Genomic DNA, 576,716 nt, shown 5'->3' with positions numbered 1-576,716 from the left:
GCTCCATGCCCCTCAGCAACAACCATTCCTCAGCCCAGCCACGCATGGCATCTCCGCTCCAGGCCTGAGAAGGAAGAGGGCCCGGGGGAAGGCCATATTTTCTCCCCTCTTAGTCCACAGATAAAAACTTTTCTTTCAAAGTCAACTGTTTTTACACAAATTTGATAGCAGCAGTCTGCACACAAGAAATCTAAAAAAAACACAGTGTTCAAATAAGAGCCTAAGCGTGCAAACAGAACATTTTTATACCCATCTTCTTCCTGCCTCCTCATACTTGTCAGCAATGCTAAGGCACTGCTGCGTGATTTCAAGGAAATTACATAAATATGGATAAAGAAGAATTGAAGATACTTGTGTTTGTGCTATCTGTAAAAGAAAAACTAAATGATTCCCGATGAACATCTGTTCAGCAATGGCTGTGTAATGTTTGCCTTTTGCCAGGTATTTCTGTCTGTTATTTACTGGACCTAACAGTATCTGCCAGTGGTTAGAAAATAGGAACCATATTATTTAAGTTATAATACAGCACTGTAATAACCATGTCACATACTAGCATTTCATAACATACAGGTTCGGTAGAAGACAAATTCAAGCTTAGAAACTACTTTGTATTAAGCATTAAACATCCAACTCAAGTAGATGGCTACGTCTGTATGTGAACAACCACTTCCCACAGGAGAATAAACTGACCAGTGCACAAGCGAGAGCAGAGAGTAAAATCAAATAAATAAACATACACAACCTCTTATTTTTTTTCCCCCTTCAGTTGATGGCTGGAGTACTCTCGTCTACCATTTTTCAAAATCTCACCCGTAAAGGTTTAAGCTCTGTTGCGCAGCTCATTTTGTCTAAGTATCTCAGTATATGTACTACAGCTCACATGGTATCTCCTATTCATTTTCTTTTTTTAAAACCAATTTCTTTGGAAAAACATGACCAAATTTTCAGGGAAGAGGAATAACTCTCAGAACTGGAGCGTACACCATCATAATCCCACCAAGTTAGAATTAAACCACATTTGACCCTTACATGATCGGGTTGATGCGGTTAAGACTAATGAGTCAATTACTTCTAGACAAGGTACAAGGCACTCAATTGTTTCACTGTTTCTGTACTAACCACCACACTCCTTCTGCAGTGTTTGATACCCATAAAATAACCGTGAACAATTTTTCAGTGAGACATCACAAGTATTAGGCCTATTCTCAAAAAAATAACTAAATAAGAGAGAGGAGAAGGAAATGGGATCAACGTACAGCTAGAGCAGTCCTCCAAAGAAATCTGTCAGATAAAAATCTTTATGGCCAGTTAAAGTCCCACGAGAACTATGCACATACACACACTTTTACACAATTCACTTTTCAAAGTTTTGTAGTTCTCCATTTCAACAGACTTCCCACAGTGCACTACAGTATTTCTCAATACTTAACACAGACATCAGTATTTCAGAGATGTGTGCAGAAGTGTACAGTGAGAAATCAGTTGAGGCTGTGGTGACGTTCTTCTCTTTCTTTTGAAGAAGCACCAAACAACGAGTTAACCAGGTACATGTGTTCTGTAACAGCTATATCCAACACACTGCAGAAGGCAAAGTCAGTGGTAAAGTCTGGCTATAGGAATTCACACATTCCCTTTGGCCTAAACTACATTTTAGAAAAGACATTTCAGAAATGGAGACAGTGTCAAGTTACTCCGAGTAATTAGCATCTAGCAGACTTCACATGAAACCTCAGTGTTTTGGGATGAAGAGAGGGTCTCTCCCCCACAGTAATGTTGCACCAATGTATTTCTTGGGAGTTGTTTAAAGGATTTCTGGCCTACAAAGCCACCTGTGAGAACGAGAGGTTACGGAGGGATGCAATTCTGTCATTTCACCTTCTAAAGATCCATAATATAATCTCACTTTTAGAGTTGGCCCAAATTTATATTGGGAAAAAAATACTGAAAAAAAGTTCTAAATATATAAGTTTATATAAGCTGGGCTTTACATCAGCAGCTTTTAAAATACGCGCTCGAATACACCAGAGAAAACCAGCAGAAAGTTCTAACAAAGTTCATTATAAACCCTTTTAAATATGACCTATATTTGAACTTGATATCTCACATGGCAGGAATTTGCTTCAGTTCCACTCTTAATCAAACTAAAGGAAATGGGTAAATCACAAAAACCTCCAAAACAGGTAATTGAAGCAAGAGCCTTAAAACCAAGTAAACTCACAAAAGTTAACCCTAAGGTTTTAGTCTCATTTGACCATCTATCACATTTTTTTGACACTTCATAGACTTTTTTCTTTTTTAAAAACAAGGCCATGCAAGATTGTACAATGATGTGTATAAAGACACATGGTCTCAAGGTGAAGTTTGTTAGCAGTGTTCAAATTTAAAGGAAAAGAAATAAGAAAACTGTTTTGTATGGGTGGAAGAGCTATTTGCATGGTGTGGTCTAGCTCCAGCTATCAACAAGTCAAGGAGAATTTCTTTATTCGTTAAAACAGTATTTGGGGGCATTTTACTTTTTGAGTCACTCGTTTACTCCTTACGAGGTCATACTCACACAAAGTTGTGGAATAGCACATAAATTAGAAACAGTCTTCTTTCATGAACTCCAATTTTTTGTCATTAATGAAATTCTTCCTTATCCTATGTACAAGGATTCAGTTTAGTCTACTGTTAATAATAAAGTCTAAAAAAGGCAAATATCTCTTGATGGCCTGTTTCATAGTGTAAAAATTTTCACTGTTAAATAATTATTTTGACATTGTATTTAATTATACTATCCATTTCTGGAATCCAGATTTCCTTCTCCAACTTCAAATCAGTCCTGGCCAACTGATTTTACTGTAAACAAAGTCGCTTTGCGCTCAAATGTGCTTCTTGCACAGTACCTTTGTGTGTTCACATCACATTGCAGTACAGCTCTCACACTCTACTCTTACCAACATGCCACATGTAATCATCTAATTATCTTCAGACTCATCATGGACCTTATATCCGTAATAAAAGCTTCTATTTTTCTTTATTAATTTCACAAATTGGATGCTCACTTTGCTCTAGAAAACTTCAGCCTCTTTGCTAAATGACCACAGAAGAAGTATTCATATAGTAAAAAACACTTTTTTTTTTTACTGGGATCATATTTTGCTTTAGCAAAGCTTAATTCACTGCTTAAAACAATGATGGAGATGGCTTTGTTATTTCCTCTTTTAACTAAAAAGGCAAAAAGAAAACGGGCCTTACTCTGCTTCTGGTCACCAGCACTGGACCCGGATGGTTCAACTTGCCAAGCCACCACTGCCAGATGCCAGCACCCTGGTGACATGTTCTCCCCTCACAGGAGCACGTGCCTCCAGAGGAACGGGTCATTCAGCCTCCAGAGCCATGCCTGCCTGGTTTCTGCTCGTCCTGGTATAAAAGCACTGGTGGGAGGGAGCTGTGCACATACCGTGAGACTCGCAGCCGAGGCCAGCCAGGGTTGCTGCAGGCTGAGCGGGGCTCTGAAGGCCCGGCATTATCAGACGCTGCTCAGCAACTCCCCCAGCGCGCTTTTATTTTTATGGTAAGTGAAAAGCAGCTCGGTGCCCTACGAACTCTGGGGAACTTCTGCCACATTTGCAGGAGCAGAAGTGTAATAAAAATGACTGAATTCCTCTCTGGAGAAAGGGACAGGATTCAGAGAAGCTGCAGGCTGCTGTGGTCTCATGGGCACTACTGTTTGGTAGAGGGAATAAAACTCAGATTCAAAAGACCAAACCACCCCTCATAACCCTCTCCTCTGCTTCTGGAAAGGGAGGCGCCAGCTCCCAACAAACGAGTAATCAAAGCACATCACCTGTCCCAAGTGGAAACACTGCTGCTTTCTGGAAAGGTCTTGCTGCAGGCTTCAGCAGAAATAGGATCAAGCCCATCAGGTGTAAACTCTTCAGAACATTGGTAACCATGAGACGACATCCCCTCATTTAAGTTGCACAAATCACATTTCCTTTCCAGTAATCATAAATTTTAAAAGTATTTTTATTTGCTTTCACAAGTTCATGGACTTTCTTCTTACATCAGTCTTCAAAAATACTTTGATTTTTTTTTCTAAACATTAAAAGCCAATCAAATAGATATTAGAAGAAGAAAATATTTGGAGTTGAGTTATAATCAAATGTCCTTGATGGAAAGAGTTAGTGTTTTTAATATGAATTTTTCTCTTGCTTTTAGCACTGAATTCAGGATTCAATCAAACAGAAAATAAAATGCAAGTTCCCTATTACTTCCCCAGAGCCCTTAGTTAAAAAGAAACAGCCTTTCATATTTACCAGAATATAAAAGTAGCCAAGCTAGATACATACATATCTTGCCAGTGCTTTACCAAGTGGTAGTTTCCTTCGTTTAGCACAGCAAGGACATGTTTGCCAAGCCTGTGTGCCCACCACTAAGTCTGTGGCACATTAATGAGATGCTTTGCCCAGGATTTTGCCTGTGCCTGCAGCACTGCCTCTGCATACAGAAGGTGGCTGATGTTGATCTCATCGCCTTATCCATTTTTGCAGAAACATCTAATAGGCAAGCAGAGGGAACAACATATTAAAACTTTCCACAGCCACCTTTAGCTATCTGGAACAAGATAGGAGACAGCGCATTAAAGTTTGCAAATTTAATAACCTATTCAACAGGTACAATATTTAATCAGTACGGAAATGATTGCTTTTGCTGTGACTGGGAGACTGAAGCCTGTCAGTACAAGGTTTTGCCAACAAAAAGGAGGAGTCATTAGGAAAGTTTCCTTAAATCCTGCTCCCTTGCTTAGAGTAACTAAAAGGGTGCATTTATACGTGTTTTGGTGCCAAGGCAGAGGAGTAAATGGAAGCAACCAGCAATACACAGAAGCTCCAGCCTTTGGGCTGAATGCAGCTCCTGTCTGTGCTGGATATCCCCTGTAGTGTTAGCAGGGCCCTCTCCCCACCTCGTCCCCCCTTCCTCATCTCTGCCACCCCTGCACTCCCTGCAGGGTCAGCTCCTTGCCCCAGTTCCTCTCCCCATTGCTGCAGCCCTCTCCTGCTCTGCCCACACCGGCACCTTCTGGCTGCTGCCCCTTTGCCACGTCCATGATGGGAGAAATGAGGGTCACCATGTCCCACAGGGAGCCCAGTGGAGCTCCGTGCCAGGAGGAACTGGCTTCAGGAGCTGCTGCACGATGCCAATAGGAGCAAGGACACCACGCAGCAAGCTGGCTCCTGGTCCTGGGCTCCAAGCGATTGCCCCAACAGTGAGCAGCAAGTGCAATTACAACTCCTGCATCTATGAAAATGTAAGCGTAGTAACACCCATCCATACCTGTTACCTGAGACATCTGCTAACATTTAACTTACCCCACTATTTATATCCCTGCTTAATTAGGCCCCAAGGGCGACATTTAATCTAATTTACACCAGAGCTCGTTCAGGTTTACTCCAGCATAAGCAAGGTGAGAAGCTGCACAACATGCCCAACGCAAACATTTCTGTTTTCCGTATTTGTAGTTGCCAAAGTTTTCCATGGCTTTAGTTCAGCAAAGTTTTAAAACACATTTTCTCTACGGACTCCTGATTGACCATTTTGCAACGCAGTCTATAACCTGCTGGCTTAACCTAGAAAAACTACAGGTACGGGGCACTGCTACTCCACAACCACAGGAGTACTGAGGCAAGGGAAAAGTTAACCTGTGCTGAGTGCTGCAGTGCTGCTGCTGGCGTCAGGTTGGCCCCAGCTCCTCTGCAGCCCATGCAACCACTCCTGGTATAAAGGACGGGAGCTCCCTCCCGGTAGGGACTCACCGAAGAAACAAACTCTCACCTGATCTGAGCTCACTTTAGGTGTGATCCTCAACGCACGCAGCTTCGAGAGAGATCAGAGCCCTGCCTCCTCCCAACCCGCATTTTGCCTGGGGCAGATCAGCACTGCCGCAGGAAAAGCGGGAGGATCCGCCGCCTCCCTTCATCCCGAGCATGCTCCTCTGTGAGGCACTGGCAGAGCTGCACAGTATCCCTCGTCCTGCTGCCGTGACACTGGTCCGCCACCTGGGAAGACGAGGTCAGGTGTTTGACACATTCTTCCCCTGCATCCGAGCAAAGTATTATCTGCCCAGCACACCTGATAATCTGTTGAGCAGACAAGCTGGAGTCCGGTGAGTCTCCTCAAAACCAGGTTGGTGGCATGCCCTGTGTTATATTGCACATAACTCGTCTGCTTATTCCCCACCACTCTTTACGGAAGACGAATGAAAAGCTGAAACAATAGAATCCCTCATTGCTTACAGCATCCTTCATCGCCAGCAAAACCTGCTCCGCTAACAGCGGAAGACAAATGAGATTATTCCAAGTCCACAGGCATAAATTATGAATATAAATGCTACAGAACATGCTACTTCACACTGTCCCCTGCACACGTGGTCAAGGAAGCAAACTGCGTGTACACAGGGAGGCAAACAGGATAACAGCATTTTCAATCCTGCCCTCAGCAAGTAACACTTGGCTCATATAGATATTTATTTATTTAAAGACCCTGCCAGGCAAGATCTCTGATTTCTGGTCAAATTTCTCCTCGTTTCTCAATACCTGCACAATTAAAATTAAAGCAATGTCCCACTTTACAGCATTACAGCCCTGGAGTTCCACATTTTTCAAAATGCTCTCTCCATAAAGCCCGAGACACGCAGCTTTCTGAGATCTCTCCCATTATCGTTTTTCAAAGCTTGCCTCTGGGTTGGTTTGGGGGGGCTTTATTTGTCTCTAAGTCCCATGTTGAAGTGCTGAGGGGTACAATAAGAATAGGCGTACACTGTTAATATTGCAACTTCTCTCTGGATTTATTTGAAAAACAGTCGAAAGTCTAAAATGAGTAAAGACTGTAGTTTTCCTCTTCATTAAACTTCTTCTCATCCATGCATAAACACCTAATTCTCCACTGAGTTTCCCAGAGTATAAAAGTCATTTGAGAAAGAAATCCAGACAGCGTCTTACTTAAATTCTGTTTTATGAAAACACGGTTGAGTTTCTGCAGCAGGGCAACCACAGAAACAGCGGCTGCCATTGCAGTGCTCAAGGTGAGGTTCCTCGGCTGGAAGCTACCCCAGAGGTGATGCCCACAGAGAAGCAAGACGAGCAACAGCCTGCCCCCAAACACCCTGAGCACTGCCCGCACCACCAACACGCAGCAAGGCAAGGGAGTTAGTGAACCCTCGACTTCTCTGCCCGTTGTTTCACAGCAATCAAACCCAAGTATGCAGAGAAAGAGTCACCTGGACTGCCAAGGGACATTTACAGAAGTTAAATGTGGAGCGGGGAGGTTTTTGCCCCCGTGCATGCAAGAAGCTGGGCTGCAGGTTAGGAGGGATCACTACGACCCTTTGCAGGGCAGCTTCCTATCACTGACTGCCACAAGAGAAATTGGAGGAGACAAAAAACTGCCAGTGAGTGGAGGGAGATGCCACCACGCCAAAGCACCAGGGGAGGAGTGTACAGAGCACTGAGGCTCCCCAGTTCAAATTCATGAACCCACCGTACCAAGCACCCTGCTGCTCCACAAAGACGCCAGTGGGGCTGGCTCCCAGCCTAGCAGAAACGGTTTATAAAGATTAATGCTCTAGTATAAGCTTCATTTTTTTTCTTTAAAAACAAAAGAAAAAAAACACCACTTCCATGTCTGGATTTTTTTTCCCCTCACACACCTGCTGTAAAGTTGGTGGGTTTTTTTCTATTTTAGAGACGGACAGCAAATCATGAAAAAGACATTTCAATTCTCACAACCATGTTAAACGTAAATTTCTGTACCTAAGATGTATCCAGCAGCACGCAGTCCAGGTTTGATGTGAAGTGTAGAACAAGCAGCAGCCGGCATGGTCCAAACATTGAGGCTGTGGCCACTATCTCGGGCTCCCTGTGACTACAGCTGCTCAAGCCTTGCTCTCACACCTAATGGTATTAGCTAAAACTTCAGCTCTGACTCCAATTGCCTGCTTACCTAACGTCAATAATCACAGGCCAGGTTTTGTCATCTAAGTTTTGCTGTTGTTTGAGAGCAAACTTTAAAAGCAACAAAATACCAGATCCAAACACAGGTGTGAGACTGCTATATTTAAATAATGGGAGATCAATTTCTCCCCTCTCCTGAGGATCAGTCATTAACCTTCTCACCAACGGTTCAGCATTCGCTCAGCACGGCTAGCACAGGAGATGTTAACAGTCATGGTAGTTTTGTGTTAAAGGTTAATCACTTCCATTTCTTTTTTTAAAGGAGAGATAAAGATCTATTGGACTGTTCATTGCACCTCTCTCAAAACAGAGGTGAGATCGCTGACAAAAACCTTTGGTTAATCACCTGAAGGAATGAAAATGCAGGGAGTTTTGCATTATTAATGAAAATCTAGGTAATTAGGTAAGTAGTAGCCTTATTCTGTTGCATAAGGCAGTTAAAGTTGCTTATAAAGCTTCCTTGCAGACCACGTTTCAAGCCGAATTAAAACAACTTTCCCAATTATGAATAGTCTTGCCTTACGCACAGGAGAGTTACAGAGTTCATCCATGACTGTCATTAGAACTGAACTGAAATGGCTTATTTCATGCAGTAACTTTTTATGTGCTGCCTGATTATGAAGGTTACCTTTCTCACATATATTTTACATCAAAAACGTGAGAGATGCACCTCACTGCAGCCTCAGATTCAAAATACTCAACTGAATTCCAGAATTTTAACCCAAGTCCCAGATCTGAATGAAGCCAGGAAGAGCTGATTTGAACCCAGGCATCCCTCATTCTAAGTCAAGCCCCACACTCACCATACTGGCTCTCTGCTGAACTACCAGAAATTCCACTGTGAACATGAAAAATTATTGAAGAACTTCAATCAAGTCCAGAATATTTCATTAAGCTGTCTCTGTTGTAGTTTTCTGGTAAGTAATATTTTGCATGAGGATGTTGGAAAAAGCTTTAGGCATTCGAACAACGGACGCTGTCCCTATGGATGTATTTATGCAATTCAGAAAACCGAAGGAAGGATACACAGGACAGCTATTGTAAATTCAGAAGAAGAACTGCAACTCACTTTGCAATACAAAACATCTTCATAAAGTGACAGACCTTTCAACACAGTGCTATGAAAATAAATATGAATCTTCGGTAACCTTTCCCACTTAGTGAACTTCAGCTTCCCATACCAGGGCTGAGCATAATAAGTTTCAACCCAATGTCTGAACTGAGGCATATCCCTTTCTGTCCTGCATACGACAGCCTCCGCTGACTACAAGCAGGTCTCTCAGGTCTGTGCTGCACGCCCCATACGGCCTTGTTCATTAAATGTGCCCTAAGTCAGATAGCTTCAAATATAAAAACAATCATGACATGCACACATTGATGATATTCAGAAAGGATATACCTGATGCTTGGTTAAAAAAAAGTGCAAAACCGGTACGTGAAGTGCACTCAAACGCACTGGGCTTTAAGATACAGCATTTTAGGCAGCTCTCATTGGCACTCTTAGCTCAGAAAAGACCAACAAACAGAATAATAAAACTATTAAATGTCAGGATGCAATGCACTGGCAGAATTTATAGCATGCCAGCACACCTGCACAGCATAATGTTCACTGTTAGTCTTTCTATTTTTTTTTTCAAAACACAAATTCACAACTTTTAAAGGTGCAGGTTTACGATATTACAATGAAATCAGGAATTCTCCTTACGTTTCATTAATTCAGTCACAAAATTTACTACAACAGTAATAAAACACAGCTCCACGTGGAAAAAAAAATATAGCTAATATATTCAAGGAACATAAAGGAAGAACTACCTGCATATCTCTGAGTTCAGACACCCACAGTCACAGAGAAGAGAAATTTAATCCAGAAGACCACGAAACATCTATTCTGCGTAACTCCTCAGACTCTACAGTCAATGTTACATATCCAATAATGAAGTCTAGAATAAAAACACAATAGCCAGGATGGCAGCATGACACAGAAATACAGAAGAGCAGATCTGGGCAGCAACTCTGTTAAATCAAACACCCGGATGATCCTCAAAAGTGAACGACTCTATGGGCTACAGAAAAAAAGCCAAAAAATCTTGATCAAAACAAACATGCTTTGCATTCCTTACATCCAATAGATTAACCCAAGCACATGGGTGAGACACCTGCAGCTTTAGCATGACCTAGCTTTAATACACAGTAGAAATAAAACCAAAAAACTCTGGATTACGTAGAATAGAAGGTATGTACCACACAGTGAAACTACCTGGGATACAGCAGTGGGTACAAAGACTCCAGACACATTTCAGGACTTCTCTCATTTGTGGTTTCAACCCCCCCCCTTTTCAGGCTAAAATTGTTTTTGACAATGTGTGTCCAGATGAACTGACACCAAATTATCATTCAACTTGACATCTAAGGGTGATCTTCCCCACTCCTTGCCATTTATTTGTGGAGGGGCAGGAGCATGAGTGAACAGAGCAGAACCATCACATCACCTCGCTGCGATAACTGGAAGAACACATTGCACATGGAGCTCCCAACACACTTTTCTCAAAGCATCTTAGAAACAACTACTGGGGTTTGTAACAACATTGTTGTCCCCATGTTATGGACAAGCGTCCACGACTGAGATATTTAAGCAACCCACCTCAGTAATACCATACCAAACCCCAGGTGTTGGGCCAACAGGTATTTCAACACTGTCTTACAATGGTGGTAATTTTTTTTAAACTTTTCTAAGGTGTTACAGACCCATAAGACTTCAAAGTATACTCCAGTATTTCTATGTCTACAGTGCTGCCTACACATACATTATACTTAATGTATCCGTGTCTAGGTGGAATATCTGGAGTGTTGAAAATGGACAACTAAGAAGGCCAGTTCTAAGTCTCTTCTAATCAACGACCCTGTAAATCTGAGTGCAAGTACAACGTCCTAGTTCCGTCTTTATATTTTCTCCTCAAAGCACAGGGAGCATTTCACACACTGAGAAACAGCATTTTTACTTTCTCTTAGCAATTATCTGCTTCAAAGTCTGTAAAATTGACAAAAAATTGTGTCAGCCCGAATCATTTCAATTTGTATTGTTTTAATGCCAATTTGGATACAGACTTGCCACGTAACAAAAAAGTTCAAATAGTCCATTTCCTGCTTTCCCCCCACGTGCCTTACAGCCTTCCCAAAATTCCTGGACTCCTGCTTCAAAGCGCGAAAAGTCAGGAACAGGTCTTCTTGTACACGCAAGTGGCTCAGAAGAGCCCTGGTGTAGCCACACGATAACCAAGTGTTGTTTCTCAGGACCAACACTGGTGGTAACACACCAAAGACTTGTCTTTAAGCCACTTACTTCCTTTCAGCTCCTTTAGGAAGGAGGTCACTTCACTGCCCCAGAAACGGTCAGTGAGTGCAAATGCAGGGCTTTAGCATTTCCCCACTACTTTACTGCAGTACAGCTGGGCAATTAAATATTTAGTACGGAAATCCTCAATATTTAATTACAGACAAATAGCATTCTTTAGCATTTTCATTGAATTTGAAAACAACTTTTCCCATCGTACCTGTACATGGGCACTTAATATGACAGTTTTAGATGTATTTACAGCTATTAGAAGTTTGTTCATGACAATATGACAATGAATTAACATATTGTGAATGACTGCTGTACATTACAGTCTTATTATTATAGCCAAGAAATGTAATAAATCATTTTATCATTACTTGATGAAGTAATGAGGAAAATTTACTTGACTTCCAGAAAAAAAAAAAATGCAAGAATTTTGAAGCAAAGTTAAAGATGCAGCACTGCAATAGCACATTTTTAATCAAAGTTCTTATTTAAAAGAATTTAAATATTTATTTAATAACTGAACCTTCACATAAATTTGGTCATGTCAGGTCTAGTAATGACTGTTTTGAGGCTCCTGCTGATTTCAATGACAGTACCCACCAACAATAGTATACTGGAAAGTTGGACTTTTCCATACTACAAGCCAAGGTGAGAACAATCAAATCTTCAGATCACTGCAGAAACAAGGAAGCAAAATTTGTTCATCACACCCCTCATGCATCACTGTGTCTACGCAGAGCGAGTGATTTCTAATAAGGTCTCACCTCCTTTTCAAATACAGAAAAGCAAAAGTAATAAGCCAGAAGAGAAGATTTTGGATTAGAGTTCCTCCTCACATCTGGACTCCCAAGAGATAATCAGCTAAAGTTTCAAGAGTCCCTTTCTACTTTTTCCTATTTGAAGTCAGCTGTCATAATCAACATATTACCGAATTTCATCCCAGTCACTACCTACCTGCACTCCCACCTGCTCAGTGCTGTAAGAGGCAATGAATTCCAGCAGAACGATGGTAGCCTCCACCACACAAAGGTTTTGGGTTACAGATTGAAGCTGTTAAGTGTCAGAGTTCTCTGCTAATGGGCAAACAATCTCCCAAAACCTATGATTATGCAACTAACACGAGCAGTCAGGAATCCATCACATTTCCACCCTGAATTATCTATTTCAGAGCTGCTCCACCATCCTGAATAAGATTTCTGAGGATGATTACCTGAACCTTTGTCATCTTCAGAAAAATAAAATTAAAAATATTGCTAGATGCAGCATGCCTTTAATTCCATAACTATAACCACACACATTGGGAGGGGGAAGAAAAAAAAGTAGAAGTTACAAATTATCTGCAATCAAGATATCAGTTTTCCCACATATATTTCAATAATTTACATAAGCCTAAACAAATGAAAGTGATACAGATATTGTGCTTTATAAATCCCAGGTCTTTTTGTTTAAAGACAAACTCCCAGACCACTCAGCTTTTGCTGTTTCCACATGTTTGCATGACATTTCTAGCTTTGGTATTTAACCCACCATGAGAGGTTCATCTCTAACTAGAATGACAGCCAAGACAACTGCAAGCTGAACTACTAAGTAGCCAGCAAGAACCTTGAAAACATCTTTTCAGATCATGGATCAACTATCTTCTTTGAATTCAACCTACACAACATCAAAGTAGATATTAACTTTTACATGAAAGATACATCAAATAACATCAGTGAATCCTTTATCATCATCTGGCATGGTACTACCCTCACTCATTGCCAGGTTGTTTGGAGAAAGGAAACCCTGTTGGGGGTTACTGGGATGGAGCTGGGACAGAGTAATACGGGATGATTAGGGACAGCTTGAAGATAGCTCTAGGTCCTCACCAGCAGCTGTTGTGGTTGCTTCTCAGCACCAATCCTTGGAAGAGGCAAGGAAGAGCAGGTAAGACAGCAGCACCTTGTGGCCAGAAGAAACCACGGCAGTGGCAGCTCCCTTCCAACCCCCAGGGAGAGATGAGCGCCCACATTCACCTCCTGCAAGTCTCACAGCAGCCAGGGGTGCAGCTACAGCAGCAGACAAGACACCACTGCCAACGCTGAGCCTCAGTTCCCTTATACCCAGCTGCTCCTCTTGCCTACTGCATCTGCACTTTACCTTTCTTCTTTTCTTACATTATTTCAAACAAGAAAAATCTTGAAACATCTGTAAAAACAAAGAGCTTAAATCCGACCCGGTGAACGACACTTCTGCAAACACATCAACTGCGTTGCCCTAAATGGGCACAGGTGTGAGACAAAAGTTCCTGAGTGAAAGCACTCACCTCTGCTACTGCTTCATAAACAAAGCATTGATTTTACACACATAGACTAGAAAACTTACTCATAATTAAAACTTAATGGCTTTGAGTAAAAATAGGAAAATAAATGATTGCCTTAAAAGCCAACATATTGTTTATACTGGTATTTGATAAGCCTTTTCTTCCCCTTTCTCCCCTTAACACGCTGAAACTACAGAAAGAAAAAACACTGATTTTAATAAGAGTTAACATTTACACAGGGATTTCTGGCTACTGTCTATGACCACCTGCCTTAGTGGATTTGAAGACCAATCTCCTACACTGCTGAGTAGCTCTCATTTTCTTCTATATAATCAAAAATATTATTTAATCTCCAGAGTCCTATATTGCACTTACCATACAACCATTGCTCCTTCTATTAAAGGAAAGCAAGGCCAAACAAATACTCCCAACACTTGGTGGAGAGGTTTTCAATAATCCTGAGCTCCCCAAGGGAGCTATTCCATGAGTAGCTCACTAACACGTTGCATCTCCCACACAAACATGTCTCTTACCGAAGACACTCAGATTCTCAAGCTCAAAGTCACACAGACTTTTAAATTCTCTTCACTACCTCACAGGTTCCTTTAAATGATTTTATAACCTGCTTCAAAAACACGTTAAGAATTCAGGTGGCATTTATTCCATTCTGGGCATTTACAGCAAATTTTCTAGTTGGTTTTAAGCAGACTAACATTATCTGTACCTACAACGCAGCATGCCACTCTTGTTGCCAAGTAGTTATACATGCAATTGCTTCTGCAGAGCTGAAACTTCTTTCCTGTAAATACATTATACATTATTTAATACTATATATTGATATCAAAGTACCTATATATAGTATCCTTATAAATATATTATTAACTTGCTGCTTTACAAGTGCTGGCTTCAGTTCATTCTCCTCTCTACATCTGCTGCCACTCCAGCGCCACAGTGGTCAAACCAAGTTGTACCAAGCAACAACCAGAAAGAAGTTCGAGTGGAAACATCAGTACAGCTGCTTGAGTCAAGTAATCAACAGCTACAAAGAGTCAGTAAATCTCTGTGAAATAATAAGAATTTACAAGAGCAGACGTTTAACTTGCAAAAAGTCACATATCAGTTCTTCAGCTTGATGTGAAGCCCAGTCTTGCTTCAAATGCTTTGCATCTAAAAAAACCAGCAAAGCAGGGGAAATGATGGCGAATTAAACACAGTAACAATGTGCACCTATTAAACACAACATGCAAATTCAGTCGTATACAATGTTATCACAGCTCATTTGTTTTAACTTGTTCAAATATTTATGTCTTAATGGAATAATTGCTCATTATTTGGTGCATAAGTTTTTGTGTATATGAACATGCATACATACAGAGAAGCTAAACAGGCATAAAAATAAACTTTTGGACAAATCTTCAGCTGTTGCAGCTTGCCACAGTGCCCACGTAAGCCCGTTTCCAGCAGCTCAGGATGCGGCTGTATGTGCCACGTCGACTCAGCTCCAAGAAGAACCAGGCTCCTTCAGGGAGCACTGACTGATGGAATCAGACACTGGCAGAATACCCAACGCAAAACACTAACAATTACTTTGCGACAAAAACACAACATAGAGACATAAAAGAGCTAAACAAGTTAGAGACGCTCTGTTGAACATCATGCACCGAGAGCAGCCTCCCTTGCAGGATCCTGATCTGTTCACTACCCAGAGCCTCCCTAGCTGGGCTGGAATCACTCCAAGTGTATTCTACAGATCAGACAGAATATTTCTTTTTTTTTTTTCTCCTCTAGTCAGAGAAACAGAAATATTTCCTTGTTATTTCAACAAAACAGAATTTCAGAGTTATTCCAATAAGCAAAAAACTACAGCACACAGTCAGAAAATGTCCTTCTTTGATTTTCTTACTTGCCCACACTAGGATGCTGGCTACATTTTTGAAACTGGAACTACTACCGGAAAAAAAAAAAAAATCTTTCAAGGCTAGTCAGATGAAACACCTTTCTAATGTAAAAACATTTCCCTCATAGCAACAATAACTTCAGACCATCCTAACTGGGGCAATTTCAAAGTGAGCAGACTACCACAGCTGAAGACCCACAGACAGTAACAGGGGAGGAAAAAGGATAAAAGACCATCCCTATTTTCCTTTCATTTGCTATCAGTTGTCCTTGTAGGTTTCATCTACCTTGGGAAAATTTCTTACTACCTTGAAAGCATATTTAATTTTGAAACAATTATAAAATCTGAAATTTGTTCCATTTGTAAAAGTGGATGTTTTTAAAAGGTTGGTTTTTGTTTTTAAATAAGCTGAAACATTTTGTACTTTCACACTAACAGTGCTTTCTCATTCTCTGAAATTATTGAAAGGTTACACAAAATATTTGAGCTAACTTTGAAACCCAGCCAGGCAGAAGTACATACACTTAGGTCTTCTCTTCACAGGAACACCAACATGTGAGAGAGCAACAGCATCTTTTCTGGAGTCTGAGGCACAGAAATCAAAACTGCACGGAGGACTTAATCATTTCTGAGTGCTTTTTAATACTAACATACAGAGGTCAGCACAAGTCACATCATGGTGCACTTGGGTTTTGTCACTCAGTACCACAAAGGATTTGAGCGTTATCAAACCATGGGCTATGGCACAAACAGGACATGGCATCAGATAAAGGCTTTCTATACCTTCAAAAGAAAATCAATATCGTATTAAACTTTTGAAGTGATCTTAAAGAGACTTTATTTGGTTTTATTTCCAGTTTTTCTGCAGAGGTGTCAAAGGCCTTTGCAAACATCCTTTTTTTTTTTTTTTTAAACCTCCATTAGCATTTATAACTCCATCTGAGAGACACACCAAGGAGCCTGATGTTCTGTCCCTGAGCACTTCCAGATACCAGGGAAGTTGAACAACATTGAATATGATACGGGTATCAGGTCCCAAAAAAAATAATCAAGTTTAACATGGGACAAAGAAAAAAGAAAAGAGAGAGAGAGAGAGAGAAAGATTCCAGCACAAAGACCATTTCTACATGGTAAATATAAAGTTATTTGCCTGCAAACCAGTGACACAAGTCTTGGCTCCAGAACTCACACACACAGTCCTTTTAGACCACTTTAACTCTGTTTTAAACCAGCAAAGACTGCCAGTGCTGCAAAATCAAATCAATCGCTGATTGACTACTCAGCAGGTACTGATTTATAGTGTGCCTGAACTGACCTGAAGGAAGTGACAGCTCTGGCTAGAAGAGAGGATCAGTGAATCCAAAGATTAAGCTTTTTTCAGTAGAAACTACCTACCAGATAGTTTCCACAAGTAAGCTGAGGCTGTGATTCTACAAACTAATATATATATATAAAAAAATCTGGAATATCAAAGTAATAATATTGAAAGCTGAAAACAGACTCTACTCAAGGTTTTTTGTTTTCACTAAGGTTATTTCAAAGTATGTTGATTTTCAGACATCATATTAGTATGATACGAGAGAACCAGGAAGGTAGCTGAAATACAGTTTATTTCCAGATAGTGCCCCTAGAGCAGGAAATTTATTTAAAGCTAAAAACAAAACCATTCACACTTAAATCAACAAGAAGCCTTACACTGACTTCAGTTGGTTTCAAAACTTTCATGTTTTGTACTTTCTCTTTTGGCTGCATTCATACAAAGAGGTGATGAGGGCAGAAAGGGCACAGAGACTGAGAATGCATTAGAGGTGTTTTAAGCTCAAGCAGCAAGAGGTTTTCCCTCATGGTTGCACGTCATACACACTTGTCCTACACAAACTAAACTTTACTCTCACTTGTAGTTTGAACAGGGCTGTCTATCTAGTATAACATTGTTAGAGAACATATGGTTGGGCTCAACCATGCCAGGTCAGGTAACTGTTACTACATCATGGTCTCAGGCAAGAACTATTAACATGCAACAAACATTTTAGATACTTGTATCTACTATCAGAGTTTATCGCTTGTATCCTAGTTAGTATGCAGCACGATACAAGACTCACTAGAGGCGATATCTTGCACTGGGTTAATCAACAAGTCATCAAAGAGATGGAGGAGAAGGGTTTTAGCCTTCATTGAAGCATGGAGTAATTAAGTAGTCAATTAAATATAGGAAGTGATGTACATTTGGATTTCCAAAGAAATAAAGCAATGCCTACTTTAATTAAGGTGACTGGTCACACTAACCCCTGAATAATAAACTAGATTTTGATTAAAAGGTTAATCTGTCTACATATCTTGTCAGACCTCAAAAGAGAGATTGACCATAAGTGCAAGCATACTTATGAAAACTCTCCAATTAACGCTATCAGAAGCATCAGGAGTGCAAGAAAATGAAACACTTGACCACCAAGAAATGCTCCAGAATATCAGGTAGAAAAAGGAAGAAAAATCTTTCCAGTTTAACCTTCATAAATATGCAAGTAAAGGAAGGCTTTATCTCATTTTTTCCCATCTGCAATTTTACTATTTTGAATTTTTTAAATAAATCTGTATTTGCATTTAGTAATAACTAACTGTTTTGAGGTAAGCATGATCTTGAGTTACCTGGATAAAAACAAGCAATTCTCTTTCAGAAGTGTGGCAAATCCGTAGAGCAAGGGCTGTTGTGAGCTAGCAGTAAGTACCCTAGCTTGGACACAAGTTTTCCAGGGCATGCGAAGACTGAACATATTCCCCATATTTCCTCCAGGAAGGCCAGAGGATTGCTCACAATCTAATGATCAGGATGAGTACAAAAGTGTTGGTAACAAGAAGAGTTCTCCGTTATACAAAACAAAATATTGGAGAGCACATTTGACTCCTGAGCATCCCCAGGGAATTTATCACCTGCACCCACCATCTTGCTGGAAATCCATACCAGCAGTGGTTCCCTGTTTTTTTTTTTCCAACCTCTTCAAGTGACTTCTTTTTCCCCCCTCTCATACTGTTTTCCTGCTAGAAACCTCCTTAAGTGAGGCAAAGTCATCACCTCCCCTTATTCAGGTATCTTCACAAACTGCTTGCTCTCATGGCATTTGAGTGTAATGTTAATGACAACAGGGAGACCAACGTTATCTGTTGGTCTTTAAGAAGCTAGGTTGTCATTCAAACTTCATACTATCAGATGTTACCTGAACTCTGCAGTTCTCTAATTTACTTCTTTTTCTCTTTCTCCTATATGCATGGTTTCCTCTCAGAAAAGCACAGGCTCTTACAGATGAGGGTACCCTTTTCAAGAAAAAAAAAAAAAGAAAAAACTTATACTCTAGGTACTGGCTCAAACACATCACAAATACTCAAAACTGTGTCTTCCAGGTTAAAAAAAAAAAAAAAAAAAGAGGAGGGTAAATTTGATTTTTATTTTATCTAAGATCCCTCTAAAAGTCAAATATTTCACTTCCTCCATGAAGTGGCTACAATAAGCTAGAAACTAACAATGGCTACATTTCCCCTACTCCACAAAGTCTAGCCCTCGATCTTAATGCAAGGTTTCCTAACAGCAGCTCTTTTTGAAAATTAAAGCATTCTGGGATGTGCATTACTTCCGCTGGTTAGGACTGGTCTCCCATAGGAGGAAATAATGGAAGCTATAGAACTCCATATATCTTATATATCTTAAACTGCTTCCTACAAAGTAATTTTCCTCAGTCATAACCTTCAGCATTAAAAAAAAAAAAAAAGGAAAAAGAAAAAAAGTCCCCACCACCCTCACTCCAATCTCTACGGAAAAGTATAATGTAAAAACACATATTTCCCATTCAAATACGTCAAGAAATCATGGTCTACACTTTTCACAATTACTCAAGGATTTTAATGTGACACTCATAACAAACACTTTCTGTTTTTCTCTTCATTTTTCTTTTCCAAACTTTCAAACATCACCACCGCATTTATCACAGAACAAAGACTCCTCGTCGCAATAAGTGACGAAGCTCCCCGGAGCTAAACTTCTTTAAGCCAGTACAGACTCCGCGTAAGGAGTTCAAACCCTGCTCCCAACTTTTCAAGAACCCGACACCAACCTGCTCTGTTGTTCAGCAATCTGCGCATCTCTCGAGGCTGCCTGGAGAAAAAAGCCAAATTCATAATTCTTCCCTGCAGAAGCAGATGCTGTGCTACCTCAAAGTACACGGAACTACAACAAGTATACGACTCTCCACTGAAGAGCATATGTACAGATAACTTGAAATATTCTGATACAGGCTTTAGGGAGATCAAGAGCAGCTCTGAGGATGGAAAGGAACCAAAAATTCCTATTATCTTCTTTTCCATTCTGGTAACTCGGTATTTTTCCCTTGAATGTACTTTCCTTGAATGAAAGTCTGTATGACAAATGAGAATCCGTCCAAATCTTCTATAAAACCACGCAAAGCATACAAAGCATTATATAAAACATAAAAATAGCCTAAAAAATAGCCTAACAAATAGAAACAATAACAACTTCCTAGCAGATACAGCATAGTCACTCCAAGTTCAACTACATTAACCTTTATTTTGCACAAAAAAAATCTCCACCCGTAGAAGTCTGAATACTCACATCTACTCTGATGGCACACAGGCTACTGCGAGACGTGCAAGATATAATGAACGATAACAAAGCATCTCTCAGGGAATCAAGGTCAGCTTCAAGAAGTTACCTGAAGTCCAAGCAACTTCAAATGTGCTCAAGTGCTGTCAAGTCCTTTGCTGAACTATGGTCTAAAGGAAATCCAGATCCAGAAAAACAACGAGAATCGAGATCAAAAATTGATAAAGCAATCAGGGCATGGGAACAACAAACGAAACTTCTTCATCTCAGTAGGATAAACAAACACAATTTTATAAATATTTACAAGCCTATCATCTAATGACTGGAGGCTATTATTTACTTTCTACTTCCCCAGAAAGTTTAAAGGACTTTAAGAATATTAGTTAAGTTTCCCTTCCAAATGATATTTTATAAGTAACAAGAGAAACCTAAGTCTAGTTTTCTGAAGTTCCTTTTCTGGATCTCAGAATGGCTCAAAAATATGGCTTAACTAGGAGAATTTGGGTTTTATTCTCTATTTTTCTTCACATAACTATTTGCACAATTTTGATGAATAAACACAAAAAGAGCATGGTCAAATCTAAAATAATGCTGTCACAGCAAAAATAAAAATTTAATAATGAACTGCAAAGACCTACTGTGGCACTCAGTGCTTAAACCCAGAAGGATTTTTTCATTTATTAACACCCTGTCCTTGTTCAACAGCATACTAATGAAGTTAATCTAAAGGCTAAATTTCAATTATGAATCACAGAACCGCATCTCTGCTCCCTGATTGCTCGGATAATCTGAATCAAGCATTCTCCTATATGAAGCACAATGGTTGACTGCACATAAGAGTTCCTGAAACATCAAAAATATTCAGTCCAGAAGGTAAAAACTGACAAACACCTGTTTTCACATCCATTCAATAACTCCGTGGCAAAGTAATGATTTCTAATAACTTGACAGACTGCTTGCTCACTTAAAATATGCAGCACAGGTTTGAACAATAAAAGGAACAGCAAATGTTTAAATCTCCCAGGCTTGCAGCCAAGACAAAGTCTTCAGCCAGAGTAAAAAAGGGTTTCCATTTGCTAAAATAATTTAGGAAAAAATGTTTTCCTCCCGAGTACCTACAATGCATTTGTCCTGGAACAAAACCTGAAAGAACCACCATGGTAAAACTGAGATCGGTGGGAGGCAGTGCACCACCTGACAATTAATATGCATGACTACAGACCGAGATGTGTTGTTTCACAGCGTGTCAGCGCGGCTCAAATAAGAGCTCAAGCCACAGAACTGGAAAGAACGCAAAATATGAGTAATAACAACGACCTGGATCATTTGCTTCCAATTGCTTCTGCAAACAGAATAATGATGAATGCTCACACGAGCACCAGCCATGCTGCTATCACATTTGAAAGACAGATATGGAGGAAGTATTTCATCTGCTTTTTAACAAGAAGAAATTGAGCAGTCTGCTTTTTAACTGAGACGAGAAGGAATCGAAGGAGTGCTTGCTCCACATGGGAGCTAGTGGAGTGAACGGAAACCAGACCATCGGAAAAGCAAGAGTTTCAACTGGTAAAAACACGGGTCAAATACAGCTGAGCCTTCCCAATGACCTCTCAGAAGAGTTTTTACCATACAGCGCATGTGATATCTGGATAATGTAACTATATATTACATATGACAACTCTGGGGTCAATTCCTCTATTTCTCATGGGGAAGGAAATCCAGAAGAATAAATGCACTGTATAACGAGCCATTATCTGACCATCTCTAGGAATTAAGACTTTGTCCTTGATTTGCAAAAAATCCATGTACAAGACAGTGACAAATTCCTCCTACATACACACCTATCCACTCTCATCCATATGCCGAGAGAGACGAGCTCGGAAGTGGAGAGATTTCCAAGACTTGCTACCACCCAACAGCACTCAAACACAGGTCAGATGTATTCAACTACTTTTTCATTGAATAGCGAGACCTTTTTTCCTACCCTCTCCAAGTTAGAGGAAGGAAGTCAACCACACACACACACCTTCACAGCAGCCACTGCAAAACTAAAGGCTTCTATAGTCTTAAACAACAAACATTAATCCCAACAATTCTTCAGTTCTGGTTTTTCAGGATATAGGCTCAAATTGTACGCATTTTCTACCTCCAGCTTCAATCTACTATTATCACTTTTCCCTGCCTTTATCCTTCAAGTGCATGTCACCCAGTGAGTAATTATCAGTACCCAGATAAACCCGACATCATAAAATTAACAAAAAAAATGAAAATAAATCCTTATAATTAAAAAAAAAAATCTTATTTTTTTCCAGATTGCCAGGATATTCACAACCTTATCTGGTTTTGCCTGCTACAACACTGATATATATGCAAAATGATTCAGAAATTACATCCTTTCAAAGCACTAGATCTTCTCATTGTCAAATACCAAAATGGACACCTTGCTTTGTGCCTGACGGGATGCTGTGCAAGTTTTCCTCTATGTCTTAGTCCCTAAATAAGCTGTTTCTCAGCGGTACGCTCAGGTTTGTCAGACCGAGCAATAGGTAGGCGCATGCACTTCGCAATACGCTTGGTGGAAGCAGGGCAGTTGTCTTTCATGGTTCCTACAGAAATACATCTTAATTGACTAGCAGTATTACACCACAAATGAGCCAGAAAAAAAAAAAAAAAAAAAAAAAACGGCCAGCAATAATGACAGCCCACTAGAAATAATCTGTTTTCTTCTGGGTAAACTGTTCAACGCTAAAACTTATTATCTATAAAAGCACCTTTTGAATCACTTTTGTTTTGCCCTGTGGAACCTTAATGTTTCTGTTGGTAATATAAATTTCTGACTCGCGGTACTGCCCTCGTCTATAAGACTGCGAAAGAAAGGAAAGGAAGAGATGAAAACAGGGAAACAGAACTGTTGTTATTATTAAACCTTTAAGTTACAGAGTTAATTCCAGCTAAACGCGTTTGTCTGTTGCACTGTTTATATGAAGTGGATTTTTTTGTTCTAGAAAGGAAATCAAATTGTTGCATCCGAGCATCAAACAACTCCATGGTCACCTATATCCGTGCCGACTGTACTTCCACTGCAAGTAATCTGTTAAGCAGCACATCCCCAGCTGGGGACTGTAATTAGGGTGCAAACTGCCATACAATCCCCTTGCCAGATTGATGAAGGAGACCTCTTACAAGGTGATCCAGAAGGCAGTGCTGAGACCATTAATCATTTATCCGGTGACGAGAATACAAAAAGCTCTGCCATTGATAGCATTATATTGGAAAAATATCTTGACAAAACTAGCACCGGAAGAATAGCAAAGTTTTAATTAAAAGGTCAGACATTAGTTATAGTGTTACTTTAAATATTTCAGGCAAGTTCCCACACAAAAAAAAAAAAAAAAAAAAAGATTTTCAGCAGAATTTGACACTCATACTTCTGTTCCTCCTCTTAAAAGCTTGATAATGATCAGGTCACAGCTTTTTTAGCTCCGCTAGCAGCATCCCCAGATAGCAAACAATTGTAAGAGTAATCCACTGAGCCGCTTTAAATGCACTGCCAGGCTGCCAGTATTTCAACCTGCAGCTACTTATTTTAGGGGATCTGAATCCACTAAAAAGGCAAACATTTTTGATAATAGGCAGTTAAAGGACTGGTTAGCACAAAAATTCAGCCTACAATGAGAACACCGAACCCCAAACACCTGCCTTCTGTGGTCTCCTCTGAGCACAGGGTCTCGATGCTGCCAAACAACCATCAGCTAAAATTTCTTAAACATGCTTGTTGTACAGAAATACCTGAAGTACTTAAAGTTGAGTTCAGGCTTAAATGCCTGTCTTCTTCATTCTTATTTGGTCCAATAAAGAAGCCCCCACCGTCCTTACAGAATTCATGAAACTATTCTGACAGATAAACAGGGAAATGCAAAGATCAACATCACTTACGTAGTCGAAGGGTCTTGCTAGAGTCTGAAGTGTTTTTCTTTGGAAACAAATCTTTAACCTTCTTTAGATACAGAACCTCATGTTTCACTTACCACACAGCACCCGACAAGACAGCCAGCCTCCAGACTTTCTGAGCTGTGTCCACCTGCAGACATCCACACACATTTAACCAGAGCACAGCTGGAAGAGGAGCAGGGGAAAGGCAAGGCGGTGGGCTGCGCTCACCTGCCTCCCTCGAATACCCAGGAATTTCATGGACTGGCCTAGGAGACTTCCGCCATTTCAAAAGCAAACAAAATCTATCCCTTACAACTCTCTACCAGCCTAATAGGAAATACGTTTTCCTGTAGAACATGCAAAAGGGAGGAAATTTAATCCAAACACATCATTACATAGTCCAATAGGATTTCTTACAAACTCTAGGAAGTGCTCCACTGAAAGCAAGCTCCTAGTGACTAAGTCTAAAAGGCATATTGGAAGAATAACTGCAATAGCCAAATCTAAATAGTTTTCCACAGATCATCAACAAGCATATCTGAAATAAAGAGGAAGAAAAAAATTCTGCCACCTGTTGTTACGAAGTTAAACCAATTTAAAGATTTTTTTAAAAATCTTGTTTGCAAATCATCATATTTCCCCTACAACTCTCCTCCTTCCCTAGAGATGAGAGGATTCTTTCTAAGGACACAGGGAGGGAGGCAGAGTAGTGAGAGCATCACAGCAGTGAGGAAAGCCTGGAAAAAAATTTAGTGTCGAGTGACTTTACAAAAGATTCTTTTGCAAAAAGAACTGTAGAAATGATGAAGAAGTTAATTCTTTCTGCAACACAGGGAAACTTTTTATTTCCAAACCCTTGCTTGCACAAATATGCATGCAATTAATCTATTGAATACGTTAGTTAGAGAAGGAAAGCAGAAATAGCTTCACTATCATTATACAGAATCATACAAGCAGCTGAGGAAATCCAAGTTCCTTAAAAATTATTGCCACAACGAACACCATAATCTATTTCAATAGCAAGTTCTACCACATATCCCCGATTCCCTGAATATTTACACGTTTCCAATATAGCCTGAACCAATGGTAAGCATTCAGCAACATAGTGCAAGCATACATAGGATAATTCATGTATTTTAAGCCAACATACCTCTTTAACAATTGTGTAACATTAAAACATCAACTAGAGAGAATAGAGCGTAACTCACAAACACAAAGATGCCAGCCTGAAGATGGAAGATCAAGCATAACATTTACTGAAAGGCTGTGATAATACTGTATCAGGAACTTTTTACCAAAATTTAACACCAAAAAAAAAGAAATACCCACACCTACAGAGTGGTCTCTACGCTGGATGGCTCAAGGCACTGACGGTATGTGCTGCATTACCTAATTCCTGCTGTTGCCATTTCTTCAAGCTTGACCCTGCACCGTCTGTGGCAATGGAATGGAAAGTACTAAACGCAGCACACAACTAAAGTAATGCCACAACACTTCAGACAGTTAACACCCAAGTTACCAGCATGTTGATCTGATTTTGGAGTAGCAAGGAAAAAAACGGCCCCCATTTTTGGGATCTTGCTGTGTCATCCCTTACGGGCATTAACATCGCCCTCCTCCACAAGCAAGCCCTTAAAGATTCCAATCCGTTATCCTTTAAAGGGAGCAATTAATGCTGCTATTCAAAGTTTCTGACCTTTAGCTCTCAGTCCCAGTAGGGTTATTCAGATTTTTCTTTTTAAGTTTAGCTGAAAACAGTAACTATTTGCATCTTCCTAAAGGCAGATGTGCATTAATCCTAACCGCAAACTGGAGTCAGTTTCAGAGAAGTAATTCCCAAAGCTTTCACCTCCAAACACGCTCTTCTCTTCAGGACCAGATGCTTTCCAAATTCTGCTAGCGTTTCCAAATCGCTTCAGTTTTGATGTTCTCCCTTCCAGAGGTATTTTAGCAAATAGCACTGAAAATGCTTTCAGAGCAGCATGAAGTTTCGCATCCCATGCTGCATTCCTCCTCCTCCTCCTCCGCAGGAGGATGACCAGTGCTATGATTATTTTCAGCGAAGCCGCAGTGTTCGGTTCAATTTCCTTTCTTCTTTCTACTGACACTGATCCCCGCTCCATTTTCCTGCCCCCCTTTCTTTTCCTCAAAATTATATGCTCAGCTTTGCTGTTGCTTCTTTTAGGAACATTCCTAAGGAAATGTCACAAAATCAAATTAATGTAATTATTATTCATTGCCTTCATCTAATTTTTACTTTAAAACCACCAAACAAGGAGAAAAACTGAGCATGTTATCTTCAGAACTGACCCACATGGGCATCTTGCACTTTCTTTTCGAAGTATAATTAACACATGCTGTCTTTTACGAGGCAAAAATTCCTACACACACAAAAAAAACGTACCCCATACCGTCAAAAACAAATCATCAATTTCAACCCATCGATACTTCTGTGTTAAACATCCCTGATAGGAAAGTCGTTACAGCTCATCTGGAAGACTGACAGGCCGAGATTCCTCTAGACCCAGAGAAAGGGTACTCCAGAGCCGAGAATCATGCAAAGAAAAAGACAAAAAGTTACAGCTATGTAAACGGAGAGAGAGCCGGGCTGAGCTAGCGCTGTGCAGGGAAGAGGCAATCAAATTGACAGTAAGCGTAATTAGTGTTGTACTTCCTGCCAAGATTAGACATGATATAAGCACATATATCAGATGAATTTGACGTGATATATTACTACTGCTGTGCCCAAATATATAAAACGGGGTGGAGAGTGGATTGTGTGGCTTTTGGAGGAGTGGGAGTGTATTTTTTTGTTACTATTTTATGTTAAGGGAGGAAAAAAAGTATTTGACATGCCATTTCTGTCTCCATCTCATTTGTTCATTAAAGTTTCCTCTCCCTTCTAGCTTCTATTTCCATCATGATCAGAGTGACATAAAACATCCTCTTTGTTGCCGCTCACTAAAATCGAAGCTGCATCATGTCTCTTTTTCATGTCTTTTCTCCCCTCCTTGTCATTCAGAGGTTTCAATCCATTGGCTTTCTGCACACATTTGCAGTCCGAGCCTGTTTCTCAACACCAGCCTTCTTGTTTACCTCTTCTCTTTCTTGTTTTCACCCACCAAAACTCCTTCCTGTCATGTATCAGCTCCAAATTGCCACCATCTCATGTCACTCACACACCAACCCCTTTTCCTTGTCCCCACGCCAGACTCCCATCTTTGCAAACAACCACTTAGTATGAGTAGTTTCCTACTATTTTAAACACACGTCTACCGTTTTCCTTTCCACGAACCACACATTTACCTCACCACTCTCTGTCAACTCCTAAAGCTCCTCTGTATTTGCTCTTTCTTCCACCAGGTTAGCCTCAGCACGGTGGACTGTCCCAGCCCACATTTTTCTTGCTCACTGCAGCACACTGACCCAACATTTGAGACTCGTTTCAGATCTCTCTGCATTTAGCAAAATGAGACAAATTAGTGAGACACTGCACTGACTGCTGCAAAGAAATCTGTCCCTACCCAACTCCAGCCCCAAGCTCCACAGACACAAAACACAAACCACAGCATGATCTAAACTGTCAACAGAAGCCTCAAAAACCCTTATTTGAGAGTTATTCTATCAAACACATGTTTCTAATACCTAATTTAGGCCCAGTACTTGAAAAGAAGAAAGAGAATCATGCCCAGCTCGACACAAGAACAGAAATAACAGGAAGACAGGAATCCTCAAGGCTCTTAGGGCTGGACCTGAAGATTAATGGGCTTCTCTGTTCAATTGCCAAACTGCAAAAATACAGAAGAGGGAAAACAAAAAACTACCCAAACCTGAACACCACCCCCTCCCAAAAGGAAAAAAAAAAAAAAAAAAAAAAAAAAGAACTGAATGAGAACTGAATGCTTATTTTCTTTCTAGCTTTTGCTAGAAAGCAATCCTAAAGTTTTCCCTTAGAAGCTGTCAAGTCTTATTCCAGAAAAGTGACCACTTCAACAGCGGGGGAATTTAACCTTCTGCTTAATTTTTTTTTTATTTCCACTTTTTCCAAATATTTACTTAAAACTATCGCAATAAAATCTTGCAACCCTTAGACAAAACTTAGCAAGTTTCCGAATTATTTTACTACTTCTAAAATGGTGATCTCTCACTAGCAATACACTCTCAGTGAACTAAGATTTAGCTTGAAGCTCTGACCCTCTCAGTTTAATGCAACCTCAAACTTCTTACTGAAGTACCTGAAATGGAAAAAAAAAAAAAATACATATTTTTTTGGATGGAAAGTTTAAAACGACTTCACCTCAAGAAGTAAGCCTTTACCTGGACTTGTCTGTACTACTCCAGCAAACACAGAGCGTATTGCTGTTCATTTCCTGACAAATTACTCTCCAAGAGAATACAAATCATCAGCGCTGAGCTTCAGAAATGCTCTGGAAGAGCTGTCTCAATTCACTAGAGACAAAAAGCCAGCCACAGAGCAGACTACGTCCCTGTGGAAAGCCTCCCTCTCTCATAAACAGGAGTTTTAATCCCATTCACTAATGGCTGAATTGCATTCACCTTTATTGTGCTACATCTTCAGACAGCTTTTCCATCCATTATATTTTTTTGTTGTGGGCATATTCTCTATTTTATTAACAACTGTAACATAATTCAATACATATTCCTAAACAAGACAGGTTATCTTCCTGACTGTTTTAAAACATTTCACAGCTGAAGCACAGCTAAATTTTTAATTAGGAAAACAAGACCAGAGAAAAAAAAAAAAAAAGAAATCCTACTGTGTGTTTCTATTGGGATGATCTGTAAAATATATTTGCCTTATCTGTCAAGCCTCCCCCACCACCCAAGTTTCCTCTTTCCCAAATGAATGCCCTGTACTAAAGCCGATGCTACATAAACCGTACCTTATCGCTAGAGATTGTTGCAAACACTGACTCCACCACATCCACCGTTACTGAAGCCGTATATTGTGTTTACTACAGATATCCAAAATGAATTACAGGATCTGAAATATGTGCTGCCTGTAGTTTTCTAAGTACCTCAGAACACACAGGTTAATGCCCAGGAACCGCTGCCCCATACTGCAGTAACCTCACTCTCACCATCCTGGCCTCTCTAACATCCGATAACAGAACAGCTGAAAACAATTCCACACACACCAGTGAAAACACAGCAATTTACTGACAACAGACACCTGAGCAAAGACAAAAACCTCTACCTAATGACCAAATAACACTCACACCATGTATGTATAAACATATTTATATAAAAATCTACAAACCCTGCTATGGTGAGTTCCACTCTCCACAATCTCCTGTTCGCAACACAACAGACAGAAATCTAGGCTGGTTTTGTAACATGCTGAAACTATGCCAACATGAGTTATTAGCTATTGCAGGAGATGGATCAAAAACTGCCTCCACTGTACCTGATAACTGAAGAGATTGTTTCATGCGATCTTCCTTTTGGAAGGCTACGCCAGGCTGGAAGAACCAAGAGGCACGAGCATCCTTCTGTCCAGTCTTGTCAAGTTGGGGACAGACGAGAGCAATTCGCTCACTCTGAGCAAGGCAGGAACAGAAGTCTGCCACTCTAATTTAGTCTGTTTCCAGCATTTGAAATATACTTACCATTCACTGCTTTCTCCTTCTCTGAAGGAATATTTACACCTTCTATTTAAAGAAGTGAGTCAGACTATTTCTCTGTTTCTGAATAGTTTTTAAGTAGCTTTAAAGGTTCATTTCATTTTTTAAACAGACTTTCCCTCTCTTCTTCATACTACCCTTCCAGGCCACATCACCTCAGCCGAAACACTTTTCATACTTTACTACACCACAACTGGGTTTGCGAGCTCTGGCCGTGTCACAGACAGGGGGAGACAGGTGCTTCAGACAAGCAGACAGCAGATCAGCCCAGGTGCTCCCCAAAAACCTGCCCACAGCCAGCCCAGCACACATACAAGGAGCCCAATGCTTGCTGACTGTGTGCGCAGACACTGCACATCGTGCAGTCGGCTTCTGCCCAGGAAAGGCCAGGGTCTGCAACCCCACTGAGAGCCAATTTCCAGCCCACAGTGGACAGTGCTGTACCAGACAGGCAAGGACGGGGTCTTTTGGACTAAAATAAACCTGCTTAGGCAGGTTGAATTTATTACATCATTAATGTACAGTTTTCTTTGCTTTCTTGGTGGCCCTTGAATGTCTCTGCCCTCATCCCTTTCATATTTCACATTTTCTCAGAAAAGCTTCCTACTATGTGAATACAAGGAAAATTTAAAAAAAAAAAAAAAAAACTTTTAAACTAGCTAGTTTATTTTCAGATAAAATATATGCATTAGCAAGTAAGTTGGTCTCAACGGAAAAGAAAGAGAAGCAATCAAAAAACCTTCCCACAAAAAATTAGAAGCAGATTATTGTTCAGAATGCTTTTACTTACACTTCCTTTTTTATGATTTTTATTTGTTGAGCTTTTATTTTGATGGAAACAGTAATGCAGCATGTCCTTACTACTCAAGCATTTAAACTAAATACAGAGAAATACAAAGGAATGTCTAAAGATGACTCAGTAAGGAGCACTCAACAAGGAGCAGAAAGAGCATTACCAGTACGTTCATGGTAGGCTCACCAGTCCAAAGCATGGTATTTTTAGCGTATCATGTTCAAGACAAGAGGGTACACAGCGAGCACTTGTGCTCAGACCCGGCAGCGAGGTAGGACAGTCTGTCAGTGATGCAGAGGCTGGACTTGTGCAGGCTCACAGAGGGAGCACAGAAACCTTGCAGAGTTTCTGGTGTAACTTGCCCAACACAGCTGTTTTTGTTGTTGTTATCCCCTGGCACAACTCCCTAGGATTTTTCAAGTAAACGAACTCATCTTACCTGTGGTGCTTTGCCTGTTTCTCCTACCACAGCATCCATTTTGCCACTACCCTAGAAAGAGGCCTGCACACGGTGGGACACGGCCTACAGGCCTGCAGCGTGCTGCCCAGACAGCCCCACTGACTCCTCATGGCCTGCCCACCTGTGCACTTGATCTCAGGGCAAACAACAGAAAATGTAACCTTGCTAATATTTAAAATGCTACCTCAGGAGTAAATTACATTTTTTCTCAGGCGAAGAGTGGGAGGGACATGTGGGCAAGCTCAGGGTGTGGAAGGACCCAGAACGTGCTGCGCCATAACAGCACAGAGGGTTTTGGCCAGTAAGTCAGATCTGTCGTACTAAGAAACTCGACTATAATGAGGCAAGATGGCCCATCCGTAGCTGCTAAACTTTCCTGGTTTACAGGCAGACCACATCAGCTCTCACTCCCAGGCATTCCCAGCGGCTCTCCCTCCCCTCAGCTGTACTGGTTACACAGGAGCCTGCAAGCTGTGGCCAGAACAAGAGAAATTTTCATCTTCTGTCTATTGTGTTTACTAACAGTAAAGCTAAGTTTTGCAAAAACAATGCTTTTGTCTCACAGAACTGAAACAAACCCCTGAGATTCAAGCAAGTTCCTAGCTGTTGATAACCCAGACACGTGCTTTTCGAACACACTCCCCAGCAGCCTGGCTGGACAGCCTCCCTCAGCTACAAAACAACTCAAGTTCCTACAACGGCCTCTGCATCAGGCAGCTTGAGCAGACAGGCTTCCACTTTTCCTCTCATCTGGCCTATCAATAGCATTGACCCCCGGCACCACATACACCGATAAAGCACAGCATACACCTGCAACAGAGAATGGAGAACTTACCTCGCTGAACAACAGCCTGAAGGCATTTCCATCACCTCTTTAATCGGCAACAGCATCCCTGTTGCTCAGCTTTCATAATCCCTTTAAGTTATGGTGGATGGCTGCAAGAAGCGTTGCGGGGCAGAGAGGCAGAACAGACAGGCATTTATGTTGTTGGCACAACACTGACAACTCAACGTATTTATTTTTTTTTTATTATTATTTTCTTATCCCACTCTTCGCTTACAGCCTGTGCAGCCAGACAAGCTTAGTTGCCTTGGACACCTGGATAGGACCACTCACATCACAGCACATCTTCCAGCATGACCCCCTGCCCACCTACCAACAGCTATGGGCAATCAAAAGCTGCCAAAGTGCAGCCACCACCTGTTTTCTCCAGTCCCCAAGACCCCTCTCATGTCGCTACCTCTGTGCCGTAATTCAGCGGCAAGCTTGGCACGCGGTGCCCGCAGCATCTGGCATGTTTCACCTGCTCCAGCTCAGCCTCCTCACGTGCTCTCCTGTCACCAGCCGCGGTGACAGTGGCTGCTGTTCCACACACACAGAAGGAGCAAGTGTCTAAAGCAGGCACGAGAGCACTGCTGATCTGTTTGATAGCAGTGTTTCTGAGGGCAAGACGTAAGAGACTGAAAACTGGTTTTGGGGAAAAAAAATTTATACTGAAGTGCAAGGAGACCTCTGGGAATCCCCATAAAGCCAGACTTTTTGCCAGCAAACCCCAGAACTTTTGTGCTGTAAGAAGCAGTTAAAAGCAACAGCACGAGTGCCTCCTACCAGAGCAGCGTGTCAGCAAACACACATCAGCGCGATCCTTATCGGTAAAGCTTTCTAGTGAAGAGACGTCCCTAGAAAGCAGTCACTAACAAATACAGTTTTCCTGAATATCATTACTGATCCAGAAGTAATGAAATAGCAGATAATACGGCCCCAGGGTACAAATCAACCACCTACCCTAATGCATACAGATGGAGCTCAACAGCTCTTCTGGTCTTCCATTACCAGAGTGAAATGGGATCTCTGAAACACGATCGTTGCAAAACAGAAGAGAAGCTTACTCATGAGCAGTGTTTGTTTCTGATTTTTTCAGAAAATGCTTTTAAATGTTGCAAACAGAGGAAAAAAAAAGATCTGCTTTTCCGATTGCATGAAGATGACCAGGCATAGCTTCCCCTCAGAGAAGCAAAATTAAAAAGCAGAATGTAAAATCTCCTGCTCTTCCCTGATTTTGCAGGGGAAAAAAAAAAAAAAAAAAAAAAAGGAAAAAAATGGAAAAAAAAATAAAAGCTTTGCTAAGAAAAGTGACTCAATACTTACAATAATAATTAGCCATGAAACTGTACCCAGTCCCACCAAACAAAGTAGCAAAACCGTCAGGACTTACAGCAGGCTCATGCTCCTCCTGTTGATGTTACACCAGGTAAAGCAGTAACTTCCACAGTGCTCTCAAACTGCCTCAGCAAGCGTGTGAGGTACAGGCAGGCACAGAAACCCTCCGCTCCCACCCTTAGGGAAACGTAGCACTTAACAGCAAGAGCCTACTCCTGCAAAGACATGATGTTGTGCATTTTGAACTGGTCACACTCACGCAAACCAGCCAGCCCAGGGCGCAGCACTGCACACACTGCACGCGTGCCAACATATCCATACATACATCTCTGAGAGGTACCCCTGCACACCCAGTTATGTTATGGTTAGGTTCAGTCATCTCTTTGGCACAACCTTACTTGAACTCCAATGAAATCCTTTCAGAAGCTAGTTTACCATTTTTTTTTAAAAAAGTTTGAAGATCTTACAGTGCAGGCTGAACACCCACACAGGGCACCTGCGTGGCACAAGGCACAAGAAACAGAAGTTCCCCTTGTCACCACGTCCCTTCTCACGCGCTTTCAGTGGCACCTGTTTCTAACAGGTGCATTATCCTGCTCGTCCACACACACAATAAAGACATCCTCTACATGCTTTTTTTTTTAAAAAAAAACACTAATTTTTCGTTTTCGCTAGATAAATTACACAACATACAATTATACAGAAGAGCTAGAGGCGGGGGTCAGCAAGTACCTCCGTGACCCCCAGCTCCCATAAAAGCATCCCCAGCTGCCCGAGCGGGCAGCGGCAGAGGAGCAGGATCAGCTAGCCCTCCTCCTTACCTGCTCCCCACCAAGAAACTCCACATGCTTTGACCTTGAGAGAACAACAGACCACAAGATAAACAAACACACAAGCATGACAAATTAGGAATCAACGCTTACAGTAGCTCACGGTTAAGGAAGCAGCAGATTACCTTATTTAAAATCACTGACCGAAGAACCAACGGAGGGAAAAGACAAGTCAAACATTTCAGTGGTGTGACCGGGGCTGGGTGGTTGACAAAGTATGATTTTATCGGCCATCCTGCACGACGGAGAGAACCAAAAAAAAGAGAGAGAGGAGCGAGAGGCAGCTCCGCGAGCCGCCGCTGCGCTACTTTTAAAAACCCCTTAAAGCGAGAGTTTGCAGCAGCCGCCTCCCGGAGCCCAGCCGGGCTCTGCCCGCTGCCCTAATACCGATCCCTATTAACTAACACCTCACCGCGGACCTCCCCCAGCACCCCAGAGCGCAGGGGAGGCGCGCCGGGGCCGGGTACCCGCATCCCCCCGCAGAGCATCCCCATCCCGCCGGGCTCCCGGGGGGCAAAGCGGGGAATTTGAGCCGGGGCTGCCCGGGACCCCCCCGCAGACCCCCTCCCAAGCCCGGAGGGTGGCCGCACCTCCTGTCGGCGGGGCGGCTGTGCGGTGCCGGCGCCGCGGGCGAGCCCCCGGGGCGGTCGGGGCGGCGCCCTGAGCCGCTCGGCCCCGCGGCGCGGAGGGGCTGCTTCGGGCGGGCGGAGCGAAGATGGAGGAGGCTCGGCAGCCGCCCCCCGGCCCGCCCAGCGCACCGGCACGGCTCCCGGCTCCGGCAGCAGGACGAACGGGAGCCGGCTGACGCCCTCTGCCGAGCGGCGCCGAGAGGGAACGAGATGGGACGGGACGGGATGCCATGGCATGGGAGGGGATGGCATGGCATGGCATGGCATGGCATGGCTTGGCATGGCATGGCATGGCATGGCATGGGAGGGGAAAGGAAGGGGTCCCAAGAGGCTCCGCAGTGCCGGGCAGGTTCCTCCATCAAGACCAAGGAGCCAACGGTGTGCACTTGCAGCTTGGATACCCTTTGGGGATACCCTTTGGGGGAAGCTCCTCGGGCGTCTAAGGTCAAAGCAGACCAACTTCTCCACGCATCCTATTAGCTATGAGGTGATCCTACCAACTGGGGCACCATTTGTTGTGGCTGCATGCTGCCATGGCCCCAAACTCACAACGCTGCGTTTTTCCACCCCTTCTCACCAAGCGCAACCCACTGCGCCCAGCGCTCCAACAGGCACCGCCTGCACCTGCAAAAAGCCCCCCTGGGTCATCTCCTGTTTTCAGGAATTCAATTAGTGCCCGAGATCACCAAGCAGGCTGATGGCCTCAATTAAGAAGGGAATATTTATTGATTGCAGGAAGAGGAGGAAGGGTGGATACTGAATCCATCACTTTTTAAATACACGAAGTGAATGTTCTCAGTTTAGTTTATCGGCACTGCTTAGAAATTCAAGTAGGCATTATTCGGTGCAGCCAAGGCTTTTTTTACACCCAGTCAGTACATTAAGGGATTATTCAGGAAAAATTAATGCACGTATCCAGCTTACCAAGTACCCAATGACTGTACGCACATTGCCATTACTACAATATTTATTCCACCTTTTCACACAGTTCTTATTTCTGCGCTCTTACAGAAGGCTTGTTCTCACACTATGCAGAGTGTGAAACTAATTATGACTACTGAGAGTGAAAAATAACTCCGCTGACACGAAGCTGCTATAAATGAATGACAGTCGGGCCCTGTAAGACTAACACATGACCTCTGCACTAACACTGCACCCCAGGGATAACCTAGTCAGGCTCTGAAAATTAGCTCACCCGGCAAGTTTTCCATTCAACGAGAATAACGTATATAATGTTTCTTGTGACACAGTTGTCACTCCCGCTTCTCGTTTTATTTTCTCTTTACATAAATTTTACATATCAGAAAATCATTATGCGCTGACTGTTCATATTACCGTAGCATCCACAGATGCCAAATGAAACCAGAACTTCATTGTGCTGTGTAATAAGCAAGCATTCTTCCTACAAAGGAAAGAAATAATAAGCAGTAGAATAGAGATGGAGGCAGAGAGATGTGATGATATTTTAGCACAGGGCCTGCAGTCATTACCCTAGACTGAAATGCGAGTTTCCTGCCCCAGCTCCGTTCTGCCCATTTCTCTCACTGATGACTGGGCGTCTTTCCTGGGAAAGGAAAGTCCACCAGAAAATGCAATTGGCTGGGCCTGGAATGCCTCAAACTAGTTTTTGTGAGAAAAGTTGCACTTCCCAAAGTAGAAACGCTTCCTCGAAGGCGATTCCTTTAAAAAAGGTTTTCTCTGGGGGTGTCTCGGGGCAGAGAGCCCTGCCCCAGGTCCCAGCAGCGAGTGCCAGAGGGCAAGCTTGCCATCAGTGTGCAAGCTCAGGGCCCTCTCCCTTCATTGCACACATTCGGGCTTTGCTTCTCTGCCTTGAAAATTTAGCGTTCCTCAAAATCTTTGCAGAGGAATATATATTATCTAAAAGATGTGTAGAAAATAAACACAGAGTAAATAGGTAGGAAATACATGAAACAAGTCTGCTTTTCTCCATTTGAGTAGAGTTGGAGTAAAAGAACAAGCAACATTAACAGAAAAATATAGCACAAATGCAGAGCTTGGAACTCAAAGTAACCTGTTTGGCTTTATTTTTCTTTAGCCCAGACCACTTGTTGTTTCTTCTTGTTTCTGCTGTTTCTGGTCCTCCTGCTACACGGGGTGTGCCTGCTTTGTGGGGCTCAAAGAAAGAAAACTGGTACCCGAGTACTGTGGGTACTGGAAGCATTAAGCCAATTCTTGCTTATGGATGACTGGCTTGGACTAAGAAGAGAATAACAAAGCCACTTGAATGACAGCTTGGATCAAGTTCATAATGACCTGGTTTGTACAGGCCAGGTGTTATGTAGATTGGAGCTTGTTATTGTGCATAATTTTGGCAAGCCTTGCTACGCAACAGCCAGTTCCAGCAGAGCTGGGCATAAAGCCACATACTACAGGCAGGTCTATCTTCAGCAAGATGGGTAAAGAAGCCGTCTTTTTCTGTTCTCAGTACCTTGGGGATGTGAACCAACCTGCCCGCACAGCATCTGGAATTAAGCTTATGAAGGAATAGAGAACATTTTCAAAACATGGAAATCCAGACTTAAAAATGAAGAGGAGAGCATGCATAAAAACACATCGACAAGTTTAGTCTACTTCTTAGGGAGCAAAAATTGAAAGCAAAATTATACAGGATATAAGCCTTCCACTACAGTATCAATGGAAAGTGATCAGATAATGTTACAAAATGTCCCTATCAATATATTCTGCATCTGTTAGAAAGTCTTCCACAATATTATATGAATTTTTATGTTATCTTACAGTAGTTACTTGAGTAATGTGGATGAAGAGCTGTCAAAATTAGGGTTCACCTGCGATTTATTTTCTCACACTTTACCATTTAATACAATTTGTCACTCAAATTGGTCTTAAATGCTATTCTTTCTTCAGATGGCCATTTTTAAAAAAAGAGAAAGATAGGAAAAAAAGATCAGGAAAAGCATCTTGGGTGCAACTTTTGTAATCATAATTAATGGCAAACTTTCAGGATATCTGAACACTTTTCACCATCACTCGTTATGTATTTTTATGCCCACAGTTAATATAAGGGACTGTGCAGATCAGATCAAACCTAGTCAGATTAATTAATCCAGTTTCTATCTTTTGTTATAATGAAGACTGCATTAGTGTGGTGATAGCAGTGCTTTTACACAGCACCACAAAAACGAAAAAAAATAAAAAAAAAAAATCTGAACTATATAATGTTTACCAGAATGCTATAACTGCAAATAAATGACAGCTTTTTCCATATATGAAATATGGCATTTTTACTGTAGTAGCATCAGCTTTCATATTGAAGTCAATGGCTCCACAGAAAAAAAAAAAAAAGAAAGCCAAGCAGATAATGAATGCCTGCCACAATGGATTTGCAGTCTAAAGGCACAGCTTTAAACAAGTGTTACATACAGGACAGGCACCAAGTAGGTGTGGCTGTGTGGGCTTTAATGCTCCGCGGAAAGGTGGGTTACGAGGAGTTTCTTGAATCTGTCGTTGTTCCAGAACTTACACCAAGGTTTAGAAGTTATTTTTAATAGTCAATTATAAGTTGGGATCATGAGAATCTGAAAAAAGAAATTATCCTCTCATCCTTGGGGGCAGTGCCTCAGAAATCGATGCTAATGAACAGACTGCAGCATAAGGAAGCTTGCATTTCCCGTGCTGCACCAATTCTGTGCATTCACAAGGGACACTGCAAGTGCCATCATGTGTAATTAGAAACAGGGAGGGGAAAAAAAAGGGATATCATTCATTCACACTTCTCATGGTGTCATTTCTTTGTGACAGACTTAACAGATTAAACAGGCATTCAGTTTAATATTATTCCTATTTAAGGACCAAACATAATTTATTTTTAATTATGGAGTTATCAAGACACCTGCCATAATTGATGGCAGTCCTGTTGTGAACATACCCTTAGATGATGACTTCTTTAGTAACACAGAAGAAATGCATTCAGGCAGGATATTTATCTTTATTAAGACTCTAGTTGGAGTACGCCTCGGTGAATACTTCAGCCAGTCTTAATGTTGATTTAAGTCCAAACCCAGCACCCACTCTTTAGTACAGTACCTCCTAGGCTGTTCTTCTCCACCCTGGTTCTGTGTGCTGTGGTAGGAAGGGATTTCTAAAGGACACACAACTCCTCTTTACATGACTTATTATACACTCCTGTTCAAGGTACAAGTACAGAGGGTGGTTCTGCTGGCTGCAAGGGGTAAGTGGCAAGTCAGAGCTAAATATTAGTAGAGATTTAATCCCCATGGCATCCCCTGGTGGCTCCCTAATCACTGCATGGAGAGTTGCTCTCACTCATCCTCCATTTCGCACTTCCCACTGTGTACAGTACCACAATGGGTTATAGATGTTGCCAATTACACCATTGTACCAGAGGAGAGCAAACTCATGCAATCAAAGAACTTTTCTAATAATGGGAGTGAAAGCAGAAAATTTCCTCCAGGTCTTGGCCAGCTTCTTCTTTTGTAGACGTCAGCAACCAAAGTGTTCGGGGAAGACTGGGGTCTGCTTTCTGTACCTAGCAAGAACCATGACAAACAACAGCCCTGTGGCCAGAGCTGTCCCTTAACATTTTACACACTGAAAATCTTTCCCAGTGCAAGTTAACTTTTTCAAGAGGGAGGAAAATGTTTGAACATTTACATTTTTTGGCACTACAGATGCAGGAAGAGATGATTTGCGTAGATCACCAGTTCTTACGAAATACTTATGAAGTTATAATTTAGACCTAAGAACTCATATCCTACAACCCTTCAACCATACAGGAACACTAGCTATTGGCACTCTAGATCCTTTTGGGACAGACCCTCTGTCCGCAGTTCTGCTAACACAGCTATATCAGCACTGGTACATGAAGGTCAGACAATGCTACCTGCTCTCCTACAGACTTTACATGTACAAGGACTTTTTTTGTTTTCACCAACCCTAGAATGATTCATCCTGTTCAAATTTCAAGATCATCTTGAAATTGAGAAGGCAGGATCAGACTTTTGATGCCAATACTGGGTTGAAAAAGAGGGAATATTTATCAAATATATAATCAGTACAAATTGGAGTACAGACCAGAACCACTGAAAAAGACCAATTATCTTCTTGGCTAGAGTGCCTGGAGTTTAAAAATGTGATATCCTTGTTAATGTTCAAGGAAATACGGTACTTGTGTTGGTGTGTAAGAGAAAGTCTTTTGTAAGTATCATGGCATGCCAGTTAAAGAAAAACACGAGGATGGCGCGGCATAAAGCAATGCATCTGCCTCCTATTCAGTAGCCATGACAGGGCAAGAATTCCACCTGCCATGCAAAAGAAGAAAAGCTTCAATGGAGTCACTTCACAAGCTATTAACCTTTCCTGATTGGAGTCTTGCTTTACAGAAAGAGCAGCGAGCAGCGATTCCACTCGTAGAAAGAAGGGCTTCCCTGCAAGTAGCAACTGGCAATAATTTAGCTGCTGGGGAACCTGTCAAGTATTAAGGTTTTTGTGTTCTGAGACACTAGTTGGTAACAAAGGTGATAGGAAGAGATAAAGAGGGCTCCAGGCTAGTGAGTAATTATTAGGTCTGAAAGCTTTTGATGGCTATGAAGCAGAAAACTCAAAATCACACCATTTTCTTATAATTTTGGTTTTGCTTTTGGCTTTTTTGCTCTTTTTAGTGCTTCTGTTCCAGTGCTTTAATTAAACGTTGGAGGGGTTTGCCCTGCGCAATCAATAATGCCATTCTGATACCAATGTTAAATTGACTTGCTATTTTTATCATGCTTTTAGTTATTGCCTGTCATCCTTAGCCACGCCTCTGGGGCTCTGCAGATATGCATCACTGCAGGAGATTCCCAAGAAGGGTTTTTCCTCGAGGAGGTTCAGTCCTGTCACATACTTCAGGAGCATCCACGCAAGAGATGAAGTCTCAGTTCCTGTGACAGATCATCACACTATAAACGCTCAGAAATTTCTGCCTTGGAGTCACGGTCTGGTCTGGTGTCAGTGCACATCGATTGCTCTGTGCCCCTGCTAGATGGACTGTGGCACACAGAAACCTGCTTCACAGGTAAAAAAGCACGTATCGGGCAAGGACAGTCACGACTTATGTTCATCCTCTGAAAGTTTGGACCATACTTCCAAGTGTGTCAGTGATGGGAAGAAGTTCCTGAATGTAGACAGCCGTATGCAGAAATTTGGTTTGACCCAGCCATCTTCCTAATGAACAGCTTCCACTTCATAGTGCACTGCACTGAACCTGGCTGGCTCTGTCTTGTGAATATTTTACACAGCCAGCCGCTCTATACAGAAGAATTTCTAGCACTATTTCATATATATGAAAAAAAAATCCACCTTTAATAATACTACATAATATGTTTCTAAATTTACTATTTAAATGAACTATTAAATTCCCTGTCAACAAGAAATAGGAAAGTGTTCACAACGTAGATGGCTGCAATTTTTAAGACAAAAAAAAAAATTAAGATTCCACAACAGAAATAGAATGAAAAAAATAATAGAAATTCAGTCAACAGCTGAATATTCCTTTACATTTTCCAGAAGACTTGCACAAAAAGCAGTCACCACCTTTCGCCTAAAGAACCAAAGAAGAGAGGGATGTTCAGCCCAGCTGATGGCCTTCCCTTTATAGCAGCTCTCCCTCCTTTTCCAGGGGCTCCCTCCCAGTGCTCAGCCATCCCTGCCCTCTTTGGAGTTTACACACATCTTGTGTTTGCTTGCAAATTGTTTATGGGTGTCTGAGGATATGTCCTATCTATTCACACACAAACACAATAAAAGAGTTATACACAATTTTCCATCAACTTACCAAGCTTTTCATAAGTTTCTAAAATTGCACTTTTCTGCATTTTTGAATATAAAATAAGATATTAAATTTAAGCAGTTCCCAATAGTATGGATTCAATTCAAATATCGTTCGTATCTGCGTAAGTGGGCTATATATAGAATAGAGCTAAACAAGAGTCCAAGAACAGGTACAAAGCAAGTTTGAAACAATTTTTGTTGCCTTTTTTTTTTAAGGTTTAAACATTTTAAAATCATCCCCCACTTCCTTCCACCTCTCTATTTAAGGGTAATAGAGAATTTGTCTTACAATTAGGTTCATTTGTTCTGAAGGCTTGCTTACTATGCAGATTACTTTTCTGTCTAGGCCATCCTTTCAGAGAAACATATTCCAGCCCCTACACTTGTAGTGGCAGCCTCCTAACAACATCTAGGAATTAGTTCAGTGTGCTTGCTCCTCTGTTCTCTACCACACGTTTCTCCTGTTAAGCCCCCAAATCAGCATCATTTGACAAATCAGGTAATCTGTGAAGCAAGTAACTGGCACATTCTCCCTCTCCTATAATTCACACAACCACCATGTGCAGCACATCCAGGAGCATCAGCAGCACAGTGAATAACAGATCCAAACCTTTCTGAAGGCAACAATCATGTGCTGTAATGTGTCTCAATACTACTAACTGATTGAGGCCATAATTACTAACTTTAGAAATGTTTTTCTCCCCAAATCCTCATCTAGATATTTCTTTTTCTGATCTGTAGTGATTTATTTTTGTTCTCTTGATGCATATAACAGAAGATGAAACCTTTTCCTTACTAATCGCTAATTTTCATGTTTGAGTGACATTTCTGTATTATAAAAAAAATAAATAATAATAATAAACATGTTTAAAAGATGCTCTGTAGTCCTAGAGCCTACATATATATGCTGAAAGCTTATCACTTCTTTCACTATAGCCTTGGTTTTCAGAACCATACGAGACGCATTTACTAAGCAATGTGGTGGGGTTTTTATTCTTGATGCCAAGAAACAATACAACTATTTTAGGCAAAGTTTCATTGCTTCCTAAGGATATAGTGAACTGCTGGTGGAACTCTCTGAACTTTCTATTAGTCTGTGTTGAAGTGCTGCAGGATTAGTTATAGTTAACTGTCATCATGTCATTTTCTTCCAACCATTCAGATTCAAAGAAAAAAAAAAGAAAGAAAGAAAAAGAAACCTAGCAGCTATCATGGTATGATTAACGTCTCTATTTGTTTCCTATCCCAAACTTCATTTTTAACTCACAGCTCTTTAGCTCTTCACACACCCCTTAGCTTTCACATAGATACTTGTTCCTTGCTTACCACACAAAAATAAGCATTTCAACAACGGCTAAAGAGTTACACACAAAGCGCAAGAAGCTTAAGACAAATATTTAATATTAAATAAATGCTTTCTTACTAAGCCATTTATGCTCCCTAGTGTAATAGTTCTGTGGGTACCTGTTGTTTATTTGTACTTCAGGAAGCCTTCTACAGCCTGTAGGCACACATTCAAAAATAATTTAAAAGGACACGAATTGATCAGCAATTCAATGACAACTAATGGTAATACACTAGTTGAATGAGTGCCAACTGAAAATAACATAAAACTACCTACAACTCACATTTCTCCTAGTTTAGAGCTATAAGCTCTCAACAACATCTTGAAAGCCAACAGAATTCGTATCTCCCACCTGTAGGTGATAGCTTTCACCCAACCTATGGTCACTTATGATATGATAGCTTTCAGAGTACAAAGGTCCGGCTGACAGCAGTTAATACAAAGATATACTTAAATCAAGTGACCGTGAGTGATCATTAACTGTGAATGGTACGAGGCAAAAAGTTGTCTCTTTGGCACAGATCGTCCCAAAACCTTAGTATTTACAATTCTCATGTGAATAGGTTTTACTTAATTGGAGGAAGGGGGTGTTTGCAAAAATTAATGCAATATTAAAGTAAACCAGATTTATCCTTTTTCATTGCTTGAAGTATTTTAGGATAATCTACTTTCACTTAAAAATCATGCTGCAACAACCCTAATTCTGGAGAATTAGGATAGGAACAGACACATAGGTGGGCAGGGCCCACATGCCCTCTCTCAATAGCATCTCCATTGCCACCATCAGAGACACAGTACTAGACAGACCACGGGTCTGATCCAATAAGTCATCTCTGTTTTGTTAAAAACCAGGAAATACAACCAGATACTACCCTAAATGAAAAAGATTTATACTTCTTTCAAAAGTTCCAAACAGATAGAGATTTTTTCTCACTACTTCTTTGCCCTACTCTCCCATCTTTCAAAAATGCTTTCATAATACAGACAGTGGCGTATTCTGACTCATCCATCTTCTTGACCTATCTCTAGAGTCTACGCTGTAGGTGATCACAGTACCTCATGACTGGAATTGTCGCTGCTTTTTATAAAAATGCTTGACCAAGTAAGAGAAAAGAGTGGAAGAGTCCTAACGTGTCTCTTAGCTGTAGCTGATAATTGAAACACCCTGCAAAATGTGGCTTGTCTTGAAGGAAGCTTCTACAAAGTTAAGATTTTATTTTGCAAAACAAGTAGGTAAGCCATACCATATGCAAGAAACTTCATTTAGTCCTTTGTGATCAATTCTGGGAAATGAAGGCCAAAGCAGTAGCTTTCTGCAGTCTCTCTACAGCCTTCTAAAATTCATTACAAGGAAAATTTACTCAACTGAAAGATGATTTAAACAGTATTTAATACAAGACGCAGTACAAAAACACTTTAACCAGATGTAAGGAAATGGGGCAACAAGATACATGTATTCACCTTTTGTGCTGTACTATATTGATTGGTAACCTGCTAAATAACATTTACGTTAACGTAGCATAACACTGGGAATGGAGCTAAATGGCATTTGCAACACACATTCAGGTAGTTTCTAAACAAAAATCAGCTGTATATATTGGGCAAAGCAGTTGAAGAGATTGACCAAAGCTACTGGTGCCAGTCTGCTTTACAGCAAGTAGATAAATGCATTCAAATCCATGTGCACTTCCATGACAAGGAAAGGCATAGCATAGCTCTGATACTGTGTCCTTGGCTGGATTATCAGCAGTGGATCTGAATCCAGCATTTTAAAGGAGGAACATCTATGAGTCTTTTATGCTCAAGCCAAAGCTATAAAAAGTTTTATCTATCACTAGAGTACAACAGGTTCAATACTACATCTCAGTCAAATATGAGCAAGTGAAACTTTACCATATAATTAAATCTCAGCAGCAACTGATGAGGAATTTCAGACCTGGAATAAAATCATTGCCCTTAAAAGTTACCAAAGGAAAACCCACTTGGTGGATTTTCCCAAGCTGCTCTGTAGAAGTAATGACCTTCTTTAGCATACATCAGATCTTTTCGGTGGGAGATTGCATGCCTCCATGACTCCCTTCAACCTACACCAGATCTTCAGTGAGCACTGAAGAGAGAATGTCACTCGTGGGGTGTTTGGCTAGATCAAAAAACACTTTGTATGTTTTGAGGTATTGATTTAGTTAGAGAAAAAATTTCCCTTTGTGTCTAACAGTTCAGGTATCCCTCACTGGTTGCCAGCAGTCACTGAAAGCTGGGCTTGAAGCTTGTTTTCATGCCCTCAAATATTCTTAATTGCCAGACAATCTTTAGAGCAGTCTCCCCATTCTGTGTTTCGTATTGGTCATCTTTGAAATCCTGTAAGCAGCTGTGTATTGCTGGTAGTTGGCCTCTCTTTACCATGCCCAGGGAGTAAGACAGAAATAGCAAATGAGATACTACACTTTTGTACTTTGATACAGATGAATCAGAGAAGTCACCAACTTTCAGCTTTTGTTTTCCACTTTACATTATTTCTGGATATAATACAAAAGTCTCTAATTCAAAACTTTTTACTTTTTGCTTTTGCATCTAGAATTACACAAGCCCAAATGAAAACAAATCAGAGGAACCTTGGTGCTTCCCTAACTCCTGAAAAAAAAAAAAAAAAAAAAAAGTCTGATTTAAATGGATTGAAGTTTTAGCAAAAATCTGAGACTGGTGCAGATTTTATCCTCAAGGGGAAACAAGGTGGAAATGAAAAGAGGAACTCACAAGCTATTCAGTTTAACTTAATCCCCAGACGCTAGAACAGTTTCATCTGCAGAGTACCAGAAAGGATTTTTTTTTTCCTGGGTCATTAAATGTTAATCTAAATTCATTCATGCTCCTCTTAGCAGGCAGATCAAGTCCATATGATTGCCAGCAAGTGCACATATTTTGATTGATGTCTTCTCATTCATCTAGAAATCTGAAAATAATTCTTGTAAATGATTAAATATTTGATTTCTAGCAACAAAAGGAATGAAAAAAATACATGGGTAATAAATGGCAAGCCCACTGGCTAAGGCCCTGATGTACCTGGAAGTCTACTGCCTTTTCTGAGATAAAGTAGAACAAAGGTAGCTTTAAAGTTTGATTTGCACTCGCAACCACAGTGGAAGGGGTAAGGCATTTGGACCTCAGACACAGTAAATTATTTCCACATCTGACGAGCACCAGCGAGTATTTCACAGCCTGGGATCACTGTAGAACTGGCTGCAGTAGCTAGAACACAGGCTAGGACTTCTGTACACCCAGTGACCCACTCCCTCAGTACCTAGGTAGGCAGAAAGGGACCTTAAAGTGGGGCAGAAACTGATCTCTAGACTTAGAAACAAGACTTTTGCAGCTAAATTCATAGTGAAAGCTAAATGCTTAACCACAGCAGTGATCAAACAGTGGTCATTCACTTGTTTTGAGGGGTTAACTGCACCCATGAGTTTGAAGAGAAGGATGAGCGTTATTTAATGCAGTGTCTTTTTAAAAGGAAATCAAGAAAAGGAGACAAAAATGAAGACTAATGAGACAACTTTAGAAGACCACTTTTTCTATAAATGATTTATTAGAAATGAAATAACCTGGAAACCAGGATTCACAAAATCCCAACCAATCATCCACTTCATGTAAAGTTGCTGTCTTAACCTGCCAAGAGAAATCAAGTGTAAAAAAGTAATGAAAGAAATGGCACCTTCCTCTTGGACTTAAAGATAGTGTTTAGCTTTAAAGGCATAATCTAAAAATAAGTATTGCTGCTCGCTAGTCTCATTGTATACTAAGATTCACTCCTCTTCATTTAATAGGAAATAGATCTATTTGGTATCTGTAACCTGTTTTCCAGTGGAAAAAATAAAAACACAATTTTAATATTTATTAAAATACTTATTTGTGATAATGAAGCAAAAGACATCTGATAATTAACTAACATGCACAAGCCATGTCTTTTCAAATTGGGCTTATTTCTAGATTGCTAACACTGTGTTTGTCAAACCACCTCAGTTTGAGGCAAAACAATTGTTAACATGAAACTATGAAATAACGTATAGTTACAGGAACAGGCAATTTCAACTTCTGTGTCAAAAAGATGAGACTAGTTATGGTATAATTATAACATTTATAAGCCTTACACTAAATTGCATTTCCTTAGTGAGTGATACCTTTGAAGCTAACATGACTCAAATATCTGCCCTGTTAGCAGTGGTTGCACAAGGCTTTTAGTTGCAACATACCTGGAAGGTAAAACGTGACCATCCTCTCAAGTGATAGATGCCAGACATTTATTGGTCTGAACATCAATAACTCAATAACAGTGTGCCCAGGTGGCCAAGAAGGCCAACAGCATCCTGGCCTGTATTAGAAATAGTGCAGCCAGCAGGACCAGGAGGTGATCGTCCCCCTGTACTCAGCTCTGGTGAGGCCACACCTCGAGTACTGTGTTCAGTTTTTGGGCCCCTCACTGCAAGAAGGACATCAAGGTGCTGGAGCATGTCTAGAGCAGGGCTATGAAGCTGGTGAAGGACCTGGAACACAAGTCCTATGAGGAGCGGCTGAGGGAACTGGAGTTTGGTCTGCAGAAGAGAAGGCTCAGGGGAGACCTCATTGCTCTCTACAGCTACCTGAAAGGAAGGTGTGGGGAGCTGGGGGTTCGGCCTCTTCTCACAGGTAACTAGTGATAGGACTAGAGGGAATGACCTCAAGTTATACCAGGCAAGGTTCAGGTTGGAAATGAGGAGACGTTTCTTCTCAGAAAGAGCAGTCAGGCATTGGGACGGGTTGCCCAGGGAGGTGGTGGAGTCACCGTCCCTGGGGGTGTTCAAGGAAAGGCTGGATGTGGTACTTAGGGATGTGGCTTAGTGGGAAACATTGGTGTTAGAGGGGTGGTCGGACCAGATGATTTTAGAGGGCTTTTCCAACCTCAATGATTCTATGATTTATGAACTCTGAGTTCTTCTCTTCCTTGAACTGTATTCAACAGCATCTGAAGACTTCCCTGCAAAGAGTAATAGCTACGACAGCTGTAATAGTCAGAACCTTTTCTTCCTCCTGTGAAAACGTTGCAATGCATGCATTTCCTCTAGAGTTGAACTGCCAAGCGTTGAAGGACCTAGCACTCAAGAAGCTTGCCTAGTGCACTGGTGTAGTTATATGCACACACAAAATTAAGTAAAAGAAAAGATAAGCTATTAGAAATGTATAGATTAAAGGGGGTGGGGGTAGGGGGAAAACCACTTTTTGACAGTGCCAGAAGTAGCCACTCAGACCTGAACACTGAACCTCATAAAGCTGACTGTCCTGTTGGCGTCCATTTTATAAATAGCTCTGCAGAACCAGCAGGCACATCTTGTCCCTTAAAAACATGCATGATTCTGCACACGTAGTGCCAGGCAGCAAGGACAGGGGAGAGCAAACACCAGTTTATATCAGGTAGCATCTCTACTCCTCCTGACTTAAGCATGCACTGCTCAAATGAAACTTAGAGGGATGCAAACAGAAGGTAGAGCTAAAAACAGACAGTGTATCCTGTTCTCGGAAACTCTCCACAAAATAAATAAATAAATAAATAAATCTGTACTAGGCTTTATGCAGACTTTCCTCCGGGCAAAAAGAAGAAAAATCACCTTGTGCTTTTCAGATGGTTCTGGAAATGGTTGTGGGTCATATGAATGAGTCTGACTCCTCAGCTCTTTGACAGAGTGCAAATTCAGCTGCTGCCTTCCTCAGTGGAAGAAAGAGAAGGAGATAATGCCACAGCAGGAAATCCTTGAAATACTTCTTTTCTCCTTCTGATGCTTTTGCTCCTATATACCTCATGGTTGCACAGATTCTTCTTCTGCAAAGCAGTAGCTCACAAAGACAAGTTAGTCGGTGAAAAAAAATGTGATTATACCTTAGACTTCTCATATCTGTAGTGATCAATAAGAGCTAATAATTAATCAAGGACTATCACCCCAAAAGTAGGTTCTTAGTAAAAAGGTTAACTTGAAAATACACAGCATCCTGTGGCCCAAAAAATTCCTTATAGTTAATCAGCTTGTCACATTTCAGACTGTACTATGACAGTCCACAAATCAAGTGAAGGCCAAGGAGGTCGGAAATCACTCTGACCTAATTGCAGGCTCTGGCAGTGGCAAAAGACTCAGAAGTCGCATCCCAATAAAACAAAAACAGGATGTACTTTCTCAGCTTGAAGTTTGTCTTATGAGCACTCCAAGAGAAAACATTAGAAATAGCAATAATTTATTTCTAGTCATGTTTTCCTAAAGAGTTTTTCACTTCAGCACTTTCTTTACATGTAAAGTCACACTGGGGGCAATAATGTTTCATTGAAGCATCTCCCTTGTAAAGTGAGCTTATTAGTTCAGGTACTAAGTGTCTACAGGAAAGGAAGGCTTTCCACCATAACAGACCTACCATATAGTATCATCTTCATCCAATAAAGCCATACTGAACAAAACAGTATTTGATGTTTTGGCAGCAACCTGATTTTGGTATCATAGCTAGAAATAAACTGGAAGGAAGTTTCACATGGGATTAAATAACATATAAACAATATCTGTACCAACTTGAAAGACTGAGTTTAAATACTGTTTAAAGTAAAAACAAATTGTTGAGACTTGTTTAAGTGCTCTAGCCAGATGAATCACTATGCCCAGAACTCCCACTAAATGTATTTATCCAAAGAGCTGCATGGATAACACTGACAGAAAAATATGCTGTTAAAAACTGATCGCATCAGTTGTTTCCCTACACTGATCACGCCTCCTCACTGCATCCTAAAGACACATCTTGGACCATGAAATTCTTCTTGAATGCTTGCCTTCAAGTACCTGTCCTACTTCAGAACAGACTGCATGTTATTTCTAGACAAATTACAAGGACAATTTCAGAGATAATTTTGTCTAATTCTGTAAATTCCCTGTGGACTTTATCAGGAGTGTTAAAAGTTCAAATTCTTGGACCCAGGAGGGGTTTTATCATCAAAACTTGAGCTCAGCCACCTGCTGGAGCCACCAGCAGCCCCTGGTGCTCAGCTCAGCTGCCCAGGAGCAAGGGCTTCACCCAGCGAGTGCCCCAGTCACTGCCACCTCCTGCTCGGGGACAAAGGGCTGTAGCACAGTGCCAGAATGGGGAAAGCAAAATCCCTCAAAGTCACAGAATTTAGTTTGCAAAACAATTATTTATTCTACCTTCCAGCTAATTTAAGAGAAGAGTGACTGGGACAGGAGCACGTAAGGATGGAAATAAGGGCATCTGGATATTGTCCAGCTTCTGCTGCAGTATGAGGAGAATCTGCATGCCTGCCTCTGAGCATGCTGTAACCCTAAGTGCAACTAATGATGTTGGGGTTTGCTCCTTCAAGGGAATACATAAAATAATAGGGAGTGCCAGGTTTGACCACTGATTGCAGCAGAAAGACTTCAAGGTGCAAGGAGAGGGGGATCATTAATACCTGCAGTGCATGTGCACAGAGGAAGAGAATTAACCTTGCCCATGCAGCCTTACCTTTGACATCACCTGAACTTTGAACAGCTCATTTGTCATTCATCTAAGTGTTCTTTCATCACTACTTTCTAGCAAATAATTTTATAATTATTATCAATTACTGTCTATAATATATGCAACATTCTGTACTGCAGTTATATTTTACCACTGAACTTTAAAACAAACGTCTTTTAATTTAAAACATACTCCTCCAACTGCATGACACAGTTACTCCAAGATAGCTGTCAAAGAAAAATCGGGCATAAATATTTACCTCATTAGTAAAAATAAGAAGACTGGAGTTAGGTTGGCACAGTAAAAATTATCTTGAATTCTGTCAGTGTCCATCTGCTTCAAAAGAAATCAGCCCTCCAATAATTTTAGAGCAATATGCAAAAATATATGGAGCTTAATACAGAATAACTCTCCTTTTCTGCATAACCCTGCAATAGCTCTTCAGGATTTGTAGCAACTAGTGATAGGCATTTAAGAAGCACCACTCGCCCAAAGTATGCTTATTTGCCATTGGGCAGCTGAAAATGCTAGGTCCGCAATGAACCTGTTTACTCAAGCTGTGCTGTGTGTTGTAATTATGATCATCAGCCCAAAGGACTGCTAAATTAGGACAGCCAATAAAATCAATAAGATCAGGGGTACAAAGAGACTCGGGAAGGAAAGGATTTGCACAGAAAACTATTTAGTATGACACAGCTGCCCTGTGCCTGTACACTTTGTTGACTCAGCAGCTGGAGTGGACGTTGCTGATTGAGTGTCTGGCGTACGCCTTCGATAGAAAGCATTGTACAACGTTAAATGGAAAAGCCCTTGTCTTAGAACAAGCCGTATCATAAGGTTTAAAGTATTTCCCACTCTGTTTCGCTTTGATTTTCATGGCCCTGAATATCCAAGGAATCAGGGTAGGATACCAGCGAAGGTAGGTTTGATGAGCAGAAAGGCAGAAAAGTGGCCCAAGCCAGGATTTAAATTTATAAACTAAAACTAGGCAGCTGAAGTCAGTGAGTAAGTCCAGCTGCACAGCCTTGAGTTGCCAGCACGGCTCAATTTTCTGTGCAGGAGTGAAAGGCACTGTAAGGCAGGTCTGCCCCCCGCGGCCGAGCGAGAGCCCAGCTGCTGCAGCCCCAAGGAGGGGGTGTTTGCAGCTCACCCTTGGCTACCTGCATTGGGTGGCAATGTTTTACGTCACCAAGCAGAAAGCAATGCGAAGAGGAGCTCTTAAAAATGCCAGGAAGGAAGAGGAGATGGAAAGGATTGTGGATGGCCCAGAGCAGAAGACAAGTCATAGTCACTGAAATGGCTTTTTGGGGATTCACAGGTTTAAATACAGCATTTCCAGACAAATTGAAAGCAATTTCTGTCAACTTTCCAGAGCAATTTAAGTGAGGAAAAGGAAATGGGGGAACGGAAAGAATTCAACACTTTGACTCCTTACTGCTTACTCTCTCCTTGCTTTTAACTTTGCTCCTATCAGCTTTTGTAAGCTTGTATATATTGGTCTTAGGAAATGTGATTTAATACTTTTCTTTGTGTTTAAAAAAAAAATAGGGTTAGACAAAAATCCTTGCCCACAGAGACCAATGGAGAGAACTGCTTTGCTCTTCATTTCTGTAGCCCTGGTGAGCTTCTGCTAATAGCCAGCCTGTAGCATTAAGGAGAAAGGGTAGCATGTTTCCAAGAAAAGGGCGCCAGGGTTTCTCACCTCAATATAACTCATTAACTCTGATCTCCAGCTCTCCAGGAAGTAAAAGACCAGGTTGTAGTTAAAGAAACTTTTCTGCCAAAGGTCAATGAAAATTTAGTTCCAATAAAATAGTACAAAAACCCCACATCAGTCTCCAATTCTACCGCTCTCACCTTTATATGACAGAAGCAGGCTTTCAGGGACAAGGTTCAGATGTTTCTTCTCACAGCACAGCCACTACACCAATTCTGCCATCAAAGTATCTGCCATTAAATATACCAGACCAATAATGCAGGTTAGAGCTATTAAGCTCTGTCCATCTAGTAGAAAACAGGGGCTTACATGCACCCACCCTTACATGGGTACTTGCTTAACAAACACTGCCTAAACACTGGATCCAAGAAAAATGGCTTGGTGTAACAGACTGAAATCAGTCTACAGCTTTTAAATTTTAAATTTATCCATAATTAAATGAATCGCTGCATTTGAATATCATTTGTGAAATCAAGCACAATGAACTGCAGTGATCAAAGTCAGCATCAAAGAAGATGAGATTCAGAGGACAATGTCAATAAATAAGTCCCTCATAAAACTATGCTAAAATCATACACAATCTTTCTGTTGCCTTTTCAGCTCCACCAGAAAGCAGCTGGAGGCTGCTATCTAGCTAATGCTGACCTTCAGCTGTGACTTAGTTTATCTGGATTAGCATAGTTATTTGCTAAAACCTTAAAAGAACAAAGAGCTAATCAATACGAGGTCAAAACAAAAGTGTCACAGACTGCTTTGACCATTCCAAAAAGGTGGCATCTGTCACCGAGAGTTACAGCAGGAGCTGGCACAATGCTCTGGTGGCTGATGCTGAGGGCATTTCTTTGGCAACATCTGCAAACAACATCCACAAGCTATTTCTCAGGCATATTTCATGCCCAGTAGTGGGTTACATGAACAGGCAGGTCAGATTGATCAACAGAATGAAAAATGTCAGGAAAAAAATAAAGGTAGGAAAAAAAAAGAGCAAGGAACAGAGGTTACAGTATTGGAGACTTTCATGAAGGAATTTAACTCTTTGATGCTTTGTGCTCATTTACTCCAGTGGCTTGTAAGTGAAGCCAAAGACAGTCAGGATAAGCACAAGGTTTCAGCTGTACAGCGTCTTGCATCTCAAGTAGATCACTCCTTTACTAACATTCATTTACACACTCTGCTCTCTGACACAAAGCCTCATCTGCAAATGAAGTGCTCTAATAGTAGACAGCAAGCATATGATACACCTTCCAGACAAAACTGCCAGAAACATGGAGATGAGTATAATGATTCACAGCGTGTTTTTTTTGTTTTGTTTTGTTTTGTTTTGTTTTGTCTTTTGCCAAGCCACAAGGACCATCATTCTTTATACTCCATAAAGCCCTTCTATGAGCAAAAATGTCCTCCTTGTGCAAGCCTCTTGCAGGCTGGAGTAAGAGTCAGTGCATGAGGTCAGGTAGTTACAGATCCAGGCATTGGAGAGAAGCACAACCTGCAGAGCTCAGCTTGGGAAGGCCAGAGCCTTTTCACCACGCAAAGTTCAGAGCAGGCTGTGGACACTGAGGATCTTGCATGCCACCTAGAAGTACAGTCCCAAAGAAAACTTTGAGGTACAACAGCATCCAAACTTGACATTCAAACTCAAAAAAACTCCTCTTGAAAAATCAAGACGACATCCAAGATATTCAGAAAACACCTTTTATATTACAAATACTGATAAACTGCATCTGTTTATTGCAGAACCATTATGCAGATAAGAATTCAGGATGAGCTAGACTGCCTTGGAGAAGATCAGTCTCAGACTTAGTTCTTCACATCCTGTATAAGGGAGGGGTGTAGGTGACACAAAGCATCCACTATTTGTTTAGAGAAGAAAGGAAACAGGAATGTGAGCCAGTTCTGCTCCACATTCTCTCTCCCGTTATTTAGCAGCTAATGGAAGCTTTAGTTATCTATCCTGCACGTTGGAGGGGAGATCTGCTCATTTGTTAAAACACTTTGTAAACGAAGGATAAGTCTATGAGTATCCACTCTCAAAAACCTTTCATAAAGCCTTTGGCTTTCCTTTTTGTCACAGGGCAGGTAGAGAAGAACATGCTAATCAAAGACCCTAGAACTACGGCTTCTATATTTGGCAGCTTGGTATTCTCTGGTAGCCTTAATTTATGCATACTATTAAAAGGTTAAAGTTGGTCACAGGTCTCCTGTGACTGTCATCTGTGAAATAATGCTGTTGGAAATGTAGTTTGGGTTCTACCTCATTCCCACCTGCAAATAAAACCACGCATATTCTGCACATCTTTTCCCCTGAACGTTGACACCTCTAGCGACATAAAATCCAGCAAGAGATGTGACAGCTGCCAAGGTCAATAAGAGTTATACTGAACTGCTGAGTAAGTGCTGGTCACACAAATCAAAGCTGTATAAGGGCAGCTTAACATACACAAATCTGCAACTTATTCAAACTACTTTTTGAACCACGACATTTTTATCATTCTTTCTCTTCTAGGAAATGTTATATAATGAAATATGATCAAGTCAAAGGTATTTCATGAAATCTTAGCATTATGTCCTTTGTGTCAAATTACTGATAGGAAAGTATGTTGAAAATACATTTAACATTTTTGAGAAACTTAACATTTGAAGGCATTTGTAGGAGGGCAACGATATAGAGAAGAAGGTAAAAATAATGTTGTAAGAAATTTTAAAGACATAGGGCAATGCTGTCTAATTAAGACTTAGATTCACCTGTTTAGATGTTCCTAAATTAGGAATTACAGGTTGGGCATTTTCAGTACTCAAAGCCTTCTGCCTTTGCTGTACTTATCAGAAAGGTTTTGGTATTCATTGGCAGCTGCATGTTAACTTACCTGAATGCTAGTATTTCTGAAGACGTTACCAATTGATTGGTAAGCATAATAAGATATTTGCTGGCAGACCCAATGGTTAGATTGAATTTTCTTATCTGAACTCTTCATTGAAATTCATAGACATAGAAACTGGTATATTGGATCAGCAAAGCTTGTATTTTTATTGTGTACTCCTGAAATATAGAGATTTAGAACAATTGCATAGAAAAATCATTTCAAACTTTGTGCCATGACTAAGGCCTTGTGTGCCAACCTGTTTCCATCAGAAAGTATTTACAGCCAAGCTGAGAAGCCCTGGAAATAGAAATTGTTAATAGAAACGCTGATGTAACTGCAACTGGATTGCTGCGACAAGTAACACTCCAGTAATTACACTGAAACAAGCGTTAAAAGGGGAACGAGGACAGAAAGCTCTCCATCAGGCACTTGCTTACTCCTGAATTTTTCTCTGAGAAGGAGAGCTACTAGCAGAAGGGCTCTGCAAGGGCTTCTGTCTTCCTTTATTCTATTTTAAGGTTGCTAATTGATCCTCTGAGGGAAGGTTTAGTCCTTTTGATGCAGTCTTTGTTAATGGAAGGGCTTTACAACAGTGGTTGGAGGTGTGTGGGTGTGGGATCCATGCAACCTTTCATGCCAGCCTTCTCCGTGATGACTCACAAGGCAGAGAAGCTGGAGAGCCTTCCTCATGCAGCGAGAAATGGAGCACTGCTCCCTGCTAATAGTGTGGGGGTTGATACTGAAGCAGGCTGCTCGGTTTGTTTTGCCTGAAATGAGCCTGGCTGACCTAAATTCCTGGTGGGGGTTTGATAGCAGTTCAGGGAATAAGGGGATGGCGAGACAAAGAGACCAGACTGTGTTGGAGTAGTCATCTTGACTGACACTCATCCACATTGCAAAAACGTTACCAGAGGTTGCTCTACTGGGACATCTTGCTCCAGATAAGCAAAATAAATACCAGAAGAATCATCTCTTTTTGAGATACCACCTTGGAACTAGCATAACAATCACTTCATAAATGCTAACTTTCTCTTGTAATGCAGAACAGCAAAAGCAAACGAAGTGATCATCCCGATGCAGTCAACTGGCAATGCCAGTGGGCAGACTAACAGTCTGTCCTTATCTGACTAATGTGTTAATTTTATTGAAGCACTACTAGACTAAGTAGTCTTATCAAGTGTTTTGCCACCTAAAAACCAAGGCAGTTTGCCAAGAAAAATGGCCCATGGTTAAGGAAAGTGTAACAGTTTACTTGTTCCCTGAGCAGAGCACAGTTTAATTTAGGTCTAAGGAGCTATCTAGGAAACACTTCCATTTTTCTTAAACAAGGACACTTGGGTTACATCTGAAAATACTACTACATACATGAAACAGAAGGAAGCTTTTTTTTCCCTTCCATCCACATCTCTTACTTACCTGTTGTTTCTGCTACCAGCAAGATTACTTTCAGGGATGTCTACTGGCCTCTGCCAGTTCTAGCAGAAACCCATGGAGATCTCTACTCCATTTCCATGTGAAGACAGAGTGTCCATCTGAGTTGAGGAAGGCTCTCAGCTTTTAAATACACAATCTGTTTTGATAAGAATTTCATGCAGGATTTTTTGTGCTTATTATCCTGTCTGAGCACCTTTTTGCCACTCAGTGCACAGATCATTGAAGGCAGGAAGGCGGCTGAATACAACAAGCTTTCTCTGTGGTCCAGGGCATCAGCAACAGTATTTAACAGGGACAAAAAAAAAAAAAAAATCTGGTTTCAAGTAATAATCTGAGTCATCCAGAATCATGTCTCAAGTCTACTCAAGAGTTTTCAGCTATTTTGATTGTTTGTGTACATTTGAGGAATAACCTTGTAAGTACTTAGTTACAAGGACCACTCCAAATTAAGAAAAATTCTCTAGTCTCTGGAGACATTACTTTCGTCTTTAAGCTAAAACGCCAATAAATGCCTATTTTTGCACTAATTATATGAAAATTGCTGATCAACCCCATTGTTAGATTATATTCTTCACTTAGAATATGTTAAGTTTTCATTCAGCAAAGGGCTAACTTTCAAATGGCATTTTTATGAAATGCGTGAGGCAGACAAGTTTTAGAGTCTGAAGTGAAATATTAAGATATTCAGATTTTCTGCCATTCACTTCAAAAACCATAGGCAGTTCAACACTAACATAAGACACATACAAGTACAAGAGAAGTAAATTGAAAAGACTCATTGAAAATTGAAAAGCAGTACACGATTAAAATCAGAAATTTCCATTTTATGAAATACAGAGACCCTGTGGTCAACAGAATAGCCACATTGGATTGGATTGAGCGGCGTTCTCTCTCTTCAAAATGCAAAAAGGGGATGTTTTACTGTCTCCAACTATTTTGTAGGTATTCATGCAACTCTCATAAAGGACTACTACTACGAAAATGAAGGGCAGGAAATGGGAGTCAGTCCTGGGGCACTAGAACAGTTAGCTCTAACTCCATGTTTCTTAATTAACAGGTGGTTACAGACAATATTCTTTCAATAACATGTGTTATGGAATCACAGGTCTCAAATTCATTATGAGAAGGTTCAGTCAGTGCAGATCTAGACTTACTGGTCAAAACATTAAGCAGACCTGGGTTGGTGAAATTGCAGTGATACATACAGTTCATAGAAATAAATAAATGACCACGTTAAGAGATTCATTTTTTCTTTATTTTTCTTTTGTGATCTTTAGCACGGCTTTGTTCGAAAAGATATTTTATCTCTGGATTTCCTTTATCAGACATATCTTAGCAGCAAAGGTATCTTAGGGTAAAACAAAATTTCAGAAGCTACTGTAAAACAAAATTTAAGATGCAACTTCTAAACACAGAGAGTAATCATGCCTTTAGACTGCATCTTTTTTAAAACTCTCTCCTTGATTTTTTGTAGCTTTATTGATCTTTAAGATAGGTTCAGTGATTTGTTTAATATAGAGCCAAAACAGCTTATTCTTAACCCTTTTTATCCAGTTCTCCGGAATTTTACTGATAAACAACCTTACAAAAAGAGTACACACTCTTACACTTGCAGCATGAGCTAGACAAGAGTTATTGGCCAGGGGGCTGGGGGCTGCCTGAGGCTATATGAGCATTTGTGTTTTTAGGTTTTGGCTGGTACATTCAGGCGCACATAATAAAATAGAGCTTTTATTTTAAAAATCAATAAAATGACTGATCTTAAGTCAGAAAATGGTTTTGTTTTACTTTTACCATCATTGTTTTTTTATTGTATCTCACATTTTGTGTTTTTTTTTTCCTTCTCTTTTTCCTGCCAGACAATCAGTCTAGACTCCTTTTGAGATTCAGCTTTTTACAGTACCTTATTTTTCTGAAGTAGTTCCTCCCCTTCTGTTAGCATTGCTGTTTTTATACCTTTCTCACCCAGCTTTTCCTACCACTTTTGCCATCAGGCTATTATAACTAACTCCAATACATAAGTCATGGTACAGTGAACGATGGCATTTAGAGACAAATTGCTCATTTTTTTCACTCTGAGCGACATGGACCAATAAAATAGAAAACCAGATGAAGCAATGAAAGGCAAGTTACATGGCTAGTTCATGTGCTAAGAGTTATTAATGGCAGGCCTGGGCATACCAAGACTATGCCCAAGTTAATTTAAGAATCCAACTCTTCCACCCTGCTCTGCATTCGTTCCCATTTCTAGTTCAATCGGCCACATGCCGGTGATTGCCACAGTGTAAATCAGTAAAATTATCCAACTAACTAAAACCTTAGAGCTACTTAAAAACCTACTTCACCCAGATCATTTTATTGCTGTAATTTATGGTGTAGGCTGAAACATTTGCATGAACAACCACAGCACAGGTGGGAATTCACTGACTGAGGAGAGGCAGCTGGGTGCTTCTTAAGTTGGTGTAGCGGTTACATCTAGTGATGCAAACCTAGTGTAAATAATTGTGTTCTCATTTGCATGGCTTCTTTTGCTATAGCTCATTAATAAGGTATGCTGAATAGCGTAATAGGCACTAACTTTTCCAGCTTTCTTGATCTTACACCAAAAATTATTTCATATATGACCTTGTGATTTCCAAGGGAAAAAAAAAAAAAAAAAAAAGGAAAAGAAAGGGGAAAAAAAAAAGTCATTCAAGCCAATTACATTCCTGACCTCTTTGATATCCTGCAAAAACAGTGAGTCTGACTATTTGTTACACCACTATGTTGTTAATACCAATAAGTGTTAGGGATACAAAAATCAGTTCCTGTATAAATCTTGGTTCAAGGATGATGGGTAAGCAGCTAAAAAACATTTCTTCATGTCTTTTCCCCCCTAATGTAAAACTCTTAGTAGAAAAATGATAAGGATAAATGGCACCTATCCAACTGATTCCATTATAGAAGCTGGTTTGTCTGCGACAGATGATTCACTATTTATAGTGTCTTTAGTGCATGCCTCACGGTATACTCTCACAGTCAATCTCAAAGACATGTTATTTAGGCAGGGTAATGTACTCATCTTCTCTGAAAGAGAGAAACTTCTGCAGACAAAGAAAAGAACATCTAGGGGGATAAAATCATCTATATCTACACCTGTTAAAACAGAGCTCAAGTACAACTGAACAAGAATACAAGTTTAAATCCAGAACAACCCTTCTGACTTTGGGGAGCTCCAAGACGTTCCAATGTATAAGAGGAACATTTAGCAGAACTGTCATTTCCTTCCAGAAATATTTAGACGCTTCCAGCTAGAGCCAAAAACCCAACAAAACCAACTCTAATTTCTCCCAGCACAAAGGGTTTCAGCTGAACTGTCAGCTCTGACATGCATCAAATAACAATGTTGAAAACACAACTCGTGCTTCATGACAGACAGTTATGCCGTAGACACTAGCAGACTGCAGCATACAGCCGTCTTGTTCAGGCTTCAAGCTCCTGGTCTGTGAGGAAGTAGTACAAATCTCCATACAGACTGAAAAAATACATGTTTAAGCAACTAGTAAGCACAGAGAACATACCCACAGTGATCTTAAGTACAGCAATACTGAGAACTAGGTAGAGTAATTGTTGTTCTGATGCATCTACAGCATTGCAGAGTAAACTCCAGAAACTCAGAGTATGCAACAGCTGAAAAGCAGCGATAGCGTCTATTTCACTGGTATTTGCTGTACAGCCAGTATTTTAGTTGCTCCCTACAAAATTGCCCTTTTCCACAGTAAAGCCCAAGAATGATAGTTTCTTCTTCCCCGCTCCAAAGAAAACTACAATTCTAGGATTACAAAACATTTTCTCTCACTGGCCCCTATAGGAAGTGTTTGTTTTTTCTTCTAAACATTGTTATTGTGCTATATAAATTGTAAAAATTGAAACAATGAAATATTTAAAGCAGTTTTGATAATAAAAGTGTTCCATTTTGAAAAAAAATATCACAATGGGAGTTTTCAACATCAAAGCATTTGTCAATAAAATACACTGAACCATCACAGAATAGCGCAACCCTTTTAGTTTTCTTGTTGAATATTTCCAAGTCACTGTCATCAACAACTACAAATAGCAAGGTTAAAATGCTTTGTTTTTTCTGTTTGTTTGTTTGGGATATTTTGTTTGGTTTTAAGCCTTCACATAGTGATACTTCTCTTCAAAATACTGAGATAAATCATCATAAAGAAACATGTATATTACCTTTGTAGCCTCTTTTTTCAGAAAACACAAAAGCATTTAAGAATGTATTATTCAGAATATTTCAGGCCAGGAGACAACCCATTTTACTTTTAAGACTCTGTACGAATGATACATTGAAAATCTATATAGCTGATGTGCACTGGTTAAATGCATTTTCTAGAAACACAGCTACAGAAGCCAAGAAAAAGTTTAGACCAAAATCTACATTACAGATGAGAAGAAAAGCCCGTTAGATTGGCACAGAGCCTGCAAACCCTGAAAACAGTGAGTTTTGGCAGTTATTATCAAAGGGCAGTTAGAATTCCCTAGAGGACACTGACATTTTTTCCAGCAATAAGTGCAAGATCTTCTCTTGTTGATTCTTTCTGATACCTTGGTTCTCGGACAACCGCAGTTAATAGTTCTGGTGGTCACGTAGCTGTGGTCTTCATCCTGGGTTCACTTTCATAGATCTCTCCCTGCAATAAGCTATTTTCTGGGAGTAATTCATTACAAATACAGCTCCTCACATCATTTCTTCCTGCCTCTTCCTCAAGGTAAAGAGGGGTCTTGACAGTATTTTCACTTCAGTTCCTTTCAAATAATATTAGAACTACAAGGATGGGGATGGTTATGCATATGAACGCTAACATAATGGGCTAACACCTGACTGCACCGGAGGTCAGGCAGTAACAGACAGTGAGACTTCACTGTCTGCCAGGCAGCGGTTCATTACACCTCCCCGACCTAACAAGGGTCCCCGCATAGCAGCTTTCCTCTGACTCCAGACAATTGGACTATTCACTTTTTTTCCAGCCTTACCACGACATCTACCTCTCAGTCCATAAAACCTGCCAGCAAAGTTCTACCTAAGAAAAAAGCAAAAGCCTTCCATATTTCACTCTCATTCTATCTGGGGACAGGGATTTGGTTTTCGCTCCAATTTTTGATCCAGACACGTTGTGTTGGCCTGGAGTAGAGACCATCTTTTTGTGCTGGCTGTAGTGAAGACAGACTCCATGACTTCTCAGTTATCCCTAGTTGCTCTGAGTTTTATGACATTTTATCCTTCATAGCTTCTCTGTATGCTACCTTTCTTTCCATACTCTGGACTTTATTTTGCTCAATGATGTGTGAAAATGCAGATTGGCACCGTTCACTGCAACAATTAGTCAGGGTTTTCAATGGTGTCACCAACAGAAGAACTTGGCTATTATCTTCCTACTTCATGAAGTAATAAAATGCAAAATTGAATGAACCAGATGAATCTGCATTCAATCATTAACCTAGCAGTTGTTTGACGTGAAGATCTTTTACCAATAAAAATGTTTTAATATAAAAAAAAATCACAGTTCAGAACAAGTATTTTATAATTGATAATGAATCCTCAAGTGAATGTTATAGAACAGTTAACATCGAGATGAGTTAAGAGTGAAAGGTAAGCCTGTCATTAAGGGCTTAGTTAACAGTGCCAAAGGATTCATCACTGCCATTAATAGGCATCACTGCCATTAAAAAGGATAGTGAAGTGAAACTACACTACTTTTTCCTTGCTGGAAAAATAAAGGGTTTATAAGAGCATTCTTCATCCTCGGAGTCTGAAGAAAATAGTGAAAACTCTGTGCACATAACACTCAAACCACTAAAATAAGTTAAAGAGAAAACCTAAACATTTAGCTCCACATTTGAACTGATTTAAAATTTCATACCTGTTCCACATCACCTCTCTATGTAACACTCGGGTTTCTTTTATCCTTAATAACAACCTACTATTATAGGTAAGAATATTTTAGCCTTTCAGCAGAATGTTTCATTTTTCCAAAATACAGGGCTGTTATCTTGGCTTCAGCTACTTAGCGGCATCCCTTAACCTTATAGGAAGATGCCAAGTAAGGCAAACTGTACAAAGCAGGAAATAACAAGTCTTCATGAACCATATCTTGTACTAAGCAAATTCCTTTGACCTCTCTGCACACCAGAAGTTAACAGAAGCCATATCCATTTACATTCAGACATCTTTCCTGCTTTCAATTCTAGAGGAAAGTCACCCACAGTATTATTTCCCATCTTTGCAATAACGATAGGCAGCAAACCAAAGTCACAAGTCAAGCTGTCCTTCACATCACAAGAACTGAAATTTCAGGATTCTTTTATTTGCCTTCAACTTTGAGACTATAGGTTTTGCTTTTACAAGCCTGTCCACACAACTTCTTCTACCAGAACTCATCCCTTAAGTATTACACATAACCTCACTTAGCTGAGCACAAAGCAACATTGCTGTAAACACTGCACCCTGGAAAGGAATTTATCTCTCTTCATAGTATCAGTGTTGCATTGGAAAAGCTGATCCAAGAAACCAGAATTAGTATGTGAATGAGTCCTACCAATGCAACAAAAAATCATTTGATAATAAAGGCCGAGTGACACAATCAATACGGTCATAGACTGGGGAAAAAAAATCTGAGGCAAGAAAAAAAAAGATGTTAATTGAATATAACAATCATTTATAGACTGGTAGAAAATGTAGAATATATTTAAATGCCTTATGTAGACAAAAGAACCTCACTGTCAGAGCATAAAGTGGAACATGACACACCCATGAAATATAGGATAAGAGCTAAGATTATAAACAAGTCACTTTAGACATCAGGATGCAAACCACACCTGTCCAGTGTATATTTAATCATACCTTAGACCTACAAGATTGTGCTTATATGAATAAACTACTAGTGTAGCATCAATATCAGATATTAGTAAAAATGTGACACTAGGAGAATGAAATATAACCCCATTATAATACAAAGCAACATGAATTATTAATTCAGAAACATATTTGAGATGATCTATAGACTACAGAATGGAATAGTCACCATTTGTACTTCATATCGAGAACCTTATACCTACGTTCCTGGAAATTTTAATGTCAATTACAACACAACAAGATGATTTGGGGAGCATATAGAACCCGGTCAGTTTATAAACCCTAAACTATCTGCTACTGAATAAAGTGAAAAAGAAAAAGTTCATTTATGGATTGTTAACAGAATACATGATGCAATACACTAATATGCACACTTACCGCTGGGCTCCATGCTGATGGCACTCACGGCCCAAAGATGGGCTGAATGAGAAAGCACTACTAAATGAACCTTCAGAGGGTGCACAGATCTGGGATTAACACTAAATAAGTCCAGACCACCATCACCATGGTGTTGACAGTTTAAATGAGCCAAAACAAGAGCTGTCCTTACTCAGTTCTCTTTGCTGCTGGGTTGCATTCACCCACGAAGCAGAGAAGTTCAAGGTATTTTCTTTCCACAATGGCAGCTAATTGCCTGTGCAACAATTCCTGCTCCACTGACCAGTATAAAGCATCATTTTCAAGGCAGCTTCAGAAGCCTCTAGAAGAAACCAAACATTTCCACTTGACCTTTCCTTATGGACATCATCTGCATTGTGGCAAGTGTTTTGCTTGCTTTTTTCTTATCTGCATAATGAACCACTGTAAATCTACGTCCAAAATACCTCCCCTCTGCAGTATTTCCTTGTACTTCACTTTAGTGAAAGCCAGAAGACAGCATGCAGTGGTAATCTTTAGTTACAGAAAGTTAAGGATAGCTATCTCAAAGAAAAAATAAATAAATTATCGTTCCACAAATTTATAGTGGGAGGTTTCTTGACTGTGAAGACCTCAAAGCTTTTCAAAGCAGACCTGTAAGCCTTGATATGCAAAAAAAGCTCCTGATCTGAAACTTTTTGCCAAAAGGCAAACTCAGAAGAGCAATAAATGGAACAAATCTGGACTGTCTTTGGACATTAGCCAAGGCTTCATGAATGGCACCACTTGCAAAGACAGGCAAGTGAAGCATCAATAAACCAGGAAACCAATAAACACTGAAATCTCTGTTGTATTCATTATAAATTCACAGCACTTTCTAAACTTAGATAAGAACCAGTAATAATCCATTCGATACCCTGAATCTGACGCCTGGCAAAAAAAAAAAAAATATGAACAGATTTATTTCTGTTCTCATTGTATAAACTTTTCCCTCTAACATGATTTAAAAATGAAATCATTCCTGCTGTTTAATTCTTTTTGAAGACTTTGATTTTTTTTCCTTAAATGTTATGGCTCCAAACTTCAAATCCTATCTTTATCACAGAGGTGTTTGGAAAGCCTCACTCCACAAAGGAAAACACTGTTAGAACAACTGTAGAAACACCCAGTTAGCGCTTTCTGATACACTAGCTAAGAATCTAGATGTGAATCTCTATGAAAATGCTCGGTAGAAACAGAAGCTAGTGGTTTTAGGTATATATGAACTATAGTCAAATGTGTGATAGGAGCCAGAGCAGGCACACTTGCCAAGACAGTGAATCTGCAGCAGCACCTTGCAGAGACAAGGAGAAATAGCCAGGCAGCTCACAGCATGGCTGAAATACTATGTGAAACAGAAACTTAGATCAGACGAGTCAAGCCAAGCTAGTCATACAGTCTGTAGCACAAAATAAGTCTTTAATGTGGGTGACCTGACAGGCGTCACATCAGTAGCATCAAGAGATCTTCCCTGGCCTCCCTCCTCCTCCCTTGTGCTGTGCTTCCTCCCTCCTGCTGCACAGTGCAAATGTCCAGCAGAGGTTTCGCCGAGCTGCTTTAACACCCTCAGCTCTTGTAGAGCGTTGTCTCCTGCCACAGAAAACTGCCACAAGCCAGAGACTGTGCAAGGTGTGGGACTGGGGATGGAAGGGGAGACCAGAACCAGCCTTACCCTGACGCTAGAGAGGAAGACTGGACAATTTTAGATGTGGAGATGCACATCCAGGCATCAGTATTGTCTCTGAAAACAGAACGAGGAGCAGTCTGAAGAGCAGGGATGTGATATACGGTACCACCAGACTAGACAGCACCTAGTTTGCAGTATGATCCCCACACTGCAATACAATCCTTGTCACCGTCAGCAAAGAAGCAAGCAAGTTTGTGTTCTGTTTGGTTTGAGGTTTGTCTTTTTTTTTATTAACATCCAATTGCAGCTTGAGCAGCAGAGAAATATAAAGACCCACTGATATTTCAGATGAGAATCTTTATTAAAGCTATTTTTCATCATTTTTAATCATTTCACAATCTGAACACGATCAAAAAGTTTGCTTCTTTTCTTTATTATTTAAACACCAAAAGGAATGTCCATTTTAATCACTGGGTACATCATTACACTTATTTTTCAAATTTCAGACATGAAAATGCACATAAAGATTTTTCATTTTCCCTTGCAAACACACAATAAAATCCGAAGCCCTGCAACAAAAATTGCTAGTGTTGCTCCCCCTACAGCAACCTCACAAATCACCCTTTAATTTTAGCGAAATGAGACAAGATCACCTCAGAACTGAAGCCTCCCAACAGTATATCATCTAATAATGGCCATCAAAAGGCTGATGCATTTCAACTCTGGAAAAACATCACTTCAGCTACGGAAACTCTTACCAAGAAATATATTTTTGCTTCCTTCTAGCAACAGTTTCAGATGAATTGATCCAGATATACTCAAAAAAAAATCACCTTAGTAACTAATGACTTTTTAGGGTAAGTTACCAGAACTTTCTCCAGTTCTTAGAGTTTTTCTCTGCATAGAGTGCTGTGGTGCAAGGCTGATGGCCAGAACAGTCAGAAGAATATTTCATTTGAGTTAGCGACTGGATTGCACTTTATATGCTCAAGCAGCACTTTGCAATGAGTGTTCTGTCATTGTGGTTTACTCGGAGTATTACTTTTTATTTCTACAGTGGTGTCTCTCTGAGCCATGCAAGTGACAGAAGTTACCATATTTTACATCTTGCCTCAGCTTTGATTTCTAGGATATTATAACCCCTTGGAAGCTGTGCTAGATACTGCCAGTGGCAGATTTCCCACGGGCACCTCAATGCCAGGCAAACCTGCTCATTGGAACCTCGTGTTCTCCTCCCACTTTTGTGTTCTTTCTTGGAAAGTGCATGGGTAAACTGACTCCTGCATAAACTTTATTGAAACCTGACAGCTGCATTTTTTTTCTTTGAAAAACAATATGGATATGAACTGTGTTCAGATTAATATAAAATACCTTATAATGCTAGCAAAAATAAACATTTTAAGTGGCATTTAACACACCCAGTGTTGCCTAGAGACCTGCATTTGTTAGACCCTAACCCTGTGAACAGCTGAGGTCAATTCATAAGCTCTGTTTCATAAGAGCTCCAATCCTGTTTGGTGGAAATGTGTAAAAACTACATATGCATGAATTGTATACGAAAAATGGGGCTAATTTCAAATATATATATACATATAAATATCACAATATTATGTTTGAGGAATCGAGTTCAGCATTACCTACAGCTTCTAGACCTGTTCTGATGTTTTACATTGTAAGCTTTAATTCAGAAAACAGAGGGTAAGATTCCATTTTCTTTCCTGCTACAGTCATATTGATATAAGAGTTTTGCTTCTGCATTATGATAACCATTAAGATTCTATGAATTGTACTGCAGATTTACAACATCATAGCTTATTTTAGAAACCCTTCAGGTTTAAGGTGAGATGTGAAAGTTATTTTTCAGTACAAGTTCTCCTGAAAGGACACAGGATTAATAGTGTTTTGTGTTTTTTTTTTTCCAGCAGCCCCAGTGATTCAGCCTGTAGCTCTCAGCAGCCTGAATTCAACATGAAGCACCTATTCAGCTAGGCTACACTGTGTTCCCACCCACTGCCCAAAAAAGCCAAAACAATTATGTGACAAATGAGAGGATGCCAGAATGATAGTCAATAGGAAAGCTTAGAAATTGTCTTAAAAAAAATAAAATAAAAATCCTTCCCCCAATTTCAGTGTATTTTGAGGAAGACAAAGACAACTGCTCATGCAGTAAGGAAAAACAGACAAACAAGTGTCTTAAGGTAACACTGTTCATTTCATGCTTTATTAACACAATTCTATTACACGTTTTTCCCCCTTCGTTTTAATTAACAGAATTGCAGTATAATGGAGCCATCCGGACAGCCCCACAGTTGAAAGCAGAAACTTCTATTATAAACTCTATTTTTAGCAGTATACAATTTTGGCTAGGGAATTATACAACAGCTTAGACTGAGAACTGTCAGGTTTATCTTGCAAACAAACCAGATTGGAGGCTACAATTTGAAGACAACTTGGCATACTAGCATTAGTTACAGGTCACTAACATTGCCTTAATGTGAAGCATTAACCCTCTCCCACAAAGCTCTCATCTCTGAACACTACAGTACTTCGTGTCTTTGTAGGCAGGCTACACACAGCCCGTATGCAGACTTCAGATAAAGATAAAACTTCTGCATCTAGGTGTATTTATTGGTAGCATTTGTGTATACAAGCCCACGTTGAGGGATGTTTCCACAAGGGGCAGCAGGGGTGGGAGCTCAGGGTGACCTTTCCCACTACATGGGGAAAAAAAACGCTATCCTTTAGGCACGAGCAGCCTTCAGCTTGGATGTAGAGACCTCAGCACCCGACTGAGCGCTCCCATATTCAGCTCCTGGCTGGGCTGAGCCAGGTGTGCTCTCCAGCTATGCCTCCTCTCACTCCCATCAGCTGGGGAACATACCCTGGGGCCATTTCGTAGCACCTGCCTGCTCTGATACACACCAGGGCTCATTCCTTTCATTGACCACAGCTGCTCCTCATGAGGCTTCCTCTCTAGACCCTTCCCCATCTTTGTTGCCCTGAGTCATCATAGGAATAGTGTTTGGTTCAGGAGGACGAAGAAGGTGCTGTTTGAACACACAAACTCGCCTGGCCCCACAACTGAGCTAGAAGGCGACCAGTCTGTTACACAGGCCCAAAAAATGCACTGCAGGAAGAAAAAGCCCCGTGTCTAGGCAGAACACAGCTCATATTTCTAACTCTGATTATGGAAATAAAGCTCTCAAGATTGCCACCTTGCTTAATGTTCAAGACAAGACTACATTCCACTCTTCCTAGATACCCATGCACCATTTAAGAAATCCATAACATTTCCTGGTCACTGCAGCAATCTGCCTCAGAGCTCTAGCAAAGTGCTATCCAAACTCTTTGGGAGCAATGAGAAATGAAAACAAGAAATGTTTATTTAACTGCAAATGCCTTAACTTCAATCATATTACTCTACCAAAAAAAAAATATATATATGTATGACGGTAGAAATATTTCCAACAAGATATGAGCTTCATACTCGGACTTTCTCTGAATGAAAATAAGAGTCTACATCAGAAGGGCAGACATTAATGTTTGGCAAAGCAAAACTTATTTTGCATGAACCTAATATTTACTTTTTTTTGAAGTCTACATCAAGCTAAGAGAGACAGCATGGATTGGATAGAGAAATGATAGCAGTGTTGCCTCAGGAAGGCATGGCAAGATTTTGAATTGGATACAAGGAGATTATTAGATAAGCAGACCATGCTTTCTGCCTCATCACAGACTGGTATACAGATGAGCTATATTTTCCGGAGTGTAGAGCGGAGAACAAATTGACATACATCACTCTCTTCACTGTAGGGGTACATTTCATAAAGGTAAAGACAATCCTGGACTCCCTCGATGGCAGGGTACAGGTGAGATGGCCTCTCTAGCCCACGATCTGTTAGGCTGACTTTGGAGCCATAAGAGATGGGAGGAGAGGCTTAAGGGACTTGGTTTCATTTTCCAAAACAAGTAATGGATAAGATGGTATTAACAGATTTTAAAAGCCTTCAACCTTTTCTTGCTGAAACAATATGGATTATTTTTTTTTCTTTGGTCATTGACTTCAATAGTAGAGGATTGTGTCTTAAGAAATGGAATAGCTGGCCTGAGAATTTTTTTTGGGGGGGTTGGGGAGTGCATGGTTTGTAGAGGAGCAGTTTCCCTTCACTTTTAATTTCACACCTTTAAACACTTTTGCTTCTTCCACCTGTAACATTCTCCTCATACATATATATCCACACATATATATATCACACTTATTACACACTAAATTTAAATTTTACCTTTATATTAAAAGCTTGCCTTTTTACGATATGATGTATGTGCACCTTACCATAAAAAGTTAATCCTCCTAAAATTACTGTTATCAACACAGGAGGATTTACTGGAGGAAATTAGCCTGAGAAGCACGCTTACAAAAACAGTAACACAGGCAACTGGTGTGGTTCTTGGGTGATAATTAATCCAAGCATCGCTTTATCCAACCACACATCCTCAAAAATCAGTATTTGCATAATATATAGGTCATGAGGGCTAACAAGTAACGGTAAGGCACCTTAACTGGTGGAATCACCTATAAAATCTAACTGGTTTGTTTTACAGTGCACAAGTTACTTGACAGTGAGCAAGCCAAGTAATCCCTAGACAGGATGCTCGGAACAGGCAGAAGGACAGCGACACAGTGAGACTACAAAGAAGTTGCAATGCTGGAGCAGGTTCATCACACACACCGTTTCGTGCACACAATCTATTTGCCATTTACAGGTGTTATCTCGCCATCAATGAATCAATGGAATTACAAGCTTATTATGCACAGTCAGGCTTGGATTATAGCACATATTGAGATAAAATGTATGAGGTTTTTTAATACTAAAACAATGTTTTGCTTGTTTAATTTTTAAACTCTTATTACTATCAGAGCACAAATCTTATCAGCTTTTGAAGTTATTACCTCAAGGTCATCCTCAACAGTATTTACCATTATGTTACCGGTTGCTAGAAACTATCTTTGGAAGGGGTTTATATATTTAAGGATTACAAATTTGGACCTTAAATCAGTCAAGTAACTTGATTTTGATGCAAACCAGGGAAAAATGTATGAATTAATTTCAGTAGAGATGAAAATTACTCACCAGCACCTCTGTTCAGAGAAGCACTGTAATCTATTGTGGTGGTATTGGCAGCAGGACAAGACACATTACATGTGCAATGCATCAGAGGAAGGAAAGGAAGCATGGTTGCCCATGAGGGATAGCAAAGCCAAGTTAAGTTGTCAGACTCTCCTCCATCCCGCAAGAGGCTGGGGATGACAGCATATTTTTGCTTATTATTTGGTGCCTAGTCCTGTACAAAAGAGGAAAGACAAAGAAAACAACCACTAAAAACAAAAAAGGAAGCAGCTGCAGCAGATCTAATCCAGAACATTATGAAATAAACACTGAGGTTATGCTTCAGAAGTTGAGCATCTTCCATGGTGGTTTCAGACTGGAGTGCTCTGTTGCCTCCTAATCAATATTCAACATACAAGAGGTGGCCTTCCTCGCTCAGGAACTAATGAGTGGTTAATGACCCCAATCTGGTATATAACAGATTGTTAATACTGGTACAAGGAAAGCCCTAGTGAGATGAGCAGTTGCTGGCAGAACAGGAGGGCGAAGGAGTCATTTGATTGAAAAATGGTCACAAGCTGCACTTTATCAGAAAAGTTACAATATTCTTTGTTGTGCGGCTCTGCTTTACAAAAGCAGAACAAAAAAATAAGCTATTGTGATATTTTTAATATTACATCTATGAAGATGATGACACAGCTCCTATTTAATTCCCATTTGCGTTCTGCTGCATTTATACCATTAGTGCCACACTGTGGTTAGACAGACAGGCTCATATTTTGGAGGGGGAAAAAAACGTGTGGCTGACAACTATCATTTAACTTTGTGGAGTAGTAACAAATGGGCTTTTCTATACACAGTTACCTACAAATCATAAAGACTGCCTTCTTTTGCAGGCTTTTCAAAAGCAGGCAAGAAACAGAAAAGCTCATGCAAAACCCAGCAGTTCTCTGCTATGCTGAAAGAAGTTGCCTCTGTGGTAATTTTGCAAAGCTTCAGCTTACACAGACTGAATAAAATCACTCTCAGCAGGCAATACGTGATAATTTTTACATTAGGAAGACATTGCTTGTATCAATTTGTTTCCCTTATTTTATTAAACCTTGTTTATATATAATTCTATATTCATGCACAACAGAAAATCTGTTATCCTGTCCCAGTAAGGCACTAATGCTTTCCACGTGGCAAATTCATTTATGTTCTCGTAAAGTCATAAAATAAGGTTTTACAGAATACTCTCAATGTGGTCTGGAAGCAAAGAGGAACATAGTGGGCATCTTGAACTCCTGCCTACCATCCTGGCTCCTAAACAGGGCAGCAATTCACTGCTAGAAAAGATTTCTAGGCTGTCTCCAGACAACCTCCTGTTCCCTCAGGGACGAGCAAAATGGGGTCTACAACCTAACTGCAAAGTAGAAGCTGGAGGCTCCTCCTTTTCTCCTGCATCCTTGGAGTGCTCCCTTATTACTCTCTTAATCCGGTTCCCTGGGCTCTGTTAACAGAAGTCCCCAAAGGGCTGAGACCATTCCTCAGAAGGCCACCTCAGATCGAGATGTCTGACAATTATTAAAACCAAGAACCAGTTACGAGCTACCCAGTGGGATGCAGCCCGTGGAGCAGAGCTCACAGAAGCCCCTTTCACAGAATACTTTCACCCTCTCGAGCCTCCTTGACATGCCCACGGGAAGTCCCGTTGTCCCAGCCCACCACCACGTCCTCGTCGGAGGAGCACAATGCTGTGCCCCTATCACACATTCTTAGTCGCCTGCAACTCAGCTCTACTCCATAAGCTCCTATTATTTCCTTAGGCCAGCACACTTAGAATTTTATATCCCTTATGATCCTGGATATTGATTTGGAAAGACTACAGCTGATCCAGGTTGTTTTGACCCAGGCAGGAGGTATTTCCCTACCAACAGACCTTTTTACTGCTGCTCTATTTCTGCTGCAGGGGAGCATCATATATGCAACCCCAAAGCTGAGAATAACAGTTGTTTTGTGTGTGTGTGTGTTTTGTTTTAAATTCTACATATTATTACCTCTTTTTGACAACATGTTAGTCAGACTCCTCCAAAGTCAGTAACACAGTATTTCTTGAAGAGAAGTGGAAATCACCCCCTCTGCTTTTCCTCCTTCCTTAGGTAAGGGCACCAGGCTGATTTTTCTAGAATGAGCCTCAGCTGTTTTCAGGCTGTCACTTAACCCCTACCTCTTCAGCCTGAAAACAAGCAGCTCCTTTGCTCCCCTGTATGACATTTTTGGTTGGGAATTTTTCTCTTCATAGCTAGTTCTTCATGCTTAGAAGAGCTATGAATGGTAAAAATGGTGAATGGGCTTTGTTTTCTGAAAAACAGAGAATAATTCAGTTTTTTTTTTTCAGTGCTTTATCTGTTTCTCGATCTCTTCTTTTTAAAAGAAAAACCACTTTCTTCTCTTAGTGAGCATTAGTTCTCAGGGATGCTGACCGTTCCCATTTTCTACAGATTACAAACATTAGTTTGGGGTATACCTCATATACAAAAATCAGGCTCATTATGTGAATGCATAAAAATATAAGGTTCTAAAAATATGTTGTTCCAAACATAGACTTCATGCTGTCTCAGGCAACTGTCTATAAATCTCTTCAGGTGCTAAAACTCAAGGACTTGAGCTCATCAAGAAACAGTTATCTTTACCCATATATCAAGCCAGCTTTCAGGCTGTGACAAACATGCAGTAATTTATACATCTAATAGAGACCTGCATTCTGTTCCAATTTATCATGGTAAATTCATCACAGGAGATTCAAAGTAACTATGCTGTTTTCAAATACTTAGGCAAAGTGTGGGTGGTCAGAAAGCAGTGATGAGAACAGGATTGACAGCTTGCTCCCCTTCTGTTTATATGCTCTGGAACTCTCCTTCTATGCAATACTAGAAAAGAGTAATATGGATTTAATACTGCATCACTATATTACTGGTCAAAAAGTTGCAAAATCATACAGCTGAGAGAAGAAAGAGAAACCATGGGGAATACCAGGAACCTAACTTGTATTTCTGCCTTTGAAACTCTCCCCTTCAGCTAATTAAAGGATGTTTTACCCTGCACTGAAAATCAACCGTTCTCATGGGTTTCAAATGCACAGTACCTTCCTCCTTCCTGATAAATACTTTTTTTTTCCTGACATAACTTCCTTTTCTCAAAAACACAGAAAAAATGTAGCAGCAAATCTATCTTAGAAGCAATAATTTATCCATTACATTGGAATAGTATTTAAGTGACAGCAAAGCAATCAACAAAAGAGCAACATTATTTGCTCAGTCAATTTCTTTTAGAGTGATAAAATAAACCAAAACCAAGGCCATTAAAATGCTTGGGGGGAGAAGGGAGGGGAGAAACCTGGGGAAAAAGAAGTATGGCAATATAAAAAATTCAGAGTACTTACACATGACAAAGTTTCAGATACGGTGGCCACAAAATAGGAAAACAATTGCAGTGTTTGAAAATGAGACCTGGGCAAATCAATGATTACTAGTCATCAGCCATGTCTCACACACATCATTTATTAAATCAGAATCCTTCCTTCATCTTCCTCTACAGAAACAATAAAAAAGTACTCTGTGCAGTTAAGCCTCCGTCTGTATATCTCAGGAAGACAGAAATCAGATAAATTCATTTTAAGGGGGAAATCCTTCTCTTAATTTTCCTCGCAGGTAGCAGTTTTCCATCTCTCTACGGTGTCCTACCACATGATCCTCAATCACAATTATTGCAGAAGCTCTCACGTGGAAGTGGTGCTGACCTCAGCCGGGTGCAGGGGCCATTTCTGCCACATGAAACCAAAAAGCATTTGGTATTGAGGACCCCAGAGGTCATCATCAAAATGTGACGGAAAAGTGGGGATTATTGGTATCGTATTTGTCAAGAAATCCATGACTAAAATACAAGGAAAAGTTGTTCTTTGTTTGATATCATTTTTTTCCTGTATTTTTATCATTTCCATTAGCTTGGTATGTGAAAGCCCTTGTCCTGGGAGCTAATCACTTTCTGCTAAATCCTTTAAACACATAGCAAAAAGATGGCTTCAGCCCCAAAATCAAAGGGGAAAGGAAGTCAGAAAAGGAATACAAGGAGACAGAATCAATTGGGATGACAGGTCATGGTCTGCACACACGAGGAGCCTCACTTGGTTGTTATCTGTAGCCAGCATGAATCTTTAGGAGCAATGTGAGGGAGAGCAACAAAGACACTTTGGAGACTGAAGGCAGCATAGAGGAGACGCCGCGTTTGTAAGTGCAACAAAGCCAGGCTGGTGTCTTGGGCTGGTCTGTCACTTCTCAGCGAAGATGATCCATCAAGGGAGGCTGTGACCAAGGGGATGGGAAAAACGGATAGCATTTTGCACGGCTACAGTTGTCAAAGTCAGAGAGTGGGATGCTGCAGTACCCAAGGCACAAATAATCAAAGCCTAGTCAAGACTGTTAAGGACTTCTCATTAGGATCCTAATCAGAGACAACTCCTGAGGCCTCGGGTGCGTCTGTGTCCCACTGCCGCTGGTGGCAGTGCCTTTCTCTCTTCTCCTCCCAGCCCTCCCAACTCCCTGCCTTGTACCAACTCTTCAACCTGTGCCCTCTCTGCCTTTTTTCCCAATGAAAGCAACATGCCAAGCAGCTTCTGTCATAACTGACACCGCGCTGTAAGCACCACATTAGCTAATTCATTAAATAGACACTGAAACAGGGAAAGGGATCAATTATACCCTTGTCTGTTTGCTCAGCTGCTGCACACCGTCAGGTGCGTGTTGTGGTGTTTGTTTGTCCAGCCGTCCCCACGGAGAGCAGCATGCAGCATGCTCCAGCGCTGGCGGTGCTCCTGGCACCCCTCTTCCCGCCCACACAATGAAATTTTCCCCCTTCCCCCCAGGAAGGGTCTGCAACCTCTTCAGATTTTTGATTTCTAGGTAATATTTTTAAACTGATGGGACCGGTGTACTGATTTGGAGCAAGCACAGATTGAAGACGGTTGAAAACTGGAGCCACACATAGGACTGTATGTACAATTCAAAAATACACAAAGAAATCGGGAAATTTCTATCCTAAAGCTGTAGGAAAATGGAAGTGATGCTTCAGTTTTAACTGTCACTATCAGGAAAAGCATCTTTGACCAGCTTTTTCTATCCTAATGATAGATTTGAGGAAGGATATAGGGTTTGAACTATTATTGCAAACGAAGATCAAACGTTTCTGCAACTTCTTTTTCCAACAGATTTATGCATTCATGGCAAGTATTTTTGTTCATTGATCACAAATGACAAGAGCCAACCTACACTGCTATACAAAATCACTGCAAACCAAAATCATAAAGCATTCTAGCTAATTGTCTACAAAGTCCTAAAGAGACTCTATATTGTGCCCCGCTTTCCCATTTATATCAGTGGAGTTCTGAAAAGTTCATAAAAACAGAAGTAAAAAAAGGTGGTAGAAGATGGAGGAAACAAAATGATAAAAAAAAAAAATTAAGCAGTGAATTTTTGTAAATGTCATTACAGATTCTTAGGGACTTAAAAGAGAAAATGTTCATTTTTTTTCATAATAGATATAGTGGCAATTGCAGTCATCCAAGCCTAGAATCACATAGGTAAGAATTAATTTCAAAAGGAATATTGGCCATTCTGCTTAACTCATGCAATTTATTCTTTTTGCTGGATCTAGCTGAAAAGTACACTTATTCAAGGAAACTTGCCAAGATATATGAAATTTAAGGATTATACCAAGGATTAAGCTTATAAGCATTATGCGGCACTCTACAATAGTATTCGGACTTTCAAATTTTTCACAAATCACTTGTGCAAGGCAACCTGGGGTGGGGGATTCTCATACCAGGAGCGCTGCAAATACAAATCCAGAGACTCACCTGAACTTGCTTTTGTTCCCAAAATAGCAAGGATTTCCTGGGGTATAAAATGTCTGAAAACATTTGGCCTAAGCTATCAGATGAAGGCCTGAATAATGGGACTCTGGGGAATGAATGACAACCACCAACCCTTCCTTCTGAGAACTGCTGTTGCTGCAATGCAATTCCTCCCCTTCCAAAGGTAAACAGCACAGCCTCTATAAATCAACACCCTTCCAGAATACAAAGCCACAGGGATATCCCTATCAGTACATCATTCAAGCCAGAAATTAACCTTAACATGCCATATAATCAGTAAATAGTCGGAGTTAGTGGTCAGAGAGCAAAGGAGTGTTGATAGATCCAGTCAATTATTATTTTCCCGATAAAATAATAGCTATGGGAGATCTCTTATCTGTGTTTCTGAAGCTGGCACAGAGTCATGCTTTGAACCATGACCCTCAGATACCACGGATTTCAAGGATCTGTACCAGAACACTCATTCACTTCAGACACTTAAATCTGTAAAGCTTCAAAGGAGGCAGAACAAACATTAGTTTTAGTCATCCAAAAGAACATCTGCATCTGTACCAGCCACATGTGGAGGCAAACAGCTTGGGCTGTTCTCTCCAGCTGGGCTAAGTGACCTTAGCTTAAATCTTCCTGAATTGCGACTAATGACCCAGAACATCCATTGCAGCAATTAAAGCAAATAAACAAACACCCCGTCCTCTCCTGTCAGCATCTGAGTCGTCTCTTTCTCTTTGCTTAGTATCTTTGCAGATGATCTTGATACTAGTCACGAAAAACAGTTCCAGAATCTGTCACCACAAGGCCACCTTAGCTCTGGAGTAGCATCGATGGCTGGTCAGGAGATGGGCAGCACAAAAACTGAAAACACTCACACTCACAATGTGAAACTGGGTAGATTTTGCCTTTGGATGAAGGCAATGCTGAACCTGTCATGCTGGTCAAAGCAGCGATTTGCTCTGATGAATCAATATCTGCTTCATATATGGGGACAGGGCAGTAGTCAGTCTTTCATCCACTGAGTCAAACCATTTTAGCTTGTGCTTTTCTCATGTGGCAGATCAGGAAACTGCAGGCCAGTAGTGAAGACCTCTGAAACCCTTTCACCAAGCACAGCTTCTTCCATCTCTCTTACAGCAGAAGCCAACGCACCTCCTTGCATGTGACATGAGAGCCACGCAGTACTTTCAGAAGATTTAAGTCTAACTGTGCAAGAAAATAGGGAGCAATCCAGTAGCTCTTCCCCTGATACCAGATGAAGAGGGTCCAAACTCACCCTAAATGCTGACACCCACAAGCTGGTGTGAGGGAAGGTAGCAAGCTACTGCTCAAAAACAATCCAATCTAGGGGAAACTGAGGCACAATTCCTCCTGACATGCGTGACTACAACCATAAAGGCCAGCTCCTCAGTGGCAACCACCACATTTGCACTGTTGAGGTGGTTCTCCCGAGCAGTGTGTGGTCTGGCATCCTGGCCCAGCACAGGCAGGTCTACAGCTCCCAAACGCAGCCAGGCTGCAACCCTGCTCCTGAAGCTGGGTCACTATTCCAAAAATACACAGGGCCAGATGGCGAACCCACTCAGCAGTCCAAAAGCAAGGGGATTCAGGCAAAAGGATGGTATCCTGGGGTCTGGCCCCTGCTTCCTGCAATTCACTCTGCCTTTTGCAGTAATGAATAATTGGATAAAGTGCATAAGCAGTGCTAAGGGTCACCCAAAGCCTGCGCAGCACAGCAAGCATATGACTTTGCCTGTGTCCTAGCCTTTTGTTCCTCCAACTCAAATTGTCCACACCAGATTTGTCTCAGTTTGAACATACATTTCTGTTAATTTCCTGTAAAAACTGTATTTGGTTACGATGTTATGTTGGAATTGCTATAATCACATTTAACAATGACTAAGCTCTGTGTAAATGATCTAGTTCACATAAACACACAGAGTCCTTTTGCCAGAATGTGAAATGTTGGTCCTTGATTCTGTAGCTGCAAATAATGATGGCAAAATAGGACAAGGAAATAACAATACGGCTTGTTTGGGGCAGGCTTCTCTTCTGAAAAATCATTCTTCAGAGCCATGGGAAGTGCTTGCAGTTGCATTTCAGCCACAGCTGCATTTCAACATTTTTCTGATTAAACACACCTAGAGAAAGGGAACATATTCCTCTTCCCCAAAAAGTCTTCGTCTTGCAAAGTCAGACTGTTGAAAAAGCCTGCCTTGGGTTGGTTCCCAGTGCCCTTCCTCTCTCCTAGCCCTTCCTTGTCAATGGTGGCTATAGCTTCTGTCCCCAGATCTCTGCTTTCATTTATAAATAAGCCTCTAGCCCCTTTGATCACAAAGAAAACCTTTGAAATGTGAAATGAGTTTAAACCCACACAGCAATGTGTGCTCAAGTCTTTAGACACCTGTAATAACAGCAGTTGGATGCGTGAGCTGTCCTATTCACTTCAGCAGAGCACTCGTTCTGAAGCCAAGTCAAATAGAAGCCACATGGTCCAGTGACTAGATCATTATTTTGGCATTTGTGATGTTCAGGTTTAGTTTTGTGCTGATCCACAGAGTTGTGGGAATTTGGACGAGCCGCCTGGCAGAAGGTTTAAGCGGTGTCTGCTCCCAGCGGGTTCCTGGAGCCGCCTCGTGCCAGCGGCAGGGCTCGGCCGCGCTAGGCCTCAGCCTGCCTTGCCCCCGCCAACCAACTCATAGGGTTTGGACCTAAGATGGGGATCAGCTAACAAAATGTGCAAATTGCCATATCGTACCCCTTGAACAGACCCTGCTCACAGCATTTGTTAACTCCAGGAGTTACGGGAGGAAGCAACGTGGCATTTATAAACATATATGACAAATCAAGAGGGGTACAATAACAGATGTGAGCAGTGAAAGGAAGAGAGATGCACCCTGTAACCACAGCACTGCGACTTGGGCTCTGACACACAGTTCCTGTGTGACATCTCAGAAAAGGAATTTAAAGATGTTTAAACATTTCTTTTTCTGACAGCAGATGAAACAGTAAGTTAGTGGAGTAACTACTGCCAAAGACAGTGGTGGAAGGTCCGGCTCTCCTAAAAAACAAAGGAACATGATAGGGAGGGGTGTGTGTTTACAAAATTATTGCAGTTGCATGTATTGTTTCCCACTTAAGTGAATTTGAATCAAAAACCCTTCAGAAACGAACACAGAAGAATTCCCTGTTTCCTTTATCCACACAGTTATGACAGATTCACAATACCAATGACATGTTGCCAGACGACTCACTGAAATAGCTCTGGCTGCTATTTAGGCTTTTTCTTTCATGAAAACCCTTGCCATATTAAAGTCCAGCAAATCCGTAACTTTATGAACGCAGACAGTTCCGTTGACTGCAAGAGGATTGGGAGGAGGAAGAAAAGTCTGCATCTAGGCACTCTTTTGAGAAATTTGGCCCTACAACACATTCCAGACAAATGATAATGATCAGCCATATCTGTTTTTATGGAGCATCCATAATTTTGAAACGTATAAAATGGCACCACTAAAAACCATCACAGGGATCAAAGCTGCTGCAGAATGAAAATTGTGTGCAAGAATCAAATCTTTCCTCCCATTCCTTAGTCCCCTGATGAAAGCAAGAAGGGAATTTTCCCCTTCCAGCTGGCCTTTCACAGAAAGTGAGGCCATCCTATTTTCTGCCAAGCTTCAGGTAACTTACAAGGATAAGGTCATATCTTTCAAGATGTACCATTAGCTTCCTTACCGCTGGAGAAAATTAAAAAGGAGAATTGCCTGTCACACCCAGAGAGCTAAGCTGATGATGAAGGCTGAAGTCTGCTCAGATTTTCATTCCTGGGCTTAGAATTTAAGGTTACCTTATTTACTTATTTTCATGCACCCCAAGCGCTGCTTAAAATACAAAACCTACTAAGTATTTGCTTTCTTGCAAAGATGATAAATTGGGCTAGATTTTCAATGTGCTGGATACACACAACCCCACCTTTTGGGTGATCTGGAAGGGTCTCAGGTAATTTTATCTTTTTGATGGCATGTAATCTTCAGTGCTAGAATGAGACACATTTTCTCTCTGTTTTCCCCTTACCATCTAACTTGTGGCTGGCCTGATGATGTCAGGATTGATGTGCCTAGGAAGAGATTCTTGCTATTTTTTATTGCTTATATGTTATCTTTTAGTTTTACTATTATTTTTTCTGTACATACTGTTTGGAGAGCAGCAGACCCATCACACTGCATCTCTTTCCCAGTGTCAGATTATTCATCCTAGCAATGACCTTACTTTACTTCCACAAGCCTAAAGATGTGTTTGTTAAAATAGGCAATTGGACACATTGAGATAGCCTGCAGGGCATTGTAACTTTGTCCATATGAAAGATGCTACAGAAGCTGATGCATCCTAAAGCACCCTTTTGCTTGGCTTCATTATAGCTGACTCTTTCAGCATACCTCTTGTTTTACTGATACATGCCATGGAAATTTTTTAAACTGTCCAGATATAATGAAAAAGGATACATTAAAGTAACCATAAAAGCTGGTTTTAAACTAAAAGAAGCAAACAAGCTTGTTGTTTGTAACATCTACTTACGCCTGTGTACAACAGATCTCGAGGGTTATTTCTGCTGAAGAGATTCATAAGCTATGCTTCTGTTAATAATAAGAATGATGGTAATAATAATGATGATGATGATAATAATGATGAGAAGAAGAAAAATGTTACTGCACACTCTAATTATCTTCTCATTCTGTGAGCCATGTAAGGCCACGAAGACCGCAGAGAGCTGCTCAGCCCATGCAGCGCACAGGCCAGGGTCATGCTGGAAACCAGTCAGGCACACTGCAGCGGGAGCCTGTGGGGGCATGGAGGTGTCTCGGAAGGTAGCCAGGAAAAAAAAATAAAAACAGTCTTGTCAACTTAACTTCATAACCTCAAAGGCAAGGCAAGATTTGCAAGTGGTTTCAGTACAACAGGTAGTCTTTTAAAAATTAGACAAGTTTTGGGGTTGATGAGCCCAGGTGATATCAAAATGCCTCATACATCCAACACCAAACACAAAACCAAAACCTTGGCATTTGAGGGCCAGCCTATAAGCAAATGTCTTACTCCTTCAGTAGATCACACAAAGCCCTTTGACTGTGGCAGGATTTTCTCTCTGGTTCCAAGAAACGTGTTGACCCTCTCTTCCCTCAACGTGGGGAGGAAGAACATCCAGTATACCACAACAGCAGTGGTGGCAATGCCCTGCCTAACACCCAAGTGGGTCAGTAGTCATCATACTGTGTAGCCCAAAGCAGCACGTACACTACAAAACACTTGCTTCCAGAAGAAAAGTTTCTTGACCTGAAATAGGCATCTCTTATTGCTGCCTTCCCCAGTGGTCCTTCCCTCGAGCTCTTTGGCACCGCTCACCACACTGGGCCCATTAAGTTTGCAATCCATCTTCAGGACACTGTCACTCCACAGTGGAGCACATCCAGCAACCAAGTCCATGCCTCCAAAACCCTGCTGATTTTCATCATTACCGAAAGGAGTCACATCCAAAAATCTGATCTCTCTTGCAAGAGCAACAACTGTTCACCAGCTTTTAAGACAGTCTTAGTTAATAACAGTACTTCGATTCATGTCTGATTAGAGGATCTCCAGAGAACTGCGCAAGGACAGGAGCAGCACGGAGAAGGTTTCCCTCTTACCACGTGAATTCATTGCCTTACACGTACACAGGTTCTTGGTGGCCCCATCGTCTTCCAGGAAAGATTTGCAGCAATAAACCCCATCCTGTGGCCAGTCTGTCGTGTTACAGACACTCGGCAAGACTTTAATAAAGTGACGGCTTGATGCAAAAGCCCAGGCTCCAAAAAAGAAAAGTAGAAATTCGGGTATATGCAGCAAACCGTGCACTTGACACAAAGAGGATTCCAGAAAGAGAATGCTCATTGACTTTACATTTTTAGGCCATTTCTTCTCTGCCTTCTACCATTCAGTACACCTCTTCTCTTGGCAAAAACAAAGGGGATGTTACAGGCCAAAAAATGCATTTTTCTTTAGATCATCACTGAATGTACACTGTTTAATTTACAGACCAAAACAATCGGCAACATGGAAATTGTATTTTTCAACAAATTCAGGTTTTATTCATAAATGCAGAATATTTCTATGCATAAAACATGATGTGAAACATAGCTTTATGTATTTTTACTATGCAAACTTAAACTTTGATTTACATCCATTTCACTAAAACTTTATTGCTTCCTCGTCAGATAGGACAGATTCCTTTCTGTACCTTAGATGGTAAATATAGTTAATGTGCTGAGGCTGCAATGGATCAGCAGTGAAGCTGTTTAATAGTGACATAAATTATTTCAGTGACTTTTCCTGCAAGTGAGAGATGACTCCATGTGCTATAAACTAATACCAAAGGAATGATGCTCTTTCATGCCAGCAAAGTGCCTGAGCTATATTGTTTTTGTATCCTGTTGGGGATGCTACAAATGCAGCATGTATTACAACTATATGCACTTAGGCGATTTTTCTTTGCTGTTTTTAATGCTCTCCTGCACTGAAAATTGAGCTTCAGTGTCTGAAAGAAGGCAAAGCCAATTACTTTCTTTGAAACCTCTCTTTAAAGTCTGCAAACCCCAACAGATATTAAAAAAAAAAAAAAAAAAAACTTTCTATTAGCTTAACAATATACTTTAAAATAATTCCTTAAAATAATTATGCTGTTGTTTGTAGAACTTGACAAGAGCAAGGCATGAATGAAGCTGGGTGGCCAGTGGGAGCCACATGCATGTGTGTGCAGGCCCTTTCCCGTGCTGCAGATGCTGCTCAGCAATGCTCCATCCCCATCCCCTGCTCTGTCTCCAGAGCCCGCGTTACAGTTTCTGCAGCATTTTGTTCAACTTACAGTTCAAGTGCACTTCTACCAGGAAAACAGTTTCTATTTGTCCTCAAATTGGTCACTTATAAAAGACCTTTCATGTGCATCGTGGTTCCTCAATAGAAATAACAGGAGTACAGAGGAACAGAGCAAAGTTTATTACAGCCCCAGAAAAAATGTAACTGAGGCAGAAGTTCATCCTATGAGTAGCTTTCACCTATTCAGTGCAGCTCTATTTTCTGCTCACTTTAGTCCTTGACCCCATAGGAATTCATCTTCTTTTCTCCCTTGTGTTTTACCTTACCGTACCTCTCACTGAGTTAACTTTGGCAGTCCCTTTGCTGTTTGGTTTATCCCACCACTAGTGTGAGGGACCTCAGATGGGACTTCTGGACACCACGTCCCACTTTTCCTCTCTTCCCCAAGCATTCCTTCCAGCTGTGTTTCTCCTTCCTCTCCCATCTCTTTGCATGAACTTAAACTGGCCTCCTTCTTTTCACTGTACTTTATCTATCTCTGTGCAGACCGATGCCAACCTCTTTTTCCTGTACCTCCAAATGCAACTATATGGTCTCGCTCGCTTTTTCTCCAGCAGCAACCCTTCCATCCAGCACCATCCAGCTCTGCCCCACAGAGCAGAAGCTCCGTGGCCAAGTGGGTCTCTTCTAAAACGCCTCCCCATCCCACCTTCTCAGCCCGTGCCTGGCCACGACGCTGCCTCACAGACACTCGGCTCCTCACAGCCAAGCCCATGTCTCAGCCTTACCCGGTATCATCTCTTCACATGCATCTATTGTCTGAGAGTGGTTAAACAACTGAAATGAAAAACGATTTTTGATTCTGAAAATCAATATTCTCTCCTGCTAAATGCATTCATACCTTTTTTTCTATCCAGGACTGCAGCCTGGGGCTCACTGCATGTATCTGCCTCTCCCTGTGTGTCACTGTGGTGGACCCATCATCTGCATCTGTTCGGGCTCATATTAATACAGCCACCAGTTCTTACGACTAAGGCTTTATGCTTTATCCTTCTTCTCTTCCTCCTTTCCACACCACATCCACCTCAGTCTGCCAGTCCCAGTCCTCCAGGAACCCCAGCACATGAAATGCCCTCAAAAACGCAACTAACAAGAGTGCTTTCATTGCAAAGGCAATTGCTCTGATTTCCTCTTCTCTTGAACTACTCAGACATTTCCATGGAAATCAGTGGAATCACACCTGACTGAAATTCCTATAGCTGAGAATGAAATTGCCCATGTGTTTCCATCGTCTGCAGGAGGACACCACTGACTCGAGGTGGCTGATACTGCTGGACAAGGTGCTGTGTACCTACAAACTGAAACAACAGCTCCAGAGGTTTTTCTTCCTACACCCTCTCCGTTTTCTTATTACCACACAGGCTTCAAATCCTATCACTTTCAATGTAAAAGCAATGTAAAGGGGGAGGAGGCAGCTGGAAGCCTCACTTTAAATGCTAACATTATTCAGTATTTTTCTGATGTTTATTTCACCTAAAATGGTCCAGAAATACACAGCTATTTACAGTGACTTATTACTTCCATTATTAGATATGATAACTGCAGAGAACAGACTGCCATAATTCAAAATCCACAGAAAATGACAGTAAGCATCTCTGTGATGCCAGGCTGGCTTTCACCTTACTGGAAAGGCCTCTGCTTATCTGTGGGTGTTACGGCAGGGTTTTGTGCCCAGGAGAATTCCTCCTTTTGTCTACAGTTACAGTACCGCATGAACCTAGAACAGATGTGCACAGAAGACTTTATTCAGATGTGTCCACTGGCACCCTTTTAAATTTTCTGGCAAAAATAAACTGAATTGGGGGAAAAAGAAAAAAAAAAAAAAAGGTATTAGCAAGTAAAGCAAATAAGTTTTGTCCTAAAAATGCAAATTCATGTAGGGGAGGCTGAAGCTGTCTGCCTAAATTAGTGACATAATCCAAACTATCTCTGAAGTCCAGACTCACTAAAGTTTTTGTTTCCAACTCCTTGCCTCCCTTTACTTTTTCTTCTGGTTTTGCTTGAGGATTCATTCAGAGAATCAATTTTTTTAGAAGCAGAGGAGAAGGACAAGAACAGGTACATGTTGTTTTTTTTCTCATGTACCGACAAGCTGTAAGTACAGGTAAAACTGAGAGATCAGCCAGTCAGAGGTCTGCAGTTCATCTTGTCTCTCATTTTCTCCTGTGGTTTTTTGGTGGGTTTTTTTTGGATTACCAAGAAAATCAATAAGGTTATGTCCAGTGATGTCTGGGACTTGTCTATCAACTCTGTATGCATGAAAAGTGATCGATTTCAATGATACTACAGAAAAAAGAAACTGCCATCACTTCTCTGACCCAGGCTCTGTATTTGAACTTACCTGGGCTCATCAGCCTATAATCAAATGCTTACGGTGTCTTTCAGCCTTCAAAACTACTAGATCCCATTTCAGCAATGCCTTCTATTTATTCCTAGAACGGAAGAAGACAGTATTTCTCATTTTTTCAATGCCCAGTTGGTTTATCAGTTTTGAAATGGCCATTTGGCTAAACCAGGTGATAAAGTTGAAGGTTAAATGAAAACCCATTCCCTCTGTACTGCTCTAACAGCTCCCGTTCCCCACAGTTAACCGATGGCTTCCAACTACTCAGCAAGCCAACTCTCTTTAACACTTCATTTGTGGACTACTTTGCTTTTTTAATTTTTTTCAGCATCCATAAGTCTATGAATTAATATAAATTGACACAATTCTTAAATTATTAGATAGTTTTATCCTTATAAATAGAAAAATACAGTGGAAGTATATAAAATTCCTACTTGAGTTTTTAAAATGTGTTTCATCTATCAGTTTTACCCAGACTTGTATCAGTACGTTTCGATCCATTTAGACATCCACATATTGAACCATCTTACTGAATGCTCAGAGCACAGGAAGATCAGTAGGAGCTAAGGACTCACTGACACTGGACAACGGGCTGAAAAATGCCACAAAACTCCAGGTCCTTAACCTGATCTCTAACATTACTCCCTATTTCTAATAATTAAAGAAGAAACAGGTGTATCTTTACCAATTACACATTTCTGTTGTAACAAAAGTCTCTAGCTTTCGCATGTGGCAAAGCTGAATGAGCTAGCTTCGAGGTGACTCTGCTACAAAACAGGTAGAGCTCATGAAAATCACTGTTTTCCTGTATCCTGCTGCCCCTGTTCCTTCCCTAGAAAGTTTCCAGAACTGCATACGCATACTAGAAATAGGGGGTCTCATTCCTTCCTGCATTGCAGTTCTGTCAGTCACTGGTATCTGTGCAAAGTAAGTGCAGCATAAACAAAGTGCCAGGTCTGATTTGACATCAACTGTGCAATGCATAAATAAGGTGCAGAGCAGGGAATGACTGACCACAGAAACTTTACGGCAGGTTGCTGGGTAGGTACAGAAGTATGGAAATGCTGGCTGCCAATAACTGTGTGTAAATAGGTAATGCAGAAATACAAGGCTGTATTTCCTACAGGTATACAGTATTTCTAGTATACATGTCACAGTTTCCTTAATACATTATCTCTCTGAACATAGGAAATCGATGGCTTTTGCGCCTAGAAGACATATAGAATAGCAGAAGCCACAATGACTGAAATAAAAATGAAAGTATTGCAAAAAGAAACTATTTCCTAAAACCCAATCAAAACTGATTCCTAGCAGAAACAGTAAGGAATATCTCAACATATTTACCCCAGAAAATATTCCTACTGGAGAGGACGACTGAGTTAACCCTAAGTTAACACCTATGTGCACAGAAAGCCAGAAATCACAGCTTTTCAAGCAGGTAAGAAGCTGAGATGGTAACAGGGTGCACAAAGGAAGTGCAGATGGAAACTTCTGTATTAAAGGGGATGTAAAACTTCCCTGAAAGTAACGTTCATTAGAACACAAGTGGTGACCAAGTTAACAGAGCTCATAGAAATAAAATGGCAGGTGAATGGGAATTTTTCTTTGTCTAGAAAGGAAACCATGAGCAAAAAATTGTCCCCAACTAATCAGTCCTGTACATATGCACAGACCATAGGTTAGAATACTGAGCATTGTTTTCAGTAAGAACCACTGTAGGGTCTACTAAGGAAAAATATTTTATTAGATTCACATGTGTAATGGATTTGCTCTATTCTGAAATTAGCATACTACATTCTACCTAGACTTGCATCTTAATAGAGTTTACTGAGCAAATGCATAAATAAGAGGTTTTCATCCATCATCTTTCTGACATGCAAGCTAAAGTCACTTTTAATCTGTACATAATAAATGGGATTAAGCATTCACTGAGTGTGGTTTTATTGTGTCAGTTTGCAGGAGCCCAGAGGACAAATTCTTGTGAATGGCAGCCTATTTTTTCCACTCTTCTTGCCTGAGTGCTAGATTTAATACCTCGTGCAAGTACCTTTCGCTCTTCCACTGAGTCAGCTACTGGACAAGCAGTCTACACCATGGAGGGGCTCAAGGGCTTCCACTACTAGCAAAGCTTTTGATTTCTGGAAGGGCAGAATAGTGGAAGGGTAAGTGATACAGAAAAGGAAAAGCAGGTTAAACACCCAGTCAGAAAATCTTTGATGAGCCAGCTCATCAGAAATATAGAAAAGACTTCAACATGTTTCCAGGTTTCTTCTTCACGGGGAAAAGTAATTTAAGTCATGTGCATAATGCCACTGACATTGCAACATTTTAAAGCTGTTCTCCATCAGCTCAGGATTTTTATCTGACCAAAATAAATAATAATTAATAAGACCAAATTCAATATCATCACATAATTTACTTTTTGTTTCTTTTCTTTCACCTGTAATTTACTGTTTAAGTTCCCACTCCCAAAAAAAAATCTGGTAACAGGGAAAGAGAGACACATTTGGTGTATGTCTTTATCTGTACAACCATCTCAACACTGTCAAGACAAAATTGGTAATTTGAAAGCTATTAAAGAAGTCTCACTGTAAGCAGACATGCACCTCAAAGCTCAGACCCTAAAAGACTCTCCTAATGCACAGAACAGGGGTCTAATGGTCTAACAGCGGTCCTAATGCACAGGACAGCGGCCTCCTGATCATACATATATGATCACAAGAAATAGGCTGATTTTTAAAGGGCTTGGCAAGGTTCTGCATACGTATCTCTTTTTTTTTTTTTTAAGTAGGAAGGGTGATGATTCTTACTTAACTCAGTAAAATATTTTGAGATCAATAGATGAAAAGGTTGATACATGCACTTAGAACTATTACCGAGTACTTTGCAGCAGATAGCAGTGTGTCTGAAAGCATGCCAAATGCCCCATTTCTTATTCTACAATTTAGAATGAGCCAGCGAATGCTGCAGGATCATGATTAAACTTTTAAATGTCACATCCACTAAGCAGCAGTATCAGTCAGTCATTGAGACAGTGTTATATGAACTTAGTTCACATCAGTGAATGAATTATACAACCCTTTTTCCCATAATTTGTTTCAATAGGATACGTATACCTCATAGCTACAGTCAATCACTGTGTTGCTCATTGAAAGAGTGTGAAAAATAAACACTTTATTCAGCTCCAATTCAGGAAAAAAAAAATTACATAAATTTTATACACTGAGCTGCACAGGGTATTACCTCTATACCCGTCATCTCCTTGGGATTTCAAGCCTATAAAAATCAATAATAATGATGCCAGACTGAGTCCTGACCTATCTGCACCACAGGAACTGTCTCCTACAAACTCTATACAAGGTCAAGAAATGATGAGCTGCTAATTATGAGACAAGGACAAGTGATGCAAGCCTATGTTTTTCTCTGCTAACTTTCCCTTTTTTTTTTCTTTCATTATAAATCTGTTTATGCAACTGAAATGCCTCTTATCATACAGTACTTGTATTCAGATTTGGACAAGCAAAACTATAGCGTGGAGTTCATAAGATCACATCTGCAATATTACAGCATTTGTAAATACCAAAAATCAATCAAGAGAAGTCAACTGGCTTGATGTGCTCAGTCACAGATCAGAGCCTTCGTCCTATTTGTGGCAGCAGCCACAAAAATCTGCCTTAGAGCAAGGAAATAGGCATTGTTGAACTGCCGACACGTATCCACAACACAGGAAATGCTCATTTCCATGGCAGAGGTGGGCATGTTTCTACAATCACACTCACTGATGGTCATCTGTAACTGAAAGAATTTGTACTCAAATTGTCCTAAGTTGATTCAAGTGTGTGGTAACCCAGCTCTGGGTTACCCCTTTCTGCAGCCAACACTGCTCTTACTTGGGCAGTGTGGGCCACCTACAAGCCTTTCACCAGGAGAGCTTGTCTTTGCTCCCACCACGATGGTCTGCCTCCAGGGAGCCTACTTTTTTGCCTTGCCAAGGAGGAATGAAGAAATACCCTACAGATAAATCAAATCCCTCAGAGGTCAGTTCTCCTTATGGAAAGGCTGAGCTCTAAATATCTGATGACACTTTAAAGAAATTAAATTCTTTTTTAAATGGGAAAATTAAAACAAAAAAAATAAAAAATAGACACACCTCAACGCTTTAAGCAACTTTTCCAAAGACTTACGTGTTGAATAAGAAAGTGATAAAACACATCAGGAAAGCTCTAGTCAGTTGAAACAATACATATCTCCTTCTGAAAAACCTTCAAGAAGGAAAAATAAAATGTGTTTGTTTCATCTCAAGACACAGCAAATTGTTTCCTTTTTTTTAAGATCATTTGACCACAATAACAACCCTCTCCGGGTTTCTTCTGAGTTATTCCTTGGGCAAAATCCACAAGCCAGTGTATTCAGAGCTACCGTGCGAGAGAACAGGAACAGAAAGATCCCTCCCGGTGTCTCCCAGAAGTCAAATTCAGGCTTTGATTTGAGACAGGTGCATTTACATGCCAGGAACAATTCCCACTTCTATTCATAAGATTAGCAGCGAGGAAAGCCTTAGAAGTTCAGATGAAAAAACCTGCCTGACCTTGAGTTGTAAAGGTTGCTCAAACTCGGCTGGACTGCAAAGCTTTAATCTGACGGTGGGGAGGCCACAAACACAAGACGGTGCCAAGATCTGCTCTCGGTCTCTGCAAGGCTCGAGTGATTCCTTTTACATTTCAGTGTAAAAGCGAAATTTGGAGCAGTGACCTTGAGCCTTCTTCTCCAGCCACAAGCCAGGCCCCCTGCATGCCCAGGCCTCTGTGGAGCATCATTAGCACTGCAGGAAGCAGAGCTCCGGGAGGCTCCCTCGGGTTTCACCATCTTCCCCACTCTCCTGTGGTTCTCTAATTGTGCTTTTAAAGGAGAGACACTAACAGCTAGCTTGTTTCTGATTAATGGCATAAATGCCTTTAAACTGCTGTTAACTTTGCCTCTTCTTGATTTTTAAAGCACTGTACGAAGGGTTAAGATTCACAAACCTCACTAATAACCGGAGCTATATGACTAAATTTCTGTGCTTCTGCCAAGCAGTAATTTTTGTCTGACTGACAAGGTCCTTCTCTCTCTGAGTAGTAGGGTCACAGAAGCCACCAGTCAATTACCCCTTCCCAGTCCAATGACTGCCTTTTCACCTCTCTGCCTGAAAGGACTCAACAGTGTTATTCACACTTCCACAGCTGTAAAGCTCTCCATGATCTTTATGGATAAGAGATGTTCTTCAGATAAAAGCTGGAATCCTCACGATGTGCTGCTTTCCTTTTGGCACACTTGTACTGCTCCATCCTAGCACAGGTACAATTGCAAGGTCACCAGGTGTCCTTTTCTTCCTCACCATCTTTATATTTCTGTCTTCTGCAGTGGTCTCATAGACTTGAGTAATGGAGAGAAGGGGAAAAAAAAAATCACTCAGCACTAAATGCATGCCTGGCTCCATTCTCTTTATTGGAATTACACCAGGGATGAATTTAGGCATAAACTCTTTTCATTAGTTGTACAGTGAGCAGAGATGCTAAGCAACACTGTACCAAAGATATTCAATTTACAAGCCACAGCTCATCACAGCAGCACTGTACATAGTTACATTACATCCATAAAGAGTGGAACCAGAAATAAAATAGTTAGGTGCATTAAGCCAGAGCCCTTAACAAAAGGGAGACAGTGGTAAGAGCTGAGTTATGAGTTGTGGGTATTGCAATGTAGTCTTTATTCTGGTACTGATCCTGAGCACTTCAGTACGTTACTCAGTGTTGTACCTTTAAAGCTTGACCACCAGACCAGCTAATAAAATCCTCACTCCCTGTCTGGATTCCTGTATAGAGCAAGGAGACAATTATTTAATTACAGACTGTGTATTCAACAGTGCAAAGGAATTTTGTATTTAGCTGTGCCAGCAAGCGTATCACTGGTTGATCCAAATTGCTCAGAGAAGCTTGACAGTTCTCCTAAGTGTCATGAAAGGAAAAAGTCCATGACTTGCTCATTTGAGAAGGTAACTCCTACTTTGCATAATCACCCTCCTCTTTGTCACATGCACATTGTTCTGGCATCGCCGGGCTGAGATGCAGCCAGTATTTTGAATTACTCTATGCATACGGTTTCAGTGATGTGGAATGGCCATCTCATTTCCATAAAGGTCAAAAGATGAGGTGTGCAAAGTGCTGCAAATACGGAGACTGCCGGGCTCTCTGTGTTGTCTTTGAAAGGCAAGCCTCTTTCCAGATAGAAGCAATGCTGAGCAATAATTGCCTGATGTAGAATTAACAATTCCTTCAGTATAATATCTAAGTCTTACAAAACAGTTAATCTGTTTAAACATTCAATTCAGATTATCTGTAAGAGAGATAAGAAGAAAAAAAGCCAGTCATGTATGAAAGATCCCAAAGTGCAAAGAAAACAGTGAGAACACTGTGCACTCATTAAGGCATCCCCTGGCCAAGTTTTGTATGAAACTGTATTAGACTTTCTATCAATCAACTTGAACTATGGGTTTTTTTAGAGATTTATATGCATGAAGTGCATGAAAAGAGTAAGATTAATACTAATGTGTTATTCACTCTCCTTAGTCGCAAGTTTGAAAAGAAGTCTAACCTAAAGAACACATCGTGACTCACTTCTCAGCTGGTGTTCGTGAGTTTTTTTTAATCTATAAACATTACCACTTTACGTTAGCAAGTAAGTAAATAAATAAATTCAAGCATATAAGACTGCTAAGATGTGAGTTCACACAGCTCACTTCTAGAGCTAGTAAGAGAATGTAAAGTCCCATTGCTGTGTCCATCTTCCTGGTAAAAATGAAAAATATTAATAATAATTTATCCATTTTTAAAATCTTCCGACTGACTTTTACGGGTATTATTTAAAGCATACAGTGGGCTGCAGAGGACAATGAAGTGAACTCTGATCAAAACTTAAGCAGGGTCTGAAAGGACATGAAGTGACATCAGATGTGCTATCAGCTCAGCTGATATGAAATGTCATTTTTAAGAGTAAAATATTCAAAGATATGATGGATCTCTTAGCTTCTGTTGTCCCATTACATGAAAACCCCATATTCCCTATCAGGCTTGGCCATAGATGAGACATGAAGTGAAAGATTCAGGCTTTCCTGAACAATGAAAAAGTAGGCAGAAAAAGAGTATTAAACAGCTTGATCTTGTGGAGAGGTAGAGAAATGTGACCACAGCTAACTCTCATGCTGAAGCCAGCAGAAGCTGTAGAAAAAAGTGATCAGATTGTAGAAGTTTGCACTGGAGATTTGTAACATCTTTGAGGCCACTCTGAAACCAAATGTGTGTGCCACCTGACTGTCAGGAGCTGAAAAGGGCCTTGCCACTTCATTGGCATACAGCATCTTTACCATGATGTAGCATTTACTACCTGGAAGGCTATGAACCTTCACTCCAAGTAATTTCGTGACCACATTTCACTGGCCTCGTTTTCAAAGCTTTTATTTTCACAGGTCATCGTAACCCAGTTCCTTTTCTCCTCTCCATAAAGGAATGTGTGTGTATAAAGATGCAACCGGGTCTTGCTTATATTGGGGTCACTCCCAAGCTGTGCTAGACACTGCCAACAGCACGTCACAGCTCCTTGAAATGGTGACAATAAGGCAGAGTAAGAGCAGGAGTAAGAGCAGGGAAGGACTAAAACAGACACGTTAAATGCTAGATGGAAAAGTGATAAGCTATCTGGCACTGACCCAGAAAAATGCTTGTGTCCAGCTGAACTCTGCTTGGTGCTGTCGTTGTCCATAGGTAATCAGTCCTCAGGACATGGAAGAGCCCATGGCCAGGCTGAGGAATACCTTTCTGGTTCCATGCCTATTGAATACACTGCACTGCCACTATCAGTTTTCTCCCCAGCATCACTACAAGAGCAGAATGAAGGTGCACGGAGACCTCTTCTTGCTCCAGCTAAGCAGGACAGTGAAAATATTGCAAATCTAAGCCACAAAGACACTTCTAATTCCTGCCCAGTATCAGCCAACCTGCAGATAGCCACATCAGTGAGGTGTGACTTCCTCCGTATCAGTAAGAAGCTTGTCCTTCTATGGGAGAAGCAGATTAGCAGGGAATTTAGCTACTCCTCTTCTTGTACGCCTTGAGAGTTTACACACATAGCAGGTGACCTGTTCCTCATCACAAGCACGCAAATGCCAGACATCAAAGAACACTTCTAAATGAATGCTCAGGGTAATTAATTTTCACCAGAAGGTGTTTTAACCTTTTAATCCAGCTAAGCTAATAGATAGTAAAGGCTTTCTTTATGGCAACACCAGACCAGCTCCCCAATACCCACATCCCTATGGATGGGCAGCCCCTCTCCCAGCTCCACAAGTCACTGCACGGGCCGTGAAATGCCCTGCTCCTTCTAAAAATATGCACTTTCTTCCCAGAAATCAAATCTTGGAATTTTAAAATGGCTATTTCCCACAAAACGTTTCCTATCTTTTCACCACCTGTGCTGGACATTCTCACTCCAGTTGTGGGGAGTTCAGAAAGTTCAGAGATCTCCCTCTTTGTTTGATGAGTCAGTGTCTGGAATTCAAATCAGGATTCAAATCCCCGTTCAGAAGTTTGATCATTGATGTAATAATGAAGCCAAACAGTGCCTCAGACCTGAATTCCCTGAGAATCACAGACCAAACCTCCCTGCTGAGCTGGGCAGCTCTGGTACAGGATGGCCGTGGCAGACAGTCATTGATCCGCTTTGCTAAAAGTAGGCAAAAAAAAGCTTCCATAATGCAAGGTGGCACTCAGCAGTCATCTGTTCTCTAAATCTTTAAAGAGCACAAAAATTCACCGGAGTGACTCAAAATTAGAAGTTTGTAATGGTTCATACGAAAAAAGCCCACCCAGTATCACACCTCTGATTTCTTTAGTGAATCACAATGCATAAGGGGATTTCTGTTGTCTTCCAAGTCTGACAGCAGAGATTGGATTTATGCAAATTATAAGGTTAAAATAATTAGAGATAGGTCAAAGGTATAAATCAAACAGCCAGAGCTGGCACGTCTAAAATTCTGCATGCTAAACAATCAAGGTGTTTCAAGTCAAAACATCCATTGGTGCTTACCTCTATAGAGCAAAATTTAAGGAAGGATTTGCTAAACTACCTGGTTGTTAAAATCGCTTTTTGTCTGCCTGTTCTAGAGGCCTCACGTGGGATGATGAAGTCCTGCTTCCACCTGTATTTCTGCAGCACAACTAAAGTCTATTCCTCAGGTGTGGACTCGGACATCTCATGAAATATAAAAGCTATATCGTGGACCGCTGTAGTAAAAATTCATTTGCAATGGAATAAACTTGATGTCAAGCAATGAAAGTTCAGACCCAACTTTCGTTTTGCATTGTTGTACATCCATAAGCTAATAACTTGCTTACATTTGGGTGTCTCGTTTTTTCAAATTGATTGATCAATGTCCTAGTTATTCAACTAGCGACAGATTGGATGTAAAAAGAGACACAAGTTTCAAACATGCATTTGTGTCACCTGAAATTATAGGCATAATGTGCAATAATTAATATCCCTCTTGGTTACTTTAAGAGCAGAGGAGACATTCATATAAAATTAGGTTTTATATAGCAGAAAACAGATCCCTGAATGTTTTATGGTGAAATTAATCACCCCATATAACTGTACATTGACTTTTGCTAGCTAACACAAATAAGTAAATAGATAAATGCATCTTTTAGTAGCCTGAAGTTTTTCTCCCTGCACTTACCAGGTGAAGAGGGGAGGGAAAATAGAGTCTGAGTTTACTTTATGACTTTTTTTTGCACACATTGTGCTTCAGATATCAGTGACAGATAATGGCCTACATTTCCTAGCTGAGAAAGAGTGCCTTTTTCAAAACACTGAGAGAAGTGGCACTCATGAGGTTTGCTCTCTTACTACTCACAGTATGACAGAATAATTTTACTCATACCCCATCCATTTTGTTTCTTCAATTCCATTTTATCCCTGTTCATGTCTGTCCTCTCCTTCTACTTAAAAAGTCATTTACTAGGCTCCATAGCTCATTAAAATGTTCCCGGCTTCAAAGCCCCTTTACAATAACACATTACACCTGTTTATTACTCCTTACACAAAATGATCTAAAGGCACTTCTTTTCTTATGGTTTTCAAGTGACCTTGCACTCCCGTTACTTTCCCTATGAGTAAAGTCCATTTAACATCCTAAGCACACGTTGCAATTTAGGGAAATTACAGAATTCTTCAAATACTCCACATCAGCAAGGGAGTGGTCATGCTGGAGCAAGGCAAAGGCAATCTGTGTTTGTTATAAATATCCTTTTCTTTTGTTTTTCTGACATGGTAAGAATTTGTGTAGAATTGGACAAACAGGTCACAATGAATTATTCACTTGATGAACGTAATCTCTTTCAGTTTGAATTATTTGTGAACAACTTACTATTTTCTATTTAATTAGTTTAAATCATTTGATATGTGATTTCATGACGGATCCATGTGCATGAGCAAAGCTCTATAAATACCAGCTTTCCGTTTGGAATAAACAATCCTAAGCACATCCAAGTTTTTTTGGAGCATTATTTTATAATTAGAGCTATTATTCTAAGGAAGCAAAGCTCCACTTAACAAGAAAATATTTTTAAAATATAAAAATTAGCACCGTTTAGAAAATCTTAATTGGTATTTAGTATAAAAATTAGATATTTATTTTAGATATATAAAAATTGTACAACTTAATTCTAGCCTGAAAAATATATACATTATTGAAGAGGTACATCCATTTAGAAGAACTATTTTTCACATTTCCAGCTAAAGAAAGACAGCTGAGAAGAAATTTCATACAAGAGACTTCAGGAATGCCATTCCTAAAATATTAAAGGTATTTAATTTACTATAGCAGTGTCCTTAGCAGCACTATAATAAAAGCTCTGTGTTTTCATTTTTCACCCTAACTTCAAAAATGTTATGTATAGCAGTCATAAAAATGTAGTGCAATTTAAAATTTAGCTTGAAAATGAAAGCAAAGAGAGGGAAAAGTTGCTCACAGAAATATTATTGGACTGTTTAGGTACTAAAAGACAGTTATTCAGAAAACATTTAGAGATGTATAAAGACAGCTTGCATCTCCCTCCTAGAAAGAAAGGCCATTTTTATTTTCTTGCTTCTTTCAAACTTTGCTTTAAAACATAATAATAATAATAATAAGCAGAGATATGAGTCCTTGAAGAGTTTCCCCAAAGACAGGACAAAAACCTGAGCAGTCCTTGATCAGAATGAAGCTCACTGTGCGTGGGGAAGCAGGCTGGACCAGGAGACCCTGAAAGGTCCCTTCCAAACTGTGTTTTCTAAGATACTGCAAGTTCACTCCATGGAAATGACTTGCGTTTGGAAAGGGCTAAAGCTTTAATTTCAAACTTAAGCTGTTTTTTTTTTATTTTGAGGGTTGTTTTTTAAAGTAGAAGCAGTCAACATCTATTTAATGAGAGAACTTAACTGCTATTTGTCTTCTCCAAAAGTGCAATTTTGATGGCAATGTTTCTGGTCCTCCCATAGTAAAGAGTTTTGTTGGTTTCTTCTTATTTATTTATTTTTTTTTACTTAACTAGGCTTTTTACTACCAGTTTACACAGGAACTAAAAGCTCCGAGTAGTTTGACTGAAAGAATTAATGACTGTTATTTCCTGAATGGAGACATTTCATTTCGAGTGCTGGTAAAATACTTTGCTTTTCTGAGGCACCTGAAATCCAAGATTCTAAACGTCTTTGCTGACATTTATTTTTCTCTTCAAATACTTCTGCAAGAAGGGTCAGAAGGGAGGTTAAGAGAGACTCAAAGTACATCATTGAAAGACTCTATGACATTTCCAACCTCTTATTCTTCTGCTCTAGCCACTAGAATCACCCCACACTCGGTTCAGCCCCGGCACTGATATGATAAACCTTTGGAGCTATTCTAGTCCATCAAGTTAATAACATGCGTTTTAGACAGTCCTTTTAACTAAGCCACCAACACCATCAAGGAGCAGTTAGTCTACAGACTCAACAATTCATCAGCTTTATGCGGTCCCTAAATGTATATTTACGTGATAAATGGCAGTAGACTCATCACAAACCCATCCTGTGCAGGGAGAAGCCAAGAGCGCGCCCACGGCTCGGTGCAACGCCGCGGCGTTCGGCCACCTCTGCCATTAAGCCAACCTTGGTACCAGGTCTGGGGCAATAAATCAAATCACTCCTAACGTTGTTCTACATTAGCATCTTGTCGGAGCCAGCTCTGTTTCCCAGGCAGATTAGATCAGATCACTCATGATGTCACTCTAGATTATCGCTGGTTGCCCACAGCTTTGCTGAAGAACTGTCAAGGTATAGATAAAATCCAAGCAAACATGCTAATAGATAAGATAAGGTGAGACAGTGGCACAGGAATCCCCGCAGTGTTTTTGTATCAAGAGGAAGTTCTCTCGTAAAGGAATTACGCTTTGCTTGACTGTTTATTTAATCTCCTGTCAGTTTCTCACTGAGATGAGAGGCTGAGTTTCTCAACTACACAGAACACACACAGCTGCGGGTAAAGGCTGGATCTTTTGCCAGGCTTTTTCCTACAGAATTTTCTTGTGCCTGTAGAATTCTTCTGTGGACAATCAGCCAAGCCTAGAGCCAATATGTTGGGCAAGTGTATGTCTTCACTTTGGTTCCAATTAGGTCTTTTATTGGAAGAAATGCTGTAATAGTCTCAAGCCTCAAACTGTTCTCATGCCATAAAGCAATTCATTTTAAAACTTCCAGAGAAACCCAGAATGATCCATGTATAGAATTTCAGCTCAAGATTCCCTGTTTTCTTCCTTCCTTGACAGTGCTTTTGCCTTCCTAATGTCCTCAGACACATTTTATGCATTGAGAATTTTGGACACCTGAACTCCCGTCGCACAGAGGTTCACATTTTTATACATCCATTGCTTCATTCTTATCTATTTTAAAGGCATCTCAACACTGACCACCCTAATGCCATTTCAGAGACCTCTGATGTACTCAAAGTGGGACAGTACCTCTATGAAACAGTGGTGAGCCTTGTAGAGACCCTAGAGGCAACACAGTCATGTCAGCATGCCTACACAGTAGTCAGTACCAGCACTGTTTTATTCAAGGCTCACATAAAATCTCATCTGGACACCAAGGCATGCCCATGAAGTGTATTACATTTAAAGGCAGTACTTGGGGGGAAGCATCCTTCCTCTGCATAAATGATAATCTGAAGCAGAATGCAGATACTACACCTTAAATCTTCAAGGTATAATTAAAGCCAAACCTGCATCCTGGAATTCCAGCCTTCTTTTCCCATCTTCTCAGGTCATAAATACCAACTATGAAAATTAAAAAAAAAAAAAAAAAAGGATTCTCCCCATGATATCAGGCAGCAAAACAGAGACTACCAAGTCAAAACAGCCTTACAAGGCAAAATAAAACATGAAAACATGTAAAAGGGCTCTTGTTTTCTTTTCACCATTATGCCTGATGTAATAAATGCATTTCTACACACCAGCTTACAATTCCATCTGACTAGCTACACCCAACCTAATGATTCAAAGACTAATTAGTTCATTTACTTTACGGCCCATTTGCTGCAGTAACAATGAAACATTATCTAATACAGCTTTTCCTGCAGGGACCAGGAAGAATATATTGTTAACAGAATTTTAAATGAAAAGGAAAATGACATTTCCACTACACCTTCCTATAAGCAGCACATCAGCTTGCATTCATTCTCATGAAGGCTCAATATTCTTGCCCTGATTCAGCAAAATATTAAGCACATCCTACAGATTAAGTGCAAGTGGTCTCTGCATTTGCAGCATTTACATTGTTCACATTTTTAAAGTCAAGCACAATCATATATGATTTCAGAACAGAGCATTGTATCACTGCTCTGGGACTGAAGTTTGAATGGTATCCATTAGCATGTCTATTAAGAGAAGAAATGAAAAAGAAGCTAATTGCAGCGCAATTTATGCTGCTTCCTTCCTGTTGGTTTGTTGACATAATTCCTTATCATTTCTAATTACCTGGAGAAAGGGGAAAACTCGAAACTTTAAGCTGTCTGAACCAACCCTGTCAGTTCCTGTCATAGCTAGATTTTGTAAATGCTACAGTAATGCAAACAGACTCACTCCAAAATTCAGAAGATGCTGGATTATGCACGTTAGTGTTGCTTTTTAAACAAGCTAATCAGCTCTAATAGTCCTTTCTCTGTGCCTACTTCACCGTATCACTACATGATTTACTGTACGAAATGAGAGGTTTGGCACTCAAATCAGGCTCTGCTTCTGTATCTATCATTCCCTAATGACCACTTTTATTTCTCTTTGGATGAGGTACACTCATTAAATTCCCCAGATCTTCACTTCTCTGCTTCGAAATTGCCATTGTGGAGTAGGCATGGAGTGCTGCCTGTATTTTTTCCCCACATTTGGTTAGCCAAATGGCCCCACTAACACTCGTGTTGGCACAGCTGAAGAGGTGCTGTGGAAGGGGGAATGAGAAGCTGGAGGGCAGAAGCCAGCAGCTCCTTAAATCAGAGCCGCTGCTGTGGAAGAAAGTACATGAAATCTTAGTGCTAACCTTTAGAAAACAGGCAGACTGCAAACAAGAATAATTGTTATGGGCCAAGCCCTGCTGGTTTTACTCATGTTGGAAGTCCTGTTGCCATTAAATGTAACTGTATGTGAGAATTAAGAAAGTACTATTTGGATTTTTATTTATGTAGCCTCCCGTGCAATAATGCTGAATGGAAATGTACTTGTTCACTTTTAAATGCGCTCCAAGTATTACGTTTACAAGCGTCACTGCCTTCACACTGCTTTTCCGCAAATCAAGTCTTTCACACAAATACACTGTCCTTCATTTCAACTCCTCATTAGTAAATCTTCAGATGTTTTAATCTACAGTGCAAATAGGCAGGTTAGTGCTCGTTACATGCTATGTTTCTATATCTTTCTGAGCCTAATTTTTAAAACTGATACATTGCTGTCTTGTGAATATGTTGGCTCCCGATGTTCTAAACAGATTTTTAGTGTAGATACATGTTCTGGCTCCACTGTTTTCCCTTTCACCCTAAATAAAGTTTTCCCTGATCACTCTTGCTACTGCAGAGAAATACATTTTCCATTTTGCCTTGAAAGAAATGTGAAAAAGGAAAATGCTGATGGCACAAGAAGCAATTTGAATCCCATGATAGAAAACATAGCCCTAGCAAACAATGCACAGTAATAAGTAATAGTATAGGAACACTTTTTTTTTTAGTTATCAGAAGAGAAATGCAAGGTACACATTTTTAAACAAATAAATGTTTCCTTTTGCCCTTTTTGTAGCAGCAAAAGAAAGGTGGTAGAGGCAAGAGAATAGATTTGAAAAATACATACCCTGCCTATCACTCAGCAGCTACAGAATTGGTTTTGTTTTTAATAATGTGTATTGGTTCCACTTCTGTACAGGCGACTTATAAAGGACGGACAACAGATAGAGGTCAGGCACTATTACAACAAGTCATGTCCCTCAGGCTGTTTCGGTACTCTTTGCTGTTATTTTCATTGTCATTATCCTGTGTGTAGAATAGCAAAGGAAGCTGTATATCTTACTACTGTGAATGTGTTGGGCTGTTTGTTTTAGGCTTTGCTACAAGTAAATCAGATTTAGTGGGAGTGATTCACCAGGTACATATCCTTCTTTAAGTGTAATAGCTCTATACAACACTGTGGAGTTTTGGGGATGACAAAGCATACATTAAGTGCTATCCAAGTGGATAGTTTGTGTCCTGTGCGACTACTCGAGCTTATTACGCTGCTCCTGATGTAGCAGGGTGAATTTAAAACTTTGTGAAGTGCTGCCTTGTGGCTGGCAAACTACTTCTGACGACATGGCGCTGAAAGTTGCTGCTATTTAATGGCTCTTTGGTGACCTTTCAGAAAAGAAAGCATGGACTTGGTCCAAGTTACAGTACACAGACCCCATGAGCAACTTCTGCTCCGCAGAACAAACTCCATCATTCTTGTGGGCAGGAATTTCCCAGCCAGACCCCATCTTTCAGGTGCACTACCCACAACTCAGCTGTCTTTTCTCAGTCCTTTTCTTGGTATCACATACTCAGAACATACAGTGAATGACAGTGAGATGCACAGATGATGATGACGCACAGATCACTGGGCAATACTATTTTTCTCATCTAACTTATTATGCAAATTATCACAGAGAAAATCAGCTATTATTTCTTAAAAGTATTATTGCCACCAAAATACCATAGAAAGTGAACACAAACAAGTAAACAAACTCATCTGGAAGAGATTCACAGCTGGGCTTAATCAAGCCTTTCGAAAGGGCCCACCTTACTGAAGCGACTTCATTAAGAGCTGATTTTTAAGTCACAGACACATTTCTGTGCTGCAAACAGGCCACCTAAATGTCCATGGAGAGGAACTTTAAAAGAAGTTCCCACCTGTGTTACAGACAGTAGGCACCTTCTTCTGCTGCCACCGATGTGAAATTCCCAGTGTGGGCCAGAACACAGCCACTGATCCTCTTCCCATGTAACCCCACAACCTGGCGGCTCCACACCTGAAATGTTTGTTTTATCTTTGCGCTGAAACCGTAAGAAAATTTCCTGTTTCTTTTGAATGGCATGAGTTTTTGCAGCCATTTTCCCCGAGTTAACTAGTACACTCTGTTATTTGCTTGCTACCTGCCCCAGCTGGAGGCTACATGTCACCACTCAGTAGGGGCTGTAAAGCAGCTCGATCTGTGTAATAGAAGATATTACTCTTATTAATATTGTTAATGCAGAGTTAACTGTAGAAAACAAGAATATGCTGACAGCTCATGTTTAATCACCACTGTTGCAACAAATTATGCCTTATTTTCTGATGCATATACACAGCAGCTCTTTTGTTTCTAGTTATCACCAATTACTTGCCAATTCAGAAAGATTAAACAAATTCGAAACAAAAAAAAATTATTACCACCAGAATCAATTTTCTTACAGCTGAGTTTATGTCTGAGCATGAAAGCCAGGGAATTTGTAGGAGTGGCAGAACAGGAGAAGAAATTATGCAGTCTTTTCTAAATGGAGTTAGTTGCCAGTGTGTACATGGCAGGAGGCTGGAGTTTAATGATCTTTAAGGTCCCTTGCGACCCAAACCATTCTATGATTTTATGATTCTATGACCAGAAATTAAATCCAGTCACATCCTATTTAATATATTGATGTTGTTGCAGGCACGTAGAAGCAAAATACAAAAGCCAAAGTACAACTATAAATGGACAAGGAAACAACAACATGAACATACCCTTTGTGTACATTAGTAGTAAGTAGAGAGAGTTAGTCCAGGGAAGGAAACCAAGTAAAAGAAACCCAGGCTTTTTGAAGTTAGGTAGGTTGGCTCCTCAACCAATAAAAGCAATAAACACCTATAAAACAACATGTTTTTTAAAAGCCAGCCTAACTTCTTTCTAGGACAAGTTAACAGGCTTTTTAGGTCAGGATTAGTTTTAGATTAAACTCAGAAGAGCTTTTGACACAATCAAAATGAGCTACAGAAATACAATCTCAACAAAGTTATTCTAAAACTACTACGAAAATTTCAGCAAAGCTCTTGGTTTACTGCCAAGAGAAAAATGATGTATTGAGTAAAGTTCCTGCAAGAGCTCAGTGCTATTCAGTATTTTTATGAATGACTTGAACGACGAAATAATATACACAGTAATTAAATTTGCAGATAGCATCAAGCTGGAAAGATGCATGACGACTGGGGAGGACAGCATTAAAATCCAAAACGTATCTAGACAAATTGGAGAAACTGCAATAAATAAGATTACAATTCACTGAAGACAAGTGTAATATACTGCATTTATGCAGAAATCATCAGCTGCACAAATACAGGATGGGATACAACTAATTACAGAACAATTAGTTAGGAGAAAGATGTGGCACCTAAAGAATTGAATACAGAACCCAAGTCAGTACTTTATTTTCTAACAAAACTGCCCTGGTACTGGAGGGTGTGATGAAGATGTCACATACAGGACACATGAAGTAGCCCTCAGCACGCTGCAGCCTGAGGCTGGAGCACTGTAGATAGGCTTTAATACACCAAACATCAAGAAAGATGTGAGCCAGCTGAACAGCTGTGAGCAGCAAGGATGATCAAAGGTTTAGAAAACAGATTCTGCAAGGAAACATTAGGAGAACTGGGTTTGTTTAACTTAGCCAAGACCTAAGGACACATAACAGTCTTCGAATAACAAAGAAGTTTTGCAGGAAGTTGCTCATCTTCCTACCCACTCGAGGAATATGTTAAACTTGCAGCCAGGAGTATTTAAGGACAAATTAGACAAGCATTAGTCAGGAATGACTTGGCACAATTAATCCTGTCTTGAGTGGGCTGAGGGATCTCTTAGAGTCCTTCCAATCCTACCTGCTGCCCTTGTCCTCACGATGTTATTTTTAAAACTTCAGTTAAAAGGTTGCTTGTCCTGCACATGAAAATCTAAGAAAATATAGATTGGAATCAATTACTAAAAAAAAGATCCGTATGATTGTTTATCTTTGAATCTACATTAAAGGGTTGGATCTTCCAGTTATTTTAGGTGAACTTCAGAAAATACCAAGTCACCTTGAAGTTAACCAAAACCAGTAGTCAGTTTTTTAGGCTAAATGATGCTAGACCTAAAAAGTGAAATTATTGCAATTAGACCATTGTTGTGCGATTGAAGCAATGACAGGTTTGAGGGAGCGGATGATGGATTCTAGACATGGTGATCACTTTGTTATCATCTGTCTGCCCGTTTAAAAAGTACACAAAATATCAATGGCACAATCCTGAAGGGAACTTAGACCAAAGCTTGTCCAGATAAAGTATTAACTAAACAGATGGCACTGATAATGAAGCTAGATAATGAGAGTGCTCAGCACAATGAAAGGTAATTAACTTGCTAAAGTGATCATGACAGGCTACATGATACGACACATAGGGACCTACAGCTAGGAAGGAGCTGTAATTTGAATTCTTCAGATGTAGGATGCTGGAAAGCTGGACAGGACCGCGTGCTTTTTGGTCACCTGCACACAGAGCGCTGCATCCAGAAGAAAGCTCAGGGCTCGTTCAGTCACCACCAGCAGCTGGAGAGGGTACAGTCGGAGGTCTGGTTCTGAGAGACAGGATCTGAAATAGCTCCTGGAGTGGCCAGCAGTGGCTTTTGGGTGACCGCCTGCACTGGGAGTGCCCAGAGCCCCTGCAAAGCCCTGAGCCACTAAGAGCAGCAGCTGCTGGGAAGCAGCCAGCTCTGAAAATCATAGCAAGGAATCTTTCTTGCAGCAAAGCGTTAAGAATGAAAACATTGGCTTAGTTCAGCAGTGTTCAGAGTGTTTGCTTTTATCATTTTTTTTTGAGTGTGCTGCCTTTTAGCTGCACGTAAGTAAACGGAAACATCCTTTTCACTCTATTTTATTGCAGATAAAAAGGGAAGACTCACCACACTATCATCCATCTATTATGTTGCCCCATATTAATTTCCTCCTAACACCATCTTAAATATCCTCATGTTTACTTCTCTGGGAATTGTTTTTGTATTTCTTCATCAGTTTAGTTGCTCTCTTTAGGACCTTTTCCATTATTTCATATGCCTTTTGAGATGGAATGACTGAGATTGAACACTTTAATACAGGCAACGGTGTACCATAAATTTCTGTAATGATACTCATTTTGTCTTAATACAATCTAACATCTCAATTTCTTTCTAGACTGCACTGCATTGCAGCCTCCACTGTGCTGTTCCCTGCAATGATCAAGTATTTTTCTGAGAGTTGTTACAGCTAATTTAGAATCTATCAGGTAGTATGATTAGTTCCAATTGTCCCTTCAGAATCAGTTACCATCAGCTGTCTGCCCTGAAGCTCACCTGTCATTTATTACTGAATGCTCTATCACTGCTTGATCCTTCTGCTTTCTTTGTATCTCCTCATAGCTAAGAATCCCCATGCAATTTCACCTCACCAACAAAAAATAAAGTAATACTTATTCACTTTCCAGAAAATTTTCACAAGTATGGGTCCTTACATTACTCAGCTATTAATCTTTTCCTCAAGTCCTTATTTCTTACCTTCTTAAGGCTCCTTAATCCACAAGACAACTTTCTTCTTTTGCTGAGATCACTTTTTCTATAGTGGCTTTATCCACACAAACTGTATTTACTATTGTAGTTACGAGATTTCCTCTCTTTGAGTAATGAAAGAATTCTAATAGGATGCGAAGATAGTGTTTTCCTTTACAGGAACTATTTTGATTCATTCTTTGATAACAGTTTTATCTAAATGTTTCATAAAACTCCTTACCAGCATGATCACTATGTTTCTTTTAGGTAGTAGCCACGAAGCTGAGATTCACTCACTCAAATCATTTGTATTCCCTATATCTTCCCTTCTTCCCTTTATCTATTTGCTTTATCTTTATGTTTGCCTTTCACTTAGATTTTCAACTATTTGAGGCTGGCTTTTACTCTTTTTTATATTTGGATAGTGTATAGCACAGTAGGACCGGAATCCACACATACAGGAAATAGCTTAACAAAACAATAGTGACTTATTGCATGGAAAATGTTTCAAATAAAGTGATTTACCTCTTATCAAGAGCAAACAGACATTTCTATCTCTTCTGCTCGGATACTTCTCTGCTCAGTCCTGCTACTAATAAAAATAACTCTCTTCTTTCCTAGTGATTTTCTACCATGAACACCACACTGATCCAAAAGAATGCTATTCTTAGATTAACTCTACTGGATATACAAGAAATGAATCTGGAGACCTCTACCTATGCAGTTACCATCCTTAGACGAAGATGGTATCAATTCAGAGGACGATTTTTTCTTATCTCCACTTTGGAGCAAGTTTTCTCCATCTCCCAAGATGTAATTCAGTATAAAAAGTTAGAAAATTCCATCACCTAGGTACATGTGTCTCTCCCGTTAATGAAGTGAAATGATTGTTTGCAGAAATGATTACAGAATAAAATGGTATTTACATGTATTAGCAACCCTAGCTGATGAACTACTGACACTTAACACTCATAGGGATCACACCTGGCCCCCAACAAAGAGCCCCTACCTCCTGACCCCCCTGACCCCTCTACCTGACCTCCTACCTCTGACTAGCTGGTGCACATAAGGAATAACTAGGATGATTAGTTCACAAAAAACTCTAGTGGCACTGTTTCAGGAGGTAAATAACCACCTGCGGTTGAGTGCTACAATCTCCTCTGTGACTACATTGTAGTAGGAGGAAGAGTACACAAGAATGCAACAGAGCAGTGTCCAGGGCATGCTTGGAAGATGACAGGGAGGGGAGTCACAACCAAGGAACCCATTTCCACTTCCACAACTTGATCTGTCCAAGGCAGCAGTATGAAGCCACAGAACAGCACGTTAAGAGGGACTTCCCACAGGAAGAGCACATGCAGGTCAGCTTGTTGCCAGAGGAGGGATTCCAGGAGAATCGCCAAAGAAGCTGTATCTTCCTCAGGTTCGGGGAATGGCAAGGCTAAAGGAAAAGCCTAAAGCAAGCCATGTACGTCATCATTTGCTGTAAAGATGCTTTTGTTAAGTGAACACTGCTTTAAAGAAACTGTGTTGCCATTGTTCTCAGAGAGAGCAGAACTACAGGGTCTGAGATTAAGCAAACTAACTGCCTACAGTCCAGAAGTGAAAGATTGAAAGCTGTATGATTCTTCCTCAAGAGAAAAGGTAGATAGCAACTACGTCAGAGAACGGTAGATCAGAGATAGTATGAGCAACCTAGCAACTATCATAAGAAAGCACAGTCATTTTTCCAGTATCTGCCTTATCATCTAAGTGCAGAGCCCCCTTGTCAGATCACATATGTCCATCATCTACATTGCTTACTTCATCATCAAACTCAGGAACACTTCAGCAGAAGGTAGCCGAAATATCCTCTCTGCCCTAACAGGAGGTCTGAGTTCGCACTCGTGTGAGCCATGCAGGTCAGGTCTGTGGGGCTCTAAACAAAACATCCCCAGGCAGAAGTGGCAGTCAGCTTCCCTCATGGGGGACTGGAGGCTTGGCGTGCAGGAGCAGGCAAGGAACTCCGCTCAGCAGTGACAGTTGTGAAATCTATTGTTCAGTCTCCGGTCTGGATCGGTGCTAAGATGAATCACTCTCCTTTTCATCTTCTGGTGTCTGCAGACCTTTTAAGTTGTATACATCGGGCAATTGTGAAAAAAAATAGCATTGAAAAAGAGATGAAATAATGTCTAATGAAATGAGACGATCTCAAGATACTGAGGTGTTCCAGTATGTATGACATTCAGCTTAAGCTCTAGACTACTCCTACCAACAGACTTGCTACAAAATGGGGGAATGAGCAGGTTCAGATAAAGGGAGACATCAGGATTTTAAGTGATTGATCCTGTTAAAAATTCTTAAGAGCTTTGAAAACAATGGCCTCTTGTAAAAATAAGGCAATATTGAATGAATTTAAGAAAATAAACCCAAACCAGAAAAAAAAAAAAAATATATATATATATATACACAATTATAGCGATGAACATGACTGATCCGACAGACTGCTTATGAGCATACAATAAAGAATTGAATCTGGTTCTAGAAAGGACCTTGGGAGATTTTCTAACCACACCTCCTCCTGCACAATAGTGATGCATAATGCTTAGCCTTAGCAGGCTCAGAAACACTTAGTCAGTGCTTATGAAAATACACATTTTCACACAAGTATTTCATGTATTTTTCAGAAGATCTTGTACTTCAGTATCTGATGAAACATCAGATTATTCTTCCTCACTTAGTACCAGGAAATTGGCAATAACAGCTTACCAGGGTAAACATTTGTGAAGTCTCCACTAAGTTCATAATTACAACTCACAATTCACGTAAAACCAAAAAGCCCTCTAAAATAACTTCAATACAATCTTCCTTTTAAATGAAGGATAAATATATGCCAGCTCTGTTCTCACATGTATTGTTTGTTTTACAAAAGGCTAAGTTAAAATAGATCTGGAAGTGTTGATGAGATGCCAGAGTCAAAACTGATGTGGCATTTTCTTTCTAAGCCTCTGTTTTCAGAAATAGCAGCTTTGAACTTCACCTTCTGGGGAAAATTGCTCATGCTTATTCTCAACATAGAGATAAATGATTCTTGAGGGAAAATTTCAAGAAAAGCCATGACCATATTTTTTAGTTAGCAAGAGTAGGAAGTATATCTGGCACTTAACAACGTACTTCTGTGTATTCATCAGGCCAGCAACAGAAGTTTCTGCAGCAGCCCCTCCTCGCTCACCTATGCCCGTACCTCAGGTAGGAAGGCAGCCACAAATGCAGTGTACAATCCCTCCTCAAAATATGGCACTAGATTTTAAGGCCAATGATATAACCTTGAAATTATGCACACATTGTGAATTATCAATAAATCTGAGCAGGAGCTTAGGTTGCAATAGGCACTTGATACATAGCACACACATACTTGTCTACTGTGGACAAAGGAAGATCAAAGAGTATTTTGCATTAAAGCTCTGAAAGAGATACGCACAGCCCACCTTATTCTTAGTACTAACTTATTTAAATAGCAATAATATTTACCTTTCACACATAACGCCAGCAGATTTCAAAACATTTCACAAAGGCAGTCAGCAGTATTATCAGCACTTGGTAATCTCACAGCATTGTGAAACCGAAGGAAAGGGAGGTAAAGTGCTTTATAAAGAGTCACCCAAAATACAAAGGACCTAAGGAAATGGTCATTAAGCCTGGCACACAGACGGTGTGAAGAGAAGGGCAGAACAGGACGAATGCAGCTCGTAGAAAAGAGGTGCTAAAGGAACACAAGACCCTAGAAGAGTGAAAGAAAGATAAAAATAAATGTAGAGAGAAGGATCACATATAAGGAGCTTAACGGGGAGAACAAGAGCAGTGCAGTAGAACTGAGTAGATGCAAAAGGAATCATCAGGGCCAGTGAAACAGGTGGCAAGAGGAGTGTGAGAAAGAAAAATGTAAAAAAGGAGCCCTTTGATATGGACCATAAAGGGTCCTAAAAGGCCAGAAAAGAAGAGGCTGTAGCAGCCCAGATAAAACCAAGGACATGTGTCAGTAAAGAAGGGTTGAAGCTGTGCTCGGATGGCTTCCGACCTGTGTGGCTCAAGGTTGTTTTTTCAAAGCTTCAAGCCTGACACTGATGCTGCCATCCTCACAGGCTTTGCTAAGTGTGAAACAAAGGAGTCGATTTGCTTTTCATGTCTCTCTTCTGCTCTAGTTAGATTTTCTCCGGGGCATTTTTCACTTTTGCTCTGATTTATTCTCTCTCCCATCACGTTTTTTCTCCTATGCTGCTCTTTAGTATCAAGTTCAATGTTCCTTCTCCGATTTTGTGAGAGTCCTTCCCTCCCTGGACAGTACAAGTTTTTTTCATTTAAATTGATTTAAGCTTTAGTTTTGCAGTAAGGGATTTTTCTTCTCTTCTGCATCCCTATGACCAACACTTCTGCCCTTTACCTCAATCAACATGATAACGGCATTTGTGCTGCTATGCGCAAATGATCTAGCCTTTATGTCAGAACATCTTGTGGAGAAAAAAAAGAGAACGACAGAGAATTCATCCATCTTAGATGCAAAGATACCAGGAAATTTTCTCTTACTCTCTATCACTGAACATGCCTGTGCATTTCATATGCTGATCTATATCAGTTTAGAAATGAACACAGTATGAGAGTAATGCCCTTGCACAGAAGCAGTTTTATTCCTATTTGGGCATTTCTCCACTGCTGAAAAGCAATATGTAGGTGTGAGAGCTTGTAATTGCAACTGCAGTGGTGGAGTGCAGTGATTTACCTATAGAAGCTCGTGTGTCTGTATGTGTGTGGTACACACCTCTAATCAGTACGACACATGAATTTTAGACTTGAAGATCGTTGGTTGCTGGTGCTAAGCACTTTTAATACACGTGGCACATTCGGCATGTCATCTGGTATGAGGGCTCTGCTGACTGCTAAGTCTGGGTGTCTCAGCAGGACAGCCTTCTTACCTGTTTTTGAGTGGTTTTGAAAACAGCTTTTCTAAGCCCAAAGTTGTAAGATGCTAGATTTGTTTTCAGTGTATTTAATATTTCAGATCCACAGAAGCTCAGCCCATCTGGAATTTAGATATACAATCATAAAAGTTAAATATGACTACCCCGTGTAAAGCATACCATGTTCCTGAGAACATGCTGTTCCTTGTGATGTTTATTAAGCATTACTGGTATTTCTCTCATATTAGTCTCCTGAGACCATCTCAATATCTCCTAAACATTTTCCATCTGTACATGCATGAGCACTGAGCAATTCAAAAATCCTTTTAGGTAACAGAGTATTTTTTCTATGATCATCCACATAGTCTGCATTTTTTAATTTATTTTGGTCACAAACGAATTAAAGCCATTTTAATTTGACACTGATAGCCCTTTGCAGTGCAATTTAAAAAAATAGCCCATCTTCTGAAGAAAATTATAAAAGTAAAATCTTTATACTCTTCTACAACAGTTTCATGGATGAGAAGTCACAGAGCATTTACTAAATATGTCTGTCACCAGACACAGAGATGGTTGAGAAATACACAGACACAAAAATGTTTTTCACAAAATTCCCTGAGTAAGCGCTTGAGGAACTGTGGTTCCCCATCAAGATCCTATTCCAAAAGGCTAGATTTGACTTTGTAAACAAGTTTCATAACTCAAATAAATCCAGGCAGGGTTCTGTTCCTAGCTGCACAGTAGAGTCCTTACATGACTTTGGGTAAGTTACTTTCAACCACAATTTTCAGCCAATCGAGTAAGTATTCTCTTTAGTTTTTATATTTAACTTGAAAAGTCTTGCACCTGTTTTTCACATTACTGAGGAACTGGCATTCCTGCTAAGCTCTCATAAGAGCTCGAGGCCTGCCACAGAGCATCTCAGGTTAGCTGCCTCACTAGTACAATCTCTGAACATCTTTCAGCATAACCTTTGGCACCGCGTTCCTTACATCTCTCCAAGCAATGAGTTGAGTAGTCAATATTTAACGTTGCCAAAATACAGAGGTCTTTGGGTGGAGTTTTCTCTACAAAGGGAATATATTCCAGTTCTTGGAAAATCATTCCTGCTACAATAAATAAAACACAAGAAAAAAAAATCTAACAATATTATACAGGAGCCAATTGCAGGTGAAGCCTAGAGCAGTTTTGCTTTGACACTGCCTGCATCTCCTGTGATGGCTTCATGTTAGTGCAGGCATTTTGAGGAGTCACCTCTGAATAGTTAGACTCTTTATACTTGGCAACACTCTACATCCAGGAGGTATGCATTTTAACCAGAGGAAGTAATCTCTTCTCACACAGCTCATGATATCAAGCTCTTTTCTGAATGAGAAAGCAAACGGCAACCCGTGTAAAATGTAAAAGCAAAGCTAAATACCAAATCAGAGGAAGTGTTACCAGTATGGCTGACTGGTCAGAAAGGAATATGAAATAATAAATTCCTACATATACATATTTTGATTCACAAAGAATCATGACATCAAAATTTGATTTTGTGTAACATGACTGTTGAAATTATCCACTGTGGTTTTTTGTTCTTCTCAAAAGTCCTTGGGCTGTGCTTTTCACATGAAGCACTCTGGATCAAATAAAAAGATTAAGACTTAGACAAATGTTTTCATAATATCTGGATCTTCTGAGCTCTCCAGGTATAAAAAGAAATTAAACAAAATGCAGCACAATTTGAACTCAGAAAACTAAATCAAATCTTTGACTTATATTGTGAGAAAATACCAATACTTTGGGCAAGCACACATGACAAAACTGGGAAAGTTTTTTAAATATCTGTTGAGAAAATAATATAAATGCATTGCCAAAAAGTGTCATTTGCAATTTCTTATATCAAGTCATCAACAATGGGCATCCAAACAACAAGGTAATGAGCAGGAACAAATAACACAACTTCTAAAGTACTACTTTGTCTTTCCATTTGCCCACGCATTCTCTTTTCACCAGCACCACACACTTCTGACATACTAACATAAATAACCATTAAATAAGCTTAACAAATGGTGCAGCATGAACTGCTTGCTTTTGTGCGTATTTCACTATCAGCTCACCAAAGTCAGATCAGAAATTAAGTTTTACTTATATAATAATATGATTTAAGAGCAAGTTATGGAAGATTGGCAGTTACATCTGCTCATTAACAGGCTCAAACACCCTCTGTAGGGTATCATTTCCTTTCTGTTCAAGAAATCCCAGGAGGTAACCCTTAGTGTGTTTGTTGTTTTACCTCATTTGTATGTCTCCCTCCAGTATGAAATATTTCTGCATTAAGCATGAATGTTTACATTCTTACCAATATTTCCAGACCTTGCTTTCCAACTTACTGAAGTAATTGGTGAATCTCAAAATAATGCACCCAATAACAACCAAGGATGAAGAAAAGAGAATTGTTTAAATACTGAAAACAATTTTTTTTAACGAAAGAGCTTATATGTAGGTCTAAAAATTAATCTATACAGAGCACTTACAGAAAATATATGTCTCCCTGTGTCTGCACTGCATAGGAAGGCATCAGGAGAGCAATGTATGTGAGCTGCAAACCCAGGACATCAAAACTCACTCCCTTATCGGATCAGTTCAACTGATATTCACATTTGAATTAACTCATATTCTCAAATAACTCACATTAAGTAAATAAATAAATAAATAAATAAAGCTGACCTCTATCTTTAGGTTCTTTCTTTTGATAAGAAGATTCCATATTTACAGTTAATTAATTGCATACAAAACCTCTTAAAAGAAACAGAAAAGGTCCCAGGAATTAGTCTTGTGTTTCTTACCTAGGAAATCAAAGATTCCGGTTGATTACACAAAAAGATTGCAAAATTTCTCTTTTCTATATAAATTACAGAAAAGTAAAAGGAAGATATTCATTCATCTTTATTATTAATACTTACCTCTAAGCCTAAAACTACTCATATTATGTCTGTCAGAGTCCTAAAAAAAATTCTTCAAGTCTTCATACACTGTGCAATGGGTTTAAATCCATTAGAGGAAAATTTCACTTCATATCCATAGCATTACATTCAAGTCACCCAGGGACACTTAAAAATTTAGGTCTCTAGTATTTTCAAAGTCAAGGATTTTAATGGCATTTTAGATAATACACACCAACTGTATGGAATTACCTGTCTGCACTGGGGTCATGTCAAAATACAATTTCTTCCTGTGTCAAGATTCTGTGGCTTTAGATGTGAATCACTGAGTTACTTATTCATAGTTTTAGTGCTGTGCTATTGTTCATCATTTAAGGCAATGAATAAATAACAGATATTTTCCCTATTTTTTGTCAAATTCAACTTTACTTCAGTTGGTCCCTGGCTGTTCTTTCATTTCCACTGAGAGGAAAAAAGATTCACAAGCAGGTATGCTGACTCTTCCTAAGCAAATGAGGTTATTCTACCAACACTAGCACTAAATGGAAGCAAAAGCAGATGCTGCTTGATTTCTCTGTAATATCCTCCTACTCCCAATCCAAGCATATTTTATGGCTACAAAGGGAATACTCAGCCCTCCAACCCACCGAGAGGGAGCCTGAGAGGAAAGGAGTTGTGGTTTTGCTTCCCCAGCCCACTGGAGAGACTGACAATCACAAAATGGAAATACCACAGATGGGAGGGAATGGTGCTGCGTAGAGTGCTGCATCCCATTAGGTGACAAGCTCAGCAGTACCAGCCTGCCAGGGTGAACACAGAAAGAACATTGCTGACCTACCACCATCAGAGCACTTGCCCCAAAAATTCAACTGCTTGTTATGGAGCAGTTAGAGTAGGTGTAATAGAGTTCGGATAAGTGATCTACTTACAGATTCGCGAGGTGATGGGTAAGGCTTGCTTTTCTTCAGGAGGCAAGATAGCTTTCTGACTCAACAGCCACATGCCTACAAAAGCAAGTGGACAAGGTACCATTTGTTACTTGAGGCATGTTTTGTTCACTTCCCATAAAACTCACTTGTCAGGACAGTCTTCCCACTTGCACAAAGGCCTAAAACAAAAAAAAAAATCATAACCTCTACATTTTCTTTTCCCCATAAAAAAAAATATATATATATATATATATTAACCAAAGGAACCTGCATAAGTATGACATTCTCCCATTTTGCATGTAGGAACTCCCTGTCCAGAACATGTTATTTTTAAAGGCTTCTTTGGAAGACTCCTTCACCAATCTAAGCAATAGCTGTCTGTATCTTCCATCTAAACTCAACCATCAAATATCTGGTAAATCTCTATTCTCTTTTACAGAAAACAATAATCCCTGTGAGAACTGGAAAAAAAAACCAAACTGGATAGGCAAAACCAGTCAGAATTAGCCAAAAGTGCCATCAGAGATGAAAGAGATTACCAGAAAAAATCCTTGCTCTGTAGTCTGGAAGACGGAACCTCCTTGTTCTTTTAATAAAAAGACCTACTAGTAGTGTAAATTATATAGCTATACCCTTATCCAAGATTAATCATGCAATTTTTAATTACATCCAGATTTGATGATTAGAATGAAGATTTTCCGGTGCTACCTCGACCTTCCATGAATTCAGCTCTCAGCATCACACTGACTTCTAAGGGTGCAGCTAGTAACTACAGTAGCTGAAATGCTACCGCTGAGCACTGCCAAGAATCCCTGTTTGAGACCATATAGCTTTTGATGGTATTTAGCCATGACCAGTCTTACATTTTTAGAAAATATTACGGTGATGATTGCGACAAGACAGCTTTGTCATCTAGCAGTTTACAGACCTCCTCCCTGCCTTTCCATCTGGCTTTTGGGTTGGCTTCTACACTATCAGAGAAGTGCCATTTCTTTGCTGAGTCCCTATAGTCATGAACACAGGAAAATGCTGTTTGTCTTATCAGCACCCCATACAAGTGGTGATACTGAATTATTTTGATACTCAACATTTTTAAATTTACCTTCTTGTTTGTTGAACATCTTATGACTCAATCCTAATATTTAAACTCCATGCAACACTTACAAGTCACTTACTTGCAACGTAAGTACCTACTGCAAACTTCACTTACATACTCATAGCTAACATAGTGATGTATAGAAGTTAGTGATAGGCAACAGGAAAAAAAAAGTCTTCCACGTAAAATACTGGGAAATTAAGAGGTTTTGCATCCAAATTCATCCCTCGGATTTAAGTTCTAGGTTGGAGCCCAAATGGGAAAGGTGGTTTTCCAGCATAAATAGAAGCACGTCCTTTGCCTGGACCCCCTCGGGTCCCAAGACTTGTAACTCTGAGGACCAAAATCTTGTGAGGATACAAAATTCATTCACGTTAAGTCACAGCCTTTACACTCACCCCCAAATCTCCTAACTCTAATCTGGATCTAAATTTTCACAAAAGATATTAAGGCTGCTCTATCCCTGCTGAATAGTGTATCTGTGAATCCTGTATAGGATTTTAGTCTTCCAGTTACAGAAACCACAACAGTATGTGTGTTTTCTAGCTGCTTTTAAAGCTGTATCCTCTACAAAGTGTTACTCAATACACTAAAGATCAGACAAAACACACCTAAGGGATATCATAAAGCATTTTCATAGAAGGTCATCCTTTGACACCTTCCTAAATTGCAAAGAAACCAACTTCCTTTGCTGTTTTCACTAAACTTGTCGCAGGACTACTTTTCTCCTAAGGTAACTCACAGATGGATGGCTTGATCAGCTGCTGTTTTTATGCATAACAGCAAGATTTACCTCCCCTCGCCTCTGTCCTACAGCAGGAGCTGCACAGGAGGTGGCCACGCCAGCATCCTCCCCACCAGAGGAATCCCGCAGGTGGCGGTGGCACTGCTGGTGGGAAGCAAAGCCCAGGAGTAGGAGAACGTCACCCGGAAAGCTGGTTCTGGCCAGAACACCCCACTGCAAATAAGTGCTCTCCTTATTACAAGGTGGTAATTTTTTCTTAGAATAGTTCTTGCTCCTCTGGTTTTATTTACCTCCCTCTGCTTATTTAGTGAAAGTCTCTCTTAGCTGTATAAAATTATAGTCACACAGACACGGGATAAGAGTTCAAAGGGAGCACTTAGTGCTTTTAAAGACTTTTATGGGCTTTTTTGCTTTGACATTTCTGCGTAATCTGGGGTTAATACACGAGGTCAAACAGGAGGCAGCAGCTAGTTTTCCTTTTACTCGTTTTCTTTCAGCTCTAGCATTACACCTAGTTTTCCTCACAGCCCTTCCACAGCGCCTCGCCCCCGTTCTGGGCACAGAAACGACAGGCCAGGACGGCCCGGGCCGAACCGGGCCGGACCAGGCCGGGCCGCCCTCGGTGTGTCAGCGGGGCGCAGGCTGCCCCCTGGCGGCGCCCGCCCAACGCCTCGGCGCTGCCTCAGGGGCCTCGCCTGGGCCCCTGGGTTGCAAGCCGCGGTCGTTCTCGGCTTCTGCACGACAAATATAAAAATATTTTAAAAAAAAATAAAATTGCTTGCTTTAGTTATCACACCGAGATAGGCAGGAAAACGCTCCGCGTTTATTTTCAAAGAGGGTGGTTACTGTGCATTTCAACTGCAACGAGCAGTGTTTAGAGAGGAAAGCAAAGCATTGTTATCATACATCACAGAAGACCAGATTTATCCAGTGCCATGCCAGGTCTTCCTAACAGCAGTATTTAATAAGTACACTTGCTGTGCAAAGTGGGCAGGACGAACTAGTTTGTGAAGGAAACTGTTGGCCTGTAAGGAAGTACCTTACTCAATTATGTAGTTTAACTAGGAAACAATTCCCCCAGTTTACTCAGTACTGCACATAGCTGTCTAGTGCTTAAAAAGCATCTCCCAGAAACAATGTGAGTGGGAATACGGTTATTACATCAAGGAGATTCTTGTGCAGGTCACCTGTACCCAGCAACATAAACCTAGCTGCAAATGCTATATACACGCTATATACAACGCACAACTACTAGAGTCTGACAGGAATCATAAGCTGTTTAACAACTAGGTTATTAGATCAGATTTAACCTAACCAGGAATCTGGTTAGGGGTTGAGAACTGGAAGATTAAAGCCTACTCTTGAAAGGGATTTTTTTTATTAAAAAGCTTGTAACTGAATGGTAAATAAGATTTAGACCTGTTAGAAGATTAAGTGTTCTGCTCTGTTCCTAAGCTTACACTTAAGGCAATTAATAGTTCTCAAGGTCTGAACAGTAGGGATATGCATGAATTTTCTTCATTCTGCCAGCTGAAAGAGATTTGAATGACTTTTGCCTTACCTTGTCACACAAACACTGGTATGGCTTGCAGTCAGGTAAATCAGCAGTAGTACAAGATTATCCATCAGTGATCCATTAGAAGTGTCATATATCAAAATATATATCAGCAGGTTAAAAATGTGAACAAAAGCATTTTTCGACTAAAAAAATCATAGTGTGTTTGGATTTTTTTCCCTTAATTTGCCCAATTACTTAAAATTTTCCAGTTAAAGTAAATGAAGTTTATGAAGAATTGAGTTTATAAATAATATGTTTTAATAAAGATGTTGCAATTCAGCAGATTTTCACCATATCTGCATCATATTTCTTGCTTCTCAGAAACATGAGGCTTATTATGCATGGAGTGTATGGTCAGACGTGTATAAAGACATGCATTTCCATCCCAGAACCACCAGCACAAGCATGAGCACAATCTCAGTTCTCCCAAGTCAGGATCCTGACCGGATGCCCCATCCCCAAGTGCCCCCTCTCTCCAAACCAGGACCACAATCCCAGGTTTTTCCTTTCTGACTGCATATGCTCATTGCATCAGCCTCTGCTCCCACATCCTGAGCAAGGAGTACAAAAGCGGCAGTTTTGTGGGATCAGCTGCATGGACTCTGCTATCACACTTGGATCAAGATGGAAGTTACAGATTGGTGTCATGGCAAGCTGTGATACCTTTGGGGGCAGTCAGCTTTAACCGAGTCCAGCGTTAAGTTGGTGCTCTTGTTATGTGACAGTTTGATATACTTCATGGGCCAACAGTGGGTCACATAGCAGAGCAGAGCACAGCTCAGGAGGTTCTGGATTATATGGTGCTGCTAACAGCCATTTTTCTTTCTCAATCAGAGAAGCTTAAAGCTACAGCAAATACAGAATGTCATCATCACATAAGTGGCCTAATTATGTTTTCAGTCTACTTGCTTACATTGTTATGAATCACTTTATCAATAGGCATTATATCTTTATATAAAGTTCCTACACAAAATCTTTGTGTAGTAATTATAGTTGAAAACCCACGCACGGCCTATTCACCCCACGATAGGCGAATTAAGTCGTTAGCTTTGCAGCTTAAATTGAAATTCCTAAATTCTACCACACAGAGAACATACACCCTCTGGTGAGACTGTGTCCCCTATCCAGACACTTTTAAAGACCCATAGACAACAAACTACCTGCTGCCAAATGAATTTTTCTTGATAATATTTCACCTTTTTTACTTTTTATACTAAGTCATGAGTTAACCTCCTAATCATATGAAGTAGTCCAATGAATACCACTAGTTTCTGCAAATACAGAAACTCCTCCTGACTGGTTGCTATTCATTTTTCACTTGAAGGTCCACTAGTCACTTTGCTATTGTCTCTGAATGAGCTGCACAAGGCGAATTGTTTTTTAGTTAAATTATACTTAAATGTACACTACTTATAATTTCATCATAACTCTATTCAAGCTTCTCAAATTAAATGGGCATGCAAGCCACTTCATTGTGAAGGCATATTTTCGTTGCTCTCTGAAATACTTGTGCCTTCTCTTCACAAGTAAAGAAAAAAATGGGTACCTGCAAGGTATCCAGCAGATTTTCTTCTCAAGAATGTGTTAGCAAATGTATTTCATTTGTGGCTTTACAGTTGTGTACCATACTATCAGGAGATTCTGATTAAATTCTCATTAGTTTCAGCATTGTAGAAAAGGAGCTTTAACATTTCAAGTGGGTGTTAAGTTGCAGTAGGACTTGTGTACCCATTCTGCTTGAATTATTATTCAGGCATAAAGAGTTGTAAGAGCTTTTTTTTTTTTATAAGTAGGGTGTTGCAGCCTTCACTCTAGAACTTGGTGTATATTTTCATCTCCCTATGGTGTAAGTGTCATAAGGAAAAACATAGAATATCATGCCAACGTTGGTTTCTCAGTTCAGCAAAAGATCATTCCATAAATCTGGGTGATCTGTCGCAAGCAGTTTGTCTGCTCTAAGACTCATCATAAACATATTCTTTCACATTTTCTCCTTACCAAAGTTCTGTGCTATGTGTCATATTTCACTATTTAGTTCAGGGTTTTATTTTCTTCTTTCTTGTGCAAAAATGTACTTACATTCTTTGGGAAATTAGAAAGAAGACTTCAGAAGGTGCTTCCTGATTACTGTTACTTGTTTTATGCAACCTCTGTTGAAAAGGGTAGGAGATAGCAGCCTTCCTTCACAAATGCGTACCAACCACACTACCATGTTTCAAGCCATGTGATCCACAACCAAAGACTCAATGTATTTCATGAGAACAAACTTGCAGAGAACTGTGATAGAGTAAATACAGCACACTGCTTTGTCAGTAATGCTATTTTCTTAAATGTAGTGTAAAAACAGTGCCTTTCAGCTTACTTCCTGAATCTGAAGATGTAGCGCACATACAGCAAAGATGTAAGCACTGTCTCTACAGTACTTTAATTTTATGCTATAGTTTGTTCCTCTGTAACAGCTTGATAAGTTGATTGATTGTGTTATAAAGCACTGAGAACTTGTAACACAACAATCTCTGTAATACACAAAATGTAACCAAAAGATGTTGAGGCTTAAACGTTTACATATGATAAAAATAAAAAATAAACTAACCAGTACTATTCATATTATTTACAAACATTCTTAAAACTGACCCATGAACATATTTCTTTTCTTTTACTCAATGTGTTTTAAAAAACCTGTGTATGAATTTTTCCATCAATATTAAACTTTTTTCTTAAGCTATGAAAAATGTAATCCATTTCTCTTTGGGAATTATTACCAGGCAAGCTGATGCTCTGCTGGATGCTGTTAAAGCTTTTCAGTGCAGTAAATATTGTTGGTAAAACTTCAGTGACACATGGATCAGAATAATATAGATAGTTCATAGCCAATTGTTTGAAATAAATTTGTGTATGAGTATCTAAGAGGAGTGGGAAATAAAACAAAAGCTTGTAAAACTTGCTGCCACTGCCTAGATCAGTAAAGGAAGAGGTGAATGAAAACATACCTGAGCTTTATAGCAGGGAAAGGATTAATATCCGATACAAGGTCAATTGTGTAAAAGAAAAATTATCATTTTTATTTGAATAAAGTATAAATATTGATTAGATTCATCATAAAAGTCTCGAAATAAAATCATTTCTAAAAATGAGATTATCTATTAAATATCCCCCCAAAAATCAGAATAATAAGTTGACCAAGAGATGGTCTAGTATGTGAGCTGGAACAAACAGAGAATTACAAGCAGACTCCTTGCAGTATAATCAATCAAAGACAGTTGCACTTAAAGTTACCTGTGTGGATGAGTACTGACAGGGTTCGTTACTAGTACAAATACAAAAAAAAAAAAATAGCCATTTCCCAATAAACTGCAGTCTTTGCAGTGGACAACTACCTTCTTGAAGGAAAGTTGGGTCATTCGTTCTCTCACTGTAACCCTCCAAAACTTCAGGTCTGAGAGAAAGAGGCATATCCTTACCCACCAGCAAGGCTCTGAACACACACACTGCTGCTGTCGTGTCCAAGAAATTACTTTTGTCCTTCTAATCATAATTTATATCCCTCACCTACTCACATGTGGTGTTCTTTAAAGGCCCACGACTAACAAAAACAGGATTCGTGACCAGCAAAAAGAAGAATCACAAGCAAAGTGATTTATTTCTGAAGTGAAAACAAGAATAATTTTTAGCACCCCCAATTAAACTTGTAAGCCTGTTTTTAAGATAAGGCATTTTCCAAGCTGCATGATGAGAAGTGTGAGAAGAAACAGCAATATTCTATTCACAAAAACATTAATTGCAGTTAAGACAGCAGAGTAGGCATGAAAACTATAGCTCACTTGGCAGGGTGGGACTGGGTAAAAACACCTCCCTGAGAGGTCATGTAATCAGCATTGCAGGTATTGTTATCCAAAGGCACTATAAGATACCCATCAAAATTAACATAAAACTCTGGAACTTCAATGAGTACAAAATAAGGCCTCAGATGACAGAAAATTTTGTTCCCTGATTTCCACCAACCTTTCTGTTTCAACCTCGCAACCTATCTGATATCCCACATCATCTATTAGTACTTGCGGAAGGGAATCTCATTTCTGATCCAGTGTTTTAGTTGGTGTCTCAAAACACTAACATTATGTGGGCATGGCCATCCTGCCTCCAAAATGCTTCCCTGACATAAACAGTGCTCCAAAAGAAAGAACCATGATTCTGATATACAGTGCAGGGTTTCACTGTCCGTAGCAGCTGGCAAAGCAGGAGGAGCTTCTCATTTTGGAAGGGAACCCAGTCTGCAGGACGTCACACGGCAATTTCAGGCTTGCTCTCATGGTAAGGGATGAAGATAACGCCTTTTCTACGCCTGTTTCAGATGCAGTATCCCAAGTGGTTATACAGAAGAGCATCAATGGAGGAACGGTGACCTTTCTCATAACAGTGCAAATTTTGAAGCCCCTTCCACCCTTTTGCATTCTTCAAACTGCTGGAGACTGTTTTTTTGGTTTTGCATCTTGTTCTCCTGCAATGTTGCTAAAGTGGACAAGAAGGAAAAGGATTTTCATGTAGACCTACTACACCTGTCACATACAGCCTATAGTTCTGCTAAGAACAAACCACCATTTTTTCCAAGTTTTACAAAACGTGTCCTTAGGCAGTAGTTTCAAGGGCACCTGAGTCATTTTGAATTTTAAGTGTCATGACAATGTTTTAAGACCTTCCACAAATATTGGATCCTCCCTCAAAGAAAACAAGAAAATCAGAAGAGTTTTGCAGTCTTTAATTCATTCTCACCCACTTTACGAGGAATTTAGTAAGGATGATGTTATCAGAAACTGAATCAACCAATTAGTGAGACTATTTATCTCTGAAGGAGTAACAAGGGAGATCTGCAAATGCTGAAAGAGAGCAGAGTATGCAAATTGTCACGGTGTTTTGTAGGCTGCAGCAGCCTTTCAGACAGAGCACAAGGATTAACAAAAATCTCATTTAATTATTTCCTCTCCTGCCACTGCTGTCACCTTCTATAAACAGTTGAGTAAAGGAAGATGAACCACAAAAAATAAACTAGGGCTTAATTAAGAAATAATTTTTCTTTGTTTCTTCTGACTAGGCCCATGTATGTATCTTGTCTCTAGGATACAGCAGCCATGCCATTTCCTTACTCCGCTAATTAGGGACACCATATTCCCTAAATAGTGTTGGAGTTACACTCGCTACCATTCATTTTTAAACCAGAATGACAGTCATGTTTATTATCTAGAAGTAACAAGTATTCATGTAAATACTGCGTATTTGCACATAGCCACGGTAATGAAATTGACATTTCACACCTTCTCAGAACTAAAACTGTTCCAAAAGAGATCACCTCTGAAAGCCTTGCACATGACAAATAAAAGTTGTAGGTGGAGCTCAGATGGGAACATTTCTCAGGCAACCACTGAAAGGCTACAGAGGCCGGAAAGACATGAAATCTAACTATTAGATCTGAATACAACTGAAACAATGGAAAACTCAACAGTGTGCCTGATAAGCAGACAGATAATAGGTCGCCAAGCAGGATGCCTGTAAATTATCACAGGACTAACAAAAATCTACTTGGTGTATCTATGGTATGTGAAGATGTACAGATGAGGAAATACCTAACTGTAGAATTCAAAGATGCCTATCACCAACTGAAGAAATAGTGCTACTAATTACTGAAATTTTCTGGACATTTAGTGCACAGATAAATGGCCAATTTCAAGCTGCATTATAAGAAGAAGATAACCAGTAGGAGAATTCATAATGCAACATATAAAGAACTGGCATAGAAAGGAGATGCACAGCTTTCTTCCTTTGGATTGTGGCTGGTAAAACTCTGTGTGTATCGTTTAATCAGCACATAGCGTTATGTTTATCTACTGTACTGCTGTCACAAGAAACCCTCATGACAAACGTACCATCAAGGAGAGCTTTGTAGCTTTACGAGGTGGAGTGGGGCTAGGAGAAGCCAACAGTTGCCAGTAGGTGAGCAGCTGCACGTTGAAATGCCTGGAGTGGGTTGAGGCTCCTGAGCATTTGCAGCAACCAGCAGCACCACAGGGACAAAAGTGCCTGAGATGCTGACCAAATTCTCATTACTGTTGGCATTTTGGAGCCCTGCTTCAACATTTCAAGTGAGCGTTAAGTTGTATTCATGTGGTGACCAGTCACTGCCCATAGTCCTGGGGCCTCTGGTATCATCCCACGCCCACCCTCCCAAGGCCTCTGCAACCATCCCTGCCTGTACTTCTCTCTGCTGTGTTTTATTGTAGGCTCTTAGATCATTCACGCTACACTAAAGACTACTTGTCATTACCATCTATTAGTTACAGACATTTGTGTAACTGTAAACATTAGCACTCAATTGTACAAAGCTAAGCAAAAGCTGAAACACTTTACATAACAGACACCTGCTTGCTAGAGAATGCTGTTACAGCAGTAACAAACTAAAGCAAATGCCAGGCCAAGCATGGCTCAACAAGTCCTGAGGCTACAGTCATTACCTTAGCCCAAAGCGTTTGGCCTGCTATCAACAAGAGCAGCACTATATTTGCTGGGCTACAATACGCTTGCACGGCCTCTCCTTGTCACTGCCAGCTACGGAACAGGGGACCACACACGTGGCATTTTAATGCTTTTGCCACTGCTAAACCACTTTCTCAACAGCATCCAACCTGGCCGTCTTAAACAGGAAGGACAACCTCAATGTCTCTCAAATTTCACTAATAACACTACTGGACAAATTAAATGCAAAATGTCTGCAAACATGTCGAGTATTAGAGCTGAGTGTCAGCCTTCACATAGCAAACAGACATTTAGGGCAGGCATTCCCATCTAAGAAAAGTGCTGAATATCTTGCAACATATAATTTGCATAACCAAGAGATGGCAGCACTCCGTCAACCATTTGCCTGAAGCATTTATTTGAAAATGATTATCCATCTGTAAGCACGACACCTCAGTGTATGAACAACACTACAAGACTGAAAACAATGGAATAACAACTAACAGAACGAGGCCCGTGATTATTATTCTATTGCTTTACAAAGGTCTGAAAAGATGAAATTCATTCACCAGTAACTTGAATTATTTTTATCCCGTTTACACTAAAAATAGGGCATAGCAAGTACTTTTTTAATTTAGTTGTCTCATAGATGTATCATTTCAAAATACGTTCTGTAAAATAATAACATGACCCAACTAACCTTCCACGAAACCTAAGAAGCACGTATATATCAAATATACTCTAATTTAAGCACTCTCTCAACCTTTTCTCAGCAGCTGGAAAAGTTCCCTGGCAATAATCTTAAGAATCAACACAGCCCTAGAATTTAATTGTGCTATATATATACTGCTGGTTGTCTCCTGCAGGCTGATGCCAACAGATATTGAAGGAGTTCAGCCTTTCCCAAAGGCTTTCAGTATCCTATATCATAGGTATACAAGAGATTCCTTAGCGCTAGTAATTATCCTCTTTTACCACATTCACTCTGATCTACTTTTAAAATCTATGAACAGTGCGTGGACTTCAGCAACAGTCTTCAAACAACGCTATGTAGGAAATTAGTAATATGAATATATGGATGCTACAAGGTGATTAAGAAACTGGGTAAAAGGGAGATGACAATGAAATGGACTGAAAAGAAATTGTTGAACTGAGACGTTGCTATTGGATGAGTTTTGAGGATGGTATTATTTAACTTAATGAGGAGGTTCACAACTGACTCAAACCATCACTGGTTTCCACTTTCTGTCCCTATTGCTAGAACTCATTTACCTGAGAAGAAGGCCAGACTCAAACAACACTGATTGTATTTCAGAAAAATGTCACAAATAAGTTGTATAATTTTACAAAGGATCTTAATGTTTCTTCCATCCATTTTTGCTTAAAATTTCTGCTTTGATTTTGTCCTATTGCAAGCAATTTTTACTTTAGTTGCTCTCTAACTTCATTGATGTTACGCTTCATTTAACCCAATACATAAGGAACATCAGCTTGTTTTCACAGAATATACCGGACATAAGCTCCCCATCACTTCCCCCACCCCCACCCCTCCAATGTATTCTAGTTCTTGCAGCTTGTTTTCTGAACTTTTCTAGTAAAAAATGGTATCTCCATCTCGACTGGAAATATCCACCACCATTACATTTATTCCCAATATTTCTAGCTACACAAAAGATTATCTTTCTTGGAAGACCAGCAGATGGATTCAGTTTCTTCTTTAACAGCTAAGCAGCAGAGTATTTCTCAATAAATAAATAAATAGTTGAAATTTTAATCTCACACAATTTGAAACTTGAATTCTTGAAATTCAGCATTTCAACAAAAGATACTGGGTGTAGGTATTAAAATAGCCAGTGAAATAGCAAGAATGTTTTTATTCTACCTTTTATTCTAACATGATGCATGCTTCTTAAATGACAGCAATCACACTAGAGGACACTAGAGACTACAGCTATCATAAGAAAAAGTCTCTAACTGATCACCTCTTTTTGTTTTGTTTTCCCTGAAGCATCAGGCCTTAGCATCAGCTTTCTCCTCTTTCTCTCACAAATTAACCTTGCTGCTTATAATGATCTCCAGTGCCACTGGAAGAATATCTGTGGCATTGTACATAGCAGCTAGATCAGAACTCTCCAAGGAACTCAACAAATTCTCCAAAATATGGATTGGAAGCTAAATATTTCTGACTCCAGCTATTTCTATTTATGGGATCGGAGTGCCCATTCATTATTAGTTCAATACATTTTCAGAGGGTGACAAATGAAATCTGAAGAACATATATTGCAAATAATTTATAACAGCATGTTTCTGGAATTATAATTAACTGAACAGAAATACTGTCAAATAAAAAGACCAGACAAAATTAAATATCATTCCCGGGGGTAAAAATAATTTTCTTTTTTCCTCTCTGAGATGATCAATTCTTCCGGAGCTCTTCTTCCACCCACACCGTGATGTTGCTGTATCAGAATCAATAACCTATTTATAGATAAAAGGAAAATTTTTTATTCAACAGTTAGAAGATTTCTACTGCTTTCAGTTGTATTTAGTATTCCTTTAAAGTTGTTTTTTTTTTTCTCTCCAGATAGAAAACTTCAGATAACTACTTTGAAGATAATTCCCATATCAAGCTGAAAGCACAGGAGATAACTACAGTTCAAAACTTTTTAAATTTTGACCAAGGGAAGATAGGACAGCTCACTTCTTCCGTCTGTTCCCAACACAGGGACCTCAGGGCTGTCCTGAAACACTCTTCTTTAGCTCATTTTCTTCCTCTAGTTTTGTACTTTCCACCCTATAATTTTGCTTTGGATTCCTTGCCTGGTTCACATCCACAAGCTGTCACACCAGTCTGCAGGCCAGCCAATAACTGGTTTCAATACCGTTCATTTCTGTGACAAAGAGTTAATTAAGTTACCCACTCCTGATACATCAATTTGTAACACATTCCTCTAAGAAGTGTTCTAAATAATCTTTTGCCTGCATGAATTATGGATTGCTTTCATGATTTTTTATAGAAAAAAATATGAAAACGTGTCACAGTGAAATTGAACACAACGTTTTTACAAATGAATCGGTGGTACTTCAAAAGTTGTATTCCAACAATTTTATTCAACAGAGCAAAACCTCTGAAGTATCGCTTCTAAGCAATATCTGCTGTTACGTCTACTACTCTTCCCACAAATTTGTCTAGGTCCTGAATTTGTTCTGGTGAACACTAAGGTGGTTCCTGAGGTTCAAGACATTTGGGTTCTAGTTAATCCATATTTTACAACATTTTGGACAAAAAACACACAAAATATGGTATTATCTTCTTTAGTGAGTCTGATCTTTCATTGTATTTCTATTCTGTCAGAAATTCTTTCCTAAATAAAACAAAAATGCTTAGGGGCAAAGGGTGGGACCACATCAGAGAGTTTAGATACAATTTTTCCAGAGTTCAAATTTAAATTTGGGATTGAATCCTCCAAGGTAATTCTGTCATTATTTGGGCTACTCTACCATTTTATTGGTCTTTGATGTCTCTGATTTACAACAATTTAAAGGCCAACATAAGTTTCAGGGCATTATTTGATGAAATTTATAAGAGCAATATAACCTCAAGCCAGTAGGAATACACATGGGTTCAATGCTGAGCACACGCCCAGACTTTTTCCTGCTCAAGAACTTAAGTGAACAGATAGGAAAGGTATATTGTGCTTTTGTTTCATGACGAAGTAGTTCATTATTCTTATCTGTGCTAAAGAGAACACTTTGCTGAAAGAGATTTAAGTACAAATTCCAAATTTTGAACCCAATTCACTGAAAAGCAAATGTACAGGATATATCTAGAGTAAAACTGGATGGTGTTTGAAGTGAATGCAAGCCAATTAATCATGTCATGTTGGAATCGTTTGATATGACATTTTTGGTGACAACTTAGGGGCAGAACTCAGCCATGGTAGCCTGTCCCGCATCACAACTGAACTGAAGGAAATTTAGGCAAGCTCAAATCATATCTGTGAAATTATCTTCAACAAAAATTTTGCTTTCATCTTGCTTTAATAATAATAAAACCTTTTGACAGTCTGCCATGGGAGAGATCCATAGGTCATTCAGTTCCTAAAATACAGCAAATTAAGAGGGAGGCTGACTCATACAATCTAGAGAAGGTTCTCTGATCACTTGCAAAGTGGTTTCTCAGTTCCTGGAAGATAACCATGGTTAAAACTAATGTATCGGCATTAGCACCTAGATCTCAGCTCCTCTGTCTTTTAAGGCAATCTGACTGGGAACTGTAAATTTCCACTGTTAGCAACTATTTAAACACTGCATTTTGCTAAGCGATAATGCAAGGTTTACCTTAACCCTCAAAGGCAGCTGCTACCTGTTGGCAGGCACATCCACGAGGCAAGTTCTATCAATGAAAAATGCAGCTTATTAAAGGAAGAATACACTTTTTTTTTCCCCTCCAAAGTAAACGTACCAGTTTCAGTATCTCTATACAGGAAGCTTCTGCCCACAAGCCACTTACAGTACATCCTTGCACTTGTCTGATGTCTGAGCCTGTCACACCACAGCGAAACCTCGCTACCGCTACGTTCACCGACAAAGAGCACAGTAGGATATATCTCTGTGAACAGACTCCTACATCAGTTGTTGTTGATCGTGATAAACAATCATCTCCTGGCTAACAAAGCACACACCAAGACCTATGGCTCACTTTCTGCATGATTTAACATTTCATAGATAAACCCAACAGCCCACTCTAATGAGTCAGATCTTCCTAAACACTTCGTTGAAGTCTGTTTACAGCAATGTCGTTTGCTACATCAGGGGGAGGAGGTGTCTGCGTTTCCTTTTTTTTATTATTTTACTTTTTAATATTTTTTGAGCAAACACGACTGACAAAACTGTCAACTCTTTTTATTGTTTTCAACTTATATAAACAGACTTAAGCTGCAGGGAGTCTATTAATAAAGGCCTACACAACAAAACCACTGACAATCTTCAAGGCATGTTTTAATCTCCCAGAAAAAAAAAAATCAATTTTATTTAGAATAAACTAGTAGAGAATAGAGATTACTCCAGGGAATTAGTCTTTAAAGTATGATGGAGAAATATTGATTTTTTTCACTACGGGACTATGATGTTGCAGTGCCTATAAAATGTGCCATAACAATTATACAAAAGACTACTTTAAAAATTCCAGGCTTATTAACCCTACAGCTTTCTAGTAATAAGTATTTCTGATAAAAACAGGAAAAAAAAAGATAATTAGGGAGACAAACACCTGGAAGAAAAAGCTTAGAGCCTCAAATAAGTTCCACTGCACTAATGAACCACTCCACAAAATCCCAGGAGGTCGAAATATATTATGTGTGTTGACTCCAGCGCAGAAGAACTAACCTTGTGCCCTTGCTTTCCATATCTATGGCATCTCCAAAGTGTCACAAAGGGATGAACACAGAGGGTGAAGTTATATTAATGCAAGTTGAATGACTGCCCTGAATACAGCTGCCGAGACCTTCACTCACAGATGGTGACACTTTGTCTTGGGGGCTGAAGCTTTTCAAACAGCCGGAAAAACACAAATTCTGCTTTTGGTTGTACCTGTACCAGTCTACAGCTGAGCACGTCTTCATCAGCTATAGCAGGGAGAATGAAGCTGTTTTTATTGAACACAGAACCTGATGCATTTTCACTCTGATGCAGGCACTACTGGGTTTTTAACATCTATAGCTTGGAGAAATCAGAATGACACCAAGTCCTGACACTTTATATTTACTTGTTAACAGGGTCAGTATTTCACTTTTTTCCTCTGGCTTTTATTCCTTTTAGCCAGATAAGTCAGACCTGAACTCTGTGCCTATTATTCCCACTGCAAAAATTTAAAGAACCTTTTGATTCACTGCAAAACAAGCAGCATGAAGGCACCCATTTTTTGTAATCCTTGCAAAACCAGCTCTCAACTCCTTACACTTTTTAACTGTCCATGCTAAGATCTTCATCAATATGAGTTAAAGCCTTCTCATAACACTTCATTAGGGAAAACCATCATTCCTGCTTTGCAGATGGGGAAACGATAGAGCTACAAGTCAAGTGACAGCTTAAGGCTATGTCTGCTTAGAAGGGATGTCTGGTGGTTAATGGAATCCACTTACGTAAGTAATATACAAGTAAATATCAAAATATATTTATCTTTTTTTTTTTTTTTAGACAAATGCAACCTAAAAACCCCAGCCTGAATACTTCATGGCTCTTAGAAGTTGTTGTTTAGCAGTCACAGCTGCTTTGGGCAAAAGGAAATCATTTACCTGAACAAGGGGAAAAGTTCAGGTCTGGTGCTGCGCTCAGTCTCATAACTTTTTTGTCTTCATTGAAGCACAGATATTAACGAATAATTAACACTTGGAATTTTACCATCACTGTACAAACATTCTTCCTGCCTAGTTGTTATATTTTGCTTTGTTCATACCTGAATTTGATTTTGCTCCCAAGCAGTCATTTTCTATTTTTCCAGAGAAATTCAGTTTTCTAGAAGAACTTTTCTCCTATCTGTACAAAATACCTGTTGGCCTTGCAGATACATGAACTTTGTATCAAGGTTATATTACTAATATAGCACAGAATAAAATGAGGCTGTCCTAGTAGATGTGGCATGCGTGGTTTGAAATGCATTTCACACAGGTGGTGCACATTTGCATGGGAGGGTTTGATCTGATGTAACTTTTGTTGGGGGTTGGAGCTTGCACAGATGCCTTCAAAAAGACACAGCAACCTTGTGCTTGTGGGCATGGATGCGTGCACACAGATTTTGGTGGCAGTTAACACTTCTTCCGCAGACCCCCACTTCTGAATGAAGCTGGTAGCTGTGTGACGGCTCTGCTGCTCGCTGCACATCAGGGTCCCCACTAACACCGTCCCCGTAGCGTTTTGACACCGGCTGCCTTCCGTCCTCCTCCTTCATCCCAACTCCTCTATTCTTTGTTGTAGGAAATAACAACCCAGACAACGGCAATGCCTCTTTCCTTATTGGTAAACATTCTCTGGGCACATCTGCTGTGATGATGATAAGGCAGAGGTCCGCTCTCAGATGGGAAAAACAGAATGTCAGTTTACATAATGGCCAGAAAACAAGAAAAAGAGCCTACGCGCTAGAGCAGCAAGCCTGTTTCTATCTTGCTTCATTGTCTTAACAGGATTCTTATTGTGTTTATATTTAGAGACATGGGAAACTGTGCTAGCCATGTTCCCCATTGTTACTTAACCTCAAACAACCTATATAATACACTATCCATAAAGGAACCTGAATATAGACGCTAATCAAGGTGGCTAAACAAGATATAGGAAAATAAAGCTCAGGGCTTCCTCCTTGTTTGGGAAAAAACAAACAGGAAGGCTCCCTCTTACACTCACCTCTCCGCAGAAAAGAGTGGGGCTCTTTTTTTCTGATTTGCTTTTACAGGCTCCCAGCAAATCTTAGCTCTCTGGCGTGTACCTGTTCAGCTTTTTCATCATTCACGCTGCCAGTAAACATCCCAGCAACCTGTTTCTCAGCTGGGAAACTTTTTTCTTTTCTTTACTTTTTTAGAGACAGTGTTTATTAGAAAACTGTTTGCCAATGACAGTGGAAACCTGAAATAATTGAGATAGCACTGACTGCAACCAGCAGATCATCGGCAAGTTGCTTTTGATAACATTAGTGCATTGTGCTTGAGTAGGTTTGCTTGAATGCTGTATAACCAACAAGAAGTTAGCAAATAACTTGAATCCACCTAGCTGATATTAAATTGAACACAATGCTCCTAATGAAGACACATCCTCAATTGCTTGGAGTCTACAATTCCAGCTCAGACATCAGTATTGCAGAGGAGCAACAGTGGCAATAGAGCCTGAAAGGCTGAATGCAAAATCATTCTACACATATAAAATTCAAATGATTTCTGGTTAAAAATTTGGTAGATTTATTTACACCACATATTTCTGACTTGCTTTGTCTTCAGGATCTGCAATATTTAGGCCTTTCAAATCATCTAAGGATGAAATACCCAACTCCTCTAAGCCTTTAAATTGACAATTTTACATAGACAGCTTTTGCCTCTTTCTGTGGCATTATTCCTTATTATACATAACCATAGCATTCAAGATTTCTTTAATAAGCTTGGGCTTTTCCTATATGAATGTTCAAACTTTGAACATTTAACATAAAGCAGTAATAGTCCCTGGTACACCATGGAGGGAGAGGCTGCCACCAGAAAGCAGCACAGTTCTTTTCCTTTGGCCCTGATGTACGTGAGGCTGTGAAGATGACCTGTTAGGTATGCCACAGACTATGAATCCTTACACCAGAAAAGTACCTTTTTTAATCGATAAGGAATTCAAGGCATGGTTGCTTCATCACTATCCTCAGCAAACTTATTTCCTAGGTAAGCATACTTCTTACCATCTTGTATTGTCACTCAGTTACCACACCACATGATGTAAAGATATGTAGCCATTCACCTAAGAAGAAAATGAAGCACCTATGCCAACACCTAGCAGGGGAGCGTGAAATGCCTGAAGTTCCTTCTCACCCCTCCATATCCCAGTACGTCTGGAATCCACCTGTGGGAAGACCAACAGCAAAGCGGGAGGCATGCAACAGGGGCATCAGGCTCCAGGAGGATCTCAGGGAAAAAGTCAGCCTACGTTGCACCGTCCCACTCCACAGGCAAGGAAGGAAACCATAGTAGGAAAGGTTTCTCTTCTGTGCTGCTCAGGTTTCACATGCATATCACAACCTGTCCATCTTGGACTTAGCGCTGGGGATGAAACCAAACTTACTCCTGGGAGAAGGGCCAAGGGCTGGCCTCATTAGGCATGGCTGCAGTGGGATTTCAGTTAGATTTTAAGCTCAGACCTTTGTTTTCCTTTATTTTAATTATCCTCGCGGCTTTCTCCCCTCCCCTCAGAGTCTCTCCTTCTTGCAGGTGGTGGCACTGCTGCACCATTTGTGGCACTCAGCACAGATTCCTTCTCCAGGTTTCAGAGTGTATCTTAACAAGTAATTAGAACAGTTTTCACCAGCTCATGCTGTCGGCTTTCGAGCTCCTGCATGATCCAAATGGCTCTCAGGGGATGTTACATTATGGTTGGTTTGTTATTGTTTGTTCCAGGCCAGTGCCACTAGACAAAAGCGTTATAAAACTGGTGAGTAGTATTAATCACAATTTCTTAGGTGTCTGTGTCTGCAATATGCCTGTTCTCACTTTCCTGGTTTTTTGCTTAGTTTCCATTTTGTCCTGAAAGAACAAAAAGGATGTGATGCACAGGGTATTTTGCCATATAAAACCTCGGCAACGGGCTGACATATTTGTAGGGTTAAATAAAAAAAAGACTGAGAGCAAAACAAGCATTGCATTTCAACACCTACATCTCTTTGTTAGGAATGATGGGATTAGTACCCGAAAGCTCCCCTGCAAACAGCCCGACTCCAACCAGCTCCAAGTATTTCAAGTCCCTAAATTCAGCTGAAGCTTAACCACTTACCCATTGTGTGTCTCCACATCTAACTTGACTTCAGCATACAATGCAGAACGTCCCCTGCTGTGCATCCCAAAACAAGCCCCTTTGAAGACACAGTGCTTATTTCAATTCGATTAATCCTTATTTAAAAACTCAAATAGTTCTGAAATTCACTGAGCTGCATCCCTGTCCCTGTATTAAGAGGCAGGTATTCAGTCATACACGGGAGGAAAATAAACAGAGTAAACACAACTAATTTATTCCATTTCCGATCTTATTGATTTCAGGTCCAGAGGGCTTTTAAATCTGTTAAGTGAGGCAATAATAAGAGAATCGCACACAAGAAATAGGACTTTAGCTTGTCTTCCTCCTGGGGCTCTTCAGTGCAATGAAGAGGCTTATTCAGTATTGGTACAAAAAAAGAAGCCCTGCAACTGAAAAACCACCAACACTACCAAAGGCCCTCTAAAAATATGAAAAAGAAAGAAGAAACACCTTTCTCGGGAAGGCTAAAAGCAACTCGACGGTTGTTAAATATACAAAGAGGGCTATGAGCCTGGTAGACTTCTGACTGATCTACAACAGGTCTGCATTTACATAGTGCTTTACATCTTCAAAGTGCTGTGTAAACATTAACTAATTGATCAAGTCAGAAAAACAACTGCTTCCAGTGTAATATCAAGTACGTATTCACAAGAGAACAAATTATTAACTAAAGGAAGCAATTAATTTAAAAATCTATTATCATAAATTATACTGAGCATTTCCCTCCTCTTTAAAATTATTCCCTCTGCAATCTGATTAATGTTTGGATTAATTTGCTCGTAATTTCTGGAAACTTACTAAGTGCAAACTTAATAGAAGGCTGATAGAAATGTCAGAGGTAATTGATGCTTTAATGGGCATGAAATCTGGAAAAGGAGCCGATCGAATAGCTTCACAATGGCCTTTGTTGAAGGCCAGGGGAAAGGCTCACCATATTGGGCTCACTTCTTTAGACGAGTTTAGTGAATTGTGTAACGGGAACATTTTCTGCTTCCTAAACCTGAACAGACAAAAGATCTATCAAATGAATATAGCACTCCTCTCATTAACTCCAGACACTGTATCATTAACTACTTTTTTTAATCAACATTTTTAAATGATGGCATTTTCAACTCAATAGTTGCATGGAAGATTTTTTTTTTTTTTAATGCTAGTAAGCGGTTTTTATCTTGTCATATCAGTACAAAAATATTACAGAAGCTGAGACAATTCTATTTATTTTTTCCCCCTCCTTGAAATTATAAAAAAAAAAAGTTTCTGTTCCCATTCTTGCTTTGTCTATTCTTTTAAGCAAGAAGGCCTGATCTCTGTATCAGGTAAATCCTATTATTCAGTTTCAGTCAGGAATACAAAGGAAACATTCCACAATCTGTCCACAAGAATCTCATCCAGGTCTGTTTCTTAATGGAATACACACTCAATGATAACATATATTGTGTGTTACCTGGAGGCAAAAAATATCTCCATTTGAGAATACTGCTATGTGTAAACACTATTTAAAACTATTCCACCTCCTATTTTTTTTTTTATATATTTTTTTAATAGTCAGTTTACCACAACAGAGCATAGCAGTCTTGTTTGCAAAGTCGCTGCCACGTATTTAAGGTCGGCTCTTAAGTTCTTTTCCCTCTCTCTTAATACCATGAAGTTCTGGCTGCTGCACTCACACTACCCATCTTCACATTAGCTCTTGTACCAGCCAATAAGTAAAAACCATTGTAATGCTGTCTGGCTTGTAAATGAGAAGAACAATAAGGAAAGTCTGAGCCTGACAGCCAGCAGTCCATGGTGATTACAGAGAAAAGGGACTGCATTTTTCCCTCTCTTTTTGTTATTGTTATTAAGGTCAGTGTCATCCATCAAGATGTGGAGTTATTTCTGACACAGTTTCAAAGGTCAATTGGTCATGTGCAACGACAAAAGAGATTCATGGAATAACGTACCCAAAAACTGGGGAATGCGCCTTTTCACTTTCTACTGTCATGCCCCTACTCATATTTCAATGCCAGAAATCAACAAAGAGAGACATTTGGAAACACCAGTTAAGTAAACAAGAAGAAACTGCAAACAACTCATGTATAGCTTGAAAGCCATGGAAATTCGCCTTCTAGGCTACTGTTTCCTTTATTCCAAACATTTGGTCCATTTTTAGCCAGGAGAAATATTTCATTGGCCTCCCGGTGCATCAGAGTGGCAGACTTTGACAAAGGCTCCTGTTCCCACTCCAGTGGGATAGCAAAACTCCAAATATAACCAACCTCTCATGCTATGATTCACTTGGCTGGCATACTGCTGCCTTTGTCCTTCATTCTAGGAGTCTGCAAACAGATCTTTTCCTGAGTTTCAATTCAGGGGAAATCTTGGGCAAAGCCTGTGGAGGTTTCATCACCATACCTGCCACACCTGCACAGTAAGAACTGCTGAAATTGGTAGCAAATGTGTGAAGACTGAATCCAGCAACCAGCAAAACACTGAATGAAAAATTCCACAATGGCTGCAAAAATACAAAGCTGCAATACCTTCTGCCACACTCATCCATCTCTCCTTGATAGAGGGAAAGCTTCGCATATACTAGAGCCAGGTAGAAGAGAATTCTCTACCATATGTGTGAAGCTGTACAGGAGGCCCCTAAATCCTATACTCCACTCTTCTGTGACAAAGAAACTTGCTGGCTACTTGTTTCTAAGTGAATAACTTTGAAAACAAGGACTCCTCCTAGTGAGCTCCAAAGCTGAATTTTCTGGAAATATCAATAGTGTAATTCATAGCTAAAATCTGCTTCTCTTCTGAACTGACTTATCTCTACCATATATCATAAGAGCTTCTCAGTAGACAGGCCTGTACAGCACTTCTTATAACTGAAATAGTAGCATTATCTTGTCCAAATTTACGGGCAGAAATGAGCATGTAGCCCAGCTGTATGATGACTGCATGGCCTACCTACAGTGTGGATCTGTACCTTCAGTGTTTCCTGTGCAGTTTAACTCATTTCATTCGATAACAGCTTATTTTACAGGCCACAAATGTCATGTGAGTGCTCCTGACACTCCTAGTCACTACTGGTCACGTAATTGCAATGTAGTACTATAGTTTGGTGTGAAAATTATATGGGAAATAATTACAAACGTAGGCCCAAACAGGTCCTGTGCATGGTAACAAAGTATTTAGCAGAAAAAAAGTGCAGTTAACTTCTCACCTCTAATGTTTGCAATATAAAAACTAGAAAGCATATAAATGCTCTAATTCATGTTGAAGGATGCATTATACCATTTACATTTGGAGCACAACAGCCAAGAATAAAAATAAGTTTATACAGAAGGATTTACTTGGAAGCAGATCTGGTAGGCGCAAGGCAGTTATTACCTTCACATTCATGCTACTGCTTGTCCTTCTTACCCATATTGTAACTTTACCCAGCACTGATTTACTAAACTAGAATAAATAGAAAACTGATATTTTGAAGAGATATCATCATTCAGCCCGACACGTTCAGCTGAACAGGACTCAGTGATGCGTGCAGTAGGTCAGTTGTTGCACTGCCTGCTTATTTCCACTTTAGAGTCCATGGCATACTGACAAATACATATATTGACAAACAGCTCCCAAAAGTCAAAACGCTCATTATTTAACTCTAAACTCAAAGCAGTCATTAAAGAAATTAGATTGTGAAAAGCTGGCCACGTTTCTTCCTGGCCGTTGCCACAGTCTCCCTCCATTGCCCGCTAGGCCTGGCGCTTCCAGGCCCTGTTCCCCCTCAAGCCCACGAGGCACAAGGAGGGTGCTCTTTGCCACTCCGGGGCTTTGCCCTTCCCAGATAAAACCATACTGTAAACTCAGCAAGAGATTACAACAAAGTTCTGAAAACCAATGGTTCAACCATTGCTCCTCAGTAGCTCTCAAGTGTGGACTCGAGATAAGGCCCTTCTCAGCAATAATTTCTTTTTTTGTCCTGCTGCTTTGTCTTCTCACTGCCGCCTTTTACACAAACGTTAACGCATTTAAAACCCCAGTAACATACAGGTTAATACACAGTACTCAGAAAAATACTACAGAGCAGTCTCAAACTTGGATGCTTATTTTCTGTGCTTTGGTAGTGATCACATATTATAGCTACACAATTTTAAAATAAACTTTAAAATAGGCTTTCCAGTTCTCTCAAATCCCCTCTTATATTGTGATTTCGTCTATGAAAAACATTTAAAACGCTAGCTAAATGATTACTTATTTTTGTCTCTGCAAAGCCAGAGATAACCTGTACTACTAAATCACATTGAGAAACAGAAACGCGCATTTTTTTAAACTTCTCATGTTTACCTCATATTTACAGACCAAGCTCTTCACAGAAAGGACTATCTTTTCTGAACTGCCAGAGATCTTAAGCCACTCACAGGCCTTAATGGTCCTCATAAGCCTCACCTGGGTCTCCCAGCCCTGCCCTTGGGGCTCCCAGCCCTGTCCTTGGGCCCAAGGGCTCTATTCCATCTAGGCTTTCAGCCCTTGCCCAGGCTATTTTGTAGGTGTGCTTGCTTCCAGGCGTGCCTTTTGGCCAGACCTTGGAGCCACACCATGGCTCTAGTTGCATGGATGTTACAGCTTGCCTCCAGACCTCATCTCCTGGTTGGACTTTGGGCCCATGTTGTGACTTTGTTTGCAGTCCTGTCCTTGACCCTGTCTTCTGTCATCCTTGTTGGGGCTCCCTGGATGGACCTTGGACCCAATTTATCTCTTGCCTTGCCTGGTGCTGTTGATGGACCCTGTTACCAGGGCTTGACACCATGGTCAGACCCTCTGGGGCTGTGCCTGGATTAGTGAGGGCACTGCCTCCACTGAGGTGACCCTTGGCACCAGACTCCCCTTCCCTTCAGCAATCACTGGCTCTTGCTGCTTCTTGACAAAAAATTAAAATCCATAAATTTGCTTTAATAGTAGTAATAATAATTTAGTTTACAATCTTGGAGAAAACTATACCAGAAATGTGTAACTTAGTTTTCTCCCTTACACAGCTGAAGGTGAAATCAATTGTTTTGAAGTCCCACTCAATCCTCTCAACAAAGTGCCTTCTGTTACAAGTGATTAAGATAGATTAGCTCCCATAAACATAATTTCATATGATGTGTTGTAATTATCATGATTATCATAGGTTTAACTCAATTATTTAAAAATAAAAATGGCAGTAGTTAGTTACAGCCCTTGAAGTTTCCATCTGCTAACTGTTAAAACTCTTGAGATTTAAAAAAAAAAAAAAAAAAAAAAGAACTGGAAATTGTCAAACCCAAAAGCTTTTATCAGATGTAGAAATTCACTGAAAAGCAATCAGAGATGAAATCCTCTAACGAGCAGTATGTCTCCTGTACACAGGGTTCTTTGCATTCTGTGTTTGCAGAAGTTGAGAATGGCTGGCAGTCTTACCCAAACTTTACTTAGCTCAGAAAGATAGCTTTCATCTTAAAATATAACTTAGCTGCACAAATGAACTCCCTTAGAAGTTGGCGCTACTGATGTGAATAGAAAAGCACAAATGTTACAAGGGGGAGAATCAAACTCACATGACTGGAAAAGGAGATAATTGTATCTGCTTAAAATATGCTGACCATGACATGTCAATGCAACGCTTAGAGAAAATAGAGATTTGTCCCAGGATTTGCTTCTTTCCTAGGAAACAGTGTATTTATGCTGCACAGAGCATGCTAGTGTATAAGGATTTTCATTGTCATGTACAAATTGGAAGAGACAAATGAGGCTCACATGTCAAATTTTCACTAAGTAATGCTGTATAGGACGTGATTTTTTTTCATATGTTAGCTGAATGATTACTTATGAACTAACTCAATATATCAGTATATATAATCAGCATCCACAAGTTGATGTAGAGATAGGCTGGTTAGACATGTTTGTGAGCAAAAATGGTTGGCCTCTACCCATCGGTGAAAATCTAATTCATGTCAGTACTTTATGTCAGGAACCTGGTTCAACTCCAGTGTGAAGAGACTCTTCCCATAAGTCACATCCTGCCCTGTTATACACTGTTGTAAAGTTTCACCCCACTGATGTTAACGGTGTTATTTTTTCATTATACAACCATCTGAGAGTAGAATTTGTTACTGTATGACCTCAGCATGTCACTCCGTATTGACAGAGCTACATTGACTGTTTGCCAAACATGAAATTGATTTTTAACATTGTTTTAAAGGCCTATAAGGTGGTGCATAATTTCATAACTTGTCTATTAAACTGAATTGCTGACTCTAAGCCACTAATATCATTTGAGTCTGATCTATTGATCATACAAAAAAATGCAGGCTAAAAGTGTGTGCAATGCTTACTATAAATTCCTATATACCAGACACAAAATGCACTGCTGGTCAAGGTTATGAAAGCAAAATGAACGCTCAGTCTAAAGATCTTTTATTCCTGATAACTTTATCCTCACAGGCAAAGAACTATTTTTTTATCACAGAAACACAGATGTATTTTATTTTATTTTATTTTATTTTATTAGAAAACACTTGGAATGTATTTGTATGTGAGCCCTCGTGCATCTGAATGCTGAATTATGATGAGTAATGTCACACTGACAAATTGTATTTGTTGCAAGTTATAACTTTCACAGACTGCACAGCTTTTACCGACTGATATCTGAGTAAAAAAAAAAAAAATCACCTACATTTCAACTTAAAAGAGAAAATAGATATTGTGAAAGATAATATGATAACCATCTTAGTATTTTACTTTCATTTTGTTAATGGCATGCAGATATGTTGAATACGATCACCTGTTCCCATTCATAAATATTATCATTTTACATTTTCCATTGTATTGTGACCCAAAGGTCACCACAGTATTAAAGCATCCCAGACAAGTATAGAATTCACTGAAATGACAGGAAACATTAGCAGAATAAATACTTCCAGCCATTCCAGGCTCTCATCCTAAATTTGCTTAAAGAAGAGAGAAGACGGAGACAGGAGAGAAGTTGGAGACACTCAGAACAAAAGGAGAAGTCACAAGGCTGACAGAGCCACTTTAACTAGGCTTCTCCTGTGTGCATTCAAATTTGCCTAAGCATCCGTAAATGCTGGTTGTTTGATTGATCTTTTGGACTACAGGTTCTCAGTTTACCATTCCTAATCAGGAGTAGGCCCAGGAATCCCAGGACTGTTTGTTGCAGATAAGTCCTCTTGCAGAGGTTCCCAGGAGCAGCTGCCCTTTGCAGCCCTGGACAAAACAATACATTATTACTCACATTTCAAAGCTCAGCATTTTCATCCCTCGTGAGTCTTCCTTAGAGTTCACTCCAAATACTTAAGGAATCCTGATCTCTCGCCTCTGAATTGTGACATCTGATCAATGAAGGCTCGATCCCATGCCCACTGTCAGTGCTCAGCCATTTTCTTTCATTTCTCTGTGTCTCCCCTTTCCCTGTATTTCCTACCTATGAATTCCCCTTTGCTCAGTAACTCCCTAATAAATTTCAATAGGTAATTTGTGCCCCCATCCAGTAATCCATGCACAGTTGTTTCCCCGATCAAATTCAAACTTATAAACCTAATTTTCCTTGGCCAGCAGTCATTCCTTGTGCTCCATCTGAATGTGTGATCACCGGCGTTTAATGGACCCTCACTGCTAGCAGTATAACTGGCACAGAGACATTTACTGTCACTGCTGTGAAATTATGCTCAGTTTGAAGGGAAAAGAGACAACAACAAAGCAAACAAAGCCCAATATTTGAAATGGAATTTGCAATTCCACACAAATGCACATTAGATATAATACCTAAATTATGCAAAATACTCAAACCAGCCCAGAAGGTAAATCAGACATGTTTGTTTAATTTCCTTAATGCTACAAGCGTAGATATATCCACTGAAAGTGAGAGCTTAATGAATTAATAAGAGTATTTTTTTAAACAAGGGCTGTGCTGTGCAACACCTTGCCATACAAGATGAGTTTGTGAAGCCTAGGGTAGATTTGAAAAACTATCTGTACTTACACTAATTAAAATACATTTGTAATGTCTATCTTTGTGCTTTGGTGTAAACATTTCACCATAACTACCTGAGCTGGAAATTTTTTCGTCTTTACCCATGACTTGAATTCCTGTAACCAGCCATGACCAGAGAGGGACGTATCAGTGCTCTGCCCTCTAGTACTGCTGTGAGTCTGTTATCAGAAAGGATAGCAGTACCCCATACTGGACCCAGTTGGTTCCAGCTCTCAGGCAGCAATCCAGCACAGACCTGCAGGGCAGTGAGCAGGCAGCGCTTCCCCTCGCCGTGCACAATGCAGAATTACGGAATCACAGAATATCCTGAGTTGGAAGGAACCCACAAGGATCATCGAGTCCAACTCCTGGCTCCATACAGGACTACCTACAAATTAAACCATATGTCTGAGAGCGTTATGACAGAGTCCAGAGAACAGCCAGATAAACATCATATCCAAAACACCCAACACTGGGACATCTGGGTAGCCAGAAAGAAATTCCTTTATTTCTGCTGTGTTTTCTTTTTTTCTTTGCTCATTATTTCCTATAGCCTCCATCACTTTCTCCTCCCCTCAGCATGGGTCCTCACTAATAGCTCTTACAATTCCCTTCCTTTATTTGTCTTCCTTACACCATTCCTTTTCCTTTACTTTCCACTGTGCAGAACCATGCCCCTAACGGAGCCCGCCCACCCTTTACCTCTCAGAAAATCCAGCAGTTTTTGTTGCCTACAAACTGTTCCTTCAACTTGTGTAATCCCTGTGTTGTTTTACTTACTCACTGTGCATGGTTCTTGGAGTGTGAGCATTATGTTTATGAGCATGGTTAAAGTAATAAAAAGAATAAAATAATAAAAGTTTTTTTTTAATTGCTTACAATGAAGTATTATTCCAACAGACCAAATGAAATGTTACCATCCTATGGTTCAGTTTTACTCATAAAGAAAACCAGAGCTTGGACAATGTGGATAAATGCAGGCCCCGTCTGCAATTACAAAAAAAGCTGTCAATAACACTCCACAACTGTCACTTTTATTACCCAACTCCCCCTCCCATAGCACTATCTCATTTGTAGCCATGGTAAGATGCCAAATTGCTTTATTTCCAAAGTGTATGACTACATTTTAAAAAAGCCTTTGTGTGCAATATATTCCACAGTGCTTAGTCTCATTAGTGTTGCCTCAGCATGCATGCATTCATGACCAGCATCCTTATTTCATATGGAGGCATCCTTTAAAGAAATTGAATGCTACAGGGTCTATACATCAATGTTATGATGCTGTATTTTTCTTGAAATCTGTAAATAAGGTCAACAGGATAGGGATATTCCAGATGACAGAATCCCTAATAGTTTTTGAGGAGCAGCCTGTTTCCTTCTAAAAAGTCAATTTGTTTTTGACCCATGCCTATTAAAAAGTGTACTTTGTATAGCAGAAGCAAAGCACAATTCCAGCAGTTTTCATGGCTTTCAGTAAAAATTGTTTGAAAGATTGTATGCAAGACTGGCTGCCCATAGATAAAGAAGGAAGGTAATGAGGACTCTGGATCATTGTAAGTGGCATTGTTTGACTCTGTATTTTAGGGTCTCAAACGCGATGAATTCATAATCAAGACAGTACGGCAAGGGAGAATAAAAAGCAGCATTGGCCTTGCAAAAGCTATAATTTAGAGAGCCAAGAATGTAATTTCTGTTTCTGACACAAAAATTTAAATAGCCTAAGCTTCTTTCAAGACTTTGGACCCGATTCTGATTCTCCAGGAATCACTGACTGCAGTGAATGGAAGGTCAGGCTCCATTTCACAACACAGCCTTCGTGGTTTCTCCTTCCTGCCCGTGTCAGCAGCTAATCAGAGCCCATTACAGCAAAAGCTGTAGGGCTCAAGTCAAAGGTGCGAATGGGATCCAGGTCACTAGTGATTGAAGGTCACTACAACTCGGCAGCTGAGAAGTAAAAGTGGGGGCTGAAACCAGCTCCTGGTGGACAGCTGTCTGCTATACAGAAATTATTATCACAACGAGAGCAGCAAAAAGGGGATAAACAAAAAATAATGGGAAGAGAATACAGAGGCATGAAACAGAAAAGCAGAAATATAGGGAATCAAACAAGGCACGCTAAACTAGAGCATAAAACCCAAAACTGTTCATTATAGTTTATGACTTAGTAGGGCTCTTGTTCATCTTTAACTCCAACATCCAACAGCAAATAGATCAGATATTCAGGCCTATATCATTCTTTGTCTTAGCTAGAATATAAAAAAACGAGAAGAGGAAGGCTAAAATAACATGAACAAAAGTGAACAGAATTAGAATGACCAGAAGAGGCCAAAACAAATTAGATGAGAATATTTATAGCAAGAAGGACATGGCTCCACAGTCCATCACACACCTTTTTCTGTTCCTCACCATCTACCACTATCGGATGTACATCCTGTAACTGTCCCCAAAGCACAGGACATTGGAACAAGTTAATAAAAAATAGGCAAGCATTAATGACAAGAAGGATTTGTGTTTCAGTCAATGAATTCTCATCATCCTGACCAGTTGGGCAACTTGAGAGTGGTTTCTTTTGAGAGACAGGTGACCGGCCATTGAACACTGAATCTTTAAATTTTCTTTATCTGCTTCTATTTGCAGTTCCTTCTGGAGATTCTCAGTTTCTCTTTTTCCATCCTAGCCCCAAACCTCCTTCTCCTTACAGCAGAGTTTGCCTCTCTTTCTGCCCAGGCCTTGTCTGGTGGCCCCATCCCGTTCCTTTTGTTCCAAGGGGCAGCCACATGGCCCAGGCACCATGCAGGTGGGGAACCCACCTGCTGGGCTCGGAGCCAGCCTGACTAGCATTCCCTTTCAACACCAAAGAGGCCACATAATCACTTTGTCACTTTCATGGCACCTATTTTACTGCAAAGGACTCTCCCTTTTAGAGAAAACCCTCAATTCCTTAATTGCTGTCTACTAAAGACCACTTGTTTGTCAGTACTGATTGGCTTTGGTGTTTATACAGCCCTTTGGCAGAGGGAGATTTTTATACCAAATGGACAGAATTTGCTTTACAAGATAAATCTCTCCCCTATATCTTCGATGGCAACATCTCATACCTGTCAGTGCAGTCAGCTGTGCCTGTCACCACTAACATGAAAATCCCGACCTCTGCTTGGACTTCAGTAGAGTTCAGCGGAGAAAGGCACGGAGAGAGTAGTCAACCCACAGAAAAACTTTGTGTGATAGCAGCAGAAGCTGGACACATTAGTGGCACCACTAAATCTGACCTGTTTTCAGTGGAATTCAGTTTTCCCACCACAATGTGACTGTTCGGCCATCCCTTGTTCCTAAGAATCATGTAATACTGCTCCAGTTTTCATCCATACCTACCATACACTAGGTGAGCCTTGTAATCTTAGCCAGTCTGCTCCGTAGCTTTGCAAATGAAATCGCAGCTTTAGGCAAGGCCTGAAGATACCATCCCACTTCCATTCTTATACGATTGTTGCTGCTGGTACACCAGAATTAAGCGATTTTTCCTACCTAATCTAAACCCACCTCCCTCCACACTTTCTGCATTTTAGCGCTGTCCTCTGATATCTCATTCACAACTCTGCAATTTTTGTTCATTAGAGGAATAGAGGAATTTGTCCTATTTGGGATGCCACTGTCTGGACAGCCAAACAAGTAACAGGCTGTTACCTGGCAGTCCCTCCAGCTTTCACCATCTTTGTGGGACAGATTAACCATGGAGACGTTGATAAAGAATATTCTGTAACTTGTTATTGCTTTGGTTTTTGTTTGTTTGTTTGTTTAATCCACAGGTATTAATAGAAAAGGAATATTGGCAAATACAAGTTTATGCTTGTAAGAGTTTTTAGTGAAGTTGTTATATCTACGGAATACAATAATGAGGCAGTATCTTCCAAATTTATGGTGCTGATCAGAGTCAGGAGTCCTGATTTCTACTATTGTCTTTTCTACCATATTTTTGGATAATTTTCTTTTAAAAATGAAAATAAAATAAATTATATATATATATATATATATTTTAGTTTGCCTCCTTGAGTCCCAATGTGTGTTTAAGAATCCTTCATCACTTTTCATGGGCTCTATAGTTAAGGAGTACTAAACATTTCTATTATAAGTTGATTGAAACAAACATGTCTGAGTGAAATTCTCAAGTTTTATTTTAAATAAAGCCTTGAATACAAATCTGTTACACAACAATTAAAGTCAAATGGAATTCTTTCAGAAAGCTTAGTGTCTGATTGACATGGCTGGTAGGTCAGCACTTTATCTGTAATACGGTAAAATAAAAAATGTCTAGTTTGTGCACCCTTTTTATGTTCTAATTTAATATTAGTAAAAATCTTATCCTGATAGTAGTTTAGTCTTTGTTGGCATTTGGCATTGGATTTCCTAACGTATCTTTTGGAGTCTTTCCAAAGAAGAAAAGAAGGAGAGCAAAAGGGAAGGGAAAGGAAGGGAAGGGAAGGGACGGGATGGGACGGGAAGGGAAGGGAAGGGAAGGGAAGGGAAGGGAAACATTTTTGGTTTAATCAATTCTCATTAAAAAAATAAAACACACAATGACCTACAGGGTTTCAGTGGTAAATGCTGAAATATTATAAGCAGTTCAAATGGCCATGGATTCTTCCCATCTGTCATGGACTGCAACTGAGTGATGTAACAGAAAAGTGGTATTAGTTTCAAACTAAAAATAAATCATCAAGCCAAGCCTAATACTACCTACACTGCCCTACCCATGACCTTCCCATGGCCAGGACAAATCATATTCCATAGGGAATTTGTAAATTCATTCTTCATGCTAGCTCATTTCTGGTCTCTTCATGGAAAAAAAAAAAAATCTTCCAGATAGCTCATACTGAACCCACTACAATAACATTTCAAACTTTTTAATGTTAAGCTTCTCCCCACCAGAGTCTAGCCAGACAACTTGCATATTTAAGACCTCTGAATTTGTCTACAAGGAGTTTATAAGGTCTAAGGCATTAGGAGCTGCCCGTGAAGCATTAGTGTACAGGGAGGGAAAAATAATAGAATCTCATTCTAGACATGGAAAAGATGCAGGGAAACATCCTTTCACAGCTAAAAGAGTAAGTGCAAAGGCAACTTATGTGTATGTTTTACATCTTTGTGTATGTTTTGCATCCTCTTCAAAGGCCTAAGCAGGTGCACTTAGAGGAACAGCAGAATTCCCTTAACTAGGTTTCTTCAGCATTGCTGCACGAGGCAAGATCAAAGCTGCTTCTCTCTTTCACACAATCGATTTAGGCCAAGCTAGATTCATTGTTAAAGTTAGATTAATCTTGCTACAATCTTCCTGTCAAATGACATCCATTTTGTATAATCTTCATTCATAAATGTAAATAGTCTCATTAGTTTATATGTTCCTTGTTAAAAAAAATAACAGCACTAAACAAGCCTAGTAATTGGAACCTATTAGTAGAAGAAAACAACTTCTTTCTTATTTTAAAATTAATCCCATCAATGATCCACAAAAAGGAAGTGAAAAAATGTTCCGCACAGTGGGATACTGCATGAAAACAGAGTATTTGTGCTATTTCATCTTGCTTTATATTAGAAAAACAAACAAACAAACAAACATATTTTCGCTTAAGACACGACTTTCAGAGTTGGAAACAACTAAAGTTTCTCACAGGCAACAATTAAAATCACAGATATACAGAAAGTCTGAAAAAAAAACAGGCTAAAGGTACCTATTGTGCCTGAAAAAAGAAGTGCCCGAATTTACAGGCCCTCTAAAAAAATTCTTTATGTGACAAGGTCCAAGGGCAAACAAGATGTTTGTGTTTGAATCTGGGAAAGAACTCGGGCTTCCCAGATCCACGTCTTACACAAGTGATTTGCCTTTGTTTGCTTCTTCAGAAAATGCTAATTTGCACATACAAATTACTGGTGTGCACCTATGTCCATACGGATTTGTGGGAGCAAATTCAGAGACTGCTTTCCCAAAGCTAACTCATGAATTGCAACTCATAAGAAAGTCTGCACACAAAAGATATGTTTCTGAATATAAAGAATCACAATTTCTAATCAGTTTCATTGATGCTCGGTGTTTCTGGTAACCATAGTAACAGGCGCACACAATAAATGGTGTTTTGTTGAATCAGTCATGAGAAAGAAGTCTGGGCATGGTGAATCAGACTGAATCAGAAACAGTTTCCTTTACTACCCTCATCAAAATAACTTCAGTGTAACTAGAGGACAATTCAAATCAGCAAGACAGGGTAAGTCCACGAAATTCAGCTCTCGGTCCTGTTTTCAAACATTCCTCTCAGATGCTCAGATTAAAATTTTACTTCCATTTCAAAGACTGGGGTTTATGCAGGATAGGATTTAGTTCGAGGTTCAGATTTTATCTTGCCCGTACTGCAGGTACTTTGCGTCAGGCTGAAGTCCACCAGAGACATTACAGATGTTCAGAGCCAAAAGACTCAGAGTAATTTCAGGCTTACATAATAACTGGAAAAAATACATGAGAAAAATATTTTTTTAATGTGAAATAGGGAAAATGTGCCAGATAGTAACAATGCAAATAAAATTCTCTTGCCCCCAGTTATAAGGCATCAGTGGCCAGAGTTTGCTTTGCACCAGTGGAAAAGAAATATAATTAAGATATAGCCATACAATTTTAAAAAGAAAAACAAAAACCAGGTAAACTGAAAAGCATTGAGGAAGACGAGGTTTTCTGATAGCCATTCTTAGAAAACAAGTACAAAAACGGCATTCATCTGGCAGGCCCTAAACCAACTGTAGACGTGAAAAGGGTTTCCTTTGAAGTATAAAGATCAAAAAAATTTTTTTTCAAGTAATAAGATCTCTCTCAGATGGATTTCAGTAATATGAACATGTTTTCCACAGCATGGCAATAAAAATAAAACAATGCAATAAAACTGGAACTAAGTCAGTCACTCTTGAATTCTTAGAGTAAGGTCAACCAAAGTTAGGATCAGTGCTTACAGTTTCTGATGTCACACTTATACCTCATGAAAGTTATAAAATCATTGTGAGTAATGAGGCCTTAAAATAATTTGGTGGCTGTGGTGACACCATAACAGCTTTGATCAAGTGGCCCGTGATGTAATCAGAAATGCAACAGCTTTTTCCAGAATGTCAGTTTTTTAAAGGAGCTTTGGGAACATGGGTGGAGAAGGAACAAAAAGAAAATCTTTTCCTTTTATCTGTTTTCAATTCATGATCAGGCTTTAGCATCTACTTTATTCTCTTTTTTTTTTTTGACTGTACCATGTCTTTCTTTCATATTCCCTCCTAAAGGCACTAAAACCAAACCTGAGCATCGTCACAGGTATTGCTTTCATCACACATTTACAAATAACTCATTTTTCTCCCCCCCCCCCCAAAAAAATTCTTTTTTTTTCCACCATCGGGTATTTGATCTTAGGCTCTCCAAGTACTGCTGCTTTCCACATATAAGAGCAGGTCTCATTGCAATCCCTGTACAGACAGGTAAGACAAAGCCAGAGACCCAGTGGTAGATAGATGCAGGAAGATTCTGACCCCAAGATTCTGATGGCCTGAGCCCTTTCTCCCCAGTTGTACAACCTCTCATGGTGTTTTAGTCACTTAAAGGTCTCATCTACTCAAGGCAGGACAAGAGGACCCAAAGCCATGGACCAAGGAGAAGTAAAAGTAGAAAAAGTGCCCTTGACTATGAAAGCCAAGTTCCTTATGGACAGCACCATCACAGCACACCAAGCGGCTGTATTTTAATGTATTTGTTACAGGTTGCTTCCAGTGAGAAGCTACGTGTTATGAAAGACCATACTCAGCCAGAAAAAATCACCAAACGTTTGCTGTTTTCTGTCTTTTGTTTGAATCCTGCTATGGCTCCCATTGATATCAACAGTGTAAGTGCAGGGAAACACCTGTACGTTTACTCATTTCATTTCATCTACTCAGCCCAGTTACAGAACCAAATTTCCACTGCTGTCTTCGCTTTTTACCTAATTTTCCATCTGAGCTGGCAGAAGATCAAGGAGGTCAAGTGATTTTCTCGGGGTCACGTAGTGAGTCAGAACCCGGAGCCCAGATGAAATCCAGGATCCTGCCCGGCTCCGGCACTCGGGACTTGTCTGCTCATTAAACCGCACAGGTTCCAGCTGTTTTCCCTTCTCACATGAGCTGAATATGAGGAAGTTTGCTGAGAATGTCTTACATACAAATTCAGCCAGCAGCGGACTTTCTGTGGTCAAAAGTTAGATTTAAAATAACTTGAAATCAGTATCCAATACTGGGTACTATCTAGTGCTGTTCTTTTAATTTCTTATCCTCTTCAAATATCTGTCCATTCTCTTTCTCATGGTTATCTAAGAAATAAGGAAAGTTTGTTTGTGTTTTTTTTGTTTGTTTGTTTGTTTTTTGTTTTAATTGTTGTTATCTCTAATCTCTGCAGAGAGAAACAAAGAGAATTATTTAACCACAGAACATTTCCTGCAGCCACTGGAGCTCACGTTTTTGTTCATTCGGTGTGTGGAGAAGCTGCCTCACTACTAGCATAGAGCTGCAAGACAGGAGAAGCCTAATCTAGTTTAATTACAAGCAAGACTCAGCCTTTCAAATAATCACCACAGATACAAGTGAAACCTCATGTCAGAGTTAAAGAGCTCGTACAGGTTACTGAGCATTCCTGAAGGGAAAATGAGTAGTATACGTAATTTCTCCTGTAGTAAGGTGGGAGCATTAGGAAATGATCACTGCAGCTTGAGAGTCCTAATTTCTTGAGCATCTTTTCTGAGTTAATAATTTTGAACTTTATTTGGGTATTGGCTGAAATCTAACTTGCATGGGAGATCACTATATAGTCCCAAAATAAAAGGGTGATAGGGAATGCAATGCTACCTTACCATCAATGCAAGTTCTGCAATAGGCTGAGAACTAAGGCATATTTTACGCAATTCATTAATTATTAATCTTAATTTAAATTAAAGGTCATTCCTAGTATAACTGTTGCTGAATACGTCTAAAGAAAAATATGTATGATCCGATAGCATGGATGAGGGACTCCGAATTTGTTCATTGGTAGCATCAGCCTTGGTAACTACCTGAATGCTATACTGGTTGCTCCTTTATCACTGTTTAATGTCTCACATGGCAATGGTACCAGCTGAACATGGAGTACTTACACACTTTCCCATCTGAGAACAAGAATTTCTTTTATGGGATATGATAGTTATATGTATCCCATAGCAGAATGTAAGTCTCAGCACATCCTATCCACAAAAAAAAAATATTTTGGCCAGTCCAGCTTTTATCACCTTGACTCTGTCAGACCTTTGATTCTGACAAATATTAAGTAAATGTTCCTCAAAAAGCTGCCGAAAGACAAAGACCTCCAAGCACTTCAGCACCTACTGATAAGCTGGACTGTGGTCTGCCCTGAATTCATGAATCCTATCATCACCACGATGCTGCTGTTAGCTAACTAAACCCCAAACATGGAGAGAGCATACTGGTGGAGGACCGTCCCCAGAGAAGATGCACTTTCCTCTTGAGGAGGTACCTTGCACCCACATTAAGTGGTGCTCTCTACAGCCTACGTGAGGCTTGGCGTGCAGCTTAACCTTGGTTTCCAGCAGGTGAGAACTACTTCCTGCACATCAGTAGCGCAGAGGCTGTAGGCTGCATCACTCAAGCACAGGCACAGAAAACCAACAGCTAAAACGAACGCCTCCAGTGCACTAAATATAAATACACCCTATGTGATCCTCCCCTAGGATCAGACCCGAGAAGCTGCTCTTTGTCACCTACCAGCACGAGCATGAAGGCACTAACCCTCAGGAAATGCTAACTGCTTGAAGTACAGCAATGCATGTTCTCTGAACCACAAACTGTCATGAATGTATTAAACGTGTCCTACCATGGCAGCCTGCAGAATGAAGAATAAAGTTCAAGATCATTCATTTTAATTGTATGGTGCTCCCCACGGTGCTAGCAAGTTGCATAAATTATTTTATACACCTTTAGGGTAATGACTGTGATTGGCAACTTCGTTGCTCAGAAATCTCAGAGCTTTATTGTGATGATGATGCTATTCATCTGTACCAGAGCAAGAATACTCTGAATTTCTGATACAGGCCTCCAGAATGAATTCCATCAAGATGGAAAATGTGCTATTTTCTCCATGTTTCTGGTGCGCTTGTCTGACTTTATTTTCTCTTTAAAAAAAAATGAAGATCACTGCATACCTATGGACATCTGCATTTCTCTTTGTATTTGTGTATGCATGTGTATGGATATGTGCATCTGTCTATGCATTAAAAGCTTGACAGATAAGTACATTTATGTGCATGCTTTCTCCCAGGGAACATGCTGAGAGAACAAATGAGCCCTGCATAACAGATATCATGCACATGGCTTAATGCATGGTGGGAAGAGCCTCCAGGGATGAGGGTAACATGGGAGCCTGCGGAACAAGCCACTGCCACTGTCACTCATGGAGAATTCTGACGTGGGGATATCCTGCCTCCAGCAAGCTCTTCTTAAAAGTTACCTGATAAATTTCAGCTTTGTAATTTCTTATAAGTTCACACAAAGTGAACTCATAGGAGAGCTGTTGGAATTTAGAAGTTATGAATATACAAACATAAAACTCAAGGTTCAAGATGACAACGGCCAACTCAAAGATGCACAAAGCTCTCATTCATATTAAATGAATATGAAGTAAAAGAAAATGTTGATTCTCCAATTCCCCTCAAGGTCATCTGCCACTCAGCTTTTTCCATTAGTACTACTCACAAACCGAGTACAACATTTGCTTTGACAGTCTGCATTTGGGCTGCAATTCAAGACATATAACTATCTATCAAATAAATTCATTTTTAAAAAACACAATAGATACAAGTACACTGATTAGGAGATACTTTGTATTGGCAATGAATATCTCAGATATGAAGAAGGTTTGCCTGTTTTGCTCATGGAAAATAGTTATTCTGTTTGGCAAACATAGGCAACTCCTCAGCTGTGACCAAAAACAAAATAAACAGACAGAAAGTTCAGTGGGAACTATTCTGAATATATTGCTGTAGATTAAATGTAATTTCAATGCACAGAAGGTCATTTTACATTGTTATAGCTCTGTAAGGGTTCCTTAATTATAAATAAAAATAACACCTAAATATTCCAAATGCTTTTTCATTTTAAATTAGCAATAATCTCTTCTGGGGAGCCAATTAATCAAGCAGCACAGAACAGATGAATATGTACTTTCTTTTGCTGCAGAATAAACACACCTCAGGTTTAATTAAAGTTCCTCAGAGTTCATGTCGAATCAGAAAAGGAAGAGCAGGCCAGTTTTGAGTGCACTCCATCTGCTACACCCTTGCTAACTCTCCAGATTTTATGGCACTTAAGGTATTGCTTTCTGTTTTTCTTCAGGCCTCAGCTGATGTAATGCAGGGTCAGCATGTGACCTTTTTGGAGGAAAGCTTGCCAGTGTGACTTGGGTGTATCCCAAAGACACAAAAACAAGAAGTCAAGTAAAAAGAACTTCATACGTATGGCAGCTTCAAATTCTCATGATTTAAGTGAATCTCATGATTCTTTGAAGGCTTATGGGTAAGGGAGGGGAAGCTTGCACTTGTGGTTGGCAGTGCTTCTGGTATTTTAGAAATAACAGTAACAGAAAGCTACCTTGAGAAATTCCAGCGCTTGCAGCAGAGAGAAGCAACATTCCTTGTCATCCAGAATCCTCAGCACAGGACAAAGTCAAAAAAATCTCCAAAAGAGTCACCCGTTAGGGTTGTTTCTTTACAATACCAACCAGCCCGGCACTGTGGCAGAAATGGATCTGGGGATCTCACATTGACCCATCAGAGTCACCCTTACAGAAACTATGTATTTCTTTTTAGAGTCAGGACACAGCATTTCCTACTTCCTAACAAAATCTCTCTTGGAAGCCCTAGATTTCAGGATAGTGTGGGATTGGGGATGCCCCTTCACTCTCCCTTTCACTTCCAGGCAGAGGGAATGGCACATATACACAGGTGGACAGCCTTTCTTGTGGGTGTGCAGAGTATGCAATAGTATTACTATTTCACCCAAGGTTTTACACACCTTTACAGCCTTTGCTTCCAAATGAAACTTCCACAGATGACGACTTTTTGCATCGGGCCACCAGAATTCAGTGGAAGTTGTGTCTGAACGGCGTTTTCCTCTCAGAGAAATAATGCGAGTATTTTTAAGTGGCTGAGTTGCGCATCAAGAAACACGAATTGTAAATAAGGAAGTACTTTGACTAGTGCAGAAGATTGATACAGCACCTGACAGCTTTCGTTACGTAAATCTAATTTATTTCAGCAAACAAGTGACTGGAATCATGCATCATTTCTGAACGCGCTGACCCTCAGGTTTACATGGTTGGCTGCTACGGGTTTGAAAACAGGAAGCTCCAGCTGTAACATGAGTGACCCAGACAGCAAAAAGCTAGACACCAAACTAAATTGGAAGGCAGGAAGTCAAAGTTCATGCTCATACCACAAACAATACAAAAATAATAAAGTTCCTCTGAGATACATTTGGCAAAGCCAAAAGGCATTGTGAGGTATAAAATATAAAAGAACTGATAATATAAACGTTTATAGAAAATCAGAGCAAAGAATAAATTACCAACAGTGTTCCAAAGAGCTAACTCCATCCGCATACACTTTCATAAACACTGGATGCACACAATAAACTGAGCACTAACTCTAGCAGGATGCTAACTCCCTGGGGTTCGTTTAACTAGTCCATTCAAAAGCCCTGAGTTTTGAATACTGTTACTCTTTGCTTTCCAAAACCTTGATCTCAGCTCCCTCGCAGCTCCAGGATGCTGCTACACTCCCTGCTCTGTTGGGCACTTTTTTTCTGGTCCTCTGACACTCTCTCTTAAAGCCCCTTTTACTTCTCTAGTGACCTGCTTCTCAACGCTTTTGATCTCTAGAGCCTTCCCTGGGCTCACAGCAAGCCTTTACAGCCCACATCCAGAAATATATCACATCCTGTTCGCAGCAGAACTCCCCAATGGTTTCCCCAACAGCTACAGTTGGTCTGTTGCTGTTGCCTTCTGAGGAGCCAGCTTCTGCACAAAACATGTACAGGCAAGTTTATCTGCCGACAGCTGACTGCATTTTTCATTTTAGGGACAGAATGAGCCATTAGAGAGGAAAGTCTAACACCTAGCATGGATGCCAGCCCCGCAGGTCAGGAGTAATGCTGCCGAAGCCATGGGAGTCCTGTGAGATTCACATCTGAGCAGCTGGTGGGTGCCAGAGCCATGATCAAGAATTCTGCAGATCCCGAAAAGCAGGAGCTCGATTCTGCACCAGGGTTGTAGCAGTTACTCTAAAATTCTCCTAATTCCACTCTGCAGGAAATAATGGGAACTTTTCATTTTATTTCATTTACATTTAATTTCTCTGGGAATATCATTTGTCCCTAGACTCCTGCCAAGGTTACCCGTCTAATCGCTAGCTATGTATTCCAGCTTCACTTTTTGACTCCCCTGCATCCTTGTGTTTTACAGCCACCTTTCATCTGCTATGATCTGTCCCATAGCCTTTTGTCCAGAAAACTGCCTCTCTCTCTTTAAGAATAGCTATTCTCCTCATTATATCTACAGAGAGAAAGGGGTTAATATTGACAGCATCCTACATGTATGCTACACAAAATACTTTCTGCAAAACTAAAGGGACTATAGCTTGCAGGCACAGAATTTTCTGGGAAGGTTAGATGTTTGTTGTCACACGTCTGCAGTAGATCACAGCTGATCTAATACAGTATTTTACCACAGAAACAGCATTGGTATTTCCCACAAACTTGCTTGAAGGACTTTTTTGCTGAAGTTCCCTTTTCATCTTGTTTGCCTTTTTACATTCCAACTTCTCCTGTTTACTCCCTTGTCGTATTTATTACAATGAGTCTTAAAACACACTATACCTGTTAAAGGAGAGGCAACCTTTCCAAAACTCTGAACCAAGTCAATGCTCAGCTTACACATGCACTAATGACCTGCTGTAGTCAATGGGCTTCAGCATGTACATGTATGATATGTCTTGTTGAACTCATTTCTATTTAAGCATGTGGATATAGTCTTTTAAATTGCAACATAACAGAACAGGAAAATGTAAACAGAAAAGACTGAAATAAAATACAGCAATTTAAAAAATAAAAGGCTTTCTGTTTATCAAATACCTCTTTTCATCTTTGTGTTGGCACTTTCTGTGTAAAAAAAAGGTTTTAGTGTTTGAAACCCTAGAAAAGTACTGTTAATTTACCTGACAGCTACCAGCATTGGAAACCACATGAATCCAGAAGCTTTCTAAAAGCTTGATTTCTGCTAACAGTTACAATATTACACAGAGGCCATTGTCACAAGCCACCATCATTACTAACAATTTGATTCACAATAGATGTCAAAGCACTTCAAGGAAATGCAAGAACTACAATAATAACCAGTGAAGTTACCTTTGTCATCAATATTTTGTAAATGACAAATTAAGGAGCCCATAGGCCGGGGTCTCCATTTTGGAGACCATCTAACATTTTGCATTCTGAAACTTTATATGCTACTCTTAAGATAATGGACCTGTTTTTCAAAGTTAGTTTTACTGCCACTGTTTACTTTTGTTTTGCTAGGACAACTACTGAACTGCACTGTTTTGTGATGCAACAGTGTGGCAGAGAGACACCAGGCAATAGTGAGCCAGTTTAGGGTGTGAGATAGTCTTGTACCTGTACGTACGTTGATCTCTAGTGAAAATGTAGGTGTGCAAATCTCTGAAAACCAAACATGGCGTTCTTAAGTTGGATATTCAAAGACAAGCAGTCATTTTACTGCTCCAAGTGTTCAAGTTAAGCTTAATGTCTGAAACAAATTGAAGATCTAGGGGCAGAATTTGCTCGTCCCAGGATATTACTACATCTGTTGTACAGTATTAAGGTAAATGAACATGCTGGAAAATATCTCAGTAAAGCATTCAGTCCAGCTTAGTTTAGCCTAGTTAAATGCTGGCTTTGCATTCTTCACTAAATGTCATTAGTAGAGTTTCTGTGGTTCTGTAAACCTTTTCTGATACATTGCTTTAAACCTCCCTTCCACACAATTCCACTTAAGGTAAAAAATGTCTACAGTCTTGGGAGGAAAAAAAAAAAAAGAGAGAAAAGAATTAACAAAATGGATAAATGGCCTTAATGACCGGCTTATTTTTACTAATGTTTGGTGTTTTTAGATTTTGCAACCAAAATTGTGACACAGCTTCAATTTGTTTCCTCACTCAAGTAATTTAAGTTGCAATACTGTTTCCTGAATTTGCAATTTCAATTTGGTCATTCTTCTCCCCAAACTTATCTTTCCTCTTCCTAGTTAAGGTTTACAGAATCACTCAAATACGCCTGATGTGTTTCCCAGATAAGATCAGTTAGAATTTATACAGAACATACAGAACGTTCTGTACTTTACCTAGTTTGGTATAAAGAGGTTATAAATGTTTAGGAAGGGAAAATAATAATTTTCCTCTGTGTTTAATTGTGCTTAATGTGACTACTAAACATTGTTTCAGGGAACAAAAATAGTTTTTTTGCTACCTAAATTAGGAATTCTAATTCTATTCCTGTACTATCAGCAATTTCTAGTAATGCACTTGTAATTCTAGAGATCTGTACATACTAAATACATAGAACATATAATTCAAGGGTAACTTTACATCAACAATACAGTGCAGAGTCTTCCTTCAGTACTGATAGGTACACAGATAGGGGATTCCAGATCTATTTGGTATTAAAGTTACAGGTTTGCAGTCCTTCACACAATATTCTGTAAGTATTAAGTTCTATACAAAAGTTGGTTTTCCTTCCGCACACTAATAGGATGGCTTAGATATAACTCAGTATTATCACATAGTTAAGGACCAGCTTTTGCCTTATAATTTGCACACAAACATGCACACATACTTATGTACACTTACTTTACACCACTGGTAGCTGTCAGTTTTTCTGGTATTTCAAAAAAGCCATGAGCGTTATTTAGCAATGTGCAGACTATCAAAACAGATCCCATCTTAACACCAAGCTTGAATTACAAGCCATAACGTCAGTAGGTGCAGCGGACAACTCTGTCAGGCCACTTGCAATTACTTCCCACTGCAAGCTTTGGGCCACTCAGTGGCAAGAAAATGTCACCGGTGCTCAGTCGACCCACCTCACCACCCATGTCCTGGCATCTGCAAATTCCTGGAAGAAAGCTCTCTCCTCAGCCTTTCCGTGGCACAGCAAGCACACTTCCCACAGGACAGTGCTAACATGGCAGACACAGCCCATTTTGAGATCCTCCAGGAAAATCAAAATGTTTTTTACCAAGAGCCAGCATGATTTGAACCCAGCATCTTCAAACTCTGAAAACATGCCTGTCCATCACTTGACCAAATGGAGCAATTCAATAACTAGCAGATGTGTAAACACACTCTTGGTGCATTTTACTGATACGTTCCCAGTTTCTCAAAATGCTGCTCTCCATGAAACTGGACTACATGTAGCCTGAAGAATAGTCTTGGGCAAAATGTAAATCTTTATAGTAAAAAAATCATGATTTGCAAGAGGCCAGCTATGGATTTGCCTGCACAAAATAATGAGAACAGCTACTTTTCAGTGCACTGAACAACAGCAGTGGAAGTTTTAGGTGTGTATCTGTATAAATCGTGATGAAAATAATATCTGGTGGTATTTTTAATGTATCAAGCAGCTTTGTCCACATTTTTCTGTTATGTAACTTGAATAGACATCCAAAGGCATATATGTACCACTGACTTTTCCGAAGTTTTGGACCTCAAACATTCTTCCTTATTTTATTTCTCTCTGTATCCTTTCCCATAATTAGACTGTGTAAACATTCAAAAACTAATCTCTGTTAACTACAGAAAACATCAGTGTTCTTGCTTCTGCTGTTGTATCTGAAATGGCATAATTTGGACTATTCCTAGGCATATGCACAGTACAAAGCACACTTCACAGCTGGCTCCAAATCCCAGAGAAGACCACTCAGAAGACAGAAAGAATGAGCAGAAATGTGAGGTACTAAGCATTTAGCAATCGCAGCAGTATGTTTTTTTGCTCTAATTTGAAATTGAAACACTTCCAGGAGACAGAGCTTGGAGCTGCTTTTTTTCAAGGACAGGGAGAATAATTTTTAGTAATTAAACAGAAGAGTGAAGATCCCCAGGAATACAGGACACAGTCAGATGTGTCCAACTCTTCTTCCCATGTGCTCTATCCATCAAAGAAAGAGGAGGCCTCACCTGCCAAGCAAATGTTTTATATGGAGCTGGAGGGTTCCAAATGTCTCACGAAGGTGTCAGATAAACAAAAGGAGACAGGAGAAGGTGACAGGACACTCTCACTGAAGTGTTGCTTCTGTTTCGAAGATGAGTGACAGACAAAGAATTTTCCCCCATCCAGAAACAATGAAAAAAACATCTCAGACTATTCAAACGAGACGTCTCTGCAAAACACCTATGTTGTGCAAGATATTTTCTAAGACAAAGTATACAAATTAATTTTGGATGTAAAGAGAAAGGCAATTTAAACAGGATAAATTATGCTTCCAACAGTAACTTTTAATAACCAAACCAATACTACAGTAAGAATACTTCAATAATTTCATTAAATATTAAACTTTACTGACCAAAGATATTGCCTACATATCAATTTGATTTATTTTCCCCTAGAAATAGCTGTAGCAGGTAGTTATTGACTGGCCAACAGTAATTTTGGGCACATTTAATAAATGCAATAAATATGCATTTAGTTTCACGCAAAATTACTGTGAAAACAGATCTCCCCAGAAGAAGTATGAGATGGCAAAATCAAAAAACCCGACGGATAGTATATGATTCACATGGGTTTCAAGATACTTTTGAACAGCTGAAGGAAGGCACTTTGTGGTAATTCTCATTATTTAAAGGCACCGGTTGGGGTCTATCTCACTGCTGTGTGCCCAGAGCACCAGCAAACGCATGGTGGAGGCCGCAGCCGGGCTGGGACTATGGCTAGGCCCATGGGTCATGGGTGGGTGCTGGCATGGCCCTGGGGAGATGCCATGCAGCAGCATCCAAGGGCTGACAGCTCCCAAGGGGCCTGGGGCTGGGTCAGAGGGAAGCACCACATGCCAGGCTCCGTCACAGCGCGCTGCTCTGGGAAAGGATGCGATTGTCAGCCCAGGCCTGAACAGGAGGCCTATACAGGTGGAAATGAAAGGAATCAAAAAGCTGTTTAACGTATCACCCAGCAAATTTACTTGTTTCTCGTGAGGGATATAACCATCTTCCTAACTTTAAAAATATTCCTAGCACTTCCCCGCTATTTTAAATCTACTCTCTTCAGCAAAGTTAATGTAAAGTTAAGCCTATGTAAGGCAGAAATCAGACATCAGGGCAAATGTTCTTGCTCTGTAAATCAGCAAATCTCCCCCTCTCCTAAAAGTGAGATTTCACAGTCAATTTAAGCTGATCTGAGACTGCACTGCTCCTGAACAGAGCAATCTAACTTCCTTTTATCTCCAGCTGCGTGTTCCCACCACTTCCCTTGTGCGGGCTCTAGAGATCATACAGGCGAAGGATAAACAAGATCAGCTCACTGATCCTCCTGAAAACTAACACTGAAAATACTTAGGTTTTAGCCATTTTCTAAAAAGTTGAGAGCAGCTCCTTCCGTGACAATTTACAGTCAACCCTCACATAAATTGATTTTGAAACCTCTCTGTTCTACATAAAGAAAATTGGAAAAAAAAAATTATTAGTATCTAAGCAAGAAGTGAGACAGTACATAAAAACTGGAAGTCTGTTACAGGTAATTACAACATTTCAAAAGAACCATTTTTATCCCAGATTCAAAAAACCCCTAGTCTACACAGATCCTAACGTACAAGAAGTGAACAGTTAAAATGAAACAAATTACAGCAAGAGACTCATTTTGAGAAATGTATTTCAAATCTACAAGTACTCAGCTTACACAAGAAACATAATTCAAGGACAATCATTAAAATGTCATTTTCCTTTACACTTTTCTTTACTACTTTTCTTACCTTATTGTTTTAAAATGTTATGCATTTTTAACATTGCAATGGGGTTTTTATTTTGTAATTTGTTGAGCTGGTATTCGTTGATCTGGTATCTAACCCTACTTGTAAAGCAATTAGAAAGATCTTCTTTCCCCTCTTCCAGCCTTCATGTTTGTTAGATTTTATCTATGCGGTATTGTGATAATAAGCATACTGTTCCTTTCTGATGTTTATTTCTTGCTGGTCCTGATTTTATCTATCTAATGTGTGTTGTAACAAGAGAAAGTGTACCTTTTGTGGCAGCTAAAGATACAACAACGGAATAATGTGGAAAATATTGGTTGCTTTGCATACCTTATACCATTACCAAGAGGTATGTGATATACATATGTAAACATATGCAATGTTTATATTAGAGAACTTACAGGTAATATGGATAATTAACACCATCATAGATACATGAATTAATAATATAAAAATACTTGGTTGAGTTTTGAACTTCCAAAAACCATTAAGCTCAGAAATGGAATCACTGTACTTTGTTGGCCCTGTTCTGATGCTTGCATTTTATAAATACACAGCTTTCTGACCTAAATATAGTGCTTGTAAAGATGGTAGCCCATCTAAACGTGGTGTATATGCAGGCAGAATCCCCAAAAAGTAGTTATTAGAGTTTCCAAGTGTCCAAATCTAGACAAGAGTAAGTTAATGGCATCTGTGAAGCCTGCTAAAACAAGATTTTATTGCAGTCATGGTTTTCATGAGACAGGCAACTTAAGACAAATAAATGTCTTTGATATAAGGCTTGTGAAAAACAATCAAATGATAACATTTGGTTGGTGCAGTTCTAAATTTGATATGAATTGAGAATTTTAAAGCCCTAGATAATATGTACCATTCCTGATCTCTATAATATTTGTGATTTCTTAACATATTAATCTTTTGTAATGTTATTATAAACTGGGTTCCTAACAATCTGCTTGAATGTGTGGTTTTACCTCTTTGTACTGATTTGTATTTTTAATACATTAGCACCCATTCACACTTTTTAAAAAATCACACAATATATGTAATTATATACTGAGATGCTATGCACAGAGCAGCAGATGAGAGTGGTTCATCATCAGTAGGAGTTGCATGCCTAAACCTTATTTAAATGCATAGTTTTTGCTCATCACCCTCCCAAATCAACAGCTAGGGCAAATAAGAGAACTATCTTAAGAATGGGCAACAGTCATTTGCATGCAAATAATTAAAAAGGGGATGAGCCTTCTTTCAGGTTGATCATGGCCAGACTGGTGTCCTTGGAGGTTACTCAGTGACTCAATAAACTCACTAAACGTGACAAGATGTTAGAACACTAGCGGTTTCTATTTTGACCTTTTCTACTCTTTATCTTTTTGCCTGTTTTTTTTATCATGTAACCTCTTAGGGAAGGAAATATTGCCTTCTTTTATGTTGGGAAATTGCCCAGAACATTACAGACACTACCCAAACAAAGAGTAAGTATAATAATAACAAAAAGAGGAGGAGGAGGTTTACTTGACCCCATACAGAAGTCCTTTAAAGACTTCTATCAAACTTAATGCAACTGCAACCTGGCTTATTGCTTAACTAAAATATTCCACAGTTAATTGTACTAATATAATCATTGCTATCAAAATGAACAACAGAAAAGATGCTTGTTGTCAAGAAACAACTGAAATTATTTTGAGGATAGTTAACATAGCCACTTAGAAATATGTAAATAGGTTAGTACCTTTTCTCTTCTGCTGGGATGGAGTTAAAGAGATCGAGAGTTTCCTCTCAATCCTGCTCCTGGCTTCATAATCTTCAGTATGACACTGTTAGGTAACTCTCTGTGGCCTCATCTCGTAATCTGTAAAACAGAGATATAAGTTTTCTTCTCAGAGCATTTTAAGACATACAAGTAAAATGCTACACAAGAGTTCAAAACCATTAATACACATTTTCCCCACTGGGTAAGGTCTTAAAGCAAAACCTTTCCCTTTGATCATTTGCTGCAACATGCCCTCTATCAGTCCTCAACAACACATTTTAAGTAGCGTATGATAAAAAGAAGGTCAATACAATGAAATAAACTCTGCAAATACCTCATTTTCCCTAGATTTAATTATGATTAATCTTATCTACTGCAATTACATTTTTTAACCTTTATAATTTTACAAAATGCTTGTACAAGATTCTTAGTCCCTAATATTTCATGCTATGTAGTTCCATTTGTCTCCCATCTATGAAATATATAGCAAGCATGACATTTCATATTTTAGAAATTTGCACTATTACACAAGGAACACTGCCTTCCTGCACCATTAATACCAACATTATGATTCAGACCCATGGTTTCTAAGTCCTTCTTTTAGGTTAATTTATTGTGGTAGTAAACCAATTTCATTGCTTGCTTCTAGTATTTTATATAACAGTGGAAAAATTTGGAAAGCGTAGTATCAAGACCACAATTATCCTTAAAATCATCTTAATACTTCTGTGGCCTGATTTACATGATTTTACCATCAGCTATGAAAACATCAGCCTTGTGACTACTGGTGGGGCTCCCCACTTAGATTTGTTCAATTTTTGTGGATACTTATGTGCATTTGGTATATCAGAAAGTACAACATTCTATCTTGTATAATTATCAAAATCTCTCTTCCTTAATTTAGATGGATCTTGTTACATGTTACATAGAAAATACAGTCTTCAGAGAAAAATAAATAAATAAATAAGCTTTAAATACACATGCAGAGAGAGAATAAGAATGAAAAAAGCAACAATTTGTCATATATTAGAAAGTGGATGCAATGGTATCTCTGGCAAAGGCTGTATTTACATTTTCGTTAGTGGTGTGGGGGCCATCTCAGCTATCCTTAGAACTTTTCTTGGGGAAAATTATCTTCATTGTTCAGTCTTCAAGTGTGTTTTTGCTTTAGGTCCTGGGAAAAAGATTTGACTCCACATGACTGCTTCTCCCATGAGCCGGCTTTCAGTTTCATTTCTGGCTCTGAACAGTACCAACAACCAAACAAAGAAATCTGACATAAACTGAGTGAAAGTTTTCTGAGTAAGAATGCTAACATTTCAACAATGTCTCAAATAATATAATACTAATATTAAAAATTCTAAATGATTGTATGCAGAAAATTTGAGAATAAGTACGTTGCATAGGACTCAAAATCACTGAAAGCTTTTCCACTTCAGTTGTTGCTGAAGACTATGCATCAAATGAGGTGGAAAAGCTATAATATGCATGGATTTGAACTTCTGTATACATGAATTTGAACTTCTGATATATCATTTTTGGTTACAAATTGTAACCTTATAGGACAATCAAGACTGGTATGATGAATGATAATAAATACAATTCTGAAGCCTTTAGTTAAGAAAATATAGCTGAATCCAGAATTACTCAGTTTGTATTGAGAATCTTCACAGGCAATTTTGCCTTAATACATAAAGCTATCAGAAGTGGCTTAAAAAGATGATTTTAAAAATGGAAGAAATCAGTGGAGTCTTTACCAATGACTCTTTAAATAGAAGGCCCGATTAAATGAAAAAGTCAGTAAATGGCTGCAAAAAATACCTCTGGAGAAAATACTGAGTCCACAGTGAAACAACCTGGCAAGATCCTGAGAAATTTAACCTGTGGAAAGCTCAAACAAAGGCCTGTGGATAGATCAAGATTGCTCAATCAGTCCAGTAGCACAGAAAACAGAAGCTAAACTATGAGTGAAGGGAAAATTCTAAAGACACTTGCATCTCTTCTTCACCATTGAGCTTGGGGATCAAGGTTTTGTGTGACAAACATTTCAAAACACACATGTCTTACCCATAACTTATAAGACAAGAAATAAATGTGTGCAGTGTGCAGTATACAGGCCATTTGGCTTCTAGGAAATCTTGCTGCTTTTCTTGGTAGCCTCTTTGGCTTGATACATGCATCTGCGGAGAAAGTCCCTGTTGCTCCTTAGGAAAATGTTCTGGGGACATGTCCTGGCAAAGAGACTGCAGGACTAGTTTAAAAATTGAATTTTTAAATGCAGATGAAGAGCTGGAAACAAGTTTCACAGCTAAATTATTCTGTAGCATGGTAAAGTTTGTGTTAAAGGGTATTTATAAGCACAATAAAATGCAAATACAAATACAAATAATGCATTTCTCTCAAGACAAAGCTATTCCACAGATACACGTACTAAAGTACATTCCACTAAAGAAACAGCTGCAGTTTCTTCCTTGGATTTTGTCCCCTAGGCATACTCTGTTTGAACACAGTTAATGCACAGAAGACTGTACCTCTTTGAATTGCTTCAATGTTTGAGGCTGTTGCAAAGGACTAAAGCAAATACATTTGCATAAAAAAGTGTTAAAAATAATTATAATTTTGTAAAGACAAGCAGTCAGTATTTCCAAAATGACAGATTATGAAAGAAAACTAACAAATGAAGACTGCTTGTCATACTAGATTTTTTTCCAGTCCCATCCTCCTGTCATCCTATCATTGCATTACTTCTATCCATTAAAAAAAAAAAACAAAAAAAAAACAACTAACATTCATGGGAACATTTATAACCTTAAGGTCACCAGACAGAAATGCCATTATGTGGAACCACATAAAAATGTTGTCAGCAGTACCTCTACTGTACTCTACAGCTGGCGTTTCAGCCTGTCCTCTTCTGCAATTAATAGTCACAGTAATAAGATTTTGAAGTTTGAATCTCTTTAAAGGAGAAAAGCTGCTTTTTCATCCCTTTCTCAAAGCTTACAATATGATTGGCAAAGTATCAAGAATAATAAGACAACTGGTGATGTAAACCCCAGGAGGAACAGAACAGCTTTTGTTCTGAACTCTCATCAAAATCTTGGAAATCTTGCAATAGGAAATGTTGCTGGAATGTAGGTTCTTACTCAGAGTTCGTACATGTTGGGCCTGCAATATCTGAAATCTCTTAACTGCTTCAATAGGTATTATTTCCATCCCATTTCATGCTTGTAGCTGAAACAGCTGTACAGATAACTATTTAAAATGTTCTTGATACACAAAATATATATTTCATTCTTTATTAATGCATCATTATTCTTGTTGTCACAATGAAGATGCTAGCTATTCTGATTGTTAACACAATAATTTCTATGAAGCACTCAATACCTGTTGCAACCATGATTATTATAGCTCATAGAAAAAAGACCATGCTTCCTAGACTGTTAAATGTAAAGTTAAATGTAAAAAGCCTTGTGTGGGTTAAAAATTAAGGCTGTATAGTAAACATGACCGAGTCAGAAAAAGCCAAAGCTATACTATATCCACCATCTATACACACTGAGTTATCTTGAGCATTTGTAAAAACATACAGTAATGTTTTCACAAGACAAAAAACAAAATAGCAGTACCATTGGTCCTAAACCCCCCAGCATTTGCTGCAAATAGGAGGTTTTGTTAAACATGCAAATGTTTTTGCAAAACTCAAAATTTTACAAAAGTTTCAGTTATGTAAGCATCAGTGTGACCTTTGGAACTTAATTTCCTCTTTTTTAAATGAGAGAAAAAAAAGAAAGATTTGCTTGTGGAGCTTGCATTTATTGTATACTCTGCTGTGCAAGTACTCTTATCAAATGTGGTTTTAAGTGTGCCTTGTCGTGCAATTCAAGTTGTCTGGACTTGAGTTACTTCTTCCTAACCAGCCTAGTAACCTAAAGGAGAGCACCCACTCCTTAAAAGCTACTTGAACTGCCGTGCTCTTATTGGCACTGCATCCACTTGTGTTTGATGCTACGATGTCTGGGGACGTATCTCACAGACAAGTCAAGTGGACTGTGTGAGATTGTCTGTGCTGCTGATGACCACACTGAAGGAACTGTAACTTAAATACCAACCCTTTCAGGCTGCAAGCAACGTTAACAAAAGCATTAGTTATTATACTAGTTAGCTTTGCAGAATATATTAATCACTGACATTTTGCTGGAACCCAAGCAAACGGATCAATTAAACCATTCAACTCTTCTGTCAACTCCGAGAGTACAAATGAAGAGGTTGGAGCTCTCATTATCTCTTATGTCCATACAGAAATGTAGCGTGGTTCAAAACATTCCCAGGTAAGAGTGGCAGGAAGACATTACACTGTGAGAAGCCTGAGCTGGATGTGTTCCCATAAGGAACAGATTGGCTTTGAGTAGATGCCTATTATGCCTTTGAAAAACAGAGGCATAAAAGCAGTTTTTTGGAAAGGGAAAATGTTATTTTAACAGATTTGTCTGACAGAGAGCTTTTTGTTTGAAATTTGCCTCTACTATTGCTCAGATAATCAGTGTATGAGTATTGAAATGAGTATTTTTTAAATAAGTTATACCAAGAAATAGCTCAAGGGGTAAGCCCAAATCAGTTTTCATACAATTCAACAAAGTCTCGAGGTAAGAAGCAGAAAGGGTACCAGGGTTGTGTGCAGGAGGTTTGGGATCAGTTGCTGTCACCACCAGCCTTTTGGTTGAGTCAGAAACCATACACCACAGAAGTAGGGGTGCCATCTGAGGCAGGCAGCTGGTGTCCTCTCTTCTCCTCTGATACCACGTTAATGCTTTATTGTTAGAGATGAGCAAGGCCTGTGTGCTTGCAGACATTAAGGGCAGGAAAGTGGAACCTACTCACTGCAGCTTTTTCTCCCTTTCAAATCTCCGCCCTCAGTAATGCAACAGGACAATAAAGTTATTTTAAAGACCTGAATGATTAGCTTGTATGTTTATAAAACCCAAATCATTTCTGATTCATTTATACTATCTATGTTGTTGTAAGATGTTATTCTTCCTGTGCTTTGTTTTTTTTCTTTTCTTTTCCATTTTAACTCTGCACTCTCAATCACAATTTGAATTACGATCTCTTAAATTAGAAGTGTAAGATAAGAGTCATCCCTCCTGTCTGGTTCTTTATTTTATTCAAGTTGCAGAGTGATCATAAAATGGTCACTGGTCATATGTAGTGTGAGCTTTCAAATAAAGCACTCAGCATTACAAAAGATGCTTATAAATTCCACATGCTAGCGGGTTCTTACAGACCTCTGAGAGACACAAGCACAAAAAGGGCCATGCACTACATGACAAGAGGCACATAAACAAAACAACTCGCCGGTGGGTCCCAGTTCTCTATAAAAATCCATTTAACAATACTGATGTGTTTGCTAGTTACTGGAAGCTAGGAAAATGTTTGGGTCTAATCTGTGTAGTTCCTTCTTTCAGAATGAAATGTAAGTTGGTGGGGATTTTTCAGGATGAGGGACTGGGGGAGGAACAGGAGGAGGAACAGGGGGGTTATTGTGGAGATGCAGTGCTGAGCAGGCAGTAGTAGGCAGATATTGCTTTGTAAAGAAATCAAGCTGGCTGTAGCAAGAGGAAAAGGAAGGTTACACAAAAACTCCATATCACTTCTTTGCTTTCATTCTATTGAGACATACTCTTACCTGCAAGACCGATCCCCTGATTTCAGCTTTCTGACTGTTTTAGAAGCGCTGCAGCGATGCCAGCTGGTATAGCCAAGAGCTTGAGGTTAAACACAGATAGAGAAACATTGTCTAGAGAGTCAGTTAAACAGCTCCCCCAATTAACTGGTGCTGCCTAGCCCAAGGCTATAAAAAATCTCGACTGGGCCAGCAAACTTTCAAGCCTGCATCCTGCCTATCTTCCTGCCCTGGGGAGCCTTTGTATGAGGCTCATTGTTACAGAGCAGCTACTTCAGCAAAGGACTCACTGCAGGAATTTAAGCCTTACTGAGGAGGATTATCAGAAGTCATTGTTTTGATGTTCCTTAATTTCCAGGGTTTAAGAGAAGAGACACTAGCACAGTTTATGGGATGAGTTCATTAAATTGAGTTCTGAATTCCTTACTATCCATGGCAAGATTTACCAGAAACTGTAAAATTGAGTTTTACAGAGTATATTAATTCACACCCCGAAATTTCCCCAAGGTACTCTCTGTTTAAATATAATCTCTTCTGCACTCAGTACTCATTAAGCATTCTAAATATAACCATAAGCACATAAAGATCTTATTTGATACACGACATTTATTTAAAGGAACTATTTAATCTTGTCACCCTGTACTTAACTAGTAGCAATATACCAGAACTAGTTACAATTTTCACAAGTGAATTAGAAGTCAAGATTTCTTAGTACTTTCCCTGACTGCTCAGAGCTTTTGGAAAATCAGTGGTTAAATTCATGCATAGCAGTAACCCCGGATGGCTGACATACATACACTTCTAAATTTCTCTGTCAGCTTATGCCTGTTGCAAACGCTCCCTCTGCAAAGCTGTATTCTATTTATTGGGCCTCATTATTTGTGAATTTGTTTGTATGTTTGAGAGAATATCCCATGTTTCTTTTTGAGGAGAAGTCTCAGAATTTTTCCCTGATCAACTGGCAGATAATTTGCTTTGCAGGCACCTATAGATGGGCACTCTTAACACCGAGGTCATTCAGTTTGTACATATATTGCAAAACAGAGATTTTCTGCATAAACTACATCCCCACTACCTTGTTAACAAACTTAGTCTAGGCATACATTCCTTCTAAACCCAGGTGAAGACATTTCAATTTGGATTGCGGCGTTTCTATACTAAAACCAAAATACAAAGCTAAGTAATCGGTATGTTTTTTCCTATCTATGAATTCCTGGGTAGTAAAACCCTTTTTTCCCTTGATCAGTAATAGAAGTGTTCTTCACCAGTGGATTAGAACTTTGCTACAGAAATTCCTACAGTAATGATCTGAGGAGCCCAAGGTTTTGTGCCTATATGTGGTTATGAAATATGCCTCAAAAACATATTCCATTAAGTCTTCAATCCAGTACAAACCACTGTAAGACCATCATCATCTACATGTTCAGTCCCCTTCATTCATCTCATTGCGAGCACTCAGTAAGGTCAAATTATTTGTTCTCCATGTCCAAAACTCTCCTGCAGTGTCTTTTAAATGAGGGACCATTTCATGCTGTGTGATCTCAACTTCCCTTGATGACAGCTCTATCCTACTGGAACTATGAAACTGTCAACATCAAGAGCAAAATTTAGGTGTGCAGAAGACAAAAATGGCTCAGCTGCTATCCCACAAACTCTCTCAATAGAGGTCAACAACCTCAGCATCCATGGAGAAAGCTGCAAAGTGCAGTGTTTCCATCAGCCTCACAAAACAACACCACCAGAAATTTCTTGCTGGCAGCAAAAGGAAAATACTTTGCACACATTACGGTTTCAGAAACTGTAGTAGAGTAGATAGTGCCATGACAGACATGGAATACAACTACAGATCACCTTGATTTAGTAGAGGTAAAAGGTGTACATGGTCAGCCTTTGGGAAGTAATGCCTTGTAGTAAATGTGAAGTAATATAAGGCAACTCCGCATCTGCGAGAGAAGGCCAAGCAGCTCACACCAAACGTTTTTCCTCTGCACTTGGGCACTGTGTGGTCACAGTCAATGTAAGGTAATCTGAGGCCACCTTTATCAACAGATCGAAACCAAAGATTTAAAAAATAAAAATAAGAAACATAAATTTATCATGCACCTTTCCTAATCCTACCCATATGAGATCATCTAATGTTCAAGGTTCTGTTGGATTCAAGTACACACAATGTTATCTTTTTTTAAAAAGCATTAAGTTGGTAGTTAAATGACTTGCCTGCAGACACCCAGGGCACGAAAGGTAGAGCCATTAATAAAAGCCTGGAGTCCCAACTGACAAGTTCTGTGTAGCAACGATTAGAGTGTAGTTCCTTCTCTAAGTAAATTACAATGTTGTGCTCTATGCCATTAGAAATATGAGTGTTTCCACACCGCGTTAGACCCTATTACATATTACACAGTATCCTTCATTTGACAGTGGCCAGCATTAAAAAAGCAAAAAAACAACAACGACAACAAAAAACACAGTTGATAAATGTTTTGCCTTTCCTCCATGCCAGACACTATATTTTCCACGCACCTCTAAAAATGCATTTTCGCATTACTGGTAAGAAGATGTAATGCCTTGTCCCACTAATGTCAGTCTTGATCCTAGCAATATGATCCCACCACTTCCCTTGCATGGGATCCGATTCCACAATGAATCAGTTCAGGGTACAAAACCAGCAGCAAATAGAAAATTAACCCTACCAAAAAAAAAAAGTCATCCACCACTTTTCACCCTGAAACTTATTATGGAGACATAAGCATCTTTTCCTTCCTAAAATCTCTGTACATTTTTAGCTTCAGTGATCTGAAAATTCTTGTAGCAGAATTTCAGTTTAAATTTCACATTATGGGGAAAAATATTTCCAATTACTACATGTGAACTTCCTATATTTTGTATCAGAGATCAGCTGCAGCCCACAGGCAGACCACTGGATCAGTTCTGAGTCTCAAGTCTCGTAGCCTTTTTACCTGAAGAGCATGCGTAGTGAGCAGACTACAGACAAGTTGAGTCTTCCAGAAGAAGCTGCATGCTCTTGGATACCAATTAACCCCTCATTTTCTCCTTTTTCACACCAGAGACATCTCATATGACTAGCTGATATTGACAAGAAGGAAAAGAGGGCAGACGGGAGTGGCTGCTATGTACTAGAACAATTCATCCAGATCCCCGTGAATTCTCAAGTGGACGCAGAGACAGGCAGCATGAGAGCTAGCAGTGGCAGTGTGCTCATGTTTACCCCCTTGTTCTGCAGAAAGTTCAGCAGATGCAGCTTCCAAGAGCATGCACACACACAACACGGCTGGTCAGCGACCTCACTCTGCTGCTGCTACTCAGGCACGCCAGCTGCGTGGCTCCCTCAGCCAAAAGAGCAATAGGTCACCACTATTTTAAGTTCATTGACTGTCCCCTTATTTTAGTCTTGTAAATTAGATGACAATAAGCTCCTCCTGTTTTCTCCAGGCCATTCATTATTTTCTAATTTAGCCCCATTATTCATGTTTGTTGAAAACCTAAGTGCCCATCTTTTTTGCCCATGCCTTTGCCCTGAAACTGTCTGGTTATGCAGCCCCGGGTACCTCCCCTGTCAGGGACAACCAAAGAAGTATCTTGCTAATTTCCAAATGCACTTAGCATTTCCACTCATTTCCATAAATGCAAATATGTACTCCAAGAGTTTGATTCCCTATCACTTTTCTGGTCATGAGTTAATTTAACTTCATGCAAAGTTGATACAAAACATTACTATTCTTATGATGTAGGATTTTACATTCATTACAAATGATGGTATCAAGCAAAAAATAATCCGACCTAGAAAAATACAAGCATATTAGTTAAAACACACTGTCTGTTCCTTACTAAATTATACATTTCTAAACCTTTCAGAAGCATGCCTTTTAAAGTAACTCAGGGGATTTGCAGTTGCCTTCCAAGCTTTTCATTTCTAGGTCACTTGTTAAATCTACCCCAGGTCAGCACTGACTGAAAATTATTACTGTCTGGCAGCTGTTTTGTAGTCTACATAAAATGAATTAGTGGTTTCATTCCATTTCCTAATGGACAAGTGGCCCCATCTTATACTTCGACCTAAATGGCACCCTGTTGGGTACTGCAGGGAAAGAACTAAATAAACTCTTTTTATTCTGTAGGTAGGTCCTCACGGTGAAGAACAAGACTGGTGGGACCCTCGGAGCTATTATAGTACAGCTCTACAAAAAATAATGTCCTCCAGGTATGGAATTCATGTAACCCAACCAGATAAATGCTATTTTGGTGAGCTGTTGTGGTGATTATTTTGGTCCTCTGAGGATCTTTGTCATGTCGTACGGTGGGGAACATGCTACAAGTTGCCCACTATTAAAAAGAGAGCCCCTTCACACACCATTTCACAGTTCCAAGGTCAGAAAATGTGTGTATGGATGTGTGCACACGACTGCATGTGTATGCTTGCGCTTTTATGCCAGAAACCAGAAGAATAATCCAAAAGATCTCCTGCCTAATTGTAGCAAAAGGGAAATTTTAATAATAACATGGTGGACAAACAGATAAAGAGATTTCCTATTTAACAGACAGAGGCAGAAATTATAATGGGATCCATGTTTGACTTCTACTCGTTGTGCTCTACTTGCACTAGGAATAAAACAGGTTTTCCTGTCCTGAAAGCGCCCAGCCTCACACTTTCAGAGCATAACTTTCCCCTCTTTTTAGAGTAGACACAAGCACAAAAGCACCAACATGTATAATAAAACAACTTTGCGTCTGTCTATTTGTACCCGAAGTATTTCACACAGAAATTTATAGAAGTCCATCATTTTCTATACCATCCCTTGTCTTTTCTTCTTGGATGATAGATAAGTCTCTGTGAATCTGGTACTATCCTTGTCCTTACTGAGCTAGGACAAATTTTCCCTGAGGCCCCCATTTCCCTTTGCATTCCCATTTATCATTCCACTCAGCCTGCAGCAATTCAGACAGACCTGATCCTTTACTGAGAAATCTTCACCTCTTCCTACCCATCAGGATAAGGTTGTTTTTCTACAAGGTCTATCAGCTCCATATGTCACCATCTTTTCTTGCTCTTGTCCCCCAGTGACCCAACTCTGTCTCTTCCTATTTATTTGCTTCTTCTGAACTTATTGTTCATCTTTCCTTCTCGGCTACTCTTCTCTCTCTTCACTGCTTACCCCAACTTTATCCAAAGCCTAACTTTACCCAAAGCAGCCAAAGCAGCCTTCATTCCACAAATAAAAAGTGTTAACTTCAAGGGAAGTTCTCCACCTTGAGAATAATACCAGGAGCCAGGTTTTGCTCAGCCCCATGCTCCTTTTGTATTTCACCACGTAACTTTTATGAAAATCCACATGCAAGAGTTAGACTGGCTCCTAGAGAGATCACACCTCTGTTACTAGCATTTGCAAGTAAATAAATGAGTTGATATTGATCTTTCTATTACGATGTTGATCTTTCCACAGACATATTACAATGAGCTAAGAGGAGGGCCTCAAAGATGATGCTGGAGCACCTCTCCTATGAAGAGAGGCTGAGAGAGCTGGGGTTGTTCAGCCTGGGGCAGAGAAGGCCCCAGGCAGACCTTACAGCGGCCTTCTAGTACCTAAAGGGGACCTACAGGAAAGCTGCAGAGGGACTCTGTCAGGGGGTGTAGTGACAGGACAGGGAGTAAGGGCTTTAAACTAAAAAAACAGTAGATTTAGATTAGATATTAGGAAGAAATTCTTTACTCTGAGGATGGTGAGGCCCTGGCACAGGCTGCCCAGAGAAGCTGTGACTGCCCCATCCCTGGAGGTGTCCAAGGCCAGGCTGGATGGGGCTGTGGGCAGCCTGGTGTGGTGGGAGGTGTCCCTGCCCATGGCAGGGGGTTGGAACTGGATGGGCGTTAAGGCCCCTTCCAACCCAATCCATTCTGTGTTTCAAAACATTCTGTGATTATTTCATGTATATTTTCTGTTAAACAAGCTTTTCTAGGATGACTGTACCTAACACTTTGTTTTGGTATTACATGTACAGGCATTGTATAAACAGTTTTATTTTTACATTTTATCCTTTTACACATAATCACTAAGTTAATTGCCTTTTTTAGTTTTATTCTGTGGACCTTCCTCACATGTGAATTAAAACAACTTCTCTTTGTTAGAAGGAATTTACCCACATGGAAAGTGGTTTCCATGTAGCATAGATTACAAAGAATCACAAGCAAATTTAGTAGATCTTTGTTGCTTGGAACGAAGTCTTTTCAGGGACTTCAGTCCAAAGAATAGGCATGAGGCCAGTTAAACACTCAGTCATTTCTTGTCCATCTGTCCCTGATGGGAGTGTAAGTTACACAGGTTTTGCTTTGTAATCAACTAGACATTACCTAGAGTAGAGACAACCTGTTCATTATCACATTATTTCTATTTCATTGTGTACAAGCCATTTATAAGAATAGACACAAATGCACATTCAAACTCTACAGAACATTTCATAATAAAAAAAAACAAAACAAAACAAAAAAACATATTCTGGTAACCTCCAAGCTACCATTCCAAAAATTAACAAAGCCAACTGTCCAGTGGATTTGTGATTGTGGTCATAGTCACTAATATCTAACTTAATGCCAAGCAACACTCACGTTATTTCCTGTTGAGACTGCAACTTCTCCCTCTGTGGGGCACTAATTTAAAAATCGAAGTCAAAGAATACAATTAAACTTTGCTTTTACCATGTCAGGCACTGACCTGCTCCTAACCCCTAGATTCTGGCTCTGTATGTTTACAGTTTGCTCTTACTTGCCCTTTCTTGCCTTTGATTGTTACCTGTCTTATAGGAAACCACCTTCCACTGGAAATGACAGACAGATGATGAAAAGGCCCTTCTGTCTCTTTGTTCATAACACTTGAATCACTTGTTCTTAGAATTATTCAAAGACTAACACTTTGTTTATGACTGGCTTTTCTTGAAGCTTCTCTAGAATAATGGCTCTTACACAGTCAGTCAGGAACTGCTGAATTAATTATTGTGATTGATTTTGTGATAAACAAGACCGATTTTATGTGCTACTCTAAAATCTCTGTTTTCAAGTCTGCTCTGATACAAGCAGTACAGTTCCTGCGTTGGTCAACAGAGACCTGCTCACCAACTCTGGCATGGATTCATGGCTTGAATACTAGAATCTGACATTTGTGGCTGAAAATTGCTTCTCTCTTAGAGCAAAATCAGGATTTTAGGAACTACTCAATACTACTTTGCCTTTAGGCACCATTCTCACTTTAGGCACTTTCTCAACAGTTATCTCCATCTCCCATAAAATTGATTTTGCTACCTTATTAGCACCTAAATCCTAAAAAAAATAGGGGTGTGAAGTCTTTTGAATTAAATAAAATATGTAGTATAAAAGTTATACAAATGCTTATATTCTTTGGTCATGGGTTATGTGATATTTTATCATTCACAGACATAGCAGCTATCAAAGGAACAGAATTTCAGAGAACCTAGGATAACAAGACTGAACTAGGGTCAACAAGTCCCAGTAAATTTGTCAAAGCAGTGAATAAATTTTCTTTTAAATTTTTTTCTTTAAATTTTCTTAAAATTTTCTTTTCTGAAGAAACTGTTTCTAAAGATTGTCCCTCTGACATTTCAAATCTTTTTCATCTTTTTACATAATGTGTTCATCATGATATTACATCCAGTTATTTGTGTGCTAATACTGGTTCAAGTATTTCTCTTCCTTTTCAGGTGCCTACTATCCTGCTTCATTGCCCCCTTCTACCTTCATTTTGCAAACAAAGGAAAAAAAAGTGCTCTCAGTTTCCTCTCACAACAGAAGTTCTCCATTCCACACTTTACAACAATAGTCCTTCCCTGCGCCTATTCCATTTGAATTCATTTTTCTTGTTCGGAATTGTAAAAAGTATTTCAGAAGACTGCTTTCCAGTTCTCTGTATGGCAGTGATAGTATGTCTTTCTCTCTTTCACTATACCCTATTTGCTACATTCAATAATCAAGGACATCTTTTTCTCAGCTATATAGAGTTGGTGGTTCAGACTTATCCTGCCACTGGCTGATATATTTATGTTTTCCTCCCTTCCGCCATGCCAGAGGTTATCCCAGTTTTTAACGGTGACACCTAATTTTCTACTGCTAGTGAATTTCAGCAGCTTACTACTTTTTGTCCCAAAGTTAATGGAAAATAGTAAGTATAACTGGGTCTAATACAAAACTTTTAAGAGCTCTAGTGATTACCTTCCTGCACTTTACTGTTTCCCTTTCAGTGTCATCATTGTAATTTCCCATTTAGAAACTTCCTCGTTTATATTAGATATATTGTACTAATTCCCACATACTCTAGCTTAACAAACTAAGCTAGTAAACACTCAAATAGCATCACATGAAATGCTTTACTAAAGTTCAGACAAGTGGAACCTTCCTCTATTTCCTTTGCCTAGAAAATGAGTTACCAAAGAAAGCTATTAAGTAGTCCTACTACAATATACCTTTATAAACTCTATAGCCTTCTTGTTTTGTTTTCCATTTACTTCCACACCTATAAATATTCTTCCCACCAAGGCTTGTTCTAAAGCTCTGCATGCCAATAAGACAACCAGAGTGATACTAGCCCGTGCTGTTCTTTTTCAATGTCGGCCCTGCGTTTGCTATTCAAATGTCACATGACTTTGTTTTGGTTTTGACAGATTTGTCAAAACTGTCTCAGGACTTCTTATCTAACATGGTTATTTTAGAATTTGATGGAGCTGATAAGGTTCTTCTGATCTGATCACGTGGCACTTCTTGAGCTTTGCTTCCACATCCAGTAGGGCAGTTTCCACTTCTGTATACTCATTCACATTAGGTACCCTTGCCTTTGTCCCCTTATTCAACACCTCTAAGGTTGTTGAAAGCTGAAAAGAATCTATAATTAGTTCCTCCCCTCTGTATTGCACTGCTCCTTCAACTAGACTTAGATCCTTTGTAAATCTATATCCAAGCAATAGAGGAGGATTGGCAGACTGCTTTATGGAAAATAAGTCTTTCACTTTTCAGTAAAATACATTTACAAATCTTTCTATGACTGACTCTTATCGTACAGGTTAAAAACAGATCGTCTTTTTGAATTCCTAAGTGCATTTTGACAGATGCCAGGAATTGAAAAGCCTCTTTCCAAGGTCAGTAAAATGCTGTATATTTTGCATTGAACATCATGCTCCAGTAAAGTGGTTTCTTAGTTTGGTTTCAGTTTTAAACCACACGACAATCAATCCTTCCCAAAAGACTTTATTTTGGTGGAATAATTGTTATCAAGCAGCTTTGCTTTAACATCTTCTTTGCTTAGAAAAGAAGGGGGAATAAAAAACACAGCTTTCAAACCACAGAGCAACCGTTGAAAACTTAAAACCACAATACCCAAGAACAGACTGAGCCTATGATTACCTAACACAAAGTGTGGTTTAAACTGGGCATCATACCAAGTTTTTCACAGAAACCCAAGGGGAAAGAGGAGTATAAGTATCCATGGTTACAGTGACCCTTGCTTGGCACCTGAAGAGATCTTTCTAGAAGAAGACAGGTAGAGACATTTATCAGGGTCCTCAAAAGTAGCAAGGCTTCTTCCTGTTTTTATAACTTCAACAAAAAGATAAAATAGCACTTAGTACAGACCGTCCTGAACACAGACTGTAACCTACAAATATTTTTAGAATTTCCCTCTTGTATGTTTTTCACAATATTCACCCAGTGCTGAAAAATAACGTCAGAAATCTAGAACCTTCTATTGAGATAATGGCAAATTCCTGGAATAACAAGTTCATTTATAAAGTGACCATTTCAAAACCAGCCTTTCTTCACATTCTTGGTTGTACTGAGCTCATGAATGAAGGAGCAGGACTGCAGGCTACAACTTTTAATGGGAAAAGTTGGAAGTGCAAATTAAGCTAAATTGGACCCGTCTCTGCTGAGCATTGAAGCTTCTACACTCCCTGTAATTCTGTTCAATTATGCCTTGGGAGGCAGTGATACAGCTAAATCCTGTCCATACTTTGCTTGAATGGCATTTTTTTTCTTACTTCTTCACTGACACTTACCTGTTTTCTGTTTATGTGTATGTTTGGGGAAGATTTCTTTTTAAATCTATGCTGATGCACTTATGCATAACCAGATATACTGAAGCGTGAACAAACATGCAGACATGAACAAATATTCATAACAACTGATTTTCTAAATGCTTCTTCTGTGCGTGCAATAATCTGATGAGGCAGTGAAAAACGAGCTGCCCAAAGCTCCAGCAGTAAGTTCCTCTCACCCTCGCAGGGAGGAACGCAGATACTTCACATTAAGACACATGTACAAGCCAAATGCAGTTCTCTTTCTTGTGAAAAATAAGAAAAGACAGGAAGGTATTTCTAATGCCCTACATTTTCTCGGATGCTCATGTTCTCTTTGGCATGCTCCTTAAGGATTCTGCCTCATCTTCACTTCCAGAGGTGATGGCTCAACAGCTACTAATAACAGACTGTAGCTGAATCACCCTCCTGTATAGATCTGATCTGAATCAGGCACTAGCATGCTATTGTCAGATCGGTCAGAGCGCATGCAGAGGTGTTTGTAAAGGCTTTGTTCTGTCCATCATGTGAAATTATGTGGAATGATGCCTGGTTCAGCATCAGGTTTGCCCAGGCAAAGTTGCCTTTCGCCTCACTACAAAATTAATTTGAACCAGCAAGCTGAAAGTTTAGCAAGTCCAATTGTAAGAGATTAGCTCTTCATATCAGGGGGCTGGAACGCTCTCGATGCAGTAAGAGATATCCCGAAAATTGGATTTACCTCCCCATTAAATCAAAAACAGAGGTTCAACATCCCAGTCAAGCAGATCTCCTGCTTTTATAGAGGTTGGTCACCTAATGGCAGAGAAGAAATCATACTGTGTGACCTCAGTGGTTATTTATAAAGATTAGGCCCCAAATCTTACCTATCAGATGTTCAAAAGAGTATTTCCAACAGTGTCAGAAAACTCCAGGAGTGCCACTACATTTATAGAAATTTTGCTTTCTGCAAGGAGTAAATATCACCAATCAAAACCAGTCAGTTCTAAATAATACAGGTGCAGCATCACGCTCATTTCACTGACAGTTAATGATCAGAGAAAGGAACGCAGCTGCCATAAAGACTCCTGCAGCTGTCAATATTCTTATATTTGACAATAAACACAGCAGGCTGTACTTACTCATGTATGTAAGCAAGGATTGTACACAGAGGGCCTTGACTCTGCAGCACTGAAAATTTGGCAACATTTAGTGGAGATTCTTTGGTTGTTTTAGGAATGTTGAGCCATGTTTTCAACAGACATCAAATTGACAGACAGTCACTGAGTAAATGGGATTGATTTTACTACCAAAGGAGGAAACACTGACTCAGAAATGCAAGCCCAGGCTTACTCCTGCATCTCCTGCTAGAAAAAAAGGCAGCGCCTCAAAGGCTTTCCAGTCATGGCATACGGCAATCCTGGCTTCAGCAGAACAGAAATGTTTGGAATTCTGGAGTGAATTTTCAGGGCAGTAAGTGGAAAGACAGACCCAAAAGAAAGAACACTGAAAATGCACATCACTGGATTTGGCTGACCTCCCTGCCTGCTGAAAAGCAGATTCAGTCGCCAGCTTTGAGAGGAAGCACAGACAGGAGCAATCCCTGGCACGCAAATTCAAAACCAAGTATCCAAGTTGAGGCTCAGCACCCATATGCACAGGCTTTCCTTCAACACTGTTGCAATAAAACCATTTCATTTGTGTGCTTCAGACTGCAAAACTGAGCTAAACAGGAAGAGTTGTTGCTCCTAATTCTGCTTTCAGTGCCACTTTCCTGATACAAAACTGGGCAAATGAGCTAAATCAACTATTTCAGAAAACTCAGAAGCTCAGAACGTGTGAAAAATCAGTAGCCACTACCATTTCTAAATAAAAAATTAAAAGAAATGTGTGAAAATGATAAAGAAAACATGGTACATAGTAGCATACATCACTATATGCTAAGCACACAGATCCAGAGACACCATTTCAACAAAAGATTGATCCAAAACTGTTGGGATGGAAAAACAATGTCAAAACACAATTTCCGTTGTGTACAGCAAACAGGTTGAATGTATGCAAACATAAACGGATGTATTTTGATCCAGGTGCCTCTGGTAGCAGAGGTACATGGTCTGGTGGACCTACTTTGTGTCACAGAGTAAGTCAGGTTGGAAGGGACATCTGGATGCAAAGCTAGACCCAGCTGCTTGTGGCCCCACTCTCTCTCTCTCTCTTTAATTCCCCAAGCAGCCGTGTGCTGCTTACACTGGTAGGAGAGGCACTGCACAAAACTGTACCTGAAAAACTGGGTACAAAGAAATCACAAAATTACAATAGTGCATGTCTATATACATGAATATCTGAACTAGATTATTTAATTATACATTACACAAATTATTTTCTAAGTATATGTGCTTTCAATACAGGAATTTAGCATGCTCTTAACATGGGTCCACAGAAACAAACAATGTCCTTAATAATCCAAACAACTGCAGCAAGTTTCTAATGGAATTTTCCAGCATAAAAGAACATCACAAGAAACCCATCTCATAGCTGAACAGAAATGTATCTGAATGCTGGCAAAGCCCAAATCCTAGCTGGTTATAGTAAAGAAATGACTTAGGATAGTTACTTTGTTTTCATAATTCTGATCTGAGCACAATTCCGGAAAAAATCACTTTAACATGACTCCAGAAGTGCTCTGCTCCAGCATCATCAAACATAAAACCTTCAGCTTCAGTGATATGCAAATGAAGATATGTTTGTAAAAAGGATTAACAAAGTTGTTCAAAGCATCTTTTTAGTCTTCTCTGCTTCCAAACAAACAATAAACTATCCCCATGCAGTGAGATTTGCTAACCCATAAACACCGCCAAATGGAGGAAGAAGATCAGAACTTTAATGAGTTTGGTCCCCTTTGAATTTTAGCCGATCAGTGTCACCAATAATTTTGACAGGCTCTAAAATAAGCACTTTCTGTCTTCAAAGTGCTCGCAAACATGACCAATTAATCCCTGCAACTCTCCTCTGAGGTAGGTAAGTAGGTATTGTTATCCCCATTTTACAGTTGGGTGAGCACAGTCAGAAGGGTTAAGTGATTTGCCAGAGGCCGGTGATGGAGGTGGGATTAAAACAGAGGAGTGACTATGATTCCTTTTAGAGGACAGCACTTTTTTTTTTCGCTTCTGCTGCAAGTTTTCTGTGCTGACTTTAGACATCTTGGCCTTGTGGCTATACTTGAAAGAAACAAAATAAATGCTTCTTGTTAAAAGCAAGGAACCATAAAGAAATCTGTCTTTTATACCCGTGTACGTAACACTTCCGTCACCTTTTACTGATGTAAGGCTTTTCGTTTAATTTTGTTCCAATATTCAAGCATCATTCCCTCCACACAAGGTTTCTCCTGCGTACAGTGTAACATGCTACCAATCCAACATGTCCTGGTTCTAATTTTGTGCTTTGAATGAGCGGCACACTGCCCAGCGGCCGGGCAGACGTCTTCCCTCCAGGAGCAGGGGAGCAGTCAGTGGGCTTTGCTGCTCCGCAGCCCTGGCAGGGCGAGAAGAAATGGAGACGGGAGCTCGGAGAAGCACGAGCCATTAGCTGAAACCCAACCCCGACAAACCGTCTGCAGCCATTCTAACGGGAGGAAGATTGATCCCTTTCCCACTCCAGCAGAAGGATCAGATGGAAGGAGCAGTGGATATCCCTTTCCTCTGTATGTATACAACTTCAGGCCACTCGAAGACCCATTTGTCAAGAAGTCAATCTGGTGTATGGCAATAAACATCTGAGGTTTGTAAGGAAAGCGCTTTTCATCTAGTGGCCAGCGAGTCCACAATATCAGTTCCCTGGAGTAGTTTTAGATTAGAACAACCCACTACTCAAAGCTAATGTCTCACGAATCCTGAGCACATTTTCTGTTATTCTTTCAAAAGATACTTCCCCTCGCTTTGAGAAGCCCTGCAGTACAGGGGTTGACAAGTACAGGGAAAAACAGGGAATGATTGAAAGTTATTCACTCCCTACTACATACTGCAGTAATTTCAGCCGTGCTGCTGAGTTTGTATTTTTAAGACAGAGTCATTTATGTATCTTGAAAGGATAGCTCCATTAATCCTCAAAAGTAAAGAACAGCTTATTAATATATCACTGTAATTATTACACTATGGTGGCATTTCAGTTTTACATAAATCAGGGATCCTATCTCCTTTGTGTTAGGTGTCACCAAAAGACAATGTTGTCATCAACCTTTTATTAGCTGCAAGTTTGTTTTGCTAAAGACACTTGTGAAGACTTCAAGTCAGTCATTTAACATAGTCAAACAAAATGCCATTTATTTTTCTGCTTCTATGGATACTGGATCTAAAGGGTATTTTTCCCTCTGGAAAGGCTTTTTACAAATTTTTTTGCTCATGCACGAGCAGCACTTTATGTTTCTTTTTAGAAGACAAAAAAATAGGTTAATGATTCACAACTTGGGGAATTGTTTTGTTAGCTTAATAGTGTAAGAACATGTAAAATTTTGCATCTCAGGGGGCACACTTTCGGAAACAAAATGCATATTACATGGGTTAGGAAGTGTCTGATTTTCACAGTAATTCATGGACCAGAAAAACATGTAATGCAAAACAAGCTTGAAAATTGCTATTTGCTAACTGCATCTTAAGAAGATTTGTAGCTAACTCTCTGAATTACATGCTCTGCAGAAACGGCCCCCTTCTTTTATCACTTTGGGAATCATTAACTTGCCCTCGATGGTCCTCCAAGCAACAAAGGAAGTTTTCACATGGATTTTCTGATAGGAGAAACAAAAGGGGTTGTAGATAACAAACTAGCAGTGTGACTGCTAGCTTCAGAGGACCTTCATCCCAACACGTTTCAGCGACGTCTCGTCAGATAGGGTATCAATCCCTGAATTTACCACCACTCAGCACTATACGCTTCAGGGCCAATCCATGGAACTAGATTATTCATCGCTTCTGAATTTCTTACATTATCTGTGGACACAAATAACTGTCTGGGTCACTGCCTCCTATCCTGGTAATTAATGCAATCAATTTCCAGGTAATATCCTTTTCTGTTACAGGCCTACCTGCATGGCAAAACCAAGGTGCGATGATAACACTTGGCTACTTGCACTGTAACTACATCTTTAGTACTGTTGATACCTCATGCATTGATGCAACCCATGCTATCCCCCCTCCCAAAAAACAGCCAAACAGCCCTCAGACTTGTCAAATCGCTCTAGAGTTCATGCACCATTGTTTTTGTTTTATTTTTTCTCGTCCTCAACCATTGAACACAAACCATCTGCACTACGGGCATGTTTTAATGCCCTGCACTGCATACCCAGAGAAGGAGCGGTGCTGAATCTTCTGTGCACCTCCCAGATGAGAATACATTCTCTGTAACAATGCATCGGCCACCACAGGAACTTCCGCCAAGGTGGAATATATTTTTCCATGTCCTGATCCATTTTTTTAATACCTGTTCAACACGACTATACCTGAAAAGCTGGTTCACATGTTTGCAAGTTCAGTAGGCTGGAGAGCCTTTCAAAAAGCACACCTTTGCTGCAAACTGCACAGCAATTCCTGGTGCCGTCAGCTGGGTATCCTCCATACATGAAAAAGTGAAAGATGATTATACAGAAGTGATCCTACTCATCCCTATATGAAAATCCCTCATCTCATTATACCGCTCATTTGTCTGCCTGGTCATGGAACTGCAGAGTACTCAGGGCATGTATTTTCCCATCTGTACGAAGTAGTGAATGCGTCACAGGTTCTACAGAAAATAATGAGAAAATCGCAATATTTATAATTTTGACATACTTTTTTTTTTTTTCCCCAAAGGAGTTCAGAAGGGTAGAAATATCATAAAGGAAGGCTAGGTCTAGTATCTTAAAATGGGGATTCAGTAGAAGAGTTTTTATTTCTATAGAGTTCTGGTATGGTGCCTCTCTCACATTTTTCCAGGCGTAAACTCAAAGTAGATACTGAGTTTTCTGAAGACCGTTCATTCCTGAGTTGTAATCAATTAAAGTTTGCCTTTAAAGCAAGTTACATGTGATATTCCAGAGCTTCTATCAAAATATGAATGTCTATCAAATTATGATGCAGTTAAAGTACATAATGACATTAAGGGCCATACCTTACACACCGTATTTTTAACAAAAAGAAATACAACCAGCGGCCTTCCAGCACCTAAAGGGGGGCTACAAGAATGCAGGTGAGTGACTTTTATCAGGGATTGTAGTGATAGGACAAGGGGAAATGGCTTTAAACAAAAAAGGATAGATTTAGATTAGATATTAGGAAGAAATCCTTCACTATGAGGGTGGTGAGGCCCTGGAAGAGGCAGAGAAGCTGTGGATGCTCCACCCCCGGAAGCATTTAAGGCCAGGCTGGATGGGGTTTGGGCAACCTGGGCTGGTGGGAGGTGTCCCTGCCCATGGCAGGGGGGTTGATCTGGATGGGCTTTAAGGCCCCTTCCAACCCAAACCATTCTGTGGTTCCATGATTCTATACTAGTCATAAACGTGAGTACATAAGAAGTTCTAGAGTTATTAGGGGAATAGTTGGAGAGTAACTCTTGTCAAATACCTGCAAATAATCTTTATATCTAGAACTGGTAGCTAACTCAGGCCATGTAAACTGGCAAGAGGAGGATTTAAGAATAAAGCTTTTGACAGACTTTCACTTTATTCATCCCTTGAGACTGCCAGTGTAATCTGAGCATATTGTTATTACATAAAGAATGCCCTTCTCCCCTCTTCTTCTCTTCTTTCCAAATTCCAACTGTAAAGAGTAAATCCATATAACTGAATCAATTATTCCCAATATAATTACTCACTATGATGTGAGTTGTGAAATCATGGGAAAAAAAGAAAACTACTCTCATCAAAACCAGTGAAAACATTTCTGCAAATTAGTTTACCTGCATGAGTATCAACAACACTGAGTCCCTAGAGATACCTGTAAAGGGAATTCATGATTCTCTTTTATTTTTATTTGGGCTAGTTCTCCCTTGCAAACCTATTTTATGACTGCTGTTTTTATCCTATATCCACAATTTTAGTTTTTTCTCTTTTGTTTTAGACTATCCAAGTACTGGAAACAAGTCACAGCTGAGGATGCTCAGCCCTCACATTAAAAAAGGTGATTTCCTTGACTTGAGGCTGGAGAGAAAAATGAGCAGTTCCTGATACTAGTGGGCAAATAAAGAAAAATAAAGAAACTGGTGTTCACTATTTTTAGATCACGAGACACTAAGCATGCAAATCCACGATGTTAGATGAAGTTGGCGGCTCGTTTTATTCTCTTCCCATTTCCTATTGTTCCACTTTACCCTATTGTCTCCTGACCACACGCACCGCCCGCAGTGCCCCGCAGTTTTTGCCCCCCGAGCCCCGAGATGCTCGGCACCTGCAGCTCCTCCCCGGCCTCCCGACCCCAACCCCGGGATGCGAAGGGCTGCGGGGGGACCCTCGGAGCTGGGACCGTGCCCTCACCCCCTGCCCCTCCGCGCCAGCAGGGACGGCAGCCAGCCCCTTGTCACCGGGGCACTCGGGGACCGCTCTTCCTCCCCCTCCTCCTCCTCCTCCTCCTCCTCCTCCTCCCTCAGCGGCCTCACCCCTGCTGCCCGGGACCCCCGGGGGGGCTCTCCGCGAGGCGGACAGACCCCCCCACCGGAGGGCTCAGCGCCCCGCCAGCCGCCACCATGCGGACAAAGGGCGGCCCGAGGCCGGGCCCCGGTGCCACCCGTCGGGGAGGAGCCAGGCGGGGGCTGCCCCCGGGGCGGGGGGGGTGCGGCGGGGAACTGATAAAGGGCCGCGTCCCGCCGGGGTGCCTGCCAGAGGAGAGCTCAGCATGGCTCGCAGCATGGACACCAGCCTCGACAGCCTGGATGTAAGTGACGGGGGGGCATCGCCCAGAGGGGCCCGGGGTGCTCTCCCCCGCTTCGCGCTCTGCGGGACCAAGGGGGCGACGCGAAGCCGGGGCGGGTTGGCCCCGCTGTCCGCGGTGCCCTGGGGCTCCATGAGGGGTCCCGGCATCTTCCCTCAGGGCTCCGGCTTCGGGTGGTGCCCCCTTAGCGCTGGGTGCCCCCGGGCTTCGCCGCCTGCCGCCCCCCGACGGGGCTGTGAGGGGCCAGGTGGCAGCCGCCCCGCCGCCCCTCAGCCGCCCCTCCGCGCCGTGCCCCGAGCCGTTGGTGGTTTCCGGGCGCGCTTTTCGTGCCCTCGCCAGAATTTCGCTTCCTTTTTCCACCGCTCGCCTCGGGCCGGCCGCCCCCCGCGGCACGGCGCCCAGGGGGAGCCCCTGTCGTCCCTGCGCGCCCCCCGCGGGCAGCCCTGGCTGCCGCTTGTCGTCCCCTGTGCACCGCCACGCAGGTACCCTCTCCGCTTCTCCTCCGCCCCGTCCCCTTCACGGGGCTCAGAGGGACCGTCCCGGTGTAACTGCGTTGTGGCTGCTCGCTCCCGTTGGCGGTAGGCGTGCAGTTAGCGCTGAGGTGTCCTGAGGGGAGGCTGGCTCACAGGCAGCCCTTAGCGAGCCCTTTCCCTTCCATCCCGTCCTCAGTTACAGGATCCTACCCCTCAGAGAAGGACAAAGCAAGTTTTTTCTTAACTAGCTCCTGTTTGCTGAACGCTTTATGTACATCATACATATATATACATTAGGTATATAAATAGCATTTATCTGGTTTTCAAAAAGTTTGCCTCTTTGTGGTGATGGAGACTGCTTAGTGTCCTAACAAGTCATATAGCATGTTACATAGAGTGAGCCTTTCTAAAAGTGCTAACATCTAATTTTATTTTGCTTTTTTTTCAGCTTTCCTCTGGGTTAATCATTGAATTTTCTGATAATGGCACGGATGAGATTGGCTCAGGTGACTACGGAGACTATGGAGAGCCATGCTTCCAGCATGAAAATGCTGATTTCAACCGGATCTTCTTGCCGACTATCTACTCCATCATCTTCCTAACGGGAATAATCGGGAATGGATTGGTTATTGTTGTTATGGGCTACCAGAAGAAGCAGAGAAGCATGACTGATAAATACAGGCTGCACCTCTCTGTGGCTGACCTCCTTTTCGTCATCACCTTGCCGTTCTGGTCTGTGGATGCGGCGATAAGCTGGTACTTTGGGAATGTTCTGTGTAAGGCAGTTCACGTCATTTACACAGTCAACCTCTATAGCAGTGTCTTGATTTTGGCCTTTATAAGTTTAGATCGTTACCTGGCAATAGTCCATGCCACCAACAGCCAGCGCCCACGAAAGCTGTTGGCTGAGAAGGTGGTGTATGTAGGCGTGTGGTTACCCGCTGTGCTTTTGACAGTGCCTGATATAATTTTTGCCAGTACTAGTGAAGTAGAAGGAAAGTATCTATGTGATCGCATGTACCCTCATGAAAACTGGCTGATTTCGTTCAGATTTCAGCATATCTTGGTAGGACTTGTCTTGCCTGGTCTGATAATCCTGACATGCTACTGTATTATAATATCTAAGCTGTCACATTCAAAAGGCCACCAGAAGCGCAAAGCCTTGAAGACAACAGTCATCCTCATCCTCGCCTTCTTTGCCTGCTGGCTGCCATATTACATTGGCATCAGCATAGATACATTCATCTTGCTTGGAGTCATCAGACATCGCTGCAGCTTGGAGACGATCGTGCATAAATGGATCTCCATTACAGAAGCCCTAGCATTCTTCCATTGCTGCCTGAATCCGATTCTCTATGCCTTCCTGGGTGCCAAATTCAAGACATCAGCACAAAACGCCTTGACATCAGTTAGCAGAGGATCAAGCCTCAAGATTCTGTCAAAAAGCAAACGTGGGGGACATTCTTCTGTTTCTACAGAGTCGGAGTCTTCAAGTTTCCATTCCAGCTAACACTGCCCCATGCCATCATTTTATAAAGAGACACTTTAAAAGTTGCTCAAGAATGAGACTGACCATAATGTACAGATTTATTTACAGTTGGATTTTTTTACTGTTTCTTTTAGTCTCTGTGGAGTTTAATTGACTTATTTATATAAAACTTTCGTATTGATGATAAACTGTCTAGGCAGGTCCTGTGGACAAGTGGTTAGTTCACAAAAGTTTTAGTGCTTGTTTGTTTGTATAGATATGTGAACTAAACACTTCTGAATTGTAGCAAGTGGCTGTTAAAAGTTTAGAAAATATTTCTCTATTGTTTATATGTAAATGTTTTCAGTGTTGCTGTTAAATTCTTAAAAAAAAGAAAACTTTTGCTGGAGATTTTTACCTTACTACAAGATGTTTGGTTTACAATAGCTTAACTCTGCTGTAGAAATGGCACTTATAATCAAAGCCGCCTCTGTTACATGCTAGGTTTTTTTCCCCATTCTCAGTAGCTGATGGTTTGCAAACTTTTCTGTTCAAGGTAAATAAAAGTATATGACAAAAAGTTATTTTGAGTGGTATTTTTATTTCAGGTTAAATGTTTTTCTCAATGCTTTTTAAGTACAATACTCACTGCACAATAACTTTGAAAACTGCACGGCTCTTAGATGAATAGGGGGAAAATGAGTTTCAGTACATCCTGATTGTTCAGTTGACACCTGTGAGTTGTAGATCGTTTGTTGTTTTTTTTTTTAACCAGAATGCATTTACTCCAGTTAACGTTTTCTTTAGAACGACTTAAACTATCACTTGAAACAAAGAGATTTTTGAGAACAAAACATCCACAAATGAAAAGCCATCTAGTCAAGCACTTGCTAAGCTCTACAGCCTCCGAAGTGTCAAACCAAGAGTACTGCATGTGACTAACCTTCACGCCATGCATATAAAGTCAACGCTATATTTATTCTGCATTGTACTATTCTAAGTTTAATTTCACATGCTAACAGTAATCAAAAGTAGCTGAATGAAAGACATTTTATTATTTGACCTAGTTTGAACTAAAGTCCTTGGGTTATCTCTACTGTGGAAGGTATTCTTCTCTGCAGAGCTTTCCCTGTCCCATCTACATCCACATTTTCTTAATATAACCCTGTTGATTTTCTTTTAAAAAATGGTACATAATGGATTTTATAACATTTTTTTTAGTAGGAACTAGCCAGACTGTCGAATTTCCAATAGCTAATCTTCTCTAAGTTAGCCATATCTTCATGTTAGAGTATGTTCAAAAGTAATAAATATGCAAGAGGAAAGAGTCATTGGGAATATTTGTATGTTCTTACACTAAAAACAAATACGACTGCTACTTATCTAAATAGTAAACACTTTGGTAGTCTTCTGAAAAAGCAAAAAATAAACAATGCTATTTGTCACATAGAACTTAAGTGAAATGAACAACATGGATATTTCGGTGATATAACTCAGAAAGAATGTCTTTCCATAAGCACAGCAACTGAATATATGTCCCACCATGTTAAACCATGTATTAAATTGTATGTTTTATTTTAGATATTTTCATAAATGCAAGACCTTTCTGTTTTCACCTCCCCTGCTCTTCAGTCAGGAAGCTGCAGCACCTTGGCTGCATCCTGCACGCTTGCAATGACTTTTTGCAATAGTCATTTGATTTTGCATTGAGCTGACTCAGTTTGCTGAATCAGCACAAAGCTAGAATGGCAGAAAAAAAAATCTAGCAGTTTAGTGAACTGAATTAACTCAACAAGGTGTCCAACAAGCATTAGAAAAGGGCAAGACCCTGTAACCTAGAGCCAGGCACAGGGAGAGAAAAGTAAGAGGAAGAGGTAAAAAGAGAGGAAGCAGGTTCCCCCCCTTTTAGTAACTAACGTTTTGGATCAATTAAATTCAAATGTGTAACTTCACTTGGCATAACAAACTAACAACAGAAAACGATGCAATCTCAAGAAACAAAAGGTCTTGCTTTCATCAAATTTCTCCTCACAGAATTGAGAAATGAGGAAAACGTGACATAGGAGCAGAACTTCTTCAATGGTTTATTTTTGTTGTTCGTTTGTGTGTTTTCTTAATTTAGTGAGCATTTCCCCATGAAGAATTTGTTGTTCTAAAAGATTCTGATTTCCACCACAGCCCAATCAATCACTGTGACTTAATTGCACTTATAAAATACTTACTGGCTATCAACACATTGCTGCTTATTTGTTGAGGAAATGTTTAGAGCCCTCTAGCATTAACTTAGATTATTCCCATTATACTTCACAGTCAGCCAACTGTTACCTCTCGCAGAGAGTTAACAGGAAAGAGGGTGCAAGTCGGAATAACCCCAGCAGTCCATGTTACTGCCAAAGACCACCAAAAGGACACTTTAAACAAACAACAGAAAGCATTTGTGTAGAAAATAAATCAGCAATATTAAAACAGAACCCGTGCCACAGAGAGATGAGACCTACATTAGTTTTATAAAACTGCCATTGTTCTCAGTAGAATTAGTGAAACTATGGACAGAAGGATGTCTTTCAAAAGATTACTGGGGTTTGGCTCCAGCAAAGAAATGAGTCAAAAGCCACATATTTTTAAACTTTATGTATCAATAAATATGAATATATTTGTAGTGGTACTAGAGAACATATTTGTAAATTGCACAAAGTTGCCATGACTAAACAATAAGAAAGTATGATTCCAATTCTGTCCTTTTACCTCTGAGTATGTATCAAGCAAACTTTACTCAAAGCTCCTACAAATATACCATGTTGGTAAAAAACAAACAAAAAAAATCAATTAATTCCCTTTTAAAGCCACATTGCCTGTAAGCAGATTTTTGTTGAGGCCATGACTGTTTTTATGCCTTTGTGAATCAAAAATATTTCTTGTAAATGTGTTTCTCAAAGTGTAAATTCAGTCACAAAGGTGAATAGCCATAACTATGAAATATATACAGCAAACAAGTCCACATCCATGGAGAACTTTCCAAAGTTTCCAAAGAGCTTTTCCAAGTCTTTTCCAAATTTTTCCTGTCTAGCATAGAGAATAATGTTATGATTTTTTCTTTAAGACATACAAAATGCATAGTCTCAGCACTTCTTTGGTGTAAAATAATAGCTCGACTGCTTTTAAATGTGCAACGTGAGATATAGAAAACAGATATGAGTACTGTTTACAAAACAGTTAAATTGCTTCTGCATCTTTAACAAGTTACATGGTAATTAAAAAAATAGAATGTATTTACAAAGATGTAATTTATTTACAAAGACTCTCTACAGAATTCAGAATTTGCCTGCTATGGCTGATGCAATGTGCCAGCAGCAGTGCCTGGACTGAAACATGGATATTCACCTAATACTATAATGCACGCCTGGTGAGTGCTTAAGATTAGTTAGAAATCCTTTGGATCAGGCGAGTCTAAACCAAGAAAGGAACGGACACATGAACTTACTTCTGCTTCATCTGAAATGCTGTTTGGAGGAAAAGTTAGACTACTTCAAGCAGAGGGATAAAATTACGCTATAACCCGTTATTTGTATGGTGTATTTGCACTCCTCCTGATCAGGTTGTGTGGAGTCCCCATTTGAGGAGGATGGGAGAAGCCGAGTGGTTGTGAGGGTGTCAGAGCTAATGTATGCAGGCTGCAGAGGTGGCGTGTCTTGTTTTTGCTTGGCTGGTTCTATGACGCAATCATTGTAGAGGGGGTTCAACTCCTATGCATATACATAAATCAAAACAAAATCACCATGAAAATAAAAAGGAAGTCGCAGAAATAACATGGAGCCATTCATACAACTGAATGGTTTATCTCATGATGGTTGAGCTCTAGTTGGACAATGTACAAAGTGACCACCTCTAGATGTTTGGTTGAAAAGGCCATTTTTTATATTGTTTGGGAAAGGAAACAGCATGACGAGGAAGCACTTCCTTGATCCAGGCATGCCTCCAGAATCCCCTAACAATGGAGCATTCTCATATTCTCATAGTGCTGAAACTTAGGAAACACTTAAGCAGATAGGGCACCAGAGTTTTTGCTCAAAGGATGCCACTCCCTCACTTTATGTTTTGAAAGAACGATAGACTCTTTTTCACAGTCATAAATCACATGTCAATTGAAATTCCATGAGCACTGGGATTATTTCTTGTAAGGGGGGCACAGATTCTTAAAATCTTTTCTCTTTACTCAACAAATCTTCTGTTATTGTTTTAATTTTCCCTGAAAATATTTAATCTTTAGCAGGATGGAGTTTAAAGACCATTTGTTTCAGCATCAACGCTGTTACTATCTTCCTATCATTCTAGTACTAACAAGACATGGAGAAAATAATGCTATGCTTATTGGTTTTGAAACTAAATTGTAATAGTAGTTGTAGCACACTTTGTGCTCACCTTATATAGAGAGACATATACAAATATATTTACATATGGATGACAATATAGATTATAAGCACCATTTTCAATTGTTGATACAAGTGATCCAGGCTTCAGCAAAGTGACTACTGACTTTCCGAGAAGTCCAGACTCATTGCAGATAGAGAAGATATTAATTAAAATGACTACTTTCTTAAAAGGGCAGGAGGCTTTAGTGACAAGCTCCCACTGAACTCAGAGGTCAGAGTACGTAAAGAATTATGCTTCTTAAAGAGTATGCCCTTCTAACCCAAATCAGTTACAAATGAAGATTAGGAGTTCCTCTGATTTCAGCTGCAGCCAGAGACCTACAAGAAATTAGATCTTTCAGTATGGAGCAGGTGGAATTGTTCTGGTGAACCTAACAGAAATAAATTTTCAGCAAAAAGGTTTTCTCTTACTGGAGACACACAAATTTTTCATACCCAGCTATCAACAGTCTGACAATAATTGTGGCATAATGTTTGAAAACATTTAAAAAAGTGGCATAACGTTTGAAAGAAATAGGTCAACATTTTAAATATCCTTACCTTTTGGAATTCACACCAGAACAGATTCTTACCACACAAACTTGTCAAACTGAGCAGAAATTATTAGGGATTTTGTGAAGGGATACATTGTGAAGAGATGTTGTGCTGATGTGTTTTGTTGCTTGCTGTTGATAGTGCGTTTTGTTTCTACTATCCCCTTCTCACAACTTCTATTCTACTTAACTTTTCCTTTAGCAATATAACTTTATTGAATTTGCAGTGGTTCCATTCTGTTAGGACTACACACAATAACCTAGACAAGTAAGAAAAAGTAAAGAGAAACTGTTCAAAGAAAAAATGCAGCCCTCACAACAGTCTCTATGTCCTCTCACATGCATTTCCCTTCCAACATCTGCTTTCCTTTAGCCAAAAGCTAAATTACTTCTATATCATATGCAAAGTTTTAACTCAAAGATTGTTTTTATTCTCAAGTTTCGTAAAGCGCAAACACAGCGACATTTGTTTACCTCCTTGATTTCTATTCAGCACTCCCTGATGTGGCAGATCGTCCCCAGGAGAGGTCTGGATAAGCCCAGCTGGGGGGGTCCCTCACCCGTGTGTCGGTGCCATCACTGCTGCCAATGTGGCTACACGACCACCAGCTGCCCCCGAGTTTGCTCTCCCTACCGATGCGCTCTGCAAGGCCGCAATAGGGCTGGACAGCAATAATAATCACTGGCAAAATTCCTAATGTGTCAGCTTGCCAAAGGCGAGCATAACAGTCCTCAACAGACAAAAATAAACCTGAAAAGTTAAAACAATATCTTTCTTTAACGCTCCTCTCCCAGCCACTCAACCTTTTACTGGACATCCCACCTGTCACCTTTCTCATGCCTCTCCCTCTTCTTCAGCACTGTCCCATTGTAGGCTAATATTTGCTTTTTTTTTTTTTTCACTTGGGAAAAATATCTGGTATTTAAAGTATCTTTCAAAACGCTTGTTCTGCCAAGTCAGTCTATATGAGTTCACCAAGGAGAGAAATGTTGGTATGCTTGATAGGAGAAGCCCAGACTGGGGCCTCAGTTTCCCTAGATCAACTCTGTCTCTAAAATAGTGAAAAGCAAGACAATGATTCTGTTTTTCAATAAGCATGTTTTAATGTGACAGCAATAGATGAGTCCTGTCAAAACTGGGTTCATCACAAGCCTGCAATCTATTCTTCCTGCTCTTTGGGGAAGGAATTACATCTATCATACAAGTGTTAAGTGCACTGCTGGAACTCAGTACAGGGATGTATCAGCAAGAGAAGCTAGAGTCTCTAACATGAATAATAGGGACGAAGGGATTATTGTACAAGGGCATGGTTTCATGTTAGATTTAACCTGACAGCAAAGTAGATCTAATGAATTCCTGCTGTCCTTAGCCCTTAGTTTTGACTACCTTCCTTTTCATGGCCTTCTAGGTCAGTCCCGTCCCACTGCGCCCTTGCTTGCTGTCTTTCTCCCGCATCCCACCGCAGTGTTTCAACTGGGTAAATTTTCTCTGACAGTGCTATCCTGCATGGAGCTGGGCCCTCACGATGCACTGACATGCAGCAACTGAACTGATCTAATAGTCAGCAGGGCCAGAAAGGATTTTCTCACACCTCACAGTGCCCTTCCTGCTCTCATTTACTATTACCCCTGCAGCACATGTGACTCTTGGCAAGCCAATTCAGCTGCTGAAGACTGGTTTTCACAGGAATTTGAAGCAATCTAATAGTTTTCTCTGATGGGAAGGTCTCCAACCTCCTTCACTCCTTTTGTCTTTGAATCCTTTCATTTTGTATCTTCAGTACTCTCCAATTCTTAGTCCCGTGGGCCTATATCCTGCCATGAATTATCTATAGAATCATTCACATCGTCTTTTGAATAGATATAATTGACTAAATAGATAGCATCTATTTTTTTTTCTAATTTGTTTTATGCCATTTTAATGAAGTTAACTCACAAAGAGGGCTGACTACATCCACGATAAAAAAGTAAGCAGCCAGGCACATGGCTCAGGAAGAAAGAAAAGTGGTGACGCAGACTTGCTGAACTTTTTCTTTTGATGGCGATGAGCTCTCGGTTCCCTATGGTTTGTGAAACCCTCCACTCACAGAAAAGAAACCAGCAAAATAAAGTGAATAGAACTGAATTGGCTCACTAAAGCATCAAAAGCCAGAGCATTTGCAAGAGTGAGGGTGGAACGAGGCACCTGGGAGCCGGGGGGAAGTGGGACCCTGTCTTTTGAGAGCAGCAAGTTAAGACTGGTTTAGCTATCTTGTCAAAACTTCCCTGAGTAAACAGCCAAAGTGTTAAACAAACATAAAACAGTTCTCAGGTAGAGGGCAAGAGGCTGAAAAGGCACTGAGAGAATGAGATGCCCCTGTCCAAGGGAAGTGAGCCCTGCTTCCTCCATAACCAAACCATGATTACCCGCTGACTACCTGACAGTGGACTTTTCCCTGAAACCAGGCTCAAATAAGAGAGAGCAGCATTTTAAACTAAAAACATCTGTAACAGCGTGTTGAATCACATTCTTGATTATAACTTATATCACTCATCAGATTTAAAGTAGCTATTTGCTAACGCAAACTCTAAATCTACATTCATATATAGTCCACAGGACTTTCTGAATGTCATATGTGTTTTTTAAAAGCAGGTTCCTTGAAAGGTAGAGAGCCTGTCTGCTATTTAACAGAGCCACTAAATTTTAACAGGGCTTCCTATTAAGAAAAATGCCAAGAATTTCCCTTAAGTATTATGCTGTGACTCTCTCTACTTTTAATTATCCTATCGATCAAGGAAAGAAGAAATTGCCTCTTGGTATGAAGTATGCTCAGGAAGCAAACATTAAATCTCTGCCTAAAACCCAAACTTAGTCCCACTGAAGAAAAGCAGTCAGCCTGGTTATGTTGAAGCCAAATTAAATATGGTGTAAATGATTGTATGGTGTAAATGTGTGGAGCTGTAAGCCTCTCCTACTACGCTGTAATGAAGGGGAGAGCCTGGCCAATGCATGAATATTCAGTGTAGTGTACACTCATCTAACTATAGCTGAGCCCAGAGAATAAATAATCTACACAGCCATGAATTCTTGAATCTGCTCACTCTTGCTTCTTCCTACAAGCTAATAGGTAAGAAACTTTGCCTATTCATCAAGCACTTTGTGGACACTCCCTAATAAAAACTGTGACAGATGAAGGATGCGAGATCCTTTGTGATATTTAAGAACCCCTCTGCTACCCAGGTGTTTGAAAGAGATCCTCTTCATTCATTCAGCAGTTCCAGTGACAATTAACATTCAAAACAAAGATTTTTCTATCTCTGTAGAATAAATCCAGTTTCTAAAGGTAATCCATTTTAAAATCCTGTTGCTAGTACCACATGCTTCACCCTACATGTGCTCTTTCAGTTGCTTTCCAAACTAGGACCTATTATGCCCTCTAAAAGCAACCAACCTGATGCATCTTCTTATACAAATTTACTTAAAACTTTTAACAAAAAGCATTACAAGAAAACAAGTGATTTACCCACCCCTCCTTCTGTTTATCGAAATCCACATTCAGCTCTGTTCCAATAGGAAACCGGTAAATGATTATGGATGTTTTTGCAAACTAGTTATAATTACCATCAGGCAGCATTTACAGAGAAGAATGATGTAGGTAGCCAGTCATCCTTTCTGTTGTTAAATCTTCAGCGAGGACAGTTACTGAAGGCAGGATTTTAAGTGCGGCCACCTGTTTCTCAAGAAGACATTACGTAGTTGTATTTCACCTGCACAGACTTTAGTCAGAAATAACAGCTTTATTTAAAAGCTTGTTAACACACCAGTATCACGTACAGACACCAGTTTGTCTATACACCACGCATCATATACAACCATAGAAATACACCAATGTGAATTATTTCATTTACTGAAAAAAAGGGCAATTAGATCCATCTAAAGAAACTGAGCCTATCCCTATGCTTTGCAGTTTTTAAGATCATTTGCTGCTGTGCATCAGGAGAGTCAGCCCTCATCAGCTCAGTTCTCCAACTCCTGGTAATGTATCTTTACCACACTGACTGTGGTACGACCAGGCTATCAGAATTCATGACTTCAGGACACCCTTCCTATAAAACACATGAAAAAGATATATACAAATTGGATTTTAAAAAGGTATTGTGCAGAGAAGGGTGCTGCCTAAACTTACAAATGGCAAATACTGGAGGAAATGATGAGGCACAAGCCACAGCCTGCAAGCAAAATGAGGGTACATCTAAGTGATGTGGAACAGGGTATTGAAACACAGCGGTGATTAGGCACACTCCCAGGAGAGCGTGCAAGGCAACCTGAGCTTTTGTACCCATGTCCCTTGACAAAGAACATTGTTTTTGCAGAGGGCACCTCCTTCTCCTCTTCAATGTTTTATATAGGATTAGGTGTGTGTTTATAAAAGCACCTCTAGGAGCAAATGCTGTCCTTGAAACAAGCTGGGAAGTGCTTTGGTTATGACTTCTTCTAGGGGCTAGGCAGGTGGGACTTTGCCATTCAGCGCTATCAAGTATGAAACGGTTCTGTTCAGAAGCAGCAGTAGATGTTTCAGTACCTGGATCCGTTACAATTCAACAAGAGCCTTTTAAGTTTTATGTTTTAAGCATCCAATTTGTAGAAATCTAAATTTCTCTCGTAAATCTAGCTGTCAGCAAATGGAGTCTAGACCACTGCAGAACTCTCCCACATTAAGAAAACAGAGCTGCAGATAATATTCATACACCAATAATCCAAGCTGTACACCAGAAATAAAATAGCTACAGTCTTTTCCTCCTTTCTTTTTTTACAAAACTCCATAGGTGAACGGACAGCTCATCCTAACAAGCTCCTTGGCCACTGATGTGCACTTAATCCTGAATCAGCAAAACCTGTTAATAATTCTTGGCTACTTGAAATGGAATTATTTTCTGATGACTGCATTTAATCCAACCAAAGGTCAGTTGAAATAACAAATGCTGTCGGCTCAGGAGTTAATGATATATCCCTACCTCTCTAGGCCTATAATTTCTTTAGATACCTAAGAGGTCATGTCAATCCTAATGTCTCCCAGTTTTATGAATGCAACCATAAGCCCCTTTAAATGAGATTACAAATGATTATTATAACTCTAAATCAAGGGAAAGGCCCACCATTTTCTCTAATTGGAAAGGGTAATTTAATTATAATTCTTTTCTTTCCAGATGCTTTGTTTTTGTTCCATTACATTACAATAACTACTCAGGGTTTACGGAAGAGAAACAGTTAATTGTTTACGACTTCGAAAGGATGAGAAATTAGATCACACGCCAGTGGAGCCACACTTCAGCCACGCTTCTATTGTTGGTCTTGAGCTGCAGGTATTGCCATACGCAGTGTGTGATGGCTTTGCTTCTAAAGAAGCTGAGAAGACTGCGTAACTGGAGAGCTTGTGCTGTTCTCACATTTTTGAGAGATCTCATTCCACCCCAAGTAGGCAATTAATAAAACCATCTGAAGTAAAAAGCTAATAATTCAAGATTTACAAGTCAGTGGGCACAGAGTAGAAAATGGTTAACGTATTCAATATTCCAGCGTGATTTTGCACTCAATTAACATAAACTGACAGAGCCTTCAAAGTGAACTTGTCAACAAGCTCACCTTGACTTATTCAAATGACTGTATCTAAATGAATTTTGTTTGTCAAAAAATAAGTAGCTTTCCAAATATTAAATGAGCCAAATCTATATTCTGCATAGGTTTACTGAAGCCAGTGCTTAATTATTTATTAGATATCAAATGTAGAACATCTGTGTAGGAAGGCTGGCATATGTTAGGACCTTTGACTTTGATACACAAAAACTGTCTGCTGAGTTAGGAGTCTCTCTGAAAATTAATTAGATAAGCATGAATATAGTATGTATATTCTTTTAAGTCTTTGCTTCCCTAGAGATAAGGATAATGCTTATACAAAGAACACACGACTGAATGTACGAACGGATCCTTTTGTCTTTGAATTAACAAGGATATACTTCATGCCTTCTTAACTTTTTAGCGGGTGGCTTTCACAGTTTAATGATTTCACAGTCTGGAGGTTGATCCTTAAACTGATTCTGAAACTCTGTCAATATTACAGAAAGTTATAGAAGTATAACTACCTAGATGTTATTTCATCAGTCAGTATAGACTTTGTAGGCAAGGCCTTAAGTAAGAACATTCTCCTGGAAAGATAAATTGTTTGTCTTCCTCATTCATATACACAAGCACATAGAGATATGCACACAAATCCAACTGATTATACTTTGGGTCATAATCTTGTATTTTGTTAGAAAAACTTTCATCCGATTTTTCTCCTTGCCAGTACTCCTGACTTGGAAACCTAAAACTTGCTTCTCCAGCTGCTTCTCATTCCACTGTAGAATAAAAAATAACTTTCTTTAACACTCTCTAGAAAGTAGAGCCTGCTACCTATACAAAGGTATTTCTTCTTGTAGCTAGATATGAAAAGTAGTATTTTATCAAGATAAAGGGAAAGGTCACAGCTGGTCTTCTAGTAAAGGACTTAGCCTTTGCTCCATAACATTTTTGTCCCTCTAGAGATCCCTCAGCAGAGATCCACAGTTTTTATTCATGATTTAAGTTAGGACTTTGCAATGGAAAAGGAGCAGTTTATCAGCAAGCATTCAAGGTAATAATTGTGCCCATTCTCACTACTGAAAAGGTATAATCTTCCAAATAAGGCTGCATATAGCAGTATATCCAAGGAAACTAGAGGAGTAGACCTGTGCCAAGTGCATCAAACAGAGTTCTTTGCTTGAGTAGGGTCCATAGTGACATGCATGCAAAAGAACTCTTGCTTTTTGAAAAAGCAATCCTGAATAAACACTCTTCTCATTCAAGATAGAGGCCTTAAGGAACATCCTGCATGTTAACAAACATCTTCAGATAATGCCTAGTTTGATGCTCATTTCCTAGTTATTCACAAACTCTCTTAAATGGAGCTCTTTCACTTCTGCAGCTTAGCCTAAGGAAATCCTGCAAGAACAATGTGTGACTGAAATACACACAGGTTTCCCAAATGGTAGCAAGACCCATTGATGCTGCTTCAGATAGCACCAAGACAGCAAGTTATAATGCACGCTAAACAAGAAAGGATCTTGTTTGTATAGGACTGATTTGGATGCAAGCTTTTTTCCTTTCAAATAGTAGTAGATTATGTAAAGTGTCCTTCAGTGAAGATATTTAGCTGCCAAACTACATTACCTTTCCTCAAGTACATCAGTAGTCTGAATTTCATAAGCACCTATGCAATTGCTTACTCTCCAAATAAGCATTCCTACAGCAGTCACTCTTAGTAATTTAGTCTGAAATCTCCTTTCAGGTGCTGAAGGTCTGGTAATAGAAAAAGAGAGGCCTTAAAAATATTCTATTTCTGAAATCAGGTACCATGGCAATGACACAGTTACTGATTAAGGTTCCTTTATTACTGTGGAAGGTGCCTGATTTGATGCACCTGGTGTCTGTACAACCTTTACACTGATACAGAACGAGTGCACCACTAAGGACATCACAACTTCCTTGGGACTACCTTTCTACCTTTGTAAACAAAGAGAGATCCTTAGGACCTCTACACTACCCAGAGGTTATCAATGGGGTACAATTGTTTCCAGTATATGGATATCTTTCAATTGTACAGTATATTTAGACTATGAATGTATTTCAAGATGGTTAACACTCAACGGATGGGATGGCTTTCAACAGTTTCCAAGACAGATTACTTTTGGTTCTCAAAGACAAATAGCTCTTTATCCCATTAAAAAAACTCAGAGGGAAACAATCTTCCTCCTTTTTCTTCTCCATTTCTGTAGCATTTTCTGGCATCTTCTCTAGTCACAGTGTACTTAAAGCTGGTGCTAGTATTTTTACTAATCAGAGCATCCCTGATGAGTTTTTATGCTATTACTTTTCTTATTGCCCTCACTGCACAGCGCTTCTTCAACAAAGGGTACACATTTCTTTTTGTATTCACAGAAGGGACTGTGCGACACACAGCACTACATATGGGTTAGTGGATATATCTCATTATCTGTCTTCCCCAGAAGGAATCATATTGATCAGTCAAACAACTTCTAAAGCACTTTAAAGTCTAGATTTCTGTTTCTATTTTGTTTCTGAAAACAGATTATTTCTCTTTCGAGATGCTAGGTATGGTTCTAGGAAAGTTGTATTTTGGTTGAAACAATGACAGGAAAAGGAGCTTGCCTAATATGTATGCTAAAGAGATGTAGTAAAATAAATATATTTTCAAGAACAATAAAAATATGTTTTAAATGAAAGTATATATGACACTAATTCTAGCCACAAAGAAATGGAAAGTAGTATTCTGTCCAATAACTGATTTCAGTGGGTTTATATACAGGCATACACTGTTATCAATTCAGATATGATATATCATTCAGAAGTAAAAGCAAGGCATATGGAATATTATATGCATTAAATATATCCTATTATAACTTTTTCCCCCTATAATCACTAATAATTAAGCTTTTGAGACAGAAAAGAAGGGTTCAATGCAAGTACAGCTTTCCTGAAATCTTATAAAAGAAAAGGCAGAACTAAAGCACAATGCTTCTGTCTAGCAAATCTTATAATACTCAGTTATCCCAGTTACCATAGCCTCACTTATGCTCTTAAAAAGAAGTGAAGAAGATCAGATTAGAACTTTACGCAAACGTGCTAAAATCAGCAGAGACTTCCACTGGATAGGCTTTGGATCAGCACACATACAGTCTCTTGCACCCTGGCTTTCTCCATTCTTTTCTACTGTTATCACAGCTACCTAAGTAATTCTGATTAATTTTTCTTTCAGATAGTTGGAGCTTTTCAGAAGAGTCATTACAGTGGGTCCTGTGTGGTTTAAGTGATGGGCTGAGCAAGAGTGATATATTGCAAAGCGAAGTATCAGGCTGGAAAACTAAAACAATGAGTTACTCAGAAAATTGTAATACACCCTGTTTGTTCTTTGCCTTCATATACATAAAAAAATGCTTTTGAGCATGTTTGTTCAAATGTTAAAATGTATACAACTATAAATTTGACTTCAAAATCTAACATCTCCAGTTGTATTTACAAAAAAAAAAAAAAAGCAAAGCTCATTTACCCATCAGGCACTTCTAAGCACATCTTTGGATGTTGTTGCTGTTGTTTTTTTGTATAGTTGAGCTATTTGTCTTAAGAAAAAAAAAAAAAAGTGGCATCTGTATGTAATTTCCATGCACACTTGGCAACACTACCTCCTTTTGATGACAGTCTGCACTGTTTCCCTTTCTTCTTCTAGTCACTCCAGCTGCAGGACCCAGATGTCAAACTCAGGAATGCATTTTTTCCCAGCAGTGATATCTGATTCGGTTGCTGGCACCTCTGCTGGTGGTTATTCTGAAGCTGCCTGTGAACAGCTTCTAAAGTTTAATCTGCAGAAAGCTTTTTTTATTTATAAGCTAAAACCTTTTCAGTTGCCTTAGTTATGGGAACTGAATATTGTGTATTTATCAAACTACTGATTCCATTATTTACTATATTTGTTTCATGACAACTACCTGCTTCTGTAACCAGAAACTGGGAGGCAAGAGGAAAGCTTTCCAAAAAACAAAGATCCAAGGGAAAAAGTTCTTTCCAATTAATAACTTTCTGTAATTTTCTCTTTTACTTTCTCCTAGCTTCATGCTGCACTTACTCACACACTGGTCTTGAGTACTGAGTGAGTCAAGCATCCTCCCGGCAGCACCGGATGGCACCTGCATGCTTACCCTGCTGGAGTCTACGTGACAAAATCATTTTCCTGTGAACAGATCCCTTAAAGAAAGCACATCCTCCCCCCTGTTTATTCTCCTGTGTAACAAATTTCATTTGGGGACAGCTTCTATCTTACATAATTACTACCAATTGCTTTACATTAAGATGCACATGCAATCAAGAGAACAGCTTATAAAGACAACAGCAGACAAACTGCCATGTGGCATTTATTAACAAACTGCTTAGTCAAGAAGCTAATCAGTGCTAGGCTAAAAGAGCTAACTCAGCAGCTAAGAGAAACGAGAATAAAGCCATTAATGAGGTAAAGAAATGGTAAGTGGTAAGTAACCCCAGTCAGGCAGGTAGGCAGACTGGAAAGTTTGGAGCTATGAGAATGTTAATACTCAGCAGCATTTGTATTATCTGCCCACCTGATCTCTGCCTCAGTACATCTGTTGGAAGTTGAACACTGAATTGATAAACTGAACCTAACGCTTTGTAAATTAAAGGACTATGGCTAAAAGTTTAAAGACTCAAATTTTAAAAACACATCTCTTCTGGGACCCAGAACTGGAGTGCCAACTTTGAGATATACACGTGACCTATCTCCAACAGTATTCAGTGTTTGTCACTATAGAATAAATGAGAGCTGCAAGGGCTCAGGTTACTTACTGTTGGCTCTGCCATTTCCCAAGGCATACAGTATCTGAAATTAGGCATGGAAAAATGTAGTAACGTTTTGAAAGCTTAAATACTTGGCTAATGTTCCAGATTGATGACTAGACTCTATTTTGTTTGCTGTTCAGTCTAGCAAGATGCCAACACCATGATTCCTATTCATCACAGATGTTCATGTGCACCACAGGTATGGAACAAATAATAAATGAGGAACGACAAAATATACAGGAGTTCTCAGCATCTAGACAGATAGATTAAGCAATTTTTGCAATATGAAGAAGAAAAAAACAGATGAGAGAGTGTACAAACAGGCCGACTAAAAAACTAAAAAGCATCAGATTCAGGGCTATCACAAGGAGGTATAGTTTCATACCCTATAGTTAATGTGTAGAACTAAAAGATGCTGTAAGTTTATAGGTATGCAAAAAGGGATATCAAAAAATTAATAAAAGAAAATACAGCACAGGCAATTAAATGCAGAGAGCCTATACTTGGCTCAAGAAGTTCCTGGTCTGAAAATCACTGGAGGCTGGAAGAAAATACTGAGGAAATATCTCTATAAACTTACTGTCTTGTTGTACTCTTTCCCATACTCCAACACTGGCCAGAGGAAAGATGATGAGTCACTGACTTAGACATAACTTTGGTCTGAGGCAGTGAAGTTGTTCTTATGTTCAATTTTTGGTATTTGAAAAGTCTCATGGAAACCAGAAGGATGTCTAAATTCTCATGTAACTGCGATGTTACAGTTCTGACCACCCGGCATTTTGTAGGAACAATCAAGAGGAAAAGCCACATACTGGAGAGAAATGTATTGAAGGTGTACAATATTGTAAGTCCAAAAAAAGAGAGCTTCACCACAGAGAGCTATTTTTTTAATATAACTTTTTTTTTTTAAGTGAGCAACATAAACAACGAGTGTGTGAGTTTTGTGAGAGAGGAAGAAACCACTTCATGAGAAAACACAAAGCAGGAAGACAGTTCTGCCTCTGATTTGGCCCTAGATGGAAAGCTAATGAAGCTGAGAATGGTGGCAGAAACTATTTCTTCAGTGAGATTGTGGTGTGACTGCTGCCCTCCTACTTTGGACAACAGCCTTTTTTTTTTTTTCTTTATTTGGACTGTTGAGATTCAGCAACCATGTCTCACTTTCACCACAGTAATTTCAGAAATGTCCGGATATGTACCCTCAATCAACAGCCATTTCTAAAAATGTATTCTCAACAATTTGGGAACATGCAGAAACCACTATTACAAATCACAGCTGAGATTAATACATGGCTACAGACTATGGGAGCGTGCAGTGTCCATAGCTAAGAGCACAGGGATGATAACAGGCAGCCCAATCAATAAGAGGAAGAACCCAGTGGGAAAAGACCAGTGTGGAAGAATAAATTCCACTGTTTCAGTGCTGAAGGTGAAAACAAAGGACAATATGAAGAGTAATGGCAAGACCAAAGTTACAGAAACTGAAGACATTTTACATCAGGAGAAAATGTACTTCAGTCTTCAGTCATGACAGGTACATTACACTTGCCTCAAAGATATTTTACTTGAGCAGCATGAAAAATTCTAGTTATTCTTACAGTTTTTCCTATGGTTTTCCTAAATTTATGGAGATTAGGTGCTGTTTAGAGTTTGCAATCAAGGCCTTAGAAACAATCAGTTACACTTCTAAGTGTGAAAACTGAAAATGTTAGCATATAAATGGAAAAAGGAAAGCATGTCTTTAGTTAGCTGTTTTGCATGTAAAAGTCAAAACTGTGACAACATCTCACCTACCAGTGAGATTAGAGATAGCATGCAAACAAAGGCAATGAGTTGAGAAGTGCTGAAGACATTACCACATTCTTCCACTTACAACCATTTTTGAACATGACAAGATTTTATACAAGTGGAACAAAGCGACAAAGCGAAAGAAGAACAAGCCTGTATGTACATAAGCAAGTCACCTTGTCTGTGAACTTGGCCTCCCACTCCTCAGCCGCTAATAAGTGGAATTTATCTCCTTCAACACCTACTGCCCAACTACTTCTTCACATTGTTTGTGTAAAAAACAGGTGTTCAAAAGAGCAGAGGCCTTTTTTGCCTTCATAGCACTGGCAGAACATGCTCAGACCTGGTCACAGCCTTTCCTCCCAGAGGTGAGCACTCTGGAATACACATAACAAGAACCAAAAAGACAGTCCGAGTCTGCCACAGAAAGAGTGGCTCTTCTTTTAGGTCCTCAAAGCAAGGAGATCACTTTCAAGGTGCCCACAAATCCTGGAAGAGGACTCAGAGAATTGCTCCCCAGCTCTCATTTAATTCGTCAGACCTCAGCAGCACCAGTTGCACAGCAATGTGTCTGGGGTTCTTGAGAGGTAGAGCACAGTCAAGAATTGTGGCATTGAACAAGCTAGTTTCAATAACAGAACATTTATAGGCAGAGAAGAGTGGATCAAATGCAAGAACCTTTGATATTGATCCTCAGGGTAACAGAAAGATTAAACTGTACAATCCTATGCAAACAGAAATGCTGGGCTGCAACCAAGTGAAGAAACTTCCTATTAAATTGTTTACAATGTGGCAGTAGATTAAGAAGAGAAAAAAGTGACTTTACCCTTTGAAATAATTAGTGGCCAACATCACCATCCTGAACTTGAATTTGAAAATAAAAGCATTCAACTAAAGTCTAAGATGGCTCTCTAGCCTCTTTTCTTCTTGATACTAGAAGATAAATACTGTAAAACTCCTTTTCTTTGATATAAAAGAGTAATTCTGTAACTCCGAGACTGTATGAGCAGCTACTTTATTTTGAAGGTCTACTGTGAGGACAACAGCTGCGGAGCGTACAGATTTAAGGAAATTAGTGCAAAAGCGATCTATACTTTAAATACATGATGTGAGATAACATACATAAAGCAATAACATCTCAGGAGCAGACAATAAATGTATCCTTTCAAAATTCCATAAAGGTATTTGTTAGAATTTGAACAGACATGGGATTGTCCTAGTAAAAGCAGTTACACATGAGAAATTGCGAGTGGGCAGAGCAAAAGGGAGAAGGCAGAAAATGAAATATTTTAGCACAAAAAGCTACAATAAAAAAAAAAAAAAGAAAAGAAAAAAAATATGGAAGTGCCTAAAAGGGCAACATCACTATCATCACTATAACAGCAAGTAGAATAGAGACCAAAAAAAAAAAAAACCATACAAAATAGTATTACTGTTTTTTTTCTTTACTTTTTTTATTATGGTCTTGGAAAAGATTACCCAAGTGCTTTTTTCCGCTGACAGTCAAGCAAGATATAATTAGACAGTCTACTAAACTTGATATGTGAAAATACAATGAGATTTTCTTCCTCTTTTGGCAACTTCTTCCAGCCAATTGAATACCCACATTGAGGAAGGAATAGTGCATATTGCTAATATGCACAGATTTCATCTCAGAGTGATTATTTCAGTCACTAATTTAGAATTGTGAAGAGATTTACATTTCCCTAACTCCAAAACTGGACTTGTAATGCCATGTGATTCATAACGTGTTACTTGAGTTTTTGCAGATTTTCCTCAAGCAGTCAAAATCTTCTACATAAGGATATACCCTATACAAAAAAAGGATTTTTTAGTTCAAAATCCAATATAACCCAGTGTAGGAAAAAGAAATTAATCATTCCTTACTGAAAATGCAATGTTTATGACTGTCAATGTGTTCAGCTTTAGTCTAGTTTCTTTACGGGAACAAATGGAAATATAGGAAATTCCATTTAACCATAAGAAAAAACATTTTTTCCCCTGTGAAGGTGGTCAAAAGATGAAACATACAGCCCAGCGAAGTTATGGAAGCTGTTTTTGGAGAAACTGAAAACCCAGCTGGACACAGCCCTGGACAACCTGCTAGTTGGACTAGGCAATCTGCAGAGATCCCTTCCAGCGTCAACCATGCTGTGATTCTGTGAATGTGGAAAACACCAGTACTTACGAGTTTTCTTTATTTTCCATTCATTATCAGTTCTTTTTCAAAAGCACCAAATGTCTACATGTCATCTCCATGCCCCATTCAAAATTACGGCAGTTTTGATTCCCCAAATTTTCTGATTACTAGTAATGAAGCCATACTGTAATTTTGATCTTACTATCCTCTATCCTGATTTACATATAATCATTCACTATCCCACTCTCTTTCATCCCTTCCATCCTTAACCTTCCAGAGCACAAAAGTATTCTAACTTATAATATCTTTTCCCTAGTGCAGTCCCTTCCCTTCCAAACTGTTAAGACAATGTTTTTTCACCAATTTTTGTGTAAAAATTTGCTGCACATTTTGTCATAAGCATTTCTCTATGTCCTCCTTCAAATTATACAGTTGCTTATATAAATGTATGTTTCACTGTGTAGAATCATGGAGGAATACTTTGGTATCCCTTATACCTTTAATAAAACTATTATCATTAGGGAACTGATAGTTTACTCATCACCTGATTCAGAAGATTCCAGTTTGTCCAGAAGAAATAATTTTTTAAATAAGCATACAAAAACCTTAACTCTTTCATCCTTGAACATCTACTGTAAACTAAGTACATTCAGTATCCAATGTTACATTTCAATTAAATGCACAATCCTTTTATTTTCACAGAAATTAATTAAAACTACACAATTGTCACTGTCTCAGCTCTTGCTTGTACTAGAAGTACTGAGCCACATGAGGAATTGTACTTCCAAATTATCTCCTTGCATATTTACATAGTCAACAATTTTCAGGCACAGGTAGGATTAGAACACATACATTTCTGGTTTTGCATATGCAAATATGCTGTGTGCCAATGCTTGCATTCATGCTTGCATTCACAAGTGATTACAAGTGCCACTTTGAAAACCATCTTGGGTATTTTGTTCTTTATTATGATATATATTTGCATATTAAATGAATATTTGTCCTTCTATCAATTCCATAACAAAAATCTAGTATTAAAAGTATTAGCAGTAATGTAAGATACAACTTCTCAGAAGTAAATCTTCAGTGAGATTTTTGCAGTAACAAATGACCAGTGCTAACCATCAGTCTTGTTCTGTGTTTCACAGCAGAACTGTATTATATTTTGGTAGGACAATTCACAGGCAAAAAGGGAAGCTGCATAAACATTTACATTCATCATTACTAAAAATAAAATGTATACACAAACAAAGGCATTTAATAAACAGCACTTGTTTGGGGATCATATTGTTAAAGAAACACTTCAGTAGGACTCCAGCCATGTCTTCTTTTGAAATTTTGTAAGATATCTTTCTTTGAAAGTATATCAGGCACATTTGTTGTGAAAGAAGGAATATTGATATTGCCAAAGAACAAACTTCTATAAAGTTCATATAATTGAGTGTTTACAAAAAAAATTGCACCTTACATACAATATGAGAGGCAATGAATTTTTGGATGATGTTGTAAATACAATCAAAGCATGTTTAGTTTCTTTTTGGTTTGTTAGAACTACAACAGAAGAAGAAAGAAACGGAAATTTACAAGCAGACAGAAAACAAGGCAATATAAATAGGAAAAATAGTTACACTTAATGAGATTTGTTTTCATTGCAACTGCTGCTGGGTTTCACTTTCAAACTACAGAGTTATCTGCTTTCATTTGATTAGAGACAATGCTATGCAATCTGTCAGAGTTGCTTTGATTCCCTCACCAAATAAAAGAACGAGTGCATCACACTTAAAGAGAGAAAACATTCAATTTAAGGAAATGCAAGAACAAAGAAAGAGCCTACTTACTTTAAATACAAATGTGAGGATGATTACATTGAAGATAGTAAATCACTGTCTGGCAGCGATACTGGTGGAGAAATTCTGTCCTGACACAAACCACAAGTAACCACAAAGGATTGCTTTGGAAGAGCATAGTTGGGGGGTTGTTTATATTAAACTCCTTATCTCAGTAGATTAGTTTTTTTCTCCTTAGTAGTTGCTTCTAAGTAGTTGCTTCCAAGCTTTTCCTTTGTTCTAGTTTTCTACCACAATCCTTCAGTCTCCCAGTGGCTAATGACTTTTCCATCTCTCCCTGTGCCACAGCAGTACTTGCCACTTTTTTTCTCTCAAACTGTTTAATAAATTAAAATAATTAAGTAATTTTAATTATCAAAGCAATTTTTCCCAAACAGAATACAGTTTGAAATTTGCTGCTTCTACTTCATGTCTCTCCCTGTCTTGCATTCACAAAAGCTTGTCCTTTGGTCCAGTTGAGAACTATACAGTAAATCTTTGCCTCTTCCTACAATCCTGGTCTTGCTTGTACTTCTACACTCTCCTTTTACCACAGGTACAAGACTAACTATGGGTGTGCTTGTACCATCCATATGTCGTGTCACTGCATTACACCCTTAAACATGCACTCCTTCACCACCTAATTATTATCTATGGGGGTCAAAAGACCAATTATTAATTATAATTGGTATTTTCCCTATGGGAAATCATAAAATATGACCTAAAATGATATCAAGTTATCAATGGTTCAGCCTCAGAGGATAAATGCTCAGCTGTGGATGACAAAAGGAGTCTGTAGGCACAGTCTCTAGCAAACCCTGTGTCTACAAATTTGAAACACATCTAATGGACTCTGACAACAACTCCATGCAAGCCTTCTCTGAGGATCTCCAGCTCAAAGCATACCACTTCTAGCTGGGATTGCATGGTACATGGCACTACTGTCAACTCTGCTCTCATTGTGTTGTATCTGAGTTTGCTCCAGAAAGGAATCAATCACTTTGTAAAGCAAAATGGAGACTAACTAAGAAAAAAAAGTGCTTTTCACAAATATGTTATGTTTCTAGTAGCAATGATGCTGCAACTATGTGCATATAAATGATTTAAGCTGTACAGGTATAGCTAATCTCTTTACTAGACAAAACAATAGATTTCATAGTTGCTTTACTTGAAGTCTAAGAGGTAATTCCCCAGAAAGTCGAGTTGTTATTTCAGTTAAATCAGTTTGTCCAGTAAAAGATATTACTTCATACAAGACTTGACTTTATATTCTCTTATTTGCTGCTTCAAATTATTTTAAATTGAGTTCACGTTAAGTGTGTAGTTAGTTGCAATGCACTAAAAGACAGATTGCTGACCTCATCTTTTATTTCACTTATAAGGATGTTATTTTTTACTGTACTTTTTGCTTTTTGAAGGCTTCTAATACTTGAATACTTCAAGCTCTTTCCTTCGCTGACAGAGAAAGTCTACTGTCAGTGCTAACATGTTAATTCAAGGATATGTTTTAACGGGATTCCCAGGCCCTAATAACCATTACTTCCTGCATTCATAATAAAAACAGTGTGAGATGGCTACATTCTCACATATCAAACAAAACTTCAGGACTGCCCAGTTAAATGATTTGCCAAAAGACTATTTGATACAGCAATTTTCTAAGTCTTTCTCAGTTATCCACTAGCTGTTTAGAAGGTATCGGGTTAAACACTAATCAGTGCTACTAAAGTGCTCGATTTAAATTACTTGTCCTGTGCTTGGAGATAACTCTGGTAGTCTCAAAATAAGAGTTTGAATGATACACAGTATTTTTTAAACAGTTTGCCGAACCTTGATGTGTTTCTTTACGACATATGGTATAGTCATTACTTAAAGGCTGGTTTCTCAGCAGTACACATCTTTCACGACAACCAAGTACAGGGATTGAGACTGGGAACCCATCTGCTCATATCTATTAAATTCTCAATACAATTTCAATCATGATGACACTTTCAAATGCGACAGGATTTTTATAACATAGGTGAAGAAGAAGAACATGATTTCACTTCAACGAAAATCATCTTAAATTGTCCTCAGAGAAAAGAAAAAAGGGAATAAACAGATGCAGTATTGAAACATGTAAACACAATGACAGGGCTGTGTAAAACAGGCTCCATGTTATAAAGCTTTCTTTTTTCCTTTAAACTAAGGAATGTGCAAATGGTAATCAAAGTAGCTCAACAGAAAAGCACTTTACAGCACGCCCAAGAATGTGGAGGTGATCCTTTTTATTGGGGCAACTAAAAATATAAAGAAGAAGTCTTTGAGAAATTTTATTTTAATTTGTTTTATCAAAGCTCGTGAGCAGTAAAAGGAGAGAATCAAAGGGTTGCCCTGTGTGGTGCCTCTTGGTAAAATAATCAGCTTTGAAGTTATTCTTTGGATAACACAAGATACTGGGTTAAGCAAGGGCCACCTCCTTAGGATTTACTCCCATTTGACACAGCACTGCCAAACACATGTAAATTTTATAGCAAACTAAATGTGAAAACATGTATTATATTGGACAACCCTAAATACACAATGATCATTCCCTAAATAACCACACAGCTGAGAAAAAGTCAGAGGAAAACATGAGAAAGTAAAACCAATGAAATTCTAGGAAAAAAAAAAGGAAAGAAAAACTGAACCATTGATCCACTGATATTCTTATACTGGCCACTCCCCAGCTGAAGTAATACATCACACTTCAACAAGTTATCACCTGTGACAATATAGACAATAAGGAATCTGTACCTAAATACAAAATAAATGATATCAGAATCGGTCTTAATCTGACAGCCATATTTCGACAGTTGATTCTGCTCATTTAAAGAAACACCTCCCAATTCATGGTAACTAAAATGCTCACAATGGCTGAAAAACAGATCATTTTTACCCCATTATTTTTTTCCATTAATTTATTGATTTTGTTGTTTAACACCAAGAAGAAAAGTTTAAAAATTGTGAGGAATGAGAAAGAAACAAAAAAAAAAAGAAAGAAAGAAAAAAAGAAAAAAAAAGATCAATAATAGAATGAGAAAAAATACATAGCTCCTCTGAGCAGCAGTATTTTGAGTACAGGATTACAAGCATACATTAAACCTCAGATTTTCAACAGAATTCTTTAACTGAATGTGTTCTGCTTTGGATAGCTTTCCATAGCTTTATCTTGCAATAAGAACCTGCATATACTAGAATGGAATCTTGACAAAAGCTAAGGCCTTGCCTAAAGTTGCTCATACAAATAAGGAATATTTGTTTGAAGTAGAACAGTTACTTAAAAACACAACTGTCTATGTATGGACATTGGTTTTTCCAGAATAAAGGCATCCAAGAATGACTTACACCAACAAGTAAATCCTCAGAGCTTGTTTCAACACATTTAATAATTTGTTTCCTATATGAAAGTGCAGTTAAATATAAACACTTTGGAAATTTTTGTCTCCTTTGACCTAAGCGTTTATTAATTATCTGTGTGCACAATAATTGGACCTTAATCTTTAATATGGTAATAAATCATATATATAAACTGGAGATTAGTCTGGTATGTTACTTTGCGTATAAATCATGCTGCAAAAGGTGTTCATATCTTTATGCTTGTAGCCAGGCAATCAGAAAGCATCAGAATTGGTTTTACTGTTTACAGAGAGTTCAGAACTAGCAGCAATTACAACAGGGTCCTGAGCACTGCTGTGCTCCTCACTGATCCTCTGTTAACACCCAGGTCTTTTGAGGTATGCTCAAACCTTCAAAAAAACTGCTCACAGCTCTTCCTACACTGAACAGATGAATGAATACTACATATTTTAATTTACTTACAGCAGAGAATATTTGCAAAAGGTGTGACTTAATGATGTTAGTATGGTCATTATGGCTTCCTCCTGGTACTTCAGACAACCTCGTTATTGGAATTAGCATAGTGTAGCTTTTGGTTGACATTTATTTATTACCAGCTGATTCTATTTTATCATCACAATATACTTCCAGATTATAGTAAGTTAATTTAAAAATTTAATTTCTTGCTAGCAAATACCGCAGGAAAAGATATCTATTGAGGATACTGATACCTTTCTGGTAATATTGCACCCCTGGAATATGGTATTCAAATTAAAATACACTGTGGTTTTCCAGTAAAATAATCTCAGACAAGATAGCATGAAATTCATTAAATTATTCCATGAAATTCCTTAAATTTGAGGTGATTTTTAAACTATATGGAGGATTAATACCATGCCAAAATGGAGGCAAGTAGAAGAGGGAGTCAATAACAAAAAATAAATCTAGGTGTCAAATCTTATTTGTGAAATCTCTGAAAACCACATCAAAGTGAATGAGATTTGTATCAAAGACATTTTTCTGATATCCGAGTGAAACTGAGTAACTGTGCTTGGAAATCTATGTCTGGACAAAATCAAAAGCTCCGTGTGGGTATGTAAAACTTAGACTATCAATTGACAATTAGTAATACGCACAGAAGGCGCAGCCTTCAAATCAGGTACTCAAGCTGGCATTTCTGACCTTAAAATACATAACAGGATGATCAGAGGAAGTTTGTAAAAGGCGGACGATTTCAGCATTGCACATAGGCTTTCAGCTTTCAGTGTTGTTTCTAGACATCAAAGGAAAAAAAAACAACTACAAGTGCATAAAAATGTACAGCAGTGAGTATCGCAACTAATCTACTGTAATAACTTTTTATTCACTTTGATAGTGGATGGGATTATCAAGCTGGAGCAGATCACCGAACAATCATTTTGTACAATAAAGCTCATACCACAGCAGTAAAAATTTTAGGATAGTTTTAGTCCTTCTCAGCCACAGACCCTTCATCTTTTGATAACATTCTGCTTGTTGAGTGAAGATTTTAATGAAAACAGTATTTCAGAACTTCCTTCCTTTGTGAGTCTATGTCCTCACCTTAACCTTATTTTAACATTGTTTTTTGTGTGGGCGTTTATTGTATTGTAGGGTATGGCAAATCTGATAAGAGAAAAGTAAAGGCTGAGCCCAGCACTATTGTATCAGAATGGCTGAAATATTCACATATCCTGGAAAACCTGGGAAATTCTGGTCCTACTTTCAGGCACAGAATGGATACATAGCTTTTGATTACAGAAAATTCTCTTGCAGTCAAACACAAAGCTAAACTTCAGTTTTATTCCCTGATGAACAATCAACATGGCTCATTTCCTGGGCTTTGGAAGAAAAATTGTTTCTTCTTGCACAACCTAGTGAACTGCGAATAATAGGAATGATATGCTTGATGATAGCCGCAACAGAGAATCTAAAAAATAGCCCAGATGTCTGCGTTTTTGAATTAAAGTATGAATGTCATAGGTGCAGCACACAGGATGTTTGATCCAAAAAGATTTGCTTCTTTCAGTGCCCCAAATGCTACGGCTCCAACTGTTACAACCACTCATTATCTAGGTGGTTAATTCTCCCCAGACATTCTGCCTTGTTTGGAAAAAAATCACAACACTTATTAAAAGGCAACAAAAAATATTAAAATGACAACCAGTAATTTACGTTCTGGTTTCCAAAGGAAACAAAATTGTTTCCTTTATCTGCATTTTATTTTATTTTATTACAGCTTCTTTTACATCTCACTCTGTGTGAAAGTGTAATTGTATATGTTTGTTACCTCAAATGACAGATTTTTTCAGACATAATTGAAATATTACGCCCGTTCTTTGGGTATGTTTTGTAAGGAGAGCTTCCTAATCTCAGCTTTCACCATAAAACATCAACTAACTACGTAAGTGAGAAAAGATCCAGGCTGCTTTCATCGGAGGCTGTTGGTGTCATTCCCGAAATTCGAATGCGGTTGGCTGCTGCTGAAAAGTGCCCTGCACACACCAGGACAGTAGGACACCACATCCGTGTTCCTGGAGGGTATGTCTGACCCCTAACATCTCATCGGTCTCATGTGCAATAAGGACTGTGCAGTCCTTTTCCTAATTTAAATGTATTAAGCAAATTCATGCTAGTAGCTGGATTCCTGTACGTACCTAGAGGAAACCCAAGGATTGAACAATTTAGGGTGAACAGAGCTCCTGGCAGAATGCATCTCGGAAATTGTTCACCACAGAAAAATAATTCAGACTTACAACAGATGCATTTGTCTGTAGGGACCTTACAGCTCCTCTGGAGTTCCTACAATGACCAATCGTATTAATACATATTTTCTTTAAGCTTTATATTTAAAAACATAGTCCTACGAGCAACATGTTACAGTTTGAAAGAGATTCCCTTTACAGGCAATCCTTTTCAAAATTACTCGTAATATACTTCCCTGCGCTTCTGGTAACTGTCAAAAACTGGCTTCTTGTCAGATGTAATACTCATCTAATTTAATGCAGCATTTCCTGTTTGGATATTTAAGTAATTCCAATATTTTCTCTAGGTCTTGAGTTTTCTCTAGGAAAGCATACTGCAATAGCCTGCAGTGAAGGCTGACTCAGTACTCATCCAATGATTTTGATCTTGACTTTTAGAAGATCTAACCAACTAGTTCAGTGAGCTGCTAACTCTCAAAGCAGTCAGGGTGTCAGTCTTCACAACTATTTATTTCACAACTCTGACAATAGAATTTAATTGGAAATACTTGAAAAGTTTGTTCCAGAACAGCAAGGACTCCAAATTTCTGAACTGTTGCTAACTGAAATTTCTGATAAATATTTCTGCATGTAAAAATGAATGCCCTGAATCTACAAACGAGGGGGAAAACAGAACTGGGCAACAAACAATAAATGCAGGCTCCTCTTCAAACAGCAAGGTTTCTTAGGACTCAGCTCATTAATTTTCCCTGGGAGATATGCAATTGAAATTCAGCGAGAGCTAAACACTCGACTCCCTTAGGTTCTTTAAAATCCCAGATGAGGTGATATTTAACCAGTTCCCACACTAACAGAAATCAGTCACTTGGCACAGCGGTGCTGTCTAATTGTTGGTCACTATAATGGATTCGCTCCCAGCCCAGCGCTCAGTGACGTCAGTGCAGGGGCTCGCATGTCCTGTCCTGCTGGGCTGGTGGCAGCCGAGTTCAGTGGCCCGAAAGCCCCCCAAAGCCACACAGGGCGCACGGCTGCGGCGGAGGACGCCTTTCATTACCCACAGTAAGGCTGTGTCTGCAAATTCAGCTTTCCACAAGCACTTTCTGATTTTCAGATGCATATTTAACACATAAGAAGTAATATATCCTGTGGGTGTGACCCTCCTCATATGTTCTATAAAACCAGTGACATTACCTCCCTCTCTGCCTATGAAGTAAAATGAGACATCTCTGGAGAGATTTACTCTTGAATAGCCCCAGCTTTTCTCCCTTTTCCCACTTCGCCTCCCCTCTTTCATGCCCGGCGGCCTCGCTTTGCTGCCAGAACTGTCTGAACTGGTGAGCTCACTCCCCCCGTGCTCCTTTTTTTCCCTTTCTCTCCTTCCCTCTTGGCCTTCCCTGGCTTTCAATGGGCTCCTGCAGCTACCCAGGCGGACAGCATTTCGTTGCCACGCAACTCCCTGAAAAGAAGCACATGCTGCTGCTGCACAGACAGAGCCTGCCCGGCTGCTCCAGTGATGCTGTGGCCTAATTTCTACCTCTGTTGTACGGACTACAAAAGGGAACATCTCCACAGTGGAGGGCCGGGGAGGACTGAATTATCTGCACTTTTTTGGTTGTTGTTTGTTTTTTTCCCCGCTCCCCTGACGGGGTGCATCCCCATCTCAGGGCCCCCAGAAGTCATGCATGTCTAATCTGTGCACATGCATCTAGTGCTGCTCGCTGGGCTTTGCAGAGTACCCAGCTCTCTGGTAGCTTCTGGCTGAGGTAACAGTACTTACAGAGGTTTGCTGAGCTTTCCTGTAGGTCTCCTTTAAGGGCAGTTTTGCATGTAAATTCTCGAGGCCATTCATCGTTTCCTACCTGACTCTTTATCTCCTGGGTGTTTTTTTTCTTTTTTAAGGCCTCTTCAGGAATGTGAGCATAGCCTTTCTCATTTTCCCTCCTTTCACTGGGCCTTCCTGAGAACAAAGACCAGCAAACTAAGAAATTCCTTTGGTTTTTCCACAGCCTGAAGAGAGATCACTGTTTTATACATGGATTTAGGTTTGGACTGCCTAATCTTCTTAAAAGCCAAGGCCATACAGACTCAGATTTTGAGGTTTGAACTCAGCTCTGCTCCTGTAATCTGTCACTGTCTATTAGAGACAGTATTATTAGGTAAAAAACTGCAGTCAGAATAACAAGCCAATTTCCTTACATTTATTGTTAGCTTCCTTAAATTTATTGTTAGCATGGTTTTAAGATGAAGGTTGCTTACGTTTGTTGCCTTTTGTCAGTTCTGTTACCAAATCAGCAGCTCCCTCAACCTGCAAGCAAACGTGAACCTCAGAGAGAAGCTGTGCTGAATTCAGGCTGACGCAGTCTGATATTGCTCTGGGGCTCTGGGTATTCCACTGGTCCTCCTCTCACCTCTGGACCAAGGCTGAAGTCCCAGTACTAATCTACAAATCCCTAATCTGGTTAGTATACATCTACTTTAAGGGCAGCCAAGAATCTTCATCCCCTGATCCCTCGAGTCAGCACTACAGTACAAATTTCTGCCAGCATAGCTACATCAACACAAACCGTGAAAAATGTGTGTAACCTCCAGCTGACACTGCATTGCCAGTGAACGCTCGCTGCAGGCTCATTTATGCCATCAGGGCAGCGCATTTGTCAGCTTAGTTTGCACCTTTCAGAAATGTGCCGTAACTAAACAGGCAAGAACCACCGTGGCATGGAAAAACATGGACGTGGCAGATGCTCTGTAATAGACAAGGCCGAGGCCAATGTCTGTGGACACATTACAATTAAGAAAGACTCTGTGAGGACACAGAGATCCAAGAGCTCTCTGTAGAAGAACAGTCCCAGCCCAAATGTTCCAATTCTTCCCTTCACGACTACGACACAGTAATTACATGACTGCAGCCACTTTCATGCCAGTGTACTTTATGTGTCTATTGCTATGTGATTCTGCTTATCTTTTCCTTACCTTTTGCTTATGTCCTTCACAAAGGATCAGAACTGTTGAACTGCATGGCAGCCATAGCTCTGGAACACTAAAAGCAAACCCAGTGGCAAAAGTGAAGTCTTGCCCTTTGGGAGCAAAAAGGGAATTGCAGTCCCTGATAGTTTCACGTGCTATGAAATCATTGTGTTATTTACAAAATGGTTCGAGACTTTCTGGACAGAAAAGTCCTATACACATGCAGAACAATAGTACTTGCATGAGTCACACATATACTGCATTATACAGTTCCTCAAATATCCTTCCTTCCCAAACACACTCAGTATAAGATGAAACACAACCTAATAGCACTAAAGAAACAACAATATGTCTTAGCACTACATTAAAAATTCACACTCCCATTTGAAGTCTAAGGGGGAAAACCTAAAGGGAATCTAAAAGGGAAAATAAGGCCCCAGAACAGCCTATGGCCAAGACAAAGCTAAAGAAAAAATGAGGTGATAACTGCAAAAGAGGTAAAGAACTGAAGAATAGCAGCATAAGTCGATTTGCCATACAGATATCAATTTCTGACTCACTGTTTGGAAGCAGCCTGTGTGTTACCCTCCATGTTTTCAGCCCCTGCACCAATTCAAGATGATCCTAGAGTTTGGCCCCCAGCCAGAAAGTGGCAAGTGAAATAACGTTCCAGTGCTCGCACTGTGAACACACAGCTGGCTTCAAAGGGAAATGGACTAATCCTACTTCATTTCCCTTCTTCAGTAGGTGTTTAAAGAGCTTTGGTGCGCTGAAGGAAATCGACCAGAATTCATTAGTTTCCTTCTGATTCAGCTCATTGCTGTTGGAAAGGGAAGCAGGTAGGGATTGCAGGATCCTACTCAATTTCCTTTTGAAGTAGACTTTGAGCCAATTCTGCTCTCACTTGTGCACACACGGATCTTCACTAATGATGCCCGTAGTTAAATGCAACAGCTCTCCAATCTGACTAAAACGTATAAAGTCAATAAAGGGAAAAAATATTAAATTAAAAAAAAAAAAAGATGGCCTATTTGACTTCATTGAGAACTTTTGCCAATTCCTAGAAATTGGGCATTACAGGGAAACAAACTCAGAAAATCAAGAGAGGAATTTCTAGAAAGAGACAAAAGAGAAAAGAGAAGGGGGAAAAAACAGTAGATAAGAGGAAAAGAGCACAACGAAGGAAAAAAAGGAGAGAATCATTTTATAAATGTATCATATACATTTTTTTTGGCTATTCAGTGGAAAGCTACAGCTAACTAAACCACTGATTCTAATAGCTAAACTAAACCCTAAGCATCATTTTGATCTCCTTTGGAGGTGGTTTAGGAAATAGAGACATGAATTTTAAATCAGTTACTCTGGACAGAAAGTTTCTCTTCCCGTTCATAAACAGATCTCTCCATTTCTCTCTTCAGAGCTCATGTCATGTTTATAGGAGCCATGCCTATGTTACTGGAAGCAGTTGGATTCCAAGTGATTCCAGGCTGTACTCTGTTCAGTTTAACGCCACTGCTTTCGAGACACAAAGCCAGAGCGCGAGCCCTTCCAAAGCAAACCTAAAATTAACCACCTAAGCAGAAAATGGCTCGTGACAAACAAAGCAGAAAGGAAGAAAGCTACAGAATTCATGGTAAGAGCATGGCTTGAGATAAATCAAATGGGAACAACATGTATAAATCTTTTAAATCTTTTTCTATTTTGTAATCGCAGTGAACACTAAGAAGTATTATTGCTGTACTGAGACCTCTTCTAAGTTTGCACTGTGATACTTTAAATGTTGAACTGCCCTATGAAGTTGCTTTTCACTAATGATTATGAATCATAATAAGTTTGAAGCAGCATATTGCGCAGAAAACGTGTCCTGGACATGGAACCAGGCAAAAAGCTTTTAAAATAGCAATGCTGTGTCTGAGATGACATGGGTAATGCTCTCTCTGAGCAAGTAATTTGAAATGTAATTCAACCTACTCTAGAAGAAGTTATATGGCATTTATGACTTGCAAAGATTGAGAGCTTGGTATAGAAATACAGGGACAACTACAACAACAATATAGATAACTTGTTCTCTTTGTATGTACAACTCATTTTCTTCTTCCAAAGACAAAGGTTGAATGTCCCATCCCTCTCTTTAGTTGCAGTGAATGGATATTGTACAGGAAGAAATCAGTCACCATTTGTAGATAACATCACAAACAAATAAATAAACAAAAGCATTTCACAGCTCAAACATCCGAAGTCAAAACTGGCTTATTAGGCATTTTTCTTTTTTCTTGTTTAGTGTACTTCAAATTGGTTTCAAAGTACAAGAGAGTAGATGGTATAAAAAGACAATTCCAGATCGATCAGCTCACTCAGTATAACTAACTACATTTTCTTAATCCTGTCTTCTTTGCTGCATTTATTTCTCTGTTGTTATTATTCTTGTTTGCTACATGGATGACACAAATGGTTTGCTTGTTTGTTTCATATTCCTTTTGCAAAAACTGCATTCTCCTCCTTCCTGTCTCCTCAGTTTTGCTGTCCCTCATACAGAGCCATTTCCTTTTGTTCCTGCTGTGCATGCATAATATATTTAATCTCCTATGGTGTCTCTTTAGAATTCAAATTTCCCTCCAATTTGAGATAAATTATTGTGGATAAAACCATTTCCTAAATGTAGCCAAACCTTTAACGGAGATGAGAATTTCTTTTTTAATGTCAGAATCATTTCAGCTTGCAAAATGTTCCAGTAAAACCTCCCCTTCATTCCTAACGTAAAGAGTCATAGATTGCTTTTCTGAAAATAAAAATGAAGTCTAAAATGAGAAATATAGTTCAATAACTTAACCAACCACAGAGCCAGAGTTACTATTTACAAATGGGAGTTAGTCTATGCAAGGAGAATTGGGCTCTTGAAGACAAAACAAGAAAACGTCTTTTGATTTACATGAGAGTTGCCTCTAAGATTTCAAATAGGAGGCAGTGAAAATCTGAGGAAGAGAGATTAAATACTGTCGCACTAGGTAGGACGTAGTGACAGAGGGACACCTGCCCCTAGTGCCATTCTTTGACAGGTACCAGACGGCCACGACTGCCTGCAAGGAAGACTTAATGCACCATGGAGAGCGATGCAGGCTGCCCAGTGGAGGAACAAAAGGGAAAGCAAAGCAGTCGGGGCCAGGAAACATCCAGTCCTCCCACCGTGCACTGCACACAGTGCATGTGCTTGCCCAGACCACCCTGGACAACAAAGGCATTGCATGGTGTTTCCACTCATGCACGATTAAGAAAAGAACAGAGATCAAGGACACTACGTAACATTACAGTGACCACCGTAGTAGGTACTCTGGAAATGCATGATGGTCACTTCAAATTAGAGATGCCTGCATTCATCAACTGTACCACCTAGACCCAACACCTTTTTTACACATCACAAAGCAGGAAAAGTTAGATTTGATGCCTACAAACTTACTTTCACTCATAGTTTTAACCTATGACTTGTCAATATTACCCCATCTCCTTGAATCTTCAGATATAAAATATGACAAGCTACTAAAAATTCAACATTCTCAACGGTACAGCCTCCTAAGCAAGAGGTTTAGAATTTTAACATTACATAAAATGTATTTCCCAGTTCCTGGACAAATGTGCTTGCTGTGGTAATTGTGTCCAAAATGAGAAAAATGAGAGAAAGCCTCGTCACTAAACTGTAAGGGAAAAATGGATGTACTAAAATCTTTTCCTGTTCAATGTTGGATTAAGCAGCTGTCTATTTACCAGGCCTACATGAAGACTGCAAACAGAATCCAGCCTATTATTATGCTTTAAAAAGTGAGCTTTATGTATGAGAATGCCCTCACTTGCTTCATTGTACCAGTTCAAAAAATGTAATCTGAAATTACTGTGAAAAGTGGATAAATCACTCCACATTAAAAGCTTCCGTTATTAGCACCTAGTGCACCCTCTTAGAACTTGCCTGTGAAAACTGCTTTAAATTGCAAATCCCAGCTTTACCTTAAATGACTAGAACACAACGTCAAACAATGTTTCAGCAACGCCCCATTAAAAAAAATAGTCTAGATTTACCATCATTCGTTTGTTTCTTATCTGTTTCTGGTTCTTGTTAAGAAGGGCTTGCCGCAACACTTACAAACTACTGACAACACCAGGTGAAGATTCAAGCAGGAAAGCTGTGCCCATATTACCCACATCCATTGTTTGTTTAAAAAATGTAGTAATGTTCCCAAAGACAATGCTGTGGGCTCTGCACTATCTCAAAATAAAAGAAAGAAAAAGGCTTTCCAGGCTGCAAGTGCAGGTTGCCAGGCCATGTTGAGTTCCTCATCAACCAAAACCCCTGGGTCCTTCTCCTCAGAGCTGCTCTCAGTCCATTCTCCGCCCAGCCTGTGTTTGGGTTTGGGATTGCCCCGGCCCAGGTGCAGGGCCTTGCACTTGGCCTTGTTGAACCTCATGAGGTTTGCACAGGCCCAGCTCTCAGCCTGCCCAGGTCCCTCTGGATGCCATCCCTTCCCTCCGGCGTGTCGACCGCACCACACAGCTCAGTGTCATCGGCAAACCTGCTGAGAGTGCACTCAATCCCGCTGTTCATGTTGCCAACAAAGAAGTTAAGTAGTGCTGGTCCCAATACCAACCCCTGAGGAACGCCTCTTGTCACTGGCTTCCCGCAGACATCAAGCCATTGACTGTAACTCTTTGAGTACAACCATCCAGTCAATTCTGTACCCACAGAGTAGTCCATCTGTAAAATCTATGTCTCTCCAATTTAGAGACAAAGATGTTGTGTGGCACAGTGTCAAATGTTTAGCTTTTGCTTTTGAGGTGTACTTAGATGCAACAGCAAATGGACCAGCTAAAACTATAAACCAGAGAGATGCAGACCGCATATGACTTAATCCCATAATCTAACCGTTGTTTCTGTAAAATCTAGACAAGAATTCAGGACAAGTTCTTCGTCTTTAAAAAACAAAAGGGCTACAAGAGGAAAAAACAAATTTTCTTCTTTGAGACTGTGTGTCACTATACAACTGTAAGAGGTGGTGTTTAACACTAACCGGTACAGCTGGCTTCTTTGCTTTCCCAACAGTCTTCATAGCTTCCTTGAGTTGTTTTCTAAGGTCTTCTTTCAGCTAGCCATGTTTATAGCACTAGAGGAGGGAGAAACAAAGCAATTGTAAAGCTTGTTAAGAAACAGTTCATGTGTTATTAAAGGTGAGCTTCCTACTTGCAGTTCTATTTGCCCTTCCTTCCCAAAGGGGGTCAAATCTTTCCATTTAAAATCTGAGCACTCTTCAGCACTCAGGTCTCTGAGACAAGCATTGAAAGCTACGTCCTGATCTGTCCTGAGCTTTTGAAAAGCTTAGAGCCACACTCTAACAAAGTGCCAAAGGATCCCCCCATAGCAGTTTGGAGTCTACAGATACAACACAGCTCTCAAGCTGGCTGAAGCACTGCTAGCCATGGCAGTGCAGACAGCAGAGTGGTAGTCTCCAAACACAAAAAAGCCCCTGAGATTGACATCTTCTCAGAATGATTCACACTGCAGACAAACCTGCCTTTGCAAACAGCCGTACTGTACAAGCTACTGCCCGCTGTCTCTCTCTCAAGTGTTCATCGTGTCACACTTCAGTGGAAATCAGTAATCCTTATCTATGCTGCCTGCTCTTCAGCGCATTTCCTGTTCTGTTTCAAGTAAGGTCAGCCAGGTTAGCTTAAACTGAAGAACTCTGCTAAGATGGATGACCCCGTCTGAAATGGACAGCGGCGCATCTATACGAGTAGTTCAGTCTGAGGTGTGGTTTCACATTGAACCTTGGTGTAAAGGCAAGCAAGTTACCACACGAGCGATGTGGTAGCCTGCTTTCTTTAAGAGAAAGTACTCTCTTTAAGAGAAAGTGCTTTTTCTTTAAGAGCACTCTGCACAGACAGCCTCTACTAGTTGCACTGGTAGAAAAGGCTGCAGGCCCTGGCTTGCTGTTAAATATTCATTATGGAAAATCTGCAGATTCCCAGATTCTTCATCCACACGATCTCTGGATTTTTTTTCTTTCTGTATCTCAGTCCTCCAAATGATGAAACCTTGTGCTCAGCTCTTGAACCTAATGCTCAGCTTTGCTAACTGTTCTTCCTTGAGGAAGGCGGCTGAGGTGTTGCCTTTGTGCTAGCATCTGTGTTATGACCCAAAGAAAAGGGCACCTCAGTCTTTATTAATGAATCTTATTTTCCAGCCAGATGGCTTCAAGTCCATAGATCATGGGATCTGAAATGTAACTATAAAAATATATAAAAAAAAAAAGACAGGCAGACCTTGACAGTTACACAGTTAAATCATATATAGCAGCCAAGCACAAATTAACGGGAATGTTCTCAACTATCCAAAAGAGATGAGTCTATCAAGGTCTGGAAAACAGAATCTTCAGAAAAAAAAACCACAACAGGTAAAGTATTGAGTCATTCTGAATGAAGGACAGTTAAAACAAAACCAATCATCATATAAGATTTATATGTTCGTGTGTAAAAAGGAGATGGGATGTGACAGGTTAATCACCCTGTTTATCTGTTTCTCTGCTATCAGCTGTGAATATCTTCCATATCCTCATCAGTTAATCACCTATAAAAACAGCTAAATGTAGAGGGGAATCACCCACAGTAGAATAAAGAACTAACCTAGGAGTTCTGTGTGCACTCCCCACAATCCTAAACACCATAAAGCCTATGAGTGTCTGCAAATTTTGCTCACCAGACAAGGGGGACAGGAATGATAGCAGTGAAAAGCAGCTGCAGTTTGCACAGCCTACAGCCCACACTGGTGCCCCAGAACTGTACTATGCCGTAGGTATGCGTTTCAATTAATCACACGGGTTGCTCAGACCTGAAAATTGGTATCATTTTCTTCCTGCTCCCCCTGGAAGAAACTAACAAAACGTTTCCAGAAGTCAGGATTGCCTCACGTGAAAACATAACGCTTTAGGTTTGCAACATCAGGTGCTCAAAATGAAGGCCCAGATCTTACAGAGATGTGATAAACCTGGCACCGTATGCAATCCCACTAACTGAAAATTAAAGGCACTTTAATTCTAGGTGTTCAGACCGTTCTGAAAATCTTAATTCAATTCCATAGAAAGTAATTAACTTCAACCTAAAACACTACATTTGTGACTCTGCTCTGATCAAATTTAAGATCTCTACTGTTTCTTCCTGACACGTGTGAACCATCCATAAAGGACCTCCTGTAAGTAAAAACCATGAAATTTAAACAATAAAAGCACATTCTCCTTTTTCCCAAACATGAAAATGACTATCCCTCTTTTCTCCAAAACTCAGAAAAAAAAATTACCTATAACCTGAGAACAAAGATAAGCAAAGAAAAAACCTCCCAAGTAAAATGTTTGCAATTAAAAGAAATTTCAAACAGAGTACATCCTTTAAAACCAAATTTGATGAATATCCTTGTCTAAATCTCCCATCAAAAGTGATTTTTCTTATGAGGGTGAACGAAAAGGCTGAAGTCATACCTAATTCAAATCACACCACCCTAGTGAGATGGAATTATCTCCGTTTACAGAAGGAGAGGTTTGATCCTAATGGTGTTTGCCTGAAGCTCTCTGGTAGAGAAAAGCTTGAGCTATAATGACAGTGTGCACAATGACACACGTTACCTTTTGGCTAAGTACTATTTTAGCAAGCTTTAGAAGTTTATCATCGCTATACGGTAATTATGACTTTTCTCAGACACAAAGAATTATGGTTTTTATCAATGGTTCATGCCAAATCTAAGTCCTTAAAAGAAATCAGCCCAAAGCAGGTGCACAGAGCTGTCAGACCTTGAAATTTGTTTTGAAACCAACCACCTGTTAGTGTAATTGTGTAGCTGTTTTTCCTGGCTTATGGGATTTTAGTTCAGCTGTTGTTCTCATGCTAACACTTATTTCCTCTAAGAATCAGTCTGTCCATGTACTCTAACTTACAAATTTCCATGTGACTGTCTTCACAGTCTGTTTCAATGTATACATGCAGAATGTCTGTTGCAGCAGCCTTAACCAATAACACGCTTTGTTTAAAAAATAGCTCATCATTGCTATAGGAAAATGTCTGAAAAACAGTATTTAACGTCCTCTGTGTCGCATTTAATCACTTAGATGACTCGTCACTGCTTCTTGTTTGTTTTAGACAGCAACAAAGAACATTTACTCTTAATGGATGATCTCAAAGACAGATTTTGTGTTGGTGCCTGACTCACTTCTTGCTGATAACAGAGCATTGTTCCTGAAAAGTCCCGAGTCAGGATTCCCATTAAAACCTTCTGTTTCTAAAGATTTACAACTTCACCAGAAGCTGAATCTGGGTTAGAAGTTAGCAAGTGTGCCGGAACACTTACTCAAAAATTCTGATAGAAGAAATCTGCCTATGTGTGAGATAAAAGTGTAAAAAATATTATCAGAAGGACAATGGCTTAATATGCTTTTTGTAAATGAGAAATGGCATTTGAGAAATAACAATGAGCTTGCACTTCAGGGGCCGGTTAGAATTGCTGTTCCTTTATTCTCCAGATTACTGTTTTCAGCACCCTTTGGACGTAAGCCACCCCAGAAAAAGAATTGGACACTTGGGTCGGAACAATAGATGAGCTGTTCATGAAATGTCTCCTGGCACACTCATTCCCAGTCATCCCGCAGCTCCACACTGCCCTCCAGGGAGGGCTGTCCACAAAGTAACAGCATATCCCTCAGTTTCCCTCTGTCAGGAGACCACTCCTTGGGAATATACACAAAGCGAGGAGGAAAAATAGAGCTGACATAAACATAAAAATATTCATAAGATATTTCATGACAAAAACCCAGCAAAAGATAAATTATAAAGATTAAATATTCCGTGTGTTCTTATTCATGCACAGATAACGGCTATCCAAATGCCTTTTTCAAGCATCACATAAAGGAAACAATAAACAATTTATGGGTAATAGTTCATAAATATATGCAGTGCTGTATATCCAATGGGCATAGATACCTCATGGTGTAAGACACGATTACTAGGTTTATGCATGATATGAAATGCGAGTTGTTTGCAGCTATTTAAAATCATTCTGGGACACAATAAACTGTTGACAGGATTTATCCTATTTAAATATATTGCCCATCCCCGACTGCAGAGCATGTTGTCTTGTGTTTATCAGAAGGAACACTTTCAAAATGCATTGAGAAACTCAATTGTTTATCATTGTCCCAACTTAAAAGGACTACACCTTTGTATAGAGTTCTGTTAAAAGAAATCCTGCTGCTTATCATAATCACGTACTTCCCCAAAGTTCCTGTTTTTTTAGAAGTCTTATTAATTGCAAATGTTGTTTACTAGAGGAAAACCGTGATTGAACCTCTAAAACAAAGGGAATAGTTGTAACTTTAATCCTTTCAATAAGCCTTTGTTTCCCATTGACTAAAAACTTCCTAAAGGAAGTAGAGCTGCGAAAATCCAGGAAGGAATTAGATTTGCCAAATTCTGTTCCTACTTGGATTTAGATGCAAAGCCTTTGTTATTCATTGTACAAATGTTTGAGTAAAAACAGAATGATCAATTAAAAAAAAATTATGTATTTTTGCCAAGGATGAAAATTATGAATAGGAGAGCTTTCTCTATCAGAGTGAACTATGAACTTACTTAACTTAGAAAATGAATAATATGTTTATTTTTTAGCTGCTAATTTTTTTTTTCAGTATTTTTTCCCTTTTGGTTATCTAAGAGAAACTTGGATAATGGACTGATGAGGTTTACACAGGAACCTAAATATATAAATTAATACGGAAAGGAAAAATCAAACGCAACCTCTTACTTAAATTAAGTATGCTTTGCAGCATCCAGGAGAAGAGAAATCTTCAAAATCCCTTTCCATGACAACGAGTAATTGCATACTAGAAAGTGTACTATTGTGGCAATAAAGCTGAATTCCCTGAAGACCTTTCAGAGACACTACCAATTTGTTTTGTATTTTTTTCCACATGCTCCTTTTAACTCTCCAGGTTTTATCTAGCCAAATATGTAGTCTAGGTAAATATAATCTCACTTATTCCATAAGCCAGAAGCCCTTTTAATTTCGTACGCTAAAATAACTTAAATGCAATTTCTATCTCCTTCCCATCATCACAGTGTATATTTAACTGTCCATTTCTTGATCAATACTAAACTGGAAGATTAAAGAATATTTGAGCAACCATTTTTGTAAAGCGCTACAGAAGGATAGACTGTGGAAGGTGCTGTCTGTCTTCAACTTCTCATGGCTTCAGTTCAGCATGATGTGGCACCCAGCTCTTAAGTAAATGCAGCACTATATTTTAACAGAAGTATGTCAAAGGTTAGGCTGGGCTTAGCTGGATCATTGAGCTGGAAAGACTACACTACAAGTTCCAGCAGCCACCAGCAGGCAAAGAAATGCTGTGGTTAACATCACATCCAGCCTCTGTTTACTGCTAGCTTAAACCATCCAGTACAGAGAGTGATCTTCAGCCTACGCAGAGACAAATGCCGCTGGATTCCTAGAGAGACGCATTAGTGACTCTGCTATGGAAACACCTTGTAATGTTTTTAAGTTTTTTTTAAAACAGATATACATATGACCAATAGCTTCAGTTTAGGATACTGCAGGTGCTAATGCCTAAGTTTCAAGGATATATCAAATATCAGTATTTGCAGTGACTTGAAACTGGGAGAGGAGAGGAGAGGAGAGGAGAGGAGAGGAGAGGAGAGGAGAGGAGAGGAGAGGAGAGGAGAGGAGAGGAGAGGAGAGGAGAGGAGAGGAGAGGATTTCTGCATCTCACCGTTGATCACAACACTTGACAAGCTTCTCTCTCCCTTTAAGACGGAAAAGGCAGGTTTAATTTAAACCACAAACTGTTGACCAGGCCTCAGCTTGGCTTTGCAATTCACTGTATGCCTGAGGGATAAATTATTTAGCATTAGCACATGGTATGTCATGTCTTGTTACCTAAGTGGACTGTGGCTCCCATCCAGCTGTACCCCTGGGGCCCCAGGATTGGCTGTGGCTGATGTCACCTCCATTTGGAAATCCTCGCCGAGTCCCCGGGGACGGCGCTGGCGGCTGCTGGGCTCCCAGCCCTCAGCCTCCCCCTGGGCCCAGCAGCGGCTTTTTCCTCTCACTTTCCACTCCATGGCTGGCCGCAGGTACTGCCCCAATTAAGTGGTTTTCAGTAGCGGTGCAACGAAACAGAAGGTGCGGCAGATGAGCTCGCACTGTTTTGTCCTCTTAACAGAAGAGTTGTAATAAGTCCGGTGAGATAGATGTGGCAAAATGCATTTCTGCTGCAGACCCGGATTACTTCAGAATTTTGAGGGATTTAACCAAATATGAAGTAACTGTTGTCAGTGAAACTATTCTTCAATTGTTTTTTTATTATTATTTTCAGTGCATTGTAGAAATTTGTTCTAAAATCTTTCTGCCACTGCAAGGCAAAGGTATTCCAGACAAATGGCCCGAGAGGACGTATTCTGGAAAATGTTCCTGTTAGTTTGGCAATGAAGTAATTAACTAGAGTGCCCCCTGAGCAGCCATATTTTATCTTCAGTTAACACCCCCATTATGTTAAAAGGGGTTTTTCCTTCAGAACCGCCTTCAGGTTAGTTGCCCACAGAGGATATACTCATTATGCTCTTCTCTACTGGAAGGCTCCCAGCATAAAAACAAGGGTTACAGGGTTGGTTTGATTTTATTGAATTTTGCAGCAAAGCCAGTGAAATGCTGAGAATTACAGAGCGCTCGGTCACGCAGATGGTAATGTCTGCTCAGCGGTGAGGCACCAGATTTGCATCTGTCTGTTAGTTAAGATTCAGCAGCGGTTCTCTTCAGCCTTGTGATCTAGGTGACAGGTAACAGAAAAGACACAACTGGCGTGCTGCAAGAAATCCACGTGCTTTATTACCGTTACATTACTGTTAAATAGAGTACTCGATACCCTACCATCAGAACTTTGTGTCTTGTGGTAAGAAGGTATGAAAACCGTGATTTGTCCTTTCTGTTACTGGATCTTAATAGCTTGAAACAGCGTTTCACGTGAGAAGAAAGGATTTTGTGAAAGCTGTGTGGTCTTTTGGTGGTGAAGTGCATAATTCTGTGAGACAGAGGCAGAAGGGGAACTTTGCGAGGGGATTCCCACCAGAAAAGACGCTGAACCAATGCAGAACAAAGTGCCGTAAAATAAACAACTGTAGGACAGGAAATGAAGAACTCTAATCGATACCGCAAGAGGGATTAGTTAGTCAAATGTGAGAACTCAAAACTGCAATTTAAATCAGGACAGCTAACTCCCTCTTCTTGTCCTGTATAAAATAAACAAACTATGGCCACAGGACTCAACAGCTGCTCGCAACTTCGATTTTGGGCATTTGAAAGTTGCCACCTGCAGCAAGGCCTGACCTCAATACCGCGGCATTGATTTAGGCACCCAGCTGGAGGGAAACACCTGGATTTGCTCTAATGCTCATTCTCCCCAAATTACCAGGGCTACTTTTGGGTTTTAGCTAGCTAATAATAAACTGCAGGATTCAGAGGAAGAGAGGAAACTCAGGGCAGGCCCTGCTGACTCAATTTTATTTACGAGACACCAAAATCACACACTGGTTTGCCCCAGCATGCTGGCACCAAGCTGCATGCCACAACATCTCAGCGCCACGTGTCACCCAAAGTCAAAACGGGCTGAGTCGTGAGGCAGGACAAGCCCTGTGGGAACGGGAGCAGCCAAAATGGGGCGTTTTGCAGAAAAACGGGGTGCCCCCAGAACAGCGCTGAGGCGATGGACACTCTGAGGAGAGCGGTCCCGCCCTCCGAACCGCCACGCTCAAGTCTCGCGAGAGTTGCACCGGTAGCACGGGGTGGTGAAGATCTCGCGAGAGTTGGTCGTGAGGGACCGTGAGGGGCCGGAGGATGCCGAGCGCCGCCGGCCGCGGGCAGGGCCCGGAGCGCGATCGCCGCCCGGAGAGCGGGGAGCAGCCGGCGGCCGACGTGGGTCTCCGCCGGGAGGGAGCGAGGGGGGGACGGGAGGCGCTGTGGCCGCCTTGTCGGGGCTGCCGGGCCCCGAAAAGGGGAAGGGAGAGCGCCCGGCCTAGCGTGGGGCCGGCCTGGGGAGGGGGGGGGTGGGGAGGTGACAGCGAGGTGGGAGCCTCGCTGAAAATGAGTGTTTGAAAATGAGTGGGCTTAGTTGGGAAACTATGTAGAAGTGTCATCTTTTTAAAGAAAAGGCCTTATCTCCTTGTCTTACCTAACAGATTTTGATAGTCGGGCTTGCTTTGGCTGCCATAATGGCATACAGTCTGTTGTTTTTCTCAGTGAACCTGAATATTGGAAGGAAATACTTAGCAATGGGTCTGCTTCAGTGGGAATTAAATATATTTTCAGTAGTAGGCCCTTTAGAGAGGCATTTGTACTAACTTCTGTGTAGCAGAGTGATCCTGTCGTGTGTTCGGTGTTGAATTTTTTTCTTTCACAGGACACAGTTATTTCACTTGTGCATCTGTAAAAGTCTGGAACACATTTTTTCACTTCAGGGTTATAGCTAATTGTTCTATATTATCTCAGTTAACTAGTGATTTTATTTGTCACTTTGCGTGTGCTTCTTTGATATATATTTCTCATCTCCTTTTTAGGATTTTGCTAAGGAAAGATATGGAGTGTCATCAATGATACAATCCCAAGAGAAACCAGGTCAGTTTAAAAACAAAAAAATTAAAAGAGGCCAAAGAGGGGAAGTTATATACTACATATCTTCAGTACTTGTTTGAAAACTCATTTACCAAACTTTTTCATTCAGATCCTGCTGTTCTTCTTTCCCTTTATCTGAATACTTTTGGTGCTTGTGAGGCTGCATTTGAAGTGCTGTGTCCAGGTTTGAGCTCTCTGGTGCAAGGAAGACACTGACTTGTGGAGCCAGTCCGATGGAGTGCTGCCAGCCTGGGTAGGGGAAGGAGCACAGGATCTCTGAGGAGGGGCTGAGGGAAATGGGCTTGTGCAGCCTGGAGAAGAGGCAGCTGAGGGGTGATCTTGTCACTGTCTAAGGTTACTTTATGGGGGGGGTATAGAGAAGATAAAGGCAGACTCTTGAAGGTGTGTGGCAATCAGACAGGAGGTCATGGACATAAGTTGGAACAGGAGCAGATCTGATTGGACAGAAGAAAAGAAAATTGTGATAGTAATTGGATATCAGAGCAGGGTCCAGAGAGATTATGGAATTACAGTCTTTGTGCTCGCATGGACCTTGCCCCGCGCAGCCTGTCGGTTTTTGACTGTTTGTCACTGCAGGTTTGACTTTCTTGTATTCAATTATTGTTGTTTATGGTATACCAAGTCCTGAGATGTTGGGTGGTTGGGGTCTTTTTTGAGTAAGTTCTGCTACGGCTTGCTGCAACAGCTCTCTCTGAGTAGGCTATATTAATATTTATAGGTTTTTATTGTTGTTCACACTGCTGTGTATTCAGAAATCCTCACTTCATACTGGTACAGAATTGGTATTCAGAAAGACATTTCAGCTAGAGAACAATGTCCCAGATCAGCATCCCAAGAAATATTTATCTTCACATTATTCAGTTCATGGAATAGGAACGAGGTAAGGTAACAGACTGGCTTCTTGTAACTTTTTCATAGTGGAATGTAAAAAAAAAAAAAAAGTACATCTTCTGTGACTAGGTATTTTTTCTCCCCTCTGAATGGTTGTTTTGGTTGCCCTCCCTTAGGAAGGGAAATGCAGAATGTAGGGGAGAGGAGGGGCCACAAAAGCAATCATAGTTTGAAAACAACTGAAGGGGAACGTTATGCAAAAAAAAAAAAAAGAAATAGCAGGACAAGAAAATCACCAGAGACTGTATCAACAGGCATTATTGAATAAAATATGCATTAGCTGCCGAAGAAACAGGACTAAAGTTGAAATTGTGTCACAGTGTTAGCCAGCCCGGGTGCTGGCTGCAGTGGTCTTCTTGTGCTCCATTTCAACGTGTTTAATTGTGAACAATACCAACTTGTTTAGCCAGCTTAGCGAAGGAAAAGAAGTTGGCTGGGGTGGTGTGGTAAGTGCTGGAGGGGGCAGCAACACAGCCATCCACACTTGTGTGCGTGGATAGCTGTGCAGTCACAACCCAGAGGGCGTAATGACAAGAAAAAGGTACCTTCTCGGAGGTAGCAGCTGACTAGTCAAACTGCACTGCTGACTGTAGGCTGAAGGATCGCGCTGTTGGAGCTCCTCACCCTGCGCTCTCTGCGATGGCGTTTGGCTCAGCAGAGCTTCTGCAGGCTTTGTCCCCTGTGCCAGTTTCACACCCTCTATCAAGAGCTCTGTGGGAGCCCCAGCTGCAGGCTTGGATGGTGGATCGAGTCCTACTGTCTTGGAGGAAGTCTACCCTGCCAGCTGTCTCATATTCAAAAGAAACACTCAAAAATGCTCTGGAGAAAAAATACGTTGAGAAGGCAAATGGTAAAAGCTATGGGAAACGATGTGGAAAAGGCAGAGTGCTGTAGTTAGGGTTGTTGTCCCCTCAATCATTTAAAAAGTCTCAGCCAATACATGGACAAGATTTAGTAGGCTTTCCACTGGACATAAAATAAAACTTACATCCACTCCTGCTGTTCCATTCGTTAGGAAGTGGCTACCCAGAACACCAAATAAGGTAACAATAAAAAACAGAATGCCTGTAATAAAAGATTTCAAGATCAGCCCAGTGCCTTCCTCAAGATTGATGCCCTTTTAATTTAAAGATTCAGAAGTTCCTGCCAGGGAAAGTTCTTATCAAAGGACTCATGGGAGCGTGTAGTCATCATTCAACATCAGTAGCGCACGTATGCGTTTCCCTGAAGTATTCTGGTTGCATTGACCGTCTTGAAGGAGCTACTGCGTGGGGCATGGGGTGCCACAAATGCGGGTGTTCCATCTGTTTGTGCTGTATTAAATTTCTTGCTGAAGCCCATGTGGATACGTGCCATGTCGAAGTCAGAGTAATGAGTTGTGGGTGGTGTGTGCAGATCGGCGTACAGTCTGGGAACTGGAGCCAACAGCACAGGTGTGGGCCGGAGCTCGGTTTGATGCCTGTAGTACGGTTGGTTTTAGGCTCGATATAGTAGTTGCACTGAGCTGAGGACATTGGCTGAACATGGGAAGCTAAAAAGTTTAGATGGATTGGAGCAAATTATTTTCTCCGAGGGAAGAGCTTATTGTCATTTCACTGCACTCAGAGATTCTTCTTCTTCTCTAGGCAAAATAAAAGGTCTTTCACTTGATCACAAAGTTTATGCATAGATACTGTGCCCTGCTCCACTGTATTCACACACACACACCTGTGCCTTCATTCTTGGCCCACCTCAGTCTCTTTTTGTGCTAGTGTTGGCTGCCCTGCCTGTGTGGTGTGCTTACCTCCCATTACCTCATGTCTTTACAGTCCTTCCTGCCAGCTCGAGGCTATGACTGCTAGTAAACTCCGTTTGCCTTTCCCTTTTTGTCTGTTCAGACCTGTTGGTTTCACCTCCCCTGTCTGGAAGCTGCTTTCATCTTAAACTCCTTTTGGCTTTTAGTTTGTTATTATTAAACATCCACTTTCATATTTTTTTCAATTTTATCCAACATTGTAATGATGTTGGCGCTTCACAGTGACAGCAGAAATATTTATCACCCTTTCAAAATTCAGTGATATAAGTTAGACAAACCTGGAAGAAGCGGTGTGTAAAAGTGACTTTGACTTGTATGACCCATATAGCTTTTCGGATGTTTATTCTCTCCTCCCATGCTTAAAAAATGGTAGAGTTCTGCAAGAAAGATAATTCTTATTTAGTATCTTGAAAAGAAGAGGTTGTGCTATACATGAAGGAAATGAAATTAAAAAATACAGAGTCAGTTTCTCCTTAAATATGATTTTAAATAGCAATGAAGATGAGATAGCATGAACATTGAATGGGTGCTGGCCATGTAAATTAGGACCTAAGAAAGAAGTGTTTGGTCTGATCTTTAATATGTGTCCCTTGTCTTCACTGTAACTGTAGCACAATTTACAATGTCTTTTTATTTTTGCGATATTATCTGTAAGTGTTTATGCATGAAGAAGAGGCAAGAAAACAAAATGTAAGTATAGCTTGCATTTGCGAAAAAATAAATAGACGGTAGTCTGGAGAGTATGGTGGGAGAACTGCAAAGGTGAGAACAAGAAGCATCATTTTTATCATGGAAAAGATAGAAATGAAGTGAAAGGAATTCCATGTGAAATGATAGGTGAGAATACGGAGGGAAGACACGAGCTACAATATGTTGGCTGGACAAGGGAAAATGGGTGGCAAAGACAAATGATTGCTTATACTAACAAGCGTAGACATTACCGTGAACTAACAAGCACTGACATCACCGTGAACTACCAGCATTTTAGAAACAAGAGGAAAGAAGACCGGATTTGGGACATATAGGGAAACTGATGGAAAAGTTGCTGTGTCTACTGTTGAAAAAATCACTTAATTGTGCCTCTTTTTGGATATTGTTTTGTTACCCTATTTATGGAAGTTGAAATAATTCTTAGTAATTATATATATATATATATATATATATATATATATATATATATTTTTTTTTTTTTTTTTTTTGCATTAAAGGTGTCGTTTGGTCTTGGTGAAACATGGACCATTACGTATCAAAAAGATTTTTAAGAAATATTTATGTAATGCAGATGGTTCTTGAAACACTAAGGATCCATAAAAAGAGTAACACCTCATTCTGTCTTTATGATTGTGCCTGGAAAATATTTTGGGTTTCCAGTAATACAGTTTTAAGTTGACTGAGGTAATTTTAACTGTAAAACTCTTTTAAATACCAAACTCTTAGAAGTACTAAAGCTTATAGGTTGTGCTGGTTGCTTGTTTCTTATAGTACTGATGAAGTTTGAACAACAGGGGTTGCTGGCAAGCAATAACATCTTTACTCCCCTTTCTCCCTTCCCTAGTGCAGGTGCATGCACGCTTATGAATATATTCAAGTCAATTTTGTATCACATTTCTCTATGCACTTTCATTCTGTCCTTATTTTGATGTGTGTCTATGAAGAAAAAAAATGCGTTGCCCTGAGCATAAGGGCATACAAAACATTTAAACACTACCACCCCCTTTCATATTTGCAGAGTTCAGAATACCAGTCCAGTGCAGAATAATAGGATTTCAGGGCAAGCTGTGACTAATGTTCAGGGACAGAAGGAAGGAGTGCAGAATGGCAGATGGTAAGCTGGGTTAGACAAACTTTGAAAAAGTTCTGTTGGGAAGAGAAGCCTTAGTCTTAGACTAGCTGAAGAGTCTTAGTGAATTTAATGTTATTTTGCAACATGGGAGAAGTCTATGATGCAAGATGAGAGAGTGAATTTGTTTGTTACATATCTCCCTTGAAAAAGATATTTTTTGTATAATCAGTGGGTTTAATTGCATACAAACTATAAAAGTGAAGTCCTGATTCATTTAAAAATATTTTTAACTTTTTTTCTTTATTGTCCAAATTCTACCCTTTCCTAACCCTGCATTGAATGTTCCTTTAATTTGTAGTGCACATGTGTTTGTAGATTCATTTTATTTAAAATAATGATTATTTTACAGCGATATTCACCCTGCTTATGTATATACAGAGAACAGCCATGTCTCCTCTGAGCCATACGTTCAACATACCAACGTCCATGTTGTACAGTGGAGCAAGGCAGGTATCCCTTAGCGAGCAGAAATCCAGGCTTGAAAGTCCAGGTTCGCGGTGCAGCAGAGTGACGTCCTATAAAAATAGTGTAGTCATTCTGGGTGTGCAATCCACAAACTACAATAAGCCTTGCTTTTGTTTTAGGGCAGTTTGACCCTGCAATGTAAGTCAAACATTAAGCTTGAGCCAATTTAAAACTCCTTGATCAAGTGTTATTTGCTGAGAAAGGAAATGAGATCTTGTGTGTTTTCAGTACAAACTTCTGTTATGCTGTAGGTACACAAAATAGTATTTTGGATTTATTGTAAATTTTAGCAGTGATAGAAAATATATCTGGAGTTTAAATGAAAAATGTTTTCCTTCCAAAAAACAATTTTAAAATGTGTTATTTTCTGTAATGCAGATCGAGTTTTGATTCGAATAAAAGACTTGACAGAGGAGAAGGCTGATGAGGTGGTTTGGGTTCGTGGCAGAATTCATACGAGCAGAGCTAAAGGTGAGATGCCTCCAGGGATCTGATTTTTATTTTGTCATTTTGTTGGTATAAACTGGACATTTATTTTGGCGTCATGATTTTTCAGTAAAAGGAAGCAAAGCAATTACTATCTGTTAATTATGTCTTGCGTATAAGAAAACTTTGCCACTTGGTTACTCAGTGTTCACTTCAACTGGCTTTCTCTATTTTCCACTCTTCTTCTCCTGAAAGGGGAAGAGGACATTTCATTTTCAGCTGAGCGGAAAATCAGGTATTATTATTACACTGTTGTAAAAGTAATTTTTGTTTTTATCACTTTACAAAATAGTGTGTGGACAACTGTAAGTAATAATAATCGTAAAAAAATGCAGTCATTTTGCTTTGGGGGAGCTCTTCGGGGGCACTGAGATAAACAATTTTTAAGGCTGTATGGGAAAAAATATTTTAAATATATCAGTTGTCAGATCAACTGCATTCTGTGTACGAATAGTTTTACTGTACCTTTTCTTTGATAGGAAACAAATATGCATTAAAATTACAGATTTTTTGCCTTTGGTTGTCTGTATTTGATTATTTCAGTTTGGACTTAAGGCAGAGGGAGAATCCTTTTGTAGGTTCTGCGTAGTGTGGGCTGTCACAGTTGGCTGTCTGACAGCCATGTTTTTCACTAGAATCAGAAGTTCTCTCTGGAGATCAGTTTGCCATACGGAAACTTAAACAGGCTTTGGCCTTTTCAGTTGACATCAGATGCTGACAACTGTTGTACTGGTTTCAGTTATGTTTGGCAGCTCTTTAGTGAGATACAAATACATTGTCTTCCCAAGAGTTGACAGGAAAGAGCATAAAGAAATTATCTTCACAAATGAAGCTTACCCATAGTTGTAGAACTGGGAATAATGCAAATTAGGGATGAAAATCCAGTACAGGCTATTGTCACAGATAGTAGATTAATTTCTCTTTTTTGAGGATTCCTTTTCTTTTTTTTTTTTTTTAAAAAAAGTCCTTAATGAGTGTCTGTAATGCTGTTAGTTAAAATAAGGAGCTAAATGTAAACATATACATATCACATATGTTTTAATGTATATTAGAATCTTACGTTTAGGATGACCTGTGTGATTTCCTCGGTGGTTTTGTGGTATGGTATAACATGAAAGTTGTTCTTTGCTAGGTACAGAAATTAAATAATCACAAAAGCTGTGAAAACCTCAGTCATTACAACTTGGAATTATTCAGGCAGGAGACATGATCTAATTTAATTGTTGTTATTAGTATACAAACATGAGTATCTTCATGGCTTTTTATTTTGTAATTAGAGGAAAAGTTCAGATTACTAACAGAATTTACCGTATTAAAGACAGATGTCTTTATACAGACCTCTAAAACAAGATGGAATTGTTGTTTATTACTTTCTCTTTTCTAAATAACTAATATGAAACATTTACTTCAGTCAGAATAACGTGTAACATGGCAACATTAACTTACAGGAAGCTGTTGCTTTTCACCCTTCACCTTTGACGTCAGGAGAGACTGTGGTTTTTCATGAAATAACAATGTCTATTTTCAAAACTCTTAGCACAACCTGAAGAATAAAAGCAAAGGAATTGATTATGAGCACAGAGTGTTCTCAATTTATTGATTGTGCTTCTTGTTCCCTCTCTTAGACTGACAAGACAGAACAATTCTGACATTCAGGGAATGCTCTTAGGGAATACTGTATGCTTGTTTACTTAAGCTTTGGAGGAAAGAATCTTACAACAAAAGCAAATGTTTAAGAGTAAAAAGTAATGTTAGCCTTTCCCACACACACTGTGGCGCTATTCCTACCATTACGGAGAGGAAAATCTTGCAGGAAACAGGAAAATCTTGCACAAAAATAGCTTTATTTTTCTTAGAAGCTTGGATTTGACTCCTAAAAAACCAACATAGCCTTTACTTAACCCTGTCTGGTTCTGACCAATAAACCAAAGAAATGAATGTGAATGACTGCAAAATCCAGCTGTCTCATACAGCGAGCCACTCATGAAGTCCGATGGAAATTAACTGAAAGATGTGTAAAGAATGGGGTGTTGGGAATTTCTGTGAGTTGTACTAAAATTAAAGTGCTTGAGGCCCTGTGTTTTTTATCATAGATGAAATGTTATTTCTGGCTTTATTTTAAAGCTAGCCTAAGCTACTGATCGCATTTATCATTGAACAGCAGTTGGGAAATCAGTCTGGGTTCTGCCAGGCAGCTGGGACTTCTGTGGCATGGAAGGCTGGAACTTGTTTTTGTTTTATGGATGCAAAGCTTTTATAAAACATCAAAATAGTATGTCTGAAAATAAGACGACCACGAAGTGCAAGTGGACCAAATTTTATTTAAAAAAAGTTTTTTTTCCTTTACTGGTAGATGTCTGTAACTAACAGTGTATTAATTTGTATGCAGACACATTCTCACAGTTTATGCAAAGTTCTTGCTTGCATCCTTTTCTTTCGTAAGGTCTCATGTCATTTGGTATTTCTAAGAAGGGACATCTATTCCTGTTTGGTTTTCTGTGCTTAATTTTGATTGGATTCTGTGTGATGTATTCTTTCTTGTTCAGTGACTAAAAGTTTCTACCAATAAACTGTCAAACCTTTTTAACCAAGTTTTCTTTTGAAACTCTTCATCTTTTTAGGCCTTCGTGTATAGGATACAATATTGGTTTATTTTATAGAAGCTTAAAATAGTTTATTGTTGTTGAATGTGAGTACTTAAAGTTGGTCTTAGCCTTTTCACTGAAATACCACGTAAAGATTTTGAAACACATGGAGAGCATCCCATAATCCTATTTTTTTTTCACACTCTAATGCTTCCTTTTTTCCTGTCTCTTGATGTGGAACGGCATCTAATCGTGAACTAGACTTGGTTATGCCTCATCTGTTTGGTACTTTATCTTGCACGCATTAGGCTCTTTGGGGAAAAGTTGTTTCCTTCTACAATTTTTATAACTCCAATGTTTTAATTATTTCTATCAGTGGGGTTTGTTTCATCACTTATCTTCCGTGTGATTAGAAATGATTATATTCTACAAAGCATTTTTTTCTCATAGAAACAACTACCATTACTCATGACAAGATTTGAGTCCTTTTGTAATGCAAATATCTATCAGACTTACAGTGTTGGGGTTAAGTACAACTGCCGAACTTTTGCTTCTGATTTGGATGATAGCAAGTTTCCTCATTTGTTTCACTAGCTTTTCCTTAACTTTTTACAAGTTGAGTGACATTGTGGCTGTCTTCAGCTGTGTTGCAGAACCTCCATCATACTTCCTTAAATTCTTCGTGACTGAGATCCCAGAGAAAAATACTGTTTTCAAGGAAATACAGTATCAAATCCAAGACTAAGTAAGAAATATTGAGATGTTTAAAGATGGGAGAGAAGCCTAGCTTATCCAAAAACTCCTTAGCATATAATGTCCTATGGAAAAATTGTACTTTTAATTGGTTTGTCAACTTGCTGAAACACAGGCATATATATTGCTGAAGGCTCTATTTAATTTATGAAGCCTGTACTTTTCTAATTTAAATCTATGGCTTAATGTTTGCTTGTAGGAAAAATGTAAATCCTTACTATATTAGCTTTCTAAGATACTGCAGCCTCTGGAATATGAAAATAGTTGTAGGCTTTTTTTTTTCCTGAAAATATGCAGTTAGTTTTATTGCATTTTTTGAAATCACAATCGTAGGACAAAGTTATTTCAAGTAATTGTTATTTTTAATAGCACTTTTAGTTGTTTTATGTGTTTGATTTTATTTGACATTGTATGTCATGATCTACATCTATCATGATTTTCTAATATCATTTAAATCATCTGCAGCTATGTGTCAAATTGTAATCTACATAATCACAAGTGAAAACCACAACTGTCATTTTAGTATCACTGTTCAAGTTGGATATATGTTGTTTTGAATGTTTTCTAGTGTAAGTCAGCAGTAATTGGGAAGTAGCTCTCTCTAACAAAGCTAGCTTCTTATTCTCACAATTTTAATGGAAATGTTGTCATGTTATGAGTCAGAATTTGGAACTGAAATAGTATTGATGCATTTTGTCATTGTACAACAGTGAGTATTTGTTGTCAGTACTCTCTAGCTGAGGAAGAAACATTTAAAATCACCATGTTTCCTTAAATGTAAGTTAAGTAATGAATATTTATTAGAGATGTGAACAGAAGTATGAAATGATTGTAACTGTCACTTAAACAAATTAAAGGAGTTTTGTTGACTTGGAAATATCCATTTTAAAAGTCAACAAAGTGCATTATATTCTTTGTAAATTACTATTAAGTCCTATTAACTTCTTTTTCCCTAAGCTGTTCATGAATAAATTGCTCTTACAGGAATTTTTATTTGGGTCTTTTAGGTTCTTGTCATTTATCAGAATCAATACTCCTTTTGTTACCGTTCATTCTGAGTGTGTGGTGTATTATAGAATGAACATTGTTGATATAGTCCCTTGTGGTGCAAAATCGAGCCCATTTCTCTCAGAGTACATTTTTCAAATGAACTCTACAGCTTTAATTTTAGAAGTGATGAAGTACATTTTAGAAGAGAAGAACTTATTTTAAAATAATGTATACTTGCAGCAGTTGTGACCGAAGCAACAAGTATGGTTTCTTCTTACAGTTGATATTCAAAAAGTTATGAACTGTAGTTTCTGTCTAAATATTACTTATCTTGGAAGGCTTATTGATACTTTAAGAAAGTGTCTGTTCACAGGTTCTGTAAGCCAGAATTACTTGATTTATCTCAGGTTTGATGGGTGTACTTGCAGAGCTGAATGTAGTGAGATCTAGCTATTTAGACAGGGAGGGGGAGAGGGAAACTTCCCCTCCCCGTCTCCCCTTAAGAGCTCAGTTAAATATCAAACTAGTAAAGCATTTTTCTCATTCACAAAGATACCGAGTAACTTGTCCTTAATACACCTGCGTTGTTTTTCTTTGTATTCAGGGAAGCAGTGTTTCTTAGTCCTGCGTCAGCAGCAGTTTAATATCCAGGCTCTTGTGGCTGTGGGACAGCATGCGAGCAAGCAGATGGTAAAGTTTGCTGCCAAGTAAGTAAGCAATTATATCCTGTTGTCAGAGTAAACAATGGTGGGAACCAGGACTCCCAGGGGTTGGGACCATTTTCACACATTAACATCAATGCTTCGTTTGTTTTAAAATGTAGTTATTTAAATTGTCAGTTCACTATTGCGTTGAATACATTACACTGACAAAAGATAAAATAGAGAACAGGCTTGAAATTCATTCTGAACTGCTGAAGCAGCATTCTCTCGCCATAGACAACCTACATTTACTTTCAAGCTGGCTAACAAAAAGTCTGGCAAGCTGAGCTTAGTGGGACACTTCATTTTGTGTGATGTTTGTGTGTGTCTGCACGTGTTCAGAGTTTTTTTTCTACAAGATTTGCAGTGTGGTAACACATTACATAGCTGGAACTGGTGCGAAGAAGCTCCATATTACAAGCATCTTACAGAGCTGAAATTAAGAGTTGCTTCTGTGCCCTGAACTAATTTTATTTACATGCCTTATTTTTGGCCCAAAAAGTTGGGGGGATTGAGTTACTTTTCAAAAATATTCTGGTTTTATTTGCAGTAATATTTAGACTTGCTAATTAAAAAAAAAAAACGTTTGAAGCAATTTAAATTCAGCTAATTGGTTTATTTTATTCTCAATGATGTATTAAAAAAAAAAAAAACACAACATTTTTCCCCCTGCTTCTTGCTTCAGGATTGTGCTTTCAGGTCGTCCATTGCTAAATATGCTTGCATGACAAAGGTGTTTTTATAATAGAGCTTTTTAGTCATGTATAACTACTTACTCACAAATAGACTTGTGGATCACTTCAGTGCAGTAGTATGTTTAACATTTGGTACTTGAGTTGCTTCTGTGTAGTTCTTGGCACTACTCTTGTGCCTGGGAAGGGAGCCCCCACTAATTAGCTGCAAGAGTGCCACAGCCTTCAACCTTCAATATGTCAGGGAGAGGAGGGATTCATTGTAGTATAGACTTGCAGAAGCCAAGTTAAGAAGGTTAGGATAATGCCTCTGCTGATTGAGGTTCAAGGCAACGGGAGAACAGAACCAGCAGTGTTCGTTGTCTGGCGGTGCTTAGAGTTGGCAGTGCCAGCGTGAAGCATGCTGTTTACAGGTGTTCATGAGCCAGAGTGTTCTGTTTCTTCATGAAGTAGTTTTTTCTCTCCAGCACTTAGAATCTTTGAAAAGAATTGAGTGCACAATCTCTCGGTTCCCCACTTCCTCTCCTTGTAACCCGCTAACACTCTGCCTGTGCTCTCTCAACAAACTTGCACTGCAGAGCAGTGAAACAATTTTATAGTAGTGATACTCTCGTATCCTCCAGTTTTCTCCAACATCTGTTTTTTTTCCATTTTTCTTTATGTTTCTTGGCTCCACAACTGAGTGTCTTACATTTGTTTCATGAGCAGCAGAGCTCTGTGGTAGGAGCTTGTGAAAAGGAAGTTGGTCTTTACTCTTCTGTGGGCTGACTGCCACTTGTAAGCATTCCATGACTGTTTTTAGACTTACTAATCTTTTATACTAGGCTATTTTTCTGTTAGGGTAGTGATTTAAAGTAGGTCCTGGAGGTCCAGAGCTACCAAGAAGTGGTATCTAGAAAGAGCAGAGGGCAAAGCTCCTTTATCTTCTGGCATCAGTGAGCTGTTAAATCAGATGGGACCATATCCTTTAATTTCTTTCCAATTCCCTGTCATCTCCCCACTTTTGTTAATGTGACAGACCTGATTTCCCCTGAGTAGCCAAATTCATGTTTGTACTGTTTTGACTTTTCAATCTGTTCCCTTTTATGATAGTATTTTATGTCTAAATCCCGATACTTCAGACTTCATAACATGCATATTTTACTCATTTGTGCTTCTGAAATGCCTATATGCTGACTATAATGTGCTTTGACTGATACAGCTTTCAGTACTACAGCCATCCTGGGTTTTGTTTTGCAGAGTTACTTTATTTTTAAATGCTATTAGTGCAGTCATCGTAAGATTCCTTCCCAAAAACAAACCTATTTCGTTAATATCCTCCCACGCTCTCAGTTTTTCCAGTGTTTTATCTTGTTCTACAATTCTGTCTACCGTCATTGCAGCTGCCTCTTGTCCTTCAGGGCTGCTGTTCCCTGACTTCCAAGTGTACTTGTGGTCACCACGTCAGTGACACCTGAAGCACAGTGACAGTACGTGCCTTGTCTTCAGTCATTTTCCTGCTTGTTTTCATGTGCTGTGGAATAATGCCATTATTATTAGCAGATGAAGCTGGTCTTAGATGTCTAAAAATAACTATATTGTTTCTCTGCCTTTCTTGGTGTCTTTTTCATCATCTCCTCTTGTTTCCTAAACATTAACTGAGGAAATACACATTTATTGAAGAAAATATTTAATACCTTACACTTCAATTTCAATGTAAACTAAACTTTTTTCATTGGCAGTGGGTAAAGGTTAGTTTACATGTACTGCTTTCTCATATTTTGATAGTGGGTCTAAAACTTTCTTTAAAACAGCTTGTGAAATTACAGGTCATGAATTTTAAGGAGAGGTTAAGATAAAGGTTGGTTAAATCGTGAGCAATTTCTGTACAAATTTTCATAAATAATAAACAAACCAGTTCCTCTTTTAGATATTGGCACATGGGAACAAAACTTTCATAACCTTCTGTGGTCTAGAAACCACAGAATGTAATATGAATATACGTATAGTAACGTAATATTCATATACTGAACATCTCCACAGTCATAGGAATGTGAGTTATGTTTATTGAAAGATACTTTTCACACTGGTTTATCCCAGTTTTAAGAGATTTCTGTGAGGTTAACTGTAAAAAGTTTCTAGTTGATCTTTCAAAAAATACAGAGCTGGCAATGTAGTGTCAGTCAAGGTTGGCAGCTATGGAGTTCCCCCTAAGGTCTTTCATCAAAGAAAACCTCTGCACACTCTTGCAAGGAATGACGGAGTCAATTGTCTCTTTCAGACAGCAAAGGTGCCAAGTGGTGAAATTAGTAATTTATCAACCTGCTTTTTTTTTCCAGAACGTACTGGGTGTGGTCACTTTTGGTTTTTTCTCTTTTTTTTTAAACCAGCACTGGGCTTTACCCCTCTACTGGCATTATTCCACAAATAGCGGTGATGTGATGTAGCAGCTGGGGGAGGTGGTTACCAGATCCTAATTTAGCTGCTGAAACAGTTTGCCCTCTCTCAGAAAGTACATGGCTCTCTGTGGTAGGCTAGAGAATGAAAATGTAGAAAAGGGATAAAACATAAGAAAAAATAAAAATATGATGGGTAAACTTTTAGGAAAAAAACATACAATGTAGAAAAGTGTATTTAAGTTGATTGATTACATGAATTGGTAATACCAGGGAAAATTGAAATCATAGTGGTTACTTTTGCTGATGGCACAGAAAATGGGATGGGAAACTGGTGACTAGATTACTGCCACGGGGTATGTAGTAACCAGGGCTTATTTGGAGTAATCACTCTGATACTCTTCCATATGAATTTGTCCCTTTGTGAATGCTAGTTCAGATTTTGTACATGTTCAGGATTAATATTGAAAAATGTATGTAATTAGGACTTTGAGATGATCGTAGATAACCAACTTAACAGGAGTTCGTGCATGTCTCCTCCCTACTATGCTAGAATATCTGAGTTTTGAAAAAGAGGAATAAAATGTCATTAATATAATATTTGTCAGTCTTCAGATGATTTCTGGAATATTTTGTCCTCTTGTTGTCTTTATTTCTGAATATATGTCAAATTAGAAAAAGTTGATGATGAAGCTGCAAGATGAACTCATGCAGTCAGGTAAATCTGCCTTCCTTCGAGGGTGAAGAAACCTGTCTAGTTTATCCAAGAGTAGGTAATTTAAATCCCAGTCTGATGGTACCTGTGCATGCTTTCGGCTGCAAAGTGAACTCTTTTTTTTAAAAGTATTTTTTATATCCAGCTTTCTCTGACACTGACATAAACAACCATTGATTATTGTATTATAAAAATTATTTAATATTTTAAGATTTAATAAAGTGTTAATATTGTGACTTGTGCAGTCTGCTTGCGTGAATCTTGAAAAAAAGAAAATATCTGAAGAAGTATAGATGCTTTCACTAATTAAAACATTTAAAGTAAATAAACAAGTTTCTTCTAATTTTTTAGACTTTTGATCAAGAAAATATTATGATTCACTTAGAGAGGCCCACATGGGGTTCAGCTTGCAACATGAAGCTGTTGATGAAAGGTGTTGTCATACAGACTGCAATAATGCAATCCTGTGGTTAAAAGAGAAAGTCTTGGCTAACAGGCATACAGATAATTAAAAGCTACGTAAGGCATCTAATAGACATTTTAATAATTAGTCTTGATTTTTTGGGAGAAACATTACAATGAAAGTTTGATATACAGAGAAATTTTTAGATTTGGGCTTTGAGTCTGTCACTAAAATAATTTCATTAAGGGTTAAACAACCAAAGGGTATCATGTCATCTTATCATATGTCTTCTTCATGCATTCCAATTTAGGTTCTGGTCCTTTGCAACATTAGTTAGAGATAGAAATATTGTTGTCTTTAATGGAAATGGTGATAGCTTTGGTGTTTTTCTACTCTTTGTTCACTTTGGTTTGGCTTGGTTGGTTTTTGTTATTCATGGGAATTCTACCAAAACATTACCTAGATGGTTTAGGGCTGGTGCTGTGGAGAACACTTTGAAGATTTTGCTGTAGTTACCAGCATTTAACTAAAGCATCTTCTTTTTTGTTCTAATTTGAACTGAAATTACCATCTCAGTAACATTCTTGGAATTACCTGTTAGGATCAAAGCAGCATCTTTTAGGTTTCTGTAGTTTACATTTGATGAACTACATTAGGAACTTTAGGCTTCACCAGCACTAGATTTTGCTAAACTCAGTTCAAATAAGACTCAAAGCATGAGCTTTTACTTGCATACCAGATCAGATATGTAGTCTGAATGAGGAAAAGTATGTTTTATAATCATCAAATGAAAGTTTAGAGTAGATTATGAATGTTTGTAGATGCAAAGATGTTTGTATGCAGTAGAAAACTTGGTGGTACTTGCTCAGGCAATTATATGCATATTTGGATACAGGTATTTACATAGGTAGAAACTGAGTTCAAATGCATCATGAAATTAAAAAAAAAAAAAAAAAAAAAGGACCAAGGGATGTCACAGTTTTTAAAGTGTGTTCCAGACCAAGAAATATACCGTTTCAATTGTAGTTCTAGTTCAGAGGGAGAGGGGAAAAATAAGTGAAAGCACATTTAATCACAAGTGCAAAGTTTTGGAGTTGTTATGCAAGTTTCCAAAGGGATATTACAGTTGCAATGAAGTAAAAGTCAGTTTCTTCCTGTATTTTTAAACTGTTAGAATTTTGTGTGTCTTGAATTCTGGGCATATTCTGAGCATAGCTCTGCAATGACTTCTCTAATACCAGCTTGCAGCCATAGGATCAGTGGTTTGAGTCATAAAACACATTTATGTTTAACTATTATTTTCTTTTTTGCAGCGTGTAGAATTTGCTTCAATACATATAAAGCATTTTCATTAACAATTATTAGTGGGAGGGGTTTTATTCAGCAGACTGGAAAATTATAATTTCAATTAATACACTGCTGTTGGTGTCATTAGTAGTATTTTCTGGGCTTTGCCAAAATGTTGACGTGAAGAAGGAAGCAGGAGAAGTAGAAGAGAACTGTTTGGGGGCGGGGGGAAATTAGCAGAAGAGTAAAACTTGTTTTCTTTTAAACTTTCACTTACTGGAAAAGTAGATGGAATTTGTAGTTACACTTAATACTATTTTAGCATGGTGCATTCTGTGTGCATTTCTTATCTTCATGTTGTCTTTTGCATTCAAAGTGATGTATTCCTGTCTTTTTAAGTGGATTTAAGCAGAACCATTTGTAAGAGAGCAAACTCTTTCTAAGCACTTACTGTCATTACTTTGTCTTGAATTTGTTGTCTCATCTTCAATATTTGAGATGAATGGAAGCTCAAACTTTACTAAATGAATTCTGATTTAAAGCCTACTGTTGACCTTTGCTTTTTTGTAAAAATTCAGTCATTTGTTCATTATACTGATTTTGGCAACTGTAGCTCTTTTAAAATATAAATATAACAAAAAAAGCACGCTATTCAGGAATATTAAATAGGAAATGGAATTACCTAATGGTTAGGCATATAAAGCACCATGGTCTGTGTAACTTTTAGAGCAGCTGCCAATGAGTTCTATCACCTGAAAGTATTGCCATCAAAGAAATAGTTGAATGCTGAAATGCTAAAATGATGAAATTTGGCTTTTTTTGTGATTCGTTTCTAGTGATGTTGTTAAGTTTTGAGAATTTTAGTGCTTGAATTGCCCACTGTTACTTCAACTTCAATAGATTTTTCACAACTTTGATCACTTATTCAAAATTCTGTTGGATAATTAATTTTGAACTTAACTTCATTACATAAAACAGTTTGTAGACCAAAGATCCATCTAGCTTCTCTTAGGGCTGGTGTGGATGCTTCAGGAATAATAGAAAGCGGGACAAGCAAGTAGTCATACTCTGCAACACTTAGTGTTTTGCATCTCAGTTGCTTCTGGGTCATACCGCTTGGGTTTTGTCAGAGAAGAAGGCCAAGTTTCCCTCATCAACTAAAAAGAGAAACTTCTTTGTTTAGCTGGGTAATTCATGTGAGAGCATGACTAGTTCCAAACAGATATTTCTAAAAAGAGAATTTTTAATCCTAATGAGTTTCTCATGTGGTTTTACTGGAGCTGTACAAAAAGACTGTCTGTCTAGAATACCTAGATTTTGTTCACAGCTCCCAGACTGACTCTGGGCAGTGCTAGATAAACTGATGCAGATGCAGGTGATTAGGACTGTAGTTACAATCAGCAGTGGCTTGTATCTGCTTGCACTCTGTCCTTCTCTCCTTTAACTGGGTGGGGGTTATTGCCCCTCAGTTCTGTGCAGTAAAATATTTCTCGTTAACCCAGCCTTTTTTCCATTTAGTTAAGTTAGAGGATTTATTGGTTTGGGGATTTTTGGGGTGTGGGGAGGAGTCTTGCTAACTAGTGAGCTGACCTCATAAAACTGAAGATGGCTAATTGATGTTTGATTTCCCAAAGTCAGTAGTGGCCAACTTGTCTAATGACATCCTTGCTCAACTCATTTGAAGTCAAATTATGGGCCTACTACCTGCTTGCTTTCTGAGGGCTTACGTGGTCAAGTGATGTACATAAAGTGCTTTCCAATCATCTCAAAAGTGCCTGAGAAGTGAAAGATAAAGTTAATTGTAACAGTTATTTTTCAAAAAGAGGAAAAGTATTTTCAGATATTTTGCTTTTTGTACACCCGCTGCCAAAGACACAAAGTAAAGATATATTTCCAGTAGGGATGAAATTACATGTAGAAAGTAATTGGTTTAAAGTCCAATACTTTAAGTACCTAAATGAAAACCATTCATAGGAATTATTTTTCATCTATCGCTCTTGAGGCTTTTGTTACTGTTTGCTTATAGCACACATGCTTCCCATCATATTGTTGGAAGATTTTCAAGATAACATATAGAGTTTTAATATACTATTAGTGACTGTTTATGGAGAGCAATTAAGATGTCCTCTGTCTTAAAGAAATGCCTTACAAGCATCTTGCATCTTTCACTAACAAGTCATGAAGTTTAAACAAGCTCGATCAGTTTGATTTTCCCCTCCAGATCTAGGACTTCCTTTCAGTCTGTTGTTCTGCTGCTCAAGACCCATCTTTCAGATAATTGCATCAACTGACACATGCAAGAGTGTATGTGGCCTAGAAAAAGAACTATGCAACTTGTCACTTAATGTATACACACACAAAGAATGAGCAATCAGTAAGCTTAATTATAATTCTTTCCCTCCCAAGTCTTCCATCCCAGTTCGAGTTTGTTGTGGCTGGGAATACTTCAGTGACATCCTTTATTATTTAGCGATTATATATAATAAAGAACTATCTAAATCCTTAACTGTTTTGTTGTTCCAGCGGTTCATACAGCACATAAACATCTGAGTGCAAAGTACTGAATCTGGTGCAGTGTGCAATGAAATTTAGTAAGCCTACTATCTTTATTGACAGCATCAACAAAGAGAGCATTGTGGATGTAGAAGGCGTTGTGAGGAAAGCACATCAGAAAATCGGAGGTTGTACTCAGCAAGATGTTGAGCTGCATGTTCAAAGGGTAATTTTTTGAGAAAACTGAGCACTGGTTAATTGTTTGAGAAATTATCTGTCCTATCTAGTCTGTCTTTTTACACTTACAAACCTTGTAAGTAAGCGGTCCAATACCAGAGATATATACTGCTTTAAACTACGAACGTCATTATATAATACATAAACGTGAAACATTCCTGTTCTTAAAAGATTTGATTTTTATCTTCCACTTGAAGTACACTAACAAGTAAAATAAAGAATCTCACTGGAACAATTTGGTTAAGAGTGCTTGTCATTTTGTTTTGATTCTTAACTGCAGCAGGTACTGTAATAAAAAGTCTGCATCTTTTTAGGTGCAAGTCAGAAGTTTCTTCTGTATCAGGGAGTTACAATCTTCTCCTTAGTGAAATGGAGTGGAATACATAACTCTCAGCTAAAGTGAAGTACTGGCTTAATAATAGGGGAGCCCTTGAAATCTAAAATTTCCACAGCTTGTGGCGTAGGGCTGTAGCTTTATAGTTTATCGAAATAGAATGCATATTTAAACCTTTATGCAGTGTATTTTGCATCTAAAGGTTTTCAGCCAATATACGAGTTGTATGTTTACAATACTACTGAAGCACAGCCACTTCAATAGTAGAATACAATACCTATTATAGTTGTAGTAGTAAGGTAAATTTTAGTCACCAGCATTATGGAAATCATGCACCTATGACTAGCCTGTATGTCAAGGTGCCTTTCTCTGACTGTGCTTTTTCTATCAAATGAATTATCAGTCTGAAATGTCTCTTACATTTATATGGTAAGTAAAACAGTACTTTAACAACAGAGACAGTGAGATGATCTAGCTGCAATCTGAACCTAAAACTGTGAAATCTTGTAGTTTCAGACCTGGCATTCATGCCAGTAGGCTTGTTCCCCAGGCAGTGTATACTTGTTCAACTCAGTGTTATTTTACTCCTTGGGAAAAAAAAAAATAAACATCTTTCCAAAAGAAAATCAGATTTAAGCACTTTGAGTGTTATTGTGAGAATGCACCCGTGTATCTTGACTATATGAATAAAATCACAGTCTTCCAGCTAACAGCCTATGCAAACACTGTTTCATGTTTATGCCAAAAATATCCTTTTGTAAATCACACCTCCTTTTGTGAGTTGAATCTCATGTTATTTTTGTTCTTTTCTCACTTTCAGATCTATGTGATCAGTTTAGCTGAACCCCGACTCCCCTTACAGCTGGATGATGCTGTTCGGCCAGAAGTGGAAGGCGAGGAGGTGAAAACTTTGCATCCTCAAATATGTTTTAATATATCTGTAATTGAAGAAAAGCATGAAAGCCTGGCACTTCCTTCGTGCAGTGCTTTTGGGGTTTTGTTAGGCTTGCATTTTACTTCCTTTATATTTCTCCAGAACTGTGTTAGAAATTTCTATAGATTTGTTCTCTACTGAACTGCAGCAGAAAAACAAAACCAGAGGGCTTGAAGTTCTGTGTATGTGTTGTTGATCCCCTTAGCTGGTTTCTGCCTGTGACCACTGGGAAGTTATACCTTAAGCCTTGCTATACTGGCAGTTTGTTGTATGTTCTTCAGACTCATCTGTAAGTTCTCCCAAATTTAGAAGTAACCCTGGTCTCTTAACCAAAAGATGTTTTTCTCTGCTAGTTTTTTTTAGGTGTGTATATTCATTATGTATTTTTTGCACAACTGTTTAGGATGGAAGAGCTACTGTAAACCAAGACACAAGACTGGATAACAGAGTCATTGATCTGAGGGTAAGCAATATGCTTTGTTATATGCTTACCTGCAAGCATTTATTGTCCACTGCTCATATCCATGAAGCAATAAAGCAGTGGATCTGATGGAAGTGTTTTGTTGGCCAGAGGGAAAACTAAACGATTTTTCACTAAACTAAACATGTTTTTCAATTTGTGAGTGACATTGTGAGAACTCAGTTTCATCTACATATGGACATGCAAACAACAGGAAAAAAAAAAAAAGCAACTTTCCTGACATTCATGGGAGAATCCCTTATTAGTCGTTTAAAGGTGAACATTTAGGATTTGGCATGTTGCCATCTACAACTGGGCTATTTTAATTTCTAGAAGTCAAAGGTGACTGAATAAAGACAATTTGGAGACAACATTTCTTCTCAAGTATAGTACCAGAAAGTGTAGTAAGAGCTCTGTTTTGAAATACAGGATGGAAATTTTGAACTTAACATGTAGCTGAGGTGCTGTAATGCATGTCTTGCAAGTGAAATTGTAGCAGGATATCACACCAGTCTCATTTTTTTTTCTTCCACGGTTTACCCATTTTTTTTTTCTATCTGGAATACTTTTGTTTGCAGCTTTCTGCTAGTTAATATGCTTCCCAAATACTTACTGTTTCTAATTAGCAATAAAAAAAATTGCAGAACTTTTCTTTAAAAAATGAAAATGGCAACACTAAACACGTAATTAACTAACTGCAGTCCTGTTGACGTGACTTTTTCTGGTCTTTTCCCATACTTGGCTCTCCACAATACAATTTTAATTAGCTTTTCATTGAGTGATGAGTGTGCTTAGCTTGTTTTTATGGTGTTTCTAGTACTGTCTTCAAAATTATGATTATGGTAGTTTCTCAGTAAACCAATCCATGGGCCTGGGAAATAAAACAAAAAAGTCATTTATTTATTGGAAAACATAGAAAAGTTTTGGGACTGAGGTGTTTAAAGCATTTGAACATCTGATCTCTATGTCAGCAAGTAAAACTAAGTGGACCTCCACTTGGAGGGTGCAGCTTCTGACCTAAGTGGATCCTTCTTTTCTAAATTATATGATTGCATACGATTCTGGTGCTTGGGGGATGTGGTTTATTGAGTGATATTGGTAGTAGGGTGATGGTTGGACCAGATGATCTTGAAGGTATCTTCCAACCTTAACGATTCTATGACTATTGTACATCCCAACCATTGTCAGTATACCATTTATTCAGCAACGTTTGGCCCCTTGTTTTGAGGTCTGAACCTTAACTGTCTTCTACAGAAGTTATTTTTCTCCACATTTCCAACAGCTAATGGATAGAGGTGCTAAACAGCTATTTCTTTTCATGCTAAAAGGAATTCAGGTTAAGTTTTTACTAAACTGATGGAAGGATGAAATACCAAATTCGAGAGCCTTATTTATGTCTTGTCCTCTGCTTGCACCTGTGGCTGGATGTAACCTGGCCACAGCTTCCTCTTGATTAGGCTTAGTTATCTATTCTGCCTTCCTTCTATGTGTAGAAAAAGTTCCTGTGGCTGCCTGTGTCACGTTTTTGTGTCTTCTGCTGCCTATTTCGTTCTTTTTTTCAGAACAAAGGTTATTTTGGGTAGGCTCATGCCTAATCATATGTTTGCTTTCTCTGTTCTGCAGGAGCTATGCTTATGCAAAAGGGGATTCAAAGTAGTTGTGTTACTTTTTTTTTTTAAGGGGAGAGCTGAATAAGCAGAAAAAGTGTTTAATGCAGAAAGGGAAAATCCCAGTGAGAACACGTACTAATATATATGTTCAGATTCAAAGTACTGTATGCACACAAGCAAGGGAAAGAAGGCAGTTTATCCTTCAAAATAGCTTTAAAAGAAAATAAAAATTCCTGACAAGCAGTAATTGATTTTCAGTGATTTGGTTTCATAGACTGAAGCTGCAGTACAAGTGGGACTTCAGAGAGCCCCCAGTGTTTCAAATGCACTGCATAAGTTACAGTCTAAGGAGGATTAGGCATGATGTATTAAAAGCTCACAGGGGTATCTGAAATCATTGTTAGCTACTTTGTCCTCCATACCTCTTCTTTCTGGTACAACCAAATCGTGGACACCAGGGAAGAAATGTTAACAGAACAGTTCTAATGGAGATGCTGTGATGATCTGTGCTTGCAAGTGTGAGGGGAAGTCCAACCACAGATGTGCCATCTAGTTCTGGTTTCCTTAGTGCCCCATTTTTTTAAGGAAGAAGGAGGTCACTGAATATCAAAAATAAAGATACTGATTTAACAAACTAAAGATTTAGACTAAATGCGTATACCTTGGCTAGACGTGGACTAAAAAAATCCTTAGCATGGAACTGAAATTACGTTTGTCCATTTAATACAATCTTTAAAGTAGTTTAGTAGTGATTTAACTAATCTTATGTAGTGATTAACTGGTAAGTTCTTTGGGTGGGATGAAATCATGATGAAGTGGAGCTGTGAAACTTGCATGAATGAAAGGAGCCGGATTTCAAAAACCAACCAAAAAACACTTTCCAAGGAATGATGACTTAGGTAGAAAGACTCTTTTCCTGATGAGTTAACTCATAAAATACAGATCCCATAATTTTAGAGTTAGAAAAAATGAGGGTCTAGTGTCAAGAGAGATGGTGTGAACAAAGAGGAAAAGAGGAGTCCTTGTACAGATCAGATACCCTTTAACATAGCCACAGGTGACTGTGAGGAAACTGCTGTTGACCTAAGTATCCGTTTTTCATGATATCTTAATGGAAGTTAAAGTATTTGATTCTGTATACATTTCCTTTATGGTTCCTTTCTTGGAACAATTAGAAAAAGTAAACTGGAGCACTGATGGTGTTTTTAAATCTCTGCTTTCTGCTGTGCTAAAGTTTGACTGCAGTATTCAGCAACTTCTCATATATGTAAAAACACATACAGAAATTGTTAAACAGTCATATTTCATGAAGATCAGTGGTAAGCAAAAAGCAATAAAGACAAGGCATCAAGTGAAACACTGATTCTTCGATTTTGTTTCTTAGTATGTCTTGCTCTGAATTAAAAATCAATTCAGGTTCATTGGGTTTTAACAATGTCCTGACTGATGTCCTTGCTCTGGCTTATTTTTTGATGTCCAGCAGGGTTTTTATCTTAATGGTATCTGTCTGCATTTGGCTTGAATTATATGCATTTAGTGGTCCTGATGCTATAATTATGTCTGCTAATGTACAGCTCACTGAGACCAAAGCACAGTCCTTTTAGAGTCAATATTATCTTGTTTAAACTGCTCAAGGTAGTGCATAACCATTAAACCTGTACCTTTAGTAGTTTATGGATGTCAGACTGTTACGTGATAGTGCTGTTCATTGATCTTAATGTAGTTTGGTTTTTCAAAATACTTGATTACTTTAAGCTTGATTTCATTGTGTTGAATTCAATTTACTCATTGCAAAAGCTGTAGTTTTCCTGACTGACTTCAAGCTGTAATGAACAACCTGATATACAGCTTGTTTTATTGTGTATAGTGATTTGACTGTGATGACATAACACAGTCCCAGTCACTTAGGCAAACTTCACGTTCATATCTTCTTGTTGTACTATAAACAGATACTGAATCTGAATGAAACAATTGATTTCAAACACGTAGGATTTACCTTAAGTAACAGTTTTTAAATCCTGGTTTCCTAGCAAAAACTTCATTCATCATACATATGACAGAGGATTTGGAAAATTACCTACCTTATATAAAATAACATATGTTATTTGAAACAATACAGTTGATATTATTTTCCCTTTTTATTTAGCCTGCTTTAATAGTGATTGTGATAGAAGATAGGTAGTTACAGCAGGCAAACAAAAATGTAAAAAGTGCAGAACAAATTCTGTGGCTGATGTGCGTAACAAAAAGTTCACAGCTTTGCACGTCTGCGCCTCAGTCACACCTCTTGGAGATATAATCATGTAAGGTGTTAACTGCCCTCGATTCTACTGAAACATATTTGTCTCTGACGTACATGGCTACGATTATTTTAATGCTGCAGATTGTGTTAAATAGAATGTGTGATAATTGTTTTTATAGTCTTACAGTGTTAAACTACTCTGTTCTAATATTATTTCCCTTTTATAGCATTTAAATAATAAACACATAGTGAAGTTATGATGAAAACTTGTATTTCAGCACTCATAGAATCATTAAGGTTGGAAAAGACCTCCAAGATCATCTGGTCCAGCTGTAAGCTATTGTTAGCTAAACGTTTTATCTGCTTTGATTATTAGAAATAACAAATTTTCTTGTGAAATAAATTCTGCAGACCATGTTTAAACATCAACACTGTTAACAGCAGCAACATCTAAGTGGCATAAGTTTGTTTCAGTTTCTGCTTCACACTTGAAGGATCATTTACTGTCTTTGTCACTGTCTCAGATAAGGATTTCCCAGTATATAAGGGGAAGAGTTTATATTAGAGTAAACACTACAGGAAAAGAATGCCATAGTGAAATGTTGTTTGAGGCAAAGGTAAAAATCGATTCACTTTGACAGCTGTCTCTGCCTTAAGATTGTTATGTTTGCAGCTAAGTGTGGTATCTCAAATGGGAACTGTTACCTACCGCTATAACCAGACCTCATAACACACATACCAGTGCCTCAGTTAAAGACAACATAACAGCATGAATTATTTTCTTCAGATAAATTCAGTCTCTTTTTGTGCCAAACAATCCAGTGCTAAAGGACATAATTAAATCTGAAAAAATTTGCTTCATATAGACACATACTTAAAATCTTTGGAAAGTTGTAGTTTGAGGTCACCCATTTGACTCTACTGCGTGCTGCTGGATGCAGTTCTTTAGGAGTTTATCTCAAATGTTATCTTGGCCTGTTTAATTCTTGCAAGGAGACTGCAGGATCATATACTCAACAGTTACCCTTGTTGGCAATCTCTGAATGAGCACCGATGCTCAGCTACCTTTGGTAGTAAGAAGAGCGGTCTTGTGAGATCTAATTTGAGGTGTGGAGAATTGCTGCTTGTTCTTTTCTTGGTCTATATTTAAAGAAAAAAGCTTCAGTGTCCAGACCAGTGAATTTGGCTCCTTTCATAAACACTATTTTTGAAGATAATTTATTGTTACAAATGGGATTGGGAAGACAATGTCTTTGCTCTGCATCCTCACTAAAGCAAAGAGTTGTTACTACCTGGCAAAGTATTGTTAGTAGAGGTGTGTTAGTTATTTACCAGCCGTGTTTCTGTGCACACCTCTAGGCTTCAAAGCAAGTAATCGCTCTCAGATTGGGCTTAGCACATCACCATTTCTCTTTTCCCTGAGAGTGTATACCTTAGCATGGAGCTGGTGCTGGTTCATCAGGATTGTTGATCAGAAGTCGTTGTTACTGTCCTACTTCAAGCAATTGTTGCACGTTTTGTTTCTTACCTTTTTTTTGAAATTTGTCTACTTTATCAAAAACTGTATTGGTGACTGTGTCATGTGACTGTTTGGGTTGTAATCTCTTGTAAAATCTTTCAGCTTCTACATAGGAGATGGTTGAATATATACGCATATATGAAATGTGTATTCATTATATCCCTTTGAATCATTTGGGTGCTTTGATATAACACTGCCACAAATTATACACCCAATTTGGGCTACCTTTCCTGTCTTAGCATATGTCTGACTCTGGGAGACCCGTGGAAAAAGGGTGAAAAAGTTTGAGGGTACTTCTGTAACTGTTGCTCAAAACCTCATTTCCTTCATTTTGAAAGTAGTGGGAGTAGTGGCTGTGGTTAATGCTATCAGACAGCGAGAGCTGCTAGCAATTATTGACTAGGCTCAGCCCCTTACACTCCTGAGATATCAGTCTGCTAAAATTGCAGATAACTCCAAATTACTACAAATCTGCAGTATTATTACGGTTTTCTTTCAGTTTTTCAGTTAGGTGATATCTTTATCTCGTAGAGATGACAAATGTAGATTTATTTCAACATATCCACTAACTGACTGTCTAAATTTGGGTGCGTATATATTTTGTTTTGACTGGGTTTTTTTGTTTTGTGGTTTGGTAGGAGTCATGTGAAAAAGCCCACAAGGCTCTCCTTACCCTAACTGACAAGTAGGGTACCTTGCAGAAAGGAGAAGTAAACAGTGCTGTGACGCAGGTTGTTGTAAAGAAATGTTTTCTAAGTTGTTTGCAGGAATTCGTTAGGTTCTGTATACGCGTGTAGGTTGCTAACTGCCAGTTCTTAAATGCTGCAAGCACAAAATCAGATACGGGTTCAGTGCTGACGTGTTGCAGTGTTTAGAGCATTTGCTAAGGGATTTTTTTTTTCACACTAAAACCCAAGAGTGTTCAAAGAAGGTTTAGTGTAGATATTTGTTAACCAGATAAGTGGCTTACCTGTTTCATATGCATAAACAAGTAGAAGCTGATCAGCTCAGGTTTTCAGCTAAATGTACTTCTGAAGTAAATTTTGGAAAGACAGAAAAACTGCAGTTCATGTGATCAGGTGCTACATGGACTGTTAAATGCTGCTGGGAGCTCAAACCTTCTTTTGAGGATGTTTTTGTGCCTGTGTCATATGTGGTTAGCATGTGACTGGTTTTACGTGACAAACATGTATTCTGGAGTCTTCAATAGGCACAGACATTTTGACCTTATGTAAGTAAGGGCTTTGCTCTTATCACGCATGGTATATTACTGCAACTGTTCTAGTTCAGTGTGCTGAAAGCTTTTTAATAGGTTTAGTGTTTTTATTCAATTTTTTTACTATAAAACCTTTATTTGCAGAAGCATAACTTATAAATCAGTGATTGCTTAAATGTTGAATTGACCATAGTGCCTCCTTTATAACTGAATGTGCTGTAAACTGAAATGAGGAGTTTCTGTTGTTTCCATTCCTATTTCTTCTCGTGTAATAAATAATAATTAAAGTGCACTTTTCTCTGTTTAGGCAAATACAACAACCTAAGAGAATAAATGTAGCTTATACTGTCCTGATACCTGTCTGTAAGAGTTGGGAAAATTAAACTAACTTAGGATTCTTTATTTTATCTTCTCTTTATAGACCTCCACTAGTCAGGCAGTCTTCTGCCTTCAGTCTGGTATTTGTCAGCTTTTCAGAGAAACTCTCATTCGCAAAGGATTTGTGGAAATTCAGACTCCCAAAATCATTTCAGGTATTGTATATTTGATCCAGAAGCTACAGATCCGCTTCCTTTATATTTGCTCAGTGTACCTATCTGCCAAAAATTTGGTAACTTCTTTGTTAACAAAAAGATAAAGTTGTATTTCTAATTTAGATACAACGTAGCAAACAAAGGAAGTATGGAAGTTGTTCTTCATTCTTCTCCTGACTTTGGATGCTAAAAGATTGACAAGACAAATACTACATATACCTGATTTACCTACTCGGCAGTACCTTTAAAGTTTTAATTTGTTTAAATATGGATTCCTGATCATAGGCATTGTTCTTCAGATCAGTCTTCTTAGTTTGAGTCTAAAATTCCATTCCCAGTATTGAAATAAATTCTAAATGAAGACTAAAAGCAGCTTGCATCATAAAGAAGCTACAACACACCATGGTATAAGATGATGGCAGTGAATACAGTGTGTCACTTCTGTACCAATGAATATATGGCTGAATGAAGGATCAGTAGTATCATTTTTCTGTTAGTATGGTCAAACAGTTTTAGCCTGACTAAAAGTCTGGCAGTGTTGATTTTGCTTCTGATTCTGTTGCTGATCTCTGCTATATTGTCAAAATCTCCAATTTACGGGTGGATGTTTTTTCTTCCATCTTATTGGTGTGCTTTGAGGTGTTACTGATGTCACTAAGACACACGACATGTAAAATGTTACTGGAGGGCAGAATGTTTGTATTATTCTCATTGTGTGTGTTCATTGTATGCATTCCTTCTGCCTACTGAGTTTTATACCTCTGTATTTATATTTTTGGAGACAGCTCTTGATTGAGATGAAACCAGGACTTTTTAAGAAAATTAATGCACTATTCTTACAATGTGGAAAGTATCACTGAAGATAGGATAACTTTTTTTTCCCTACAGAGACAGTTGAAATATCATGAAGTGTTAAAGACTCCCAGGCAGCCAGTTTATTTATGTAGGACCTTTGAGGAAGTGTGCTATTCTTACTGTGCAATGTACCATTGAAAGCAAGCAAGCAAGCATCCTATTGTTTGAATGAGATAATGTTTTGCAAAAATAACTAAGTTAAATCAATGCAGTCCTTACTAAACTTCGAAGCTACATATCATAGCTGTTTTAAGATTTGAGATTTAAAAGGTTACCTGTATTCAAAAATAACGAGTCACTGAAACTATTTCAGTGGGAGTAGTGGTGATGAAAGAAAAGAAAAATTAATTATAGTGGAAGGGCTAGTAATAATAGTAATTAGCACTTTGTTTAGCGTTATCTTAACGTAAGAATCTTCAAAGACTGTTAAGTAATGTTACTCTCTGATGCGCTTTTGTCAGTATGGTAGGCAACTGTAACTCTTATACTACAGGCTGGGAAATGGAAATTGACTCAGCTTTGGTAGGCACTTCACAATGAGGGGTTCAGATGCACGTGTTCTTGGCTAGTGTTCTCCTGGTAACTTTCTGTGATAATTGTCTCAAACTGAGAGATAGCTTTATACCTTTGGCAGATGTCCTCTGGTAAACCTAGTTTGGGCTCTGAGATACATTAGTACCTTCAGACAACTCAGACATTTGCCCAGTCCTCTGTTAGAAAGGCCGGTCCTGGCAAAACAGGATGTGCCTCAGATCTCGGCCTCTGCAGTTAACTGTCTTTGAAGCTTGCATCGCGGATAAAGACTGGTTTCTACAGAAATGTTGGGCTGTAAGTAGATGTGGTGTGGTACAAGCATACATTCTCTGCTGTCCTCACTAAAAGGTGAGGGATGGCTGGGAATAGTAACATATTGAACTATCCCAACTCAATTTGCAGATTTGCAAGACAATGTCTGACAGTCCTGAGCTGCAAAGCTTCCCTTAGCATTAAGAAAGCGTATCTTTTTCCCTCTTACATGCTTTGTAGAAAAATCTCCTGCTTATCTTTAAACATAAGACTATCAGTCTACCTATATATTTTTTTATATTTTTATTTTAATAATTACTGTAAGCACTTGCTTTTCAGCTGCCAGTGAAGGAGGAGCCAATGTGTTTACTGTATCATACTTCAAAAGCAGTGCCTACCTGGCTCAGTCCCCGCAGCTGTACAAGCAGATGTGTATATGTGCTGACTTCGAAAAAGTTTTCTGTGTTGGGCCAGGTAAGAAAAACATTGGCTTATCCATATTATAACATTTGCAGTGATGGCTTTTAGCAGTTACAAGTAAGATACCATGTAACTTGAAAGCCTTGAATGCTTTCACTTAATATGGTTTCACACACGGAACACAAATTTCAGTTGGGGTGACAAATGAGAATAAAGTTGACGGGGAGTTTGCTGAAGTAAAACTAAGATGCTGAAATACAGATGGAATTGTCTTCTCCAGTGCCTGCTGTTCTCTGGGGAGAAAGAATAGAGTTGCACTGGAAGCTAAAAGTATGATGGAGAACTTGGAATAACACTGCAATTACTGAAGCCATGTTTTCCTATTAAGCATGCTTTAGTTGCCCAGTAGTAAGCAGCTAAAATAGGCAAGCAAAGTTTTAGGTACTTCACATTCCATATTAACAAGTACTTATCCCATGCTCTTGTGTATGTACCAAACAGCATTATTTAGAAAATGTGTACTTGTAACTGGGCTGTCAGTAAATAATCCAAATTTAATATTTCCTTGTCTCATGCTATGTCTTTCTCATAAGCTGATAGGATGTTGCCTTTTTAGGTAGTAACAAAGCATCTTTTGCTAAGACATCAAAGACAGGTTTAAAGATATGTAAAGTGAAAATGCTGGAAAACAAATCAGTAACAGCATGTAAAACTAAAAAAAAAAAAAAAGCAAGTAATTCACAAGACCTTAAATGTCTCATTAATTACTAACACGAGTCGTGTTTTTTAGGAAGGCATGTTTATATATCAGACTCATATACCTGAAAAAAAAAAAATCAGAACATTCACACGCATACAAGTATGTTTCCTGTGAAAAAGGTAGTTTTCAAATCTGAGAGTTCTTGTGTGTGCCTGAAGGCTTGTCTGTTTTTCCCACTTCTGTTTGTTAGTGTGACGAGAGGTACTACCTCTCTGCAAGTCTTGTCTGTCTTGTATCCTTTGACCACCGCAGCTAAAATAATGCTGTCACTGCCATTAGAGATGATGCTTCGAGGCAGCTAGTTTTATTTTTGTTTCTCAGTAAGAATTGTCATGTCTAGAGACAGCATTGTCTGTGGTCCAATTACTGATGTTTGTTTGTCCATGTTATTTTTTCAAAATGGAATTACAATTTCAGGTCAGTTAGAATTTCTGTTTAATTTTACAGTTTTTAGAGCTGAGGACTCCAATACACACAGACACCTGACCGAGTTTGTTGGTCTGGATATTGAAATGGCTTTTAACTATCACTATCATGAAGTGGTAGATGAGATTGCAGATACCATGGTGCAGATATTCAAGGGACTTCAGGAGAGGTAACGAGAACATTTTCCATTTCATGAGCAACTTCATTTGTTTGAAATCTCTTGCACTGTGGTATCAAATGGGTAAGCATTTTGTCCTCAGCCTGTCAGATAATCAGTCATTAGTAACCTGATTTACAACAAGAGAACTTCAAACGCTGTTTTGCTCCTAACCATTTCTTTGTACCCGACTTTAAAAGTTTGCTAAAACCATAGGCCAGTAAATTGTCTGTTTTTAGCCAAACTTGAATTTCCTACAGTATGCCAGTTTGTGCCACAAAAACTTGCTGTTCATTGTTGAATGGGCTTCCTAATACAAATGATCCATCATTAAAGTAAAATATCCTTCCTGTTGTGCCACTACAGGTAGACTGATTGTTCTGTTTTGAAATTAAGATTAATATTAACTGTTTAAGGTGGCTTTCCTGAATCAAATTTATTGTAACAGCCCGCGTCTCTGCCATGACAGCAACAAAGACTATTCTCCATTATTCATAGGCTAACTCATTAAAAAGCCAGGCCAGAAGTTTAGGAAGTGGTTTTCATTTGCTTACAAGTTAGACTATTTTGCCAGCAGAAATGCAAATCTTTTCATCAGTCTAGAAAGAAATTTCTCTTTTATATTCGAAATAGAGTATTACTTAAATCAAAGGAGAACCCAGCTAAAGATGACAAATCAAAGGGTTGGTTTCTAGATGTCTTAACTGTGAAAATTTGACCTAGTCAATTATTTCTTACAAAAGGAGTAAAACAGAAGTAATAGTAAAATATTAACACGTATATCATTGGATTGCATTAATTTACATGAAACGTTTCCTTGGGATTATACAGAACTTGTCCAGAAGATGCTCTAAAAAAGGTTTTTATGTTGCAAGAGGGACCTCTTGTGGCAGACTTGTATTCTTCTTGTACCTAATAATTATTTTGCATTGACCATACATTTCTTAATTATTTTGTATTTTGCTTCTATCCTTGTTTTCTTCTGTATAGATTCCAAACTGAAATTCAGACGGTGAACAAACAGTTCCCATGTGAGCCATTTAAGTTCTTGGAGCCAACTCTGAGACTGGAATACCGTGAAGGTGTGGCCATGCTTAGGGAGGCTGGTGTTGACATGGGTGATGAAGACGACCTGAGGTACTTTGGCAATGCCCAAATGTGTCAGTCGAACTTAAACCTTAAGTCCTGTACTGTGCAACTGAGCCCTCAAGAAGGAACTGCAAACTTTGAGAGGAATAAACAGCACTTATATCCAGATCTCTTGACAAAGAAATGAATGGATATGGAAGTAGTCCTTTCTCTTATTGTAGGCTATACATATAAACTCTGAGATTAAAAAAACTAAAACTTACAACATGAAGTGAGAGGAACTTGAACCTTCTAAGATCAGAAGAAGCGCTTTTTTTATATAACAATTGCAGTCCTTCATGTGAATTGACATACGTATTTGGATAGGATTAAAAAGATTCTTCAGTCTTAAGGTCTTTCTTTTCAGTAATGCCTTCCCATTTCCTTTTTCCACCTCTGAGGAAAATGGTTAAGCAGTTGATTGCATTCCCATTGATTGGCTTGAAAGATGGTTTTAATTAACTGAGTATATATAAATATTTCTGAAGATGCTTACTATGTTAAAACATTTCTTTTCTTTCCAATAATATATCCGGTACCATTAGGATAATATGTGATATTACAATTAAAGGAACTTTGTGTCAAAGAAATTTCAGTTGTAAGACCTCGCTATAGCAAAATAATTTCCTTGCTAGCTGCTTAGAGCATTTCTCACTGTGTCTAAAAAGAAATCACTTTACAAGATGTATGCCCATATGAAACAGAGTACACAATTATTCAGTAATATGAATACAGTGGCTAGAAAGTCGTTATAATAAGAACAAGAATATTGTTAGGTATCAGTTAATTTAAGGGACTCCTAGGACCCATACAAAGTACTTAGGAACAGAAATAAATGTACTTGATTTTTGAAATTTATTTGCACAATCCAAAACACACAGAAACAAAGAATACATTTTCTAAAGGACAGACTGCAGCAAATCTGTAGCTTGATCTTTTTAGCTTTACAAAGTATATAATCAGTAAAAGTTTAAATCACTTAATTGTAATGGTGATAATCTTTTTCAGCACACCTAATGAAAAGCTCCTGGGACGCCTGGTAAAGGAAAAGGTAATGATTATTTTAGAATAAATATGTTTGTCATTGAATTTGAAGCCTGATATAGTGGAATCACTGGGTACATATAAATGGCTGCTTCGTGTAAAATAATTTTTTACTCACTGATTAAGAAAACAGTATCAACATGCAGAAGTTGCGAAGAATTTGTGATTAGCATAAACATTTCTTAATTGTCTGACTGCATTACAATTTTGTTTTTGCCAACAGTTTTGCCAACATCTACCAACAGTTTTGTCTTATTAATAATCTATTCCAAACCATTTTCAATCTTATTATTTCTACTGAATACACCAAACAGGATAGTACTTCCAAAAAAAACATTTCTTAGGATAATTAAAAACCAGCAGAACAGATTCTAACTAAGTCTTCAGGAAAAAATGAGATCTCGGGGGGGGGAGGGCTATTATTTTGGCAAGACGTTTTGCTGCTAAAAATATTTAAGTTCACAATAGAAGCAGCATTGAGAAACGGATAAATAATATACTACTTTTACTGATAACTCATTTTTGAAGATAATACTGTCAAATTTGTGGAAAGTTATTGGATTTTTTTAAGATTTCAAAGATTCGCTGATTGTGTGGAATATTAATTTGTTCTTTACGTTGTTTTTACTTGTGCTAACTTCTGAAAATCATCATTTTTCAGTATGACACAGATTTCTATATTCTTGACAAATACCCTCTTGCTGTGAGGCCTTTTTATACAATGCCAGACCCAGTAAACCCTGTAAGTAAAGTTCTTTGTCGATGTCTGTGGGGTTTTTTTGAAGTTGAAATTACTCTGTATAGGGATAACTTGACAGAATAGATAAAGTGTTTTTATATGATCTGCTGTAGTAATTGAAATTCTGGTAACAAGAGTAGGTCAGTTGTACGTGGCCCATAAAGTGTTTACAGTTACCCTTCACCAGTGAAAACATACGAGAAAGAAATATATATAGCTGAAATTAGAGGATCTTTACTGAAGAGATCTCCACGGCCACTAGAAGAGATCTCCAGTTCCTCCATCACTAAAAAGAGACAAAAACATTCTTCGAGGGCAACAGACAGTTCAACAGAAATCCACTTTTTTTACATTGATAGAAAATTCCCCAGTTTATTCCAGAATCCAGAGTAAATATCTTTACAGCATCTTTTGCTTGGATTACTGCCTGCAAATGCGATGTCTTTTCCAAAGAGTGTGTGGATGAACTTTGTTTTCTTAAATCGACTCCAATCGAATGAGGGGAGACAGTGTACCCTAATTCTAGGGCAGACTCAAATACATTGCACTGTTACTATATAGCTTTGGATATCTAAGTGAAGTTACTGAGAGGTGTGTATTTGCCACCTAAGGATGGAGCAGCTTTAGACAGGAAATAAACTAATCTTTGTCTTTCCAGAAAAACTCTAACTCTTACGATATGTTCATGAGGGGAGAAGAGATTTTGTCTGGAGCTCAGAGAATTCACGATCCTCAGCTGCTGACAGAAAGAGCCCAGCATCACGGCATTGGTAACAAGATAAACAACTTAAAGCTCAGTTTAAAAGATTATAAATCGTGATTGGATTAGTTTCGTTTAGAGGAAGAATTTGAGGCAGAATTTAATATGTGGCAGTAATGCTAAAATCACAACGCTGTTTCATGCATAATGTTAATCCATCTAATTGTTCAACCATTTTAATCTAGAGTGGTGGTATTAAGAAACTAATTAGTTTCCCAGCAACACCTTGATGAAAAGGGATTGTTTCCAAGCGCTTTAGAGAGGACGTAACACAGGAAATACCTTCAATAGAAGGAGGGTAGGCAAACAAGTCTCATTCTGTACTCTCACAGACTTCTTGTGGAGTACTCCAGCAGAGTGGTTGGTTGTCCCTTTTATGTCTTGAACTGAGAGGAAATAAGCAATAAGTGGTGAAATTTAAGGATAAGGCTGGCTAATAGTAAAAGGATAGAAGAGTAAATTAGGTAGAGATCAGGAATGTAAAGTGTAGATTGAAATCATGCTTTCAGTGGATGGTGAAGTGAAACGTCAAGAAGATACTAGCAAAAAAGGAGTAGCTCCCACTGTAGCAAGAGAGAGAAACAGTTGTTAAATCATTACTTTCTCATTGCAGTTTATTCACAAATTCACTAGTTTTCGTAAATTATGACGAACAGTTAGGCCTAGCTCTTACTCAGTTCTAGAATTCCTTCCCTGATTAAATTATTAACAATAATAGAATAAAATTGCTACAGGCATAACTTCTAGACATTGCTGGGTAATTTATTTGCACTTTGAGTGAAACCCACTGTTAGTTTTTAAGTCACCTTGATAAATTTTTTGTTTTGTTTGCAGTCCCCTAGTCACTTATGTGTTTCTCACCTGTTTAATGAACCCCAAGCCAAATACACCTTTTTCTTGTCTAGATCTGGAGAAAATAAAGGCATATATCGATTCCTTTCGGTTTGGTGCACCTCCACATGCTGGTGGTGGTATAGGTAAGTGTGTTTATTTTATTATATTCTGTGTTAGCTTGACCTTAACTTAAACTGTTTAGTCTCTGTCAGGGTTCAATATAAAATTCATAGTAGTAATCTTGTTAGGAAAATGTGTGGAAATGTTTATCCTGAGGAGTTTAAGGAGAGAAGCTAAACAGTAAGATGTAATGGCAAAAAATAATGGCACAGTGTGCCAAGTTTAAAAGGTAGGTTATCACAAGAGAAAATACACTGATTTATTAGCCTAGCAGGTCACCTTCAAATTTTACCAAAGAGAAAACTGTAAGGAGGCAAGAAAATACTGCATTATGCATGGATATATCACAGTCTACTAATACCAGAAGCTGCTGGTATCTTAATGCATTTGATGAAGCTGTTGTGCAGTGAAGAGAAACAAGTGATTGCTTCTGTCTTTATTCACTGCGATTTGACTGAATGTTACTGATTAACTTTGGCTGATGCTAATAGTTTCTGCAAAGGTATTGATGTCTACAGCCTTCCTGTCTTGGGTGCGAGCATTTTACATACTAAAATGAACAAAGAGTTTTTTCATAACTTAGTGATAACAATTTTCAGTTATAGACATTGCTTTCATTAGCAGAATGAAATCTCTTTATGCATGTGGAAATAAGATACTTTATTAGGTCCTGAGCAATATGCACAGTGATTTCTTTGATTCAGTCTTTCTGCATTTGCCTCACATTGGTAAGGTACGCTTAATATATTCCTGGCACGTTAAGAGAACAACCTCCTAAGTATGCCTTTAGTAAATGTGTTGAAATGCAATATGCTTTTGGGACAGCTGTTTTGAAATACTTAAAAGATGTTAGCATTAGTGATCATCAGCATTTGTAGACAATCCCCAATCATTTAGGCCAGTCACAACTGATATCAAGGAAGCTGAAGCTGTGTCTTTTCTGCAATGTAAATGTTCCTCATCACACATCCCAGAGGCCAGGCCCAAGTATCAGCCAAACCAAAGATGCTGTGAGAATGATCACTGTTCTCTAGTTGTTTTAGCTGGAAATTTTAACACAGGAGGAGTGTGTGAATAATAGGCATCTGGGTTTTAATGTCAGTATGGCTGGGGTGCATATCTAGCCCCATGGATGTGGAAGTCTTCACACGTTCCACGGTATGTGCATAACCTCTGAGGTTTCAGAAAGAAAGAACGCAATGACCAGTGAAGTATTTATTATCATAAAGATATCAGCAAATAGTTACGTGGGTACATACTGCTGAATCTATATTCCTGCACTGTAGAGCATTTGGAATGAAATTCCCCAAGTAGATTTTTACTGTAGTTGCCTATGACAGTTAATGTCTCTGAAGTATTTGGTACCAGCGCTTAAGACTGCTTTGTTCTATCCTTCTGTAACTGTATTCAAGATACAGTTCTCCCAATTACTCCCTTTCCATTTCAATTTTCTGCACCATCTTTCAAGAAAGTCTGAAGTAATTCAAAAGAGAGTTGAGTCTCTAGTACCATTGCTTATTGGTACATGTTTCAAATGAAGCCTGTGTCATGTCAGATGGCACTGTATGTAGAACTTGTAATTTCTGCTTCTAGCTCTTTTCTGTAGTCAGATGTGTTAATGCATACATATCATAGAATCATTTCAGGTTGGAAAAGACCTCGAAGATCATCTAGTCCAACCTTTAACCTAGTACTGATAAGTCCACCACTAGACCATGCTACTGAAGACATCAGTCTTCGGTCGAACTATGTGAGGCTGGATGTAGCTATAAAGTACTTTCAGCTTCTTAAGAGTTTTGAACAAAAGACTTACCATACTGATGTTTTTATTTTATTTTTTTCAATTGATGTAGGGCTGGAAAGAGTAACTATGCTGTACCTAGGGTTGCATAATGTTCGTCAGACCTCCATGTTCCCACGGGATCCCAAACGACTGACACCCTAACGAGACCTTCTGAAAGTTTGAGGTGATCTGCCCTGCGAATATGATTGTGAGCATATCTGTTGCTACTGATGAACCTGTATTGATCTAAGCATTATAATATGCAATAAAAGAAGATCATCTCATTTGCTAAAGTGCCACAATAATTTTTTTTTTATTCTTTGGTATTTATTTAAAAAAAAAAATATTTTAACAGATCAAGACTTTGTATTGGCAACTGCACATTTTTAATGAAAATGTGATACTTTGAGCTAGTGTTCTAGTGTCACATTAAATTGTATCAAGTTTCTAAACATTTAAATAAATTATGCAATAAAAAATCTGCATTTTTAACTCATGTCAGCAAGATTGAGTATTTTGGAGTACAGAAGTGACTCAAAGCTGAAATAGCTGAATGCTTGCAATTCAAAAAGCAGGAGGAAACCAGCCAATTGTTAATTTACATGAGTATTAGGTAGAGAAGCAGGTGAGAAGTGGAACATTCTTAACAAAAAGTCTTAACAGATTGCAATAAATCTCTCAAAGTAAATTAGATACAATATCTGTCTTTCTGGTTTTTGCTTTATATCCTCACAAGATAATCATGAATCGTTAACGTTGTTTTGAAACAAACAAAACTGATGCAATAACTGTCCAAAGTTTAAATTTATTTTTTTTTGGAAGTTGTATAGAAGTCATGCCCATTCTTTATTTTATGTTACTACTTGAGACTGGATAGGAGGTTATATACATTCATGGGATGCATGAGGGATATATAATCTCAGAAAATTAATGGATGGTGAATTTGAGAGCAGGTCACATGTTTGCATGCCTCTATGATAACTAAGTAAATCAAGGAGGATCCCATGTATCTATTGCCAATGAAACGAAAGGAAATAATGTAAGCCAACCTATTTTAGTTTTTTTTTCCATTTATAAATGCCACAAACTGTTTGAAAGTTGTACATCTAGAGAAATTGGGTGTTTCTGTAAGTCAGAGTACGTCTGAAATTCTAGACATCCCTTTTCTCAAATGAATCACCTCCTTGAACCTCATTTTGCAATGGCATGCAAACCTACTTCTCTTCCTCCTTTTTCCCAACCCCAAAGTTATGCCCTGCATTTTGTGAGGAGCCACTGTGTTTGGAACTTTCTTTTATGTACTTTATCTGATGGTTGTTTTTCAAATTTAAAGCATTTAAGCATTGATACCAAAGAACAAAGGATTCCATTCCATGCTTGGGCCCTGCAATAGTCTGATTTTCGTACATATCTGTGACTCCTGACTTAATTTTTGCTTAACATTTTCCATGCTAAAGAGTTTTCAGTAGGAGGTGTAGTTTAGACAGTCTGTGTTACTGTTGCTACCTTGATTTTTAAATGTCAGAGAAGTCATATATCGGTTATGCTACAGAAAGGTCAGTGAGGCTGTGTATAAGTTGTGTAGAATTTCACAAAAGGGCAAATCATCTTTTGCAGCTGCCATTGAACAAGACTTAATTTTCATGTTTTGTGACAAGTTCTCCATTATAAAACAATCATTTTAGGAATACTAAAGGTCAGTTTGGTAAAGTACTGGAAATGTAAAAGTTAAACTTTGTTTAGAAGTCACACAACTCAAAGAATAACACATCTTGCAGCTTTGCTTATGAGTGTTATGCAATTAATTTACCATGGAATCTTCCCCAAATTATTTACTTTCATTTAAATTGTTACAGTGTACCCAGTTGTGCTTTACAAAGCTAAGTGGCTTATAAGTACAGCTTATCTTCACAGACTTATTACTGATGAATCCAAGTTTCAAAACAGTTGTTTATTCAGCTAAGCCAACTGGAATTAATTTAATTACTTTTGTTCATACAGAGTTGGTAATATATTCCAGATTGGAAGCGCTTACTCCTAATAATAAGCAAAATTACTAGCTTCCATTTCATGCTAACAGAAAAAATACTCTGAGAATTAAGTTCACCGCTCTAGATGCGGCGGCAAGTTTTGTACATATGCTCCTGTAACAACTGTGCTTATCCCAGTTCTGTTAAGAGTTATTCAAGCTCATGTTTTAGTTTGATTTATTCACAGTAGCTGCAAAAGAACTCGAATTTGGCTGGAGGCCCTGATTCCTTTGTATGCAGAATTTTTTAATGCAATTTTTCACAGCTAACTGAGAATAATTATGATCATAAATCAAAATGCAAAAATGCATTTGTCCTGGATGTCATTTAAAAAGGATACGTCAGTGCTGCACAGTGTTAGAATTTGGTTAAAACTCTCCAAATCGTAATTCAGAACTACGTCTTGTTTTGATAGGTAGCAATCGTGGTTTGATAGTTCTGGAAAACCTGTGTAGTTCTTTATTTCCACTATTTCTAGCTGTAAGTTAGCATTTTACACAGTCCCAGTTGCTGCTGCTTTTCCACCAGTTAAGATGATTTTTTTCTTTCATGATGTACAGACGAAGATAATTATTATGGTGCAATTTTTTAAATACTTAGGAATAAAAATGATATAGTAAGGGATAGCCAGGGAGTCTTTGGTTATCAGCTAACACCAGAAAGCCTTAGTTTACTTCTGCAGTTTAACTACAACATTTTCCTGTGAAAACCCATCTGTGTTCAGCAAGCTGTCTGAATCTGCCCACCAGGAGGGAGGACTTGGGCTAGTTTTCTGGAAGTTAGGTGCAGGACTGATGGCCAGTGGCTGTGCGCTGCCATTGTGGGGTAACCCCAGGAGGCAGCTAAGCACCACGCGGACTCCCTGCTATGTGAAAGCAAACTACGGCCTGCGCTCTGCTGCCAAAGGGATGGAGAAAAACGCACTGGCGGATCAGTTGGCCACCTTTGACTCCGTTTCATGCAGGAGTTCCAGCATGTCTGGTATGACAGTGGTTAACAGGGGCGTGACTTCATTCATAGTCCACTGTTAACCTCCAGCCTCTATCAGACTCTTGCACTGGCCATACAGGACTGGGAAGGACAAGTGAGTCAAGGAATCAGCTCCTGGATGCGACTCAGGGAGCCTTGGAGGTGTGATGCTGGTGCACCATCGTGGGGGCCACTGGTACCCGCTTTGGTTCTTGCCATGCAGCAACCCCGCAACAGAAGGATCCTTCTCAAGGCTGGATGAGGTAGGCAGCTGTTTATTCTTGTTTGCACCTACAGCAGCTATACCAAAGGCACACTCATACCCCTTTGGATCCTTGAAGTACCCTTTTGGGATAGTGCCAGGGATATGTGGGGCCTCCAAATTGGCCACAATAGGGTGCTTTTGCCACTTGTTTCCCATCAGGCTCACCTCAGCTTCCAACACAGACAAGTGTGATCCCATTGTCACTCCAGAAATCCAGCCTCTTGCCCAGGCTATGTTTCAATGCCTGTTAGAGGTGTGATCCTACTGCAAGCTGGCACGGTCCTTCGGCGGTGCTAGGTGTGGAGTTGGAACCCACGTGGACAGACATCCATTGCATCAGTATCCAAAAGAGGAGAGGTGTCCTTGGCCCATCTGCTGGTTCTGGGGAATTGCTTGACAGCAGCCGGAACAGTAATCTGCTTGGACGCATCCACTTTAGCCACTGTCTTTTCCCTCTAAGTGCTGATCTCCATTTTTTATTTATGTACTTATAAAATAGGCATTGATTTGGTTCCACCCATGATTACAAAAGTTGCTAAGCTTGTTCTTTTACAGTTTCGTATTAGTGAAAGAACTTCATTATGAAGGAAAATCACTGAACTCACTGAAGCATAGCTTACAGTGAAAAAGATAAAATAATAAATATCTGGGCAATACAGAATCTAGTGCCTGCTTTTTATTTATGTTTCTAAGAGTCTGTCCATAGACATGAGGAAAGTACTGTTAATGACCTAGAGATTAAAAGCAAGCAAAAATGATGAACAAGTGTCTGTTTTAAACTACCTCTGATTTCACCTTTTTGCTTCAGCCTTTTCCTTTTATTGATGATTTCTATTCTAGTGGTATTCCCCAAATCCGTAACTGTCTGTAACAGAGAAGCTCTAAACATATTTGTTCCACTAGACACCAGGGGCCTTTCTGAGATGATGCTCATCATCTGTAAGGAGTTCAAAGAGTTCCCTTACTTTAATCTTACTAGCTGACTCAAAATCTTGCATCGCTGTGATGATTTATAGATGCTTTCAAGTTGTTTTAAAAAAAAAAAAACAACTGATACTCTTGCAGACTTCTGAAGCTTGAAACGATTTGTTCTTTTGACTCACATTCATGCAGGAACTGCATAAGTTTAATCAGCTATTACTTTATGTAAAAGGCAAAGTGCTTCATTCACACGCTGATTGTGCCAGTAACTTTACCATCCTTTGTCCCTTAAGGCTTTCCTGATAATAAAAGGAAGATAAAATGAAACTGATAGGCTGCCCTCGCAGGATCTTTCTGAGGGGCGATGCTAAGCCCTGCGTGTTTCAGTTTCCAAATAAAACTTGAGGAGTCTTTCAGACTTTGGTCTCAGTTGTGGGTTGTGTGTGGTTTCCCCCACCCCGCTGCTTAAAAGGGTTAGAAGTATGAAGGTGAGAGGGAACAGAGGTCCTGTACAACACAGGGCCGATTTTCTCATACAAGACACGTACAAGAGCGCAAACAGGTTGGCTGCTGCTGGTAAACCACAGCAAAGAGCCGCTATGTTCCAGTGACTCACCTGCAGCAGGACACTCGTCTACGTATGTCACTTGTGCACTGGCTGTTGGGGCAACCTGGGGACCTGTCGGTGTTCACCACCACTTCAGCACTTCAGTATTTTGGCTGTTCACACTTGACGAGCAGTCATGCCTCAGGTACGTAAGCAAAAACTGAAACGTGGAGTCTTCTGACACACACATTGGGCTTTTTTTTTTCTTCTCCTTCACAAACAGCCTCTGAGAATAAATAAATAAGAGCGTGGGGCAAAAAGAAAGACCGTGGGGAGAACAACTTAAAAAAAAAAAAAAAAAGGCTGAACAAAGACTGAAAATAATATATATTTTTTTTTAAATGGAGACTGGGAAAGAAAGATTACCCCCCTTTTTCCAGAGTCCCACAGAAAAGAGAGACCAGGGGAGAGGGGACTGGAAAAATAGACTGTGGAAGGGGATGACTACAAAATAGGCTCTCGGAAAAGAGACTGACTAGAGAGAGGCTCTGGAAAAACACAGTGGGGCAGGGAAAGGTGCAGCTCTAGGGGAAAAAAAAAAAGTGCAGCTCTTGAAAACAAATCCTAGAGTCTCTTTTTTAAATGGAGACTGGGAAAAAAGCAACTCTGCGGTTAAAAAAAAAAATTCTGTGGAAAAAAGAGAGCATGGAGAAACCTTCCCCCCCCCCTTTTTTTTTTTCTCAGACTGAAAAAATAAGAGGAATTTGTGGGGCACGGAATGACACTTTTCCCAATCTCTTTCTGTTTCCCAAGCAGACTTTGAAAAGGGCATCTGGGGAAAAGGGAGTCTGGGGAAAAAAAGAGGAGACCTTTTCTTTTCTTTTCTTTTCTTTTCTTTTCTTTTCTTTTCTTTTCTTTTCTTTTCGAGAGACTGGAAAAAAAGAGACTGAAAACAGAAACTCTGGAAAAACAGAGTATGATTTTTTGTTTTAGGAGTATGAAAAGAGAGGATCTGGAAAAGAGAGTGAAGAAAACTAAAGACTAAGAAAAAAATGAGGCAAAAATGACAAAAGCAAAAGACAATGACAAAATGATAAAGTTAAGGCTAAAAATACAGATACAGAAAAACTCAGGAAAAGAGCTGGGAAGAAAAAGGCATGTTTGCTTGATAGCTGTATCTAGAGTATACAACTTGCCTCACTAGATTTTAATTATTTACTGTTCCTTGTCTGAGTATTATCAGCATGTGTATAGAGTGGCGGCAGACTCATTTTGGAAAAGAAAAATGATGAAAACTCAACAGAAATAATTATTATAGGTGAATTATGATTTCTGCTGATGTATGACTGACACCTTACTTGCTTTTGTGCCTATTTTTGCTTGTATGGCCTCACAAAGTATGGAATTTACAGACTGCCAACCTTTTAAAAGAAAATCTAAGAATGTCTTTCTTCGCCATTTTGCTAAGACAAGCCTCTGTGCACTACATGGTAAGAGCACTGCAACATAAGGGAACACCGCTACAGGAAGCTCATACTCTTGGGTTTTATTTTTTAATGTTTTTTGAAGTTTCAGAACTGCAAGAAGCCAGCCCATCTGCCTTCATGACAGACTCCGCCAGATGGATGTTTTCGCAGGTGGCATCGCGCCTGTGACCAGTTCTTCCCAGATATTAAAGCTCTCCCCGCTGGCACCTGTCCCTGCCGCCAGCTGTCCCTCGGCCGCGGCTGCCGGCCTGGGGCAGCGCCGGGTACCCGCCGCCATCCCTCCCTCCCGCCAGCCGCCATGGCTGCGGACAGCCCAAGATGGCGGCGGGCGGGGGGCCGAGATGGCGGCCGGCAGCGTGGCGCCGAGGCCCCTCCTCCCTGAGGCATTGGGCGCGAAAACCTCCGTGAGGGGACGGGACCGGGCGTGGCGGCAGGCGCTGACTGGCCGGCGCGGCCGAAGCGGGAAAGGCGGCGGGGCGGAGCTGGGGCTGAGGGGGGCTGAGGGGACGGCGGTCGCCATGGACCTGGCGGCGGCAGCGGCGAGCGGAGGGGCGGCAGCGGCGGCGCCTCAGCAGCTGCGGGATGAAGTTGCCGAGAAGTGCCAGAAGCTGTTCCTGGCCTTCCTGGAGGAGTGAGCGGGGCCGGGCCGGGGCGGTGGCGGGCGGGCAGGGCTGAGGGAGGGGGCGCTGAGGCGTTGGGGGGGTGGCTCGGCCTGTGGGGAGCTCCCTGGGTAGTCGCCGTGTGGGGATTTGGGGTGCTCCGGGGGCTCGCCGGCTGAGCCGTGGTGGGGTTTGGGCTTTGGAGAGGGCCTCCTGCAGCAAACAACGATCACAGAGTCGTTAATAGAGAGCTGGGCCTGGTTAGCCTGCAAAACAATAGGCTGGGAGACCTCATCAATACATATAAATACCTGAGGGGAGGCTGTCAAGGGGATGGGACCAGCCTCTTTTCAGTTGTGCCCAGTGACAGGACGAGAGGCAGCGGGCACAAACTGAAGCACAGTAGGTTCTGGCTCAATATGAGGGGGCGTTTCTTTGCTGTGAGGGTGACAGCACTGGGACAGGTTGTCCAGTAAGGTTGTGGAGTCTTGTTCTCTGAAGAAATATTTCTAGGTATTTTTGGATATTTTGTGTATGTTCAAACCCCACCTGGATGCCATCCTGCACAATGTGCTCTAAGCAATCCTTGGCAGGGGAGTTGGACTAGATGAGCTTCAGAGGTCCCTTCCAACCTCGGCCATTCTGTGATTTTGTGAATAAGGTTGGAAAAGACCTCCAAGATCATCTAGTCCAACTGTCCCCCTGCCACCACTGTCACCCACTAAACCATGTCCCTAAGTACCATGTCCCAAGGAAGCTGTTCACGTGATCCTAAGGGAACAAAGCCTGTCTTACTGGTGCAGGTCACGGTTAGACCACAGCTGAAAGGCTGTGTAGTAGAACAGTGGGGCAAGAAGCAGATCCATGTGTTTGCAAGGCGTGTGTGGAATGGGGGCAGAAGGAAAGGCATCACTGGAAAAGCTGTTTGCAAGGGAATGGGGGATGCCATCGTTTCCTTGCACACTCCTCAGCACATATCGTCTGTCCTTTCCTTGTCTCTTGACAGCAGAAGTATTTTGCTGCTGCCTGATGTATAGCTGTCAAACATTTTGCTGAATTGTACTCGCTTTCAGGTTCCAGAACAGTGATGGGGAAGTCAAATACCTGCGTGATGCTGAAGAACTGATTCGGCCAGAGCGGAACACGCTGATCGTCAGCTTTGTGGATTTGGAGCAGTTCAACCAGCAGCTCTCTACCACTGTTCAGGAGGAATTTTACAGGTAAAATGGAGAGGTTACCTGAGGGCTGACCAGTGCTGCCATCTCAGGCCTATAAAGTCTTACCTGAGATTACCTGGTTTCTGTATTCCAAAAAAACTCATATTTAAGAAATTTATTTTTACTGGATCAAAGCTTATTTCTGAATGGATTCATAACTACTGGTTTATTATTTTCTGTATTTCAGGGTTTATCCTTATCTTTGCCGAGCAGTAAAGACTTTTGCCAGAGACCATGGAAATGTGCCTTCAAACAAGGACTTCTATGTTGCCTTCCAAGATCTGCCTACGAGGCACAAGTAAGATGATTATTCATTCCTTGTGTGTTTTTGCTACTGGAAAAAAGTGTCAAAGGGTACTGAAAATGTTTTTGATTATCAGAATAAAACGCACGGTTTACCAGTACAATTGTGAAGAAGCTGCCAGACCTTATGGCTGATCTTTGAAACAGTTTTTCATTTGTGAATCATAAAAACACTGGACTGGAAAGGCTCTCAAATACTGACATTCATAGTATTCTGCAAACTAATGTAACCTCTCTATTTGCAAAGCTGGTATAGATAGCGTGTTGCTTTTGAAGTACCAATGAATCAACCTTTGCTTTGGTTTGGCCTTTAGTATTAATCTAAAATTTTAAATAAAATCAAAAAATGGGAAAACAGAAACCTTGTTTCCTTTGGGTATTACAGCAGTTCTTTAGTCACAGGCTGAATGAAACTATGTAGCTACTGGTTGGGTAGTACCTTCCACCTAGAAATGTCAACCCTACTAAGAATTTAATCCCGATGAATTTCCATTTTAAACAGAATTCGAGAACTGACATCAGCAAAAATTGGCTCTCTGATGCGTATCAGTGGACAGGTGGTACGTACCCACCCAGTTCATCCTGAGCTTGTAAGTGGAACCTTCCTGTGCCTGGACTGTCAGACAGTGATAAAAGATGTGGAACAGCAATTTAAATATACGCAGCCAAACATCTGCAGAAACCCGGTCTGTGCCAACAGAAGGAGATTCCTGCTGGACACAAACAAATCAAGATTTGTTGACTTCCAAAAGGTACAGTGGGGAGGTTGGGGCAGGGGGACAACAAATGATGATGTTCCTGTGTTCCAGTGGTAGTCGCAAGGTGTTGTTTGTACTTCTGCATATCAAAGGTGGTTGATTTTGGTTCTGTCAACCTCAAAAAGATCTCAAGAAAAGGCAGTGGAGTTTCTGCAAATAATTTCTTTCTGTCTGTGGAAGACTTATGTGTAAGCATGGGAAGTTATGAATAGAATCAAAGCAGTTTTATTGCACAACTTTGTGTAAACAAGTCACTGAAAACCCCTGTATTGGAGCCATTGTCAGTCTTTTGTCACAGGTACTTCGTATGTAATTATTTTATGCAAGTATGAAAAGGGGTATCAGCAGGGGTATTTAGTATCAGCAGTGTTTTGTTCTTCTAGACTGATTTAGTCTGCCAAATCCTCAGCACATCGTATTCCACAATAATGCTTTGTCAGTCACATTAACTGGACTCTAAGTTGCCCAAACACTTTTCCTTAACTTCAGAATTGTCACTGTGGCTCCTAGGTCTGTATCCTCTTCAGTTTCCCTAACGCTTCTTAGATAGTAACTTTAGATAGTAACTCCTGGTTAGTAAAGTGTGATTTTGTTTCATTTAAAAAATAATTTCATGATTGATATGGATAGCAGCCAGCAGATGCCACTTTCTGTGTTTATTTTTTAAGCTATTTTAGCTTTACAAGCAGTTTGAAATTCGGTGACATCTGAGCGCTTGATGTTCTGTACCTCCCAGGTCCGCATTCAGGAGACGCAGGCTGAGCTGCCACGAGGCAGCATTCCTCGCAGCGTCGAGGTGATCTTGCGTGCAGAAGCAGTGGAGTCTGCCCAGGCAGGTGACAAATGTGACTTCACAGGATCACTGATTGTCGTGCCTGACGTGGCTCAGCTCTCAACACCAGGTTTGTTGCTGCTGCCCCTGACCTCCGTGTGACGTCCCTGCAGCTTGCTCTGGCAGCTGCTGACTCTTCTTCTCACGGCAGGAGTGCGCGCGGAAACCAGCTCCCGGCTTAGCGGGACAGAGGGCTACGAAACCGAAGGCATCCGAGGACTTCGTGCCCTTGGAGTCAGAGAACTGTCCTATAAACTAGTCTTTCTAGCCTGTTATGTCGCACCAACAAATCCACGGGTGAGTCTACAGAGAAAATAAATACAAGAGTACTGAAGATTTCCGCTCTGTTTTTACCTCAAATTAGGGGGGTGAGGATAGGTAAAGCTTTAAACAGGTGCATGTACCACCTTCCCATGTGTCTGACTGCCCTTATATTCTGAGTGAATTTACATAGCAAGTTCTTACCTTGTCTTTATTGTTCATAGCAGTTTTCATGGATGTGAAATTGGAGTTTGCCAATTTTATCAATTTTTTCTAAAAAGCTAAATGATTCATTTATTTCATTCAAATTTCCTAAATTTCTCCAGTATTTCCTTTTCCTCCAGAAAATCCTATTGATTCGTATTGTCCCAGGGAAAAAAGCTAACCTTCTTGTTCCTTCTATTTTATCATATTAGATCTTAGGATGTTACTACAGCATAATAAGTAACACTGAATATGACTGGGTTTTAGTAATAAAAGGCCATGTAAATTCTGGGTAATGAATACTTAAAAAGGCAAATTTTAGCCAAAGGAAGCTGTATTATTTTTGCTCTCTTTTTACTCTCTAGACAAGCATCCCTGTTGTTTTTTTCTTGTTAACTGAGCTTAGACTCAATTTTCCCGCTACAGAATTATCTGTATGTTTTTCTGTTTTTTTTTTTTTTTTTTAAAGATAGAAGGTAATGATCTGCCTTAGCCTAAGGCTAGTCTTTGTGAATGTGTTCTGTTCAGCTTAGAGTGCAAGTTTGTACAAGCTCCTGTCTGCAGTACTCGCATTCAGTAGTGATCACATTTGTCATGGTTATTTATTTATTTATGTTTAATTCCCTTGTTTAGTTTGGTGGAAAAGAGCTCCGAGATGAGGAACAGACTGCAGAAAGCATCAAAAATCAAATGACCGTGAAAGAATGGGAAAAGGTGTTTGAAATGAGCCAAGATAAGAACCTGTATCATAATCTGTGTACCAGCCTCTTTCCCACTATCCATGGTAAGAGCCCAGTTGTTGCTGCAGAGAAAGGAGATTTCCCTCGTGAAAATATTAGTTCTTATTGATATCTTTCTAATACCGTTTTGGGAATGCATGAAAGCCCAGTCCCAACTATCTCAAACTCTTCCCTCCAGAATTGGTTTTGCTAGAAAAGGAAAACCTAATTCCGAAGGACTTCCTTTGTTAAACTATTAAGGGTTGCAAAGGTAGTCAAAGTGGTTTTGCTATGTGGTGATCTACCACTTAACCCTGCAGCTGCCAGTTGGATATGAGCTTTACTTTATATGGGCATCATTCGAAAGATATGAGAGTTCAAAATCCATATGCTGTTGTGCGTGGATATATGTGTGCATACGTCTGGTGTTGCTTCTGGCTTCAAACTAGTTTGAGAACTTAACATTGGTTATGTCTGAAAAGTTTGATCAGCTGAATTTTGTCCATATTTAGAGCCATCAAGAACAGAAATAGGCTTTTAGTGGATGTTTAGCAAATAAATTCTGAGTTGGGTGTGCCTAAATGCTCTAAAATTCTAGTGGGCTAAAGTTTTTTAAAATAGGAAAAATGTGGAGTTGCATGTTGAGTGTCTTTTCTTGGGTAGGTAATGATGAAGTGAAACGTGGGGTCCTGCTGATGCTTTTTGGAGGAGTCCCTAAGACCACTTCTGAAGGCACTTCATTGCGTGGGGACATCAATGTTTGTGTTGTTGGCGATCCAAGTACAGCCAAGAGTCAATTTCTAAAGTAAGTATCTCTTTAAAACTCAAATTTTAAATTTTATTTATTTTATTATTTATTTTTAATTATTTTTTTAATTAATTTTATTATTTATTATTTATTTAAATGTTGTCCAGTGTGACTAGAGCTATAAATGTATACTGTGCCTTTCCTACCTTAAACAGAGGAAAGGGAAGTAAAATAGTTGAGAAAATTTTCCAGGAATAATTTGGATGTGGTTGAATTATTTGAGCTGAACTAAATTCAACAGGCCCCTAAGGTAATAAAAAAGAATTAAATTAAGAAGTGGTTGTTGTTGTTTAGACGGAAGTACAAGTTTTTATGTTTTTGAAAGTCAATGAATATTAAATATATAACACTGCATATCTCAAAACATTAGAGGTGGATAAAATAGTGATTTTTTTTTTCCCCTGCTTTAGCTTAGGCTAAATTGGTAGGTCCCAACACTGATCAACTAGACAGCTACTCAGCCTGAACAATAATTATGAAATAACTGTATCTAATGCTACATCTTCAAGCTATAATGCTTTTTTTTTTTTTTTTTGCTTTACTTCAAGTTCTATTTAATGTGGTTTTGTTTTATTATGATGCTCTTTTACCTCTGGATTATTCTCTGTGAGGCTGAGGTCTACCGCATCTCAAAAATGTGGAGGCATCACAAAAGCTGCCTTTGGCTGCCTGTGGTCAGCATAGCTGCTTCCTGCTGTGCAGCCTCGTGCCGTTCCTTTGTGCTGACTTCTGCCTGACCTGTGAGGAGCTGGCTGAGCTTGTGAAGTCAGCGGAAAACTTGTGGGAGGAGGTCTGGATTATTTTTTCTGCTGGTGTAACCAAGAGTGAATAACAGACCTGTAACAGACTGCCGTTAGATAAGGCTTAGTTCCCAAGGCTCGCTCAGATATCATTACAGATAGGGGGACCTAACTAAATGTTAACTGCTTCCTGAAGGAAGGAATGAGTCCTGGCCCTAGGGCTTGAAAGCAGTGATGCATTAAAGTTGTCTTGTTTCTGCAAGTCTTAGTCTGTCTTTTTAAGTTTGCGTAACACAGTTTCTCACTGTTCTCTCTCTCAATAGGCACGTGGATGAATTCAGTCCTCGCGCTGTATACACCAGCGGAAAAGCCTCCAGTGCTGCTGGTCTAACAGCAGCTGTTGTAAAAGACGAAGAGTCACATGAATTTGTCATTGAAGCTGGAGCACTGATGTTGGCAGATAATGTGAGTACAGGAACTAGAGAGGTTTCTGCACCCCCAGAATGGTTTTGATTAATGACAAAAGGCACCAAACTGTCTTAAAAATGCTTTTGTCCCAAATGTGATTGAATTTGGGTAACTTGTTATTTTTTATTCTTCTGCGGCAGGGTGTATGTTGCATTGATGAATTTGACAAAATGGACTTGCGGGATCAAGTAGCTATCCATGAAGCAATGGAGCAGCAGACGATATCCATTACTAAAGCCGGAGTAAAGGTAGCTTGTGCTATTCCTTTGGCTGTGTAGTCTCCATGATCATGTGAGAGTTTGTGGCACACGCTGATCCATCATCATCTGTCAGACTTTGATGTCAGCTCAGCAGCTGCCTTGCTGTGGCAGAGAGAGATCACTTACCTGCAAAGTTTTTGTGCCACGTGCTCATAAAGAATCATAAACTATACTGAAGGGAAAAAAGAGACGGTAGTGGGAAGGAAACGGAAAATGGGAATGAGTATGGGGAAAATCCTAACCCTGAAGTAACCCTCAAATGGTGTAGATTTGTTTGCTCGCAGAATGATTTGTATATGTGCACTGTTTAAAAACAGGGTGATTAGTAGCAGTTTTAAGGGCTTATTTCAGTATTGGTGGTAGTTGTGTGATAATATTAAAATACTGACTCATTAAACTGTACCTGGGCAGAATATGATATTGGAGCTGGGTAAAAGGACTGGTTAGAAGAGTTTGGACTCTTTTGAGGAGCTGTTGTTGTAATATAATCATTGCAGTTCTGTATAAAAGACTTCATGCTGATCTCTTGGAGTTGCAATAAGTTGGTTTAGCAAGTCACAACATCTTTTTATTTCCTTTTTTTTTTTTTTTTTTTTGTCAGGCTACCTTGAATGCCAGGACCTCTATTTTAGCAGCAGCAAACCCAGTTGGTGGGCGCTATGATAGATCCAAGTCATTGAAACAGAATATAAACTTATCTGCTCCCATCATGTCTCGGTTTGATCTCTTCTTCATTCTTGTGGATGAATGTAATGAGGTAATTTTGAACAATTGTAGAATAATTTACATCAGAAAAGACCTCTGGACATCTCTAGTCTAACCTCTTGCTCAGAGCAGATCATTAAAAGCAGGTTGCCAAGACCTTGACCTGGCAAATTTTGAGCATCTTCACGGATGAAGATTCTGCAGTCTCTAGGCTGCTATGGCAATGTTTGACAAATCTGTGTTTTTTTATATATATAAAAAAAATTTATATCTAATCGGAATTTCTCATGGTTCAGTTTGTGTCAGTTGCCTCTTTTCTTGTTAATTTGTACTTCCAGGAACAATTTGGCCCCATTACGTCTTGCCAATGAGGCACTTGCTTTCTTTTCAGGCTGAACTGACCCAGCTCTCTTTCGTTCCTCATACATAATGTGCTCCTGCCCTCTGACCATCTCTGTGGGCCTCTGCAATTTTAGGTGAAACTGATCTCATGAGAGCCTCTTGCTTCTGCTTTTATTCTCTGTCTGCAAAGTTAAAAGCTGGCAGTACAAATTTGAACACACTCTGCTGAATACAAGGGTACTTGTGGTGATTTGACCTGCAAACGTAACAACATTAGTCAGTTTTACAAATTGCTAGTCACTAAGGCTAAGACTGCTACCACCTGTCTATGTGGCATTTGCCTCGAGAGTATAAAAGATGCAGAGATTCATGTTGTCTCCATACAGTTCTTTCAGATGTTTTGCTCAGCATCATTATCTAATTGAGAAGGGACTATTGAAAGAGAGAGAGTAGGCTGTAAAGAAAGCAAGCGGTTCCCACGCTGCAGAGTGCTGCTTTCTGCCTATTCTATGTCTAACTTGTAACCCAGGAGAATTCCAAGAGGTTGTAAATCCTAAAACTGCCTTTCATGCCTTCTCTGCTGTGTCCTTGTATTGAAACCTTCCAGGGCATTCTCCCGGGTCTTCTGGCAATGTCTTGCTTCTGGAAAGACTAGCTCAGCCTTGACGAGTGCAAGTGAGGGAAGGGGATGGGAAGGAAGAATACAGCTGTTGTTTTGACGTTTGGCTGGTGTTGCAAAAGTGATCTAACAGAGCAACATTATTCCAGGTAACAGATTATGCCATTGCCAGACGTATAGTGGATCTGCATGCCAGAGTAGAAGAATCTGTCGATCGTGTGTATTCATTAGACGATATCAGAAGGTATCTGCTGTTTGCAAGACAGTTTAAACCAAAGGTAATACTGCCTTCTTGTAGAAATTAATCTGTGTGAGAAAGTCCAAAGGATTAGTCACTCTGCAGCTTGCTTTCTTCAGATGAATGCAGACACTTAGTGTAGTGCTCTCTCAAGAAAGGAGCGGTAAACTCAGTTGTTATCTAGAAACATAATGTATTTTGGAGCCATGCACTCTTTTTATTTTTTCACTCCAGAAATCCAGACAGCCCAGATGAGATTATGTTATAATCAGTGACCTTAATCTCTTACCTCAAGGGCATGGGTTATTCGATACATGAATGCAGAGATATTTGTATTTTATTGACCTCTTGCTTAATCAAGCAGATTGTTTGTGTTTATTTTAAAAGGGTGGTGTTCCTCAATATTTCTTTGCCCTTGTTAGGGTAAAACACAGAACATGAGACTGCTCTAAGTGTACAGATTTTTGTGGTCTATCCAAGTAGCTTTTTGGATGGGCTGTTTTTTAGATCTGTTGGAAGTTACTCTATTGTCATTCTTCTCAAATGGGAGGAGAGGACACCCTCCCTTTACAGAGTTTTGCAAACTTGCGTTTCATTTTCATGTGGTAGGAAGTTTGTCTTCCAGTTGGATCTGTGCATGTGCAGATAGACAAAGGCTAAAAAGCATGTACACAAAGCTGTAGTTGGTGTTGGTAGTCTTGAGTGTATACTTGCGTGTGTTTGCATGCAGAACGGTCTGATAGAGACAGGCATGAATTATGCCTAGAAGCAAGTCTGGAAGAGAAAAACAAAGATAATTGATGAGTTGATGTACTTACCATATAACTGTTACTATAATCGTTATTACAATATAATTCTGATATGATTGTCCATTGTATTTATATATGGTAAGTGTGATAGAATTAAATATTTCACAGAAAAGTCTGGAATCTGCTAATCTGATTCAAGAAGCATAAACTTGAATGCTTTTAACATGGCAAACTGTCTTACCATCTTCTGTCACAAAGATATCCAAGGAGTCCGAGGACTTTATAGTGGAGCAGTATAAACGGCTACGGCAGCGCGATGGCTCTGGAGTGACGAAGTCATCCTGGAGAATCACAGTGCGGCAGCTGGAAAGCATGATTCGGCTCTCTGAAGCTATGGCCCGTATGCACTGCTGTGATGAGGTATCAGGTTTTTCATGAAAGTTTGTAGAAATGTTGTGGCAGCTCTGGGTTTTCCATGTGACTATGGTATTGTACATATTTAAATCCCATGAGTGAGGCGGTGGGTTATTTTTTAATTAAATTCAACTTATAAAGAAACTGATGGCTTTTATGGCTGAATTAAGGAGATTTGTCCAGTTTTTTCTCTTCAATTCCAGAGGAGAGTCTCATTAATTACAACTTTTTTTTTCATATTGTTTCTGTTTAGACCCATTTCTTTCATGTTTCTTGCTCCACTGATCCTTCTTCAAAATATTCTTGGCATAAGTAAAAAAAAATTTTACTGACACCATGTGATAGCTAAAGTCTAAAACATTCATCAGGCTGTTTATTCCTTCTGTAACCCCATGTTGCAGAATACTTGTAGTAGGATGTAATTTGACTTGTGGGGTCTTTACTGCTTATGATTAATTAGTTGAGATGGGTAGAGAGACTGTCAGAATCAGGGGTGAACTGGAACTATTGGAGAAAGAAACCTTTAATACTAGAAGAGCCACTGTGCCTATGTAATTCATGTTTTTTTCAAATCTTCCCCAGGTTCACCCAAAGCATGTGAAGGAAGCTTTCAGGCTTTTAAATAAATCCATCATTAGAGTTGAGACTCCTGACATCAATTTAGATCAAGAAGATGAGCAGCAAATGGAGGATCAAGAAGACCAAGATGGAGTCAATGGTAAATTATTTGTAGAGAGCTTTTCAAAGGGGAAAGTACCTCCAGCCTTTATAGCTTACCTTGTTAGAGTATAAACTTCCATTTCCCACCTATTTCTCTTCTAATACTGTCTAGGAATCTTTATCCCTGCTACTCACTCTCTCACTTCTTCAGCCTCTTTGTAGGCTCCACTTGCCTGGTTGGTCAGTGCCACACTTCTAGTGGCTTAGATTATTGGCCAGTTAAACGATGTTGCAGAGTTAAACCTGAGCATGTGTCCAAACAGGTGCAGCAGAAGCTCCGGCTGGGGTCAATGGTCTTGTGAACGGGATCAATGGCCTTCCAGAGGACACGAACAAGGATGCTGCACCCAAAGCTTCTCTTAGGCTGGGCTTCTCTGAATACCGACGAATTTCTAATCTTCTTGTGCTGCACCTCAGGAAAGCAGAGGAGGGTAAGGATTGATTTGTTAAAAATCCGGCAGACTGAGTTGTGTCAACGTGTGCGAACTGGCTCTTCATTAAAACAAATTCACCTGAAACTTAGAAGGTTTGCATTTTTCAGTGGAATTTGTTAAATATTTCTGTGTTAAACATTTCTTCTCCAATTAAACCATGATAAAGCAGTCTCCTGTGCAAAACATGTTGTTTTAAGAAGCACAAGAGAGCTATTGTGTGTTTATATTTTGAACATTATAAATGTTAACATAGATACCCTTTTCTCTTATGGTTTGAAAGTTATCTCACAGCTGCTATGTTTGTGCAAATTATGTGGAATGGTATTGTCATCAGATTTTTTTTATGCTTTTCATTTGCAGAAGAGGACGATTCATCATTAAAGAAGAGCGAACTTATTAATTGGTATCTAAAGGAAATTGAATCTGAGATAGAATCTGAAGAAGAACTAATAAATAAAAAGAAGATCATAGAGAGAGTCATTCACCGACTTACACGTTATGTATGTATAAGGATGTGTGGATAGTGAAAAAGTTTTAATATATATTGCAATTATTTCTTTTTAATAGATTTCCTTAATTTGAGAAATGTGTTTTGTGTTTCTGTGTCATTGACTGATGCAGCATAAATGCCATCTTTGTTTAATAACTGTTAAAACTAATTTCAGAGAAAACACAAATAGATTAGAGGTGTGTATTAGTACAAGTTCAAAGTGCTATTTTATTTTCTGCTGTTTATTTATAGAAGCATAAGTGCTATTTTTCTGTATTTCTGTAGTTTTAGTTGTATGAGCACACAAATATTAACAAAACATTTTATTCACTGGATAGCTTTAGGTTTTAGAGTGTCTTACTTAAAACATTTCTCTGAAGTAGAAATTGTTACTTCCCAGGATCAAAATACGTACACGCACTGAAGTTACTTGTTTTACATTTTGGGCTTTTCGGAAGAGAAAATGTCAAAGTAGGAAAGAGGCAGAATACTTCTCATTTTTAAAAGTATGAAAACACTAGACTGATGTGTTCCCAGAAAGCATACTACATATAGGAGATTACCACTGAAGGTAATTGTTGAGATTAGGAACCTATTAAAGAGGGAATTGTGGTGAATGGAGTCAAATCTGGTTGGAGGCTGGTCACAAGTGGTGTCCCCCAGGGCTCGGTACTGGGGCCGGTCCTCTTTAATATCTTTATCGATGATCTGGATGAGGGCGTCCAGTGCACCCTCAGTAAGTTTGCAGATGACACCAAGCTAAGTGCATGTGTCGATCTGCTTGAGGGCAGGAAGGCTCTGCAGGAGGATCTGGATAGGCTGGAGCGATGGGCTGAGGTCAACTGTAGGAAGTTCAACAAGGCCAAGTGCCGGGTCCTGCACCTGGGGCGCAACAACCCCAAGCAGAGCTACAGGCTGGGAGATGAGTGGCTGGAAAGCTGCCTGGCCGAGAAGGACCTGGGAGTATTGGTTGATAGTCGGCTGAATATGAGCCAGCAGTGTGCTCAGGTGGCCAAGAAGGCCAACAGCATCCTGGCCTGTATAAGAAGCAGTGTGGCCAGCAGGGCTAGGGAAGTGATTGTGCCCCTGTACTCGGCTCTGGTGAGGCCGCACCTCGAGTACTGTGTTCAGTTTTGGGCCCCTCGCTACAGGAAGGACATGGAGGTGCTCGAGCGAGTCCAGAGAAGGGCGACCAAGCTGGTGAGGGGTCTGGAGAACAAGTCTTACGAGGAGCGGCTGAGGGAGCTGGGCTTGTTCAGCCTGGAGAAGAGGAGGCTCAGGGGCGACCTTATCGCTCTCTACAGTTACCTTAAAGGAGGCTGTAGTGAGGTGGGGGTTGGTCTGTTCTCCCACGTGCCTGGTGACAGGACGAGGGGGAATGGGCGAAAGTTGCGACAGGGGAGTTTTAGGCTGGATGTTAGGAAGTACTTCTTTACCGAAAGGGTTATTAAGCATTGGAACGGGCTGCCCAGGGAGGTGGTGGAGTCACCATCCCTGGAGGTCTTTAAAAGACGTTTAGATGTAGAGCTTAGCGATATGGTTTAGTGGAGTACTTAGTGTTAGGTCGGAGGTTGGACTCGATGATCTTCAGGTCTCTTCCAACCTAGAAATGTGTGTCTGTGTCTGTGTCTGACAGCTAAAAGGGTTGAATAATTTGTCAATTAGAGGTGCTACCAGCAGAAAAAAAGGAGATCCTTTTTTTAAAAAAGGACAAATAAAACAGTCCTTTCCATTCTTGTTTGAATACAATTTTCTTGTCTGTTGCAGGACCACATTCTGATAGAGCTGTCTCAGTCAGGCCTGAGGGGTTCCAGAGAAGAGGAGACTTTTGATGAAGACCCATACCTGGTTGTAAACCCAAACTATCTGCTGGAAGACTGAAGGCGGAGATCTGGATTGTAGAACAGACTCAAGACTAGTTACGTGTTGGAAAACGCGTTCTTTTATGCATTATTGCAATGGTTGATACATAGCTAACCGATTCATATGAATGCTTTACTGTGTAACGCATCAATATGCAATTAATAATATATGATTGATTATAGACACTGAGCGTACCTGAAAATTTTTTAAAGAAATGCCATGTATTAATTTCATTTTTAATTCTGTTTTCACTGCCATGGTCCAGATGCAGAGGAGGGTCATTCAATAGCTCTTTTTATCATCAAGCTATGTAGATGCTTCTGTTTTAAAGGGGGGGGATTTTGTTCTATTCATTGTTCTTATTGTATTTGGTAAACTTTTTATACTGTAGATTTTAAATGTTTTTCTTATTAACATAAATAAAGGATCATTAAATGTCTGGAGCTCTCTGGGGGTGGATTTGTTGGTTCTGCTATGTGGGGATGCTATTTCTATGCCTGTGCTTTGAGACTGAAAAATTAGTGATCTAAACGCTTCATGTCTTAAGAAAGATTAAATTTCCCATATGACAGGCTTTTTTTTTTCAGAATTCCAGTAATCGACGATGGAAAACTCTGATTGCTTCTCTTTCTTTTCAGATGTAATAAAGGTGTGTATGCTCCTGTTGCATATTTAAAATAGAAAGTCAAAATAGTCAAGTTCAAAGCAAAGCATTAAGTCAGGATGGCACCCCCCCAGCTTGAGGAATATCTTGACTCGTAAGTGAATTGAAAAGTGCCATCATTTGTGAGGGACTTTAAAGTGTGTATTAGAAAACTTGTTTATAGATAATTCTATAAGAAAATTTTGCTTAAATTTCTGTGGATCTCTAAGTACTGTACACTATGGGAATATTAAATTATTTATTGAGAATTACAAATACTTGAATATTTGTAAGTATTTTTAAGTACAAATACTTGAACATAGAAATACCTGAATTTCCATTTTATCTGAAGTTCCTGCATTCTAAAATAATGACTAGACTAAGTTATTTGGCAATTTAACTGTTCAAACTAGAGCATAAAAGCATTGGCCAAATGTATCAGGCATTGTATATTTTATTAAGGCCTTTTTTCCTTCTTGGATCCTTTTAGAATGCTAAAAGCTGCAGTCAACATTTGGGTCTGTTTGAGTGTTACTGTAAGGCCAAGCTTCGCCCTTTAACATCCCAGGAATTTGTTGGTAGTTCAATAGGGTACCAAATGAGAACAAAATTTGAGCTGAAAGAAAATATTCTAAACTGATTTTGTGACCACTTCCTTGTTTGTTTCAACTCGCGGTGAGTAGGGAAATAACTAACTCCAATCTGAACGTTAGCAGGATTTCAGAACAATGCTGTCACTCCAAGGGAACAGAGTACTTCTAACGCACTTCTGAGGGGCAAATACTTTCTTAAGGTGCGGTTCTTTTTTTTTTTTTTTCTTAATGTATCCTCTGGGATTAATGCTTTAGTTTCTTTTTCCAGCACACCATCGTGCATTTGCTGAGACTGGGAATGTTCTCATTCCTTTCCATGAGGGGTCCAGGTAGCAGCCTTTCAGATGGAGAACTCTGTCACCTTAGGAATTCTACATCAGGAATTCTTTGAGCTGTACTGAAGGTGATACTTATATATGGTTTTTGGAAGTCCTTTTGTTAGTTTACGTATGATCAGTAATTCTTACTTATTTAATCATTCATTCACAGTCCTAAGTAGTTTTTATTGCAATTTGAAATCAATCCAACTGAATTGGATCCCTGCTCACATCAACAGATTAATCTTGTGAAGCCGAACTACTGGGCACTAATTCTATATGCAGTAATGTTTCTCTGCTAATATTTTTCATAAACTGCATCTTAGCAAATGCTTCATTTCATTAAAAAGAACTGCCCACCTACCACAAGTCTTATTCTATATTGTTCATAACTTACTTTTAAAATAAGGACAGGGAAAGAAATATTTGTTCTTCATTATATGTTCCTTCTTCCCCCATCCTGATCTTTATTTGTTAATAAGCATTTGTATTAATCCTTTTTCGTAAGGAGAAAGTAAGTGGTTTTTTCCTACCTCTTCTTTCCCTACAGTTCTATATGTTCCATAGGTTGAGAGGGGTCTTCTTTCTGGAGTTAACACTGCTGTACTGAGAAATCAGCAGCAGGTGGTGCTGTAAAGTTCTTAGTCAAGCTCATTAAATCCATTAGAGGAAAAAAACAGTACTTACGCTTTCAGAACAGCAAGCACAGTGTTTCAGCAAGCTTTTCAAGGCTTCTTAATAAAATCAAATAGTTGGCTGAGAATCAAATAGTCCTTCTATAAGCAAGGAGGTTGGCTGTTGTGAGTACCAGCAGAAGCTGAGAGAGTTTCTACTATGACTTAAATAACAAAGAAAACATTGCCTGAGAGCAATGAATTGCCCAAATGATTCTAGCTATATTTTAGACAAAAACTGCTTGTTAAGGGAAATAACCTGGGAGATAGAACTGACTTTTCAATATAGTTTCAATGTAGTTTATGTAGGATTTTATTTAGTTAATTTAAACATGTTCTGCACTTAGGCAGCACAGATGGCAGTTCCAGGCAAATGTTCTCAGCTTTTCCATTTTGCTGTATTTGGATGTAGAAAAGTAGAATTATCTCCTCCTGCAGCAATCTAGGTAGGTGATCTGTGTGAGTGCATGCCTTCTCAAGGCTGAAGGAAGGAGTACTTTGGAAAGCAATAAAATTATATTGTTTGAATTCCCTGATTTATTATTAGAATGGGAACACATGTTGCTGCTGCCTGAATTCATGTAACAACCACTTTTCCAAGTGGGTAAGGTACCACCTCTCAGATTTCCTTCACACACCCAAGAACTACAGCACAAGTGAGCCTCCCTCCCCTCCTGCTCACTTGAGCCGTTGGTGGCACCCAGCCCCAGCAAAGCAGGTAACTGCTTTTGTTACTTTTTGCATCCAGAACTGTGCAAAATCCAGAATTCCTTTTAAGCCAAAAAAAAGGCCAAGAGGAAATGAAAAGCGTTGTCTACTTACCTTCTCTTCCTGTGAAATGGAAGTGGTCTTAGTGAGAGTCAGTTTATGTTCAAGCATAAGGGGAAACATGCACATTGCAGAAAATGAACCCACTGTTTCCCCATGACCTTTCTCCAACTAATTGCTTGACAGATCTGTTTATCATAAAAAGATTTTCATCTATTTATTCAGTTGTTCTTCTGTCAACTGAAAGTCCTGATTTGTTATCATTTGAGTGTCAGCTGGTTCTGGGAAGGCTTATCTGTGTAACAGATAATTTCAGTTAAATATTACTTCTACTATAATATAAATAGTGTGGACTAACTTTGTGAAGCAGATCCAGAAATGGAGCTGGTTTGTAGGATAGTTGTCTTTTTCATGTTAGCCTGTCCCAGCTTTGGGATAGATGAGGAGTTAGCTCAGATCTCTGTGGCCATTGCTGGACCTCTACCCAGGGAGTTTGTACATAGCCTCCAGCTGCAAAACCACATCCTACCCAAAGAAGCTCCAGGCCCTGCTGCGGCTGAAACCCGTGATTACCCATGCCAACAAGATCCTGCGACTTCTGAGCTGCCCCAGTACTTTTCCCACCTTCGTGAGGTTGGGGTGACGCATTACAAAATCTTCCTGCCATGGGAGCGCATTCTTCCCAAGGGGGATGCCAGAAAGCCAGATGAAGCTCAAGTGCAGTGCTACCAGCAGCTGCTCGAGACGCTGGTTGCTGCAAACCTCAGGCCAGTGGTAGTTCTGCATCACAAGCACATCCCCGGCAATGTGGCCGCACAGGCTGCAGGCAACAAAACCAACGCTTTTGCTGACCTTTTTGTGGACTATGCTGAGTTCAGTTTTAATGTTTTTGGGGGTCTGGTTGATGTGTGGCTCACTTTCAGTGACCTGCCAGAGGTCTTGGAAAGCCTGCCTTACGATGAGCCCCAGCTCCGTGTCCAGGCCCTGGCTGCTGCTCATGACAGAGCTTACAGTGTCTACCACGAGAAATACTCGCTGGCAGGTAAGAATAGGCAGAGGGATTTTTGTGTATGACCTTTTCACAAATAGTTTGTAATGAGATTAAATGGCAACCGCTACATGTAATCTCTGAATGTGCTGTCAGTGCTCTCAGAATTGCATAGGAATACTTGAATAACAGGTTCCTTCAAATATCTTATTTTGATATTTTTTTTATGATTACTGATAATTCCATTTTACTTGAAATGATAGCCAAAGTAGTTGGGGAGAACGTAGGCGTGTATCTCTGTGTGTATATTTATATATAATTTCTCATTTAACTGAAGTGAAATGTATTAAATAGTTAAATAAACCAACAAGAAACAAGATAGTTACTTTTAGCTTAAAAGGAAAATAAAATATTCTGGTTTTTTTTTTTGGTGTGTGTGTATGATAACAAAGCTGTAATGATCAAGCTATTTTGTAGACGATAGTAGTTTCAGAAAACAGACTTCATAGAATAGTTTGGGTTGGAAAGGACCTTTAAGGTCATCCAGTTCCAGCCCCCCTGCCCTGGGCAGGGACACCTCCCACCAGCCCAGGTTGCCCAAAGCCCCATCCAGCCTGGCCTTGGGCACTGCCAGGGATGGGGCAGCCACAGCTTCTCTGGGCAGCCTGTGCCAGTGCCATGTTCTACTGTCAGTTTGCAGGTTTTGTATTCATGTTCTTTCCTTGTATTTTGTGGGGTTTTGTTTGTTTATTTTGGGGCTTTGTTTCTGTCTTTTTTTTCCATGTCCAGCACAGAATGGATATTTAAAAATAAGCCACCATAAAAGAACCACAAAGGCATGAAAATTATTATTATTATTTATAATTAACCACGGAGTGGAATAGATCCTGTTGGATAGCTGTATTCAGATCCTATTCGGATCCTGCAAACAACGTTGTTATCGTTGCTGCTCATGAACATCTTAAGATTCACTGAAAAAGACTCCTTGGACTCTGCATTTGAATTTCTACCTTCTGCAACTCTCCATTGATAAGATAATGGATGTTCTGAAATCAGCTACCTAGGACACTGGCTGATGAGCCACAAATTCAAAAAGTTCCAGCTGATTTTAAAATAACTACAGCGAACCAAAATTCTTCATTTGTACTAAATACATTACTAATAGATTGCTTCCTTTTCTTCAAGGTGGAAAGCTGTCCATTGCTTTAGGAATAGATCATAGCTTGGATAGTGCTTCATCAGAGCTGCTTTCAGTTCCTCTTCAGGTAACACCTTAATGGAATGATTTCCAAAATTATTTCCATTTTATTTCATTTCACTTGATTTTTATGTACAAGATCAAGTGGCCTATTGCAAGTTAAATACAATTTCAGCAAATTGACCAATAGGGTAAAATGTATTTGTTTGATCAGTTCAATCGTGAAGCTCTCTGATTTTAAAAAATACTTCAACATCCCTTCTTGGCTAGTGAGCAGTGATTAAAATATATGGAGACATATTTCATAACTGGCAATTTTAGCAACATACATGCTTAAATAACAACGTATACCCATTGCTCTTTTATTCACAAGTCTCCTTAATGCACAACCAAATAAAAAAAACTTTTATTTTTTTAAATATCTTTTTTAAAATAGTTCATATGTTAAAGCACAGCCTGAGCTCTGCTACAAGTGGTCTAGTTGTGCAGGGATAGCACAACATGAGGAAAACCTATTTTCTACAAAGGTGATGACATCCTTTCTGTAAAGACCAAACCCTCTGTCAGTACTTCTTTTCATGTAGATAATGTTGATGTGGGATGCAGTGAACAAATGGCAGTGCAGGTTTATGGCTTGTATTCACAGTCCTTCAGAATTCAATAATAGGATAAGTAGTGACGCAGGCATGATATTTCAACGATATAAGCAAGGTGTGGTTTGTATGGGGAGGAAAGATGTACTAAACAAGCTGACTAAACTAGAAAAAAAAACCCTTGGACTGAAAAATAAACTGGAAGCTTATCAATTTTTGTGCCTACTTCAGCAGCTAGTTTAATAAAAGAATACTATCTATTCCCTTGAATATGATGACCTTTAGTGGAGTAACGTTGGTAGTGTGCAACGGTTAAAGATTTCTGAAGTGGACTTTCTGCAGAGGATTATTGATAAAGCCTCCCTGAACCACATGCTGATAAAGGTTTCTCTGTTTGGTTAGTCTCCGATTAACCAATCTTACTAATTTAAAGAATCAGTTGTAAATCAGGAATATTAAATGCATAAAACATTCTTACAACTTCATTTAATTCTTCTAAATTTAGCGTTGTTTAGAAGGACAGACATCTTTCCATACACCACCCAGTTTGTACGCATTGTATTGTCCCACATAGCTGTGTGGCTTCTTACTTCAGCAATGTACCTGTATCTAACATTGAACAACTTTATATTTTGAACAGAATACCTGCAAAAAAAAAAAAAAAGTTGATTCTTTTCCTTTTCTTGTTTCCAGGATTCGGTAGATTTTCTGTCTCTCAACCTTCAGTACAGTTGTGGAAACGAAACAGATTTCTACATGCAAATGAGTGAATTCCAGGTAACATTATGCACAGTGTGCAAATGAGCATTTCACTTCATGGATACATTGGGGAATTGAAGTTCTAGTAATAGAGCAGAACAGATAGAACAAATCCATCGCTGTTCTTAGATTTCTGCTGAACTTCATAGACCATCTGTAACAAGTTATTTTGCAAAGAGGTCAGGTACAGGAGTTCACACTGAATTCAAAGTAATTGACAATTAATTTACTGTCTTAAATCCTTTAGCATCTAGGTGCATGTGTCTGCAGAAATGAGCACAGAGATGCCTCAGGATCATGTAGCACAGGCAATAGCAGCCTGAAAAGGAGTATGCCAGGCTCTACCTTAACTCTCTCTGCTTTGTGTATTTGTGGCAGGTCGCTTATTCCTTGTAAATGGTAAAGTGATGGCCTGGCCAGAAGTGTAGAGCAAGAAGTGGAGACTCCCCATAGAGAATCTCTGGAAAGCTAATAAATGGCTAAAAAATCCCTAAGGTTTTGATAGATTTATAGAAGTCAACTGTAAATACAGACTGTAAAGAGAAGGGAAACTTGTGTTTCTTGATGCATGTCTAAACAGTTCTGATTGCTGTGAGAGCTCAGGCAGCAGCTACACTAGGAAACAGCTGCATACAACTCACTGTTACTTCCCTGTTTTTCTGACTCAAAGACAGGTGTTCGAAAGTGTTGGAAATGTTTTTCTTGGTCAGTGATCATTATTGATGCATTAGTAACTGAAAAGGCATAATTCTTTTGTCCAGGACTGGAAAACCTCTATCACATCCTATGGATGTGATAAATAATTTGGCTAATACCTTTACACAAAAAGATCTTATTTTATTCTAGCATTGGTTCTGCAACTATAATAGCAAACCTCACAACTCCTCATCAGTAAAGGCAATGCTAGAAATGTTAATTAGGACAAATTTGTGAAAGGATTAGATCACATAGCAGCAATAACGTCAGTGATGTTATAGGCTAGTACCTGATACTATCCATCTGAGAGCGAATTGCATTCTTAAAATACGTAAGAAGAGTCATCCAGCAGCTGAAGAGCAGAAAAAGGAGCTACTCATTTGCTCTAAGATTGCATGCTGCAATAATTCTAAAAATCTGGAGTGGTTCAAACATTTAAAGCAAGATACTTCTTTGTGGCTTTTCAAAGGGAGGTCAAACTAAAAGTTTCTGGGGTTTATGCTTTGATTTGCATTGGGCCTTTTTGGATCAAAGTGAGGGATGGCATTTAATGCTTACTCTGTTTTATGAATTTAACTCTGAACAACGTTATCGCTGATTCTCAGTCTTCTAGAAGTTTTCTATTCTGTGTTAAAAGAACAGATCCCGAGAACATGGTTTTACTAGCTGGCCACAGTTTATTTTCATACAATTCTTTGTTTTAATTTTGTTTTTGCAGAATCTCTGGAAGGACATAGAGATCTTGATTTTCACTCTAAAATTCCTTGACTGTGGTTCCCTGGAAGAGAATCCATTCATACGAGTAGCTGCCATTGTCGCTGGTGAGTGACCTATTTCAAGGAGTGGGAGAGTTTAGTAGCTAGGCTCTGAATGGGAAACTATAGAATTGTCCTGTCCAGACCGCTTCTGTTAGACAAAACAATTTTATAGCTTCTTTCATAACCTTCTTGGAATATAAAAAGCTAACATACTGGATCTGAGAAAAAGAGCTATTACTTGTTTAAAAACAAACAAAAAAAAACAAAACAAATACACCCTTGTTTCAAAAGGTGTAATTGTATGTACAAGTGGTGTCATGCAGTCTGTGGCATCTTATTTGTGACTAAGCCCATCGCTTATTGTTTGTTTTCAGCTCTTAATAAAGGAAAGGCACGTACAATTGGGTATGATGTGAATGAATTATTGGACTTCTCATCTCGTGTTTTAAGGTACAGTTTTTCTCCCTTAAATTAGATACTGTAATAAAGAGGTGTCCTCTAGGAACAAATATGCTAGGCAGATGTATGACAGTTTTAGTGGTAAAATCTGCTGATAGTTGCTGAAAGGACTTGAAAGGAATTAAATACATAAAATAACATCTGGCCTAGGAGAGAAGCTCATTGTGCCCCCAGAGATGTAGGGGATATAGAATCATAGAGCAGTTTGGATTGGACACCTCCCACCAGCCCAGGCTGCCCAAAGCCCCATCCAGCCTGGCCTTGGACACTGCCAGGGACGGGGCAGCCACAGCTTCTCTGGGCTGCCTGTGCCAGGGCCTCACCACCCTCATAGCAAAGAATTTCTTCCTTATAACTAATCTAAATCCGCCTCTTAATTTAAAACCATTTCTCCTTGTCCTATTGCTCCACTCCCTGAGCAAGAGTCCCTCTCCTGCTTTCCTGGAGGCCACCTTTAGGTACTGGAAGGCCACTGTAAGGTCTGCCCAGAGCCTCCTCTTCTCCAGGCTGAACAACGCCAGCTCTTGCAGCCTCTCTTCATAGGAGAGGTGCTCCAGCCTCTTGATCATCTTCGTGGCCTGCTGGCCGTGCTGCTTTTGGTGCAGCCCAGGATGCAGCTGGCTAGGGAGAAGCTAAGGACTACTGAAGCAGGATTGATTAGTTTTAGCATGTCCCACGGAAACTCACGAGCACGTGAAATTGCTATGCGCTGTGAGGATTTTGTTTGCATCTTTGAACTAGGTGTAATGAATTATGGAAATCTGCTTACAAAGAAGTGCATTAGATACATAGCTCTTGAGCTGTTCTGAAGTTGGCTCACTGCACACCACCTTCATCCGCCAGCGGGGTGGCAGGAGATTGGATTGATCAGATTACAAAGGGGCTGTACCTTAAGTGGCAAATGAGCCGAGTGGGAAGCAAATAACTCTTATCCTCCCTGTTTGCAAGTTCGGTGGCACTGGCATCTACCTTGGAGATTGTAATTCCTTTTTTTTCTGTTTTCAGCAAAGCCAGTGCTCTACAGGAGAACCCAGATGCAGTTCTCGCCCCTCGCTCCTCCTATCAAACCGTTTGGGAAATGTTTGCTAGCCAGTCTGAATTGGAGAGGGATTCTTTTCTGCAGGATGTTTTCCCGAGCGGTTTCCTCTGGGGCACCTCCACGGGTGCCTTTAATATTGAAGGAGCTTGGGCAGAGGATGGGAAAGGAGAGAGCATCTGGGATCGGTTTGGGCACGAAGGCCGTGTCTACATGAACCAGACAACAGACGTGGCGTGTGACAGCTACTATAAAACCAGCTATGATGTTTACTTGCTGAGGGGTCTTCATCCCCAGCTGTACAAATTTTCTATATCCTGGCCTAGAATTTTCCCCACTGGCACCAATGAGACCATCAGCTCCAAGGGTGTGGATTATTACAGCCAGTTAATCGACAGGTTGCTAGGCACTAACATTGAGCCCATGGTGACTCTGTTCCACTGGGACCTCCCGCAAGCTCTCCAGGTTCTTGGTGGCTGGCAGAATGACAGCATCATAGATGCGTTTGTGAACTACGCAGACTTCTGCTTTTCCACTTTTGGGGATCGGGTCAAGTTCTGGATTACTTTCCACGAGCCTTGGGTTATCAGCTATGCTGGCTACGGCACCGGCGAGCATCCTCCAGGAATCGCTGACCCAGGAGTCGCATCTTACAAGGTAGGGACACAGGAATAACAAGGATCTTGCAGCTGCCATTGTATTGTTCTCCTCTGATGATTCTGTCCTTTTAACTATGTGCAAGCCTAATGAGGCCTCTGAGACAGTTATTTGCTTGTTGGATTTGTGATACTCCCCAGAAAATGGGGTAGTTCATGGATGCCAGATTTTATTTTCCATTCTGAAATCAGCCAGATTCTTATGCTTAATCCAAACCCTGCAAAGCAGTGTGACACAAATCCATCCCTCTGCTCTCTGCCCCCAGGTGGCTCACACAATTCTCAAGGCTCACGCCGAGGTCTGGCACCTGTACAACAACAGATACCGTTCTCAGCAACAGGGAAAAGTGGGGCTGGTGCTGAACTCAGATTGGGCTGAACCCAAGACTCCAACCAGCTCCGAGGACGTGAAGGCATCGGAGCGGTACCTGCAGTTCATGCTCGGCTGGTTTGCTCACCCCATATTTGTTAATGGTGATTACCCAGACGTCCTGAAGGCTCAGATCCAGCAGGTAAACCAGCAGTGCTCCACGACAGTTGCACAGCTGCCTGTGTTTACAGAGGAGGAGAAAACCTGGGTGAAAGGGACTGCAGACTTTTTTGGGCTTTCCCATTATACCTCCCGCCTGGTTAGTGCCGCAGCTAACGGGACCTGCACACCAGGCTACGAGAGCATCGGGAACTTCTCCTTGCATGTGGATCCTGCTTGGCCAAAGACTGCCTCTGCTTGGATCCACGTGGTCCCCTGGGGATTAAGACGGTTGCTGAAGTTTGTGTCCCAGGAATACACAGGGACAAAGATCCCAATTTACATAGCAGGGAACGGTATGCCAACAGAGGCCATAGGGGATCGTATTAACGACACTCTGCGAGTGGATTATTTCCGCCGGTACATCAATGAGGCTCTAAAAGGTACGGATTTGTTTTTTTTTTTTTTTTTTTTTAATTAATGGCAACTGGTTAATCCATCTCTTCCACCGTGATTAGCTTTAAAACATCACCATTTGTGTGGGGATATGGAACTCCCCATTCTGTTTAGGTCATGGAACAGGTCTTTCATACATGCAGACAAATACAGCCTGATCCTAAAGCCATTCTCTGTGAGAACACTGTTCATGTACTTCAGCTCTCCTGAAGATAATTTGACTGCAGGCAGGCCCTTACCTACAGAGATCTCATAGATCAGGGCTGAATGAAGTCTTTACTCACTAGGCAGATCAAACTGACAGCGTCCTGCACCACTGAGGCTTAGAATTTTTAGGGAGATGTTTGTGTCTCAAATATTTTGAGTAAGATTCAAGGTACGGCTGTATCTTTGCAAACTGTGTATCCAATTGACGCAAAAAATAATGCTTGTGACTGAAGTTCTGGACAACTATAGATCTGAGACTTCAAATAGAGATTTTACTGTTACTCTCTTCAGATACACAAATCAATAACATCAGAAAACTTTATTAAATATGTTGGTGATCGCTATAGAGCTTTTGGTCTTTTTGACCTAGTTCCCAACACACTGATAGAAGAGCTACCAGAGGCACAAGTGTCCTGTACTCAAATATTTCTCTTCTGATGCATTTTTATTACTCAGCTTTTGACCAGCTCCTACGACAGTGCTGACGCTCTTCTTGCCGGGTACCCTAATTGTTTTGTTTTGTTTTCCCTGGAAGACCACTCCTAGACGTTTGGCTATCGCCCCGTTACCCTCTGATGTAGTGCTTGTGTTAGCCAGTGTCCCGTCGACTAACAGTCTTGTGCTGTTTCTGTGGCAGCGGTGAAACTAGACACGGTTGATGTCCAGTCATACATTGCTCGATCCCTGGTTGATGGCTTTGAAGGCCCAGTGGGGTACAGCCTAAAATTTGGGCTACATCATGTGAATTTTGAAGACAGCAACAGACCAAGGACTCCCAAGGCATCCGCTTATTTCTATGCCAGCGTTATCGAAAAGAATGGTTTCCCACCCCAAGTCTCAAACAGACTCCCTGCGCCAGTGGTGTTTGACCTACCCATGCCATCAAAGTTGCCAAATTTACCAGCATCAGAAGTCCCCTCCAAGTCAAAGGTTGTCTGGCAGAAGTTTTCATCTCAAACAGACTTTGAGAGGGACACGTACTTCTACGGGACGTTCCCGGAGGACTTTACATGGGGTGTGTCTTCTTCTGCGTACCAGATAGAGGGAGGCTGGGACGCTGATGGCAAAGGGCCCAGCATCTGGGATAACTTCACCCATGTACCAGGGAACGTAATTAACAACGACACTGGCGATATCGCTTGCGATAGCTACAACAAGCTGGAGGAAGATATTTACCTGCTGAGAGCCTTAGGGATAAAGAACTACCGTTTCTCTCTGTCCTGGCCTCGAATTTTCCCCACCGGAAGGAACGACTCAATAAACAGACACGGAGTTGACTACTACAACCGCCTCATTGACGGGCTGGTGGCAAACAACATCACCCCAATCGTCACCCTCTACCACTGGGACCTGCCCCAGGCTCTCCAGGACATCGGCGGCTGGGAGAGCAGTGCGCTGATCGAACTCTTCGATAGTTTTGCAGACTTCTGTTTCCAGAACTTTGGGGACAGAGTGAAGTTCTGGATCACATTCAACGAACCCCAGGTCATTGCCTGGGTTGGCTATGGCCTGGGGGAATTCCCACCCAACGTCAAAGACCCCGGGAGCACTCCCTACAAGGTGGGACACATCTTGCTGAAAGCTCACGCCAGGGTGTACCACACGTACGACGACAAATACAGAGCAAGCCAGGGAGGGGTCATTTCTCTGTGTCCCAACATCGACTGGGCCGAGCCGAAGACACCAAGTGACCCCAGGGACCTGGAAGCTGCAGACAGGTACTTGCAGTTCCTGGTGGGGTGGTTTACCCACCCGATCTTCAAAAACGGCGACTACCCTGAGGTCATGAAGTGGAAAGTTGGGAACAGGAGTGAGCTGCAGAACCTGCCGACATCCCGCCTACCCGTTTTCACAGCCGAGGAGCGTGACTACATCCGGGGCACAGCAGATGTCTTCTGCTTCAACACCTACACTTCCAAAATCATAACCCACACAACGACCCCTCTGAAGCCCTTTTCTTACGAGTACGACCAGGAAGTTTCAACAAGTATCGACAGCTCCTGGCCTTCCTCAGCTCTTCCTGGCCATCAGGCTGTGGCCTGGGGGCTGAGGAGGCTGCTGAACTGGATCAAAGAGGAGTATGGCAATCCCCCGATATACGTCATTGAGAACGGGGTGGGGATAAAGACCAGCTCGGATGTTGATGACCATACCAGGATCCTTTACCACAAAACATACATCGATGAAGCTTTAAAAGGTACAAACGTTTGCTTTTGTTCTCTGGAGGGTGACTCCTCTAGATTCTCCATCACTGTCTTCCTCTGACAGGTAGTTTTTAAAAGCAGCTGTTAGCGGTCTTTAAATATCCTGAATGCAACATAAACGGTGATTTTTTTGTGCTCTTCTCTGCATGGCCATTCGTATCCTCTGACTGTGGGGTCTTTCATGGTCTTTCTTGTCTAGTGTCAGTCAGCTTTGTGAAGCTGGCAGTGTGTGTGTGTTTGCAAGTGACCTCCTTGTGGTTCCTTTGATGCACGATGTATCACTGATGCTCTTCCGTTGCTTCTGGTCTTTCAGCTTACAAGCTGGACGGTGCTAACCTGCGAGGATACAACACTTGGTCTTTTATGGATAACTTTGAGTGGTTGAACGGCTATGATCCAAGATTTGGGCTGTACCAGGTCGATTTTGATGATCCCAACAGGCCAAGAACCCCCAAGCGCTCAGCTGTGTACTACGCAGAAATCATCAGCAATAATGGCATCCCGCTGCCCAAGGAGGACGAATTTCTATACGGGGAGTTTCCAAAGAACTTCTCGTGGAGCGTAGCGACAGCAGCGTACCAGGTTAGGAAATGAGGGCTGACTCTTTGGGTACCGGTGGCTGTTAATTCATTTCGGATGAGACACCCACAGCTTTTGTAACAGGTTCTATGGTAATTGAGGGTTGCTGTAACAACTGCCTTACTTATCTCCAAGTTCTTCCCTTTTAACGGTGTGGTTGTACCACGGGAATATTGAGACAGCAGCACGGGCTTCACAGGAACCAGCAAACACTGAGCAGCAGGTTGAACTGCCACAACACCTCCCCCGTGACACTGTACTTTGGTAAAACTTCTGTGCCGTGAGGCCCAAGAGCTCTTACTAGTTTGGTGCAGCAAACATTACTGCTTCGAGGCTTAAGCTGATAGCTCAACACATTCTGTGGTGCCGCAAAGGCCAAAAGGCTGAATTCTTTGCTGGGCCAGGATGTAAATGTGGGGTTACTAATGGTTTCTCCCTTCCTTCCTCCATCTTCAATTACAGATTGAGGGAGCATGGAGAGCAGACGGGAAAGGACTTAGCATTTGGGACCAATTTTCTCACACCCCCCTGAAAATCAGCAATGACGACAATGGGGACGTAGCTTGTGACAGCTACCACAAGATCGAGGAGGACGTGGAAATGCTGAAAAACCTCAAGGTGTCTCACTACCGCTTTTCCATCTCCTGGTCCCGTGTTCTCCCAGACGGGACCACCAGATACGTCAACGAAGCGGGACTGAACTACTATGAAAGGCTGATTGACGCTCTTCTGGCAGCCAACATAATGCCTCAGGTAACTGTAAAAGTGGAAATCCAAGAGTGCAGGAGCTGAGAATTATCCTCATGTTGAAAGATGAGATGCCGACTCTCAGATTTCTCTGGTTTATTCCTGTCTTCTGATCCCAATGTGGGAAACCCTCGCTCCTTACAAACTTCCCAGGCTGTTCATGACCCGTTAAGACCCGTTGATGTGTAGGCCAGTAGCAGAACCCAGGTCTGACACTCAGAGCACGCGTGTGTTTAAGTCCACTCCCTCCTTCACAGAGAATTTTTTTTCATTGTGTGCCGGGAGGAAACGTGTTTTTTTAGTAGGTAAACGTGCTGGGAATATAGGGACACATTAGCAATTACTACCCAGAAGATCACAGTAGCCTTATTGCTGGCTGTTTCCAAACACCTTGCCGTTTTCCTAGTCCCACCGACCTGTTGCCTCCCCACTGCTGGCCGGGTCCCCCCAAACCGCCCTAGAAGCGGTGCTCATCTGGGGAGGGCGAGCCAAGGAGGTTGTTCTGTGCTCCCGACACTGTGCAGCCTTTCAGCAGCTCACCCAAGTTTTCTCTGAGCTTTTTGCTTGCAGTGGACTTGCAGAATTGGGAAGGCTTTGGCCTTTCTTATTTCCTAAAAGCCCAAGCAGTGCTTTTATGTGCCTTATGCGTTGTCGGCCCTTGTTCCCACTTGTTAGGTGCTTGGTTTTTTGAGTTATAGCTCATTAACAAACTCCTTGCTTAGCCCAGAAGGCTTTCTGTCAGCTTGGACTCTGGTCCTAAGTTAGAGCGTTTGGGTTCCTTGCTGGGAGTGCTTTGGTTAATATGTTACTGACAGATTTGTCACATATTTCGTTAATATGTCAATAAGTTGTAGGCATAGTGTCACCGAGATGGGACAGTCCCTCCTAATGGGAATTTTTTACAGGAATTAATGAATTTTATAAGAATTGGGTACTTAACACTGTTCGGATGTGTTCTTGGGAGAAGAATAAGTTATAAAAAGTGTATAGTTATAAATTAATTATAAAGTTATAAATAAGTTGCAAAAAATGTACCTACTTACAGGTAGGATGAACAAGTGTAAGAGATAATTACAGATGTTCTTGTTGTGTAGAACTGTTTTACTCATTTGTTCATAGTTTTGCCAAGTAGCTGCTCTGTGATTGAAACAAAGAAGAAAACAGCCTTTTACTAGCTGCAGATCCCAGCAGGGTTTATGCTCGGAAATGAGGCTGGTTTGTTGCCTTTACACCTGAAAGGAAGGAAGGAATGGCTGAGTCCTTTCTCTGCTTGCTCCCCACAGGTGACCATCTACCACTGGGACCTCCCGCAGGCGCTGCAGAATGTCGGCGGGTGGGAGAACGATACCATAGTGCAGAGGTTTAAGGAATACGCCGAGCTCCTTTTCCAGAGGCTGGGAGATAAAGTGAAGTTCTGGATCACCCTCAATGAACCTTACAACACGGCGTATCTCGGCTATGGCTTTGGGACAGCTGCCCCAGGTGAGGCTGCTGAGCACGGTTTCAGAGCTCTGCTGAAGCAGTGTCTCAGCCCTGGGCTGGGCCTCAGGGCCCCAGGTGCTGCACGTTTCATTTAATAGCAGGCAGCTGGCTTATTTCTCTCACAGGAGGGCAGCTCTGGGTGTCCTGGGTGTGTTTACCTGGGAGGAAGCAAAAGGGGAAGCTGGGGATGGCTGCTCCAGTGCTTGTGTTGTCACCGTCTCTGCAGGAATCTCTGTTAGGCCGGGGCGAGCCCCTTACATAGTGGGGCACAACCTGATAAAGGCCCACGCAGAAGCCTGGCACCTGTACAACGAGACGTACCGGGCCAAACAGGGAGGGTTAATCTCCATCATCATCAACTCGGACTGGGCAGAGCCAAGGAACCCCCACAAACAGGAGGACTGGGACGCTGCCAGGCGATACCTGCAGGTAGGAGGCATGCAGACAGCCCCAGCTCTCCTGGCTGCTCGCGGCGTGTTCGGCTTGGCATCTGGAGCTGCCCAGAGCCCAGGCTAGCATCTCAGATACGTTTCCTTGCAGTGATGCTTCTCTAATACACCAACCTCTTCTGCTGAGTATGCAGTAGAAATGAGACAAAATATGACTGCAGTCCCAAAAGCTTATTAAATTTGTTGCCATTACACGGACATCCCTGCGTATCTCTTTGTGCTTGTTCGTTATAAATCTGGTACTATGTGTAAAGCAGCATATGGAGAGGAATGGTGAAGTCCCTTGTTTTGATACCTAATTTATACGTATTTCCTGGGTTAGTTTCTCATAGGTTGGTTTGCTCACCCCATTTTCAAAAACGGCGATTACAACGAAGTGATGAAAACGAGGATTCGGGAGCGCAGCCTGGCTCAGGGTCTGAAGCAGTCTCGGTAAGAGCACAGGCACATAACTGCTCTTGTGTTGCCTGCTGTGCTGAAACCTGCTTTTCTGACGGTGCTGTTAAGTGGAAGGACTTTGGTGAAATGGTGTGGTAAAAATCTCAGTGTCCCCTCACAGGAAAACTATTTTATGTTTTTTTTTTTGGTACCTGTCTTTACCTCTCTTGCAAACTAAATTTACTAATGTAAATCAATCTTTCTCTAAGCTTCTACCTCTGGGGTACTAGGTTGGCAGCTCAGAGTGGTGTAATAAATGATCTGCATTAGATGCTGTGATTTGCCTGACAGTGATAAATGTGCTTTAATGATTCTTAAAATGACATACTGAACTCATTGGTGCCTCCGAATTACATTTCTGGTTTGCCATTCCAGTTAATTACTTGTAACCCTATTTCGCTATCTGTGTTCCACTATGAATGTTTTTCCTTTTCTCTCCCTTTCTAGACACATACAAGGACAGCACTTTTTCTTTCCCCCTCTTGACTGTAATAACAGTTTCTTGGGGGCATGCTAGGTGTGGGGGTATTGCTGATTGTTCCTCTGTGATAAGACCCCTTGCTCTGAAATGAGGGAGGTGACAGGAGAGTTGGTGTGTGCTCCGCAGCAAAGGCGGGTCTCTTCAAGATTTAAGTTTTGGTTTTATGTGCCTAAAATGCTTGAATTCTTGAGCATTTTTTTATATGTCATTTCTTCTCTGGTGGTTGCTACCATGAATCAGATAGTACAGTCACTGTGTGGTGCCTTATGAGATGAAGTGCCCAAGCATCTCCATCTGGGGAAGAAGTCCTGTCCTCAGCCTAAGAGTGAACTCTCAAGCATCTCTGAATTGCCAGGAGTGCACGTTGAGCAGTGGTTGTCTAGGGACCGAATTCCCAAGAGAATTTTCTCTTTTCTGGCTAAAAGAGAACTGAAAAGTCCCTCTTGCTCCAGGGCACCCTGGATGTCCTTGACTGTTTCTTGCTCTGTCACCACAGCAGCGATCGTGTAGGGCTGAGATCCCAAAGGGAGATGTTCTCCGAGGAGGCCTCCCTTTTGGAGGGAACCAAGCGCTTTGGGATTAACTAGCAGAGCTCCCGTGCCCCGGGCTAGTTCCCAGTTTCTTCCGGATTTTCCCATCTTCCTCCAAGAAGATCACAGTGCAGCTCTCTGCTGCACTTCTCCTGTGCTCTTTGCATTTATTCATGGCTGGGGGCCTTGGCTGCGTTGTTCCAGCTCCCTCCTGGGTGATCCAGCTGAAAGTGGAGTAGGTCCCCAAGTCACCAGTACAGAAGTGCCTCCCACCTCATCTGATTTTCTCAGCTGTAGAGCTTGTTTGTATTGTTTCTTTTCAGCACTGCCCTGACTCCTGCTGAAAGCCACTTTTTATCTTTACTTCAAAGCCTCTTGCCCCCTGCAAACGCATTTACAAACAAGCACGTGAAGAAAAGGGGGTTGCTCAGTAGGAGTTAGAGATTGCCAAGCTCTACTTCCATTTACACATCTGTTAGCTACTTTCCTTCATCTTTCCTTTGAGCTTTTCAACATCTCAGTGTTACAGTCCGCAAACTGCTGCAGTGAAGACAAACCCTGTGCAAATTTAACCTTTCTGGGTCCCAGAACACAGGGATGGTCACGTCAGTGTTACAGGTGCTCTCAGGGAAAGTTTCTGATTTCTCTAACTCAAAAGTACTTCTGAGCTCAAGCACAGCAAGAGAAAACAGCAGGACTGGTAAAGAACAGCCTTGTCTTTAGTTCTGTTGCCTGCTCTAGAGCAAGTGTTACTGGTTCATGGAGCCCCGCGGCTGCCAGCAGCTCTGCGCTGAGGTTGTGTTTCTGCCACTACCTTTTATTTGAGCGTGAACCACCCAGTGTTTCGTTTCCAATCAGTGAAAGGTCCGTTCCTCTCCTGGGGACCTCTACGTCAGGCAACATGAATTGCCTGAATTCTAGCAAAAGCTTCGTTTAGTTAGCCACCAGGACTGATGAGGGGGTAGAAACAAAAGAAGGGGAAATCCTAAAAAGAGCTGCATTTCTATGGGTTCATGCTTTTTCTCTGTTTTCTGTTGCAGACTCCCAGAATTTACTGAAAGTGAAAAGCAAAGAATTAAAGGCACATATGACTACTTTGGTCTAAACCATTACACTACAATTTTAGCATACAACTTTAATTATTCTACTGGGATTCTGTCATATGACTCTGACAGGTAAGATATAAATGTACGTTATTGGTCAAGTCAAATGTGCGCGCCTGGAGCCTGGGCCAACTAAGCAATATAAACTAACAGTGCGTAAAGCCATGAGAAAGATATATTGGTCTGTTATAACCAATACTAGGGAAAATCATACCATAAACCAAACATATCATAAACAAATCATACCCCAAACCATACCTGTGATGCTGTTATTTTCACAAAAGCCCCTTCTTTATGATCCAAAATGAATGGTTAAAACAGAACAAGGAAAATTAGAGCATCTGCTAAAAGGAAGGAATCGGCTCTTCTGGGTCTCCCACCAGGTATCAGCTCTCAAGAGTATTTATCGTATTTCCTTCCCCCCAGTCCGTAGTTTGAAGAGGGAGATTATCCTGGTTTATGGGTACTACTGCATTTGCTGTTAAACAGTTGTTGGCTCTCTCTGCACATTGGTTAAGCTTAAATTTAAAGCCTAAGTAGCTAAATCGCTTCTTAAATGTATGTAAGTCAAGCTTTTTTATACGTTGATTTTTTTCCCAAGTTACAAAAAGTAAACGATAGGAGCTGATGAGTTTTTCTGCTGAGAATTAAGGTAATTGTGGGACCACTCATGAGGGTGAACGTTGGCTGTTTTCTGAGCTGTTTTCACAAAACTGTGTGCAATTGGGGTAACCTCCCCTTGTGCTTTGGTGCTGCAGCACTGCCCCTGGGGTGTGTCCCTTAGAGGACGCTGGGATCTGTCTTGCATTCCTGCAGGGGATGTGTGCTCAGTCACTGCGGTGTAGATCAGAGGTTAGAAGTAGGAATTGCTTTAAATGACAAAGATGGGGCAGGCTCATGAGTTCGGCACACAGCACACCCTCAGCAACTGCTGATGTAGGCAGAATGTAACTTTAAAGTAAAGTAGGAGAGGTGTTTTCTGGAGGCTTGTGAGCACCAGTAGCTCTTTACCTCCCCAGAGCTCTGTGCTCTTCCCACCCTGCCACAGTCACTTCAGGTGCAGTTCCCTAGGGCTCAGTGCCGCGTTCTCAGGCAAGCAGTGACACGGGGCCGGGCACCAGGGATGGGCCTGTGATCAATGTCCTCCTCCACAGGGGTGTCGCTTCAGTAACCGACCGCACCTGGCTGAACTCGGGGTCCTTCTGGCTCAAGGTGACGCCCTTTGGCTTCCGAAAGCTCCTGAGGTGGATAAAGGAAGAGTACGGCGACCCTCCCATTTATGTGACTGAAAACGGGGTATCAGAACGGGGAGACACGGATTTCAATGACACCTGGCGGATACATTACCATCAGAACTACATTAACGAAGCACTGAAAGGTAAGGGTGACTATTTAAAGCTGGTTAGCGGTGTCTCCCAACAAGCCTGGCACGTACAAAGCGAGCTGTACAGAGCTGAAAGACCACTGGCAACGCGTTTGTCAACTACAGGTACACACGGGGTTACTCTGTCCGCTGCTGCGAGCCTTTGGATGTTAGCAGCCACTGGGCAGGGCTGGCCGAGACTTGTGCAGGGAAAGATGAAGTAGAGGCAGAGCAACCCATGGGGTTAGTAGAGTGGGACAAGGGCAGCCTCCTTGTACAGCTGCATTTGGCAAGAGAAGGTTCTTTGCCTGCTGCTGGTTCTAAAAATGGCACCGTACTTCAAGCAGACAAACACAGGGAACTGGTTTCAGTTACAGCCGTGGTCAACTTTGCTGCTCTGCCATAGGGGAGCTGGCTGCCAGGTGTTCCCAACGCACTTGTTTACTGCCTTTCAGCAGTGGGCCCCACGAGCACTTGTTTGAAAGCTCATGGTGTAGTGATAGGTTCTTTTCTCTTTCTTAAGCCTTTGCTTACTGAATGAAAGCTTTGATTTTCGGAGCAGAGAGTGGTCTCCAGGGGCTGATGGAGCTGCCCTGGTCGATGGCTAGGTGTAACTCAGCTGTTGAACCACCTCAGAGCAGCACGTGCCAGAGGTGGGGATGGTTTGGCAGTGAGCTCACGGAGGCCGGGTTGGCAATAACTAGGTTGCACCCAGCTGCATTTTTGTGTGCTGCTCTGTTTGTACCACTGCGGGCTGAGGGGCAGCTCCGGTGCCACCTGCCTGCTCAGCTCACCTGCTGTGTGTGCTCCTGTAACAGCTGTCGTGCTGGACGGTGTCAACCTGCGAGGCTACACGGCCTGGACGCTGATGGACAACTTTGAGTGGGCCGTGGGCTTCGACGAGAGGTTTGGCTTCTACCACGTCAACTACACTGACCCCAGCCTGCCACGGCTCCCCAAGGCCTCCGCCAGGTACTACTCGCAGATCATAAGCTGCAACGGGTTTCCAGATCCAGCAGCAGGCCCGCATCCCTGTCTGGAACCGGAGCCTGAAGGTGAGCGATGCAGCAGAAATCGCACGTCTGATACTAAACCCAGACACATTCCGTAATCTGTGGTCCTAGAAGACACCAGCTTTTTTTACAATATTCTTTTTAAGGACTTTGGAAGCAAACTGCCTGATTGTCAGCCTTTGTTAGGACTTAAGGTAGTTATGTAGAACTAGGTCACTTCTGTTTGCAAAGCCAGAATAACTTTGAAAGATGTTGTGGTAGCACCTAGCTACGTGCCTGTCCTGAAAACACAGCAAGGAAAGAGGCTCTTCTACTTTTCTCTGATTAATAGGATGTTTCCCCAATCACACCCATCCAGTAGTCCTGCAGCATTTTTTTAAAAACAATTTTGATTGCATTCTAAGAGGCATTGGGAATACTTTCATCACTTGTGTTCTCTGGGCTAAGTACATTAACTGAATGGCAACCCCTGTCAGTTGGGGGTGTTTAGAGGTTCATCTTTATTACCGGGGGAACACTCGCCCCTCCTCTGGCCTCAAGAGCTCCCTATTAACCCCGGGTTGTGCCTTTACCCTGAGCTGGAATTGTGTCAGTCCCTGATCCCAAAGACCTACGGCTACAGCCAGGGCCCTGCCCAGCAGCGCTGAACCTTCCACAGAGGAAGGAAGAAGCGATGCACATGTACATGAATAAGTTCACAACAGGCCGGCTACTAATTCTTGTTGTCTTCCCCTGCACAGTGACACCAACGGTCCCCACGGCAGGAGGACTGGCTGACAACGTGCGCTTCCTGGGCTTGGATTTAACATCACAAAGTGCAGAAATCGCGCTGTATGTGCTTTTTGCTCTCTCTGGAATTGGAGCACTGGGCCTGGCTCTTCTTGCGTATAAATACGGAACGTTATCCAAAAAATCCCGTAAACAATCACACATGGAACTTAGTAAAATGTGACGTTCAATCGGTTTAAATATGGGGAACAGACTGAAACAATGAAACCCTATCACATTGTATTCTACAGCAGCATAAAGAGACCGAGTGCTCATACTACTGCACCTTAACGAGGGGAAGGAAGCCTTAGAGATGGCATCCCATCTTTTTTTTGTTAAAATATGAAGAAAAAAATATTCTGTTAATTGATTTATTTTCCCAGCTGTTATTGATTTGATTTCTTCAAATCAGAACTAAAATAGCTTGTTCCAAGTCGTGCAAGAATTTTGAACCTGACCGTTCATCTGCTCTCCTTCATCACCTTCCCTGGGGTCCCGCCGGTCTCTTCAAGACATCCGAGAGCACTCCCATGAAGCTCTACCGAATCTTAATGGTTCGAAGACAAGGTAGGGCTGGTAAAAACAGGTGGAGGAGGATATTGTTCTCACAGCTACTGCACAGCATGTTTTTTTTTCCAATTCCTTTTTTTTGTATTTTATCATTAATTATTAAAAAACGAAAATTGGCCTAGCCCTCTGCCTTCAAATTTGTAGAGTGTGATACTTAACCGAAGCATCTTCAAATAGAAGGCTGAAGCAGCACAGAACACCTGCAATGTTTAGGCCTATACAAAAAGTATAAATGCACAATTCCACGTAGGAAAGCTTTGTTCCCACTTCCAAAATAAGTTTCCCTCCTCTTCTATTACAATGCCTCTTTCCAGCAATATTTCTATTTTACGTGAGAAAGAAGAAAGTACTTTTCTCCCTGTGCCATGTCCTGGATGCAAAACCCTTTCATACACGTTTGACCAGATTTCAACAGGAACAACTCCCGAGTAAGATCCTTTAAACTGTAACAAAAAGCTTGAAGGTCTTTCCAACCTTTATGATTCTATGAAAAAGATTGCTCACTGTATTTTAAGTTTTAGTGTCTAAGCCTAGCTGCTTACTTGGTTGTGACACAAGTACTTCAGAGGAACGTTACAAGAAATGACAGTTATGTTTTCTGGAAAATATTTTATTGAGTGCTTGGGGAATTAAAAACTACAAGGTTTTGCCTGCAGTTGCAGAAGCAAGAAAAAAGTTAAACATAAATTAGTTACCTGATTTGCTACTTATAGTGCTTCTGAAACCCTCATTTTAACCAGTCATTCCCCTCCCGTGACCTTTATATTAATATATCTGACCCTTAAATTTATGTAGCAGAATATTTAAAGATTAAAAAGTGCCTTCCTAAGGGCAGTAGGGTATTGATTATGAAAGCTGATGTAGATTTTCAGTCTTAACTTGCCTTCTAAGCTTCAGCTCCACCCCCTTGATTTCTCTGACTTAGGCAACTTTATTCCATCCTCCCCTGCAGGAATAAGAATTAAGTAACTCACTTGGTGTGAAATAAGCCCCACTGGTCCAGAAGCTTTAGTTGACTTAGATCAATTAAGGAGAGAAAAAAAAAGCCAGACAGGGGTTACTGCAGTTACTCAAAACTACATTTGTTGTGTAGAATTTCCATTCCAAGTGTTGTTTTCATCTTCTCCATCATCTTGAGTCCTCAGTCTATAGATTTTGCCTTCTTTTTTGAAGTCTTCCCCCCGCTTCTCTATGACTCGTTTCCTGACTGTTTGCCTAGGGTACAAACGACAGTGAAGTTTGACACTTTCCCCTAGTTACTGCATTGGCTTCTCTTGGGCAAGCAAGGCCTCCTCCTTTTCTCTCCCCAAGAACAGGCTTCTTCAGCCCTTTGGTTCACAGGGAAGCGATCCCCAGCTGAAAATTTGGCATTTAGCAGTCAAAGTGACAGAATCTCATTTTCCCTGGAAAGGATGAGGTGATACACGGCTGCTTCACGTGCAACAGGTGAGCTGCTCTACTTGTGTTTTGTGTACAACCACGCCGTAACAACACAAAGTTTTGAAAATCAGCATGTCACCTCCAAACACTATCGGCTCAAGTGATGCCCAGAACTGTAGCTACAGCTGAACTCCCTAGTCATAAATGACTGCAAGACAATGCTTTTTTCTACTCTGTAGTTGGAAATCAAAGCAAACAGTAAGGCGTTTGCTTAATCACACACACAAAAATCAAGATATCCTCTTGATTTTAAACTGCTGCAGTGCAGTTTAGCAGCCACCAGTTTATCCTCCAGCCGTATGAAGGATGGTGGTCAGAAAATGCCAGAACAGAGCAGCAGTTAGAGAGGGACAGACATGCAGTTCTCCAACATAAGACAAAAGTATTTCTAACAAGTATTTTGAGAAATGGCCCCCCAAAACAGTTTTGATTACCTGCTTTGCTCATTGTTGCTGGGCTTCGAAGGATTTGAATGGTCTTGCTGATGAGCGGTTCTCGCAGCAGACTGTGGGGGAGGTGGACTTGTAAATAGGAAGTTGCTAATAAATCTCCAGACTGCTAAGAGGGGATAAAGTATTGTGCCCAAAAACTTCCACAGATCACCACCTGAAGCCTGAACAACCGAAGTAGCCGGTCTTCCCGCCTGGATGTGAACACGGAGCAAACGTGTCAGGTATTAAGGCTCTACTCGTTTAGACAGAGTAGTTCATACCGAACTTAGAGGCAGTTCAGTAGACGTGAGGAAAGAACCCCTTTGGTTACACATTAAACAAATCCCAATGCCACCACCTATCCGTCTCAGAAAAAAGTCCTTTTCCAAATCAGTCCTGACCAAAATTACACTGATTATGCAATCTTAGACAAAGGAATGACCAAAATTCAAGCCAAATATTTTAACGGCTGACTAAAAGCAGCTAGACAGCAACAGTATTGCTGCTTGCAGGTAAGTGAGGAACAAACAAACCAAACCCCAACACCTACCGGCAGCAGCACCACTGAAGCGCTGGGAACCAGCTCTAGCTCCAGTAATTTCTTTCCATAATCTTCTTTGGTAAATTCCCTTCTGGGAAACATTGTCGCCAGCGAAAAATTGCCATAAGCATTACCAACCGTCTGTGAAAACATAAAGAAAAACACTTTATTTCTAACTGCTCACTTTCCAACAATCGCACAGTTGCCAGTTGAGCACCCCTTGCTTTACTGACCAAGAGTTCTTTATCAAAATGACAACGGTCTCCACGTGAAGAAATGGAGAATTTCTCCTATCTTACATCTCACCAGTTACATGCTGCAGTTATACAAAGGTAGCTGGTGGCAGGGGAAAAGGGTGCTAACCAAACCCCCTTCAAATAAACAAAGAGACAAGCAGCTGGTGGCAATCCCACCGCAATCACTGACTAGTTGCTGCTCCACCACACTGTAATCAGCACACTGCTGAGGAAATGAGACACTGACTTACCTGCGCAGCAAACTGCCTTGCCTCTTCCAGCCGTGCTTCGGAGGGGAACTGGTTAGTAAAGGAAGATCCATCTGGCAGGCGGAACTGAATCCTGGCTACTAGGCTGCGGGACATGCACCACAGTCAGTCAGCACATCAGTACAGTCATCCTCCTTCGGGCAGCATAGATGGTTTACAAATTTGGATCCACACTGGATCCTGCTTATCTATCACAACGCATCTCCTCTGCATTTTTATCAGAGTCCAAGCCCCACCAATATTCAAACAGGATGCTTATATTGATCATGCAGAACTTAGTAAACACATGAAAGAAATACAAACCACACAACATTTTGTGTAGCCTGTGTTACTACTTTTTTTTTTTAATTTATTTTCTTTATTTTTTTGGAGAAGTTACACTATGAGGGCACTGACATTTAGACTGGCTCGGCAAATAACTACTCTCTGCTAGCTAAGGCCCAGCGTTTCTGTTTGAGGTCCCGCACCAGCACAGCTCCAAGCCAACTAGGCGCCCAGCTGCACTGCTGGGCCTGCACCATGCGCTCAGGCACAGTTCTGACACAGCCACCTTATCCAACTCCCTACCCAGCCTGTTGTGCATGGCATTCGAATCAAGGCTCAGACAGAAAAAGCTCTTCTCTACCAAACACAAGAAGAGGAGGTGAGCACCACCATCAGAAATGTTTAAACAATGCAAGTTACCAGAGAATGTAACATTCACGGAGATAGCTATGAGTACACATTACAAGAGAAAGCTACTTTTTATGTCACTAAACCCTCCAACATAGCATCAATTAACAGATTAGGATATACTATTTAATTTTCTGAAGCTTATGTAAACTTTTTTTTTAAACCTCCTCCCCAAAATACACACTTCTGCTTTCTCTCCGACAACTCACCTTCGTTCCTTTTGAGATGCTTCTTTTCTGGCCTCTAGCTCAGCCTGTTTAGCCTGAAGAGCTGCAGCTTTTGCAGCTTCTGCTTCTTCCTTCGATTTTGCAAAGCGAGCCGCTCTCTCAGCACGATCCTTTGGAAAGACCAAACACAAAACTTCATTTTTACCATAAACTGTAGCTTAACACTCACTAAAGCACAGCCTGTACTGAAAACCCAACTGCACCGACACGAGTAGGAAAGACTGTCAGGCTGCAGAGCTGTGCTCACTTCAAGCTGCACGATCCCCTGTTGAGATGACACACACTCGCAATGAGTCACTTCATCCATGTAGTTAACAGATGGTCCTCCCATGGAAGCTTAATGTTCCAGGGAAGAGGAAGGGAAAAAAAAATCTTACGATAAGTTGCATTGCTGCAGTTCTAAGTTTTCTACGCCAAAACTTAGAAATGAGGGGGAATTTCAATTGTTGTGAACTGCTTGTATATATAGGTGTTTGTGTATAGATACAAACTTAAAAAAAAATAACCCCCGCCATTTTGAAGCCAGCATTCCTTGGCATGCTCCACAATTAAGTACTCCCTGTGTTTCTGTTTCAGATCTCAGTTAAATTGTATATATATTTTTAATATTTAATGATAATCCACCACCTGGCTCCAACAATGTAGAAGACAAGTTGGTATGTTCATTCTGAAAGACCACCCCTATATATATTGTTCAGCATGACCCCAGATGGTATGGAATACCCCTTTGGCCAGTCTGGGTCAGCTGTCCTGGGTCTGTCCCCTCCCAGCTCCTGCTGCACCCCCAGCCTGCTCGCTAGCAGGACAGAGCGAGAAGCTGAAAAGTCCTTGGCTTGGTGTAAGCACTGCTCTGCAACAATTAAAACATCAGCATGTTATCAGCACTCTTCTCATCCTAATCCAAAACATAGCACCCTACCAGCTACTAAGAGAATATTAACTCTATCCTAACTGAAACCAGGACATACCACGAATATGAAAGCAGCAGCTTCATTTTATACACAACGAGTGCTACTATAAAACCACAAATGCGCAGATTGTTACCACACAAGGCCACGGGATTCCAAACAGAAAAAATGAAGATCTTTCAATGTTTCTCCTAACAAGAAAGTTTACTTTTTTAGTACGCTGTTGGCCCTTGCAAGAGAGAGAAACAGCAAGCTATCTTTCAAAACACAAAATTTACCATCGCAATCTGTTGTCTTATACGCTCTCTAGCTGCCTTCTCTTCTGCCTTTTCTCTGTTCCTTTCCTCTAACATCCGTTTTGTCAATTCTTCTTCTTGCCGTCTTTTGTACTCTAACATTTCTTTACCAGTTTTTCTCCGTTCGATTTCTTTCTTAATTTCTTTCTGCATAAAGAACAGAGACAATAAAAACAGGACCACAAAATTGCCTCGGACAAGACTGAAATGTATTTGTTTTAACAGGAATTAAGCATTTATTCAAATACGGGTATCTAAATAAATACTGCAAGCACTTTTACATTTTTATGTTACCTGTTCTTCTTCTTTCCTTTTCTCTTCTCGCCTTTCTTCAAGCTTTTTTGTTATCCTAAATTTACAAACAAAGTGAAAAGTCTTAAAATCACAGTATCTACTATTAGTTGTTTTTTTTTTTTTTTGATGACACATTTGCAATCACAGAAGAAGGAAGCTCATGAAAATGAACAGGAACAGTAACACATTGCTAACGCCTAGTGTAAGAGTAATAACGATCCATCCACGTGTGGCTGTACAGACCATAAAACCATGAGGTGGGGATCCACCCCCCCCAACTTCCAGTTTTTAAATGGTAGTTCTAACACGTTCCTTCTATCCTTTTCTGCTCAGAAAATGAATAATTTTGTATATTCTTATGGTTGAATCACCTTTTAATACATACAATAAGCAATACTATTTATGATCTGTGGTAAAAGAAACACCACGCAAGTCTCAATCTGTTCTATAACCATTTAACCTGTCGGGTTTCTTCTGCACATCACTTCCTAAACTGGAAAACAGGTAACACATAGCACACAACTGTAATACAGACGCACATGTGTGTGTCTCATTTCCCCAGAAAGGTGCCCTAGAATGAGGACTGATTTCAAAAAGCATACTGAGGTGCAACATATTTCAAGTCTGGGAACAGACATGACCAAATAACATGAGCAGTCTGATAACAGGAGAAACTTCTTTTTGTTTGTACAATGGCTGTTCTTTTGCTTTTTTAAAAGAAAATGGTAACTACCACAGAGCCTTCTCTTTTCTTCCCCCCGAAAGAAATGCTTTAGGTATATGCAAATACGGTACAATTTAAGATTAATGCACATTTAAAAGAGGAACGTTAGTATCTATATTAAAATACTGACTTTCTTATCAGTCTTGCCAGTGCATTTCTTAGCAGTTGCAAGTAAAATTACACTTACTGTCCAACTTCTTTGGAATAAGACTGAAATTAAATATGAAGTTTTAAAAATACGATGATTTATACTACTAAAATGTATTTACTATGTATGTGTTACTGGTTTTAGGTAGGATATTATAAACAGTATCTGTCTTACAGATACTTTCCGTTCACTGTTTTAACTCCTTCAAAACAGTCTGAATTCAAGTTCTACCAAAATAATTGCAAAGCTGTATCAAAGTAATGACAATATTAATTTTCCAGATCACCCTTTTCTTTCAGGGTACACGAGAAATTAATTTAAAAGTTGGTTTTTGTATCAACCCTAGTATTATCTCAAACATCCAAACAAAGATAAGGCTACATAAATGCCTGCTGGATGACAAGAGAATCAGCACCAAAATCCTGTAATTAAGCCTGTCTGATCCAAAAAAAAAAAAAAAAAAGAAGTGCCTCCCGAGAAACAAATACAGTACACTGGAACTCTACAAAAGAAGAGTTACCTTTCTACTTTGAGTGCAAGGTCATTCGCGGGCTGAGCACCACTCGCTTGTGCATCTGAAGACTGAGCAGCTTCCTGGCTTGCTTGACCTGAATTTGCTCCATCTTCAAGTGATTTACAGGAAGGTAACGCACAAGAGAAAAGGTATGCTTCTTATCACAAAAGCATTATTAAACGCTCATCATTAGCCGTAATTGGCAGCAGCTAGCACATCTCAAGAAGACAGGAAATTCTGCTGTTTAAACTCTTTGGGCCCCGTCCCCCTCCTCTTGGTTCAGGTTACTAACCCAGAGAAACCTCTTTTACCGAATCCTATCACAAGACAGCACACACAGTTTGTGTTGTGCTATAAACCGGGTATTTCTCACGCGTTACAACAGGAGCAGAACGACAAGTTCTGCAAGAAGGATCTGCTATACTCAAGTTTTTCCTCAGCAAGTCCACTTTGTCTTTTATGTAACGTATAACAATGTAAGACAAGGAAAGCAATTTCCAAGCAAATCAGGTATCTTTCTGGTAAAAATACTAACCATTACCAGCAGAAGGCTGTATTGTCTCTGACGTAACGGACTCTGCAGAGTCACAGAACCCCGCTGCTGTGGATTGCACGTTTTCTGGAGCACCATCAGATTGAGATGAGGAACATGAAGCAGATGACTGACTTGGATTTTCCAGAGGTTGCCCTTTTTCTGCATGCATCTAGGAAATTGGGGTGAAAAAGCCAGACTATGAAACTTCAGATGTTTTCCTCAGGTTCAAAAGCCAAGGCTACTAAATTATTTTTGGAGAATCACTCCTATTTAAAATATAAAACTAGAATTATCCTATATTGTTCAGTGTGACACAAAATATCACATTTTTTCCTAACTGTAGTCTCACAATTGAAATCAAAGTGATAAAAACTACCTATGCTTATAGTACATCGCATGTTCCAGTTTAGGGTTCTTGCTATACTTCATTTCTGTAGGTGTTACACAAATTAATATAAAAAAATAATCTGTGAAACAACAAAAAATAGCGCAGCATTTCTGCACAGTGCTTTCAAACCTGTTCAACTTCTGCATTGAATTTAAAATTTGCTGGGTTTGTTGGAGGGATATAAACCCAGTAATTCAGACTTCCCCAAGGTGCACGCTAAGGGCCTGTCTTGAACACGCATGCATATCCATGTGAAAGATCCAGCCTGCCAGCCAGCATTACCTGTTTGACTTTATGGATTCTGGTAACAAGTTCTTCTACAGAAACGCTGCCAGCAATTACTTCCAGAGGGATTCCATTGTCTCCTATAAAAAAACTGGATGGAACACACACTACAGGATCTGCACAGCTACAGTTAAGGGCAACAAACAACAAAAATTTATAGAGTAACATTTAAGGCAAAAGCAGAAGTCCTTTGTACAGCACCCTCTAGCCCAATACTCTATTTCCACCTGCTATTAGTAGTAAGTGCCAGAGGAGAAAGAAAAAAGGCTATCAAATATGCTGGAAAACACTGCGTACAACTGATTGGTATTTCTTCTTTTCCTTGAAATTGTTTTGAGCCAAAATAAATTACTCCAACACACGCACATCCAACCAACTACACTTTGGAGCTGAAAGATTTTGTTTTAAAGTGAGATGACTTCTTACGTAGATAACACTGAAATCTTTACACCACCACGATGATGCACACAAGGTACAGCACTCTCTTTCTCGGCATCACGCACATTTCTGGGCTATAAACAACAACCTATGTAACAGGCAGACATTCACCTAACCAAATACCTGTGTATCTGACAGAACCCAACCCACTTGTTCCTCCTCCTCTGCAATTCTGAACTACACATCTCATTACACATTTTTCTGCAGTAAAAAGTACTTTTAATAACATTGCCTGTAATTATTTGTCTTAAGAACAGTATTAACTTGTGGATTGCAATTATCTATGATCATAATGCAGTATCTAAATTGTTTTCAAAGGATACAAATTTGAGAAAACTGCAGGCATGCTTCGCTGTTTGAAAGAAAAGATGCATGTTTAGAAGCAGCAATCGCTTTGCAACAACTTTAGATTAAGTCTTTCAACATAAAAATAACTGTCCTACCACCACACAAAACTATTTAAATACTTGAGAGAACACTAAAAAACTCATCTTCTCATTAACATTTTGCATAAGTGTTGACATGGTGACAATCCTTGGTTGTCACAGTTGACTACAGATTATTATTTATGGAAGCCATGCTAAGAAGCAATTCAGGAAAAAAAATCCAGTCTACTGTGCGTAAATAAGAAATAAATTCTTCTAAAATGCCTACAGAGCATTCCAAAATAATGCAACTTTTGGAAACGTCAACGTGCTTTCTGCACAAGAACTGGGGTGCTCATACAAACAAAACTGAGTAACTTATCCAGGAACCTTACTGGTTCTGCATTGTGTGTCACAAGAGAGAAGCATTTTCTTCAGGGCCTTACAGACCGTTCTTACCGAATTCCTAAGAATTTTCAAATTCATAACGTAGCTGGGCAAACCAAGAATTGCCTTGCGAGTACTTGCATTTTGATTCCTTTTTTTTTTTTTACTTGGCCTTTTTTTTTGCTATCTTTCCCTGTTGACAAAGGACGTCCTCAAACATTCTTTACTATATTCTAATACTCTAGTATTCTAATACTGAAATTCAGCAGGAAATACACAATGAATATTCTGCACACTGTAACAAGAAACCTGGAAATCTGGAGTTTTCTCTGACTCCAGTAGCTTCAGGAGCACTGAACTCACTTAGGCTCTGGAACATGCTATTTAGACTACTTTCAAATCAGGGACAGGACTTCAAAAGCCTTCCACTTTCATCATCATCAAAGGAAGATCATGTAAGAAACAGAATGAGAATAGGATCAAACCTTTTGGTGTTGATTTTAATAGCAACAAAACCATCTGAGGCAGCCTCGGTCACCTTCTCATCTTCCCACCTCGCAGCCATCTCGGTGGATTGTTCATCCTCACCTGCAAAACGCAGCACGTGTGAAGCTAACCATGCCACAAACAAACAGCTCCTGTCTGATTTAAGCTTTGCTTCAGCTGCTTGAAATCAGCTTTGCAAAAGTCTCTCAAAATCATTTTCAAATGGGTTGATTTTTTTCACTATAATCTGAAGGCAATTCACTCCAGCTGATGCATCAGATGAGCAGAAGGGACTGTACAGCACGGACGGAGGAGGGATAAAGGGACTGGAACTGATAGCGAGTCTGGAGATCAGCTCAATTGCATCATCTCACTGCCCAACTTGTGATGGGCCTCGCTTTCATGTTACAGGGAACATGTTCATGCTTTAACATTCTGCTTTGGTGTCTGCTCGTAATACGTGAGGAGAGCTCGTAGCACAGTCAGCGAACCACTGCGCCTCCCAACGTTAGCCTTGACCTACCATCCTCTGCTCGCCCTTCCTTACAAATTTAAATATGTGTTGCTGCAGCAGCTGCTAACAGAGGTAGAACAACACTTCTCACCCCTTGGAAAACATAATTCAGCAAACAAGATTCAAAACAAAATTCAGCTTCAGAGTTCAATAATGTTAAAAAATACATTTATTTTGTTTAAAAGGAGTCAGGAGCCCACCGGAAGAAGATCAGCAGTAGAAGGGGAGCTACTTCAGCCAGGAAAACAGAAAGTGTTCTGGGGACGCGCACTCGGGACGGTATTTTAACCAGGTGAAACAATGCCGATCGTCCTTCCACCTTCCAAAGCACCGGTTTAGTGAGGACTTGGGTTAATAAACACATTCAGATGAACGTTTGTTATTTTTCAACAAGCAAACTGACCTACAAGCTTTTGTTTATCTTTCATTTCTAGTACTTCCTAGCAGCTTGGGATTGCCTGTGCTCTTGATGAAGAACTGAGTCACACGTTGGCTTCTAGCACACAAGTCCGTTATTCAACGACAACAACAAACCATTTGTTTGTTTCATCCCAGTTGCTATTTCATGCAGTGCTTTTCACTCGTTAAAGATCAGAGCTTTCTGTGCAGCTCCCTTGTGAAGCCCTGCTCCCTCAGGGCTACGGCTGGCTGGCCACAACGCTGCTCAGCAAGAAAGGCATCTAAAATACACGGATTTTGGAAACGTGGCTTTTCACTGGAAGGACTGTGGACGCTAAGAAAGTACTCGTCTCTATTGCTCTTAGTCTGTACACCCCAAGTTACTAATTTGGATGCTTTATATAGGAGCCTTTCGTTCTCCTGTAGCTGCAGCACTTCCCGCTGCGGCTGATGGATGCAGCTGCTGTGCCGAGAGCGACGCAGCCTCCTCCCCATTCCCAAATGCTCAGGGACCGGCAGCCCCTGCACTGCACACACTTCTTCGGAGCACATGTGCTCATCCGATTAGGCTACTAAAAATATCTCAGTGCTTGCCTAACGCTAACTTGTCCATCCCAACAACTGCCGCAGTTGGTGAAAGAATGTTGAAAGACAAAAGCAGGTTGGGGATCACTCACAGAACAACCTCAGAGATGTGCCCCAGGAACGAAAATGCTGGTCACTCACGTTTTACAGAACTGTATGTCACGGAGCACCGTTTAATGTTGTGACTACCCACAGAATCACCACTCGTATGGCTTTTTGATTTAATAACCCTGTCCCATTTGGGGGCTAAGGTTCATTTGTCACAGTTTTGTAGCAGTAACTACATCCTGAAAACGAAGCACAAAAAACATCAGAAGTCTAGAGGTCAAGCTCAACAGGACTTGACATAATTCACAACGTCCTAAGTTAGAGCTTGTTTAGCACGCAGTCATCAGGGAAAAATGTTTCCCTTGCAGAAGACGATGAGTCCAGCTGACTTCACGCAAAACGTTCACCGTTTCACAACTACCCCGTAGGGGTAAGGACTGCCCGCTCTGGGACTGACAGCGGGCTGGAACGTTGAGCTGCTCACCTCCTCCTCCTCGCGTCATCCCACACAGCCAACTTGAAAAGTGCTTTGATACAGCTTGGATAGAAAACACTAACAAATAACTTGGGATTAAAAATCAGTGTTCTGTTAAAAAAATCAACTAAAAATAAAGTTATAAGCAAAACCATTTCTACAAATGTTTCTAAAAAACAAACATTCTAGCTTCAAGTCTTCTCTACACATTCCCCTTCCTTTTCCACTTCTGAAAACGCACTGGTTGTGAGTGGCCTGGTATTTTTGTTATCAGAACATGCCAAACTTTTGGAAAGAATAATCTCAAACACCTCAGTCAGAACAGAGGAGGCAACTGAGGAAGTTTAATAAAAAAAAAAAAACCACCCAAAAAAACACAACTTCAGATGAAGTAACTCAAACCATTAAAGGAGTCTTCTAACCCTGAAGGCAAGAAAATCGTCTACAGAACCTCTTCCAAGGTACCAGACGGAAGGTACCAGAGATGGGATCTTTAATACGCTCACACAACCGCATCATCAGAACTATGCCATAAAGGTTTAAAAACTAAACTAGAAGTGTTAGGATTACAGCTGCGAACAAAAATGTTAAAGGAAAAAACTGGCTGAACAACGTGCAACTGCAGTCTCACACAGTACCTCCTCATCGTTAAGATAAACAGCTACATTATTCCTTGCTTGGCTAGAAAATATTCTAAAATCAGAACGAACAATCCAGTTCTTCATTTTGTTTAGAGAAGTGCAGGGAGCAGGATGAAAGGCACAGACAGATGGTAGCAGGAACCAAAGCAAATAAAGTGAACCTAACAGACTTCAGTAATTTCCATCAAGACTGAATCTAATAATTGTCCATCACAGTGGCCACCCTAAAATCACAACTGATTTACAGTTGCCATTTCTCTTACTAACTGTTCCCCTTTATTAATGTTTTGTCCACATCGATATTATTGGGCAAAGTGCACAAAACAGCACAACAGAGCATGTCTGGAAGTAGCATTCCTGCACAGAGAGCTGCCCTGAACACTTTTCCTCTATGCCCTTGGCCAACCGTGCAGCGCAAAGACCCAAGGCCACCGCCACCACCAAGCGTGGGGTTTTCAGCATGGATCTACCTGAGCAACGACCCCAATCACTGCCAGCACGAAGTGCTGGCACCCGGCATCCTTCGAGCACCCCGTGCCCACATGGGGTGTCAAAGCAGGTTCTCGGGCTGCCCACTCCCCTACCATGGCTGCGGCACCGGCTGCTTGCCCCATCCTACTGCTCCTAGGGGACATCAGCAGGACTCCAACCTGTCATGGTGGGGGTTCGGCCTCCCTAAGAAGCACTCCCCTCTCTGCAGGGCTTATAAAACCAAACACATACATTCTTACGTTATTTACAATATCAAAGCTAAGCTACATCCCTGCAATCATAAGCTCCTCACCACTCTGCGTATCCTCTATTTCCACATCCACCCACCCGACAGCCACATCTGAGGGAAAAGGACAGCTCTGCGCAGAGTTTTAGTTTCACAAAAACACCGTAAACAAGTCACGACGTTCACTTCTCAACCCCCAGTGCACACGTATCGAGTCCAAAGCAGTCCTGGGTTCTGAGTTACCACTAAAAACCTCCACGGATCTGAAATATTCGAGAAACCCAACAGGAAGCCGTAACGCCGAGGGGCAGCGGGTCCCAGCAGGCGGTGCTGCAGGGTGGAGATGCCGGCGTCGCCCCACACCTGTCCGGGAGCTCCTTCTCGCCTGCCTTTCCAGACCCGGTTTCCAGCGGGGCGCTCCCTACCCGCACCAAACGCCGCTCTCCGGGCACCCGGGGAGCCGCCGTGCGTGAGGGCTCTGTGAGGCGCCGCCGTCCCCTCACGGAGCCGAGGCAGGGCAGCGGGGACGCACCGCCCGGCCCTGACACAGCACAACGCGCCGGGCCGGCCGCCGGGGCAGCGCCGGGCCGGGCAGAGCCCTCCCGTCCCCCGGCTCCCCGCCGCCGCCCCCGGTACCTGACACGACGACGACGAACACGGCGCTGCGCTGCTTGGCCGCGGCGATGGCGGCCGGGATGGAGCCGCCGAACCACAACATGGCGCCCGCCCAGCCCCGCACCCGGCCCGCCGCCGCCGCCGCCGGGGCGCATGCGCCGCGGCACCGCCCCCTCCCAACAGCTCCCAAGAGCCCCCCGCGTGCGTGCGCCGAAAGCCGCCTCCTGATTGGCACCCGCCGGCCGCGGCGGGACGGGGCGGGGGAAGGAGCGGGCGCCATCTTGGAGCCTGGGGACAGGGATAAAGCTGGGGGGAAGGAGGGGGAGAGGGGGTGGTGAAGGGTGGGGTGCTCCTGAGGGAAAAGTGGAGGGATTGCGTGCCATATGAGTAACGGGAGTAGAGGGAACAGCCTCAGATTGCACCAGGGGAGGTTCAGGTTGGAAATGAGGAGACATTTCTTCTCAGAAAGAGCAGTCAGGCATTGGGACGGGTTGCCCAGGGAAGCGGTGGCATCAGCGCCCCTGGGAGTGTTGAAGGAAAGGTTGGAGCTGGTGCTTGGGGACATGGGTCAGTGGGTGACACTGGTGGTGGGGTGATGGTTGGACCAGATGGTCGGGGAGGGCTTTTCCAGCCTTAATGGTTCTGTGATGCTATGTCAAAGAGCAGTGGAAGAGCACGGTCCCAGCGACGAACTAGAAGTGTAGTGAGAAAAGTACCAGATAGTGACGACTAAAAGATTTTTCTCAGTAATGGCAAGGGACAAATCAATGTTAACAACAATACGCAAAAAGTGTTTTACCTATTTCAAGGTGCAGCGTGTGGAAAACGTGTCACGGTCATCCTGCTTAGTGGGCATGTTTTGTATATGCACACTGCGCTTCTGCAGGCTTCTGAAAGTCACTGACCGCTAAATACTGTGGCTTTTCTGCTGAGATTGCATCTTTTGGATTTTCTGGATTTAAGAGCAATGCCAAAGGTTGGATGGTAGCAAGGTAAACAATACACATTTCTTAGAGATGAACAAAAAGTCATATCTGTTATGCATGCTCATGTAAAGTAAGAGGTTAGGGTATAATGTGTACAAGCATCTTAAGCTCAATGTAGAAGTTTGATATGTTGCTGTACTCATTCTCATGGCATTCCCAACAGCTGCAGTTTGCATTTATCACCCACCCCTCACTTGGAACCTCCAGTTAGAAGCTGAGTTGCACAAGAAGGGTGAGTGAGGTGCTGAACACCACTTTTTTAGGAAATTATTTTGCAAGTATGATTCTCAAAAAACTTTATACCACTTCAAGAAAGGAATTTTGTTTAACCATAAAAGTGAAAGGCTTATTAATGACTGGATAGGTGACTTTTGTGAGGGTGTACATACTTCACATTTGGTGAGAGTGTAAAATCTTTACATCATGAAGAAGTATTTACATTTTCAAATAATTAAAATGTAACAAGTATAATTCTCTAACTGTAGGGCCACTGAGTTGCTGCAGTTGCACATGCCTCTGCAGGTATAACTAATTAATCCGAGAGCCCCTCGGGCACGTGTCCCTGAGAAGCAGCAGAACACTCCATGCATAGGGAGCATTTGTAGTGCAGGGCAGAGGGATGGAGTTGGGTGGGTTGCACCACCTCAGACACTAGGCGGGGACACAAATAAGAACCTAGAGGAAAGAAATGCCATGTGTGGATTAGGGAACCTTCCTGAGCCTTTCTTTAAAGTGATTTTGAAAGGGTTCTCTCACATCCAGCCTGCTTCCCAAATTACTTGTAATCGCAACGTTGCGTAATGCGTGAGGTAGCTTCACAGTCCACCTCCAGAGCATTTGCTATTGCAAGTCTGAAACTTTTCAGAACACGTGGATCCAAATTTGATGGAAATCACATCTATTGCTCTTGGGGAAATTTCAGCTAGTTTAGGATAAAATACACAAAACCTGAATTTGGCAATCAGTATGGGAAACAATGCAAGAGACTCGTTTACATTTTAAGAGATTGGTGAATCACCACCCCCCTCTCAAAAAAAAAAAAAGGCAATAAAAAGCAGCAACAACAACAGACCAACAGTGCAGACTGACTTTGTACAGGAAAATATTTTTATTAGTGAATTATTTTTAATTGCACGGTCACTTGACACTAATCAGTGGTTCATTAACAGTTCAAAGTATCAATTTAAGCCAGGTTAAAAGGCAAATAATTTGACAAAACATGGAGACAAGCTGTGGTGTACTTCCCAGTATCTATAAACCAATACTGTAGGCTATCATAGCACACTTAATGGTGCTATTTCTGAGAGTAACTAATTTGGAAACCCTAAGAAGGGCAAGGCTGTGCTGCATACCTGTCTCTCTAACTAATCTTACAGCTAGTGCAAAAAAAAGTTACAAGTTAGGTGTTAGAAAGAAGGAGAATGTCAGTGTCCCCATCTCAAGATCCATCTGAGGTCCTTTGTAAATTGTGCATGATGTGTAATAGTCCATTGTTTAGAAATAGATATGTATATATGTTAAGTTAGCTGTCAAGTGATTTTAGGAAAAACGAATGTAGCAGATCATTTAGTGTTGAAGCCAGTACATACTGCAGCCATCTTCTAGCATTTCTTCTACCTCTGCTGCGCCTACGTCTGAGAAGCTTCACTGCTGCCAGCACAGTTTATCATCGCCAATCCTTAGTCTAACTTAGATTCGCAGTTAACTGGGGCATGGGATCTGAATTAAGAATAAACTTCAGTGTTAAGAATTACACAGAGCAGCACAGTTTATTTTTTATACCTTTTACCAGTTTTAAAAGCAAACAACTGTCAGCAACATACAGGTTTTCCTATAGAGCTCTTTGGTTTACAGCACTAGTCTTATCTGACATTAAAATTTCTCTTCAGAAGTGCAGAAACAGTTCATTACAGTTGCATGCATCCCATATAATGACTAGGCTTGTCTGCTTTAACAGTAAGACTGAAAAATAAAATTAAAAAAGCAGCAAATGGTGCAGTCTTTGTGCCCTGTACCAATTTTTAATGCTTCTTAATCATCTCTTAAGCAAGACCCGTTTTCAACCTGACAAATTTTAACAACCTGCTAACATTGCAAAGTAGTCAAACAGTTACAAGCAAGATAAAAAATAAACCTTGCTAACAAGGGGCTGCCAGACAGTCAGGTCCCAACTCCAGCCCTGCAAGCCTAAACACAGAAGGCAGACACTGAACCAAAGGGAGGCTCGTACATGTTATGATAACAATGTGACTGCATCGTTTTCAAGGCATCCAAGAGACAACTTCATTTACACTGGACCTCACATCTAAAATTTTCAGATGTGAATAGTGACTTTGCTCTGCTGTTCCATAATAAGATAGCTTAAAGAGACTTAAGGTTCAGGTTTTGGAAATTGGACCCTTTTAAGGGTTCTTGACTATACACGAGAATTAAGACTTCCAAAATGAAGTCACATTAACATTGTGTACTGTTTAGTTTTTATGCTTATTGACATCACTAGCCAAAAATACCCAAACCCAAAACACTCTAAATGTGAGCAGGATCAAGACTTCAAATAGAGATGGCACATCAGTGACGTCGTAAGAGACGGCACAAGACTGAGCTGTAGAAACACTGAAGGGATTGAAATAAATCCTTTCCGAGCTACAATAATATTTCATGACCCTTAACATAAAAGTGGTTTGATCAATTTTTCACTAAAACTTCATATGTGTTCCTTGCCTCAGGGCTAAATACAAGAAATTGCAGCCCACACCATTTTTTTTTCCAGGGAAAAAGAATGTCATGGAGCTAAATTAGATCTTCATAGGAGTTAGTTGCAATCTTGACTCCCTTTCAGACATCCAATGAGCTACTACAGGATCAACTCAAAACAACTTGTCGAATGTGCAGTTTTAAGGCACAAATGAGTGTGAAAACATGAGAACGTAACTTTATTCTACCTCCAGAGGGAAATGGCTTGCATTACTGGATAGGAAAAGGACACAGAGCTGCTTGAATAATACAGGACAACAAAACTGGTCTTGCTGTGAAAGGCATGCTGCGTATCAAATTGCCTTATTCGATACTAAATGATTATTCTCATGCTTCAACAGAACTAAACTCCCATCTGTGTACCACCGTCCTCATCTGGACCTTGAAACATAAGGGATGGGCTTCTGTCTGCCCGGGCCCAGTGAGATTAGGGGCAGTCACAGGTGGGAACACCCCAGTTCTGTCGTCTTCAGTAGCCAGTACGCAACAATGCTCAAGTCCTTTCTTTGTAGATGATGTTCCACTACTTTTCCTTTTACAGTCATCTTCTGCACACGTGAGTGAAAGAAAAGGCTTTCAGATTAAAATTGGTTGGATTTGCTCAGGGAGGAGTCTTGGGTAAGGGGCAAGAGCAGCTTACAGACATTTTACTTTATACCACTCCAGACTTAACGAAACATGAGGGCAGAGTTTGGCAGCTCTGCAGGGCTGTGAGTAGATCTTCCCGAGTCCAACCTCATGCCCATGGATTTTTCAATGTGCTCAAAGGGTGGGGCTTGCTTGTTTTCTTGACTTTAAGCGATCATTTTCAGCGCACTATCATAAATAACATTGAGCCTGTCCACAGTTCAGGGATGCATTTTATAGTAACATTACTGCATTAATAAAAACTTCAGTAGCAGCCTTATCACTTGGGGGGTTAGGTAATAGCCAGATTTGCTTGTGTTTTCTGGTTATCCCTCCAGTGCTTTTTCCTCACCTTTAACAGTTAAGACATGCTCACAGCCAAATAAAATGCCTTAAGTCACTGCAATATAGTTTGGGTCCCCGTTTAATTCTGTTCGCCGTTACTTACTTTTAAAATAGTTTCAATGTGGAATGAAAGGAAGCTCAAATATGCTAGTTCTGGATTAGCTGAGAACACTTGAGAAATCTAGTTTTGCATGCAGTGTGTATTTCAAGCCATAAAGCACAGTCATTTGCTTTGTAGAAAGTGATCCAAACCTACGGAATAAATCTAGTTTCAGGGTTTTTGTGCAGTCCCTAGACTTTGGTGTTTTAGGGAACCAAAAGGAGCAGAAGTGTAAAAGCCAGGAAAGTGTGGCTGGTCCTGGTTCAACAAGTTTGAGAGCCGATGGCTGATGAACCCTGGCCAGCTACTAGACACAGTATGAAATGGCTCAACAGCTGGAGTGAACAAAAGACCATAAAGCAGAAGTATTTTAGTTTGTGCCCATTTTAGACATCAGAGGCCTTTAACACCCCCGAAGTCCTATTAATTATAATCGGTGAGGCACATGTTAGCATATCCAGATCAAAAACCTTAACAGCCCCTACTTAACAGGAAGGAAAGCATGCCCAGAAAGAGGAAACTGTCTGTAGTAAGAGTAGGTAAGAGTCGTATTCAGGATTAGAATATAACTGACTTACTAAACGCTTTTTCTTTTTTCTTCTGGAGTAACTTCACTCAAATTTACAACATAGTTGTTAAGAAATATTGGCTGTGACTTGTTCCTAATCCGCCCGTTCCTCTCCTCCTTTTATTTGGCTTGCTCACGTTTTCCATGCTTACCTCTCTCATCTTTGTTTTCTTCTCTTTGGTCATTACGGGGAAAGTTTATTAAACGAAGCAAGTCATGCAGCATCCTTTGGAAATATTTAGATTTGGTGTTATATTTAGCTCTGTTCTTAGGTCGTTCGGAATAGATGAAAACTCTCCGTTATTCATTCTTCTTCTACATCTATGGAACAACGTCCTGGAAATGTTTAGCCACAGGAAGCAGCTGCCTTTCTGGGTTTAAACACCTGTCATTACAGACATTTGATTTGTTAACTACTTTTACAGGATTAAAACAGTAATCTTGAGCTAGTGCTGGAAAATTGACAAGCAGCAGTGATGGAACCTGGGCAATGGTTGTGTTATCACCTCTGTGCTGTTGACAGGAGCAGAATATTTTAATTTGCATAACCTGGGGGTGATAGAGGCACTGGTTTGGGGTGCAGTAAGCTACAGCAATCCTACCTCAGGAGGAAGAAATACATCCTGTCAGGCATGACTCTTCATTCTAGTAGTAACAAATGAACTTGAACGCCAAGAAACAGCCACCCTTTTAGCAAAATCGACTGAGCAAAGTGAATCTGCTTATCTGTTGATAAGTAGATCTGTGTTTTGGCTAGGGGCTTGAAGTTGAACATTTTCCCTCTACTTCAAGAGAGCATCCAAGCGTAAGTGTACCTTCAGTCATACTTGTCACTATGGCATTTTGCAGGATCAAGTCCCATATGCCTCCTTCATTAGGCTGCATCCATCCCAGATGGATCAGTTTTCTTCTGCATATTTTGATTAATCACATGAATGATCTGAACATGCATAGGACTGTTACTACCACTTCACATGTTTACATTTGGTTGTTGAGTGGTAGAAATTTCAATACAAGATGAAAATTAATGCCTCTAATTTCTTTCCCTCTGTAAAATATATTTTAAAATATAACATTTACCTCAAGTTTCCACTTACGGAAGTTACAAATACATGTTTTACAAAACTACAGCTGTAAAGGAAGGGAACAAGTTATTACTTGTCTACACAGCAAGTCAGTGCCCATGCTAAGAATAAAAAAATAAAAAAACAGGAACAGCACCTCATGGTCTCTGATCAATTTCTTCCTAGTTTTACTTATATAGGGAAATATTTAAAAAATGGAGGCTGGCATAAATAAATGCTTCAAGAAGAGGAACAGAGATAGCAATTCTTTGAGAAAATCTAGTATTTTTGTTAATAACAAGTTATTTTCTCACGTTAAAGGGATCCAAACCATCGATGTGTTCCTCAAGGTTTCAGAAGAATCCTATAAGTTTAAACAAGTGCACTGAAAAAGTTTGTTTGTAAACATTTATTTTCTTGAACTGAAAAAGGCTTGCATCAGCACACATTGTACAGCCTTGCAAATTACACAAATTGAAAAAATGTTTGTTTCATTTTTATGTGCAATTAATCTTTAATGTCCAGTGAGCATCTGCAAATGATGAAAACTTAAACCATTAAAAAGGTTTCCAGCACTTATCAAATACAATTATCTTAGCGTGAAAAGGAAGAGAAAGATTCATACTGGTGGGAACACAATTAAAGTGCAAACATTTTGTCACTTGTGAAGATACATTTTAGTTTCTTCACCTTTTTGTTAAAAAGAAATATTAAAATGTGATTCAGTGAACATTCTTTGTAATCTATTCATATTCCCCCTTAAATACTTATTAAACTTGTTGGATCAGAAGCAAATCCTTCAAGGGTACAAACAATTTGTAATTTCTTTTGACATTGTTTGAATGAATCTCAAAAGAAAACAACCATCTAAGGAGTTAGCTAGTTACTAAAATTATATTTTTTTCTTTAAAAAACAAAAAAAGAAAAACGCAAGGGAAAAGGAACAGGTTAATTTGAAGATTTGGGGTACTTTGCTAGAAAATGAGTGTAATTCCTTGGACATGGTTCTCTTTTCCCCTCCACCAATCCTCAGGCTCCTGCTTTGGAATGGACAGCTGCGTGCTGGCTGTGAAAAGGGATTATAAAATACAAATCTGAATGTGGGATTTTATGAATGTCTGCTGTACAATAGAACTTTGGATCTGATACAAGAATTCAAAAATATAAAACAAAACTATTATAAAAGTAGGGGGCATTTCAGCGGCATTCCTTATAGAAAGCTGCCTGTCTCAAAGGTGATTCCTTGCTATTGTCTGGGATCAACTCTGTATTTTTTTCTTCATCTCGCTGGATCACTGGGTTATTCTTCAATGGTTACTGTCACACGACAAAACATCCCAGGAGTCTCTCTAAAGAGAGCAGAAACCCCGTAACATCAAGCCAATAGAGGAGAGGAGGACATGAAGTAGTAAAGGCTGAGTGTCCACCGACGGAACTGCTACTGAGAACTAGCCCTTTCCAGAATGTGAAAGTCGTAGTGCTTCTTGCTCGTTCTCAGCCTGAACTTGTTAACTGAGGTACTACTTTGTTTCTTCAATGCATTCTGAGCAGCTGACATCGTAGGGAACGTAGCTAGAACCGTGTACGTGGAGGCCAAGTCACTGGGTTTGGATGGCTCAGTGCTCACATTGCTATCTCCGCTGCCACAGTAACGACGGTGCTGCTGCTGCTGCGTCTGCAGACACTGCGAATCCCTTAGCCACCGAATCTTGGCACCAACTTTTAAAAGTTCTCCAAATAGTTTCTCTGCTTCCATACGAGTTATGCCTTCTGGCAGTTCAGTTATTTCTAGAACTTTTCCCACAACTGAAACAAGAAAAAGATGGAATCAAAATCGGTGGTTGTACTTAAAGATACATCACACAGTGGAAAGCGAGTTATTTCATCTGGTATCTCCAGGTGCCTGATGCCATGCTGCTACACAGGCACTCCATTTCTGGTAACCCAGAGAGCATTCTGCTGTCACAGAAAAGCTGAGAATACAAAGAGGCCCCTCAGAAGAGTGGGGCGGGGAATCCACACCAAGTTTTGCGGTAGATTTGAAAACTCTCTATACCACCTGACTCGCTTCACCTGTTAACTCTTCACACATCACTGTGCCAAACAGCTAGTCTCTCTTCTCTCAAAATCTTCTCCAGTAAATGGTTAGAAACTGATTTATCAGTAATTTTCTGCAAAGAGCTGATGGTAGGTAACACTTGCAACACAAATAATTTCCAGTAAAATGGGAAAATAGACGATGTCAGGTTTTATTTGGATGACATTTTTACCAACTCCGAAAACCCAACCTGCAGATCTCCTAGTGTGTCCCCAAAATTAATGGGTTTATTTATATTAGAAGGAAAAAACTAAGTACTAACTTTTTTGTGGTTTATGTATGATTTCACAAAAGTAAGAGGAAGCAGGGGTACACGTTTACTGTAATATGGGAGAAGGGTTTTGGACTTGGCTTGCATCCAGCAAACTTGCTTTTCCTTTTAGTACTGTCCAGTCCTGGTCTTCTCTAGTCTTTTCTCCAGCTTTCAAAACTACGCTTTTCTCATTCCTCCCTCTCTCATTTATCTTTCCTCTCTCCTAATCAAGTCTTCCGTCCATCTTTGTTTCCATGGTTTGCCATGCCCACTCCTGTCCAGTTACACTTCATTCTGGCCCTTTTCTCACCTGTGCTTTTCTCATTACATCCCTAGCCTATCACCACAATTCATTCTGCTGGAGGACTGTGTCAACCAGCAATTCTGTACCTGGTTCTCCCGCACCAAGATCTGTTGAAGCAGCCTTCTTTGCTGGTTTCTTCCCCCTGTTTCCGTGTCTGTTTCCAGGCTGACACTGGAGAGATGGATATAAATGATGTACTTTAATGACAGTGCATCAGTATTTTGAAATATCTGGGTTAGCTCAGTGAAAAATGGTGCAGAGGAATGTCTGAAAAGTAACCTGTGCTACTGTGGTATAGAAAAGATTTCCATGTCTGATTTTAGTCACGGAGTTTAGCAATTCTGCAGTCAGGGGCATTCAATCCTTGACTTAAGAAAAAAGGAAGCAAATGACGAAAAATCACCTCAACCCTTCTTCGAAAAAAGAAAAAAAAAATCCATCCCTGCCCCCAAACCCAGCACATCGTCTGGCTGATCTCAGGTAGAACTGAGCAAGGTAGAGGCAGGGGGTCTGTGTCTGTCCCAGAAATTAAATAGATGGCAAGACTTGCGAGCTTTGCCAACACTTAATATTTTGGCTTTCTTGTAAGAGACAAAGCCACTCTCTGCTTAGAAATACCCATATGTACTTTCTATTTTTAAAAAAACCCGTTATTCAAATAAAACAATCTTTTTAAACAAACAGTCTGTCTCCGATTTTTGGAACTGCTGGCAAACCGCTTCCCACAGAATCCATATTCTACACTGGGCCTTCTATCTTCCTTTGTAGGTTGGAATTTCAGTTCAAAAGAAAATCTACATTTCATAATAACGCTTCTCTATATTTTTAGAACAGGAACAATGGGAAGTATCAACAGAATAAACCGGTTATTGGGAAGCAAGTGCTTTCCAATCAATTACTTTTCTAATGCAATAATACATTCTCCTGTTCACGGCTACTGTAACTGTAGTCCTGAATTGTTTTCTTCAGTGTTGCCAGGAGAGTGTTCTCTTTAATACCTGTTGGCTTGCTACTTGTCCACGTAATAAAGATGGTGGATTGTATTGCAGGGGCTGGCCGAGCAATGGGTATCTGGCATCTCCTTAAAGAGAAAGGTAATTAGAAAGGTGTTTTTTTTCTGTAATATAAAAACTCTCTCCAAAATCTCTTACACCGAAGAGAAAGCAGAATGACTACGCACAAAGCAGCGTATTTGGCTAAGCTAAGAAAACAAGATTTGGCACAATTAAGTATGTATGTAAGTCATGTTGATCACAAGGTGGAAAGCTACAAGTTTAAGGCTCTTGCATTTCAGAGTTACACTGAAAAACGTACTATTTTCTTTCCCTTCACTGCAGTCTTCTCTAAATCCTGTCATATCAAAATGAGCTTAATGAGGCTGCTCTCAGTGTAACCATTTAACCATTTCCATGGTAATATCCCTGGTAAGTGCCAGGTACATCTGTATATCTCCTTTTTGCTCCAAGGATCCACACGATCAGTGAACAGAAATTATTAATAATCACAGAAGATTAAGAAAGTTGAGGGACGTAGTTTACAACAGGCAACCTGGAATTTTTTTTTTTACAAGAGGAATGGAACACAAAGCAATAGTGTAATGATCATGCAGAAGGTTAAGACAAAGACAAACAAAAGAAAATAAGGTCTTCTCTATCAGTAAGGAAGACCTAACAGATTTTTCTATAAGTTTTGTTTTTACTTTAATGCAATTTTTGTATAAAGTAAGACCCATTAATTTCAAGTTTGAGAACTGCAGATGTCCAAACATAAGGGACATCTTTGGTCACTGACACAGGATATATTTTATCATTAGTTTTCAAACTTCTAACTATCACATCTCAGTGAAAATTCCCTATTTTCTGTTTTCTGATAACATGGCAGCAGAGGAATGAATTAAATTCTACAAGGATTTTTTTCTTCTTCTATCATGCTAGTTGTTCTAAAAGGAATGAAGAATTCACACTTAGGCAGTGGTTTGATTCAGTGCCTCATCAATGAATGAGTTTAGCAGAACATTCATCTTCGCATGACATTTCTGTGTCCTTTTCTCCAAAAGATGCCACTACCACCCAATGTATTAAGATCAGCTAGTTCCACGTGATTTATCTTTGTAGCTCTAAAATTATGCCTTTTGTAAATATATGTAGAGTTCTTGATTTACGGTTAAAACTTAAAACTAAATTATATCAAACATTTTATTAATATTTTCAATTCTAAAGTGGGCAATGTCTCATGTGAGAAAGCTAGTGAGTTATAAAAGGTCCAACAACAAAAGATCAAGGCGTTTGAGAATACAGGGAATGATACCAGTGCAGAGTGGTAAGGTCAAATTGTGCATGATCCAAGGGTGGGTAGTTTTGATAATCTTGCTTCAATAGCATTACTACTCAAGTGAGCCATAGTTTGTCACAAAATCCTTATATAACTTGTATTTTAAAGCATTTATTGAAAATAAAACCACAGAAGTATTTTAGTTAACTAAAAATATACCTTGTCCAGGGACGAAAGGTCTAGAAAACTGGGGCACAATAGAAAGAGGTGTTAATGTGGGACGGATGTTCTTCATGTTTGATAGCTGAGCTGGTGCTGGTGATTGGGCCGGTGAGGTGACGGGACTACCTACTTGAGGACTATGCTGCAACTGGATAAACAAGTTAGTGTTTTAGAAAGTATCTAGGTGAGCAATGACATCTACAGCATTCAAACACTGGAAGCAAAATTAAAATTGGTATATTAAGTACCATCAGAACAGATTTTATTCCCCCAAAAGAAGTCTTGGGGAAAAAAAAACAACACAAAATGACATGCAAAGATGCAATTTATGCAAATAAGTCATGCTAGAAAACAAATCAAAAAGCTCATACCTGTGCAGCACTGTCTAAAGTGCTAAGTTCTGTGGACTTCTGCCCCCTTTGATGATCACAGTAGTATTTATTCTGTTTCCACTGTGGAGGTGAATGGTTCCGAGGCTGAGGATTGTTAGGTATATTGAGCTGCATCATTACTACTCCTCCACCTGGTGGTGCTGCTACTGCTGCAAGACAAGAAATTGGTAGAATGCAGTAAGTTTATCATATATTTCAACTTTCATTTTAGAAGAAAAAATGAAAAATAAAAAAAAAGAGAAACAACATAATGGACATCTTGCTAAATAAGCTGCTCAATTGCAGAAAACTAGGACAGTATCTTCTGTACAATTATATTTCCACTATCAGATAAATCTGCACTAGACTAACTTGAGAAGGCTTCCCAGAACTATAAAAGATAAATGGAACCAATGAAACTCAGTATTGAGAATATTTTTTGAAATAAATTGTATTTAACAGTAGTTGAAATTACTCAACATTCATTGTAGTTACTGACAGAGTAATGCACTGAAGAACATGTCCTATCAAGAAGAATATGCATCATTTAAAAACAGAGTTTACCTAATTAGTTTACATGATATACACCAAATGTTTTCTGTGATACGATGTCATACATTAGAAAGACCTAATTAATCTTCAGTCCGAGGCAAAATTACCCTCACTTACACATTTTACAATGGATTTTTACGTAACTGAGATTGTTTTCCTGGGCAGAGACTACAAGTTGATCCCCACATCCTGTATCACTTTGCCACTGTGGTAGGTACAGAAACTCCAGTTAGAGAATAGCCAAACAGCCGATGCTGTTCACTACGGTTTCGTGTAAGGAGTTGTGACGAGAGGTTTCCTGAGAATTGGTCCTCCCCCTGTTGACCCATCCCTTTCCCAGGTAACTTATATAATGTTGTGTTTACGTGAAAATGGTTGTTTTCAATTTCCTGCTCTCCTCTACCCACTGCTTACATAATTTCTTTGAAACAATGATTAAAATATGTGATTGAAACAGCATTTAGTCATCCACCTATAAAGATGGGGCCTACAATCTTCTCAACTCACCATCTATGTTGTAGCATCAGTTAGGAACAGTAAGTCAGATATGGATTAAAAAACAAAAGAAAAACAAAACACGAATGCATTTTATATGGGCTATTGTTTTCACTGCTCCTATGGTCCAAGAAGAAACAATCTGACTCCTTTGAAATGTAAACCAAATAACATAGAATAACAAACTCATAATAATAAAACTATATTAGCTTTTCTAAACTGTATTCTGAAATACTATACTGATTTTCATCAAAATAAAGTGATAAAAGCAGTACTTTCACATCTATATTCTCTTTCCAATCTTTTCAATGGCAAAAACGTTCTACCCATGTATTACAGACTTAGATGTAATCATCAGATTACCTCACCAATTTTAGTGGATATAAATTTGAGTGTCCCTGTAAGAGCCACATGGAGAATCGTTCTATTTTGTTGCATGGCAAAATAAAATACACATCTACTTATGGATATCTGGTACACAATCAGAACAACACACGCCACAACAGTTTCCAAGTGGCAAAGCTATAAGCTTATGTAAACCCCATACACCTATATACCTGAGGTGTACCTACCTGAGGTGTACCAGGCAAACATCTATATACACACTACGTTTTACACAAGAAAAAAATCATTTTTATGCATATATTTATAAATATTAAAATGGTATATTTACGTCTCCCTGTCTTAAAATACAGTATTTTATAGTATTCTGCAGCACTTGGCATACAACTCTTTTGTCTCATCTCTGTTCAATAAGAATGCCCAGCAAAAACACGCATTTCAGAATTACCAGGAGCACCATTTCTAAAATAAGTGTCACAATCTGAAAATTCTACTTGAACTACAAAAAAACACCCTCCGTAAATCCCCCAAATGCTGGTTCTTTCTACTACTAGTTCCACAGCATTTCAGTAAGTGAAAACAAATGGAACTCTTTGCCTAAACAAGCATGCTTGAAATAAAGTGTCATCGAAGGCATAGGTCTGTTTGCAGACACTTCAATTATCAAAACGCATGAGAGGAAAAAACACAGAAGTCGTCCCTGAAAGTCTCCCAGATTTGGAGTCTGGTCCTCTACAAATTTTTCAGAGGAACAGAAACACCACTCAGCTGCTTGTCTGCACATGTCCTCATTGTCCTCGCCTCAATCACCTTGAGGTATCATCTCAGTATCGCTGCTGCTGAAGTGCATGCTTTTCTTTATTCACTCAATCTTTGTTCTCTGTCACAGAGGCTCTCCCCTTCCCCAAACTTGTTTAAATCACAGTTCAACAGCTTTGAATCAGGCCTTCAAAACTGCATAAAACCAAAACTACCAAGATAAAGGTAGAAAAAGTAGTGCTAGACCAACTGTGGACATCCTGAAATGACAGTCTTCAAGAACTACACCCAAACAAACTTGAAGTGTTGAAGAAATGGAAACAAAACCAGAACTGCTGTGAACAGCTATCTTGCCACTTAACTGGATGTTACCTATTTACTAATAAACAGGCTCTAAAAATATCTTAAAAGTTTGTAAGAACCATCACATGTATAGTGGAATCTAGGTCACTGACCTAGTTGTTTAATCTATTACTTGCTTGCAAAATACTGAGATAGCAATATTTGAGATTACTCCCTTTTTTTGCCAACCAAATCCCTCTGATGCATCAAACTCCCTATCAGTGAAATAAGGACAGTACCACTCACTATGATTGATCTACAACCTCTGGTTTGAAGGCTAACCTTCATACTCTTAACCTCCTGACCAGCCCAATTTTATGATAATTGTGTTTGGAAATTCAGAGGTTTTAAGTGTTTGGATGTTAATATTTACAAACATTTCACGCATAAGACAAGCTCTATGTCACTGCTGTTTTCACACCCCACTGAAACTGCTATTTATATACCTTTTAAAAATTACGTAAGACTGAAACATTCCAAACCTGATTTAAATGCTTCTGCTAAGTGACATTCTTCTCTGCTGAAGAAGGCTGCCTCCAAGCTGCCCACGTGAGGTTGGCTTTTGTTTCATTTCAGTTCAAAAGTTGTCATTTTTAATGTTACAATGATAGCAATTTCAATGAAGAATTAAAAAAAAAGTATTTGAAGAGATGGCATTCAAGTCACAACTGTTCTAGCAGGGAGCCATGAAATCAGTCTGACCATTTACAAAAGATTTCTAGACAGAATGGCGTAGATGAAAATCCCAATAAAATATACCTTTTATTGGCTGCATGATGGAAAGACCAGTGGGTGAACTTTTACATGATGAGGGTGGAGACACTATGCTGTAGTGCACAATGGAAGCAGACTGTTGTGGCTTTGACTTTGATGAAGGTGGCAATAATGTAGGAGGTGATGGCTTCTGACTTGAATGGTTGCTATAAACTATGGAAGTAGAAGCAGTAAATAACGCTAACAGAAAAAACAAACAGGAAAACAGACCCCCCCACACACACCTTATGAGTATTTCATTTCCCCTTTCAACAGTGGAAAAAAAAAAAAAAAGACTACTCGTCTCAATCCAGACCCAGAATGACTACAATTTTTAGTCTCTTCTCAGGAACTCTAAAAATAAATAAATCAGACCCACGTAGCTCCCATAATTGAGGAAAAGATGAAAGTCATTTGGGTGAGAGTGCATTGTTCCCATGTCTGTCTCAATTCAAAAGCTGACTTGCAAGCCATTATGCCATACAGTACTGAATTCTAAGAAAGTAACTTGAGGGCTGTCAGTGATAAATTAAGATGTGAAGTTAACCTGCTTGCAATATAATTTTAAACACAGCATACAGAAGGAAATACAATAGTTAATTCTAAATCAAACCCTTATGCAATCACCCAGCGTAATAATTGTTAGAAACTAGTAAGTCTTTCAAAAAAAAAAACAAAACAAAAAACCTTCAGTCCTCCAACCTGCACATTGCTGTCCTTGAAGCTGCTGAGAGTTACATGGTGATGATGTTCTAGGAAACTGTATCTGCTCTGATCCAGGAGGCTGCAAATATCCTACTGATGAACTATAATAACAATAAAAAAATTCAATCAGTAATATTCCCGCCTACTCCCCACCCAGGAATCTGCTTCTGAAGAAGACAGAAGTTTCACAGCTCTTCCTTGGCCATAACTTACAATCTGCACATATCAAAAACAGTACTAATTTACTTACTTTGATATACCACCTTTGTGCAAAGAGAACTATATAGGTATAAAGTTACATAGAATATGAAAAAATAGCAGTTCATTGTCTTAATTAACCATAATTAGGTCTTGGTTAAATGGCCACCACAAAACCTGCCACAAGGATTTCAGATGCTGACTACTCAGCTGGAGGCTGGCCCCGTGGTATTCGGCACACAGAATGAGAGCACTCCTCTGCTTCAGTGCAGAGTAACGCAGCCTAAACTGACATCTGCAGGGGTTGCCTTACCATGGCTTTACCAAATAGGAGAAACACCCGGTCATGGAAGAAGACTCAAGGAAAGAAACAGCCTTGCATTTGTTTGTAATACTTACGAAAAGAATAAAGAAATTTATTTATGCCAGGTATTTTTCAGGGCATTAAGGGCAAAAACAAGTAAACAACAGACATAATTCTGTCATAACAGTAACTGATCATTCTGCCAGAGGCAAAACATCAGGTTGGTGGACTACAAGCAGGATGGTGCCTATAGCGTCTGGTGCTTCAGTATAAAGTTGAAGTTTTCATCAACAGATGAACTAAACGCTCTGAGGGAATGAGAAAGAAGTTTTTATAACTTCACACTATGGAAAAAAGGAGGGACGATCTTTTTAAGCCTCCACTGGGAATCCATGTTCACCTGTAACTTCACATGAAAATTTTCCCATCCTTTGTCCCATAGGCCAAGTATATGATTTTAATTTAAAAATGCTATTGAAACAAACCAAACTCAGAAAGCAATCTGTTTCAGTTTTCAGTCTGCTCACGATGTATTCCCTCATACGGCTTCTCATCTGTCTAATGATTATAGTTCTCAGTGGTGACTCATAGGTTTGAGACTATTCAATTCTTGCAGAACAGTATTCCACGTTTTTTTGTTAAAAAACACTACAAGCTATCTACTGCGATAAATGCACGTTGCTGTCCTTAGCTGCTAGTCTGCTCTGAATTCCAAGCAAAAGTTACCCTGTTTGATAGAGATGGCCACTGCAAGTGATGCAAGAGAATAAGCAATAAAACTTATTTAAAAAACAAGTCTGGGATTACGTCTACAGGTGAATTCACTGAGCCTCAAACGTAACTATGGAAGAAAAGGTTAAGAACCCTTTGAGTACAAAGAACAAGAATTCAGATTCATTTGAGTAGATGAAGCCATGCAGTGATGACACAAACACTGAATTGCATAAGAGAAAAAACAGCTAATAAAGCATTTTTAAGTCTACCTTTAAAATATATTTTAATACACGCAGTAACGTAGCAGATTCTATCAGTTACCACACGGCAATTAAACCTGGTTGCTGAGAAATCAAATAACCAACCTTAAATTATTCTGTTGACCTGATGGAATGACGCTGTAGTAAACTGGCATTCCTGTTGTGGGCAATCCTTGATTTGACTGACTGGGAATTATTACAGGCTGTTGATATGTCTGCTGGGGCACTGCCTGGGAACCTTGAGGCACCGAAACCTAAAATTGAGAACACGTTAAGACTTTCTTGTGCAAAAAATGTTTCCTTCTGCCTCTTGACCATCCCCTACTTTACTTTTTTTTTTTCTTTTTGAAAACAAAACAAAACCACAAAGATCTACCGGAGTTCTCTAAATCCAAAACACTAGCGATAACATGAGTTGAAATAATAGTGCTTTATAAAACAAAAGTTTTTACCTTCTTCCCTAAAAATGGAAATAGTTCCAAGGGACTCCATAAATTAACAAAAGAATTTCTCTACAATAGTTAAGGAGTGGAGTGGGTGGAATTCTTACAAGCTTTTTCTTCCCTATCCTCTGAACCACAATTAATGCAGCACTTAGTATTCAAAAGGAATAAAATTTGTGAATTTGTGATAGGTCTGCTTCATGCTTCAATCATCTTTTATACATATATATATATATATATATATATTTCTCTCCTCCAAGTCACCTTTGAAATGTACTTGCAGCTTTCTGGCATTTACAAAGCAACGCACTTCAAAAAAAAGATCACTCAAAAGTACAGAAGAGTGACTGGAAAGTTATGAGTAAATTACCCACCTGATATGATGGCACTGAAGGATATGGAACAATCACACCTTGAATTTGATTCCCAACATTGTTGTGTTGGCCACTGACTAGATTTTGATTCTGAGACTGCTGAACTCCAACTAAACCCTGGTAGTTTTGCTGCTGGTTAGGCAAAACTTGGTAACCTGAAATTATACATTTAAATATTATTTTGAAAGAACTATCTAAATGTAACACATTTTATACAGAGCTGCCTGTATGAAAAGGTACGTGTGGCATTTTCCAATGGCCTTTTACATCTGGCAACTTCGTAAGACTTGAACTTACCATGCGTATAAAAAGAAACCAACATTAAAAAAATCAACAGATTTTATTAATTTACAACCACCTGGCCCCACCATTAAATACCACACATACTATCTGCAATGCTGCACTCACATGCTTGCAATATTTCTTTGCACTCTACTGAGTTACATGCACTGACACCTTGATTTGATTGGTGAAAGCTGAAAGCATTTGAAAAAATCATGCTAGATAATGTCAAAAATAATTGCCTATTATTATAAACAAGGCTGTTTATAATACTTCAGCTTTGAAATTCTGCTTATGATAAATTCTGCTAGCATCTCAGGTGCCCCAGGATGAAAGTATGTCACCTATGAGTCAAGGCTGAAGCACACTGTGCAATGCACTTGTGCAAGTCCTTTTAAAAACAACAACCAAAACCAAATTGATTTTTCATATTCACCCTCTATAGTGCCTCCACAACACTTTATTACTGCTTAAGCTGGCACCCTTTGCTGTCTTTCAAAAATGTCCTAAACAAAAAAATAATCACAAATAATGAAAAAAATAAGCATGAGTGACAAACAGGAAATGGCACCTGTGCATTTATTACACTCCAGCCCGGCTCCCACTTTTTTTAAAGCATATAGTAGGTAACTGTTACAGGTAACTGATAAAACACATGCAGGACACAAATTCTTTTTGTCCTATTCCATCATCCAGGTTATGTGCTCGACTACTTACCACATCAGCAAGAAAACCATAACTAACTGTGTTTGAGACAAAGCCAGTTGCCACTCCCGAGTAACAAAACCGGGCTTGTCAGGAAGCACCGATGGCAAGAGGAGTCCTTGGACACATTCACATTCCAAGGAACCTGACATTCCCCATGCTCCCTGGCTTGATATGGAACTATATTTACTAAAGCAGATACAGCTGCAAAAAGTCACTTGGATTTTTTTTTTTTAAATTGTGTTTTAAAATTCCTTGGTCTATTTAGAAAATTATTCAGTTAACAAACACTTTTTTTTGTAAAACAAAACCCAGAGGCATTCATTGATTACATACATTCAAGGTACAATGGACATTATGAATTAAGTCTCAGCTGGCTATCTCTCTTATAGAAATTGCAACAATGAAGACTAACAAAGCCTGTGAACATGACCAAATATTGCTTGACAGAATCAAAGGGAAGAAGGTTCAGTTCGTTAAAACCAAGAGAGCTATTCATTAGAAACACAGAAGACACTATCAATATTTTCAGAGTACTATGTAACTTCACAACCATGCATGCTCAAATAGAGATTAGTAGTTACAATTTTTAATAACTAAACTTGGACCGTGTAGAAAAATCCATCTCTCGTATCTGTAACAAACAAAATATTTAAATGTGCTTTGTTACCAAGTGATCTATGGCACCTAAAAAGCAATAGAATGCAAAGTTGCAGTATACAACAGATACAATCACCACATCTGCAATCTAAAGCCCTCACTTCCCCAGCACTGTACCATAGCTGTGAATATTTTTCAGCTTTTTTTCCTGACACTTTCAGCGACAGGCATAATCAATTTTGCAAGCGCAGAGAACTGGAACAATATAAACTGAGTGCAAAGAAGGTTCCCCACAGCATTCTGAAGAATACTCTATTTTTAGTTTCCCAGTTTCACCTCTGCATAGAAAGTGGTATGACAGAAATGCAACACTCAGCAGAAAAAGAAAACCTGCACCTGCCTGAACAGACTGCCTCATTACCGAGAAATATTCCAGAACAGCAGCTACAAAAAGAAGCAGCTACAAAAAGAAGCATGTTTCTTGGTATTTCCGTAAGTAATCACTTAACGTAAGAGGAATTAACCCACAGGATACAGAAATACATTTTCTGAATAACATGTTAAGAGCATGAAATGGCTTTTGTTCAAGAACAAGAAAGTACGATAACCTGGTTAACCAGCTCTGAGTAAGGCTCGGTATCTATTACAACTAGAGCTTTGATTACTGTGACAGTGATGGCTGGCAGTTTTGTAGCAGAAGCTAGCTGAACTTCAGCTGATGCTCCTACAGTAACTGCTGTTCAGATACGATTTTTAATCAACCTACAGTTAGCTCTTTTGGTCAGTGGGCCCTCACGATCACGAAGACATGAAATGCTGTTTTCTTTCAGAGAGTTTCCTTCTGTATTTTGGGCACACAAAGCATTTAAAATATTAGTGAAAAAAAACAACACTAAATATTACAGGTGAAACCCCTTTAGAAAGGAAGCCAGGAAGCAGCTGAAAAAGAGACCGGTTCACTGTGAGAAATGTAAACCTCTCAGACAGTGTTACGGCCCCGAATTCAACAGCTCAAAGTCAGGCCATCCCATGTTACACCAAACGTGGCTTCAGTTGCCACGCTCTCAGAAGCTGTCATCTTTTATCTAACTTCGTGTTTGGAAAGCAATTTCAGAGTTAGCAACCACTTTACAAAATGAGTAACCCCCCTGGTTTTTATGTAATACAGGATTTGTTTGTTCTCACTCTTGACCAGACCCAGAATCCCAGAATAGCCGCAGTTGGAAGGGCCCCAACCCAAGGGACTCGTTGCCACGTTAGCCAAGTAGCACGCTGTCCTTCATCTCAACAACAGCCATCGCTAGTAAATATCAACCATTTCAGATGTAGCTTTGTGTTAACTTGGTACGAATGTTTAAAATAAACCCACAAGAGAGGTAATTACAAAACATAAGATCTCATAAGCACTTTGCAGAACAAAAAATATGATGTGGAACCTCTTTATGTCCAGAATGGAGATTCAGAGTTGTCTATAAAGCAGTAAATGAAAAGCAGCAAAGGCGAGGTAGCAATTGGTTGCTAGTAAAATATTCCTCTCTACCATTAGTGTAGATACAAAATATCTCTCTACCACACACCAAGTAACCAAGCAGGAATGAGTGGAATTATTGGCTGGACCATCCTTTCACTACTCTAACAAGATCCCTTGATATTGTGATTAGAGGCACAAGGTACCTTATCAAAGTAGTAAGAGTTGTCTGCACAGCTTTCTTTCTCCTTTTATTATATTTATTTCTTCTAGGACAGAAAGAGATTTTAGTGGCTGCTACTTTTCACCCCGTCCATGTTACAGACCGTGAAATTCAAGTAAAGCATCAAGAGCTGAAAACATACAAGAAACAAACTTACTTACCTAATAGTAACTGATTCCTGCCTTTGCATCTTAACACTGACCCACATCACCCCATGCTTTCAAACTCAGATTTTTATTAAGCTACATGTATACACCGGGCCACCTCTGAGAGTTCACCTCCTACAGGATCCCCGTGAATGGGGAAGTAACCCCAGCTGAGCCTCAGACCTTTTGCTATTAAGCAGTCTGTGTATTAAGTATTCTGAGGAAGGAAAGCAGGGTTGTGGAATACAGTTGGACAACGCATCTTTAACACAGATGGATAAAGCAAGTAGCAAAAAAAAAAAAGAATATATTTTTTCTTGGAATATTTGTCAACATACTTTCACTTCTAAAGAGTGCAAAGTGCAGTTCTGTTTTGCAATAAGCAGGTACTAACAGTACTTTAAGATGATCTGACAAGTCTACCATAATGGGTATCTCATCTTGATGATTCTGCAGTGAAATAATCCCACGAATTTGTCAACTAACCCTGAATAACAACTTCCAGGGCTGATGATATTTGAGCTCTTCCTAGAAGGACTACAGAAAACTACACTACATACTACTGAAGATGACATCTTTCTTACTGGCTACTTAATAGCACAACTATAAAGAAATCCATTTAGTATTTATTTGTAAGAGGTGATCTTTCATCATATTCCTGTTTAAAAAAAAGAAAAACATAAAACCCCACCACCACACAGTCTGGGGGGCGAAAAAAAACAAAACAAAACAAAAAACCCACTTTGTTTCTGAAGGAACCTCAAAAGGACACGAAATCCCTGATTTTTAAGGGACTCAGCCAAAATGTTATCTGCCTTCAAATATCACTAGCTACTTCTGAAAGTTTTTACTGCCGGTTAATATACTACTCAGAAATAAATTTGCTTCAGGAATCCAAACCTTACTGAAGAAGTTGTAAGAATATTTCTAAGTAGGCAGACTACTAGAATATAATAGCTATACTTAACTCAAAAAGAAAAAAAGACAAGAGGAAAGCAGGGAAACAGACAAAGCTTGATAACATTCATAGAAAGGTAAGTCAAAAACAGTAGAGAAGCCTTTACCAAAATAGAAGGATCAGAAAACTAATTCTAGCCACTTAAGTCTCACAATATATACTGTTCAATACCCAGATACCTTTAGTCAAAGGACAAAAAAAAATTACTCCATATTATTTTCAACTGTATTTAAAAAAAGACTATCACCAACATCGTCAGTGTTTTCATGCCACATCTAAAATTAGTAACTGAAACTTCAAAACAAGAGATAAGGTGTATCTCTGCAGTGTTACCTCATTTAAAGTTATTTATTCACCTTAAAACAGGAAAAAACACACACAAGGTATTCAAAATGCTGAATTAAGTTCAACAAACCTGTCTGCTGTCCAGGCTGTGCCAATGGTTGGTTCTGCTGCGTGTTGTAATGGACAGAAACAGGTCGATACTGTTGGCTGGAGTGCGGGTACTGATTGGGTGTACAATAACAAGCTGGCATCTAAAGACAAACGACAATTAAAGAGATGCACTACTGGCAAGTTTATAACAGGCATACATATAAACGCAAAAAGAAGCACACAATAAAAGAGGTGCAAAACTTAAATGGTACAACTAATGTTAAATGCTTTAGCAAATAAAAATACTTACTCTGTATTATATAAAGTCTCTCTTAACAGCTGATTTCTTGTACTTTCATTGTAGAAGAAATAAGTTCCAAAATACTAAATTCCCCTACATCAGCACTATTTTCATCAACTGTTTTTAGCAGTCTCTGGTGACAATACATGTCATTTTAGCCAATGCCAGAGGCAAGTAATGCACTGCTACTTTTAAACTGCAATAACTACTTGTTGGAACCATGGAGAAGGTTGGAGGGGAGATGGGAGCAGATTCAGGATCTTTGGACCAATTTGCATAAGGAAACATCTGAGACACTAGAAAACAATGGAGAACACAAGGATGTACAAAATCCACATTTGGTAGTTTTAAAATCTCACTACCAGTAACACAGTGCTCTGATATTTATGGTTTTTGTTTGTTTTTATTTAACTAGCTAAATAGACAAATCTGAGTGATTATTCCTCCTCAAATAAACTGAAGTCATTCATTTCACAACACAAATGAGAAAAACAAACAAAAAATGCACACAGCCACAAATTAACAGGGAACCCCATACCATATAAAAAGCCCATTAATGGAACAGCATCATCATATTTTAACTATAGCTTTTGGTAGAATGGAAACAGAACCATTGTACCTGCGGCACAGGTTGCTGCATATATCCCTGCTGCTGGAGCACTTGCTGGCTGACAGGGTGGCTAGATGTAGAGTAGCCTTGAGTAGAAACTGGCTGGCCAGAGGGTGGTGGAGGTGGAGCAGCTGCGATGATATAACCAGACTGCTGTGGGGGCTGGAGGACTACAGTGGACTGGAACATAGTAGTATGAGGTTCAGCTGGATCAGCAGGTGGCTGACGGGCAAGACTCATATGGCTGAATTGTGATCCTAGGTTGTCTTGCTGTAATTGTTAAAAAAAAAAAAAAGCAGAAATTACATTCACAAGTACTTAAAGAAAAAAAAAAGAATAAAAGATTATATCACAGTAAGTAAAAGCAAAATAGCTCAGTAAGTAAAATTTTCATATAGGAATGTCTCAAATTACTGCACATTAGCAACATCAGCCAAAGAGCAAGAGGAAAGATGATAGCACAAGATAGAACAGCAGCAAATTATCTTCAGGGCTGACAGTGGGAAAGAACATCCATGTTGGGAGACTTTACTCGCTTCAAATATTTGATTTTTTGGCTCACATCTGCCTCTATCTACTTACTGTAAGAATTCAATACATTTTCTGATTGCACTCTAAAACTTGAGTAATAACGTTAACCCCCAGTTAAAACAGCAGAAGGCATCAGTATTGTTAAAGTAATTTTTGTTTAATTTCTAATTTTAAGTTAATGAGGCTCTAATCCTGGATAACAAGAGACATTTGTCTGACTTGGTATTATACTACATAGTTGTCATGCTACAAAAAAAAAATCTTTGCAACAGCTGCAAAAATCTGTTCTAGCAGCTACCCATTATCTGCACTTTATTACCATCCGAAACTATGGTACTGACAGCACTGAGCACTGCAGGAGTCCCATGGAATATGAAAGTCCTCTTATGAAACTCCCCAAGCATTTTTCTTTTCAAGCAATTCAGCATCAAATGGATTACCAGTATTCTGAAAATAAAAAGTGATCTCTAATAAGTTATCTTTTGTTAGACGTGAAGATTGGGTTCACTCTTCAAAAGTAAACTCCAAATGTGAAGAAACTCAAAAATTTTAAGACCACCTGATTCTCACTCAGATCATCCTGAAGAAAATATGCGTTAATCAAGAAAGACTAAGTTCAACCTCTGTCTTTTATGTATCTATATTCATATCGTATGATGAAGTTTTATAGTTCCAAGGCTAAAAATACTAAATACTAGAAATATGAATTTACACTTAAAACTTCATTTAGAATACCTTTACATCTTAAAAAGACTTGTTTTCATCATATCAACTATTTAACTTGCCTTTGTCACTTCATTTTTAGATGAGGCCTATTAATGCAACCATAATACTTCTCTACACTGGATTTTATATTGCGCTTCCCATAACATCTAGTTTAGAGAAGAGATCCTGATATTTAGTTTTGATTTAATATTACTTATACAAATGGCTAAAACCCCACCACAAGTTTATTTCTGTTATACACTGAATACAAGGAAATTCTGATCTGGTCAGTTCTTCCCACAACAACAGATACAGTACAAGAATGATCAACCACTGAAACACGGTATTGCCAGACATGGATAAACCAAGCTTTCCTGCTACCAACTATGAAGGTGTTCAATTTAGACTACGAACCTAGACCATCAACCCTTTTCCCTACGTTACGTAAGTTGCTGTAAGTAGAAATACATTTTTGAAACTGACAGCACAATTAGTACTTCAACTCATTTCCTGAACATGAAATAGTTTGAAACTACTATAAACCTGGGGAAGTTTCATTGTTTTAACAAACATATGCCTAACAATGATTGCAAATTACAGCACAGAAACCTAAGCTATGTTTGAACTAGCTGCTACAGGCAGCAATTTATTCATATGCTAAAACTGTGTAGGAAGTTCACATTGGTTAATTACCTTCTCAGTTAATGAGATGAGAATGGTTAAATTATTCTCAGTGCAGTTCACATGTATTCAAACTCTAAAATACCATGAGAAACAACACTGCTAAAAACAATACGCCCTTTGTGAGGTGCAATTCCTTTTTGGGATTGTATATCTAAAGTACAGCTACTTATAATATCATTATATATATATTATAATATATATATATATATATAGAGAGAGAGAGTATAGTATTATAGCTATATAGTATAGCTATATAATATTATAGTATTATAATATAGTTTTAATTATATGCAGCCTATTGATTTCAGATCTATATTTATTACTAGACGATGTTTCTGATTAATACCAAAACCAGTAACAAAATACTCTGAATACGTACTAAAATAGCTATTGTATAACATATAGAGCAGCATGGGAAGTTGGGAAGCCTCAATTTTTGACCCGGACCCTAGTTCAGATTCTGCTTTGGATAACTTTTCTCCTTTCCTAGGCTTCAGTTTGTCTTGGTGTTAAGATTCTTAGTGAATATTAATTTTTACAGAAAAGACTATTAGATTTCATTTCCAGCTTCCATCTATTAAACACTGGATACTCGTGAACTGGGAGTGTGAACTGGCAAGGAGACTAGAAAATGTAACCACACAAAAAAAAACAGCACAGCACAGCTGATCCCTGAAAAGAGATTAGGGGTCAGCAGAAGAAAGAGCAGACATAGCAACAAGAAGAAAGGACAGAGAAAAGTTAATTAAAAGGCATAAAAAAGGTATTGACTGGCTAACAAAACTTTGAAAAAGCTTTTCCTTTACAATTATCAATCAATGTATACAGATATATAGGAATAGTGCAATTGTATGTCTTTCTGTTGAACTGAAAATTTAGAGCGTAAAACCTCGGGAACTATTTTCAACCACTCAGGTAATATTTTACTGTGATGAAGAAGCCAGCCAGTCATTACACTGGTATCAGACACCACTTACAAACAACCCAAGCAAAGGTCAGCACCCACTAAAGATTAACCCATGCAGAGAGGAAATGAACAGAAGATATAATACCACAGAATATTGCTGGGTAGAGGAGACTGGCAGGAGCGGGGGTGGATAAGAGACTGCAGGGTACTGAACAGGCTGGGAAGAAGGCTGCAGAGGCCGGATAGGCTGAAGAAATAACAGGTTTATAAACATGGTTAACATTAGGAGTAAGAGAAGTGAAAACAAAGTCAAAGTCTTTTGTAATAGAAAAAAAGCAACTGTGCTCCAGTCATTACCAGAGAGGGAAGGGATACATTTTTTCCCCAATTAAATCAAGCTAAAGACTGAACAGAATTAAAACAAACGTAATTTCCAGTATCTGTCTCCCAGCAGAAATGCATTTGCTTTATTTGTTATATTTTATAGCTTATATAATGTAAGTCAAATTGCTTCTATTTAGCTTATACTATTTCTTTGAGAGAGATTGTTTTGAAATTATAAATAAGAACTACACATGCATTCTAAATACAAGTTATTTCAAAGCATCTAAATACAGAATGGATCTAGTACTAACCACAGATTAAAACGTATTACTTTATCCAACAATACTGAAATATTTTATATGCATTGGGGCTATTTAAACATCAGAGAGCTATCATTGCTAATACTATTTTGAGCAGGTTTAACTCCAGCAGCCATTGAGAAGACAATTATAGAAGTAGCACAGGATTTGTGAAGAAACCTACAAATACTACACGCTTTTGTAGATCAGACAGGGAGAAACTGTACAAATGAACCTTTTTCAAAGCAGCCCATCATTACTGTCTCATATGCAGGTAGCCTGAACAGAAGATTTAAGCCAAGGAAAATGGACAAGGATAAAGCCAGATAACATTCTATAAATAACTTTCTGACAAATTTTGAGAACAATTTGAAAACACCACAGGAGACTATAGCCAATACCTTGGTGCTTGAATTAGCTGCTGCAAAAAGAGGTAGAACCCTCCCTTCTCCTGCCTATTGCACACTGCTCACTTTTCTTCTTCAAGGGCTGAGTCATCTTTAATCTGGCTTATTTTACCAAATTCCTCCTGTGCAAGATGAGAAAAAAAAAGCCTGTTCTTCAGCATGGGGTTTTCTAAGTAGGGTAAGCCAAGGTGCTACCCAAAGAGGCATTCATACCCACCAGTCCTAAACTACCTCTTTTGTACCACCGTACTGCTCGTACAGTACGGCCCAGGAATTCATCAGACTGAAAAATAACCTTAATGAAAAGAGATTTCAACTGGATTAACTCCCTACCCAGTTTGCTGACTATGTGACTGTATGCTAGGGGTGTGTGTGTGTGTCCAAGTGTGACACTGGATGAAGACAGAACTACTCCAGAGCAATCTAGGCTTGCTATATTCTTGAAACTGTAACATTTTCACTATTTTTTTTTTTTTAATTTTCTGTATTTATAAGAAAAGGCTGCCTACCATGTTCAGTTATTAGGAGAATTGATAGTTTTGAGGGCTGTGGGGAAGAACTCCAGCCACACTCATCTCTGCAGCTATTGCTGCTGCTGCTTTAACATATGCGTCACCAGAGCAGCCCTACTAATCCCTGATTACCAGACAGCAATATGACAGCATCAATCATCAGTACAAGCAGCATGTGTTTGACATGTGCACCTGTGAGAGGATGTGATTAGCTGCTGGCTGTTGCTGAGGTGGTGGGGGAAGAGGTGGCTGTTGTGGAGGTCCAGGCACTTGGGTCCTAACGGGCTGCTGAGGCATCGGTGGATTGTACACAACGGGAGTGCCATCTGGATTGAGGAACGGCTGACCTGGGAAGTTGAAAAAGAACACAACCAGAGACATGCAGCTGTATTAGCCAAGTTTGGAGAAAATGAAGACAAATGTATTTACAGTAAACAAAATGAACAAATTAATACAATTCTAAAACAAAGCCGCACTGTTTCATGCCAGATTTATGCCAAATTCCCACAACTACATTTAGAACTGCCATGATTAAAAGGGCCTTAACTGGCAAACTTCATGCAGCTAAGACATACAAGTTTTTAAAGTAAACAAAGAAACCCAGTCTTTACTTAATGAACACTAATAAATATTTGTCATACCCTGTTAAAAAACCTCATTATTAAGTAGACTGAAAAAAGTCAAGAGTAATAAGGGAAACCCCTAATAAAAATACTATTTTAAGAACCTTTTAAAAGACAAGTAAATGAATCTTCTTTAATCAGTTTGACACCGGACAGCTTAAAGGCAAACATTTTTATAAAACATATATAAAACAGTAGCTGCAATTGTACTCTTATAACTGCTAGTTAGTAAGATTAAAGTACTCTCTTCCCCTATTCATAGATGAATTGGCTCTTAGCTTTAAAATGAAATAATGCAACATGATTCTCCCATTTAATAAACTGCATCTTCAGTATTACATCACTGGACTACTGCAACACTTAAATAAACTATTTAAAAGTAAATTGTAAGCAAACAGTGATTAATTTGGTTGTGTGGGTTGGGGGAAAAAAAGAACCAAAGGAACAACAGATTAGTCAGCAAGGGCCTGTGGTTAAGTCTAGCTGCTTAATGACACGTGGCTTGCCTTGGCTCATTTTGATGCTTAAGAAGGTCCAAAGACTCCTGTAAATTTTTCCCTCCTCCAATATAAATATTTTCCTTCGTGGGATTCTTTCCAGAGGCATAAGCTGAGACTAAAGCCTTTGCATCCTAGCCCAGGTCCTGTTAAAAGCAGACTGTAACACTCCTTCAGACCTCTTCGTCCCATCCCATTTCAAAGCAACTGGCCAACACCGTAGTTACTGGAGACAGGACTGAGGCAGCTGATGCGAGAGAGAGAGACAGGAAGAATGGGCACAGCTACAAAAAGTAAGCTGCACAGATGCACTGCAGGTGGTGAAGCTATATTCAATATAGCTTAATAATGGTCAAGAATTGCAAATGTTCATATAAATAAGGAATGTGATTTTATTTCTTTCTACTCCTTTCTAGCAATCCCTGGAGCCTAACATGTTTCCTGTAGCGACCGAGTAAGAGCTGTCTTTTCTCAAGTACGGTCTTCAATTGCTAAGGATGAGTCCTTTGACCTACGACTATGAGATCTTCTGTCAGAAGTGCTTTGGGTTTGAACCCTGACTGTCATTTGGAACAATAAAGCCAAATGAACAATTACAGAATGTGATGATGCCACTACATTAGAAATCAAAAGTTTAGCTGAACCTACATACTCCTTGCTCTGGAATTATACTTTAGCTTCTGTTAGACAGTCAGTAGTTATTAAGATAATCATCTAACATGAAAGAACATTAATGGCTAGTTTAAATACATTAAAAATAAATAGAATATAAGAATCATCACAACTTGAAAGTCAAGCTAATTTAAATGAACATTGAACACTCAGTTCTACAATCCTGCTGCCTTTACTGAGGGGGGTGTGAGTAAAAGGAATGTTTGCAGATGAAAACTCTTTTACAATTACTTCTTTCTCTGCCCTTCCTCACCGCTGTATGTGGAAGCCTCGTCAATGTCACAGGGAAAACGACCAACATTACAGGAGGAAGAAAGTGAAACTAATATCACATGCAAAGCGATGACATAAGTGAAATTAGGATGACTCAAAGTCACTAATGAAGCTGTGTCATGTTTTAGATGCCGCTGCTTTCTAACTGACGGTGTCCTTCCTGCAATACCTGCAGTTATCTGTTTTGTTGCTCGGTAATTCCAAAGACTTTAGCATGGTCATGCTATGAACTCAATGTAAAAATGACAGCCAGCATTCTTCGTATTAACGTAAGCCACAGAGTACTCTAGCATACAAAAATACTAGAGCTTAATTTTTCTAGCAAAACTTTATCACTAATCACATTTGTCTTCACCCACTGGAAAATTCACAAATAAGCTGTGCAATGAATCCATCAGGACCAGAAAAGCTAAGTCAGTAGTGCTACGTCCAGAAGCTGGATATAAGACAGCAAATACACCCCCTCCAAATGCAATGGCTATCTAGGAAGATGATATGCTACAGCATAGCATACTAGTTAAAGCAGGTCCTTCTAGCAGGACCAGCTTTAACTATTTGTTTAGAAGCTTTTAAGAACCCTTAAGGTGACATTCCAGCAGGCAGAATCATTAACTAAAAAAGATTCTCTAGTAAGAATGCCAATGGAGTTATATAAAGAAAAAGATTATTAATTTCTATTTAGTTTCAGGAGAGAAATAATTTAATAAGTGATTATTTTAGCAACACTAGTGAGAAAAATTTAGTTTAAAAAGCACATGCAATTATATTCAAATATAATAAAGTATCTACAAAATGATGGGAGAGATCCTGAAGTATTTCCTTATCTACAAGGAAAACAAATCTTTGGACTATGATTATTTTTTTAATTTCAGTATAAAGATAGGTTGCACAGAAAAGGTAAATTCAAATTTTCAGGATTTTTTAATTTCTACAACCAAGTTAAAGTTTTCCCAGGTTTGCTACTTTTTTTTTTTAATCCAGACAAGTAGTTACACGTCTCTGCATCTACATAATGAAGTATCATTCTCCCACTGCTTACTGAAAATATCAGTATGGGCCAAATACACCAACAGTGATTTAATCCTGTTTTAAACTGAAACAGAAGTTTAAAAATAGCATGTAATCTCATCCTTATTTCTTTCTCTTGTATTAAGTCAGCGTCATGAGTACACAGAGAAAGACTGTATGTTGTGACAAAAAGTGAAGAATGATAGATTCTTTCAAGTTGATGTGAATACTTGCTCAGGAGCTCTCCCCTCACTGAAACTTTTATGTTAGCACTGGAAAAGACTTTTCCATCTCCCCACAAAAAGCTGAAAAAATGAATTTAAATTATTCTGTGTTCTGGATAATATAGTATTTTCATAGTTTGTGCTAGTCACCATTAAGATACTATCTATAAATTAAAACTAGTAGCAAAACCCAAGTGAATTTACTTATCCCTTTTATCCAAGGCTCATGCTCTCTTTTTAAAATTAGTACACTGAACAGATAAACACACCAAAAAATAAAGGAAAAAGACAAGACAATACTGAAATTAAGTCTCATGTAAACACTCGCACACTTTTGTCCAAGTTCTCAACTGTAACAAGAACATCCACGAGCGGTACCAACCTGTTTGCGGGTTGATCAGAATACTGCCAGGTGGTATGCCTGCCGCTTCCAAGGGAAGCAAAAAGAAGCTAGTGCTAGTAGGTGCCACTTGCCCATTTATGCCACCATCAAAGGAAAGAGAGTTACTAGTGCTGACAGTTGGATAGACGGCAGGCGTGCCATGAGAAGGCTGGCTTAGAGCTGGCACTGGAAGAGGCTGCTGGGTGTGAGAAAGAGAACCCGTGGATGACCCTACACTACTAGAAGACTCTGAACCTAGGAAAGGAGTAACGAGAAATTGTTTTTACCTAGAGACAGAAACATCATGCTCACTTTATATACATGTATGTATATGCTTCACAAATGCTTACCCTTAAAGCTTAGCGTAAGTACATTAGCAAACAGTGCCTTTCCAATGATGTCCCCCTTTATCTCCCCTGGAATGCCATTACAAGATTCTTTCTGTAAACCAAGGGTCAATTCAGCACTGCTTTGCACTGAGAAGCGATCATCTCTAGATCTGATTTCTGGACAGATAATATATCCCTGTATACATGCACATGTGCTACAGTGCAGGTCTTCCACAATACACATAACCAGTTGCTCACATATTCCCAAATGATGCACGCATCCGTGTGGATGTACCCAAGGGTCTGGATACACCAGAGCTCTGCACACGCAGCCTCAAAGGATTGATTGCATGTGTGCAGACCATGGGGTACCGCAGACGCAGGTAGCCAAACGTCCCTTAAGATGCACGAGCTAAATTTATGTGCTTTATAGATACAGCCTGCATGCAAGCAATGGCCATTTTTTTGTGCCTACTAGATGTCAGATCTGTCTCACCTGCTGGACAAATTGCAGAATACTAAAAACCCCCAACACACCCCTTTTTTGTTGTTGTTGTTGCTCCTCCCTTATCACCCCAATTTTCAGGCTCAAATCAAGAATGGAGCTGAAAAAAAGTTAAGGTAATATGGTAGTTTTAAAAATAGCCCAAAGCAACGATTCAAAGTTTGAAAGGAATATAAAAGAGCTTATTGAAAGCAATTATTTCACAGATATTAATGGCTATAACCATTGCAAGGCAGTGGAGAACCAGACCCTGAGCTTTCTGAAAGCCAACGCATGCAGCCAGAAGCAATAATCCCGAAGTCCAATACAGAGTGTTCTACAGAACTGCACTGTCTCTAAGTAAACCATTTAACATACTTTTTAGTACGTCTTTGCTATGATATTAGCAGGACTTGGAAACAGAATATCGTTGTTTACAATTAAGAACTCTTTATTAGCAGCCTCTATACAATCTAGAAGAGAAAGCAAGACTCAAACAGGGCTGTGATTAAATTTATCTGCTATTTTAAGTCACATTACTGTCCTTCACAACGAATTTTAATTGCAACCATTTTGTTAGTATGAAAAATTAGTAGAGCTCAAAGCATTTGCTGATGCTGATCGTTAGCCTTTGTTCTACTGCTGGATGAAGTGAAACACAAAGCTATTAATTGTAAATGGGCCAAAAACAGCATATCCCAGCACTGTTAAACAAGCCTTGCTTGACCACAGTTACTTTGATTCGATTTGTTTACAAATATATCCTCTTCTAGATTATGTAGAGAAATTTGGCTAATGCCATCATAATTAAAGCCAATTACACCCTTTATCAAAACAACAGAAACAATCCCAACACATGCTAAATCACCACCACCTGTAGCTGCAGTGAAGCATCAAGACAGGCATTCTGAACTTGGAGTGTTAACTCTCTGAATGCCAAAATAAAGTTTCCAGCAACATTTTAAGAACTCATTTATGTTCTTGCAATTTAGAAAAAGAATTTCTAAGAACATACATGATGGCACAGTTTCAAAACATCGGTAGAAGTACTCTTGGAATACATTTTTATACAAGTACACAGTAGACAAACAATTTTTACTGCATTAAGATACAAAAGCGTGGCCATGTACTACTACCTATGAGGTAGTGGGGGTTTCAGGGAAAAGCAAAAACTTTAACAGTGTCTACTTTCAAACAAGTTTTATAAATAATAGCAAAGCCAAGCACAATACAGACAAGACATTCTGCTTTTTTGAAGTTCTACTTCAAATTCTGAAGTAGCACATCTGTAACCCACCTATCCACTTCAAGCCTCAAAATTCTCCACAACCAAGATCACTTATTGTATCAAATTACTTTAGCATTCAGAATACAAATATTCAGTAAATTTCATTTCTGATCCACAGAATTGTATCCATATTTTCTGAGATTGTTTTGACTTTAGTTACACATTAGCACACCTTTGAAACACAAACTCTTATAAAATAGTGTTTTTACCCCAACGTTTCTGAATCTTACAATTAAACAGTACATTTAGTTCTGTTTTGATTTTTTTAGCAGTCTAAAAATTAAGTAAACTTTTTAGACATATGCACTTAAATTCTGACAATGGCACTCAAATTTATCACAAATGTAACTAACATTGGCTTTAATGCTGTTTTTTCCTAGCTAGTAGGATAGCAGCACAATTTCTTAAGACTGCACAAAGCAGCTTTGCCCCACTGAAACCGGAGCTGAACTCCAAATATGTTTTTATTTTGTATAAAGTACTTATGTTGATAAGTACTTTCAAATCCATTGTATCAGATGAAATGCATTTAGCTTAAAGCCATCTGCAATGCATTTTTAAATTCTACTTCCAAAGTCAAAAGTCTTTGTTTAATTTGTAACCTGAATTCTAGTTCTCCGAGGCAGTTTTGCGCTATAGGCCTAGGTCTGTAGTCATTCTATGTATGCAGCACCCACTGTGTCCAGAGGGAGTTGTATGCATGGAGCACCTACAAGACTGAGGCCTCTACTTATGCACACATCTGCAATATTCATCACGTCTCAAACCATCAGGTACTTCACTGCTACGGAACTATGTAGTTGTACAGATTTTGTAATACCTGTCTTAGACAGCCTGCCTGTGCTTTTGCTGCTTCCAGAGCTATCTCCTCTTGTCAGAACTGATATCCCACTGAAGCTGCTGGCTTTCGTTACAGCTGGCTTCAGATTGCGGATGGAACTATCAGAGTCGGTGCTGCTCCAGGGACGGGGTTCACAATACTTCAGCTCATTCTCAGTACTGCTCTGATGGCTGTTGGCTGATCTCCCTGATGTTTCCTTATTGATTCTGTAAGTTATAAACTAAACTTTTAGCACAAGCATCAATTGCAAAATAAGGGAAAAGAAAAAAAAAGAAGAAAAAGGTGAAATGCATGCAGAATACTTTGGGATTATTTTTTTTAAAGAATGCATCAAATACCTAAATATCTGTCGTCTTTGTTGTGTACTATTAGTTTCTTCCTCCTGGATTCTGTTGACATTTTAATAAGATAGCTTAATATTTATTAAGAAAATAGAAAAACAAAACAGAATTGAACTGCAAATTCTCTTACCTTTTATCAGTGAAATAATTCTCTTGGGAACACAGGGACTGAGTGGCAAAAAAAGTGTAGAAATTACATTAATGGCATCTGGAACCCCTGCTACGGTACAGTAACAAAACAAGGTGCAATTTAAAGCCTTTTATATTATGTATGGACTTTTATAGGCCTTTCCTCCCTTATGCAACTTCCAGTTGACGTGTGACTGCACAAGTCTGCTAACTAGATCTTGGTGCCCTTTCTTCTTCTTGAAAGCCTGAATTAGTACTAATGGCTACTGCAATAACTTTACCAAACTCATTAGGTACAAACACAGATACAGTAAAAAGGAAAGAATATATGATCAAAAAGGCTATTAACAACTTAATTATGTTGTCCTTAACTACTTCTAAGATTCGGTAAAAAAACTTTCTAAGGGTACAACATATGGTAAACGAGTATGCAAAGTGTCATTTTAAAACTAGAAGTCCATCCTTTTGTGACTAGGGCGAACAAAAAAACATTTCTGGAACATATTTGAATACAGCAAATTAGCCTCACAGAGCTCATTACACTTTCTTCAGAATAAGAATCTGGTTTTGGATGTATGAAAGCTACAGAAAACGTCAGAAAAAGTGGATTATTAGAAGTAACTTTCTTCAAGACAGTATTTTAGTCAGTCTTATTTAAAATACATATTACTTGGAAAAAATGCAAAGCTGAACTATAGTTTACAAAGTGGCATTGTATGACGGTCTCGAACAGATTAATCTATTTTTATGGCTTGCACATCATCAACACCACAAACCTATTAACTAAACTACAGGTGCAGAATTTTCATCCTACTTGATAACTCCAGCCAAGAGACTGGACTTCCAGCTTTCTGACTCGGTTTTCACATGTGGGAATTCAAATCATTTTACTGTGGTTAGTCATAAGATGCATTTGAATTAGACACAAGTGAGAATAAGTTATTTAAAATAAATAAGCAAACAAAAATTATTGCTCTGAGTTACATCGCATTACCAGAACTAAGCTTAAATTTCTGTAAGGGGCAAGCTTTTGCATTGAAGTAGATAATGCTAAATAATTCACCAAAATCATTCTTGGAGGTTGCCTGGGCTTCGTGCAGTAATGGTTAAAGAAAGATTTTTTAGTGACTTCGATATCATTTAAAACTCACTCAAGCCACATTAATGATTCTTATCTGCTCAGCCCTCTTCAGATACAGAAAGTTTCCAGGAAAGAAGCATCTCTTAAAAACCAGAAGCACACACATATATATGAGGTATTCGTACATTAAGATTTTCTTTGATACATACATCTTGAGCAAATATTCTCTCTCTAGCTCTCTGGTATTCTTCTTCACGTTCTTCTATTGATTTACTTCTTCTGTCATCTTTTAATCGTATTCTCATCTAAATTAAGTGATAAAGTGTCAACTTCTACATGAAAATAGCACAATCAAATATAACAAAGCGAAGGGAAAAAATAACCAATATGGATTTACCTGGTTGTCATCTTTGTCTAAACTAGAGTTATCTCTTTTAAGGATGTACCGCTTCTGAAAATCATCACCCTTCTCATCCTTTATATGCTCACAAAACTTTTGGTCAGGTCTATGAAAAGTTGTTAGAAAGAAAAGATTTATGGGCTTGTAAACATACACTACACACAGTGGAACCAACTGAAATGCATTCAATATATTTAATAGTCTAACAGAAGTGACAGATTTTGGTCGTCCAAACAATGAAAAAGTACCAAAAATATACACTGTTGTGTATGCCTAACAACTCCTGTTCCTGAAACGTAACAAACCTGCTTTTAAATTTCCTCCACCTTCAAAAGTTTTGCTTCAGTTTCCAATTAAGGTGGCAAGCAACCATGCTCTTGGGGAACAAGACGTGTTCTTGAATCCAGACTGGTGCCATGCAATGGATATTGGGCATGCATGGAAGTCAAGATAGGTTTTTTTTCCTGCTACAGCTGCAATACCTCAGTTCATTTCGAGGGAAAACAGAAGGAGATATAGAGAGGCGAAAGCACTGAAACTTAGAAGATTCTAAAACAAAATTAAGCAGAAATAAGCAAGAGAAGAATGATACAAAAATGCAGGAAAGAAAGAGCTTCACAAGACCATAGTGAGAGGATGAAGCAACAGATAATATATGTTCTTTCATTACTTCATCTACATTGTGAAAGAAAATGAGGTATTTTGCAAACTCGTCATCAATTTTTGATAAGAAATACCGAAATACCTAGACAACAAAACTACGACTATTGTAAGAGATGATCTCAGACAATCAGGAAGAATTTGCCTATTAAAATACAAAACTTAAGTATACTCTTCTGTTTACTCTTCGTTACTCAGGGCATTTATATAACATCGGGAGATCTTTTTCTGTAAAACAGCCAAGCCTAACTATTAGATACTGGATGCCCAAACATAATTAGCAGGCATTTCAGAGAACCTTTAGACTGTCTTACCTCTTTCTTTTAAAGGTCCCTGAATTTACTGCCCTGCAATCACCAACTTCCCACTCCACTGAGACGTGCCAGTACGCACTGGGTTGTTGATGTCAGTAACATCACTGATCGGCGCTGGAGCCGGGAATCTGCCTATGAGGAAAAGGTAAGTTTGGTTTTATTCAACATGGAGCAGATCTCCAAGGTTTTCTTTCTAAATTCTTATTTTATATCCAAAGCGATTTAAAATAAGAATACTGAAAACATTAAGACTCTTAATGTCTGCAGGTTAGATGAAATGCCTGCTAATTAGTAACTACACCTACAGGGGGCTTCCAGAGGCGATAGGCTATTTTAATACAGTTTAGAAAAAAATGAATTCATCTTTTAACAGTTCTTAATCCACATTTGAATGTGTGAATCTTCAGCCTAGCGATGATGGTAGATGCTAAGGCAACAGATTTGAAATGCATGGCTTTATAATTATATTCCAATAGCGAATTTATAGCCAAAGCAAAAACACATACATGAATACATAAATTATTTAACATATATTTAAGCTCTACATGTTTTTCTAAAAACTTCGAGGATGAAACTATCTACTTAATTGAAATTTCAGTATGGTATATTATTTTAGTTCTGCTGACTCTAAAATGAGGGTGGATAATTAGATTTTGTTCCTCCAAAACTATGGATAGTCTATAGAGGCTGGGATTAGACTGCAGGAGCTGTGAACTCCTATTTCCATGCTCACATCACAGTACTTAAAATGTCATGCAAAGCCAAAACCAGGAACTAGGTAAAACACAAAGCTTTATCATACCAACACATTAGTCCATCTTTCTGAGAAAGAATGGGAGACAGAACAAGTGGAGAAGACAGAATAGCTAGGTCCTTAGAAAGAAAGTGTCAACTACATGAGTTTTGGAGATGCTGTGACCCCCATGCTAGTATTTTTAAATACAGATTTTTCTAACAGTTTCTCCAAGAACTCCCCAGCTGTCACAGCAAACTAGCACGCCATGAGCAGTTAACCTGGCTGACACTTGCACTGTCAGAGATGACTGAGATGTCCATCTTCCTTGCTACATATACTTTGTAAGGCTTTTGACTTGTAGGCAACATTATTCCAACAACAGATTTCAATGCCTGAATTTTCCCAGTAGATTTTTATAGTACAAATGCCAAGTCTACATTGGGGAACAGACTTGTTCACCCTGTCAGAAAGTGACCCTGTTCTAAGGGCTGTTCTGCTTTCCAAAAGAAAAAAAGAATGTGTTTGAAGCTGGTGTAAATCTTTAAACAGACAAATGGTTGATATAAATTCATATTTTATGGAAACACAGTTCACAAAGCGTCTCTGCAAGAAAAGCAACAAAACTTTAATCTACAGATAGCATACTTTTTCCTCCCTGAATGTTTAAACATGAAGCACATCACATTATCTGGAGCATAAACAGTGAAGATCTCAGAAACATCTCTCCTTGCTGCATGCTTCCCAATGAATAAACTTCTACTGCTAGAGATGCAGCATCACTGCACATCCCAAGTGTTTAATCTGTGTACCAAGCAGTTTTTTTTCCAAGACATTTACACTTACATTCTTGTATTGCTAGTTTTATTTACTATGACTGACTTCCCACTCTGGTCCACGTTGTGCTCTAATCCAAAATAAGCAGCTACCCTGTGCAACAGCATTCTATGGTAAGATGTCATTGGGGGAAACTTTTTTCTTGGAACTCTGGAAGAGAGGAATAGTAGCTTTATTAAACAAACAGGAACGCTCTTCAATTTTTTTTTCCTATAAGAGTACAGTACTTACTCATTATTACCAATGAAATCTAAAATTTCCTGTTCTAATTTCAGCAGCATCATTCTGTCCCTGAAAATAAAAACACAGCAGCTCACATATGAGACACTCCAATAACTGCAGCTGTATTCACCTTAAGAATACACAGATAACATCTGTGATCAAGTGATGATTGAAGATTCTAAATAAGACCACCGAGTCTCAAATGCAGGATTTTTAGGAGAAACTATTCATTTTTCACTAAGCTGTATTTTATTGAACCCACCTACTGAAACAAGCTGTTCTCATCTCAGAAATCAGTACAAAGACTCTCCAAGTAATCTCTGCTCAGTGGGCTCAATAGAAAGCACAGTCATTGAGAAGACTCAGGAAGAAGGGAAAGAGTGACTGGGTTGGTTCTCGTTAGGTAGCAAGATTTGCAGAGGTCTGAACTGACCCTTGGATTGTGAATCACATCACAGGATCATCGAGATACACCGTGAGTAAAGCTCTGATAATGGAAGGAATTACTACAACATACTTACAAGCAAGTGGTTAAAAACTGGCATAAATTGTAATGTGTTGAGATGTTGAAATAATATGAAAAAGCTTAAACTCAAGCTGACTGAAAGGAACATTAGCTGAAACACCGTAAAATAGTATCTTAAAAACACTTATGCCAATTTCAATAAATTAACATGTAATGAAATTTACTGTCCCACAGCTGATAATTTGCATGCATCAGATAACTAAGCTTCCCAGACATTGCATGAGTAAAGGCCTATAGTAGGTCTTCATCTGCGATTCCTATTTTCACTCTGAAGATTTATGACTTCCAATATGGCCAAAGTAAGAGTCTAGCACAGGTCTGTGCTTCCTAATTTTACTCTATAGGACTAAAAGCTGTTGGACACTTATGATAGCTTCTTCATTTTTTTTTTTTTCAATAAAGTGGAATCCCAATACATTATCACATGGGAAATACTAACTATAATATGAACGAGTAACAAATAGCAGTGGAATATTTTTTTGCGATAGCAGCACAACTACAGCAAGTTTATTTCTTGCCTCGTATGTACAGCCACAGACCTAGTATTAAACCCTGTTTAGGAAAAGAACAAACAAGACAGACAGTGCGCTCCAAACCTCAAAGCAACCAAATCATGTCAACTCTTGCTAAATGATAGACTTGGATAAGGTCAGATTTGGTTTCTGATGTGCAGATTGAAGATGTATATACCTATGGTTTATATAGTACAGCTTAAAAGAAACTCCTTTGTCTAGAAATTCATTAAAAGGCGGATAAAAGTAAAAGGTAGTTTGGCATGTAACAAGTAGATGCTAAACGAGTAAAAGTTTTAGAACTGAATACAGAAGAGACTCTAAAATTCTATCTGAACTCCTTGTTTATTTATTAAACACAAATACCATTTAAAATAGTTCAGTGTCCTGAACCTGCATTCATATAACACACAAATTACAGCGGACTGGTGTTTCAGATAGCCTCCATAACAAAAACTCATCCTAAATAAATGTCTAACACTACATGTCAGTGAAGAGGAGGGATAAAAAAAACAAACAAAAAAGAACAGAACAAAAAATGGTGTTATACCTCAGGCAACAAGAAGACAGAAGAACAAAGTTAAGTTTACTGATGCTTACCTGGGATTGTTTTTTAATGTATTTACTAAAAATTCATGAAGATCTATACCAGTGGAATCTGTGTATTCTTGGCTGGAATCTAAGGGTAGGGGGAAGAGAGCAAAATTACACTTTGCAAAAAATATTTTTTTCCAATTATTGCTCAACATATTATTTATGGATCAATACTAACTAATAGGCATGTTATTCTGAATTGAACACTTTTGTTTTCCAGAGAAAAGGCTCAAATAAAAAACAAAACAGAAAACCCAGTATGACCTCCTCAATTCTCCAATTCAAGTGTAATACAGAAGGCAAAAGCTTCAGTAACACTGTCAATCTATTAACAAACTGCTAAACATTTTGAAGCAGCATATCACCTTGAGTCACATCATGTCCATCAACCCTTCAGGTTTTCTCCAAAACACTACACTGTTGCATGCATTTCTGTGGACCACTAGCTGATGTACAGAATGTACTGGATGCAGCCCAAAGAAATACTGTAAGTTGGTATCTAACAGTTTATCCATCACTATTGTTCTGTACTATTAAAAGCACTTGTTCTATTGGTCTGGCTATCACAACATAATGTTTGAGAACTTTCAGAGAAGTCTCACAAACGTCTGATTTGTTCAAAGTATTTCCAGGTTACATTGTGTCACTGCAGAAATACGTCTAACACCAAATCTTTCCTTACACCAGCACCTTCCAGAGTTCTGTATCCCAGAATTAAAAGCTAGAGATGTTTTAATAACCTTTGGAACTAGATTTCTTCCAAGAACTACTCAAGTGCCAACCTCTTAAGTTATGCACAGCTCAAACTTATGCCTTGCTGTTCCAGGTCTTTTTGTGGTTAGTATGGAGCACAGTCCTTGCAAATTAGCTTTTATTAGCAATGACCGAGGGGACTACTGCACAAAGAAGGCAAGATTCAGTGGATGCAGAATCTATGCTGTGTTTTCTTTTTCTTTTTTTTTTTTTTTATTAGAAGCAACAGTGCCAGGAGAGTTCAGTCTCTTGGCGTAGTGGGAAACAGGGTGACTAAAGTGTTTGATTTTTCACAAATGAGATTGAAATCTTTCCTGGAGAGACTCCAAGTCCATCTGAGGACAGGGAACCTCTAGTTCCCTAAAGAAGAACGACAGTGAGTTCCTTGAGCTCTGTAGAGCTCAATACACTAGCAATCCTCCCTGGCACTGTCAAGAGAACAGAAATGAAACCAAGCAAGTCTGAGCATTTATCTTTTGGGATTACTTTTGATTCCAAGGAGGAAGAAGAAAAAGAGGTATGACTGGTAAAAAAAAATTTGAATAATTATTTACCTTCATTTTCTTAATTTGCCAAGTGAACAATAATTCAGTAATAATTACTGGAAGATTGATGCTTAAATTCCATCATAATATATTTTGGCATGTCTTAAATTGGAGAGTAATTAACCTCCATGGGTTATGCTGAGTGTATTTACAACAGCTTAGATATTGTCACTCACTCTCAACTGTTCACCATTACTTAGCTTTTTTTTTTTTTTTTTTTTTAATTTCAGAAGGTGGGAATGTACTTTAAAGGTTAGGCAAGTTAGCTCTGATACAACACACTAGGTATTAGGTAACATGGACATCAGGTAACATGGACAGAGACAGTCTTCTGTCATTAATTTTGGGAGTTCTATTCCAGATTCTTTCTATACCCAGGACATAACCTACTACCTGATTAACACAGGGATTAGGCCATTTGATGGCACTCAAGTATTTACTGGTATGCAGACAAACAACTAATTTCACCAACAGGTATACTATAAAGACGGAGAAGATTTGAGCTTGTCACATCTTGGCAGGTGCTAACTATAAAAATGTTGTCTCTTATTTAAATTTAAACTAACAAAAGCCAGAGGAAAGGGGGCCTGACTTTTCACCAAGTGACAACTCCATCCGTACATGCCATATTTTCATCTCTATCCACATTATACAGATACTACTCTCTGGATATTACTGCCTCTATACTATTTTCATATAGGGAAAGTAATTCAGCTTTGCAAATCATCTTCCACATGCAAGTCTGGACTATCATGTATTCAAGTACACAAGATACAGTGAAATATTAATCATTAACATGCACAAAAATCCACTGCAGCTCATATACACAAAAATAATTTTTTAGTCTTAAGAAAACAATATATTTTTACATTAAAATAATTCTAACGCTTTTCCCAAAGGTCACCTGAGGTCACTAATAGATTTTCTAGAAAGCGTGATCTTAAAAATACAAATTAAAAGCATAATGACAGATAGCAAACCTCTTGATAACATTTTTCTGGGCAATTTATCACTGGACTTTTCCTTTTCCGTTTCATCTTTTGCAGGCTTTTCTTCTTTTTCAAAACAATGTGACAACTGGATTTGAATTTTCTCCTGTCAAAAGTAAAAGTCAGTCATCATGGAAATTACTTCAAATGATACATATCTGCAGGACAATTGTTCTGTACTATATCACCTGCAAAAATGAAGAACTAACAAGGAAAATAACTGTCCTCATATTCTTTCTGATCACAGATATACTTCATGCAAACAAAATGAAATTATTTAGTGAATCAACAACTACGGAGAAGACATAGAAAGTAATATACATATCGTTGAATTTACACACACTTCCAGGCCCAGACTGCCTTTTCAAAATGAATTTAAACTACCTTGAGACAAGCATGAAAGCATTCCAGTTTTTCAGGCGCACAAATTTTATACATCCACTTTTTTTTTTTTTTTTTTAAGGTAACACACCATCCACAGTGCTTGTTTTCGTCCAATACTCATCGTTTCTGACTATAACAACTGGCTTCAAGTTTTGATTTGGTTTATACCAAGAAAAAAAATTAAAACAAATGTTGCAATTTCTGAGACTGACCAGCATTACCATACTTGCAAAAAAAGAAAAAGACAAAACTTGCAGACCTTACTGTCATCAAGGCTTAGATTCTTATTTTTCGTATATTTTGACAATTTTTGTCAAAAATCGTGCAATCGTCTCAAAAAATTCATCTTTGTGTGCAATCATCTCAAAAATTCACTTTTCTACACAAGTCAGTGAAGTATCATGAACCCTGTTTCCAAACATGTCAAAAAAAGCCTCTTTTAAATTAAAGTGACAAAATGGTTCCCTAATTAGTAGGCAAGAGTCATTTTGTTCTTCATGCCTCTTCGTCTTTAACAAGACTGTTAAAACAAAGGACTATCATATTTCAGACAGCAAAACCAGAGGGAGTAGAGAGAAATGGAGAAAAATTCTGTGTCCGAGTGATGCTAAGAGGAAAGATAGCAAAGTCCTGTGGTAGCACTCCCCCACTCCCTGTATCTGGAAGTCCCTCAGACATTAGTTCTGTTCCCCTAGAAGCCAACTCAAGACACTGTCATCACCCCTATCCACAAACATCTGGCTCCTCCCAGCCCAAGCCACAGACCTGCCCCACATCCAAGTTCCCCTACCACTCCTGACTCCTGCACCACATCCTTTCCCACCCAAGTCCTCACTCTTCCTTCAAGCCCATTCTTACCCACAGAGGCACCTGCTGTAAGCTTCTCCTGATGTCTTACACCACAGACTTGATCTGACAATTAAAGCCAAGGCTGAAGACTGCTTCACCTGCAAACGCATCTCTGCATAACCTGCAGTAACATTCCTCCCTGCCCTACCTAGCATAAACTGCTCGCCACCTTGGTTTCTTCCGAGCTGAGCCGTAGGAGCCCTGCACTAAGGAGGCTATGGTTAAAAAACAGTTTGAATATATGTTTGTGGAGTTACAACTGTTTCAAATAAATAAAAAAAAAAAAGAGCTTAGCTGAAAAAACTGCCAGCTCTCCCTTTCATTATGAAATGTTCCCCCCCTTGAATGTTCTAATTAAACTTATCAATCCATCAGCACCCTGCAAAACAGCACTACAAGTGTGAAGGCTTCTCAGCTTCTACGAGGTTATCTATATCCAAGGCTGATAAAAACCATTATCTTTCACAACTAATGAACTCGTTAGCATACTTCTTTACTGGTCTTGAGAATTCACTTGGCTAAAAACATTAAAGATTCCAAAAAAAACCAACCTTTGCATTCCTCACCTCATACATATAAACACAATTCATATAAGCAAATTATTTTTCACTATAAAGTGCATTACATGCTGACTGTTCACGTAGTAGCTACATAATTACTATTTGAAAAAGAATAAAAGAAGTACAGTGCATGTGCTATTAAGAAATTAATTCTGAGTCTCATCCACCAATGTTACATGCTTTTCTCCATTTTTCAATGTTCTATAAAACTATTAGTAAATTAAGGAATTTTTCATAGTCTGATTCTGACTTTCCTTTATTAGAAGACTGACTGGCTACATGAAACCTACCCAGAGTACAAAAAAAGCATGCGGCACTAGTTTAGTCAAAGGGCTTCAGCAAGTAATCATTTTCATACTTCTTTCTCCACCAAGTGCTAAAAAAGGAAGAGCCATCTGAGCAGCCAATTCTGCTAGCATCAATTCGACTTCAAAGTGTGATACAGAACTGTGTACCAAAGGGCACTTTCTTGTGATTTCATGCTATTAAAAATGTAGCATCTAATTAAACATGACCTACTTCATGGGAAAGCTGCTGAAAAATATTTTAGCTTCTATTCCTTAAAATTCTTTTAATCCCACCCTGGTGATAGCTGGTCTCTGCTAGCATACTAATTTAACAGACACTTTATGGTAACACAAATCACCTTCCTATCTGAATTCCTCATTGCAGCAGCATGAATTGTCACCAAATTTTGGAATTAAAAAAAAAAGTAGCCAAACAGTAAGCAGAAACCTCCAAACCAAAATCATCAACATCTGAAAAATTCCTCCAGCTTAATACACTTGAAAAAAAAAAAAGAAAAAGTATATAAACATTGGGAAGCATTACTTAAGGATTAATCAAAGGTCTTATGTCCTGGGTTGCTTTACCAACAATCTGAATTTACACAAGTCAATATAAACTCACTAACATTGCAGACCCTGTTTTTTTGTTGTTGTTTTTTTTTCTTTCCCTTTGAGCTGTTTTATTTCGTCAAAGAAGTTCAATCTTTCAAAGACTGATTTACTTGTTAATAACAGTAACAGCTCGTTCACAAGAAACCAGCCCTTTCTTAATAAGAGCTGAAATTAATCATGCTTTGGCTAATGTTTGTACCTTGTATCAGAGCACACAGAAGCGGAACACTTCCAGCACCTAAATTTAGACATAGGATGGCAAAAGAATAAAGAGCTAGTGTGTTTTCAAAAATAAAAGCTCAAATAAATCAGTTATGGTTTTCTTCAAGCAATAAATTGACAAGCTTACACTTCAATAGCACCTTTTACTTAAAGGGCTGCCAGTGCTTTTCAACAACTAAGGCACAACACTTGTGAGCTTTTCAGTTCCTCAGTAACGAAGAGCATCTTCTCCCACGTTGCAATTGCTCCAGAAAATACAAACAAGTATTTCAGAAAATACATTGATCTTCCAGAGGTGATTTGTCTGGTCCATCACCTCCTCCAGTGCAGCCTTCTGAGGAGAGGCAGGCAGCAGAGGCTTGCAGAACTACTGCTACACCTGCATATGCCGAGGAGCTTTACACCTTGCAAAGAGCTGAGGCACAGCCGGGTGGGAGGGGTGACTGAACAGTCACAGGGAAGACCACAGAGTTACCCCAACACTCACACCAGTTCCTGCTTTCTGAAGATCAAAAATTAGAATTCTTTAAGGATTATCAGCAACTTTATCCTGAATTTTATCCTTCCTGACTCTTAAAATCCATTTTAAGTATAAACAGAAAAAGGGAAGCCGTGTTTCAGTTGCAGTCTCACTGCCACAACGGAGCAGTGACTTTTCCAGCAAGGGGAGGCACTCGCACACTTTATTCCAACGCTGCCAGGAAGGGCTGTGCCATACAGCCCCTCACCTCCCACACATACATAGCACGCTTCCAGCACAGGGCTTGAGGCAGCCACCTGCAGATTGCTGCTTCCTGAAGAACCCTTCCACACTGTTCCCAAAAACCCTTGGAAAAGGAAGCAAGCAGTTGAAGAAATTGTCTGTATTGTTATAGAAGGTCACGCAAAACCTGCGGCCACTAAGATGTGCACTGCAGCATCAGAAGTTGCAACAATTTCCCACTTCTGTCTGACTCTCCTCTTAACATGCATTTCTCTCTATTCAACCCAGAAGAACTCAATTTGTTCTCTCCATCATTTGCATAGTTACTGGGATCCCTAAACCACTTTTCTAGATTACTGTTTCTAAAGAAAATTTGCAGCCTGATCTAGTTTTCTTTCTTAATATATATTCTCATTTATGACATTCATTCTGTGCAAACAGATTATTCCACAATTCAATTCCTTCTGCAGAACTGGCCTTTACATCTCTTCCGCTGCTGCACTAATTGCTTTCAAGAAGCACTCAGCACTATGTGCAGCTAAGGAGAGACTCCCCCAGGACACTGCAACAAATGCCACCTGCAGAGAACGCTTATAATAAGGCTCTGATATTAAACCATTAAATACAAGGTGTCATGTAGTGCTGGAGTTCTAAAAATCCTCCTGACTTGCATTTAAAATATGCTGTGGATGAATAGTTCATCAAATTAGGATTCTCTCCTCTTATACTCGGATAAAGTGCTTGATGCGGCAAAGCCCTACCGCTTCAAGCCTGAACTAGATCTCTTAGTTTAGGTAATCTTATGGGAAACATTGCAACAGGAATATAAATCATGGTAAATGGCATTAATTTTTCTGTTGGCTTTTAAATTCCTACTCCACATGCTGCATCAGGCTTAGATTTTCATTAAATCAGCAGGCCCAGTTCCAAAATTTCTCCAACTAACTCTTCAAGTATCAGTAAGTATATTAATGAAGGACTGAGAAAAAAACAACACTATTTTCAGTTTTCCCAAGACCAAAACCTAGATACTTGACAGTTCATTCTTCACAAATTTTAACTCGTTTGAGTTCTCAACCTCCTTTCCTCCCCAAAACTGAGCTAGAAGTCCCACAGCAATAAACCCTCACTTGTTGCTATTCTACTAGTTCCTTCTGCTTGTTAAGGAAAGTGAGACTTCTCACAAGAAGACCATTTAGAAGCTTTTCAAATAACAGTAAAATATTTCAACATGCTTCACAGGAAAGCCACTAAGAATCATTTCACTTTTGTTAGGAGTGAAAACAAGAGCAACATGAAAATCATTTCAGTGTCTCTCATCCATAGCCCAAACTAAAGCTAGTAACAGTATTTCACTCTGAAGATACAGACTTCTATAAAAGCAAAATCAGAAAAGTTAGATTTAAAATTCTCTGAAGCTTTTTACATATTTTGTCCGTTATTTAGGAATTTCTTTGAGTAAGTTAAAATATCTTAACAGATTAGTCTCCAGGCATACCTCAGGCATGCGTTAACCAGCAATTATGAATAACATGCAGAAATTCAATCAAAACACCAGAACTTACGACCATTTACATCTTTAGATATGAAAAGTTGTTAAATTATGCCGCATATTAACACAACATTTGTCTTAATGATGGCACACTGCATGAAGCAGTTTGCAACCGCGAAGTGCACTGTAACACCAGAAAGCTGAAACGACTAACCAAGCTCCCCTTTTTCTGTTCCCCAGATATCAACCATTATAGTTCAGAAAACCACAGCAGCAGACTCTTTGCCAGATACTACCACCTCTGTTAAAACTGTATCAAAAATAGTAATCATCATCATATGGCATCTGCATATTTAAAGAGTACCCAAAAGATCTTCTTTTGAACAGTAAGTTTTTTTAGATTGTTTCAGAAACTTCAGTAATGTGACTTTTACCTGGAAGTCCTGTGATATTTCAGCTGTAGGTGGTGGTGGATATTCTTCACATACAGCAAGGCTCCGAACTAACTTTAACTTTGTGTTTGACTAAAGGAAAGTATGTAAAATTAAAAACTATGGCTTATAAATATTATATAAATATACCATAAGCCGTTATTTTTCCATTCATGTTATGTAAAACAAATTGGCCGAGAACTGCATTTTTAATGTTTTCAAAAGAATAAATTATTTCCTTTAGGAAAAAAATACCCAAGCAATTGCAGCTTTTGAAGGCACTGTCAGCACAATAGAGCACATCTAATGGAAAGTAAATAAAATCGTTGGGAAAGTGCTTCTCTCCATAACAATAAAAAGCCACCAAAAATATAAAGGCAAACCACAAAAGCAGACAACTAGGCAAGACAAAAATCCAACAGAATAAAACAAAGCTTCATTGCCAAAAAAATAAAGGATGAAACTAAAGGCACTTTTCACAAAGTAACAAGGTTTCATCAAGCATGAAGGGCTTCCTTAGCATGCCAGCACACAAGGCTACTGTACCTTCGACCTTTTGGCTGTCTGTCCAAAAGACTGCACTGGCCGCTGGATGATGGGCACAACAGAAAAGGTTTATATTACACTTAGCACTTCAACTTTAGCAATGCAAAAGACTGCTTAAAAGAGAAAGTTATAACAGTTATTACTGACATGGTGGTCAAGTCTGTGAAAGGAACAGCAGGTGCTTTTGGCTGAAGGATTATATGCTCTCTTTTTCATTGTGCTTGTCCTTGAAATCTCTCTCATTTATCAGCAATAGATATTACAGAAATTTAACAGGAAGTAAGCATTGTTCTTGGTCAGTAAGATCCAGGCTGTTTACTCTGTCTGCTCCTATGTTTTAAATTATCGTGTCCTAATTTCCTCAGTAACATGAATGTTTTTTTTTTTTGTGTTTTTTTTTAATTTTTATTTATTTTTATTTCTTCCCATTTCCTGAAACCTACCCAGAAAAATGATGATATGGGAGAAGAAGGAAAAAAACATAACATATTGCCTCTACAAGGAAATCAATACTAATAAGTAAAATATATTTTAATATATATTTGATTCATATTAAAATATAAAAGATGATTAGGAGCTATAAAAAACAACTTGAGAAAAAGCTGCTGGTCAAAACTTTCTTTAGCTCAGTAACTTACTGTGCACAGATATATCTTTATCTACCCAGAACCCTTTTCCCATTAGTAGTTTCTTTAAAAAAAAATCACAAATTTGCTGCAGCATGCATGATTGAAATGTATATTTGATCAAAGAAGAGTTTGTCAGGTTTTTAACTCCATGGTTAAAATGCATCCCCTTGATACTTGGAGGAACTTAAGAGTGGCACAAGATAATGAAAGTACTGGTTTCACTACAGAACTAAAACTGATGGATACACAAGCCTTTAACAGAATTGATTTTAGTGAGCACAGGCCTAATACATGTAAGTGAAAGCTAACATTGGAAATACAGTTTCAAGTGTTGTTTAATGGACAACATCCCCTCCTTTATGAAAGGGGAATCCTTCCAGAAGGAAATTAAATGAAAACACAGTCTGAAAACTACATGAAGAAAGCAAACTCTGCCCTAAGCTCATACAAAAGGCACTTGACAGACATCTGCTCCTAATTTCTTGCAGGAAATACATGTTGTTAAAAAACTCCTACCCTAAATTGAAGGGTTCAACCATGTCAAGTCAGAAGAACAGCTCTCTCCCTCTCATTTTCCTCAAGTATCAAGTATCTTTTTTTGGATGTTGACCCAGCTTCACTGAGAAGCTCATTTAAATATCATTCATTTCACTGTGTAACAGGATTTTAAATAGCTGTGCTGAAAACTGACTGAACTGATATCTATCTATATATATTTTTTTTTAAAGGAAGCTTGCTGAGATTCTGAGCAAAGTCAGTTCAACTTTTCCCATACCTGGAACAATACAAAGATGAAGTTTTGTTGGTATCTGTAAGTCATTTTTTCCCCTCAACCACCTATGCTGAAAGCACGCCCTGTTTACTGAAAGCTGGCACTTTGTATCTCCCTGGCAAAGTTTGCATTATACCAAGCTAATGAGCTTTCAAGAACTGGATGATTTCCCAGCCTCTATCAATTAATCCAGCATCAATTATCTTAGGTGGGTTCAAATCAAGCTGTATAAACATAAAAATCAATCAACAATGCTAGTGGGATCCTCAGTTGACTATCAAAACAACAGGCAGAAGGAACTACTCAAGAAATTGTTTACCTCTTGCAAAATTCTGGAAGCTTTGAATCCAGTAAATAACTAAAAATAGTCTAACGAAGCAAACACCCTAGATCCACCATTTGGGTGGGAAAAAAAAGAAAGTCAACTTAGTTATACAGGACATAAGACATTTTTAACTAGCCAAATAGACTTCTACGATTTACTAAAAACATATATTCAATTACTTTTAGAAAAATGATTTAAAGAAGAACAAGAGTAGAGAATGTTACTGGAAAGCAGTTCTGTACAAAGCACAGATCTCCTCCTCACCTGACCTCAACTCAGTAAATCCAACTCAGGAATCCACAGCAGCCAAAGGAAAGCGTATTTGTTTATGCCAGATAAAGTGAAGAAAATATCTCAAAATTAAATTGATATACTAAAATTGATATGATCTAGTATCAAACCCAAAATATTTGTAACAGTGCTTAAAATGAGTATGTTTTTCAGAATGCAGCCACAATAGGCTCTGGTTGACAGTACATTCCTTTATGCATTTTGTGGGCTGTATCTCATCTTCCATTTCTCTTGCAGAATTAGAATTTTGATTCCAGGCTGAATAAATCATATGTCAATCATACCACATTTCCAGTTTCTTGAAGATGGGTGTTTGCAACCCATGAGGAACAAGCAAGATAAGGTATTCAGGGTAGTAAACGAAAGTATTTGAATATTCTGGTGCTCAATTTCATGAGCACCTGACAATTTTTAGGGACCAATCCGATAGCAATAACACTGGGGACAGCCAGGGGCAGGGGCATTGCAGGAGGGAGCGGTCCCAAGTTTTAGGGACCAGTCATTCTCCCACGATTGAAATGAATCAAACCTCAGAGTTGCACATGAGATGAGCGTCGTCGCATCCATCATATTAACATCTGTTAACTGGCGACAACTTTATGCCTTGTAAAGCCATTCTTTGCCAGCCTCAATTCCGTGCCTTCCCAGATGACTAAGGATATCAAAGCCTGCAATACAAGCCTCCGCATCCAGCTCTCACTGGGTGGGACAGGCACCAGCACACCTGGAATTTTAATTCTGATTTCTGCATTTGCTAAGCTTTGTTCCTATGGTACACCTTTATGTCCCCAATTGTAAAAACAATTTCTAGCTATTTTAGAATATATATTCCATAGTGAGTGCAAGTTAAGCAACTTCTTTATAACTGCAGCTCTCAGAGTTTTACTGACATGAGAAAATACCGTTAATAAAAGCTACATTAAAAATATATTTATGCTCCATTTAAAGTTGCTATAGGCACGATATCAAGACACTTTAAAAGCAAGTGTTGCAAAAAATTTGCATAATGAAAACAATGATCTGTTTTTTGCCTTAAAAGTTTTTTTTTTTTTTGAGACAAACTACTGTGCTTCACTTCCATCTAATTAATACAATGCAATCAACAAAATAAAGTGGATGTTAAGATAATTTACTGAACACATACTTCCACTGAAAGCCTGGATATATAGGGTTGTATTTGCATGTTCTTTTTTCCTAATTACCCCACAGATCATGTATATTAACTACAAAGTAAAGATCTGGAACATTTACATCCCTTCTACCAAACTGTGCTGTCCAACGAAGCTGGGTAACAACAGCTGAGGCACAAGAATGCAAATTCAGAAGCACGAAAAGCCTTGTGAAAAGGTACTACACAGATTTCTGCATTACGCTTGGGACTTCTCAGAGGTCAGACACGACATGGCAGACCTGAAAAGAGTGGTCTAAGGACTTGCAGTTTTCCATCCTTTTACTAAACTAGGCCTCAGTTTTAAATTCAGATAAGGGCTACAGTTTTAACAACCATAGCTAGCTTGTATAACACCAAAGGAAAAACCAGCATGGTGTATGGTTACTTGCGTTCCTGTACCAGTGAGTGGTGACAGCAATTTTCCGTGACACAGCAGAGGATGACTGAGAAATAAAACTGGAAAAATAGTTTCACTATTGGATGCAGAAGCATTTTCAACAGTTCAAAAGAAGCTGATCAGAATCTGTCTATTAAAAATTAGTAAGTCGTGTATTTTGGAAACAAAGACATGTAAATTCTGACAAAATCAGAACAGCTGAGGAGGCAAAGAAAGGCCTCACAGAACTCAGCTGTGGAACAGAAAAAAAAACAAAGGTTTGTGCTAGTATGGAAGGAAGAAGAATGTCAAAAAGCACGTCCAGTTGTTAAGAACAAACATTTCACCTAATTTCTCCAAGGGACTAGAATATTTGCTTAATTAGTATAAATCAGAAACAGAATTACACCTACTTAATACAACATTTACCTTGCTCCTATCAAACAATGAACGCACACAAGTCTTGCATTCACGCATCAGCCTCCATCACTTGGTGAGGTTTTTTTTTTTCTTCTCTTCTATTCTCCACAGTTTGCAAGTGCCTTTCCTGTTACACAGTAATATGCAGCTTGCTTTCTCCCAGTCTTTTACTGCCTTAGTTATCACCATCCACTAAGGATCTTCTATCCACATAGCAGTGATTATTTTTTATTGCAGAGATGATGGCAATTAAGATTAACATTCTTCTCCCCGCCCCACTCCATACTGCATGGATTGTAGAGTAAGAACAAGCCTGCCTTTTCTAAAATAGCCAGCATGAATTAGAGAGGTGTTAAATATTTTTTTTCCTTAAAAAAATGAAATAAAATTCCTACCATGAATAGCAAGCTCTATCATAAAAACCCCACCCCACAACAACAAAAAAACACCACCAGCAACAAAACACCTCCATAAGTGCTGACCATGCACTCCTCTACAAGTACTTTTCACGAGTGCCACTGATTTCCACTACCATTTGAATATCACTTAATGGCAATTTTAAACTATGACAATTCAAAAATCGTCCCTAATAACCCCTGTATCGGTTACACTACTTTCACACTACTTAAAAAGGCTGTGAAAGTTGCCCCATATACTGAGACATTTTTCTCATTCACGCTGTACACAACAGCAAAGGGGGGACTAGTGCACAACATCTGAAATCAATCTAGAATTTAGAGGCAAGCTTGTATTTCAAAATGTAACGACCAGTTTCTCAACTGCCAAGATTCAGAAGCATACCTGAATTCAAACCACAATACGTTTAGACAGAGAAGCAATCAAAGCTAGTTTCTTACTTGACTGTAGAGAAGTTAAATAGCAACTTACAAAACAAGTATATGCCATATGTATTTGCACTACCAGCGATCATAGTGCAAGTACCATTAACTCACTGACTTGGTTTATGTGCAGTTGCAAAGGCCTTAAACGAACAACATTCCGCTTCAAAAACGGCTGCCTACCTCCTACTCTGGAAATCCTCATCCTCAGACCACTGTTTTTAATTACGCTACTCTTGTAATGGCAGCACTCTGGTTCTGATGGACACTCCGAGACACAACGTTCACATCAACACTAGATGAAAAAGACAGCAAAGCTGCCTGCATCAAGAAGCCTTCATTACACAGTTGTACGGTTCCCAGTGTGCATGCTAGATAATTATATCAGCCACCGGATATTACTCCCACACAAGACCAAAACCAACCAACCAAAACCCCCTGGCAAACAAGCCAGAGCCCAAGCCCATAGCCACTGGCAGCTTAATTTCTCTGGACAGGAAAACTTGTTTGCAGGAAGGCAGATTTGCCTCTTGAGCCTCATAAGTTTCCACACTAATACTTGTTGAATGAGAAAATGTGAATGAGTTTCTTCTAAGTTACTGAACTGTAGGAAAATAAACCTTAAAATCATTTTTAATGTTGACTACTGGGATATTCCATTGATTAAAAGAGAGTATCAGCTCAGCTCTAACATCCACCAATGTTTCAGTAGCAGTTATTTCTCATATGTTACAGGAGAAGTATTTCATTTTAAGGATTTGCTTTCCATAAAATTATCTATTTACGCTGATGCCAACTTTAATAAAGCCAGCAGATATTAAAGAGTAAAACTGTATTGTTATTACAGTGGTCGACAAGATTTATTTGGAAGCAATTTAACCTAGCAAACAGAGCTTACTTCACTCAGCAGAATATTGAATTGCTAGTCATGAACAAAACTACTCCCCAAAGAACATTTTACTCAATTCTCAATAACAAGAATCTAATAAGCCACTGTCCTGGTTTTGCAAGGCACAAGAGAATACTAGCATACCCCATATCCCAATCACGATTTTTTATCAGAAAATTTTTTATTCATAACCCACAGATAAAAAAATCCTACAGGAAGTTAATTTCTTCCAAGCCTTATTAGAAATCCGCCCCTTTTCCCAAGTTATGACAGAAAATTTCAGTTTCCTTCCTCAATTCACCTGAGGTGCTTACTGTCCCCAGTGACCATGGGCAGCCTTGGCCAGGAGTTAGCCAGTTTATGCCACACACAAGACACCCCTCTTTTAGGGCTCTTATGCATAAACACTGTGTAGCTGAATTTCAGAGGTATCAAACATGCTGCCGTACCTGCTGAACTGGTGTTACGAACACTGCTGTGCTCCCCCTTAACACAAGATGTTTCCACAGCACTTCTCCCCTACCCGTCTCACTTGAAATCTGATGCTGTAATTTTTTTTGGGTACGTCTCCTACCTTACAAAGGCCGTATGTTTATGCGCATCACCTCCTCCAGGTATGCAAGAGGACAGCCTAAGCTTTCCCACCTGATAGATTACATACCAAAATTGACGAGTGGTGGAGAACTGAAGGAAAGGGAAGCTATGGGAGTACTCACTAGCAGCCAAGACAGGACAGTAAGTCCCCATCCTACCCCACCGTTGATGCAGGGAGGAAGGCTGGACTTTCTGCTGCTATCTAGGGCAGGACCTGGACCAACTGGCCTCAGCAGCTCCGCTGACTTGATTCCTCTGACACCTGGGGATTTGCATTACCTACATCTGCTTACTTTAGCCTTGTGCAGTACAGCTCTGCTCTAAAGAGTTACACCTGAGCCATTTGTAGCTCGAGAGCTCTAGATTGATCACCACTACTCAGGGTAGCCATGCTGAGGAGCAACACTTACCATTTTAGTGCCTTGACCAAACCATGTTATTACTAGATAGAGTATTACTGGTGCAGCATAGTCTCTGAAACTTGGTCAAGATTCAGCAATAACCAAAAGGTGATTTGAGTGCTAAGTTTTTCCCCTGTTCTGAAAAGGTTTGACTCAACTTCACATGTGCACTCAGGAGAACGTATGTAACGGATAGTTTGGCTTTCCCATGAAAACCACTTACACAACTCAAACGATTAAGAATGACTGACCCTCATGAATATAAATATACATTAATATAAATTGAGAAGTGAGGAAGAAACAATCATCCTACTCGCTTCCAAAAAAACGGCCAAGTTTTCCCAGCCTGAACCAAGGTAACATGTAAGAGGACCATGACAAAAAGAACATGACAAAGACTCATTTAACATGATATATTAGTGAAAAATAAAGTGAAAAGCTTCTTACCGGCATATCGTTTTTGCTATCAGGACAATTTTCATCCTTTTCCGCTTGGATCTGCTCCTGACTTCCTGATTTTATAAGGTTTTCATCTGGTTCTGTATCTTTAAATTCAGCTTCTGAACCCTTCATTGCATCAGTTTCATCTTTTACAGTAAGAATATCAGACATCCTCATTAGAAAAGATTATTTTAAAATTCTACAAGAAATATGGAACCTTTAGGACAAAGAAAAAGGGGGATCACTGAGGATTTTTAAATTAAATAAACGCATATACTTAAACAGCTATCCAAAATAGAAATGATTTCACTACCATGAAGATTTGCACTCCTGTTATGGTATTTCTCATTTCTTGTATCAGAGGGAAGGAGTGATCATCATATTTTCACCACTTTTATCAAGAGGCATATAACCACAGATATCTGTATGAGAGAACTAAACAGCTACACTGTGGGATAACACTTGCAGGTTTTCCCTCCTGTATTTAAAAATAAACGCTTGAACATTTCATCGCTCCAAATCAAATTAGATTCTAACAGAAACAGGGGAAGATTTTCTCATTTGAAAGGAAGAAGGAATTACAGGCAGGTTTACTTTGAAAGGGTTGAGAGTAAACAGACAAATGACAGTGTACCAAGAGTGCAAATACACTAAGTTTCATTAAATCATTTTAAGTCTCCTGGCTGCCAATAACAAAGGGGCAAGTACTGAATGTAATGAAATGTAATGAAACTGGTCCTGATAAAATTAAGCACTCCCAGAAGCAATAAAGACAAAATAGCTTTGGCAATTATAATAATCACCATTATCAATAATTACTAATAACAATAATTTATAATAAATATAGAGAACTCTAATGATTAAAGCTAGTAACAGAACCATCTCAGTTTTCCCTACGAAATACCAAATACAACTTATTCCTATGACTCAGTTGCAGTGTAAGATGTAAAATCAAGAATTCTCCATTTCTTTAAAGAAAAAGAGTAAGTTCTGCATGCTTAAAGTCTTTTATAGGGAAATAATAAAAATAAGAGTATAGAAAAGTCTAAGCAAATATCTGATTTATTACCTGATGTGTTCTACAGTTTGGGGATTGTGGTCTACCACAAAAATAAAATAAAATAATCCAAAGTTCCTTTCCACAGTTGTCAACCAAGATGTCAGTTGTAATGAACCATCTGGAATCTGGCAGGAGGAGTCCCATGTCCTTATCCCCAGTGTAGAGTCTTGAACAGAACTATGTTGTCTTGAATCAGCAAGAACATCCCTTCCAAATGCCTAAATAAACAAACAGATTTTAAAAATCAACAAAGAAAATACATGATAATTATGTTTAGGGGGAGGGGACCAACACAAAAACTTGAACTCATTTAAAGAAAAAACAAACAGAATAAATGTGCATTTCTCATATGACTTGCTTAGGCTAGCAGCAACAGCTAGATTTTTCACCAGGCTTCCAAAAATATTTCTATATTACAGAGTTAACAAGTAGTCATAATAAGCATTTTGTTAGCATCCCTAGTGAAACTGTTTCTATAAACAAGCAGGTATCTTCCAGAAGAGTCTGAAAAGACAGTTTGTAATAAGAAACCCAGTAGGTGTGGAGGAGTAATAGCCATGAAAGCACAGAAAATCCTGTAAACATAAGCAATTCTCTTTTTGTCATACTTAATAATCTACAAGCAGAACACAAAATCTGCAACCTGAATTACAGGCAACCTGAATTACAGAAGACATTTTTTTATTTTATTTAATAAAGGAACTGCCCTTGAATGCGGGTTTACAAATTTCTAGAAAACCAACACTGTTCCATCTCCCCTCTTTTACAGATTTGCTTTCCTGAGAAATAATTATCACCACTGCCCACATTGAAGCATGTGTTTGAAGTGGTAGGCAACGAAAGAGACATCTAATATCAAACGAAACACAACCCATGAAGGTAGCAGAAATACCCTAAAACAAATAAATAACTACCTTTCAAGCCTGTGAAAGATATGCTGAAAAGGATCTCTATATTGCATTCCCCAGACACTTTTCTCACAACTACACAGGTGCTTATTAAAAACAGCACAAATGCTAATAAAGATCAAGAATACCTTCTGTCACCCCAGCTGAACTACTTCATTTCCATGTCAGTAACAAGATCATTAGAATGACTTCAGGAAAATAAACAAGTGAAAAACATCCAAATTGTTTGAGTTGAAATAAGAAACCAATGAGCCATTTATTCCATGGCTATAATCGCAATTTTAATCGATTTAAGTAAAGAACCCACATTAAACTGTTCTCTTAGAACATGAGTTGCCTTACAGGAAGGAAGAAGGGACCAAAAGACCTGCTCTGAAAGATTTTAAATGTCTCCAACAAGCTACAGTTGGTCACTAGAAAGCAATTAATAGCAAAATTACAAGGTCAGGCTGTGACAGTGCCCAGCCCTTCCTCAGTTTTACTGTCTGTCAATACAATAATTCTGCAGTTTAATATAAAGTAACAGAAAGCTAGCTAAATATATCACTGACTTTACAAGAGAAAAGCTGCGTCTTGTTTCCCCAAATACCTACAGAACCGAAGATGGACAGTAGGCTTTACAATGAAAGGAAAGCAAGCAAATACTTCACATTCTCCACATTCCCCCACAGCAGCTCTCACCAGCCTTTATTCAAATTGCTTTGTATACACCCAGAGATACTACAATGTCGTGCTGGAAAACAATAACTGGAAAAACAGCACAAGACAACACTTCAGAAGATACATGCAAATAATGAATATTGTATTCCTCCCACATGCACCTCATTCTCCTCCCAAAAAAACATGCAAGAAACCAAAACCCACCAGCCTGTAAAAAGAGATTTGAGTAGGAAGGATGTTAAATTATCATTTAAACGGTGTTCAGCTTTTAACACCTCCTCCTGAAGCACTAAGGGATCTTAATTCATCATTCATTCATCACCCTCAGTATCTCAGTGTCAAGTACTCCAGTACTCCTCCCGGTACGACCCAGGAGACTGCGGCAGTGGCACAGTGGCCCACAGGCTGCCAGGTTGCCCTGGAGGTGAGATTAAAGCCCAGCAACAAATTCTGTTTTAGATCTGAAGAAACAAACAGTTTGATAAGGGACAGGAGATGCTACAAACATTTTGGCTTAATAAATTTCATTTAAAAGAAGCATGAAAAAAAAAGGTAAAACAATGGGCTGTGATTCAAGCTTGTAAGTTTTTTGACATCCTACTTACTGAATCATTAATGGGGGAGAAAGGATTACAGATGACAGAACAAATTGGAAGTAACAAGGCACAGGAAGGCAACAAAGCAGGAACTTCATGTGCTGCAGACAAACCACAGACCATCCTTATGAACCCCCCCCTCCCCTTTCACCTCCCCGTGTATCTGAACACTCACTTCTTGTGTCCCACGCAGGGCAGGAAAAAGCAGCAAGAAGGCTGACCTCAGGAATCACCCTACTGTTTGGAGGGAAAACAGGTTCTAGCAAGCAAATGTGCATTTTCTGATTTTCACTTTATTGCTGCAGTCCACAAACACACTGTAGTCGCATTAACATTTTGGCACGGGAGGAGTATTCAACAAGTATGTTTGACAATTCTGTCTTCTCTTGGCTACCGAAGGATGAAGTATTTATATTAAATCCCAATACTGGCTATACACTGGATGGCAATAAGCTATCCAAAGTTATCCCTAAAATCCAAACGATTGAAAAGATCAGATTTAAACACTAGCAGTAGAACATCACCTGGTTTTCCCTTAAAAATCCCTACCAAAACTGCTAGCAATATGTTTCATGAAAAAAGCCTTCCAATTTTAGCATCTTTTATAGGTGGCAACAAAGGGCACCTTCTTCACTAGATGGAAAGCACAGGGACAGCTGTTGCAGGAATTCAGTTTAGACAGCACTTATGGGAGGAGTATAACACCTTATACTTATGTTCTTCAACCTCTGCGATTACTTGCAACTTACATTTGTTTGCTGAAATGTACACGCTTCCTTTTTCATCACATTGATAACACTATACCACCAATCACCCTAAATTCTTTTACTTCTTCTGAAAAGCAGAAACGACTTCTTCTAGACACTATTCTGAAAGTGCCCCTTTTCAGAGGGAAAATTATTATCAGCTGCGAGATGGTTGCCTAGCACTAGCTAGGCATATGCTTCGGGCAGCAAAAAAGAACAAAAATTATCAATGTTGAGCTTTTACTGCTTTCTTTTGTACAATCCAGAGAACAAGTGATAAAAAAAGACATCAAGCGAAGCCACTGATGAGTTTTATGACAGAATCATGATGTGGGAAACCACTGGATCCTTTGTTTCAGTATCTGACTTGAAAAGCATCATTTGCAAACCACTAAATTGACTTGTAATGAGCGAGGATATTTCTGGGAACAGGATCTACTCAACTTAATCCAATTTCTGTAATAGGCATCAAGAGTTCTATCTGCTCCTTGGTAGGCAATGGAGATGGAGATAGGAAGCTTTGCTTTGCCCATGACAGAAAAAAATCGATTCTTTTTCTTTTGAAAAGAAGACAAAGACAGAAGGTGATTTTCCGTTCCTTGTTGAAGCAATTGCTGATACCATCACAGTTGGGAAAAAAAAGAAAACAAAACACCGAACAGCTGTCTAAATAATTGTTATCAATCAAATGCAGGGCAGGAAATTGGATTTAGAAGGGTGGGGGGGAGAAATTATATTCAACGTGCAAAGTGGACACACTGTCAGCAGAAAGGGAAAACTAAGATTTCTTTCTTGAACACGTTCATTAGATATTTCACCAGAATTCTTGCACAGGTCTAAAGAGTATCCCTTGCTGGGTACAATACCTCTCTCGTTTTTGTTAGAAGTGTGCCTAACCTTTAACCTGACAGCCTAAATCACAGCCAGAGCTAAATTCCCAGTGAGGCTTGTTGCAAGTCATTCAGAAATTTCCGAACTGTACGCAGCCATTTGCCTTGTCTCAGCACTCAGCATTTGCTCTAGGTTCAGATAAAGCTGTACCTCTCTTCAGGAGCTGCTTTATATCCAAGCACTAAAGGCTGGAACTTGATTATCCATCTGTACTCGCCCTGAAACCAGATATTCACATTTATGTAAATATAGAGAAAGCCATGCTTGCTGCAACGCTTACCTTTGCTGGCATATTAAAAAAAAAGTGAAAATGAATATTTAAACTTGAGACAGCAATCGAGCTGTCTATCCTAGCAGTAGAAGGCCAGCAACCCTGGGCAAGCCAGGCGAGATATAAGATCAAGCAGGAATTGGGGGAAGGTAATAGCAAACGTTAAGGCACAGAGATGGCAGTAAGCAAGGCTCGTACCTGCCCCAGCTTCCTGCACACATATGGAAGCCTGCATCATTCTGTTACAGGTCACTGTGCATTTTCCATATGCTAAATGTGAGAAGAGATACAAACAGAAAGTGATTCTCCCTGGTACCTCTACATTTCCTGTACGCTTACAAAAACACTTCATACTTCCAAACACTCCATGTCTTTCAGAAAAGCAAACCTAGGAAGGATGAACATCGGATGTAACACAAAAGTTGTCTAACCAGCATCAGGAATTCCCCACTGAGAACTGCAAGAACGGTCTTCACCATGAAATTAAGTAAAGAGCCTGGGCACCGCACTCAAAGCTTAGCTGGGATACAGCTGAGGACAAACTAAATCAGTCCAATAAAACATATAAACAATTGCACAGTTTTGCTGCTGGTTTGCTTTTGCTGCATTTTATTTCCCATTTCTGCTAGCTTGGAGTCACAGAGTCATTCCTCTACTTAAAAGAAATACATGCACACAAGCCCAGAGGAATCACGGTGGTAGGTTATTTTCTATACTCTGCATGCTGTATTCCATGAAACCGAGAAGAATCAACACTGGGTTTACTTGCCTCTATTCTCTGTGAAGCAGGATTATAAGGATTAATCTTCCCTAGAGAGGAAGTATCAGGAAGGAAAAAAATGCAGAAAAATGCTCTGTACTAAACAACAATTACCTTCACTACAAAAAGACTAGACTAGCATTGCCCTTGTAAGAAGGTGTACTGTCTACATGCCAATTTGTAGATTCCCCTCAAGATTTTTCCTTTGGGAGAGCTGAGCTTGCTAGAGGATCCATATTATTTCAAAATGTCTGTTCCAGAAGTAGCTACATGAAGAAAAAAATAAGACAAAAACACTAGCATCATAAGCTTCTTACCATAACTTACATGTGCACCATAACTTACACATGAGGTAACTCCCTCCAGCGTAAGTGGAAGAACTGACTGATGAGCACAGCAAAGTCTCAGGGAACAGTCTTGATGTATCCTTAGCAGTTTGGTGACACAAGCCTTTCTCGGATGGGGAAGTATGATCTTTTTTCCTCCCTTCTCTCTTCACTGAGAGAAATTCAGGACCTTCCCCACAAAGAAAAAAGATCTCTGAAGACACCTATATAAAATTTTGCCTTGCCACACAAGAACCTTTCCAGCTATTTTTCACCTCAATTATTCTCGGCAACACTTAAGCACAATATAAACCTATTTGTATTAGCAGCATAACCTCAGGGTTTCTATGATTAGAACAAACACCAACCTACCCAACCAACCAAAAACACAAAAAGTTACATGTGTTTCTTTGTTAGGATGAAAGAGGAAAACATTTATGCCTTAAGCAAAAAGATATTGATCAAAATTAGCTCATTCTTATGTTAACAAAACCTATGGGTATAACGAAAAGAGAATTACTGCATCCAGCTACTGCTTAGTTCTTGAGGATCACCACCTCTATTCAGTTCTTAGACAAACGCAAAGTGGAAACAGTTACTTTTGGCAAGTAAGACTGGTTATTCAGGCAGGTAAATCAACAAAAACCACTGCTGTTAAAAAGCGAAGGTCTCACTTCTTCCTTCCCCCCATCCCTCTGCCCCATGCTACTGGAGTGTGGTCCCACCTCTACCGCTGCACCTGCTGAACTCTTCCCTGCCGTGAGTCACCACAAATGGACTGAGAACCACGAAGGCCATTAGCTAAGGTAGGTTTTTGCTGGCTACCAAGTTCCCGTGGTGCACAGGAAGGCTTTTATGAGTGCTAGCCAGCATGAAGTTAGCAACAAGAGGAACGGAGAAAGAACCATACGTCCCTCTTTTTGCAGGCGCGACTTAGGTGAGGTCTGCAACAGGGGTCAGGTAAGGACAGTGCAATAGCAGCAGTGCAATTAAACTACAGCTATGTGAAGGTGCAGATTAATATTTTTGGGAAAAAAACAGAAAATTCTATATATTACCTGATAGCCTGGTGATAAATTCCAAGACAAAAAGATTAGCAAAATGCTGGGCACCTGTATTTGGAAGAGATTAGTCCTGCTGGGAACCTGAATTAGGGCAGGTTCCCTATTAAGCTATGATATTGTGCAGAAATCATTAATAGCACGGCATTTAAATAAGGACTTTATCCATTTTTGAAGCATGAATCAAAAAAATCCCTGATTGCTTACATTTACGTACCGAAAAACGCTGTACAGATGAATCCATGCTGCACTGACTTCACCACATTTAAATCAAAGCTGTATGCTTTTCCCAGTGCTGCTATCTACAGAGATGTTTAGGTTACACACTAATCAGTTGACAACTGAAAGCTATTTACTGCATTAGCATTAGAAGATACTTTTTATTTGTTTCAATTAGCAAGCTATTTAGTAATCAGATTTTCAAAGAAACAGTATGATGATGAATGCAAATACAAAAGCATACCATGGAGCTGCTCTGCCTCTTACAAAATTAATTAAGGGCTGGATACATTCCCCTGTCAGTGCAAATTATGCCCTACCTCCTATGGAGCGTGTAGACGTCACTAAAAAAAGCCAAAGCCAACTAGACAAAAATAGCACCAAATTCAGCACAGGATATTTGCAGCCTTACTTGAGCAACCTGTCTCCAAAGGAAATGCAGAAGACAGAAGGAAATCCCAGAGTTGCAAACCTGATAAAAGGCTCCTCTAGGCATGCTCTAGCTAATCTTGCTGCACTGGCTTTATATAGCTGGTCTCTTATTTAAGCCACAACAGCAAGATTCGGCAGAATATCTCTCTCAAGCATCTGTCTGCTTCAAACCTACGCAACCTGGGTACAGGTGAGCAGCACTTCATTATTTCAACACAATAATGCTGCACATCAGAAAAAAAATAAAGAGAAACCTGTCCTCACAGTCCTGGAGTTCATTACGCTAAAAGACCTCTGTAGCATGCAAAACTTGCCAGGAAACCAAGAATCTCCCAAACAATTTTAAAAATAATACAGTTATCAGGCTATCAGCTGGACACTACCGTTGTTCACAGAACTGCTGACAGCCAAAAAGAGGACACCTTTCACAGCAACAGGCAAGTGAGAAGCCAAGATGCATTATATGCAGCTGGCACCCTGTCTGCATCCGCCCCCCTTTATATATATATATCTATATATAAATTCTGAGCAATAACCTAAGCTTTTTTAACCCTACCTTACCTACTCTTAGTCCCCTACTGAATGTAAAAGAAACCCTTATGTGACAGTGACAAAGAATATCAAAATAGCCCTTTCAGGAATACACCCGCATACATGAGAATAAGGAGTTTAAGACCCAGCAAGGCTAGAGTGATCTTTACCTGTAACTCGAAATTTCTGCCCTAGGAGGGTTTCCATGCACACTGACTGAAAGCATTGGCACCATACAGCACTGCTGCAGTCACCTGGAGCACTGGGTCCTCACGAGGGTCAGCCGTTCCACTCCACACACAGTGCTGCTGCTCTCTTATTAGTTCTATTCTTGGACTTCACTTTGGACTTTTAGGATATGAACGATCAGAGCCAAGTACAGCCAAGGAAGTAAACAACCATGCCGGCTTCCTCCTGGTGAACGAAACAGTCCTCAGCATGCAGCCACTGCTGCAGCGTAAGGCGTCAAAGAGGTTCCCCCTAAGGTGCTTCCAGCTAACAACTAAATCTTTCAGACTTCAGGTGGTTTTGTACGGTGCCAAAATATGCACTTCTAATATAAAAAATTCAGACAACCATAATCATTTAGGAGAAGAAAAAGGCTGGCATACTAGACTGTCTAAAAAAAATGCAATCCTTGTTTGCCTCGGGGAACTATACATCATCCTGACCAACAGATGTCCTCCAACAGACCAGGAAAGTTCAGTCCACATGTTTCAACAGATGCAGGGTTGCTGATGAAATTAGAATTCTAACATTGAACAATTGTGTTGGATGAAAACCAACTTGACTAGCTGATGTGTATTGTTATAAAACACAACTCTGTGGCTAGTCGACTCTCATTCGAGTAACTGAAATAATCCAAGTAGTTTATACGGCATTTGAACTTGTAGTGATGTTAGGACCAGTTCCGTTCTCACCTTGCTTTTTTGGCTGAAGAGGGAGACAGAGGGAAAGAAAAGAATTTTTGAAACAGGCTTCAAGACAGATGAAAACTATTTTTGATATCACTGTTTCACAGGCAAGCACCTGCACTGGACACCTTATGTCGGCAGACAAAAGCCATTTAGCCTGAACATTATAGCATTACCCTTTCAAAAACCACACACTTAGAAACAACAAAGCATTAGGCTAGTAGAAAGTAAGTATTGAACAGCCAAGCCTCTCCTCCCCATTTTTTGCATGCCTAAGACAGGAGGAAAAACTATTTAGAAATCCCTACGAAATAAAACATGGCTTATCTTTAGTTTTGCTACCGTAGTTCAGTTGGCTTGGGAAGTAAAAAAATGAATGCCCTTCTCACAAGACATTGCTGTACCAAGAAAAGCTCTGTACATGTAACTGTGCTGACGACGATTTTGCTGGCTTAGGTTTCTCTGAACGATGTAAGCTAACTGGCAGCAGAAAGACTCCCCCTGGCTCTTAAGCTGTTTCTGCTCTGGGAGCTCTGCTGCAGATGTATGCAGTCCTGCAGCCATATCCCCACACCAACTTCAAGCCACTTCACGTTTCAAACAAACTCCAACCGCCCACTTTCTATTCTTAGTTTGTTTAAACACGTAACATCAACTTCAAAATAGTAAGAACGATGTTTTTCCTCAGAATGTTGAAAAAGGTATTTTAAAAAAGGGTCTCTAGGGGCCAAAGATACTAAAGATCATGAAATAGGTTCGGTAATAAAAAAAGCTATGAAACGAAAGCGTCAACAGGCATTTCCCCCCCCCTTCCCCAAGATAAGAGTCACACACTTGGTGAATTACCACACCATTATGGTCTCACCTAGCAAAAGTACAATGAAGATATAAAAAAACAACAAAAAAAACCAGAAAATTCACACAAAGACAAAGAAACAACATGACAACAAATGACAAATGCCACAAGTGTTTCCATGGGCTGATATCGATATGCTCACCTATGCGTTATTTCCATAGCTTCACTAAATATTACTTCACAGACACAAGACACACACATATTATTTGGCAGCTTAAAAAAAAAAAACAAAGATCCGCTCATTATAAATATCAGTTAATACCAAATCAAAGTTTTAAAACCATCTACCTAATTGATTCTTTAGCAGTGTTCAGTCTATGACAAAGCCATAGGAATTCTGATGTCTGCTGTGTCAGTGAGGAAACTTCAAAAAAATTGAAGTGACCATTGATCTCCATGAAATTAACTGCCACAAGTTTTAAATAACCACCCAAAACTATTTGGTATCTCAAGAAAAGGAGATTTAGTCCACAATAAAGTTGTCAACATCCTGCAAAGGAAAACATTTCTGTGTAGCCTACTGTAAATAGTCTTGCTATCTTGATTTGAAGTCTATTCAGTTCAAAGGTTTTCACAAAAAAAAATCTCAATCTTACTTACAGTTACTCATTCCAATGGAAAAAACCAGTAGCACTGTTAAAAAGACACCTCCATTTTTGCAAACTAGGAAACTGTCTGGTTTTGTCAGAACATAAAGGTTTTCCAATCCTAGCACCACTTGAATAACCAATAAATAAGAGTTAGCAAGAATGCCATTATTAAACCAGATGATATAAGAAAAAGGATTATTTTAAAGTTAAATGTTTACAGAAAAGAGATTTAGGCACCAATCATCTGTGTTAATTGATGAGGCCTTAAAATGGCTTTGTGGCAAAAAGGAAAACCAAATGCAAACTGTGGTTTGTCTGCAGACATTTTCTTCTCCTCCTTTCAGGTATTATTTAAGCACTACTTCTGAACTGACATACCTGCATCCTATAGGCGCGTTACATCCCTACGCAGTCCCTGAAGGCATACTTTCCATCACTTCTCATAGGAGGCTGTCTGCACTTTTAGGGAGCTTACAGCACAGGCACTCAGCTGATGCCTGGGCACTGGCAGGGCCATGCTGAAGCAGTCGAGGCACTGGCTGAAGCCACTCAGACAATAGGAAAGCAAGAGCAGAGCGCCGTGCTGCCAGTGGCACCTACACGTCACCATGCACCACCACCAGCATGCACGGAGCCTACAGCGAGCTCCTCGTTAGCAATTCACAAGCAACTGATAAAGCATCAGAAGCCGTGACTGTGCTGTAAGATGGCTGTAGGGATTGTAATCACTTGCACTATTACCATTCTCTAACACAGCAAGACTGCTCCCAGAATAAAAATTTGTTCTACGCTAAAATAAATTCTGATATTTGAGACAAAAGTAGCATAAAACCATTTTGAAAGATATTATCTTCCTTTCTAAATATTTTTAGATCTTTGGTTTGACACTGTGAACATAACTACAACAAAATATCAGTAAGTTAGTTCCCAGTGCTAGCAGCTAAATGCAGTTTTTTCCTCAGCAGTACAAATGCCATGATATTTTCTGAACTGGCACACAGCTGCTATCAGAACACAAGTAAAGAAGAAAAACGCTGTCAAACAGAAGGGTAGAAAAAAGACAGACAGCTAGTACGATATGCTAATTATCCTACTTCCAAAGTCAGTACCAGGCTTCTCTCATCTTCTTGTGAGAAGCTGCTATCACCACCCCATCTGTACTGTAGCACCACCACACAGCTCAACAGTACTTCTGCAGAACGACAATCCCTGGCTGCACCGCTGGCTCTCCAGCTACCGCATACCAAGTCAAGCTGGAAGGCAAATGCAGCAGTGTTTCTCACTTGGGGCTCCACGGAGGGGAGGCAAAAAACAGACAAAAAGATCTTTCGGTACTGAGGCTGCTACTGCCTGTTACAGGTCTAAACCATCCTTGGTGTTCTCTTCTGCCACCTCTGTGCTCTACCTTTAAAGCCCCCATTCCCCCACTGCTGCAAAGTGGGGGTAGCGCTCACTCCATGCAGCTCTGCTGTCATCTCTCACCAGCTGAGTCTAGCGGCTTTTTGTTGTTTTATTTTTTTTAATTAGTAAGATCAGCAACATGCTACAGCTAACACTGAAGAGGAAACAAAGAAGCACCAATGGCAAACCAAGGAGAACTGGGCAATAATCCACTGTGTAATATTCCACACTGTGTCTCAGAAAATTTTCCTTGATTTCCCTGAAACTTCCACACCCTCAGACTGTAGTATCGAGAGCACATCAGATACTTATTTCTTTTTGGCTTTTATTAGCTTTTCTAACTCCTATCCTGGAGGCTGCCATCCTACAGGAGAGGATGGAATGGTCTGTAATATTTTTCATAAGTAAAGCAAAACAATTTCCCCCCCCCTTCCACAATTTCATTGGTCTGATCTGATAGATTAAAAATTTGAATAGCGGTCACGTTCTCACACTTGCCTGTAACTAGAAGCTCACCCTTCAGCAAGAGTGTATATAAGAAGAAAAAAAAAAAGCCTTCAGTGAATTCCACAAGGCACTTCACATAATCCCCACCTTCTAGCTGTCCAGCTTCTATTAGATAACACAGATAACAGAGATAATCTTCTCTCTTTCCAGAAGTTCACTGTTTCTCATTATTTCCAGCAGCGGAGATTCTGTAATAGCTTTCTCTCCTGAAAGCGTTAGACCATGTATCTGATGGCTTAGAATGTCCTACTTTTCCAATTTCTAAGATCAAAGCAGGCTGGTAGTTGCTATTATACCCTGTCTACACTAGCACCATGGGATGGCTCCTCTTAAGACTTCAGACGTGTATCAGCACTATGAAATAAGCTTCATATTAACAGCTTCCCTTTCTGTAACTGTTCTATAAATTGCAGTCTTGCTGATAACAGCAGATAATTAGAAACAGATTCTTAAAAACAGTCAGACAACTGGAAGATGTGATGTATACCAGTGGCCAATTGTTCTATTAACTACTACCATCATCAGAAATACTTCTGAATAATAAAAAAAAACACCTTACAAAGGTATGACAAAGTTAACTAAAACATTTATACTAGGAATCAATATAATAAAATGGCCTGTATCTTTAAAGCTGCAGAATTTTAAATAAAAATGGAAGTGTCAATATGAAGGCATCAGTACAATCTGGCTACTAGTACAGTATTCCACAAGACTGTCTGCAGTTAGTTTCCATCAGCTCCAATCTACTAAAAGGTGTCCCTTTTACATATTGTTACAAATATAAGCTAATAAGAAAGGCAATAAAAAAAACAGAACATTTAGTTTATTTAAATTTCAAAATGGGCGTAGGGAAACATTCAACACCTACATTAAGTAGGTGCAAAATGTTAGCTTAATATCTAGGATCTTTTCTGCCCCATCGCTGTAGCGAGAGTGGATTTGAACCCCTCCTACTGAAGTTTGTACCATCTGTTCAACTCCACTCTCCTTTCCTTCCCATCCGGTTGTTCTCTTTCAGTTGCTGCTCTTCCATATAGACTGGTGCAGGAACGTGTGGTTTTAGTGGTGGATTTCATTAAAGTGGGAGATGGGAAAACACTACTGAAGTGAGGGGAGAAAATGAAAGAAAAGAGGTACTCTACAGCGGAAGATCCCAAAATGCAGATTTAGTTATTACAATTGCTAACAGAAAAAAAAACTTTTAATCCCTTCACAGGGTTTCCTTACAAACACTATATTGAAACCAAAAGAAAACCATCAATGCCTGCAACAATCAAAGTTTTCCTTAAGAGACATGAAATAAATTACAGCTTAATATTAAAATACTCTTCAGGACATCTGTGCTTAATATTAAAAAGGAAAACGGGATTTAGAGAGGGAACAATAGCTACCCAAAGTATTCCTGCCTAGGAAACATACTGCATAAATGCTCACTTGATGACGTGTCTACAGCTCTCTGAATGTCTTTCTACAGAAATTATGCCAGATACAACTACATGTAAAAGAACACAGAAAGAACTCATTAAAGCATGTGAAGTGGGAAAATAATTTGAACTGTATATCATAAAAATAACACCTTAATGTTTCTCTTAAACAAGAAACGACACAGGAGCAATAAGTTTCTACTTATCCTAAGCTTACATCCTAGAAACACACGTTGGAGCACTTTGGGGTAGTTTACCGGAACATTAGCAACCCTAACATAGTTGAAGATCAGCTAAGAACACGTGCAAATTGTATGTTATCAAATACACAATTACATTTGCAGAAAACTATCTTACAGAATAGGCATTATAAGTTCAGAAACCAATATGCAAAGTTCAATTAAATTTAAATTTCAAAGCAATAACACACAAACACAAAGGACAGATAGTCAAGAGATAAATGAAAAACTGTCTAGAAAACAATCAGATGCTTACTAAAGAAGGAAATATTCTCCAGGCTTGCTCAAGAAGAGCAAAGATATGCCACAGAGGGACAGCCCCTTCAAAACCATTCTCCTGACAAAAGAATACTCCCTGTGACGGTTGCATTGAAACCCTAAAGACAAGCGATAGGGGAAATTAGTATTTATTTATGCTTTTTAAACACAAGAAATTACACAATGCAGTAAGTGGCCAAAGTGCACCACAAAGCGTCCCCAGACTGGTATCTGACCCACATACTATGATCTCCAGGCCTTTACATTTTCAGGACCAAAAAGGAGGGATGCAAACTTCTGGAGGAGGAGGCATGCAGTTAACACACTGAAACATGTTATCTAAAGACAACCTTTGCTTTTAGCAAGAATGAATGAAGAAGAAAATGAGTTCTTTGTAGATGCAGAGTGGGATACATAGCAACCTTCCGGACCAACAGACTAGTTAAGAGAAAGCTTGATAAAGGAAAAAGCCTTTTTTTTTTTTTAAAAAAAAAATTAAAATGGGCTACTTTAAGTAGACCACTTACCCCAATTCCAAAATGAAGTTTACCTGTAAACCCAAAGAAAATAGCCCACCTTGTCTCAGTTACATGAGGGAGAGAGACACTTCAGTATGTAACATTTGGCCTAGCCACATGAACAGAACAAAGGTTCCAAAGGAAGCCATCTTTTCATCACACCAAGTTTCATCCACTTCACTGATCTTGAATTTGTCTCTTCTGAACTTCCAATAAATCTCTAGACATTTGATTGAACAGAAATGTCCCAATCTCCACTGTTAGAGAGCTTACATTACTCCAGACTGGTCATGAATGCCTAATTTGTGTTTGCACCCCATAACCTCACTACAAACCCCTGCCCCTCCAAGGAAGCACAAATTGACAAGTGCTGCAGTTTCATCACTTTGCGCCACAAGGACAGTTTAGAATTAAATGAACTTACAATAATAAACATCTTTCTCTGCAGTTTTGATTTCGTTCCAAGAAGTGAAATGTATCCTCTTTGTTACTAGCAGAAATGAAAATTTTACTGATGTTTAAGATCTGGTCACCAATTAGCTCTGGTTACCAATTAGCTCTGGTAATGACAAAGTGATGCACAGATCTAAATACAGCAGGCCTTAAGCCACAGCCCTAAATTTAAACAACCCCAAAACACTGACTACGCACATCTACTCTTAAATGCAATTATATTTCAAATTCCTTCTGGACAATAGATTCGAGATAAGCGCTGTCTGTCTGGTAGGCCCACCTGTAGGGCTGATTGTTGATAAAGATTGTCTTATTGTTAACTAAAAAGCCTAGAGTACTGGATACAGTTAAAAACAAGCTAAAAATGCTTCTAGCATTTGCAGAATTCAAGACTAAAGACCTCTTTACAAGCACTTAAAACAACCTACTGGATAAATATCAAATATGTTTCTGGGTGTAAGTAAACATTTGGTGTTGTTTACAATTACATAATTAAATAATTATTTACAGTTCTATAAAACTAACAGTCACATGACCAGACTTTTCGGGGCGGGGGGGAGGAACGCACCACAATTCTGTCAAATGGTGAGGAAGAATTAACAGAACGCAAATTCCAGTAGAGGATGATCCTGAAGTTACTGAGGCTGTCATCCATTGCCTTAATTCTGATCCTGAAGTTTGTGCTTAGAGATGAAAAAAAGCACCCAAAAAATACTTATTTTTTTATTCTCTAGAAGGCACACTGGAACATATTTAAAAAGCCATCATTTTCTCTTTCTGAGACCTGGATAGTTGTGCTGTACAAAAAGGGGAAAAGAAAGACCCACCCGTTGAAGCTCTAGCCTGTTTCCATAACCTGGAAGAAAAACATCCATATAACATTCAAACACAGACTGACTTTTGAGATCTAGAGAAAACATTGCTGTTTAATAAACTAAATCAAGTATAATTTCTGCAGTTTAAGCAAACAACTGAAAAATGCCTCATGCTAAACAAAGGAGAGAATACATCACAAAATAGGCTACAGACTAAAGATCAGTTACTCAGTTCTGTCAGATACAGGTTTTATCACCGTAATCTGTCCTTCCACCCCCAGCTGTTCCTATTACTGAACATTCTCATCCTGTTATTACTAAAAATGGCTATAGCTCTTTCAAGACCTTCACATTTTCTCCACAAACCATCTAACCTATTGCATTGGTGATTAAAAAAAAGTTTAAAAAAAAATCATTTGCAAATTTAGACTGAAGATGGTAAATTGGTGCAAGCCTAATGAACATGCTATGTCTAGTTGTGCACTCATATCTTGATATAAGCTACAGTTAAGGAGAAATTTAAAGTTCAGGCTTGTTTAAATATTGTGCTTCTAGATGTTTTCATCCAAATGGTCAGGCGTTAGCTGAGCAAAAAGTTAAGCTACTTCTCACTTGCTGTTTGGGGTTTAAGGTCATTCTAAGTGCCAAAAGCAAAACCAATATGCTGTAATAGCCTCTCAGGCACATGATGTTCATGTTATTTTTTGTAATGAAAAACACACAACAGTCTGTAATAAAAAGTAACATCTCTGATAATTTTTGCCTGAGCTTCCCCATAAGCAACTGGGTAAGTGAACTGACAGAGTGGGTCAGACATAGGAAGGTTCCAGACGATAACGTAGGTTTAAAAACTTTTGAAGGATTAACCCTCAGAAAAAAAAAACAAAAAAAAACCACCATTAGTGTTGTCACTGGATATAGTTTTCCATTTTACTCCCACCATTTTTTTCAAAACAAAACCTGGTATCCATAAAGTACGTGAGGCCACGCTGTTCAAAAACAAGGAGCAATTCACATCGGGCTAGGTGGTGGTGGGGAAATACTGAGGGGAAGGGTGAGTGTGGGGAGAGAAAAAATTTTTTGGTAAAAACATTATCAAGCTACCAATAAAACCAAGTTTTTGTCTATTCCAGAAAAAAGATACACTGAGAAGGTTTGTGAAGGCAAAAAAAGTGAGAATAGGGACCTGTAGGAAGCTGTTTTCTTCTAAACCACTGTTATCTTCTACAAAGGGACAGCTGAAATAGAAGTTTCCAAATAACAACATTCACTCCCAAGACAACAAAAACCCAAGCAATATACTTTCTCTCATATTTGTAAAAGCCCCTGTTTGGGAAGCTGACTTCAAATTGCTGGGTTATCACCCCAAAGAATCCCAAACAACTACGAGCAGGAGCTGGCCTTCAGCTGCCAGGTGCCTAACGCTAGGAAAGCCTGGTAAGGGGGAGGCTTCAACTGAGACCAGGAAGAGCAACTTCTCCTCTCATCAGTCCCAAGCTTCAAGTATTTCAGAGGTAAAAAACTAAGGAATGTATTAGCTTAAACCAAGGGAGACCTGATTTATCCAGACAAATAAGTAATTTTCTGAAGTGCAGTTTGACTACAGCTTGCCAATTCAGTACGAGCCCTCTTTATTATTCACACCTGAAGATCAACAGGTCAGGAAGACCAAGAGCGACCAGCGCCCTTCGGGGCAGGTTCGTGCTCCCTCCACACCAACAGAAAGGAACTAGCAGCTGTAGGGCTGAACCAAGTGACAACACAACTGGGAATGAGGGTCTGAACCACATATAGAAGGGGGGCTGGGGAAAAAGACTGGGGGGGCTTTTCTCTTGTTTAGTGACAGGGGAGAGCGTTTGGGAAGCTGGATATTTTTAATATTGTTTTTCAATTTCTTTTTCTCCCTTCCAAAAAGAAAAAGGTCCAGAATATCAGCTCCACCCCTTCATTCTGTTCCAGAAGTAAATGGTGTTGGTACATCTTGTGAGAGAAACATGTTCAACTTGTAACAGCAAGAGCTCAAGTTGAGAGAGACTTCTGTTAGCTGCAGCATTAACACTTCCTTGGACTTTGTTAACATCCTCCCCCCTCCGCAAATCTGTCTAACGTTAACTTCGTGAGTAAAAGGAAAGGTCTTTTTAAATCCCAAAGCACTCAAAGCTAAAGAAGCTCTGACTTCTCATATAAAAGGCAACAGGGAGAGGGGAAACGGAGGGAAGAGAGAGCAGGAAGGAGAGGGAAGAGCCCTGAGAAGAATGACCGGAGTCAACAGGGGATTTTCACTTTCTCGCACATCCCTATAGTAAAGCATCTCTACTCAAACGACATAATGGAAGGACATTATCAGCCACTAAAGGGACTTTCAAGGTAAATCAGCATATTTAATATCTATGAATAGTTAAAAAAGGAGAACAATCTTCAATTAATGCCACCTAGGAGGAGATCATTATTTTTTAAACAACGACGGCTGGGACCTAGAGTATCCACTTGAGATGCATCCTGCAATATTACAGAGCAGAGAGCGGGCTGGGCTAGATAAACAAAAGCTTTTTCAGAGATGCAATCCTAATTTTCAGAATGTTGCTAAGGCAACAGCAGACTGTAACGAGAAATCCCGAATAATGAGCAGGTTGCAATATAGGAAGATCTTAGGCTCCCGACTGAATTATTCATACGCGCTCCTGAATAGTGAGATTTATAAAAGCAATAGCCTTATTCCATCACTACAAATGGAAATACTATATATCCTGTCCAGAATATTTATTCGAGTTCCAAACACGCATCTCTTTATCGCTGAACATGATATGTAAGGCAAGATCACTAGGCTGAACAAAAGAGACTCGTGGCTCCAGCATAAAGAGACACAAGCAGTAATTTCGCATAAAATCCTGAGCTATCTGATGAATGATCTAGAAGAACAGTTTCCTAAGCCCAAGCTAAACCCAATGTTCAGTCTCAGATTATCCTTGTACTGATTCAACATTAATTCCAGAAGGACAGGACAAACTAAGCAATTAGGATCTAAGGCCCACATTTGAGAAGAACTGGCTGTACTTTATCCATCGTGCACACACACACACAGCATTTCGTTTGTGGAAAAATCCCTGCTGTGTCGGGGGAAGCTTTACGCAGAGCCTGGAGATAGTCTGCTGTTGATCTCCAAAAGCGATGGCAGCAAGACTCAGCAAGATTTTGTTGCTTTAAAACCTTTATTCAACTCCAGTAACAACGTGCTACTAGAACTTCAACACAAATTTACATTCCTTCCTTTGGTTTGCCAGCCAAGTCTCTGATTAACTGGCTAGCAATGAGCTGAGCACCTGCCCACAGCCAGCCATGACCATTCTTTTGCTCAATATACTCAAAGGTAACTATTTTAACTTTTTATAGAACTGAGCTGATGCTCCCTGCAAGTTGACCATAAGGAGACAGGCAAATAAAAATCTGCTCTACCTACCTTTGGGGGCTTTTTGTCACAGATCTCAGATGTCCGTTTTAAACACTAATAAGATAATAAAAACTGTGGTTATTTTAAGCAATATTCCCAAATTCTGGAGATTAACATGGTTTATGCATTGAGATATAAATTCATATGCTATAAAAGGAATGTACTTTAATGTTTCTAACTACAAACTACAAAGCTGTTTTACAAAGCTGACAATCAAAACACGTTGCAAAAACACAGTACAAAGTAGATAAAATTATTTGATATCACTTTGATGAATTGAGAACTCCATTCTTCATGAAACATCTCTATTTACTAAATGCAATCATTTTAGTTCAGCAGATTTTCAATTAATGTGCATTAATTGCAGGTCAAGCCCTAGAACTGACCCCCCATAAAATTGCCATATCACGTGTGTCAGCCCCATAGACCTGAGTACTCCATAGACAGCTAGAAATAGTTTTTAAACAGAAGTTCATTCAGTGAAATCTCCCAACAAGGAGTTTACATCTGGTCAAGTCTCATCAACAAAGCTTCCATGCCAGCAAAGCTTCTTGAACTGAACTATAGCTAAAACCATCCTTCTTCTGCAGAATCCACAACTCAAGAAGTAGTGGAGATAATTTAAAATTCAGTGGAGATAGTTTAACTCACAGAAAATTAAATTATCTGATTCTTATAGTTAGTCCTCCTGAATTGTTTGTAAGCAAGCTACTGGTCTCTGCAGAAGCTTCAGTCTAAATGGGTTTACGATCCAGCATCCAGCATCGCAGTTTAATCTTGGGAATTCCTTTGTTCAACTTTCTCGTCAGAGGGAAAACAGAAGACAACTGCCTCACCAATACGATGGCCTGATCCAACAGCTGCTTAAGCATGATTTTCTATTGCTAAACTGAAAATCCTGGTGACACAGAAAAGTAGAGTAAAATCAGCATCCTGCTGCTTCTTAATGAACACTTGTGAAAGCATATCATCAGGAGAGCAGCCTAATTGCTCAGGCCCAAGCATAGGGAGATGAAGAGCCAATTCCTCCTTTCCCCAACTGAGAACAAACAGACACAGAACATCACTTTCTGCCATCTTGTTACTCCTACCTTTGAAAGGGATCTCATTTTGTTAGTAAGTAGAGGGCTCATTCAAGAAAGGGTTGCTAACTTTTGTACTAAGTATCTTTTCTTTTTTTTTTTTGTGATGGCTGTGATGGCATATCCTCCTCTTTCATGGTGTAATCAGTGAAACAAAAAGCTACATGTTAAAGAAATTTACTGGGATCAAACACCGCATAAGCATCTCTCTCTTTAGCAGGAAAAGAATAAGAGCAGACACAATGAGGGTTTCAAAAGAAAATTCCAACGTGCTATAAAAGCATGAATATAGGACAAAGGCTGCCACCAATAAATCTACACTCGGAAGCATCTCAAATTCTTACTGTTTAATGTTTAGATGAGAAACTAATACAGTGCATAAGAATTTAGTGAATTTATTTGAAAAATGTCTGGAAAACTAGTTTAGAGACAAGTAAAAATGCATGAGCGAGGCAAAAAAAAAAGTACCTTTATTTTCTTCAAAAATACCACAAAGATCAGATGACCAAGTAAACATGACAGAAAAAAACACTCACCTCAGCACCCAAATACCAAACACCCCTTCCCCTAGCTAAACACCTGCATACACACACTAACTGGGGGCAGAAAGGTTGTCAAAGCTTAAAGCAACAGGAAAGAAAAATTTGCTGGAAAGGCAATTTTCACATTTTTAGTGTGTTTATACATTCCCTAACACTGAGGAAAGGGGAGCAGACCAGAAGGTTACTGCTACAGACACCCTCTGTGACACCAAAGGTGAGATGAGGAAAGGAGGGGCTTTAAACAGACAGCAACTTCACCACTGCTTCATTGATGAATGCATCAATCTTAGCCATCTTTACAGAATATTCAAGCAAAGAAGTATTATTAGAAATTAACAGAGAAGCTATCAGGAAGTATTAGAAACCCTCATTTCTCTGACCAAAAGGCTTCACCTTTACAGGCAGTTCAGGGCAGGGACTTGGTTACAGCCTCAGGCTGCAGCAATCCAGGGATTGAGGATAATCAGCCTGGCCTTGAGGCATCATTTCTTTATATAGATATACCAGTTAAAATAATATATATGAAAAATCTTGACTAATTTTATGTGCTTTTTTTTTTTTTTTTAAGTTTCATATGTAGCTTACTTGAGTATTCTTCTTTAAGATACCTATGCAACTATCCTCATTACAGATTCCCCAGGGCAAAGGGAGAAGGAGCTGAGAAGGCGGGGAGCCCTTTAAAAGGAAGAACTGCAAATTTAGCTGCATGAATAAATGCAGAGGAAGAGAAAAATTTAACAGAGAAAAACCAAATAAACAACAGACTGACCAACAAAAAGCAACTCTTCAAAGTCAGAAACATGAGTTACCGGCCTGAGTCAGAACTTGCTTACAAAAGGTTCATTATCCATATAAATAGAAGAACAAGAGCAGAACAGGAGAAAACCACTACAGCACTTCTGAAATTGAAGTTGAAAGACTACATTCAAAGTAAAAACAAGATTCACAATGTAAGTGCTGAAGACAGCATACCCAATGACTACAGAAAATTAGAACCATCTCTCTTCTGAGATCAGAAGTCCCAAAGCAGATTTTTTGCAGCAGTACAAAATACACGACAGTATCATTTGATGTTAGAATGACAAGCAGAGAACTAAACATAAGGAAAAAAATAACTGTATACCTGGCTTTTCGATGAATTTTAAAGGGAAGTATGAATCAAAGGCAGCAAGATCAGTGGAAACGGAGTTTAGAGAAGAACATGTGCAACACAGATTGTGCCAAATAGCTCAAATTAATAAGGGAAGATTTCTTAGGAAAAATAAGGTAGGCGTAATCCGTTTGAATTATATGCAGTATAAAGAAAATAGGTAGATATTTAGAAAAATACAGGGAACAGATAAAGCAGAGACAATGCAAATTAATACAAATAATTTTAGGTAATCAGAAGGCTCACTAACAAAAGGTATTATACCAAGCAGTAGACTAAAAAAGGGGGAAAACTGGCAAGGGGGTTAGGTTAGCAGTGGGGTTTCATGAGACTGAGACCAGCTTTCTTTCACTTCAGGCCTAATGCATGAGCTGAAATGCCAACATCTCTGGATCACAAACATGGGAAATGCCACCAGCAGAGGCAAAAACATGATCTTGAAGACACTAAAGCAGTATGGACTTCCTGCATCCTTTAATGAGAGAAGTTCTCAAACCAAGAAGTCATCTGCTAGAAAAAGATGGAAGATAAACAGCTAACCAGTCATTAAATGAGTAGTGATTCTGTGAGTACAGAAACAGCTACACAAGGCAACGTAGCCATGAAAAAGGCCAGTGCCCTATGATACACCATTCGAGGTATACTCAGACAAGCCAGAGCAGCAGAAATGTCATCCTAAGCAAGCCCTGGTGAGACCTTATACAGAAAGATGTTATTTGCACTGGTAAAAAGTGATTTTTAGAATGCAGTGTTGTTTTTCATATCAAAGAAGAGACTGAAAAAGATTGTTTAGTTTGTCAAAACCCAGATGGAACAGCAATTAATCTATGAGGTGGCACGTGTGGCTGCAGAAGACAACAGGTTGGCAGAAGAGCTGCTTAAGCTAAAGGAAAACGTCAAACAACCACGTGCCTATGAATGTGCCACAGCCATCCACACTGGAGGCCAGAAGTCATTACCAAGTAAGATTTTATACTTGTTTTCCATCAGGAAAGCAGACAGCTAGCAATCCAGTTAATGCTAAAGTTTGAGACAGTTATGAATGGATTATTTTCTGCAACAACACGGAGCAGGCACAGTGACCCCCAGAGTCACCCCTTTCAATTTTCAGACACACTCACACAGCGCAGAGTGCATTAAGTTTCACACCTGCCCACAAACATTCCATTATTTCACTGATAATTAGTGCTATTTAACACCCAAGCACATGAATAGCCTAGATTCACCGGGAACCAACAGAAAGTTGTTTGTCCAACTTGACCTTCAGTTAGCCTGGTAAGAAGTCTTTTTAGGGTCAGCAAGATTTCTTTCCTTCAAATTAAAAGAAACTGGAGAACATCTACTTACTTGTGAAGGAATCCTAGTTACCTGCTGAATACATTTTTTGATCTTTTATTTTTAAAAATTTCAAAGAACAGTTTAATAATCAATTTTATGCCCTCTGACATTTTCTATGGAAGTTTATCTTTGAACAGCAAACATCTGAGGGAATCCAGCCTCCTTACAGTAGCCATGACTGTGCTCAACCTATGTATAGTACATAAAAGCTTAAATTCAAACTGAGTTTCAAAGTTTTAGGATCAGTGCAATCACAACCATGTACTTGCAGCACATGTAGGCGTGAGTAAAACATGGCTACAGAAGATTCTGCAAACCCAAGTGTCCTGAAGGCAGCAAGTTATGAGCAGTACTGAGGCTGAATGCCTGTTAATGTCATGCTCGAAGACTTTCTTGCTCCATCAAGAGATCATCAGCCACCCAGATACAGCCATGGAGCGTGGGCAGCCAGGGCACATCTGCAGGAGACAGCGCTGCCCTTCCAAGCAGCACAGGGAGATGAGGCATTTAGGAGCGCACTGGGCAACTGAGAACCCCGTCAGCTCACCCTGATCTTAACCAAGCAACACATTTTGGAACTTAGTATTGATCTAAAACATGCCTGAATTCATATACCATCTGAAATGATCTTTTCATGGTTGCCCATCCCAATTATTCATTCAGTTAGAAACGGGTTAAACTGTTTCCTGCTTAAAATTGGCCTATATATTTCACTTTATGTTGGAAGGCAGGACAAGAGAGATACCGAGACACTTCCATTTCTTGATCTTCATGGAACACATTAGTTTTAAGCCTTCACACCGCTATGGACCAAGGAAGATAGAAGCACAAATCCATTCTGGAATTGTCCAACATTTTAACAGAAAAGGCCGGGGGGAAAAAAAAAAAAAGCCATTTGCACTCTGAGCTACGACAGCGTTCATTACTGTTTTGATATGCAAGTCTTACTCAAGGCTACTGCTCTTTGTGCTTTGCAAATTAAACTCTACAGTAGTAGATTAGGCTGAAGCTACTGGGATGTCATCACAACTAAATGAACAACCTACCACTGGAGCATCGCACATTGCAATAACTGGATTATCCCAGTACCATCATTTATTCTGTTCATAGTACTGCTTAAGAATTTAGTCTAAAAGAACCCTTCAGAGCTCAGAAATCTTAGTCAATACATGGTCTTATTTATGATGCTGGAGAAAGGCTCTGGTGTATTTAAATCATTACTAGCTAAGCTCAGTCTGGACTCAGCTGCTTCTCTAAGTAACAAGAAAGTCCATGTAAATACAAATGTTCTGTTCTGGTTGCAGTTCTCTGAAGAGACGGAAAACAGGACCCGTGTAGTCTTACTACACAAAGCATTCGGGTCAGATTCCTAGTATTTTTATAAAGTAACACCAAAGTTTACGTGCTGAAAGATTCACATTCATTTCATAACCGTGAGTCTAGCCAGAAGGCATTAGCATTCCTATGGCTGCCTCTATGAAGTCACTGAATAGCTTTGCATGTCCTCTTCCTCATCCCGACCCACACCACAAGGATGACACCTCAGAGCAGTAACAGTACTGGCTTCTGGTACAGCTTTACACCCTTGAAAGAGAAGTTTAAATTTCCATGAAAATAATGTAATGTGCAATGAAACACGTGCTTAGAATCTTTTTCAGGCATTATTTGCAATGGAAATACAGTAAAGATTTTTTTGATGTGCTTAAAAAGCCACACAACACCAAACTAGAGGATTAATCACTTGCAATCTTCAGTGCAAGTAAAAAATAAATAAATAAATCAAAGTCTCATTACTGCCACTTCTAACAACAGAACTACTATCAGCAGATACTACCTGTATCTAATTAGCCATTTTACCAGTTTCTTCCACCGAACTGAATGCAACAGTTTTTAGCACTAAAAAAATTAGTCAGCTTTCCTTGGTCAGTAGGCAAGTCCTTAGGCAAGATGCTTGGGAACAGTCTGGCTTCCCAAGAGTTAAACAGATACAGATGCACCAACTCTAAAACACAACCAAGCTCTGTTTTGAGTCCAGGTACTACAGTCCCAGGTAACTGCACTAAGCAACCAAGCTAGTTTTAAGGGAAGGTAGAAATTAGCAAGGATTTGATTCGTGCTTTAAAGTTACGGAGAAGATTCAGTAGATGATGAAAGAAAATAATATAATCCGTGCAGCAAGTTCTACTCTTTAAACACCTACAGAGTACACCAAACCTGGAGTGTCTCTCATCATCCAAGTGACAGAGGGATTTACAGTGCTTTAAAGGAAAACAGGCTTTTGACTGTGCCTTCTGTTGAGACCCTCCATGTCACTTGTTGAGGACATGGACAAGAAATCCCCATGAACTGATTTATTAATTTCTCTACTGCATAATCTGGGTGCAAAAACTGGATGTTTGATCAAAGCCTAAATTATAAGGGTCAATAATTTTCCAAAGCCTCTCAAAATTCCTACTATATCACCACAATAACATACCAAATACTCCTGAGCTCTCTTAGAATACGAAAACAAATGGAAATTTGTGTGGATCCAGCACGCTGGTCAATGATGCAACTGCTCCCAGCTACTCACTGCCAGCAGGAGGCTTTCAGGCCCAAAGCTCTGCCGTCAAAAAGGACTCTGGGAACACTCCTCAATCTGCTGTTGGCAAAAGCACTCGAGGTAGCTCAAACTTCCCTCACCAGCTGCACACCAACAGCCTAGATTCAGATTTCTAGATTCAGCTGCACCAGGAAAAGAAGTCACTGATCTCACTTCAAGTCGCCATTTCTTCCATCTGCCAGCTAAACTGTTCCTGTGAGCTTCCCTAGACATGTTTCAATTAGATAGGAAAAAAACAGACCTACATCCTACACAGCCTCAAGTGAAATGTTCAGAAACTGCTCCCAATAACAGCTCAACTAACAGATCAGAGCGGGTGACAGAGGGTGTCAACGAAAAGCTAAGGACATGTCAATATGACAGCCTCTTCCATACAGGCAGATATTTGCAAGGAATAAATCTGTTTATATCCTGCTCTACTGTAATATGAAGTAAAAAGTGTTAGATTTCTGTTAGTGTGAAGTCAAAAACTATTAGGCTTCACTTAGCAGAAAACGTACTTCCTCAAAATAAGCGTGGTATTTTTAACTGTTAGCCGATCATACAAATCACTTTTCAGAAAAATCTGAAATTCAACTCTGGATTTTTGCTAAGAATGGTAAGCTGGGCCAAACCCAACTATGACAGCTTCCACGTTTATGCCTTTTAGAGACCATTTATTTTTTTTGCCCCGGTAATACATGTTATCTGAACCTATAGTTTCAAAATGAAGGAACAATTATGCTATGCTATTTAGCCATTGCTTTAATGACAGTTCAGATGTTTGTCCTGACAAGTTTCAGTCAGCAATCTATCCTATACACAACTGGACAAAGACCTTTCACAGATGGCAGCACCAACGAACTTGCTAGCAAATAAAACTGGGGAGGGGGCAGAAGAGAGAGCTGAGCGTGTTAAAGGACAAAATTCTATTTTGTACACAAATATCTTAATTATAGATTAAAAAATATTAAAAATTGGTGTTAGGAAAAGGATAGAAACACAAAACCTTAGCAGCAGGTGAACAAAGATGAACAATTTAGTGTACAGATGTTTATGCAGGAAGCAATAGCTGCAGAGAGAAAATGCCCTATTCTCTTCCTGAGATCAACGACCACGAATGGAAAAGAAGCCTTTGAATGAGCATCCACAGCCATGTTCCTCGAACCTACAGTTTGCTTCATCAGTCTGGACACAGACATACAACAACCCAATATAATATGCTCGGAAACTTAAATTTCCTGTATTGGAGAACAGCTCGTATCACAATGTGATGCGGTCTCATAATACCTGCATTAAGCTGGTGGATATCAGCTTATGCACAGGAATGGCAGTGGAGGCTCTCCTGTAATTAAGGCTGCTGTGCTCCCATGAATCTGGTTTCAGACATTATTTCCTCAGAATGACTCCCTCAAAAAGTTTTTAAACCATATTAAGATTATAGGTAGGCTGAAAGTCCAAATTTTCCAACAATATTAAACCAGAATCTGTTGCTGATTTATGATCTCCTAGAAATAGAGCTCTCAGGAAATCTCCTAACATCGCTATACAGTGCATCAGTCTGCCACCTGAAAGCAAAGGCAGCAAAGGATTTCATAAAACATACTTCGATGGGCTTGCATAGATGCTACCCATCATCGACGATAAGCACCACATTAAGGCATTCGCAGATTCTTCTTCCCTAAAAAAATAAAAATATCGAGTGACCTTATTATGCAGGTCCTGAGGAGCCAAACAACTCATCTTCCCATTATTAAGAGGCTCAATTTCGAACGCACCGTTTAACAAAAGCGCCTGGGTCATTCCTATCTAACCACTACGATGCGGAATGTACGTGGGAAAACTCCCACTGAAAGCTTCACCGGGCTCCCAAACCCAAACATTTCTGCAGCACTCCCGGCCAAACGGTGCCAGGGTCAAGGAATACTCACTACTCCTGTGAAAACTCCTTAGACATCACACCCAACGATTACAATATTTAGTATTTTTTAGCTATTGCTTAGCTCCAAATAATAAGAAGAATTAGAACTTACTGGAAAATTCCAGAATCCGTGCACTTTACAGTAATTTGTTTTTTAATGCATTAAATCCATACACTTTACAGCCAGTTTGTTTACAGGCTAGAACAAATCAGCATATCCAAAGGTGCTAATATTTTTTGCTAGTGAGGTTACAGCACAGAGGTATGTAGCTCACCAAAACTGAGTGATGCTGTCAATATGTTCAAAAGTTTTTAAAAATTGAATCTATGCTGCGCTGCAGCCAAAGTTTATATGGCTTGATGAGTTTATATGGCTCACCCCTTTGGGACACCCGATAAGAAGTCCCACATACCCCAAAGAGACAAAAAAATGCAACTGTATCAAGTACTTTTAAAAGCCTAAAATACAGCGCCTTGAAAGTTGACATGTATTATCTTATTTAAGGGGATGTGGCACCACATTTCTTCGTCAAACTCACCCTGGGGAGAAGTAAATATCTGAAAGTGGTGATACAAGGACATATGAACTTAAGTTAACCTGTGCTACTGGCCAAACTGATGGCACCTTTCAACTCAATTAAACACCAAACACACACAATATTTAGGTTTTCTATCCAGGGCTATACCTAATGCGGTTCACCTACAATGTCCAGTTAGTTTGAAACGGTTACAAACAGATTTTAAGCAGGTAGTATAAAGACTTCTGTAAGGCATCTATACTGAAACATAAGCAATGAAAACTTAATACAACTTGACAGAAGGAAGAAAAAAAGCATACGACAGAATTATGTTTCAGACAAGAAATATGATTAATTCCTGTTGTGTGTGCACACGTACAGAAATAAAGAAAAATCACAGAACCAAATCAATAGATTCAAGTAATTCACTTCTCCCAAGGCTGGAAAACCCTTAACAAACCAACCTGGCACACTGCACACCCCTCAGAATTACTGACATTTAGCCATACCCATTTTTGTTCAGGAGAAAAGCTGCAGTTGATCTTTATAGCAATTTACAGCTTTGTAAAATAAAAAGTAGCAGTGAGTAATGCAGTTTCAAGTGCTACATTCTTACTACATTCTTGAGCTTCCAATGTTTAGGGCACAACAAGTCTTTATGTTATCTTTATCACTGGGGCCTTTTTTTTTTTTTAAATTACAGAATACAAACCGGGAATTGCAGATTTCCTACAAAATACTCAAACGCTGGAGACCACTGTATTTATTGTTTAAAAAAATAATAATACCCTTTCTTTTAAATCAGCCTTGAGGCGATAACATTATCACTTGTAACAAAAGCAAGACTGTCAAAGAAAACACGTTTCCAGTGCTGTTTCCTTCTCCTGAGCGGCAAATTGTCTGAAGAAAACCTTCTGAAAAATAATTTAATTTCACTATTTTATTTTTGTTGCTTTCACTTCCACAGTAAAGATGCGTTTCTAACCCAACGTTTATGAAAAATGAAAAATACCGCACTGTAAGACTGCCGTCATCATGCCTTCTGCTTAGCATTCAGGCAAGAAACATGTGTGACATGCAGCGCAGCACAGAAGTCGAGGCGGAGAGCAATCCCGTTGCAGATTGCTAGCTGATGCCTCATGGCAAAAAAAGGCTAATCCCAAACACTCTGTAGAAAGTAAATAAAAAAGAACAAAAACCTATATTCCTTAGCTGCATTAGGGTCAGATCTCTGTCATATCAGGCTGTTGGAAGAAGGGCACGATTATTAAAAGCCAACAAAGCCACCCAAAAGCCACCGCGCTTCTGCAGACCGCGCTGCCCACCAGGCGCCCCGGGGGCAGCACCCATGCCCCCTCCCGCATTGACTCCCCACCACCTTCCTCCTCCGGCTGTCCGCAGGGACCACGAGGCGAGCGGCACCCGAGGGCACCTCAGGCACACCTCAGAGCGCCCCTCACCGCAGCCTCAGCCCCGGGCACGAAACCGCCTCAATTCACCTCAGCCTCAGCGCCGCGCTCCCCTCATGTTCTCCTCTCCTTCCCGTACGAAGCGAAACCACTCTCCGGCGCTGCAACCCCAAATTAAAACGTTACTCAGAGCGGGCTGAGGCACACTGCCTCCCCTCAGCACCCTCCGCGCACAAGGGGCACCCCCGAGGCCGCCCCCCGCTCCCTCCCTCAGGCACCCCCCGGCCGTGAGGGCGGCGGGCAGGTGCGCGCAGCCCGCCCCAACGGCCGCGCCCCTCCCCCGCCCGCCCCAACGGCCGCGCTTCCCCCCCCCCGCAACGTGGGCGCGTCCGCTCCCCCCCCCCCCCCCCACTCTTTTCCCTTCTCCTCAGCGCAGCGCAGCGCGCGCGCGGCCCGGCCGCGACCACTCGGCCCGTGGGGGAGCCTCCTCCCTCCCTCAGGGAGCCCCCCTCCGTCGGCGGGCCGCTTACCGCGGCGGGTGCCCTCCCTCAGCGGGGCGCTCCCCGCGGCGGCAGCGGGCTCACGCACGAGGGGCGCTTAACGCCATCGCCAGCCCCGCCAGCCGCCTGGGTTCCTCCTGCTGCCGCGGCGGGGAGAAAGGCCCGCCCCCCCGCCTGAGCGCCGCCCAATGGCCGCGCCGGACGTCTTTGAGTAACGGGCCCGCTGACTAATCAGCCGCGCGGCGCCCGCCTCCCGAGCCGCCGGACAGCGGCGCTGCTCAGCGCTGAGGCGGGCGCGAGCTCGCCCAGAAGACGGCGGCCAATCAGCGGGCGCCGTCGCTTTGACGGACAGCCGCGACCACCACTAGGAACCTCGCTCAGGCGCGGAGACCCGCAGCGCAGCGCCCTCCCCCTCTCTCCCGCATCCCGGGCGGCGATAGCCCCTCCCCGTTTCCGCAGCCTTCCGCGAGCCGCAGCGGCCCCGCAAAGGCATGCTGGGAGATGTAGTCCCTCACCCCCCCCTCCCGCCCTTTGCGGAGCGTGCGCGCTCCCGGCTCGCGTCACCTCCGGCCGGCGGCGGTTTGAGCTGGGAGCCCGCGAAGGGCGCGAGGAGCCCGTGAGTGGGGGGGAGGGGAGGGGCGGGGGCGCTGTGGTGGGGCCCGATCGTGAGCTGGGGCTGAGCCCCCTCAGGGGTCCCGCCCTGCTCTCGGGCCGGGTTTGGCTCGTAGCGCCCCTAAAGTGCCTTATCCAGGCGGTTCGGGGCGGTTTGCGCTTTGTGTGGTGTTTCCTGACGGGCAGCCCGAGCAGATGAGGGCGGCCGGGGGTGCTCCGTGAGGCGAAGCTGCCCCCCGTGAGGCGAAGCTGCCCTCTATGTTTACAAATGAAGGGTTGCCTCTGAGGAACTGCCACAAGCAGGCTCCAGGAGGTTCCTGGAGTCCATCGAGGACAGCCTCCTCGCCCAGGTGTTAGACAAACCTACCAGAGGTTTGTCACCAGTCTGCAGAGCTCATTAAAGGGGTGAAGATTGGAGGCAGCCTGGGTTGCTGGCAACTCCTTGAGGATATTTTCCTTGGAGCACAAGAGCGCTCTCTTCCCATATGTAATAAATCAAGCAGGGACCGTAGGAAGCCAGCATGGTTGAATAAGGGTCTGCTGGTCAAACTTAGGCAAAGGAAGGAAATGCACAGATGGTGGAAACAGGGCCGTGTGCCCTGGGGAGTACAGAAACACTTTCTGGATGTCCAGGGATGGGATCAGGAAAGCCAAGGCACTGACAGAACAAAATGTGGCGAGGTATGCGAAGAATTAGAAGAAGGGGTTCTACAGGTACATTGGCTGCAAAAGAAAGTCTAGGGAGAGCATAGTGCCTTTGACAAATGAAGTCAAAGAACTGGTAATGACAGATGACAAGGCAGAGGTACTTAACTTCTTTGCCTTGGTCTTCACTGGCAGTCAGGCTTCCCACATCACTCGAGTCCTCTAGGCAGGGGCTGAGGGAGCAGAGTCCCTCCCACTGTAAGTAAAAAACAAGTTCAGGACCTCCTGACACAACAACTGCAAGTCTATGGGCCCTGATGACATGCATTCGAGGGTCCCGAGGGAATCAGCAAGCCCAAGTGCAAGGTGCTGCACGTGGGTCAGGGCAATCCCAGGCATGAACACAGACTGGGAGAAGACCTCCTTGAGAGCATCCCTGCGGAAAGAGGCTTGGCGGTTTTGATGGATGAAAGGCTCGGCGTGAGCCAGCAGTGCGCGTTTGCAGCCCAGAAGGCCAACTGCAGCCTGGGCTGCATCAACAGAGGAGTGGCCAGCAGGTCAGGGAGGTGACTGTCCCCCTCTGCTCCGCCCTTGTGAGGCCCCTCCTGGAGTGCTGTGTCCAAGTCTGGAGCCCCCAGCACAAGAAGGATGTGGGTCTGTTAGAGCGAGTCCAGAGGAGAGCCGCAAAGATGATCAGAGAGCTGGAGCACCTCTCCTATGAAGAAAGGCTGAGAGAGTTGGGCATGTTCAGCCTGGAGAAGAGAAGGCTCCAGGAAAACCTTACTGTGGCCTTTCAATACTTAAAGGGGTCTTTTAAAAAGGATGGAGGACTCTGTACTCATGTAGGTAATGATAGGACAAGGGGGAATGGTCTTAAACTAAAAGAAGATAGATTTAAACTAGACGTTAGGAGGAAATTATTCACTCAGAGGGTGGTGAGGCCCTGGAACAGGTTGCCCAGAGAAGCTGTGGATGCCCCATCCCTGGAGGTGTTCAGGGCCAGGCTGGATGGGGCCTTGGCCAACCTGACCTAGTGGGTGGCATCCCTGCCTATGGCAGGGGGGTTTGGTACTAGGTCATCTTTAAGGTCCCTTCCAACCTGAGCCATTCTATGATAGCAGTCAGCTATCACAAAACTTTAGTGTTTTTGAAGTTCTCATCAGTCACCCAGCCTTCTGATAAAGAAACCAACACCTGCTGCTCTCTCGATTGGGGTCTTCAATGCTCACCCTTCCAGCGGTACAGAGCAAAACAGCAGCAGCAGTGACAGAATTCCAGATTTTTTTGTGTGTGCTCTCCTTTTCTTTTATTAGTATTTATGCTGCTCATTTGCCTTAGTACTTACTTTTCCAAATTATTTATGAATTCACTGAACTCAATAGACGCTGGAGCAGATTCCTTTGAAATATTGCCAATGTCATGTCTGTTACGTATAAAGAGACTGCTTGCTTGCATTTTAAAAATTACATTTTAAAATCATTACTGTATAAATATGCTAATAAAATTTATTCCGTGGTTAATTTTGAAGTCAACTACATCAGCCAGTTTATATGTGCGGTCTTGTAGACCCCCCTTCAAAACAGCCTTTAGTAGACTTGAAAGATAAGATTTGCCTTTACAAAAGATATGTTGACCCCCTGTGTAGAGAAAGACTTATCCTGACGTTCACAAGTTCTGCGTTTCATAATTTTTAATGATTTTATTCCCTATAAATGAATCATGTTGTCATTCCATGGATCTGCGTTATTACTGTTTTGAAAAAGTGTGATCACTTACCACTCCCTAGTCGTGAGATACTAAAGCCATTTTTGATGAATAGCTACTATTTTTAGTAATTCAGCCACTTCAACCTTGAGTTCCTTCAAAACACTTGAAGGAACGCTTGGATTTTCATTTAGTGTTTTTGTGGTTTTGATTTGTTAGTCATGAAGCTTCTGTAGCTGCTGTTTACTCGATGAGCCTCTGAGTGAAAAGCTTGATCCCCACATCTAACCTTTTAGGTCTATTTTATCTAAGAAAACTAAAGTTCCAGACTTCGTGGTCTAGAAATGTGAGAGGGTCGTCAGGATGCATATTACAACATGTTAGGGACACACCAGCAAATGGAAAAAATAACAATTAGAGAAAATGTGTGCACTAATCCTTTCTGTTCTTAGAGCTTCTGAATCTGCAATGGGTAGAACAACAGGCGTGAACTGGCCGTCTTCCTTTCAGTGTACAGCGATGTTTCTGCTACACTGTCTGACTTAAAAATAGGCTTTGGTTTGTTTAAATTATTCGATAAAATTACTATGATGCTGTTCATAATGCATCTGTCTAAAAACAAAATACAAATGACTACCACTACCGAAGTAATTATATACAAGGCATTGATTTTCAGTTTAATTATTACTTTAAAAGATCAATAAAAGGCAATTTGCTGAAATTCATTTGTTTCACTGCCTTGTTTCATCATTGTTCATTTTTATTTTCTGTATGCCCAGCATAAATCTTTCATAGGGTCAATATGCCTTTCGTAGTGTCTTCTGCAGCTTTGGATATCAGAATAGTACTACAGGCAGGAGTATTGGCTGAATGTGGGTTCTTAACACTGCTGGTGTTATTCAGAAACCATGGCAGGGATTTTTAAGTCTTCAGCATATGATTCTTTGTATAATCATTAGGAAGTTCATGTTAACAATAATTGCAATAATTTGTAAATGTGGGGTAGAGCTATAGGACGGTGCTGTTATTACAATAGCATTCACTGCATGTGGATTTCTTTAATTATTTACCTACTCTTTAATTATTCACCATTCATTTCATTATTCACTTAGGGGAAAAAAAACAACAAAGAAAAGCTTGTACACGTTTGGTAGCTAGTGCTTTCTGTGTTGCTGTTGGTACTTAAGATAGAACTGCAAAGTCGGTTTTAACTCATTTAGTGACTGTGATCCAGAAGCATTTTTTAATAGCATTACTACATACCAAAGAATTATATGTGCTTTCTCTCTCTAATTCAGATTTATACATATGAAACTGCATTTTTTATTCAAGGTTTCGGAAGAAGAATCTTGTCATAATCTAATTCAACAGGAGGTTAGTTATGTTAACATTGTCACTCACCACAAGCTGTGTAGCAAGTCGATCGAAAGTGTTCATTTTCTCTGCTTCTGTATAGAAAGGGAAAATCATCACAGAAAGTGAGTCAGAGATGTTGCTCGGTGGTGAATCACGGAGCTGAGCACTGAATGGGTCTGTCGGCCCACCAGTCATCCAGCATACTCGGGTAAGGCTGGCACTACAGGAATGTTGTGTTTGTTTTTGCCAGCAGTCTTGAAGTGCATTCATCAACTTTTAAAGAAAAAAAAATCAGTCTGTGGAAAATACTGTAATAGAACTCTTGAAGTGATTATGATTGATTTCCCAACAGTTAGAGCCGAAACATTTCTGTTTGCTCAACCGAGAGATGAAATGAGTGTTTACCAGAGTTTTACAGCTTCTTGTCTGTGCAATGCATTGCTTAGAGCAAGCTAGAGGGATGCCCTTCTCCATTAAGCAATGTTCAGCAATGGACATCCACAGAAGGGCCTTGATACTGATTGTAGCACTTTTATCCGCTGTTCAGTGTTCCAGGAACCCAAGGTACAAGAATGTCATTTCCTTAAGGATACGAGAGAGATCCCACTTGCAAAAACGGGAAAAAAGCCACGGTGAATAGTGTGATGACAGATGACACCGTATGTCTGTTTTGCAAAAGAAACACAGATTTCCTTTCCCTATAACTGCCACGGAGTTCTCATTGCTGGGTGAATCACTTGTACGCCGCTGGTGATTGACATCAGGTGTTCTAGACCCTTAAGCTGCACCTTTTGGAGGTGAGCTGTTGAAACTATAACCGTACAGAAGGCCTTAAATGAGTATATGTCCATGCACACACAGCTCTGTGACTCCAGTTTGGACCATTGTTCTCATCCATGTCTTTCATGCTTTGTATGTTACGCAAAGGATAACCGATCAGCAAGAATATGGTCCTTAAAAATAGATTCTGTGGTAGCTAGATAATCTGATACAAAATAGAACCAAATCCATAGCAATAGTAAATACAATCCTTAGACCTCAACCTTGAGTGTTGCTTGAAATCTTAAATTCCAATTCAGATGTCCTTGCTTGTTTCCTCCCCCATTCTCCAGCAGAACGACGCATCAAAACAGCTGTGGTTACCCACCACTTCGTTGTAAAGTAAGTGGTAAAAGATGCCCAAGAAAGTACGGACAGAAGTTCCCCAATATTACCAGCATTTTCTTTCCAGCTCTCTAAGTGTGATGTGTTTCTTGATAGGTATGCCTATAATTCATCAGATAACCAAAAAAGCAATTACTCGTTTTCAGTCTGAATGCCATTAGTCTGGCCAGTGGTGCCAGTGACAGGATACACCAAAATCCTCAGTTTTTCAAGGGTTGTGAAACGGTTTAGTGGGTTTACAGAACAATCTGGTCCCTTTTTGTGTACGTCTGTTTACAGACGTTTTTGTCCACAGTACTTCAGTACTACCAGATTTTTTTGCTACAGAAAGGCAAATTCCCAATAACTTCTTTTTGCTGCTCTTTCTAGTCCTCCCTCCTTTTCCTTTTTTCTTGGATCTTTTCCCTTTTTCTTTGGATCGATTTTAAGACGGCCTTGGCTTTTGGACAAGGCAGGACATGGCTGGCTCAGCAGCGGTAGGTGGCTACGGCAGTGGGTCCGTGAGTTCCACTCCTGGATCCCCAGTGGGGTCATGCAGCACCACGGCCAGAGTCTCGCCGCACCATGCCAGGGAGGTCTGGTGGCTTGGGACATCCCACCTCGCCAAATGGAAAGATTTCTCAGGTTTAGTAACGTAACGGCCCTTGGAAGATAGAGGTGTTGGTACAGTTGTGCCAGAACAAAATCCCAAGCTCTTTCAATTTACATTACTTATTAAAGTAGAATCACAGAATCATAGAATATCCCGAGTTGAAAGGGACCCATAAGGATCATTGAGTCCAACTCCTGGCACCGCACAGGTCTACCCAAAAGTTTAGACCGTGTGACTAAGTGCACAGTCCAATCGCTTCTTAAATTCAGACAGGCTTGGTGCAGTGACTACTTCACTGGGGAGCCTGTTCCAGTGTGCAACCACCCTCTCGGTGAAGAACCTCTTCCTGATGTCCAGCCTAAACTTCCCCTGCCTCGGCTTAACACCGTTCCCGCGGGTTACTTGGTTGTGCCGCAGTGCAGTTAGAGCTAGATTCTGTTCACTGAAGAGAATGTAACTTCAATTGGTAGAGTACACATCAAGTTTTGTAGCTAAAAAATCATAAATGGAATTCTTTAGGAAAATAGAGGTGCTGTTCTCTTTCACCGTGGCATGTAATTCCTTTTGAATCAATCTGTTTTCCTTGCCAGTACCCCAGAACATTAGAAGGAAACTACTGCAACCTCTGTTTTGCATAGTCTTGCTTTACTGTGTTGATTACTTGAACCACCTGCATTGTCCTCAGGTCTGGCTTACCATGTAACTAGTCAGCATAAAAACCACATGGTTTAGTCCTGCAGATCTTTGAAGTGAATGGCCATGTAGCTCAGTACATTTCTTACTGTGAATATAATGAATCATTAAATTCACAGGAAGAATCATTCATCATACTCACCAATTCGTATCTGACTTGTTCTGAGTTGTTTCAGAAATATATCAATAGAAAAGAATCCGGGTACCACATGTTCTTATAGAATTTTGTTACAGAGCCTGGTAGTACAATATCTACTGTTGACAATACAAGAGGCATATTTTGCCTGATACTTTGTGTTCCCATCATAATTAAGGTCCCAATCCTCATACAGGCTGTGAATCCAAAATAAGATAATTAGGCAGTGTGGGGTTAAAGACTTTTCCACTATGCTTTGATGTAAAGGTTTGTTCCTTTCCTCGCGTTTAGTTGGTGTACTGCTACTGAGCACTTTTTTTGAAGTTATAAGAGAACAAAAGCTAGGATTTCTTCTCCAACTCTGTTCCCTTGGACAAAAGTGAATTGAGTTCATATTTTTAGTCTGAAGCACATTATGAGAATTGGCATTGATTAATTATATGGTTTAAGATTTTATTTCTGAAGGGAATAAAGTTTCTTTTGTTGTTTTAGGTTTCTTGTGTACACCTAAACAATGCTGGTCAGGTCCACCTGAGATCACTTGTAGCCAAACAAGCGAAAAAATGAAAATGAATCAATTTTAGAAGAAAAGAAAAAAAAAAAGTAATGTGTTTTCAAGGACATTGTTATAAAAGAAAAGTAAAGTGTATTGATAAAACACAATGAAACAAGTCTGATGCCAAGATCTCACCATCTTTCTCTAATGATCTTGGCGACATTTTTGGTGTTGAAGACAGCATTCTTCCTCCACCCCTTTCCTGAACGGTTCTTCTTGCAACTGACTTCTCATGGGCAAAACTCCCTAGCCATACTCACATGTTGCCATGATCTTATTGGCTGTAAAGAGAGGTACAAAGCTCTACTGCCTGTCTCTCATTCTAAACTGAGGCAGGCTGCTGTGTGGCAAGTTGGTTTAGCTCTTTATTTCCATGCTAATACAAATGAAGTTGTGCTACTTCGGAAGTGGGAAGGATGTTTGAAATGTGGGGATGTTTTGGTTGGCTTTTTTTTTTTTTTTGGTGAGGGTTATTTTGCGGAGATTGATGTTCCTTATCAATAAATTCAATGTACATTGAATTACAACAACTTTGTGACTTTGTCCTCCGTAAAAAAAAAGTTACCATGCTTTTGGTTTTTTGACCTTCATTGTTACTAATTAATATGGTGATTCTGGTGGTCTTAATTTGCAATATGTTTTCTGTTAATTAAATTGTCATATGTGACATCTGTGAAAAGCCAAGTGTTCAGTTTTTTTTTTTTGTAAAAACCTGTGTTAGCTTTAAGAAATAGTCAACTGCCTTGTCTGAGCGTTTCCTTTTCGTTTCCACCTAATGCTATTATTATAAGGGTAACTTATTTAGATATCAAGTATTTCAAGTTATCATTATTCTGTGAAGCTTTATTCTGTAATGTGCTGCAGACCTCTCTTTTAAGTTAGATATCTTTTTTGGTTTTGTTTCCCCTAGGCTCAACATGGCTTGTATGTTCCAGGAAACACCTACGCTTGAAGCTTCTTATTCTGAAAATGTTGATGCTAAGCTGTCCTTTCTACCTGAAAGACTGAGAAAGAAACTGCTTCCTTTTCAGGAGAAAGGCATCGTATTTGCACTTCAGAGAAGTGGCAGGTAAAATCCTTATTCTATCATGTGCCAAACAGAATTATTCTAGGTAGCAATAATGAATGGTTACAAAAGCTATGCAAATACAGCAACACTTAGGAGAGTTATATTACAGATTTTTTTTGCAAACTGTAGGATAACATAGCTTATAATGAGGTGTTTCTTCTTCTTCCAGAGGAGGAAGAAATATTTAATAGTGCAAAAGAGGCTTGTAGTATCAAAGATCTCCTCATATAAGAGGAGGTTGCTATCAGCAGGACCATCCTTTTTGTCGTGTTAATGGAGAATTCTTAAAATAAGTTGATTCACATTTGCTTCTGTAGTTCTTAATGGCGTGTTAGAGCTGTTAAGAGAATGACTAACAGATCTTGATGCATCTGTGTGGTATTCTATTTTAAACTTGGTACAATTCTGGTATGTAATCAGGGTGTTCTGGAACTCACTGAGCTGCAACAGCAGAGCAGAAGACTAGCAGAATGCTCGGTTAGCAAGTGCAGCAACTGATAAAAAAGGCATTCGACAATTAGGTACCTGATAAATCAGAAAAATAGTTTATGCAGCAGAGTCTGTAAATATTTTGCTGAGTAAGAGCATGTTACTGAGTTACAGGGATAACGAAGTGGGAAGGGAAATGCTATTTCTGCTTTATAAATTTTCGAATATCTAGGCAGTTGCAGCCTAAAGTTATGAAACTGCTGTATGCTGTTCTTTTGGAATGTAATGACATCTTAGAGGTCTAGCACAAAAGAAACGGTTTGGGCTTAAGTTGTGAGGAAGGATGAAGTTAGTTTCTGATAACCTCATCATCTTGCTCAATACAAGAGGCTTTGGGCCTAAGAGGGTTGCCTGCTACTGTTTGTGATGCTTTTGTAGGAGATAAGAAATGTGCGTGCCCTTCTCTAAAAATTAAAAATGGGAAAGGAAATGTTTCTCATCAGTCCCTGCAGTTATATGGAACTCCCGATCGAGTCAAATTTTCTCTGAAGTATTTCACTTTAATTCTATTCATCTGGCCAAAAAACTTCAGTAATGGTAATATTTCTGTCTTGTAAGCCATCTATTTTAGGCTGCCAGAGTAGGTAGCAGAGTAGAAAGATGGGTCCAGCCATTCAGGTGCAAGCTTGAATTTAAAGCCTGGGATTTTAAAAGCTTTATGCTGTGTTGTCATTAACTTCTCTGTGACTACCAGTCATGTGAGGTACTTCACTGCTGCCCAGTGTAATTGTGAGGGTAAATGCATGCAGTTTTAATGGATCACTAAAACTTGGACAGAGTAGACGGCAAAGTCTGTATTTGAGTTGAATCTAATAAATTCAAAGCCTTAGGCTACTATATCTCAGTTGATCTGATTCTAGTAAGGAGAAGTGAAGTTTATATCGTGTGTAATAGAGGTGCATTTGTATACACAAACAGTGAAATAACACAAGAATATAAATGTATTTATTGTCTTTGATGTTAATTAGTGTAGGCTAATGGATGTATTTGAAAGTGGCATAAACCTTTGCAGCCTACCATGTAATATACAGGTTCCTCAGGAAACTGTTTAACTGTAAATTTTAATTAAATTTTTCTTTCTTCTTCCTTGAAAAGAAACAATTGCCTGCACTAAGTATGTAGAAAGGTTTGGAATGACCGTCAAAGAGGGAATGAGACTGTTTTAATTACGATTAAGGGCTTTGCTTTTTTTGTTTTCTTGAAGCCTGTCATTAACAAAAGATTGAGTAATATGGCACTGATGTTTTTACTATGAAATGGGTATGAATGTATTTTCGTCACGAGTGCAAGAAATCTCATTCACTGGCATGGCATGGCAAGTTCTATCCAGTAGCTGGGTCAAACTGAGGAACAGTATGCATGCTCCCAGCCAGCCTCTGTATAAAGTGAAATGTGTTATGTCAAACTTTCCTGAGCAGTATTTTTTAAAAATCTGTCTTTTGCTCAGGCAGATCTAATTTTTTTTTTTAGTCCCAAAACAGAACAAGAGCCTGTGTTGCTGCTTGTAGCTGAATTTTCTTATTAGTGTGTCAGCCCTTGGCTCACACAAATCTCTCCCTTTTGTGTACTCCTTAATGATTTAAGCCTTCTTTCACTATTTCCATCGGTATATTTTAGCAAGGTCTGGTGCTTTTCCATAGAAGTGTCTTTTCTAATTTTAAAAATATATAAACCTAGGACTTGAAGTAAGCAATATGTGCATCTGGGCTCGTCTTTCTTCTCTCGCTCGGGCTGTGCGCTCCCTGTGCAGACATCACTTAATGCATGCTTTGCTCTAGGGGCAGGAAACTGGTGTAGAGAAAGTGCTCTACTGCTGGCTGTAGACATTCAGTTCGTGTTATCTTAGGTTAGACAAGCTCCCAGCATGAAAGAGGGACTTATTAGAACAAAAAAAAATATGATCTTGGATGAAATGCACACTCTGAGACACTAATGGGGCAGGGATTAACCTATTAATTCCCCCATAGTTTCCCTAACGATAAGATAAATATGCTGTTATGATTTGTGCTTTTGATTCGATGGTAAAAGGGAAGCAGGAGAAGAAGCAGACAGATCCTGTTTTTTTTTTTTTTAGTAAATTTTTCAGTAAATGCTCCAAAAGCTTTGTCTAGAGCAACACATGCTGCCTAAAGTTTTTCTAGGAAATAATAAAAATACAGTAATTATAGAGCCTACAAGACCGTATAGTTCAAAATATGGTAAGATACCTTTTAGCTGACAGAAATGCCTTAAGAAGCCATAGAGTTACTTATCTTCATTCCTTACTAGAGATTGTTCTTCAGAAGTGCATTTGGGAAGAGGTACCTAGGGATGGAAATCTTTATTCATAACCTGAAACATTAATGTGTAGAAAAGAAATATTCAATGTGCATGCAAATTCCATACCTGAAAGCTATTTTATTTGTTCTTTTCTTCCAGGGAAGCTAGCTTACTTTTAAAACATCATAAATATATATTTATGTATGTTATTTACTTTAATTATAGACAGCTCACTCACCTAAATATACTGTAAAAGTTAGAAGCTTGCTATTATTTTAGAGTTATGTCTCTTGCTGCTAACATGTACAAACCATATTGCTGAATACTTTACCAAGTTTTATAATAAAAATTGCTAGCATGTGATTTGCAAACATCATTTTTAGCATTACTTGCCTTGTTGACGATATCTGAAGAAGATGCCTTCGGACATACAGATTTTTTTTCCTAGAAACGTTGGCAGAACAATGTGTTTAAGCTATCTTGCTTGTGGATGAGAAAGAAGAGTTGTTTACCACGTATGAAATAAGCTTTTCTGTTGTTACTGCATGCTCAAACAGTTTAACTAGGATAGTCTAGTTCCCTGTTGTGCTTTTTTCTCCCTTTGTTGTATATGGTTCAATGGGTACAAGTGCATTACCATTGTAACTCCTTTTGTCTGACAGGTAATATTTTTTAAAATAAAAGTTTTTATAGATATTGAAATGCTTATTGATACTTTCGCTAATACCTATATTTTATTCCAGTTGTGATTCATAGATAATTTTTGCTTTTTAATGCTGCCTGTAAAAGTTTTAGAGGTAATATGTTAACTTGTGTGTTCTAAAGCATGTGATATTTAGTGTCTTATACATGATGGCTTAAAATTATTTGAGTATAGTTACAGTAATAAAGATGCAACATGATATGGGGACTTCATATCTGGCATTAAGAGCTATCTTTTTTAATGAAAAGGTGTTTGTTTCATTAGGCAGGTCATTTAATAATGTAATAAAGATTGTTATATTATTTAATGTTGTTTTGGATAATAGGCTACAGAAAATCATTGTGATAGCAAGTTCATTATAGAACAGTGTCACCTAGTATAATAGCAAGTCAGTTGGCTGCAATTCAAAATAGTATTTTTATTTTCCATTGACTTTGTCTCTGAACTGTACCAATCAACACAGGAGAAGCACTTAGTTAATTCTTCATAAATTAAAATATATTTTTGGCTCAAAAACTTTTATCAGTCTTCATAGAAATTAATTTCTTTCTCCCAGGCTCTCAGAGTAGACCAGAAAAGCAAAGGCTCAAATCAGAATTTTCTCAAGGCTTATGAACAAGGCTAAAAGGTTCTAGCTCCAGTTCCTTACAGGAAAGGTACAGTATATACAGTCTGATGAGGTTTTAGTTGTTGAATTGTAGAAATTATAGCTCTTGGGCAGGAAACAAATAGAAATTTAAAAATTCCTGGTCATGGAATAGCAGTTTGTAGGGTCAGGAATTCCTGATACATGTTATATCGAAATTCTTGGCCAAATTTCTGCACAATTTTGTTTAACTTTCTAGGACAGTAATAAGAAGGGAAGAGAATGCACGGAAATTGAATCTGGATGTGGCAGCATCCAGTAGACTAACATTTTTTTCCCTTGAAATCTCAAATTCTCAGAAGTCCTTATTCTGAATCTGCTGTGTTCTATTTCATTCAACCTGCCAGAACATAAAGCTATAGTCTGTGTGTGTGGTACATTGGTTGGGGGTGGAAGGGTTCCTTTTTATAGAATTCTTCAGAACACGAGGGAGAGGTTAGCTGTGTTCAGGTTTCTTTGTCTAGAATCTGAACAAGGAAGCCTCAATCAGGTTAACTCTTCTCTATCAGCCATTGAGCAGCGTGAAGGGTATCATTTCCGTATGGTTTGAGAGTGTAATGGAGATAAATTCCTAGTTTTTGGAATTTGATATAGTAAGAGAAAACGTTTGGTCTACACTTGTTTCTATGCACGTTTTAATTACTGCTAGAACAGCAGACCCTTCTCTCTTTTAGTTTTGTTTAATTATTTTTCCTTTTAATTCTTAATTTGTATCATTTTTACTGAATTTGATTCTGTATTTTATGTTATCTCTTCTTTCCCCTTCTGTATACTGCCACTGTTGCTTTTTGTTTGGTATTTTTTTTTTACCAGAGCTTTTGCATTGCTTTGCTTTAATCTTTATTACTTTTTGATCCATGATTACTGCCTCATTTGCTTTTTCAGTGCATTTCTTTGCTTCAGTTTCTTATTTTTGTTAGTAGTTATGCATAAAAACTTTGGAGAAGTAAAATATTTTCATCCATTTCCATTTTGAAACACTAAGCTTAGATGCATGTACTTGCGTTAGTGTCTGCATCTGTTTTTTCTGTCCTTTGTTTGAGAGGTCATAGATTGCTCAAGTCCGTATTGTGATTAAATGTGTGGCCAGCTGCTTTTTACTGTTTTCTAAAGCCGTCTCTTTTTCAGCATCAGCTACATGTTTCAAAGTAACACTTATCAAAAATACTTTACAGAGTACTTCTGGACTGTCCTCTAAAAGTACTTCTCAATATTTTTCTTGTGGAAGCTGTGGCATAGTTATTTTCAGTTGAGTTTTGCCTTACAATTTTCCTCTTTTATTATGTCTTCAAAACATGATAGTGTATTAGTGGACTGAAGTTTTTAGTTCCATTTAAGTAAGTTGCATGCAACTTAAATTTTTCTGCCTTTAGGAATTAATGGTTAATGTTTTCATTGCATAAATTAACAGAAGTGGTTGACATGGAGAGTGTGCATTTTATGGAGCTATTTAATCATTCTCAGTATGTTGTACCTGACACTAACATTTGTGGAGAACGTTTTTAAGAAGAATTTTTCTTCAAGTTTTACTTATATTGGGCCACTTGGGTAAGAATAACGTGCTTGAAATCTGAATGAGAGTTTTGACTGCTGAGCGCATAATGAATGTCATTCTTATGTGCTGCAGGTAAGGATGTTGAGTTGGCGTAATTACCAAATACAATATCTGTTAAGGAGTGCAAATGTTGTAGTATCAATTTTGTTGTGAGATTGGAGTTAACCTGATTTCTTGTTGCTAAACTTTTGATTGATTTGATTTTAAGATGGAGAGTTCAGACTTGAACATACAGAGAAGAATTTCCAAAATAGGAAGGGTGAAGATAATCGTCATTTCTTTTGGGAGATCTTACTTTCTCTGCTTTTTTCACGATGACTTTGATAGATGCCACATTAATTAAATTTGCATGTTTCAAAATGAAATTCCTTTCATATTCTTTTTATTTTTTTTGAGTCATGCCTATGAATATCTTTATGAATGTTTCATTTTTATTTTAATTTATACTTGGTGACTTGAAGCATTAAGTGCTGTCAACAACTATCTCTGTTAGCTGTATATCTTCAGATCAGATGGGAATAAGGAGGAAGATTTGAAGAGATTAGTTCTGCAGCTTTTGCAGTGCACATCACTGCAGGCAATGTCACATGGGAGAGCAAATTTTATTGGTAAAGTAATGACAGGTAACTAATTTTCATTGAAAGTCATTAGACTGCATTCTAAGGAAGAGCTACTGTTGATTACATATGTTTCAATCATGCCAATTAATATCTAGGTTAAAGCTTGTAGCCTACATTGTTAGTAGTTGAAATTAGTTGATGTTATTCCAACTGTTGCAATTAACTGACGTCAATTTTTCTTGCAATGAATCAGCTGGTGAACTGATTTGTATCTGAGGGGGCTTATAAGAAAGATGGAGAGAGACTTTTTGCCAGGTCCTCTAGAATCTCTAGGACAAGGGGTAACAGTTTTAAGCTGAAAGAGGGTAGATTTGGGTTAGACCTAAGGATGAAATTCTTTACTCAGAGAGTGGTGAGGCACTGGAACGAGTTGCCCAGAGAAGCTGTGGATTCCCCCTCCCTGGAGGCTGGATGGGGCTTTGAGCAACCTGGTGTGGTGGGAGGTGTCCCTGCCCATAGCAAGGGGGTGGAACTGGATGATTTTTAAGGTCCCTTCCAACCCAAACCATTCTGTGATTCCAAGTCTCTGAGCTTAAACTTCACCATGACCACTTTGATATGTTATTCCACACATCCTTGCCCATGCTTAAATCCTGAAATACGTAGGCTAATGTGCTCTCATAGCTTGCAAATCTTCATAAGCATGGAACATTTTAGGTGTTTTATTCAGTTGTAGGTTGAGGAGTGCTGGAGAAAAGCATGAGACTTGGCACAACCATTCTACTCCATATTCCTTTAGAGAATCAGTAACACTGCGTATAGGGCAATTTGCTGCATCTTACATTAGCTTGAGGGTTGTTTTTTTCATTTAGTTTTTTAAATACGTAGTGTAATTCAAGAGCAAGGGCATCATCTAGCTTAAATCTTCTGGGGCTCTATTTCTGGTGGAACAACCTTGATTATTTTTGCAAGGAAGTCATCTCTCTTTGTTCTAGTTTTAGGACTGTGTGCTGTGATTACTGACACACAAATGTAATGGTTGCTTGCGCAGTTTTATATAAAAATGTACTAAGTTCAGATTCCTTAAATAACCCTTGGTGAAGATGTTAGTGCTAAAGTGTTGGCTTGTGAGTAGGAGGTAAATTATATGTTGTAGCGTTATATAAAACTGACTCACATGAGTAGGTGAGAATCCCAAGAATATCAGGACACCCACACTAGTGAAAGAAAGACGCAAGCTTCCTCTGTACAACATGTTCTAAAGATTACATTAACAAAAACAGCTTTAATTTGTTTGAGTAGTAACAAAATTTTTCAGTGTTTTAAGAAATCAAGTGCTACTGCTTTGAGTGTTTATGTTGGAAAATGCAACTAAAAGTAAAGCATTTTTTTCTGAAAAAGCTACCTGCAGCTCTAACTATACTTTCTGGATAAACAGATGTTGAAAATAAATCAAAAAGTTAAATTATCCCCAGAAGCAAGCAATAAGTATATTGGATTTTTATATCCCCATTAACTTTTAATCCATGATGCATAAGGAGGCAGAACTGTCTAGTTCAGGGAGAATATTATTGCAAAATATTTCTGTAGTTACATAAAACGTGTAGCACCGTGTGACTTACTAGGATTCGTGGTTAAATATATTATCTTTTTAATCTATATAATTTATATAGATTGTAAGGTTAAACCTCACACACATTCCAGTGTGTTGGTAATCAGTATTTTTCCAAGAATGAGATTCAAAATGAGATTTTGTCTTTGCAGAGATACCTTGCTGAAGTAGTCACGATTAATGTAAGAAACTGTAATTGCATTGTTTACTTGGTATATTAAAATATCACCATTTCAGAAGGATGACTTGAATGTAACCCATACACACAGAAATAGAAATGATTTTCATTTAAATGTTCTGCTTCCCCAATCTCATCTGCATTCAGTGTTAAAGATCTGTTTCTCCTTATTCTTTACGAAGCTGGTTCAGTCTTCTTGACATCAATACAACCAGAAGCTTTCCTGTTCATTGTGAGGTTTGAAAAATTATCCCTTCTGTCCTGGCAGAGCTTTCCTGACCAGAGCTTTCTTAGAGGTGGGTTTGGGGTTGCTTCCTTCTCTAAGTGCACTTTTGCTTGGTGCTTGATACCTTTACAAGACTGTTTTGATAGTGTGTGCTAACTCTTGAATATCTGGTTCTGGGGTTCTGATTCATCCAGCTTTGTGTGGTCACTTAAATTACAGCCTTAGATGTTTGTATTCTCTTTTGTGTGGGGATCTACAACAAGGTTTCAGACCTATGTGCATTCGAGGTGAGCCAACGCAATAGGTTTCTTGCTCTTTCTGCTTTGCGTGCATGTTCACTTACAGGATATTTTCTCTTAGTTTTATTTTAAAGCTAATATATCTTGAAGTGAAAGGGTTGTTAAAACCTAGTGGAAATCAGACTGTGTGGTTCCCTTCTGTTTATGAAAATACATGGAAAGCTGTGTCCAAAGCCCACTGCTAACCCTACACCTGTGAAAGGCTCAAGAATATCAGGAAGTTTATAGCAGCATGTGCAGTGCACCACAATGAGATTCTGATGAGATTTTCTGTTAAGAAAAAATAGCAGAATTTCTTCACAAATGGACAGAGATTCAAGTGCTAGCCACAGGATTCACTGAAGAAGGGAAACATTTAGAAATGAAATGGGGAAGAAACAGAGAACTTACCATTGACTGTGATACTTTTTTCATGGTTGGACTTTTTTGCTGATGGGAAATGTAACTGAGGCATGTCAAATGATTTTTCCTGGTTTTCAGAAACTTTTGACCGTGTGGGCTGAGCTTATAACAGGATGTGGAACTGCGTATCATAGCTCTGATTTGTATTCTTGGATAGAGCTATTATTAAGGTGTCATATGAACAGATGGGATATGAATGATGAAGCTCAAATTGGGTAACTACCAGTTGAGAGGAAATGACTAATTGAACTTCAGAGAACAAGAAGTCTGTCTTCTTGCAGTCAAAATATGTGAAACAAAAATACGTATTTGTCCCTTCAGTGTATCTGAAGATCTGTTTCTTCTGCTTTGACAGCATGAAACCTTTATGTTCATGTTGGCAGCTTGTCTGACTGCAGTAATATAGAACATACTGAAGTTTGTTATAAATAGAGGCTGCATATTTTTAAGGTTACGTAAAGCAAAATGTGAAGTATTTCTTTTTACCAGTTTAATGTGACTATTGGATCTTATGAGTTCTGTATGATCTGGGCTATAATGATAGGGAAATTCTGTACGTTTCAAAACTAATTGCTGTGATCATAAACTGGGACACCTGACGATTTCCCTCTCAGTAACATAAGCTATCTTATGTTACTTTAGATTAAAGAACAAATGTTGGACTTCTCTTATGTTCCAACTAGGTTAAGCAAGCATGTTTAAGACTTTTTCTAAAACTGGGAAAACTACAGAGTTTTAATGCTCTGAAGTGCATCAAGTCATAAAGTAACTTGAACATCCCCGGTAACTAAACCAACTAATATTGGTTTTATTAACTTGTACCTGTATCATAAACTCATCGCGTGTATAACGTCAAAACTTGCATCAGTTGTGCTGATAATGTTAGTTAGCTGACCATAAATCAGCAATTTGGAAACTGTAGCACTTCAGGGATTTGGATGTGAATGGTGTGGATCAAAGCAGTGATTCACGTTGCAAACTGTATCATAACAGCGGACCCAACGCATTCAGATACTCTAAATGGAGCGTTAAAAACAATTATGTGCACCTGATTCACACTGGTCTGTGATGTGTCTAGTCAAATGTTTAAATGACTGAAAGGTGTATGGATTGTGAGCATAGGATGAAAATCCAATACAAAGCTATTTCAACATTGGGTGAGAGAAGAAAATTAGTACTTAACTAAATAGCAAATATCACTATTGAGCCACAAGCATTTGCAGCAGAATTCGATAGGTTTGTAAGTGGCAATTACTATACTTTCTCTTCTGATAATACTAACAAAAGCAAAAATACTGTGATTCATAAGCAGTGTGGGTTATGTTCAGGTAACGAAGAGAAAATTTTGGCCTCCAGTGCTGTGCATCTTTCCTCTGCTTAGCAGTTTCCCCACTTCTGCCTTTGATTTTACTGCAGATTACTGCAGAATGGATGGGGGAAAACTATATTTGAGGATTTATTGTTGAGTTATAGTACTTTTTTAAAGAGACTCAGACTTAATAAGGTGTGAGTTGTATGTAGAAGCACCATATCTTTTGTAATTCTGTTAACAGAAACTGTACTGTCATTATGGGAACATAGAATTGGAGGTCACCTGTGTCCTGAAGTTTCTCTGCTGGAAGGATCCACACTGTACTAATTCCTAGCAAAATTTGGGTTCCACCTTGTAATTAATTACTTTTTAGCCCCATGATTCCTTACAGATACTGTTATTAGTGTGATTAAGAACATCATTCTAATTTCTAGCTTAAATGTATCAGTAAGCCAATTATTTTATGTACCAACACTGTTGTACTTTCTACCCATGGAATTTTTCTTCTTCATGGATTTACAGAACAGGGAGGGGAGGAATAAGCGTTCCATTTCAGCTTTTACTTTCAGAGATGAAGAAACTGTTTCTCTTCTGGTGTCTCCTACCATGGTGTCCTGGTTTCAGCTAGAATAGGGTAGCTTTGTTTTCCTTTAATCTTTCTAGTAGATCTTTCTTTCATCTCTTCTGGCTTGAATTTGTCAGAAGACAATGGGATGTGGATGATCAAAATGTTACGCAGTATTCTGGATGGGTGGTATTCATCAATACGTTATATATTGGTGTTTATATTTCTCCATCTCCCCTGAAAGGTGATGATATCTTTATTTAACAAACAAACAACACCAAAAAAGAAACAAACAAAAAAACAAAGATTTTTTTTCCTTTTGTCATTCTAATATCTGTTTATTTTACCCGATGTACATTCATTCTAGGTTTCCATTGAATTCTAATACTTCTCAACTAACGTTGCTTGATTTTGCAGGGCTGTTCAGGAAACTTTATCAATAGCTGCCTAGCAGGAAGAAGTGCACCAGATCCAGCTCTTCCTAATCAGCAGGGTGCTGAGTATTAGAATCACAGCTGGAAATGTGAATAGTGTCAAGAGGCTATGAAAAGGATTGTTAAAAGCAAAACCTAGAGTCAGCCTTACAGTGTAGGAGCTTAGCAAAGTTCAGGTAAAGCTTATTTATGTTGTGAATCAATTTGCATTTTTCAGTAGCCTGGACAAATGTGCACGAGTGACCAGATAAGTTTCCACTAATTAAAATATGGATAATGCTTTGTTAAAAATAATAATGTCCAGTATGCTAGTAAATTATTTTTTTTGAAACACGCTGTGAAAAAATGTTCTCTTTTGGTAGGTGTAGAAATAGATCAGTATACGATAAAATCTAGATTAGCTAGAGAGTGGAAATGTGTCGATAGCAACTTTTCTTATGCTAGAATTTAGAGTATTGATGAGAATTCTAATTGCTGCCGTCCTTAATTCTGTAGCTCTTTTAAGCATATAGGTGTTTCTGTGGAATCTCTTTGTACTTGTGCTGCAGAATCAAGGAAGTTAAAACTATGTTCATCACTTTACCACGTTTACCTTTTAGGAGTGGTTACTAGATGGATAAAAAGATGGCAGTTACTTTGTGCTTCCACTCATTTACCAGCAACAAAACTGAGTTTCTATAAATATTTTAAAGCCAGCACTTTTGTCTCTGCTACATAAGAGGTTTCACTTAAGACATACTAATTTGAAGCTAATGAAAGCAGAAGATTCTATGTGCACAACATGAAAATGATTGAAAACAACAAAACAGGACAACTTCCTGTTGTTCTGCAGATATTCAAGTCACTAAAGTTTAAGTGGCTACAGTAAACTAATGAAAAAAAATGTTTAATGGAAAAAACTGTTCCAGTGGTTGACATATTTTTAAGGCTTTTTATTTTGATTGCTCTTTAGCTTTTAATTGTCAGACCAATTCGTAAATCATTCTGAATTTCTTCATTTTAGCTTGTTACTCTGGAAAAAAAAAAAAAAAAAAGAGTGAAGGTATAAGTAGTTGGTTCACATATGCCAAAAACCAGTACAATAGGATCTTATATATTCTCACTTTGGTTTCTTAAAATATGTGGCTCATGTTAGCATAGATTTATTGTCTCTCTACAGAAGATGCATGTCTAAAGTGATATGATGTACGTTTCATTATTTATACAACTCTACTAAAATATAAGTTGATATGCTGAGAAATACTGTATTTGTCAGTATAGGTTGGCAAGGAACATTTGTGTTCTTGTTCTCTTTAACACAATTCCTTACTAGCAGATGCTCAGATGCAACATACATTTGGATATTGCTGTATTTACATATTTGCTCTGTTATTCTTTAGGATTAAACATACTGTATTGTTGAGGAGTGTTTTAGGTTTATTCTTGCAACGCCTCTGCTCTGTAGCAGATTGGTATACTCATTTTCTTACTCATTTTCTGTATTTGTTTAAGGAGTTTAAAAAATCCTGCAACATTAGGTGGTTGCACATTCCAGCTGATTTCAGGCTTCAAACCGTTTTTAAAAAATTATTAATCTCCTGAAAGCGGTTGGCCTCTTAAAGAATCTGCAGGAAAGATGATTTGTTTTCTAAACTACAGTTGAAGCAATTAACTAAGAATATTACATGGAAAAAAAAATCAAACCTGACATTATTTTAAAATTACAACTGTGTATTAGTTGTCTGCAAATAAATGTCTTCACCTGGCTGCAAATCACAAACATGAAGGCTCCACAGACATGAGTTACCACTAAAAAATATTCTTTTCCTGCCTTTTTGTAAATCTGTGCAGATTTGGTGGTTTTATTTTGTTATGTTTTCTTTCTTTGCTTTTATCAGTCCATCCCTACCAAGTGTGAAGTGAAAAACATCTGAAAATCAGAAAATATATATGGTTAAAGCTGGGGGTGTTGTTGGGGAGTGGGGAGTGTTGTTACAAAGTTATTACACATAGATAGTTATTTATAAAAACTGAAGTTATATAAGATATATTTTGAATTACTCTTATGTTAGTTGAAAGAAAATGTTGAAATTAGTTGACATTGAATCTGTACTGTCAGGTTGAATGAGTAAACGACAGTATACCACATTTCTCAGAATATCAAATTGTTATCCCCCACGTCATGTCTGGAAAGTCCCTCTGTACGTTGTCTGCCCCAGAACCATGCATTTTGGCCCCATGGCAAAAGGTATGTTATTGGCCACGATCATAGCTGACGGTGCTGCTGCAGGCATTAATCGTTAGTGTAAGGTGGCTGGGGTTTGTGCCAAAAAGAGAGCTTCTGTTGTGCTGTTGGGTAGCTGCATGAACTTCCAAGTACCTGACATACAAACACAAAAAAAAGGCAGTTCTGTGCTACTTCAAAAGGTTATCAAAATACAGAATTTTTATATCTTGGTGTGTTAAATTTGGTTATAGATACAGAGACCTGGAAGGCCTCCAATTTTTTCACAGAAGCAACATTTCGTTTGGGTTGCATGGTGCACTGCGTGCATGTCTAGTTATGTGGCATAAGAGTAGGATAAATTTCAGTTTCCTCAGAAGATGCAGGGGGTGGGAATACACGATAAGAAATTCATCCAGAGCAATTCATCAAGACTATTTTGTGTCTATGAGTGAAAGCTCCTGGGGATTAGAAGACAAAAACCAAGGCAGAAGTCTTGTTTTTTTCCCTTGAGTCAGGGGGGAAATAAGCAGAGTGGCCTGCGAAGTCAGTTCCCTTCTAGAGCTTGAAATATGTTTCTGAGACTTGGTGCTTTCCTGTCGGTAAACATAGATAAATCCTCAAGCACAGTGATGGACTGCATACAGCTGTCAATCTATTGCTGCCATTTGTTCAAGCAACACCACCCCGTGCTATATTTGCCAGTGGTTTGACTAAGCCCATGCTGTTTGTGTGGCACTGGTAAGAAATGTTGGGAATTATTCTTCCACTTTGCGTTTTATGAAAATTTGGAAAATCATACAGCGCTTGAAAAGCTTCCCAGATTAGTCAATATCTGGAAGATTCATCTAATTGCCAATTACTTAACTGAAACCCAAGCAGGTATTGCTATTGAACTCTGACATTTCTTCTGAACTTGCAGAAATTTACACTTTGAGCTTATTTTAGATCTTGCTTCTTAACTCCCGGCGTTGATTCTGGTCAGAAAATTCTTTGAAAGCCTATAGTTTTACGCAGTCTGCTGTTGCTACAGGAAAAAAAGTGAATTTAAGTAATCATCTTGCTGCAAGACATATAGGGAGTAGATTTTTTTTTCTACTCCTCTTTATTACGTTCACAGGTTTTGCTTGGAATTTGGCTTCCTCTGAATTTGTTGGTGTGCAAATTTAATGTAGTTATTTCATCTGCTAATTACAAGAGTTAGTACAAACTTTCTTAATTCTTTAGATAATGCTTTCAAATTGGGTAGGCTTTATTGTTGTGGTGTTGTTGGTTTTGTTTGCTTTTTTGTTTTTGTGTTTGGTGCTTTTTCTTGTGGTTGTTGTTGTTATTGTTGTTTGGTTTTATTATTTGGATTTTTTTCCAGCTTGCATAAGCTTATAAAATAGCAGAGGTAAAAGTTTGTGAAATAGCTAAGAGCTCAGTTTGTGAAATAGCTCAGGGCAGATGTTTGGAAAGCTGTGCCATTATCCATTTAATGGAACACCAAAATGTCCACCAAATAATCCCATTTGTCCTTCGTTTAGTCTCAAAAATTTTATGAAGAAACTTCTTCTGTGTGCTAGAAGCTCTTAAGTTCCCTAGATCCTATACGAATTAAGAAATGTAAATATTAAGGCAACTTAAAATACCTATAAGAAATTTATATCAAAGATGGCATTTGATATTTAGAAAATGTAAAGCATTTACTAGTTTTGCCTGTAGACTTGTCATTATTGTCTTTAAATGGAGTAGCATTAACTAAATGATCCAAAATGGAAAAAAATTGAGTTCATTTTCTAATGGATTAGCTAGTACAATTAAGGGGTGAGAAGGTGTCTGTTTCTATTTCAAAACAAATGAGGTCGTTCTGGAAATCAGCTTTTTCTAAATCAGTCAGACATATAAACAGTCTTAAATTGTGAAGCAGTGAAACCATTGCTGTTTCTGAAAGACAACAAAACTGAAGATATACTTGTCAAGCTGAAAATGTCTCTTAAGATTATATTTAATATAGCACTAGACCAAAGCAGCAATTCATTTTCACAATGCAGGTTCTTCAGTTATACTAATAAATTGAATATAAAATTGTAGAGTAAGTGGTGTGCTTATTTTTGCATTTATACCAAAATTTATAGTTAATATCAAAGATGCTGTAGAAGGGAAGTCTACCTTTTTTTTTTTTTTTTTTCATTTGGTGACAGAGGAAATCCTTTGGATTTGGTAAAACCATAACTTAAATTTATAGCAAGCAATTTATAAGTATTGGTTTATATGTTATATTTACTGTTTGTTTCTGCTTTTTTTTCCCCTCTCTTCTCATTCCATGCTTAGGTGTATGATTGCTGATGAGGTAAGTGATGTCCCTGTTCCTTTAACACCATTTTTCTTGTTTTAATATACTTCATTCAGGTGTGATTTTTCTTGTTTGAGGGATGTGGGCAGAACAATTGGCAGTGAAGGAAGCCTAATTCATATGATATTCAGTAGATATTCTGAAAATACCTAATTTAAAAAAAAATCTGACACGAGATTAAGACAAGCTTTGAGAAAGCTTTGACAGGTACTTTTATTCTATTTAGGCTAAATCTCATATGCTGTTAGGTCCTTAAAATCTTAGTGCAGTTTATTTTGATTTTTAGCACTTTATAATTGTACAGATAGTCTTTTTAATGGATTAGGAGACATTTGTGTACCAAAGAGAGATGTGCCTTCCAAAGAAGAATTTTCCTAACAACAAGGACCAAGTACTATTAATGAAATTCATGACTGTATACATTTTCAAATATATGAATTTATTCCATATTAGGGAAATTTGAGTTCAGAATTTCTTACTACAGAAAAAAGCATTTTTGTAATAGGGTATAATCATTATTATATTTTATATTAATTGACGTATTGTCAATATAAAACCTTATTGAAAAAGAGGTAATGATTGAGGATTGATGTAGCTTCCCAGTTCTAATTTGGGATATTATTTAGTAAAAAGGAGATAGAAGAAAAATCAACCTCAAGAAAGAATTATCTTTCCTTTGAGTAGTCTTTTTAAAATGCTTTTGGCAGCTTAACAAGTTGAAGAGTTTGATTACCCTTATAGTCTATCCTACTAAAGCAATGAGTAAAAAAACCTGAAATTAATGGAAATGCTTTTTTAGCTTTAATGAGCTAGCCAAATATGCAATATGTATCAATCCTGTTAAAGAGAAGTATCTTTTTCATGAAAGATTATCTGTAGTAACAAATTGACAATTAAATATATACTATGAAACTAACTCTTTGGTTTTGTTTTCTGTATCTGGTTCATTTTTTGCAAAATAGAGAGGCTCTTGAGACTTGAGTGTGTTTTCTGAGCGCAGACTTTTTTTTTTTTTTTTCCTTTTCCCAGATGGGTCTAGGTAAAACAATTCAAGCAATTGCCATTTCCTACTACTACAAAACGGAATGGCCTCTCTTAATCGTAGTGCCTTCATCTCTGAGATACCCTTGGGTTGATGAGATGGAGAAGTGGATTCCAGAACTCTCTCCAGATGATATTATCATCATTCAGAACAAAACCGATACTGGGTGAGTAAAGTTCATTAATCTTCTATGGAAAGGCTTGTTTTGTTCTGTGACCTGATTGCAGTATATATGTGAAAAAGGTACAGTATATATTATGGCCATAATGGAAGGTAAGGGTTCCAGCAAAATAAAAGATATTTCGATTAGGTGCTATATCTTTCAGTTGAGAGTTGGAATCATGGTTGTTTCTCATCTCCTTTGAAATGGAGAGGTCTGATTGTACAGTAGCAAGGGTTGCCTGCTTAAAATTTGGTTAGTTGAGTGTGTCTGTCATTGAACATATTCAGTTCTATGTCAACTCTGTTGAATTAGGTGGGATTTGTTAGTCTCTGTAAAAGTTTGAGCACATTTTTTGCAAACTTCTGGTATGCATTATAAAATAAGGAAGTAATTACCATTAATATTCTATTTAGTGCACTGACAAAATTTAGAAGTTAAAATAAGTATCTCTAAGTAACTGCAAAGGTCCTTGTGACCGGAGTTTTCTATCTTTAGACTTAATAGCATAAATTCATCAGCGTGTGACTACAAGTCTAGAGTGCTATTAGAATAACTCTCCTATTGTGACGAAATACTGAGTTACAAGGGTATTTTTTTAATCTCTTTTACTGTAAATGACGTAGTTGATTTCATGGGAATGTCTAGATACTGTTCTAAAACTTCTGGATATAGAAGATTGATCTCCGTGTTTTCAGAGGAGTACCAGAAAGTGACTTGACTGCCAAGACATGCTGATGAGACAGTAGCTTGGAATCCTTCTTTGTGGTAACAGCATAAATCCAACTGGAAATACGTTTAAAAGCTTGATCAATGGATAGTTGCTGCTGATAGTCAAAATATAACTTTCTCATAGGAACATAGGAAATAAAGATCTAATAAGCCTATTTTTTTTAGTTCTTCAGCTAAAAAGCACACAAACTCCATGCTTATAGCTCTGAATGCAGAAAGGAGAAATGTGGAATAAGGGTAAATAAGGGTAAATGGTGGCAAAAAGTAAGTAAGTGGCAAACAGAATTCTGTTCGTTTCTATCTTTTGAGTTTTTTTCAAAGGAGTAGACCTTAACCATTATTACTTATTTTTGTTTGCAACAAGAAAAGAGGAAAAATAAGGCTTTCTGTTTAACCCCCAAGAAGCTTCATAACTGTAAGTGAGATAGCTCTTGAGCTAATTAATTTCTTTTTAATTTGCAAGAAAATGCAAAAGCAGAGCAGCTACACTTGGTTTAGTACTTTGGGAAATTGTGCTTCTCTGTGTTCAGCCTTTGATTTCTCTCAGTTCAATACTTTGCTTTTCTTCAAAACTTCAACAATGAAATTTACTGCTTGAATGTTGTTTAACTTCTTAATGTGAATAGGTTAAAATATACTCAGGAATCAGTTCAGGGTGTCAACATTTCTAACTACATTTGAAAGGAGATATTTCTTGAATAAACTGCTTCAACTAATAATAAACAATTTTATTTCTGATTTCTTTTCCTCCGTGTTCCACAGAGGAGGTGAAATCCTTGTTTTTCTGGTTGCTGCATTTATCTACGCAGTAGCAGCCAGAGGGTGCAATGTGTTGGCCACAGTGCCAGTACTCTGACCGTTGCCTCTCCCTCCATGTCCAGAAGCATGAATATGCACATGCACGTACTTTCTTCCTCATAAGTACTGTAAGAAAATTCCACTTAGTGGATTGGTTTTTGATCCATTGCTACTGGGGAACAAATAAAAATCATGCCAGCAGAGCAGTAGCATCTGACAGATGGACAGACCAGCTAAGACTCGAGTTCTGGTAACTTGTTTGTCTAACAACTTTAAGTGTTCATGTGTTGCTCAAAGGCTTCTGAAGGGCCACAGTGCTCTCTAGTGATTTTAAAAACAATTCATGCCTTGGGCCTGGGTATATTCTTACATGTATAGTAAGAAATTATTTTCAAATACTCGTTTTTTTTAAAAAAAAAGTCCTTATCTTAACCCACAAAGTTTTTTTTCATTGTATTTTCTACACCTGTCTCTTTGATGAGGGCAAGTGAGAGAAGGGCATGGTATTATTTAGCTGCTCGTTTCACACAACAATGTCTTCTGAAAATAGGTATGAAATGTGTCAGAATATTTAGAAGTGTCAGATGCTAGATTTTTTTTAAAATGAAAAGCATGTATTATTAGCCAACCTGACAGCTTACTAATTAACCAATCTAAAAGGTATCATACATACCTTCTTAAAAAAAATTCAGCTTTAGTTTAATTAGTCTAGTTAATTTAGTTTTAATAATTCCTTTGCTATATTAATTTTCCTACAATAAAAATTTACTAAGACAACTTCTGGATTTTCTCTTCTAGGAGAATATCAACCAGCAAAGTGACGATTCTGGGGTATGGCCTGTTAACTTCTGATGCCCAGACTTTAGTAGACACTTTATACAAGCAGAACTTCAAGGTAGTTGTGATTGATGAATCACACTATATGAAATCCAGAAATGCCACCCGCAGCAAGATCTTGTTGCCAATTGTGCAGAAAGCTGTTAGAGCTATTCTTCTTACTGGAACTCCTGCTCTAGGAAGACCTGAAGAGGTATTTGGCATGCTGTGTTTTTTTAGGGATAGTATCACTAATGAGTGTACAATTTTGTAATTTTCTTGAATGTGTACAATTATATGTGTTAGAAAATAAAGCAATTCACTGGCTACATTAGGAAGCACAAATGAGAAAGTAAAAAATTGTTCTTTGATTGTATTGATGTTTTACAAACTCATTTTAGGCTTATGCACAGGTGACTTCGGTCTGTTTCTTATAAGAAATTAATCTTTCTCATAGCAGACCAGACTGTTGGGTGAAATAGAAAATAGAGGGCTTGAGGAGAGAACTATTTGTTTCTACTGGGCAAGAGAATCCTTGGTAGACACATATTTGCGTTAAGTCTTCTGTATCGTCATCTGATATAGGCAGTAATTTGTTTCTCTCTGGTCTTTTTGTTATTGCTAACATTCACTTATAGCAAAATTTTGCTATAGCAAAAGTGGAAAAAATCTATCTAGTGCTAGTTGCTATCCAGAATTATGAATTTTCCTTGATGGAAGATCAACTTATGGAACTGGGGAGAAGCAGAGTAGAAACAAAAATCTCTTGGATTTTATACTGACCCCAAGAAACTTTTTTTTTTTAATCAAATGTAGAAATAAATGGAGTATAGGATCTAATTTTGCATCAAGGCAACTTAGAGGGCTTAAAATAAATATTTGTGCATTTCATAGAATCACAGAATCATTAAGGTTGGAAAAGACCTCCAAGATCATCTGGTCCAACCATCCCCCTACCACCAATGTCACCCGCTAAACCATGTCCCTAAGCACCAAGTCCAACCTTTCCTTGAACACCCCCAGGGACGGTGACTCCGCTGCCTCCCTGGCCTCCCATCCCAATGCCTGACTGCTCTTTCTGAGAAGAAATGTCTCCTCATTTCCAACCTGAACCTCCCCTGGTCCAGTTTGGTTGGAAGGGACCTCTGGAGATCATCTAGTCCAAAATATACAGTAGATTTAAGAGGATAACAGGGAAGGACAGTTACAGAGAGCCTTCCAGACTACTGCTGTCTTGATGTCCTCTCTGCTCTCCCTTAACAATGGGTCTTGGATCTAGTTATCATCGTTGAATCCAGAAAGTTTTAACAGTAAAACAGCTTGTAAGTTAGGATCCTTTCTGGTTAAGGTTGTCGAAACTGTTCCCGTCCCGTTACTCAGCTGTGAAAAAAGGTACGGAATTTCTGGTCTGTAATGACACCGCCCTTTTTAAAAAGTATAACTTAATACATGAAAATCCCACTCGTTCTTTTAAGGAACAGGACACTGCTTACCACTTCAGCGCATTGAATGCCTGCACTGATGCTTTGCAGAAGTTTATGTACCTGGCAAATCACAAATGTTTTGTTATTAGGAAAAATATTTTCTTGTCCTTGTTTTCTTGTTCAGTTTGTCTTTTCCAAGTCTCCAACACCGCTGTGGTGTTCAGGGTACTCTGCTCTTTGAGGGCTTCATACAGCAGTCCCGCCTGAAGACATGCGCATAGCCTTAAGGAATGTCCTTTGCTTATGTGCTGAGCTAGTTATTTTCTGTGCAACTGCTAAATGTAAGCTTAACACAATAATCATGTAATAAGTGAGAATTATTTCTGAATAGTCTTACATTCGCAGGCAATTTGTCACTGTCACTTTTTTTATACAGCTTTTCATGCAGATTGAGGCACTTTTTCCAAAAAGATTCGGAACTTGGAATGAATATGCCAAGAAATACTGCAATGCTCGTCTCAGGTATTATTGTACTTGTCCTTTTATTTTCTTACGTGTCTTTGAGTGCCTTTGATTTTCTTCTCATGTGAATCTTCTCATGTGAAATGAGAGAATCAATAAATAGTATCTCTATTGCTGTATCATACCATTATGTTTGGAGACCTAGGGTCAGATAACATCTCCTCCATCAAAGAGAATTAGGGACCTTGCAGAGGAAAAGTATAAATATATATTTTGTACAAACATAGAAGATAGCTTGGCTTCCACACAGGTTTTGTTGTCAGTGTTTAGAAAGATCTGGGGAGAGGATTAAATTGACAGAAGACTTTACTTAAGGAAGAAATTGGAAGCTATTAAAGTTTGAGAGAAAATGTAAGTGCCAACATTCTGTTAAGTAAAATGATTTCCAAATTTACCATTGTTAGTATGAAATATATAGGTTTTACCTTTAGAGCTAGTGTTTCAGTTAAAGCTGAAACTTGAGTTTTTGATTGTCAGTCCTTTATGCATATAATGTAATAATTTACATCTCTTTTTATTATGGGATCCAAACTTTTTGCTATCCCTTAACACTTGGGGAAAAGAAGACCGTATATGGTAAAAGGAGATAAAGGTATAAAATTCCCCAAGGCCTGGTAGTGTGTTTGTAGTTCAGTTTGAGGGTTTGAATATGGGCATTGTAGGTTCTTGTCCACTACCTTGCCTCCTATTTGCTAGGTAGCAGTGCTCTTTACACTTCTTTCAAATGCATTCCTAATGAAATTTTAACCCATTTTTATCCCTTGCATCTTTCATGTGCTTTTATGTTTCATGTGCTTAAACTCATTAACTTCATGAGTACCCGTTCCCCACTGCTTGCTTCCCTCAGCTTTAGTTTAATGATCAGTTTCTCTAGCTATATTCTAAAATAGAGGGGACAGAAGAAGTTCTGATATGAAATGCTTAGCTTTACCCATCTGAATCTGTTTTGCAACCTGGAATGAAAGAAGTTTTGAGAAGAGAAGAACCTTTACAAAAATATCTACAATTTTGCATATATTCAAAACAGTAGATTTTGTCAGTGAAATTGGCTAGCATTTAGATTTATTTTTTACAGTAATAATTACACAGTTTCATTTTCGTATAGCTTGGTATTTTTTTCCCCTCCATCATATGTGTTTTATCAGCATTAAACTTCTAATAACAAGGAAGAGTGCTGCCTAATTTTCAGACGGAGAAAAGCTATTTTTTCCATGGTGTTTTGACTGAATGCATGTGTAATTTTCACACCACAAGTGTGCGTGGGTACAGCATGGTTAACTACTCAATCATAGATGATTATCTTATTTTTGGAATGCCATAAATGTAATAAAAATCAAGTTCAGGGTTTGGCAAACTCTCAATAAAAAACTTTGTCTTAATGACTGAAACAAAACGTCCTGTGGTAATAAACTTGATAAGATTGTTTTATGCAGAACTTCCTGTGAAAATGTTTTTTTGACTTAGGTGTTCATAGACACCTGTTTCTAAGGATGAGGTCCAAAGTATTTCTGTGAGTTTTCAGCTAACGTTTCTTATATCTGCAACGCTCAAGTTGGAGAGAGGAACCCTTTCTAAGGACAGTCATATAAATAGATTACAGAAGGCAGGTGAGCAAAAGATGTAGCTGTCATCCCTCTGTGCAGCATTTTAAGTGAGCTATGTCATTACTTTTCCAGTGCAGAAATGAGTCCCTCAGCTCCTTTCAAAACTGATCATAGGCAGCCAATGAATTACTGTTGTTAAGCTCAGTAAGGCTTAAAATTCTTTAATTTTTTAAAATAATTTTTACCAGTGGAATTACGTGCTTGCAATGTGCTCTTCTGTCTTGGAAAATGCCACCTGGGCTTTTCTCTAAAGCCAGCAAAATCTGTCGTACTAGTTGTTTTTTTATATGTTGACAATATTGACACTGAAAAGCTGTTCTTTCTGCTGCAACATGTCCTTGAAAACAACAAAAGAAAGAAAAAGGAACAATAATTTAGTAATTTCATTCTCTGTTTCAACATTTAGCTTTCTAAACTTAAACCTACTTCCTCTATTTATCCTTGTTCATTAAATAGTGTTGCGTTTAAAACAGGAAGCTGACTGTAACTAGCAGGGAATTCTCAGGAGAAAACAAAGAAATATTAACGGTGATATTTGCAGCATTTTTGACAGTTTCTCTATCATTTGTTCCCCTCTATAACATAATAAAGAGCATTCTTACTGTGGTATATTCTTTTCATTAGTCCCTTGAAAGAAGAGTTTTAAAATGATATCTGGAACTTCTGCTTCTCGTACAAAGGGAAGTGTAGCTGGGATGAGATACAGGACTGTGTACATCTGATAGGTAGTCAGGCCTGCAGGTAGCAATATCTGCTGGCAAATTGAAAAAGCTCTGGCTTCAGTGTTGGAAAGAATTAGTGAGAAAACAATCATCTCTCCAGTGTAACCAGGAACACTGAGTGTTGCTATCCTCCGTGCCTTCATATCTAACAGTGTGTTTTAAAATTAATTATATACTGAAAGTTTCTTTTGGATTTGAAAGAGCCAGTTTTCACCCTTAATGTTGATTTTTATTTTTTTTTTCCAGATTTTTTGGTAAAAGAGCTCAATGGGACTGTAGAGGAGCTTCAAATTTAGAAGAATTGCATCAGCTTTTAAGAGAAATTATGATCAGAAGACTCAAGAATGATGTTCTAACTCAGTTGCCTCCCAAAGTTAGGCAACGTATTCCATTTGACCTCCCACAAGCCACAGCTAAGGTATATTTTCCACTTAATGCTGGAAACCACATTTGTTAGTAATGTCTATAAATTTTATATATATGTGTGTATATATATATATGCATATATTCAAATATATATATTTATATGCATGTGTATTATATTCACATATTCTTTGTAACTACATATATAGCATAGCATCTGTATTATTCTTTTTAAAATATGTGAAGAACATGAATATGCCACTTTTTGTCATCAAATAATTATAAAATATGCCCTAATTTTAATACAGTCTTCTTCCTTTCTGTCTTCCTTTCCATTAGATTTTGAATCCTGCAATTACTTTTAGCCAAATTTGATAGTTCTCATAAGTACTCAGTTCCTAAATGTTTCATGCAAATCAATATTGTGGTAGAGAATGCTTTGTACTGTCTAAACTGTCTATAAATTATTTGTACATCTATCTAACCACTGATCTCTTCTGCCACTTAGAATTTGAATGCGACTTTTGCAGAGTGGGAGAAATTAATGAGAAACCTGAATTCAGATGCCAATGAAAGCCACTTTGTTGAAGTCATGAGTCTAATCACACGCATGTATAAAGAAACAGCCATTGCCAAGGTAAGCATGGAAGTATTTTTTTAAAATACATTTAAATTTTTCAGTGTGGTTTAACTTAGTAAAATCAGTTGTGTTGGCTTCTCCTAGACTAGGAATGTGCTGAAGGCGGGTACTTCAGCGATGTATCTGTGTGTTGGCAGCTGCTGCAGCTGATCCAGTTGGCATGTGGTACAGGATGATGCTGATGGAGCCCTTATGCAGACTGTGCTCTGCCAGTACTGGTTCTCTCCATGGATAAACAAAAAGAATAATCCGCTCTAGCTAGTCTCTGTTTTAACAGATGGAGTCCCCTGTTCTGTATTTTCCTCCTATACTGAAGATGTGAGAAAAAACAAGTTAATAACCAGAAGTTTTACATGCTTACTTTTTAACATGTTATCAGGTTTCTTTATGCTAATCTATTTTTAGAAAAGGATATTTAAAGAGAAATAAAAGTTCTGCAGGCTGCTGTATCAGTAAGAACAGAGACTGACTACCTGAAATTTTTTCTTAAATTTTCTACTTATCTTAAAGATATTACTGTGGTTGTGTTGCTATTTCTTCCCTACTGTTTTTATTCTCTCTGCTATCACTGTCAACCCATTTTTAGACAGAAAGTTGAAAGAGGAAAAAGAAAAAAGTCAGAGGACTGCTACTGTGGGTATTGCATTAACCATTGATATTGATCTTGATAAATCTTATTAGTTACTATTACCTATTAGATCTTACTAGTTACCATTGATAAATCTTATTAGTAACTGACATTATTTTAATAGTTGTTATAAAAGATATTGAAAATGATATTTGACACAAAAGAATTCTATGAATGTTTAAACAGGCAAATGCTAACATTTCGTGATTGCAGTGTCATGAAAGTATCAAAACTATTTTTTCTGTTCTGATACGTGGCTTTATGGGTGCAGATACAGATGTTCTCATTAAGCAATGTCTTATCTGTTTATGTTTGGACAGAAATTAGGAGGTTTATTTTAGTATGGTTTGAAACACCAGATAATGGTGTCATAACTAAAAGCATTTTTATTTGCATCTTAATCTGAAAGAAATGCCATCTAACTGTGTGATCTTTTGAGGATGAGGGTTTTTTCTCTAAAGAAAGGAAATAGGTTTCACTATTAAGACATAAATTTGTGGTACTTCTTAATACAATTTGAATAATTTAATAATTACTGTTCCATAAAGTCTTAAATGGATAACAAAAAACATGGACATTTACCTTTTCATTTCAAAAGAAATTGAAAGGCGTTAAAGTAAAAACTGTCTTCTTGAATGTTTTATATGTTTAACTAATGAAAACATACTCTTTTACTCCAGGCAGGAGCAGTAAAGGACTATATTAAAATGATGCTTGAAAATGACAAGTTGAAGTTTCTAGTTTTTGCTCACCACTTAAGCATGCTTCAAGCCTGTACAGAGGCAGTTATAGAAAATAAGGTAATGATTTATTAAATGCACACTCATTTAATTTCAGACTTCACAAATACAGAACAACTGTGTTTGAACTGAGTAAAACTACCTGGAATTTAAGGAGTTTAAGTGTATACAGGTCAGTGCCACTGGATTAAAAGGACTGTGGGGTTTTCAAGAGCTGTTTTATACACGAGGATAATGTAAACACTCTTGTCTGGTATGATACTTCATTATTGAATTAATGTTGTAGGCAGTTGTTTCCCAAGTTTTTTTTTACCAATATGCTTCTGTCTACTTTGTTTTTTCTCTGTTTAATTCAAAGCAATAAAAATGTCTACAAACCACCTTCATGTTATTGGTCATAGACTCTCAACCATCGCTAGGGAACAATGCATGACTGTGCTATTTAATATTAAGCTAGTATTTTGCAAGTGCTTAGAATTTTAATCAATCACATCAGGCAAGTTGCAGGTTCTGGGGAGCATTCCACTTCAAGAGTCTGGTCACTCTGTCCTCTGTAAATAGGGAGTGCTGAGTCGTCACTTTTCTAGATAAACAGGCTTAATTGTAGATCAAAAGGCAAAAAGCTACAGAGGTACCCCTGTCCCCATGACTGAAATAGAACAGATGTTTTCATATTTGTATCGGGAGACAGAGGGTGATTGGATCAAAAAATGAAAAGGAATGATTTCATTTTTGTCTCTATTATAATATGTCACAGGTTCGCTACATACGGATAGATGGAAGTGTTCCTTCTGCGGAAAGAATACATCTTGTTAATCAGTTTCAGAAGGATCCTGATACACGAGTTGCTATTTTGAGTATTCAGGCAGCTGGTCAGGTAGGATTAAAAAAAAAAAGGAAGTATGTGAAATAAGAAACTTCAAGAATAAATACTGATGTCACTTGATGACTGAAGTTATTTACTTGAAGGCAGTTCGTACAGTATATCTTTTGGAGACACGTATTCATTTTTTTCACTAATCGTGTTAACTGTTTTAAGCCTCCATTAAAATTACATGAGTAAAATCAAGATAAGCAGCAGCATCTTGTGCTTGAATAATTAGTAAAAACAAAACAAAAAAACACACTCCATTTTCTCTCTTAAAGTATCAGATTAATAAGTAACATTTATTTCCATAATGAAAAGCAGTATGCAGTCTTTGTACAATATTGGAATGTTTATTGAATCTTATTAGTATCTACGTGAGGGTCAAGGAAGAAATCAATGTAGAGGGCCCATCTCCTGTCCCCATGGTCCCCCTTATTAACATATAAAAATGTTCTGTGCAGCATGTAGCTGTGTGTGGAGATTTTTTTTCTAAAATTTATCTACTTGCTTATTTTGATTAGGGTTTAACTTTCACTGCTGCTACTCACGTTGTGTTTGCTGAATTATATTGGGATCCAGGCCATATTAAGCAGGCAGAAGACAGAGCACACCGAATTGGGCAGTGCAGTTCTGTGAATATTCACTTCCTTATTGCAAAAGGAACATTGGATCCTCTTATGTGGGCAATGCTGAATCGCAAGGTATGTGTGGAACAGAACCAAATAACCAGGAACTCACTGTGTTTAAAATACCACTTAAGTGAGAGTAGCAAATAACAACATTTTTGTTTCTCTAGAGCACTGTTCTAGTATAAGACAAATCAACAGACCAAGAATTGCTAATTATCAAAATGACTGTCTGTTCTGAATTAGTGTTTCCTGTCTTTTGCTCTCCATTTAAGGTTGAAAGATAAATAAGGTAACTCTTTGCTAAGGTGAATGGGATAGTTCACACTTATTGTTTTGTCTTCCTTCTAGCTTTTTATTGCTCTGGTTGCTTAATTTATAATTTTAAGGTTTTCTGTGCAGTCATAACAGCTAGAGATTTTTTATTATTATTATTGAGTGAATGTTATACCTTTCTAACTTCATTTCTGAGAGACAGGAGCATTCCCAAATAACATTTCTTAATCTCACCCGAGGTTCAAGTAGTCTTACCTTCTTGTTGTCAGGTATTACCCAGTTGTTTTAGGAAGGTTAGTTCCCCATTCTACATTCTTTCATTATTTGGAAGATCTTCACAGGACTAAAAGTCATTTAGCTGTTTTGCTTTTGTGACCTTTTTACAACCTTTGATGCCATTTATTACGTGTCTTGCTTTGATAGCTGAGGTGTGTTAGTGTGTCAGCTCTTGTCTTCTGACAGTTCCAGAGGTGTAAAGCTAGAAAGAGAATAGCCTTTTAAACTCTAATTGTCAGAACTTAATGAGATTGTGGTTATGCAGTTTCTTCTGATGCAAATGCCAGTGAAGTGCTCTATTCCAATTTGTGGCAATTCATTCTTGCATTTGGCTACCCCTTTGTTGGAGTGGTGCAATTGCTTCTGTCCATATTGTTATTATATTGAGAAACTGATAACCATTTTTTGTCAACATGTTCCTCTGCTGCTGGAAAGTAGTCACAGCTGACAGAATCCAGGAACTGCAAACTGTATTTGAGATTCAGTTGGGGAATGAAACTATTCTAATTCCTGTAGGTACCTCTGAAAAATCCGAAAGTCACTCCAGTACATTAAGAGTCTTCTCCTTAAACATGGCACAGATGGGTCTCAGTAATTCACCAACTATTTACTGTACAAGAGTTCAATCACTAAAGTGCTGCTTTCAATTAATACTGCCTTTGGCTCCATGTACTAAGCAACACGTGTAAAGACAGTAGGGGAAAGAGATGCACACAATGTATATTTTCTAACTTCAGTAAGTACTGACATTTTATGTGTCACGTTAGATATGCTACTTATTCTTGCAGAAGAAATGACTTTTGACTAGGACGACTGGAAGAAGAATAGTTTTAACCAAAGTTATTTTGAGTTACTACAGATTTTCTCACTTTTCTCTTGTGAACTTGGTTTAACATTTGTAATGAGTGCATTTAGATAACTAAATTTGTTCCAACATGTGAATTCCTCAGAACTTTTATGCAAGTCTTCTTTCTGCAGGCCAAAGTTACAGGCAGCACCTTGAATGGCAAGAAAGAGAGAATGCAGGCTGAAGAAGGTGATAAGGAGAAATGGGACTTTTTGAGTTTTGCTGAAACTTGGACCCCAAATGAAATTCTAGAAGATACCCAAAATGAAGTTCTGTTTACGCATGTAAGACTCAAAACTTAGGTTTTTCAGTATTCTGTCATTTAAAAGAAAGTATTATAGCCATTGCTTACCTAAGCTTTGTGTGCACTGCAGATTTTACTAGTGGAGAAACACTAAACGAGTGGGAAAAATATAACGTGAGTTTCATTTCAAAAAGTTAGTGAAGTGGGAGAAAATCATTTGTTGGGCATAAATGTCACCTACAGGTTTTGCATAGGTCCTTATGTTATCATTTAGGTGGTTGACTCACCCTCAGTCTGATAAGAGCATGTCATTTCTGTTTAAATCACAGCGTAATTACTAGCCAATTAAATTCTGTACGGTTATTTTGAAAACAATGTTTAGAAGTCTTTCTTTGTAATAGGCATAATCAGAAAAAGGCACGCAGCATATCAATTGTCATTGTTTTCAGAATTTTGTTAAGAATATTGAAAATGATTTTTACAAAACAGAAGAACAATGTAATAACTTCAAAAAAAACAATAATTTTGGCCAATTCTGATGCTGTAAATACAAGATGGGTTTACATATTTCTTTCTTCTTTCCTAGTTTGAAAAGGAAAGACAGCATGACATACGTTCCTTCTTTTCCCCCAAGTCCTCCTCTGAGAAGAAACGCAAAATATTTTCAGGTAGTGAATCATTAAATATTGATTCAGAATCTTTTGAAGTCACAAAAGAAGAGGATGCAGAGAAGAGCAGTGAAAACCTGGATTCTACAAGACTAAGCGACGCGGATACAATTTGTCATGAAAGTACGTCTGAACGTGAAGCTAAAAGAGCAAGAAGCATAAGTGGATCTACTCCAGTCAGCTCCAGTAAGAAAAAGAAAAAATCTTTAACTGGAAAAAAGTCCACTTTGTTTACAGAAAAAAATGCTGAAGTCCTTCCTTGTGGCTCAAACACTTCAACCAAAAGCACAGCTTTAAATAAAGTCTGGCACTGTAGTGCTTGCACTTACAGCAATAACGAATTGCTTCCTTACTGTGAAATGTGCAGTTGCCCTCAGAACAGTAATGGTAAGTGACCCATGCTGTAGAGAAAGTATGCATTCTTCATTCCAGTTGTGATTAGTTTCAGAAAATAAAGTATTTTTAAATATATGAATATACACAGTTACAGGCAAACTGCGAAGAATATCTCTATGTGAATAGATAGATACCTGTTAAGTGATCTTTCTTAATTTTGCTTTTCCTGAGGATTTTTTGTGTTATTCTAATTTGAAACAAATAGACTTCAGCTGAAAGTTAACAAGATACAGATAGAGTGAGCAAGAATATACATTTCGTTTTCTTTGCAGCAAATGTATCTTTTCTCTGCAAAGGTTTATGGTTATTCTGAATCCAATTAAATGGTATGGTTTTTCGCTGCTTGTCAAAACTAAATGATGTAGCATAGATGTTTTTATTAACTTGGGTATTGTATAGTTATCATGGGAGTCATTGCCTTGAAAATATAGCGTTTCTCACTCCAACAGATCAGAATAAATATCTTTTATTAAATTTATTTATGCTATCTGGGAACTTATTAAAACATATTTATAAATCTATCCCCATATTTGCAATTTAAATTGCAAAGAAAAGAGTAAGTTTCTTTTTCTTTTTTTCTTTTCTTTAAGTCTCTCTGGTTGATTAAGTAAGGACAACTTCTGAATTTCTTAAGTATAGGTCAATGCCTGGAAAACTACTTCATGTGTTTAAGGTGTACAATAAGTGTATATAATAGATATTTATTTAACCACATTATTGCATGTATGTTGACATAAAACTGGGTGCATGAAATTGCTTAAGTGGAATACCGTGGTCCATGTGTTTATTCTCCTAATATCAAAGTTAGCTTTTTTTATATAAGTGGTTGCACCATGATGATATTAGAGAATAAAATGCAATTTCTTTGCATTTCAGTTGCATAGTTTTGTGTCCATATATGTATTGAGTAGCTCTGTCTGTTTATATGGGTAGTATAAGTGATCACTTTTCTTCATCTATAGCTGAGAGAAATCCCGCTAGCCAGACTGAAGAAAACATGTCAGAAGACTCTGAAAGAAATGAACAGAGTGCAGCATGGGATGCTGAAGATAAAGGAGAAGATTTGGGGGAAACAGTGACCCAGCAATCTGTTGAAATAAGTGAACAAGAAGCTGTTAAAATTGAAAGTAAAAAAGGTGAAAAGAAGTGTGGAGAAGGTAAAGTGGGACTGCTGTGAAAGAAAGATGATCATATCCTGTCTATGAAACTGTCTTAACCGCCTCTGGCAAGAAACAGAACTTTTAAATGAAAACCTTTCAAATGTGTATTTGAAAGAAAGAAGTACATAGACTAGCACATGACTTTTCATTTCAGTCTGGGATGTTTTACTGAATTCTGATGTCTAAACCTACCCTTTCAAACAACGCCAGAGGAAATACAGGGGCTTTGGTTGACATAGGAACTATGTCAAACTAGCGAGTGTGAACCTTAAGTTACAACACAGAGATTTATTGAAACTTATGATGGTGTTTACTTGCGTTCAGGACAGCCACAGATAAGAGATGATGGGTTGTTCAGGAGAACAGAAAATACAGAGGTATCTTAATAGCTTGTAGCTTGAGTTGTGTGTATCTTGTTATGTTGTTCTGGAATTAGATATAGAATCCTAGTGTGGTATATATTCTTGTGAAGTTTGTGTCACAATTTCTGAAAATTGGGAGGGGGTGGGGAAGAAAAGATAAAAAAGATTGACAGTGTTCATATGAAAATGTTTGCATGCGTACCAAATTGGGAAATTTCATAACTCCTTAAAAGACAGGTATAATATTGTTTTTAATGTCTGAGTGGAGAAAATGAAGAAAACTTCTTAATTTCAAAATTGTTTCTCTTTATAGAAGATTTAGATCAATCAGACACGTTTCTAGTATATGATGGGCTTATGTTCTGTGCAAGCAGGAACACTGATAGAATTCACCTCTATACAAAGGTAAACCTGAAACGAGCATGCTTTTTATCATTTTTAAATTCCAAAGTACAACGTCCTACGAAATATTTATGTATAATTTCATTTGTTATGCTTTATATAAAAAACAGTATTTTTGTATTAACTGAAATGTACAAAAATTAAGTAGTTTGTTATTCTAGTTCTTTTTCTCTGTGGAACTAAGTAATAATTCTCTAGGTATATAACTTCTAACACTTCTCCTCGCTTATCTTCATAAGATGCTAATACACTAGATGTATGCTCAGATTACCTGTTAGAAATGCAAGTGATGTTTAAGATTCCTGTTTTTATTATAGTATCTTACCACAACCTTGAATCACTGGAATGGTAAATTATTCTCCTTTTTGCAGCTAGTGTGCTATTCCAAAATATTTGTAGACTCATAGTAATCAGTGAATCCCACCAGACTAAATAAGTAAATAAAATATTGCCACCACATTTTCACAAGTAGGCATTGGTGCTGTGTATAAGTAATTTCTTGAATAAAACACACTATCATTAATCCAGTGGTCATAGTAGGACAGAAACTAGCAGGTGGTAATTTTCCAGGTCATCTTTCACAGAGAAGACAGGACTTGCTGATCACTTCTTTTAAGGGCTGGAAGCCTTCACTTAGAAGTTTTCTTCACTGCTACTGAATGTGTCAGTGTATTTAGGTACAAGTGTAAAGCATCACGAATAGCTGAGGGCAAGTCTTTGAGGCAGTACACTTTTATTAGACGAGCTGGTAGAGCTGGAAAAAACAGTCAAAAAAAAACGTTGTCTTGTATCTGAAAATTTGTTCGATATGCATAAAGTGCATTCTGCTTCCTAGCTTTGCACGTTTTACTCTAAGACAAAAACGCGTTTTGGATGGTATTGGTCAACTGTTTTGTCTTGGCTTGAGTCAGAACTTTGTTATGCTATATATTGCACAAAATCTTTCTACTGAACCATAATACGCTGGGGAAATCTGCTTTAATTCCTTTTTTCAAATTTTTGTGAATCATCAGTAAGTTCCTGGGTCATGTGAGTGCTCTGGGGACAACTTGTTCCTGAAAAACTAGATAGAGTAGAACTTGTTCATATGTAAAAAAAAAAAAAATAAAAAAAAAATAAAAAAAATAAAATCTGAATGAAGGATGACATTCTTCATTCCATAATTATTAATTTCACTTGAAAATTCAGTCAAGAGAATTATAATTTCAGTTTATTACTTTAAGGCAGATTTTTTGTCTCTGAACTATTTGTAAAGAATTGGTTTCGAATGTAAAATTTTCATCCTGTTTACTTTTGGATATATTAATGTGAGTAATGTTTCTTGCATCTGCAGTGTTATCATGCATGTGTGGCTTATCATTTGTTCCTGGAAAAGTCTTACCTTGAGGGTCTAAATTTAGTTGGAAGAGGAGGATAATCCAGTTGAAACAGATCATTTTTTCTAGATTGTACTACATTTCATCTGTAAACAAAATTGTTTGCTTGTGTAGGATGGTGAACCACTGAATCATAATTTCATTCCGTTGGACATACAGCTGGATAACTGGGAGGATTTGCCAGAGACCTTCCAGCATAAACAAAATCGTTCATTGGTAAGTAGAAATTCTACTGGCACAGTAATATAATGTTTAATATGGAGTGCTTGGACTTTTTTTTTTAAATAAATGCAGATCACTTCCAGGCCTTGGGATCTAGGCACAGTTTCATCAATGCAAGCAGATGTTATAAATGTTGATGTGAATATTAATTATGCAGTCTGTTCCTCTGGCAGATTATCATACCTCCTGTTAACATTTCTGTAGATGGAATCAACCAGGCATCATTTAGTTTCTCGTTTACAGAATTAGTAACTTACATTCGTAAGTCAACAAAATAGCATTTTAAAGGTTATGAATTATGTATGGTGCGTGATGAATACGAATGTGCTAGATTGTATCAGAGCTGCAGTTCTGAGCAGGCCTCTTCTCTCACTTCATCCTTTGGTCTTCTAACAATGTTCAACACCGTGTAGGGCATAACTCCACTGCGATATGCATCTTCAGTAATTTCAGCAATAATGGTCACATTCATAATGGTGTTTGAGGACATGAACGCTGTTAAACCAAGAACTAAAAGTAATGAAATCCAGAATTTAAATTGGATGCGCAGTGTTACCTTGTAGATTAAAATATCCGCGTTAGTAACTGCTCCCATGTTTCTGTTATGTCCTGCAGTTTCATTGACTTCTTTCTTGCCGCTCTGACTTCGAAGTAAGACTGATCAGTACGCTTTTACATTTGCCATGAAAAAAAATACTTTAAAGAGAAAAAGAAAATTATCAATGTGTCATGGTCTTGAAGAATGTGGCTGGATGAAGCTGAAATCACAATTAAGTCTGTACTGCACAATGTATTTATTCTTACCACAGTCCACGTTCAGAAACACTGTGATACTGCCTACTATAGATTGTTGTGAGTCAGCAAGTAGTGGAATGGAAAAAACATAACTGGTTCCTGTCACTGCTGGCTCATATTGTTGTCACTGGGGGTCATATTGTTACTCCCACTTATTTCCTGTTGGAGAGGTGGTGGCGGGATGAAACCATTTTTCCCCTACACACATCCTAAAGAAAGCAGCCATGTTGTAAATTCTAAATTCCTATGTAGGAACATTTTTTCTACTTGCCTCCTCACGGTTAATCCATTAATCATCCCATTTTTATCAGTTTACAGCTTCAAAATTTTATGTGGTTTCCTGGCCTGTAAAAATCCATTAGGTTCACTACCAGAAATGATTAAGTCCCTCAGAGCAGCTTTATTTTATTATACTTTCAAATCCTAAATGCAAAATAAGGAAAGGTGATCAATACTATGCTATATTCTCCATTTCCTTTCTGAAATATAGTGTTAAGCAGTTCATCAGTTTTTCTGTAGGATCCTACAGTTGTATCAGTTGGAGATTGCTGTGAAAGAAGTTAAATTGCTCAGAATTATTGTGCTTTGAATATTTTGATGCTAAAGCATATCTCTACCTTCATAGATCATTGTGTGCTGCACTGTAATGCCACAGAGAAGAGAACAGTGGAATTACAGTAGAAACAGATGCCTAATTCTGAGATAATTTGGTGATCTCATACCACTAATAGCAAATTTAATCTAATAATTTTTATTATATATGTGAGTTTTTCTGACACTATTACTGTAAAAGAATACAGTAACCTCAGAGCAAGTACCTCTATGATTCTGTTGAAATTCCACAGCTTAAACAGTTGTACACCAACCGTTAACCTGGTGTTAAGCATGTATCAGAAGGTTAGAGGAAAGAAGAAAGGTGGTGTGTAAACCAAACGATAAATGCAGTTCAAGTAACTGGAGCAAACTTTCCTTTTCTGAGCAGCCTAGTGCAAAAGGAACGGGGCTGCTGTAAGAAGAAAACTTCTGCCCATCTGTTTTTCCCATCAGCAGTTTTGCTTACACAAGCAGGGTTATTTCAGGCTTTATCATGAAACCATTCTCCTGTCACTGTAGCTCAGATTAATAAAGTCAATTTCTGACCTTATTTTCTACCTCTGAAGCACCATACCTATCGGAGCAAAGCCATAGTAGACAATGCCGAAGCTGTCTCAGCTCTTCAGCGGGCGAGAACAGGGGGCTGCAGCTTGTATGAAAGCCGACTTGAAGGGACCATCTCTGATTGTACCAGCTTTTTTCCATCAAGTTTTGAATATATTAATTCCTGGCACCCTTTCTCTGTAATTAAGTATTTCCATTTGATGCCTGTCATGCTGCTGACAATAGCATTCTCCACCAGATACTAAGGTTTGTGAAAGAATGGAGTCGCCTCACAGCAATGAAACAGAAAATTGTCAGAAAAAGTGGTCAGATATTTTGTAGTCCTATTCATGTTGCAGAGGAGTTGTCTAAAAAGCAGTCAGTGGCCGGCAGCACAAAAAGGTACGTATTTTTTTTCCAGCTTATTTATTGCTGCATGAAGCTCAGTGTGTTTAATCTAACTTTCAGAGGAGAGATGCTGGGACTGTAAACCCACTGTTCAATGACTGTCTCATAGTGACAGGAGTAGGCCACTGAGCGCGTCAGTAAATCTGTTGGAAGGGAAGCGTCTGCTTCCCTGTCCCTCAGTGTGTCACATTCAGCAGCTGTTCTGGCTTTCTGCTTTGCGTCTTTAAACATCTGGAGCTTGCCAGAAGTTGTTGAGGAAAAATCGTGACCTTTAGGGACTCAAAAGCAAGGTAAAAAAAGTCTTGTTGCATTTCCCACTTTGAAGCAGTAATAAATCATTAGTTGCCATCAATGCTACAGTCCTTTAATTATAATTCACAGCCTAGCCCAAACCTTTCTCGTACTCAGTTTTTCTTCAAGTAATTCTGTTCCCTGTGGGTGACATTTCTCAAAATTACTGTTTTCCTCACTGGCTGGTATTGAAAAATGATAGCGTTTAATCCTTGTTAAAATCTGAATTTACCTTTTTCCACTTTCTGTCCTTTTTCTGATGCATTGTCTTCCCCAGTACACATTTGCAGCTTACCTGCTGTTATCGCTCTTCACAAAACTTCTCATTTGTACAGGTTTACCTTACCTTACTCACCAAGGTGCCTCTGCCTGTTTATGCCTCTCAGTCCCTACTGTTAAATTCTCCAGGGTGAGAATTTATATTTTATATGTATGTTTTTGATGGAGGTAAGCATTCAAGTAAGAGAACAGAGTTTTTTTTAATTCCAGTAATATTTCTTAACCTGATGTCTGATTGTTTCCTTCCATAAAATATAAGATCTAACTGTGAACTGTGTTAGAAAATCTACTCTAACCTACGCTGGTGTCCTGAGGTGGTATGTAGGGTTTGGCATTTGTACAACACAGAGAGGTGTATTTATGAGAAGTTGTCCGAACAGTCATTCTGTGAAGAATGATCAGAGTGAAGGGATTTTAAGATAGTTTTACTTAAGAGCAGTGGTGTTTTGTATATTTTCACATGAAAATAAACTGATTTCTAAGATAAATAACTGAGCAAGAATCCTCCAGAGCTTTTAAAGCCTCCTGTATCACCTAGAATATCAGTTAACAGTTCTCCAAACTGAAACAAAATAGCTTTCAGATTTCGCTGTCAACCAATATCAGATTGCTTTCACCTTTTAATTGTTTTATGCCAAATAACTTATGTTTGCTGAATGGAGTTGAACCTGGTTTTAGGAGAAGCTATCTTTAGGTAATATGGAAGTCGTATGGAGAAGTATGTTTTCCCAAACTGTTCTAGTCCAGGATATAAGGTATGTTTTAAGACAATATGCAGCACCAATCATGCTGCAGCCGAGTGTGAATGTTCTTTGAGAGAGATTGTTCTCGTTGTAGTGTATTGACAGAATTTTGAATTATTTTAGGTATGTGACCAAGGAGGATGTGGCAGCAGCCTCACTTAGCAAAGCTAGCAGCAGCGGGGGCAGTGTTCGCCTCATCTCTAAAGAAAATAAGGTTTGTCTGAAGAATGAAGGTGCTTCTACTGAACAGTCAGGCCACTCCACAAAGTAAGTTTACTGCAGTAAAATGATTAAGCTTTTCTTCATAGACTTTCTTTTTAAAGTAGCAAAGTTGTTATGAGTGTTTACCTTGCTGAGCTATAGCATTTAAGTAGGAAATTTGCTGAAATTGGTAATGAGGCATTAACAATTTAGCTTATATGTATATCTGTTGTCTGCTGGTATAGCTACTAATTAACTCAGTGACAAAATGAAACAAGAAACTAGTTACACTGTTTGGTTAAGGAAATAAGAGCTTTAGCTCAGGTTAGCTTGTGCAGTCAACCTGAAATTAGGTAGCAAATTTTCTTTTATTCTGCTTCATAATTTAGAATAAGGCAGAAAATATGAAAATTTTGGACAGAAAATGCCCTCTGTTCTCAGACAGTTCTTGCCTCAAGGTAAACTTTATTTAGGAAATTGATAGGTAGCTGTGAAAGTGGCAGAGAGAAACCAGGATGTTTTCCTTTGACTTCTGCCAAAAAGGGGGCATATACATCTGCGTGTATACGTGCCTGAAAGAAACCACTTTTTCTTTATAAACACAGCATTATTTTAGCTAGTATGATGGGCAGCTACCAACCTGAGTAAGATGATTTTCCAATTGAAATTTGTATTTTTGAGCTTAAAAGATATCTAATGGAAATACGCAATGCATATCCAGAGCGACTTTTTACTGGGGCAGGTAATGATTGGACAAGGGGAAATGGTTTTAAACTAAAAGAGGTTTAGATTAGATGTTAGGAGGAAATTCTTCACTCAGAGGGTTGGAACTAGATTGGCTTTAAGGTTCCTTCTAACCCAAACCATTCTGATTTTACGACAAAATGACTTAGATAATTGTGTTGTTGAATACCTGCTTTACTAATAACTGTACTTTGTTCTCTGTAAACAGATTGCTTTTAGAGAACGGAAAAGGTTTTTCAGCTCTTCATCCAGATGAGGCTGAAGCTGAAGGCTCTCCCCTACCCAAAGGCTATTTGCAAGCCTTGGACAGTGAAGGGAACCCGCTTTGTCTCAGCTGTCAGCAGCCCACGACTCAGCTTGACCAAAGCTGCCAGGCCCGTGCCTGGGACATGCGGTTCTGCTCTCTTGCTTGCCAGGAGGACTTCTTGATTCGTTCCAGTCAGAGCTACCTCAGGGCTAAGGTGTTTGAAATTGAACACGGTGTTTGCCAGTTCTGTCATCAGAATGCCCATGAGCTTTATCTGAACATCAGAGATGCGCCAAAGACTGAGCGTAAGAAACTCCTGGAGAGCTCTTGGATGTCTCACCTTCCACTTGGGCAGGTATTAATATTGCTTTTTGAACACTCAGAGTTAATCTGTGTAGTGCTGGAGTAGATAGTGCAGAGAAATCTAAAAGGTTATTCTTACAGGCTTGAGGTACAAGGTTACCCAGCACCAACAATGGAGTAAGAAAAATCTGAAAAAAAAAAAAGCCAAAAAAACCCATACACATAGACTAAACACAAGCAAAACCAAACACTCAAAACCTCAGTGCCTTTGAAGACATAAACACATCTAAAAGGGACAGGCATCATCAATTAGGGATGTAATTCCTAATTACAGGAATTCTGATTCCCTAGGGATATCAATATTGCAGCTGATTTTACTTGAGATGCATTTTGTTAACAAACTGTATGGTTGTGGACAGAATTAAGGAATGGATGTAATCAGTAGTATGAGGTTACTCCTACTCTCCAGAATGTTTAGTAGGAGCTTAACAAAAGCCAGTTGGCACAGTTCCCCTCAATATTGCCTCAAAATGCATTAAAAACTACTGCTGTTCTTCCCTGGCTGTGATTGCTTCTTTATTGATGGGAGGCAATGGAGCAGGGAGAGAGAACATTCCTACACAAGGCAGTATTTTGGTTTCTGATTACCATTTTTTTCTGCTGTGAAGCTGAAATTCTGCTTCAGAAGTTACTGGTTCTAGATTTTTAAAATAAATTCTGCTTACACCCATATAAACTTGCAAAAGAACAAAAACCATTTACCATTACTGGCCATATGCATGCGATCAGCTTAATGTTGCTTTGTGGCTTTTGAAAATACAAGTTAATGAAAATCTAAAACATGAGAAGTCTTGTGGAGAGCGGGTTTCTTACAACCTTTTTAATATCAGCAGTTGATACTGATAAAATGACATTGAAGATAATTTACCGTACCAGTCAAGAAAACTGAACCTTCTGTTTTTTCCTTGATCTGCTGTCATGTGCTTCAGTGTGCTGCAGGCTGGGTAAAACTAGGCCAATTAAAATTACAGCTCTTTGCCTGTCTGCTGGGAAAAACAGAAAATTTATAACACTTTCATTCTCTTGATAAAGACTATGAATAGTTACTTTCCTGAATTATTTTCTTGTTCTTACTGTTTATTGCAGTTGAATGAAATTATAACAAATCCCACAGAAGGTCACTTCTGGCAGGTGGATCACATCAAGCCTGTCTATAGTGGAGGAGGACAGTGCTCCCTGGAAAACCTTCAAACTCTGTGCACGATCTGCCACAGAGAGGTCAGTACGGTACAGTCAGAAATCATTGTCCTACTGTGCGGAAATGTAACGTGCATCGGGGCATTATGCCTGTGTGCCGGTATTCACCAGCCCACAGCTACTCTGGGCTAACAGACCCCCCACGGGTAAGGGAGTAACTGGCAGCAGAACCTGACTGGCTCAGAGCAGGGCTTAGAGCCAGAGCCCCCTCGGGGTGAAACCTCCCTGTGTCCTATAGGAGCGCCCCAGTAGCACTGCCCTGGTAATCTCCAGGGAGTAGATTTCATAGTACTGCCTCTCCAGGCAGTAGACTTTCACTAGGGCCCTGCTGAGCCCTCTTGTCACCAGCTGAACCCCCCCCCCCGTGCCCCCAGCCCCTCCGTTCCCATACGGTCATGGCTCTTCCTGACTATCCTCAATATCCCCTCCCTGTCCGTGGGAGGTGTTGGGCTGTTGCTGGGCTGAAAAGCTGCACAACCAAATAAGAAATGCATCGTCTGAGGACAGCTGCCTATTGATAGCTTCTCTCCTCATTTGACCTATCCTGGTAAGTACTTGGAACATAACTTGTAGCAAATTACAGGTTTGCTCTGGCAGGAGAAACTAAAACTGTCTTATAGGTAATTGAGATCATGGTATTATATTTACAGTAAAAATCAGTTATTGCTTTGTGTGTCTCATGAGGAAGAGACAATGCCCAAGTTGTTATAAATGAGAAGAAAAGCTACTAGTAAGAAACAAACAAACAAAAAAAAAAACTTTAATCAGAAATACTTCATTATTACTCATTTAGTTTGTACTCAGTAATGGAAGCTTTATGTTGTCTTGTCTGAGGCATGGCACGGCTCCTCAGCCTGTAGGAAGGCGCCAGAGAGAATGCAGGTCAGTAGCATTAGTGTTATGATACAACAGGTTACTCACCTTAATAAATACTTGCATTTTATTATGTTGTCTGCTGCAGTTTAGATTGAAGTCTAACTATGCAGTAATGCTTTCCTGCTAGGTGCCAAGTAACAATAACAGTATTTTCTGACCAGACCTACCTTTCTCTTTCACAGAGAACTGCAAGACAGGCTAAGGAAAGAAGTCAGATGAAGAGACGTTCCTTAGCTACAAAGTATGGCTGTGATATCACAAAGTTTTTTGTGAAGATGTAAAATAGTAAATATATTCAGTTACATTATAAGTCAGGACTTAGTACCATTACATAGTTTTCCTTGTGCACATATTTAAAAAAAGATGTCTATCAGGGTGGTGGTAGAGAGAAGAAAATATGTAACAAAGACCCAAAATATTGTAACATTGATTTTCAGAGATGAGCGCATCCAAGATACTCAATCATGGTTATATTTTTGTGACCCCCCCCCTCTGTTTCAAGCTGAATTGCTGTGTCCAACCGTAATGCAATGTTGTTGCTGTATTATTTTCACGAGTGTGTTTACACCTACAGGAATTGGAGAAAGTGCTGTTGGAACTTGTGTTAGTCTTGGAGTTCAACTTTTATGGAGCTTTATGGACTACAGCTCTATCTTAGTTTAAGTTCTTTTCTTTGTTCACGTAATCAAAATTACTGGAAAAAATATAGCCTCAGATCTCGGTTGTGAGAGTGCAAGCCATCTGTTTCTTTTAAAACTGTCTCATACCTATACAGTAAGTTAATAGCAGCCTTGCAAATGTTGTAATCAGCTATGACAGACATAGTGGTAGCACTGGACCTGACTTAAAAGATTTGGGCACTTAAATAAAAATAGATTTCAAGAGACATTAAAACAGCTAGTATTTAAAACTTACTCATGATAAAGGTAGTATCTATTGTTCCTATCTTAGCCAGGGTAATTTCTGGGAAATGCTGCTTTAACAAGAGTGTAGATATAATGGTTATTTTGCACTGTTTAGGTCACTTTCTCTACAGTTCCTTCAAATAAATCAATGTTTTTTTTTATGTTTTTGTGCCTCTCCCCTGCGCCCCTTGTATGCTGTCAGGGCAACAGTAACGCATATCCATACACCGATCATTTTTCTGAAAGCATTACTTGACTATACACTTCCAGGTAGAGCTAGTTAGAATGCACTGACAAGCTTTCAGTAGTTACCCTTACCAGAAAGTTCTTTATGTTTTACACGTTTTTTTTCTCAGTTAAAGATCAAGATGGATACTGCTGGGACTATTTCGTCTTCTACACAGTGAAATTACTGGACTTTTCCAGCAGCCACAACCCCAACCCAAATTTACCTGAGGGAACCATTCTAAGCCCTGGCAGCTACCCCTGCAGGGCAGGTTTAAGGGTAACAGGTGGGACCCTATTCTGTGAAACAGAATTTCTCTTTCTGTACTTGATATAGTCACAAGCCATTTTGTTCCTACATCAAATTCCGCAAGGATGACATTTAAAGTGTTTTGACAAAACCATCACTATTACCTGAAGAAGTCGAGAGCCAATAATAAGTCAAGATTTATTAATGACAACACTGTTGTTCTTACAGTTCGCTTTATAAAGTAACTCTGATCTGACTGATTAAAACACACTAGGATCACTGTAGAGCAGCATTGGCACATACACGTCATAGTGTCTGCATGATATTCAACGGGGTTAGGTTACAGCATGTGATAGAATTGTGTCATCACATCAGGTTAAAGACAGGATGCATTCAAATGGGCTCTAACTATCAGTACGTTGCCTACAGTAAAACACCTCTGTACATGTAATTTACATACAGCTTTGGCCCTTGCATGCAGAGAAGGATATAAAGTATCCCAACGTAAGTGATCCACTTACAGCTATTAGGGGTACGGTAGCTAATAGCCCAAAATATCCTTAGTTATGTTTAGGAGGAGCATCCAAGACAAGATCGCTTTTGGACAACTACTGCAGTGCTGGGAGAGGTAAGCATGAACTAGAATGTACTGTACACTTCAAAAAAATCAAGGGAATTTCAGAAGTATTTGCAACATAGTGATTAACTAAAAAATACTGAGCTCAGTATTTGTGATTAGCAATAAATACAAATTACTTCATGTTTGCACATCACTTTAAGTAAGCTAATATCATTTTACCATGTCTGATTAAGAACTGTAAAGCAGCATTTTCTGCATAAATTTCAACACGAAGTATTTGCATACAGCCTATTAACGTCCATTATTAAACAAGCCAATGCAACAACACTTGCTCCCTTGGGACAGAGGGGAGAAGCTGAACTTTCTGCCCCAAAGGTCTGAATAAAACTACTTGCGTGTCCATGCCAAACCTCCAAGACAGAGTTGCTGCGGGCATTCTTCCCAGCCATAAGATCTGCTCTGTCCTTGGGACTGCTCCTCTCCATCATTAATGACAACCGTGCTTTCTCCTCACCACAAGCTGGTAAATCTAAGTGTTAACTTCCCTGAAGGAAAATGAATAGCATTCTACTTGTGAAGACACAAGCTACCACAGCTAGTTACATCAGAAGAACGTCGTGTCTGCTGAAAAGGCACCTGCAAGTCGAAAATCTTCTTTTGTAAGCACACTGTACATGCGCTGGGGCAATGGTTTTGAGTAGGGTGCGGGGCGGGGGACAGTTGTGCGCAAAATAACCTCCCGCCCCGTGGGTGGTGGGAAGTCTGAAACGGCGCCCGTGTTGAGTCGTCGCTCATCTGATGAACCTGATCTCCTCAGTTCTTCATCAAGTGGAGGCATTGCAGAAACCTTAAATAAAAGCAGAAGTATAATTGCAGGGCGAGCTGTTTATCAAAAGTGGGATTCAGAAAATAATTCATAAGAGAAAAAGAGGAAGATTAGAAATGGTAACACATCAGAAGGCTTTACATGTACACAGTGCAAGACACTAATGGGATGTCAAGAAATAAACTGCGCACGGTCAAATGGAAGAACCTTCGTATGCGGATGATAAAGCTCAGGCTAGACTAAACTCCCTGTTTTTTGACAAGCGTGAAGCAACCGTTTTCACCAGACAAAACGGCCCCTTCTCGGTCAGGGCTCCAGCCTCAGCTCCTCGTGGAGCTGAGGCACGGCCAAGCCAGCCTCCTTTTAAAAGCAATCAGCAAACATCCTGGAGTCTTGACCAAAAGCTACCTGCCTTTTAAACAGCATACTACTTCCATACATGCCCTTCGTGGCCAAAGAGCAGCTTACTGAGGGTACATCACAGAGCACATGGACCGCTGGGCAACCTCCGTCACTACCCCTTGCCTCAGAGTCAGTAGCAGCAGCACTAGAGTCTGAACACTGGAAGAATGACCAGCGTGCTCCAGCTCCTGGCTGCTCCTCAGCCAGCCCAAAAGACATTTCCTAATTACATGCATACACACCAACACCCTAACAGGGTCTGTGTTTAGCTGTCCCCAACTCAAGAACATGGAAGAACCCCCAGGAGGACCCTCACATCCACACTGCTTCCAAACCTCTCTCCCCCCCAGTCCTCAGGAGCAGGGACCCAGCTCTGCAGCCAGTGACAGAGGGTAAGTCACCAGGGGTAAGTGCCAGTTGTTCGTACAAGAACAGTTTAAAGAAACCAACAGAGAGGATGTTCCCTTTGCTACACTTCTTCACAAGTTTTCCTGGTTCTCCCTCCCAACCCCTCCGTACCTTTGTCCAAAAGTTTCAGTAGTGTTAATAAGCATTGCTATCTCAATAGTTTTGGTGGTATCTGGACTGTGACATCCACCATGTTGTACCATCCATCACATCAATACCTCCCCCAAAACATCTGGCTGTTTAATAAGCAAAAAACAGTGACAGTAACAGAGATGAGTATGAAGGTAAGGCTACGTATTTCAGCATCAGAAAATATTAGTATTCACTGGAAGAAAGGTTTGTGGGTGGGCTGGTTTTCTTTGTTTTGCTCATAATTTTTTTTTCTCCACTTTCTGTTAGGCTCTAAAAAAAGTCTGTGAATAAGGAAAAACCATTCTGGAAACACAAAATTATTTTTACACTTAATATGTCAACAACAGTATAAACCACGTCAGGCTGTTGTGCTATATCTACCAAAAGGTTCAGCTCTATGCAACTAGGGAAGATGAGTGGGAAATGAGGGACAAAGTTGGTTACCTCATCAGAAGATTCAGTCAGCTTGAAAAAGGATGAGAAAAGAACCAATGATGAAAGATAGAAACAAAGGCAAGTCAGAGATGACTTTCAAGAGGTTAGAAGGAGACTGTAGGTTTAAGAGATATCATGCACTCTACTTCCAAGAACATGCGTTTGCTATCATAATTTTCCTGAGAAAGCTTGAGAATATAACAAGACATTTTACACAACTCAGAGAAGAGTCCAGAATCAAAAGGTAATGAACAAAAAAGTCATTCAACTTCTATTTACCAAACAGCTCTCTATCAAAATAATTCATGGCAGATTAAACGTGAGGGTTTTCTGTAGCAAGTGCGCTCTCATCCCACTAAGAAGTCTTAACAGTGACTAGTGAGAGGTGTCCGTAAGCTAGCTTCAGTTACTGATGGTTCAAAACAAACAAACCCATAGACATTACAAAAACCTTTATCGATTATTAATGTTACAAGCTTGTACTCAACTTTAAAAACATAATACCACATTACTAAAAAGGCAAGTACATACACTTGCATATGCTTACAGAACACAATCTTAAGCTTTAAAGGGAAGCTGGTAAATCAAGCTGCCTTATACGCTGAGATTTGTATGCTACAGACTCAAGTTCTCCTAAAGGTAAACCAAATGTTCCGATTTTCATTTCTCAGAATAACCAGGGGCTGTTTTCAGAATGGTCCTTTTTATGTTGAGTTGCAAAATATACAGATTATTATTAAAAGCATCTGCACCTTAATTTTTTTTTTTTTTTTTTTTAAACGGCAGTGATGTCCAAACAGGATTTCAGGCTTTAAGGTGTCTGTAACATTATGCCACTTTGTTATTAGCAATGCAGTTAAATTTTAATTAGGTCATTTGATGCTATGAATAGGTGAAATTCTGAGAGAAACTGTAAGCTGAGTGCAGTCCAAGAAGTCTGGAAATCAATACTTACCAAGCTAGTTATTAAAAACACTGCTTACGAGAAGAAGGGATTATTTATAACAATATAGGCCACGGAAAGGTTTCAAGAAACCAGTTGCAACACTGGCAATAAGTAAAGTAAATGTAGAGTTGTACTGGAAAAGCAAGGAGCTCTTCCTAAGCACATGAATTTCCATCCAACAAAGTATTCCAAATATAAGCCTCAGTCTAAAGAGTTCCTCCTTCTAAAGTGTTAAACATTAGAACATGCATTCCTACATTCCTTTGTGAAACCATTAACACACTCCATTCTTCTTGCTGTGAAGTTGCATATATTGTGCAAATTGAATAAAGCAGAAATTTGTGCTAGAGTTGCATTACTGATGTCACCATTTTAAGTACATCAAACACTGAATGGCACACCTATCAACTTCCTTCAAGGTTTCACATCCCAGGTCATCTCTTCTTTTGTCTCATGAGGTTCTGTTATGGCTAAAATCACGTTGAACATCACACAAAAAACCCACCCTCTTCAATCACATTTATAAAAATACATGCACATGTAGACAAAATAAATCGCCATCACATGTTAAGCCACTGCCTCAAACCATTTGAACCAGAAGCATCAGCAAAGCAGTCAAGAACTCTCTCTTACCCTCTGGGCATTCACAAACAGCTTGTGAATAACGCTGCCAGCAGGTCCTCTTCCTGCACCAAGAACAGACACTTCTGGCTGCTCCAGGAGGCAGTTTACAAATCTGACAGTACAAATTATTGAAAAAAAAAAAAAAAAGAAAAATATAATTATATATATGTGTGTGTGTATGTGTGTGTGTGTATATATATATATATATATATATATATATATATATATCTTGCTTATTGCATTATTGCATTTTCTAATCTAAAAGCAGCGTTGTTTCCCGTGAGGAGACCTCCACCTAGCATTATTAGCACAGTGAGAACTGGCAGACACAGTCCTCTGTTGAAAAAATCCAAGGAAAACAAATGACATTTCCCAGCATCACACAAACACCATCACTGCCTTTTCATCCCTTCACTCCTTTCCCTTTAGCCTAGGCCTCCAGCCCTCAGCCTTCTATGCTGCCCCCTACTTCACTGCTCCTCCTCTCATGCTAAGCAGCTGTTTTCCCACAGAAGGAGGCTAGAACTGAGCAGAACAAAGCAGCCTCCCAGATGAGGTTGGGAAAGGCAGATTATGCAGCTGATTGTGTTGTAACTCCAGCAGCAGGCCAACCAACCCCTAGACTGCAGGTCACCCCCGAAAGGACCTGCTGCCTTCCGTTACTTCATGTGGCAGCCAGGCTCCTAAGGAAGATGTGTAAACTGTAAGGAGCAGGTGGATGTGGCCAGAAGGAGGCTGCAGCCCAGGGAGAGCTCCGCTGCCCTCCATGTTCCTCTGCTTAAGCAAAAAGTAAATATTCTGACAGCAGTCAGATGCAATGAAACATGTTTTGTCACTTTTCATTCATATGGTTCCTCAATAATACATTTAAAATTAGTACGGAGAGTGGAATGAGAAAATGCAACTTTGGGCAGCATTTCATTCCGTATTAGTTATAGAAAACACTAAATTCCTTGTCCTTCCATTTTTACATATATTGCAACAAAGTTGATCATGTGCACCTTTCACTTAACACAAAAATAATGAAATCTCCAGTACCATCAACAGAAAACAAATTCCATTGAAATAATCTATATCACACGCTTTTAAAGAGATGGTTACTTTGACGGGCATACAGGGTACCCATAAATCACATCTCGGTAGCATGGGAACATGGACACTGAATTTTTACAGCTATTAAGTATGATTCCTCAGTATCTCTTTATTATCACCACTTTCTTATATCCTAAATTTTGAAACTCCTAAAAAAAGGGCATCAGAAGAAAAAGGGAAGAAAATTAGTCACCTTTGCAGATCTTCCTTCTCCTCCTCATTTTCACATTTCTCTACTCCAAATTTTGCTTTCAAAGATCTGGCCCTGGCAATGATAGCTTCCACACTCATAATCTGAGCAATGATTTCCTGCAGGAGTTTAATAAAAACAAAAAAGATGTTATTTTAGCACTCCCACGAACAGTGTACACATCTGTCAAGTTTTCAGCTCTGGCCAATATAAGTCTTACTTCCAGCTTCTTGTCCTCTGGATTTGGAAATCGTAGAACTTTACTGGAATGGGATATTATCTGTTTAATAATCTTCTTAACTGAAGATATATCTTCTAGTACTTCTATTAGGAGAAAAAGAAAAGCAAGTTCTCATTATCGCATCAGTGTTCAACCTAAAATATCTTAATAATTTATTAAACATTATTTACCTTCTTCCTTTACCTTGAGTACAGCTGCATGGATGATGCAAGACAAGAGATGTCTTGCAAGGTCAGCTGGTTTCTGAACTGCAAGGTAATGAAGCACCTAAAACGTTAGAAAATTGAATACATTAGTGCTCGAAACTTCTTCTCAAAGATAAGGTTTAAGCACAAAAGATGAGCACCTACATTAAAGAAGTTACAAGAAGGGAGTATCATTGCAAGACAGGACTCAATAGGTAGATGTTACTCGACTCCTCAGTGGTTGCTTACAGTCCCAGCAAGTTAGAATGAAACTAAAATAATCACTATTTAGTTTCCTAACACGTAAATGCAGATAAAGATCTGTTTTATTTACTAATAATTCAAAGAAGTACCTAAGTAATACTGCTTGTAAAGCTACATTACACACACTATTTTAGATTTTAGATTTCAAACACACTGTTGTATGGCAACAAGGACTTCTGATTAACCCTAAGCCATTTACAGAACAGCTGAATTACTCAAAGGATATAGTTCAAATCTTGTTGGAAGAAGAAGAAAGGGCCGCTTGAAGATCTGTACAAGCATTACAGATCAGACTATCACTAGCCACAGAATTTTTACCTTCTCTGCTTCTCTGGTGTCATCGAAGAGTCTCTTCTGCCTCCGTGCTGGGACTGGTTTTGCTGTCTCCCAGGCCTCTACCCACATGTTGCTAGGGATCTTCATTCGGGCACTCAGCTCACCTTTAATTACCACATTCCCCTTTTCATCAACCACTTCCTCTTCAATGTAATCCCGAGGGGAGTACCACCTCACAAAGTCCTCCAGACAACAGCCAGGATTAGCTGCCTGGAAAGAAAATGAGATAAAATTTGTACCTGAAGAATCCTACAAAAATGTCATAACCTGGGTAGGAAGGCAAATGTCGTTTACAGGGCGGAGCACAGGCTACAAGCCAGGAACTCTTGAGAGTTCTGCTTGCGGTCAAGCTGTACAGTAGGAAAGAGACCTGGGTGAGGGGAGAAAGTAACTGCAAACCAAGAAAACGGCAGCAGGAAAGCAGCAATTGTGTGTGGAACCCACACCAGCAAAAAATAAACCTTCCTCTTATTCCCCAAATCCAGTACATTCACCAGTTACTTCACGCAAGCTCAAAATTTCACTGTTAAGTCAAGCTTCCATCTGGTGCTTCATAAATGCAATAAATATTAATTTTCACGTATAAGCTTACACCAGAACAAAAAGTAAATCCAGCCATCTATGCAAGGTACCTACGGGAAGTGCACTTCCCTTTCAAACCATGGTTCTATAACTCTACTTCAAGGTTTAAGATCACTTGCAGCACAGAAATAAAACTGCTACATCTATCTAATATGATAAGGATGACTGTGAATAAATTGATACTGATGTTGTAAATAGTCTGACTGTACAGTGCACCTGCATCCTTTTATTACACAGCAACACTGCAACGTATGCATGCACACACACATACATATTTCATGACAGAATCTCAAATCCTTTTAGAGTTTAGAAATCCTTTGTTAAAAACAGTGTACATGCTCTTAGCTCCCTCTACAGAATTCAGCCAAGAAATGAAACGAGTTACTCAAAACCACAGCTAGTCCAATCCCAATTTAACGAACAGCTGTACAGAACTTTTAAATAGTGATAACTTAACTTCAAATACAGTTGAGGATGTTTTGTTATTTAGTAGGAGGGTTATGTCCATCTCTCCCCCAAATTCCAAATACAGACTTGTGGAAGTTAATTATTTTGTTTTCCACACCTTTACCTTTTATCCTTACAAGATGGTGGGAGAAAGGCACACAATTTTGACTGAGAACACTGATGCTCAATTTTCTTCTGACACTTTTGTACAGCCTATCCTGAGTTTTAATTCCCAATATCAACTGAATGCATTTTTCCCCCTCCTAGAGACAGCCACACAAGTCTGACTTTGTACAAATTTACTGGAACATTACATTATAATCGACTGGATAAACATAGGTTCTAAAGCATTCAGTTTTCTCAACAGGTTTTTATTATCAGCTTTAAACTGTTTTGAAACTGTTTTGTGGAGGGAAAACAATAAAATTTGTCATGAAAACCTTCACACTTGTCCAACACAAGCAAGAGGAGTAATTTAATTAAGAGGAAAACAGTCTCACAGACTTCAAGTAGTACTACCTTAAATGACTCCATATCCGAGAGCAAGCAGGCACTCTGCATGCGTGCTCGAAGATGTGCACCTTCTGCCGAGGTCCCTAGTTTTGCCAGCACCTCAGACTGTTCTTCCAACAAATCTTCAGTCATGGGTGCTGGTTCCTGTAGCACAGAAAAAGGCAAGCTTACAAGTAGTTCTCCTACTCTTAGCCCTTACTAAGGAAAATGTAAGGTAGCCAAGACAATTTAGTTCTTGGTTTAAAAGGGGAAAAAAAAGTTGGTCTGAGTGAAATTTGTAAGGAGACTCACTCTTAAATAAAACAAAGAGCATGTGAGATTTCACTTTAAACAGCCTCACCAAGTTTTAAAAACGGAAAACAAGGTCTTCAGGCAAAAATACTCAGCAATTTTAAGAACAAATAAATCTTTAACCTTCGAGCTATATACAATTTCACAACCCTAAGTATGACTCATACTGCATGAGTCTCACATTGCACACCAAGCTCATCTCTGGCCACCTAACCTGTGTTATCGGGATGTAGAGAGGTTCTCCTGGGTGCAGCAGTGTCAGCTTTCCATGAGGATGCAGTCGACCTTCTGGTTTTAAGTTCACAGGCTCTTTGCTGCCCTCTTTGGCTCCTCCTTTCTTTCCATTTTCCTGCCCATTTCCTTTCAGATCTTCTGTGTCACTTAGACATTCAAAAAATTCTTCTTCACTGTCACTCCATGATTCCCAAGACTTGCCAACTTCTTTTTCCTTATCAGTCTCCTTTGAGTTATCTCCAGAGTGGTCTGCTCCTTTTCCAGCATCACCAGAAGAACCACCAGGTGAACGATCTGACACGCTCCCCCTTTTCCCCTCATCTCTTGCTTTCTTTCTTTCAATGCAACAATTTAACATCTAACAAGTTAAAGGAAAAACAACAACAAGTGCTTAGCAATTACTTCTCTTACAGAAACAATGCCACAGAGTACTTGGAGAGTCACTAATAATCTCTTAAAACTCCAAAAGTTACTAATTCCATTGAATTGGTGCTATAACAAAGATTTTCCCAAGAAAAGAAGTCCAGACCCAAATAATACAAGGACAACTAAATCTACAAAACTGACATATTTAGCTAATAATGGTTACGATTTTGACTGTTTCCCTAGGAGAAAAATCATTCTTAAATTTGGGATATTTACCTGAAGCTTCTGATGCAGTAAACAGCATCTCAGATCTGGAGGGCCATTAGCTAATCTAACAAAAGGTAGAAGTAACTATTATCATTTGTGAAGTTGAATCTTTCACACACACACGGTCTTAAATCATATGAAACCCAAGAAAGGGACAAAGAGCCATACTGAACCCGCTCCCACCAGTCCAACTATGCGGCTCTTCTGTGGTATCAGAAGACAAGTTATGATTGAACAAGCCCAGAATTTAAACTACGTTTATTTCCTAGAGATCGTAGCTGAAGCTCAGAGATCATTCATAGCAGTACAAAACAGAGACCTTCTGCATTTCCTGTCAATCTTCTGTTTGGATGTTAAAAGAGTAACTGTTTTCAAGCAACAAATTAAGCACCTTTGACCTCACTTTAAAGCAGTTCACATTCCATTTTATTTGTTAGCGTACCCATTTCAAAGTACAAACGAATGAATAAGCAGCCAGTCCAACCCACAAAAAAATAAAAAGGAACTGATACATTTGCTCTACACTTATACCTGCTCCTGACAGAGCCCTTCATTTGGTCTGCAACAAGCTCTGCTAGAGCAGACCTAACTTGGAAGAGTCTGGATAGGTGAGACAGCATTAACTGCCCCAAAAGGCTACTATACCAGCAGGAATTTGGATATGCTTCCTTGGAAAAGTGGCAAAACTACACCACAAAGAAAAGGTATTTCAGATTATATCGCCTCCTTCGTTTCTATCTCATGATAGACTGGTAGCTAAGCATTTGCATAAGCTTCTTTTTCCTCCTTCATATAATCTTTAATTTGAGCTTCTTCCAGGTATCTTGAAGATCAATGGAGGGCACAGACACTTCCTCACCTCTCTTGCCTTTCTTGCTTTAGGGAAGAAAGGTAGTAAAAATGGAAGATAGCATTTGAAAGCAAACAAATAAATAAATATAAATATTGGCATATTTCAAAGTCATAGTGAACTTGCTCTGTTCCTGAAACAAGATTTTCTATGACAAAGCCACAACAACAAAAAAAACTTACCCTGGAATAAGGTAGTTGTTCTCCCATCTGTAGCGCATTTCTAACACAAATTCTTGCCAAAGATGTGCCACTCCTTTTACTCCTCCGTGGTAGAAGTTTATCATACAAAGACATAAAGCTAGTTTGTACGTCAGACTATCAGAAGGAGCAGATTTAAACTGACTGAAGAGATTCTACACAAGAAATACAAGAAAGCAAGAAATGTAGAACCAACGGCAGTTTCTCCAAAACCATCCAATCTGTGTCCTGTTTGTCAATACAAGTGGCTAATTAATGCTTTAAGCCTACAAGGTACCAAAAATGAGCCTTTGGAAAGAAAAAAATAAATAAAGAAAAAGACCACCAACAAACATTCACTATTTTCTACTTGGAGATTCCACAGAGGTAAGATTACCTATTAGAAGGCAACCACAGCAAAGTCTGTATTAACGCGCACTAAAAATCGTGCATTCTCTTTCTCAAGTATCAGTCAGTAAAACTCACATAATCTTCATTCTCTGGAGGAGGATTGTTCCCAGTTGAAGGGCTAGTTCCACTTTCAACTCCATCTGCAAGCTTTTCAGCAGCATCAGGAAATAAGAACTTGAAGAAACAAAAAAAAAAAATTCAAACTTGCACCAGTAACAACTTAGGCTGTGTTTCAAGAAGCTGACCAAAGCAATTTAAATAACGGAACTGACATCAGAAACTCTTTTTTAATTACAATTCTGCTATAAACCAGATGTATCAGCACAAGCAGGAAATATGTTTTTTTTTTATGAATCTAGTGTGCATGGGTAGCTCACTTACCAGAAGAATAGTGTTCAGAACTTCATTGTTCAAAGGCGATTCATCTACACCTCTGTGTTTGCGAATCTTTTTCTTGGCACTGTGAACCATATTTGTGACTGATAATTTATGGATTGGAACAGGTGCTGGCTCTGTGAGCTTCGACAAAGCATGAGTAATATCAGCAGCCTCTGCAACATTAGAAAAAGGAAAAAAAAAAAAGAAAGAAACAGCTCTTAAAAGTTCGCGTGTCATATTCAGTCTGCGCATCTTGTATTGATTTTTAACACTCTGTACCCTTGTATTGTCATGTTTGGTCCTCGATACTCACTGTTCTTAGCCACAAAGACATACAGCACAACCAGGAGTCACAGACCAACCGCCTTGATTTATTTTCTGAAGGAAGACTAGACTGGGTTGGCTGCAGGTAGTGCCTGCCACCTGCTGCAAATACTGCATACTTGCAGACAATGACAGGCAGTGTATCCGCAAAAAGCCTGCTACAAAGCCAGTGTTTAAACCTCATTTACACACAGCAAAAAGAGAATACGTTGAAGTTAAAGACTATTCAAATGTATGCTGAAGCTTTAGATTAGCCTTACGTAGATCCAGTTTTAACCACTATATATGACCATACGTGGTCTATGCATATTCTGTTCTAGAGTCTCCAGGTAAACAAGATGATTTTTCCAGACAACATTGTTGCTGGTAAACTTTGGAACTTTTTTTAATAAAATGAATTACATTGTTAGAAAGAATTAAAACAAATTTAAGTGAATAATTACATCAGCCTGGAAAACCTCATCTTGGCAAATGTTTTAAGGAGATTAGAGAAGGAGAGCTAAAGAGACTATGTCAAGCACTAGAAGTAATATGTACCCTATGCAGTCTAACACCTTTTTAAGCTAACTAGCTAGCCCGTTTTTTGCTCTTGAGCTCCCTCAAGCTCCATTCCAACATGAAAAGTAAGGAAAATGAAAGCAAGAGTCAGGGACATCAAAAAGATGTCAGCATCTACATTTTTAGGATAAAGTTTGACCTGTTGGTCTGTTAATTTTGGTTTTAGCTTCATTGCACTTCTATTCCTCTTTCAGTAAGAGTACGAACGGCCCTTAAAATGGAGAGGAGGTCAGCAAAGACTCTCAAACAGTTTAAAGGCTCTTTAAACTGGCTGTTAAAAATACAGAATATGGTACTTCAAAAGGTAGAAAAAAGTTAAGAAAATACAAAACCACAAAGTGATAGTCAAAAACAACTCCTGTACATACTAGTACAATGTCTAGTCTAGCTCTCCGATTAAAAAAAACAACTGTAACACAGGAATTTGTCCTTGGGGACTTTGGCAGCTAGGCTTGCCAAGAATTCTTGAGAAATGGTACCAGGCAGCACTGACCGGAAAACTCCTAGAAGTGTTCCAGAAAATGTCTAAGAGTAAGAAGTAAAAAAGGCTAAAGAATCTGAAGTCAGGAAAAGGGGGGTAAGAAAGGCAAAATCTGTGAAACATCTAAATATCAAACACAAGTCACCAAGATTTTAGTGTTACCTTTTCCATCCTCTTCAAAAGCAGACCTTCCAAGTATCTCATCAGTTGACTCCTTCCGACGACAAAGCTTGAAGAATTCATTAAGAAAGTCACCTGTAAGAGAAACAAAGTTTCTGAACCACTACAATTCAAATCTCATTGAACAATAAACTAAATCTCAAAGTAATTCTTGAAGGATGGTAAATTTTCTCTTAGTCTGAAAGAACATGATAATCTATTCTGAAGCACAAACATCCTTAAACCACATAATTAAAGCTTCAGAAAACACACAGCTGAACAGCTATCAGCCACCCCTCCACAGCACAGTCCTGCATGCAGTTTAATCCATTTCTTCACACCTCTCCTCCACAAGCTCAAAGGCCAGGATGGGCAATAGTACAGTTCTCCAGGCTTATCAGTCCTGTCACAGACAGATTGATCCAACTAAAGAAATTGATATACACACATAGTGCTTAATGAAAGCTTGTTTTCTTGGAAAAAGAAGCCCATAATATAGTTCACTCAAAGAAATGAGGGGAGTGAGGAAACAGAGGTCATCAGGGTAATCAAACATCCGATTTTAAACTCAAGACTTAATAGCCTAAAAAACACAGCAGATTGGGAATTCAGGCATCTTACCCAATAGACACTGAGGATTATCTGCTTTTCTGATTCTCACAGACCACTGCGGTGCTTGAATAGGATCCAGGTCGCTAAAAATTAAAAAAAAAAATAGAAAAAAAAAGGTAATTCTGTCACCATAGGTATGCAAGAGATGAGTATCAAATTCTTAACAAATGGAATGTCATAGCCAGGAAGCTATAACATACACTACATTACACAGAAGAATATGACAAACATTATGACGTGCAAGCAAGAGTCCTTGTTCCACCTACATATTTAACATGAATAAGAAGTGTAAGAAGAATACAGCTCAACTTTAGTACACTTTAAAATACAGTAATTTTACATAATGTTGAAAACTCATTTCTGCATTAATTAAATCAGTAGACCGCAATTATTTTTTTCCTTTCTGAAATATCAGTATATATTGTTCCTACTCTTTAGAAAGCTTAATAAAAAACATGTGAATGGGGTAACTAAAATGCAGTAGTTAACAAGACAGTACACAGGTAGGTATTTACAGTTCAGGCAAAATACTTACGAGTAAACATCATTGTCGACAATTATACCTTCTGTTAGGTGAGGCCACGTGGTAGCCAAGTGGAGCTCACTGAAACAGAACAAGATTTAAGACTCGATCACAGTTAAGACCTTGACACACATGACAGTTCATATTTAAATTCCTATACATATTTTGCAGCTAAGTCCAGAAGTGTGCATGTTTTCCTCGCTGTATATGTTGTAAGGTTATTCTAAAGCATGTCACCCAGTATTACACTGAACCTTAGCGGTAGCTGGCACACAGGACTCTTTCAACGCTCCTCTCCATTATATCCTAGGTATCCCAGTATAGACAAAAGAAAAATTCTCATAAATTTCCTACAGCATTAAACACTAATACATTAAATGACTCCTTGATTTGCTGAGTGGTGATGGGCATTCAGAAGAGGGCATTAGAGGGATTATAACAACCCAGTTAACAGACCCTCTCATTTTAAGTTTCCCACAAATGTCATAGTACAAGAAAAGAACAAGCCGAACCGCTGCATGAAAGTACATCATTTTTAAGGTTTATCTCCAGTTAAGGTACACTTCAACATAATAATTTCAGAGACAAATTGAGTACTCTAAAAGTTTATGGTGAAACATTTAATGAGCCAGGACTCCGAATATCATTACACAGCTTCGTAAATGGTATTATTTGCTATTAGAGCACGTACTTGAATAACAAAACCTTCTATTAGTGACATAGTAAGTGAGATGCAGGCAAAGCTCAGATTTCAAATAACATACATTTAAGTCCTCCACTAAGGAGGTTAAAAAAAACAGGTTTTTTAACTCTTATCTTACCTAATAGGGTCCTCACAGGCACCAAACGGTAACTTCCCAAACTCAAGACCTCCAACTTCTCCCCCAACTAGTGCATCTATATCTGAAGACAGATCAATACAGAATTTGCAGGGTATTTTAAGAAGCGTATCATTTTAATTTCATAGGAAAAAGACCACAGTATGTAGGCTCATCAGAAACACGCTGAACAGCTAAGGTTACGGAGATATGAAGATGTAATACTAGCGCAAAGCCAAAGTAGTTGTTTCCAGCAGAAACTAGGAATTAATCTTGAAACTGGACAATAAAAACCACCGATAAAACTCTTGTCACTTGTGTTGAGCAAAGGTTATTCCATTTATGCAGGAACAGATGACAGCTATAAAGGCATCCTTAAAGAGTCTATGTCCACACAGAACAAATAGACACAAATTTGTCATGAAATGACAATTTAGGCAAGAGACAATTATGACAATTTAGGCAAGAGATCAGTTCTGTGCAGAAAAGGGAGACTGGAAAATCCAACTCTGCAGGAGCGAGAAACGAACTACTTTGAAAACGTTGTTTGAAAATTTTATGGAAAGAGTTTGTTATGTCTGCTGCAGTTAAAGACTTAACCCAATGATGTGGGGGATTCCTTTTACCACACACAAAAAAAAAAAGCTAAAGATGCCTCCCAGCATCCCCAACCACTTCCCATGTTATACATTTTAAAGACAAAACAAACACTGACACTCTTTCCCAATCAAAAATTTAAATGGGTAATAACGTGTTGTAATGACATTATAATAATGTTATTACAACCTCTGATCCTTAATTTCAAATGCATCTGATAAACTGTTTGCATACAAAACAACAGAGGAATTAGAACAAAGTATTTGAACAAATTCATTAAGTTATTTCTCCAACTTTCTTCTTCAGAGAAGATAAAGTACATATTTAAATTCTTTGGCTTTATTTGAGAATAGCTAATTGAGTGGTTGAGGGCAATAAATTCCTGGTCTAGTTATTCACAATGAAAATATAACCACAACTGCATGTGGCAACAGCAGTAAAAATGTTGTTTGTCTCCAGTTTCTGCAATACACTATGTCACTCCTGGTTCTTTATCCAGAAACTTCTAGAAGAGTAGAGTTTATTCAAACTACTTAAAGCAAGAGACATGACCAGAGTAGTATAATTCATTCATGTTAAAAAAGGGATCCTAAACTTGCTGAATAACTATAGCAACACACAGAAAGACTACTGAGAATAATAATTTCTGTGTCTGCAGAAATAATAAAAAAGAAAATCTGTAGAACTAGCTTCACAAGTCGTTTTGACAAGCTTGGTTTACCTACAAAGAGAATTACTACTAAAAAAAAACAATGATTTGCTCTGACCCTACAGAAGAGGATTTTCTTTAAAGTTATTTTCCACACTCCTCAAATATAAAGCACACAAGATAAACTTTGCTACACATTTCTTCAAAACACATCTGTGCATCTGTGAATAGTGTAAGGGTTTTTTTGTTGCTGTTTGTTTTTTAAGTAAACAAAAGTCAAATAATTAGCAACCAGACTAACGTCATACAGGTTCTGTCCCTCTAAGTACGCCCTAAATACTTCATCCTGTTATGCAAACCTACTACCAAGCTAAGAATAGAACTTGGGCCTTTTAATTGCTCTACCACCTTGTGCCTAAAATACCACGTTACTAATGAAAACGCCTGTTGAGAACGAACTAACCTACCTTTTTCCTATAGATTTGCTTAACTTTGAGCCAGAAGAAGTTTATAATTTATTTCCTGATGCTACCTCTATATGAATAGGTCTGTTAAGAGCAAATCCTTGAAGCCCAAGAAAATGTTACCGCCAAGCAAGCATGTAAGAGTTCACTGTGAGATTACCAAACCAGTAAACTAGCACAGATTTTTCTAAAGAGCATTACTGTTGCATAAACTTATCAAGTCTGGTATATGTACTTTAGATTTAAGACTACACATTACTTTTCTTCTTTCCTTTCCTAAGACCTCCTATAGTAAAAAGCTTGATCAGCACTTTTTCCTGCACGAAAAAAATGTATCAACTACTTAGCTTACTTAACACGGTGGACTTTTTAAATCCAAAGTTCAAATGAACATAGAAAAGTTATCTCCTTTTCCATTGTTAGTAGAGATAAAAAGATAAATAGTGAAGCACTAAAATCAGTTATTTTATTGAAATAATCACCCAATACTAGTGTGAAGTATTAGCATCTATCAAAACTTGAATCCAATCATTTCCTTGTGGAACCCAGGGCAGAATTCTTTACAGATCTATGGACAGTCACCTGCTTCTCTTCGAACAGACACTACAGTTTTAGAAGCATCACAAACTGTATCTCTGAACGCTAATGAAAAAAAAAGTATATTTCTAACTCACGATTTCAGAGGAGCTTTAAATTTGCTAGCTCATCACAGGGAGTTGTAACTAAAGCCTTTTGTAGTAATGCAGAAACAACGTTTAATTCCTCTGGCAAGATACACAAACATTTTCTTTAGCATTGACTAATTGTTCATCTTAAGACAAGTTATTCTGTGGACACAAAACTCCCACCTGGTGGCTGCTGCGGCCAGAAATACTGTTGCCAGTCTTGAAGCACGTATGTAAGCCGAATGGCCATGCTAACTGGAGGCAGTGGCGTTAATGGGCATCCCTTGAAAATATTAAAGGAAAAATTAAGTGTAAAGAATACATCCTCTACAATATCCTTGAACAGAACCTAAGTTATGACAGTTTGTATTATAGCTAATTTTATCTGAACTGCAACACCGCAAGAATTACTAATAAAGTTTTTGCTCAACAAGACACTCATTGCAAAACTAAGCATATAAGCTTTCTAAAACCCATGCAACATTTACATGCTCCATTTAACTGGTTATTCACAAGTAACTCTAATCCAGAATAAGTTAGGTTTTCAATAAAAACTTCTCTCAGTGTTTTGATGAGATTGCTGACTACCAGTATCAGTTGTGAAGTGTTGCAGTCCCCCATGCTCCTCTATAAAAGTCCACTTAGACTCCTCAGATTTCCATCATGTTTTTCTTCCCTCTTAATTTATTGGTTGGGTGCATGAACTACAAAATATCAGAAGAAAAACTGCACCCCAACCTTCCTCTCTCCTTCAGAGAGAGGCATAGAGTTTCAGAAAGAGGATAGAGTTTGCTTGAGGGAGATTGAGAGACTTATTACAAGTAAACTGCAAAATAGAAACATTCTTTCACAAGCCCTGTGGAAAATAAAGAATGGAAGAATGCAATACAAGTGAGTACGGAAACATATAAATTTTTACTTTCTACTACTAGATACAGAGTGGCAATAACTGGAAGGAGATTGTTGGTATTGGCAGTGTGAGTCTTACCCTTACAAAACAAATCCCTAGAAGACAGAACTGAATGTACAGCAACCAGTTAATAGAATTATTCTTAGTATCAGGTGTACACATACGGATGCACTTACGATCTTGGACTTGAAGATATCCAGTAATCCCGATAAATGTGTGTACTGATTTGGCACTTTGCGAAGATGAACCATTTCAAAGTCAGTTTGAACTCCTGGACCTTGACATTCTCCAACATACATTCGTCGCCATTTCTGATGTATTTGTACAAATAACGGTACCTGACTATAAAATATATTTCAGGTTATTTAAAATGTCGTGCTATCTCATAGTCTTTTAAACTAGCTAAAAAAATGTTACATATCATATTTTTAGAATACATTTTCTTAGTGGAACACAGCTCAAAATGCTTAATATGAATCATAGAAAAATATTGACTTCACCATTACATGGAATGCCTAACAAATTGTTGTGTCGTAAACACAAACACGAAGGCTTATCAATGACTTCAGTTCATTTTTAGTCTAAATACTTTTGAGGAATATGATAAAGTTACTGTTACCACACAGATAAGAAAGCTTCTTACAGAGTTTATGCTCTGTATGCCAATTATTCGAACAACTTGCATCAGTTTTTAAAGACTTTGAGGTTTTTAAATAACAATGAATATAAACAACATACCGAATCAATCATTTTATAGTTACCATGGGAAGACTGTTTTTTAATCTTTTTTTTTTTTTTTTTTAAATATTATGGTGCAAATACAACAAACTCGGAATGTAATTCACTAATAAATTAATACTTTTTCCTCAAAAGAGAAGTATAGTAGTTTCATCTTGACGTACTAAAAAGTTTAGGCTTTCACTTACCAGCCGGTGTTGCCCAATGCAATAGAAACAGAACTCAGCAGAAGGTTACATTTGGATTCACTAAGAACTGCATCGTTATTTGCAGCCGGAGCAATAACCACGAACTCCCGTAAGCCATACCTTGGAGGGGGCGAGAAGAAAAAAAGCATGATGTTTCTATTTTCTAGTAAACCAGCTGAAACACACAATTGGTAGAAGTATTATAATCTGAATAACAGAATTGCCACCAACAAGCTGTGAAGCTGTTATTTGGACGTGAGTCCCTCTTTCAGCGAGGTCAAGAAGCGACTGGATATGTAGCACTGCAGATTCTCAAATCAGTAACTACAGGCATTCAAGAGCATTCAAACACTATTAAAGTAACGTGAAGATTTCCAGATCTATCAGTCCTGAGTTTATTACTTAAGTTAATAATAACTGTAATTATTTATACTTTAATACAATCTCTTGAAGAATACAGTAATCTGCTACAGATTTGCTTTATTAAGAAGTATTTGGTTGTTACTGCAGTTTTTTCCCCTCTTAAGGTGCTAAAGCTTTGTTTTTGAGAATCCATCTAAATATCACATACATTAAAGCCTGATTAGTCTACGAATTCAGAAAAAAATATTTTGAAAAGACTATGGTTTGGGTTTTTGTTTTTTTTCAGCCCTTTACTGCATCCCATACAAAGAACCATTTTCCTTAAGCTTTAACGCTGGATGGAAAAAAAATACAAATGATTGTGCCACCAAAGATTTTTCAATTGCTATGTTTACTTGTTTTAGGGAAGAAGAGAGGCAGCATACATACCATCTTACCAGACAGTGAGCTCTAGGAGGAAAGTCATTGTTCATGCACAACAAGTCCTGCATAGGCAAAGGAAGGGCATCTGCAAAACAAATTGATACATAAGAGCATCAGCATCCATTCAGCTAACTTACAGTTTACTTCTTTAGCAGTTTGCAAATTCTTTAGCATTTGTTCAATGTAAAACACTAAAATCAGAGATGTCAGATCCCACCCATCAGACACCTCAAAATTTCACACAGATTCAAATCAACGCACTATGAATTCCACATTTTGAAATTGTCTTGTCATATCCGTATGCCAGTGACATAATTCAGACACAAAAGAGAACTATAAGCTACCTTCTGCAGGTTCTTCTTTCCCATCTCTGTCACTGGGTTCTTGTGCAAGATAATGATGGGTAACTGAGAATTTGAAGTCTGCAAATGAAATTTCATCTGATTTCTCTTCCCATGCTCCTGTGGTATATACACCCTATAGATTTAAAACAAACAAACAAACACAAAGCTAGTGCTTCATCACATAAATTTAGGTTAACATTCATGAACCTTACAAAATATACTGCCTAAACAATCTATAACATTTGTCCACCTTTTTCTACTACCATTTTATTCTACATAGCAAGGCATGGTTTAAAGATACATAAAGATGATTCTCAAAACACTTCATACTAAAGGTATCTGAATGTTAAAATCTACATTACTAATAATCATGTTTGTTTTAAGGAAATCTTGTCCCCCACAAATTCTTGAGATTTATAAGGCAATAAAGAGGCAAATATTTCCCTTCACATGACAGAAACTACACATCTTAAGCATATGTACCCTCTACTTTGCCCAAAGACAGAAGCTTCCCACCTCAGATTTTATCTATACCTGTCAACCCCACCACTCTAAACAAATGCTTCTTTAATATTTACTTGGAACATGCTTTTACTGATAAATGATTACGTATCTAAAACCTGCAAAACTTCTGTGAGGATAATCAAATTTTAAACAACAATACTACATACGAGGATATATAAGGGGGAAAAAAATAAACAGCACTGTACAGAATTTTACAGCTGCTACTCAAGCTAAGCAACTTGGACAAAGAGCATATTTGTAAAGACCATATTCTCACTGGAAAGCAAGAAGAAAGGTCTGGTCTAGAAAACAAAACATGTAGGAATACACTGAAGGATAAAATAATTGTCTAAGGTTGACTAGTTGTCAGCCTTAAATATTAATCCTGAATACTTTGTAGCATGACTAAAATTAAGAATCATAAAACTCTCCTGGAAACATGGCAACCATTCAATCCTAAACAGCTAAATTTATTCACAATGATATGCATATTCTATTTATGTATTTAAATATTCTAGTATGCAGAAGAACTCAGTAATTTTTTATATGTTTTACAAGACTGAAGAAGCACCACAAAGACTAACTAGACTTTGGGGTTAAAAAAAAAAAAACTTCTCTCTGATCTATGAAATGTACTGAATCAACAGAAACACAATGCAAACCTCAACCATAAGTACGTGAGGTGTGATGAAGGCACGAGGGAGGTCAGGCAAAAAGAAACTCCTTGAGAATTTCAAACAGCTTGAACAATATTTCCAGACTGAAAACTGGCAGTGAAAAAACAAAAACAAACAAACAAAAATAAAAAAATCAAGGCCCTACATGAAGATTCAGATTTATCAGGGAAATTGCCCATTTTCCAGACAACCCACCAATAGACTTACAGCACTTGTTCATCCAGTAGCCAGTTTTACAAGTGAAATTCCCAATATAAATCATTATCTGCCACACTTACGTAAATGAGAGCACATGTAAACATCTCCATGTGGACTGCTACTGATATTAATAATTCTAATAGAACATCTGGAAGCAGCAACTGACCTTTTCTAGAGGTTTGCCTGAAGAAATCCCAATAAGTTTCCAGTCATTCAATACTTCTTCTATTTTTGAGATGAATCTAGCAGGGAGGGGAAAAATCATTAGTATTTCCTGAAGTCTCATTCATCTTGCACCATAATTCAGCTCCCTAAAGCAGGTGATATGTTGTCCTACTACAGAATACTTTAAAAAAACACCAACTATCACAACAGGAACAGAAGTACTTCCTTGTATGAATAAAGTGGTACTTCTATGTTTACACTGCAGATTATAGTTATTTTTAGCAATTGCTATGAACATGCTTTGAGTGATTACAGTATCGTGTTTATTTTTGTCTGGTACTGCAGAATATTGGTTTTTAAGAAAATACACCCTTATTTTACTGTTGACAGAAAGAATAAACATTTGACACATAATTGTAATTGAAATTCAGATTTAAAGACAGCGCTTAAAATCTTTGTCTGCTTCTGTCATAGTCATTATCACTGATATAGACATTTTAAGAAACGGAGGTCAGTCTCTTCTCGCACATAATTACTGGTAGGACTAGAGGGAATGGCCTCAAGTTGCGCCAGGGGAGATTCAGGTTGGAAATTACGAGATATTTCTACTCAGAAAGAGCAGTCAGGCATTGGGACGGGTTGCCCAGGGAGGTGGTGGTATCACCGTCCCTGGGGGTGTTCAAGGAAAAGTTGGATATGGTTTTTAGGAACACGGTTTAGTGGGTGATGTTGGTAGTAGGGTGATGGTTGGACCAGATGATCCTGGAGGCCTTTTCCAACCTTAATGATTCCAGGATTTCTATGAAATAGTACATTATGAATGCAAGAGCAATCTTCACCTTAAATTTTCTTGTACATTGTTCTTCTAACTTTTGAGAGCTTCATCTGAGATGACTACATTATTAATATAACATAAAAACCCACAGAGCTCTTCTAGATGTTTATTCCCATCCTCTTCAAATAGACATTAAACCAGATCTTTCGCTAAGCTCAGAAAGGGCTTGGCTGGATCCTCTTAGCCTGCCGAGCAGCACCGCCAGCAGGCACACTGTCCCCGTCCCCCTGCCCCTGGCGCAGCGTTAACCTGTTGACAGGGGCAGCAGCGCTCACCAGGAACCTCTTCCCCCCATGATGATGGGGCACAGACACCTTCTGGGGCCGCCTAAGTTCAACTAACAACAACAACAAGGCCACGGAGTAGCTGAAAACTTGGAAAAACTGCGCCCGACGCCGCCAGAAAGGCGGCCGGGCAGCGAAGGAGCCGAACGGTCCCGGCGGCACCTGCCAGCCCTCAGAGCCCCCCCGAGCCCCGGCAGGAGCCGCGCAGCCCCCGTCCCCCGGTCCCGGCAGCAGCACGTACCGCTCCCACTCGGAGGCGGTGGTGAAGTCCGTGATCTCGAACACCTCCGACTCGGGCTGCGGGGAGAGAGCGGGCAGGCAGTGAGCGGGGAGGCAGTGGCTGGGCACCGACAGGAGAGGAGGAAAGGGAAGAGAAGGGACCACGGGGCTAACACTCACCTCACTGTCCGCCGCCATTTTGCGACGCTGCCCAACCCCCTGCCCTGCGTGCTGCCGCTGACGGGAAGGCGGCGCCGGGCGGGCCGCCCGCTCCTCGCCTCCTCACGGGGCCGCCCCGGCTCGCTTTGCCCTGCCCCAGGAGGCGGCACCGGCCGCGGGCGGCGGTGCTTCAGGGCTGCTGCTCCCGGGCCTCCCGCGTCAAAGCTGGGCTCGCTCCCCGAGGCTCTCCGGCTCCCTCAGGGTCGGCCTGAGAGGGTAAACAAAATGGCTGCCCAGCCGGCCGGCCGCCTGCTTGGGCGTGACGGGCGTCGCAGCTTGTCCCCGTGGGGCCAATTGTACCTGGGGACGAACGAGACGGTCGGCCAGGAGCCGAGGTGCCCCCCAGGCCCGGTGTCGCGGTCCTCAAGAAAACAGAGCGGGCCCTAAGTCCCCGGGTGTCGGGGCACGCAACCTCCGGGCGCCTCTCACAACAGCTCCCCCAAACTCCCCTCACACCATCATCCCCCGATCCCCCTCACGCCAGCTCCCCCCAAACCCCTCTCACACCATTTTCTCCCCAGTCCCCCTCGGATCACCCTGAGCCCGCAATCTCCGCAGCCGGCCCTGCCCCAACCAGCGCCCCCAGCCCCGCTGCCGCCCGGTTCCCGGCCCGCTGCCGGAGTTCCCCCGGCAACGCCGTGTAAACGCACCCGCCCCGCTCCGCCAGAGCACCGAACGCCGAAGCGAACGGCCGGGGAGGTTGGGGCTTGGATTTCGTGCCGCCCGGCAAAGGGGCACAGCTGCCAGCTGGGGATGCCCTGTGGCTTCTGGGCGTGTTGCTGCGCCTCTGTCACCCTTCGACACCCGGTAAGATAGGGGTTGTGGCTGCTTTGTAGGACCTTGTCAGCTAGTGCTTTGAAGGGGGTCTCGTATATCCAAAAAAAGTCGAAGTTTGGAGAAGTTCACGGTCTGATATAACTCTTAACAGACTAATACAATGAAATATGCATTTTAATGGATTATCTTGTGTTTAGCTTAAGAATGATAAATCAAGAATGCTTACTCAAGCTACTTTTGCGCAACTCGTTGGGTGACCTTGGTCATACTATTCAACTTTTCTCTGTTTCCTCCTCTGTAAACTAAGATGAGGAACTCATTTCCACTGACCTGTGCAGTGACGTTGAAATGGAATGGTTCCGTAAGGACAGACTGCTACGTGGCTTGCTACCTTCCATCTGTTGCATACATCTCACCATTAATAAATAGTACCTTGACATTAGGCAGTTTTCCCATGTGCATTAGTAGCTCTACTGAGACCCCTGAGCTCAGGTGCAAAGAAAAAAAAAAGTCATTATGAATAAATTGACAAGTATTTATGAGGAAACTTAAAACAAGAAAAACACACACAAACCCACAAACAAACAAAACAAAACAAAAAACATTGCTGGGGTAGTACCTGAGATTGTTGTTAGGAATAATTTGTAATAAAACTTGTAAAGAATGTTGAAAGTGTTATTTACTACTAAGTGTGAAAAATTTATAAAGTTGAGCATTTTATGCATTTGAGTCATGTAAGGACAAGGAATGAAGTAAAAACCAGCATGTGAGAAAAAGATCAGAGAGAAAATTTTGTAAAGAAATTAACGTAAGAGCCACTAGGTGTCCTATTTTTCACAGTCCATCTATTGATAGATTTAATAGCCATAAACAATTTTCTAAAAATCATACCTTTCTTTTAGCCTGCCATACAAATTAAGTTCTAAAACTAGTTACTTTGGTAGCATGTGTATGATGGTTAAGTAATGTTTTTGTCTGAGGGGGGAACATATTGCAATAAATTAAATTGAAGATGCAAATGCAAAAAAAAAAAAAGTTTAATAATAGATCACTATTTTAAATGGACATAGCATGTATTTCTTACACAGTTAAAATGGAGAGTTCACTGCCACACTATATTGATTATGTCAATATAATAAAGCATGCCACGTAATCTAGAAAGGAGAATATATTTATGCTGCAGGAAAAGTTAGACCTCATTCAATAATATTAGCAAGAATATGAATGTGTAAAATACATAAATCGTGATGTGATATATATCTATTGATTAGACAGTAGGAAAAAAAAAACTTATTTTTACATTATTACATAATTTTCCAGTATGGACCTTACAATCTTCCACTCAGAGGAATGTTGCCCAGAGTTACCCTGTTGGAATTTGAGACTTTTATTCATATATCTTTAAATGTATATTCATATTCATTCACATATTTTTATACACATAAGGTATCTAACAATATCTTCTGTATTTTTTTAAACTATAAATTGTTTGCTAAATAATAAAGATGGGAAATGGGAAATATTGTAATATAGATGGTAGGCAATATTAATAGTAGTATCTTCTTTTATTCATTTCATTTCACTGTCTTTAATTACATTATACGTTCTTGTCACTTGAGAAACAAAAGTTCATAATGTTTTTCAGAAATGACCCCAAATCCACAAAAATAATTAATTGAGATTTATTTTAAGGATTAGCCATCAAAAATTTCATATCTTCAAAACCTTCAATTTCACCCTCTCATTCTTCTTCTGCAATTTGTCATTGTTTCTTATTGTTTATGTCACTAGCATCTTATGGTATTTTTCATTTTTGAGTTTCTTGGAAAAGAGGGTTGTTGTTTTTGTAATTGTGAAACAGTTCACGGTGTGGTTACTCACCATATTCAGGCATGTTGTTAACTGTAGAGGATCAATATTGCCCACACATAGCTATATTTAGCAAGAGGGTGATATCTAGCTCCTTCAGTGTACGCTGATTAGTTGGGGGAAAGGTTCACTACAACCTTCTAATTAAGGGTAAAGCCTAGTAAAAGCATCTTTTAAAGCACAGGTCACAGACATCCAGTGGCAACAACAACAAAAAAACAATCATATAATGGCAAGTTATTTTTTATAAGGTGTACAATTTTTAAACACTTAAAAAAAATTACCTTTGTAAATATTCAGAGATAATACATTGCCATGTGTGTACTTATGAATTTATAATAGATCTGATATAAAGGGTGTAATTTATAGCTTCTTGATAGCAGTGAGACTGTGGCTCTGTAGAGAAGAATAATTAGCTAATTTTTGAGCATACGTTTAAAACTACGCTGTTTTTGTATTATAGAACAATTCCTTCTCAAGATACTTACAAATTATTTTAAAGTAAATTAATTAATGACTGGTTCATATTTCTCTCAAATTGCTAGAAAGATTCCAGTTGGCTTCACGTTTCATTGGAATAAGCTATCATTGAGACTTTGTTGAGACTGTTTGAGAAAGTTTTGGTTCTTGAACCTCTTTTGCTGGGAGTTTTGATCAAATAGACAAAGATAAACGCTTAATTCAGATCTGGGTTGTAAGGAATATGTTAAACATACAATTATCTTCCAAATGTGAATTGCTGACTTTCTGATCTTAGAGTAAGGATGATATCAGTAAACTAATACTGACAGCTTTCATGTCTTACTCACATAGCATATGGTGAAATTTTAGTGTTAGAGATTAGGTCTGGACTTACTGCTTCTGTGCACTTTCAGGATGGGGCATTGGAAGTTAAGTTAAATTGTAATATTTTTAATAATTTCAAGTATTTTTTAAATGTCTCTTTTGTCTTATATAGGATCCTGAAATAATGAAATATAAAGTACTGATTTGTGCACATGAATTGGAAATCAATTGATGAAACATTTTTTTCAGGTTTCAGGACTATAATACATCTAAGGACAGTATGTTTGAAAACTAACAAAAGAAGAGGAGAAGAAAAGAAGGTAGTTTAACCAATGTTTATGAAATATTATATATGGGATCTGGAGAAAAAAAAGGACAACGTTAACTTGAAATCTTGTCACTTGTTAAAACCAAGCAACTACAAGATAATTTGAAATCAACTTCAGAGTTATTTTCCACCTTTGAAAAGCTCTGAAATTTGTTTTAATTTTAACACGTTTCCTATTTTAAATGCCATGCTTTTGTAGAGTTTGTGAATATTTTTCTTATATTTCTATTCTACTGAAACAGGAGGTGTAACTGGATTTTTTAAAGATGTTCTTTGCTTTTATTCTACATTGAATTAGTATACTTACCAAAATAACTAAAATTGCTTTAGATTTGCATTCAAATGTCTAAAAGTTATAACAGTATGTATATGTATCTAAGTCAAATGAAATATGCTCTTTTTTTTTCCTGTTTCTTCCTAATAGTAATATTTTAATGGCCAAAAATATGTACATTTTCTTTGTATTATTGGTCAATGAATTATAATGCTTTTATGCAATATACTAATATTTTATGCAATATACTAATATAATACTAATATACTAATGTACTGTTGCAGGTTGTGGAATTGTTGTTGCTCTTCAAAATGCAGATAAAATGATGGAGGAAATGCATCAGTCATACAAAGCTCTAGGAAAAAATAGGTAAGCAGAATTAATAGTTCATTTGCAGTTGGGTATTCAAAAATGAAGACAAAGCAGGTATCAGTCTGTGAGTATGAAAAAATGTACTTATTGCCAGATGCTAGATGCAACTCTGTGAGTTGTACAGTGTTTCTATCTTCCCAAAGTCAATTACTGGTCATTGCCGGAGGCAGGATATTGCAGTAGATGAACTAATTATTTGGTACAGTATGAGGAAAAAATGTATATGGTTTTACATCAGCATTTGATTCAATTAAAAACAGACAATTATCTCACATACAGCTTTAAGATTAATGTAGACTGTATTTTCGACCTCGTTTCAGTCACAGGATTTATTTTTTTCCATATTTTGATTTTCCATTCTTCAGAAACCAGATGGCTGAAATCTGAGTCTTGTTTACATAGCCTCTATTCTTTCAGGCAGGCCATAGCACATTTTATAAATAACAAAGGTGCACCTGGTCTTTGGAATTCTTCTGACATACTTTCCTGATGGTTCTTAAAAAAGTCATGCTGGAAGCAATCAGGTTTTGTCAAGAAGGGGAAGGTGGGTAATGCTTTTTCCCATTCATGTGTTGGCTTTGTCTATGTTGTTTGTAATCCATTGTCATTTGTAATCAGTCCCTGGTATTGCAGTCAGATGGTGCTGGGGAGAGCCCCAACTTCCTAGATGGATCAAGAAAGAGAAAATACTTTGACATTCTTGGATCTTACAGACTTCTTGTTCACATTATTTCCATGTCACTTGATTATTTGAACTGAGTAGGCTCCTTACACTTATTTTTATACTGTGTTTTGTTTTTTGCTTTTTGCCTTTTAGCCAAATAGCACCAACAACTGGACTGTGGCCAGATAAACAAGTGGCATGTTTTAAAAGTAAAAATCAGTTAGCATTACAGATGGGAGAGCACACTTCTCTACCTTTCTTGCTGAAGAAGGAGAACGTAAGACATGGCTTTGACTTCAGCTTTCTGCTACAGGCCACATGCACAGAATCTAACATTTCAAAATCATTTATGGATTTGGGTGCCTTTCAGATAATACAAGCACATGCACGACAAAGTAAGTTCTATTTTAAAAGTCACAACTTTTAAATATAGCTATACATTACTATCAAGTTAGGTCCCAAAGTCTCAGAAGTCCTTTTTATTTAAATTTTAAATTGTCTTTATGTTTGCTTGACTTCTTCATATTAAGTAGACTTTCAGCCATGTTGAACATCTTCTTTATTTTTGTGTATGTGTATTTGGGAATGAAGGAGATAAAGAGAAGTGATGACAGAGAACATTATAGAGAGAATACTCTGTATAATGAAACTGAGACCACAAAACGTATAGTGGAATTCTCCTTAGCTTCAGTGGGGCCAGGATAGCATCTCTTTCACTTTTTTCCTCATACTGGAATTAATTAATTCATAATGGAATTAATTAGCTACATGTTGAAGTTAGCAAACATCTGAAATTGAGAAGAGATATTTGCTTAAATTATTAGAATAAAACTATTTTAAAATTACTATATTTCACTGAGTTCTATAGAAAGTGCAATTATAAGATTCAGTATCATACTTTAATTTCAACTTCCAACTTTTTTCTTTATAGCAGATTTATAGCATGGATTGCAACTGCACATTAGACAGATTCCTGGTCCTCAGAGCCCTACAGTTTGAAATTAATTTATGCATGAAAACTGTACTCTGTTTAAGAATGCCAAACTAATATTTCATTTGTTTTGATTTTTGAGGGTTAAATATAACAATAGGAGAAAAGAGGAACAAGAAATCTGAGGTAAGATGGTGTTATGTATAAAGCTGAACACAATTAAAAGTATTATATACTTTCAAAACTTGAAATATAGCAACACAAAAGAAGTGCAGGTAGTTTTGTCTACTTATTCTTCAGCCTTTCAGATGAACATCAAGTATTCATATATATATATATATCAGCAAATGTTCGGAACTATATAAAAAATTGTCAGTGAAGTGTTACATCAGGGATTTTGGGGGGTAAGGGACTGGAAGTTCAAGAAGATATAGAACCTCTTATAATGGAAATACATAAGTTAATTTCAGGTATGTGTATTCTATATGTTAGACACTGTTGTCTAGTTTTGCTGAATTTAAAAACAAAACAATTTCATGTATTGATGGATAATTTAAAATTGAAGCAGAATTGAAGAACTGTCTTGATATGAAATGATTGCTGAAATTTATTGTACTAACATATATAAAATAATGTTTTAGAATTAAACATATTTGACATGAAATTTTGTGATGTGTAAACAGGATTCCTGACAAAACAGTTTTGATAGCTACTTCTGTACACACAACTGAGTTAGTCGTTTAACATAAATCAGTGCTTCACACCAGGTGAGCCTGAAATGTTGCAAAAGATCAAATATACTATCTTTGGAAAAAAGATAATTTGGTCTTTATAGTTATTAATTAATAGCCCTTTGTATAGAAGAATTAATGAATCAGCTATGTACTTTAGTGCACCTACTGCAGAACATGAAAGTATTCACAGGAAAAAAGTCACAGAAAAGTCTAGAAGTTCTGACAGAAGATCATAAAAAGGGCTATGGAAAAAAAAAAACAACAAACATTCCCAGTTGAGGGAAATGTTTAAGAAAAACAATTCAGTTGACCTCAATGTGATTTAATACAGCTTTATTTCACATCTTAGGTTCTGGTGATTTCTAGAGAACATTATTTGGAATAAACTGAGCATTCAGACTAAAACCATGCAGACTAGACAAAGCCTTCTGAACTGTAAATTTCAAAACAGCACTCGTTGCTTTTTCTGGCACATTCGAACCTCAGTTTGCCCTTGGAATGAAAACAAAAATTTCCTGCAGATTGCAAACTGATGTTGAATATAGACATGTGAATGTGCAGTCAGAGCATGTGACTATGTAATTATTTCTATCGCATTCATTTGCATAAAAGTATACAGTATATTTGAGTTTATTTTTTCTCCCTTTCCTATAAAAATAAAGAATAGAAATAATATTTTCAGAAAATTATTTTCACAGTTCATCTGAATAATCACAACAATGCACTCAAATTCTTAAATCTGTTCTCTTTCAACGATATACAGTACCTTTTGATTAAGGGGGTGGGGGGGAGAGAGAAGAAAGAAGGGAGGAATAATAAAATACATCCTAAATACAACAGACTACTGTGTTAGCTGCCATACCAAAAAATGGTCTTTTGGTAGCTATCCATTTAACTTCACTGACAAAATGTAGTGCAGACAGTGCTATTTTCCAGCATACTTTAAATTCTGTGAGCTAAAACTGTGGCCTGTCTGACATGGTTTATGAAGTTTTTTATATGACTACATTGAACACATGAAAGAGATACATATTTAGAATTATAGCAACATCTCTTAAAAGCAATAAAAAATTTGTAAAGGTTGTTTTTTGCATTGGTAAAATAGTATTCTTTTATAACACTATAGCTTTTGATTTTTAAAAACTGCTTTCATGAGCCTTAGTTCCGTTGGGAATATAATTACTGCTGTCAGCACACTTTGGAGGGTTTTAAATATCAGCATAAGAGTGGTGCTTTCGTTCAGTGAGAGTGTGCAGCAAGAAAGAAACTTTAGCACATCAAAGTTTTGAATTCCTGTACCAAACACACTATATAGCATAACACATGGTTAATAACTGATGAGATTATTTGTATATGTGGCCAAAGTTTATTATTTTTAAATCATGAATAGTGACTTAGGCCATAAACAAAGGATCCCACTTTCTGTGCTAAAATACTTAGGAATAATTCTGGATGTGAGAAAAATAATGTGGTTTTGAAATTACACTTCATGTTAAGTTAAATATGGGAATATATCAAAGAGTAATCCTTTTCTGATTATTTTTTCCTTCACCTACTTGGTTCTTAGTGATTAGCTTTTGCCTGTATCTGTTCTGTAGTACATTATTAACGTTTTTTTTCTTTTAATGGAAATTACAGTTTCATTTGCCACCAGTGACATTTCAGCCTGTAAGAACAATTCATCTTGCTCTTCTAGAGGATAATTTTGTCAATGAAAGCACCAAGATCAGAAATATTTTGAATATTATGAACTTTATTCCCCAGCCTATAAAACCAGCTAACAATTTTTATCAGTATCAGGTAGACAATCTATTAAAAAGAGACGCTGAAAAGTCTTCAGGTCTGATCGTGGCTACTATTTCTGATAAGTTCACTCCAACACAAGACCTGTGCTGCTTCAGCAAGGATAAATATTATAAGTACTCTAGTGACAGGAAAGAAGAAATTGAAAACAATTTGAAATGGAGGGAAGCTGATGTAGCTACCAATATTGAAAAGAATGACCAGATGAGGTATCAGTTGTCAGTGGCTTGTAAGGACGTAGATATTATGACCCAAGTCAGGTACTGGGATGCTAGTTCTTCCTACTTCAGCACAAGTAACGTTGTGATAAACTGTGGAATACTTACAGCTTTATGTCCTGTGTCAAACAACACAGACACTTTAAGAGCTGGTGAGAAGGAAAAAAGAGCGGAGAATTCCTGTACAACTGGTATAGAAGGAGGAGATATTCCAGAAATGACAGTGGGTTATACACCATGTGAAGATGATGAGAGCGTGAACTTCATGCTTGGCAATCATGATTTAGATTCTTCCTGTACAAATGAAGTGATAGAGGCCTACTGTGCCTTAGAAGGTAACTCTGTAGCTGCAGTCATTCCCAGAGTGCAAGATTGTTCTGGAAAACAAACAGAAAATAATGTTTGTCTTCTCGAATTTGAAAAGAAAAAAGAAGCAACGCAAGATACGACTGCAGAAGATCAAAGTGAGCTTGTACCTGTTGCCCACGTTATGTTCTCTGAACGAGAACCAGCTAAGGAACCCATTGCTAAATGTCCTGCCGGGAGAAGGAGTGTCATTCGTAGCCTCCCTCCTCGTGTTAGTCAGAGCTGCAATGTTCCTGCTCGCAAAGAAAATGACAAAGGTGAGATAAAGATGAAGAGAAACAAACATTCATCAAAATCTAAAATAAGTAGCAAGATAAAGATAGCTGAAGGCGTAATTGTTTCTGATGAGATTTCCACAAAATATAATACACAAGAGATGAATGCCAAGAATCGGATTTTTCCATCTTTGCAACTGCCATGCATGGAATCTGAGACTTCCCTGAAACGTCAAAAAAAAATACCTCAAGCAAACAAATACCATTTTCCTCAGAGTGCTCAAAAACTTAAAAAGCAAAGTTTCTCCTGCAGCTGCAAAAATCCAGTTATTTTAAAGAAACCTGTTACTCCTCTTTCTCTACCGTGTGCACAGTCTGCTTCAGATTTTGTACATCTGAAATACAGTGACATGTTCAAGAAAATAAATTCAAATGACAATGGTCCAGGTATTTATGAAATGTTTGCAACTCCAGTCTATTCCCACATGCGTGAGCTTGATCAACATGAGAACAGTTTTTACAGAGATGTTTGTTCTGCTCCACTTGGGAGATGCACTGCTAGCACCTGCAGATCTACCTGCAATAAAAGGAGAGAGAGCAGCCAAGTAAGAAACACTCAAAAGAGAACGTATTCTAAGCCAAAGAAGACCGTATCTGGTACCAAACAAAAGCAGAAGGGCTTAATTCCAAAGGACAAAAGTATCAAATTCAGTGATAGCAACACAGAGCAAGATAATGTAATAACTTCTGGTCCGGATTGTCAAATACAAACTTCAAGGAGCATGTCGCTGGTTTGCGGAGACTTAGATGATCAGCTTATATTTTTAGAAGAGCTTTCACAGTCAACCAAACAAAATAAAAAAAATTCAAATTCAAAGTTATCTCCTATTACAGAAGTCTCTTTGGAGAAGTCTTTAGACAGTCAGGGTCTATCCAACCATCAGATAGCTTCTACCTGTAGCCAGAATCTTCTTCAGTTAAGTGATAAAGACTACACAGAATGTGCTGCTGTACGCAGCAGTTCATTAACAACAGACCAGAACATTTGTGTACCCCAGTACAGGGTGGATAAGGACGGCTGCACAGGCCTGGAATCACACCAGACCTCCTTCAGGACTATAAATCGACATGAATCATTGCACTTTTCAGACAGACTGCAGTGTCAATCCCTTGCAAAAAAATCAAGTCAGAGTTGGGCATACACACCTCAGGGCAGTAGTTTGGCAAATGAATTTACTCAGCCTTCAGTGATTCAGACAACAAATGTTACAAGTCCCAGTTTCCAGACAAGTCAAAACATTTTGTCCTGGGCAGGTAAAAAGGACGTGACTGACGAGTTGCTTTGTTGTCTGGCTGCAGAATTGCTAGTGCTTGAAGAAAAAGACATCAACTCTTCAAGAACAAAAATTGCAGATTCTAAAATGCAGAATGCCTATGCGAAAGAAGGAAATACGATGAACGGAGATGGAGAAATACTAAATAGTGCTCTAGTGAAGGTAAAAGTAACTTCTTGTAACTTGCTAGATCCTTTGGGTGATGCTCCAACACAACTGTGGGTGAACGATGAGTCATGATGTTGACTAAGAAAACAGTGTTTAACTAAAGTACAGGTAACGTGCTCATTAATGATCGGGTCTCTTCCCCTTGGGCCAGCTGTCCACTGAGCCTTCTCATGCCCAGCCGAAGACACCCATGTTAGATGCTGCCTGTCTGACACAAGGCAGATGGTATTCAGGCATGACAGACGTAGATACCTATGAAGACTTATTTTTTGGGGTCAAGATAAATTAAGAAATTGTAGTGAAAAAAAGGGAGAGGCTGTTTTAACTGAAGAGCATGTATGAAAGGCTGTGGGCCAAGGCAAAAGCACTTGAGATCTAGACTTGTAAAGGATATGAAAAGACATTACAAATGGTCCTTGTATATCGAAAAGGATAATTTCCTTGAATCCCTGAGGGCAACCAGATACTTTTGTAGATATGGATGACAAGTGTCGGCTTATCAGATAGAGTTAAGGCTGTTTAAGTAATGTTTAATCAAAACTTCAAGTTCAGAAGGCTTTGATTCTGGCCCCCTGCTCAGTTAAGAACCTTCACCCACTAAGGTGCTTATCTACCAGTATCACTTCTCCTTGACCCTCTTAGCTTTTTCTCTATTTTAATTAAAATTTCATAAGGAAGTTTTCTTTCACTGTATTTTGATACACTTCCTTATGCTTCTGCAAACACAGATGCCAATTTTACCTCCATTTATTACTTCTCCTGGAGATCCCTGGCTAGATGGAGTAATTATTACCATCCTTTCTGAAGCAGTCTCTTCTTCCTGTGAAGTCATCTCCAAATTGTTTTCATCAGGCTTGGATTACATATGTTACCTAGGGCAAGTCAATGGTCACATTCACCCTTCAGCTTAGCAAACTGTAGCTACGTGACAAAAAAAAGAAAAGAAAAGAAAAGAAAAGAAAAAAGTAATAAGCAGACATATAACCTGATCTTCTAAGTGTTCCTTCTGCCTGGCTTGCTTTTAATGGCAAAAAGATGGTGTGCTACAATCTTCAGGTTATGCACTATTATGATACATCCTTGAATATATCAAAGAGGAGGCAAGTTTCTATTTCAGGAGCTGTTGTATCGATATGCCAGGCAAGGAGTGTTTGGGAGAGGAGGAGGAAGAGAAAGAGAGAGAGAGAATCATTCCAGGTGAAAGTTACTCCTTATAAAAAATGTAATGATAATATGAAGCTTTTCTTTTCCCCCTTGCTTTCTCCTCATGCTGACCATCATCTTTCAAGCAGAGTTACAGTAGAGCCTTTTTGGGATCAAATGGAGAAAGAGACCTGCTAAACTTTGAGGAATCTACTGAAGTGCCCGGAAGCATTTTAACTAACAAGGACACTATCACGTGGACGAGAGGTGAAGTTCTTGGAAAGGGAGCCTATGGCACAGTAAGTTAAAGTCTCAGTATGTTAAGAGATGCACTGGTCATCTCTGAGCTACATCTCACCTTATAACTGACTGTTGTCCAGTGCAACAAATAAATATTTTTGATTATGCAATGAAACGTGACAAACACAAAGATACCCTGTAAAATAAGTGAACATACACTTTTATTCATGTTTCATTTTAATAAATGCTAGTTTCTTTGTAGGTATACTGTGGTCTGACAAGCCAAGGACAATTAATAGCAGTAAAACAGGTTGTTTTGGATACGTCAGATCAACTCACTACAGAAAAGGAGTATCAGAAGTTGCACGAGGAAGTTGATCTTTTGAAGACGCTGAAACATGTCAATATTGTAACTTATTTAGGAACTTGTCTGGAAGACAACATGTTAAGCATTTTCATGGAGTTTGTTCCCGGTGGCTCAATTTCTAGTATTATTCATCAGTTTGGTCCGTTGCCAGAAATTGTCCTTTGCAAATACACAAAACAAATTCTAGAGGGGGTTGCATACTTACACGACAATGGTGTGGTGCATAGAGATATCAAGGGCAATAACGTTATGCTCATGCCAAGCGGTATAGTAAAGCTAATCGACTTTGGCTGTGCCCGGCGCTTAGCCTGGGCAAGCCTCAGTGGCACACACAGCGAGATGCTCAAGTCTGTGCATGGGACTCCGTACTGGATGGCACCAGAAGTTATAAATGAATCTGGATACGGAAGAAAATCGGACATCTGGAGCGTTGGCTGCACCGTGTTTGAGATGGCAACAGGAAAACCACCGCTGGCTTCCATGGGCAGGATAGCAGCCATGTTCTATATCGGGGCCCACAGAGGGCTGATGCCTTCCCTGCCTGACCGATTCTCGGGAACTGCGGCGGATTTTGTGCATGCGTGCTTAACCAGGTACGTGGAGTTTTAACTGAAAAAGAAAAGGAAAAATGCAGATAGTGTGTATGGAAGCTTAGGCTGTCTTAAATGGCACATATGGCTGCGAAGAAGAACTGTACTGTAAATCCTTAGGTTTTACAACATTTCAGGAAAGCCATTGAATAACAGTATACATAAAAGAGATTTACTCTCCATAATGGTGTTAAAAATAGTCACAAGTTCTTTTTTAGGGGGCCTTATGTTCAGCATTTACTTTTCCTGTAATTTTCATGCAGAAACGTGTTACCATTGAGTTTTAGACAAATGTTGGCTAATTTTCTTTGAAGTGCTTTGCTGTTCCAATAACCCATTGGCTGAGTCTGGCCTGTGTCTAGGAAGTTGTTTTGAGGACAATATTCTAAATGGAAAAGGTTGCACATAGTTCTTATCTTCTGCAGCAGAAAAATATGTTATCACTGCCAGCCCAGGAAATACATACCTACTGGAAACATAAAGTTCTCTTGATTTAAGACAAACTAGCACTCACTCATTATAAGAATTATTCCTGTGGTGTTTATTCTATTTTAAATACCAGCTTTGTCCCAGACTTTTAAATGGACTATCATTTCAAGGGAGAAGTTTCTGACCTCCACGGGTGGTCCTTATGAAATTGATAGCTTTTTGAAATTGATATCCACCTTTTATGTATCTCTAAAGACCAGATTTGGGCACTAGAGAGAAGTACATAATTTAGTGGGTATGACAGTGCCCTGAATTTTAATCCTTGGATTAGAGTTGTTATGGTCCACATGGACCATATAACAGTAAACAGAATAACTGTTGTCAATAAATAGCAACATCATAGATACCTTGATTCAGAGATAGTAGTATTTAAAAGATACCAGGAGTCGTTGTTAGGTAGAAGGAAATACACAAATAGGAAGATTTTTAATACAATATTTACTTTTTTTTTTTTTTTAATGATGCATTTGTATTGGCAAAGTTCTAATATATGCTCTCACCGTGTCCTAAATATAAATGCCTCCCTCATACTGTTTTTCCTATTAATTTATTACTTAAGAAATCAGTGCCCTTTATTGTTTCCCTTGATTCACTTTTCTCCAAGTTGAGGGTTGAAAAAAAACACTCCTTGATTCTTGCAATGCTGTAAGTCCAAATGGCCTCCTTAACATGAATCATGTTGATTGGAGATGGCAAAACAGACTGACTAACACAAGGCCAAACAAATAATTAACATGTTTCTTAAATACGCTTTTGTTGCACCTGAAACAGCTGAATAAGAAGAATTATTCAAAGTTTTGGTAGGAATTTAGAGCAACAAAAAAAGATTTCTGTAATAAGTTATTTCATTTGTATATGTCATGCATGCTAACAATCTCTTCCCATAAATTCTGCCCTCTTTTCTACCAGCCTTATAAAATATAAAAAAAAAACAACTGAAAAGGAGTAATGACTGGAGAGTTAAGAAAAAAAAAAAAAGCCTAAGTTTGTATTTAGATTTTACAAATAATTACATTACAGGAATGCATATTGATTTTATGTACTGATTTTTGAAACCCTCAATGCAGAGATCAACATGAACGCCCTTCTGCTCTGCAGTTGCTGGACCATCCCTTTGTGAAAGGAAGACAGTGAATTTTTCAAAACTCCTGCCAAATGAGTTTACCTTTCACATAAAAGAAGATTTCCACTGGTGGAAAAGATCAGAAGGAGCTGGACTTAAAAGTGACAGCAGAACTTACTAGAGGTAACTTTGTAGACAAGAAGGCTATTTTTAGGTGGTGATTAACATTTTTTGCGATGTCCGTGCTCATTGGAATGGGCATTCCTTCACTGTGAACACAGGGCCGTACAATTTGTTGCATTTGAAGAGACTTAAAAAAAACACCCCACAACACTACCCCCAGTCCATGACAAGCAAGGTACGTTGGCAGTGCCAATTTGTCTGTAAAAACCTTTGGAACGTGTGGTATCAGCAGAAAGCATTGCAGATACAGAAAGCTCTACTCAGACTCATAGATGAGTGTTTAAATGTGCCTGTAATCCCATGAAAATGCCGAACGATGCAGTTATGTTGGCATAAAACATACTGAAGCTTTTGTTTAGTTAGATGTGCCTTTCAATTTTAGCTGGTGGAAAGAACCACAAAACTAGTCTTTGTAACCACGTATCAATCCTTTTTATCCTTTGCTACTGAGGTTTATCAGCTACAAGATACTGGAGTGATAATAATGAGATGCCCAGCTGTACACAGACTTACCCTTACTGAGCTTGCATCAAGCTAATTTCTTAGTCTCTCTAGAATTATGAATCAGAGATTTGAGAGTGTCTTTTCTGGAGATGGCCCTGTCCAACCCCACTGCTCTGAGCTGGGCTGCTCAGGCCCTTGTCCATTTGGCTTTTGCATATTGCCAAGGGTGGAGTTTTTTTTTTTTTTACAGGTAGTTAGTGTAACTAGCTACTACCTACTACTAACTGCATGTAATGAAATAACATTTGAAGAACATTATGATATATCAATTAAAAAGAAAAAAAGATTCAGGAATTAGTATTTAGACCGTCCTCTTCCTGATGGGGCTTCTTTCACAGTATATTTAAGATTTCAGGGGAATAAAACATTGCAGAAGCCATTAAAATGGGGTGAACTTTATGTTCTTGTGAGCACCTAGTTTCTAGGAAGACGTAGTAAATCTCAGCCCTAGAACTTTCAAGGGCTGAGCCCTCAAGAGTTCAAGACCCTGACTCTTGTACCAGCAGTGAATTCAAAAATGGGTGTTTTACAAAACAAAGAAAGAAAGCAACAAAAAGTTGTGGTTTATAAAAGATCAACTTCCCCCAGAGCGTTTAGCATTTTAGTTACTTAAATAGTTTTCAAATTTTATTTTATCCCAGTAGCCTGACTTCAGAGAGCTGTTTGGTCTAAACTTTATAAAAATGAAGAGAAATCAGTAAGTACTTTTAGCAAAATTCTTTATTTGTGTAGTTTCTGTAGGTATGATGTCACATAACAGACAGAGCATTATGCCATTATGAGAGAAATCCTAGCATCACAGTAATCTTCCAAGTTTAAACAGTTATCAGTCCCATTTTGAGGAATAATTGTTGGTCCTCATGCCAAAATCCATGGCAACTTGAGTATCTTCACGTTAAAGTACCTTGCAGAAAAAAGGTAGGAGCCCTGGCACGTGAACTCAAGTGGGATGTACGTAACTCCACGGTGTGTATTAATTCTTCTTAGATTAAGGGAGTGTTTCCAAAAAAAGCTGAAAAGTAAATACGAGTTTTTATTTAGCATGAAATGATACCCAGATGACAGTCATAAGCGGAGAAAGAATGGGAATGCTTTAGGCTATGCAGTTAATTCATATTTTCAGAGCTATGAATCCCCCTTCTGATGCACATCTTATAACCGAAACTAAGATCTGTTAACGTCTGAGTTCTCTAATGTTAGGGTTAGTAGTTATTTGGAATTTAAATGTAATGTTTAGTCCAGCTACACTAACATTAGTTTTCAATTTTTTTTAAAAAAAGGTTTAAAATTTGTAAAACCTGAACCTGAGCTTTTTTTGCTTGTTTAACCAGATTTAAAGAATGAGGGTATAGTTTAATGCCGGCACTTGCAACAAGTGTTTTTTTTCTTTTCAGCTTAAGTGTGCTTGAGAACAGGGGATATGCGCTAACATACCAGCCCTCTTCTTAGCACAGCTTAACCAAGAAATATGTTGCTTTAGGGAATCTCAGGCCTTATGTAGACAAGTCTAACTTTGCATATTTCTTACTGAAGGAGATATAGATGTTTCACATCAAAATCCAGACAATTCAGATACCTGTAGTGAGGTATCTAAGTTAATAAGGAGAAAAGTTTTAAAATCATCTTAAATCCTTATTTTTTGATGAAAAGTGACTCACTGAAAAAAGACACACTTTACTATTTACAGTATTTGAGCAGGGCAAGCCTTATTTATTTTTATTTTTTGAATTTGCTGCCTTCATTTCTAAAAAACATAGGCCAGAAGCAAAACAGCAGTGAAGACCCCATTGTAAAGTATGCAGGCTACTAAGCAGCAGGTACAGCCACTATGCTGTAATGCCAAGTTTCCTCAACATTTAGAGTTTAAATTCAAGCATATGAAAGTATGTGTCCCTTTATCACTGTAGGGGATACCTAGTATTTTATTTTATGCAATAATATTTAAAGCTCTGAGCTACTGTTCAGGAAAGTTAGGTTTCATAGGTGTGCCAACCCAACTACCTTGCACTGGTCTTGAAACTATAACCACCCATGACGTAAAAATTTGCATCTCAAAATACATTTATCGACCTTACTTCTCAAGGAAGCAGACATCAAGCTCAGAAAACCCACAATCTTTTGAGGTTCAGGTTCAAAATTAGCACCGACTTGCACAGCTTTCTCACAACTTTCAGCAGGAACTGCTGCCATTTTCTACAACCCTATCTAAATGCCAGTTCTCTCGCACATAATCCAAAAAGGCCAAAAGTTCTCCCCTGAGGAAGCGATTCCAGCACTCACAGCGGAGTAAGTTTTCTCCCCTAATTTTCATAGGGTCCCATACCCCAAGGCAGCTTCAGGAAGTGAAGTTTACAGGTATTGCCAAAGAACACACAACTTCTGAACTATTACCATAGAAAAAGGGTGCAGTTTTGAGTACAGGAACACATAGGAATCAAAACCAAGTACTTCCAGCTTTTGAGTTTAGAGAGTTGATTTGGGTTTGCTATATCCGCCTCTGGAGAAGTCAGCGAAACAGTCATTCTCCACAGCAATGTGAGAGAAAACTCCTGGTGTTATTTTTTTTTTAAATTAAAGGGTAAGGAATTAAGTGTTTCAGAGAAAGAATGAATGAATTAGCTCATTCAGCTTGGCATAATTTTCAAGTCTTTTAAGATTTATTTTTAGAATTCATTTCTGGAACATGTGTTTACATTGCAATTAAAGAAAGCAAACAACTTGTTTGCTAAATCCCCTTTATGCAGAACTGACTGGGAACCTTTTCCCTGTGGTCTTAGAGACAAAGCTCTTGTCACCACCCTCTTCCCTCCTTCCCCTCCCAGCCATTAAAAGGAAGAGCTATCAAGCATGGCCAGCCACTGTACACTGAAGTTACGTGGTACAGGCTCATACACCCACGTTGGATGAGAAAACATACGTGCATCTCTTAAGATGCTGTAAAGTGTCTAGGTTTTGCTTTTCTGGCATGCAAACAGAATTTACAGTGTGTTCCTAAGCCTGAGCACCATAACATGAAGGAAGCAAGGGAAACAAGTTATACATGGAACTTCAAAATAATTTACTAGTTGATTGTTTTGATGGAAATCATTGTTTTTGCCAATAATTAAACAGGGATCTACAACTGAAGTTGGAAAATTAAACATAGGAAATGGGATAATTTCTGCACAATAGAGGTGAGGTAGGGAATTTTATTGAAAATACTTTTTTTTTTTTTTTTTTTTACAATTTCTTAGAAATAAAGTCTTTCTAATCTCACACAAATGGCTGTACCTCAAAAATTCAACTATGCTAATATGAAACATTTATATTTACAATTTGCCAAAAGAATATACAGAACTGCTGTTTTATGCAAATACCGAAGTACCAGATCACAGTGAGATACATTACTTCAGCACTTCCACCATTAGGAACAGAATTAAGGTTCAATGTACAAAAGAATCTCACTATTCTACAAACCTTGTATCTCACAAAAAGGGAATATTTTTAATAGTGTCATAGCAAGGTCTGCACTAAAGCTTAATTTTACAAAATTACATAATGTATGTACTCAGATTTACAACAAAAAACCTGTAATCAGTGATGAACAGAGTAATAGTGTCGTCTGTTAGCCTTTTATTGCATTTATTCAGTCATTCACTTGGGAGGTTGAGGCTGATCAGTGAATGAATTTTCACTCATTTCACACACCTCAGCCAGGCCCCAATTCACACGATTCACTAATTGGCAGTGGGTTTCAGTCAGGGAACATCAGTGGCATCTCACTGCATGTCCTCTCCCTCCCTCTCACCCCCTACTCCCACCACACTGAATTTAGTTCCGCACACAAAGACAAGTACAGTTTCACATATTTACAGTCACATTGAAAACCAAAACCAATGGGTTTTATGGATATTCTTTACAGAGAAACCAAAAATCAGTTTGGATCTCAAGGTAGCATAGCAACATTTTGTCCACAAGATTTCACAATTTCCTAGAATCAAAATAGGAAATAGTTATTCTGAAACAGCACCTTAAGATGAAGACCTATGCTCTTTTCCAATTTATATTAGACAGGCACTAGTTATCATCCAGACATTTCAACTCCAACTTACGACATTAATTGCTATATTTACAGTACAATATATTGCTTATCCAAAGTGGCTGTATAAGATGCATTTCATGGCACAACTATTTAAATAGACTTGAAAAGAAGAGCAGTGTAGTGCTTTAAAGACAAAATTAAGACAACTTACTGCTTTTTCATCCACCTGCCCATGCTATAGCCTAGGACAGTATCTAATGCAGATTACATTTGCTAAAAGCCAGACCTAAGATTAGAGCTGAGACAGAAAGGAAACAGACGACATAAGGATATAAAATACTCAACAATGCAGAAATGTAACAAAGGGTTTAAATACATTCTGAACAGAGAAAAACAACCACAGTACGGATAAGACAGCTTTGCATTTTGTACATGGGCCAAGATTTCAGGTTAGATTTAGCAGAAGATGCCATCAGGTTTCCATTTAAATATTCCTTAGTGTAAAAAAAAAAAGTATCCATAGTTCAAATAAAACTTATTCAAGTAATTACAAGCGTTTGCATTACTGGAAAGAGAGTATTACATAGTAATTGATATACCTGTAGTTACATCATACAGCAACTACCATCTGGGTAGGTTTTGAGCAGTTTTACCATTTAAAGCACGCTTTAGTAACACAACTGGAAGGGCTAGGCGTCAGGTCTGACACCTGAGATGACAGAATTACACAAGCACTAAGTGAAGGAGGTGGCTTGGCAAAATTAGCAAAAGCCTACTTCACATCCTGTTTGCTTCTGAGTTAAAATAAGTGACTAAGAACTGTCTGTTGCTACTATATACTGAGTTTGTGTTGAGGTACTTCATAGCTTATGAATAGTTTTGAGTAAGAACCCAGAAAGTTGGTTCACTTATCCAGGCTGAGCTGTAGTATTGGCTTTGAGAACACGTGAACATTCACACCTGTCTTTTTTTTTTTTTTTTTTAAGAGCAAAACACTGTGGAAAGAGCACACGAGCTGTAACACTGACACTTGCAGGCAGATAAAAATGTATGCTAGTGGTTTAACTGGGAGACTGATTTTTTTTCCCCACAGAGCTGAAAAAACAGAACAAGTATCTTCCAATTTGGTAACTAATGACAAGTACAATGCACAGAATCAATTAATACTATTTTATTGTTGGAATATAAAGTTGGGATATCAATAGTTTTATTCTTATTTACTGTGAAGACTGCATTCACCTGTAAAAGAAATATGGCATCACACACAAGTACACTTTTTGGATTTCAGAACATGGATATTATTCTGAAATGGTAATGGAAACAGTGACCCTTGTTTACTATTAAAATAAATTATGACTTCTTAAAAAAAGATGATTTTCCCACCATGACAGTTATGAATTGCAGTTAAGTCACATTAAATCTACATAACCATTATTAACAGCTCTGTGTCTATTTTACTGCATCAAGCCAATAAACATTTAAATGCACTTCACATCAAGAGATTATGTAAACTTTTATTTTAATTCCTTTTTCCTTCAAGAAATTAGGGACATTTCAAAGCTCTGGCCACAGTCAGCAAGCAGGGGCCCACCCTGTTTTCTGCCTCGTGGGTAATACTGTGCGGTGGAGACCCTACGTGGTACTGGATGCCTTCTCTAGTGAAGTGTCCCTTTTAAGTGGCTTCCAATAAGGCCTACAGTTTATAAAGATAAACAAGACAAAGTGCCATCTTGGTTTGGATAACTGATGGACTCTGACAAGATAAAATAAAGTTATGTGTATTTTGTTATACTTACAAGCAGCTCCAATCCTGAGTATTTATGGTATATCTAAACATACAAAAATGTATGTACATTTTTCTCCACTTTCTTGTAAACAGTTGTCAGTATACTGTTTTAATCCCTTTATCTTCAAAACATGCAAATCATACATACAGTATAAATACACAAGAAAACAATTACACTCATTCAAAAACTAAGCAACAAAAAGTTGTGGCTGCAGTATTCGAAATTATAAATAATCAATGCTCGAGGCATCCTATGCACCTAAAAGCAGACGTTCATTCTACTGTTCTTAGCTGCAGTTGTAGAAATACTGAGATTTTTGCACCTTCCATGCTATTACAGTATTTATAACACTATCATATGTGGAGATAAAGACTCGTTTACTATACCTCTTCTTTTCAGAGTGAAGGATAAAGCAGCACTTACATATACTGAAACCATGGCAGCAACAGCTGGTGTTGCTACTGCTAGAGTAGGAAGTTTTCCGTTCTAACAATTCTTAAATTAAAAAAAAGGAAAGAAAAACCACCTAAGAATTGACTACATGTTCATTCCTTGGGCACTTAACAGCGAATCCAGCATGTCGAATGTGTCTTTGTAGTCCATATGCTGGCTGTTTGTACTGTACTGGTGATGGGCATCAGGACCGTTCTCCACTGGCTTCTTGTCCAGTTTCACGAGGGTGCTGAGATGTCCGTAGCCCACCTGGTATGTGACAGGGGGAGGAGGGGGTAAGGGAAGGTTAAAAACAGAGCTGTGAGAGGATACATACTGCTTAACAGAGGAAGAACTAGATGAACTACCTGAACTTTTGGAACTTTTGCTCATTTTGGAGTGGTGGTTGTGAGAAGCATCGTTGCTGTGCAACTTCTTCCTTGACGAGCCGGAACTAGAGGAATTGCCGTCACTACTCAGACCAACGGGACTCCTCAAAACAGTCGGTGTTAAGCCGTCAGCACTATGCTTACTGCCGCCACTACTGCTGCCACTGTGCGAATGGGAGTGCTTGTGACCCATACTGTGGTGGCGATTTAAAGAGTGTTCTTTGTGCTTTTCCTTGTGTTCCTTGCTAACGTGTGGACTTGAGTGCTTACTTTTTCCACTACCCTCATCTGATGAGCTATGTCTTTCTGAGGAGGAAACTTTAATTTTCATTTTCAGCTCCTCCTTACTGGCACCCTTTTCTGTGGGCGGGATGGGTATGCGGAGTTTGAGCGAGCCTCCCTTTTCTTTTTTATCAGACAAGTGTTTTTCAGGCTTCTCTGCGTTCGCGATGGGAATTTTCATTTTAATAGGAGACGTAACGGAAGCACCACTGGCTGTCTGCGCCGGCATGTGTTTTTTGTGTGGCTGTTCGCCTGGGGTTGCTACGTAGTGTTCTCTCACATCCAGTTCAAGGGTTTCTAGTTTGCGTTTCTCTCTGTATTTATCCAGAGACATTTTTTGAGGAATTATTACGGGAGCAGCAACTTGTCCGTGGTGTTTGTTTCCTGACTTATGAGAATACTCTTGTTTGACAGCAGAATGCTCGGCAAGTTTGTCGGGTCTGTGATGTACTCCCGAGTGCAGCTGTACAGACGTCCCTGGCTGGAAGTTCATATTATACTGACTAGGAGGTAACGTCTCCTGTTTTTGAGAGTATATTTGTTCTGTCCTGCTTTGTTCTTGATGCTGAGGCCATTCCTGGTGGGATGCCAAATTGTATGAGGTACTTGGCATCCCGGTTGCTAGTATTGCCAAATTTTCAGGTGCATGACTATCTGGAACAGAAATACTTCCTGAGGTCAGAGGTACTGGTGCAGGAAATGATGTCGATGGTTTTTGGAAACTTGTATTCGCAGCCACACCAGTAACTGTATCCACCAAAATGGAATTCTGGACCAAAGACGAACCAAGAAGCGAGTTCTCTGATACCTGTCCATCACCTTTAGGTTTCCTAGCAGCCTGAGTTGCCTATGCAAAAAGGAAAGAAGTGAGAAAACGCACAGCTTAGAATACTTGTAAAGAACATCCAGTTTAGCCCAAAGGTGAGGATAAAAGCTGACTCAAGGTTTCGTCCCCCAGCCCAGCTACAGGAATAAAGAATAAATAGGATAAAGCTCCAGTTTTTCCCTTGATTCATAGTTCTCCTACAAGTTCACTTCTTTTTGCTGAATTGTTACAGGAAAATTTCTTACCCGCCAATTTCTAATTCTCTTCAGCCTGCTAGGTGTTTTTTCCAGTATTTGCAGAAACTCGTGAGTTAGTTCTGGGTAGAAAAACAAAAACACATGTTTTACATCTGATTCTGTAACAAGCAGGTTTACCTTTAATCGGTTCTCTAGGCTAACAGAATACTGCTTTAGCAGTACAGGTTACACATGACTTGAATAGATATTTAATCAAAAATCTTGTTTGATAAATGCTGAACAAAAATGGCTGCAGTATTTCACCACAACAGACTTTAGCCACTACATGCTTTCTGAAAAGCAGATTCCGCATTTAAGCTTTTATTCATACTCTTACGGAGTCTATATTTATTAGACCAAAAAGTTTCTAGAGGAAACTGTACAAACAGCAGCTCTTAAAATAACACATTTGCTATCCAGCTTAAGCATTTCTTGTGTGACGTTAAATTTCCTTTAAAATCTAAACCTCTAAGTCACCGTTTCAGTCATTTCACTGAACTTCAAGAGCAACCAGTAACAGTTCTGGGCAAAACATCAGCCATGGGACCCTAGGAAGCACTATTTTAAACAACAGGTTTCAGTTAATTTGTGTTCAAGGCAAAGCAGCTGGCTGAGTTTAAAGAAGTCCTTGCAATTAATAGGCCCACAAGGAAACCTAGGGCTCTGCACTTGTCAGCTGCAACAAAAATACTTTCAACTGAAATTTCATGTTACTTGTAAGCTAAAAATAAATTAGGTACAGTCAGAACTCAAATGCAGGAGTAGCCCTACTGCAGGTCTGGAAGAACTGGCTCCTCCAGAACTCCACAGCAAGTTACGAACTAAGTTGCTCCCAAGTGCAAAAGCACCTCACCACTTCAGTCTGCTCCCAAGTCTTTGTTTCACACACCAGCTCCACAGACGCCTAAAGAATTAAGCAGCGGTCACTGCAGGCTCGCAGCACACATCTCACAGGATTTCAAGAATCACGAGGATGCACGCTTACCAAACACGCACAGGCAACAGACAGCTGAGAAGGCAGTGTAGTGGCTGAATTTGAAGCTACAGGTACAGCTTAAAAGAATCCTAAGACAGAGCCATTTGAGCTTGCAATTTCAAGCTCACTCAGGTGCTATGCTTCACGTGGCATCCACTCCGGTTTGCATTTTCAAAATATAATCAGGCCAGTAAGAAATGAAAGCTCAGCAGACATGAAGAGCAGGTCACGGGGAGCTATGCTGGGCCATACCACACCTGGAGGCTTCCATCATCACCTCTCTGAAATAATTCTTCGTTCTAGAACTACAAGCAAAGCCCAATGGATGTGAACCCCCCAAAAACCACCACCTACATAAGTCAAGTACAAAGGCCTCAAGTTCAGGCCCCACTGTGCTAAGTGCCATTTCTGCCTTCTAAACCTTACAATCCACAAAGTAACAGGATAGCACCCAGGTACTACTGGATAACAACATGCAAAGCAGGATCAGAACAAAAGATGGTAAAACTTCTAGGCATATGGTCTTCTAAGTGTGTTTTCTTCCTGAAAGAAGCCATTTAACAAGAGAAAACTATTTTTGCAGGAGTTTGAGGTATCATAGGCTCTGCTTACGTTAATACAGAATTACGTTTGCTGATGTTAGTTTTATGTAGAGTTTTAAGAACAGCTGTCTCAGTGACACCATACATTTGAACACCTGTGTACATAAAATTATCTGGATTCCATGGATTTGCACAGATGTTCCTCTAGATGTTTTCCCTGTTCTGGAAAGCCCTTAAAAGCCAAACTCTAACCTGTACCTAACAAAAGGTCTGTGCGTATCCCAGCTCACAAACTGAAATCAGAAGGGTCTCAAAATTATCCTCCTAAGCCTTTCCCTGTCTTATACCTTCCTCTTATCTGAGGACCCTCTGCACGAAGCCAGTGAAACTTATTTTAGGCTTAAAGCTCTTACTGTACTGTGCTCCTATTCTTACAGACATTATTAATAAGCACTTGAAACTCAAGATGTGGAAAGGCAGCACTACTTACCGTCCAGCAATTCCAGAGTAACCGAAGGATCCACATATTCCCACCAGTGTTTTCCATCAGTTGATACTGGAATCTCCCAGTTAGACCACTTGCAGGCCAAGTGAATGCACACACATGCTATCACCGTAGGCTTGTATTGAAGACAGAATGTAGTAAGGTGAAGACTGTTGCATAAATTTCATAATGAGGAACCAAAGGAAATCAAACATGTAAAAATAAAAAACAAACAAATCAACCATTAACACACAGCATAAGATCATTTGTCAAGTAACAGCAGATAAACATTAATTCAAGGAACATACTTTGAATTAAGTTCTAAATATATCTTACTACCTTAATAAAACAAAGGATAGGGCATTTATCTGGCAGAAAGTTTAATTTGCTTTTTCTATAAAAAGGTGTGATTAACAGTAAAGAAATTTACCAATTACTCTACTGTACTTAAGCACTAAGAAAGAAATTAGTATAATATGGTCAATTAAAATTCTACCTACAGTAAAAAACCATACAGCTCATTATGCAGTCTCCAAATTAGACTAGCAGATGGAGGTACACACAAGTTCAACAGAGGCCAATGAATTACTTGTCAGCTTAGCTTTCACTAGGCCTGAACCTGGGATATTTGTGAACTCAACTTCAGCTTCCAGCTGGCACCAGCACAAAAGCATTGGTTCAGTATCACCACTTTATCACAGCTTATCTTAACAGCTGCTTCAATACAGAACACTGCCCACTACGGAACCCCCAGGAAATGCTTGGTTGGAAGAATTCTAACCAACCAGTAGTAGGTATTACTTAAAACTTAGCTACACACAGTTGAATTCTGATAAGTAAAGCTCAAAGTTGTCTTGCAAGAAATAAATTGGAGTAATCAAGAAATAAAGACTGAAGTCTGCTCTCAAATTTTAGGTTTCTACAACAGGCTACCCATATACAATCCCCATCTGGAATCCGTTAAATTTAATACAAGTACTTAAGTTTTAAAACTGTGTATTAAGTTTAAAGAACTGTTTCTAAAAGGAAGAACATTGGACTACTACTAGTATATTGGAAAAGAAAAATCAACTGGTTGAAGAGATCTTAGGCCCACTACAATTTTATAAGTTAAGATTGGATCAATATATTTAAAGTTAAGAGAAAACTGCCATTAATTACAAGTGTAAACTAGAAATAGTTTTGTACTTACCAAGATGCTCGAATTTCTAGGTTAAGTTTATCTCTTTGTAATCTTTAGCTGCTATTCAGGCTACCAATTTTAGACTTATGCACTCACAATCGAGAAAATGTCATCAGAAAGCACCACTACACTTCTCATTGTGCATTTAACCCCTTTGTGCCGTCAGGCCCTTGTACAATACACCGCACTGCAAACAGAAAGGTACCACCACTGTAGATGGCCCAGTCTCCTGTTGCAACAAGGGTAAGACACATGTAGGGGGCCCTGCAGTAAAGGAAGCTATAGTGTGCTACAACAGTGCAACAAAGAGGTTCAGGATAACAACCTGTTGGTAGCCATGAAATAGGATGTCTGTGCCAAATCCTTGCTTGCTGTAAGAAAAAGAAAAACAGAGAGATTAAGCATCTACTCTAACTTGTGTTCATTTCTAAACTGAAGCAATTTTGCCTTCCAAAAGCACCATTTCCTATTTTCACAGAACTGATTTGAATTTAACTAGCTAGCCTTTAAGATCTCTCCAAGATACGGAAGTGCCCATCATATTCAGCAAGTGGAGATGGACCAGTCCTTCAGTTCCCTGACTCTGACCCCGAGATAACCCACAGACCAAAGTTTCCCTTTGCTTATCTACCCCACAAAAGCCTCATACGTGACAGCCATAGCTACTTCCCCACTCTCACCTACAGCTGCCCCCCAGCGTAACCCTGCCCCACCTGCAGACTGCAGCAAGGCAGTCAATAAAAGCCAGTTCCTACAACAGTGCAAGTTCTGCCCTTTGAGAACACGGTGGGATAGCTGGAGAACCCAGCCCACCCCCAAAACACAACCACGTCTCTCCCCCAGCACCTCAGAACACAGCAAGCTCCCAAGACAGATGGTTAACAAAACTAAACAAGTTTTCTGCTCCCCCGATCAAGAGCACAGCACTCACAACATTTTGTTCCACATTTCTGTTATATCTCCATTGAAGCTTCTGATATGAATTAAATGACTGCATTTTAGGCAGAAAGAAAACCAACCCAGGACCTCAACATACCAAAAAGGACAAGCCAATGACTTCCACTGCTACAACATCTAGCACTGCCCCTACCAGGGAAGCCCCCGTGATCCTCACTCAAGTAAAGGACCTACTGTAACGCATACATAATGGGATAGCTGGGCACAATGGCTTAAACCAAGGATTGAATGCAGCCTTCATTGAATTCTTACTTTGACACTATCACTTGAAAGCAGTGCTACCTGCAGAAAGGGTATTGTTGAATTCTACGTCAAAGGGTACACTGTCACAAATCTTTATTTTAAAAGTGATCTTTCCATTAAATTTGAGAAATACTACAATGGCCTTTCAAATTTAATTTAAGGAACATGTATTAAAAATGGGATGATTGCCAGAGGGTATAAATCAGGTTCGTCTTCACGCTACACAGCTGGGCAGTGCCATAATCTGAAAAGAATACAGAAGTAGCAAGGTAACAGGAACCACTGCTACATAGATCCTGCTAATCCATAATAACCAAAAGGTGAGCTATGTGACAGTATTATACTATAATATTTAGTTTCCGAACTATAATGGTAATTTTATGTCAGATAGCTATGTTCAATTTCTTCTCCCTCCCATCCAAAGTACAAGGCAGTATTAGCAAAGAATGTGAAACGAGACTATTAAAACAAATGAAAATATAGAATGCTTTAATAAGACTGAAATTGATATCGTGCTCTTCATTTTTCATCAAAGTAATGTTTAAAGGCTCTTCAATCATATCTACGTTCTGTACAGTTACAACACGTTAGAATTACGGGACCAGACCAAGAAGCATCTCTACTCTCACTGAAATGGCACATCTGAAAAAGGAGGAAAAGCAGATGCCAGAAAACTTCTATTTAACATCAGCTTGAAAGTTGAGTAAATCAAAACACATACCTGGAAGAAAAGAATCACATCTTGAAACACACGTTTTAGCCTCAACAAAAAGTTAATGTGATAAATACCTTAACCTATCCTCTAGACAGTATCGTACACGTTTCAGTGTAATTACAGCTAAATTCTCAACATTGCCAAAACCACGCACCACTGAGAACAACCGTCCCAAACTCTTCTCTTACATTTGGGGCAGCTTTGGTTTAGTAGAATCTATCCACTAAAAGCTAATCAATCTTGGTTCCTGTATTTTGTTATTTCCTTTCGTGGAAGGTGCATCTCCAAACTACAATCATCTGGAAGTACAGAGGTTAAAACAAGCCAGCACAGCTCGTCTGTTACAACTCACAAGCCTCAGAACAGATGACTGACATCAGCCATTAACAATCAGTTTTATATTATATCATTCAGGAGTGATTTAAAAACACCTAACCTGTCTCACCGCTGCAGAAGCAACCGTAAGGCAGGGAATTACTTAATTAGTAATCAAGATTTTCAAACAGGACTTGCTGTCTCAATACACATCCCAAAAAAACTACTGAGTTCAAGAAGTTACCAATATGAAACCAAAATACTTCTTATTGGACATGGCCACACAGTTCAACTGATGCAATTCCAAGATATTCTGAATCTTTTCTTCACACTAACTACCTTTGATCTTGAGATCATCATGAAAATGCGATTGGCAAGTCACCCTTAGGAGCATGGAGGCTTGCTGTGCCTAGGACCCTGAGAATGTAGGCAAGTATCCCCGAAAGAGGAGGCTGCAGATAAGCCAGTCAATATTAAAAGACAGAAAGGTTGCCAAAATCCTTCTGAGCAAAAAGAAAACCAAAGCCACAGGCTCCGAATGGAGCTATGTAGGCAGACACCTGGTGTATCTGGAAAGGACTGGAGGTGGCCACGGTGCAGGTGTTCAGGTCTGAGCAGTCCTGGCGGCTTCTCTCTTGGAAGCTTTTAAACAGTGGGAACAGGCCTGTGAAAGCCTAAGGTGAAAGGTCAGAATGTGAAGGCTGCCGGTGGTATGGCTGGAGTACAGCTGGCGTCTAAGATCCTTCCACACCACTGAGATTTAAGTTTTCCTTAGAGCACCCTCTGAAAAAGCCGATTCATTCAGATTCACCTCCTCTTTTGCAGACTTTATCAGCCTGACTTAACCAACGGCAGCTGTGCACACAGATACTGCGGTATGTTTGAAGAATTTGCTAGTGACCTTCCAAAAGATTAGTAAGGATCATGGGTGTTCAAGATACCTGATAACCTGCAGAGCAGCGAGAACAATCCTAGAAATCCTTGTGATCCAATCTTCGGTTCCAGGGGAGTGTCATGTACCAACACAGAAAAAGGAATGACTGAAGACTTCCCAAGACGTGGATGAGAATATAGATCCTTCCCCTTCCAGCTCCACCAGAACCAGGCTGAGAACAGACTGATTTTGCACCCGAGCTTTAAGAGGACATTGTGATGGTCTCAGCACTAGGGCAGCTTCACTGCTGAACTAGCACGCAAGCCAGTAAAGGTAGTTTGGCACCAGGAACAGGTTTTTTTTTTTTTTTTCCCCCTCTTCTCCTCTTCAGCACTGGAGCATCCTTGGAATGGGCACTGAAGCTTGCCGATGGGCCTTTACAGATCCACTGCCCCAGATTCCTTAGAGGACCTAAGGAACTATGGTCCTGTTTCCTCTTCTCAGTCTCTTGACACTGAGGAAGAATGGTGCAGAAAAAAGACTGAGCCCACACCTTTCCTTGTCTACTACCCTGACTAAACTGTACAGATAGAACAATTTAACGAACCCACGGATCTCTGAAGATCAGAATGAATAATTAGATACACCTTATGCCTGAACATCATGAGTCATTACGTACCTACCCAGTCACCCCTTACTGACAATAATCTGTCTTGTCTAATACTACTTTCAGACAGGCTTTCAACCAGACGTGAAGAGTTCAACTTTTCCTTTAGTTGTATGTTGAAGCAGATTATGTTGATTTGCACCAAGTCCCCCTTACTAGTTCAGCTTCCAGGAATTTGTTCCGGTACGCCTCTACTAGTCACTGGGTCATCTGACAAAGGACTTGGCTGGAACTTGTGAGCCTCAGCAACAGAACCCATTTTTTATATCTCTTAAAGGGAATTACAGATTAATACAGGTGAGAGCATAAAGCACACCATCCTGGATGCAAGATAAGTAGTAATATAGGAATCAGCCTTTCTCTTAGCACCTTCATTAAACTTAAGTTTTAGCCAGTTTCTTTGAGGGACCAGGGCACCTTCTCACCACACAGCAATTCAACACACAGGTGCTGAGCCACAGCCTTGTTAAGCACAGCTGCATACCTCAGCTAACTTGTAGCCTCTCTTTTGACAGTTGAGCAGTCAGCCAAATTATCTTCTTCCCTTCCTTCTCCTCTCAAACAGAGTTTAAGGTTTTAATCATAATAGATAAGTTAATCCCCTTTAATATAAGAAGGGATCGCTTTGCCTTCTAGAATAATACTTCATGTCCAAGACAGCATATTACCAGAACTGGATGAAGAAACCTTAAATTTCTTCAGCTTCTCAGTCAAGCCCTTAGGGCTAAAGGGATCAACACTGACAACAGTTTTCGATATATGTGGAAAGCTTCAGGACTGGATATCCAAGTGTAGCACTCACATTAAAACAACAATGTCCAAGAAGTAGATTTTGAGAACTAAAATCATGCCACAGTATCACTGTGCCCCAAAGTCCATCTCTTTACTCGATACATACAATTCTGTGGAAATTATTCTCTACTTGCTTTACTTGTGAGTGTGATTATAGATTTCATACTCTACATTTTTAATCTATTTTTTTTCCCTCCATGCTTTTTAAATGAGTTATTCAAGCCTTGTGTTCATAGCCCATACCACCCTTAGGAGGGGGATATGCTGTCAAGAATCCTACTTGCATGTACCTACACCAGGAAGCATGCCTACTCCAGTCAGGAAGTTTTCAAGCACCTGTAGTATTAAATTCACTTTGCACCAGTTCTTGAGGTATGTAGATTTTCAGCCCTCAGTGGAGTCTTCAGATTTCAGGACTTCATATAATTTTGAATTTTATGTATTTTGTTAAACTGCACTGACATTAACTACTAGCTTTAAAATTCCAAGTTTTAAAAGTAGCATTAAAAGTAGCATGTACCTTCAGCGTACGAACTGTGTTACTACACAAAAGCAGCACACAAAATGCACAGGAAAGAGCTGAACTGTCTTAGATGGTTATGTACCCTTGACTAAAGGAAATGAAGTTTACATAACATATGCCTTTCTTCTTGTAAGCTCCAGTAAAACACACTTGCTAATGGGGAAATCCTGGAGTAGCTACAATACTGCTTATCACCCCTCCCCACTCCCCCAAAACACAGAGCTATAGTGCAGGGGCTCACACAAAATCAACAAAAAGTGTGCTTTTATATTGACCAAGAGCTAAAAAAAAAAAAAAACACAACACATGACAAAACTTTACAGCTGCTGATTCACTCTGGGATTCTAGGTGCAATCAGACTTATGCACTGACTCACAATCAAATCTGGACAGAAAGCAAAGAATCTTCTTAAAGAATTGCAATAAAGCTACTTTAAATGCAAATAAGCTACAAATGGCACCAGCTCTCCTCAAACTCTGAAGACATTACACCACTAAGCTACTTCAAAATGAGAAAGAAGAAATATTTTTCCCTCACAGAACAGCTTTCATTCTAGAGTTACTAGAAAACAGACCTAGTTAACGTGATAATGTTACGCCTACCTTTCCTATATTTTATAAGGGGGGAGAAAAACAACTTTGAAGCATTTAACTTTGCATTTTTCAATGCAAACAAGAATGCAAACAACTAATGACTAAAGATCAACAACTACAGTCTAATAATTTCCAATTTTCAATTAAAGAACACGATCAAAGTGAAAAAGCTGATTTTAAGTGCTTTTTCAATTGATCCCCAATTTTTCATCCTCCATCTTATGAAAAGTTCTTTAGAACTCTAAAGGAAACTGATTTAAGAGTTAAAGAAGGTGTACCAACACTCTACAAAAAAATACTGAAGAACAAAACAGATTTCTAGCTAGAGTCACGTTAATGAACTGCATATAAGTTAGAGGATATGAAACACCAATGGTTGAAGGTTTGCTACCACCCAATCCAAATTAAGTACATCCTTCTCTAGAAGGATAATTAGTCACATCTTTAAGTATTTGCATGCAATAGCAGACCTGCTATGCACTCTTTATATCCCACAGCTCATTACCTAAAAAAAATTAAGGTAGAAAGCTACTGTTAGCTATCAACCAGCACAAAGACTAAACTTTATTTTGTAAAACTACTTCAGAGTGAAAATAATCAACCCAGAATTTAGTTCTCAACTACTAATTGCTTCTGTCATTTGAAAGAACATCGAACAGATTATTCAATCAAAGCTAATAAGCAAGCAAAAGAAAAATTCATGAAGGACAAAGAACTGGACTCTTCGTCAGACTGTAATGGTTAAGATCAAGCTTTTAGTAGTTAGTCTTAAACAAACTCTTTGGACAACATAATTGATCATACTGCACAAATAACATCACCTATAAATTTTACTAGAAATGTAAAAAAAAAAAAAAAAGGGCTTACGGAAGGGGATAAAAGCCACTGACCTCTCACTAATTGCGTACATTTCACAACATCTGTGTGCGGATGTTCAATGGTAATCTCAAAACCTGAAGAGTTAAGAATATGTTTTAGAACTATACATTTCCATCTGTACAATAAAAAAGAGACCTTTTCCTTCCCCCAGAGACCTAATACCTGCTAAACCTTTGCACTGCAGTACGTAACACTATTTAACATGTATTTAACACTATTTAAGCATGTAACACTATTTAACTGCCTCTTATTCTGCCATTTTATATTTCTGAATATTAGAGCCATTTCCAGATCAATTAGTAAAACATCCCTGCATTACTCTCAAGTCCTACATAGGATCTGTGAAGTTACTGCATTTTTCAGGTTGAACATGCATGAACAGTTTCTAATATACTTATCAGTACGAGCTGTATCACAGACACTGAAACGTGTATGTATGCACACGTCTGCTTTATTCAATCATTTCTGGGGCTTGAACATATTCCATCTATGAGATTACCAATTAAGTCAATTTGTAGGTCAGTCACTTCAGAAGCCTATCTTTGTTTATGAAGCTATTTTAAGAAGTAGGTCACTACTATTTTCTTCCCTTTTTTTTAAAGCAATACACTCAAAGCAGTATTTAGTAAGTCAGTGTTCTCAGGGCTGCCAGCTGTAGTTGTCTCTATTTATGTTAGTTTAAAGCCAGAACAGTTTCTTATCAGAACACTGTATTGTTGATTTTGGAATTACCTGAATCCATTAAATGGTTACGCTACAAATTGCTATGTTCAGAGGTAGCAACTCTACTCAACTAGATAGTATTTTGCTATTGAAAGGCAAAACGGGGAAGAGTACTTGGTATATAAAGCTGTTGCCAAGTGCTTCAGAACACATACAGCTGACCTAGCACATGCTACGTTGTGTAAAGAAATACCAATACGATTACTACCTTGGAATAACATCTATTTGGAAGGGTATACATTTCTACTCCATCAAACTGTCAGAAACATTTATCTGACAAGTATTGGTATGCCTTTTTTCTCCAGAGTGAACACAACAGCAACTGGTGATATAAAACTAGACTCACAGGTCAGAAGTTGCATACAAAAAAATAGTAAAATTCTAGTATACCAAAGGCACATCAAAAATCCAGCTACCTGGGTCCCATGACTGTCTCATGGTAAACTGGCTGCACAACAGGCATTTAGAAAGACATACCTAAAGTTTGAAGCATTATTGTTTCAAGTATAACCAGCTCTTGAGCTTGCTGAAGGTATGCCTGAAACAAATAAGCAAACACGTCAAGACGTAGGCATCCATCGTCTCAAAATTTCAATTACACACTTCCTACTTGAACACTGGCATTATCAACATAAATTAAAGACCACTAACCATGCTAGTTAGCACTGAGCATTCAGAATACTTTAGTGCACTAAGACTTCCTTCTACTTGTATAAGCCTTACTGTAAATTCGGTTATACCTCAGTTACACCAGCCTAACCATCCTTCACAGTAAGACTTACTTAGTTCCAATCTTACAGAGTTATTCCAGCAAAGCATTGTTGGGAAAATGGGGAATGCAATATACATTATGGAGGCTTGCCAGTGCAGACCTAACTATCTCTAAGCAGGTTATCCATTTCAGAAGTACTTTAAAATACAGCTGGAGATACCCAGTTGCCCTGTGTTCTGAGCGCCAATGTATATATAATCCACCTCCATGTGTCATTCCAAGAACTGGGAGCACAGCAAATAGTTTTGTATGTCAGTTCAGGTCCAGCAGGGTATAACTGGCTCAGCCTGACTTTCAAGCAGAGCAACTCTGGTGCATTTCCACCATACTTCCTTATAGTTGGTTCCAGGAAGCTTCATGACAGGAAAGAAAATGGAAACTGAGAAGTAAGTGGAAGCTGTACAAAGTCTGGCAAATGAAAGGAAGACCAATGTACAGCAGAGACAGTAGCTGACTGCCTGTATGGCATCCTTTAAAACAGAAGGTAGACAACAGCACACAGTCAGCCTCTGGCTGAGAGAGGGGAATACTCAGTGTCCTGAACTCTCTACACAATGTGCAGAACTTACAGAACCACGCGTGAAACCTCTCATTGAATGTCTCGTCAAGATTTCTATTACACGTGTGGAAGTCTTAAAAATAATGCAAGTTTAAGGCGAAGCAACCTCTCCAAGTGTTGTAATACAGATATCTGAGTTCTCAACTAGTTACATTAAGTAATACAAAAGATCTGAATGGTTTAAACACAGGTGTTTTTTCTAGTATGCAGACAGCAATAATCCAGTCAAGACAATGTAACAACTCGTCAGATGAAGCGTCATTTGATTATCTCTAAAACCATGACTTCCACCTACATCACTCTTTGTATCCAGTAGTGGCTCTTGAGGGTGAAGACAGGCATGTGCTACTTTAATAACATGTTCGAGTTTCCGTGGCTGTTCTTCCACTTTTGCAGCCAAGAACAATGCCGTAGGAGATATTATCTGAAGAAGAAAAACACACATATTTAACTTTTTACAAGTAGGACTTTATTTTTTATGGACAACACAAACTAGTAATTAGAAAAGGTTTAGAGGTTTAATTTTTTTAAACAGTTCTGAAATCATGCAAGATGGTAAAAATAACCAATCATGTTTTATTTTATAAGTAATGCAATCCTCCCAGCACCATGTGGAAAGAGTAACATAAATGCTACGTTACACTGAGTGAGATGTCTGAGGTCAAGCTAATTCTAGTTCAACACAAAAAGCACAGACTTGGTCAAGAAGATTTAGCCACACCAGAAGTGACTTTTCAAGTTAAAAACACTTGATGAGAAAGCTCGTCCAAGTCCTAGCACAGTAGCGGGCCGTTACACCACCTTTTCAGCATGAGTCAAAAAAGCTGATCTCAGGTTCTGCTAGCATGTGGTTCTCCTAAAAAGCAAGCAACTTGGCAGAGAACTTTAAGGAAAATAGTTTGTTACATAAACATAGGTTATAGAAGTAGAATCATAGTAAGTGTAACATCTTAGCACAGCCACTGATGGAACAGAAGTTTATTCCTAGAAACTTTACTATACTCCCAGTAGTACCTGGAGAGCAAAGCACAAAGATTCACAAAACACCAGTTATATCAGATGTTAGTAAAGACTACAAGTTACATTTAAAGAAAATTAAAAAAAATAAAACTCTAGGTGTCATAAGCTGGCAGCAAAGCACCTACTCAGTGCTGTATCACCTAGGATTTTGCAATTAAATAGTTTTGATGCCTAGCTGTCAGCTAGAATAACTGATTTATCTACATGTGGAACATGGTTAACCACACATGACTGAAAAGAATCAGGGCCCTCTTTGTACACAGAAGTTGCCCGTGTTAAACACGAATTAAGATAATAGCAGAAATGTTCATGTAAATATCAGCAGGTTGAATTGGTTAAAATTAAGTATTTTTTCAGGAATTTAAATAGATGCTTGTTGAGTATTTAAGTGATGCACAGTGCAAATAGTGCAGGTATTGGATTTTTCATTCAGTGCCCACACAGAATTAGACTGAATGAGTTGAACAGCAGTCATACTCCCCCTAGACTTTTTTTTTTGTAAGTAGCCCTTTGTTATGCCAAAATTAAACATTTGGTATGAAATTCCCAATATATGAAAAACTGCAATAAGCTAATTAGAACTGAACATTTAATGATTACCCATTATATTTAAAGAGGCAACAAGTGCTCCCTTGATACATTTAAAGGCTCCTCAAATCACTTTGAAATGTCCACTTAGATCTTAAGGAGAACTTGTAAGCTGGCAGACTTGAGGAAAATTGACACCCTGGGAAGGTGATACCCTTTGATGCACAGAAACGTGCTGTTAAGAAACCCAGTACTGTAAAACAAAAACCAAACCACCACCACTGTGTCACAGGCAGCAAATTCTCACAACTGAGACAAAAAACTCCTTCCTTTTCAAGGAATTTGTAACTTGACCCTTACAAACGAGTGAAATCAAAGCCAAGTGGTGCTGAACAAGGCCATATTAGCACTGACATTTAAGATCCTGACGATTTTTGAGAAGTTCATACCCACATTGTTTGAAGTAAAGACATGAAGTTCTGGAATAAATTCCCTTTCCTAGGGTTGTACTACTTAAAATATGCCTCACTTAAGCCAGGAGACAAATTTCTAAATATTACATGTGAAGGAAAGACTTTCTGGAGTTCTGAAAGCTAAAATATCAACAGGTTTGAGGAGAAGTACAGTAGTACACACGTGCAAGGGCAGTCATCTCCAAAGCTGACACCTGATGCTAAGGATTACATTCTCTGACATAATCCTGAGCTTCTGGGAAAACCCACGTTAGCAGACAGGGCTGGGAAGCCAAAGAAACACGAACTACTGAGAAGAAAGGAAACTGGGAATAGTTAAGAATCAACAGTTTTAGAGAAATGAGTTTGACAAGAGATTGGACAGACACAAGGAGGTGTTAACTAACGAGAGCAGGCTCCACTTTTTACCCAAGAAAGAGCTGCAGTAAATAGACCATGATGGACTGAAGCCTGAACCTAGCATAGAAAGGACTCAGCACAGTGGAGTCACTGAGGGAGGAAAACTGAGTCATGAAGTGGATGGAATCAGGAACAGCCTAGAGAGTGGGAAGCAGCTTCATTTGAAGATAAAGTGATCCTTTCCGTGCCCTCATGACCACTCAGTTTTTATTTGTTGTTTTTGTATTTAAACAAGACACTCAGCAGTCACAGCTGGGGACTGAACACAACAAAAGCTGTCTTCCTCTATGCAGCAAACCCAACTCCACTGCTCGCTCTCTCCCTCCTGCCCTGCCATCCCACCATTCAGGTTACTGCATTCAGACCTTAGTTCTTCTACCTTCACATAGAAATTTAAGTCAAATACATCCGAATACAAGGCCTATTTCTACCCAGCCTGTGGTTCTGTTCCAAATTCCATACATGGCATTTTCACCATTTTCTTTTCTGAAAAAAGCAACATCCAACTATTACCATGAAAATATTTACAATTCACAAAGACATTCTTCTGGAACCAAGCAACCGAGAGCTGCACAACTCAATTACCAGCAAATTCTCACTCTCTATTATTCTACGTCTGACCGCACCAAGGTTTTACTTCATTCCAAAAACGCACAGCCTTCACCAGGCTGACTTCTGGATATTTCCTAACATACTGAAAAGGCTGAGATCTTGCCAAGAAGTCTCCACATAATTCCTGATCTCCAAGACCTTACATGAAACAGTTCTGTATGCTTATACAAGTCAAAGTGATTAACTGGCATTTAACTCTGGTTCATCAGAAACCTACATACACCACAATTATCTACTTACTTAAAGCATTGGCTTCAGGCCAAAGAATTTCAGGTCTTTGTCTTGCCTAGAACTAGGGTTCGCTTTCCCAGTTTAGAGTAGGTCAGTACTTTTGCCTCCCTTGGTATTTGAGGAAAATAGACATCCTAATAACATTTCATGCATAGTCTTCAGTGAAGAACGCATCGCCTGCTAAGTGTGTAACTGCAAAGTTACTCATAAAGGCTCCAACCACTTCCAATTCTCAAAAATGGCAGAAAAAGCAAGGTAGAAAAAAAGCAGTATTAAAGACAGACTTGGCAAAGCTGTAAGCTTTCTGCTACACAAGCATCCTCATTTGATATAAGAAGAAATAATTAAAGTGAATTATTACACATCCAAAATATTTAAGACTTGAGAAATATCTGCAGAAGAACACGTGTGATTTATGAAGTTAAATTCCACTTTCCTACTAGCTAAGAATATCAGAAACCAAGTTCCAACGAAATAAAAATACAAAACATACAATCCTTATTATTATGATAGTCAGAGGGCAAGTTTTATTGGTAGAAGTGGTACAAGTCCTTTTCGACACCAAAAGTACAAGACATCTTGTACAAAGTCTTGCTGCAATGAAGACATTTGGAATAACCTCAAAATGCATCTCCAGCATGCACACAGCTTTCTGAGAACTCCCTCTCCCTTTTAATGCCACTAGTAGTATGTTTTTAGGCTTGATATGCAGCAGCTCAAGACATTAAGTGGTTTCAGTCTACGACGGAGCTGCAAGTGCCACTCTATGATGGAGCAACAAAGAACTGCAAGTTGTTTTTTTTAAAAAAAGTAATTATTACCAGCAGCTTATATTGCATAAAAACAGCAAATATGTTAAACTGCAAGATTGAAAACAGATCTGAAGTGTCTACAACCAGCCTCTCTGAAGCGTGGTGCGTATTATGAAAGTTTTGAGAACTCGCACAGCTGCAAAGTCAATTCTTTAATATTGCAATTTGGATGGGGTGTGGAAGACAGGGAAGTAACAGAAAAACAGGAAACAAAAGAACCCCCCCAAACCCTGCACGCTCAACTCACCTACCTTGTACCTCAGGAAAAATTCCTCCTGCAGCCTCTCTTTAGGCACTTTACTATGTCCCACTGCATGTCACAAGAAAAACTGGCCGTCATCAAGTATATTTTCAACTAGTTGTTTGGTATTCCACACAGCACTTCTAAGTGTTAGATTTAAAAATACAGCTACCGTTTGGATGCCTTACCTCTCGTTTCCAACACACCACAAATTCTTCCCCCTCCTGTTCTTGAAATCAGTGTACTGAAGAGTACACTTCTACAAGCTGTATTCCTATACAGTAGTAACTGACAAACTATCACAGAAGTAGTATTTTCAGAAGAATTTTAATTTTTGAGATGTTTTGAAGTATTACTGTTACAGGCTAGTATTTCCTATGAAAAGTCAGCAAGCTCTCCCACTCCCTGATCTTAGCACTAAGTTTGTGCTCAGCAAACCAAAGTTACTGTGCCCTGGTCAGCTGCAAAAATAGAAGTAATGACTTGTACTACTGCTGAGGTGATTCACACTGAAACACGATTTGAATGGCTAGGGAAGATTAGTAGTCAGGGCATCCAATTCTCCTTACCAGCTTTAAGCAAGTTTCCACCATACTGGAGCACTGCAACTGCGCTTTGACTGTGGCATCAAATAAACACGCTCTTCTTTGCAACTGGAAGTACTTTATAAATAAACCATAGTATTTCAAAATGCTAAACCACAGTAATTTAGTAAAAATATGGATATTGGGTCTTTAGAGCAGTAAACGCAACACAATCAAAACACACTGGCCACATTAACTGTCATGTCCCACCCCTGTGGCTCTACAGATTGAACATATGGTTGTGAGTTCTGGTCCCTATTCACAGCTGATCCTCAAAATCTTGACAGCCTGTAAAATTGTTCAGGAATAAAATTATATTAAGATAAAAAGAAGAGCATTAAGCCAACAGTTATTCAGTAAACAAGCTTCCACTAGAAGACCTGTTTACTAACAGCAATGAAGTGCACGTGACTTATATGTAAGACACACACGTGTATTTGCATAACCCAGCAACCATACAGGAGCACAAATACCCAACTGTGTGTTACTCAACTGAAAACATTAACCTACCAGTAAGCCAAGAAAATAAAGGCTGATTTTTCTTCAATTAGAGATCATAAAGAATTCCAGCTAAAGGCTGTCTAAATTTCTACTCCAGCCTTCAGCTCCCTTCTTTCCATGGATACACATCACCACACGCACACACACGTTAATTGATATGCTGTATATACTGTAAACCTTTTTAGCTAGGTCTCCCACCTAGCAGTACCTTATTACTTAATTTTCAACTGCTAGTTTCTTCTTGCAGTGGATGAACACTGTTAGTTTTTTTCAGCGGGCCAAGTACTCTGGAGATTTGATATTAAGTATTTATTACAGTCCTTTGCTTTTTGTTTCTCAACACAGAACCTGCCAGATGGTTTGGGAGTAAGAATTCTGAAAGAGGCTCCCCATTCACTATAGAAGAATAGGAAAATAAGTAATTTCTCCATCAGTACACACAGAAAGCTACTGCCTGGCCTTATTAAGAACTACTGGAAGTTATTCAGCATGAATCAATATTACCAAGTGCAAACTTGCAGAGCACTTCCTTTCAACTTTTAGTTGAATATAATTACCTGAGATTTAACGTAACAATGCACTTTATCCTGCTTTAACAGTTGGAGTTTCCATGGCATTCAGCCATCTCATAGCTAACTTGTAAATGTTAAGATTCACAAACATAACTGAAAGCTTAGTTTTCGTAACAAGGGCACTATGTATCCATGTACCGCTGTGCTTCCAGTTCCAAGTGACCCAGCAATTTCTAGCATCTGGCAAAAACCAGAACACAGCAGCTAAAGCTTCTTGCTACCTAAATCTATCCTCGATTACCAGCTAAGAGGACAAACTGTAATCTAGCAGGTGACGCATCACATCACAAGCCCTTGCTCAGGTACCTTTGCACGGAGCGACCTCTCCATTCCTAGTTCATCAAGTCCACAAACCACCCACAAAGAGCCCTGGAAAGCTCCAGGTGCCTCAGCAGCTCCAGGTTACTTCTGCACTGGTGGCACAGCGCACGGAGGGGGAGAAGATGGAACAAGTGTTTTACTGCCTTCGCTTGATATAGTACAGAAGTGCTTCTAAAAGACGTATTTCATTACAAAGCTTGTTTGAACTTGATTCTCGTGTGTGCTATTCTTGCTCTACAACCAGAGAACTGTTTTAGGGGAGCACCTTCTGGTTTATACGTCCACCGGTTCAACACACAGCTCTCTAACACTACATAAAACCCACGTTATACATTTCTTCCTCTTGAGTGTTTCAGACTGATGCACGTTTGACTCTGGTTGTATTTATAGGCTTAGCTTTTATCTCAGAGACACGAAGAACTACAGTCTTGGTAACGAGCTTGCTGCTTGAGTTTGAATTTATCTCAGATTATGCACAAAAATAATTAGATACACCTCTGAAATCTGTCTACAAGCTACTATGTATTCCCTCCCCAGCGAACACCAAATAAGATGCCCATTTGTTCAGCCAACAACAATAAATTCAACACCAGACACAAGAGTTGGGTAATGCTGTGACCAACTGCAATCACTGTCCACCCAAATTTCCGACCAAGGTTTGCAACACTCCACCCCTTGGTAGACCACGGCCTACTCTGGTCGAGATCATAACATCTTTCACGCATCTAATTTATTTTGTCATAAAAAGCCAAGGTCTGAAAAAAAGTCATCCTCGCCACTTTATAACATAATGTCATCATCACTGCTCTTGCAAAGTTAGCATGAAGTACTTAAAAAAAAATATAAAGGATACCTAGAATATTATTTTACTGTTTTTTTCTATTACATCCAGTACTATGGACATAAAATAAAAAGCTTGAACTCTTGAAGTCGGTATCTTAAGTTCCTTGCTTAAAAAACAACACTTAATTACAAAGAATAGTTTTACTGAAGAACTCTGCTCTTCGTAACACACTAATCAAATCCAGCATGCTCATTTCATTAGATGAAACAGGACGGCCAGCGTTTTCTCAGCAGATTTTTCTTGTCTAACATGACTTATTGTCAAGCTACTTAAGACAGGAGTAGTAAAATGAATTTATACTGGTTTTCAAGAAGAGATACATAATCCATATGGATACACATCTACCCACATTAGAATTGTCAGACACACCATGCTAGCTCTGCCGCTGCCTTCATTAAGAAAAATGTGTGTTCCTGCACATCAGCCTTCCCAACTACAGCACATAAGCACCAGCCAGATTCAAAACATCTAAATGCCTTTGTCACACATCTGAGATGTGTTTGCTGATGGTGCCTATTTTCAATTTGTTTAGATGGCAGAAAACAAAATAAAATAATTCAAAGTTGAAGAGAAAGTATCGTTACCACTAGTAAACCATTGGCAAGAAGCTGGAAGGCCTATAAACACACTGAACTTTCCAATCCAGCAGAGGAACATGACCCTTGTTAGCTATGCTGCCAAAAATACGGGCACATTATTACAACGCATAAAATCATACTTACGTTTCGATTGAATTTTGTGAAGGAATGGTGCATATAAAACCTGTGCATGTAAACAATTGCAGTATTTATTGTCAGCTGAGATCTGGAGGACCAAATTAAGGAAAGAGCAGATATTACGAAAACTGTTTGCAACTAATGAAAGCGTTGCTCCTTCTACACCAACCCTGGCATCCAACATAGCATCTCCAACTGGAAACAACCTGAGAAGGCGATGCTGAGTGGCATTACGCCGTACTTAGCTGGTACTAGCACGGATCTCCACTGGCAGCGTGGCGGTAGCAGGCTGGCCCCCTCATTCATTACGCGAGCCCTCCCCGCCTGATGACACGCACTGCGATACGGGCTCGAGTATTTGCGTTTTACCCCAATTTAAACATTTTTTGGCCGGGTTCGGAGGGAGCCCGAGGGCCGCCGCAAGCCTCCAGCCGGCGGCGCGGGGCCCGCCCGCCCACAAAGCCTCTGAGGAGGGGGCTTCGGCCTCCTCCCGCCCAGCGGCTAACGGCGGTTAATGAGGGTTACGGACGGTTAATGACGGTTAATGAGGGTTACCGACGGCGACCGGCCCCCGCCCGCCCCAGCCCCGCCGGGATACACGTTGAGGCGCTGGCCCATGTCCTGGATGAGGTTGGCCGCCTGCTGCCGGTACGAGAGCTCCTTGTCGGCCTCCACGCCGCAGCGCCGGGAGGGCGTGTTGTCCAGCTGCTCGCGGCTGAAGAACCACCGCGACGCCGCCGCCGAGCCGCCGCCTCCGCCTCCTCCGCCGCCGCCACAGCCCCGCGCTGAGGAGCCCGCGCCTGAGCCCGCCGCCGCCGCCATGACGCCGCCACCCCCTCCCCCCCCCGCGGCCCCGCCCGCCGCCGCCACCGCCCCCCCGCCCTCCGCGGCGCCTCTCGCGAGAGCGGCCGCGCCTCCGTGAGGGGATACGGCGGCTGCGTGGCCCGGCCCCTATGCGGCCCGGCCCCTCTCCGGCTGCGTAAAGGAGCCGCCTACCGTCTGGAATACGGAAATGACGTGAGCGGCGCCGCTCCGTTGGCGGGCTCGGGGTCTGTCAGGCGGCTCCTCTGGTGTGTGTGGGGGGGGTGGGCGAGCCGAAACCAGCCGCAAAAAAGTGTTTTGTTTTTGTTTTGTTTTAATTTTTTACAGCCCCAGCTGGGATTGACGAGAGGCTGAGCGGGCGGGGTCTCCGAGCTCAGATTCACCTGGCTCCTATGCTGAGCCGCGCTTCCCGCTGAACTCAGTCTGATGATTTACTAATAAACGAATAATCTCTCCTAATGTTTGTGTGCTTTCGTTTCTTCCTTTTAAAGTTTAAAAAACAATATCTCCCTGAAGTAGGAGCAGCCACGAGTGGAGCTTTGCTGTCCCAACTTGGTGTAGCTGCCTCAGAAGTGGGTGTGGGTGTGCGAGGAGCGGCTCTCCTGCTGCTGCCTGGGAGCTCCGAGCTGTCGAGGCTTGCTCAGCACCAGGAATTGGTTATTTTGCTGGGACCAGGTTAAAAAAATGGCTTACTGCATGTCTCAGGGTCTACACACACACGCAGGAAGCTTGGTGGAGCAGGTCTTGCTCTGAGGTATTGCCAGGTGCTGTTGTATCTTCTTGGACTGTTATCAGCTGGGGATACTGGCAACTTGGCATAACTTGCCTCTTACTTCACTGAACTTCCTTGTTTGAATAAAGGCTCACAGATTTCTTCAGACCTCGGTTATTTCAGTGATCCTATTTATTGCCTCACAAATAGTACACAATGGCACGAAGAAGGAGGCAGAAGCTGTCAAATGGGAATACGCAGCAGGGGTGGGAGAAGATAACTTTAAAGAGCTTTGACAGATTCGAGTGTAGTATTTTAGCATCCCCTTCCTCCTCCTGACAAAAAAAATAGGCACTGTGTAGTGTTTTGTGAGGTACCCAGGGAGCTGGGTTCATTTAAATTCATTTAAATCTATTTTATCACCAGCTAATTGTAGATATTTCTCACTGGGTGCTCACACAGGATAGATACTGATTTTCAGTAGCAGTTTGAGACAACTGCATTCAGTGGTCCAAAGGTACCGAAAGGTGTCTGTATTTAAAGTGCTGATCATCATGGTTCAAAATGAGAGCTTCTTCTCATGTAGCATGTGCCACTAGGACTGTACAGCAGCTTTGGTCACCTACAGTGGGGTCACAGCTAGTTCTTCTACAACTTCAGTGCTAATTTTATATAAGCAGTTACGATTTTATAACCAGACATGACAGAACCCTAATGATACATACAGGAGTATCATGCAGCATGGAATTACTTGCCTGATCTTTCCAATTGCAGAACATCTTTAAGATTTTGCATGTTCACATTAAATTCAACTACAAAGGCTTCTGTTGTCATTAGGAGCTTATCTTTGCCATCATATTTTTGGGCCCTTCGCAATATTAAAGAAGTGCAATGTTTTACCTCATTGTTTAAATCATTAGGTAAAACTTCTGGAGCTCGAGTGTTCTGTGTATATTTTTAATTCCCTTAAAAACTCATGGAAGAGTATTAGGAATGTTCTTGTCTGTGTAATTTACACTTACATCAATCAGCATTGATAATGGGAAAAAAAAAAAAAAAAGGAAGACAGGGAGAATTATATCCCTGGCTTAAAAATCTTAATACATCAAGAATAAGTAGAACATCACTGAATAATGACAGTACATAATGAATATGATTTATGCAGGGTATGCACTACTTACTTGTCATGCAGAGTGCTGCAATCACCTCTTCAGTCATAGGTTAAGGTAATTAAATACTGGGTTTGCTATTGGGTAAGCTTCTGACCTCTGTCCTGGAAGATGCAACAGTGCATTCTCACCTACTTAACAGGTTTTGATCATTAAAAACTGAAGAATTAATTAATTAATCCAATTAAAATGTATTGGAGGAATCATAATGTTTTCCTCTTAAATCCAATTCAATACCTGTGAAAATCAAATATGCTGAAGGTAGAAGAAAGTTGCTTTTTCTCTACTTTGAAATTTAATTAAAACAATCTGGTTGAAAAATCGTACAGTCAGTTAACTCAATACTTGCATGTAAATATTTAAATAAATAAAAAGAAAAGATCAACAGAAATCTTGCAAACCTGAGGACAATTAATATCGTTAAAGATGTTTTATTTAGGTTCTTTTTTTCCTCTTACATGAAAACCTGATATTCACAGGGCCCAAACCTCTGAGCTGCTGACTACTACTGAGTTGCCTCTGATGTCCACTAGTCTTTAATGGCATAAATTTGGAGAAGCAATAAAGGAAAGATCCAAATGCAAAAACTGGGCAAACATATAATTAAACTACGCACATTTTTTTTTGACTCTATAAAGAAGGACAAAGCCTTCTCAGTAGTCCAACAGAGACTGTTATCAGCAGGAACTGCTGAATCCTTCAGGTTTATTCTGTGCTACAAGGACAGTTACAGACACAGCCGCAAACAAAAATCTGCCTAATATTATTTTTCCTGGAATGTCTAGAGACTAAACAGAAAAATGGTGACACCTGGTGCAGCAAACAAATGAACACATGAGGATGGAGAGTCTCAGTGGACAACAGCATTGTTCTGACTAGCATAAAAGCTTCTCAGGAGGAGGATGCCCTCCTGAGGCATCATGAAAACCCATTTGAGTCTACCCTTCAGTAGTCTACAAAGCAAACCGTCTTTCCACACCTACAGCAGCACTGAAACTAGAAAGAGCATTAACAGCTCAACAGTTAAAGTATCCAACCTTACCATTAGAAGTGTTTTTAAGGCATATAACATTAAACCATGCCATTGTTAAGCAGTATTATTTATTTTGACACTAACAGTGATGCATAAAGTATTATCCACATAAGTACATCATTTTTGCACTTACGGTCATTTTGTTCCAATTGTTCCTGATCAATTAATTGCCAGTGGCACAGGCAGCAGCTAAAAAGCACACATCCCTGCATAGACCTTTTTCTGCCTACCACATCTACAAAGTGTCAGCGCACATGCTCAAAGTGCTGGGCTGACATGCTGTATGCTGCAGTTTCAGTCAGTGGATAAAGGCAAAAGACATCTTTCAAATTCTGTGTATTGGGCATCAAAGATGACGTAGACTGAAATGCAACAGATACAAGTCATTATTTTCACAGTTCTTTCTTCCTGGGGATCAATTCCTAATGACATGGCATTATTGTCTTTCAGAGATTCTTATTAAGGCTGCAAAAGATGAAATCTTTCGTTCTGTATGAAAGTAGGGATTTCAGAATTTTTTAGAGAACCTAAATCCTCAAATGCTTAGAAATATCAGTGAGTATGCATTTCCAGTACCCCTGCTTTGGAAATAGCAGTAGACTGAAATGTACTTGTCAAATTTATTTTTCACAGTACAATTGCACATGCAAAGTTGAAGTATCCCTAAGGAGTCAATGTTTTATCTGAAGTTTGGTCTTTTTAATATCTTCATAATCATTCAAACTGTCTTCTGCTAAGACCCAAAAATTCCAGAGCATTGCCAGCCTTGAGTTTATCCTGTAAAAACAAAACATTTACATATGTTTGTGTGTGTTTAAGTCACGTTTTAGTCAATTGTTTTTACTCAGATGCTTTCACTCTTGCTTTGAAATGCTCTCATGAACTGCTTTAAAAAGACTGAAGGGCCTCTTCCAATCTTTGCAGGAATTACTGTACTCCACTGATTTTTCTGTAGTTTTTTTTTTTTTCCAGGTCTAAAACCTGGAAAACCTTAAAAATGATCCCTCCCTGCTCCCCTCTCCCCCCCAACAAACAAACAAAACAAACAAACAAACAAAATCCACCCAAATTATACCTTCAGTTTATGGTCAAAATCTTCCATTGAGTCAATCAGTTTTCCAGGTTCCAGTTCCCCCAGTGGAAAAGGGTAATCTGTCCCTAAAATAACTTTGTCCTAGTAATAAAGAAACATTGTACATTCTGTAGTAACATCAAAGAATATAATTTCACATGCTTTCTGGAATTTATAATAAATCACAGGAAGTTACACATATACATTGAACTGATTAATTATGAAAGTGAATGTGAAGATATTCTCTGGATTCCTATTTACATTTAAAAAAAAGCTTAAAAACAAGTATTTGAGTTTATTGGGGAATTTAAATTTGAAAAAAAGTATTGGTTGTTTCTTAATTGTTTTTGTGATGCCTAACTAAAGTGTGGTGTACTTTTATTCTGATATACAGAAAATTCAAAATGTAAAACCCAGACATGTGGAAATGAGTGTATGCTGCTCAGATGAGTATGGTACAAGTACAAATGGTAATTTCCTATGGAGATCGATTTTCTTTATTGTGGTGCTGCTTTGAAATGTTACAAAATGGCATTTATTGCTCATCTCCTGCCCTACTGGTACTGTTTCTACTTCTGAATTATTTTTCACATTCAAGGAAGTTACTTGCATGCTCTGCACTGCTGTCCAAAAAGACCATGAAATCTTTTGGCAGATTTCTTGAAGGATCTCAGGAAGTTCTCCACCAAACTCACAAAAGATGCTTGGATTTGGATTCTTGAATTTGAAATTCTTGAGTATACACACACATAAATGCACTCACTCACACAAACTTGAATTTATATATACTTGAAAAGAATGTGTAATAAAAATATACAAAGCAATCAAAATTATCTTTTGTGCAGTACTTTAAAAGCTGTAATACATGCAACGTGATACTACTTAAAGTGTGGTAAAATGCAGAACTATTACAAATATTTAAATTCAAGAGAATATATTTAATTTAACTGGTATTCAGCTTCAGATAACAAAACCAAAATCTCATTTGCGAATTTCATATATTTTTTGGAAGTCTATGATTTCCTTAAAATGTCATTGTCTTTGACTGGGATTGGGTATTAACGGTGAGCTGGAAACCCATATCTGAGAATATGAGTGACATGATCCGATTTGTTTCTGAAAGCAACAGTCAGGGAATAGAAAATTCAGTAAGAATCTGCATGCATCACTCCTGTTATCAGAGACGGAAACGAATAGGCAGATCCGCAATGGGTCCACATTGTTATACGTTCATTTCCACACTGCAATGATATTTCTCATATTATCATCTACCCTGGAGAGTGAATATTGCCAACTCACTTGATTTTATCAAAAGCCTATTTTCGTTCCAGCTTCATCTCCTGGAGACATGAATATTTGAAAACCACCATTTTCATTAAAAATGTATGTTTTGAAATGTCTCATAAATTTGAAGTCAAGCTCATGAATTTTGGGGAACTTGTTGTAGTATTTAAATTCAGTTGCCAATACTGAAATAGGACAAAGAAAACATATTTCAGTTATTTTATGAAATTGTTCTTAAGAAAAAGAATTATCTGTCAAATGCTGCTTATTTATTTTATCTCCAGTAGATGTCACCAGAGAGTCTGTGAAAGAGTCTAAGTGAAACCTTACAGGAGATCCAAACAAGATACAAATTCTATTGTTCTGTCCTATATTATTGTATTATAATTTATTACAGAAGTCCTGCCATATGATTAGAACAGGAGAATTTATATTCCCCTGTCTACAATTTATATTCCTCTGTCTACTGCATCAATTTCTAAGTGCAGATTAAACAAAATATATTTGGATATGTGTGTGATTAAACAGCTAAATACATTCTTTTATTCATTATAAAGTTCAGTCTGGTACCAAAGCATTTTCTGCACATATAAAAAACAAATGTATGCCACAAAATACAACAACTAAATAAAAAAAAATCACACAACCATACCAATTAGCATACTAACTTTATATTGGAAAATGGATTTCTTAGTAAAGGAGAAAGTACCTTCCCAGCTGCTTATTACTGAAGTTTAAGAAGGTCAGGAAGGTTTGTACATTCTTGTTTAAGTTTCCTGTATACCAGAGCAGAAAAAAATCTCACCCCATCATTGGAATAATCTGTATATGTTATTTCAATTATCTTTTTATTTTCCTCTAGTTTAAAGTGTTTCACAGCTAATCATGGGATCTGTTCATAAGCAGAAAAATTAAGAGCTGTAAATTAATGAGAAAATCTAGAAGTAGAGTTATTGCAGCTATTTATTAGGCTATTTATTTATAATCTTTGAGCTTCAGTTTTTACCCATCTATAAAATGGGGTTTGCAATCCCTGTATTTATCAACTGGCCTCCGAGAAGTCCTGTGAAGTCTCTGTAGATAGACAACACTCCTAGCGTATTATCTATCATCATATTATGCCAAAAAATAACAGCAAAGTTCATTTTCCATAGTAGACCTTAAGGTTCAATACCTTAATAAAGCCTCTTGCCTTTCAGAAAGGTAAATATGGCTGACAATTTGCCTCAACGGACCCTTCTGCTCAAGAGAATTTTTTTCACAGTAGTACAGACCTGAATCTTAAAATGTATCTCAAAGAAAGTCAAGCATAGTTTCTTCCTCTTACGTTAGAGAAAAACTGTATTTGTCCTGAATCTCACCTTCTTTCCTGCTACCAGAATACATCCCAAGAAAAGGCCAGATTGTTACAGCCAGTTCAGCTCCAGCTTCTGGCATGAGAACGTTTTACCTGCTGGTGATGTACCTTGAGGAATCGCCATGAGGTTTATGCAGAGATGCACTGAATCATTTAATCGTCTGCCAACCCGGTTCTTCACTTTTTATAGCCAATATCATTAGGGATTTTTTGTTTAGCTTTGTTCACTTCATGCTACCTCATCATGGGGAGAGCAAAGGACTGCAGCAAATCTGCAGCCTTACAAAAGTATTTCTCAGAAATGTTTACTCCTGCCTCTTTTAACTGTGTTAGGCTCCAATTAACCTGCATCCCAAACTACGAAGGGCTGAAGTTAAGTGTACGTGACTCAGAGCTATCACTGGATTTTAATATTCATAAGCTCAAGGCCCACACGTGACATTCCGATGCCACGTAATGGCTGTTCCCTGAGGACCTGAAGCCATGTGCATGCAGATCTTTACACACACTGATGCCCTTCCTGCACAGCTCTTAGCTATGCTCCCGAGAGCTGTCCTATTTCAAATCTTTGGTTTATAAAGTCACACATCATGCTGGAGACCCAATCACAATGTTTTTAGCCTGGCATTTATTCATCTTATCCTTGTTATTCTGCCAACACATGATTTGACTTTTGGAATGGTATTATGTGATAATGTCAACTTTAATGGGAAAATGAGGGAATCTTCATGGTTATAAAGCGAAGCTTGAAAATATGATGTGAATGTTTCTTCAAGGATAAGATGCCCTAGCTTTGAAAAAGAGAAAGAAAATGTACTGCTTTCCAGGTTCTCCTAATTCTTAAAAGCATTAGAGTTTTTGGGATCTGACTCCTGACCTTTCAGTACCATGGTTGCCAAATATTGCAACAAGAAGCCAAATCTGCTGCTTAGTTAAATGCACGTAACTCTCTTAGCGTGTTTCACATTAAGAAAGAAGGAAGTCTCATTTTAATTAAACGGCTCCTTTATTTTGAAAGAAATCTTGCTCTATGAGTAGTTTCACTGGACTGAGACTTTTCTTGCAAATATCTGCCATAAATACAGTGCTATCTCCATCAAGTGCTTCTTCTTGGCAGCCTAATCTTTTGCCAGGAAAATAAATAGCTACTCGTTATATATGCCTGACTCAAAGCTCGTCCTACCTCAAATAATTTCTATAGGTGATGTATTTCACTAATTCAATGGACTTCATATTTCTCTGAGCCTCTGCAAAATAAAGCTTAGATTTCAACCTGTTCAATTTCTCTCCCCACCTTCTCCCCTCAGAATTCCAAAAGATAACAGAGCTCACTCCATCCTATCAGTGCTATTCTGGATAAGGAATCCTTTGAGTAGGGGAATTTTAAAACGATGTAACACAGGCATGGCTAATTATATCACCAGCACATGGCCCACTCAGATATAGTCATGTCAAAGACTATGTACGCACTTGTAGATAAAGCAGGCCGTAGATTGTTTTCTGGCCCTGAGGCCAACCACCCAATACCACCCAAGTATTTTCCCCCCTCCAAGACAGGATGGCTGCATTTATTCTGTTTAGCTATCTGTATTCTGTTTATGCTTGTTAATGTGAAAAATTGATATAAACCACAACATTCTGCAAAGGAAACACTGCAAATGAAGACGCACACTGAAAAAGTAAATTTACTCCTCACTAAAGTTATCCACTGGTCGGTCGAGCACAGATTATACCCAACCTGGCAAAGAAAGCTGCATCTCATGAAACGGTAATTATTTTAGTGAACAAAGCAGGACTGCCTCCTAAACTGGAAAGAAAGAGGTACTAGGAAGAAAGATTACATTCACCTAAACCTCTGTAAGACTTTTAAAAAAGAAATTGGCTATAAAAGTTAGCATGCTCCACCAATAAAAGGTTTTACTAAAAAACAGCAGTCTGAAAGGGAATCCCTGTGCTTTCACAAATGCCCAGCCCTGCAGTGCTTTCTCCACAGTGTTCAAAGGGTAACTAAATCTGGTCCCAGAGGGGCTGCAGAGGTCCAGTGAAGGCTTGCTACCCCATGAGAGATATCTTCTAATGACCAGTTAAGCAGGAATGTTCTCTGGCATACAGCAGGGGACTAGAGAGATGCTTGATCCCAACACAAATTGAATATACCTAAGGAGTCTTCCCCAAACCACAGGCTGAACAAAAGGGCAATGGTTGCAAAAGAATTGTATGTAGAATATGTGATTTGCTATTCTGTAAAACTACAAATAGTGGATGATACTGTTTATATTTATAGAAAGAATAACAGGCACAACAACTAAAATGCTTCAGTGAAGGAAGAGGAGGGTATTCTGTTGTTCTAAGAAAAGTGCCATCTTATCGCAAAGATAAGAATATGATTAAGAGGCAAAGGATCAGTGAGGCTGTTGAAAACAAGAGTGCAAAGGTAACATGTATACCTGCAAAAACAGACTTCATATAAAATGACTGTATGCAGCAGAATTTTTATTTGGATTTTTAAATCTTTCATTTTCCTTCAATAATTCCTTGTTTCTGGCACTGTTTTTATACTGGGAAAAATTCTACTGCTGTTATCATCAGGGACATTTATTATTGTCTGGACTTCACAACTGTGTTTGTTAAAAGCCAAGTACAAGTACAGATAATTAAATGACAACACTGATATGTCATAAGCAGAACAATAAAGTGGGAAGAGAATGACTTACCTCCCATCAGATAGAAAACAAAAGACAGCAAAGCCAGTTTCTCATATTGAATTTAAAGAATAGAATCAGTTGCAGAAGCCCTATTCCATTCTCTTCAGCCAGTAACCTCTTCCAGACCTTTCCACCTCATGTCATATTGCTGAGCTCAAACAGGCAGAGGAGACTTAAAGATACCAACATCCCAAGTAGTACACTGAGCTAATGTATTGCATCAAGAAACTTAATTTCAGAAATCTGTTGGCAAAGTAAGAGACACCAGAGAGGCTACTGCACATGATTTTTAACAACGCCAAGTAACTTTTAGATTAGCCAATTGCAATCCACAACCTCTCTCTCCTCAGACAACTAAATGTTATTTTTGAAGGCATAATGATTAAGGGCCGTAGGCTATGTGTTGCTTCTTAGGAGGAAAGGTATGGAAGTTACAGTTTAAGCATGATGCACAGACAGCAGCTTTCCCACAATTGCCATAGCTCAGAGCAGCCTTGAGGTGCAAAGCTAACTTGCTACTCTAAAGCAGAACTGCTCTGAGACTTGAATTCTATGCATGCTAAAAAAAAAAGAAAAAAAGTTAAGCTCTTCAGTAATGTGTTAAGCATCCTGTTGTACTTTCTTTCCTGCTTTGCTCTTGAATTCAATAGTTTAACTTAAAAACAGTATCAGACCAGAAAAAAGAATGTGTGGGTTTCAGCTATGCTGAATCCCACAGCTTCTAGTTTACCAAGGTCTTTCAAATGATGGCAAAATATGTCTCCCAACATTTAAAAATGCAAACAACAAAACAAGCAAGTGGTTTTGTCTCCTTGGCAATAATAATAAATAATAATAACAACAACAGCAAAGGAATCTGAGCACCTATACATAGCAATTTAAAATTCAAGAGCTAGACTCATGCCTGCTATACTATAACTCTATGTAGAATGAGAATATACTTATGACAAACATGGCCTGGATGTGGGGAGACTTCTTGGAAAATGAGATAACAGAAGGCAAGTGCCAAACTGTTATTCTATAAGCTTTTGGGTATCTTATAAAATTGAAGTGCGCATCACATATAGTAACATTTTAAAATCTTTTCTCAAAATTACTTAATACCATTGGATACTGTAAATTACAGTTACATTCAAAAGGTAATAATACATCATAAAAAGTCCTGGACTGTTGACCATGATATATTTACAGTTTAAAGGTCGGTAACAGAAATTAACAGAAATCAATATTGGGCTGGAGCTCTAGAATTTTGTTAATAACCAGTTTGGTGCCTAAAACTTCATCCCTGACACAGATCTCTCCATCAGTGCTCAGGAGGACTAACATTGCCAAAAAAATGCTCTAATATGTCTGGAAAGAACTTGGCAAATGCCACCTGAGTTAATACCCACTGACGTTATAAGAACTTGCCAATACTAAGAGCTCATTAGCAGATCTTTTGACAAGTAAATCAAACTGGGCTTTATCTTTCTTGCTGATAATGGAACTAAAGCTTCATGGCAGTTTCTTTGCACATTTTATGGGGCTTCTCCTACAAATCTATTTTTGATTCATGATGGATTTAAGAGAGAAATACTATCCCTCCTGTTCTTATAGCTGTAGTGGTATTGTATACATATATAAATACATTGTGTATATATACTTTACAAAAACTTGTGACAGCATTGTTTCAAGTTGTGTATGTGCTGTCACTGTTGAATTTTTCGTGAATCTTCAAATACAGTTTTCCTAAAAAATAAAAGTACTGTAGGGAAGCTGAGTCCAATCTCAAAGATACAAAATTTCCTGTGCAGCACAGACTGAAAACCCATGGATTTCAGACGGATGTGATCTGGGTACACAGTACCAAGATAAGGAAAAGAAATAGTTTATTCTACTTTATTATTTTTGGTTGGCCTAGGCAAGTCATTTCTGTATCAGTTTTTGTACAGACTTATTGCAGCAACCCATTCAAACTGTTACAGATGAAAATGGGAAATCAACAGTAACTTTTCTCTAGAAGGAATGAAAACATCTGACTTAGCTGGTTTTCTGAACTTTGGTCATACAAGAGGCCCTGGTGACAACAGCCTCATACCTGAGAAAGTACTAAGTGAGCCTAGAAACTAATGTACGGGAAGATGAATACAGTTGTCGACACAATAAAGCCAATGTAACCGGTTTGCATTTCTGTATTTGTTATCTGGTGAGTTCAAGAGATCACGACACAAATACAAGCCTCTTGTTGATTTGTAGCTATCCACTAGAAGTTGGCAAGAGTTATGCTGTCCTCCCCTCCTTCCTGAGCATATAATAATAAGAAGGAATCATTTGAATTAATAAGAGGGAATTACTTAAATGGTCTTGGATTTTTCTGACACACACTGTATGTGATTTAAACAGGCTGCTAAAGTACAAAGATTTCTTTACTTTCTACTCTAACATTTAAAATGTTTTTGCAAGCCATGATATTTAATGTGCTATCCAGGATGCCCACAAAAATCATCTTTATTACTGACTTTTTAATGCCTACAACTTCCCAAGCAGAAATACTCAATTGATTTCTTCAGGTACGCACTTGAAGAAGTACGCACTTAAGGCATTTGAAAGGAAGGCTCCAAATGAGGCAGTCCCCCTTTGCTTGCAGTCCCATCCTAGAATCACAGAATATCCTGAGTCAGAAGGGACCCACAAGGATCATCAAGTCCAACTCCCAGCTCCACACAGGACCACCCAAAAATCAGACCCGATGTCTGAGAGCGTTGTCCAAATGGTTCTTAAACTCCGTGAGGCTGGGTGCCATGACCACTTCCCTGAAGAGCCCGTTTCAGTGTCTTACCATCCTCTCAGTGAAGAACCTTTTCCTAATATCCATCCCTTCCCTGATGGTCTTGCCATTCCCTCAGTCCTAAATCCTGGTTAACCTTATGTAAGGAACTAGCCTCTGTGAACTAGGGTTCACAGTGGATGATTTCCTGGATTAAAACCAGCACTTCAAGAGCTCCCTGCTGTAGTAAGGAACGTTATCAACACTGCAGAAGCACGTCAGTTTATAATAGCTCAGGTTCTGATTTCACTGGGTGAATATGCTGTCTTTTTCCTGCTTTCTTCCTTTTCTCTCCTTTTGCTATTTCATAGGGAGAAATAATTCCAGAATGACTTACCTACTTCTGGAAGCATTAAAACTCACCTCTCCTATTACACTTGTTAGAAGCCTTAGTGCACCACTATCATGGACAAGAGAGTCTGTGTAAAATGAACCAAGGTATTTTCTTGGATCCACCTTATTATCCACTGCACACAAATCAGGACGCATGTTGAATCCATGGGAGATTCGCCCCACTGTGTATGGAAAAGCTCCACCTACAAGGACAAATTTTTAGCAACAGAAATTGAAAATACGAAGGAGGGAAAAAGCGACATTATCGACAAAGAGATACATAAGTTTTATTGTTAACTATTTAGAATGAAAGTGCACTGCACTGGCATTTTTTTTTATTCCTTCCCCTTCATTACTTTCTTTCTCTGTTTTCCCCACTTCTTCACGACAGTTAACGCCCAAATTCCTACTGCTCCCTACTCCTCCCTTTCCCTAAGCCCATAACTGACTCCTGTCTCCCCTCACTCCTCAATTTTCTTAAAGGCTACCTATAGCAGCTCAAACACTGAGTGAAACATGCTAGAGAATATTAGTGTGAGCAACGCGTCTGGCAGATATCCTCACTGGGCCAAGAGTGCTCAGCAGGTGGCAGGCTTACAGTGGTAACCCCATTAGCTGGCATACCAGAAAATACAATTGTACCACACTCAGCTAAAGAAGTATATTACTTACCTCCATGTGCAAAGCAAACTTTCAGCTTAGGAAATTTTTCAAAAATTCCTCCCATAATCATGGAGCAAATTGCCATGGTTGTTTCTGCTGGCATGCCTAAGAACAAGATAAAGCTTCATCATATATGGCCAAACCTTGAATTTTAGATGTTATCTTCATTTTCTTCAATAAGCCTTGGGCCTACTGAAAAAATGAGTTACAGAACAGCTGCCAAGGGTTATGCATTTTCCCTGTTGGAGGAACATAGCCCTCCATGCTAATTAACTGAAATGAGGACACGGGACTAGAAGCTAGGATCTTCTGAATCCTAAACCCACTTTTTATCCTACGCCACAAGGACAGCTGGCTGGTGAACTGGTTATGTCCTGAACAGCATAATACATGCTTAGCTCCACAGCTACCCTAGCTCAACGGCAAGTCTGGAATCTGCCATGTTCTCTTCTCACCTGTGCTTCTGGGTTTCCTTTGTGTGGAAAGTGGAGCAGATACGTTGGTGCATATTCCAACATGGAATTGGGGTTTAGTTATGACATGGTGCCAATTCCTACAGTTTAGAAATAACTGATATCTCTCTTTGCCATTGAGTAGCTTGGGTGCCCAGTGTTAGGAATCTAACAGCAGATTAGGTTCCTATGTCAACCCTCCGTTTCTGAGCACACCTATTATATTTAGAATATCATGTCATTTATGTACATAACTTTAGATACCCAGCTTGGAAATCAGGAACTGTCGGAGTTCCCCTCTTTTGGGGGGAAACAATACCTATCCAACACAAAAGGGTGTCTTAAATTCATGTTTGTTCTATACGCCCAGATGCAAAGCCTTCTAAAATTATTTGGAAAATCTTTCAGATTATTATGCTTTGTTAGGTAAATGTAGCAATTTTAATCTCTTTTTAAGTCTATGTTGTAGAGCCTGCTCTGATTAAGGCTAACTGATATTGTTCTAAAATAATGCACTGTTGATTGGGACACTATGATTTTCAAGTGTGTTTTGCAAAACATGTATTATATGCATATTGCATATATTGTTCAGAACACCTCTACTGGAGGCAGAGCAAATCAATGAAAAATGAAAAAAAAACAACACAAAAAAGAGTGAGGGTAGAATCAGTCTTAAACATTTCCATTTCTAAGGAGCAATAAAACCCGCTTTTGGCTATTCAGTGTCATCCTCATTTACCTAGTGGATGGGGAATAAAACAGAAACTAGATGAATTCCCTCCATCTCTGGGGGGCTTCTGAAGTACATGTTGTTTCAGCTATCGTTGATGTGAACTTAGATTCAGTATTTCCTCTCCAATCAACCTATTACTAGGAAATAGTTCAAAGAAATTGTAGGAAACAGTGTTTGGTTTTGCTTACTCTTTTTACTTAATGCAGTGACACTTTGTAAACAAAAACTAAGCAAAGTAAACATACACTTACCTATCAGCCACGGAAACCAGTACTTGGACATCCTTCCATCTAGTTGCATGTCCCAGGGATGTACAAAAAGACAGCAATTTAATTGTTCAGCAGCCTGCAGCAAATACAAAACATCTAAATCTTGCCTTAATCCTACCAAAATGCATCTTAGTTTTTGGCCATGCTTTAAAGGTTTCCTACAAAATTGGACCAAATATTAGTACTAGTAATATAAACAGGCCCAGAATTATAAGTAAGAACTATAAGCAATAGTTTGTTTTATTTAGTCCTCTGGTACGTCTCCTGAAGTCCTCAGTCAGACTCAAAGTTCTTTTAGAGACTACAGGATCAGAAACACTGATGATAGTGTCTTTCTTGTAAGCCAAGTGTTTCTCACATTAATGCGGTACAAAACCACTTTTTTATCTGCGTTTACATTAGTCATCCTGCAGTATAAAATTCAGTTCAAATTAGGATTCTTTTGGTTTCATTTCACATATAAGGATTACTTCTCAGAATGTTTTATAGAACCATTTTAGGATGGTTTTATAGAATTGTTCCTGCTTCATTCAGGAGCTTTTATAGCTGTTGCGCTACATTTGTCCCCTTTGGCTCTATGCTTGGCCTAAAAAATGTTAAAACTGTTACTAATCCACCCTGAGTTAGAAATCTAGCTGCATTCTGATCAAGAAAGAACCCATGTCCACTCAGACACATTAATGTTTCCAATTACTCATACCTCTGGAAAGGAAAGCAGAGAAACAATATAGGATGCTGATCCCAACTGTGACTATGTGCTTAATGCTATGTGCTATGTGCTTAACTATGTGCTTAATTTTAAGTATACGCTCATCAGAGTCATTCATATCCTTAACTGGGATTTAACAGGTTCATGTTGTCAGTTGTATTTCTGAACCTCCTCTTGTTGCTAAGGAGACTATCACACATTTGAAGAATTTTGGTTTATTTACCCACACATACATAAATAAAGCTGCAACTTTTGGATTGTACGGAGTAATTGTCATATACATTTGCAAATTGAAAATAGCAATTCACTAACTGGCTTGGCAGATTGATAAATTTCAGTATCAAATATGGCTTAATTTCACAATCTTTATTATCCAGGAACATTTCTAAAAATGATAGAAGTTTCTTCCTACACGTGCTAAACATAAGCTGAAGAACACACAGTACATTAGAGAGATCCCAGTACAGGGGAAATATGGAGCTACTGCAGAAAGTTAGTGAAGAGTCCCTAAGGGACTGGATCAGCTCTCCCATGAAGAAAGGCTGAGAGAGTTGGGAGTGTTCAGCCCAGAGGAGAGGAGGCTCAGGGGGATCTTATCAATGCATATAAATACCTGAACGGAAGGTACAAAAACGACGGAGCGAAGCTCTTTACAGTGATGCCCAGTGCCAGGACAAGAGATGGGGACACCAACTGGAACACAAGAGGTTCCATCTAAACAACAGGAAGCACTCCTGCACTATTCAGGTGATGGAGCACTGGCAGAGGTTGCCCAGAGAGGTTCTGGAATCTCCCTCCTTGGAGGTCTTCAAAATTTGCCTGGATGTGGTCCTGGGCAAACTGCTGTAGGTGGCCCTGCTAGAGCAGGGGCCCTGGATCAAATTACTTCCAGACATCCCTTCCAACCTCAACCATTCTGCAAGTCTGAGAGTGTGTGCTACTCCAAGAGCAGAAATTGATAGCAGACTGCTTGTGACCACAAAAACAAATAGCCCAGATGCTGTGCTAATAGCATTATTGAATAAATAGAGAATTCTGAAAAACCACCTCTATGGATCAATTTAAAGATATAATAACCTGTGAAACAGATAAAGAATGTACATTGATGAAACTCTGTAAGTTGGAAAAATGGCCATCCCTAAATGGACCTCAGACTATATAAGAAATATGATCTATAAGCTCATTTTATAACCAAATATATTATATAATATTAATAATATTATATTCCAGTTTGGAATTTTTGGTCCCATTTGCATATAGGATACTTTGGCTCTATACGTATCTCACTTTGGAATCTCTGAAAATCTCAGAAAGTTTATCAATTGTCTCAATAGGATTGGATATAGTAACTTGAACCCAAAGGCAAACAGTGCAGATATGCTTTACTTCATGCTGCACTTCTCTTCACAAACCAAGAAGGCAACTGCGGTAAGAATTCATATCATAAAAAGATTTCATTAATCATTATTATGAAGTATGTTTCAGGATGCTTTATATCATATTCTTGTCATTACATCATATGATCAATTATCATGTATAATTAAAGCTGAAGCTCTCTGACCGCTGTTGATTAGTCAGATGTAACTGCATGGTGTGAAAGTGGGATTGAGTTGATTTCACTTGGGTGAATAAGAAACCTGGTATCAAGCACTAACGGAATGCTCAGACCTCAGTGTTATTTCACAGGTTTAAGCAGGCTGGATAAATGAATCCACAAATAAAGAACATTTGAGGTGCACTCTTTATTTAAGAAAGGTTGTGAAATTTTAAATGAATATTCTTAGTATCTTGATTTCCCAGTCAGTAAAGAAAATTACTGACAGTCTTCTGTAAATGCTCCTTCTTTTACACTAAGCAGAATAGGAAGGTCAATTGTTTTAATGTATCTATAAATTTAGCTGATGATTGAACACATCCCAAGATATTTTTAGACAAAATTCCAAGTCACAGAATTCCATCAAATAAAGAAAGAAACATTTACTCACAGCATAAATATCATACAGTTCTGGTGCATTCAGGTCCCAATTGTTGACATGAGATCCTATTTGTACTCCAGGAAAGCCAAGTTCATTCACGCACCGATGCATTTCCTTCACAGCCAGGTCTGGAGCTTGCAAAGGTAACGTACCCAAGCCAATAAACCTCTTGGGGTACTTTTTTACTGTAGCAGCTAAGTCATTATTTAATATCTGGGATAGATCTAAAGTATCCTGAGGTTTGGCCTGATAAGATATTAAGCAGAATAGTACATTAAAATATAGTTCTCAAATGTTATCACCTTTGGAAGATACTGGATAAATGTCACTGCAAACAATTCAGAGACAGTGTTTGAATTTGAAATTTACAGTTCTGAATGGCCGGAAATCAGTAGGGCTAAATTTTGCCTTGTTTTAAATCCTCTGGGTAAAGTTCTCCTTCTTGTCTCAAGTATTATATCAACTGTGGTTGCCTTTAATGCTCAGGAAGAATGTAAGAAGGTCCAGGTTGCTGATGCACTAAAGTATCTGGTCTATTGTGTAAACCAGTCCTTTGTTTTTGTTTATCCAAATGCAAAAACCTGAGCAAACCATTTTCAAACACAGCAATGAACATTGGAGTTGAAGAGAGAAATATAATAAATGTGGGATGATGGAGCATGAGAATTTTACAGAGAAAACTTGAGCAAAGCTCTCTAACATTTAGAAAAGGATAAGTTATGATTCAAGTAAGGGAACTGCAATATCTAGTGAAGGAACTGCAATATCCACCCAATTAGTTACCTGTTTTCCCCCTAATATATTCCTAGAGTGAAAAATTCCCATAAATATCAGAGTGAAATTTTAAAGTTATGTCATGCAACAAGAAATTCTGAAATTCAGTGGCACTACTTATACATGGGCTTAACACAATGACTTTTATGTAGCATGTCTGTTTACATGCCACTTCTACACATAGCTAAACAATCAAATTAAGAATGTATTGAGAACATCATATTGCTATGATTTATCTTCTCTGACTATTTTAACTTCTTTGATGCATTCAGGATCAAGCTATGCACGGAACTTAACTTTAATTTGCAACTGAATTTTAAGTTTCAAAGGATTCTAGGTCAACGAGTGCTCCTCCCATGCTACCTTTAAAAGAAAGTGGACTGAAGTCACAAAAATATCTTTGATTTTTTAGTTCTTGAGAAGATACTGATTGATGCCTAACTTTCATGGAATCAGTCCATACACACCTTCCTGCTAACCAGGGACTTGTGCTAAGTAAATGTTCCCTCCATGTTTCCAGCTACCCCCCGATAAGATCCCCAGCAAAAATTCTGTTGCTGGGTTATTTTTAATTACTCTGTGTACTCCAGAGTGGAGCTTTGCCAGGACACCCTGCTGGCTCTTCCAATTCCTGGACTATTTTTTCTTTTGGTTTTCTCAGCAGAACAATTCCCCATTTACTTCAGTGCTCTAGTGCCTATTTCAGTCACCTAATTTACAGGAGGTTGCATTTTATTTTTCAAAAAAATTGTAACATATGAATTACAAAATATGCTAGTAGGAACCTACCCAGTAGCTGAACATTACAGGGACTGTGGAAAGGACTTGGACAGTGACTCCTGAGAAAGAAAAAAACAGTTATTAATATTTCATTCTTTTGATAAAATGTTGAAAATAAGAAAGCACTTTGGTTTGAAAGGCAGAGGCCTAGAAGGTAACTACTAAAATGGAAAGCAAGAATGTTCTAACTTTGGTATGGACAGAATCTGTTTTTTGCTAGTTGATGGTCATGGTAATAAATCTTGTGGTGTATCAGCTTATTAGGGTTGGAATGTTTTAGCTAAGGAGAACCAAAAAAACTTTCACACAGCAGATCATTTTGTGAAATTAAGTATTTTGATTTTAGCAGTGTTTGATATGCATGCATAAAATTTAATAAAATGGCAATTTAATATTACAAAAATGAATGAAGCTTTGTTAAACAAACAGTATACAATATCTTATTTACTTTGGGGTCACATTTCTTATATATAATTAATAAATATGTAAATTAGATCAAAGTTAAACAATGTTATGTTAACAATGGTTGTGAAACAACGTTTTCCTAAATGTTTCCCAAAGCTGCGTTGTGTTAGGTTTTATTCATCCTGTGGCTGTACTACTGAGGTTTTAAGTATAAGAAAGTCTATCTGCTTTTAGAAATAACTTTGATGATAGCAGTAGAGAATTAACTCTACATTGTTTGGTTTCTGTTCTAAGACAAGTCTATACCTTCACGTGTGTTTAAAGGAATGAACTTTACAAATTGACAACAGAACAAAGAATGAACAGTAATTAGGACTTCACTAAATAGTTACATGCAAAAATGTATTTTTCTTTAATTTTTAGTCTGATTGTAGCACCATCTCATATTGTAAAAGTTATGCATGAATTTTATCATGCTATAAAAAATTTAATGTGGCTGTTAGTAATAAAAATACTAATCCAAAAGATGGCAGAAAAACCCTATGAGAATTTAAGACAATGACCTTGAAAAAGCACTCAAATTTTTAGCAACATGCTTTATAACCTTCTCGTTATTTTGAGTAAGAAACAAGAGGAAAAGCTGACTCAGGCATCTCTCTTGCAAGATCTGATTAATATTATGTGCAGTAACCATGGTTTGGAGGTTAAGGATTACGTCTACAATGACATGTTCATCTAAGTACAGCCTAAGTTGTATTGCCCACCAATATGCTACTGGACACTTGATTAGTATGTTTGAGAACCTTCTCCATGTTTTCCACAAAATGGTTCCAATCCATTTTTACATTGCCAAGCAAATTTAACATAAGCCTTAAAGGTAGATTTCTATGCTAAACAATCCCGAACACTAGATTTAGTAAGAAGATGAATCAGTATGAAGAAAAAAAAAAAGACTCTCTACTTTGTATTCCAAATATAATTTCTCTTAGCTTTCTGAATCCTCTTGGTGCAATGTGGTTAGCAAATGATATACCATAATGGCAGGCATGTCATTGCTAACCATACCACTGCAATGACACAGACCAGTGCATGTTTGGTTTGATTGTGGAGGCAGGAACGACCTCTTCAGAGGGTTTTACAAGGTGAAAATAATAAGGGAGGGCAGTTAGGATTAACTGAAAAATTTTATACAACAAAACTGTGATGATTTGTATCACAGAACTGTGATGTTAATTACCTTTACAGCTTGTTTTATTGAATTACCTTTATAGTTTGTCTTATTGAGTAGATCAAGACACAGGTTTGTACATGGATTAGACCTAGGCCTTATGATTATGAGAACTAATTCAGTCTCTTTGGTATGTTGGCTACCACTTCTTATCACTGAAAGATTTCTAGGGCACTGCACAAACAAAGCTTTTTAGCAACCAGGCTGTAATTTATTTCTCTGAATTAATAACACCTTACAAAGGCTGATACTAGCTTTGTTCAGCGTGGAGTTATGCCATATTTGGATGTTTATTTTTTCAGTATGATCCATCTTGGTCTGTGCTACATAAAGTTGTCATTGAACTAAGTAGCTACAAGCTTTGTAAACTGACAGGAATAAACATAGACCACAATCTTTATTATTAAAAGAATGAAAAACACTAAGAACCTTTTTTTTATTATTATTTTTTACACTTATTTAGCTGATGCCTGTGCCTTTGGAGTGCAATAATAAAAGGGGACATTTTTAGAGCACAAGTCACCAGATGGTGCTGTAACACACAGTTTTAGAGTTTTTTTTTTTTTTTTTTTTTTTTTTTTTTTTTTATGAAACACAAGTAAGCAAGCACTGTTTAGTTTGTGAAGAAATACTGTGGTGCTGGTTTTATGATACATTTTCTTTTCTGCCATTACAAAACCAAAAATCACTGATCAGACTAAAAATTTCTTTGCTCATTCTCAGTCTCACATCTTGCAAATCTTATTTAGTGGCATGAAGGAACCTGGTGGAAAATAAATTTGAAAATTTGGCATGTAGTTTACTTCTAAATTAGGAAAACTCTTTCCTGAAAGAGTAATGGTAGCAGTTCTCTAAGTTTGGAATCCTCTAGCAAAAATACGGAATGAAATTGCATCACCTAAATAGAAAAAATATTACAAAAGGAAAAAATTATATTAGAAAAATTCTACAAGAAAAGCAGACTCTTAACAGTTGGGAAAAAAGGGGTGGGGTGGGGTGTGGGGGGGTGTCCTCTTTTTTGTGCATCACTTGTATACCTGGAATGTCTTTTCAAGTCCAGATTCTGCCATCCTTATTTATGTCAACTACTAGTTCCTTACTGCACTAACAATCCCAGTGAAACCAGTGAGTCCATCTGGGGAATGAATTGCTACTGAAAATGAGAAAAGTTATTGGAACGTGTCCCATTTGAGTCTGAATATAAAACATAACAGTTTTCAGTGACTTTTAGTGGATTTAAATTAAGGAAGTAGTTTGCTAAACCTTTTGGTTTTGATATGGTTATTAACCACTTTCAGATGCACTAACAGAGACGTTGTTCTTCTGAATGAGACACAATCATTTCAGTTCCTTTACAGAGGTACCTGAGAGGTCCATCTCCTTAATCCGTACTTCTGGATCCCAGCAGTTCTCTTGAATAACTCTAAAAACCTTTCCATCCTTCATCATCCTTGCCTGTCCCTGTAAAATGACATTTTCATATATTATAAATGTGACAAAGTAGCACATGATAATTTATATGGTGACTTGAGTATATTGTGCTTTACAAAAATTCAGAGACAGATTTTTGTTCTTTTATTTTTATTCAGCAGGTATTTTTAAATCAAAAACTATTTTAAAACAGTAATTAATAAAAGACTATAAAAATAGTCACTTATAGTTCAGATGACATGAATTAATTCTTTAAAATGAAAAAAAAAATCCATTTATATTGCAGTGCATATCACTCCATATGTTTGGAAAAGATATAAGCTGTCTTAACCAAAGTTTATCTCCAAATCTAATGCTGACCTCCAGATAACACTCTAATTAAATCTGTGCTAAATTTTCCCCTTGGGTATGCGTGTGTTCTTTTAAAATCAACACCATAAAATGGTTCCAGTAACTACAGAAATAATTGTGCAACTCTCTTAAATTCCAGCCAGTTGTTTCAGATCACCAGTCATACTGAGACCAAAGCAGACCAATTATGTTGTCTTCAGATTACATTTTCTCCTTAGGAACAGAATTACTGAAAAACTGTATTTGGAAAAATCAAGCAAACAAACAAAAACCCAACCAAAGCACAAAGCTGAACACAGTATAAACCATGACCTGAATTACTGTAATACCTTCCCCATTCCTCCACCACCAATTCCCAAACTTACAAAGTTCAAAATATTATCAAGATCAGGAAATTTAATACTGTTCCTTTAACTGTGAACATGGAAACTTCCTTTTCAAACTTATTTTTTGGTTGATATGTCAACTGCCCAAAGATGACGAGTAGGACAATGACGTCACATTAAGCAAAGGAAAACGTTTGTCAGAGTTGTACATAACCGTGCTTCTATGATCTTGTAAAGACAGACCTGACAGTATTTCTGGTGGCTTAGCTTTAACTGATTAGCTATAATTCACCAATAGTTGCAAGGCCTGAGAGTTATTTGGTTGCTTGTAGCTATTTTGGGTGTAAGTGGAAATAGCTGAAGTCAGAAGATCCCCATCTTGGATCTGAGGATACGGAATAGGTGAGCATCGTCATGCAGGAAATGTACTGGACAGAAGGGACACTGAATTTGCAGTTGAAAATTGAAAACCAGATAAATTGTGAGAAAGCACAGCAGTTATTCTTTCACCTTCACAGTAAACACAAGCTAAGTGTAGGGCAGTCTTCTGACGCTTCTGGAAAGGGAATTCTCTCTCTCTAAAGGCCACTTGATTTTTCCCCACAAAATCATTTTATTTAGGATCCTCAAGACACCTGTCTATGTTGCTAAATAAAAATCTGATAAATCAGAATATTCCCTGCTATTATGTTAAAACAGAAATAACCTATCAAATTTCACTATTCAGAGAAGAGCTGGGTTTCTATCACCTCCTTCAGGGAAGTCAGACTTCTTAACCTTGAATTTGTTATTAACTTCAAGCATCATTCACAAATACACTGCCCTAATGAATATTTTACAGCTCTCCTCAACAAATCTAACTGCGCTGCCTTGGCAAACTGTCAAGGTACTTGATAGCTGTAACACAGTTTGTGAAAATTACTTGAAATATTACAGTCAGTAATAACAACCACATAGTCCTGATCCTCTGGTAAAATACTTCAGGTTCTTGTAAAATTGATTTTCCAACCTGACAAAAAGTTTTACTCTAGCCATATACTCCGATACATTAAAAAAAGATCAGCCCATTGCAGCAGATTGCCTAATAAATGGAGAAATATTCAGGGTGTGAGCAGAGAAAACAGAGTAGAACTGAGCATTGTACCACATACAAATAGATTGTGTGGCCTTTATTGGTTTACTGCTGGGAGCATTTCTGTGAACACAGGCAAATTTTAATTCTTCACTCAGACACAGCTAAGGCACAGCAGCTGAACTGCTCATATATATATATATAACTGCTCTCTCTCTTTCCTTCTGCTACCACTGAAAACAGTGAAAATTGTAATTTCACCTGCAACCTTGACAGTGCTTATACATAAATGCTGAGATGAACAGTGGTTTTCTGCATGCTGCAGCAGGGTTTGCAAAATAAGAAAGGTTTCTAATAAGCCATGTGTTGTTCTCATTGAAGACTTCATTGAACAGCTTCCTATTTTCATGTGCATTAACTGATTCTTTGTGAACGAAAACATGCTCCAGGTCAAGGCTAAACTCACAGCATTGTGTGTGAGGAACAACTGATTTGATTATGCAGGAAAGCAAAACATCATCATCTGAATTCATGCTCATGTCTGTCAGAATTGAAAGATCTACCCCAGCAACGCTATAACTGGAAATTCAGTCATACTGCTATTGTCTCTAGACACTGTCACTAATCTGCACCTGATATTTTTTAAACAAGAAATTACTCAGACACCTCAACTGGTGAGAATTTTTTGCAGCAATGAGAACGAAACACGGATGACAGAAATTTTTCAGGTTCCAAAGCAATGGATGCTTTTATGAAAATTTCAGAAAAGACATTAGATCCTCATTTGGCAGGTTAACACAATTTTCTAAAGGAAAAATTGAAGAATTCTATCACCTGTTCTACTCTATTCTTAATATTATCTAATATTTAAGACTTTAATTAATTTATGTGGAAATTAAGAGAGAGATATTTAAGAATGAAGTCTAGGAGGCTGATTTGGTTCAGCAATCTGCATTTAAATTACTGCATTGCTAAACTACTCAGTTACACCCCAAATTGCACTTCTTTATAAATGCATGTAATTATTTTCCTCCAATTTGACCCTGCTGCTTCCTCATAGAATGGTATCTGAAGTTTTACCTTTTTTAAAAATCTCAGGAGTTAACTTCCCCAGCCAAACAGATCTGAACAGGATTTTCTTTTGCCATAATTTTTTTTCTTGCAACATTTTCAGACAGAAGTAGGCTAGACAGAATTCTCTGCAGAGTGTATCAGGCTATTAACTTGCCACAAAGTTCCTTTGCAAACTATTTTTAGCAAGGAGTGTTAGCATCAGGCCTATAAAAACAGTTAAGCTGCTAAAAATGTCTCCAAGTCTCCCCTTCCTGCACCTACCAGAATCTCAGCAGCTGTGCCATCCACACTTTGGTTCAGCAGGTGGCTTGTTCTCTCCTCCCATGCCTGCTTAGACTCATATCCGAAATTTCAGCATAATATCTGTTTCCTCCTCATTCTTAGTCCCAGCCTTCCTATTCTGTGGCCCTCTTTCAGAAATAATTGTTAGGAACTTGACAGCATAGCCTTGCATACTATAGCATGACAGCAGCATGTATCATTAGGTTGCAATATATAGGCACTATCATATCCATCTTACCAGCTTTTTAAAAAAAAGTTACTGTGTGTATATGTATAGAATCACAAAGAAGTATGATTTTGCAAAGTGACTAGTGGAATGTCTAGTTTCACTGAAATTAACACAGTATACAACTGGATTTAGCCAGTTATTTGCACTCTTCACATGATTTATGTGGGTCATGTGTTGACACTCTGTTGAGCTCCTCATGCTACTAACTTTGTATTTTCTGTCTTACAGCTTACTATACCCAAACTGTTCTTTCTGCTCTTACCTACCCATCTTCTGTTACCTTCATATCTTTTCCTTATTTATCCTGCTAATACCTTGCATTGTCTTTATCCCTTCAGCATCTGTACAACTCACAACATTCCTGTGGTAGGCAGTTACAGATGGCATTTCTCAGGTTAGGACAGGTACATATGAAGTGGGGTTGGAAGTGAACTGGGGTCTCCTGAGACCTCTTTCTTATACCATCTTTCCAATCTTCCTGCTTCCAGAGGTCAATGACATTTGCAGTGACGGGCTCTCTGAAAGATTCCTAGAAGCAGGGAGCTGACAGGTCACAGGAGGAAGCTGGCTTCCCATGACAGTGTTTGAGATACACAGGGATATCTGACTGCCAAAGCAATTATACAGTAATAGAGGGAACATCTTTAAAATGAGCTGGTACAGTTAACCTATATAGTAATGTATAAAGACTGTTACTTTGCCTTATCAGCCTTGCCTGTCTTAGGTCATTATGCCTTCGTGTAAAAAAAAAAAAAAAAAAATTAACTTACTCTACTATTTTTTAATGCTCTTACCAAAAGATATACTGCAACATTTTGATCTTGCTTTCAGAAGTTTTACATTGCTGTGTCACTGTGGATGTCACTGAAATTCCTTCCAATTTGCTCTACTGTGAGTGAGATCAGAATCAAGCCTTTAAAAACACAGTTCTGTCTCCATCAAAGTAAATACATGTATTTTGCTAAATTCACTACAAGAAGAATGGATTCCGAATGCAGATAGACCATTAGCACAGACTCATAGCATGTGGAGACATGTTCCTGTTCTATTTATGTAGCTTAGAAGTGCCTTTGTGAAGTTAATGGAGTGGGTGAAGGATGAAGTATAATCAGACTGTCTGCCTTCTACTTGCCAAGAAACCTCAGGCTCCTACTTTTGTGTGTAACGATCCCTGAATCTATGTATTTTTCCTACTGTTCTTGGGTACTGAAACTGCTGTTTGTTCTCCTTGTCATAACATTACAGAAGTTACTCCTTCCCTTTGAAGATATTTTCATGACTGAGTTAACTTTTATTAAAATACCAGTTCCTTTTGGTTTTGCTTCTCATACAGAAGAATTCTTTTAGTTAAAAGCAGTCAATATGTTATCTGCTTTCGGCTGACTTGTCTTATTGAAAACAATTCCTAAGAGCTATGCGTTCCAAGTGTTTAGATGATATTATGACAAAAAAAAGGATAATGGAAAATGGCTCATACAAGAGTATGTGAAATGACTATACTGAGTTTCACATCTTCAGCAAAAAGTTCTGCTGAGGTATATTTGGACTTTGAGTGATATTACTTCAGAAAAGATAAACCTCTGGCTGAGTCTTTGATACATATTTTTCTAATCTTATTGCCACTTTGCTTCTTAATGGATTTCACAGGATTTTTTATTCCTAATGACAACACAAAACGAACCGAACAGCCCACACCTTGCAGTGATGATCCAGCTGTACCCATCCACCATATCCATATCTCTGTAAAAGAAAGAAGAAAAAGCCAGTAACTAGTTAGCACTCTGCAATAATAATCAAAATTCCCTTCTTACAACCCAGCAGTACCTTATTCAGGAGAAATACTGAAGCATATACTCAGCATTGAGCCTACAAGTAGCCCCAAACTTCAACAAAAGTGCCAAAGTTTAACCAGACTGTACTAATGGTGTTTGTAAATCTGAACTTTTAACTCCAAGTTCAACAACATTTTAAAATAAGCCTGAAAACTGATTTCAAAGTGCTTAAAGTTGCATAATATATATCGAGGTTCTAATGGGAATAGTATTTTAACACAGCAAAAATTGAATCAAGCACTTGGCAATATGAAAATTGAGCTGACAATCTTCCAATTCTAACAAATTGTAATCAGTTAATCATTAGCACAAAGATGTATTGATTCCACTTTTCAGCTTTCATGATTCATCAGCAGTACTGAAGGTCAGTCTCTCTCTATTAATATTTAAACAGCCAAGAGAAGCTTAAAGGAGAAGCTTAGATGCTCATTGATTCTTTTAGAGAGATTCAAAATTGTTTAAAAAAAAAAAAAAAACACACCAAAACATAACACAAAAGAAGCTGATTGCATTTTCATAACTTATCAGATTAGAAATCTCAAAATAACATAGTAGACTGAAAACAATGCTCAAAATTCCTTTTTTTCCTATTACGAAATGTTTAAAAGGAAACTGAGTAAAAGCAGGGATTTCTTTCACTGAAGTGTAAACAATTTGAATACAATCTTGAATTTCCTGTGATAACACATCATTACGAAATGCTGCTGCCAGCTTTCCCTCGGTAGGCATGTAGAGCCGAGCCTCCTGACTTCAGTCAATCAGAGATGGTAATTTTCACGGCTAAGAATATTTTAGTCAATTATTTACTTTTAGCTATGCAGCTAGGTAATATTTAAACTCAAACTTTTATTTTATATATATATATATATATATATATTTATACACATAAGACATTTACAGTTAAGGAAAAATGTATGACATCTAATGAGAACTTTAGTTTTTTCTAGCTCCATGCTAATTGCAGTTAGAAGCTGTGCAAAAAATGAGTACCTTAAAGGTGTTCACAGAGAGAAACTCACTGGTCTGTTTTTGAACTTCTAATCTTCTTTTTAGCTATTAGTTATTAATTGGATGCATTGATAGTCCTTACTGATGGATTTCATTAATTTATATGCATTTTTGTACTTATTATGGGTTCCTAAGCTCTTAATAATTATCTTGATAATAGAATGTTCTAGTCATAAATTCAAGATTCAGCATTTATAAGACGGAAAAAAAGAAAGTTTAACACTACGTGTGCATGCTAGGATTGCCTAATTGCTCTTCCATGCATGAGATGTAGAAGGCCATGTTAATGGCTTGAATTTTCAGATGGCTCTAGGTAATTCTGAGGGTTGTTTTCTATTCTGGGTCTATTAACAAACCTTTGACATGCTCAAACTTTGGAAAAGGGGAAACAAAAACTAGCAGGTGGAAATTAACTTTAAAAAAAATGTATTAGCCTCTTTAATCAGTATTTAAATAAATGCAACACTGGCCTACAGCTGACCTCAGGGACTAACAGCAATGAATTCATCTTTGACATACATCCATGAACATCAAGGGACTCTTGAGGTGATTTTATCTCAATGAACTTATTGTCCTTTTAAATTATAGATAGACAAAAATATGTAAATAATTCAAAATCAGAATAAAGAATTTTTATAGGGATTTTTATAGGGATTTTGCACAGACAAGGACTATAAAATCTGAAACAAACAAGAGTAGTCTTTTTTTGTAGACTGGATATTTAAACTCCTATCCACTTAATACAAAAATATTTGTTCTCAGAAATACCTGTCATCTCACCTACATTATCCTGTGTGTATGTGTTTGTCATTGAAGAGCTCATATAATTACAAATAGGAAGCTTAAATAGATGTTTAAAAAGCCCTTCCTAGGTATAAGAGGAAATAAGAATTCCTTTCCAGGAGGTTTTATTCATAATAATGTTACTCTTCACTACTAACTAAGAAATAATGCCATATATGTTCTTAACAACAGTTTTTCTCACAACTTTTTTCTAACTTGCTGCTTATAATTTGCAGCTGCTCTCTGGCTAACATCTAACTGATACTGGACTGTCATGGTTAAAGTCCCAGAAACATGGAGCTAATGCATACAAAATGCTTACCTGAGAGTTTGCCATCATCAACCTCAAAAGAGTAAAGTGAAAGAGATGTACAATGTCAAACAGAGCGTCAGTTAGTGTGCCCGAGGCCTAATAGCATGGCTGAAACAATGGCATTCTTTTGTTGTCAAAGGCAGGCACAATGAAATCAAGTGGTTCCATACCACTGGCAGACACAGGCAATGCTCATTCAAACTGCTACCAACACAGAATTACAGTAAGAGAAGAAGCTACAATGCATTTTTTTCTAGTCTGATTTTTCTACCACGAGTTATAAAAAATAGCTATCCTGGAATTCTGGAAACAATTTGTAAATTGCAAGCAATTTTGTTTGTGTGAATAACCAATATATAAATACAGTTTTACCATGTGATCTTTTCCAGTACCCTTTGTAGCACTGAAGATGTGATCCCTTATGAATCCAAGATCCTTAGATCAGCCACCTCTGTATTCAGTTGTGATTATAATTATTCAGGCAACAACTCTAAAACCTAATTCAGAACCAGATGACTACATTGCTTTTGATAATCTGAAGTAAGAAAAGGAGTAGAATTATTACATAAAAACCTAAATGACACTTTCCATTCTCAAATGCTTTTCACAGTCATAAAATCGTTACTGACAAGAATAAATGTGTTGTTAAATACTACTAATAATACCAAGCAAAAATGCAAAGTTAAGACAAGTTGACTTATAGCTTCAGTGTTGTGACAAAAGAAATTTTGTATTTGTAATACGATATGCAACTCCTTCCCAGTAACTGAAACAAATAACAGATATTAGTAAAACAATCATAATCATCAGTTAACCATACTTAGAGTTACCCCATACCTAGTGAAATGAATGACTCTCATGCCTGTGGGCGTAAGATGTGAATGAATGACTTTTTCCTTAGGTAACATTAATCTTGTCAAACATTCGCTTATTTCTCCTATTTAAAACAAAAGTGAATAACATTTGGGAGCTTGACAGCTCTACTTTCATCAAGAAAATGGAATTTATGCCTCATTATTCGACAATTGTAGGTCTCATAAAAAAAACAACAAAAAAATGACATGAGTCTAAATAGAGAGTGGGAAACAGCCCATTTTTCTTACTAGGACACTTGTTTTGCATAGTAATGTAATACAGATATCTTACATCTGCAAAAAAATCAAATCAGACAAAAACCTACTGAAAACAGGAATTTCTAAGAGAACCTTTCATTCACTGATTTTTCAAGAATTACATTGGTACCAATGGTTGCTGATAACATAAGGCACTGAATATCTAAACTCTTATTACCTTTTCTAGGTCAGGCCATTCCTTAGGTAGAATGTGGCTATGAATATCAATTTTCATTTTTGAAGTATCAAAGGAGAAATACTCTTTCTCAGAAAATATTTTCTGTGTAATTACTACTATCTTTCCTGTCCCTGGTTCAGAAGTTATTGACTTCGGCTGCGCTTCAGATCCACCTGCTGCAGGTCATGAGAACTAAATACAGTAACCAACCAGGGAGCCTAGATCCCAGAGGAGTGGCTCTGTGAAAGAACAAAGGCTTCTAGCAGAAAGTCCCTGTTAATGCATAAACTACAGCTGGCTGAGGGCAAAGGGAAGCATGCATGTTTATATTGGCAGTATAAAGGGGTTTATGTTACCTAAGATCTAAAATGCAAGCTCATTTACAAGCTCAGCATTAGAAACTGAAAACCGCTGAATGAAATTGAATCAGAATAAATGCATTAAACAGGTTGATTTGAATTTCCTCATTTCTCCCTCCTAGATTCTGAAATGATTTGTAGCGAGTGTATAATATACTCTCGGTAGACAGTCATACCTCCTCATCTACTCTCTTTTCATTCCTATGCATTTTCTTAAAAGATACTTTAAAAATTTCACAGAAATACTGAATCATAGCCAAATCTATGCTCTGCACTTCATTTCCTCCCTCTTATTATTGGTTTTCTGAGGATGTTTACACATGCTACTGCATATTGGTGCTCAGAGCCTCTTGAATTGGCTCAAGATCAGGGAGGAGAAAATGGCTGAGATTACCTTACTAATTAAAGCCAGTGGAGTGCACTAGCTAATATGGCAAATGGTTTCTGCATCCTAAGTGAACCTTAACTGGAGCTACCTCAGATTTTCTGTGTAACTACATCTCATGGTTCACCCTTTACTCAATTTAGTATTACAATTCTTTCCTCCAAATACCCTTGTCTTTTGTGTCGTATTGTTCTTTCTATAATTTATTTCTAATTAATAATTTAATAAAAATAATTTATATAAATTATTTCAACACAAGCTACTCACATGGTGTCTTCTTGCCAAAGCTGGTTAACCATTTCTTGATTAAATTGTTTCTAATGAAAAAATGCAGATTTTTTAAAACTAAATTTTGCCATGAATCTTTCAACCTGGAATCAAGGAACTTGAAAAACAAGTTTTTTGTTTCATTTCCATTGTTTGTTCCATTTCATTTCCATTTTGTTTCAACCTTTCTCTGAGTTTGCTATTTTGTTTGGGCTTTTTTTTTTTTTTTTTTAAATGACTGTTGGATTTCCCTGCTTGTTCACTCATTCAGCAAGTCTGCTTTTGATGTGGTCAGTTAACCTGCCTGTGCTTGAAGTTAACTGCTTGTAATGTGGTTGGTTGTTTGCTTGACAGTGTGCTTCTCTGCAACCTGAGATAAATGAAGACTGAATGTTAAATAGGAAGCAGCAGCTTTGGGAGAGTATTCCCTACATTAAGCAGGACAGCAAATAATTCACTTTTGCACATCAGAAAAATGGGATTGAAAATAGCAATTATTTCCATCTCAAAATCCAAACCAGTCTGTTCTTGACCAGGCTGACAGGTCAAGCAACAAATTTGCTCTCTTGCTCCCAAACGTGACAGGTATGTTAAACAATCCAGTACTAGAGCGTTAGCCAGCTGGCAAGAAACATCCTTGTACAAAGAAGAGCAGAGATAAGGAAGTATTGGTTCATTGTCTTCAATGAAGAGATCTCTGGAAGACAATTCCCCATTTAAGCATAGAAAGCAGAAGTACTAGTGAAGGAGAGGACCATGAGAGGTTTGTGTGTCTAGATAGTCCAAGATACACAACAGTAGTCCAAAAGTTTCTCCTCTTAAATCACCATGGCTGCAGAGATCAGCATTTCTTCAAAACTGTGCTTTAATTTGCTCAGCTCTAAAAAAGATGGAGTTGTTAGTTGCTGCTCCTAAGACACAGCTTAGCTTGCAAACAGTGTGTACTCCCACACTGCATTTCATTTAACAGCAAGCATCACTTGGAAACCATACCAAAGGGAAAATTTGTATCCATTTCAACTTGATCTTAGTGACAGTAACACGTCTGTCTGTATCCATCATGGTCCATTGGATCAACAGCAGAAAGACTGGCAGTGGCTACAAACAAGAGCATCTCCAGTTATCCTTGCACCCCGCTTCGAGTGCATAGGTTTGAAAAACAGGACACCTTGACTAATGTTTTGGACAATCTGCCTTTTACCAGCTGAGTGACTAACGTGCCTCAGTCTCTAAGCTGAGTTTGTGCTCCAATGCAACGTGACGGCTTTTAGCATGGCCCTTGCTATCTGTCTCCATCTGGTTGTGAATCTCTGGAGTGTGACACAGAGGTGCAGGAACTGTCAATGGTAGCCACGAAGACATGCAACTTTATCAGGCCGCCCTAGAGAGAGGAAGAGGAGCTGAAACTCACTGTGCTCTCTGTCAGGCTCTGACAGGTTCTGACCAGATGGAAGCTTTCACACGCAGAATGACTGGGGCAACAGAAAGATACATCCTACCATTTGTGGACATATGAAAGACCTGTTAGGTATCAGCCTCTGACCTGTACCCACTCTCAGACTACCCACAGAGAATATACATCCTAGAGCATTTGGATGTGATGGCAAAGTGCTGTGGTTTAACACTGATAGGCAGCGAAGTCCCACACAGCTGCTCTATCACTCCCCCTCCTCAGCAGGATGGGGAACAGGGAGAAAATGAAAAGGAAGGAAAAGCAAAAAACAAACAAACAAACCACAAACCAAACCTTGCAGTTTAATGAAAGGAAAAAAACAAAAAGCTGTGTGGAAGCTAAAAGAGAAAAAAACCTCCACTTCCCACCAGGAAGTGATGCTCAGGCACATCTTGGGAAGTAGGGCCTCAATAAGTGTAGCAGTTACTCGGGAAGACCAATGCCTTTTTAACAAAAAAGTTATGAAACTTTTGCCCAGCCTACTGGCCTTCAGAGAGGCAGCCTTGATGCTATGCCCGCACTGTTCAGCAGTGGAAAAAACACAGTGGAAAGTTAGCTCCAGCCCAGCCAGGCCCAGTACACAAAGTGGGGAAAAAAAAAAAAAAGTACATAAATCAGTCAATGAACGTACTCACAACACCTGCTGGAGAGGTGAACTAAAGTGGACACAGACATCTTCCTAGCCAAAAGGAGCCTCCTACATACATTAAGAGGGAACATACATAAAGATGACATGCCCCACCTGCCTCAGGACATTTATGTATGGCACTAGTGTCTTTTAGATCACTTGCAGAACTTAAATCGTCTTCTGGGACTCCAGAGAGCCCAGAATTTAGTGGAAGTGGTAAGGCTTCCCTTCTGTGGGGAACAACAGCAATGGTTGTGGTTTCTGTTCTCACGAGGAATAATGATATGCAGTTCCTATGCAGCAGTTTCCATAGGTAGATCTCAAAATACTATACAACAGACGTTATTTTTGTTAGGAAAACATCAGTGTACATAGTACAGCTACACCAGGACACGTCCAGCTACAGTTACACCCATAAAACCCTTTACAAAGCTGTATCCCAGAGAGTGGGTGGCATTACGATTCTCCCTTCTTAAACACCATCTACCAAACACTCTGACCGGACTGGCTGAACGCACGAGGGCTTGCCTGGCTCGCTGGGCTGCGATGTCTGCGGCTCCTTTAGAAGTGTCTGCAGAGCGCAAGAGCAGAGGTACACACATCTCCAGTCTGGATGCCACAGCATCAGCTCAAGATGAAAGCAGTACCGGTGTGCCAATCATAAAATACTTTATTTCCCAAACTCTGAGGACAAGTAAACTAGGCTTTTCGTTTTACTCAAAACCCTCTGTGGAAATGAACAACTGAAAGAGCTTCTGTTTAGACAAACATCAGAGCTGATGCCGGTCTGTGTCTGAGTCAGTTCAGTCTTGCAGAGAAATTGAGCTTTTTAGCTCAGATGTCACTGTGCTGATGCACCTCTGACACTTCCACAATCCAAGCTATCAAACTTGCCTGGTGAAGCTTCATGGTCGCACAAGCTCAGGATGAGCTCACCAGGTGGTCTGACTATTAGACCTGCCACAGCCAGCACAGGATGTCACTAAAATTTATAGTGTAGATGTGGCCAAGGTTGCTGATGCCTTTGGCAGCACATGAATCACACAGCGGTGAAAGCAAACAATCCGTCCCGTGCCAAATTCCTGGCCACTACTGTATGCTCTGCCATGTAAGCTAAGCCTTAATAAATTCTCATTTATTTTCAGGTTTCTAAAAATTGATATTTTTTTGAGATTCAGAATGCCATTTGAGTTAAAATAAAAACATATTACTGTCCTTCAAATAATACAATTTTCTTAATACACCACAACTGCAGTTCTGCGATTTATGCTTACCATGCATTTATCTTGCATAGAAATGTTCTACCAAATATAATTAAATAGATATTTTCCAGAATTTCGGTACAAGTAAAATAGAATTTTCTTTTTTTTTTTCCATTTTTAGACACAAACAAATAAAAGAGATTCTTCTTAAGAACATATCAGGCCAAGTGTCACTCTTGTGCAGTGAGACCAACCAGACAGATACCAGTAGTGTGGGCCAGAAAGAACAGATGGATCGAAGCTTACAGCTACTGATATTAAAAACATAATTTTGAAGTTAAAACCCCACGGTAACATCTGAGATTGATGCAATCATTTAGAAGGTCGGTGTCTAAAATAAATAAATGAATATTTGGTGCCAAATGATGTCTTACAATTTTTTTTCCTGCATGCTAGACACTCACATCCCCACCTTTCTCTCCTTTCACAGGTCTCTCTGTGCCATTGTTTGGGGATAAGAATGGTCTTCTCGAAGCTTTTGTTGCTTCAGAAAGACAGACGAGTAACCAACTATTCAAAATAGTATCTGAATTTGTACTACTGCTTCAAAAAATTCCCACACCTGCCTCTAGAACACTGCAGAAGCGTGCTTATGTCTCCTCTGCTACTAAGCCTGGGCTGAAGAAACAGGCTTCTTCCTGGGTCCTCAAGGTCTGCTTGAAAGTGAAGTTGTATGTTCCATTATTTCTGGGTGGCTGGGAATCCCACTCACCGAGGAGATCTTCTGCAAAGGACTAAGATGAAAGCCTGGCTTCCAGAAAGTGTTGTGCAAATCGTTAATCCCAGATTCAGTGATTTTAAACGATGCATTTACTAAGTCTCTGAGAGACAGGAATATTGATATCTGTAGACCTACAGCAATGAGTGCCAGAGCAAAGATCTTTTCAACTACGCAGGTATTTACAACGTAAATGTTTGGGGTTTCATACTGCAGGTGCACTTATTCATTCATCTGGAAGACGTTCAGCAGAGGAATGCCTCCATAGAGGATTTCTGGAGCCTACTTTCACTTGCTGAGTTCAAATACGAGTATTTTTTTTCTTTTTAAGTTTCAGGATTTATTTTTCCCCATACAATAATTCCAAAATAGGATTTATGCTTCAGAATGATTTCTTCTGAAATCCACAAGATATTACAATTATTTAACAGAATGAGAATACAGTTCAGATTATCATAAGGATTAAGAAAACTCCAAATATTGAAGCTTTCACTCAGTTTTACTCATTCCAGTTCTTCTACAGAAGTCAAATCAGCAATCAAAGTAAAAATTTGGCCCAATGTTTACCACTTTCATGTCTATATATCACAGAAAATGCTGTTCAGTTGGAAAAAACAACCAGTTGTTAACAGATGACTATAAGAATATAGTCATGACACTCATACTCTCCCACTGGTGTTGACCCTGAGTGAATCCTAGCACTGTGGAGGGTTATCTGATGGTTAGAATTACTTCTATCAAATATAATACGAATACTGCTGGAAGTATTGCTCTGTTGTCTGGTGACGAGCAATTTTACAGTTGAATCAGAAGCTGCTCCACAGGCTGTGATTGAGTAAAGCTTTACAGAATATCCTATTAGCAGTTCTTAATGTTATTGCAATGCAATGAACTCCTAATAGAATACTAGTAATTGCTCAACACAATAAAACTATTACCAGTCTTTTCAGAAGAGATCTAGTAAGAGATGATTTCAGACCAAAAAGTAGTTTTGGACCGCTGCAAAGATAGACCGATTTAAATGAGAAATTAGAAGTAAACTTTTCCCAGAGTTCAGTAGTTAAATGCAAAAGCAGTTTAGAGTTTTTGGATTATGTCTGATTGCCCATGTCAGTATGGTGCCCCAGAGTAGAAAATTGCGTTATAATATTATTGCATTACACATCATAAATTTGAACAATATTTGTGCAGCTCACTCCAAATACTACTGGTCGCAATTTGTAGTGCATTAAGTGGAGCACCAACTAGTGATTGCAATATATACATAGAACACTTATTTAATATTGATTGAAATGGATTTTGCCTGTGGTAAGTGACGCAAGTTGCTGCTGTTTAATTTTGTGGCTGAGGCTTCAATGTCAAAGTACAATTGGGTTGAGCTCCTGCTGCTAAGTACTGGGAATCTGTAATGAATGTTTTACACATTCATACAATTTATTGTTTGGTGAATGGTTGTTTTAAATTTCCTAAAAATGCTGTTTTACTGGAAACGAAGGAACAGAAAAGTACATGCTTCCAAATATTCACTCTTTTAACACATTTACTCAGCTCTGTGATATGTTCTTAAACAAGTGGATGCATTAAAATCCCCAAGGGGTTTGGAGCACTACCATTTGATTCACATTGTAGAATATGCATTTTAAATACAAGGTTTTATATGTTGATTTTCAATAAATGCTCACCACTTACCACACAGTAAAGGAAGGCCTTGCACTAATCTTTTTCGTATGAAAATCTGCTTATTAGTAATAAGATTTGATACTATTTGTGAAGCTCTCAAGTTTCAGATCCTAGTAACAAAATAGGTGTGCTTACAAAAAATAACCAATAATAAAATTTAAAAATAATTAATTTCTGATACTACTAACAAACAAAAACCTACATTCAAACTCTTCATCTCAAATGAAGAAAGGAAAACAGTTACACCAATTCAGTGGAACTATTTTCTAATCCATAGTTGCAGTTTATAGATGCTTCAACAATATAGCTGAAATACAGTTAGATTACTTAAGTTAGTCTGCTTTTCCGTGATTCTCTGCAGTTCACTCAAAATCAAATATATATTTATATTTTTCATTCTCAGCTGTATTACTGTATTTTGTGCATACTGCCATTTTCAAAGGGGCTCACCTATTTACCAGGGTGCTAGCCTGCCTTTTCTTTCCTTTTTCACAGCCTGGCTGTTGGTCACTGACTAAAAGTACAGATACTTTTGGAGGATGCTATGGCGATTCCAAATGTATGCAAAAGCAAGCAAACCAAAATTAGGCAGCATTAGTACCGTGGCATTTCTGAGACCTGCTATACTAGCCTCGTCCCCTCCCTGCACTGCTGGTGTCCTTGTGTCTCTGCCTTTAGAGCAAGGCAATCCTTTAACATCTCTGCTCCAACAGCGGGGAATTGGAGGGCTTGAGCTGGGTTGCACTCCTCCCTGCCAGCTGGTGGTGCCTCCCTCTCTTCATAGCAAAGAACTGTAGAAGAGCCAAGCCCCCATGTAAATGTATCTCAGAAGAGCAGAGAGTGAGCCTGAACCAGTTGAAATAAATAAATGGCCCCCTACCTCGGTATGACAGCAGATGACAGACACTACCAGCAGCATTCACTTGTGCTACAGTCTCCATCATACAGCAGTGTATCTGTCAGCAGATCCTGGCCTCTGCAACATGAGCTGGAGGATGAAAGAAGAAAAGGTTAGTGCTGGGAAAAAGATGGATGCCTATACAAAACCTCCTGATGCCCAACCTGCCGACCTGAGCTTCCAAAGGCTTAATAACAGTGTGGTAGAAAGCAGGTACCATGACATATGTTTTACATCACTTTCACTGAAGCGTTGAACCACATTGACCATCACCGGCAAGTACAAACTATAAACACTGCTAAGGCAAAGAATCATAAATTGCATTACCTACACCATGCACTGCATATGGCAATTAAAACTATACTTTATTAAAGCTCAGGGGCTACCACAAGTAAAATAAAGCTTTGAGTAGAAAACAGAAATAGTTTAACAGTCTCAACTTAGGGCAATTATTCTGATTTTTTTTTTTTTTTTTTTTTTTTTTTTTTTTTTTTACAACAGGCATTGGTAGGTCCTCTTCACAGAAGCCCAATTCAGAGACAACCTTAAGCACAAGTTGTTTAAAAAAAAAAAAGTTAAAAAAGTACTTTCCTATTCTGTGCTTGATTACCTGGAAAATTTAAGAGACCTGTTTAATACTAAGCTAATATTTAGGGTTTTCTTGGCCTTGGATGTTTTCAATTTTTGGCCCAGGCCAACTAAACTGGTTCATCTCATCTTGTATTCTAGACCCCTTTTTACATATTATTTAAGATTTCATAGGCAGTAACTGATGCACCATCACAATTAAATCACCTGCCCATTTCCAGCCTGGAGTCTCTCATATTCTACATAAAGAATCAAGATATAAATAATCTCAGAATACAGAGAACTGCACCCTAGACAATACATATCTGATCAGCAATTTGATAAGCGCTCTTTTGAGAATCCCATCTCTAGTTATGGAAGACAAGTTAAAACCAAAGGACCACCTATCTACATTTTCTTTTCCCCCATAACATGGATTTAAAACTAATACCCATGTGCCTACACACACTGACACACACAAAAAATTAGTAAGCTTGGCATGAAAAATTTGGGCCTTCTTGTCACCACATTCTTCACCGCCATGGTTCCTTTTTTCCTGCACCACTGGCTTTGCTACCTGCCTGCTTCATTTCCTCTCTCTTCCCTCCCTGCACCACTAGTGCTGCTTCCTTGCTTCTCACACACCAAATCCTTGCCCTTGCCTTCTTCTTGCGGCTAGGAATGCTGCTTGCTCCTTGCCTAATCACCACAAATTTTAGGATTAAAGCAAAAATCTTCTTTTGAAGGTGTTAGACCTTTGCTCCACAGCAGATGGTGCTTCACTAGTTAGGACCTTGTGTTTTAGAAACCTTGCTCTTGAGCACCATACAATTGTGCAGGGTAAGGGGTCATTAATAGTTCATTTTACCTAGGTAGAGGCAACAACAGCTTACCTATATTTACACTTGCAGTGATAAATTATTCTGATAAGTTTGCCTGAATTACCTACTAAATAGAAAAAAAAGTCTCTTATAAGACTCTTTATTTAAAAGCAATCTTCTGCCTTTACTTAGAACTCTTCCTATTACTTCAGCTGAAGCCATGTAGCCAGAAAGGAAGCAATTTGCAGCACTGAAGTCACTCTTCAAATGTTAAATGCAGAAAAGGTTGGAAGAGTTTTATTCTAAAAAGTGCATAGCACACAGGATCAGATATTGTTGCCATGGCTGACTTCCTTTATTGCTTTGAGCAAATCCATATTTGATGCATAAAGGATGGACTGGCTTACTCTTAGGTAGAAGTAGGTCAAGTGATTTCTAAGCCACAGTTCTTTCCCTCTTGCATAGGATAGGAGTAAGCACTATAGATCATTTCTTGTTTTTAAAGTCTTTAGCACGTTCAATTATAGGGAAGTTTATAAATTAACTTGCAGTTAATGCATAATGCCATCTAGTGGAAAAATCAACAAGTATAGAGGCAACAAGTCTGTCTAGATAGCCCATGAAATATAATTAGCGTTGCAACTACTTGACAGTTTTAATACTGAATTAAACTTAGAGCAGAAGAACTATTTTAGCAGAAGACATTTTATCCCTGAAGGCACAATACACAAATCTTAATCCCAGTGAACTTGTATTTACAATGATTGTAGGATATGAAATAGACCTTGGAAGTCTCTTGTTTTTCTTTTCCATTTTAATTTTACTTAGGGGTTGATTTTTTTTTGATCAACAGAATGACACCCAATTCAAGCTGGTAAAGGAGACAATTCAAAGAAGTTTACTGATACATCAGCCAAAACAACCTGTAATTCTGGAGAGTTTTAGAATGAAGATCTTCATCTTTAGAACTATGAGGTCACTTTTCTGTGCCCATAAACAGATACAAGTCAGAAAGACGACAGTGAAAAAAGAGCCTAAAAATCAAATTTATACAATCTAAAGGAAATAGGCTTGTCATAAAAAGATCAGAGCAGACTAAGTGGTCAAGAGAGGCTATTTGTACCAGATAAGTAATATGCTCTATTAATGGCCTTTCCAAAGCCAACAGGAAAGGAACAATCCAAGGGAAGAAAGCCATTAGACTCTTTTCCTTCCTTCATAAAAACATAGCACCTGCCATTTATTGGTGAATTAACCTGCTCAGAGGCCTGAGTTAACACTGTCTCTTATCCTCTGCACATGTTGTGTCAACCTATTTTGATATTGCTTAATTTATCATTTACTAGTTAAAATCTTACAGTTAAATAGCCCCTGATGTTTATATTGGCTGAATCCTACAAATTCGGACATGAGGGACCCAATGGGATCATTCACTTCAACTCACATCTTTGAGGACTATTAGCACGCCTATACCAAGTCAGATGTGGTTACCTGTGGCTTTTTTCCCAGTTGAATTTAGAAATTCTCCAGGGAGGAAGATTCCACCACCTCTCTCAGTAAGCTGAGTGCTGCTCTAACATCATAGTGAAGATCTTTAATGTTCTGTCTAAACCTCTCAAGCCACAGCTTGTGACCATTGTCCCAGGCTATCTATTCTGATGATTCTGCTTATTTTTCCCCTTTAGTTTTGAAAAGAATACCAAGATAAAGGTTTTTAAGGATACGATGACAAAGAAGCAGTTCTACTGAAGAAGTACAGCACATTTTGGAGCCCCAACCACCACAAGTGATGTAGACATCTGCCTACAGTGCCACGCAGAACAGTCAAGCCTCATACACTGGGTATGAACCTCAGACAAATGCCCTCCTTACCAACGCTGCCCTACAGCCAAGACTGCATTTCCTGAACTTGCAGCATCCTGCCATTGTTAATTGCCTCTTTGGGAGTTGTACCTGCTAAATGCAGCTTATCAGCCCAATCTGTGATTCACCAGCCAGTGGGACAAGACACAGTGCTGATACATTGCATTAGCAAGACAGCAATTACATATTTTTTTTGTAAGCAATGAGTTGAGTCTCAAATGAATAATTACATTTATAGAACTTAAAGGGAAACCGAGGTTCTTTTGGGCACTGAAATAAAAATGAAATCGAGTGCCCTTGCTATTTTTTTCCTTCTGCGAGCTGATCTTTTCAGAATTTCAAACTCTTGGCAAAGAAATTGTTTTCCACGTGACACAAGTCATCATTTCCGACCCAAGTAAGGTTCAAAGCTGATGTAACCTGAAAAGTTATTCTATAAAAAGGGCAGTACCTTAGCACCTCCTGATAACAAATTACACACTTAGATCCTAAATATGTAAAAAACTACCACCACCAACAAAAAAACAGATTATAAGAAATAGACACCCTGGTACAAAGAAATCATTTTTTTTTTTTTTAATTAAACCAACAGGTGAAAAAAGCAGGCACTGTTGCACATGCAAACCCTTCTTGAAGTCACGAGGACTGTCTGCCTAGCTACACTTTCTGAGTGTATTACTTGGAAATGAATTATACCAACTGGTTTAGGAAAATCTATTACTTTTTTTATTTTATTTTATTTTTTACAAATATTGCCTCAAATTGACTAAAATTATAAGTAAAACACCTAATCTGTACAGCCCACATACACCTGTGATAGTCAATAGATAAATTAAAATGAAACCAAGTACATAAACTTTATATGTAAACACTCTAAAATACAAATTTTCTAACACAACCATGTGAAAATTAAGTGAAATATCTGTGGCTGTTGAAGTGTTGCTGAACCCTGATATTGAAGCTACATGTAGTCTTGGTGGTGGAGAAGAAGCTGTCTGTATTACTGTATGATCGACCATCTCTCAATTATTTTTAGGGCACCGTTGACAGCTTTGAAGAAAATGAAAAATGTGACTAAAACTCAGCTTATTAAAGATGCGACTCTTCCCTGTAAAATTAGCAAGTGCTGATAGCCATGCATAACTCCATGTCACTGCTAAATGTAATATAAATGTTTTAGTATGCTTATTAACCAATTACCCTGTCACTTTATACAAATTCAGATGATATTCAGTATGGATAGATAAATGTCAATATTCACAGCACATTTCATCATTCTAGATCAAACAGATCCATCTCTTTTGCTACTGCTGCACATGAAAAATGGCTTAGCTGCAATACAATAGAAAATTTTGGTCTTGAATTCCACAAAACACCGGCTCCTGCTTCTTCTCACTAGAAGAATACAGTGAATTAGGTGATTCATGTTCTTAAAATCACAAAGGGGATTTTAATCACTGTCTCCTATTTTTCCCATTGCCCACTGAACCTTTTACCTAAGAGGATGAGAAATATTGAATATATCCAGAAAATCAAGGATGCAGCGACCTATTAGATTTGCTCTACATGCTGCCAACATTATCTTTGCTTTACCCAGTAATATTCCTAAAATTAGTATCTGAAGAATTTCATGATTTTACCTACAGTGTCTTATAGAAATGAAATATTCAAACTCAGATTGCATGCCAGGAGTCAGAAAAGTAATTCTTCTTCCTCTCAAGAAAAAAAAAAAAGCAGAAACAAAACCAAACAAAAAAATGTAAGCTGGCAACAGGTTGACTAAGTACCTGGGAATTTGATCTCCATCAAAACCTAGAAGAGTGAGATGATTTAAACAGTCAAGCCTCTCTCTGAAAAGATAAAAAACAACAACAACAAAAAAAAAACACAAAAAACTGGCACACGATAGAATGAAAGTAGTTTCCTGGTTATGAAGAACATGTTTTTACAAAACATTCATGTTGGCTGTGGCTAACATTCTACTTTCAAACACTTTCTATAATCATCCTGGCTAAATACTCAAGTGGAAATGCACAGAACCTTGGTTACAATTCACTTGGCATAAGAAAAGGATAAGATATTCTTTTCCAACTCTCTTAACAATGTGGATTAGCTATTCAAAACAATATAAAAATATTGTCATATACAGTTTATCAGACAATTCACAGCATAAGTGTGGAGTCTTCACTTACCAGTAGAGTGGAAGGAATATGAGTATAGTTAGCTTACTACAGGTTAACAAAAATGTATTTCCTCAAACACTTATACATCATCTCCTGATAAAAAAATAAATATACAGCAAGACAAAAGAACATCACTCTTTTGTTGATGATGTTACTTGGCAAGGAATAAGATTTTAATCCAAGTCACAGTTTAGAGAGTTTGAAAGATTGGAGTAGCAAATAGATATGGGTTGGACAACATTACGCATAGATCCCATCACATCTTCCTTCTGACAGAGGCAAATCCCATAAATAAATGTAACTAGCCCCTTTTTCTCATGAAATCCTTACATTCAAGGTAGTCATTATGACTCTTTTTTTTATATATATTTTTAATGCATAAGGTTAAATACATTTGTTTAGAATAGAGGCATGCAATCTTGCATGATTGTACGTTTCTCTGAATGAAATAGTAAGTTTAGTTTTCGTGGGTAAACCTTTGCTTTCTCATATTTATATTTAAATTTTAACTCCAAACCAGCTTTAAAAAAGTTTCAAGATGGAAAATGCCCATTGTGCAGAATCTTTTTCAAGATCTTCTGCTCACTTAAGGATGACATATTTTGCACAGTGTTTCACTCCTCTTTTGAAGCCACAATAGCATTTATTAATGCTCATGGCTCCAGCTCACTTGGGCATTTTTTGCAAATATGATCCTGCAACATCATATAGAGGAAGAGTAGGTGCTTATGTGAGGTGTCATCAATTACTTACCAAGGTCATTGCAAGCTGTATTCCCTGGGAATAGTATTATATGCACTCTTTCATAGCCTGAAGGAAAAGGTACCGAATTATCATATTCTTTTCTCAAAATAACAAACTGATTATTTTTGACCCAAGTTAATATTCAGTCTAAAAATGCCAAGAAGAGAGATTAGTTCAATTTAAACTCTATTTAACCCATTGTAAGAGAAAAACACTAAATGACCTACATACATTGGGTAATAATTTAAGTCTGCTGCGCAGTTTAAAAATTAATGTAGCATTGTTGTACTAATATCATTATTAATGCTTTATTTTAAATTAAAAAATAAGGTGACTAATGCTAGGCTCAGAGGTATATATACAGAGTTAAGAGAACCTAGTGTAGAGTTTCTCATCCTGTAGACCATGGAACATGCTATGGGACTACAAGTGATCTACAAAACAATAGGAAAATAAGTATCCTCCTCTGCCTACATGCAAAAAATTAACCAACCAAACAAAAAAGTAAAAAACATCCCACAAAATTTAGCCTAATTTGTATTTGCTCACAAAAGAAAACTATGGAAGCCAATACTGCACAAGATGGTCAAGAGTCTATAAAAATAAAAGATTAGGTTTGTTATAAGAAGGCTGTGAAATACAGAATCTAGAGGATTTCATCACTTTAGAGATGTATTTCATGTATTAGTTTCACTAGAGAAAATGTCTAAATGGCAAAGAATCATACTGTCTCACCCACACAATGGGCACAAACTGGTAGTTGTATTGCACACAGTGAGTGTTTAAAAAATAAAAACACTTGAAGGCTTTGCCTTTAGAAGTATTTGGATAAATCAGTCTCAGAGCTTGGCCTTAGAGGAGTAACGGTGAAGATTATCTATAGCGATGACC

At 39.1% G+C, this 576,716-nt stretch overlaps 11 protein-coding genes across 25 annotated transcripts; 6 read left to right on the top strand and 5 right to left on the bottom strand.

Moving 5' to 3' along the window:
- Positions 1-186,156: 186,156 nt before the first annotated feature.
- CXCR4 (C-X-C motif chemokine receptor 4) lies at positions 186,157-188,819 on the top strand. The gene is made up of 2 exons (XM_035556044.2): positions 186,157-186,301; positions 187,220-188,819. Exons 1-2 carry the CDS (start codon positions 186,263-186,265, stop codon positions 188,279-188,281), a joined length of 1,101 nt encoding a protein of 366 aa, XP_035411937.1. The 5' UTR covers positions 186,157-186,262; the 3' UTR covers positions 188,282-188,819.
- A 42,462-nt stretch (positions 188,820-231,281) lies between these two features.
- DARS1 (aspartyl-tRNA synthetase 1) lies at positions 231,282-270,003 on the top strand. The gene is made up of 16 exons (XM_035556159.2): positions 231,282-231,423; positions 232,065-232,122; positions 237,513-237,605; positions 242,553-242,655; positions 250,738-250,840; positions 252,006-252,086; positions 252,523-252,582; positions 259,588-259,699; positions 261,680-261,814; positions 262,968-263,115; positions 264,094-264,240; positions 265,240-265,282; positions 265,937-266,017; positions 266,673-266,784; positions 267,680-267,751; positions 269,582-270,003. Exons 1-16 carry the CDS (start codon positions 231,346-231,348, stop codon positions 269,671-269,673), a joined length of 1,518 nt encoding a protein of 505 aa, XP_035412052.1. The 5' UTR covers positions 231,282-231,345; the 3' UTR covers positions 269,674-270,003.
- A 6,189-nt stretch (positions 270,004-276,192) lies between these two features.
- On the top strand, positions 276,193-289,912 carry MCM6 (minichromosome maintenance complex component 6). The gene is made up of 17 exons (XM_035556161.2): positions 276,193-276,361; positions 277,403-277,549; positions 277,734-277,844; positions 278,352-278,601; positions 279,344-279,509; positions 279,591-279,736; positions 280,538-280,688; positions 281,287-281,428; positions 282,495-282,636; positions 282,780-282,887; positions 283,501-283,656; positions 284,715-284,843; positions 285,811-285,972; positions 286,549-286,684; positions 286,950-287,117; positions 287,481-287,620; positions 289,378-289,912. The coding sequence occupies exons 1-17, from the start codon at positions 276,249-276,251 to the stop codon at positions 289,489-289,491; spliced, it is 2,481 nt and encodes an 826-aa protein (XP_035412054.1). The 5' UTR covers positions 276,193-276,248; the 3' UTR covers positions 289,492-289,912.
- Positions 289,913-292,846: 2,934 nt separating this feature from the next.
- On the top strand, positions 292,847-312,084 carry LCT (lactase). Of its 2 annotated transcripts, XM_035556052.1 has the most exons (19): positions 292,847-293,510; positions 294,642-294,686; positions 295,182-295,243; positions 295,941-296,024; positions 297,421-297,523; positions 297,835-297,902; positions 298,549-298,589; positions 298,925-299,612; positions 299,878-300,523; positions 301,381-302,940; positions 303,261-303,529; positions 303,989-304,279; positions 305,557-305,755; positions 305,982-306,184; positions 306,527-306,636; positions 308,694-308,828; positions 309,911-310,134; positions 310,938-311,174; positions 311,873-312,084. In XM_035556052.1, the coding sequence occupies exons 1-19, from the start codon at positions 292,847-292,849 to the stop codon at positions 312,082-312,084; spliced, it is 5,841 nt and encodes a 1,946-aa protein (XP_035411945.1). The 2 variants fall into 2 exon arrangements, with proteins under 2 accessions (XP_035411945.1, XP_050567505.1); XM_050711548.1 differs by lacking the exons at positions 295,182-295,243; positions 298,549-298,589 and having other exon boundaries at positions 294,642-294,721; positions 297,835-297,910.
- A 975-nt stretch (positions 312,085-313,059) lies between these two features.
- UBXN4 (UBX domain protein 4) lies at positions 313,060-326,224 on the bottom strand. Of its 2 annotated transcripts, none has more exons than XM_035556054.2 (13): positions 326,071-326,224; positions 322,054-322,156; positions 321,140-321,168; positions 320,376-320,494; positions 319,706-319,874; positions 319,177-319,279; positions 317,785-317,839; positions 317,473-317,637; positions 316,269-316,396; positions 315,370-315,472; positions 314,892-315,023; positions 314,345-314,553; positions 313,060-313,685 (listed from the first exon to the last, which is right to left on the bottom strand). In XM_035556054.2, the coding sequence occupies exons 1-13, from the start codon at positions 326,150-326,152 to the stop codon at positions 313,547-313,549; spliced, it is 1,536 nt and encodes a 511-aa protein (XP_035411947.1). In that variant the 5' UTR covers positions 326,153-326,224; the 3' UTR covers positions 313,060-313,546. The 2 variants fall into 2 exon arrangements, with proteins under 2 accessions (XP_035411947.1, XP_035411948.1); XM_035556055.2 differs by having other exon boundaries at positions 314,345-314,415; positions 326,071-326,223.
- Positions 326,225-332,887: 6,663 nt separating this feature from the next.
- R3HDM1 (R3H domain containing 1) lies at positions 332,888-413,887 on the bottom strand. Of its 11 annotated transcripts, XM_035556026.2 has the most exons (26): positions 413,737-413,887; positions 413,297-413,367; positions 402,675-402,719; positions 383,851-384,059; positions 382,788-382,998; positions 369,539-369,653; positions 367,267-367,345; positions 365,638-365,697; positions 365,416-365,556; positions 362,860-362,968; positions 362,672-362,767; positions 361,383-361,420; positions 361,250-361,300; positions 360,891-361,117; positions 354,483-354,637; positions 349,931-350,191; positions 349,051-349,171; positions 344,254-344,408; positions 343,542-343,690; positions 341,958-342,061; positions 341,262-341,429; positions 338,013-338,182; positions 337,639-337,789; positions 336,147-336,229; positions 335,235-335,319; positions 332,888-334,299 (listed from the first exon to the last, which is right to left on the bottom strand). In XM_035556026.2, the coding sequence occupies exons 5-26, from the start codon at positions 382,956-382,958 to the stop codon at positions 333,932-333,934; spliced, it is 3,057 nt and encodes a 1,018-aa protein (XP_035411919.1). In that variant the 5' UTR covers positions 382,959-382,998; positions 383,851-384,059; positions 402,675-402,719; positions 413,297-413,367; positions 413,737-413,887; the 3' UTR covers positions 332,888-333,931. The 11 variants fall into 11 exon arrangements, with proteins under 11 accessions (XP_035411919.1, XP_035411917.1, XP_035411922.1 ...); XM_035556024.2 differs by lacking the exon at positions 402,675-402,719; XM_035556029.2 differs by lacking the exon at positions 402,675-402,719 and having other exon boundaries at positions 336,147-336,226.
- A 376-nt stretch (positions 413,888-414,263) lies between these two features.
- On the top strand, positions 414,264-464,272 carry ZRANB3 (zinc finger RANBP2-type containing 3). 2 transcript variants are annotated; one of them, XM_035556155.2, is made up of 21 exons: positions 414,264-414,322; positions 422,075-422,233; positions 437,990-438,008; positions 439,041-439,219; positions 441,542-441,773; positions 443,420-443,505; positions 446,078-446,249; positions 446,703-446,831; positions 448,143-448,262; positions 448,960-449,079; positions 449,592-449,771; positions 451,227-451,379; positions 451,926-452,394; positions 453,366-453,560; positions 454,239-454,330; positions 455,818-455,919; positions 458,117-458,259; positions 459,702-459,845; positions 460,732-461,125; positions 462,220-462,351; positions 463,389-464,272. In XM_035556155.2, the coding sequence occupies exons 2-21, from the start codon at positions 422,082-422,084 to the stop codon at positions 463,485-463,487; spliced, it is 3,312 nt and encodes a 1,103-aa protein (XP_035412048.1). In that variant the 5' UTR covers positions 414,264-414,322; positions 422,075-422,081; the 3' UTR covers positions 463,488-464,272. The 2 variants fall into 2 exon arrangements, with proteins under 2 accessions (XP_035412048.1, XP_035412050.1); XM_035556157.2 differs by lacking the exons at positions 414,264-414,322; positions 422,075-422,233; positions 437,990-438,008 and adding an exon at positions 440,310-440,360 and having other exon boundaries at positions 439,109-439,219.
- A 493-nt stretch (positions 464,273-464,765) lies between these two features.
- On the bottom strand, positions 464,766-487,760 carry RAB3GAP1 (RAB3 GTPase activating protein catalytic subunit 1). The gene is made up of 24 exons (XM_035556158.2): positions 487,644-487,760; positions 487,486-487,541; positions 486,127-486,202; positions 484,582-484,714; positions 484,244-484,322; positions 483,452-483,571; positions 482,702-482,867; positions 481,799-481,898; positions 479,244-479,325; positions 478,435-478,503; positions 477,909-477,982; positions 477,291-477,383; positions 475,769-475,938; positions 475,463-475,561; positions 474,980-475,152; positions 473,957-474,011; positions 473,295-473,672; positions 472,796-472,933; positions 471,230-471,457; positions 470,633-470,729; positions 470,442-470,545; positions 470,225-470,340; positions 468,949-469,051; positions 464,766-466,013 (listed from the first exon to the last, which is right to left on the bottom strand). The coding sequence occupies exons 1-24, from the start codon at positions 487,659-487,661 to the stop codon at positions 465,771-465,773; spliced, it is 2,970 nt and encodes a 989-aa protein (XP_035412051.1). The 5' UTR covers positions 487,662-487,760; the 3' UTR covers positions 464,766-465,770.
- Positions 487,761-487,907: 147 nt separating this feature from the next.
- On the top strand, positions 487,908-502,484 carry MAP3K19 (mitogen-activated protein kinase kinase kinase 19). The gene is made up of 10 exons (XM_050711672.1): positions 487,908-488,017; positions 488,204-488,489; positions 491,416-491,434; positions 492,001-492,085; positions 492,906-493,147; positions 493,826-493,869; positions 496,056-498,515; positions 499,814-499,963; positions 500,167-500,864; positions 502,418-502,484. The coding sequence occupies exons 1-10, from the start codon at positions 487,908-487,910 to the stop codon at positions 502,482-502,484; spliced, it is 4,161 nt and encodes a 1,386-aa protein (XP_050567629.1).
- A 3,838-nt stretch (positions 502,485-506,322) lies between these two features.
- CCNT2 (cyclin T2) lies at positions 506,323-531,565 on the bottom strand. 2 transcript variants are annotated; one of them, XM_035556118.2, is made up of 10 exons: positions 531,323-531,565; positions 530,731-530,812; positions 523,166-523,294; positions 522,017-522,077; positions 520,828-520,890; positions 514,584-514,629; positions 513,082-513,245; positions 511,083-511,153; positions 509,709-510,858; positions 506,323-509,610 (listed from the first exon to the last, which is right to left on the bottom strand). In XM_035556118.2, the coding sequence occupies exons 1-10, from the start codon at positions 531,544-531,546 to the stop codon at positions 509,546-509,548; spliced, it is 2,055 nt and encodes a 684-aa protein (XP_035412011.1). In that variant the 5' UTR covers positions 531,547-531,565; the 3' UTR covers positions 506,323-509,545. The 2 variants fall into 2 exon arrangements, with proteins under 2 accessions (XP_035412011.1, XP_035412012.1); XM_035556119.2 differs by lacking the exons at positions 520,828-520,890; positions 522,017-522,077; positions 523,166-523,294; positions 530,731-530,812; positions 531,323-531,565 and adding an exon at positions 517,430-517,641 and having other exon boundaries at positions 506,340-510,858.
- A 3,582-nt stretch (positions 531,566-535,147) lies between these two features.
- On the bottom strand, positions 535,148-562,054 carry ACMSD (aminocarboxymuconate semialdehyde decarboxylase). Its single transcript, XM_035556108.1, has 10 exons — positions 561,998-562,054; positions 558,467-558,511; positions 553,371-553,467; positions 550,383-550,432; positions 548,829-549,065; positions 546,117-546,210; positions 544,690-544,785; positions 544,048-544,220; positions 535,536-535,634; positions 535,148-535,237 (listed from the first exon to the last, which is right to left on the bottom strand). The coding sequence occupies exons 1-10, from the start codon at positions 562,052-562,054 to the stop codon at positions 535,175-535,177; spliced, it is 1,011 nt and encodes a 336-aa protein (XP_035412001.1). The 3' UTR covers positions 535,148-535,174.
- Between the last annotated feature and the right edge of the window lie 14,662 nt (positions 562,055-576,716).

The sequence above is a fragment of the Cygnus atratus genome, chromosome 6, assembly GCF_013377495.2.
Source record: "Cygnus atratus isolate AKBS03 ecotype Queensland, Australia chromosome 6, CAtr_DNAZoo_HiC_assembly, whole genome shotgun sequence".
In the NCBI taxonomy this organism is placed as follows: domain Eukaryota; kingdom Metazoa; phylum Chordata; class Aves; order Anseriformes; family Anatidae; genus Cygnus; species Cygnus atratus.
This window is presented reverse-complemented; position numbering and strand designations above follow the sequence as displayed.

Excerpts from the sequence above, each read along its gene's own strand:
- UBXN4 (XM_035556054.2), bottom strand. The coding sequence starts at position 326,152 with ATGTTGTGGTTCGGCGGCTCCATCCCGGCCGCCATCGCCGCGGCCAAG. Across the intron at positions 319,280-319,705 it reads ACAGCCTTCTGCTGGTAATG|ATGGAGCAAATTCAGGTCAA; the intron begins GTTAGTATTTTT and ends AATCACTTGAAG. Across the intron at positions 314,554-314,891 it reads CTTCAGTGGTGCTGCTGCCG|GCGGGAAGACCGGCTACTTC; the intron begins GTAGGTGTTGGG and ends GTTCACATCCAG.
- ZRANB3 (XM_035556155.2), top strand. The coding sequence starts at position 422,082 with ATGGCTTGTATGTTCCAGGAAACACCTACGCTTGAAGCTTCTTATTCT. Across the intron at positions 449,080-449,591 it reads GTATTCAGGCAGCTGGTCAG|GGTTTAACTTTCACTGCTGC; the intron begins GTAGGATTAAAA and ends TATTTTGATTAG. Across the intron at positions 451,380-451,925 it reads ATGAAGTTCTGTTTACGCAT|TTTGAAAAGGAAAGACAGCA; the intron begins GTAAGACTCAAA and ends CTTCTTTCCTAG.
- LCT (XM_035556052.1), top strand. The coding sequence starts at position 292,847 with ATGGAGCTGGTTTGTAGGATAGTTGTCTTTTTCATGTTAGCCTGTCCC. Across the intron at positions 297,903-298,548 it reads TATTGGACTTCTCATCTCGT|AAGCTAAGGACTACTGAAGC; the intron begins GTTTTAAGGTAC and ends CTGGCTAGGGAG. Across the intron at positions 306,637-308,693 it reads CAGGGTCTGAAGCAGTCTCG|ACTCCCAGAATTTACTGAAA; the intron begins GTAAGAGCACAG and ends TTTCTGTTGCAG.
- DARS1 (XM_035556159.2), top strand. The coding sequence starts at position 231,346 with ATGCCGAGCGCCGCCGGCCGCGGGCAGGGCCCGGAGCGCGATCGCCGC. Across the intron at positions 237,606-242,552 it reads TCATACGAGCAGAGCTAAAG|GGAAGCAGTGTTTCTTAGTC; the intron begins GTGAGATGCCTC and ends CTTTGTATTCAG. Across the intron at positions 265,283-265,936 it reads GACGCCTGGTAAAGGAAAAG|TATGACACAGATTTCTATAT; the intron begins GTAATGATTATT and ends ATCATTTTTCAG.
- R3HDM1 (XM_035556026.2), bottom strand. The coding sequence starts at position 382,958 with ATGAGGATGTCTGATATTCTTACTGTAAAAGATGAAACTGATGCAATG. Across the intron at positions 361,421-362,671 it reads AGAGAATATTTGCTCAAGAT|TCCCTGTGTTCCCAAGAGAA; the intron begins GTATGTATCAAA and ends TTTGCCACTCAG. Across the intron at positions 341,430-341,957 it reads TCAAGGACAGCAATGTGCAG|TTTATAGCAACCATTCAAGT; the intron begins GTTGGAGGACTG and ends CTACTTCCATAG.
- CXCR4 (XM_035556044.2), top strand. The coding sequence starts at position 186,263 with ATGGCTCGCAGCATGGACACCAGCCTCGACAGCCTGGAT. Across the intron at positions 186,302-187,219 it reads CCAGCCTCGACAGCCTGGAT|CTTTCCTCTGGGTTAATCAT; the intron begins GTAAGTGACGGG and ends CTTTTTTTTCAG.
- RAB3GAP1 (XM_035556158.2), bottom strand. Across the intron at positions 475,562-475,768 it reads TTCTGAACACTATTCTTCTG|TTCTTATTTCCTGATGCTGC; the intron begins GTAAGTGAGCTA and ends TGTTTCTTCAAG. Across the intron at positions 472,934-473,294 it reads TCTACATCCCGATAACACAG|GAACCAGCACCCATGACTGA; the intron begins GTTAGGTGGCCA and ends TCTGTGCTACAG.
- CCNT2 (XM_035556118.2), bottom strand. The coding sequence starts at position 531,546 with ATGGCGGCGGCGGCGGGCTCAGGCGCGGGCTCCTCAGCGCGGGGCTGT. Across the intron at positions 530,813-531,322 it reads ATGGGCCAGCGCCTCAACGT|ATCTCAGCTGACAATAAATA; the intron begins GTATCCCGGCGG and ends TTGGTCCTCCAG. Across the intron at positions 520,891-522,016 it reads AATAATGCTTCAAACTTTAG|GTTTTGAGATTACCATTGAA; the intron begins GTATGTCTTTCT and ends TTAACTCTTCAG.
- MAP3K19 (XM_050711672.1), top strand. The coding sequence starts at position 487,908 with ATGGCTGCCCAGCCGGCCGGCCGCCTGCTTGGGCGTGACGGGCGTCGC. Across the intron at positions 493,148-493,825 it reads ACAAGCACATGCACGACAAA|GGTTAAATATAACAATAGGA; the intron begins GTAAGTTCTATT and ends TTGATTTTTGAG. Across the intron at positions 500,865-502,417 it reads GTGCATGCGTGCTTAACCAG|AGATCAACATGAACGCCCTT; the intron begins GTACGTGGAGTT and ends CCCTCAATGCAG.
- MCM6 (XM_035556161.2), top strand. The coding sequence starts at position 276,249 with ATGGACCTGGCGGCGGCAGCGGCGAGCGGAGGGGCGGCAGCGGCGGCG. Across the intron at positions 279,737-280,537 it reads TCGCACCAACAAATCCACGG|TTTGGTGGAAAAGAGCTCCG; the intron begins GTGAGTCTACAG and ends TCCCTTGTTTAG. Across the intron at positions 287,118-287,480 it reads CCTCAGGAAAGCAGAGGAGG|AAGAGGACGATTCATCATTA; the intron begins GTAAGGATTGAT and ends TTTCATTTGCAG.
- ACMSD (XM_035556108.1), bottom strand. The coding sequence starts at position 562,054 with ATGAAAATTGATATTCATAGCCACATTCTACCTAAGGAATGGCCTGAC. Across the intron at positions 553,468-558,466 it reads AGCTGGATCATCACTGCAAG|GGACAGGCAAGGATGATGAA; the intron begins GTGTGGGCTGTT and ends GTCATTTTACAG. Across the intron at positions 535,238-535,535 it reads ATTTTGACCATAAACTGAAG|GATAAACTCAAGGCTGGCAA; the intron begins GTATAATTTGGG and ends TTGTTTTTACAG.